Genomic DNA, 576,716 nt, shown 5'->3' with positions numbered 1-576,716 from the left:
CTTTGCTACAGTTTCTGTTGCCTCCAAAACTCCAGGTCCCGCCTATTTTCCAGGTTGGATCCTCTAGCCTCCTGTCGGTTCTGTGAGCCCCAATATCTCTCCATAAGTGTTGCTTATGTTTAAGGTGGCAACCAAGAAACCTGATGGATATACACTAAATGCGGTAAAAAACCAAATTAACTTTATACCAAATGCCATTTACAGCAAACAGTACAATATTTCAGTTCCAGCATAATTATAAAGGTACAGCTTTTGAATCAGTTTGCTCATTTTCTGATATACCAAATCCCACTTCAGCCCATTAGTGGTTTAATAAAATGAGATCCTATCACTTGACATGGATATCGGAACGCAGCACGGGAATTTGGACGGCTTCTGGGAGATCATGAATTTCCCACATGAACAAAGATGCACGATGGTGGCGACAAGTGAGGTGCACGAGTCTGGGCGCAGCAAGTAGGTCAGCCGAGCAGGACACAAAGAAACTACAGAAACACAGGGGTCAAGGCGAGTGGACAGGAGCTCTCTACCGCAGGGCTCAGGACGTCACAGGGAGGAGGGAGACCCCCGACTGTACTGAGGGGAGAACAGGTACAGCAGGAACATGACGCATTACAAAATGCTGTTGTCTAAGTAACCTGTATTGACTCTTCAAAGAACCCTCTGAGGGGGGTATTACCCCATTTTGAAAATGGGGAAACCAAGCCTCAATCAAAGGAATCCATTTTTGCCTGGAAGGCCCAGAAGGCAGAGCCTGGGGCAAAGGGTCAAGTGCTCCATTTTTCAGGGGTACAGCTGCAAGGAGCAGAGGTCAAGGCTGATGAACCAAACCGGAAGGAAGAAGAGCTGGCTGGAGACAGCAGTTTGGAGTCAGCACTGCTGAGTGAAGGTGACCGTCCCTGGGACAGTCCTGCAAGCGGCTGAATAACTGGTCCTCAGAACAGCCACCAGCTCCAGCATCCTGGGCAGAAGATCACCTCACAGGGAGTTAACGCCCACATAGCGCATGGGCACTGAGGGTGAGTCCACTCATCCCATGCCTCCTTGTCAACTGAGAGCCCGCGCAGGAGGCCAGAGGGACAGACGGAAGCCAAGTGCCGTGAGGCGGCACCTGCCTGAGGTCAGTGGGAAGCAGAGACAAGCACGTGGAGAAGACCAGAGGTGTCTGGTGGCTGTTGGGCTGGACTTGGAATTTGTTCCAGGCCTTCTGTTACAGCGAGTGAGTGAGCGGAGGTAAGTGAGGTGGGACTTAAGTTACATCCCAGGTTGTAGGCAGTCTGAGACCCTAGGGGCTTATTTAGTTTATGAGAATCCCAGGAATATTTTTAGTATGATGTAGGACTTTCTGTTAGTCTTATAGGCAGAAACAGCGTAAATTGTTCATGGATATGAATATGATTTAAAATTTTAGCATGAAAGAATATATGGAGTTGATTTTCATTTGTTTACGATTTGAACAAATACATTTGCGCCTGCCGATGTATTACTCATTCATTCCAGGTGGACAAACTATGATCTAGGTATAGCGAGTGATGAAATACCTTGGCAGTCAGTGCTTCTTGTTTCCCAGAGATGGGAAAATTGTTTCTAGGTGAGAGTTCCTTATTCCAAACCTCTCACCTGGAAGTAAACTTCCGTGGGTATAAAATTTCCTATCTCACCCCTGTCTTCCAGCCGTAGTATAAATAGGGCTCCCGCATTAAAAAACACTGTGGATGTGATGTGAGAAACGGAATCAATATGATGATGGATGAATCACAAACATTTATGTAGACTGAGGTTTGTTTTTGAATTGGATTTCATTGTTACTGCAGATTATTCAACAGATACTGAGTTATTACTAGCAAGTTCTATTAGTTGCCTGGAAAGCATCCGTCACCAGGTGGTGCAGCCCTGGCCAGCGGGAATAGATGCAGAAGAACCATGACGTCGTCCTCCAGCATCTGCAGAGGAAATGTCCATCTGCTAATTCACTGAGAAGGTCTGCGCTCAACAAGGACTTTATAAATAGCAATGTCAGCATATCCATTCATCACATACAGTGGCTAATACGTGTTTTTCATGCAGCTTTCTAAGAATTAGCATTTACTCAGATAGAAAACTGTCGTTTACTCTTGTTGAAGTCCTCATCTATAATCATAAAAATCAATAATTTCATTTGAATTTACTTGCTTTTCTTACCGTCATGTAAATCATTATTAAATGAAACCAAATGATAAGCTTTTCCTCTCTAAGTGGAAGTGCACATGCAGTTTATTTTAAAACATTTTGCAAAGCAACATCACTTTCCGAAGACAATAATTGCCTGGCAAGTTATTCTCTGATGGCCCAGTGCTATTCTTGTCACATTCAGGAGCTTCTTGATGCAGGAAAGCCTCAGGGGATGGAATAAGCAACGTCCTTTCTGCTCTAAAGATGGGCCAAAGGGAAAGAGGCCCAGACTCCTTACTCTCTCCAAACTGAGGGGTTAAATGAGCTCAGGTCCTGGCTCTCCAAGCACATGTGTGGCACAGACACAGAAACGAGAGGCTGATGGCAGCAGGAGCCCAGGTACAGGTACGGCTCTGCCTGCAAAGCCTGTGCTGAGCTTGACCCTCCCTGGTCCCTCTTGGGAGCTGCTTGTACTTCTGCATCCCCAGGCCCAGAGGAGGCATGAGAAATGTGGAAGGGCCAGGACGGACGCCCGTCCGCAGGCTGAATGGGGGCTTCCCAGCCAACTGTCCGCCCTGCTCGAACTCCCGCCCTCCTCTTGGCCCTCCAGCCACCTGGCCCCTTGATGTTTCCAGGTACAAAAGAGTAGGCAGAACATTCCAGGAGATGTGGCCTTGGGAAGGAGGTGTGGGAGCTGTGTTCTGATCTGGACCAAACCAGGGTAGGAGTGTTATCGAACCTGAGTCCATGTGCCCAATGTACTGAACACTGGAGCTTGGAGCAGAGAAAGGTTTATTGCAGGGCCAAGCAGGGAGAATGGGCAGCTTGTGTGCAAAAGGCCTGAACTCCCTGATGGTTTCTGGGGAAGAGTTTTTTTGTTTTCTTGGGTTTTTAAAAAATATATTTATTTATTTATTTTTGGCTGCTTTGGGTCTTCGTTGCTACTCGCGGGCTTTCTCTAGTTGCGGCGAGCAGGGGCTACTCTTCGTTGTAGAGGGGGCTACTCTTCGTTGTGGTGTGTGGGCTTCTCATTGTAGTGGCTTCTCTTGTTGCGGAGCACAGGTTCTAGGCACGCAGGCTCAGTAGTTGTGGCATGTGGGCTTCAGTAGTTGTGGCTCGCGGGCTCTAGAGCGCAGGCTCAGTAGTTGTGGTGCATGGGCTTAGTTGCTCCGCGGCATGTGGGATCTTCCTGGACCAGGGCTCGAACCCATGGCGATTCTTAACCACTGTGCCACGAGGGAAGTCCCTGGGGAAGAGTTTTTATAGGCAAAATCTGGGGGGAGGTCTGCAGGGTGTGTGGCCTTCCTCTGATTGGTTGATGGGGAGGTACTGAGTGATGTTCCAGGACTCTCAATCATCAGCCTTCTGGTTCCAACCAGTCTAGGGTCCACATGCTTGTGCTTGGCTTGAAGTGACCATCCTGCACCTGAGTGGGGGCCCTAGTTGCTATAGAAAGTCTCAGAGATCTATATCAGATGGTTACATGCATCCCTTGAGGGGGAGCCAGGACCCTGCCCCATCCTGCTCTATGTCTGTGAGTGCTCCTCCTTTGTTTCTGCCTCCCCTCACTTCCCTAATCAGTAACTGAATCTGCCCCTTTGGAACTCAAGGAAGGTCTAGGAGGCTGAAGCCTTTTTCCCACAAGTGAGAAACAGGGGACTTGGAAAGGCTTTTGTACCAGGGAGGCCCCACAGGGTCCTCTCAGTTTCAACCCCCCTTTTGAAACTCCTCAGTCTTGAGGGGAACAGGTGTTGGAATCATAAATTCAGCAGAGGAACTCAGTTTTAGGGAGACTGGGTTTCAGGAGGAGCCTCACAGAAAACGTCAGGAAAAAGGTGAAATGCCAAGAAAGGGGAATTAAAAAGGGACAGGGACATACACAGGCACCTGCTAGTGGGATGGCCATCAGGGACTCCTTGGATCCGGCCTGGGTCCTGCCAGGTAGTGGGATAGTGGCCGGGCAGGAAGGGCGCTGGGCTTCCAGGGACCATCAGGAGTGTTTGGAGGGCATAGGCCCCTCAGGACGTCCAAACGGTCTCCCTGTGCCTGACATGCCCTCTTCCATGAGCAAGTTTTAGTGGCAGCTGCACGTCCCGGGAGGATTCAGGAGTCCTGGGACCCGCATGTCCAGCCAGGGGTACAGGGGGCGGAGGCCACGTTATTTCCTCCTCTGTGTCACCTTCTTGGTGTGGAAAAGTCTCTGTGTCCTTTGCTTTTAGAGAAAACTATGCCTTTTTATTTTGTTTGCATCTTTTTATTAATTCCTGCCTGTTTTGACACCAACATACATCCTCACACATTCGCAGGAAGATTCCAGAATGAGAATGGTAACCTGCACCCACTTCCGGCCACACGTCACATCTTCTCTACCATTTCCCACTTCCTCCCAGACAGAGCTCCTGTGAGGAGTGAGGCCCTCTCCTGCCCCCTCTCCAGGCAGAGCTCTTGGCAAAGCTTAGTGTGACACGTTTGTGGCACAAGGAGCTTTTCATCACCTGGATGTGTCCTCTTGCTGTATTCCCCTAGTTCATCCCAGAAAAGGAGGAGCACAGCTAAGGGAAAACTACAGTGGTTCGGTGATTAGTGAGGCTCCCCCTTGGATGGTGGTCCTGGCTGGAAGCCAACCTCCATGAGACTGCTCAGAGGGCAGCAGCGTGGGACGATGGCTTCTGGACACGCTGACTCCTTGAACGGCGGGTGGTGTCATGCCTGCCACTCAAATATGGTCCGGGGGTCAGTGTCACCATCACCTGCGAGTTTATCAGAAATAAAGAACCTGGTCCCACCCAGGCCCCCTGAGCCAGAATCTGCAGTTCTCAGACCTCCAGGCCACGCACCTTAGAGTTTGGGAAACCCTGGTGAAGGGGGCAAGGCCCTGGGCTTGGAACTGGAAAACCCGAGCTCTGGTGTCAGGTCTGAGTTTTACCAGCTATGTGACCTCCGAGTCCAGCTCCTTGTGTGCAGCTGCAGACAGCATGCCATTCCTTTCCATCCCTTCCACAAGAGTATCGCAGTCAGTTAACCTAACATAAAAACAAAAGAGCATTCTCTAAAGTGTGCACACTGACTAGAGCTGCTTCGTCTGTGTGTCAAGGCTCACGCAGTGCGGGGTAGACACGAGCCTTGATCGTGAGAGTGACCTGGTTCAGCGCTATGAATTGTTGACGTGCACAGTGCCACCTTCAGTCTTGGAATTTTGCATTTAGAAAAAACCTGCAAAGCCAGACTCTGTGTGACTGTCAGCCGCTGCCGCCTCCTTTCCCATCCACGTCAATTGGGGAATCTGATGTACAGGTGTTTGGAAACCAAATACGTGGTGGAGACGTTATTTTCAAGGATTTCCTTATGTGTCTAAAGCGTTACAACCGTCCCCTCCTCCCACATCAGGCTTTCATGCAGGGTGAATATTGGTGACCTGGAAATTTTGCCTAAGATAGAAGATTCTGTGTAAATATGAGAAATTCTGATCTGAAGCCCTGACACTGTCCCGAGAGCCAGTTAGCACCAAGAGTTCTGCATTTGATTGCCTTTAATTATTGCCACACTCTTCCTAGTGCTATTATTAACTCCATTGTAGGGGTGAGAAGAGGAGGTACAGAGCTATTAATTGACTGGTAAAGTAATTAAACACGGAGGCCGACAGACTGGATGGCTGCGATGCCTTGGCAGCCCGCATGAGCAAACCCATACCAAAGCCAGAGTCAGGGCATAGAATCCCAGAGCACGAAGCGTCAGGACAACCACAGACAGCTCAACTCTCCCAAATAGAGCCCCTGCGTAAGCTGCAGCCAAGCAAATAATTCCCTCACTTTGTTTCTGCGTCTTCTCTATAAAAACCTGACCTCGCTCCCTCTGTGAAGGGCTCCTAACCACATTCCAACTCATGCACTCAAATAAACTCTTGAAATGTTTAATGTGCCTCATTTTATCATTTAACAGGATTCACCGAAGTTCACGAGGCAGGCTGGGGTCGAAGCCACGTCAACACCAGGCCGTCTGACTCCAAGCCCTGCCCCGTGGACCCTGATCTCGTCCTCCAGAAAACAAAGGAAACAAGCACCAGGTGAGTGGTCTCAACCTTGGCATCACCTGGGCATCGTAGGGAGATTTAAAAGTAATAATGTCACATAAACCTGGGGGGAGGGGTGTAAATATCCCCAGGTCATTTGTCTGAAAAAAGCCTTGCATCCAGAATATATAAGGACTTCTCACAAATGAAGAACAAAAAGACAAACAATCCAGTGTTTAAAAATAGACAAAAGACTTGAACAGATGCTTCACAAAAGTAGACTCTTGAATAGCCAATAAGCACATGAAAAGGGGCTCAACACCATCAGCAACAAAAGGACTGAAAACCAAAGGACAGTGAGTGTCCTTTCACACCCACTGGGGCGGGGTAGGGGTGGGGGTGGGGGCTAACAGCAGAGTGACAGCACCAAACATCGAGCAAGGATGTGGAGCAACCTGGTGCATCACTGTTGGGTGTGTAAATAGCCCAGTCACATAGGACAATGTTAGCAGATTCATATAAAGTCACAAACCCATCTAATCTTCAATGTAGCAATTCCACCCCGACATACTTAATGGAGGGAAATGAATGACTAGGTTCCCAAAAGAGACTTTTCCAAGAATGCTCAAAGCAGCCTTGTTCCAGTAATCCAGTGTGACTGAAAAACCACCCCCAAAGCCAGCAGCGTATAACCACCATTGCTCCTGCTCATGGATTCCATGGTCAGGAGTTGAGAGGGACACAGCTCCCCCACCACCCCCCACCCATGGCCAGGCCTGGCAGAGCCACCTACGTGGCTCCTCGCTCTCTCCTGGCCCTGGGGCAGGGCTGGTTGAAGTCTGGGCTCAGCCATTGTCCACGGTAGCCTTTTGGGCAGGGTGGGCCCAGCATAGCCAGACTGCTTCCATGGCAGCCTGGGCTCAGAGTGTTCCCCGAGAACGTCCCAGCTTTGCAAAGCTGTGTGGCCTCTCATTTATAGCCTCAGAAGTAATGTAATGTCTGTGATAGTCTGCTCAGACCGCCAGAACAAAATACTGCAGGCTGGATGGCTTAAACAACAGACATTTATTTTGTCACAGTTCTGAAGGCTGGAAAGTCCAAGATCAAAGACTGGTGTTCGGTGAGGGCTCTCTTCCTGGCTTGCAGACAGCCACCTTCTCACCGTGTCCTCACGAGGCCTTTCTTCTGTACACAGAGAGAGAGAACTCTGGTCTCTCTTCCTCATTTTATAAGGACACCAGACCTATCAGATCAGGGTCCCTCCTCATGACCTCATTTAACCTTTATTACTCCCTATAGACCCTGTCTCCAAATACAGTCACATGGAGCGGGGGAGGTTAGGGCTTCAACCTATGAATTTGGGAACACAACTCAGTCTAGAACAATCTCACTTCCACTGTCTTTATTAGTCGAAGCAGCTCCAGCAGGAGGGGGTGTGAGGACCATTTTGTGACCATCCTTTAAAATCACTATGTAATTGTTCGTAATAACCCCAAACCGTAAACAACCCAAAAATCCATCAACATCAACATCAAAATGGATAAATAAATTGCAAATATTCATATAATCAAATACTATTTAGCAATAAAAAGGAATGTACAACCACATAGATAAATCTCAAAAACATTGTTTTGAACGAAAGAAGCCACACCACCAAAAAATACACACTGTGTGATTCCACTTATATGAAGTCCAAGAACAGGCAAAACTCACTATGGTGATAAAAGTCAGAAAGTGGTTGCCTCAGCGTGGGGGGTGGTCAGAATTCACTGCAGAGGGGTGATCTCACTTTCTGTTGTGATGGGAATTTTCTGTATCTTGTCTTGGGTGGTGGATACATGGGTGTGTACAACTGTGAAAACGCTTTGAACTTAACACTTAAGATATGGACATTTTATTGTCATGCGGACTATTTCTCTATTTAAAGAAAAAAGTGATGCTGCTGCTGCCTGGATGCTGGTACTGCCAGAGATTGTGGCTCAGTTTATCTGGGGCTTCAAAAGTTCCCCATGTGGGCTTCCCTGGTGGCGCAGTGGTTAAGAATCCGCCTGCCAATGCAGGGGACACGGGTTCGAGCCCTGGTCCGGGAAGATCCCACATGCCGCGGAGCAACTAAGCCAGTGCACCACAACTACTGAGCCTGAGCTCTAGAGCCCGTGAGCCACAACAAGAGAAGCCACTGCAATGAGAAGCCCTCGCACCACAACGAAGAGTAGCCCCCGCTTGCCGTAACTAGAGAAAGCCCGCGCGCAGCAACAAAGACCCAACACAGCCAAAAATAAATAATAAATAAATAAATAAAATAAAAAAAAATAGAGCAACACAAATACAAAAGAGAACAATATAAAGGAAAACATTAAAAAAAAAAAAAAAAAGTTCCCCATGTGATTCCAGTATAAAGCAAAGGTGGGGGCGTCTGCACCAGTCCTGAGTCTGTCCTTGAGGGGAGGGAAAGGCTTGTATAATTCTCTTCGACAGAACCCAGTGCTTGCTCTGTGTGTGTTTCCTACGGCTGCTGTAGCAAATTACCACAGATTTTGTAGCTTAAAACAACCCAAACTTATCCTCTTACAGTTCTGGAGGCCAGTAGTTCAAAATGAGTCTTAAGGGGCTAAAACCAAGGGCTTGTTCCTTCTGGAAGGTCCAGGAGAGCATCTGCTTCCAGAGGCACCCACATTCCCTGGCTCACAGCCACTTCACGCTAGACTCTGCCTCTCATCACATCACCTTTTCCTTTGACGTTGACCCTCCTGCATCCCCTTTATAAGGACTGTATTGATTTCATCAGGTCCTCCTGGATAATCCAGGGTAATCTCCCCATCTCAAGACCCTTAACTTAATCACATTGCCCAGTTCCTTTACCATGTAAGGCAACCTCTTCACAGGCCCTGGGGATTAGGACACAGACCTGAGCGGCCTTTAACCAGCTGCTCAAAATGTAGTTTTTCAGATGTCGGAGGGAGACCTGACCCCTCGCCTGGAATCTTGGAACACAAAGGGCTCGGGAATTTTCCACAGCCATCTCCAACGATTCTGAAAAGTGACCTGCAAAAGACTTCCCCATCTCCCTAGGCTCCTCAGCACTGCGCATCAGTGTCCCAAATAACCAGCTGGGCAGTGATCGCATGAACAGAAAACTCCATTTTCTTTCTCAGGTCCCAGGACAACAAGCCCCGTGATGACATGAGAACTTGAGGACAGGAGCTGCCCTGCGTTCCAAGGGGAGAGAAGTGCCAACATTAGCAGAGAGAGAGAGAGAGAGAGGGAGAGAGAGAGAGAGGGAGAGAGTTAGAGAGAGATGGGGGACACAGAAGAAGCTCAGCCCCCGCCTCTCCCTCGGCCTGAGGACTGAGTGGAGACCAGCTGCTTCTTAGAGTAGCGTGTGCTGGGACCCATTGTGAGGTGCCCCCTCCCGCTCTCTTTCCTCCTCACTCTCACCCTCTCCCTCTCTCATTTTGTTGCCTAAATTCCTGACAAGGAACATCACAGAGTATCCTTCCTTCACATCCCAGTTGAGGACTCCGAGGCCGCCGGGTCCCGTCCACACTGGCTCCATCCTCCGGTCACGCCTCCACCTCCCACCCGGCCATGCCCAGCCACACCAACCTCATTTCCCCCAAACTCCCCAGACCCGTCTGTTCTGCTTGATCCCCGTCAAATAACAAACATCCTAAAGGTCAGATGTGTCTGCTGGCAGAGGGCTGGGCCCCTGGAGCCCAGCCATGGACACCAGTTAGGAAACTACTGGTCTGGGCCCTCTCTGAGGTCCTTTCCACCAGTAAAAGTCCGTTCTCCTGTAATTTTACTCCTACTGTGTCCTTTTAATATGTAATACAAATTAGAGTGGGAAGAACAGCTCCTGGCGGTGTGCTTTCCTTACACCCAGCAACGCAGCCACCCTGGTCCTGAAGCACAGAGGCTTCTTGGCAGTTCAGTCCAAAGCTGCCCTCTGAACCCTGTGCAGGAAGGAGGCTGAGTCCTTCACCCCAGTCCCAAATGCTGTTGCTTCTACACCAAGAGGGAGGCTCAAATGGCAAGGGTTTCCCTCTGAAACCTGGCCGGTGTTCTGGAAACAGGCTCTGTTCTCACCGTGCCTTAGCTGGGCCCTCCAGGCTCATCTCCCTCTGCCCTGCTCAGCACGGCTGTTGCTCTGCTCTTCTTCTGCCCCAACCTAAAGGAAAGCTTGCCCCGGGCTCTCTGCCCCTGGATTAGCTGGGCTCCCCTTTCCCAGGGTCAGGGGCTAGAGAAGCAGAGGACGCCTGCCTGCAGGATCGCTTTCTCCCTAAGGTGCTGCAGAGAGATGGAGGGAGGAGGCCACCTCTCAGATGCTCAGGAGGGGACACATGGAAGGCCACACCCACCCAGCCTCTCTCCCCAGATGGCAGCCTTTGGCCCCGAGGACTGAGGATTTCGCGCTCGGAAGCCACCTGTCAGTCCAGAGGTGCCCCTCTTTCTCCTTCACCCAGCCTCCCGCGGGAGATGCCATCTCTCGCCCCCACCCCCCTCCTGTCGGAGCCGATTTTCCATGGGTCTTACTTTTCTGTGTGTCTTGCAAGCAAGGCACTGGCTTCCCTTTGTTTTGCTTTATTTTTTTGAGAACATTTGTACAGCGAGCAGCCTTTCTTCGGAGAAAAGGCAGTGTGCCCACACCCTTGGAAGGTAGAGAATAAGCAGACTCCCTGCTCGTCATCAGATATCCAGGGTCCCCGGGCTCAGAGATTCTTCTGAATCGGGACTCCCCGTGCTCCTGTGACCCCTGGCCGGGTGGTGTCGGGGCTCCGGGAGGTGGTGCAGGAGGATGCAGGTGCTCTCGCTGCTGTTATTGTTGTGGGTGATAACAGGTTCCTCCCGGCAGGAGACCCAGGGCCACCGAACCCGAGAGCCTGCAGGACCCTTCCCAGTCATGGCCCCCTCCCTGGGACTGGACTCAGGGCAGCTGTGCCCCGGCCTCTGAGTCCTGAGCTCTTCAAGTGTATTGACTCAACGAGCACTGAATTTAGAAACGGAAAGATTTCATTTCCAATTTGGTTATATGCTGTCTGCTCTATTATAAACCATGAAACATTTCAGACGTTGCCAACAGCTAGGAATCTGCACAGTTGCCATGCATTTCAAAGTTCTCCACGAGATGTTTTAGTGCCACCTACAGGTCACTGCCTCAGGAGGCGCTGCAGACGGACAGGTGGTGTACCCTGCACCCCACCCAATGGAGTGGGGGACCATGCAGAGCAGGGGTGAAGCTCACCAACGTAATTCAGAGAGAAAGAAGCTAGATGAAAAAAGTACATATTGTACAATTTACAAAACTACAAAACCAGGTAGAACTAATTGTATTAGAGTTTTGCAGAGAAACAGAACCAATAGAATATATATTATTTAAATCCCTTTTATATAAAAGAATAATATACAATAATTTATATAAAATAAGTCCCTATACGTAGGCATGGAGAACACCAATATATATTTATATATAATTTATATTTAAAGGGATTTATTTAAAGGAATCAGCTCACGTGACTGTGGGAGCTGGCAAGTCTGAGGTCTATAGGACTGGCTGTCAGGCTGGAGACTCAGGCAGGATTTCTGTGCTACAGTCTTGAGGCAGAATTCCTTCTTCCCTGGGAAACCTCCGTCTTTGCTCTTAAGGCTTTCAACGGCATGGATGAGGCCCATCCGCATTCTCTAGCATCTGCCTCGCATGATACAACAAACAACCTGGGAACAGGGATAAAACGAATATCCTGGGAACAACCGAAAAACGCACTGACTCTTTCCCCAGGAGAGGATGCAAAGTCCTGGAGTGATGTTTACTCCTCTTGATGTCCCATAATTCTATCATGTAAATTAATACTGTACTCTTATGTCATATAATAAGGGAATACGAGGGGAAGAAGACAAAGCTATTTACCAGACAGATATATCTATATATATCCCTCTATCTCTATCTCTATATATTTGTAACCAAATAAGGAAGAAATATTCATGTAACCACTACATGTAACCACCACATCCTCATTTCTGCAACTGATCACTGGTGGTTGTAACACACCTTCTCCTACTACCCATCCTGTATTCCCTTTGCCCTTAGTAAGCACCTTAGCCGGTCATGGTTCTTTCCTTGGTGGTGTGACATAAACCTTCATTCCTGCCATGAGTAGTCCTGACTGGATTGGGTTGTGGTTCTCCCCTGATTTTAAACACAAGGCATGGTAATTCTAAGAGACAGCTTAAGGGCTCTCCTGTATTCCAGACATACTCTTCCTTAGCTCCACTGAGGAGGAACAGCCCAATCTCCCCTTGGGAATCAGGGTCAGTCACCCCAGACAGCAGGGTAACTCCTTCTTTGCCTGCTGATTCACAGGAATGAGGAACCCGAAGTGGACGAGAAGCAGTCTTAACTTCCAACTCAATGGACTCATTGTTGTGTCTCCTGACGGAATTAAGACCTTCAGGCCAGCAGAGCAGAGGCAGAGCAGGAACAGGAAGCAAAAATGTCGCTGTGGGTCACTAGGGGCAATGGTGAGTGGTGGCCCTCCCATTTCTACCCCTTGATTCCTGACTTTGAGAAAAACAGCACCATATATTGGAGAACCCTGCCCCAGACCTGCAAGGGACTGCCACCTAGCTGTCACTGTAACTGAGTCTTTCAAAAGGCCATTCCACCATTCTATCACAATTGCTGCTTCAGGATGGCAGGGAACAGAGTAAGACCAGTGAATTCCATGGGCAGGGGCCCACTGCCATACTTCATTTGCTGTGAAGAGAGTTCCTTGATCAGAAGCAATGGTGTGTGAACTCCATGATGGCAATCTGTAAGTCCATGGATGGGAGTTTTGGAAGAAGCACTGCATGAGGGAAGGTAAGTCCATACCCAGAGTAAATGTGTCTTCCAGGAAGGACAGAATACTGCCCCTTCCATGATGGAAGTGGTCCAACGTAATCAACCTGCCACCAGGTAGCTGGCTGGTCACCCTGGGGAATGATGCCATACTGGGGACTCAGTGCTGGTGTCTGCTGCTTCAGACTGGGCACTCAGTGGTGGCCGTAGCCAGGTTAGCCTTGGGTGCGTGGAAATCCATGTGTAACGCCCACCCCTGCCCCTGTAGCCATGTTCATGAGCCCACTGGGTGATGACAGGGGTGGCTGGGTGGTGTCCATACAACGGGTCAGCCTATCCACTTGAATATTAAAATCCTCCTCTGCTGAGGTCTCTCTTTGGTGAGCATTCACATGGGACACACATATCTTCATGTTTTTTGCCTATTCAGGGAGGTCTATCCACATACCTCTCCCCAAATTTCCTTGTCACCAACTTTCCAGTCATGTTCCTTCCAAGTCCTTGACCATCAACTCACAGCCCAGGGATCGGTGTACAGTTGTACTTCTGACCATTTCTCTTTCAAGGAACAACCAGGTGTACTGCTGGAAGTTCTGTCCACCAGGAGGGCTTCTGCTCACCGCTGTCCTTCGGGGGTGTCCCAGAGACGGGCGGCAGTGCTGCAGCTGGTGCCCGCAGGCCAGGCAGAACCGTCTGTCTATCTGGCCTGAGTTTTTCCCTTCCTCAGTCAACTGATTGAGGGCAACGCCCCATGAGGCCACAGGCAGGGACTGAAACAGAGAAGATATTGTGTGTCGGGGGGCAAGGACTCCACTCAAAACTAGCAGTTTTCTGGGTCACTTGGTCAATGGGCTGGAGTAGCACTCAAGTGAGGAATATGTTGCCTTCAAAGTCCAAAGAGGCCACCAGGCATTGTGCCTCTTTTTTGGTTGCAGGAGGGGCCTTGGAAGGGTTATCTTGACATGCCCCACACCACTGGACCCCTAGAAATTTCACTGAGGCAGACGGCCCCTGAATTTTTGTCAGATTTATTTCCCACCCTCTGACACACAAATGTCTTGCCAGTAAGTTTGGCATACTTGCTACTTCTCGCTCACTAGATCCAATCAGCATAACGTCAGGAATAACGGGCGAGTGTGGTATCTTGTGGAAGAGTAAGGCAATCAGGACCCCTGTGAACTAAATTATGACACAGGGCTGGAGAGCTGATACAACCCTGAGGTAGGTCAGTGAAGGTGCAGTGCTGGCCTTGCCAGATGAAAGCAAACTGCTTCTAGTGGTCTTTACTGACAGGTACGGTGAGAAAGGCATTTGTCAGGTCAATAGCTGCATACTAGGTGCTAGGGGATGTGTAAGTTGCTCAAGCAATGAAGCCACATCAGGTACAGCAGCCGCAATTGGAGACACCACCACAGTGGGCGTTAGGGCTTCAACAGATGAATTTTGGGACCCAGCATGACTGTATTTGGAGATAGGGCCTGTAGGGAGGGAGGTAGGTTAAATAAGGTCAAAGGGTGGGACCTAATCTGGTAAGACTGGTGTCCTTGTAAAAAGAGGAAGAGATGTCAGAGGTCTCTCTCCTGCACACAGAGGAGAGGCTGTGTGGGGACACAGTGAGAAGGTGGATGTCTGCCAGCCAGGAAGAGCGCTCCCACCTGAAATGAAATCTGCCGACACCTCGATCCAGGTCTTCCAACCTCCAGGACTGTGAGAGAATACATTTCTGTTGTTTAAGCCACCCAGTCTGCGGTATTTTATTGTGGCAGCCCAAGCAGACCAAGACAACTGTGAAAGTGCATTGCTGGACAAGCCTGCTGAAAGCAAACTGTTTCTGGTGGAAATGGTAATTAGCAAGTATTGAGGAAAAAGCATTTGTCAGACCAACAGCTGCAAACCAGCTCCCATGGGATGTGTTCATTTGCTTGAGCAATGAAACTGCATCTGTAACAGCAACTGCAATTGCAGTGACTGTCTGGATAAATATACGATAACCCACCGTCATTCTCCAGGATCCACCTGTTTTCTGCACAGGCCAAGTAGGTGAGCTGAATTGGGATGTGATGGGAATCACCATTCCTGCATCCTTCAAGCGTTTGTTGGTGGCACTAATCTCTGCAGTATTGCTTTTGGTTCACTACTTTCCTCAGTAGAGGCAGTTCTAGTGGCTTCCACTAGGCCTTTCCCAAAAAATAGCCCTCCTTCCACAGGTCAGGGAACCAACGTGAGGATTCTGCCAGCTGCCTACCCCAACCACATCCCAGAACTGGGGAAATAACCACAGCATTGGCTTGGGGACCCACTGTGAGACACATCTGAGCTAAAATTCCTCTGGTCAGCTGACCTCCACAAGGCCTACCCTGACTGGTGGACCACAATGATGTTTTGGGTCACCTTGAATTAGGGTCAGTTCGGAGCAAGTGTTCAGTAATTCTTGAAAAGTCTAATTATTTCCTTTTCCTCAGAGCATAATCACTGTGGTAAAAGGCCCCAGATCCCGAGGGAAGGCTGGAAGATTCAGTGTGTTTTTGCCAGCACAGCAGGGTCTTTCCTCAAGGGGATCTGGCCTCCCCTTTATTCAAGTGTTTTTGGGTCTGTAAACTGGGTCAAGTCTGACGTTGACTGTAAGGCTGTGACTCTTTATGACACAAGTTTGTGCACTTGACCTAGAACTCTTCCTGTGACACAGAACAAGTAAGAATTTAGTAGACTGCCCATCTCTTTTCTTCTAGGGACACCATAATCAACTAGTCAGTGCCATAGGTCTCTGCCAATAAGACTATGCTAATTACTGCTTTGAATCTGCTGTCCATTATGGTACCTGGCCCCACCTTGTCTTTAGCAATTATCCTGCTCTCCATGGATCCAATTATTCCCATTTAAGGATCCCAGTTTGGTGGCAGTTCCCACTGTAATTCTGTGCCTACAGGAAGGAGTGACCACAGGAGTTCTTCAAGGATGCTGGGGCTCCCTCACAAATGTATTTCTTACAGTCATGGTGCAAGCTGTGTCCTCTGGGCCCTCCTGGAGTGGGTGAGCAGGTCCTACATGATAAATCCACTCTCACACTCCAACCTTCCTAGGCCTTTTGGGTCCCTTCCTTTACGATAGACCAAGGCAGGTCTGGCATGTCTTCATTTAGTGTGGGTTACCTTTTGGTCAGTGTCTCAGCCCCCCAAACGAGCCCTTTCTAACCCCTTGAGTTACAACACTATATCCAGAATCTCTGCTCAGTGGGTTCATATCAGTAAATTCAGCCTGATCCTACTTTATTTACTTTCCACCATTATCCCACACTCTTTATTTATTTGGCTGTGGCAGGTCTTAGTTGCAGCACGCGGGATCTAGTTCCCTGACCAGGGATCGAACCCTGGCCCCCTGCATTCAGAGCGTGGAGTCTTAACTACTGGACCACCAGGGAAGCCCCCTATCCCATGCTCTTAATATCCATTCCCACAGATATTCCCCAGAATTATGTCTGCATAAGTTAGAAAAGTAACGCTTCTTTTGGAGCACAGTACACCTCCTCATGGGTGAAACTTTGTGCCTCATCCTTTGGGCTTACTGGGACATGTTTTGCTATGGGTCTGGCAGTAAAGAGGGGTGCCCGTGGCCAGTCTTGAGGATGATCAGCAGTGTCTTTCAAGGCAACTGCCGCAGAAGAGGTTTTTACAGGCTCCTCAGGCAAAGCAGGATCACTGTCCTCAGATGGAGTGGAAGGGTTGCTTCTACTGGCACTCACAGAATTTAGGCCTCAGCGTCCCCAGCTTCATCAGGACCTGCCCCTAAGTCCCCATTCCAACTGTTTCTTTTCCCAATCCACGCCCTTTAATAGCAGAGGTTGCCTGTGAGGCTGGGTTTCAATCTGTGCTGTAATGCAACCACTTGTAGGATGCCATAAGCTTGGTTGCCGCTTTTGCAGCAGGGGCTCCAGGAACCTCGGTTGTGCAGAGCTTGTATCTCTTGCTCCTTTGGTTGTGGCTACTGCTGGACACTGGCAGGGTCATCCGGGGTGCTGGCTCCCAGCTTCCTGCCAGTTGGTGAACATTCCAGCACCAGCAGCCTGAGGGTCAGTAATGGCAGGCCCTATTTTCCCTTTCACTCTTCCTGCCCTAGTAGGGGGACTGTTTCCTGCAGTTATGAATCTCTGGGTAACCTCACATGTTCCCTTTTTGCTCTTAATTTTTGCTTCCAACATATTTATAATAATAATAATTAATTAATTATAATTTCCTGTGTTAAATTCCCTGTTTCAAATACTTGCAGTGGATACTGTTTTTGTGATCGAATGCTGACTGATAGAAAATATCTGTAACTCATTATTAGCAGCTGGTATGATTTTTAACCCAAGAGAGTCAACGTAGAAGCTAAATGAATTGAGTCCATTAAGGGAACAGACACAAAATAAATATACAAACATAGCTTTCTTACAAACAATATAGAAAAACAGCCCTTCACAATAGTATAAAAAACTATTAAAAGTTTTAATAAACCTAATACATGTAAAATTGTATGAAGAAAACCTTTAGAACTATAAAAACGCACATATAATAAAACCTATATGAATAAAGAAATAAAGCATGCCTATGGTGATCTTTACAGGTTAGTACATTAGCAGGAGAATGGTTAATAAACCACAATTTGTCCGTATTCGGGAATGCATACGTTAAAAAGAGTGAAAGAATGAACTAGACCCATGTGGAAAGGTATCTAAGACATACGAGACATTTTTTAAAAAGCAAAAGCTCGTATAGCAAATTTACTTGAAAAAACCCACACAAACGTTCTGATACTAGGTACACATGTATGCTTTGTATTCTATAAACCCATAGAAAATGTGTGGAGGCATACCCAGCAACAATCATATTCTTTAGGCAGGGAGATTAGATTGTGGGGTGAATGGGGACTTTAACTTTTTACTTTATATGCATCTGTACTGTAAGACATTTCTTACAGTAAACAGCCTAATAATTATGTAATAATTATGTAATTTTAAGAAATGGTCGGGCTTCCCTGGTGGCGCAGTGGTTGAGAGTCTGCCTGCCAATGCAGGGGACACGGGTTCGAGCCCTAGTCTGGGAAGATCCAACATGCCGCGGAGCAACTGGGCCCGTGAGCCACAACTACTGAGCCTGCGCGTCTGGAGCCTGTGCTCCGCAACGATAGGCCGCAATAGTGAGAGGCCCGCGCACCGCGATGAAGAGTGGCCCCCGCTTGCCGCAACTAGAGAAAGCCCTCGCACAGAAACGAAGACCCAACACAGCCAAAAATAAATAAATAAATTAATAAAAAAAAAAAAGTTTTAAAAAAAGAAATGGTCAAGAGGAGAAGACACATCACAGACTGGGAGAAAATATTTGCGAAAAACAACAACAAAAAACTTCTGATAAAGGACTGTTATCCAAAATATACAAAGAACTCTTAAAACGCAATAGTAAGAAAATAAAACAACCTGATTAAAAAATGTGCCAAAGACCTTAACAGATACCAAAGAAGATATACAGATGGCAAATAAGCATATAAAAAGGTGTTCTATATCATGACATGAAGGAGATGAAAATTAAAACAAACAACTATGAGGTACCACTACATGTCTCTTAGAATGGCCAAAATCTGGAACACTGATAACACCAAATGCTGGTGAGGAACTCTCATTCATTGCTGGTGGAAATGTAAAATGATTCAGCCACTATGGAAGACAGTTTGGAGGTTTTTTACAAAACTAAACATATATTTGCCATATGAGGAAGCTATCATGGTCCTTGGTATTTACCCAAAGGAGTTGAAAATTTATCTCCACACAAAAACCTGCATATGGATGTTTGTATCAGCTTTATTCTTAATTGCCAAAACTTGGAAGCAACCAATGGGTCCTTCAGGGGTTAAATGGGTAAACTGTGATACATCCTGACAATGGAACATTAATCAGTGTGAAAAAGAAATGAGCTATCAAGCCATGAAAAGACGTGGAAAAACTTTAAACGCATATTACTAAGTGAAAGTCACCAATGTGAAAACGTTACATACTGTATGATTCCAACTATAGGACATTCTGGAAAAGGCACAAATATGGAGACAGTGAAAAGATCAGTGGTTGCCCAAGACTGAGGGATGGGGGTAGGGGAGGATGACTAGGTGGAGCACAGAGGATTTTTAGAGCAGTGAACCCATTCTGTACAACCCTACCACGATGAATACATCTCCCTATGCATTTGTCAAAACCCACGGAATGTACAACACTGAGAGCAAACCCCAAGGTAAACTATGGACTTCGGGTGATAGTTAATATGCTATGTAACAAATGTACGACTGCGCTTCTAATACTGAGAGTGGGGAGGGTAGTTGCCTATATGAGACCTCTATGTATTTTCTGATCAACTTTTGCTATGAACTTAAAATTGCTCTAAAAAAAATGAAGTCTCTTTAAAAAAAAATCCCTCCTATTCAACCGCTCACCCGGATAATCTCTGGCAACAACCGCTGTGTTTACTGTCTCTAAACTTCACTTATACAAAGTTTTTTAAGGTTTGGAGCTTTTATAAATCTATCAAACCTTCACAGATAGTGAGTACTTTCTCTGGAAATGAGTGTCTTTGACCTCAGAGCAGTTACAGTTCTTAGTTATCATACCTGCAGCTCACGGGTTTGGGGGTTTGCCTCTAAAAGTACCAATAAAATCTTACCGTTTTTAGTGGGGGGAGCGGGGGGGAAGGCAAGTGAAGGAACTTCCAGCAAGGCTAAGCCATTTCCGCACCTCCCGGGGTTGGTGTGGGGGGCGGGAAACGGTCGGGCCCACCCGCTACGTCTGGGAGCCTGCGCTCCGGCCGCCCGGCACAGCCCCGGACACACGCCCCGTCCGAACCGCCCACTCTCCGCGCCCACTCCCGCCCGGCCCGGCCCGTCTCCCAGGGACACACGCCCAAACACGGACGAGACTGACTCAGGGCCGAGGCCCGCAGACGACAGTCTTAACCTTCGCATTCTCCCCAATTTCCACACTTCGACAGAGAGTTCTCTAACTGTTCTCAGGAAACAGGCAGCACCGTATCCAAGAGACTGGCCGGCGCCCCAAAAAATCCAGTAGCCACGGTCGCGCGGGGTATGACGGGGCGGGGGCGGGGTTCCGCAGGGTATGACGGGCCTGAGGGCGGGGCGCGGCGCGGCGCAGCCCGGGGCGCGCGAGCGGCCCGCGGGAAGCACAGCCGTGCGCGCCCCGGAGCCGGGTCCGGGTGGGCTGCGGTCCGCGCGCCGCCGCGCTGTCCTGTTGGAGGAGGGAGAGGCTGGCGCAGCCATGTTCGTGGCGCGCAGCATCGCGGCGGACCACAAAGATCTCATCCACGATGTGTCTTTCGACTTCCACGGACGGCGGATGGCCACCTGCTCCAGTGACCAGAGCGTCAAGGTGCGCGCGGGGCCGAGCCCGGAGGGGGGCGGGAGCGTGCGCGGCCCGCTGTCCGAGCGGAGGGGCGCGTGGAGAGTGGATTCCTCTCGACTTGAGGCGCGCTGCGGGCACGAGGTCCGGAGCCCAGGCCGATTGGCGGGCACCCTCCTCCTAGCTATTGTGGAGTCAACGCCGCCTGGGCCCCTTCCGCCGCCTCCGCGCGGCTGCGGGGGCGTGCGTGCGTCACGGCGGCGTGCGCGCTCCTGCCGCGGGGGAGGCTGGGCGCGCGGGTCCGACCGACTCTGCAGGGCCGCCCGGCTGGGCCCAAGGCGTCATGGCACCGCTCCTCGTTGGTCAGGCTGGGGCCCGGGTCGCGGGGGCGCCGGCACAGTGGGTGGGGTGAGCCGGCCCCCGAGCACCTCGGCCCCTCCATCCGGAGCGGGGCCCCGGGACCCCTCCCCGCCGTCCGCCCGCTCCTCACAGACGTGCCGCAGGGGCGCCGCGCGGCCGGTCTGCGCCGTACGCGACGTCCTCGCAGGCGGGTCGGAATCCACTTCCCGGGCTGCAAGTGTTGCGAGGCCCAGGTTTTCTCGCCCGCCCCGCCGTGGGAGTGTCGCAATAATAAGCGTCCGTTAACCGAGTGGGTTTCGTTATCCGCGTAGAGCTCAGCCTCCAAGTCACTAGGACTTAGTGGGTCGTCTAGTACGGAGCTTTTGTCTGTCGTGGTGTTGCAGTGAAAATCTTCATTAATACAGCTTTTTATGTTTTCTGGATGATTTCCATAGGCTCATTCCAGTAGAGAAATTAGTGAATGTTTTAAAAGCTTTTGAGAGTAATAAGCAAATTACCTTTTTGCAGGTTGTACTATGTTACAACTGCCGGTGAAGGGTATCAGTGTGATAATTGTCCGTGTCGGGCATTATCATCGCAGTTTTTTTTCTTTAATTATTTTTTATTGTGGTAAGGTACACGTAACAAAATTTACCACCTTAACCGTTTTTAAGCGTACAGCTCAGTGGTATTAAGTGTGTTCATATCTTTGCATCCATCTCCAGAACCTTCTCATTTCGCACTGTCCCCGTTAAACGTAACTAGCCGGTCCCTCCGGCCCCCGCCCCTGGCAGCCACCCTTGTACTTTCTGTCTCTGAATTTGGCTATTCTAGCGGCCTCATATAAGTGGGATCTTACAGGATTTGTCTTTTTTTGTGACTGGCTGATTTCACTTAGGATAATGTTTTGAAGTTCATACATGTAGCATAGGTCATAATTTCCTTCCTGAAAAAGAGAATGTTTAAACTTAAAAACTTTTTTAAAGGGCTAAAAATACATATTGCATATACTGCATTTTACTTATCACTCATCTGTCAGTGAAGTTGGGTTTCTTCTACATTTTAGTTGTGAATAATGCTGGTATAAATGTGGGTGAACAAATATCTCCTTGAGGCCCTGCTTTCAACACTTTGGGGTGCAGACCCAGAAGTGGAATTGCTGGATCACATGGCAATTCTATTTTTATTTGAAGTTTTTTGAGGAGCCACCATACTGTTTATCATTACATTTTTTTAAGACAGGTTAAAGTGTCATGTTGTTATTGTAATCTGTATTTTTTTGTTGGTAGTAATGTTCAGTGTTTTGTTTTTGTTTGTTATATATACAGTTGATCCTCATTATTTGCAAATTTTGTATTTGTGAATTTGCTTATTCTTTAAAATTTATTTGTAACCCCAAAATCAGTGCTCATGGTTGTTTGTTGACATGAGCTGGGTGGCAAAAAAATTAGAGTTGTCGGATGTGCGTTCCCAGCTGAGGTTGGACGGGTGACACTCTGCCTTATGATTCAGGCTTTCATAATGTAAACAAGCATCCTTCTCATTGTCTATTTAGTGTCACATTTTTCACATTTTTTTTCTTTTTTTGGTGATTTCCACTGTCTGAAGTGGTCCCCAAGTGTAGTGCTGCATAGAGTTCCCACAAACAAGAAGGCTGTGATGTGCCCTATGGAGAAAGTGTGTGTTAGGGAAGCTTCATTCAGATGTGAGTTATGCTGCTGTTGGCAGTGAGTTCAGTGTTATTGAATCAATAATGTATACCAAATAAGGTGTTTTTAAACATACACACATAAAACAAGGTTATGTATCGATTGGTTGACAAATATATTGTGGCGAGAGGCTCCTGTGAATCTCACCTGTCAATATTTTCCCCAGGAGGAGTGGTTTGGTATTCGCCAATTCACTGCTTACAGTGGCATTCTAGGACATAACTAGGACATAATGGCTATAAGTAACCTGACTTGACTGTAACTGATATTGTCTCCATTAACTAGTAGAGCACAGGTTCCTTGACCCCAGTGCTTAGCACAGGGCCTGACGTATCCAAGTTTCTCAATAAATATTTTGTTGAATGAGTGAATGTTTACTTACTGGTTGTATTCTTTTGTGAATTTATGTTCCCCTCCTTTGCCCTCGCACTAACTAATGTTAATGTTTTTCATATTAATTTGTAGGAATTCTTGGTATAAAATATCTTTTTTCTTACAGGTCTGGGATAAAAGTGAAAGTGGGGATTGGCATTGCACTGCTAGCTGGAAGGTTAGTATTTATTTTTACAGTGATTTGAAAGAATTGAAACATTTACTATTTGGTAGCATTAGTGACTTGCTGTTCAGCTTTGAGAGAATTGTAAAATTTATATCTTTTACTTACATTTTTTTCACTATTAAAGTAACAAATACACTTCAGAAAATTTAATAAGAAAATTTGAAATTCTGTATCATTCTAACCTAATTATTTTTTGCATCTCAGTATTTCTTACCTTTTTCCTTTATATATTTTTTAATAGTTGTGATGTTTTGTACATAATTTTATTTCTTGCATTTTAGAAAAATAACTTTACTCAGGTAGATTTTTATGTATCTTGAGAATCATCAATTTTAAATGTACAGTTCAACGAGTGTTAGTAAATTTACACAGTTATGCAACCATAACCACAATCTAGTTTTAGAACACTTCCATCAACCCTGAGGTTTCCCTTGTGCCTTTTGGGGTCAGTCCTCGTTCCCTCTTAAGCCCCAAGCAACCACTGAACTGTTTGTATAGTTTTACTTTTTCTAGACATTTCATATAAATGGAATTCTACTGTATGTAGTTCTTTGTTTCTGCCTACTTTCCTTAGCTTGTTTTTGAGGTTCATCCATGTTGTGGCATGTGTCAGTGGTTCGATCCTTTGTAATGCTGAGTAGTATTCCCTTGTATAGATAAAGCCACATTTTATTTATTCATTCACTATTTGATGGACAATTTGATTGTTTTTAGTTTTTGGCACTTATGAATAATGCTGTTATGAACATGCCATACAAGTCTTTGTGTAGACAAACATTTTCGATTCTCTTAGATATGTAGGAATAGAATTGCTGGGCTGTGTATGTTATGTATGTATGTATGTATGTATGTATGTATGTATGTATGTATGTATTTATTTATTTATTTATTTATGGCTGTGTTGGGTTTTCGTTTCTGTGCGAGGGCTTTCTCTTGTTGTGGCAAGCGGGGGCCATTCTTCATCGCGGTGCGCGGGCCTCTCACTATCGCGGCCTCTCTTGTTGCGGAGCACAGGCTTCAGATGCGCAGGCTCAGTAACTGTGGCTCACGGGCCTAGCTGCTCTGCGGCATGTGGGATCTTCCTAGACCAGGTCTCAAACCCGTGTCTCCTGCATTAGGCAGATTCTCAACCACTGCGCCACCAGGGAAGCCCTGTGTATGTTTTAACTTTCTTGAAGACTGCCAGACTCTTTTCCAGAGTGCCTGTACCATTTTATATTCCACCAGCAATGTATGAGGGTTCCAGTCTGTCTTTTTGATTATAGCCATCTTAGTGGGTGTGAAGTGGTGTCTCACTGGGTTTCAATTTGTATGCCCTTAATGATTAATTATGTTGATAGTGTTTTCATGTGCGTATTTGCCATTCATTTATCTTTTTTTTTTTTTGAAATTTATTTATTTATTAATATTTATTTTTGGTTGTGTTGGGTCTTCGTTTCTGTGCAAGGGCTTTCTCTAGTTGCGACGAGCGGGGGCCACTCTTCATTGCGGTGCGCAGGCCTCTCACTATTGCGGCCTCTCTTGTTGCGGAGCACAGGCTCCAGACGCGCAGGCTCAGTAGTTGTGGCTCACGGGCTCAGTTGCTCCGCGGCATGTGGGATCCTCCCAGACCAGGGCCCGAACCCGTGTCCCCCGCACTGGCAGGCAGACTCTCAACCACTGCGCCACCAGGGAAGCCCCATTTATCTTCTTTGGTGAAGTGTCTATTTAAATCTTTTGTCCTCTCCCCTTTTTTTAAATTGAGGTGAGAGTCACACAACATAAAATTAGCCATTTCAAGTAAACAAATAAATGTGAATGCATTTATTACATTCACAATGTTGTACAATTACTACCTCTGTCTAGTGCCAAAACTTATTTTTATCACTCCAAAAGGAGACTCGTATTTCTTGCTTTTTAGTTTAACAACATGTTTCATAAGTACTTTGGTTTGTTTTTAAACATAACTATAGCAACAAAACATAAATATAACAACAAATATACCCTATTTTGTTTAGCTGATGGATATTTAAGTTGTTTCCTTTTTATTGTGATGAACACCTTTGTGCAATCCTTATTCTTTAGTTAGATTGTGCTTTACTGGGAATCTAACATTTAGCAGAATCTCAGTGCCCTAGTGCATCTTTTACTTAATAGCCTGTAAAAATAAGAAAGGTGAAATGAAAAAGACTGGACAGAACAAAGGATAAAAAATAAGGGTGCAGGGGCTTCCCTGGTGGTCCAGTGGTTAAGACTCTGTGCTTCCACTGCAGGCGGCATGGGTTCAATCCCTGGTCGGGGAACGAAGATCCTGCATGCCGCATGGCACGGCCAAAAAAAAAAGGGGGGTGTGCAAAGTTTACCATTGGATGATGACACTGTTACCATGTAGAAATTATTGGATTATGAAAGTGTTCTGAGATTATTGCGTATAAAAGTGTTAGATGTACAGAAGCTTGAAACAGATTTTGTAAACATCCATTGGTGGACTGGTGCTTATTGTCATACAGTATTTTCACTGGAAAGCACAAATGAATTCTGTTGATGTGAAATGCTTTAAGACTTTTCTGCCTTTTTTTTTTTTTTGTCAACAAAAAAGAGTTGGATTATAGTAATTTGAACTAATTTGACATTTTTCATCTATAAAGATAATGCTATTGAGCTTTAAATTATTTCCTCAGAATGCAAGGATTTGGACTTCTCTATATTTGTTCTCATTGCCTCTTTTCCTAGAATAGTCCATTGTCTAGCCAGACATCAGAATCATTTAAGCATTTTGTTGCTATGGTTTCTTATACTGTCAGGCTTTTGAAGCATATAATTTTGATTACTCTTATTTATCAGGTGGATGTTTCCTATAGAGGAAATTTGCAAGTAAAAAAAACACAAAACAGTAGACTGATAGAATCTCTGTTTAAAAGCTTTGTTAGGCTAAACTCTGAACCAAGTCTCCAACTATTATTAGCACTGAAAGAGGTCAACTTTATCCAGCTGGATTTTTTTTTATTAGTAAAATGTTAGAAGAATTTGACTCTAGAAGGGCTGCAATCCTAAATATAGAGTATCTTCTAAACGTTAAAAGTGCTAGAATTGAACTTTTTATTGACTGTGCTGCACAACATGCGGGATCTTAGTTCCCGGGCCAGGGATCAAACCCATGCCCCCTGAAGTGGAAGCGTGGAGTCCTAACCACTGGACCACCAGGGAATTCCCTAGAATTTAACTTTTTAAATGTTAAATTGAATAGCTTTCTCCTTTTGTTGAAGTAAAAATATCTGTATTCTGTTTCTTCAAGTGACTCAACTCAGCTTTTTTCATTTTTTGCTTTTTTAATTCCTCAGACACATAGTGGATCTGTGTGGCGTGTGACATGGGCCCATCCTGAATTTGGACAGGTTTTGGCTTCCTGTTCTTTTGACCGAACAGCTGCTGTCTGGGAAGAAATAGTAGGAGAATCAAATGATAAACTGCGTGGACAGAGCCATTGGGTGAGACATTTGTTAGCGGTGGGTTGGTGGGTGGGGGACATGAGCACCCGAGGAGCAGTGGTCTTTCCAAGAACACTTCGGGGTGCTAAGATTTTCAGTCCCACCCTCCCTGACCTCCGGGGAGGAGAGAGGGGCTGGGGATTGATGTAATCACCAATAGCCAATGAGGTAGTCATTCACGCCTGTGTAATGATGTCTCCATCAAGCCCCTAAAGCAGCTGTCCTCAACCCTTTTGGCACCAGGGACCCGTGTGGAAGACAGTTTTTCCATGGGGAGGGCAAAGGGGGATGGTTTCGGGATGATTCAAGCGCATTACATTTATTGTGCACTTTATTTCTATCATTATTACATTGTAATAATAAAATAATGAAATAATTATACAACTCAGCATAATGCTGACAGGAGGCAGAGCTCAGGTGGTAGTGTGAGCAACGGAGAGCGGTTGTAAATACAGACGAAGCTTCACTCGCTTGCCTGCTGCTCACCTACTGCTGTGTGCCCCGGTTCCTAACAGGCCACGGACCGGTACTGGTCCGTGGCCCAGGGGTTGGGGACCCCTGCCCTAGAGGACAGGGTTCGGAGGCTTCTGGGCTGGTGAACACCTGGAGATTTGGGGAGAGTGGTGCCTGGAGGGGGCGTGGAAGCTCCACACCTGTCCCCAGCCTTGGGGACCTGTCCCCAGCCTGTGCGTCTCTTCCATGTGACTGTCCCTGAGTTACACCAGTCAGTCAGAAGCACAGGTAACAACCTGGGTTTTCGACTGGCATCTGAAGAAGGGTGTCTTGTGGGACTGAACTCTGAACTCGTGGAATCTGATGCTATCTCCGGGTAGTTAGTGTCAAAATTGAGTTGAATTCTCCTTGGACACCCTGCTGGTGTCAGAATTGTCTGCTGGGGTGGGGAACAGCCTCTACCCCCTACCCCCACCAGAATTGGAATTGTTACCAGAACCTTTTACTTCTTTAGGGAAATGTCTCTTCAAGTCCTTTGCCCATTTTTTTGTTGTTGAGTTGTAGGTAGGGGTTCTTTATGTATTCTGGATATTAGTTCCTTAAGAGATACATGATTTCCAAATATTTCCTCCCATTCTGTGATTTGCCTTTTCACTCTCTTGATAGTGTCCTTAGGTGCACAAAATTTTCATGAAGTCCGGTTTATTTTTTTCTTTTGTTTCCTTGTGTTTTTGGTATCATAAATCAGAGACAGATTCACTGTCATGGAGACTTTTCTCCTAAGTTTTCTTTTAAGAGTGTTGTAGTTTTAGTTCTCATGTTTAGGTCTTTGATTCATATTGAGTTAATGTTTGTACATGGTATAAGGTAAGTATCTAACTTCATTCTTTTACGTGTCAATATCCAGTTTTCCTAACACCTTTGATTGAAAAGATTGTCTTTTCCCCATTGAATGGTCTTGACATCCTTGTTGAAAAGCAAGTGACCATATATGGAGAGTTTATTTCTGGACTCTATTCCATTGGTGTCTGTCTATTCTTAGGCCATAACACACTGTTTTAATTACTGTAGGTTTGTAGCTTGCATACTATTCATATTGTTTGACTTATTTTTTTGTTTTTGAATGATGGAAGGGGTTGGCCTCATTGCCTTTGCACCGGGGCCTTCCTCAGGCAAACAGTTGCTTAAGGGCAGGGGCGCAGAGACATTTCTTGAATAGAAAGGATTTTTCTAGCAGTCAGTCTGAGATCGATCAGTTAGCATAGTATAGGTTGGGTTTAGGAGTGGTGGCATAGAAAGGATTTTTCTTCGAACTTAATTATTTGTCTTTAGTTAAATCCACTGTCATTAATGCATTTAATATTTCAACATTTGTGTTATTATTCAGTGGTGTTTTTAGACAAAAGTTTGCAAAGATGCTATGCTATCTTTGAAGTTTGATATTCTTTTGATATTCAGACACCTTAAGATGTATTTTAGTAACCATAGACAGTAAACTTTTTTAAAAAATTATTTACTTATTTATTTATTTATTTATGGCTGTGTTGGGTCTTCGTTTCTGTGCGAGGGCTTTCTCTAGTTGCGGCAAGTGGGGGCCACTCTTCATCGCGGTGCGCGGGCCTCTCACTATCGCGGCCTCTCTTGTTGCGGAGCACAGGCTCCAGACGCGCAGGCTCAGTAATTGTGGCTCACGGGCCTAGTTGCTCCGCGGCATGTGGGATCTTCCCAGACCAGGGCTCGAACCCGTGTCCCCTGAATTGGCAGGCAGATTCTCAACCACTGCGCCACCAGGGAAGCCCACCATAGACAGTAAACTCTTGATTTCTAAATTTTGTTGACATTTTCAGTCAAAAATCATCTTATCTAGGTGCCAGACAGTAACTGGTACATGCTATGCTGGGATTCTCTAATTACCAGAATGCCAGCCTCGTACCATTCACTTGGTGTCTTTTAAAAGTGGATGGTAGCGGTCTGAGTAGGACTAACACTTACACTTGATGGAAGAAGTTTCACACCCTCCATTCTGTTGTTAAAGAATCTGAATTCTTTTACTTTGCGGCTTGCGGCCTGCTTTGTATGACAAAACTGCCCATATGAAAATTCTAACACTTTCTGGTTTACTGACCTATCTGCTTAAGAAGAGAGTACTTACCTAATTTAATAAAGTTAGATTTCGTAAGGTTTTCTTTCTTCTGCCATAGAGGGAGTAATTGATTATAGGTCACTGGTTTGTTACTGATTGCTAGCTGTGTATGTGGTATTTTGCTAAGTGCTTTAGAGGAAATTGAGGCCCACACAGGTTTTGAATACCTTATTCAAGGTTATATACCTAGTAAGTGGCAGAGGAGTTCTGTGTGATTTCAGAGCCTGTGTTCTTTCCACTCTGCCATCCTTTTTTTTTGTATTTAATTAATTAATTTAAGATTTAATTTAATTTTTTAAAATTTTTGGCTGTGTTGGGTCTTTGTTGCTGCGCGAGGGCTTTCTCTAGTTGTGGTGAGCAGGGCTACTCTTCCTTGTGGTGTGCAGGCTTAGTTGCTCCACGGCGTGTGGGATCTTCCCAGACTAGGGATCGAACCCGTATCCCCTGCATTGGCAGGCGGGTTCTTATCCACTGCGCCACCAGGGAAGTCCCTGTATTTAATTTAAATTGTTAATTTTTTTTCAGGTCAAGAGGACAACGCTAGTGGACAGCAGAACATCCGTTACCGACGTGAAATTTGCTCCTAAGCATATGGGTCTTATGTTAGCAACCTGTTCAGCGGATGGTATAGTCAGAATCTATGAGGCACCGGACGTCATGAATCTCAGCCAGTGGTCTCTGCAACATGAGATCTCATGCAAGCTAAGCTGTAGCTGTATTTCTTGGAACCCTTCAAGGTATGCTTACACAGCAATCCTCTGGTGATGTAAGCCTAGTAATTATTACACTTAGCATCAGATGGTTTATTTTTTTGAATATGCTTTTCGTAAGTAGTCTTGTTCATTATTTTTAAAAATGTATATTATGTATAATAAAAATTCTCTCTTCTCCACCCTGTCATGTGTCTTATACCCCTATTTCTACTCCACAGAAGAAGCCAACCACTGTAAATATTCTGGTGCACCTTCTGGACTTTTTCCATGCATATACAAATAAATATTTAATAACAACTATTTAATTTGTGTGTTTATAAACACACAAATGTATGCAAATATAGGTATATGCTATCATGTACAAGTGGACACAAAACACACACACATGTTTAGACATAACATTTTCCTTTCATGCAATTTGCCTTTTTCACTTACAGATACATCATGGGCATTTTCCCATGTGTTAGTGTAACTAGTCCTTCCTAACTCCTTTAACTGCTGTGTAGAGTGTGATTCTAAGACTGTATCATAGTTGATTTTTATTAAACTGTTTTTAAAATTGAAAGAGTAATGAGTCACCTGATAAAAAAATTCAAATAATCTAGAAGAGTACAAAATGAGAGGTAAAAGTTCCCTTACCCCCTAAAAACAAATGCTGTTAGTAGTTTTGTTTTTAGATTTTAATTCTGGTAGTCACTATTTTATTTTTAAATGATTTATTTATACCTTTGGTTCTTGCTGTGTTATCTTTAGACAGTATTTATACTCATTCTGTGAAAGATGACTTTAGCACATTTACAAAGCTTTCCACTTGTCAAGGTATGACAAGATATTTTATTTGTGGAAGTGTTAATAGTTGTTTAGTTATATTCGTAATTATCTTAATTTCAAATATTTATTTCTCTAGTGATTTATCAATTTAGACTATATTGACTCACCTCTTTTTTTTTATTAATTAATTAATTTATTTATTTATGGCTGTGTTGGGTCTTCGTTTCTGTGCGAGGGCTTTCTCTAGTTGTGGCAAGCGGGAGCCACTTTTCATCGCGGTGCACAGGCCTCTCATTATCACGGCCTCTCTTGTTGCAGAGCACAGGCTCCAGATGTGCAAGCTCAGTAATTGTGGCCCACGGGCCCAGCCGCTCCGCAGCATGTGGGATCCTCCCAGACCAGGGCTCGAACCCGTGTCCCCTGCATTGGCAGGCAGATTCTCAACCACTGCACCACCAGGGAAGCCCCTCACTTCTCTCTTAAAAAAAGGGGAAATTAGCTTTTTTTTGCTTCTACCACACATTCACCCTCCCATTTCCTAATATTTTGTTATATTGCTTATACAGTGACAAGATTTACAATGTTTGTATTTACATTTTGTAAACATTTAATGATGTTGTTATATGTGTTAAGTACACATATAAGTACTTTGTCTTTTGACTACAAGTTGATTCTAAATACTAAGTAGCAATCAAATTCATAAGACTAGATTATGTAAATATTCATTACAGACACAAATGTAAACTATTTCATGGAAACTGTTGTTCACACAGAGTAATATGGCATTAACTCCTGATGGGTGCTCTTTTCTCTTTACTGATTCCTTTACTTCTGGGTTATACTTGGCTGTCACAATTTTCATATCACGAGTTGCCTTTGGATTTTTTGTTTTCATTTTGGTCGCATACCTCTTAAAGTAACTTTTTTTCCTATATGGGATGGATGGCAAACTTTCTGAATTCTAGCATACCCAAAAATGTCTTAATTTTTCTCCATGCTTAATTGTAGTTTGGCTAGTTTTAGAACTTCGGCCAAGTTCCAGATGTAAGAATTTCAAGAATTTCAAAGTACTGTTCTTGAATCTTTTAAACTTTAGGTGGTGAGATGTCTGAGGTCAGTCTGATACTGGATCTTTTGTAGGTAGCCTAGTCTTTCTGGAAGATTTTAGGATTTTGTCTTACTACTTTGAGTTGCAAGTATATTCTCCGAGTTTGTGGTTTGTCATTTTGACACTATTGTGACTTTTGATAGTCTGCAGAAAGTTCTGAATTTTAATATAGCCACACTTAACAGTCTTTCTATATTTGTTATAGTGCTTTTTGTTTTTTTATTTGAGAAATTCTTCCCCACCTTGATGTTGTTAAGCGTATTCTGAAAGGTTTTTGGTTTTGCCTTTCACACTTGGGTCATTAAAACTCCTGGAATTGCTTTGTATAGTTTAAGGTAGTAGAATTCTAAAATTTATATACCAGGATGTTTCCAGGCATTTTTTCTTTTAAAACATTTTTCTGTTAGGGAAGATTTCAAATATACTAAAAGTATAATAGGCAGAGCCTCACATATCCATCACCCAGCTAGAATAATTCAAAGCTACTCTTGTTTAATCTGTATATGCCTTCCCACCTTCACAAACAAAACAAAACAAAACAAAAAAAACTGGATTATTTTGAAGTAAATCCAGACATACACTATTAGATGTTGGTCTTTTTTGAATTCATCCTGCTTGATGCTTAGTGGTCCCTTTTAAGGTGAAGGTTCTTGTCTCAGATTGGGGATATTTTAGGATTCTTTGATAATTTATCCTTCTGTTTTCTCGATTCTGTCCTTCTGGAATTCATCTTTGATTATTCTTGGATTTACTCTCTATTTCTTTAAAATTGTTTGGAGATTTACTACTCTGTCTTCCAGATCTCCAGCTTGTTCTTCAGGTGTACATTTTATACCATCCAGTGATGTTGGGGGTTGGGGGGAGTGGCAATCATTTTTAATTGTTAAGAAGTCTTTCTTTTTCTCTGATAACTCCTTTTTTATGCCAGTCAGTTTTTGTTACATGGATACACATTTCTCTGAGGATCCTAATTAAAATTTTTAAAAATTTTATGTTTTTTGATTTACAGTCAAGTCTTCTTTTTTGCAGTAGTTGTGTTCTATCAAGTTGCTACGAACACTGAATTAGCTAATACTGAACCACCCCTCCCAGGGGAAATACAGGATTAGGTGCCACCAGCCTCTGATCACATTTTTGTTAACTGATCAATACTCAACCTTGTCTTATGTGTATTTCTGTCTAAAGACACCTTATTTAGTATATATTCATTAACACTGAATCCAGCCAACAACACTAACTCACACCTGAATGCAGCTTTTATCTAACAGAGGTATTTTCTCCATAAGGCACATCATGACCTTCTTGCTAAACTTAGGAACACAAGGCAGCACTTCAGCACTGCACTTGGGGGCCATTTTAAACACCGAAATCATCAACACAACAAAAATGCAGAAAACATGATGGTAAATAGAGTGCAAAACAGACACTGGTTTTTCAGCATGAAGCTGAAACAGGAAGGCCCATGAGTGCCCCAAGTATTGGATTTTTGGTTTTGCAAATAAATTTTAGCAAGTAGGTCAGTTTACAAATGTAGAATCTGCATATGATGTGGACTGTAGGCTGTTTTATATTTTCTCAAAGATCTATTTCCTCAAAGAACTGTTTGTATGCCTTGGTCTTTAACTGTCACACTCCTTGTTTTTGTCAAGTGCGTGTTAGTCTTTGCTCATGTATTTGTGTTTATGAACAGGAGACTGTGATGGCTGCTAGAGAGAACTGGTGTTGGTATTTTTCTCCTGTTAGATGCTCTGTTTTCTTAACAGCTCATTCTCTTACTTAGGGGGTTAGCTGAGTTTTGACTAAGTAGGTGGAGTGGTTTGGCAGGGTTTCGTTGTAGGGCGACCAAGAGGGAGCTGGCAGGTGGGCATTACCCCCAAGTTGCCAAAGTCAGGAGGTTTTGACTTGGGGGATAGAGCACTTTAATGTATTTTCTTCTTTCTTGTCCCTCTCCCCGCTGGCTTTGGAGTGCTACTTTATTTCAAGTTCATATCTCTCCTCTTATAAGTTCTAATCATCTCACTAGGATCTTTCCTCAGACTTTCTTTAGCCTAGAGCACAATCAGCTGCCAGCCATGGGGGTCTTCTGATTGCAGATTATTAAATGAATCAATTCATGATTGCCCCATTACTCATTACTATTGGTTGATTGATTCATTATTTACTTGCTTACTGATTAGAGGTTGGAGCTTCTAGAATTTCCTCCTTAATGATAGTTGTTGAGCTCTTTTTCCCTTAGCATTTTCACTGTCTGATCTCCTTTTGCTTCCTGGAATCCTCCAGATTTCATGATTTCTGATGGCACATTCTGATTTCTGCACTGTTACAGTGTTATTTTTTCATCATTTCCATGGAGGCGTAGGAAGGAGATGCAGGTGATCAGTCTCCTGTATTCAGTCAGAGAGTTTGATGGTTTTGCTCACTGTTTAATTATGAGTCATATTTGGAAAATGGTTTAAATGTGATCATCTTATTTATGGATATACAAATGAGATAATCCTCAATTCAGGTTGTTATCTGGATGTTTTATAATTTATTTTTTAGAATATTTAAAAAATTTATATTTTCAGTAATTTTAGATTATATTGCTGTAAATGTACTTGCCCTTGCTCAAATAAATACATTCGTGGAACATTGAAAAAAGAAATTTTGTGAGATATAGAAATTACTATAATTTACATCCCTTTGAATAGCCAAGAATTATAATAAGTAACTTGTAATTTTGTTTTATTACTATAGCACTTTGTAGTTTACCTGGTATTTTTCTTTTTTTTTTTTAAATTAAAAAAAATGTTTATTTGTGGCCGTGTTGGGTCTTAGTTGCAGCACTTGGGCTTCTCTCTAGTTGTGGCGCGCAGGCTCCAGAGCACGTGGGCTTAGTTGCCCCGAGGCATGTGGGATCTTAGTTCCCCGACCAGGGATCGAACCTGTGTCCCCTGCATTGGAAGGTGGATTCTTAACCACTTGACCGCCAGGGAAGTCCCTACCTGGTTTTTTCCTTATATTAGGTGATGTCATTATCAGAAGCTTTAGTAATAGACACCTAAACCTTTTTTTTTTAAATTACCGCATTTTGTTTTCAGCTTTATGAAATTGGCAGATCACAATATCAAGATCAAAGGTTAAACAATACCTCTATGTCATGTTCATAGAGGTATTACTTAATCTGGATGGGGGAGGCAAAGGAAATCAATATCTAGGAAATTAGACATAGAAATGAAAAAAAATGATTCAACCTAGAGTCCACCTCAGTAGAGTTCACTCTCTTATTGCTTATCTTTTGCCTTTTTCAAAACGCAGTTGACCACAAATGAGTCTGGAGACTAGAGAATGACAGGCATGCCTTCCTGAGGGTGGTCTTTTTCTACTTTTCCTCCTCCATCGGGGTGGGGTTCTCTTTGTACGAAGCACGTAAAAATCTTTTTGCCATGAATTTGGTCACCACAAAATTACTTTTCGTTCTATAGTTAATGACCAGATCTTTTAGAAAGAAAAATTCTAACGCCTCTTAGGTGTCTTTAAAAAAAAAAAAAATCTGTTGACTGCTTGAAGCTTTTTGTTTTGGGAAAAGGACTACTTTCTATCTCAGCCATAAGAAAATGTGGTTAAAAACAAGGTGAAAGCCCGGTGTCCTCAGTCCCCAGGCTGAGACCTCAGGGGTACCCCTCCTGGGTGTGTGGTGCCGGGCGTGGCAGGGGTCTAGTTCGCAGTGACACGCTGACTGGTGGGTTGCATGGCTGCTGGATACGTTTCTAATTCTCTGAACTAAATGTGCATTAATTTTATAATTATGTAAAACATCTTTTCCTTTCTAGCTCTCGTGCTCATTCCCCCATGATCGCTGTAGGAAGTGATGACAGCAGCCCAAACGCAATGGCCAAGGTTCAGATTTTTGAATATAATGAAAACACCAGGTCAGTACTGCTTTGGTTTAATTATTGTTCTGAATTGCATTTAATTTTTTAAAATGTTATTTCTTTATTCATTAACTCAGTTATGCATTATTCGTCACATATTTACTGATTTCCTATGATACGCTAAGTTCTCTGCTCTGGTAATATAAAATTGAGTGGTGTAGAGGAAAAGGTAATTGATCTCCCAGTATGTACCATCATGAAGGGAAAACAAAAAAAGGTGAAAAATGGTGATGAATTTTGTAAACTGGGAGAATCAGGATGTTAAGAGATTATGCCTAGGGGGAGGGGGCCAGGAAAGTTCATTCAAAAGGAGAGCCATAGAATGAGTAGAAGTTAGCCAGACAAAGAGGGCAAAACATTCCAGATGGAGAAAACTGCATGTGATGAGAGAGAGCCAATATATTTTCATTGTGCTTGGAACATAATAGGTAAAAAGGAGTGTGATGAGAAATCTGGAAGGCTTATACCTGCAAGACCTACTGTTCAACGTTTAATTTTTATCTTAAAGGTAATGTGAAGCCATTGAAAGACTTCTCAGTTGGAGAATAACAGGATCAGATGGTAGTTTAACACTCCCGAGGTGTGGAAGTAGACTTTGGTGTAGCTTCCTTTATCATCACTTAAAAAACTCAATTCTTGCTGTTGTCAGCTTAACTTTTTTCTTTACACTCAAATCTTAGGAAATTCAGGTACCCTTTTTCTTAAAAAAGATGTTAATGGCTAACAAGATCTCATTCTAATTAAGTTTTAGTTACTCTGTTTTAAGCTAAACTTAAAAAAATTAAAGGAAGAAACCTGGGAGGTTATATTACATTCCTAGGGCTGTCAAAGCAAATTACTACAAACTGTTGGCTTAAAACAGATGTTTCTTTTCAGAGTTCTGGAGGCCAGAAATCTGAAATCAAAGTGTTGTCAGGGCTGTGCTGCTTTCAGACTCTTTCCTTGTCTCTTCCAGCTTCTGGAGGCTCCAGGAGTTCCGTGGCTGAGCTGCATCACTCCAATCTCTGCCTGTGTCTTCACATGGCTTCTCCTCTAATGTCTGTTTCTCTCTCATCCTGAGATCCTTAATTGTGTCTGCAAAGGCCCTTTTCCGATAGGTCACAGTCACAGTTTCTGGGGGTTGGGGCTGGACATATTATATACTGCAGAGATAAACAGTACTTCATTGTGAGCAAGATGGAGAAAATGGAGATACCTAGACATGTGGATTTTTAAATTTTTCATTTCTGATAATTTTAATGTAAATTGTTTTTTCATTTAGGAAATATGCAAAAGCTGAAACCCTCCTGACAGTCACAGATCCTGTCCACGATATTGCCTTTGCTCCAAACTTGGGACGGTCTTTCCACATTCTCGCCATAGCAACCAAAGACGTGAGAATTTTTACATTAAAGCCTGTGAGGTGAGTTTTTGAAACAATTACTAATTTGAAAGTTCTCTTACCTCTTGCTTATTTTCATTTGTGGAGGAGAGTATAGAGGCAACAGTGATCTGAAGAATGGATTCTTTAATGAACATTTTATCTACAAATGTATGACTTTTGGGAATAGGGAATTGAGTAAAGAGAGGAGATTTATGTTTTCTTAGTTGTGTTTTATTTAGGCAGATACTAAAATGAATTGGATCCTCTGAATATAATTGCACTCTATAAATGTTTGAAGGAATGAGAGGTCTCAGTCTACTTAGGGAAAATTAAATTAGCACTGAGACATTCTTGTGAATAAGCTATTTAGCTTTAACTTTGGAATTGTGAGTTTCAGTTCTTTTTATTTTCTTTTTTCCTTCTTCCTTCTCTCCTCCTATTCTTCCCTTCCTACTTTTTCCTTTTAAAATTAATCATTATCATCTCTTTTATTCCTCAACCTTTTGGGGGGAATAAAATCCTCTTTAGTCACTTAATATCTTTTATGTGGTAGGATCATGCGAGGTACTGGGGAGTCAAATGAAAGTGACATGGCCCATCTCTCAGTAAGCTACGGAGGTTGGGGGGGCGGGTATGGATATGACATTGATATGGTGTGTATGTGAGACCATTTGTATTTTTTAATTTAGAACAGTGAGAGTGTGTGTGTGTGTGTGTGTACACTCAGAATTCCTCAGGAAAATTTTTTTATTAACAGGAAAGAACTTACTTCCTCTGGTGGGCCAACAAAATTTGAAATCCATATAGTGGCTCAGTTTGATAATCATAATTCTCAGGTCTGGCGAGTGAGTTGGAATATAACAGGGACAGTGCTGGCATCTTCAGGAGATGATGGCTGTGTCAGGTTGTGGAAAGGTAAGATTTCATTGGAGGAATTGTTGCTTTATGATGCTACTTTAGAATTTTCACTTAGAAATGTAAACTCTGAAGTATTTTGAAAAAAAATTATCTTTCTACAGTTACTTTTAAATTAATATCTCATATTGTGTTGAATCTTTATCATTTTACCTAGTTCAAAGCAGTAATTGTCTGATTGAATTGTTTAAGTTTCCATGTGGAACAAAGTAAAACTAATTGTAACAGAATATACACTACCTCCAAAGATACCATTTGCTATGTGTGTAACTTGTGGGACTTCTCTACAAACTCAGGATATAGTCATCTCTTACTTAATAAACAATTGCTTTATCCAACAAGCCCTTAAGAGGAGAAAAATCCCATATCTTCCCCACTTCTTCTCTACAGCTCCCAAAAGTTAGAGGATCTTGAGGCCACTGATTCTAAAAGTTTCTTACAAATGCCAAGCAGAGAAGGCGGTCTGGACGGTGGACACTGACTGTGGGTGCTGTGGCGTGGTCTGCACTTCTCCACGGATGTTTATCCACTGGCTCTGTGTACCACTGTAGTCGGTGGCGTCCCATCTTTAGGATCCGAAGTTACAGCTTCGTTCATTTCCCCTGAGGAGTTAACTGTTCCCAAACTGCAGTTTGGCTGAGTCTCCCATGGTCAGCTTTAGGCTGTGGTAGAACCAGCCCAGGTGTCCCTTTCCTCAGGGTCTTTGCTGCCCTGTCCTGCCTAACTTGGATTTCCTGGGCTCAGTGTCCGCAGTGACCAGTTTTGCATCCAAACAATTAGGCCAAGTTGGATAAGCCACTCAAACCCCAGAGGTTCTGTTACCTACATCCATGAGGACATGACTTGTACTTGCTTAACTGAGAAGGTGACTCCGTTACCCACACATTAGAACTGAAATTCATTATAATGAAAACAATTTTATTTTGATATTAACTTAATGTAATAATGTGGTAGCTTAGAGAATTGTCTCTGTTAATATTTATCTTGTAAGGAAAGGAAATGGGTGGTGAGAGCTTGTTTTTAAATTAGTATTTCTTTAAAAACTTCAAAAAATAATTGTTAAAATTGAGATATATGTGTTTCATTTTAAAAAAATGTCTTTACCATTTAACCGGAGAGATATGTAGCCTGTAGGTCTCTTTTATTTCTTTAATTGTAGATTTGTGCCCTGGAACATAGGTATTAGTCATGTTAATGAGTTTGACCATTTTCCTTTCAGCTAATTATATGGACAACTGGAAGTGTACTGGTATTCTGAAAGGTAATGGGAGCCCTGTCAATGGGAGCTCTCAGCAGGGAAACTCAAATCCTTCCCTAGGTTCAAATATCCCAAATCTTCAGAATTCATTAAATGGATCTTCTGCTGGCAGGTAGGCTGTTTTGTGAGAAAACTAGAAATTATCTTCTTTTTAAATCATTCTGGTAGCTATACTGAAGGTGTGTTATTTCATGGATTTTAAGATTGAATCAAGAAATTCACATGTAATTGTGGCACTAGAAGAGAAGGAGGCACTTTGGTAGCTCTGTATTTGGCTTATTACTTGGTCATAATATTTACAGGTAGGTTCTGAGGCTGTTAAACAAACTCAATTATATGCTGCAATTTAGTGGTCTTCCAGAAACATATATAACTTTGAAGTAATGAGATGAAGAGGAAGTTTGGGACAGTACTGAGGATCGTAGTCCCAGATGAGCATTAGTGTTGCTAGTGCTGATAGGGTGGCCTTTGAGTCAGGTTAAACTGAAATTTTAAATAAAACACACGAACTAAGGCTTTGTAAAAGTGAGTAAATTAAATGTTTTTTTTGTGTGTGTTTAAAATTTTCATGGAGATTGTAAGAGGATATGGTAAATTCTGAGTTCTTGATTTTTAGTATATTTTAGATTCTCAGAGAATGTTTAATGTTATCTAAAGAGTTGTCCTTTTGTTTTCATATTCAAATTTCAACTGTGAATTTGTAAGGTAAAGTTATTTTAATATGCCTTTGTGAATAATTTGGAATACTATTTAGGAAACTTGAAAGCACAGCCTTAACAAACTGTCACGTGGTTGTCCTGTTGTCAACTTAAATGAAAGAAGAGAATTGTATTTTAAATTTCGTCAACTATTTTTATATTGTTATATTTTTATAAAGGAGTCCTGCTTTTTGATTTTAAGTATTTGCATGAAAACAATTTCAGGTTACCATAGAAGATATCAGATTATAAAGATTATTTCATGAAGCAAAGATACTAGTGTTAATTTTTTTTAAAAAATCTAGTTTTTGGTTGCCGCCTGTAGTGCATATTTTCTTTTGTAAAGAGCTTTGAAGTTTTGATGTGTTCTTATTGTGCCAATAACCATGTGTGTTAGATCTGTGATGCATTTTCCCTTCTCCATTTGTATTATGTCCTTTAACAGAAAGCACAGCTGAGTACCAGCTAACTGGAGTAACTTTGCTGTTTTGCTGCTTGTTGCATGCACACAGGAATGGGAAGCAAGCTCCTTTTCCCCTTCCCCAGCGCCGTTTGACCTCTCCCAAGATACACCAACAGCCTGCTTACTACTAAACGCAGTCCAAAAGGCCTTTAAAAATACAGTGTATATCATTTTTTTGTGTGCTAGCCAGTTTATTGACATTATTTGAAACTTTTGAAATATAAATGGAGAGGCTTTTTGTTGAGACATTGTCACCAAAACAATTTTTTGAAATGTTTCTGAAACGAACATGGGTTTTAAAATTAAAGGATTGTTACCATCCTCATTGCTAGTTGGGAGGAGGGAAGATACCACTTTATTCCATCTGGAGACTATATATAGACTTATGTCTTTTATTTTCTAAAACAGTAAGCTAAAATGAATTTTTATAATTTTAATTTGAAGATTGAATATTTTTCATAAAGATTGTTTTGAGTGCTAATTTGTTTACCTTTTGTAGAATTGGTTTATACCTGATATTATTCAGTACAACTCTGTTATTTCTTTGTAATGTTTAAAAAGTAGTAGTGAAGGAGTGAGAGAAGTAGTAGTGAAAGTAACTTGACTGTACAGTTTGTAGCCAAACAACATTTGGTATTGCTTCATTTATAATTTAGAAGTAAAATGAAAACATCTTTGTAAGTTTTCAGTTCATATTCACTGAAGAGATAAATGTTTCTAATATGTGCTTGTATATTTTTATGGTGTGATTTCACCGCTTAAGGTTTCAAGTCAAAATTTAGAAACATACTATAAGAAGCAGATAAAACTCTGCTAAAATTGTGCATGCATGTTAACCTCCACATTCCATGTCCCAGGATTTTCTTAATTTTGTTGGCTGCTTCATTTAGTTCATATCCTCTGATGACAAAGCTATAAATCTTTTTTTGAGAAAATGCTAAAGTATTACGGGTAAGTTTTAAAATGGCAGAAGAATAACAATAGGACATATTTTTGAGCCCTTTTACTTATCAAAATTTTGTACTAATCTTTTTGCAGAAAAACATCTAAGTACATTCAAAGATTGTGTTTCTTCAAAAGTATGTTGCAGTAGCTGGCCATACTATGTGAAAGTCTATCTGAATTGGTCCTGAGTATCATGTATGCACTAAAAAATGTGCTGCTGCTACAAGTGAAGTGTTGCTTAAAGAAAAAGCTTATTTGATTTGTAAATTACAGGAGAGCATCAATATGTTTCTCGGACTAGAAAATGTTTTAAATTATAAAATTATGTCTTTTTTGTAACATTCATACTGATAATTTTTTTTAACATTTTAAGTTTAACAGATTGTATTTTTTTCAAGTTTCTATACTTGCTTAAGTGAGCCTGATTTGAGTAAGGGTCTTGATTTTGCTATTATGTTCCGTTAGTTTTGGCATGAATATAGTAAAGCTTTTTTTTCTAGCATGTGTTTTTTCCTCTTTGGTTCTCTTTGTATTTACTACTTTTCTCTTTTTCTTCTGTTTTTTTCTTTTTTTTTCTGTTGTTTTTGTTTTGTTTTGGTGTTTTGTTCCTGTCTTCATTGTTTCAGGTATTTCTTTCCCCCTCTGGATTCCCCACGGGCTGGATCGAGATGGTCCAGTTATGCCCAGCTCCTTCCTCCTCCTCCTCCTCCTCCTCCTCCTCCTCTGATAGAGCACTCTTGCGATGCTGACACTGCCAGCCTCCAGTATCCTCACCCTCGCAGACGATCTCTCTCTCGGCCTCTTAATCCCTTACCTGAGAATGAAGGGGTTTAAAAAACACTGATTTAACACTTAAAGGCCTTATTCAAGTGCTTGTAAATGCTTTCATTCCTGGCTTTTTGTTTTTCTTCATTTTCTTTCAGAAGATTTTTCTAATTTAGGGTCTGTCTTGCATGTATTACAACCAGAACATGGTGTTTGGAACCTAAATGTGTTTGTGCTTCTGCATCAAAGGAATATTTGCTTCATTGGTTGATAACCTTTGATGAAATATGACATGTGTACACACAACATTAACTGTGAGAGTTACACACAATAGCTGACTTCAAAGTGCCTGTTCTGTACATTTTATTTTGAACTGTTATGGCGTTAAGTTTCTTATGGTTTGTCATACTGGTTAATGTGAAAGCATATTGTTATAAAGTTAACTTTGCCTTTGAGACATAATAAAAAATGTTTTTGATTTTTACAGGCTAATGTTGCAACTGACTAGTTTGTAAAATAAATCATTCCTGTGTATAAAGCAGCAAAACATAATATGGACTGTTTGGTCTTTTTTTTTTTTTTTCTTTTAAAGGAAACTGCCTTTCACTACTTGGAATTATTGTTTAAAGCTTTTGTAATTATTCTCCAAGTAGATTATTTAATAAAATATATTTTTAAAGATATGAATCTGTTGCCATAGAAAAATAGAATGTAGTTTATTTGATGGTTGGTGAAGCTTATTTATATCTCCTTAAAATATCATATTGCTAAAAAAAAAAAATCCAAACAATCAGAAATTAGGGGATGATCATGGCATTTATTTAGAAGGTAGAAAGTTAGTATGCAGACTAACATCTAGAACCAACAAATGTCTACTTGACATTTGAACAGCATTTCGTGTGTCTATCAGCTAATCACACAGATGGTATAGTTGTTATGTGTGTTATAACTTATAATCTAATTTTCAAAGACACTCTCCTATCAATAGACACTTTCCTGTCAAACCCCTAGAGCTTCCTAACATGCAAAGGATAAAGAGCTTATAAAGTATATTGTATTTTAATTTAAGGCAAGGTCTTTCTTCTGTTAAAGGACTTGTTTTAGACCAGTAGACTTGTCGAGTTTCAAAGCAAGAGGTCTCACTTTAAGTCTGGATCTAGCTCAGAATTAAGAATTCAGGTCTTTGAGATTTCAATCATTATAGAGGTACGTGGGGTAGGATGGGGTAATGAATTGAGACAGGCCCTCCCATTTAGTGAACATTGGGCATCTTCTATATGCAAGATACTGTGCTAAACACTTTGGGATATGTAAAAAAAACAAAGGTAGTCGGCGCACATTCATTCTAGTGGGAGAAGGCATTTACAGAATTTACAAAGGGTAATGAGGATTCAGCTTCATGATAAAGGTTGAATGGTACAGGAGGCATTAAAGAAAGTGATTTATATGAGTCAGTAGGATTTGGAAGGGTTGTGGGATTGTGACATGTTGGAGTACTTAAAGTGTAAGAGGGTGGAGTCCAGGGTGATGGCCCAAATGTAGAAGAGGACAGGGCATGTGCAGGCAGAGGATTAAGTTTTAGTCCAATGAAAGAACAAGGTTCATTTGGGGAGCTAGTGGGAGATTAACCTGGACACATACCTTGTGGTCACACTGTAGAAGGTGCTGGATATTGGAAGCTGAGGTGTTACCACTCAGAGCAGTTGGTAAAGGGGAGCCATGTGAGACGTCCGCCTTTCCTAACTGGACGGGTGTCACTTCTAATTCCCTGGAAGGTACCCTTGGCCATGGGGCCACTTCAAGCTCTACCTGGAATTGGAGATTTGGAATTCACTGGGAGGTCTACTCCTTTTCAGTTGGTCAGATAATAGCTAATGTTGCTGAGTGCCTCCATGTGCCAGTGCTCTTCTAGATGCAAGTTAACTGACTTCATCCTCACAGCAAACTCTGAGGCAAGTGCTCTGATTACCCCCATTTCACAGATGAGGACACCTGCAGGTTTAAGCTCTTTGTGTGAGGCTGCACGGTTAGGAAGTGAGAACATTGAGATTTGGGCAGTCTGGCATCACAGTGAAGGCTCTTTTCCTGCAAATACTTTGGAGTGTAGATCCCTGTCACTGTCAGGTTGCTGGGTGCCATGGGGAGACCTCCGGTCACTTGATCTTTATGAAGGAAGGACAGTGAGTTGGGTACAAGGGATTCAGGGTGAGTGACAGCCTGGAACATGGGACACATTGCAGCAGTTCACTGCCAGCGTGTGGCCATGGTGTAGGCAGAGCGTTGCTCTATTACACTCAAATAGCATCCTTTCAGCTCTAGAGCTAAGTATTTGATTTGTTTTTCAAGATTCAGAAAATATTGAGATTTTCGCCATTTAATCTTTGCTCATTGAGTGTGGACAGAGGTAGAACAGGCGTAGTTAAATGCCAAGGCTGGAAGGTTTCAAGAAGAGATGTCAAGAGAACTGCGGAGACATCACTGAGTTTGACAGGAGGCCAGTCCTGATAAACAAGTGTGGAAGTAGTACTCAGGGCCAAGCCAGAAACAGAATGAGTGACAATGAGGTGTGAAAGGAGGCAGTTAGGGATAGGAGAGACAGAGTGGTCTTTGTGTGATAAAATGGAATCAAGGAAGGGTGGGTGTCTTATTCATTTTTAAAAAATTTGTTTTATTTATTTTTGGCTGCGTTGGGTCTTTGTTGCTACGCGTGGGCTTTTCTCTAGTTGCAGAGAGCAGAGGCTGCTCTTCATTGCGGTGTGCAGCCTTCTCATTGCGGTGGCTTCTCTTGTTGCAGAGCACGGGCTGTAGCCGTGCGGGCTTCAGTAGTTGTGGCTTGTGGGCTCTAGAGTGCAGGCTCAGTAGTGTGGCGCATGGGCTTAGTTGCTCCGTGGCATGTGGAATCTTCCTGGACCAGGGCTCGAACCCGTGTCCGCTGCATTGGCAGGCGGATTCTTAACCACTGAGCCACCAGGGAAGCCCGGGTGTTTTATTTTTTGCAGAGCGATGCAGCGTTTCCAAAGGCAGAGAGAAAGGAAGAGAGTGAAGAGGGCATCCAGGAATGATTGTTGAGCAATATTTTGGAGGAGGTAGAAAGTTAAGTGATAAGCAGATGTCTTTTCGTACCAGGCTAAAATGAGGAGTAGGGACTGTTGAAGTCCCAAGTGTGCATCGTCAACATTCAACAGCTATTCAATGGATGCAGTTAAGGAGTTAACTTTGTTAAAGAGGAACTGTAGGGAAGAAATTCTGAGATAAAAGTTAAAGGTGTGATTTCAGTAAAGCAGTAGTTAGGGCCTCGTGGTGAGCAGGCATTGGTGATGGGACTCGTGGCCTAAGGAGAACGGGAAATGGAGGAAGGTAATCAGGGACGCACCGTCTCATCTCCTCGCCCCTCTTCAGCCGGGACCAACCTTACTGGGCCCCATGGGCGACTTGGTGTAGCGCGGACCCCGGGGATGACTTCCTAACCGCAGCACTGTCGGTGTAAACGTGCGGCAGGTGACCACACGTCAGCATCCGCTCCCGTAGGGACAGTGCCAACACTTCCGAACTCAAGGTGTGTCAGGTGCCATGTCCACCCGAAGTAGTTCTCCGTGCTCAAGGTGAGTGCCGGTACTCTGCAGCACCACGTAAGAGAGGCGTGGCGTCCTACAGTGGGCGAGGCGCCAGGCGCGGCGCATCCGGGCCGGGCGCGGCTTCCCGCTTCAAATCCGGGATGCCCGCTCTCGTCCAATCAGCGGGCTCGCCCCTTCGCGCCGTCCAATCCAAAGCCAGCTTGGAGTCCCCGCCCCTCGGTCCGTGTGGCGAACCGACGTAAACCCGAGGGGCGCACGGTACGGCTGGCCGCCGTGAGGGGATGCGCGCACGCGCACTGGCGGAGGCGCCGGACGCCGGACACCTCCTCCGCGGACCTTCCGCCGGCTGGGTGCTCGCGGCAGGCGTCGCGGACTCTGTGAGGGATCGTCCGGGGGGCGGGGCGGGCGAGTCGGGCTGCCGTGAGAGCGGGGCCTCCGGGACTCGGGTCTTTTGTCCGGGGCCTGGTCCCTGTCTCCCCAACGCGGTGCTCCCCGCTCGCTGGCCGGGCCGGGCGGGGATGACGCGCTGCTGACCGGCGGGTGCGGCCGCCTCCCCGTGGCTCCCGGCCTCTTGCGGGTCATTTCACGGAAAAACGGGAAAGGTGACAGTGTTTGAGGTCGCTTTGCTTTTTCTCCCGACGGCAGACTTTGTTCGCTGAAGCATGAGGTGCCTTTCGAGGCCGTCGCCTGGAGGACAGCTGTTTTCATGACAGTGTTTTCACTCGCTGTTACCATTTTGAGGTCATTCGACTGGAGTTTTTACTGCTCCAAGGTCAACTTTTTCTCCGGATTCCAGTTTTTAGAGCAAAGTTTACGGTAAGCTTTGAAAACTGTTACGCTAGATGCCTACATAATGGTAAAGTGTATCTTAGAACGTTGGGGAAGTTTGACTTTGGCTTTTTCCCACAGCTCATACTTTTGTGTTGAGTTGTGCACGTAGACCTCCAGTCGACAACTACAGCAGATGATATTGTATGTATCCAAGCATAAAATTAAAGCAATTAAATATCAGTAAACTCGAGCAGGATGTTTTGAAGTTACTGCTTTAAGGACATACCAAGAGAAATCCCAAAGCTGGCTGCTTAGTTCAAATGCAGTAAAAAGAAAGATAATATTGTATTGTCTTCATTTTAGGTGAGGAGGAGGGCTGGGTAATGCAGTAGGGACGGAAGTTAGGGCATCTTCCCTTCTAGGAAAGCTTTAGGAATGTGGCATGTCCATAGGTGGCTTAGAACAAGTGTAGTCCTTTCTGGAAAAGAGAGACTGGGCATTAGATTACATCTGGAGGAATCTTCCCCTGGATTGTGTTACTGTTGCATCCACAGCAAAGCTCTATTCCTGCACTTAGCACTGTATCATAGTGGGTAGGGACTGTTCGCTTTCTGAGGGGAGCCACCTTATTTATTGTTGCTTCACACAACCAAACAGTGTCTTTCACTGTTTGTTTTTGATAATGATTGTTGCATGAATGATCTTTGCTTAATATCTGGATTTTCTTGGATTTGATTCTTTCTAAGTGGAGATAACCCTTAAAGAGATGGTATACATTTTGATGTGGTATATATATGTTTGTAAGTGAATGAGTAACTTAGTAACTACAAGACTAGATGTGAGGCGGCTACTTGGAAGACTTGTGTAGGAATTTATTTTATTTTTAAAAAATATTTATTTATTTATATATTTAGCTGCACCGGATCTTAGTTGCAGCATGCGGGATCTAGTTCCCTGACCAGGGATCGAACCCGGGCCCCCTGCATTGGGAGTGCAGAGTCTTAGCCACTGGACCACCAGGGAAGTCCCCTGTGTAGGAGTTTAAAGATTGATGGACAGATAGGCACAGTTTCTGTTCTTAGGGAGAAATCTTTTTAGTGGAAGAAGACAGACAAATACAAAAACAGACAGTGATCAGTGCTGGCAGAAATTAAAATGACTATGGACTCTGGGGTACATTTGACTTCATGATAAGGGATCAACTGTCTTAGAAGGTGAGCTTTGAATTGAGGTGAATGTCAGGAAGGAGCTAGCTGTGCAGACATCTGGAAGAGTATTCTAGGCCCCGAGGCGGGGATGGGCTTGAGTATTATAGGAACAGAAAAGCCGTTATGTGGTGAGTGAGGCTGGGGTGTGCAGATGAGGTGGCTCACTGAAGTTTTCAGGAAGAGTATGGTACCTGGCTTATGGTTTACGATCCCTTTGATTGCCATGTGGAGAATTAATTGTAGAGTGACAAGAATTGGACTGTGAAGACTGATTAGGAGGTTTTTCAGTAGGGTAGGATGGTAGTAGAGTCAGAAAGATGTAGAATGACTCAGGGATTGTTTTAGACAAGGCCTGTTTTGCCCTCAGGAATAGGCTCCACTAGATGTGTTTTGATTGGCAACAGTGTTTTTACTGTGTTTAAATGGGTTCAGGTGGAGTCTGTATTTTCCTGTTGTCTGGCGGCGCGTGTTCCTGAACTCAGATGAGATTTGTCTGTATAAGATGTGCACTGCGTGACGGAGCTAAGGTCAGGATCCTGGGTGTCCCTAACATGGAAGGAGAGGCTGTCAGGTGAGATGCTTGGCTGTGAAGAGAAGGTGAGAAGGTGGTGCAGAGGTGCAAAGGAAGGATGGGGACAGGTTTTCCACCTGCGTCCTGGTGTGGGAGAGTTTGAAAGTGTTTGTAGAAATCGAGAAGAGGAAATGTAGATAGTTAGACATGTTGAAGAGAGGAAAACACTGGGGTGTGGTCTGAGAGGAGGGTGCTTACGTGATAGCTGGTGATAAGTTTGCTGGATTTGACCCAGTTTGAAAATCTTCATTCATTCAGCAAATTTATTGAGGGTCTGCTTTGTGCAGGGCACTGCTCTAGATAGGAATTCACTGGTAAAACAGGTCAAGTCCCTGCCCTCATGGCACTTACATTCTAACGTGGGGTGGGGAATAGTTAAACTGGTGAACTATATAGCACTATAGAAAAAAGGAAGCAGGGCAAGGAGATTGGCATGCCGAGCCTGACTGTACACGCTGGTGGGAAAGTGGACGTTTACACAAAGACCTGAAAGAATTGAAGGCGCAGGAGCCTCCGTGGGTTCCAGGGATGGCAGCGAGGTCAGGGTGGCTGGGGTGGAGGGAGCGAGGGAGAGGAGCAGGAGGTCCCAGGTCAGAGTTACTCAGTCCCCCGTTGCCAGCAAGACTGACTTTCTCAGTGAGATGGGAAGCCAGTGGAGGGTTCTGAGATAAGCAGTGAGTGTTTGGCTTGTTTGACTGGGTAACCTGAGTGTGTGGAGGGTAGTCTGGGGAGGAAGATAGAGGCTCTTGCAGGGAGTGTCCCGGTCGGAGAGGGTGTGGCTTGACCATGAGGGTAGCAACCAGGAGTCGTGAGAAATGGCAGGTTCTGGTTATATGGTTGTGGTGTAGCCATTGGGATTTGCTGAGGGATTGCACACTGACGGTTTGGTCTGAGCAACTAGAGAATGGACTTGTCGTTTTCTCTGTGGGGAAGATTGAAGAGCAGGCTTTTCTTGAGGGGGTTGCAATGAGATGGAATCAAGATTGATGTTTTAGGTGCTTGTTAGATACCTAAGTGAAAATGTCAGGTAGGTAGTTGAACATCTGAGGTTCAGGGGAGAGACCCAGGCTGGAGATACAAGTTTCATATGGGATTTAAAACTTTCAAACTGAGGGCACTCATCCAGAGAGGCTGCGTAGATGGAGGAGACCCAGGAGCCAGCCCTGGAGCCCTCACTGTGTGGAGGTCCGGGAGAGAAGGAGGAGGAAGAGCCGACAGCGGTGCTTTGGAAACCAGGTGAAGAAAGTATTTCTGTGAGGAAGGAGTGTGAATTCGATTCTGTTAGGTCCAAGACAAGGAGGACTGAAAACTGACCATGGGGTTATGGGTTTGGCAGCAGGGAGATCAGTGGTGATGTTGACAAGCCCTGGTGGGGCGGTGGGACGGAAGCCAGCTGGGAGTGGGCTTGGATGAGGGGTGGAGCTGGGTGGCCGGTAGTGACTCGTATTGGAGGTCTGGGTGGTAGAGGGAGTGCGGATGGAGGTGGTGGTAGCTGTGGGGGGATAGCAGGGCTGAGGTTGAGGAAGGCTTCTTGTGCTCATGGGGAGGACTGCCCCGAGAGATGCAACAGTGTCGAGGAGGAGAGGCAGGTGTTGGAGTGGGAGGGCTGGGCTTCTGCCAGGAGTGTGGATCCTTCATCTGTGATTAGGTAAGTTTAGTAGGTTTCTAGTGGTCTTAAGGCTTTTCCTAACTTTGTAGAGTAAATTAGTCCATTATATCTAAACTCACACGTCAGTGATTTGCCACCGACCCCAGCACAGTCCTGCATTGTCGTCCGTCTCATCAGTAGTGGCAGCTCTTAGAATATCCGTCCAGGCGCTAAGCCCTCTCCCTTCCTCTCCTTTCAGCTGATGGGATCAGGCCAGACTTCCTAATACACCATTTAAGGCTTGTAGGATCTGGCTCCGTGTTTTTACTCACCCGTTGCCCGAATATGGTGGAGCACCTACTATGGCCACCACACCCCAGCACTTAGAGCAGAGTTTGGAGTCATACCTGGGCACGAATCTTACTAATTGCACAACCTTGTGTCAGTTTAGCTAGTTTAGTCTCTGAGTTTGTTTCTTCTTTTGTAAAATGAGGATAAGTGAGTTAAGGTAGTAGGTATGCAATAAATTTTAATTATCTTCCACCATTGCTTATGTTTGTCACCTTTAAAAGCCCTCTTATCTCATACTTTGCCTGAAAAGTCCTGCTCATTCTTCAGGGTATAGGGCCAATATCCTCTCATTTCTTGAGTCTTTCCTGATTTAATTATTTTCTTCACTGAATTCCACACAGCCCTTACATGATAAGCACTCTGAAATATTTTTAAAACTGAGTAACGTCTCCTGAGTTCTGAGATCAGGGTCCATCGAACGAGTGGCCAGCATGCACTGTAGGTTCTCTATCAGTAGTACAGACTGTACCAGTGTTTTCCAGACTTAGCCTTTGTGTGCCACTTTTACCATTTTTGCCTTGTCCATGTGCCAAATATACTTTATTTTTATCTTTATTTATTTATTTATTTATGGCTGCGTTGGGTCTTCTTTGCTACGTGTGGGCTTTCTCTAGTTGTGCGAGCGGGGGCTACTCTTCATTGTGATGGCTTCTCTCCTTGTGGAGCACTGGCTCTAGGTGCGTGGGATTCAGTAGTTGTGGCATGCAGGCTCAGTAGTTGTGGCGCACGGGCTTAGTTGCTCCATGGCATGTGGAATCTTCCCAGACCAGGATCGAACCCTTGTCTCCTGCGTTGGCAGGCGGATTCTTAACCACTGTGCCACCAGGGAAGTCCCCAAATATACTTAATGTAACTTAAATTTTTTCTTTGAACAGACTCACTTTTTTTTTGGTGTTGTTGGCTGCACCGCGCAGCTTGTGAGATCTTAGTTCCCTGACCAGGGATTGAACCTGGGCCCTCGGCAGTGAAACCACCGAGTCCTAACCACTGGACCTCCAGGGAATGCCCTAGACTCACTTTATTTATTTGTTTGTTTGAATTTTTTGGCTGCATCAGGTCTTCGTTGCTGCGTGCGGGCTTTCTCTAGTTTTGGCGAGCAGGGGCTACTCTTTGTTGTGGTTCAGGGCTTCTCATTTCGGTGGCTTCTCTTGTTGTGTAGCACGGGCTCTAGGCACGCGGCTTCAGTAGTTGCAGCACTCGGGCTCAGTAGTTGTGGCACGCGGGCTTAGTTGCTTCAAGGCATGTGGGATCTTCCCGGGCCAGAGATTGAACTCATGTCCCCTGCATTGGCAGCCGGATTCTTAACCACTGCGCCATCAGGAAAGTCCCTAGACTCACTTTTTAAACCATTTACTCATCCTTAATCTTTGAAATCAGGGACTAGATTTTGCTAGTTCTATTTATTCTATTCCCTGTTAGAATGTGTGCCCAGCTTGTATGACGTCCAGAAATTGTCTGTATATGCCATTAGTATTGTGCCTTCTTTGATTCTTTATTCGATAAATTTAAAATCCAAGAGTAAATTAAACTGTTGTGTTTCATTATTATGTTAATTATAAGAAGATAGTTTGATGTTTATATTCTCGACTATAGTGTCCCCTCTTAGAGCTGTTTCAAAAAGAGGATTTTATCAGTTTTCTAAGATTTATGGGACTTGTACTCTTAATCGTTTGAAAAAGTTTTATGACAATATATGATTTATAAGAATACTTTTATTGTTGCAGTGAGATGGAAGATTTTCGAGGTATAGCTGATGAGTCATTTCCAAGCTTTTTAACCAATTCATTACTTGGTGGTAATAGTGAGATTTTGGAAAATGTCACTCTTTCTTCAAATCTTGGCTTGCCTGTTGCTGTTTCAACGCTTGCTAGAAATAGATCCAGCACTGATAACAGGTAAGAATTGTTTGAACAGATGATTTTTTTAGATTCTTAAAGCCTACTATATACTGATACTTCTGTGAAATTTTTCAGCCAAGCTTGAGCTTTAGCTTTATCTGAGGGAGATGACCATTTATGTAAAATCAACATAGAAGATAAAACCATCTCTTACCTGTTCCATCGCCTTATCAGTGGTGGGTGTGTAGGTTTGGGATTGAACGCCAGTGACCTTTTGGCCTACCAATGGTCTTTCTGTCCGTGGTATATTGACTTTGTATTAGTTCAGCCTCCTGGTGGCTGGTGATTTGAGCTGCACCCCCAAATGTGATGTGTATAGTTCACTCATCTTGTGTAACGTGTGAGGTTTACCTATGCCTGAATAGCTAACCACTCTCCCGTCCTCCTAGCCTAAACATTCTGTATGGAGCACCATCTTTACCTTTGGAATGAAGGGGCTGGATTAACTCTTTAAAAACTTTTAGCTTTAAGATTTCCACGACTCTCTTGTTTAATACACACATTCTGCTGCTGCACAGGTTTTCAGTGCTTTGCACGTAAGGTGATGGTTTTGAACATTGGGGACCCTATTTGTTTTTACCCCCTGGTGGTTGGTTTTTCAGTCATACAGTCCTATGTCATGGTGAATTTTAAATGTGTATAATTTAGTTATTAACAATTAAAACAAAATTTTTGTGTGTAGGAATTCTGATGTCCAGGCATCTTATTTAGTGGAAGGGAAGTATTCAATTCCATCAGAGTCGTCTCCCAGTAGCCAGAGTGAAGCTGAACCAAGAGAGAGGTTACAGCTTGTCTTCCCGGATGATGAGTGAGTTCTTACTTCATCTTGCTTTCACTGTGTTAAGAGCGAGTCTCATGTAGTCTTGTGGAAAATGAACACGTGATTGTGTCTCTGATCGTTTATAAGAATTTTAACAGTTTTCTTTGTATGATATTAATCGCAAACATTTTTAGTCTTTCAAAATCTTTTTCTGATTCCAAGAGTAATACATGCTCATTGAAAAAATTATAAAATATAGGCAATTATAAGGCAGACAACAAAGACCTGTCATCCCAGTAACTGCAGAAGAGACGTTGATTATCTTTTTATTTAGTCTGCTAGACTGTTTTCTATGCACATGTACATGTACATATGTATTAATTTTTTTAACAATAATAGGATTAAACTGTACATACTGTTTATAACTTTTAAAAATTAATGATTGTGTCGTCTTCCCATTACAATTAATGTAAGTATGTATCATAATGTTAATGGCTGCACCATGTTAGACACTTAGATGATTGGAATTTTACTATTATAAATTTAGTGAACTTCTTTATTTATACATACGTTTTGCATCTAGTAGGTTATTTTATTCAGATAAAATCCTAGGATCAAAATAGCTGAGTTAAGAATATTTAATTTTAAAGACCACTGCGGATTACCACATTGCTCTTTGGAAGATTTGTACCAGTTTGCATTCCCGTTAGAAGATGTGCATGAGAATGCCTGCTTCTCTGAGCCCTCCCTGACGTTTGGTGGTGTTATTTTTGATCCTCAATTTTAAATTAATTAATTAATTTATTTATTTCTTCCTTTTCTTTCTTTCTTCCTTTCTTCCTTTCTTCCTCCCTCCCTCCCTTCCTCCCTCTCTCCTCCCTCCCTCCCTCCCTCCCTCTCTCCCTCCCTCTCTCCCTCCCTTCCTTCGTTGGGTTCTTGTTGCTGGACTTTCTTTAGTTTCAGCGAGTGGGGGCTACTCTTCGTTGTGGTGCGCGGGCTTCTTATTGCAGTGGCTTCTCTTGTTGCGGAGCATGGGCTCTAGGTCGCGGACTTCAGTAGTTGTGGCACGCAGGCTCTGTAGTTGTAGCTCGCGGGCTCTAAAGCACAGACTCAGTAGTTGTGGCACATGGGCTTAGTTGCTCTGCGGCATGTGGGATCTTCCCCAACCAGGGCTCAAACCCATGTCTCTTGCATTAACAGGCAGATTCTTAACCACTATGCCACCAGGGAAGCCCCTGATTCTCAATTTTAGAAGTAAAAAAATTTATACACATGCCTAAGTGAATAGAAGAAAGTCTGGAAGGCTTTACATCAAAATGTAAATGGTGGTTATGTCTTGATGGCGGTATTACAGGCAGTCTTAAAGTATTCTGTTTGAATTCATAATCGAGTATTTATGGGATTGAACATACTTTAATGTTTATTCATTACTTATATTTTTGTTGTGAATTGCCTGTTGATGACGTTTAGATATAAGCACTTTCTATATGTTAAAGTTGTTAACTCTGTATATTCATTTTCTCAACGTGTGTTTTTTTATTTTCGTTTTATTTATTTATTTATTTTTAACATCTTTATTGGAGTATAATTGCTTTACAGTGTTGTGTTAGTTTCTGCTGTATAACAGAATGAATCAGCTATATGCATATGTATATCCCCTCCCTCTTGCATCTCCCTCCCACCCTCCTTATCCCACCCCTCTAGGTGGTAGCAAAGTACCAAGCTGATCTTCCTGTGCCATGCAGCTGCTTCCTACTAGCTATCTATTTTACATTTGGTAGTGTATGTATGTCAGTGCTACTCTCTCACTTCGTCCCAGCTTACCCTTCCCTCTCCCTGTGTCCTCAAGTCCAGTCTCTACATCTGTGTCTTTATTCCTGTCCTGCCCCTAGGTTCATTAGAACTGTTTTTTTTTTTTAGATTCTGTATGTATGTGTTAGCATATGGTATTTGTTTTTCTCTTTCTGACTTACTTCACTCTGTATGACAGACTCTAGGTCCATCCACCTCACTACAAATAACTCAATTTCGTTTCTTTTTATGGCTGAGTAATATTCCATTGTATATATGTGCCACATCTTCTTTATCCATTCGTCTGCGATGGACACTTAGGTTGCTTCCATGTCCTGGCTATTGTAAATAGAGCTGCAGTGAACATTGTGGTACATGACTCTTTTTGAATTATGGTTTTCTCAGGGTATATGCCCAGTAATGGGATTTCTGGGTCATATGGTAGTTCTTTTTTTTTTTTGTTACCTTAAACAATGCATTTTATTTATTATTATTTTATTTATTAATTTATTTATTTTTGGCTGCGTTGGGTCTTCATTGCTGCATGCAGGCTTTCTCTAGTTGCGGCAGCGGGGGCTACTCCTCGTTGTGGTGCGCAGCCTTCTCATTGCGGTGGCGTCTCTTGTTGCGGAGCACGGGCTCTAGGCATGCAGGCTTCAGTAGTTGTGGCACACGGGCTCTAGAGCACAGGCTCATTAGCTGTGGCACACGGTCTTAGTTGCTCCACGGCATGTAGGATCTTCCTGGACCAGGGCTCGAACCTGTGTCCCCTGCATTGGCAGGCGGATTCTTAACCACTGCGCCACCAGGGAAGTTCCCATATGGTAGTTCTATTTTTAGTTTTTTAAGGAACCTCCATACTGTTCTCCATAATGGCTGTATCAATTTACATTCCCACCGACAGTGCAAGAGGGTTCCCTTTTCTCCACACCCTCTCCAGCATTTATTGTTTGAAGATTTTTTGATGATGGCTGTTCTGACTGGTGTGAGGTAGTACCTCACTGTAGTTTTGATTTGCATTTCTCTAGTGATTAGTGATGTTGAGCATCCTTTCATGTGTTTGTTGGCAGTCTGTGTATCTTCATTGGAGAAATGTCTATTTAGGTCTTCTGTCCATTTTTGGATTGGGTTGTTAGTTTTTTTGATATTAAGCTGCATGAGCTGCTTGTATATTTTGGAGATTAATCTTTTGTCAGTTGCTTCGTTTGCCAGTATTTTCTACCATTCTGAGGGTTGTCTTTTTGTCTTGCTTATGGTCTCCTTTGCTGTACAAAAGCTTTTAAGTTTCATTAGGTCCCATTTGTTTATTTTTGTTTTTATTTCCATTACTCTAGGAGGTGGGTCAAAAAGGATCTTGCTGTGATTTATGTCATAGAGTGTTCTGTCTATGTTTTCCTCTAACAGTTTTATAGTGTCTGGCCTTACATTTAGGTCTTTAATCCATTTGGAGTTTATTTTTGTGTATGGTGTTAGGGAATGTTCTAATTTCGTTCTTTTACATGTAGCTGTCCAGTTTTCCCAGCACCACTTATTGAAGAGGCTGTCTTTCCTCCATTGTATATTCTTGCCTCCTTTATCAAAAATAAGGTGACCATAGGTGTGTGGGTTTATCTCTGGGCTTTCTATCCTGTTCCATTGATCTTTATTTCTGTTTTTGTGCCAGTACCATACTGTCTTGATTACTGTAGCTTTGTAGTATAGTCTGAAGTCAGGGAGCCTGAGTCCTCCAGCTCCGTTTTTCTTTCTCAAGATTGTTTTGGCTACTCGGGGTCTTTGTGTTTCCATGCAAATTGTGAAATTTTTTGTTCTAGTTCTGTGAAAAATGCCATTGGTGGTTTGATAGGGATTGCATTGAATCTGTAGATTGTTTTGGGTAGTATAGTCCTTTTCACAATGTTGATTCTTCCAATCCAAGGACATAGTATAACTCTCCATCTGATTGTATCATCTTTAATTTCTTTCATCAGCGTCTTTTAGCTTACTGCATACAGGTCTTTTGTCTCCTTAGGTAGGTCTATTCCTAGGTATTTTATTCTTTTTGTTGCAACGGTAAATGGGAGTGTTTCCTTAATTTCACTTTCAGATTTTTCATCATTAGTGTACAGGAATGCAGGAGATTTCTGTGCATTAATTTTGTATCCTGCTACTCTACCAAATTAATTGATTAGTAGTTTTCTGGTAGCATCTTTAGGGTTCTTTGTGTATAGTATTATGTCATCTGCAGTGACAGTTTTACTTCTTCTTTTCCGATTGTATTCCTTGTTTTTCTTTTTCTTCTCTGATTGCTGTAGGTAAAACTTCCAAAACTATGTTCAGTAACAGTGGTGAGAGTGGGCAACCTTGTCTTGTTCCTGATCTTAGAGGAAATGGTTTCAGTTTTTCACCATTGAGAATGATGTTGGCTGTGGGTTTGTCATATATGACCCTTATTGTGTTGAGGTAGGTTCCCTCTGTGCCTACTTTCTGGAGAGTTTTTATCATAAATGGGTATTGAATTTTGTCACAAGCTTTTTCTCATCTATTGAGATCATCATATGGTTTTTATCCTTCAATTTGTTAATATGGTGTATCGCATTGATTGATTTGCATATATTGAAGAATCCTTGCATTCCTGGGATAAACCCCACTTGATCATGGTGTATGATCCTTTTAATGTGCTGTTGGATTCTGTTTGCTAGTATTTTGTTCAGGACTTTTGCATCTATGTTCATCAGTGATATTGGCCTGTAGTTTTCTTTTTTTGTGAGATCTTCATCTGGTTTTGGTATCAGGGTGATGGTGGCCTCGTATAATGAGTTTGGGAGTGTTCCTCCCTCTGCTGTATTTTGGAAGAGTTTGGGATGGATAGGTGTTAGCTTTTCTCTAAAAGTTTGATAGAATTCGCCTGTGAAGCCATCTGGTCCTGGGCTTTTGTTTGTGAGAAGATTTTAAATCACAGTTTCAATTTCAGTCAACATGTGTTTTTGACTGAGTGCCTGCTGTGTGCCAGCTACCTCTCCAAGGGCTTGGGAAGTAGCAGTGGACAAAACAGACATTACACAAAAAGACTCCAAAATACACCAGTTTTACAGTATATTAGAAGGGAAAAAGTGCTAGGAAAAAACAGAACATGATAAGGAGGGATGTTAGGAGGGCTGAAAGGTGTTGTCATTGTTGAGTCTCCTTGAGGAGGTGTGAGTTCAGAGCAGAGACTTGAAGGAGAGAGTCAGCCCCGTTGGCCTCAGGAGGAGGAGCCTTTCAGGGGGAGGGTGCAGCTGTGGGAGGGCACTGAGTGAGAGCATCCCTGGTGTGTCCATGAGCAGGAAGGAGGCGGCATGGGGTGGGCAAAGCTTCTGACTCCAGGTGAGGTGGGAAACCCACCAAGGGTTCCATCTCAACTCTGATTTGATTAGCCTCCTCTGGCTACCAGTGGAGAATAGACTGCTGGGAAGCAAGACCGTAAGCATGATGACCACTCAGGAAGGCAGGTTCTCAAGGGGCCAGTAGGTGGAGGAGAGGAGGGGAGAGGAGAGGAGAGGAGAGGAGTGGAGGAACAGAGATCAGAGGTGGGGAGCACACAGCCTGGCGGGCAGGCTGGGGTCTTCGGTAAGTGCCAGGTGTTCAGTGTGGTGTTCTGGGCCGCTCCACTCTGCACAGGCGTTTCTTAGGCCTTATCTGGAGAGGAGCCTTCTTCCTGGGTGCACAGGGTCATGTTGGCACTGCTGATGTACGTGGGTGGGTTGGGGAGCAGAAGTGGAGGGCTGTCTGGGACAGTTGCCTGAAAGACTTTAAGATTTAATTTGAAAAATTTTGATGGGCCAGTAAAAACAATGATAGCTGTAGGTTTGAGGAAGTTGAGTTTTGAGGGGGAGTTATGGTGGTGGTTAATTTAGAGTGCCCTCAACTGTCTCTGTTGTCCTAAAGTTTTAATGGTCACACTACATGTCTTTCAGGGGGTGGGGAGTGGCAGGGGGAGGTTTAAGATATGAAAGTTAACTAAATGTCCTGACTTCTTTATTTCATTTTACCATCTTGCTTCCCCCACCATCACCCCTTTTCTTAGAAATATGTTATATAGGGACCTTTATTGTCTTTTTGTTTCCTCATATTCTTATTTTATTTATTTATTTGTGATATAATTGACATGTAACATATTAGTTTTAGGTGTACAGCTTGATTTGATGTTGGTATACATCTGGGAAATGTCACCACCATATGTCTCGTTAACATGTCACCTTACGGAGTTACAAAAAAATTTTTTTTCTTGTGAGGAGAGCTTTTAAGATCTACTCTCTTAGCAACTTTCAAATATACAATACAGTATTATTAACTACAGTCACCATGCTGTACATTACATCCCTCAGGACTTATTTTATAACTGGAAGTTTATACCTTTTGTCCCCCTTCACCCATTTCTCCCCCCACCCCAGCCTCTGGGAACCACCAGTTTGCTCTTTGTATCTATGAGCTTGGTTTTGTTGTTTGTGTGTTTTTAGATTCCATTTATAAACAAAATCGTACAGTATCTGTCTTTCTCTGTCTGACTTCACTAAGCTTAATGCTCTCTAGATTCATCTGTTGTGAATGACAAGGTTTCATTTTTTTTATGGCCGAGTGCTATTCCTGTGTGTGTGTGTGTGTGTGTGTGTGTACACACACACACACACACACACACACACTACATTTTCTTCGTTCATCCATTGATGGGCACTTAGGTTGCTTCCATATCTTGGCAATTGTAAATAGTGCTCCAGTGAACATAGAGGTGCATATATCTTTTCCAGTTAGTGTTTTCATTTTTGGATAAATACCCAGGAGCAGAATTGCTGTATCATATAGTAGTTCTATTTTTAATTTTTTGAGGAACCTTCCTGCTGTTTTCTACAGCGGCTGCACCAGTTTACATTCCCACAACAGTGTAGGAGGGTTCCCTTTTCTCCACATCCTCATCAACACTTGCTGTTTGTTGTCTTTTTGATGACAGCCATTCTGACAGGTGTGAGGTGATACCTCATTGTGGTTTTATTTATTTATTTATTTATTTTTAATTATTTATTTATTGGCTGCGTTGGGTCTTCTTTGCTGTGCACAGGCTTTTTCTCTAGTTGCGGCGAGCAGGGGCTACTCTTCGTTGTGGTGCGCGGGCTTCTTATTTTGGTGGCTTCTTTTGTTGCAGAGCACGGGCTCTAGAGCGCAGGCTCAGTAGTTGTGGCTCACGGGCTTAGTTGCTCCGCAGCATGTGGGATCTTCCCAGACCAGGGCTTGAACCCGTGTCCCCTGCATTGGCAGGCAGATTCTTAACCAGTGTGCCACCAGGGGAGTCCCTCATTATGGTTTTGCTTTGCATTTCCCTGGTGATTAGCGATGTTGACCATCTTTTCATGTACCTGTTGGCCAGCTCTATGTCTTTGGAAAAATGTCTATCCATGTCTTTAGCCCATTTTTTAATCAGGTTGTTTGTGTTTTTGCTATTGAGTTGTATGAGTTCTTTGTATATTTTGGGAGTTAGCCCCTTATTAGGTATATGACTGACAAATATCTTCTCCCATTCAGTAGGCTGCCTTTTCATCCTGTGGTTTCCTTTGCTGTGTACCACCCCCCCCCCACCTCTTTTTCTGTTTTCTCTACCACATGACTTTGTATCCCTTTATAGCCTTTCCACCCGCCCCTGGCTTTTGTTTTTTGTTTTTTGTTTTTAATTTATTTATTTTATTTTTGGCTGTGTTGGGTCTTCAGTTGCTTTGCGTGGGCTTCCTCTAGTTACGGCGAGCAGGGGCTACTCTTCATTGCGGTGCGTGGGCTTCTCATTGTGATGGCTTTTCTTATTGCAGAGCACGGGCTGTAGGCATGCGGGCTCAGTAGTTGTGGCTCGCAGGCGCTATAGCACAGGCTCAGTAGTTGTGGCACACGGGTTCAGTAGTTGTGGCTCACGCGCTCTAGAGCACAGGCTCAGTAGTTGTGGCACACGGGCTTAGTTATTGTGCGGCATGTGGGATCTTCCCGGACCCGGGCTTGAACCCGTGTCCCCTGCATTGGCAAGCAGATACTTAACCACTGCGCCACCAGGGAAGTCCCCCCTGCCTTCTGTTTTACTTAGTTCTGTTTGATTGGGGTGAAGCTTTCCTATACCTGCCTGCAAATGCACCTTTGGATTAAGTGATTTGCTCTCTGTGTATTACAGCCGCAATAAAGAGGTGGAGAAACTGGGAGGAAAGTTAGAGTTTGCCTCAGGGGCAGAGGGTTAGGACTTGGAGTCTGTGAAAGAGCCATTTTCATTTCATTCATCCTGGCCAGATTTAAGTCTGGCCCTAGGTTTGTCACATGATGAATTTGTTGCATTTAGCAGCTTTTCCCTGAAGTTCCATCTGCTGGTGAAATGGCTGTGGTGAGCGGGGACAGACCCAAGAGCTTTTGCAGTAGGTTGGGTGGAAAGTTGCCTTTAAGGAAGAACCTTTCCATCCATGGAAACAACAGAGACAAATGGAAAATGATGATAGAACAGTGGCAGGGGCTAAAGTACAGCTTCAAAGCGTTTGTAGGTCTGAGCAGTAGCTATTTGGCAAATATACAGTATCCTTTAAGTCTGTCTTGTTTTTTGAAAAGCTGAGCTTTTCTCTAGATGTGGTAGATTCACAGATACTTGGGAAAGAAGAAAACTCTGCCTCTTATCATTTGAGAGGCAGAGTAGCAATATATTTGACTTTGGTAGATGTACATCACTGGACCCAAAATGATGGTATCGTCCCCAGGACGTCTGGCTGGTCCCAGAAATGTTTCTTTTCACTGTATCCATTTTTTCTTTTTAAGAAATAACTGATTAATGGATGTTTTATAGATACACCTAAGATAACTAATATTTCATTATTATTCTGTTCCCTAATTTAAAAGTTCTATCTCTAAGAAAAAGAATCAGACAGAAGGTCGACATTTGTCAGGTGCTGTCCTCAAAGAGTCAGCTTTTCAAAGTGATAGAGAAAGAACGGAAGAGGAGCACGTTAGAGCTGCAAAACCCCTTCAGAGCCAAGATCCTTCTGATGGGATTTCACCGCTGGAGCAGGAGCGAGGTACTGAACTATTAGAAATCATTCCTTAATGTATATATTTTAATTTCCTTTTTAAAAATCTTTTTTTAATTGAAGTATAGTTGATGTACAAAATTACAGAAGTTACAGGTGTGTAGTATGGTGATTCACAATTTTTAAAGGTTATACTCCATTTATTATAAAATATTATAAAGTATTGGCTATATTCCCCATGTTGTACAATATATTTTTGTAGCTTATTTTATACCTAATAGTTTGTTCCTCTTAATCCCCTACTCCTGTAATGCCTCTCCCCCTCCTCTCTCCCCACTGGTAACCACTATTTTGTTCTCTGTGTCTGTGAGTCTGCTTCTTTTTTGTTATATTCATTATTTGTTGTATTTTTTAGATTCCACATATAAGTTATATCATACAGTTTTAATCTCCTTTCTTATTGTTTTGTCTTTGGACCAGTGTTTATCTTAAACTATGATACTATAAACTGAAAATGCTTTGGTTTGGCACTTTCCTATTAATACCATGTTTATAATACTTTTATAGGAAAGGATCTCTTAATCAATCTCTTAATTATCCATACTGATTAAGCTGAAACCTCCTTTCCTGCGGAAACCATGCTGTCTGATGCTCACAGCACACTTTGTGTTCAAGACAGGGAGGCTGTTTCTAATACACCTGTCACATTTCCCCTGCCAATTAATTTGTATTCTTGTCAGCAGTCATTTTTGTTCCTAAGTTAAAATTTTTAGGGGATGTTTGTATTTCTCTTGATGAAAAATGTCGTTAATGTATGAAAGTAGACTAGATTAACTCCTCACACAAGAAATGAAAGAAAGACAAATTGGGCTTATTCAAAATTGAAAACTTCTGTGCTTCAAAAGACACTTTTGAGACAGTGAAAAGACAACCCAAAGTTGGGAGAATATGTTTAGAAATCATGTATCATATGTATATGATCAGGGACCAGCATCCAGAATATGTAGAGAAGTGTTATAGCTCAATAAAAAGACAAATAACCCAGTACTGTAAATGTCAGAGGCTTTTCAGTAGACATTTCTATAAAGAAGTTGTACAGATGGCCAGTAGACACATGAGAAGATGCTCAACAGCTGTAATCATCAGGGAAATTCAAAACCAGGAGAGATCAATTCACACCCGCTGGAATTACTAGAATCAAGAAGATGGGAAATAGCAAGTATTGGTTGGAAACTGCGACACTCACCCATTGCTCGTTGGGATGTAAAATGGTGCTGCTGCTGTGGAAGATAGTTTGATGGTTCCTCAAAACATTAAACGTAGCATTGCCCTATGACCCAGCAAGTCCAGTCCTAGGCATACACTTAAGAGAAATGAAAATGTGTGTCAACACTGAAACTTGTGTACATGAATGTTCATAGCAGCATTAGTCAGAGTAGCCAGAAAGTGGAGACAACTCAGATCGCCATCAGCTGATGTATGGATAAATAAAATGCAGTATGTCCATACAGTGGAGTGTTGTTCAGCCATAAAAAGGAGTGAAGTACTGATACGTGTTGTAATAGGATGACCCTTGAAAGCATGCTGAGTGAAAGAAGACAGACTCAGAAGGCCACATGCTGCGACTCCATTTATCCGAAGGTGAATCTGTAGGTAGAGAACAGGCAAGTCCACTGAGACAAAGTAGATTAGTGGTGCTAGGGCCTGGGGGGCAGGGAGAATGGGGAGTGACTGTTTATGGGTACAGGATTTCTTTCTGGTATGATGAAAATATTGTGGAATTAGTGATAATGGTTGAACAACTTTGTAAATATACTAAAAACCACTGAATTGTATACTTCAAAAGGGTGATTTTATGGTAAGTTTTATATCAGTTAAAAAAAAAACCTCCCCATATACCTCTCTCACAGTTTCAGTTAGTATAAGATTTTGCCACACTTGCTTAATCTCTTCTGTTTTTCTATTACCTTTTTTCTTGATATTAAAAAATTCCAGAGATCATTTTATTCCTACATATTTTAGCTTGCATCTCTAAAAATACGGGCATTTTCCTACATAACCATAGTGATGTTAATACTGTTAACCAACATAATTCTGTAATTATCGTATAGTACTCTGGTCCATATTCAGTTTACTAATTATCTTGGTTGGTTTGCTTGGATTGGGGTCCAAGGAAGGGTTCCATTGTGTTTTGCTCCATCTGTCATCATGTCTCTTAGGTCTGTCGTTCTGGAGCTGTCCTGCTGTTTGGCATTGTCTGTTTGATCACTCGTGGTGTCATTTTTCTTCTCTCTTCCCCACATCCTCTGTAAAGCAGAAGTTAGCTTTAAAGCCTTGTTAGATTCCTATTCAGGTGTTTTTGGCGTATGTATAATTTTTTAAGCTTCCCCACCCTAACAGGTTTTTAATTTAACTGACCACTGATGGGCTCCTATACCATCATTTAAAAGTGCTCTATTCTATTTAAAGGGAAAAAAATGTATAGTTCATCAGTTTGCTATTTTTGAGTGTTATTGGGTATTTAGTTGATAAAATATTAATAATTTGGTCTTAGTTTTTGTTTTTGTTTACTTTAACAGACTTGCCTATTGATTTTTGTTCACGATCCTGGATGAATAAGGAGAACAAGGTGATCTTTTATATGTTATCAGTTTCGAGTATTATTAGGAGAGTGAGAGTACCTATTTCACAAATATGAATGCTAAGTAGTATTAATATTAGCTAGAAGTCTTCTACTTGTAAATAGCAGAAATCCACCTTACTGCTACAAGTAACCGGGAAGCTGACAGTAGGGCTGGTCTGGGGCTTCCTGTGTCTCCAGAGCTGTCTGCACCTCTGCTCTGCTTCACTCCACGCTGGCTCCTCTGGAACGTTGGTTCCGTGGGGTGAGGGTGTCTCTTTGTTTCGTGTATTGCATCCTGAGTGTCTAGCACATAGCTGGCACTTGATAATCTGTTGAATGATAGGGAAGCTGAATTCATTTGTAGGCAACCCAAGTGTTCATGATCAAAAAACAAGAACATGATCTTTCTTTTAGGGTAAATTAAAAAAAAAAACACACACAATTCTAATGAGCTCACTTGGGTTCGTCCTCCCCTCTGTAAATCACTGTGCCAAGGGGTGAGTTGGGATAAAACTCTGATTTATGAGGCTGGACCTTAGGTCCACTTCTGTGTGTGTGTGTGCACGCACGTGTGTGTGTGTGCATGTGCATCAGTGCATATATGTGCACAGATAGAGGGATGTGACTGAAACCAACCCCCACCCCCCGGACCACATGAAGTGAAAAGAGACGGGCTCCTCAGAGGACAGGCACTGAGCAGATAAGCAGTTTGTGTTTAACATAAACCGTCTCATATTTATGAGAGTTGTTTATAAAGTATGAACCAAGTATTGATACTTTTAAAACTTACAAAAAGGAAATACAATTTTTATTTTATTTTACTTTCATAAGAATTTTTAACATTATTTTTGTAAAATGATTAAAAGAGGTCTAAAGTAAGAGTTGTTTCCGTGTGCCAGGGGTTGGCACACTGTAGCTCATTGCCCACATCCAACCTGCTGCCTGTTTTTGTAAAAGTTTTATCGGAAAGTAGCCATGTCCATTTGTTTCTGTACTGTTTATGGCTGCTTTTGTGCCACAACAGCTGAGTTGAGAAGTTGTGACAGTTGTGACATGGCTAGCAGACCCGTGTTTACTATGAAGTAGATGAAATGTTTACTATCTGGCCCTTTGCAGAGAACGTTTGTTGACCCGTGCTCTGTACACTTGCTCCCTCTACGTAACCACTAGTAACTTACATATGTGAGTGATGCTTTTTAGAGGAACTTCAGGTGTAGCCAAACTGAAATTCAATCAGAAGGCTTGATTTCTTGAACACTGAGAAAAATAGTTTCTAAGAGAGAGATCATAACTTTTCCTGTGATAGGTAATTTTATTTCCTTAGGATGGTTGAAGAATTAACTTCCTAGAAGTATTAGAAATCACTGATAACAAAGAGAAGGACCATAAAACTAGAAAGCAGGAAGACAAGTATAGACACATGAGATACTTGATACAAAAGGTGAAGAAGTAAGAGCAGGGGGAAAATAAATACACTAGAAAACGTAGACCAGTGGGACCACCACTGCATTGGCCTTGGGTTTAGCGTGAGCTGTCCTGGCAGCCAGGGCAGCGAAGGTCTCATTGTCCAAACTGAGTGCATAACTCAGCACTGTGCTCTACAAGTGTGTAAATGGGTTGAGAGCCCGTGTTTTTTCCCAAAATGTTAGCGTGCATTTTGCAGTCTAATTCTTGAGATGGTATTATTTGATATATATTTAATATGGTGAAATAAGATTGACACTTGAGGAGCTTCACATTTTATTCTGGGCCTTGAAGTGTCCTAGCAAACTGCCATGTGCCTTGTGGCCCCTAGTTGGAGCAGGGACGTCCACTGTCCAGGGTGGGCTGCAGAGACCAGCTTTGCTGTTACCTGCACCTCCTGTCCAGGCCTCGAGCTGCCCCAGTTCATTTGTGTGTTAGTACACAAACTATATTACCAGGTCCTTTGAGCGTGTGCACACAGTGTGAAACCTTGAACTTTAAGGATGTCTCATTGGGTGGGTCAGGGGAGGGGGGTGGCATGGGGGCAGGAAGAAAGTTATTAATACATGTAAAACAGCCCTTCATTGCCTGAACTGTGAACCACAGACCTTGAGCACATTGATGGGCCTTTCTGCAGCCTGTGCTGTGGTCTTCACAGTAGTGAGTGTGCTGCTTTCATTACAGTTTTATTTTTTATAGGTTGTTGTTCCTGATGCTGGAAAACATTTTGAAGAGAGGAATCCAAACAATGACTTAAGCCATACTAGTTTCCTAGAAAATGAGAAACTGATGTCACCTGCCAGCTGGGAAGATTCTTCTGGTAGCATCACAAAACTCAACTGGTGTTTTCCTTGTCCTGACCTTGCCACTCCATGTATCTCTGCTGCTTTGTTGCCGTAGTTATTATGCACCTTTTTGTTTCTCTGCCTTCTCCTTTACCTCTTACTTACGAGCACTCAAGTGGCCACTTGTGTTAAGTGATGGGATTTTAAACTTATTTCTCTATAGCAATCCTGATAGGATTATGCTTATCCCTCAGTTGAATATCATTAAGGTATAAAGTATAAAGAACTGTGTTAAGAAATTAGGGGACAATGAAATATTTAGCCCCTGCTCTCTGAAAGGACTGCATGTGGCAAGAGAGATGTATAGTTGACCTCCGATTGTGTGAAGTGTATCTCAACGGTACAAGTTGTGTGGGAGTCATAGGAGGGTGACAAGTTAATTCTGACTGAGGAAGGTATCTGTGAGGCTTTATTGAAAGAGGATGCGATTCTTCCTCCTTGAAAAGGAGGCCTGTGATAGGCCCTAATGTAGATACCAGAAGAGAAGTACATTCAAAAAGCAGGAACAGCTTCAGCAAAGGCACTAAGGTAGGGGCATATAGACCATGTTTGGAGAATAGCCAGTGCTTTTGTGTGGCAGGTTTATAGCACCTGTCGGACTATGAATTGGGGAATAAACCCAGAAAATAGGCAGAGACCAAACTATCCATGGCTTTGAAGGCCAGGCTGGTGAGCCAAGTGGGATAGATAGAAGCTATAAAATCAGGGCAGGTTTTGCTGCTAGTTTTTAGGTATTTTTAGATTATGGAATTGTTGATGAGGAATTGTTGACCTGAATTTATGCAGATCCTTGTTTTAGTAGGCTAGATTCTCAGAGGTGATTGGAAAATTATCCTCTTGAAAAGGCTTACAATACCATTATAAGTGACTGAGTGTTCTAGTTTTATCCTCCCTTGCCCGGCTGGGTGTTAGAACAATGAAAAGCACTGCCATTATTGTTTTATTTGTCTATTTGCAACTTTTTGGTTTTAGTGGAGGTGGAAAAAATTTTTATCGTATCTGTGAGTATTCAGCTTTGTTATATCTTTTTTTTGTTTCTTCATTTTCAAGATCAGATACTGTTTGAGGTTTCATTTTACAATTAATCATTAATTTACCTGAAATTTGGTTTTACTTCTATGGCAGGCTTATTTTTTCTTTTTTGACAGTTACTCACTTGCCACAGTACTTTCTGAATAATCTGCCCTTTTCCATTGCCACACTTACTATATCCTAACTTTTGATGTATGCCAGGATTTGCTTCTGTGCTGTCTTCTCAATGAAGGTTAAATATTGAGTTTATATTAGAATGCTCATGATGACTTATAGACTGAAATTACAGTGGTTTTTTTCACGTCAAATGTTAACACAAAGTCACATAGACTATTGACCCATAAGTTTTATCAACCTTTTTGATTATATATTATTTACAGTTCAGTCGCTACTTTAAAGCCTGTCCTGTTTTCTCCTCCATTTTACCAATTAGATGATGATATCGATGATGAAGAGTTTTATGATGATCATTTGGAGGCTTATTTTGAGCAACTGGCAATTCCAGGAATGATGTATGAAGGCCTAGAAGGACAGGAATCTCCAGAAAATTATTTTAAGTTACCTGCAAGTGATCCTAGTCAGGTATATTCCAAACTTTACGGTTTTTCAGAAATTTGACATTAGAAAATCATTACTGGACTCAGTGGATATTAATAAAACTTAAGATTTTGGTTTTCTTTGGACTCTGTTTTCCCCAGACACAAACTGATGAGAAATACCTTTCCTGCTGCTGCTTACCTTTCCCTCTCCTATAGAAAAATTAAAAGAATGGTGCACTGAACATCTGTATACCCTTGTCCAGATCAGCCAGTTGTGAACATTTTTTTGCCATCTTTGTGTTTTCTTTGTCCCTCCATAAGTACTTTTTTGCTGAGTCATTTAAAAGTAAGTTGCAGGGCTTCCCTGGTGGCGCAGTGGTTGGGAGTCCTCCTGCCAATGCAGGGGACATGGGTTCGAGCCCTGGTCCAGGAAGATCCCACATGCCGCGGAGCAACTGGGCCCGTGTGCCACAGCTGCTGAGCCTGCGCCCTGGAGCCCGCGTGCCACAACGGCTGAAACCCGCGCGCCTGGAGCGCGTGCTCCACAACGGGAGAGGGCACCGCGGTGAGAAGCCTGCGCGCCGCGGCGGGAAGTGGCCCCCGCTTGCCGCGGCTGGGGAAAGCCCACACACAGCAACAAGGACCCAACACAGCCAAAACTAAATAAATAAAATAAATTTATTTTTTAAAAAAAGTAAGTTGCAGATATTATGACATTTCACCCTAAAACATCAGCATTTACCTCCTGTGAATAAGGACTTTTTCCTACATAATCACAATTCTCTTATCTAACTTTGATATTGTGATTTAAATTAATATACAGTCCATATTCAAATTTATCCACTTGTCTCCAAATGTCCTTTACTTTTGTTGTTTTTGATCCAGGCTTTAATCAGGGATTACACTTGTATTTGGTTGCCATGACTTGGAGTTCTTTCATGTCATTAAACTTTTTGTAAACTCTAGGCCTGTTGTTTTGTAAAATGACCCATATGGTAGATATAGCTGACTGCTTTCCTCCTCCTGATTAGATTGAACATTTTCCCCTTGAACAGATTGACTCTAAACATAAGCATTGTTGTATACTCTGTGTCCCATTGGGAGGCCTGTCAGCCCACTTGTCTCCTGTTGGTGATGCTGTTTGACCATCTTGATGAACATGGTGTTGGCCAGATGCCTCCTTGTCCCCCTTTGTTATCAGGAGGTAGTCTGTGGGGTTTCAGGTACTTTCATTGCCTCCTTCTGAAACCCCACCTCCTAAGAGACCTTTGGATTGCTTTTATTTTTTCCCTCCTCCTCACATTTCCTAACTCTCAAGTTTTGCTGAGTTACACTGTCCAAGTGTAGACAGAGACCTATTTTTATTTTTTTAAATTTATTTATTTGGCTGTGCCGGGTCTTTATTGTTGCTGCGTGTGGGATCTTCCTTGCAGCATGTGGGATCTCTGGTTGTGGCACTTGGGATCTTTAGTTGCAGCATGTGAACTCTTAGTTGCAGCATGTGGGATGTAGTTCTCTGACCAGGGATTGGACCTGGGCCCCCTGCATCGGGAGCACGGAGTCTTAGCCACTGGACCACCAGGGAAGTCCCAACAGAGACCTATTTTGTGTTTAGGTTTCAAAACTATCAGAGCAGCTGTATTCCCCCAACCCCCCCCCCCCCCTTTTTTTTGGACAAACCCTTGTGACTTTCAATAGCAGCAAGGGGGCTGCTCTGCTCCGTAGGAAACCCTTGCCTGGAGTTGGTCGCCTACCAGTGGCTTCACTCCAGGTTTCCTCCGCCCCCACCTGGGAGGGTTATCACGTGGCCACGGTCAGCCACAGTCCCACAGGTGGTAGCTTCACCCCGTTGGCCCGCAGAGCACATGGATTTTCTAACCGCATTCTTTATTCAGTGTTTTCAGGTGCTTTGCAGAGGAGAGAGCTGGTTTCCTACGTTCTGGTTCTTTTTAGTCTTTGTTAGTATCCTATGTGAAAGATAGTTGTCTAATTTTAAATGTCAGTTCTTTGTCTCCTTTGTCTTTTTTTTATTGGGATATTCATATTTTTACTCTTGTTTTTATAAGCTTTCTGTGTTAAGGAGATATTTTGATCCTTATGCACTTTATTTTTTTATTTTGTTTTTTGGCTCGGACAGCAGACATGTATCTCCTCACAGTTCTGGAGGCTGGGAGTCCGGATCCAGGTGTGGGCAGGGCTGGTTCCTCCTGAGGCTTCTCTCGGCCTGGAGACGGCAGCTTCTCCCTGCATCCTCACAGGGTCTCCCTTTGCTGGTCCTCATGTATTTCAGGCTTTAGTGTTTTTGTTAGTTTCCTAGGCCTGCCAGAACAAATTACCAGAATTTTGCTAGCTTAAAACAACAGAAATTTATTTTCTCACAATTCTTGAGGTCAGAGTCTGAAAACAAGGTGTTGAAAGGGCTAAGCTCCCACCAGAGGCTCCTTCCTGCCTCTTGCAGCCTCTGGGGCTCTGGTGTTCCTTAGTTCAGGGCAGCGTCACTCCAGTATCCGCCTCCATCTTCATGTGGCCTGTCCCTCTCTCTCTGTGTTCCTCTGAAGTCTTCCTCATGGAGTTTAAGGCCTGCCCCAAATCCAAGATGATCTCAAGATCTTTAACTTAATTGCATCTGCAAAGACCCTGTTTCTGAATAAGGTCAAAATTTGCAGGTATCACCTGGGGATAAGACTTGGACACATCTTTTTTGGGAGATTCAATTTAACCCACAGAAGTTTTATACTACGAAGATATTATTCACTGAAGAATATAAAACTATCCATCTGTATTTCCTCCTAGTACTTTTACATCTAAATCTTTAAGTCATCTGGAGTTTATTTTGAGATAAGGTAGAGATTGTTTATTTTTTGTATAACGTTGTTGCAAAATCACCCGGTTAATAAATGGTGGCACTGGCATTTAAATGTATGATCTTATTTCAAAGTCTGTGTCTTGTCTTTTATATATAACTACCTCCTTTTAGTATCCTAACTTTGAAAAGCCTTGCCTATGAGGCTGTTTTTGTTGTTATACATCTTATAGCAGAAAAGACTGCTGTTTTAAGGCTTCCTTGGCACTTGAGATAGTGGTGGCTGAGTGTCTGAGAAGAGGGTTGTGGGCATGCGAGTCCCTTTCAGCAGTTGTTATTTTAGGAAAGAGTGAGCAGTGCCCTTTGGGAAGGTATGTTGGAGAGCGTGGTTTTGAGGCACTGGCTTAATCTGCCGTGTTTGAAGCAGTTGTTCTTGAACTCCTCAGGGTCGTTTGTAGTATTTGCTGTTTTACTCCTATTAAAAGTTATTAAGGGACTTACCTGGTGGTCCAGTGGTTACAACTTCATGCTCCCAATGCAGGGGGCCCGGGTACGATCCCCGGTCAGGGAACTAAGATCCCACATACCACAGCTAAGCCCGCGTGCCGCAACTAGAGAAACCTATGCACCGCAACGAACAGCCTGCGCAGCCAAAAATGAATGAATGAATAAATAAATAAAATAAAATAACTTAAAGTTATTAATATTTGTGTTTTCAGGGTCTGTTAATATTAATTTTATGAGTCTGGTCACACTGATGGGTTTCCCATCCTTTTAGAGACTTTCAGTGATAATTACAGAAGTTAAACTGACATTTCTAACATCCTGTGCTGTAGTGAGCATATTGGCCCCACTTTTGGTATCTGAATCTGTTGGTGTGTGTTTGCCATGACCACATTTTGAATTTTGGTTTTGGTAAGTTTCTTACGATTGGTTCACATATAGTCTGGAAGAATATTGTGTAGTCTGTTCCTTTCTAGAATAAATATTTTATGTCAACTGTATAACTTTTTTGGTTTTTTTGGAAGGAGTTTTGAAAAACAAAACTTATTTCTGGTCTGTTATTTAATTTTTAAAGGAAAGCGGAAGAGAAGAAGGTCTGGTGAAGACTCTGAGGGCTGCTAATGCGAAACTTAACCCTGTTTACTTTCACGACACAAATGCCAGTAAAGGTGATTTTGGCTTGATAGACCCTTTAAAGCTGGATGCAGGATCTCCTCATCAAAATAAGCATTTGGCATCAGACTCAGAAACAGTTTTGCCTGTGGATAGATTTTTAGACACTGAGATGCCTCAAGTGTCCATTCAAAAAAATGTGGATGTAGCATCTTTGAAGTCTGTTAGTGACAATGCATTTAATTCCGCTGATGCTCTGTGGTCACCCACTAGTGAAAAGCGAACGTGTGAATGTTATGAGTCCGTTGGAAAGAGCAAGGACCGTAAGTGGGCCTTTTTTTTTTTAAATAAAAGTAAGAAATATGTAAAATGCTTATACACATTTTGAATAGGATATATTTCCAAGTGAAACTTCCCTAATCTTTCATATTAAAATATTTAAGTGTTCTGTGGATTAAAAAATGGTGTCTTTATTCACAGATCTGGTGGAAATGTGCCTCCTAAGTATTAGTCATCTTTTCCTTCCTCCCTCTCCTCCATGATGGACTTTTACTGTGATTAAGGCTGGATTTTCCACTATCAGAGAGATACTTTTCTTTTGGGGAAATGGATTTTCCTTTAACTAGTTTTGGGCAGATTTCAGTTTGTTGATAACTAAGATAAGTCAACTAAATAAAATTATTTAAGAATATTGTATCATTTTATTTGTTGCATGTGTCATTGGATGTCTCTGGAATTTTATTTTCTAGAAACGGATCTATCACAGAGTGTGGTGTATCAGAACGAGGAGGGCAGATGGGTCACTGATCTTGCCTATTACACAGCTTTTGATAAAGAACAAGATGTAAACGTGTCTCTAAGTGATGAGATGAATGGAGGCTTCAGATCTGGCTGTAAGTGTATTGATAGCCTCTGCTCTGAACCATTTTCATTTTCTGATGGTGTTCTGAGATTACCCTGTACATCTTGGTCGGCCACATCAGATCCCTTCTGGATATGTACTTAGCACTTCACTTGTTTCTCTAGGAACAGAGGCTTGAGTCAGTCATTGCTAATCACTGTGAACTGAGCCGAGCCTTTCCCCAAGTAAGGACAGCGAGTCACTTTAGAGCATTCTGATAAATGAGCAGTTACAAAAGCCAGTCCATTTTAGAGTAAAAGTTCAGTAATGAAGAAATGGGAGAAAAGTGACGAGAAAGATAAATGAAATCTTAGAGGATGAGAACATTAGGAACCTCAGTTAGATTTGTTAATTAGCAGAATCTCTGACCGTGAAAGGAAAACGCTGCAAAACGCACGGCATTGTGAGAGCCTTGGCCTGTGGACATTTGCTGTGCCGCTGAGGCCTCTAGGGCCTGAGCGCCTCTACACCTGGAATGAGGAAAGACAATGAGGAGCCTGTCAAGCCCAGTCATATTTTTAATAGGCTCAGATGGTGCCAGAGGAAGAAGTTACTCTAACAGCTGCTTGTACTAAGCTGCTCCTAATGTCCATTGATGTGGAAGTACAGAGATCAATCGATAAGGCATGTTTCCAGCCCTTAGGAAACTGTCCATCAGCTAAGAGGGGTAAGATGAGAATACAGAACAACAGCATCGTTTGGAGTTGAGAGGAGGAATAACTTTTGCGTGAGTGGGTAGCAGAGGATTTCATATAGGAGGTGGCTTTCGAGGTAGAGTTTCAACAGGTAAATATTTTGGGCATGAGAAATTCCAAGTGGATAGAAAACCCAAAGAAAGAGGATGAGATGAGGAAGCATGGGCGTGTCTTGAGGATGGTAAATAACCCAGCATGGCTGGCATTTACGGCAAGACATGGGAAGGGTAGAGTAACGCGACATGGCGAGATGAAGCCAGAATGGTAAGACTGGGCCAGGGATCGGGTGGGGTTGGACTCCGTGCTGAGCTGAGCTGTGCTTGGTAGGCACTTGGGAGCCTCTGAAGATGCTTGTCCAGCTTGCTTTGTGAGTCTCCCTCTGGCCTCGATGGTCAGTTAAATGGTAGGCTCCTTAGGGTGTTGTAGAAATCGAGGTGTCACAGTGAGAATGAGAAGAAAATAGCTCATGAGGGGTATGGAAATAAAATCGCTAGGATTTGGTGACTGGATTTCAGCGGATAGTAGAGAGGTAAGAAAAGATGGAGGTTTGGGGTCTAAATTATTTTGAGAAAACGGCAATACCATTAACTGAGATGGGAAAAAACAGAAGACATTGTAGAATTTTGGATGATTGTGGTTTGAGGTGGGGATATTCAGTAGTTGGAAATGAGTCAGAAATTGAAGGTTAAGTTATAGTTATCAGTGATATCTTGATTTACAAAGGACAGTAGGCACAGGCTGGGCACTGGTTAGGACCCTATCACTTGAAAAGTCATCAGTTGTGGAATTTTCATGTGTTGCTGGTGAGAGTGTGAATTGATAAAACCATTTGGAACTTGTTTGGCAGTGTCTTATGAAGGTGAACTTTACGAACTTCATAGTTTATGACCCAGTAATTCTACACCCAAGTATATACCCAGTGTTCAGGGTGTATATATTCACCAAAAGACATACACTAAAATGTTTGTAGCAGCACTATGTGTATTAGTCCCAAACTAGAAACTCCCAAATTCCCATTGACCTTGGAATGGATTGTGTTTATTCCTACTTTGGAATGCTGTGTAGCAATGGGAATGAAGGATGTGTAACTACTTGCGGCAACGTGATGAATTTCACAAATATGTTGAATGAGATAAGGCTGACTAGCAATACATGCCATATATGTAGCCAGCTCTGTGGAGTAAGAAGCAAGGATAGTGGCTACCCTCGGGTTGGCATGCCGTGACAGGAGGCAAGCTCAGGGGGCCTTTTGGGTGCTGGCATGTTTTCTTTCTTGATCTGGGGTGTTGATCTGGTGACACAGATGTGTTCAGATTGTGAGAATTCATTGAGTTGGACACTTACATACACTTTTTAATGTATATTATACTTTGGTAAAAAGTTTTTAAAAGTGATGAAGCTGAGAAGAAAATTTGCAATTCATATTACAGAGTGAGGGCCCATGTCCCAAATATGTAAATTGTGCTAATAAACAATAAGTAAAAGACCAACTACTCAGTGTAGAACTGGGCAAAGTATATTATACTTTGGTAAAAAGTTTTTAAAAGTGATGAAGCTGAGAAGAAAATTTGCAATTCATATTACAGAGTGAGGGCCCATTTCCCAAATATGTAAATTGTGCTAATAAACAATAAGTAAAAGACCAACTACTCAGTGTAGAACTGGGCAAAGGGTGTAAACAGTTTATAGAAAAGGAAATAAAAAGTCAGTTCCCGTGGGAACTATTCTTCAGCTACACCTGCACAGATGTATAGGATGTGTGTACACATTGTTCATCATCACAGAAGGTTGGAAGCAACGTGGATGTACAAAACAGGGACTGATTAGATAAGGTACGTCCATACGAGGGGATACCCTGTGGCCGTAATAAAAGGAAATGGAGCTCTTTAGGTACTGGTAAGGGAAAGATCACCAAAATAAATTATTTAAAATCTTATTCCAACATTTGCATAAAGAGGTGGAAGAAGGAAAGACATACATATTTGTAAGTACATACAGTGGAAAGATTAAAAAAAAAGAAACTAATTACAGGGCTCCCTAGCTACTTGTAGAACTCAAAGGTCAGTAGGTTCAACTAGTGAGGGGTTTCACGGGGTGCTGCATATGTTGGTTGCTTCTGGAGGTGTGGGAAGTGGGGCCAGTGATGAGGGAGACTTGCAGTGTTGTATTCTGTTACGTCTTTTGGTTAACTTCTAAGAACTCTTTATTGAAGCAGAATGTACCTATATCTTCTGCATTTAGAACTATGTGGGCATGTTACTATTAAAGGAGAAATATGATAAAACAGATAGTGGAGGAATTTCATGAAACCATCTGTGTGGTTAGGGAATGAACAGAAGCTGGGTAGGAAAGGATGACTGGCACTGGTGGTGAGGAAATGGAAAAAATGATTATTGAAAACTATGGAAAAGTTTGATGGAAGGAAAGAAAGGATCAACTAGTCAAGGGGAATTGGGCTGGGGGAGCGTGAATGGAATGGGAGACTTTATACGAAGGGAAAGGAAATGTTGAAAATGTAAGAGGAGATACTCAGAAGAGGAAGCTTGGACCAAGGGCATAATTTTATAATAACAAGGCAGTTTTATTTATTTATAAATGAATAATTTTAATTTTTTTGGCTGTGCCGTGCAGCTTGTGGGTTCTTAGTTCCCTGCCCAGGGATCGAACCCATGTCCCCTGCAGTGGAAGCACGGAGTCCTAACCACTGGACCTCCAGGGAAGTCCTCAAAGTAGTTTTAAATGAAAACTTAAAACTTCCCCATTCCCACTTCCCCATTTCTGCCTCCCGCTCTCTGACAGCTCAGCGCATGTGAGCTGCTACTTCTGCTTGTGGCCTAGGATTTAAACATGGGGCGGAGGATGGGGAGCGGTATTGCTGCTTCAGAATTTAACAACAAAAGCGTTCAGGTGGCACTGGAGAGGACTGTGGTTTCAGATTTGGCAAAGAATTGGGCAGAGATTCTTGTAAGAAATGAAGTTCTGCTTTTTCATAATCTGTGAGTGATTTCTGATGAGCATACGTGGTAACAATGTCACTGTAGACTTTTCTTTAATTGAAGAGTCTTAAAGTCCAGAGAAAAAGTACTCAGGAGTATAATAAAATAGCATTTGGAGCTGTTTACTTAATGATTTAAAAAATAAAGTATTTTAACTCATTGAAGTAAATTAAGTTTTTCTGGGTTACCTTCTTACCATCTGATTTCCTATTTACCCTCTTCTGGCTTTTAGATTTGGTTGGTTGATACTTTTCACACTTCAGAGCAGTGGTTTTTAACTTACTTTGAGTCATGGACCCCACAGAGAATCTTCACAGAAAAATTTTTCCTGTGGAAGATAACTGTTTTGCACGTGACTTCCGGAGCTTCCTGGCCCTCCCGATGCTCGTTCATAGACTTGTAGTCTCAGAACATGTTTATGTGGGAGGTGGTGGGATCGCAAAGTAAGGAACCAGCACTACCCTGACAAGTCAGAATCCTGAGCTACTTCTGGTGCTCTGCTCTCCCGGCTGGAAACAGCCTCCTGTGTCTGTTCTCATTTTGTCTCTCAAGATGTTAGTGTTGGGCCCTCAGGGCTTCCAGAAGGGTAGTTTGGATTGGGTTAGCCCCTGATGGACTGATGAGAGTAGGGACATCTCTCTTGTTTGGGCCACGAGTGGACTGTCCCTTCTGGGTTGCTGTTCACTCCTCCCCTTCCAGCCACTGTCTGGAAACACCAGGCAGAGGCAGAATGGGCAGCAGATGGACAGTCCAGAGTCTAGCCTGCAGACTTTTCTGATTCAGCCAACATGTTTAAAATCCTTTTAAATCCTAATGCCTTGAGCAGGATCATTTGCTGTTCAGTCTGCCTCTGTCCTCTCTCCCCATTGGTCCTCTGCTCACTTACGCCAGCCTTGTGGCCTTGGCCTAGAGATGGAGGGCTGTGTGCCCATTGGTTTCCCTAAGGTGAACTGAGTTGTTCATTCAGAACTTTGAGGGCAGACACTGGGTGAACACTTGTCCCTGTTTGCCCAGGCTGTGGGGTTTGCTGGGATGTGGGATTTTTCCTTTCAAAAACTAGGACAGTCCTGGGTGTTGGGACAAACAGGTGGTTGGCACCCCAGCAGACATCTTCGTGACAAATTTACAGAGTGGCTTGTCCGTCTGATGTTCCAGATGAAATTCCATGCGTATTCATGGGCAGGTACCTTAACTCATGTGTGCCAAACTGCAAAGCTGAAGTTAATGTGAATCTTTTATAAAAAGCTTACATTATAAAGCCCCGTTAGTAAGTTAGGGCAAGTTAGTACCTGATGAAATCAATCACAGTAGGGTGTTTATTGCCAAAAGTTTCAGAACCACATACTCTTAATGTGCTTAATACAGATGCATCAGTTCTGTGATGGAAGCTTTCACATACTTCTTTCAGTTTTATTTCTTTAATATTTCATTTTCCTAACTAGCTATGTTGTATTTATATGCTAGTATTTAATTAGGCATCAGTGCAATATAATTATAAAACTTATTCTTTTTTAAGCTGATGCATTGGATTTGATTGCACAAGATGAAGAAGAATTTAATAAAGAGCATCAGTTTATGCAGGTTTGTATTTTATTAACATTAACCAAAGTTTATAATTTTTCTTGTATTTAAATGTAGGCAAAATGTTCATTTCTTTCTGAATAGATATATAGTGAGTATAGAATTATATCTTGATTTTTCTCATGTTTAGACAATTTCTGCCTTTTCCTTCAGACTCTAAATTATTAATTGAAAAAAAGCTGGCATACTGAAATAGTGTTTATTAGTTCACTTAAAATTGCCTTAATAGGCTTCAAAGATACAGTTTTTTACCATGTTTTAAAATGAGGTAGTGCTATTCGTTTTTATTTGAAGATGTACTCCTTTCTAAAGATTTTTATTAATGACAATCAGTATTTGACTTAAGCAATATGTTAAAACAATGCATATCATAACTCAGGTATTAAAAAATTTCTCTTTTTGTGGACTTTATCACCTTTATTAGCTTAAGCTTGAATTTGTCCACATTTAAAAAATTTTTAAATATTTAAATTTCCTTAGTGAAATTTGTATTTTTATGTATTAGAAAAACAGAAGGCTTGCTGGAGAAATAAAATGAAATGATGACTTTCTTCCTAGGAAGAAAATATAGATGCCCAGAACACTTCAGCTGCCCTAGGGGATACATCGTGGGGAACTTCAGTCAATTATGGTCTGTTGAGGAGATCACTTAGCACATCAGATTTGGACAAAGACGATGCCACTTATTTACGTCTGTCTTTAGGAGAGTTCTTTGCTCAAAGGTCTGAAGCTCTCGGTTGCCTTGGTGGTGGTTACAGTGTGAAAAGAGTAAGTACCATGTGTGCTAGAAGTGGTTAAATTCACTTGCCCTTATGTTTTGAAGGTTATGATGGTGTAGCTAGATCAGAGTATCTTTAAAGCAGAGACAGAATAGGGACTCCGTGGTGGAATAGTGGTAAAAAGCTTCGGTTTCATAGTGTCTGTACCCTGACTGCAGTCCTAGCTCTGTCTTTTAACTAGTTCTGTGGCATGGCACAATGTATTTAACTCCTCTGTGCCTTGATTTTCCAATTTCTAGAATGGAATACTGTCTTACAGGGTTTTGTGGGGGATACTGTGATGGTGCGCGTACAGCGTTTAGCACGGCCTCAAGTGCATTAAGTACTCCATCCCTGTTAGTTGCTGTTTCATTGGTTGCTGATGTTATATCATTGGTTGTGGGAAGAATTCAAAGATTCATTTTTTAAACCTCTGGTCTAAAAACATGTTTTGAAATATAGGAGTGTTTTGGTTTTTTAAGATGTACATGTAAAAAGTTTTAAATGCAAGTGATAGTGGTAGATTGTATGAAGGAGTGAGGAGAAGCTGTGTCTCCTGTGGGGGTCAGAGCGGTGTCTGAGGAGGGGCACCGGGGTGATGCCTGAATGGTGGGGAGGAGGCAGCGTGTTCCCAGAAAAGTCTTGGAGGCGGGAGCTGGAGGGCATATCGGAGGAGCAGAGAGCAGGCCCACAGCTCGTGTGAGTGGGCTTCGGGTCAGTGGTCTGATGGTAGAAGTAGACACGGACCAGGTCATGATGGGGCCCTTGCAGGGCTCGGGTTCATCTCAAGGGAACTGGGAAGATGTGCTTGGAGGCAGGGTGCCCGGCCCATCTCCAGGTGTGACAGGAGCCGGGTGAAGGAGGTTCCTGAGCCTCAGAGGAGGAGAAGCAGGCAGAGGTTTAGCACGTGGAGGAGATGCCATGAAGGCCGAGGCCTGGGATGGCAGTATGGAAACAGAAAAGTTCTAGGGTTCAGGATTTCCTCTGGAGGTAGAGTCGAAGGACCTGTTGGTGAATTCCATGTAGGGACATAGTGCTGTCGGAGGGAGTGTATATTAAAATAGGATTTCACTAAGAGTATAATTTTAAGCAGCTAGGGTGTTAGAAATTGACTTACAGGAAAATTTGAAACTGAACTGTGGGTCCTGTCTATGCAGTGAATTAAAAAATGAGAGTAAATACTTAGGCAGATTTTTCTGCCTGGATGAATTGGTTTTGACATTATGAGAGAAGTTGAAGCGTAACTGAATTCCTTTCTGAACAGCTGGACAAAACACCACACACTGGAAAGATGGATCTGTCATTTTGTATTAGTTATGAAATGTTACTTGGTTCAGGCAGCTGGATCAAGGGAGGAAATCCTCGAGTGAAGATTGATTGAAAATTGATTGCATTAGCGAATTTGCTTTTCAGGTCTATCCTGAGAGCTCTGGAAGGAAGCCAGGTGGGAATTCCCTGCCCTTGAGCAAGGTCCTTGAATGTGACCTTCTGAACGCTCATCTAGGGCAGTAGGAATGTATCTCATCTTAATACAGATTTTCAAGGACATATTTATTGTGTAAAATAAAATACCCTTGTAAGTACTGTAAGTTCCAGTAAGGCAGGAAGTTTTATATCTTTTTTCTCACTGACTTGTCACTGATGATTATTACCAGTGCCTGACACATAACAGGTGCTCAGTAACAATTACTGGAGGAACAAAGTGTCATTTCTGGGTTGCTTTAATTTGGATTTCTTAGTAAGCGCAAATTATTTGACAATATTTGTTCTGATGATTAAAGATAGCTAGCAGTAAGGAAATAAAAGGTCCTGTCTGGACTTGTAAAGTTCATTTCTAGTAATTTATGTTAATTTTTTTGGTTTTTTTTTTTGTTTTTGGCTGCGTCGGGTCTTGATGCGGCACGCGGGCTTCTCTCTAGTTGCGGCATGTGGGCTCAGTAGTTGTGCTGCAGGGTCTTAGTTGCCCTGTGGCATGTGAGATCTTAGTTCCCTGACCAGGGATCGAACCCGTGTCCCCTGCATTGGAAGGTGGACTCTTAACCACTGGGCCACCAGGGAAGTCCCAACTTACGTTTAAATGGAAAAATCAGAATCATTTTGTTGAAATAATTTTAGCTAGGTTACCACTATTAGGATAAAATAGTCTAGAATTTCTCAAAGCAGTTGCAAATTAAGGAAATAATTGGCATGTTTATTTTGTAGCCATCATTTGGTTATTTTATTAGATCACCAGAGAAGAGAGAACCTATTGCTCTAATAAGAAAATCAGATGTATCAAGAAGTAATTTGGAAAAAGAAATGGCTCATCTTAACCATGGTCTATTTTCAGGTAATGGATTAAATTAAGTTTTTTTTTAACCTGTAAGTTAGTGGTTGTGTGATCATGTTCTTTATGCGGAAGAAAGTAATGTATATACCACTTTGAATTTTTTGAGTATTAGTTACAGATTTGATTTTTATATAACTTCACATTGCCTTTTCAATCTAAAGTAGAAACAAGTCAGCCAAAATTCACCTAAATCCTTTTGTAAAAACAAAAGTAAATGAAATATAATCTGTTCAAGTGGTTGGGTTAACTTTGGCCTACTGAACTACTGAATTAATGAATTGTAGCTACTATATTTATTATTTAGGTGGACTTTTAAAGAGGAGTTTTCAGATTTGGACTGTGATAGTATAAATATGATAACTATCTGTGATGAATATTTAAAATCAGACTTTCTTGGTTAACATAACAATTATCAAGCAGCTACTTTTTGCTAGTATAATGCCTCGTGCATTGTATCATGAAATTGTATAAAATGTGCTTTAGTCCTTAAAGAGCCTATATTCCAGTGGGGGATGGGGGGGTTGGGATATTTAGTGGTCCTTATCCCACGGATTGTTTCTGTGAGATAGTGTATAGATGTAAGTTGAATATTACATGTTTTCTACAGGAGATTTAAAGGCACAGCTAAGTGAAGGATCAGTTACACTTCAGGCTGAAGAACTGGAGAGTATTTCACAAGTGGATGAAAATGATGTGACATTAACTGCCAATAAAGGGAAAACAGAGGTATTTAAGCCTTTCATGAAGGAAAGCTAAAACCTCGCTGTCATAATTCTCATACAAGATCAAGATAAAGTCACGGAAAAAATGCATAACATTTTTCTTACTCAATTTTATTACAAGTATCCTTTAAATATTATCAGCATACAATAAATGTACGAAGACTTTATAATACAAACTTACAGTCAGTGAGTTATCACAGCTTATACACCCATGTACACCCCAGGTCAGGAAAGAGAGCGTTGCCCACAGCCCAGGAGCCATTTTTTTGTTCCTCCTGAACACTAGTTCCTCCTGTCTGACCTATGACACTGTAACAGTTTCACCCGTTTGTGAAGTTTATATACAAGAAATCATGTAGTAGCATATATATATATATTTTTTTTTAATATAAATTTATTTTATTTGTTTATTTTTGGCTGCGTTGGGTCTTTGTTGCTACGTGCGGGCTTTTCTCTAGCTGCGGCGAGCAGGGGCTACTCTTCGTTGCGGTGAGCGGGGGCTACTCTTTGTTGCGGCACGTGGGCTTCTCATTGCATTGCGGTGGCTTCTCTTGTTGTGGAGCACAGGTTCTAGGCGCGCGGGCTTCAGTAGTTGTGGCTCGTGGGCTCTAGAGCGCAGGCTCAGTAGTTGTGGCGCACAGGCTTAGTTGCTCCATGGCATGTGGGATCTTCCCAGACCAGGGATTGAACCTGTGTCCCCTGCATTGGCAGGTGGATTCTTAACCACTGTGCCACCAGGGAAGTCCCAGTAGCATATATTTTTCTTCGTTTTTTTCCACTTACGTTTGCAAGATGCAACTGTGATAAGTATAATAGCTAATTTTCATTGCTGTGTAGTATTCTATTATGAATATTCTGTCGTTGATATATTCACCCTAATGTTGATGGATATTTGGGATCTGTCTTATGTCAATATGACACTGTTAAAATAGTGTAGTTTTATAGTAGGTCTTGATATCTAGTAGAATAAGTCTTCCCCTCTTATTTTTCTTTAAAAGTATCTTGGCTGTTCTTGTTCCTTTACATTCACATATATATTTTAAAGTCAGATTGTCATCTTTCACAACCAGCTAGCAACCCTGCTGAGCTTTAAGTTGGGATTGTGTTTAATCTATAGAACGGTGAAATTGACATCTTTATAATGTTGAATCTTCTAATCCATGAAGATTACATGTCCCTCCACTTAGGTTCTAATTTCTCTCTGTATTTTATGGGGCTTTTTTGTGCAGAGATTTTAACACATCATTTGTTAGATTTCTTTCTGAATTGTTTGAAATGGTATTTTAATATTATCTTTCTGAACTTAATTTTCCCTTTGTTGTGGCCAAACAGAAATACATGTTTTTTAATATACTCACCTTATATCCAGCAAGTGTGCTAAATTCATTTTTATTTATGGATTCTTTGGATTTTTCTGTATATGAACTTATATTATCTGAGAATAACAACAGTTCCTTTCTAATTTTTATACCTTCATTTCTTTGTCTAGCCTTACTTGACTGCATCTTAGAACAGTGAATAGAAGTGGTAATGTTGGGTTTCCCTGACTCAGAGGGAAAACTTTTGAGTAGTATTTTGTCTTTAAATTTGATAGATGCTCTAGGTTTTTATTTATCATCAGATTTTTAAAATTCCCTTCTAATTTTTGTTCGCTAGTTTTATTTTAATTTGTAAAGAGGTTGAATTTTGTCCAGTGCTGTTTTGCATCTGTCTAGGTGAACATGAGTTTTCTCTTCTTTTGGTGATGTGGTGAGTTACATTACATGGTTTTGAATATTAAAGCTGCTCTTCTCCACTTGGGTCATGATACATTATCGTTTTTATAGATGGTTGGATTCAGTTTGATAATAATTTATTTATAATTTTGCATATGTGTTCACAAGTGGGTTGATGCTCTTTCTTATAATGTCCTTGTTTGGTTTTGGTACCAAGGTTTTGCCAGTTTCATTTTTTTTTTTTTTTAATTTTTCAAATTTTATTATAATTATTTCTTTTCTATGAGTGGCAATATTTTTTTTTTTACTTTTGAAAAGCCAATTTACTTTGCATATTACTGAGTAGAAGGGCTACTTTTTTAAAAAAAAGTAAAATAAATTTTCATTGAGGTGAAATTCACATAATATTAAATTAACCATTTTAAAGTGAACAATCCAGTGATATATAGGACGTTTACAGTGTTGTGCAATCACCACCTCTACCCAGTTCCAAAATATTTTCATGACCCCAAGAGGAAAGCCTATACCCATTAAGAAATTGCCCCTTCATAGCCCCATTTTCTATCCCCTGGCAACCACCAATCTGCATTTGTCCCCATGGGTTTATTTCTTTGGGATATTTTATATAAATAAAATCATATGTTACCTTTTGCATCTGGCTTCTTTCACGTAACATAATATTTTTAATATATGTCCATGGTGAAGCACATTATCAGTACTTCATTCCTTTCTCTGGACGAATAATATTCTGTTGTGTGTATATACCACCATTTGTTTATCCATTTATCCAGTGATGGCCATTGGTCTCATTTTTCTTATTTTCTGGAAGTTTTTTGTCAGACATACTAATTTTTTTAAATTAATTAATTATTTTTTGGCTGTGTTGGGTCTTCGTTGTTGCGTGCTGGCTTTCTCTGGTTGCGTCGAGCAGGGACTACTCTTCGTTGCGGTGCGCAGGCTTCTCCTTCTGGTGACTTCTCTTGTTGCAGAGCACGGGCTCTAAGCGTGCGGGCTTCAGTAGTTGTGACACGTGGGCTCCAGTAGTTGTGGCTCGCGGGCTCTAGAGCACGGGCTCTAGAGTGCAGGCTCAGTAGTTGTGGCTCACGGGCCTAGTTGCTCTGCGGCATGTGGGATCTTCCCAGACCAGGGCTCGAACCCGTGTCCCCTGCATTGGCAGGCAGATTCTCAACCACTGCGCCACCAGGGAAGCCCCTCTAACATCTTGAAATGAATGCTTAGCTTAATTTTTCTGCCTTTTTGCTTTGCTTGCATAAGCATCTGATGGAATAAATTTCCTTTTTTTTGGCCACGCCACACGGTTTGCAGGATGTTCCCTGACCAGGGATTGAACCCGGGCCACAGCAGTGCAAGCTCCAAATCCTAATCAGTAGACCACCAGGGAACTCCTAAATGTCCTTGAAAGCAGGGATTTTGTGGCATCCCCTACTTTCTTTTTTCATCTCATATGTTTTGATATCATATTTTCGTTATTCTGTTCATTGTATTTTCTAATTTCTCTGGCCCATCAGTTTTTGGAAGTGTATTGCTTAGTTTCCAAACATTTGGGGATTTTCCACATTTTAAAATATTGATTCTAGGCAGTTGTACTGTAGTCAGAATTTTTGGTTTTAGTCCTTTGAAATTTGTTGAGACATGATACATGGCTCAGCATTTGTTCAGTTTTTGAAAATGTTTTCTCTGCACGTGAGAGGAATGCCTATCATGTAACTGTATGTCATTTAGGTGAAATTTATTAAATCATGATGATTAAACTGTATTTTTAAATTGTTGTGCTTGTTCTTTCAGTTACTTAGGTATTAAAATCTCGTACTGATTGTGGATTTGTCTGTTGTTTATTATAGTCTGCCAGTATTTGCTTTAAAATTTTTGAGGCTGTATTTTTCAAGGTACAAGCGTATTAGAATTCTTCTCTCCTGGTGAATCAAACCTTTTATCATTGTGCGTGACTGTGTTTGTCTGTAGTGTTTAGTCTTTATGTTAAGTATAGTCTGATATTAACATAATTCATACCAGTTTTCTTTTAGTTAGTGTTTGCATGTTATATCTGTTTCTGTTATTTTACTTTTAACCTTTCTATAGCCTTGTATTGAATATTTTAGCTGTTTCTCTTATTAAAACATAGCGTTGGATTTTATTTTTCAATTTCTCATGATCCTTCTTTCCACTTATATTTACTGGAGCTACCAATATATGGGGATTTAAATCTGCTCTCTTTATTCACTCTATTTCACTTAGACATTGCTATTTTTCTTTTTTGTATTCTTTTGGATTGCTGAAGTATTTTATATTCCAGTTTTCTTCCTCTGTTAATTTGGTAATTATATGTTTTCCTATTATTTTGGTTACCCAAGAAATTATAACCTGTCTCCTTCATTTACTAATGTTTAATAAAAATAGGGTTTTTTTTGGTTTTCTTTACCTCTTCCTTAACATTACAAGGACCATAAAACATTCAGTTTACTTCACTCTAGTCTTATAAGCGCCTATTGTTTTATATTTTAATTCTCTATTTAAACACCATAAGACATTATGATGATGTTGATGGTGATTACTGTTATTACATACAACCAATATGTATCTCTGACCTTCCATTTAAGATTAGTTTTCTTTTGCTTGAAGAATACCCTTACAATTTCGTTTTGTAAGAGGCTACTGGTAATGAATCCTCCGCTTTTGTCAGTCTGAAAATATCTTTATTTCACCTTTATTTATTTATTTTTAAATGTAGTTGGCACCTTTTTTTTTTTTATATAAATTTATTTATTTATTTATTTATTTTTGGCTGTGTTGGGTCTTCGCCTCTGCGCGAGGGCTTTCTCCAGTTGTGGCGAGCGGGGGCCACTCCTCACCGCCACGGCCTCTCTTGTTGCAGGGCACAGGCTGCAGACGCGCAGGCTGAGTAGTTGTGGCTCACGGGCCTAGTTGTTCTGCGGCATGTGGGATCCTCCCAGACCAAGGCTCGAACCCGTGTCCCCTGCATTGGCAGGCAGACTCTCAACCACTGTGCCACCAGGGAAGCCCTCACCTTTATTTTTGAAGCATATTTTATTTGGTGTATGTTCATTAACAAGTATGTTAGACTTTCTCAGTATCTTTTGTGTTTTCTGTTCTGTTGTGTTTTTTGTTTCTCTTTCATTCTGGATATTTTTTTCAGACTTCTCTTCCAAGTCTGATTCTTTTTTCAGTTGTGTCCAATTTGTTGTTAAACCTGTCCATTGGATTCTTTTTTCTTAATTTATTTTTGGCTGCGTTGGGTCTTCATTGCTGCACGCAGGCTTTCTCTAGTTGCGGCAAGCGGGGGCTACTCTTTGTTGCAGTGCGTGGGCTTCTCATTGCAGTGGCTTCTCTTGTTACGGAGCACGGGCTCTAGGCGTGTGGGCTTCAGTAGTCGTGGCCCAGGGGCTCTAGAGCGCAGGCTCAGTAGTTGTGGTGCATGGACTTTGTTGCTCCGTGGCATGTGGGATCTTCCTGGACCAGGGCTCGAACCTGTGTCCCCTGCATTGGCAGGCAGATTCTTAACCACTGCACCACCAGGGAGGCCCCCTGTCCATTGGATTCTTAATTTTTTATTGTATTTTTTAATTACAGAATTTACATTTAGTTCTTTCTTGATAATTTCTAGTCTTCTGTTGAGTTCTCAGTGTTGTTTTTAATTTCTTAAGTATGTTTTAGATTTTAGATTTAGATGTGTTTTAGACTCTGATAATCCATTGTCTGCATGCCCCACAGTTGTCTTTTTCTGTGATGTGGGCCACATTACCTTGGAACATTGTGTGTCATTCATTGATAGAGGAGTGGACTATTACAGGAAAAGTTGCTGAAATATTGAGGCCATGGGAGATCTTCCAGACAGGATTTTTGGCTGCTTCTGAGCGAGGAATAGTAGCAGTCTCAGGTCGCTTTAATTCAGTTATTGGGTTTGAGCTGATTGGAGCTGGGCCTCCGGTCCTCCTGAAGGCCACCTTTACTCCTAGGGAGTAGCCCTCTGTGGTCTTGTCCTAAAGCATGGATGTTTACCATAGTTACCACCTTCCCCTCATCACTGGCAGACTCTGAACCTGATTTTTGTACCGTTACTCCCATAAGAGCAGCTTTTCTTAGCTTCTTTTTAAAATATTATTATTTTTTAAAAAAATTTCTTAGCTTTCTAAGCTTCCTGATGTCTTAGCAGTAGCCTCTTCCTGAAGCAGCTCCCCTGGGGCAGAGCATTCCCAGGACTGGGCTCACCTCTCTGGGATTCTGTCTTCTCTTGGATTTTGGCCCCATAGTTTTTTATTCCTTTTTTGGCTCTCCAGCACCTTCTAAGAGATGTTTTCAGATATGCTGTCTAATTGCTCTCAGCAAGAGTTGGTTTGCATCACTTAGTCTGCTATTACTAGAGGCAGAAGTCTTAATTTGCATTTTTAAAATATTGCTTTGCTGTTGGTTCCATTTCATTATTTTACCCATGGTTTCTATTTATGTCTTGCTTATAAATAATTCTAACAATTGAATGAAATTACCAAGAATCATAATTGCAGTCACTGTGGCTCAATGGCTTCTCAATTTCAGTATTTTAATTTTTTGGTTTTAAATTATTTTCTGATTCAGTTTTAGCATTTCTTTAACTCCTGAAGGGTTTTTTTTTGAACAACTGATGATCCGATTTTGTAAGTGACCGAGTACTCTACAAATCAAGTTGATAGCAGCTGTCTTTTTTCATTAGGAGGTTTAACTGGTATACCATTAATTTCTTGCTGCTGTCAGATCTTATGTAGCACTTACAGATAAAGATTAAACTAATATGTGCTTGTCCATGGAGCTGATGTGAACTTTCTCATTTCTAGGACACTTTCCTCATCAACAGCAAACCCCAGAGACGCACAGGCGAACTGCCTAGCAGTGGTGATTCTGTGCTGAGGATAAGCACCATTGCTTCCGCCATCGCAGATGCATCAGTGAACACTGACCCCTCCCAGCTTGCCGCCATGATCAAGGCACTTTCAAATAAAACCCGAGAGAAGACTTCTCAGGACGATGGTAAACAAAAGCACTGTTCGGCTGTGTCTCATTTCTTACCTAATGAGCTGGAAAAAAGTAATGGATCCAGCGCATTTGATATGGAAAAATACCTTAAAAAAACAGAAATTAGTAGATATGAAAGTGGATTGGACAACTTTTCAAGAGCTGGTGTGTCTGATATTTGGGATTTGTCTTTGTCCAAAGAACGGATTACACATGACATCCATGCAGTGGACCTGGGTGCTACTAGCATAAGTGTAAGGGAGCCAGAAGAAGACACAGCAGCTGGTTTTTATGGTGAAAGTGGAGAGAGCGTGGACCAGGCATCACTGAGAACGATAAACTCTTCAAATTCAGTTCTTACAAATACGGGAGAGAGACAGGGTGCAGGGGTTGATGTGAAGACACATTCCATTGACCATAAATTACCAGATTCCGGTGACGGTGAAAAAGCTGCCTCCGTATCCATTCCAGCCCTTGATAGCTCATTAGTCAGGAACCCCAGGGTAGCATCCCTCTGGCTGTCAGAAGAGCATGAAGACACACAGAATAGTAGAGAATATCAGAGGCAAAATGAGTATGTTAGTGAGACAAGTAACAGTGAAAAGCATGTGACTTTTGAAAACCATTCCATAATCTCACCTAAAAGTGTTGGTAAGTGTCAGAGTAATTGGTCACATTCAAAAAATTACACAGAGTGTTTTTTTTTCTGTTCTCATTGGAAAATACACCTTTCTGGTAGATTTGAAAAATCCCTCTCCTGAGTGTGGTGGACATGGCTCGGAGGACGACCAGGATAGCTTCAGACCTTCCACTTCTCCACTGAGTCATTCTTCTCCTAGTGAGATTTCTGGAAATAGTTTATCAGGGTAGGTGCTTAACCTTTCTTTTTTTTTTTTTTAAGTAATAAAATACATGCTCAGTGTAGGAAAATTGGAACAGTGTAAAGAAAATTAGTCACCTATAGCTTCATCTCTCAGAGGTAACCGTTATAAATATTTTGTGAATTTCTTTCAAGACATTTTTCTTTGCAAATTTTCATACCCTGCTTTTTTCACTTATTAAAATAATTCCTGCATTTAAAAGAAAGTTAATGTTATAGACTGCATAATGAATCTGTCACAGTTTATTTGGTGCTTCTGGTGGATACTGGTGATACTTACTATATTTTACCTTTTTTTTTTTTTTTTTTTTGCCATTTTAATGATACTGAGATGAACAACTTTGCTCATAAAATTTTTTCTGTGTTTTAACTGATTTCCTCAGAAGTGAAATGACCAAGTCAGGGATAAGAATATTTTCAGGCTCTCTGGATTAGCAAACTGTTTTCTAAAAGAGTCTTAAAGACTTGCACTCTTACCATCTGTGTTTGTTGAAGGTGTGCATTCTACTGTTTTCTTATCAGCGTTTTAAATAACTTTTAATTTTGGATTTTTTTTTTCTCTTACTGTATTAATTTGTGTTCTTAATACTAATGAGATTGATAAGTGCTTTTTCAAAGGTTAGGATAAGAATCCTAACATTTTACATGTTTTCACACAACCTGTAGGGTAACTTAAGCTTCAAGTTATAAGACCTTTTTCATTTTTCAAAAATGCCTTAAGTCAACATTGTTTCAAAAGTTTACACATATACAAGTATATGTGTGTGTCCATAGAACTTTGAACAGTGTGAATGTAATGCTTTATCAGATGTGTCTGTGTATTTGTGTATAAATGTGCACGTGTGTGTGTTTCCCTCCATTAAGCTCTTTGTCTGCCTCGTTCTCCAGTCCTCTCACCAGGAGCTGCTGTTGCTGGTTTCTTAGGTTTCCTTCTGGTCTTTGTGCACATACACAGATATGAGTGTATATTCTTATTTTCATCCCTCTTTATAGTCAATAGAGGGTCCTTTACACACTTCTTATGTTTTGCTACACAAGGTTACTTATCCCAGCCTTATCTGTATTACAGTCACTTTGCACGCATGCAGATGTATTACAGGATAAATTCTTGGAAATGAGATTGTTAGGTCAAAGAGTATGTGCATTCACGTTCCTATTTAAGTTAGTACAACCCCTCTGTAGAGGTTGTGTTAGTTTAATTTTCCACCAACAATTTAGGAAAGAGCTTGTTTCCCACAACCTCACCAACAGAATGTTTATCCAACTTTTTGTTGACAGTCTGATAGGTGAAAAAATACTATATCAGTATAACTTTAAATCATGAGTGATGATGAGCATCTTTTCCTTTATATTTCCTTTTATATCATATATCTATTCATGTTTGTTGCCCATTTTTCTCATGGACTGTTAGTCTTTTTTGTCTCCATTTCTCGGAGCCCTTGACGTATTAGGGAGAGTGGGTAGCCCTTTGTTTGTGACATGAGTTATACAGTTCCTAGTCTTTGGAAGGTTTTTTTCCTTTCTTGTATTTTTTGCTCTCCCAGATACTTAGCTCTAGCTTACCCACACCATTTCTGATGAATATGCAAAATCCAGGAGCAGCTTGGGAAACACATAATAGGTAACTTGGATATCAAATATAATTTCAATTTGTTTCAAAATATTGAACATTTATGATAATTCTACTGCTTAGGTAAAATTTTCTGCTTATTAAAATCTTTCCATAGAGAAACATATAAAAAGATCTTTTATAAAGCCATAAAAGAAAAAATCCATAGATTTAATAAAATAAACTTTCTGTATGGCAACAATTTTTGCCTCAGAATTGACTTGATCTTTTTGTAAGCTTTATGCCAAAGATGCTTTCAAGTCTAATAAGATCTTTCAAGTCTAGTAACCTCGTTAGGCTATGTCTCTATGTTGACTTCATGGCCACCTTGCCCTGTCACACAGCACCCTTTCAGTATGTGGAGTCAAGCATTCTTTTATTTAGGAAAGGTTTTTTTTTAAATTACTTATTAAGATATTGGTCCTGACCCTAGGAACTTTAGTCTTGCAAATGTGGGCTCTGCATTTATTTTCTTTGTAATCCTTTCTTTAAAGAACTTATTTTAGGGCTTCCCTGGTGGCGCAGTGGTTGAGAGTCTGCCTGCCAATGCAGGGGACACGGGTTCGAGCCCTGGTCTGGGAAGATCCCACATGCTGCGGAGCAACTGGGCCCGTGGGCCACAGTTACTGAGCCTGCGCGTCTGGAGCCTGTGCTCCGCAACAAGAGAGGCTGCAATAGTGAGAGGCCCGCGCACTGCGATGAAGAGTGGCCCCCGCTTGCCACAACTAGAGAAAGCCCTCGCACAGAAACAAAGACACAACACAGCCATAAATAAATAAATAAATTAATTAATTAAAAAAAAGAAAGAACTTATTTTAGAATAGTAGTAGATCCACGGGAAGTTGCAAAGATAGTATAGAGAGACCCCATGTCCCTCCCCAGCTCCCCCAGATGCTGCACAGAATCACCACTTGTGCAATCACTTGTCCTGGGCACGGCGAGTGGTTAGTATTGTGTCATTCTATCACAGGTGTGAATGTGTGTAACCACCTCCACAATCGGAGACATAGAACTTTTCCATCACCACAGTGACCTGCCTCTTTCTTACTTTTTCATTTTGTTTGCATTTCACATTTCTGATTTCTAGATTCCTTACAGTATTTTCTTTTTTGTTTCTTAACCCCCATGTACTTTCCAATTTCATCTTGTTTTCTATGATCTTGACATTTTAAAAAATTGTATATGAAGGCGTTTAATAACAACTGTAAGTGCTCTATAAAGACATATTGTTATGATTCTTTTTCCTTTACCTGCCCTTTACTGCATGATCAGAGACAGAATGCTGGGCTGGATGGTCTCAGTTTTGGACCCACCTGTTTTTTCTTTTGCTCCTAAGAAAATACACTTATTCATTAAGTGTAGGAAACATATCTTAGGGAGATACTGAACTTTCTCATGAACTTGGTCAGATATTTTGAATGAGAGCATCACGTTGACCTTTCTAAAGTGACTGTTGGTGGGCTTCCTTCTCCCCACGGGTCAGCCTCCTGCACCCACACCCCCACCTCTCAGCCATGGCCAGACTGTAGGCTTAGGGGGAAAGAAGCTGGACACCAGCAGGTTCTGAGGTTCGTTCTCCTGTCCCTTCTCCTGCTGCATGATAGGCGTTCCTGCCAAGGCCGAGCATCCAGCTCCATTTTATCTTCCTGCTTTCACTCATCTCCTTTTTTTCTCATCAGCTTAAATGAATATGCCGGCGTCTAGTGGCTGATTTTACTGTGCACAGTTCTCTCTTCCACTGAGGAGACTTTGTTTCCTGTTGCCCGTGACCCCCTCCTCCTCCTGCACCCAGCGGCTGGTACTCCCTCTCTGGGCATCCATGCCTGTTTTCTTTTTCCTCATCTTTGTGCTTTTTTTTTTTTTGTCTGTTTGTTTAAATTTTTTTATTTTTATTTTTTATTTTCTGGCTGAGTTGGGTCTTCGTTGCGGCACGCGGGATCTTTCGTTGTGCCATGCGGGCTCTTCGTTGCGGCGTGCGGGCTTCTCTCTAGTTGCGGGGGGCAGGTTTTCTCTCTAGTTGTCTCGCGCAGGCTCACATGGGCTCTGGAGTTTGCGGCACATGGGCTGTCTGGTTGAGGCACACAGGCTCAATAGTTGTGGCGCGCAGGCTTAGTTGCCCTGAGGCATGTGAAACCTTGGTTCCCCGACCAGGGATCGAACCTGCATCCCCTGCATTGGAAGGCGGATTCTTTACCACTGGACCACCAGGGAAGTCCCTCATCTTCGTGTCTTTATGTGTTTTCCCTGTGTTGCGGGGTAGCCGAGCTGTTCAAGTGTTTATCCTTGGCGTCACTGATTTTCTGTAGCATCAGCTATGCTTTCTTGGCTTCCAATGTGGACATTCATTTTGTATTCATTTCTTTTTATTGAAATCCTTCTTGTACTTTTTTATTGTAAAATGAGTTTCATATTTTTATTCTTTTTTTCAGGTTTTTCCAGTTCATTAAGTTTTTAATTTAATTTTTAAAAATATTTATTTATTTATTTGATTCTGCCAGGTCTTAGTTGCGGCAGGCGGGCTCCTTAGTTGTGGCATGCGAAGTCTTAGTTGCAGCATGTGTGATGTAGTTCCCTGACCAGGGATCGAACCTGGGCCCCCTGCATTGGGAGTGTGGAGTCTTAACGACTGCACCACCAGGGAAGTCCCATATTCATTAAGTTTCTTAATATTCATGGTGAAATGTTGGTCAGAATGTTGATCTGTTGAGTGGCCACATCTTTCTGGTGAGAGCCCTTTATCTGCTGAGTTTGCTGCTCACCAGTTTTCCTGCTGGCTGGTCTTCCAGCATCCAGCCAGCTTCCAGCAGGTCTGTAGTGCTGATTTAGAGCTTCTAATTCCAGAACTGCCTTGAGGTTCTGTGTGGCTGGCACCTTGGCAGTTTATGGCTTCCTTTGGAGTCTGACATCTGGACTAAAATTTCTCTTCTTTTGTTTCTGTGTGTTCTTACAGTTCACTTCTCATTGCTTGAAGTAATACAACCTAAATGCATTTGTTCATTTCGACCAAAGGAGCTAGACTCAGCACGTACCCCAGTACCCAGAACTCTTTTCCTGCTGCCCCATGGTGTCTGTGTGAGTATGTGTGTGCACGTGTGTGTGCGCATGTGCATACAGAACCCACGCAGGTGCATGTTATTCAGTGACTAAAGAGGGCCTGAAGCAATTTGGTTAATATTTTGTCTCCATTGGTTAGAGATTCACTAACTAGTATTGTGTCAGGGCTGTCTTAATTTGGTCCTTTTAAAAATCCAGAATTCAAAATAGGATTTTTTCTCTGTGTCCGTTGGCCACCTGAGTATTCTGAACTTTGTGCACAAAAATAAGGGGCTTCCTTAGTGGTGCAGTGGTGAGAATCTGCCTGCCAATGCAGGGGACACGGGTTCGAGCCCTGGTCTGGGAAGATCCCACATGCCACGGAGCAGCTAGGCCCGTGAGCCACAACTACTGAACCTGCGTGTCTGGAGCCTGTGCTCTGCAACAAGAGAGGCCGCGAAAGAGGCCCGCACACTGCGATGAAGAGTGGCTCCCGCCTGCCGCAACTAGAGAAAGCCCTCGCACAGAAACAAAGACCCAACACAGCCATAAATAAATAAATAAATAAAGGAGTTCCTTTAAAAAAAAAAAAAATGATGAGTAAAATTCAGTCAGATTAAGGGCTGACTTGAAACTAAATGACAGAGTATTCAGGGGGTGCGGCAGCTGTTTCCAGAGGCGGCTGTGACGGTGTTTCCCACCCAGTGTGACTTTGCACTCTGCCTTGAGGGGCAGCTTGGCCCTCTCCTCTGTCGGGCTGGCCTGGCCCTGTGCTGGGGACTGACTGACAGAATGTGGCATATGTATTAAATAGATGCGGGAGCTTATTATTTATTGCTTTATAACTTTTTTTTTTTTACTTAATATATTCTGAACATCTTTCTGGGTCAATGATTAGTAGTCAACAGCATGATTTAAAACAGCTGCATAGTGTTTTATTGTGTGTCTGTGCCATAATTTCAATAGCCTCCTTTCTCCTACATGACGTTTAAGATTGCCTATTTTATCATTGATAGTGATATATGATGTATCCTTTTAGCGAATCTTTATAATTAGCACTAATTTTTTTCTTAGGGATTAATCTCTAGATGTATAACACCTGAGTCAAGGGGCTTTTGCTATGCATGCTTGATAGCTCAGCCGAGAGTTGCACCGCTCCTATTCCTGCCCATGGTGTGGCTCTTCCTATATCTTTGTTTTCATCTTTGCTCTTTGAGGGCAGGAATTGGCGAGTGCTCTGCTCATTGCTCTATATCAGGTATTCAGTAAATTTTTGTTGAATGAATAGCTAACATTGTTATGTGACTGTATATGGAATTTATTAATGAAACTGCCACGACATTTTTCTTTTTCAGTAGCTTACCAGATACTTCATTCAGTAGGACTATGATTTACAGTTTTAGATAATTACGGGTGAAAAGAATGAATCTAGGGTTGAGTTGTATATGGCAGCTGGGACAGACAGTAGTGCAGGTTGACAGGGTTGTAGGCAAGCAGGAAGGGCTTTCTGCCAGCGTAGACGATGTTAAGTGAAGGGATGGACAAGTCCAGGCACAGGTGTTCTCTCTTCCAGGTGTGCCCTGGAGTCTTTCAATTCAGCAGCTCATCTGCAGAAGCACCCCTGTGAGAGGGAGTCATCCCATCTGACATGTCCACAGGCCAGCATCAGCAGGCTGACTTACATGTCTGAACGAGAGAGCACCTGTCCCGCCATGGCCTCAGATCGTGGCCTTAAGGACCACCAGGTGGGAGCACTTTTGTTATTTCTTTACTCAGGCTTCTGGAGCTGAAGTCTTACTGATGTAGGACTCAGACTCGAGTTCAGGCCTAATTTCTGTTGCTCTTTTAACTTTAAAGTAAGTGTGTGTGTGTTTTGCTCGTGCTGGGTAGGCACTACAAGTACAAATATTTTAGCATCTGCCATCAAAAAGCTCTCAGTCTGGTGGAGGCTGTGCAAGACAAGCTGTGTAGTGAAATGCACTGTGAGAGATTCAGGATGCGACTGATAATCTGACCAGGTGGCGAGTCCAGTGAAGCTTGGTGGGAGGACTGTCTGGAATCAGGCATGGGGGAGGCAGGGAATTGCAAAACACGCTGCATTTGAGGGCCCCCAAGAAGTTTGGAATGGCTTTGGTGAATCGTGTACGTGGAGAGAGGAGGGGAGACCAGACCACGACATCGTGGATGTAACATTTGGGAGTTTGAAGGCTCTTAAGTAGGACACAGACCTGCTCTGTGTTGATGTTTTGAAAGCTCCTTGCAGTGGAGGAGGCACTGAGGGGTGAGCTTAGAATGAGGAGGATTTGACACCAGGCGGCAGGAGTTGTCAGGCGAGGGGCAGCAGAGGCTCAGGCCAGGGTCATGGCCATGGGGGTGGGAGGGAAGCAGAGAGATCTGAGAGATTTGTGTGGGAGAAGCTAGAATTTTACTACCTAGGTGTGTTTTGTGAACGTGACAGTGTTCAGTTTGTAATGAGCTGCGTATGACTTGAGGGTGTGCAGTGCAGGCCTCCTCCGCTAAGCTGTGCCTGAACCTACCCACTAAGTTACTAAACAAAACCACTCGTTTCTGGTCCTGTAAATTAGGAAGAACAATGAATGCAGATTTTCTAACTTTTAATCCTGCATTTCACAGCCACCGAAGTACTTTGTATAAGCCATCCTTTTTTCAGAGCGGTAACGTCATGTAGATCTCTATTCTTTGAGAGTATATCAGCATGGTTTGCATTTGTAATACTCACTTTATCTGTGGATAATTTCTAAACATTTTTTGTCACACAGAGTGATGTCACCAGTGCGTTGAGCACCACAATTATTCAGGCCAGTCCAGTTCCGTCTCAGGAGCGGGCTCCGGATAAGTTGCGAGAAAAAAGTCCATTTCAAAGTAGAGGAAAAGGAGCGTTACCGTATATTATCCAGAAGAACTTGGACACAGAAAAAGAAACTGAAACTACTTCTCAGAGTAGCGAACTTGAAGATGTAAAACCGAACTTTAGATCGAGAAGAGAGCTTTCCTCCAAAAGTGAAGATCTGTCAGAAACCACTGTGGCAGGTGTGACCTCAAATCCCAGTGAACTGGACCAGGTCAGCCTGGCTCTGCCAAGGGAGTTGGGCCTCGGCCAGTGGGCCCTGCCGGCCACGCCGCGCCTCCCTGTGTCCCGCCAGGGGCCTGTGCCCGACAGTGGACACGTGACTCCTGTAGACACGTCTGCTGCCGACAGTGCGTTCGTTGGCCAGGGCCCTCCCCAGACCTCCTTCCCCAGCACCGAGGGCTGCGGCCCTGCTCCCTCAAGGCAGCACGTGCCCACCTCGGGCCCCGCGCTCTCAGCACGCCGTCCCCTCCCCATGGCTCCCTGTGCCCAGCCGAGCTCGGGAGCACTGCCTCGGTGCCAGGCCGGTGGTGCCACAGCCTGCGGGCTCCCGGGAAGCTGTCATCCTGCTGTCGTCACAGGAGAGCACGTCCAGAACTCTGTGGCCATGGGCATTTGTCTAGGACAGAACATCAGCTCGGGGCTGATGGCTGCCTCTTCCCTTTGTAACCCGTATTCTAACGCCTTCAATCAGAGTCTTCTAAGTACAGCCAAACCTTTTACTGTGCAGTCTCTTGGTCCAAACTGTGGAATTGATCCATGGGATTCAGGAGTGATGTCAGGATTTGGTAAGATGCTTTCTCTCTGCTACTGCTTGTTGTTGGTTGCTGCTATTTAAAAACTGAATTTTCTCAATTGGGACCATAAAACTAGTTTGTTTCAAGGAGATACTGATTAGCCTGAATTTCTTGTAAACTTTTTTCTTTATCCTGAATTTGGAACACAGACCATAACGTATTTCTGTGCAAGGGTCCCTGAGTGGCCTTAGAAAAACATAAAAACTTAACGCAGGTAAAACTCCCACTGCCTTTGTCTTTCTGTTTCTCTCTTGTGCTCCAAACTTGGAATTCTGTTGTTGGTTCAACTAGGAAACATCTAGTATAGAATCACCTTCCTGAAGGAGGGAGTCTCCTGCCAGCTTTTAAGTCTTCAGGGGTGACTCGTGTGGGAGTGAGAGGCAGCACCCTTCCACTCCACCCGTAGTGGCTGAGCTGCCTGTGCTCGTGCTGATGGTCACTCTTGGGAGCAGAGCTCGGTGCTATGCTTTCCTGACACGGTGCTCATGGCCACTGCAGCACGATCAGTTTTGCCTTCTTTTTCTTCTGAAGGAAATTCCACAGTGACCCCGTAAGAATGGTGAAAAGCTTGGTCATCATGTTAAAAGTCAGTTAGAGCCTCTGTCATTTCTCATTAGGTTAGGCAGTGGCTTATATTTATAGGAGAAAAAGGGAAGAGATTACTGATAGCAATAACATCTAAGAGTTGATTAGCTGTAAATTTTTTAGTTTGATCAATTTTGTTTTTCCTCATGGGCTGGTTGCCTCAGGAGAAAATTAGTGACCAGTCTCTGCTGAGGCATATGCAGTGTTGGGGACTCCTATTTAGATCTGGGGCACTTTATAAAACCATAGCTCTCGGTGTCAACAGGTAGTCTTCTGTAAAAATTTCCATTTAACCAGTTGTGCTTTTGATGGGGTGTTGGGTATGCATTTTGACTCTGCTTTAACTCTACCCAGGGAAAGTAAGAGTGCCTGAGGAATTGAAGTTTCCTCATGCTTGCTGTATCGGCATCGCATCACAAACCTACCTTAGTGTCCTGAATCCCGCCGACCGCTGGCTGCAGGTCAGCATCAGGGTCCTCAGTGTTAGTGTCAACGGTGAAAAGGTGAGCTTTCTGTGTCTTTCTCCTCTGACTTAGTGATTGCAGTACGATTAATGCTGGAGCTCTCCTTTGCCTAGTATTAGTACTTCCTTTTATACCAGGGGGCATGTCCACTGCCGTATACTTGGCACAGAATCGTTGGAATCATATCTTTTTCTTGGTTCCCCTTTTGTTGCAGTACTTCCAGTGAAAGTGAAATCTGAATATGTTTCTCAGATTTCATCAGGTGTTACTATTTATTTATTAACCATTATGTTTCATTGTTACTTGTTTATAAAATCATGTAAATGTGCTTTTTGTGCTGTCGGCTTAAACCACTGACTAGAGCTCCAAGTTTCTGGTCTCTGTTGGTTTTGTTAAATGTGATTGAGTATAAGTTATTGTCGTTTATTTCAAAAGAAAAAAAAAAAGAAACAAGTTACTCTTGGGACCTATGCCTTCCTTTAGTAAGTTAATTTATCTGATCATGTTCTTACATGATCTTTTGAAATACCTGGAAACACAGTTTTAACATTAGAGCAGGGGTCTCTCGCATGATCAGTTACAGCTGCTGAGGTTCTAGACTCTAGATGCTGTGGGCCTCGGTGAGTAGGGAGAGTGGGAAACAACGTCAGCAGCTTCTTGGAGACAAACATTGGTGGACGGGTTTACTCTCCCCTCATACGTCCTAGTGATAACCTTGATTTACCTGATAAAATAAGACTGTCTTCTCTCCCTCTCCCTTTCCCCAGCTTTTCCCCTCTGATCCTGAGGGTAGAGGAAAGGCAGGTGGTTGGAGGAAAGGGTTGAGGGTGAAAGGTGGTGAGATTGGAGGCCTTTTTAGGAGCATGTAGGAAGTAATGATGTCTCTGGAAGTGGGAGTAGAAAAGAAGATCCCTGTTCACTGTGAGGAGGGAAGGATTGGAGTGAGTCAGAATCGTAGACTTGGAGGCCTGACAGTGAACCTTGGAGATCAGTCTAACCCCCTACATTACACAGCTGCAGAGACCAGGTCCCAGGTGATGTCCAGGGTGGGAGGCAGGTCCCGGGGTGATGTCCAAGGCTGGAGGTGCTGCCATTTTCAGCACCCTTTTCAAAAAAAGTGAAGGTAAAGATAACGTATCTTCAAAAGTCCTTATGGGAGTTCCTTCGTGGTCCAGTGGTTAGGACTTGGTGCTTTCACTGCCGTGGTCCAGGTTCAGTCCCTGGTTGGGAACTAAAATCCCACAAGCTGTGTGGCATGGCCAAAAAAAAAAAAAAAAGTCCTTAAAATTTTGACTAACTGTATTTTCCAGGTAATGAGTTACGAGGCCTGGGTATTTTTCAAGAGCTAACGTATCTAGATTTGGTAGTTTGAGTGACTATGAAAAGAGATCTTAAACTAGCTGGTTCTTCATCCTGATTTTCACTGTGAAGTTATTTCTTAACAGACCATGTGGCTCTTTTTTTAAGGTGGATCTTTCAGCTTATCCTTGTTTAGTTTTCAAGAATAAAGTCATCATAAGACCTCATGCCACAGAAGAGATAAAAGTGCTCTTCATACCGTCTGATCCTGGGATTTTCCGATGTATATTCAGCATTGCTTCTTGGCCGTTTTCAGCTGACGCAGAGACAGTGGCACAGGCAGAAGCACTAGCGAGCAGGGTTGTCCTCACCGCCATTGCCGAGACCCCCGTGATCGAGGTGACTGTTTGTAAGCAGGTCTTTGTCATACCTGGCATTTTAATGAGGCTGTTCAACCTTAGAAGTAAAATTTGGGTAAAATGAATTTGTGGATGAATGTGCCAGAAAGTTATAATTGAGCTAAACATTGACTCTTAATATTTTCTTATTCCAAAATTTAAAATTATTTCTGGGAATTCCCTGGCGGTCCAGTGGTTAGGACTCTGCGCTTACACTGCCAAGGTTGCGGGTTCAGTCCCTGGTCAGGGAACTAAGATCCTGCAAGCCGCACAGCGAGGCCCAAAAAAACCCAAAAAACTTAAGATTATTTCTTTTGTTTTATAGAAGCGCAGATATGCTCGCTAAGATGTTTGTAAGCAAAGTATAACGTTAAACCCTATTTTCCAGCTGGTTTCCGTCGTATAGTTTGATGTGCGTGGAGGAAAACACCTCATTCAGATTATCCTCTCTTTTCTGTACCTGAAGACTCTGCTTGCTGAAAAATTTCCTCTTGTACAGTTGCTCATTTTCTGGAAGTGAAAGAAATTGGGTCTAGCCAGGTTGGGGCAATAAAATGCTTGTGGGATTGCAGGCCTCTTTAGGAAACTGGCTGTCAGCCCTGGCTGCACATCAGAATAACTGCGGTTTGTTTTTTTTTTTTTAATTTTAATTAATTAATTTATTTTTTGGCTGCATTGGGTCTTTGTTGCTATGCGCGGGCTTTCTCTAGTTGCGGTGAGCGGGGGCTACTCTTCGTTGCAGTGTGTGGGCTTCTCATTGTGATGGGTTCTCTTGTTGTGGAGCACGGGCTCTAGGCGTGCAGGATTCAGTAGTTGTGGCACATGGGCTTAGTTGCTCCGCGGCATGTGGGATCTTCCCGGACCAGGGCTCGAACCCATGTCCCCTGCGTTGGCAGGCGGATTCTTAACCGCTGCGCCACCAGTGAAGTCCCTAGATATCATTGTAAACATTTTCAGTGTTGTCAGAGTTTGGACTAAATCCAAAAATGCCCGCATATGTTTTGGAGGGAATTGAGAAGTCGATAGTGTAACAGTAGAGGTAGTGGAAGGGAGGCTGTGTGTTTTGTAAAGTTGTCAGTTTGTCTTCTCACAGTAACAGCAGCTAAGCTATTGCTTTGTTCTGTAGTATATTTGGGTACGTGGACTACCTCAGAAAAAGAATTTACTTGTGTAGAAAATAGGAATTGTAAAATAGCCCCAGGAGTCTTAGGTAAGTTTACCTTTAATGTTGACTATTTGTGGCTGGAAAGGGCAGTGATGTGAACATAAGCTGTGATATTTATTAATATATTGTTTTTATAAATCCCTTTTTTCCCATAATTTAGGTAGAAACAGAAAAGAAAGATGTTCTTGATTTTGGTGACTTGACTTATGGAAGCTGGAAAGCTCTGCCTTTAAAGCTGGTAAACAAGACGCACGCCAACATCCCAATTAGACTTATTATTAATGCTGTAAGTACTGTGCTCGGGGAGGAAGCCTTTACAGAGCACACTGACTTAGAGTTGTAGATGCAGCTAGTAGCATCCTTGGTTAACTTCTCTTAGGAAAGTAGATATTTTTGTTAAGGATCTGTGAACAAATTTAGCATCACCCCAACATGACACCATTGGCTCTACTGAAGCGGCTTCTCCTGTTTCTGACAGAACGCCATAGCCTGGCGCTGCTTCACCTTTTCGAAGGAACCCATCCACGCAGCTCTGAAAGCTGTTCCTTATGCCCATGCGATTGCTCAGCTGGCCGCCCCCTCGGTGATCAACCATATGATGCCTGCCAGCGATGACGGACAGGTGAGCTGGGGGATTGAAGGACTGGTTTAGAATTAAGGAGGAAGTTAATTTTCCAAACTACTTTTCTTTCACTGTGTATGCAAAAAATTTTTTATTTTACAGGATCCAGAATTTCTGATAATTTGGGTTCTTTTCCATAGTCCAAAGAAACAGATGACTTCTTCAGGTATCATGTTTACATTTTATGGGATTTTCTTTACTCCATAGCTAAATAAACTACAAAGTTGAGGCTTATTTCTCCTGTCAGTAAATTGTCAAATATTTATTGTAATTTGTCAGATATTTTATGTTGTTTTAAAGCTGGGCAGAGAGCATGCTATTTTGGGTCAAACCCATCCAATTATGTATAACCCAAGCAAGTACCACTGAAAACGTTTTGGGGTCTTTTCTGTTGATTGATGTTATCTCATCTACCAATTAGATGTTTTCTTCTTTTTTCTCCTCCTCTCATTTCTGTTCCTATCTGAGTTCTTTAAACAGTCATTTTAAGATTTTTTTGTGCCCCCTGATGGCATAATGTTGGACCATGTGTGGCATTTAGAATTAAATAACTCTGGTGTCTGAACTAAAAGAATGACCTTTTATAGAGATTCTAGACTCAGCAGAAGAATTCTTGGCAAGAGTTGATATAGAAGTTGATAGTCCAAACCCTACACCAGTCATTAAAAGTATCAGTCTTCGAGCAAGAACAGGAATAGCCAGGATACACGCTCCGAAAGACCTACAGGTACCCTAAACTCCTCACTTTGCTGTTACTTTATGTTCAGGTTGATTTCATTCCAAGTGTGACATTTTAAAAAAATGCCTGTTTTATCCCATCCTCTAGACTATGCACTTGTTTGCCAGCGTGGCTTCCTCAACAAGGCAGTACTTACCTTTGAAAAATGCTGGGAATATTGATGTCCACTTGGACATCAAGGTAAGAATTTGTGTCAGAGGCTGTAACTTATTTCCTCGGGCTGAGACTGTGAGTGTCTCCTTGGGTTCTGAAGGTTGCTGTGCTGCCGACCTTGTTCGAGGGCCGGGGGCATTGGCAGGGGTGGTCAGACAGAAGAATCTGAGCCCGGGCTTTCAGAGCTGGTGTTACACGAGCATGAAACAGATGATTAGGAAGTTCGGCTGGGATGTCTAATGTAATAGGTGCAAGAACCAAGCTCTAGATTAGTTCCTGAAGACCGAGTCATCCTGTGGCTGGGTGGAAGAGAGGGAGCCAGATGTGTAGACATCATTTCTGAGTTGTGTGGCTGAGTGAGGGGGTGTTGGTGGCCAGGAATTAGGGATGGGGCAGGGGATAGTTTGTTATGGAAGAGAAGAAAGACGTATCCTTTCCAAGAAAGTAAGATGGCGGGGCATTGCTGGGCAGGGAGGGGGTAAAATACCCAGTTGTGGTCAGTGAGGGAGACAAGGCACATGAGTGTGTGAAAACTGTGTCTGCAGGTCAGTGCTGACTTATAATTATGTAAATACTTAGATCCCAGATCAAGGAAGTCACTTTTCAGTGGATCCAGAGAAACTATTCCTTAAACCTGGAGAAGAGCACGAAGTTATAGTTTCATTTTCTCCAAAGGATCCCAAAGCCTGTGAGGAAAGGTAATGTAGGACTGTTGATCATGGCGAATTTGTGCTTATTTAGGTGTGCTCTGGTCCACAGCCTGAGGGACAGAGTACACGCTTCACCTCGCCTATACAGCTCCGCTTCACCTCTTTCCTTTAGCCTCACATCTTTCTGCTTACTGAAAATCTCCTTTTAAACCAGCTAGCTGACTAGAAAGTAAGAAATCACTATTTTCAAGTATATTCTGACAGAAGTAAATAATAACACGTCAATCTTGATGTTTCTCACTAACTTCTTCTCTCTCACCAAGGAAATCATCAGTTGACCTTGCCAGTTGTTAAAGATACTTTTCCCCACCCCTTTTCCAGGCCAGTGACTTTTTGGCACCCAAATCATAAATGAATATCACTTTACAGTGGTCGGAGCACCCTTGTCACCAGCTTTTTTTTTTTTTTTTTTTTTTTTTAAAGATTTATTGATTAATTGATTGATTGATTGATTGCTATGTTGGGTCTTCGTTTCTGTGCTAGGGCTTTCTATAGTTGCGGCAAGCAGGGGCCACTCCTCATTGCGGTGCGCGGGCCTCTCACTATCATGGCCTCTCTCGTTGCGGAGCACAGGCTCCAGACGCGCAGGCTCAGTAGTTGTGGCCCACGGGCCCAGCTGCTCCGCGGCATGTGGGATCCCCCCAGACCAGGGCGCGAACCCGTGTCCCCTGCATTAGCAGGCAGACCCTCAACCACCGCGCCACCGGGGAAGCCCCTTGTCACCAGCTTTTGAACTTGCTTAATAAATGTAGCTTAGCCTGCTGTCCTCGGACTCACGTGGCCCATCCCCTGCTTGGTTGCCGAGTCCCTTGCCTGGTTCCTGAGCCCCCGCCTGGTTCCCAAGCGCCTCAGTGTCCTCCGCCTGCTGGGCGCTGGGTGCAGAGGTGCTGGCTGCTCAGATGCAAACACTTGTGCCAGGAGGACTCGCCCGCCCCTGCCCACTGGGGTAGCGCCCCCACCTAGGAGGCTTTCCTCATCCCTTCCCAGATCCCTCCCTGTCTCCCGTGGCCCATGCACTTCTCTCCCACTGTGCTTGTGGCGTGGGCCTGTGGCATGTACCCGTCTCCTTCTCTGTCTGTTTTCTCCTCTGGAATGTAAGCTGTGAGGGTGAGAATGCAGTGTAGCCTCAGCACCGACCAGCTCAGTCTCTTGGACGAAGGAAGCGCATAGGACGATAGTTGTCGAAAGAATTGAATTCTGAATATTGAACTTAGATGGTTTTCTTTGTTAGGATCTTGAAAATATTTGTGCAGTCGTTTGGCCCTCAGTATGAAGTGATGTTAAAAGGTGAAGTAGTTTCTTCAGGAAACAAGCCTCTGATGCCTGCATCTTGCTGCTCAGATATTCCTTCAATTTTATCCAACAAGCAGTTTCTGGCGTGGGGAGGTGTCCCCCTGGGCAGGACACAGTGAGTATACACTGTAGCCATTATCACCTAATGCTACTCTTCCCTGTGTTGATGATGACCATGTTAATGTTTTTAGAATTGAAATAAAACTATCATATATTCATTATTCATCCTATCATGAATTCAAATTTTTTAGTAAAATTTTTATCTATTTTTAAAATACAAGCCAAAAAAATTAGGTTTCAGTTTTCTTAAGCTCTCTGGTGAATTCTGTGCTGATGACCAAACTTAGGCAATTAAGTGTGTCTTCGTTCCTTCTCTGGAAAGCCCTGGGGACTGGTGGGAAGAAGAAATAATCAGACGTTGCATCTATTTAAGGAGTTAGAGTCTAGTTGATGAAGGGGCACGTGTTCTTTACGCAGCTCTCAGTGAAGACCCCTCTCAGCTAGACTCCTGAAATGTCCTGCATGGCCGTGAGTTTGAGGAACTGTGCCCTTCTCAGTAGCTCCTATGCCCGTGCAGTCAGTCCATCTCTAAACACTGCACTTGGTTTTAATTGGCTCTGTTTTTATGAAAAAAATATTTTTCAGAAAGTCTTTCCCAACCATGGTACCTGTGGAAGGCTTTTCTGGAAAAGGTGTGTGGAAGGTGTGCTGATAACCAAAGGTCTTTGATTTTATTCTGAGGTTAAACTCAGCAGCCTTTCCCTTTTAACACAAGGTGCACAAGGCATAGACCACAGCTTAAATAATTTAACTGCCAGTCTTCAAAATTTGAGTAAAATGGAGATTTATTCATGTATTCTGTATTCTCCAATGAAGAGAGGATTCATATATTTTCAGAGACTGAAGGATTTTCATCCTGCCAGCCAGTTGCTATTCATACATCCATTCTACTTGCACTGTAAGTTTTTTTAAAGTAAGGTTAGTTCAGTATGCTGTTTAAAAGACTACTTTGTGCAAATGAGTCTGTTAAAGTAAAAAATCTGAGCAATGTGCTTAGGACCCTTGTTTCCACGAAAGATAGGTTTTGGAGCTGAGGATGGTATTGACTTTAATGACTTAATGAATTTGGTGATCTGAATTTTCATTGATTACTATTTTATAAGACAGATAATTCCTATACACAGAGTATGAATAATAAGGGCAGCTAAGGAGCTATAATAGGAGAGAGATTAAACCCAAAATCTTCTCTGGTAAGGTGAGTCTTGAGCATAAGTTCTCAGAAATGTAGAGTTCTGGGACTGTGGAGGCACTTCCAGGCTGCTCAAGGGGCCTGTGCGGTCAGTCCATCTCCAAACACTTTAGTCAGCTTTAATTGGCTTTGTTTTTATGATTGTAGCAATATCCATGGAGGAAAACCGCATTTAAGATGTGTCATTGTTTCTAGGCTTCAGAAACTAGCTTTAAGAAATAATTCTACATCTTCAGCCCAACATTTACGACTGCTCATTAGGGGACAAGACCAGGACTGCTTTCAGGTTTGTGGAGTGCATGGCTCTGTTCTGTTTCGCGTTTGTCTAGATCCAGGACACTTAACACGTGTAGGCCATCTTGTGTTCTTAGTCTTCGAGGAGTTCATGTTAATGGTATGTTTTATTTGTGCTGCTGCTCTGTTTTATGCAGAGATTTTTTTTTAAATTGTAGTTTCAGCACACTTTTGGTTCAGAAGAGCGATTGACCAGTAACTGTGAGGTCAGGATTTATCCAAAAGAAGACATTTACATCTCTGTGTTATTTGCACCTACTCGATTATCTTGTATGTTGGCCAAACTAGAAATTAAGCAACTTGGAATTCGATCACAACCAGGCTTTAAGTTCACGGTAAGATAATTTTATAGCTTTTTTTTCCCTCCCATGGAGTTTATGACATGTTGTAACTATTGGTTAGATATTGGTAAATTACATATACTTTGCTTTTTATAAGTCAAAATATGTGATTACCTAGATTTACAAACAAGTTAGAGAGTAATTATATACCTTGTAGGATTACCCTATTTTAAAAGCAGCCACCATAGTATTCCTGTAAGTAATGGTCTTGTCTAATGCTTGTAAGTTTCATTTTGGTTTGAAAATTTTGAAATGTACTCAACTTTTCAGAAATCCATTTTTTGGTAAATCCAGATGGAAATGTTTAAGATATTGACTTTCCAAGTAAATTTTATTCTTTCAGTTCAGCAAAGCATCTATTGACGTCATTTGTTAGACTCTGTTCTGTACACCAGGGATACAAAGACAAGAACTTTTCTATTTTGTTCTTCCCAGCATAATTTCAAAAAATTTCAGGTCATTTCTTTAGCCAGATTCAGGGCACTAAGAGAGAAAAGTGATGAATCCTGGAGGAGAGGAAAGAAGGACAGGGTAGTCGGATGAAGCCTGAGCTCCCTGAAAGTAGCTAAAAACCGAGCAATTAGTTGGCAGTGGGGCTGGGAATACAATGTTGGTCGTTTCCTAGTGTCAGAGTGGACATGTGATAAATTACAAGATTAACAACACCTAAAAGTTTTTTTAAAAAGGATAGATATTTATGGCAAATTTACCTTTATTTGATGCTGGAGATGGACACACTCTCTGTGGAGCTCTTCACATGGCCCCGTGAGCTTTGGTGGGGAGAGGTGTTAAAAGGTGTAAATGGCCATTTTCAGAATGAGGCCTGCAGAGCAGCGGTTCTCAGCCAGAGACCGTTTCACCATCCAGGGGACACTTGGTAATTTCTGGAGACATTTGTGGTTGTCACACTGGAAGTGGGAAAAGGTGCTACTGGCACCTGGTGAGTAGAGGCCAGGGGTGTGGCCAGACACCCACAGTGCACAGGGCTCCCCACATCAAATGGCCCAGCACAGGGGCCATTGTGCCGAGGCTGAGAAGCCTGCTCTAGATGGATTTTATTTTATTTTATATATTTATTTTTGTTGTTTTATTTATGTTACGTTATGAGGCTTGCGGGATCTTAGTTCGCAGACCAGGGATTGAACCCGGGCCCCCGGCAGTGTAAGTACAGAGTCCCAACCACTGGACCACCAGGGAAGTCCCTGAGAAGCCTGCTCTAGAGCACCAGTTTCTCTGGTTGAAACTTTGGGTCAGTGGGCGTTAGTCAGATTTCATTTTATTTAATCATTCTTTTTCTTAACCTTTTAGTCAGTAATTATTTGTGACTCCTTAGACTTTTTTAAAAAAATTTATTTGTTTTTATTTTTGGCTGTGTTGGGTTGTCGTTGCTGTGCGCGGGGCTTTCTCTAGTTGTGGCGGGGGGGGCTGCTCTTGTTGCGGAGCACAGGCTCTAGGCGCGCAGGCTTCAGTAGTTGTGGCACATGGGCTCAGTATTTGTGGCTTGCAGGCTCAGTAGTTGTGGCGCACAGGCTTAGTTGCTCCGCGGCATGTGGGATCTTCCCGGCCCAGGGCTCAAAACCATGTCCCCTGCATTGGCAGGCGGATTCTTAACAACTGCGCCAACAGGCAAGCCCCCTCCTTAGACTTTGAAAATATAGGAAGAATACTGATTTTGAGTGTTTTCAAAAGCTGACTTTCCCTGTTACTTTCTATTTTCTTGCCTAAGATTTACTTGCAAATTTCTGTGGGAAAAGAAAAATTAGAAACACTTTTGGCTCTTGAAACTAGCAGAGCTCACCCTGAATGAGGTGGGATTTGCAGGAGCTTCAGATCTGAAGCCCTTTAAAAATGCTTTTAATTTGTACTAAAGGGCAAGCAATACTGATTTTTGATCAGCCTGAATTTAATTTTTCAAAATGTTACTTAGTATATAACAACTTGAAATAAGCTACTGATGTTTTTAAGTTTGCAAAGGATTCTTTGGAACTTATTTCAATAATTAGGAATGAAAGCTCATTTTTAAGGGAATGCATCTCAAAGGGTATGAAAAGTTTGTTTCCTAGCAGGGTACCTATTTCTTACATTCCTATTCATAGAGTCTGTTCTGTGAATCCTTGTTTCCTGGTAGTGCTGAGCCCCATGGGAGCCTTGTAGCTCAGGGGTGGCCCTGGTCAGCACTGGAGCCTCCACTCTGACCCCCACTACCAGGTTGGCTGTGCTCTGAGGCTTGTTTGAGTTCTGGGCTTCTCTTTGTTCCCTTTGGCACAGTCCTATGACTCTGCTAGACCAGAAGTTAACAGGATTATATGCTCATAGATTTTTCTGCCCCCAAAACTTTTCATATTGAAAATTCAGAATTATTGGGTATTTGAAAGAATTACATGGTGAACACTCGCATGCCCTGCCACTTAGATTCTACAGTTAACATTGTGCTATATTTCTTTTATCACATATTTAACTATCTATCAATTTACCTTATTTTATGCATTTCAGAATAAATTATAAATACCAGTGTCTTTCATACTGAACACTGCTTAAGCAAACATATCAATATTAATCTTTTTATTGTTCCTTTATCATCTAAGCTTGGCATATTGGAAGGTAGATAATTTTGCAGCTCTTTGATTTGTTTTTCCCTTAAAACATAGTCCTTACTATAAGGCTAGATTGACTGTGGGGAAGCTACTAGCCAAAGTACACAAAGGTTAATAATTTTAATTGTAGTAAATCTGTTTTTATTGTCTTCTCTGACTGTAATTTAATCTTCTATTTTCTGCTTACATAAAAATAATTTTGGATGTATGTGTTCTGTATTTTTAGATACCTTTGTCTGGTTATGGAGGCACAAGTAACCTGATTTTGGAAGATGTTAAAAAGTTGTCTGACAGTTACATGGTAACAGTGAATGACTTAGTGCCTGGCAAAGAAAGTAGAATTGTTTTTTCTGTTCGTAACACTGGCTCTCGAGCAGCTTTTGTTAAAGCTGTAGGTTTTAAGGATTCTCAGAAAAAAGTTTTGCTGAATCCTCGAGTATTAAGGATTTTTCCAGACAAATTTGTGCTCAAGGAAAGAACACAAGAAGTAAGTATGAAAGTCTCTGCACTAAAAATATGAGCTTATTTTTAGGTTAAAGTAATAATTATGTATTTTATGGCAGAGAGCTAAAATCATATTTGAAAGGAATGTAGGAGTGGAAGGACTTATCTGATCTTGGAAATGCTCTTCATGTGCGTCTTTGTCTATAGTGGCTGTTTGTGCTCCTGTGACAGTTTATTCAGAGTGAAATGACTTACTCAGAAATATTTAATATTCACTCCTGATTTTTTTCTTGGCATCAGGATGTTACTATAATATATAATCCATCAGACAGAGAAAACAATTGTAAAAACACCACAGAACTGTCAACTATATACTTTTTTGGTGGAGATGAAATTTCAAGACAGCAGTACCGAAGGTGGGTCACTTACCTTACATGATGGTGGGGACCATTCAGTGGAAATAAAGAGGCTGTGACAGTGGTTTGGGATTTGGAATTTATAGAAGATGTTTCACTACTTATTAGTGAACTGGCAGATGAAAAATCTTGGTAAAATTTGTGTGACCGATAAGCTACCTGTAGGAGAAATACAGGTAGAAATACCTGTAGGAAACTCGTCTGCAGGTTTCCTTGCAGTATCCTTTTCTGGACGTACATAGTGGCCTCTGCTCCTTTGCTCAGAGAGGACCTCAGACTTCATCATAGGACCGTCTTTGTAATGATGGCAGATCAGTTTCAGAAAAGATTTAAGAACTACTGAAAGAGTATATTGTGTGAACGCACCTGACTTAGAACATTTCTGGGAGTGTTGAGAATCATTTCAAAGGATCAAGCCGTATTTTAGACATGTGTAGGGTGTCTAACTCTAGCTACTTAAGCTTGTACTTGTAAAAAATTTGGTACACCCGATCTAAATGTAGTTTAATATGCTGGAATGTTGTCAAATTTATATTTAGGTCTAGGTGTGATTTAGACATTCTGTGTGTTGAATTCAGAGTTCTCGTGTCACAAAATCTCGTTTCCTAGCCTAAAGCTGAGTATGAGGTAAGTGAAGCTCCTGCCAGTTCATCGTTCGCAGGAAGTCATTGCCTCCCGGGAGGGCGGGCGTGTGCGTGGGCCAATCATTCCTTCTTCCAGTCCTTTGTGCTCTGCTGTGTTTTATTCTGATACAGAGTTCAGGAAACTGTTTTATTTTTAATCTGTGGAAGACTGTTAGAATGCTTAAGAAGAGTTTAGTGATGAGTTGCTACATGATGATAGCACAGACCTGAAGTGAAGAGCTCAACTTTGAATGCGGTTTTTTCTCTCAGTTGAGTATTTTAGAAATAGAAACTGGCATTTAGAGAAATTAGATCACAAGGTTTTTTGGTTTTTGTCCTTTCTCTCTACTGGGATATAGAAATCAGCGTACTCCTTTATAACTCCTCTTTGCCATTAATTTATAGTAATGCGATTTCTTTCGTTTGTGAACATCTGTGTTTTATAGAGAAATTTACTTTTCAGTTCTCTCACCTCAAAATTCTCTAGAAGAGGTCAAAGTAACAGAATTACATGGTAATTTAAATATTTCCTTCTGATGTTTTATTTATATCATTTTCTTGGCATATTTTTTCTGAGGCAAATTTCTAACTGACCAAATTACCACAAATAATGAAAATGTATGACCCGAAAAGAATCTAATTTTATCTTCTTTCTACTCTTCTGTTAGGAAGTTGTTGTTTTGATGTGTTTAACTGAAACTGATGATTGTACTACCATGTATAACTTTTAAGGGAATTTCCAAAACAAGGTTTTTTTTTTTAAATTACTTATATTGAGATTTAGGACATAATATCTATGAACTAATGTATCATGATGTTAGTGGGATTTTCCAGATGCATGAATAAAATCTAATTAAGGTTATTTTGTATGTAAAACGACTTCTGAATAAAATCTCTACTGGCAGAGCCATGCTGCACACACCAGGGGTGAGAGAGCAGGTCCTTCCCACCCAGAGCATGCTGCAGAACATCAACTTCACGGAAGCATTTCAGGACGAGCTGCTCGTGACTGAAGGTAGGAATTTCAACGTATTTTAAATCTTCTGGGTCCAGTGTGTGAGGAGGAAGAGTGTTAGCTTAGATGTGGTATCAGGCTGAATTTGAGTCACAGCTTTGCTGTATGACTTTGGACAGATTACATCACTGAAATTCAGTTTCCTTAGCTGTAAAATGAGAGGAATAATGTCTGTGTTCTCTACACAGAGTTCTTGTGAAGATCAGATGAGAGGGCTTTGCCTTGTAAATGTTAGATGTTATTAATATGTTATTGCACCTAGTCTTTGGGTGGACTTGTGAATAGAGGAGGAGAATGGTCATTATTAAACTCAAGTTATTACTGTTAAAGATTTCATGATTGCAAACTTACACTCATTTTGAGATTTCTCTGCTCTTGTGCCTGCTGTACAATTTATGGAGGATGTGATAGTGGTAGTGTGACTCTAATCTAGATGTTTAGCCCTATTTGAGCTGAGCAATTCAGGTATTTAATGGTATTTATGACTCATACAAAATATAAGAATGGAAACATGCAAATTGTGTAAAAATATGTGCACAGATTTTCACCACAGTATTGTTTATAATGGGAAGAAGTTAGGAGTAACCTAAACTTCCAAGAGTAAGGGATCGTTTAATTACACAATAGAATATTTTGAAGGCATTCAGACAATATGATTCTATATTAAATGACATGGAAAGCTCCTCAATTTATTAAGAAAAGAATTATTTTAAAATTTTGCATATAAGATCACCTGTCTCCTCCTTGGCCTGTGAGCCCCTAGAGGCAAGGGCTGCACCTTCTACCCCTGTGACTCATGCCCTGCACTCCCCACCAGCTCATTTGGTAAAAATAATTTAATGTCTTATTTATAGTTACCTAGGTAAAATTGCGGGAGTATACACACCAAAATATTAAGAATGGTTATATTCTGGTGGTAGAATTTCAGGTGGTAGTGTCTTTTCCCCCCATTTTTATTTTCTAGTTTTTTAATGATGAAATACACACTCCTTCTGAAGTGGGAAATGATAAAGGAAAAGGATATTTATGCCTATGTAGAGGTGATATAGAATAGTTTAGGATCTTTTCAGCAAATTGGGAGTCTAGATCATCTGCTTCAAGGGTGGGTTAGTTAAAAATAATGAAAAGATTCGAAATGGTTGGAAAGAACGTTGGATTTGGAGCTGAACCTCAGTTCATAGCCCATCTCTGCCACCTCAGCTCCTCCGAGCTTCACCTTCCAAATCCCTTCCTCAGAGGAAGGATCCACGTGAAAGAGTTAACCTGAACTGTGCTGTGGAGATGGACCCACACACGTAGCAGCAGCAGTGAAGTCTAATGAGAACTGGGCAGCGTGAGTGTGCAGCCCTCGCAGCTTCACGACTCTGTGGCTGAGTGGACTTGGTGGGGAGTGCAGGGCACGAGTCACAGGGGTAGAAGGTGCTGCCCTTGCCTCTAGGGGCTCACAGGCCAAGGGGGAGACAGGTGATCGAAGTACAGCATGAAAGTGCTGTGACAGAACTGTGCTTAGGGACCTGGGGGCCACAGAGAAGGGGCACTCCGCTGAGAAAGCGGGGAGGGGGTTGACAAGGAGGAGAAGGTGTGGACCGGGGTGGGGGAGGGTATTCAGGCAGAGGGAGCTGCATGTGCAAACATTCAGGAAGTGGGTGTGTTAAGGGTTGTGTTGACAAACCTGACCAAGCGCTCAGGTGACCTGCTGAGACCCCCCTGTGATGGGGTTGAGTGGGGGCTTCAGGTGGGTCCTTGGGGCCAGGTTGCACATCAGGGAGTATTGGGCTCCTGGAGGTGGTGTGCGTGCTGTCCAGGTGAGGGGAGGAAGCAGCCCCACTTGTGCTGGTTGGTGTAATGGATCCCTATAAGAATGTTGCAGTTGAACTTTTTACATGATTATTTTGAAAAACATTTGAGCATATTACTATTAACAAGCATTCATAGCGATCTCACTTTTGTAAAATGTGTAATTACTGTGGCAAATAATTTCACAATTAAACTTTTATAGTCAGATGTCTTGTTTAATATAAATTTTAATTTACACTTCCTGTGTTCTTTCTGAATTTCCATCTTAAATATACTTAATTCTTAATATCTAATTTATATGTAGAATACAAGCGTGTTCTCTAAAAGTTCTTGTATATATAAATTCATGTAGGTTTATCTTTGGATAAACCTTGAGCACTGTCTGATCAATCTAAATACATGTAGTTATACTAATACTGCCTGTTTCTGGATTTACTTAAGTTTTTATGAGACTGCCGCTTATGAAGTGTGTGCTCTCAGCCTCTGTGTTTTGGCCCCTCATTTGGGGTGGAGGTGATGATGCCTCGGAGAGCTGTGGAAACTGACCAGGTTGGTTTATGTTGGGGGTCAGAACAGTGTCCACAGCCCTGAGACAGGTTGTTACTCGTACTTCCCGTGGGGAGACTGAGGCTTGGGCTGGTGAAGGAAGCTGCCAGAGGTCCCAGGCTGAGCGTTGGAGTGGCTGTAATCCAAATCCAGGGCCAGAGCCTGAGCTGCCAGTCATTGATGCTAATCCGTAGTGTTAAAAATCCAAATGTCACCTACCCTCAACTAAGAAGATACAAGAAAATATGTAAATATATGAGTACCTCTGTTACTTGGTGGTGTGATTATGTGAAGATTCATGTATTTCAAACATTATTTTCTATTTCAGTATATGACCTTCCCCAGCGGCCCAATGACGTCCAGCTCTTTTATGGAAACATGCGTAAAATTATACTTTCAGTAATTGGAGAATTTAGAGATTCTGTTTCTAACAGAGAGTTTCTTCCACCTTCTTCCAGACCTAGCTTGGAATCTAAAAGGTAAAACTAACAAAACATCTTTCATCTGAGTTCAAGATTATTTGATTCACAGTAGAGCTGATCTTTTCCCTTGTACTTTGTTGGGTTTTGTCTCAAACTGTTTATTTCATCTTTATTTTTAAGTTGAAATAATTCCAAATTTACAGAAAAGTTTAAAAACAATACAGAGGGACTTCCCTGGTGGCGCAGTGGTTAAGAATCCGCCTGCCAATGCAGGGGACAAGGGTTCGATCCCTGGTCTGGGAAGTTCCCACATGTTGCAGAACAACTAAGCCCGTGTGCCACAACTACTGAGCCCATGTGCCGCAACTGCTGAAGCTTGCACGCCTAGAGCCCATGCTCCACAGCAAGAGAAGCCACTGCAATGAGAAGCCTGTGCACGGCAATGAAGAGTAGCCCCCACTCACTGCAACTAGAGAAAAGCCCACATGCAGCAATGAAGACCCGACGCAGCCAAAAATAAATAAATTAATTAATTAATTATAGAGAACTCCCATACGCTATCTGCACTGAGATTTCGCAGTTGATAACGTTTTACCACGTCTACCTTATGGTCTTTCATGTATATACAGGTTTTTCTGAACCATTTAGGAGTGACTTGCAGACATGATGACCAGTAGCCCTGAATTGGCTGTAGATGCTCCCCCACATAGGCACGGCAAGCCCGTCAAGGTTAGGACGCTGATGCAGCGATACAGGACCACCATCTGGTCCACGGAGTCTCCCAGTGATGTCCTGTGTAGTTAAGGCAAACGGCAAACAAGAAACTGCCCCTTTCCACTTCCTCTTTGGTCCAGAATCTAATCTGAGATCACACGTGCGTTTGGTTGGCTTGTCCATTTACTCTCTTTCAATAAAGAGAGCTCCTCAGTCTTTCACAACAGAGAAAACACACAGGGTTTGCTTATCAAGTACGATCCACAGAATCAAAGGTATTTTCCAGAATGAAGCTTCATTACTAATTTGGGGTGAAACACAGAGAAACCTGGGGTTGCCCATGGTACTTTCTAGATCTACTTTGTAACATCAACACTCCCCTCTGGCTTAGATTTAGTGCAAGGTCCGTAAGTTGTGGGTGTGGTGCGTCACACAAGAGACTATTTTGATCATGAAAGGTATTTTATACTTTGATAACTATGTAACTTATGTGATGCTTTTCAAACAATTGTGCCACATAAATTCGTAAGTTTCAGATTTCTTTACCACAAGCAATGTGAGACAGACCAGGTGCTGCCTGTTTTAAGGACCCGAGTGCATTTGCTGTGGGATCCGGCATTTGCAAGATTACAAGGCGATTTGACCAAGCCATCTTTCTTTTTTTTCTCTGGTCATTTCTTAAAAAGGGAAAAGTAGGCTGCAGGCCAGCTGCTAACTCTTTCTTACCAGGTACCTTGATGTTTTTCTAGAATACATGCCAGTTACTTTGTAAAATATTCTCGATTTCAGTTCACAGCTTCAGGACACGCAGAATGATGCTGTTTGTTTCTCAGCGAAGCTTCCTCGGTGGTGAACAATGCTGATTTGTCCTGTTACTAGCAATATTTTTATCACTTTGTTTAAGTGGTGTTTGCCAGGTTTCTCTACTGTAAAGTTAATAAATATCTTGAAGGGATATTATAATACACAACTTGGAGACAATGAATGATCTTGTTTCTCGTGAGACTTTGAGCACCCAGTGAGGATTGCTTCCTGAATCATATTATGTCTGTCTTGGTTACTAAATGGTGATTTTCTGATCCCATCTTTCTGCATTTATTAGTTATCTTTCTACTTTGAGGAAGGAATTTCCTTTTCCTTCTTATTCACATATATTAGGGCCGACTCGTGGATTCAAGATTAATCCTTGTTGTCATTATTTCGTCCCCTGACCTGCTCCTTGGTCCTTTGCCTGTGCCCACAACACCTCTGGGCACCTCCTTATTCACAGGCACAGCAGGATGGTCGAGGCTCGTCCTTCACTTGCCTGTCCAGCCTGGAAACGACACGGGCAGCAACGTGCTCATTGCTACTGAGGTGTCCTTGCTTCCAGGCCTGCTCAGTGGACAGAGCTAGGAAATATATGAGTTTATATACAAATCCACATGCAATTTATATCTACTTCTGTTTATAAATGTGTTAAAATCTTGAGTTTACACTGATACTTCCAATTCTAATCTAACATAACACATGGATTCCTTTCCTCCTTCCCATAATTGTACCTTTTTTCTCCAGTACTGAGAAGCCTGGCCCCATTATTTTCAATATGTTTACGTTTTACTCAGTCCCCCTGTTTTCAGCCAATCTTGTCTTCACATGGTCTGTCTCCCTGGGCCCAGTGTTGCCAACTCACACCAGCAAGTCTTAGTGGCACCAGCTGAGGGCTGACTCCCTCCATCCCCATCACCCTAGTGCCTCTGACTCACGCCAGCTTGGTTTCTTTAATCCCTATGCTGTTCGTGTTAATTTTTTTTCTAAGATAGTCAAAGATAGTATTAACATGTATTAAAAATGACCTTGACAGTTACTTCAGTTGTGAGGAACTTGTTCTTAGGAAGCTAAAAAAACAGGAATCAACTTTGTTTTTAAATTGTTTTCTGACGTTTGGCTGGTGCCCCCTTTGTTTCTCTGGGGCGGTATAGGTCTGATTGGAAAGGGGTGGGTCAGAGGGCAGTGAATTAGGGGTGAAGAGAGGGATTTCTCTCTGTCCGCCAAGTGTTGACTGGAGTCCAGGTGTAGCCCCTGCTGTGTGGTAGGTGAACTTGGTCACCGTACCAGTGAACTTCGGTTGTCATGTGTTCTCGTGATTATGAAATTTAGTTGAATTACAATTTTTTAGTAATCTAAGGCTTATTAGAAAACCCAATTTCAACACTTAGTAAAAAAATCTTCCTAAACTTTATTAGCATTTCTTAACTAGTTTTTTGCCATAAGATTTTGTTTTAAAGTTTTTTGGTGTTAGTGATGCAAAGGCAGTTATCATTATTGTTATAGATACTTGAAGAGTTTTGTTGTTTTTCTTAAATTCTTAATATTGGGTAGGTTTTTTTTTTTTAAGGAAGGAAATTCTTTTATTTATTTATTTATTTTTTGGCTGTGTTGGGTCTTCGTTGCTGCGTGTGGGCTTTTCTCTAGTTGGGGCGAGCAGGGGCTACTCTTTGTTGCGGTGTGCGGGCTTCTCACTGTGGTGGCTTCTCTTGTTGCAGAGCACAGGCTCTAGGCGCGCGGGCTTCAGTAGTTGTGGCACGTGGGCTCAGTAGTTGTGGCTCGCAGGCTGTAAAGCCCAGGCTCACTAGTTGTGGTGCATGGGCTTAGTTGCTCCAAGGCATGTGGGATCTTCCCGGACCAGGACTCGAACCTGTGTCCCCTGCATTAACAAGTGGATCCTTAACGACTGTGCCACCAGGGAAGCCCTGGGTAGTTTTCTAGTAAATCTTTTTTAAAAAACATTTATTTATTTATTTGGCTGCACCGGGTCTTAGTTACAGCACTCAGGATCTTTAGTTGTGGCATGAGGGATCTAGTTCCCTGACCAGGGATCGAACCTGGGCCCCCTGCATTGGGAGCACGGAGTCTTAGCCACTGGACCACCAGGGAAGTCCCTCTAGTAAATCTTTTAAGAGACCTCAGATGGCATGCAGAAGTCAAGGCAGGAAACAAATCATTGCAGATTCTAATTAAAGGTTAGTAATATTTAACCTATACTGTACTTTACTCTTTTTTTTTTTTTAATTTTATTTATTTATTTATTTATTTATTTATGGTTGTGTGGGGTCTTCGTTTCTGTGCGAGGGCTTTCTCTAGTTGCGGCAAGTGGGGGCCACTCTTCCTCGCGGTGCGCGGGCCCCTCACTATCGTGGCCTCTCTTGTTGCGGAGCACAGGCTCCAGACGCGCAGGCTCAGCAACTGTGGCTCATGGGCCTAGTCGCTCCGCAGCATGTGGGATCTTCCCAGACCAGGGCTCGAACCCGTGTCCCCTGCATTGGCAGGCAGATTCTCAACCACTGCGCCACCAGGGAAGCCCCGTACTTTACTCTTTATACACTTCTTTAAGAAAACCCCAATGTGAAGGATTCTTATTCACTGAAAAATATATAATGCACTTCTATTTTTATCTAAGTGTTTTCAGATTTATGAATAATTAATATAAAAATGTGGCACAGTCTGCTTTATCATTTTTAATTTCTTTTCTCTCTCTCTCTCTCTCTCTCTCTCTCTCTCTCTCTAGTGAATCTGGCAGTTGTGGGACACATGGTGGTAACATTTCTTTGGATGTTTTACCAGTGAAAGGTCCTCAGGGGTCTCCACTTCTTTCACAAGCTGTTCGCCCACCTCAAGATAAATCGGCCTCGGAAGAAGTGTGGGCTGTCCAGCCTGAACGCTTGATTTTAGTCGCCCCTTCTTGTGAGTATGTCCCCAATGACAGGACAGAAAGTCCCTCTGGGGCCCGGGCTGTACTTGCTCTGTGCTCAGGGCTCTCGTAGGACAGACCTGGGCTCCGTGCAGATGTGGCTGGTGGCTTGCCCAGGCCTCCCCTGCCTGCTACAGACCCGACCAGAGTGTCGTCCTGACACGAGGCCTCGGACCCCAGGCCAAGCTCCCATGTGGCAGAGCTACCCATCCGGGGGTCTTGATTCCTGCCCCCCACCCCCCCATCCCCCACTGAGAATGCAGTTGGCACTTGGCCTCTTTTACGCTTAACGTTGATACCCTTGGTCCAGAGTAGGAACAAATCTAGTACCTATGTCTGTGCCCAAGACAGGGAGTAACAATTACCAGATTTCCTTTTTCTTCTTTGTTCATTACTAAACTTTGTTCAGTATCTTTGTAGTTTCCAAGAGTAAATGAAGGTCTTGCTTTACCAGGAATTTGAAATTTCTGTAATTGGGCAGTTGGGAAAACAAAATGAGTTAGTATGGTAGTGTTTTTATTTAGGATTTATTTTTACTATTTATTACCCTTTGTCTTTTTCACAAATGCTAAATGTAAGTAACATTTTATTTACTTACTTATTTTATTTACTTACTTATTTTATTTACTTACTTATTTACTTACTTATTTTTATTTACTTACTTACTTATTTACTTATTTACTTATTTACTTATTTACTTATTACTTATTTACTTATTTACTTATTTACTTATTTACTTATTTACTTACTTATTTTTATTTACTTACTTATTTTATTTACTTACTTATTTACTTACTTATTTTATTTACTTACTTATTTTATTTACTTAGGTGATATGGCAAAAACTGGACGTTTCCAGATTTTACTTATTACTTACTTATTTACTTACTTATTTTTATTTACTTACTTACTTATTTACTTATTTACTTATTTACTTATTACTTATTTACTTATTTACTTATTACTTATTTACTTATTTACTTATTTACTTACTTATTTTTATTTACTTACTTATTTTATTTACTTACTTATTTACTTACTTATTTTATTTACTTACTTATTTTATTTACTTAGGTGATATGGCAAAAACTGGACGTTTCCAGATTTTAAACAATTCTGTTAGGTTACTGAAATTTGAGCTGTACTGGCCAGCACATTGTCTTACAGTGACACCACAACATGGGTTTATCGCACCAGAGTAAGTATGACCTCCCTTTCCCCTGGGTGTTATTTAGATGCTTTAGCATGGTGACTTTTTAAGGATCAAATAATAGGCCATTTTAATTTATTCAGTAGAGTTTTGCAGTGTGCTGACTCTGTAAAGAGCATCGTCCGTGGTTCTGTGGGACCACAGTGAGTTCAAGACTCATGCTTCTTAGTGGGTGGAGACCATGTCCACAGCCAGTTACAGTATCGGCCTAACAGGGTGGAGAGACGTGTGAGGCGGGGGAGAGTTCCTGATGTAGCTCTACCTACAGAATTACAGCACAGGGTTACGGCTGTGCATGTGATGAGGGTAGTGGTCTCCAAAGCCCTGGTGGTCCTGCCTTTGTCATCTTGGGTCTAGCAGCTTATTCTGCTGGTTTTCTCTAAGGACATTTTACAGACACCGATTCCTGGCTTCTGATATGTCTGAGCCATAATCTAGCTTGCCGTTTTCTACAAAGGATATTTTAAGGTAAAAAGAAGTCTTTGGGGGCCAGATGGTGATGAGCAGCTGCCCTCTCTGTGCAGCTTAATTATTGGGATATAGCCTCAGCTCTGCAGCTTCTCAGGGACTGTGTCTGGGTTGGCACAGAATACGCACATCTGAAAGTTGCTTCACATTTGGGAATAGCAACTTTGCACAAGAGCAACATGAAGTTTATTTGCTTTTGCAAAATGATGGCGTATGCGTATCAGGAGAGTTTATTTGACCAAGACTGGGTTAAGGTATGGTTGGGGACACTCCAGAGAAAGGTTCCTAGGACCAAAGCAGTCAATTAAATGTTTGTCCGTTAATGGGTGAAAAGCTGGGAGATGATAGGACAGGTTGTTCACAGAGACTTGTCCATCACCGTGCGTGTTGAGCTTTTAGCAGTGGGAGGTCATCTTGCTTGGCCATTTTGGACGTGGGTACTAACCTCTCTTTATAACTGGTGGTTTCTCTTAAGTCACAAATCCAGTTACATCGTCCACATGTAAGTCTTTGACATCCCATAGCTCTAGAAGAGAACAGTGAGCACAGAAAACCTGACCAGCCCCCTTTCCCACCCTCTATTCCCTTCCAGTTATGCTCTGTGACTGTGACGGCTCGTTCTTTATCATCAGTGGCTCAGAGCCTTTGTGTTACTGGTCTTTTGCTCCAGAAATGTTTAACTTGAATTGCTGTTTAGATGGCATTTCTGTGGTGTGGTCCATTTTCACATGAGCTTTGCCCTTAGGTTCTTGGGTTCACACCACTCAGCTTTTTGTCAGCCTCTGGGTTGGGGTTGAGGCCAAATTATATGCACCTGGGAGCTTACCTCTGTTCTCTGCTCTTTCTGAGCAGTGAGGAAATAGTTGGTGACTGACAGGACAGTGTTTGAAACTCTTGTGGTTACTGCTGTTCCAGTACAGGGTATTCTTGGTTCTCAGTGTTCAATTCTTCTTTTAAGGAGCAAGCTACAAATTCTTGTGAGTCCTAATTCCTCCTTATCCACAAAACATTCAATGTTCCCGTGGAGTGGCTTGATCTATATACACTGTGACAACGGACAGAAGGTAATTTTTTAAACATTTTTTTGATCAACATTTCTCTTTTTCTGCAGTTTAAGTTTTGTAATCCTCATTGATAGCACTTACATTTCAGAAATCGAATTGAGGTGTCCTTTTAGCCCAAATAGACTTATTTAAATAGAGTATTTAGTGCAGAGTTTTTCCACTAGTGAGCTGAACAAGTGTCATGGGTGGGCAGCAGTGGAGAGTGGGGCCTGGAAGCCATCATTAACTTGAAGATTTTGCTTTGGAGAAAAGAGGGGAGTTGGGAGAAAGGATAAAGTCAAAGAGCTACTTTGGGATCTGAATGGACTTTAATTTCTAAATTCACCAGTGTTTCATTTGTTTGGCATTACTTTTCTCTACCATAATTTAAAAATAGGAATTAAAAAAAAAAAATAACAGCTTCACTTGCATCTTATCCCTTTGTTTGGCTCATTTCAGAAAATTGTGAAGGTTCAAATTCGAGAAGATTTGACCCAAGAAGAACTTTTCACTTGTTTGACCTCCAGCCCATTTGGAATCCTTTCTCCAGAAACAGAGCCTTCGGTTAATCATCTGGTAAAACCAGTGACAAAACCACCTTCCACAAGAGTTGAGATAAGAAATAAGACTGTTACTTTTCCTACAACAGAACCTGGTGAGACTTCAGGTATTGTATCACAAGGTTACGTAATTCAGACTTCTGCTAGTACGTTGGATCTAATGCTCTTAGTTAACTGTAGTTTGTGATAGGTGCAGTTTTCCCGCTACTTCAAGAGAAAATCAAGTAGTCGCTGGAAATCGTTTCAGCTATGAGCTGGATTTGCAGACGCTTAAAAATTGTACCGTGTTGAATTTAGGCCTTTAATAACTCTCTGTTCCAGAAGGCTTAGACTTTTTTATCAGAACCATCCCTCCCCGACTCTCACTAGCTCTTTGACCAGAATTGCTACTAAGTTAGTGGCTGAAGAGGAGAGGAAGGTGGGTGGAGCCCGGCTCTGTCAGTTACACTGTGACTACAGGCTCCAAACTTGCCCAGCCTCCCCAGGTGTGATTAACACCCACCACCCAGGGCCTGGGGATGGTGACGCGGTGTGTGAAGCACCTCTGAGCTTCCTTGGGCCGGAGTAGTGCTTTCTGCCTCTGTGGGCGCTCTCCCCGCGGCCTTGGGGTCTAGGATTGCACATGGACAACTTAGATAGGGTCTGGGGCCACCTGTCACCTGGCCCCCCAGCTCCTCAACTCTTGTCGTCTGTCTTCCACTGCAGCTCAGTCTCCTGCCCTCAGGGTCCCTCCTGGATCTCGTCTGCACCAGGAGCTGTACCATGTTTTCACTCAGTTTCAAGCCTGTCACTTCTGCCCATCACCCCCTCTGGCTCTTCCCAGCTCGCTTACTCCAGTGGTCAGAGCAGTTGCCTGACCACATTCAGACCTCCAGGCCTTTCCCCTGCCCATCGCCCCACCCACAGCGCACTTCTCCCCTATCCCTCCTCAACTTCTGTGCTCTGTCCCTGTAACTCCTCACAAACACTCGTGACTGCCTTGTGCCCCTCGCCCAATGCATTCCCGTCTGGCAGAATCCTGGCCCTGTCTCTGCCCCTGAGTGCTGTGCGACTTGGGCCCCTAGACGCCCCGAGCACAGGCTTCCCCAGCGCCCTCGCAGCCCTCCTCCCCGCCTGCCCCCGCCCCCAGTAGCTGAGTCCTCTTGCTCGCAGCCCCCGCTGCCCCCTCCTCCCCGCTCCTGCTTGTTCCGGCTCTTGCCTTTGCCTCACACATGGTTGAAAATCTAGAGACCATCCCAGGTGACCCTTGCGCTGGGAACCTGGGCCCACCTGCTCCTGCCGTCTCAGGCAGGGCTCCCTCGGGCCCTCCTCCCCCATTGTCTGCATTTCTTCCTCTTTGCCGAAGTGTCTCCATCAGGACGCAGCATGCCTGCCGTCACCCATGGACGGGGTGCCCTTGGCCCCTCGCCTTGCTGCGGCTGCCCTGCCCTCCTCCCTGGCCCCTTCCTGCCAGGGTTGTACTCCCACCCTCGCTTCTTCAGCAGCTTAGCTGCTGCCACCACCAGGCCCTGAACTTGCTCCCATCAAGGTCACTAGAAAGCTTGATTTTGCCAAATCCAGGGCATCTTTTGTGTGTCTTTGTCAGTTTGACCTTAGCACTGGCAGCCACTCCTTCCCCCTTGGAGCAGCTCTTGGGGCTCACCTTGCCTCAGGGCCCCTCCTGAGCCTGTGCTGCTCCCTCCTCCTCTTCTGGCTCCTAATGCCTGCATCCCGTTCCTTCTCTCTGCTCGCCCTGAGCCCCAGATGTGCACCCCACACATCCACGAAACCTGCTTCTCCAGCCTTTCCCATGTCAGCAGTGGCACCACTGCCTGTGCACTTGGTTGAGCCAGATCCCTACAGTTGATGTCTCTTCCCTTCTGTTCACCCGTCCTGTCCGTCAGCACGTCCTTTGCAGTCTGTCTGCAGAGTAAACCCCACATCTGCCCGCTGACTTTCCTCCCTTGGCCACCACCAGGCCTGATGCAGGTCACCCTGTGCGGCATCTCGGCCGAGGGCCGCAGTGACATGGGCCAGGCTCTGCCGGCACTCTGACCCCGTGCAGCCTCTTACCTGCACAGCACCAGGGGTTCATGCATGGTGAAGACCCTGCTGTAGTTCTTCAGTAGCTTTTTGCATTGCACTTCCGTTAAATACAAGATAGGGCATCTGTCAAACAGGACTTCGTTAGAAAATAATGTTATTCCTGTTGGACTCTAAGGGATCTAAGTGTATTTTTTCCCTGTGATGAGGTCAACACAGTATTTTCCACACATTATCCCACGAATCTGCTTGTTTATTTACCCCTCGAAGAGTTTGAGTTGTTAAATGTGTTCCTTTTAGGAAGTTACCTGGAACTTGAGAATCACGGTGACACGGAAGTGAGGTGGCACCTGTCATCCTTAGCCCCACCTTACGTCAAGGTCAGTAATAATTGCCTCAAATATACTCATTTTAATGTTTAATTTTATGCAGGATGTTTAAAAATCTGAATTATGAGCATATGTTGAGATTACTGGTTTTTTGTTCCCCTGCTTCATTTACTTGATTATCTTTGTAAGTGGGGCTAACCTGCCCAGTCGTGTTCACGAGGTGGTTTTGAGAGTCAAGTTAGAGAATGTATGTGGAAATACGTGCTTGCTCTGTTTCATGCTGTCTCCTGCAACCCTGCTTTTTATCTGAAATAACTATTTTGAAAAATATATAAAAGTTTTATACCAGGGTGTTGTGTGTGTGCTTTTCTATCCTGGGTTCCAAGTGCTGCTATGTGTTTTCAGCCAGTGGGAGTGAGTGCAGGAGACGGGATTGAACCTTCCTTGCCAGTGAGTTTCAGCCTGTGTGCCCTGCAAGTGGTGTCCGCCACTGGGCACCACCCGAGCCAAGTGTGTGGTCACGTGTGGTGTGGCCACTCTGCCCTTTTCTCCGTTTGACCATCATGGTTGTGAGCCATAATGTTAACAAGATGTGTGTAAAAGATAGTGCTGGGCCCACTGACAAGAAATGAAGCACTGGTATCATATGGAGTGTTGAAACACATGCTCAGCAGGGTCTTCAGGGTCTTTGAGGAAATGGCAGTCCTCCGATGTGGGAGCAGCCTCCTACAGAGCACTGCCGCCAGGGGTGGGATGAGGGTCCGCGTCAGGTGAGGCCTGGTGTGAGCCAAGCCCAGGGTGCTCCTGGCCCACCATGAAACAGGCTGGTTTGACCTCGATGACCGTGAAGGCAATGGTGTCACTGGAATAGATCCGCTTACTTTTTTGTTTTTTTATTTGATTGTTTAAATGGTGTCTTTGTAGGGAGTTGATGAAAGTGGAGATGTTTTTAGAGCTACCTATGCAGCATTCAGATGTTCTCCTATTTCTGGTGTACTGGAAAGCCATGGAGTCCAAAAGGTGAGTTCTGACACCTTTTCACAGCCGTCTGGTAAGAACACAGTGTTGGCTGGCTAGGAGTGCCTCGTTGTTTCCACCCAGAAGAATTCGCTCCACCTGGACCAGTGCTGCTCACAGCCAGGCTGTTGCAGGAGCAGCTGCAGCACAGGTCAGCGCTCTGCTTCTTCAGCGGGACATCTTGTGTGAAACAAAACACCGTGCTTGGTGGTGTCGTTGGTTTACATTCCGGTGTAAGCACTTCAGGTGGCCTCAGGTTGCCAGTGCTTAGAACACGCTTCTGGTAGTGCTGATCTAGACAGTGGTTTTGTCCACCAGCTGTAGTCAGAAAACTCTACCAGTGTTGCAGACCACTCAGTGTTCATGTGGGGTCAACAGTGTGTCTTCAGGGCAAGTGTGACAGGTCCCTTTAGTACCACAGCCCTGGTAAGTTCTGGTTTGTTTGTAGCCCTGACCTGGCCCCTTCATGTATCTTGCAGGGATGATGCTAGTTGTTCACGTGGCCTCAGTAATACACTTTTCCTTTTTCATTCCAATAGCCAAAACTCATTTAAACTATAGCATTTACTTGATATGGGTCCAGTTCCTCAGAGATTCAAACTTGTAATAAGGTTTAGAACATAGTTGTGAGCTCGTAACTGACCATGAGAGAATCTTTGAGCAATGACAGAGTCACAGACTCTGTGTGCTTCACTGGGTCTGTGTAACAGGCTTCCAGAGGGTTTCTGACTTTCTTGTAAAGACACAGAGTTCTACCAGTGTAGTTTATTTCACTTCCCAGACCACAAGCAGCCAAGCAGGGAGCACACGTTGCTCAACAGAAGTTCTGCATCTGAAAGGAAGGTGCAGAGAAGCCCCAGCAGGAAAGTCATCTTCTGTGCGTGGATCAGAAGACCTGATGGTATTAAAACAGCAGTGCTCCCTAAACTCATCTACAGGTTCAGCACAGTCCCAATCAAAATCCCAGCTTGTTTTTAAGAGATTGACAGGCTGGTCCTAAAATTCATGTGGGTGTGCAAGGGACCCAGAATAACCAAAACAATCTTGGAAAAGGATAAAGTTGGAGGTTTCACACTTCCCATTTTCAAAACCTACAAAGCTACAGTAATCAAAACAGTGTGGTATTGACAAAGATAGACCTATAAAATATGTGATATAGATGTGAAAGTCCCAAAATAAATCCTCATATTTATGGTCAGTTGATTTTTCAATAAGGGACAATTCAACAGGGAAAGAATGTTTTTCAACAATGGTGCTGGGACAGCTGGATATCCATGTGCAAAAGAATAAATTCAACCCTTACCTCACACCATATATTAAAATTAACTTGAAGTGGACCATAGACCTACGTGTAAGAGCTAATAAAGCTGTAAAACTGCTAGAAGGTAACTGTTGATCTTCACGACCTTGGGTTAAGCATTGGTTTGTTAGATGTAACACCAATAAAGCTCAAGTAACAAAAGGAAAAATAAATGAATTATCAAAGTGTAAAACTTTGTGCATCAAAGGACACGATTAAGAGTGTGAAAAGAAAACCCAGAGTATGGGAGAAAACATTTACAAATCATGTATTTGACAAAGTACTTGTATCCAGAGTGCATCAAGAACTCTTACAACTCAATAGTATAAAGACAAATACCCAGTTTAAAAAATGGGCAGAAACTCTGAATAGACATTTTTCCGAAGAAGATATACCAGTGGCCAGTAAAGACATGAAAAGATGCTTAGAATCACTAGTCATCAGGGAAATGCAAATCAAAACCACAGTGAGATCACTTCATACTCACTAGGATGACTGTGATTTTAAAATAATAATAATGGTAATAACAAGTGTTGACAAGGATGTGGGGAAATTGGAACCCTCATACACTGCTGGTGGAAATGGAAAAGGGTGCAGCCACAGTGAAAACAGTTTGACAGTTCCTCAGTAAGTTAAAGGTAGAGTTACCATATGGTCCAACAATCACACTTCTGGATAAATACTCAAAAAAATTCAAAACCAGTGTGTGCATCACTGTGTATCCTGGACTGAAGTCGCTGCTCACCACATTGTCAGATCACATCTCTCAAATGCACTCTAGGTCTGGATACTTAATTTATGTGCACAGCACATCACTCTGGGACCCTTTAGGGAAGTGTTACCAAAGATCACAATTGTGGTATAGAGTACTGATCCAGAAGGAAAAAACAATTAGTTCGTTACGACTGAGACACACACCATAATTGTGTGAAACGTTGGTCAGTGTGAGATGAGACTAAATGAGCCTAAGGCATGTTAGGGCCTGGTGTAGAACATGCAGTAGTAGTGGGTTTTCCCTCCTCTGTTTTTTATTCATTGGTGTTAGAGGAAGTGTAAGTGGGGTTTGTAGGATGTGTAGTGCTGTGGTTCCGGTGGCTCCAGATGGTTGTGTGCTTTCACCATTCAGGGCATGGTTGTATCCATCCTTTCTGAATCCTCCCATTGCCCTGTCATCCATGTCCCCCACCCTGGTAGCTCCTGCCTCTGTGCTCCCAGCCTGCAGGCCCAGTTGTTTCTTAGATTCCGTGTCCACAGAAATTAGGTCAATGAAGCATTTTAATGTTAAGTCCAGACTCAAAGATACTGATTTATTGTTACTCTAACTAGGAATCAGTATTTTTAACACTAAACATTTAATTAAAAAGCTCTTAACGCTGGTAAAATTTATAAAATACTGTTTTAAAATACTTCAACTTCCTCACTGTTGACCTTTGACATGCTGCACACACAGATTTCGTGTATTTGACTTGGAGCTGTGTGGTTGGGGTGACGTTCTGAAGTGAGTTAGGGTAAGAGCTGCTCTGGTGGGCACAGCGTCCTGGCTCCTCTGCCTCTGGTCCCACACACACCCCTTCCTTCCTGTAGGCCCTCTCGTCCCCTGCAATCAGTGGGGTGTGAGGCCTTAGTCCTTCACCACTTGGCCAGCAGTGGGTCCCATAAGCATTTCCATGGAAGTCTGCATTGTGTTTTGGGGGGGTCAGACCTTCCTCATTTAGGTCTTGTACTCTAGAATTTTTTAATAACTTTTTTTAAAAAAGAATTTGCATTATTTAAACATTTTATTTCTATTTTTTGAAGTATTGTACAATAGCATATAAGTTACAGGTGTACAATATAATGATTCACAATTTTTAAAGGTTATACTCCATTTGTTATTGTGCAATATTGGCTGTATTCCCCATGTTGTACAATATCTCCTTGTAGCTTATTTATACCTAAAGAGTTAGTACCTCTTAATCCACTACCCCTATGTTGCCCCTCCCTGCTTCCTTTTCCCCACTGGTAACCACTAGTTTGTTGCCTACATCTGTGAGTCTGCTTATTTTTTATTTGTTGCATTTTTTAGATTCCATATATAAGTGATATCATACAGTATTTGTCTTTCTTTCTCTGACTTTTTTCACTTAGCACAATGCCTTCCAAATCCATCCATGTTGTTGCAAATGGCATGATTTTATTTTTTTTCATGGCTGAGTAATATTCCATTGTGTGTATATGTGTGTATATATATATAAATACACACACATGCACGCACATATATATTACCACATCTTCTCTATCCATTCGTCTATTGATGGACACTTAAGTTCCTTCCATGTCTTGGCAGGTGTAAGTGCTTCTGTGAACATTGGGGTGCATGTATCTTTTCAAATTAGTGTTTTTAGTTTTTATTTTTTTGGGTAAATACTCAGGAGTGGAATCGCTGGGTCATATGGCAGTTCTATTTTTAGTTTTTTGAGAAACCTCCGTAGTGTTCTCCATAGTGGCTGCACCAGTTTACATTTCCACCAACAGTGTACTAGGGTTTCCTTTTCTCTACATTCTCGCCAATATTTGTTATTTGTGTTCTTTTTTTGATGATAGCCATTCTAACAGGTGTGAGGTGATATCTCATTGTGGTTTTGATTTGCATTTCCCTGGTGATTAGTGATGTTGAGCATCTTTTCATGTGCCTGTTGGCCATCTGCATTTCCTCTTTGAATAAATGTCTATTCAGTTCTTCTGCCCATTTTTTAATCAGTTGTTTGATTTTTTTGATGTTGAGTTGTGTGAGCTTTTTATATATGTTGGATATTAACTCCTTACTGGTCATATCATTTGCAAATATTTTCTCCCTTTAGTAGGTTGTCTTTTCATTTTGTTGATGGTTTCCTTTGCTGTGCAAAAGCTTTTAAGTTTAATTAGGTCCTATTTGTTTATTTTTGCTTTTATTTCCTTTACCTTAGGAGACAGATCCAAAAATAGTACTGCTATGATTAATGTCAAAGAATGTTCTGCCTTTGTTTTCCTGTAGCAGTTTTATGGTTTCTGGTCTTTAATCCATCTTGAGTTTATTTTTGTATATGGTGTTAAAGAATGTTGCAATTTCATTCTCTTACATGTAGCTGTCCAGTTTTCCCAGAACCACTTACTGAGGAGACTGCCCTTTCTCCATTTTATACTCTTACCTCCTTTGTTGTAGATTAATTGACCATAGATGGGTGGGTTTATTTCTGAGCTTTTTGTCCTGTTCTGTAGATCTATGTGTCTGTTTTGGAGCCAGTACCATGCTGTTTTTGATTACTGTAGCTTTGTAGTATAGTGAATTCTACCAAACATTTAGAGAAGAGTTAACACCTCTCCTTCTCAAACTATTCCAAAAAATTGTAGAGGAAGGAACACTTTGTAATTCATTATACGAGGCCATCATCAATCACCCTGTTTATCAAAACCAGGCAAAGATATCACACAAAAAAGAAAATTACAGACTGATATCACTGGTGAACATGGATGCAAAAATCCTCAAAAAAATACTAGCAAACTGAATCCAACAATACATTAAAAGGGTCATACACCATGATCAAGTGGGATTTATCCCAGGGATGCAAGGATTTTTCAATATCTGCAAATCAGTCAGTGTGATACACCACATCAACAAATTGAAAAATAAAAACCATATGATCAGGGACTTCCCTGGCGACACAGTGGTTAAGAATCTGCCTGCCAGTGCAGGGGACACGGGTTTGATCCCGGGTCTGGGAAGATCCCACGTGCTGTGGAGCAACTAACTAAGCCTGTGCGCCACAACTACTGAAGCCCACGCACCTAGAGCCCATGCTCCGCAGCAAGAGAAGCGACCGCAACGAGAAGCACATGCACCACAACAAAGAGTAGCCCCTGCTCGCCGCAACTAGAGAAAGCCTGCACACAGCAACGAAGACCCAAAGCAGCCAAGATAATTAATTAATCAATTAATTAATTAATTAATCAATCAATTAATTAATTAATTAAAAACAAAAAAATATGATCATCTCAATAGATATAGAAAAAGCTTTTGATAAAATTCAACATGCATTTATAATTAAAAACTCTTCAGAAAGTGGGAACATACCTCAACATTATAAACGCCGTATATGACAAACCCACAGGTAACATCATACTCAACGGTGAAAAGTTGAAAGCATTCCCTCTTAGGTCAGAAACAAGACAAGGATGTCCACTCTCGCTACTATTATTCAACATAGTTTTGGAAGTCCTAGCCACGGTAATCAGAGAAGAAAGAGAAATAAAAGGGATCCAAATTGGAAAAGAAGTAAAACTCACTGTTTCCATATGATATGATACTATGCTTAGAAAATCCTAAAGATTTTCTATACCAGAAAACTAGAGCTCATTAATGAATTTGCTAAAGTTGCAGGATACAAAATTAATGTACAGAAATCTGTTGCATTTCTGTACAGTAACAGCAAACTATCAGAAAGGGAAATTGAAGAAACAATCCCATTTACCATCACATCAAAAAGAATAAAATACATAGGAATAAACCTACCTAAGGAGGCAAAAGACCTGTACTCAGAAAACTGTAAGACGCTGATGAAAGAAATTAAAGATGACACAAACAGATATACTGTGTTCTTGGATTGGAAGAATTAATATTATTAAAATGACCGTACTACCCAAGGCAATCTATAGATTCAGGGCAATCCCTATCAAAATAACAATGGCATTTTTCACAGAATTAGTACAAAAAATTTTTATATTTGTATGGAAACACAAAAGACCCCAGATAGCCAAAGCAGTCTTGAGAAAGAAAGACAGAGCTGGAGCAGTCAGGCTTCCTGACTTCAGACTGTACTACAGAGCTACAGTAATTAATAACTTTTTTTAATTAAAAAATTTACATTTTGAGGAATATGTTACTTAAAGCCTTAAAGAAAAGTATACTTGGATCTGATTAGTGGCAAAATTAGACAAAGCAAAGACATTTTTCCCTTCAATTTTTTCATACCACACTTTGAATTGGTAATCTAACTGCATGTGTGTAAGGTTCAGTGTCTGAATTTCTCTCCCGGATATGTTGTTTGTAGGTCTCCATCACGTTTTTGCCCAGAGATAGAGGGGACTATGCCCAGTTTTGGGATGTTGAGTGTCACCCTCTTAAAGAGCCTCACCTGAAGCACACCTTGAGATTCCAGCTCTCTGGACATGTGAGTGTTACACTGAATTTAAGTAAATTATTGGGTGTGTTTTAAAGACACCAAGGGAAACTGGCATGAAAAACTGGCCTGTTGTTTTTGGTATTATTGTAATCCCATTAATTCTGTTATAGATTCTTATCATCTTAGTTTTCTTACGTGTCTTTATTGATTGGCTCTATGAAATTTGTTTGCCTTAATTAGGTAAGATTGCGTGTTTGTGTGTGTGTGTGAGAAAGAGAGAGAGAAAGAAACAGTGCAAGATAAAGCATTTGTGATTAAAGGAATTTAGAAATCTTAAATCACCTTTTTAAAAATTAGGAAGGAAGTAGTAGAATTCAAATAGGTAAGTGTCCATATGTTTATTTCTTCTCCTCTACCCTGTGATTTTTTTATACAGAGTGTCAAAGCAGAACATGAGCTTGAAAATTCACGCATTTCCAGAAATAGCCTCATTAAAATAGATAATTTACTTAAGCCCCGAAGACAAGCTGTATCAGAGGCTTCTGCTCTCATACCTGGGTATGTTGTTTCTGTCATTCTCATGAATTTTTCCCAGTGCTTTATGGAGGTATAATTACATTCAGTAAAATGCCCAGTGGCTTACCTGTGATTGATGAACATCACCCTCACTGCAGCCAGGTAGAGACCGTTTCTCTCTCCTGGAGCCTCCTCACATGCATGCCTCTCTGCAGCCACCCCCACCCTCACCCAGGATTTGTTCTGTTCCCATGTGTTGCCATAGTTTTGTGGAATTTCATGCACATGTGCACTCAAGTTGTGTCTGGCTTTCACTTAACGTAGTGATTTCGGGATCAGCTGTGTTGGTGAGTGTACCTATGGTTTGTTCCTTTTGTTGTTGACTTCTTGTGCCCCATCATAGGAGCACATCATGATTGTTTCACTTTCCTTTTAGCATTTGGTGGCTTCTGACTTGGAGCCCTTGTGAATGAAGGTGCAGTGAACATTATTATATGTGTATTTTTGTGGACATATTTTTTCATTTCTTTTGGGTAAAAATATCTAAGAGTAGAATTGCTGGGTCATATGGTGGGAATTTATTTAACCTTAAACTGCCAAAGAATGTTCCCAAAGTAGCTGTTACAATTTACATTCCAAAAAACAGTGTATGAAAGTAGATTCTTAAAAACTTCTAAAAATGTATGTTATACCAGCAGCTTACAAAGCTTTAATGATAGTATGTAAATGTTTTACCTAATGAAAAATATTTTTTTTTCTGGGATGTGTTTTCTTTTTTTTTTTTCTAACTTTTTTTAAATTGAAGTATAGTTGATTTACAGTGTTGTGTTAATTCCTGCTGCACAGCAAAGCAATTCAGTTATACATACATATACATTCTTTTTTTAATATTCTTTTCCATTATGGTTTGTCACAGGATACTGAGTATAGTTCTCTGTGTTATACAGTAGGACCTTGTTGCTTATCCATTCTCTCTATAAAAGCTCACATCTGCTAACCCCAACCTCCCACTCCATCCTCCCCCAACCCCCTTCCCTCTTGGCAACCTCCAGTCTGTTCTCTATGTCCATGAGTCTGTTTCTGTTTCTTAGATATGATCGTTTGTGTCGTATTTTAGATTCCACATGTAAGTGATGTCATACGGTATTTGTCTTTTTCTTTCTGACTTACATGAAAATGTTTCTTATAATCCTCAGTTAACTATCATTTAGGTCTAACTTAGCTGTGGAGGAAGGTGCTTGTAAGGACAATATGTTAAGTTCCTCTCAGGGAGGAGGAGGCGCTGCTGCTGTCTCAGCTGCTGCCCCGCACCCCTGGACACTTCCTGCCGCCAGCAGTTTGTCTTAACACGCATTAGTCAGTCGCCTTTACAGAGCTACTTTAACCGAGTTGCGGGAGAAAACAAATTAAAGCCACACTTCATAATGTAATATAAACAAATAGTTTAAATTACTATGGATTTTATATAGTTAACCTTCAGACCTATCTCCATAGCAGGCAGCTTGACCTGACCCACCGTGGAGTTTATGCCCCAGAAGATGTGTATCGGTTTCTGCCAACGAGAGTTGGGGAGTCAAGGACATTGAAAGTAAATTTGCGAAATAATTCTTTTATTACACACTTGGTAAGTTGGAAATCCTTCTGTGGGTTTTGGAAAAGTAAATGTATTCTACTATTTGATAAACATTTTCCTGATAATTAGAAGCTTGTTTTATAGATTAAGTTATAATAGTTAAGTTTTAAAATGCCTTAATACCGTATTTGAAAAGAAACTCAAGGGAAGTTCATGATCCTTTACCTGAAAATCGAAAATTATTTAGTATTTTCATTTTTAAATTTTTCCTCTTGTTTTCTTCTCTACTATGACACCGACGTATTTCTGGATAACATTTACTCCAGCTAGAACTAGAGTAAACTCATTAAACTTCCCCTAAGTGTTTTCATGAGCATTTATCGTTTTACCTCATTTTGTGGCTATATGTAAACAAATGTATGGTATGTTGATTTAAGTATGCACAAATATCTAACTTGTATAACTTCATAAAATGTTTCATATTAAATTCCAGCTCAAGTTTTTAAGTCCCAGAGAGCCTTTCTACGTCAAACATTCAAAATATTCTTTGAGGTGAGTTTATCATAAATCAAAATGTTCTCATCCTAGTGCAGGTCTTTGTGTTCAGGAGCCTGAGATTGCTCTTGGGGGTTAGGACTGTGAGGTCTCTCTCTGTTGCAACCCCTCATCCTCCTCACCAACGCCACAGAGCACCAAGCACGTGGTGAAGGAGACAAGGAACCTGCTAGGGAAAGTCCGTGACCTGTGGGTATATGTGGCGAGTAGCGACTCAAACTTGCGCAATGTTTGGACTTAGTGCGTGACTCCTGTTTCCCAGTATTTTGACAGCCATATACTTACATAGAACCTTAATTATCTTGTGATTAACTTTAGAGTGATTTCTGCATCACATATTATTTTCACTACACTGAGAATCAGGGATTTGAATTTTTACTAATTAGGACAAAAACCTTCCCAGATTAATTGGGAAAACTTTTATTAACCTATTTTCCAGTTGTCATTCTTCAAATAACCCTGTATTGTTCTTAAATCAGGGCTTCATTTTCTTGTTGTCCTTGCTTATTTTCTTTTTTCTTTTAATGTGTTTGTTTTTATTTTTAAGGTGTGTGTGTGTGTGTGTGTATATATATATTCTTTCAGTTTTATTGACATAATTGACATACAGCACTGTGTAAGTTTGAGGTGTACAGCATAATGATTTGACTTACATACATGATGAAATGATTATCACAGTAAGTTTTGTGAACACCGTCATCTCATACAGATACAAAATTAAAGACATAGAAAAAAATTTTTTTTCCTGTGACGTGAACTGTTAGGATTTATTCTCTTAACAGCTTTCATATATAACGTACAACATGTTCAGTATATTTATCGTGTTGTACATCACATCCCTGGTATGTACTTAACCTTACAACTGGAAGTTTGTACTTTTTGACTGTCTCATCCAGTTCTCCCTCCCCCAACCCCTGGTCTCTGGTAACCACAAATCTGATCTTTTCTATGCATTTCTAGCATTACATGCAGCAGCCTCTGGCCTAGCAGGGCTGTAGGGACCAGCCAGCCGAGTGAGGCCCACAGGCAGTTTGTGGTCACCAGTGAGCTGTTAGACCTTCACAGGAGACCACACGACCTAAATTGAAATGTAATTTTGGCAATTAACATGTCAAAGTATTTTCATAATTGCCACCTTCAGTTTCCTCCTCCTACCCCTGTGACCAGCGGGTAGCGTCCTTCTTCCTCGTGTGCCTGGGTGCCCATCTCGTGTCCCAGCAGCACTTCCTCCTCCTCCTCACGCACAGCTCCCTGCAGTGCTGTTGACACGACAGGCGTGATGCTTAAAGCATTCCTAACGAGGAACCTTTATAAATGAGATGGCATTTTGCTTAGTTTCAACTTGTCTAAAAACCAATTTTAAAATATAAAATGTGTTCATTCTAGTAATATAAAAGTAGACATTTTTATAGAGTTGAACTCGGTGACTTGCCATTCCAGTGCTAGAACATTTTAAGCTGTCCTGAATTAGACACTCACTGCTTTTCTATGCAGCCTAGGTCATGTCACAACATCTAAGAGAACTTAGAAACATGAGAAAATATTTTGTAAGTAAGCAAAATTTGGGCAGTTTATATAAGCTAGCATTTAAAATAGCATCACAAGATACATTTTGTTTGCTTATACTCTTCAAACATGTTATTACTTTAAAATGTTTTTAACTTTTTATACTTTGAAAAGAAATTTAAATAAGGTAATTTTATGCTTTATTGGTGGCAGGTACTTAAGTTATTCTGATGTGTTTCATTATGGAACTTAGGATAAATATGTAATGTTACAGATTCCAGCATCAACTTTAATAATTAGCAACTCAGTATAAACTTGATGAAATATGAATAAGAAAACCATGCGTGCAAAGCAGTAACTTTGATCTGTTCAACCAGGTGAAGTAAACTCTAAGTCGTAGAAAACTCTTCTCTCATGACATGTCCGTAGGCTTAAGCCTTAAGTCTTACGTAAAGGAAGGTGGGAAAGCTGGTTTTTTCATATGTAAGAATGACTTCTTTCTATTTCGGAGAAGTAGCGGTTTGCTCCCATAGCTCACTTGAGAATTCTCCCACAAACTGGGGCAGTGGCTATTGTCAGTGCAGGCATGGAGGGCTTTGTACCTGTCCCGAGAACGAGACTGTTGGACCCTGGACAGGCTCGTGAGCTGTAGGGGGCCAGTATGGCGACGCTGGCCTCGGCGGGTAGACAGTCTGTGCTGAGGCTCCTGGGGAGCCCCTCCCTGTCTGCTGTGGTCACGTTCTCTTCCTCAGGGGGCCGCCTGCCCTGGGACCCGTGAACCCCACTCTCCGAGTAGTAGCGCGGCTTCCGTCACCGTGGGCCTGCCCTCCCAGGAGGCCCCTCTCCCAGGCTGTCCTCGTGTGGTGGGGACTGTCAGGTGGGGACTGTCAGCTGACTGCAGATCAGTAGGTGGGAGCCCCGCACGTCCTGGGGGTTTTGCCTTAGGCGGAGGTGCTGGGGGAGGGCGTGTGCTGGGCACGTTTATGTCGTCCACGGAAAGCGGTAGATTGTGAAGGAGCTAATGTAAAAGGAGCATTGATGAGCAGTTTTTTGGTAAAGGTTCTGTCTTGGGCTCTAGGTGATCATCTCTTTCTCATGTCTTTTTAAGAGGAATTTGTTGTGTTTCCACTTAGCCCCGAAAGCATCCTCTGTTACCTGTTTGTTCAAGTCTAATCTCTGCTGAGACATTGAAGCTAAGGCCCCATCTGCTGGGCTCACAGCAGTGCATGCAGGTCCTGGTGAGCCAGCCCCTGCGGCTGAGTGGCCAGGCCCTGCTGTGTCCTTCAGAGGGAAGCCAGGGAGCAGCAAAGTGCTTGTTTTAAGTTAAAGAAAAATTACGGTTGCTGTAATTTGTAGGTTCATGGGCATGAGGGGTGAGGGGGTTCTGGGCACCCCGCCAGCCCTGCCTCTGTACCTCCTGCTGCTTGCTCTGGTGCCTCTGCTGCAAAATTCATCATTGGATGGTAGGAGGTTTTGAACTAGATCTCTGCGTTGTGTCCATGTGCTTTCCTATTACGTGTTCCCGTGTGTGTGTGAGTGTGTGTGTGTGCGGTGTGTTTATATGTGTGTGGTGTGTGTGTGCATGTATGTGTGTGAGTTTGCGTGTGTGTATGTGTGTGGTGAGTGTGCATGAGTGTGCGTGTGTATATGTGTGAGTGCTGTGTGTGTGAGTGTGCGTGTGTGTACATGAGTGCATGTATGTGGGAGGGTGTGCTGTGGGGGGGTGGGAGTGTGCGTGTGTGTGTATGTGAGTGTGCATGTGTGTGGAGAGAGTGTAAAGCCCTCTTGGTAACAGCACAGTCACCGCTTCACCGCACTGCTGGTGCTGGAGTTGTGTGAATCTGTGGTTCTTTTTAAGTTGCACCCCCTGTTTATTCAGTGTCTGTAAATCTAAAGCAGGGGATACATGTTTGTCATAATATGTTTTTCAAAACCCTTCCTCAGTTAAATATGGGGTTCTTTATTCCATGTTAATAATGGGATCCTCTAGAGATTTATTTGGGGTATTTTAATGCTTTTAGTAATTCATAAGTTAAAAAGCCTCTTAGGTAGGCGGATTGTACTACATCATTCTGAGGATTGAGATGCTAACATGAAGGAGAAAATTGTCCTTTGTCAGTGCTGTCGAAAGGTACCAGTTTTTTTAAAGGCACCTTAGCTTTGATGTGGGAAAATGACCCAGACTTTAAATATGTATATTCTGCGTTATCAGTTACATGCAGGAAAAGGGCTTTGAAATACTTAGACTGTTTTCTGAATTTCTAGCCCACTGTGCTGGGTTCATCAGGAAACATGCTGGAAACAAAAGCACAGGTCAGATCCTGAACACGTGTGGCTGAGATCAAGGGCGGGGCCCCTGCCTTCTGAGGAGAGTCTGAAAGCTGTAAAGTTTCACTCAAAAACGATTAAGACAGAAAGTTGGTGACATCACACAGGTGTGGGAAAGTGCCTTTGTCGCATTCCCTGGGAGTAAAGGTGTATTTTTGAAGCTTTTGGGACCTCGTTTTATGAGCAAAAACAAACCCCCCCAATGTACTACTTTTAAGCACAGGGCATTCATTACCTGCCTCGATAGAATCTGAAAATAAATTTTCAAGAAGACTTTTGGAAGGTTTCATATGAAATTTGGAGCAAAACCCACCAGCCCTGTAAACGTTGGTCCCGCTGCCACGGGGGTGGTCGGTGGCACGTGCTCCCTGACCTTTCGGGGGCCAGTGGCCTCCTGCTTCTACAGATGCAGCACCAGGCCCCGGGCCTCTTGGCTCCCACGTCATTGACCGTGTTTGCTCTCTGCCAGGCGTCATGAGGCTGGAGGGGCTCCGTGTGCCGTGGCCTTGGTGTTGACACCCCTTTCTCTCTGCAGAGCCCAGCACTACATCAACATGCCTGTGCAGTTCAAGCCCAGGTCCGTGGGCAAGTTTGAAGCTTTGCTCGTTGTTCAAACCGACGAAGGCAAGAGTGTCGCCATCCGACTCATTGGTGAAGCTCTTGGGAAAAGTTAACTAGAGTCCACTTTGTGTAAAGTAAATGACATAAGTTATATTTTGGTAACTTCATTTTTTTCTATACTACAGTTACGCCTTTGTATATATTTTGTATGATAAATTGGATGTCTATAACTTTAGATTTGTTCTTTTGAGAAGCTAATACTGAAGACCTGAGTAAAATAATCATGTAACTATCCTACAGTATTGTATTTAACTTTTACAAGGGAGAAGAGAGTTCTATTTTTGCATTGATTATGATATTCTGAATAAATATGGCGTATATTTTAGTTGGTATATCCAGAAATAAACTTAATTTCCACTGAATTTGTCTTTTTTATATGCTGTCATGTAGAAATTAGAATATCACGTTATTCTGCTAATTATTTGCAAGCTCCTTGGTCTGTTCTGTGATTTTTCTCCTCCATTACAGTTCTGTTTCCCTTAAGAAATTCCTTCTCGGTTCCTTTGTCTTTTAGCTAATTGCCCAGAGTAGAAAGGAACGCTTCCTTTCAAAGAAATTGTCTTTCTCCGGAGTGGGGCAGGCTCCACGTTCTGTGCAGACACATTGGAGAGGTTGATGGTATATTTTAAGAGAGCGTTTATTGAAATTAAAGCTGGACGGGACAACTCCAGAATCCGGTGTAGAAGGGCACTGCCGTCAGGTACCAGAGGGACCCGGGGGACAGGGAGTGAGGGCAGTGAGCCGCCCGAGGGGGCAGAGCGCTCTCCTGCTGTGACGGGAGACGTGCGTATTAATTGCTCTGTGGCCATTGCTGGTGAGTGGTCGTGCAGCAGCGTGGGGGTCGCAGCCGGGTATTATCGATGGAGCAGAAGGACCTTGGAGGGTGTGCAGAGCTGCCAGTAGGGCTCTAACCCCCAGCATTTACAACCGCGACAGAGAAACACTCTCCTTCCTGTGTGCAGATTTCAGACAGTCTTACACGTCTGCCACATGGGTCAGTAATCACAGGTGAAGAGTAGAGACAGTCCCACAACTGTTGATGCCTCTGTGATTAAAACTGCTCTCTTTCAGTGTCCACTCTTCTAAAGTGGACACGTCCCTGTTTTGTTTCCTCTTTAGATTTTTAATTTCATGCCCAGGGAAAGATCTGGGACAGGGAATCCTGTACGTCTTTAACTGCACCCTGAGCCCACTGAGCACTGGGCCATGTCCCCGTCTCCAACCCCCGTGGACGCTCGTGCAGATGGGAGGGGTGTGGCAGGGACGCCCCGCGGGGGCAGGCACGACCTCGGAGCAGCACGGGCTGTGACACGAGGTGAGGAGAGGCCAGTGGTGAGAGTGCGGCTGGAAACGCAATCCTCCCAGGGGTGCTACAACCGTTACTTCTCCTGCGCCCGGTGCTGACCCCAGAAGATGCACGGACGCATGTGGAGGTGATTGTGTGTTCGCTCCATGAGCAAGGCTGACCCAGGCCCGGGGCCACTGTTTGCTGACTTGCCCTCAGGTCGGTGGGAAGCCTGACGCTGCTCGCTTGAGGAGGTTCTCCCTGCGTTTGAGATGACCCACAAAATCGCTGTTCTGTGGGGTCGGCCTGAGGAAATGCCACCTTGTGGACTTGGCTGCATGTGAGACTTGCTCCCTGAGAGCTGTGAGGCCAGCAGGCACGACACAGACCCCGCCACGCCAGATGCCAGGGCGCCACCCACAGCCGCCACCATTACCCTTGTGCTTTTGGGCGCAAGGGCAACTCTGCGTCAGCTTCTCTGGAGCCATCTTCCTAAACTCAGGGGAGGCCTGTGTGCCACCGGAGCCGGGCCAGCTCGAATCCTCCTCCTTGGCCTGGTCCCCCCTCCCTTGTGCTTCCACAGGCCTGTCCTTCTTGGGGGGGGGCACCTCCCAGCGCTGCCCCTCCATGGGGCACCTTCCCTACCTGCCTTCCAGGTGCTCGGGGAAGGTGCCCATCCGACTGATGGGCACCTGTGCTGAAGGCGGTTCACCTCTGAAGCCTCAGTGGGTAAAGTACGGGGGTGTGGGGGGGAGGGCTCATGTTTTGAACAAATGGATGCATCCACTGAGCTTCTGTGTCTAAGTATTTCCATGGAAATATCAAGAGCATATGGATAATATACTGTCTTACAAATGGATGACAGGTTGCTTCACACAGTAATGTTTTTATATCTCAAGTCAAAAGCAGGTCGTGCGAATGGAGAAACGCTGGAAGGTCTGTTCAGGAGCAGGCCGGGACTGCTCAGCCCATGGCTGTATGAGGCACGGCCCTGGGGGCTGCCCAGCGGCCAGTGAGGTAGACAGGGAGGAGGTGAAACGCACAGGACAGTGATGTAATTGTCAACCTGGGATTCCGAGAGGGTTTCCTTTAAAGATCATAAAAAAAATTCGGTAATGTGACTGGATTACATAACTGATACACAAAAATCAACAGTTTTTCTATACAAGAAAATAGTAATGGAAAAAATAAAACCCCTATGAATAAACGTATAAAGAAATGTGTAAAATTTACGTGAAGAAAACTTTAAAATCTCACTGGAGGATACAGCAGGCTTGGGCAGGGGGTAACTTGTGCCCACATTGCTGCCGGGTGCTCCTCTGTAGCATGAATACCCCTTGAGATCCTAACGACAGGACTGCAAGTAGCCGGGTGAGACTGGCATGTGCAGGATGGATCCGAAAGCCTCAGATACATACAGAAATTCAGTGCAAGGTAAAAGTGGCACCTCAGTGGGGAAAAGATGGGTTATCCCAGATTAGCTTCCAGGTGAATCATAGGTTAACAATGAAAGTATAAAAGTCCCAGGAGAAAATATGGAAAACAATTTCAGTTATTAATTTTTCATTTTGGAGTAAAAACTGGCAGTCATATAAGGAAGAGATCAACTCAACCACGTACAAATTAAAATTTTCTGGGTGGAAAAAGCATGACCAAAATCAAAAGACAAATGACAAACTGGGAGTCTTAAGTTAATGGACACATTGGCCATTTCAGTCTTTTTCTGCTGCAAACAGTGACACTAAAACTCTCCATCTGCAGCTGTCACTTCACGGATTTCCAAGGACACCTGTCGGGTAAAGCACTGCAGCATGGACAGCGGGTGGAAGGCAGGGCAGGGGCAGTATAATTTGAGTGGACATTGCTGACTTGTCTCCTGCCTGTTTTTCTACATCCTTGCCAAAACAATGATAGCAAACATTAATTTTTCCTACTCTAGTAAGTGAGTAATTGCGGCTGGTCTGATGTGCGCTGGCTCTGACTCTGGGGACAGAGCCCACCTAGGCAGGCACAACGGGCGGCTGCCAGGAGCCACCCTTCCCCCGCTGCTTTTGGGAGCCTCCAGCAAAGAGGGTGGACCTGCGCAAGGCCGCTTTCTCGGCGTCCCCTGCAGCTGAGCCCTGAGGAGACACCTGTGGAGGGGGACCCACCTTCCTGTGGACACCAAACGTGGACGGCAGATGGCTCTGGGAGCGGCAGGCAGAGGGTGACGCCCGGGCCCCCTGGGCTCTGTCCTCACGACCCTGCCCCGAGGCGGGAGGAGACCTGCCTTCCACTGGACTGTCTCTACTTCCCACCAGGTTCAACTATTAACTATTTTTGTAATAAAAAATGTTTTAAAGAGGTAAACATAACAAAGGAATTGTTTTAATAAGAGATTTAAAAATCCGAACATCACTTTTTCTGCCAATATTCAGTAAACTTAATGGAATGTGTCACTTATTAATTAGGGTATTGACAGTAGTCTTTCTCCAAAGGTTTTGAAATGACACCTCGCAGTAAAGTTCTACCTTTCCTTCTGAAGAAGCTCGGGCGTGGAGACCCTCGAGGTCCTTACAGGTGTTGCGGCCTCAGCAGATGCTCCTCCTTGGCTTTGCTGTGATGTGTGTTTCAGTTTGGTGTCCAGGAAGCAGGGCCGGTCCCCCAGGGAGCCTTTGTGGGGGAGATGCCAGCGGGTCAGAGGTCTGAAGGTTTCCCGTCAGCCTCACCTGTAGGGCTGCTGCCCGCGCCTGCCCTGCCTCTGGAGGAGGAGGGTTAACCAGCCCTGTGCCTTCTGTTCACTTGGGGTCACTCAGTCCCACTACAAGTTTGCTTTCCCCTTTGTTATTTAATGTCGATGTTAAAGCCACTAAGAGCGTTGCCTGTTTCTACACTGAAGTCACTGGACATGAAGAGAGCCCATTTTTATATTTTATATAAAATATATAACATAAATACGTATTTCTGTATTTTATAGGTTTATTTAAGTATATTTTTAAATTTCTATGTATGCACATACATTATCAGGATAATGCAAATAGATTGAGGTTGTTAGCAACCAAGGTTTTTCGTAGAAGACAAATGTGATGTTATAATTCAAAGGTAAATCAAGATATTAAGTAAAGTCCCTTTGAAGTTAAATTTAAATCAGAAGTATTAGCTTGCACTCATGATTTTTAAAAAATCTGTATTTCCAGCCTTGTCCACTGAAAATGCCCAAAGCAGTCTTAGCTCATTGACAGTAGCGCCCCTGGAAAGAGACATGGGACACGTGTGCTGTGGCCACACGCCTACAGTTGAGGTATTATTTTAATTCTAATCTTGTTGTGTTAAACTATGAAATGAAGAAAATTAAAACATGAGGCTAATATTCAAGAGTGATTATGTTGTATATACAATATAAAAATTGATCTGTTGTAAGTTAAATAATTGAAGACTCAACACTCATTTTGTTTTATCATTCATACTGATTAATTGGCAAAATTCGACTTCATCTTGGTTACGTAGGTGCAGACTTTTAGAAAAATACTCTTCATCATCTGTTTAGAAGAGTGCAAGTTAATTATCTAAAGGATAACTTCACTGGGCATGATTTAATTTATGTATGTATGTATGTATGTGTTTATTTCCCTAAGAAGAGTGATTAGAAGTTCTATCAATTATAGAAATCTCATAGTCTGCTCAGAGAAAATAACTTGTTGACTTTGGTAGAAAAACAGCAATTTCTAGTTATTACATAAAAATAAAGCCAGAAAATAGATGTAGTAATGGAAATAAAGAGAAATATCAAGATGGTATAATTGACAAACAGCTGGAATACCACTACCTCATACCATATTTACAAGTAAATTCCAGATGGATTGAAAATTTTAATGTAAAAATGAAAACTATAAGATTAAACTATATTAGATTTTATACGTCTGTAACTTTGGATGGGAGTGAACTTCCTAAGCAGGAAAGGAAACCCAGAAGTTATAAGGGAAAGTCAGATGAATTTCTTTTAATTGTTGTAAAATATGCACAACATAAAATTTACCATCTTACCGTTTTTAAGTGTACAATTCAGTGGCATTAAGCACATTCACATTGTTGTGCAGCCATCACCACCATCCATCTCCAGGGCTTTTCCATCTTCCCAACATATGTATTTTAACACACAAGTTTAACATATTGAACAGCAAAAAGACACCATAAATAAAGACAAGAGACAAACCATATGTTGGGCAAAGACGTTTACAACACTTTATTTCTAGCACCCCGAGTGCTAGAAATCCTATAAATTGGTAGGGAAAGGCAATCCAATAGAAATGTGGATAAAAGAACATAAATAGACATTTCACAGAATGATAATTTTAGATAGCTAGTAGACATCTGAAAATTGGTTGAGAAAATGCAAATGAAAGCAAGAATGAAATACTCTTTTTTTTAATCCATGAGACTGAAAATTAAAATGTGTCATGCATCCCTACATTGCTGGTGAGTGAATTGCTGGAAATTGGTGTGGGAAATGCTAATTATAGCAATAAATACCATTTTTTTAAACTCATCAAATTGACAAAAATTAAAACGAATAAGAAACATCCTTACTTTGCTGGTAGGAGTGCAACTGCTAAAACTTTTGGGGGATGTAATCTACAAATACCTACTAAAAATTAAAATCCTTTCACCCAGCAATCAACCTTTGGGAGTCTATTTTATAAAAATGAAAGCACCATTATGTGTAGCTATACGTATGTATACATATACATATATGTATGTATATTAATACCACGTAAGAGATGCAAATACAGTATCCTGAAAACATACTACTGTGAGAAGCTCTGAAGGTTAAGAGCCCTTTCGGGAGAGAGAGGCTACAGGGCCTGCAGTACCAATAGGTGAGCAAGAAACCGTCTTGCACCTGGGTCATCCTGGCTGAGCACTCCCCAGATTCCTGGCCCACGCAAATGTGCACAAAATAATGTTTTAGGGTACTTTGTTATGCAGCAATCTTGGTTTCTATAAGGAAAATGTCTCTTTCTGCTATTTCCTCACATCATTTAATTCCTTTTTGTAGAACACATTAAGGTACTTTACTTTTTTTTAACCAAAAATCTATCTATTTACTAATGGAGTCAAATAAGCAATTTACATTAGGAAACAAAGGAAAAAGAGTTATTAAGTTTTATGTAAAAAGTATTATAGTATTGATACTTGTTTGGGAAAAAAAACTCATAACCAGAGGCAACAATCTTCGTTTTGCAAAATAAGCTACATGGCCTATTATTTGGTAGGCAGTACATTGTAATTGCTTTGCTTTTATTATCCTTTTACATGTTTTAAAGCTTTGCCAGTAAAGCTTTACTAATAGTGCTGAAGAGACGTTTTTCCTGCTTACTTGGCAAAGTTTGCTCTCTGAATAAAAAAAAAAGCAAAAGTTGTGTTGATTCTCCTCCTCTCTCCTCTTGCTCCTCACTCTTCCTCTTTCTTTTTCCCTCCTTACCTCTCTGCTTTCCCCAGAATCAATCAACCGGAGTTCTCATTTGCCAGCAACAGGACTCCACACCGCACTCAACACAGGGGGGCTTTGTTGGTGCGTGTTCTTGATGGCGGAGCCAGAACTAGGCTTGGACACAGATGGGGGGCCTGGGCACAGGGAACACAGCTGGGGCCCAGCAGACCTGCCCCTTCTGTGATGAACTGGACATCCAGTTGTGTCCACTTCCTTAAACCCGCATGTAAGCCCCATGGGAGCATCTGATTTGCCTCACCTGGGGTAAGTGTTGTCCCCATGGTGAATGGGGTGGGAGGGGAAGATCTCCAGCAGCAGGCGTGATGAAAGAATATCCAAAAAGGAGATGGGGCTGCAGGTAGGAAGGCACACAGATGACCACTAAAAATGTAATTTCATCAAGGTTCTGCTTAGAAAAGAAACAACCAAAAATTGAAGGTGAACATAACTTAAGACCCAGCAATCCCATTCTAAATGTCTATATACTGAGTGTCTAAACACTAAGAAGTCTCCCACCTGTGTGCAAAGAGACGTTAGCAAGGATGTTGATTGTAGTAATGGAGTAAGAGTGGAAAAAAGAGGGAACTTAAATGTCATCAAGAAGAATGTGATCTATTCACATAGTGAAATACTATTACCAGTTAAATGAACTAAAACGATGTGTCAGCTTGAATAAATTTTGACTGTGTAAATGAGTGAAAAGGTCAAATGTACACTATGGTAGCATTTATATAAAGTTTAGAAACATACAAAGCCGTATAAGCATGTATATATTTTCAGAATATGTTTATATGCAGCATAGGTATAAAAACCTGGATGGAGAGAGGGCAGACAACAGAAGCAAGAAAAACTACAATCCTGCAGCCTGTGGACCAAAAACCACAGTTGCAGAAAGATAGAGAAGATGAAAAGGCAGAGGGCTATGTACCAGATGAAGGAACAAGAAAAAACCCCAGAAAAACAACTAAATGAAGTGGAGATAGGCAACCTTCCAGAAAAAGAATTCAGAATAATGATAGTGAAGATGATCCAGGACCTCGGAATAAGAATGGAGGCAAAGATTGAGAAGATGCAAGAAATGATTAACAAAGACCTAGAAGAATTAAAGAACAAACAAACAGAGATGGCCAATACAATAACTGAAATGAAAACTACACTAGAAGGAATCAATAGCAGAATAACTGAGGCAGAAGAACGGATAAGTGACCTGGAAGACAGAATGGTGGAATTCACTGCTGCGGAACAGACTAAAGAAAAAAGAATGAAAAGAAATGAAGACAGCCTAAGAGACCTCTGGGACAACATTAAACGCAACAACATTCGCATTATAGGGGTCCCAGAAGGAGAAGAGAGAGAGAAAGGACCAGAGAAAATATTTGAAGAGATTATAGTCGAAAACTTCCCTAACATGGGAAAGGAAATAGCCACCCAAGTCCAGGAAGCGCAGAGAGTCCCATACAGAATAAATCCAAGGAGAAACACGCCGAGACACATAGTAATCAAAGTGGCAAAAATTAAAGACAAAGAAAAATTATTGAAAGCAGCAAGGGAAAAATGACAAATAATATACAAGGGAACTCCCATAAGGTTAACAGCTGATTTCTCAGCAGAAACTCTGCAAGCCAGAAGGGAGTGGCATGATATACTTAAAGTGATGAAAGGGAAGAACCTACAAACAAGATTACTCTACCCGGCAAGGATCTCATTTAGATTTGATGGAGAAATCAAAAGCTTTACAGACAAGCAAAAGCTAAGAGAATTCAGCACCACCAAACCAGCTCTACAACAAATGCTAAAGGAACTTCTCTAAGTGGGAAACACAAGAGAAGAAAAGGACCTACAAAAACAAACCCAAAACAACTAAGAAAATGGTCATAGGAACATACATATCGATAATTACCTTAAACGTGAATGGATTAAATGCCCCAACCAAAAGACATAGACTGGCTGAATGGATACAAAAACAAGACCCATATATATGCTGTCTACAAGAGACCCACTTTAGACCTAGGGACACATACAGACTGAAAGTGAGGGGATGGAAAAAGATATTCCATGCAAATGGAAATCAAAAGAAAGCTGGAGTAGCTATACTCATATCCGATAAAATAGACTTTAAAATAAAGAATGTTACAAGAGACAAGGAAGGACACTACATAATGATCCAGGGATCAATCCAAGAAGAAGATATAACAATTATAAATATATATGCACCCAACATAGGAGCACCTCAATACATAAGGCAACTGCTAACAGCTATAAAAGAGGAAATCGACAGTAACACAATAATAGTGGGGGACTTTAACACTTCACTTACACCAATGGACAGATCATCCAAAATGAAAATAAATAAGGAAACAGAAGCTTTAAATGACACAATAGACCAGATAGATTTAATTGATATATATAGGACATTCCATCCAAAAACAGCAGATTACACGTTCTTCTCAAGTGCGCACGGAACATTCTCCAGGATAGATCACATCTTGGGTCACAAATCAAGCCTCAGTAAATTTAAGAAAATTGAAATCATAACAAGCATCTTTTCTGACCACAACGCGATGAGATTAGAAATGAATTACAGGGAAAAAAACGTAAAAAAGACAAACACATGGAGGCTAAACAATACGTTACTAAATAACCAAGAGATCACTGAAGAAATCAAAGAGGAAATAAAAAAATACCTAGAGACAAATGACAATGAAAACACGACGACCCAAAACCTATGGGATGCAGCAAAAGCGGTTCTAAGAGGGAAGTTTATAGCTATACAAGCCTACCTAAAGAAACAAGAAAAATCTCAAGTAAACAATCTAACCTTACACCTAAAGAAACTAGAGAAAGAAGAACAAACAAAACCCAAAGTTAGCAGAAGGAAAGAAATCATAAAGATCAGAGCAGAAATAAATGAAATAGAAACAAAGAAAACAATAGCAAAGATCAATAAAACTAAAAGTTGGTTCTTTGAGAAGATAAACAAAATTGATAAGCCATTAGCCAGACTCATCAAGAAAAAGAGGGAGAGGACTCAAATCAATAAAATCAGAAATGAAAAAGGAGAAATTACAACAGACACCGCAGAAATACAAAGCATCCTAAGAGACTACTACAAGCAACTTTATGCCAATAAAATGGACAACCTGGAAGAAATGGACAAATTCTTAGAAAGGTATAACCTTCCAAGACTGAATCAGGAAGAAATAGAAAATATGAACAGACCAATCACAAGTAATGAAATTGAAACTGTGATTAAAAATCTTCCAACAAACAAAAGTCCAGGACCAGGTGGCTTCACAGGTGAATTCTATGAAACATTTAGAGAAGAGCTAACACCCATCCTTCTCAAACTCTTCCAAAAAATTGCAGAGGAAGGAACACTCCCAAACTCATTCTATGAGGCCACCATCACCCTGATACCAAAACCAGACAAAGACACTACAAAAAAAGAAAATTACAGACCAATATCACTGATGAATATAGATGCAAAAATCCTCAACAAAATACTAGCAAACAGAATCCAACAACACATTAAAAGGATCATACACCACGATCAAGTGGGATTTATCCCAGGGATGCAAGGATTCTTCAATATACGCAAATCAATCAATGTGATACACCATATTAACAAATTGAAGAATAAAAACCATATGATCATCTCAATAGATGCAGAAAAAGCTTTTGACAAAATTCAACACCCATTTATGATAAAAACTCTCCAGAAAGTGGGCATAGAGGGAACCTACCTCAACATAATAAAGGCCATATATGACAAACCCACATCAAACATCATTCTCAATGGTGAAAAACTGAAAGCATTTCCTCTAAGATCAGGAACGAGACAAGGATGTCCACTCTCACCACTATTATTCAACATAGTTCTGGAAGTCCTAGCCACGGCAATCAGAGAAGAAAAAGAAATAAAAGGAATACAAATTGGAAAAGAAGAAGTAAAACTGTCACTCTTTGCAGATGACATGATACTATACATAGAGAATCCTAAAACTGCCACCAGAAAACTGCTAGAGCTAATTAATGAATATGGTAAAGTTGCAGGATACAAAATTAATGCACAGAAATCTCTTGCATTCCTATACACTAATGATGAAAAATCTGAAAGAGAAATTATGGAAACACTCCCATTTACCATTGCAACAAAAAGAATAAAATACCTAGGAATAAACCTACCTAGGGAGACAAAAGACCTGTATGCAGAAAACTATAAGACACTGATGAAAGAAATTAAAGATGATACCAACAGATGGAGAGATATACCATGTTCTTGGATTGGAAGAATCAACATTGTGAAAATGAGTATACTACCCAAAGCAATCTACAGATTCAATGCAATCCCTATCAAATTACCAATGGCATTTTTTACGGAGCTAGAACAAATCATCTTAAAATTTGTATGGAGACACAAAAGATCCCGAATAGCCAAAGCAGTCTTGAGGCAAAAAAATGGAGCTGGAGGAATCAGACTCCCTGACTTCAGACTCTACTACAAAGCTACAGTAATCAAGACAATATGGTACTGGCACAAAAACAGAAACATAGATCAATGGAACAAGATAGAAAGCCCAGAGATTAACCCACGCACCTATGGTCAACTAATCTATGACAAAGGAGGCAAAGATATACAATGGAGAAAAGACAGTCTCTTCAATAAGTGGTGCTGGGAAAACTGGACAGCTACATGTAAAAGAATGAAATTAGAATACTCCCTAACACCATACACAAAAATAAACTCAAAATGGATTAGAGACCTAAATATAAGACTGGACACTATAAAACTCTTAGAGGAAAACATAGGAAGAACACTCTTTGACATAAATCACAGCAAGATCTTTTTTGATCCACCTCCTAGAGTAATGGAAATAAAAACAAAAATAAACAAGTGGGACCTAATGAAACTTCAAAGCTTTTGCACAGCAAAGGAAACCATAAACAAGACAAAAAGACAACCCTCAGAATGGGAGAAAATATTTGCAAATGAATCAACGGACAAAGGATTAATCTCCAAAATATATAAACAGCTCATTCAGCTCAATATCAAAGAAACAAACACCCCAATCCAAAAATGGGCAGAAGACCTAAATAGACATTTCTCCAAAGAAGACATACAGACGGCCACGAAGCACATGAAAAGATGCTCAACATCACTAATTATTAGAGAAATGCAAATCAAAACTACAATGAGGTATCACCTCACTCCTGTTAGAATGGGCATCATCAGAAAATCTACAAACAACAAATGCTGGAGAGGGTGTGGAGAAAAGGGAACCCTCCTGCACTGTTGGTGGGATTATAAATTGATACAGCCACTATGGAGAACAATATGGAGGTTCCTTAAAAAACTAAAAATAGAATTACCATATGACCCAGCAATCCCACTACTGGGCATATACCCAGAGAAAACCGTAATTCAAAAAGACACATGCACCCGAATGTTCATTGCGGCACTATTTACAATAGCCAGGTCATGGAAGCAACCTAAATGCCCATCAGCAGACGAATGGATAAAGAAGATGTGGTACATATATACAATGGAATATTACTCAGCCATAAAAAGGAACGAAATTGAGTCATTTGTTGAGACGTGGATGGATTTAGAGACTGTCATACAGAGTGAAGTAAGTCAGAAAGAGAAAAACAAATATCGTATATTAATGCATGTATGTGGAACCTAGAAAAATGGTACAGATGAGCCAGTTTGCAGGGCAGAAGTTGAGACACAGATGTAGAGAATGGACATATGGACACCAAGGGGGAAAACTGCGGTGAGGTGGGGATGGTGGTGTGCTGAATTGGGCGATTGGGATTGACATGTATACACTGATGTGTATAAAATTGATGCCTAATAAGAACCTGCAGTATAAAAAAAAAAAACAAACAAAACAACTAATACTAAACTTTCATTGGGTTATTTGTATGGAAATATGTTAATATAAATGTTTCAGACATTACATGAAATTTCTAAAAATCTTATATTTGTATTTGTATGGAAATATGTATGGAAATATGTTAATATAAATGTTTCAGACATTAAAAAAAAAAAAAAAAAAAAAAAAAACCTGGATGGAGAGGAACGGACCGATGTCCAGAGACAGTTCTCCGACCTTCTACACGTCAGCACGTCTTGCAGGTGAGGCCCTGCCTGCCTTGTGTTCTGCACTATCTTTAGAAGGATGTTCGTGTAGGTAACAGACTTGGGAGACAGAGATGTGTCTCCTTCAGCTCCTCTCCTGTAACACAGCCCGCTATGCTGGCAGGTGCCATCTGGCCCTCTTGGCATGGCCCTGTGAGAATTGGGGCTCAGAATATTGGTGCAAAAATGCTAATACTGCTATTGCTGTGGGTAATGAATGGTCCCTTGTCTCTGACCCTGGAGTTGCGTGCCTTCTGCCAGCATCCAAGACACTGTAACAGGTGATATTATCAGCTTACAAATGGGGGAAATTTTCAGATTCTTCATAACTCTTGACAATTACCTTCAGGCTAAGCGTTGTCTCTAGGAAGGGAGGAAGGGGCCTCGAATAAGAGAGGGGTCAAAGGGAGGCTGTACATTTCATTTCTCAAGAAAAAGCTCTGAAACAAACAGGGCCATGTGATAGTATATATGCCCTTATTATATTCTGTATATTTTTTGGTATGTCTGAAATATTAAAAAGTGAACTCACATTATAAAAATTCCAGAGAAATGAGTTTTTTTAAACAATAATGAGTTGTCTTTCTTAAACTTGTAATCTATAGATTGGATCTCCTTTCTTTTTTCCTTCATATTACTTTTCATCATGTTCATCTCTGTGTTTTTTTCTCTACTTTTTAAAAATTTTGCTTCGATTTTCTTGTTGAGATGAAATTTACATAACATAAGATTAGCCATTTTAAAGGAAACAATTTAGTGGCATTTGGCACATTCATGATGTTGTGCAACCATTACCTCTATCTAGTTCCAAACTATTTTCATCTTTCCAGAAGAAAATGCTGTACTTACTAAGCAGTTACTCTTCTTTCCTTCCCTCAGCTCCTGGAAACTACCAATATGCTTTCTGTTTCCATGAATTTACCTACTTTGGATACGTTTTAAAACAGCATCATGCAATATGTGACCTTTTGTGTCAGGCTTTTTCCATTTAACATAATGTTTTCAAGGTTTATTCACATTGTGGATTTGAATTTCTGTCTGGGGTCACTTGCTTTTAGTCTGAAGAAATTCTTTTATTATTTCTTGTAAGGTGGGTCAGCTGCAACAAATTCTCTCAGTTTTTGTTTATCTGGAAATGTCCTATTTCATCATCAGTTCTGGAGGATAGCTTTGCTTGACATAGAATTCTTGGGTGACAGTTTTCCTTTTGAGCCCTTTGACTATGTTATCCCACTTCCTCTGGCCTCCGTTGTTTCTGCTGATAAATTAGCTGTCGATCTCATTGAGGCTCCCTTGTAAGTGAAGAGTTGCTTTTCTCTGGCTGCTTTCAATATTTTCTCCTTGTTTTTGACTTTCAGCATTCTTGCTATAATGTGTCAGTTTGTGGATCTCTTTGAGCTTATCCTACTTGGAGTTTGTTGAGTTTCCTGGGTGTTTAGTGTTTTTTTTTTTAAATACATTTGGAAATTTTCAGCTCTTTATTTCTTCAGATATTTTCCACTCTTTCTGATACTCCCATTATGCATATGTGGTTTGCTTAATGATGTCCCATATTCTTCTGAGACTCTGTTCATTTTTCCTCATTTTTTTTCTCTCCATTCTTCAGATTACTAATCTCTATCAACCTACTTTCAAGTTTGCTAATTCTGTGTTTTGCCGGCTCAAATCTACTGTTAAGCCCCTCCAGTGAAAGTTTCATTTCAGTTATTGTACTTTTCAAGTCTCGAATTTCCATTTGGTTGCTTTTTTAATATATAATTTCTATCTGTTTATTGGTATTTTCTTTTTGATATGACAATGACATCATACCCTTCTTTACTTCTTTTTTTAATTAATTTATTTATCTTTGGTTGTGTTGGGTCTTCGTTGCTGCACACAGGCTTTCTCTAGTTGCAGCAAGGGGGGCTACTCTTTGTTACAGTGCGCGGGCTTCTCATTGCAGTGGCTTCTCTTGTTGCGGAGCATGGGGTCTAGGCATGCGGGCTTCAGTAGTTGTGGCACGTGGGCTCAGTTGTTGTGGCTCACAGGCTCTAGAGCACAGGCTCAGTAGTTGTGGCACATGGGCTTAGTTGCTCCGTGGCATGTGGGATCTTCCCGGACCAGGGTTTGAACCTGTGTCCCCTGCATTGGCAGGCAGACTCTTAAACACTGCGCCACCAAGGAAGTCCAAAGTCAACTTTTAAAGTAAATTTAATTTTTAAATTAATTACAACACATTTACACCAATTACACAGCCTCAAGTCACGGCTCATTGGCAGAAGGGACCCTTGTCTGTAAGAGCAGAGGGCTTAACTCACACACTAAAACAGAATTACTTGCAGGCAACAGTGACAATATTCAACCCGAGTGGCCATTAAAATGAAATTTTCCTGTCTATCATTGGGCTATCTTCTGTGGTCTATGGGAAGGATTTAATCTCTGACAACGTAAAGCTCTTTCCAGTTTCTCGCCTCCTCCCTGGCTTAATCGAGGAGGTCTCTCAGGTAGTTTATGCTGCAAGCAAGTCACTTGCAGAGCATCCTCGGCTTCACTGTGGGGGGGCTGGTCTGACATCCATGCCACGATGCCCTCTGTGTCTGGTCATCCCCCTGGCCAGGTCTGTGCTAGCCTCTGCTCTGGCCCTTCCCCTCACTCCCAGCCTGCTTTGTGAGACAAGCTTTGCTTTCATTTTTAATCTCTTTCCACATCCAGTGCAACACGTCCTCAGTACCGTGTGAGGGAACATCTTTATGGTCCTACTGTGCTGACTCTTCTAGAAGCCCCCAGATGTCAGTGCCCCCATCAGGCTGCCCGGGGGCCTCGTCCTCCTTTTGCATCACTCTCCAGATCCCATCCTGCTGCCCTACACGAAGTTGTTGTGGACACATCAAGGCTTTGAATTGGTTTCTGTCAAAAAGGCCTGCCCCCAGAGTTCAGAGAGAGAAAATCTTCACTTTGTTAAAGGCCACGGGGTCTCCTGGGCCAGCAGCTCGAGCCCCTGGCCCTCCTCTGAGCTGAGCAGCTGTGGGGCTGCACTCTGGATGCGGGGGGAGCGGCAGTGAGGTCCCGGCATCGCCCTGGGGCTCCTCTCATGCCCTGCATCCAATCAGAAGGACCTTGGAGTGGCATAGTAAGTCCACCTTGGGCGTCCGTGTAGCTCGTGCTTCCCGCCCAGTGTCCACCAGCTGGGCCTGAGCTCCAACCTCCCTGCCCGGGCCTCTCACAGTGACCCGGCCCGGCCGTGTGTCGGCCCCTCTCCTGGTGGCTCTCAAACACTCGGCCACATCCCCCTGGCCCCGGCCCCACCCAGCAGCCCGAGCCCGGACAGTGCCGGTTCCCGCGCGCCCAGGGCAGCTGACAGCAAACCAACCTCTGTGTTGGGGCGAGTGTGTGAAGAGTACAACGCAAGGGGGGGTGAGGACAGGGGTGAGGGGGCCAGAGGGACAGGAGAGGGGACTGGGCAAGAGCAGCCTGGCTCTGGAGCCAGGGGCCAGGGTGGCGGGCTGGGGGCAAGACTTTGGGTTGGGTCCCAGGGAGATGGGAGCCCCCAGAGCTCCTGTTATGGCCTGGTCAGGCTGCCCATGGGGACTGAGCACAGAGAGGAGGGGAAGTTTCGGGGCCGCTGGTGGGAGAGTCGGTGGCTTGGACGAGGGAGATGGGGGGTGCTGCTGAGGAGCACTCGGATTCTGGACGTAGCCACCTGAGTTTCCATCCAAACTAAGTCCACAGTCCAGCCAGGGGAAACTTTTAAAACTCAGAAAAATAAAACCTGAATCATTGCACATCACTCCCTTGTTTAAAACCGGGCAGGAGATTGGGGGGTGGGGAACTCCACCACAGGGCAGCAGCGGTCAGCTCTGGCCCTGTCGCTGCTGGGAATGCAAGGCTGAGGAGCTAGGTCTTCGCCTTTCTCCGGAGAAGCAGAAATTTGAAATCTTTAGGTGAAATCTTCCTACTTTTACCCTTTAAAATAATGGAGGTCAAATGAGACATGTTTTGAGAATTTGACCTCTGCTCATAGGAGGCAGTCATGAAGTTTGCTGGATGGAAAAACTGATACTCCTACAGCTTAGGTATCTTTATTATTATTGTTAGTCTTCAGATTTTCCCCCTTGACACAGCGGAGGGAAAGTATATGGCAGTGGTGGTGGTTGTGAGGGGAGGGGTGACGGGGAGGGAGGTGGGGATGCCCCCAGGGTGGGGGATGCTTCAGATCCTCTGCCATGGGCTTCTTGCTCCATCTGCAGTCGCCGGGCCCTGTCCGTGCCTGACTCTAGGAGGTGAGGATGGAGGAAGGGGGGGTGGTGCGGGCAAATGACTCTGGAGGGACTGGATTTGCAGCCCTGGCTCTAAAATGATGGGCTCAGAAGATGTTCCTGCTCCTGGCCCCGATCTGGAGTCAGACACTGCTCGTTGTGAATGACCAATACTAAAGCATCCATAGTGGTTTCAGCAGCAAGTTATTTTATTGGTTTTAACTGCTTTTTCTTCCAATAACATTATGCTACGTGTGTGTGTGTGAGGGGAAAGTGATACCCCAGCGGTGGAGAGGCCAGGATGGGCGGCCACTGTGGACGGCTGTCTTCCAGCCGTGGTGTGGCAGAATGACCGGGGCCCAGCACCCCCGATGTGGTGGTCGTGTGATTTGACACATCATTTAATATACGTGAGATCCAAGGTTTGCTTTTAAGGATGAAATAAGTTATGTAACTTCTGGTCGGGATGCCTCTGTGCTCAACAGATGGCATCCGGCACAGAATTATTTTAACATAATGGACCTATTTCTTCCTCTTGTACAACAAAGACTATTACCAGAATTCCCAACTTCTACTTTGATTTCCCACTGATACTTTGATATACTGTAAATAATATGCTGTCAGCCATTGAAATATCAACCTCTCAGCCTACAGTTCACCCTGTCCTGAGTATTTATAGGACTAAGACGAATTTTAGGACTGCTTCAGAAGGGCAGCTGCTCATGCCCAGTGATTATGGGAACGTGGGGAAGTTTGCCCAAGAACCTTTCCAATCGGTTTACTGACACCTGAAAGGTCAGAAGGAGAGATTAATTTATTTTTGTTTCCTGTTAATCAGTCTCCTTGGATTAAACTTTGCAGTCATTTAAAACCTTTCATTATGGTTTTAATTTACATTTCCCTAACGAGAGAGTACCTTTTCATGTGTTTACTGGCTATTTCGTACCTTCTTTTGTGAAGTACCTTTCAAATAGTTTGACTGTTTTGGGGGGACACATTTCCTTAAAGGAGCTAGATTGGGGGTTATGTTCTCCACAAACAGTTGATCTCTGGCTGAGACGGGGAGATACCCTGGCCCACGATTCTGTGTCGGTCAGGGTTGGATCACAAAAGCAGAACATTTGTAAGTGACGCGGAGTCGGTACTTACTACAGGCAGTAGTGGTAGTGAGCAGCGTACAGAAGGGCACTGGATCAGGGTCTGGCAGCCCTGGCAGGTGGGCAGGAAAACTGTCTGTGAAGGGGGGGCAGGGATAGACTGGCACTCACAGCACCACTTGGGCCCACAGAGCAAACAAACCCTGTCTGTCTTTTGTCCCTTCAGCCTAAAGGACACAGGCGACTGGCAGAAGGTGCTGGCGTCCTTCGCCACGGGGCTGTGAACGCATCCCTGACCCAAGACAAGGGGATGAGGGGACACAGGGAGAGCAGGTCAGGGGTGTGCAGGCTGCTTGGTGCCTGGCGCCCTGCGTTCCTGGCAGGTCCTGGCCACTGCTCGACCCCTCCTTCCGCGTCGCCCACAACTTTCTCTATGTCATCCCTAACCTGCCTTAGAAAAAGACTAAGGAGGACAATTCCGGTAATACAAACAAACTTTAATGTTTTATGAAGTGGACCTTTCAAATTGAAAAATGGGGCAGAAGGCAAGAAGCTCTCACAGGATAAAGAATAGAGAACGAAGAAGCGACAAAGAGGAAGCATGCAATCAGTGGGGGCTGCAGAGCCCGCCTTGTTTGGGGTGAGGAGGCCCAGAGCTAGTGGTGCATCTGGGGACGGCTGGCTGGATGCCTTGCATTTCTGGTCAAACGAGCACTTGTAGGACATGAAAGTCATCTACGTTTCGGTGTGCTGACAGGTCACCCCAGGCATGAGTGTCTCCATCTTGGGCCTAGAAATTTATTTCAACACCTGCAACCCCAAGGAAGGGAATTCCAGGGAGCACGGACCCCCATGGCTAAGTTGACCCAGTACAAAGTCACCAGAGAGCCTGTCCCTGCTGGCAAGGATGAGAAAGGGTGAAGGAAGCTGATAGTTACTGAGGACACTTTGGGCCAGGTTCTGTGCTGAACACTGAACTCACTGACCATTTGTACCCCGCTGACTGACCGTGTGTCAGAAAGCAGTGTGCTAGGGTGGGGCTGCAGCAGCCACCTTCCACCCAGCTGCTGGTCACTGCAATGGAGAGCAGGCCCCAAATTCAGCAAGGGACCAGCCAGCCCTGAGGGGCTCTGCTGGGCATGGGGGAAGTGGGTGGGGGTCACCACGGCACCAGAGGAGGCAGAAGCTGTGAACTGTTGTGGCTTTAACAGACCAAGGAAACTTCACTACACTTTACTATCTGCAGGTGGTTTGAAAATAACGTTCATCGCTCAGGAGTTGTTCCATCATTTTTGATAACTGATGCGTAGCAGCCACACCTAAGTGCATCTGGATGGACAGTCTTCAAGGTGATTGTTTACATCTTTTACTTGCCGTATTCTTCCTTTTCCTATACCCGCTCCCCTTCAAAGAGAGAGAACAGATGTTTTTTGTTTGGCCCAAGAAGAGTATTGCAGCAAGGCTGAAAGCAGAAGTCGCCTGCAAAATATTTTCCTTTTTGTCTTTGGTGATTTTAAATCTACACTCATAGAGGGGGGAGTGAGGTTTGTGGGTCCTGGAGCAGCGGGGGCAGCCAGATCCCAGAGGGGGTATTTGCATGGAGATGCGGACACAGCCAGCCTCACAGCAAATCAGGTGAGGAGGGAAGTGTTATCTACAGTTTACAGATTGGACACTGAGACAGTTTGACAGTGCAGACAACACAACGAAATGTGCCCATGACACGGCCGAGACACACGGGACAGAGGCCTCCCTCCTGGAGCTGAGCTCATCCGTGTCCCGTCCCGTGTATTTATCTGGATGGGGTTTCGCTTCCCCAGCAGAATTACTCTCAATGCAAGCATCTCTGACTCCTTCTCCATTTCTTATTAAATTAAAAGGTACAACGAGTAGGGTGGATCTTTTTTGGATAGCTTAAGTCCCATCCAAATGTTATACATGAGATCCAAATAACCGAATTATATTCTCCGATTCACATTTATCTTGCTGTCGGTTGGGGCCCTCAGAATCTTTTTTCAACATTTGCTCATGGTTACCCTTGTCTTTTTGTCTCCTTGGATGACTGACCTTCTTCTGTAGACTAAGTACAGTCGGGATTTAATGGACACGAGGTAAACCAGTGGATTTATACTGAGAAAGAATGTTTCTCACTCACATCCCACTCCTTGAAACCATTTTCAGTTGATTTCCACCCAGTTTAGTGATATTTTACCTCCATATTATTTCTTGTCCATCACAATACGAGGCTCCATTCATTTCCCCAATCTCTCTGGGGCCCTTCCTAAGCAGCAGGTGCAGTTCTGGCCACCACGGACACATGTGCTCCGCTCTTTGGAGCAGAAGCAAGTGCTGCTCTCCTGGCCTCTATCTGGGCCCTTGGCATGAACATGAGAGGTTACTAACGGTCAGGTGAGCTGACAGATTTTACAGAGAGCAAACGTGCATCCAGACGCCTCTGGCTCTGCCACTGCTGTGGCGAGTGTGTGTGTGTGCAGGGCTGTGGGAGGGGGCAGCTGAAATGCAGAACAAATACGAGGACAGCGTTCCTCCCATAGCTGTTTTCCAGAAATAGAAACAGAGACCTGCAGTTTCTAGTTATAAATTAGGGAAGACAGCAAGAAATGGGAATGCAGAATGAATTAAGATTTGTCATAAATGGTAAAGCTGAGGCTAAGATGTAAAATTCGGGTTTCAATTTAAGAGGGTTAAATCGTTCACAAGGAAATGCTGCCCCAGTGAAATAGAATAACAAATTGTTTCCTCTTCTTGGAAAAAACATTTTCTCCACTGTCCATGGGCAGTTTCAGGTTTAGAAGGAAAACGCCATTTCTCTGTTGACCTCAAGAGGGCTAGAAAACAATTTCTCCAACCCCATAGCTGCTGTTAGTTGGCACATTAAATGTAAGCTAGCAAGTAGATGCTTGTCAAGATTCAGATTACCTGTATTAAGCACTGATCAGCTCACTTCTCATTTAAAGAAGTTTTCTGTGGAGGCCAGATTCAAAGCTGTCCCACTGCTGTAGACACTGCTCATTTGCCTGGGGCCTGGGACTGCCTGGGAGCTGGGCTGAGCTGAGCAGCAGGGATGTCAGTGCGGCTGTAGGTGGCAGTATGGTTCAGCTCCTGCACTGTGCATAGCCAGTTCGGGATTCTGTGGTCTAGAGACAAGTTACTCAATCTTTCACGGCCTCAACTTTCTCATCTGTGTAATGGGCAAGTACTAGCTGCCACAGTTGTCCTGAGGATTGAATTAGATAATCTCCGTAAAATTCCTAGCACAGGGCCTGGCACAATAAATGGTAGTTAATATTGTATCACCTATGAGCACTGATCAAATCCTACACAGCAGTTACCATCATAGCTGAGGACAGCTGAGGACTGTTCAAAGGAAGTTGAATTAAGCTAACATTTCACTAACTAAAAAGTTACTGATAAATTAATGTAGATTTCAAAAGATTCTTTTCTCTGATATTATGGAAGCATGAGCTGGTCAACTTTTGGCAGGGAGGTGGAGACATTGAAAATTAGCTGCTTTAATTAGCTGCCCTTCTGTTATACCCTGCCTGAAACCCCAGATTGGTGTATTTTGATATGTCTGCAGGGGGGTTAATTTTGGCAATTAATTTGTCTAATTTTGGTGGCTGTAATAAAGCTGGGTTAAAATGCCCGTATGCTGTGGCAGTAACCAAACCCCTATCAAACACGGTCAGGTTGGCCAGTGTGAATGCTAGTACTTCTGGAAGACAACACGTATACTGTCCGCACTCAAGTGGAGTTTAAGTCCCAAAGGCCTTCCTAGGAGAGATGTAGGTCCTCCAAGGAGAAAGGGTCGCAGTGGGAAGAATCCACCTGAACTCCCCGTCTGGGAAGGGGCTGACTAGGTGGGGATAGGAGGATTCATCCGTCCCACTAAGGGCCCTGCAGCCCTACTGTGCATCTCGGCCAGTGCCTGAAGGCCGGCTGCCCGCGGCGCCCCCAGCCGTCGTCTCCCGGCTCCGGGATGGAGTTCCCCGTCCGGCCGGCGGTGGGCGCGCGCCCAGCGAGGCCGAGCCGAGCCGCGTGCACAGCCGGGGGTCCCGCGGCCTGGGCGTCCGCTCGCCCAGCTCGGTGCCCGCGGCCCGCGGAGGTCAGCGCGGCCCGCGCGGGGTCCGGCCAGCCCACCCCGCCCCCGCCCCGCCCGGCCGCCGCCGGTCCCGCTCGGAGGGGGATGGGGAGAGCGGAGAGGCCGGCGGACCGCGAGGCAGACGGCGCGGAGGCGGAGGCGGCACCCGAGGCACCGTCTCCCGCTTCCCCGCTTGGCGCTGCGGGCCGGCCGGCCGGCCGGGCCGGGAATCTCCTGCGAACCGGGGAGGAGCTGCCGCCACCAGGCCGGCTGAGCGTCCGGGGAGCGTGGAAGGGGGCGGGGAACGCGGGGAGCCGGGGCCGATCCCGGCCCTTAAAGCGGCCCCCCGCGCCCCGCGCCCCGGCAGCCTCACTCCGGAGCCGCGGCCGCAGGTGAGTGCCGACCCAGAGCTCCGGCGTCCGGCCAAGTTCGGCGCCGCGCGGACCGGGGGCGCGGGCGGGAGGACAGGGCGCCGGAACTGGACGTCCGCGAGCCGCGCCGTCGGCGGGCCGCCCCCCACCCCCGCGAGTCCCGGCGGCGTCGCGGTGGGCACGGCGGCGCCCGGGGCGCTCCCGGGGGCGGGCGCAGGAGGGAGGTCCCCACCGTGCCGTCTGCTTCCCGGTGCCCCGCACGGTTGTGCGTCGCCGCGGCGGGGGACGGGGTCCGCGGGCAGGTTGTGCGGATATTGCCAGAGTTTGCGGGGAGGGAGGCGCGGAGCGGCGGGACCCTGGACCGCGCGTCCTGGGCACCCCGCGTCCCGGGCACCCCGCGCGCTGAGCAGGGCGCGGGCCGCAGGGGCTCCCGCGGCGGCTGGGAAGCAGCTTGTTCCGGCGCCGCTGGCCCTCAGGCTGAGCCCCGAGCCCGCAGGAAGCGGGCGTGGGCAGAATTTCTGTGACCCTCACGGCGGAATAAACAGGAAGCGACGAGCACCCAGCCCGGCTGCCCTGTCTTTGTTGTGCGGTCTGCGGGGCGCAGCGCAGAGGACGCCTCCCGGGACCCCCGCTGGCCCCCCGGGGGCTGGGCGCGCCCCGTAAGTGCGTCGCCCGAGACCTGGGCTCGGTGCTGGGCAGCTCGCCGCGCTGGCCCCGAGGGCAAATGCTTGGTTTTAAACTTTTTTTTTTTTTTTTAACTGGAAAAGGAGGAGGCTTCCGATGAGGCGGAGGTTTCTGGAGGACGACGGGGACCGCGGCGGGGTGGGTGGCACCTGGAGAAGGCGGGTAGGTCGGGCCGCTTCCCTGGTGAGCGCGCGCCGGTTGGCACAGCGGGAAACTCGTAGCGAGCCGGGACCCAGGCGCAGGAGTGATTACTGAGTGCTGGTGGACACATAAACTAGCGTAATTTTTGTTTTCCCCAGAGACTCTTTTAATTAGCTAAAATTGGATAATTCTGATTTGCTTTTTTTCTCTTCCTCTGTGTCCCATCTACTCCCTTCTCCTTCTCCTTTCTAATTATTTTGGCAACTTCGCAACTTCGCTCAGTGCTGCTTTCTAAATGTTAGTTATGATGGTGATAATATTTTTGGATGACCTACTGTGTGTAGGTGTTGTGGGATGAGGTGAGGTAAGCTGCACCGTGTTGATTCCAGAGCTACTGTTAGTAGGCTTCTTGCAGTGGAGGTGGGTGGCGATGGTGAGCCGCCCTGGCTCTTGGAAATATGTGGTCCTGTGGCTGGCATGGAGGTTGGTGCATCCCTGGGGGCTAGACCAGGAAGATTCCTTTTAAAATGGTCCTTCCGCCTGTTTGGCTAGCCAAGAGGGTGTTCTCCCAGTCTGTCTCCCCTGAAGCTGCAGGACAGTGTGAGTTACAGGACAGGTCCTGGAGGATCTGCACTGAGAAACTGCCATTGCATCCAGTCAGGTCTGCATTTGCATAGGAGTGTTTAGTCTTCCCAGGGCTTATATTGCCTTTATTGTCACCTGTACATTTGCCCTTGTACTCTGCACTGTTCTCTTGAACATGTTCTTTATGTTCAGTGAAGGGTCATGTCAAATTTGAGTCATTCGATGTGCAAAGGAGTAGATCTGATTATTATCCATGTACATGTATTGAATTATAATATTTGGTTTCCTATCCTTGGATGCTCTTTGATGGCTCTTGTGCTTTTTAAAACATGGGGGTATATTCCTCATGATCTTTGAGAGCTTAATTCTTTTAAGAGCTTCACTTTGCTATTGGCATTGAACACACTGTTAGGAATTAGGGCTGAGACTGTAAGTGCCAGTAAGGGATTTGCTGCAATGGACTTGTAGCTGCCTTCCTCCCTTGTTTTAAAAGCCCCCTCTAATTTCTTAACATTTTGCTGTTACCCTTGAAAGAGTCTTGGCTGTGGTTCTAGTTTGTGGAGGCTTGTATTTATGATGGAGAAGACTTTTCCCAGCAGGTATTAGGGCTGTCTCTCGAATCCTCTCTGGGGCCCTTTGCATGACCACAGTCCTGCAGAGGAACCCAGCCAGTGCCAGCTGCTTATTAAGGGATTTTGTGCCCATTTGTTGGCGTATTGTTTGAGTCAAAGTCTCCTGCCCCCACTTGCCAGAGTATATAGACAAATATTTATTCCCACCCCCCACACCCCCCCCCCCCCCCAGTGCTGACAGTGCTCTAAGAATAGTTTTCTTGCCTGGCGCTGAGAGCAGGGCCCGCCCGCCTGCAGAGGTGTTTACAGTTTGGGCCTGGGCTGCAGTCTCGGTTGACTTAGCGGCCTGGCAGAGCGGCCCGCAGCTCCTGGGACGTGGTTGGCTTTTCCTCAGGGCTGCTGGAGGGTTGCCTCCCAGCCCGACAGGAGCATAGGGAGGTGACGGTGACTTAGTGCCCTGGGTGTGGTTCCTGGCCTGCGGTCCAGCAGAAACCCCTAAGCTTGTCCAGATCCCTGTGCAGTCACCCCCATGGTCTGCGCAGGAGGTCATGGCTTTTTGTCATCACGTAAAACCAACCACTCAGCGCTCAGGGCAGGGACACTGGCAACTGTGACTGGTCAGATCTTCCTGGTGGCCCTTTGCAAGTTTATTCCTATCTTTCTTCTGTGTCTGGGCTTATGGCGTCTCTGTGATGTGTCTGTTCTTTTGGGTGAGAGTTAATACAGAAGGAAGAAAGAAATGAAAAGATCATTCCATGTTAACCTGGAAAATTTTTAGAAACGTTTGACATACTTCATATAGATTTATGGCTATTCAGTGTAAACGGTGTGGAATGCTACGGGGTCCCCAGTGCCCTCTCTCCCTGCTTCCACCCCCTCCTTTTTTAGGTCTCAGAACACTCTCCTGGAAGCCAGTATTTTCTGATGTCAAACTGACTTTCTGCCTACATGGGATTTGTTAGCTTAGAGTTACACCGTGACCTATACCATGGGTGTGATGGAAAGTGAATCTTCAGTTTTTAAATAGCAATGTATAGCTTCTGACTCCATCTGAAAATTTAGGCCACAAGACCTGCCATGTGTTAGGGAGATTTTTGGGTGGCATTATTAGCTTTATTTTTAGGCAGCTAGGGGACACAGGTGAGCACCTGTACTATTAATTGCTGTAGAAATATTGGGTTTGTATTTCCAATTAATACTGTTTTTCTGTCTATCATAGGAGGACTTGAAAATAATGTTTGTGTTGTCTCCTATCCATGTGATTTGAGTATGCATTGCTTTTCTTTGAATTTCCACTAAAAATGGTACTTTGGCCTTTTAAGCTGTTTTTGTAAGGACTTTTCTTTCCACCAAGCTTGTTTTCCAGATAGGTCTTGGAAATTACGAAGAACATAGCTATAATTTCTCCCTTGATTGGCAGCAGAGCGCTTTCCCGGACAAAAATAAGGCTGCTCTGTGCCAAATGGTTGACTTTTCTAGAATAAAAACTCTAAAGGGTTTGCAAAGAGTCCTCTGGTTAATATATTGGCATTCCCAGAATCCACTAAAACCCCGGCAGCCTGCCAGACACCACTTAATGAGGACGCAGAGTGTCTGGCTCAAATCCCCACGAGCAGAAGCGGGTGGAGGCTGCTGTCCACACCCTTTATTAATTTTTAATGACCGTACTTTTGTTTTGCAGATTTTGCCTGCACCCCCTCAAGACCAACAGACACGGTGCCACCCCTCCCCCACTCATTTACTCATTTCCTTGGCATTGGAAAAGTGTTGAGACTTTCAAGGTTAAGAATCCTGCTGAGGGATCAGTTCTGTTTGCATGAGTTCTTTTGTGGTTGGCTTTCTTTTTTTCTCATTCTTTCTCTCCCAGCCCCGCCCCCACCCGCCTTTATTTTGGAAGAGGAAGAGAGAAAAGGAACAGAAAAGGAGATAACTTTTTTCTTATGATGCTTTATTGTCTGCTGGAAAAAAGAAGCATTTATGAAACTTTAAGTTTGTCAGACAGTTTATATGACAGTGCAAGTTGGTGCTTGCCAAGCTTCAGACAGATTGCTAATGTTACATGACAGGGATAAATAAATTACCGCTGTGAGCAGTGGGCAGGGCCTCAGGCATCCAGGAGCCTGCAGGATGTGCAGTGCGTGGGTGTGTGGAAGGTCTGCGCGCTGCCTGGAATTCTGTGACTTGCTTTGGAAGCGAAAAGGGTGTGTCTCTTGCTTTTATTTTCGCCAGGGCTGCAGGCGGCAGAATCCAGGGAGCAGCTCTGTATTTTTCCTGGCCTGGTGGCCCTGCCCCTCGATGACCCCTTACCCCCACGTCTCCCCTCCTCTGCATCAGGGGACATGGCACCTCGTCTTCCATCCAGGGTCCAGGTTCCGACGAAACTAAACTTTGGCTGCTGTTCTTTCTGCAGGTGCAGGCATTGAGAACAAATTGTCTGACATAAGTGTGTGAGCTGCCCGGGAGGGGGCTGGGTGACACTCCTTGGGCACAGTGTACTTTCATCCCTGGCGTGTGGATAGTCAGCTGGCAGAGTGACAGGTGTAATGAACTTAATGGTCTTGCTTTAGTTGCTGGCGGACACACTGCTTGTATTACAAAGCCACCTCCTAAGTTGGGCCCCAGCCAAATGACTCGCAGGATCTTCTCTGTGCAGACAGGATTCAGAGCCTGGACTGGCAGGAATTGGGTGGGTATGAGCAACATGGTCCCTAAATGGACCTAGAATTTCTCTTCAAAGTAAGCCTGCTCTGTCCAATTTGCAAAAAGGCCCCATCCCATCCTACCCAGCCCCCCACCCCGCTATCCAGCCATATGGTGGGATGTGGCAAGGTGCTCCCCGCCCCATCCCTGGGGTTGTGGAGTGCAGGCTCCCAGCGCTGCCTCCTTGGTTCCCCAGAAGTGGACTGGGCCTCTGGTGGCCGGTCCATGGCCCTGGAGCCAGCAGCCTCTGCACAGAGTTGGGAGGGAATTTCGAGAGTGAAATCCCACTGTTCCAAAGGCGGAAGGCCAGGCCGTGCTCGGGAGGGCTCCCCCGGGCAGCGGTCAGAGCGACAGCAGCACCGCCCCTGTGCCAGGCTGTCCTTAGTGTTATATTAGCTGATTGAAGCCCCCCAGCAGCCCTGGGACGTGGGCACCGCCACCATGCCGTTGGCAGACAGGCAGCAAGAAGCCTGAAATGCCGGAGTGAAGAAACGCTGTCTCGTGAGCAAAGGTGGAGGTGGCCACGTCACGCTGGGGCCTGGGCTGTGACCCTGGGGCTGGCCCTTCCTCAGGGACCTCTCACGGCGGGCAGAGGGGGACCAAGTCTCTCCTCATCCCAAGCAGGGCCCAGGGCTCCTCCTTCTTTCCTGCCTTTGTCCATGGCTCTGATTTACACCCCACCTCCGGGCCCCACCCCCATTTCTAAACCCTGCTCCTGTGCCTGTCCTGCCTGTGGTCACAGCCTTGGTTTCGAGAATTGGGCCGTTGGTGGCTCTGTTTTGTCCATGTTGAACTTCGTCCTCCCAGGAGGAATCAGCCAGAGGGTTGATGCCTGTGGTCCTGGGCTCTGTGGAACCACCTCCGCTGGCCTTCTCTGGGTGAGGTTTGTCGGGCGTCGGTCCTGTCTTCCGGGGGACACCCGAGGCCTGTGGGGCTCGACTGAGGTGGCCCAGGCCCTCCCCGCTCAGCAGGACCCGGAAAGTCCCTGAATGTGAGGTGAAATGAAAAGATACATCTCTCAGATTCTCTGTCTCACTCTGAGGGGGCGTGGATTAATCAACCACATGTATCTGCGTGCAGTTCTTGTGTTCATCTCGGACGGACCTAAGTGTTTGAGGTTATGGGGCCTGAAGTGAGGCCCCAGGAGGTGCGGATGTCCGGGGTCCTGCAGGACGGCTCCCCAGCCCTTTGCAAACCTTCCCACGGCAGCAGGTGGGACCTGGCCCTTTCACACCCCTGAGTGGCTGGGTGGTGCCGTCCTCTCTGAGGGGATTGTGGTGGCCACACACTGTAGGGCCTGCTGGGCCTCTGTCTAGTTTGGTCCCTGGAGTCGGGTTGGACGGGTGCCCTTTTGCGTTGGGGCTGCACTGGCCTGGGGGAGTTCCTGTCTGGTCCCCCTGTCAAGCATATGGGGGCCCGGGTTGGCCCTAGACCAGGTTCCACCCTCTATTTGAACCTGACTTTATTCCAGAGATTCTTTCAGGCCTGGCTAAAACCAGTGTCACGGATCTAGTCTCTGAAATCCTTTTTTTCCTGATTATATGCTTATTGAAGATAATTAGGAAACTATGAAACAAAGAAGAGAAAAAAAAAAAGAAACAAGAAGAAAATAAAAATGACTACAATTACCTATAATTCCACTACCTTTAGAGATGACCTCTATTTACAGTTTTGTAGATTCTTTCCAGACTTAATTATAAAATCATGCATCGAACTTACATACTTTTTATAAACTTAACATTCCATCCTGAACATATTTTCATGTAATTTAAATAGTCTCCAAAAATACCACTGCTGATGACTATTAAATTCTACCCTGTGCTGTGGTTATATTGTTTTTTTTTTTTAAGCCCGTTTTGGGACACTGAGGCTGTTAGCAGTTTTCCCTATTATAAATAATTCTGCACTGGACATTCTGATTACGTCCTTTGGATAGCTTCCTCAAGAAGGAGCTGGTGGGTATAACTTTTAGAGGCTCCTCCAGAAGTATTACCAGTTGCTTCTCAGAAAGGCGGGGACACTGCACACGGACACAGGGGTGACTGTAGTCTTGCCAGTGCTGAATATTGTTATGAAAAAAATCTTTTCAAGCTCGGCAATGAAATGGTATGTTTAAATTTTTCTTCCCATCCTTCTGTTGTGAAAATCAGGGCGTGGCATCTGGGGATACACAGGTGAAGAGAGTTTTGCTGTTGCTAGAGCTTTGCTGTTTGCAGATGCAGTGATGTTAGCAGATGCTCCCAGCATGGAGATAAGACCTTTGTGCTGTTTTAAATTCGAATTAAACGTACTCAAGACCTTTGTGCTATTTTAAATTGGAATTAAACCTGCTCAGGTAGGTTAAGGGCACGAGACAGTCTAATAATACATTTTTAAATAAAATTACGGGATTTTATGGCCAAAGACTGTGCTTGGTCTTTCCCCAACATCCTCACCCTAACCGGCTGGGTAACGTGGGCCCCGGGTGGAGGGATGAGGTGGGGGAGGGGTGGCTCGGCAGCAGCTGCTTGAGGAGCTGTGTGACACTTCCCTCAGTCCTTCCTCTCCGTTCTCAGTGATCGCTTTTTGAGATCAAACTCTTCCCTGGCCTTTTGCCCAAGGATACCAACATAAAATTCATTTTCTTAACGTTTCACTCGATGGCTGATGGGAGACACCTGGCCTGGGTGCCCTCTGCTGGGGGCCTCTCCCTTGGTTCCCTCTACGCTTTCGCAGACTTCTGCTTCCAGCCTGAGGGGGTCGGCGCCCACACCGGCTGCTCCGGAAGCTCCAGAGAAGGAGCACCATCTCAGTATCTTCAGTACGTTGCAGTTAACTAAAGTTGGTTTTGTTTTCCTCGAAAGGCAGCCTTTTTGGTTGAAAGGTTGGGAACAGCTGGAGGGAGCAAGACATGACACCTGCATCTTGGGGTAATTGAGCCCCAATTAGCTTGTTCTGGTCACACACACCTTTGTGCGTCGGTGCTGGGGCAGGTGTGGGTGCTTACCACGCCCTGGGGTGCATGCTGGGAGCGCCCGGCACTGTCGAGAGTGGCCCGGTGAGCAGAGAGTATGGTCCAAGGGGCCCAGGTGGGCGCCGGCGCTTGGGTGAGTGACCCCGGCCCTCCAGGCACAGCCTGTGGGGAGCACCCTGGCCATTGTCTGCTTGGCCCCCCTGCTGGCCATGTGGGCAGCCACACCACGCTTTCCAGGTGCAAACACACCCTGGACATGGCTAGCAGGGCAGACGGGGCCAAAGCCCTGGAGGTAGAGCGAGCAGAGGAGTTCCCAGGGAGTTGGTCATGGAATAGGTTGCTGACACCCCTTGTGTCCCTCTGCGCTGTTTGCTGCTGGCTCGTGTGTGCAGGGCTCACAGACTTGGGTTTAATCCAACCTGGTGTGCTCCTTCAGCAGGATGATAGAATGCCGGAATCTTCCAGTTGGAACAGAGGGTCTTTCTGGACATAATGCAGCATGATTTCAAGGGTGGGTAATGTTTACAGCTGGATGGCTTGGTTGAACGGTTATATTTCTATGACTTTGTCTATTAAGATAAATATTGCCCCCTTCAGAACTTAGCTTTCATCCTACTGGTATTTAAATATAAGAGCCACAATCTTTTACTTCCAAACTAGAGGTAGGTCCTGGGATTTAATTTTTTTTTTTATCTGAAGAGTAATGTAAAAATAATAAATATATATACACAGTCATAACTATATAACTTATGTAGTAAATTTAGTCCAGAGAAAACATAGTGTTTATTTCTGATAAAAGAAGTTGGCTGTTCCATGGATTGGAGCTTTTGTTATTTGATGGACCTCTTTGTACTGAGTGCTTCGTGTGAATTTTCACGCTTTTATTGTTATAACGTGGTTCATACACTGGATTTTAGGAATTGGGGCACATTTATGTGCCTGAGGGAACGGCTCCCGTTGTGGCCTTGGCCACCCGAAGAAGCAGCATCAGGGCTGTAGTGTGGGCCTGAGCCGCCCAAGGGGATTTGTTGTTCATAGCGCGCAGACGCATCACCTCCTGGTTTTGAGGAAAGTTTTGCTGTAAGGGGGTTGCTTTTGTCAGTGGCTCACAGCCCCCCTGCCCGGCCAAGCCCCTGGAAGCCTTGTGACCTTGGGAAGGTCAGTTTGCCCTTCCCTAAAATAGCCATTTGCCTGCCCCTTAGGTTTGCAGGGGATCAAACGAGATAAGGCGCATGTAGACCAGCAGGGAGGGGCCCAGCGCTGCCTCAGTGAGAGCTCGGTAAAGTGTGGCTGCCTCCAGTCAAGGGAGCATTTGGGAAGCACCCGCCCAGCCTGTGAGGCGGGGACCCTGCTCCTGCCCCCAGGACTCAAGGAGCCGGTAGTCTGGCACAGGAAGCAGCCAGCAGTGAGGACAGGTGCTTGTAGCCAAGCCCCGGGTTAAGAGCGGGAAATGCCGTCTGAGCCGTTCGTTCATCGGGAAAGATTGTGTACCTGGGGTGGGGGGGGCCGAGGCCTCTGGGCCTGCGAGCTCTGACGGCCTCAGGCGCCCTCCCTCCCCTCCTCCTCTGCTCCACGGGGCCCCGTGATGTCTGAGCACACGGTCTGCTCTGGGCAACCTAGGGGACTTCAGGGAGAGGCTGGCTTTGGGCTGAGAGGTGGCCAGAGAACGGTTTGTGGGGCGGACAGCAGGGAGAGGGTTCCCCTGTCCAGGGCTCTCAGAGCTGTGCACGCTGGGGTCTAGAAGGCACAGACAAGGGTGTAAACCTCAGTACAATGTGCGCGGGGCCCTGCTTCCGTCCTCACATGTGTAGTTTATAATTAAGTATGCATGACCCGTGTGTGCTGCCCACACTTCTTTGCTCATAGGAGGACGTGTGTGAACAGTTGGGGCCACTGTTGGCAGTGGGACCGCGTGTTCAGGGCCTGCCGCGAGGGAGCAGCTGTGGTGGGGAGGGCTGGCACCGCAGGTCCACAGTGACCTCGTGGCTCCTGTGTTTAGGGCTCTAACGCACCCCTGCAGGAGGGCGCAGGGAACCCTATGCGGTGGTTCGGCGCCACAGACTCCATGGCTCCTCGCCCCACTTTGCAGCCCTAGCTCCTGTGGCCCCTTTTCCTGAGTCTCCAGGTGGTGGGAGCCGGGCGGATTCTGACGCGGTTTGGTAACGTGCAGTGCCGGCAGGACGGCTTTGTCGAGAGCTGACCGTCCAGAAGGTGAGATGATTTACTCAGTGGAGCAGGTCAGTGAGTACATTGGGCTGTGAGGCCGAGAAACGCTGGTTCTCGTCCTGCCCGAGCAGAACGTGGGCTGTGGCTGGAGCTTTGCGGGTCAGACCCCATCTGTACGGGCGACGGGAGCGGGTTTGGGCTGACCTGATGGTAGAGGGGGCTTTCGGGGGAGGGGCACAGGTGCTGGGAAGAAGTGGCAGTTGACCCGTGACCGTGACCTGCGTGGTGGAGGGTGGAGAGGGAGGAGGAGGGCTTGCGGACGAGCATGAGCAGAGGTGGGACTTGGAGGCGTGTGCGGCGAGGCGCCGTCGCTGTCACCGGTGGGGACAGTCGTGGTGCTGCGGAGAGGTTGGCAGACTGAGTCTGTTGCATAGTTTCTGCCCATCTTTGCTGAAAACCAAATCAACCAGCCATGTCGGTGAAGAGAAACGGGTCCCTCGGGACACCTGATTGTTTGCCCTGGGGGCCCTGTCCCAGCCTGAGCTCTCCAGTACTCGGTACTTGTTCACATTTCACAAAATGCAAAAATGTTCGTGCTCCAGGAAGCTCACACCAGGGGGCCAGGCTTGTCACTTTCATATGGTGACAGTAGTGGCTTCTATTTGCAAAACACTAACTTTTTAAAGCTCTTCACAGACAGCATCTAATTTCATGATCCTTGGCTTTAAGGAACAAACAAATAATGAAGCGTATGTGGAAGTGTAATTGATCTCTAATGCGGCTGTTAGCTGAATGTGGGATTCAAATCAGAGTGTATCTTAATGTGCAAAACCTGCTGGGAAGAGGTGGCCCGCAGTCGTCCAGGCTGCACGGCGGGTGGTTTTTTGAAGGGACAAGGCTTTGCAGCTTGCTGGATGGGCAGGAACCTGGGCAGCATAATTTTGAGAGGTTAGGGCAAAACACTAGTCAGACTCAGAAGTACAAGGCCATTTGAGGGCTGTGCTGAGCAGTCGTTTCCCCGTGGTTGTGCAGAAAGAGACGTGGGGTGAGGCGAGGTGCGTGGGGCGGCCGCTCTCACCTCTGTTCTTAGAGGAAGGTGTGCTGGTGGCCCTTTGTGGCACTTAAACTACGGCAGGTCCTGGCAAACCTGGAGTGTCGCCTGGCAGTCGCAGTGGAGCCGACGTCCAGCCGTGTGTCCAGTGTCCTTCAGCCCCGGCTCCTTTTCCCTAACGTGGCGTGGCTGCTGTCCTGGTGTCCATCTCTTCAGCTGTGGATGCAAGTTACTGCCGGTTCTGTCTCTCCGCTTCTAGCAGAGTAGTTTTCGTGCTGCGTTGGGGCCCTTTTCCGGTGACATAAGGCAGCCCCAGCCCTCGCGGTGCCTGGCCTCCCCTGTGCCTCGGCCTCCGGCAGCTTTTCTCCGCTCGGTTCTCCTCTTCTGTGGGCACCATGCGTCCTGTCCCCTTCTTGGACCCCAGGCGGAAGCCACGCTTGCTCTGCAGTCTTCTGCTCTCTCGTCTGCAGTCCCCAGAGGTGCTGTGTTTCTCCCTGAGTCCAAGTGTGTCCCGAGCTGGTGATGGAGGCAGAGGCTGCAGGGTCTCCTGCTTGGACACTCACTAAACCACTAATGAGGGGTAGGTGTCGCTCAAAGGTTTAGGCAGGAAGGAAGTGCTTTCCGCCCCCCTTGGGGTACTGAGTCTGCGGGATCAGTAACTACTGCAGAGGGTCAGCAGCCCACGGGGCATTCGGGGGATGGCCCGACGCTGAAGGACGGTGCGGGCGAGAATGGCCCCTCCTTGCTGAGCCAGGCTCTTGTCTCCTGTGTGTTTGGACGTTCTCTGCTGTTGGGTGGAGTGGTGACTGTGGAGAGAAGGGGGCAGGTGGTTGGCAGGCGTGACGGGGACAGTGAGCAGAGCCTGGTGAGCCGGCGGGGGGACCGAGTGCCCCTCATCTGAGCCCTCCTTTCTGTGACTCTGCCACTGACTCTGGCATGATTTTATTAACAACCGCCTTGTGACAAGACGTGGTTGGGTGCTTGGTGATGTGGCCGGGAGTTGGGGTTGGTCTCAGAGTGGCCCTCAGTGCGGTCTCCCCCTCATCTGTCAGTGGGGAAGCTTTCTGACCCCAGAACCTCCCACCCACGCTTGGAAAGCTTAGAATTAATTCTGTTGTGTGGATTGAAGTGGGCTCTGTATTATGTGGAGGCTCTTGCCCCAGACTCTGACTTCACACTCATGCCCGACTGCCCAGTGGGGATCTCCAAGCCTGTGTCTAGAGCCATGTACTTGACCCTCCCCCACCCAGTGATTCAGACACACATCTTGGAGCCCTCCTGGGCTCCCCCAAATCTGGTCACTTGTCACCGTCGCTAGTAGCTCAGTGTGTCCCTTCCGTGGCCTCACGCAGGGTCTCCTGACTGGCCACTCGCCTCCCCCCCACACAGTCTGCTTTCAGCCCAGCGGCCATGTGAACTGGGCCAGGGGACCCGGGATTCGGCTGCTCCGCCTGGCCCGGGGTTCTGGCCGCCGTCCCCTGAGGCTCCTCACCATCCAGCTCCACCCACAGGGCCTTGTGGTTGCTGCTGAAACCCACCCCCCAGGGCTGTGTGTCTGTCTCTCACTTCATTCAGGCCTCTGTCGGGCATCCTGCCCATACCCTGTCCTGGTTTCCTCTGTCTGTGCAGGGGGAGGTGCCTGGGACCGCGAGTGCAGGACTGGGGAGCGCGTGCTGGACGTGGCAGGACGGCGACTCCTGGGGGCCGGTGTGGGCGCCGGGGGTCCCACCACAGTCGTCAGGGGTCAGGCCAGGCCTCCCTGCAAACACACGGTCCTGCCGGAAAGGCTGAAGCAGAGCTGCAGGCTGGGGGGTTGAGTGGGGGCTGGCACAGCTCAGCATCCACACTGTCCCCCTCCCCTCGCCCCTCAGGTGTTTCCTCACCTACATTAACTTTTATTTTACCGTTTCCCCCCAAAGTGACCTACCCAAGAGAGAAGCGATTGTTTGCCTGACCTGCTCTCGCTCCCCTACCCCCCACCCCGCCAGTTTAACCCGCTGGCCAGATAAACTGCGGACAAATGAAATATTATCTATTTGTTTCAAGCAAATTAATCAAATTATAAAAGATCATCAGATTTGTTAACTTTATTAAGATCATCATAGGTAGAGATTTTCCCTTTAGACAAAGTGTCTTTATTATTATCTTGGTTCTCCTTAGCTGTTTTCTTCTGTTCTTGGGATCAGGAAAAGTTCAAAGTAGAGAAAATTATCATCTGTGCGTTGTTTTTCCATCTTTTCAAAGGAGACTAAGTTCTTTTTGTTTTTTTTTTTTTTTTGAGACTAAGTTCTTGACAGGTACTTGGGAGCCTGACTCATTCTCTAGACACCTGACTGTGCTTTTATTCTGGTGTTAGATACGTCTTCTTGAGTTGTGTTTTGTTGCCTTGGATTTAAAATCCACAGGGATGTGAAAACTAAGTATTTAGTGGAACAAGGAAAAAAGCCTGAATAAGACAAATTCCAGTTAGTGGCAAGTAACACCGTGGTTCATTTCCGCTGATGGATTTCAGCCCGTGTGATGTGTCACCACACACTAGCCGTGCCTGTGGGTGAGGTGGGGGTCTCCCCACGTCCAGGGGACACATCTGCGGTCCTGCCGCGACCAGCGGGGGTGAGTTGTCTCGAGGGCCGAGCTCCACTTTCTGCCTCCGTCAGCAATCTGGCTGGACCGATGCAGGCACACGCACCTTCCCCTGGAAAACAGGCTGCAGGGAGATGCACCAGGACCTTAAAAATGGACATCTCCATTGTAGCCCCGAGGGAGATTTTGAAATCCCATCTTTTTACCTTTTCTGTATTTGCTACAGTGATCTTTTTTATAGCAAGAAAATCACCAGTGAACTTGATTTCTTCAGGCCATGGAACAAAAAGTCAGTTTCTGAAAAACTGTGGAAAACAATGTGATGTGTGTCTTTTTAAGCATCTTGGAAGCATGGAGGGAGTTGCTATGGGGACGGTGAGGTTTACTCTAACGGCGAGCGGCTCCATCTGGCACCACACGTGCCCCCAGCGCCCTACGTACAGCGGACTTTCTCCTTGATGTGAAAACAATTACACGCAGAATCACGATTCCATCTTTTCCCCTCAAATCACCATTTGGCTTTGATCTAAGAGCAGCCTCTGCCTGCTCTGTGCCTGGGGTCAACTGGGGTCACCTGCGAGACCACCCTGCCTGCCTTCTGAGACTCCGTCTTTGCTGGTGGAGCGTCCTGACTGGGTGCCCAGCGACCTGTGTGGGTAGAATTAGCTGCTGCTTCTGCCCCCGTGCTGGCGTCTCCACCCCTCCCGCAGCTGCTCAGAATCAACATGGTCCCACCTCGATCCAGAGAAACGGTTGTAAGGGTCTGTCCTGAGTCACGGTGGGGACGTCGTGACTCGAGCAGTAAAGTTGTTTCCTGTTTGAGGGAGAGTGAGGCAGAGCGACACAGAGAAGGGGGAGGGGCGTCCACAGCTGCCCCAGAGGAAGGGGCTAATGAGCAGGTTGGAGGCGGGGGTCCTAGAGCCCCGGTGGGGGACCCCCTGCCCCCCGTGTTGGGGCTGTGCTTGCTGTCCATCTGGGGTGTGGTCTTAGGCCTGGCTGAGTTCCGGTTTCCCCACCTGGAAGGTGGGGTGATCGTGGCCCTCAGGCGTCTGCTTCAAGGACTGGGGACTGGGCTCGTGGGAGGCGCCTTGTCCTGCCGTCGGCTGGTCCTGTGCTTCCGCGGTGTCCTCCCCATGCGGATTCCCTGGTGGCACCCACTCCTCTCGTCTAGATGCCATCTACAAAGGAAGGCCATGGTGACCGACGGGCTGGGGCAGGGACTGGCCAGCATGCCTTGTCCTCCTGCCTTGTAGACGACGTGGTAACTTCCTTCGGAGCCGCAGGGTCTGGTGGAAGGAGGCTGATTCTGCTTTAATGGGAGAAGCAGCTGGAAGACATTCAGGAAATGTGGCTTCTTGCTCCCAGACCCTTCCTGCAGTGGACACTATTGCTTGACCACCCTGGGTCAGGCACCAGTCACTCAAGACCTCTGGACTCAGTTTCCCCACTGAGAGCCCCGTGCCAGCCTCCCCCCAGCACTCCCAACACAGGATTTCTCTTGATGGATTTTGTTCATTTGTGGGACTGCGTTGTGTGACGATCATTCGCATTTTACAGATGAGGGAACTGAGGCCCAGAGAATGTTAGCAACTTGTCGAAGGTCACATGTTGTTAAGATCTGTCTCCAAAATGAGCGGCTGCCGTGGAGTCTGGTGCTCCCCGGGGAGGCTGCTTCCTCAGAGCCCCGGTTCCTGGGCTGTTTGTGTAGGAAATGGGTGTCGGGGCGGAGCTGCTCCTGCTGCATCCTCGCCCGTGCAGCACGTGCTCTGAAAACCCACCCAAACCCCAGGAACTGCTGGGAGGTGCAGACATGACAAGGCTCCCAGTATCTGCCTTTCCCGAGTTGGAGGGGCTTCCGGTCACGTTTCCACTCAAGCACGGGACGGATCCAGGGTTTCTGTCATTATCTGGGGCAGAGACCAGAGGCAGAACTCTGAGGACGCCTGCTGGGTTCACAGGCAGAGACTCCGCTTTCTGGCTCGTCCCCAAATGTGTCACGTCCTGTCGGTATCTCCTTGGCTCACCTGGGAGGACACTGGAGTTTCCTTGCCTGCAGTCCTGGACGTCCCTGAAGCTCCTTTGGATGGAACCGAGTTCTTTATTTGGGCGGCTGATTTTCACACAAAAGGAAGACTTCTGTATCTTTGCTGAGTTTCTGTGATAAACTGGGTTGTTTCAGAGTTGGTGGTTAGTCAAGAGCAAAGGTGAGTGAGAGAGACCTTGAACCAGCGGGCAGTGCGAGGGCGGCGGCGCGGGGCCCACCAACCAGGTTCCCGCCTGCGGAAATGCACACCGAAGGTGCGGTACTTTAAGGGTCCTGCAGAGACCGAACAAGAAGACCTCTGGGGTGGGGCTGAGACCAAGCCTGTACTAGGAGTGTGGACCCAGCGCTGCCCAGCACAGCTCCTGAGTGTGGATGAAAGGTGTGTGTCCTCGACTGGCTGGCTGTTGGGGGGCCTGGGAGAGGGGAGCAGGGACTGGAAATGTTGACGCAGCTAATCCAGTGAGAACAGCCTCCTGGGCTATGGGATTTGACGGAATAAAGAGTATTGATGGGACCACTTAGAAGTTTAAACAGACTCAGTTCTACTTTTCCCTCATGTCTTGTGTAAGGATTTTGGTGGCTGCTAAATGAGCTGCCCTGAATGACATTGGCGCCCTTGTAAATTCTAATTAGCTGGTGAATTACCTAGTATGAATTTTGATTAGTTAGGATGAATTATAGGTATTAACGAGCAAATGAAAGTTCTGGTGTCCAGGGGGCTTTGAATAGTCTCAGAAAGGCTGCGCTCTCTTTGCACACTGCGTTCTTTACCCTTAGAACCCAGCGCGGGGTGGGGACGCCTCGCGCTCCTCGGTGGTTTGTGGGGCTCCGGAGCCCTGTGTGCCCCCCACCCCCCAGTGTGCCGCGTTGGGGGCTGCTTCTGGTGGGCTGGTGAGGGGAGCTCAGAGGGTATCAATCTTTCTGCGGCCTCACCGTGTTCCAGACAGCCTTGACCTGTGTTTAAAGAGGAGTGGTTTGAAAGACCCAACCCAGACCCATTTCAGTGATGGAGACGGGTCCCATGGGTGGCCAGGGAAGGTGCTCTAGGAGGTCACAGGTTCATTTACACGCAGAGCAGCTGGGGCGGCCTCGTGTGGTCCAGTTGCAGGTGCGGGGGGTGCAGGCTCCTCGGCCCGGCCCCTCCCATGTGCCCTCTGCAGGCTCTCACTCTCCCCCACCGCCCCACCTTCCTGTGCGTTCTCTGGGAGGTGCTGCCTCCCCGCCCCTTCCCATGAGGTGCCCCATGTCAGCACCCCAGGCCGGCATGTCGCTGCCCTCCCCTGTGCTCAGAGTTTGACCATAGTGTGTGTGTGCACGCCTGCTCACACCGTAGTTTCCCACTTGACTGTTCTCGCGCCTGCCTTCCACACAGACCACGACCTCTGAGCCCTCTTCTATATTCCAAGTACCCAACGCAGGGCCTGGCGCGTAGTATGTTTGCAGAGATGCTGGAGAACAGATGGAGGAGACACGGCCAGTGCTGGGGATCAAGGCAAATGGTGGTTGTCTCGTGCTTTCTGCCAAAGAAAGCATCAGCCTTGCTTCAGGCAGACCTGGTCTGCACTCCTTCCTTCGTAACCCTATTCGCACCTCACACGTGTAGCGATCCGGGGACAGTAAAGTTCCACGGGGGCCACAGCGGGTCCTGTGTAATTTCCTGCCGTCTGTGGTTGGCAGGCTCAGCCTGAGTGCTCCTCAGGGGTGAGTGCCAGCAGGTGTCACGTCCAGCGTCAACCTGATGAAGAGGTTCTGATACTTAGAGAATTCAGATGGGGCAGAGATCCCACCCAGGGATGGAGGTGGCAAAACCTTGGCAAAATTGGCTTCCTTGTGGTCAGACAGTGTCTCAGGAGCAGAGGGAGCAGCCGGTGGATTCAGGCCCTGAGGCCTTCCTGTCAAAAGGCTGCTGTCTCTGGGTCCTGATGGTCAGCCAGCCTTGCAGCTTCTCACACCAACCGACTGGTGGGCAGGTGCAGGGGCGACCCTCGGAACCTTGGGGTCCCTTTGAAGTCGGTGCCACCAGGGGCAGTTCCTTCAGATGCCTCGCTCCATCCCGGCCCCCGTTCCCCTCACACTGGGCCTCCAGAGGCTGGTTTCCTGGGACCTTACTGAGCACTCTCACTGGGGGCCCAGGTTACAGAGATAACCACCCGCTGTCTGCTGTGTCTCCGTATTTTACTGTCATTTAACATGAATGTTGCAGGGGTCATGGCTCAGACTCTCATGTCCACAGAGGTCAGAGTAGGCTGGGCTCTGGGGACGTGGACGGGTACACGCGTGCTGTCCATCACCTGCAGGAGACAGATGTCCGGAAAGGCTCCCGTGGCCTGTCGCCCTCTGACGTGGGCATAGGGCTCAGGCCCTGCAGTCTAGCTGGGGAGTAGCTCGGGTCGCGTATCTAGAGGATGCATTGTGGAGGTCTTGGCCTGTTCCTCTTGCACTGGTGGTGTTCTGTTGATTTCCTTGTGCACACCCAGCTTCTGCCAGGAGTGATTTAAAGATAGCTACAAAAATACACATAAACTTAAAATCGTAACAAAAGATGGAGGGTTTTAGGGAAGAGAAAATATGAGTTTGAATAAGCAAAGTACTTCAGACATGTTGACTTACAGGAACCCTTTATTTATGACTGTCTGGGAAAGTCCAATGAAACAATTCTGTTTAGGATTCTGGTATTTCAAGTTTTACTCAAGAGAAGGAAATGTCATGTCACCGCAGCACCAGTTCACATTTCTTCTACAGTTTAGGAATTGAGGTTTGAGATGCAGAGGCCGTTTAATTCCTACTGGTGTTGTGGTTTCAGGCCTGGAACTGTTTGGGTGATTAGTGATGTCTGATCATGGCGGGTGGGGGCACAGAGAGGCAGGCAGGAGCTTCATAACTTTATTCAGATGCAGAAGAAGCACCTTCAAGCACTTCCTAATGATTTTCATTGAGAAATAGATCTTTCAGAACAACGACACAGAGATTGTTAGTATTTTCCCTTTAAAATATGGTAGTTGTGGCATAGATGTCTTTTATGTGGTAGATAGAAAAAGTGTTTTACTTGACTCTAATAAAAGCAGCTTTCCAAGTCGTTTAGTTCAATCTCTGGCCTTTCACTCGGCTTGATATCCGGTTGGAGCCCCGGTCGCCCCCCTTACTCAGGGGGCAGCAGCACTGGGCCCCAGCCTCCATCCCCGAGTGGGGGTCTCGTCTGCTGTCTGGCGGCCCCTCTTCCGAGCCCTTCACCTTCGTGCCTTTGTCCCCACACCCCTTGTTCTGAAGCCCCTCTTTGAGCGGCTTGGAGCTGCCCTTTACGTCTGAGCACTTTGTGTATTTGTGTCTGATCCCAGCAGCTCATAATTTCCCAACCACTTTACACCTGGACTTTCTAAGGGGCGAGGCTGCCTTGCTGAGGGCCAGCTGTCCTGGCTTCTGCCACCTTCCGGCTCTTAACCTTGGGTGCGCTACTAACTGTCCACTGGGCATAAAACCATCTCTCAAACAGTGTGGAGGAACAAAGAGACAAAATATGGGCACAGCCCTTGACACTATGTCAGCATCCATCCATCCAATCCACCCACCTAGCTAGCTGTCGCTTATTAAACTTAACTGCCATAAATTAAATTAATGTTATGGTAAAGGCCCCAGTTTTCTCTATTATCTGCCCATTCTTCTCTTTTTGTTATTATAGTTACTAATTAACCTTTGAAATCTTTAAAAATTATTTATTGGTCCACATGGAGTGTATCGTGGTTAATATAATCACTTTTACACCTTCAAGAGTTGCCATCAAAAGCTTAGGGGTGTCTTCCTGATACACACGTACACACACATGCAGACACATACATTCATATATATGTTTAGATTCACACACACATACACACACAGTTGCGCACACGCACAGCAAGCCTTACATGTGAGTGCTCCTGTGTGGAGTTTGCACTTCTTGCAGAGCTCACGGGTGGACCCTGTGGTTGGGATTCTGTAGAATAGGTTGGAGTGTTCATTTAAGGTTACATTTAATAAGTTTTTAGAAAGCATGTATCATATGCCTCACTAGCAATTTTGTTAGGCATCCTGGGGAAACAAAAGAATGAAAGCTCGTGAATTATCTGTGTCCCCTGGACCTTCTCATTTTGGAGGCTTTCCTCTCATGCACACGAGGTGCTGGGGCGGTGCTGTCACCGGCTCACCTCCGTGGACCCCCCCCCCCCACTTTATTGGGTGGACTCCGTGGGTCCCGTAAGTGGAGCTGTGCCCGAGTTAGGGCCTCAGGGGAGGTGTGGGAAACGGTGTTGGGCGTTTACTTCCCTGCCTGGGAGGAGCACCGTGTTGTACCCCCCGCCCCTGCACCCCTGCAGTTCCACACCCTGCAGGGCTGACTGTGCTATGGCCCCACCAGGGGAGGGGGCCAGCCTGATTCTACCCGGCCCACACCTGGTGGGTCCTCGCTCAGTGCCAGTCACTGGGGGAGGTTTCAGGTAAGACAGGCCAGTGAGGGAGACAGGCCCACGCGTTGGATTTAAGCCATGTCAGTTTTGGGGCCACCTAAGTTTTTTGCTGAGTTTCTTCTGGCAGGAAGTACTACTACCCCTAATGAACATTCACACGGGCCTTGGCCAAATGCTTACTGCACGGGTAGCGAATGTCGTTATCCTTGCTTCCAAATGAGGAAACTGAGGCTCGGGCTGAGTGCCTGCCCCATCCGCCCTGCCCACCTCCCGAGGAGGGATGCTCAGCAGAGTTTCTGCAGGTGGGATGGGAGCCAGGCTCCCACAGGGGCTGAGGGACCGAGCCCTGACAGCTCTGCCCAGGGTGCGTGGGGCTGGCTGGGAGGACCGGGAAGGGGCCCAGAACCCAGGAGCTGTGGCTATTCTTCCACAGAGTAGTTCTGCCTGGATTACGAGGTAGGCGCCCGCAGATGTATAAGTAGATGCTCAAGAGCGAATTAAAAATGCACTGTTGAAAATGGGTTCAAGTGTGAACAAAGATGGGCATGAAGGTCGGTCCCTGTATTTTTAGAGGCTAATTAAAGTGCGTGAACAACGATAAATCCAGATAACCCATATCGTCTAAAATGACCGTTAAGCATTCACTAAAGAGCTCACTGCATAGGACACTGTGCTGGTGACCCGCAGAGGGTCCTGAGGTCGTGGCCGTCATGGCCATCAAGCCCTGCGTGCTTCTGCCCATGCTGAGAGCAGACTGTGTCCAGAGGGCTGGCCCTGGGGACCTTCGCTTCCCACACTCGTGCATTTCTGCAGCCCTTTGTTGGGACACGTGTGGGCTCTCCCATGGCCGTGTCTGAACCACTCACAGAAATCTGTGGTCAGGTGTCTGTAAGGTGTTCCCTTCAGTCCCCCCCATAATGCAAAACGCAAATGCCCCAGCCCCAGCTGGACAACTGGCCGCTGCTGACTGGCTGGCTTAGGCGTAGGAGCGGGCTGGGTTCTGTAAAGAAACGTGATCCACGGTGACAGAATCCCCGTTTTTGTCAGTGACTTGGAAAATTGGCCTCTGGAGCTGAGCTGTGGAGGGAGCTGTGTTAGGGGCTGTCCTCTCCTAGTGCAGTGTTTGGCCAGTTCGTTCGGAGGCCCAGGTGCACTCCTGACGTTCTGTTAGTCACACTTAGAAATGAGAACATTTGCACTTAACCCTCAGGGTTAAACAGTCCTGCAGGTAGATCACAAGTGATGTCGAGATTTTAAAAACTAGGTTTACTTTGTTCCTGAAAGTCTGTGATGCCTTTTTATCCACAAGCTCTTAAAAAATTTTCCTGACAGCAACTGCTTATTCATTGCAGGCAGGTACAGTGATGGCAAACTCAGGATGAAAAAGACCCAGGGAGACCCAAGATCTCCAAACGTCGTAACTGGAAACACATCCATTCTCACCACACAGACTTTCAGATTCCAACCTGGGCAGCTTTTTTTTTTTAAGATTTTTTTTTTTTTTGATGTGGACCATTTTTAAAGTCTATTGAATTTGTTACAATATTGCTTCCGTTTTATGTTTTGGTTTTTTGGCCAGCAGGCATGTGGGATCTTAGCTCCCTGACCAGAGATCGAACCCGCACCCCCTGCATTGGAAGGTGAAGCCTTAACTACTGGACCACCAGGGAAGTCCCCAACCTGGGCAGCTTTTTAGGTGCCAGGAGGTAGTAGGAATTATGGGTTATGTTTTCAGGATGGCTGCAGGGTTTTAAAAGCCACATCCATTCCCTTTCTACCATTACGCGTCTGCTTTTTTTTTTTTTAAAGCTTTCTATCAAGGACTTTGCAGTAATTGTATATTTACAGAAGAGTTGCGAAGGTGGTGCAGAGTTCCTCTGTACCCTTCATCCAGCTCCCCTCAATGTTGGCACCTGATACCACATTAGGCCATGGTGATTGCGTCACAAGGCACAAAGTGGCACAGGCTTACTTGGGTCTTACCACTTCTCCTACTAAACCCTCTCTGTTCCCAGACTCAGTCCCATCTGTGTGTTGCATTCAGCCACTGCTGTTTTTCATTCTTCCAACAGTCTTATTTTCAACTTCTTACTATGGTAAAATTTCAAACTATGAATGTAGAGAAGAGCAGTGAGTCCGAGTTGGTCCCCTTTCTCAACTGCGATCAGCATGTGGTTTATCTCACTTCTGTCCCCACCAGTAATCATGTCCTGCTGGACGAGCTGGCCTCAAGAGAGTGACTGTGACCTCAGTGGTGCCCTTCCTGTGTGTGCGCAGGAGGCCTGCGAAGTCTGTGCCTGGCCGCGTGCTCCTTGTGTGTCATCACGGGGCCCCTTCCTGATGCTCTGCAGTTGCTCCTGAAACACCTTGAAGTGAGAACCGGGTCGGATCCTTCCCTGATTTCCGCTAGTTTCCAGGAAGAATGTTCTGAATGGGAGGGACGAGCAGCAGGGTTTGCGGGCAGACACCCTCACTCCAGAGCCTTTGCCACATTCAGTTTACGTTTGTTGTTCGGCGTGAGCCCACCCAGCTCCACGTCACTCCACTTTTCTCGAGTTGTGTGATTGTAGGCGCCAGACCTCAGCGCAGAGAGGAGAGGTTCTCTCTTTAACGGGATAACTGTGGCCTGGCTTCTGTGCCCACCTTCCCCAGGTGCCAGGGATCCCTAAGTCACCCTGATGCCCTTGCTCCAATGTGCTCCTTCTTTCTTGTGCTTTTCCCCAGTTATTGGCTGGTGCCTGACACAGACATCTCCCCCATTAGCATTATCTGGTAATTGTTTGTTGAGTGAATGAATGAACTACCAGCCTACTAGTAAATAGGTCTATAGGTTTAACTGCTAAGCTACTTCACACCAAGGTGGTAATAGCGATAGTGTTATCAATGTTGATCCCTTGGGGTTATTTACATTTTAAGGGGACGTAACAGTTGCTTTACCCAGTTGTGGAATTCCAGACCTTGTGCCCAGTGCCTGGAGGAGGCCGGACGCTTTTCTTACTGGTCTTTAAGGCAAGTTAGTGTTTGTATGAAAACTCAGCCCTGGTGACCAAAGAAGGCAAATTGAAAAGAATGCTTTTCTTGTGGATCCATAGAAATCGGATTGTCTGAAGGGGACTTGGGTCTTCCAGCAGGGAACAGTGCGTGTTGATGGAGTAAGTCTGCTCGTTGTGAATGAAGTTTGACGAAAACCTGATGTCATTGCTGAAGCTCATCTGCAGATGTGCGTTCGTCCCTGCTGTGGTCACTTACTGTGCTGGGGACCTGGGCAGCGCCCCAGCCCTGTGCTGACTAGGGGACTGGCCTCGGGGGCCTTGGATGCCCACCGTGCGCTTCTGCAGGCCCTGCTGATGTTGCAACTGTGGGTGGAAACCTAACCTGGTGGGTCCCAGTGCATCAGGAAGGGGGCGACAAGGCCCGGCCTCTGCACTTAATCATCTGAAGTGTCAGGAGTTCCTTATGGGTAGATGCTGAAGCATCTGTCACATAAGTGTGGGTCACACTGTCCTCATGGGACCGGGTCCACACCCCACAGGGTAGAACCTTGGACGATCATGAGGCGTGTGGCAACCACTGAACTACATGGGGCGAGGAACTGCGATGCCATGGGCTGGTGTGTGAGTCAGGCGGGGTTGTGGGGGGGCCCTGCATGGGGAGGGTGGGGGTCTGCAGGGGGGTCTGTGAAGGGGCTGTCCTTGCTCCTGGCATTGTGTCGTGTAGTCCTGTCTGGCTTTTCTTCTGTTTATTTTGTGTCTTGGCATTTTGCTCATTTTCCAAACCTCTGCCTGGGCCACGAGGCCTCAGGGCATAGATGGTGTGAGACCAATGTGCACCCGGGGGTCCAGGGCCCAGGGTCCCGGCCTGCACTCTCCTGGCCACCACCTCTTCTGGCCTGGTCCCCATCCTAGGGGGGCACCACCTGGATGCGCTGTCGGTGCCATAGGAGAAGGACGGAAGGAAGGAAGAAGCGATGGGCATTGCAGCCTCGTGGACTCAGGGAGCTGCTGTCCTGGGGAAATGGCCTCCCCTGACCGGAGGCAGCCTCTGTGGGGGAGGCAGGCAGCCTCTGTGGGGGAGGCAGACAGCCTCCTGTGTCTTCTGCCGTCTCAGCAGGAACACGCTCAGGTCTTCACTGACGGTGTCATTTCCTCTATTTCTTTATAGAGACTAATGTGGATCTAGAAAGAGGGATATTTAAAGCCCTTTCTTTCTTCTCCTTTTCCCCACTCTTTGAAGGAATTCCCAAGCCTGCAGGGTAAACTAGCATCAGGGTGTCTGAGACATCTTTCTTGTGACTGATTCGTTATCAGCAGGCAGGTTCTTCTGGGTTGATTATGACTGGTAAGGGGAGGTGTGGTGTGTTGCCCTGTAAATCCTGCAGGCAGGAAGGAAAGAGGAATGGATTCATCGAAAACAGAACACCCTGGAATTCAGAATAGTCTTTTGATATTCTCCTAAAGGCCTGCTGATCAGAATCTATCACGTTTTCATTTTCTGTAGGAATGAGCACAGTTTCTTGACTGGGCACAGGGCTGTACCTGTCCCTTTACGCTCTGTGAGCGCAGCCTGTCTCAGAGCTGACCGTCAGGTGGGGGGGCGTGGTGACCAGGCAGTACTGTGAGTAAAGGTGGACTGGCCCCTTGGGAGAGCCAGGAGGGCATGAACATGGGAGGGGTCCCCTGGTTCCCTGGGAGGGATGTGCAGTGGGGGAGAGCTGCCCGGGTGCCGGGCTGGCTAAGGGTTTCCCCTCCTGAGACTGTGCAGTGGATGATGAACTGTTTTCTCTTGGCCGCAGTGGGGAGACTGGCAGGGGGTGTGGGGAGGGTCTCCCGGGCACAGAAGAGGGAGGCCGGGTGCAGATAGGGCCGGGCTGCTTGGGGGCCGCTCGGCTGCTTGGGGCAGAGCTGGGCCTAGAACTCCAGCCGTGGAGTTTGCTCTCGCAGCCACGTCCAGAATTGTCTTTCCATTCGTGGCTGGGATGGAATAGGACATGCGCTACTCTAGCCAGAGTGACCTGAACCAGCAAACATGCTCACAGGTAACGAGATGAGAACAGAACATTTAGAAGAAAACCCCCTGATTCTTTTAACTTCAAAAGCTCTACTGTTAAACATAAGGTGGGTTTCTGTGGCTGGGGGTCAGGGCAGGCCTCCTCAGTGAGGTGGCATTTGAGCAGGGACCCCTGAGCGGCCCAGGTGGCATTTGGGAAGATTCTAGGCCAAGGGAGCTCTGTGCAAAGGCCTGGAGGCCGGAGCTTGTCTGAGTGTTGCAGGTTGTGCTGCGGGAGAGGAGCCGGGAGGGCGCGCAGATGCGCGTGTGCAGGCATGTGTGTGTGCATGTTTGTTCGTGTGCACTCGTGCATGCATGGTCCTGGTTGGCCCCCAGGGCTCTGTGGAAGGAGCCAGTCCAGGCTTGGGGACAGCAACGCGTCTTGTCTTAGGACTCACGGGGCCTCTGGGTGATGTCGGGCCGAGGGAGAGGAGGCTGTCACAGTCTCAAGTCCAGGAAAAGGGCGCCGCGTTCCCACACAGCTCCAGAGCCTTGCGTGCTGTTGGAATTAGAGCAGCAGTTATGTGTCAACGGGACACAGACACAGATCCGGGAAGCGCCCGGAACAGCAGCGGGAAGCTGGGTGGATCTAAGTCTGCTTCCTTCCTCTGGAACCTCCTTCTCTATTTGTGGTGGGGCCTCTCTGTGTTGGGAGTAGAAATCGCTCCTCTTTTAAATTCAGGCCCCTTTCCTGCCTCTGTTATCTGAGTCACTGATTAGAAATGCACATTGGTCCCCACCCCTACCCACGGTCAGAATCTGCCTCCTAACAGGGTCCCGGGGACTGGAGGGGCTGAGTGAGGCAAGTCCTGCTTTGGGGCAGCATCACCCCGGGGATCCAGGCTTAAATCCCCTGGATGCCAGCGGGTCTGTAGGGCTGCTGTGAGCAGGGACCCCACGGTATCTCTGGTGGCCTGGTGGCCACAGATGCTTTGAGCCTGGTGAGCCGCAATGGGTGCTGGCACGCACGAGGGAGCCCTCTCTCTTCTACGGAAAGGGTCAGGAGGGGGACTGCCCAGGGGGAGCCCAGGTGTCAGCACCTGTGTCTTAGCTGCACCTGCTGGGGTGAGAGGAAATTGCTGAAATGCGATAGCTGTTTGACGAGTGTTGGTGCGCTTATTTGGAAAACCTTGCCCGTAGATCTCAGAACTGTTTGTTGCGCTTTCCTTAAACGTTTCCCTTGTCAGGATGATGAGAAAATTGCCTGTGTGGGAGCTCAGAAGTGCAAATTTGTTAATACCTCCTTTGACAATGGTTTGTGTTCAGAGCTGTTTATGAGCTGTCACAAATCATTTCCAGTTAAAGGTGCTGCTGCTAAGTGCAGGAGCAGCGGGGAGCTGGGGGTGGGGTGGGGGTGACCTGCCGGCCAGGGGCCAGGCCCCAGGCCTCGAGGCCTAGTGAATTGGATGTTAAAGAGTGAAGAGGCCTGGCTCCTGTGGAAAAGGACTGTTTTGAAAATCTCCCTTTTAGCGGTCCCCAGAAGCCTGGTGTGAAGGCATGCATTTGAGATGCAGCCCTTCTTCTGATGGCCAGAGAGGAACCCCACGCCTGCCTTTGTTCCTTTATGGTCGCGTGTGTTAGACTGGCCTTTGGTAGAAGGTGCCACTCATGGTGGTGGATTTGCCCTGACCCACCCACCTGTTCATGGCAGGCATCTGCAAGATAACATCCTGGGGTCCAGAGTGCAGCCTGGGGCCTCGAATGGTGAGAAACTAACCATCATGAGGGGTGCTTTTTGTGGCTCTGGAGGCTTTATAACACAGGTTCTCAACTGGAGGCGATTTTGCCTCCCCATGTCAGGAGGACATCTTTGGTTGTCGTAACTGGTAGGCGGGAGGTGCTCCTGGCATCTGGTGGGTAGAGACCAGGGAGCCTGCAAACGTCCTACAGTGCACAGGACACACCCACAACAAGGAATTATCCAGCCCCAGATGTTAGTACTGCCGAGGCTGGGAAACCCTGCTCCAGGGCTGGTGGCAGTTTTGACAGATGATAACGAGTAAAAGTTAGCACACATACGTTGGCCAGGTAGCAGCTGAAAAGATGTGAGAGCTCCAGTGTCTGCTTCTATTCCTTGTTGTTTACTTAATATTCAGAAAAGAAATTCCATTGTCCAAAACCCATCATTCGTTTTTCTTTTAATTAATTAATTAATTTATTTATGGCTGTGTTGGGTCTTCGTTTCCGTGTGAGGGCTTTCTCTAGTCATGGCAAGTGGGGGCCACTCTTCATCGCGGTGCGCAGGCCTCTTACTATCGCGGCCTCTCGTTGCGGAGCACAGGCTCCAGATGCGCAGGCTCAGTAATTGCGGCTCACGGGCCCAGTTGCTCCGCGGCATGTGGGATCTTCCCAGACCAGGGCTCGAACCCGCATCCCCTGCGTTGGCAGGCAGACTCTCAACCACTGCGCCACCAGGGAAGCCCATCATTCTTTTTAATTTTAAAAATTTTTATACAATTTTTAAAGGTTACACTCCATTTACAGTTATTATAAAAAAAAATTGGCTATATTCCCGGTGTTGTACAATACATCCTTGTAGCCTGTCTTATACCCAATTGTTTGTACCTCCCACTCCCCAACCACTGTGTTGCCCCCCTCCCAAGCTGGTAACCAATCACTAGTCTGTTCTCTATATCTGTGAGCCTGCTTCTTTTTTTGTCATATGCACCAGTTTGTTGTATTTTTTTTACATTCCACATATAAGTGAGATCATATAGTATTTGTCTTCCTCTGTCTGACTTTACACAAATGTTTAAACATGACTAGAGGGAAGTTCAGGGTATGGACTCTGTCACGGGCGGCCTGAAGGTTAAATTCTTTCTCACAATTGCCTTTCCTTTCTTTTACCAGGTCCCTTAAAAGCTTTTGTGATCTGATTACACCTTATAGAAGTTTGCAGTTGATAAATTTGTTGTTCATGAATTCAGTATTTAGGCCAATAATATTTCTTTCTAGCCTGTTACTAAGGCCGTGGTTCAGTCTGTCCGGAGGCGTATTTCCTCTTTTCTTAGCTGGATACGATAGTGTTCAAAGGAGGCAGAGAAAGGATTGCATCAGAACCGCTGGCCTTTTAACCTCTGTAAAACAAGGTCCCAGAAAATGCCCTCTGAAGGAGACTCACAATTTTGTGCAGAAAGGGCAGGTCTGCCGCTGTTCACCCCTAGACACGGACAAGTGACCCCTGGGGCAGGGGGGTTGCGGTTTGTCATATTATCCTCAGATCAGGATGACCGTGTGTTCCTGAAATGTGCTCTGGTTTTGGAGGGTGTTGTTTTCCTGGAGTGCTTGTACAATCCCATAACACCTCCTTCAGTGAAAGGTGAATTTGCATAGTTTGTGACTACTTCCTGATTTCTAATTGACTTTTGGGTAAAAGGAACCTTAATACTGAAACGTCCCACAGTTGTAGCTCTTAGAGAGGCACTAAGTAAAAGGAACCACAAGCCTTAGAATGTTCTGTTAAGTGTGTCCTACGTTGTTATACACTTTTGATTCATTTTCTTCCAGTTGTTTTCTGATTTTATATCTAAGTCATCTTTATCATCTATTTATATCCACCTTCTGTCTGTTTATCTATCAATCATCTCTATCATCTTTATCTGTTATTTATATCTATTTCTGTCTACTTATCCTGCCTGTCTATCTGTGCTGTTCACACAACTCAAGGGGCATTCATTCCATCTTCCCCTCTAAGAGAAAAGGCTATACTTTATTTTTGAATAACCTCCTAAGAGCACATGCTGATTTTTATTGATGGTCATTGCTTGACCGTTGAGCGGCCCCTGTGCCACAGCTGGTAGATGTGTCTTTGCTGCCTCAGCTTCCTTTGAGCACAACAGCAAACGTGTTCTCCTGGCTGACGCCCCTGGATGTCTGTGAACAGGGCACGTCCCCAGCTCTTCTTTGCCCAGGACCCTGGCTTGGTCATAAATGGCTAACATGGATTAGAGCCCTTGGCAAATCTTTCTCAAATCTCCTTGATGAATGGCTGAGTAGTAGTGGTTTTACACAAACTTGTTACACAAACACAAATTTGTTCGTGTTTGGGGTGAAGGGGGCACATGACAATAGTGGCAAACGGCGAGATGCTCCGTGTAGCATCTTGGACTCGGCCGATTATTTGTTGCTGCTCTTCTTTCTCCCGTGATTTCCTTCCCTCCGCAAAGAAGTCTTTCTCTCCAGGACGTGCCTTGTCTTTTTTGACCTTCTGTCTCATGGACAGGAGTGGTCACCTGCACCATCAGTGTGACGTCCCTCTGTCCTGTCACTTGACTAAAAGGAGCCCTCCAGCCATGGCTGGAACCTCCCTGCCGACGGGGAGCTCATCACCTCGAACACAGCCCCTTCAAGGCCAGTGCAGATGGGTTGAAACGTGCCTGTGATTCAGAGCAGGTTGGCTTTCCTTCCACGTGGGCCCCACAGCCATTTGCAGGCACCACTGAGGCCCCAGTGAGCCTCCTCTTCTGGGCTGGATGGCTTGCCCTCCCCGTTCCTTCTCTGGCTCCCTGATGGCCCTGCGAGCTCTCTTCGTGGATGGCTGTGCTCACAGATAGTGGGGCTCCAGCCAGGCGTACTGCGGCTCAGCATGGCGGGCACGGCGAGGAGGAGGCAGGCCTGATGGTCCTGCTGCTCCCAGCTAAGCTGCCGAGGGAAGGATGCGGCCTGGAGACTGGATGGCTTCCCATCTCCCTGGAGTCACATCCTCAGAGTGGGCCTTGCTCCTCTTCAAAAAGAGAATATTCAGAACATTAGACACACCCAAATTTAATGATAAGTGTAAAAACATAAAGCCAGAAATGAATGATTTTTGAAGTATTTGCCATTGTTCAGTTACACAGTGCCCTTCATGAGTGTAGCTAATTAAGAATGGACGTTTTTCATATATATCCTGAGCCCAATAACTTGGATAAATGACATTCTTGGACAGAGAAGCCTTTAACATGTGTTTTATATTAGACACTGTGCTGTTTCCTTTCTATTCAGAATTAGGGTGAGTGTCAAGCATTGTTTCCTACTTTTCTCTGCAAGTGGCTACGCTTGGATTGTGTGAAGTTCTGTAGCCTTTCTCTTCTTCCAAGACTGAATCTGGATTGATTTCTGTTTATAAAGCTTCTCGAGATCCTTGCTGGAGAATGTAGCTGGAGAAGACACCTGAGTGCGTTTCACACCTGTGCTGTTGTATAAAACCATTTAAAGTACAATCTTCCTGAATCTGGAGGATCCCAAGGTGGCTTGTAACAGACTTGAGTGTTTCAAAGTTGAGGCAGACGTTGGCAGGACTTGTCTGTGCAATGACATAAAAGCTCTCTTTTCTTTTACCTGACCTAAAGCTGGGTACCCTAGCCAGGCCCTGCCCCCTCCTCCCTGCACGTCTAGTCTATCTCCATGTCACCAAGTCCTGTGGTTTTACTTCTGAGTATTTTTTCACCTGACCATTTCCATTCTTACTCGTAGCTACTGCCTTCGAGTCCCAGTGTTTCTTGCTTGGACTTTCGCAACAGCCTCGGGACAGACCGCTGTGCCTTTTTTTAAAAAATTTTTTTATTTTTATTTATTTATTTTTGGCTGCGTTGGGTCTTTGTTGATGTGCGCGGGCTTTCTCTAGTTGTGGCGAGTGGGGGCTATTCTTCGTTGCGGTGCGCGGGCTTCTCACTGCGGTGGCTTCTCTTGTTGGGAGCACGGGCTCTAGGCGCGTGGGCTTCAGTAGTTGTGGCACTCAGGCTTCAGTAGTTGTGGCTTGTGGGCTCTAGAGTGCAGGCTCAGTTGTTGTGGCGCGCGGGCTTAGTTGCTCCGTGGCATGTGGGATCTTCCCAGACCAGGGCTTGAACCCGTGTCCCCTGTATTGGCAGGCAGATTCTTAACCACTGCGTCACCAGGGAAGTCCCAAGACCGCTGTGCCCTTTGACCTCTGGTTTTTCTCTCCCCTCCTTGAGTGTCCTTTATGTGCTTTAGCGAGAGAATCTCAGATTTCAGTGTGTGTCAGAATCACCTGGAGGGCTCCTTAAAATGCAGAGTTTCTGAACTGGCAGGTGGGGAGTGGAGCTTGAGACTTTGTTCTCAACGTGTTCCCCAGGGAAGCTGATGCTCCTGGTCTGGGACCCCCAGAACGACACACAGCTGACCACGCGGTCACAGTGGCCTGGCTTGGGGCTCTTTCTCTGGGCCTCTCTCCCTCTGCAGCCTGTGGCACCCTGTTTCTCTAGCGCCACCCAACAGACCACACCCTTCCTGGCCCCTCTGCCTGGAGGCCACCCTCCTTGGCTGAGCAGCCGCATGTCGCCCGGAGAGGAGCGTGCTCCTCTGGGCTCATCTTTAGCTGCTGAATGTGTAGCAGGAATGAGCTGCTCCAGACGCTCAGGGCAGGGCAGCCCTCTTCTCTGTTTTTCCAGAGCAGTTACATCACCAGGAAAGGTAAGAGGGGCTCCCTCAGTCATTTGGGGATGGAGTGTGTACCCAGGATGTGAACTCCCCCCTCCCTAGTGGCTTCCTCGGTCTTTCGTGGGTCCTGCGGTCACCCAGGCGGGGTGGCTCGGTGTCAGTCCTCACTCAGCTGCCCCGAGCCCCGCATCTCCTCCCACCTCTGACTGCTAAGCTGCCTCCCTCCGTCCCTCACACAGGTCAGTTTAATTTGGGTTTAGACCTGTGTTTTCCACATGTCGGTATGTTTACGAATTATTTGGGGAGCTTGTTGAAATGAAGATTCCTAGAGATTCTGACTCAGGGGAGCTGAGGCAGTGCCTAGGAGGCGCGGTCCAGGCCGGAGCGAGTAGCACTTGCCCGGACCCCACCCCCTTCTGGGTCCTTTTGGACCCAGAAGCATAAAAGGCCATTTTGCTACAAAGTGTTAAATCTTCCTGCTGCTGGCTGGAGGCTGGAGACTCCCAAGCAGACTGTGGGCTCCCTGAGGGCAGGACATTTGCTTTATTCTTCTGCTCAGATAGTCTGGGGGATGAGAGCATGCCACAAATTGAGGAAGGCCGCACACTGGGGCTTTAGCCTTTTCTTTTCTTTCCTGCGTGATACTGCTGTGTCCAGAGGCCGGAAGAATTCTGAGGGTCTGCTGTGGCTGCAGACTCCAGGTCTGGGCTTCTGCTGGGCGTGGCTGAGAATGAGTTGTTTTTTAATTGCCAAACAATGGTCTTAGATCAAAGGAAAGCTGCCGAAGTGATGTTCACATTGAGATGGTAGCTGGCCACATCTTGTACATGGAAGGCAGGGAGCTGCTATAAAGCACACTCAGCCCGGAGGACCTGCAGGGCTCCTGGCCCCTCCCTCCTTGGGGTTGCCTTCTGGCATTAGCTACAGTTTCATCCCAACCCCAAAGGGTGGGAGTTACTGACTTGGTTGTAGAATTGACATGAACGGAATTCTGAGTAAGAGCAAATCTAAGACTGCAATTGTTCTGTTCCAGTGAGATTGAAAATCTTCTGTGCTTACTGCCCAGTAAATCCTCTTGCACATGGAATAACCTCATCTCCCGAGTCCTGGCCAAGGTCTTGGCCGCAATCAGCAGGGTGCCTGTGGCAAGCGGGAGGCTGGTAGAAGCTCCTTGGACTGCAAGTCTGAGTTACGGAGATGACCTCTGAAATTGAGTCGCGGTCTTCAGTTACACCCGTATTTGCAAAAAGACCCCAATAATTAAGTGTATTTGAAACAGCTTCTGCATGCGATCATGTAGAGTCATGAACTTTTAAATTATCAAAGAAATGTTTGTTACTTTTGGAAACTGTACTTGCAGCCCCTGGAGGCGTGTGTGTGTGTGCACACGCGCGCGTGCGCGCACACACAGGCCTGCAGCACTGCAGTCACCAGAAGTTGGTCTGTCTCGCTTGTTTGGAAGCAGCGGCACCAGTCCCCCTTCACACGTGGTGGGATTTGAGAAGAACAAGGACAGTTTTCTCAGGAATTGTGGAGGTTTCCAGGGGCAGCCTACGCATGATAATTCACTTTCTAAAAACAACCTGTGCAGCTCGCATGCCTGGGATGCTTCCCTGCGCTCAGACCTGGCTCCTGTTGCCTTGTAGCTTGAGACCAGCCACCCTCCCTTCAGACGTGGGTGCCCCTCAGCCTCGTCCCCGTTCATCCTCGTTGTCTGTCAGCTCTCGGGAGGTTGGGGCCACCCCTGTGCGAGCAGCAGTGTCCAGCGGCTGTGCTGGGGACCAGGTAGTGGCTTGCTTTGGATTGTGAGTCACTAACTGTCAGTTTTTTGTTTTGTTTTTTTTTCATTAAAGTATAGGTGATTTACAATATTGCGTTAGTTTCAGATGTACAGCACAGTGCTTCGGTTTTGTCTTTGTGGTTTTTTTGTAGGTTATATTCCATTATAGGTTATTACAAGACGGTGGCTACAATTCCCTGTGCTATACAGTAAATCCTTGTTGCTTACCTATTTGATGTATGGCAGATTGTAACAAATTAATGGATGTCAAAGGGAAGAGGGAGGTGGCGAAGTATGGGATTAATGGATGTAAACTAACTGTCCTTTCTGAGTTTGGGTTTAAGTCTCGTGCAGACCAGGGCATTCTTTCACCAGACTTTTCATTCTCGTGCTTTTCAAGCTGAGCCCACAGCGTCACAATGATTTCTGTCATCTTCTTCGTCAGTGGCAGGATATTTTGTGCCTCTGAGGATGGTTGCAGACAGGGCTGACTCCTGGCCTTTCCCCTCAGTCTGTTCCTCTCCCTATGCCTCAGTTTCCTCCAAATGGGGGCATCTGGTCCCTTTCCTCTGGCTTTCTGCTCTTGGCTTGGCCCTCCCTTCCTCTCCCCTCTCCCTCCTGGTCCTGGCAGCCACTGTAACTGGGAAGTTGGCCAGTCGTTTTGTGTGTTAAGGTCTTGTGGTTGTAATGATTTTCCTTCTCACAAAAATTTCAATTATTTGAATTTCTCAGCTGTTTGGGTTCTGGCTAAGTGGATTTAATTTCATCTGAGGATCTGAAAACTTGGTGCTTACCTGAGTTTACTGCTGAAGACGCTGAGGAAGGGAGATATTTTGATAAGTCAGTGGATGCAAAATGTTATGCTTTCAAAAATACTCTTCCTTCTGGTACTTCGCAGCTGAAGCATCCCGCACACATCGCATCCTGCCCTTGGCTTGATTCTCTGTAACTAGCGTTGCTGTGCTAAAGTCACTTCCTGCTTTCCCTATCTCCCCCACCCCCCTCACCTATGTCATTAATCTTAGCTTGTACTGCTTTGTTAAAGGCTAAAGTAATGCACAGAGTAAAACTCTAAAATGTTTAGAAGCTATGCAGTATTATATTGTAAACCTGTATAAATTCTTAACAAAGTTAGTGGTTTGGAAGGATTTTCAGGAGAACTCCTTCAGCTAAAATGTAGTAAATTCCTTAAAATAACTGAACTTTGGCTTATAACAAGGTCATTGTTTGGCAGTGTTCATGTTTTTAAAGCTTTCCAGAACTCAGAGGAGGAAATGATCTGAGACAATGTAGTGATTAAAATAATAAAGGTAATAAATTAACATTTGCATTATTTGCCAACGATTGATTTCCTTTCTTCCAACTTTTTACCCCACATTCTGAATAAATTGGACCATGTGAAGAACTAGAAGATTAGCTTTACTTTTTTTTCTGGTTGAAATCGGTTTTGCAGAAGTGGAAATTTGGCAGCAAGTATGGAAACTAGCAAATCAGTTTACAGTGTCCTGTGCTTAGTTTAATGAAACCCGCAAGAACGAGGAAAGACTCCATGGCCTCAAATAAGAGAAGGCTGAATTGTGTAGGTTTTCTGGAATTTTATTTTTACCCTTATTAATTCAGTAGCATGTAGAACAGTATGTCCAGGCTCTAGTTGGTTAATAGTTGCTTCCAAGTGGGTAGAATTTCAACTTCAGTAGTTACTTTTTGATGATCTCATGGAGAAAATGTTGGGAAATATTTTCTAAGAATAGTCTAAAATGAAGAGGAGTGTGGTAATTTTTTAAGAAAAAACTGTGATCTAATGGAATACAAGCAGTTGGCTGATGACCAACCAGTCTTTACCACCAGACGTTGACCTCTAACGAACTTGACCTCTAATGAGGTAGTAGAACCATGTATCTATTTTCAATTAAAATGATTGATTAACATGGGAGTATTGGGAGCATCTGTATTTCTTTCACATAAAATGGGGTAGATGGACGTTTCTTTGAACAATGGTTTCATCATCAGCATACGTTTGCCAGCTGCTGCAGCTCTCGCGAGCCCATCTGATGGAACGTGGCTCACGTGTAGCGTATCCGAGTTGTTGTGTCTGAGTTACTTCCAAACAGATGTCTCTTTTCATCCTTGGGCGGTTTATAGGTTTCTGCACTGGGCCTGGCTCTGCATTCTTTCATTCCCTCACCTGGGTGCTGACCTCCACTCTGGCCAGGTGGCCCTTCCATCACCACCAGTGGCGCTCCCGTCACCTGAAGCCAACATGAACATGCTGTGGGTGTCACCTGAATACCTGCCTTCAAGCAGGTGCTCTCTGCTGAGGGGTCCACTGTGCAATGAACACATATTATTAGGGGGCTAAGGGGGGATCTTGACCTGCCAACGACCAGGGCTGTCTAGTGCTTTGTTACTGGGTCACCGTGGTGGGACCCCTGGGAGCTTGTAAGAAATGCAGACTCTTGGGGCTCACTGCAGACCAGCTGAGTCTGAATCTGTCCTGCTCTAGGGTACAAAGTAGTGCCCATGCTGGGCCTATTTTAATGACCATTTACAAGTTTATTGAAGCATTGAAAGCCAAAGGCAAAGATCCTTTAGCAGTAGAATGTGTTTTCATTAAGTTATTTCAGGATACTGGATCCCAGACTTTATGTGAAAAGCTTATGCACAGATCATGCAGATGGGTGACTTCTGTTTGGCTCCTTTCTGCTTTCTGGTTAGTCTGCAGGGCTGTGCTGTGAAGGATGGTCCTTCAGGACACCCTAAAGTTTTCCTGGTAGACTGGAGTTTGCTCTTCTCTGTGGGTTGGGAGGGTAGGGGGGACAGGAGGGGACAGCTGATGTGATGAACATGGGGTTATTCATTCATTAATAGTCATTAATTAAGTGCCTTAGTTATTTAAGTGCCCAGACCAGGGTTTGAGAACTACCGGTCCCAACTAATTGGCAGGTCATGAACTCATTTTATTAGTTCACAACCAGCAATTAAAAAAAGTGACTTGCAATGGAAGATAGAATGTAGGTCACATAGTAAGGCTGAATATTTTCAGAAACTTTTAAGCTATACATGTGATAAGTATATATAAATATTTACTATTACAACTCAGTGTATGTGTATATATATACATATATATGCATGTGTATTTATATATTATGCATGTGCATATAGGGATGTATGCATATACATGCACACATATATTGCATTAAAAATGAAAGTACAACGTGACTAATATTATGGAGGGGTTATGGAGGAAGTATTACAAGATATAGTCTATGTAGTTTAATGAAGGAGAAAGACCAAGCATAGATGTTTATTATTGGCTCGATTTACCAAAATGACAAATTCGTATCTAGATATCAGTGAATAGTAAACATTTTGCTGTTCAGAAATGTTGGGAAATAGGATGTTATGATTTTCAAACCTTTGTAGTTAATACAGAACTATCATACTACCGTTGATAGACTTAAATATTTAGAATTCAGTGAGGTATAGTCAAGACTAAAATGATCTTGAACTTAATTTGCTTCATGCTGGTTTGGACACCTTTAGGACCTCCTGTATCTCTGGTTGCTGTGGTGAAGGCTCAGCATCTGTGTGAGTAAAGGATGGAGAGGAGCCGACAGGACGCTGGCTCCCAGGCCCCCACTACTCAGCCCACTGAATGGAGACCGTAGCCGCCACTGAGGGTGGAAGAGCCTGATTTTTGCCTCTTCCCGTGGCCTCAGCATCTGGCCCAGGGCCCGGGTGTTGAGGTGTGGAAGCCCTTGTGGAATGACGGCTCCTCCTTCCTCTCCAGTCAAAGCCAGTCCCTACGACTGCGTACGAGCCCCGGGCCCACGGCCTCTCCGACTTCATCTCCGGTGCCCTCGTCCTCGTTCACTCTGCTCAGCACCTGTCCTTGTTCCGGAACCAACCCCCAAGACCCCTCTGTCAACCCCTGGCCTCCTTCCAGCCTTGCGGGGATGCGCCCGCTCACCCCGCCCGCACGGGCGCCTCCACGGCCCGGCCGCTTCCACCCGCAGGTGCCCGGGGGTGGAAGTGGAGCTGAGTCGCATCTGGCGCTCGTGCACCTGCCTGCCTGATGCTGGTCTAGGGGTTCGGGTGGGTTTGGACGCGCTCGGGTTGCTGCTTCCCGCCTCCCGTCTCTTCCTGTTGTTGAGCATCCGCTCCCTCCCAGGACCAGGGACCCGGCTCATAGGAACAGCTCTCTACCAAGAACTGGGTTTGTTTTGGATGTTAACTATTAACAGAGGTTGGTAAAAAATGGAGGACAGTTTTTACCTCTGGCTTATGAAAACCGGTCTTGACATTTTATTATGACAGCACAGGCTTGCTTGTGTCTGTCCTGCTTCCCCCTGTTACATTTTGGGTTTTCAGGGAAATGACAATCTAGGTTTTCCTTATTTTCTGAGAGCGTGTTGCAGGAAGTTTGGGACATAAGGGGTCTTCAAAACGCCGCTGCTTCCCCAGCCTGGGTTGAGCCTGCTGTGGCCCCAACCCCACCCAGCCTTTGGGGGTCAGGACTGTGGCCCACCCACGTGGTCCACAGCATCTGCATTTGGATGTGTGCAAGGCCTCTTGTACAGAGGACAGCTGGACGAGAGGCCCTTCCAGGAGGCCCGGACACCAGACAGCACGGCTCCAGATGAGAGAAGGACCTTGACGTCCTGTGGTCTTCGTCACACTTCCATTCAAGTGCTTGGTGATCTTTTGTGGAGGCGTCGGGCTTTGCCTTTCTTCTTCACTTGAGTTTGGAAATCAAGCTTCTGGGGTTGGGGCGTCAACCCGCGAACTGCCCCCGAAACAAAGGGATGGACGGGTGATGGGCCAAGGGGAGGAAAATGAACAGTTTGGGTGGAATCAGGACTCGGACCCTCCTCCTTTTGATTCCTCACGCTGTGACCTATACTCCAACACAGACTTTCCCCCACACTTAGTGACCTTAAAGATCTGTAAAGTGGAAGCTGGAAAAAACCCGCATTTGAAGGGACCTGCCGCTCAAACCCCTGTTGTTCAAGGGTCAGTTGTAAGCAGGAAGCTAACCCCCTTGGACCAGAATGTCACTTAAAGGAAACCGGCATCTTTTTTGATGTTTCCTTAAGGTGCTCTTTCTAGCTTTGCTGAAAACTTTTGTTCTTTTGGCTTCGGAACGTTTATGTATCGCTTTTGAGATCTGGAAGCCTCCGCCCTGTGGGCTTTTAAGCCCCTGCTGCATGTGCGCAAATGCGCGCGCGCCCCCGTGTGCGCACTCCCTTGTGGGCGTGCGTGTGTTTGCGTGCTTGCGCGCGCCTCAGAAGCGCGGCTTGGCTGCCATGTTGGCCATGGTGTGGCTTCGCAGTGCAGCGTTTCCCTGGCGGCCATGGCCTGGTTCCCTAACAGGTGGTTCTGGCCTGTGTAAGGTTGGGCGATGGAGCTTCTGAACAGCTCGAGGCAGTCGGTCCAGAGCGGAACGGAGACAGGACACCATCCTGTGCAGTTTCGCCTCAGGTGACCGGCCGTTTGCTCTGAGATGGCCCGACCTTCCTCTGGAGGCAGCTCCGGCTGTGGGCCCGGCATGTGCAGGGGCTGCCCTGGGCTCGGCTTGGCTCCCGGGAGGCCGGCACCACCCCGGTCCATTTGCTCTGGAACAACTTGGCCCCAGGGAGAAAACGACCCTTGCGTGGTCGGAGGACCGGATGCGGTCTGCGCCTGGTCCTGCGTCCGTTCGTGCCGTGCCGCGGGCCGCCTCAGTGTTCGCGACAGTTTAGGTAGGAGAGGCCTTCTGTTTCCCTCGTCTCTCCGTAACTGAAGTCCACACCTACGGCTTCGTGCTCGTCCCCGTCCCACAGACCGGCCGCCCATGGCGGAGACCCTGCCCTTGTCCCCGGGGACGTCGTGTTCTCAGGGGCCCCTCCTCCTGGGACCCAGGATCCGCGGCCGGGCTTCTCTCCCAACCTCAGTATTCTGTTACCTTAGAGAAAGCGAGGAGGTTGTGAGGGTTAAGAAGGATCGTGCCTCACCTCCCCCGTGAGTTCAGCCTTCTGCCCCTCGTGTGGGCCCCTCCCGTGCGAGGGGCCCTGTCCGCGTGCTCCTCTGCAGGGATGCCAGCGCCCCGCCGCTGCTGCCCTGCTTCTCACCGGCTCCCCAGCTGCAGCCACTGACTGCTGGAAACGGGTCAGGAGGTGGTTTTCAGGAGGCGGTTTGGGGCTGGCGACATCCTCAGCCCCGCAGGACCATCCGCAGGTGCTCGGAGCACGGGGCATGGTACAGGAGGACTGCCACCAGCACCTTGTGTGAGCGCCTGTGCTTTCTAATTCTCTTGAGTGAACCACTCTTCCAAAGGCTTAGTTTTCTGGGTGTGGGCATAATATTCTTGAGCAGCCTTCTTTCTCTGAAGCATTGAATTGGGCTTTGTGTGGAGCTGTGCTTTGTGAGATGATGGAAAAGTCCTGTACTTACTAGAGCTGAGGGTGGAGGGAACTGGGTGGGTTCTGTCCTCTGGGCCTGTTTCTTCCTCTGCCTGGGGAGGGGTCGCTCAGTGACCCCTCCAGTTCCGTGCTGTGGGTCATTGGCTATTTTCACACATAGAGATGGGCCCAAGAGAGTTAAAATTATGCCGAGAAGTGGTGAGTTTATTGAAATTCTCTGCCTCGTATGTCATGGAACTGGTGTTTTTAGTTTTTCTTGGCTTGAGTGTCAGCATTCTGCTGCCTGAGAGGCTGAGCACCAAGGGATAAACGTTGGAGATAATGTTCAGGTTTACTGAGTGATTTATAAGGGAGTAGGAATACATAATAAGATTTTTTTTTTATAATAAGATCTTGAATATAGATTTTAAGAGAGTATGATGTGCTTCTGTAATGAATGGAGTTTTTATTTTGTACTCCCTTCAGTAATTTAACTGATTTGAATATTTTAAAATCTCACTTTTATTATACTAGTTCTTTTGACATCTAAAATAGGCACAACTTGAGTTGCAATATACTTTGTAATTAAAAAACCAATAATTTATCTCTCGAGGATAGCAGAAACTGGATGATTTATGCATTCAACTTTTATTTTAAGCAGAGCTTAAATAAAATCTTGCTTAAAAGAATTACAAATCAGCAGTTTAAAAATAAAAAATCTTAAAGAACCTTTGAAATAGGTTGTCATGAAGTTGACGTTAGCATTTTGTTTCAGAATTAGAGTCAGGGCATTTGACCTACACAGGTTTTTCCATTTTGGTTGAGAATGAATTATCAATACAAATGGAAAATTAAAAGTGATTCACATGGGCTTCCCTGGTGGCGCAGAGGTTAAGAATCCGCCTGCCATTGCAGGGGATACGGGTTCAGGCCTTGGTCTGGGAAGATCCCACATGCCGCGGAGCAACTAAGCCCGTGTGCCACAACTACTGAGCCTGCACTCTAGACCCCGCGACCCACAACTGCTGAAGCCCGCATGCCACAACTGCTGAAGCCTGCGCACCTAGAGCCCGTGTTCCGCAACAAGAGAAGCCACCACAGTGAGAAGCCCGCACATGGCAACGAGGAGTAGCCCCCGCTCACCGCAACTAGAGAAAGCCAGCGCACAGCAACGAAAACCCAACGCAGCCAAAAATAAATAAATAAAAATAAATTTATTTTTAAAAAAAGAGTGATTCACACATTCTTACTTTGGAAATTTTCTTAGGGAATTTTTTTGTTTTTAACCTTCAGCTGATAGCTAAATGCCCAAGAAGGGACAAGGATATTTGGCAAAAGCGGTAACTGTGGAGCAAAATTTCTAAGCAGTGACTCATGTTCACAGGTAAAATGACATAACCAGTCCCGGAGAAACTGTCCATTCATCATTTGGGGGTAGAATATGAGGCTTAGTATTTTTGACCTATTTTGAAATTAATTTTGAAGCTCTGAGCTCTGCTTTGAAGGATTGCACAAATTCTATTGCTTTGGCCTTATTGCAGTAACCAGAGATTGGCAAATCATAACTCTTTTAATTTGGCTTATTTAAAAAAATATATTAAGGGCATCCCACGTGCCACATACTCTTCACAGTCTTGGTGATGCCAGGGTCATGGTGATGTTGGTTCTTGCCCACAAGGAGCTCATAGTCAAGTAGGAGAAATGAGTTTTTGCTTATGGGTGGATGAGGCAGGTAGGGAGGGCTGTTTTTGATGTGTTAGTTATGTGTGCATTTAATATATACACATGTGTTTTATATACTCCTATATTTAATTAATTGCCAAATTAAATTTGTTTACTATTGCTGCAAAACAAATGACCAAAAACTTAATAGCTTAAACCAACACCCACATATTATTTTACAGTTTCCATGGGTTGGGAGTGCGGGAATGGCTTAGTTGGTTCTCTGCTCAGGATCTCAGAAGGCTGCAGACTAGCTCTTAGCCCAGTTGTGTTCTCTTCTGGAGGTGTGAGTGGGGGAAGAATCCACTTCTAAGCTCATTTAAGTGGGCAGAATTCACTTCCTTGTAGCTGTAGGTCTGATGTCCCTGTTTCCTTGCTACTGTCAGCTGGGGACTGTTCTTGGCTCCTAGAGGCCCCTGCAGTTCCTTGCTGTGTGGCCCCCTCACGGGCCCTTCAGACATGGCCGCTCACTTCTTCAAAGCCAGAAAAGGAGTCCCTCACTTTCTAGTAGGCTGATGTGGAGTCTTACATAGCGTAACCTGATCAAGGGAATGGCATCCCATTACTTTTGTCATGTTCTTTTGGTTCATCCCATTACTTTTTTCATGTTCTTTTGGTTCTGCCTGCACTCAAGAGTAGGGAATTATGCAAAGGTGTGGCCCCACTGGGGGTCACCTTAGAATTCTATCCACCACATACATTTCTGGTTATTCCACTGACTTCTGTTCCCTAGAAATCAGCATTTGAATCCTAGGAAGACTGATGAGAGTAGTCCCAGTTGAGGAATAAAACTATCATCCGGAAAGTGAGAAGTGGGTTTTTTTCTTCTCTCAGTATAGGTAAAAGGCAGGAGGACAAAGTAATGTCTGTAGGTTCACAACACTGGTAGGAAGGAGTTACGTAAAAACAGTGGGGTGTTTGGCTCATGTGTTTTGGGTGGACGTCCACAGGAATCTCACAGGGTCCTCTGGCTAGACGCAGTCATTTTTTATCTGGCTGTCTTAGCATTGGCTGATCACTCAGGAGTGACATATGGCAGGAACATGTTTCGGGGGGCAAGTCTCCTGGAGAGTACATTGCAGCACACAAGCTAGACAGATGGTGGCTTATTCACCCTTGGACCAGAGTGTAATCCTGCACCTTGGCCAGCTGGATGCTGAGAGGTGCTTGTGCCATCTGAGGCAGAGCCAACTGAGTTTACCTGGAACTGCTTTGTCAGGCATGAGGCAGTCACCTGACATGACCTGCAGTGGCGAGAAGGACAGCATACTCATCAGGCTGAGAGGAGGATGCTGGTGACAGATTGTGTGAACTGGAACCAGACAGAGTCGGGAGGACATCCTACCAACAGGGTGGAGGGCAGGGGTTAAGATCGCCTAGCAGACACAATCACGGAAGTTATCACCTTAGCTGGGTCTTCACTAAGCAGGGGTCGCTGTTGCTCCCACAAAATTAAACATGTGTTTCAGGGGAGGAAAAAGTGCTGCTGGGCCTGCCTCCCCTTATAGTTAAGGATCGGTGGATCCATGTGGTCGACAGATACTTTGGGTTCTTAAGACACAGCCATATTTAGGATGTCTATAATTTTAAAAATCCCTAATCCAATAGAGACATTGTCAATTATGTGTTCATGACCCCTTGTTGAAGAAAAAGCCTGTGACTTTGAAGGAACAAGTGTGTGTCCTTTGATTGGAAGCTGAGAACCTGGTGGCCCTGTGGCTGCTGGAGAATTTATCCCCAGTTCAGTTATACCCCGTACCCAGATTGTGTGCTGGGGGTCTTCTCTCTTCTGTTTATTATATGATGCTTATTTTATTCATTTTGGTACCTGTGCCTTTTATTGTGACAGTCCTCAAGTATTTTTCAGAACTTGGAGAAGGGGATGGTACACTTAAAGAAACCAAGAAATGGTTCACTGGAATTCTTTATTTTTCCTTTCAGCAGTTCAAGTTCTATATCTGTAACATCAAAGTGCCATCTCCTGATTGGACCGTTTTCAGGAACTCGTGTCAGTTTTCGTATCAGCTTAAAAGGTGAGTAGAGCTTGGGACTCTTCTCTTTGATAATGTTTGTGAAGCAGAGCTTGTCACAGCACTGACTGTTCTGAGATTGTGTCCCTCTCAAGAAAGTGGTCCCAGCTCCTAGGTGCAAAAACTATCTTCCCAATGTAACTTTTTCTGATCGGAGGAAAGTTGCATGATATCAGATTAAATGTGACTTTTCTTTTTTGTTTAATACCCAAGTGTATTCATAGTGGGCTGTGAATGTATATAAAATAACATATTTCTAGATTTACTAGAATATTGAAGGAAAATAATCTTGCTAATCAATTTCTATTTATTGCTGAGCCTGAGCATTTAATACCCAGATGTTTAAAAACGTTTCAGATTGGTGAGAAATGGGATTCTTTCTTTCTCACTCTAAATGTTTTGTTCTGCTTGGTTTCCAACTTCATAAAATGGGAATAATCATGGGATTGCCGTGGGACGTGATGAGCCACCATGCTTCATACAGCACCTGGCATGTAGCGCACACTGAACGGATGTCAGCTTCTCTCTCTCCTGGCTGTTGTAACAGCAAGTGAGCAGATTTTCCTCTCTGTGTGTCGGTAGCACACGTGATCTGTACTGTAGGGGGGCGTTGACCTCCTAATTTGCTGTGTTTGTGTTCCTGTGTGTTTCTTCTTGAAGGGTGGGGTGTAAGTGGCCTGGGGTATAAATTTCAGGGTATCTGGAAGTAGAAGATTAGATGACACACATGTTTTGGTCACCTCTGGGCATCCTCAGACCCAAAGCGCAATTCAGAGCCAGCCCCAGTGGGGGACAGTTAGTGAAGGTGCCTGGCGGGGGGTGGTACCAGGAGCATCCTACCTGCCTCAGCTTGCCTGCCCAGCTTTACCCTTTAGCATGTCTCTTCACCTCTCTTTGCCTCTGTTTTGTCAACTCTTAAGTATTTTAGTGATTCCTGTCCTGCCTAATTGCCAGGCTGTGGAGAACATCAAATGAAGAAATATATGAGAGTCTTCAGCAAAGTAAAAAAATTCTATACAACATAAGGTTCTTTTCCCCTAAATTTTTAAAAAATTTATTTATTTTCTTTATTTATTATTTTTGGCTGTGTTGGGTCTTCGTTGCTGCACGCGGGCTTTCTCTAGTTGTGGCGAGTGGGGGCTACTCCTTGTGGTGTGCTGGCTTCTCATTGCAGTGGCTTCTCTTGTTGTGGAGCACGGGCTATAGGTGCGCGGGCTTCAGTAGTTGCGGCACGCGGGCTCAGTAGTTGTGGCTTGCAGGCTCTAGAGCGCAGGCTCAGTAGTTGTGGCGCACGGACTTAATTGCTACGCGGCATGTTGGATCTTCCCGGGCCAGGGCTCGAACCCATGTCCCCTGGATTGGCAGGCGGGTTCTTAACCACTGCACCACCAGGGAAGTCCCTCTCCTAAATTTTTAATGTGCCAGGCATGGCTCATTGTTTATGCCATATTCCTTACTAGAATGTAAGCTTTATAAGGGCAAGAATGTCCCTACCTCCCACTTGTTTTTCCCTCCAGGGCTTGAAACAGTGCGTGCTAACTAGGAGGAGTTCAGTGAGACTTTTGTCAGAGGAAATGATTGATGGAGATCCCCCTGGAGGCTTTCAGAGCTTACCCAAGCCTTTTTATTCATGGTGGTTGTTGGAAATAGATGAGGCAGTTGGAGAGTCACGAGGGATTTAATGTGCTTCCTCACTAAGGCACACAGACCCTTGAACTTATGTGGACTTTTCACAGGTTGGAAGCTTCCTGAAATTGTAGGTGCTCAGAACCATGCCGTACTTAACAGACACTCTGAGTCACTGTTGGGTGCAGTTGCTATGTAGTTCTTTCCTGAGTGGATTTCACAATCAGGGATCTGCAAACGTGGAGCCTATTCAGTAGGCTCTCACAGGGTGGGTGGTAAGCTTCCCTGGGGGGCACGCAGGCCGCACGCCTCGCCAGTGGTCAGTGACTGATGAAACAATTTTCGTTCACGTGGTTCTTCATAACTTGACAGGACAGCATGATGTTTGAGAATCCCTTACCTTCCCAGACATGGTATTGCTGAGGTGCGCCATTTTTCTTCCATAAATTGGCATATCCACCACCAGCTCGAAGCGGGAGGTGGCACCTTGTCTCCACCAGAGCCAGAGAGAGTGTGGGCACAGTGTGGTTTCTCATCATCATCTCAGATGTAGTCCTCTTTGACTTTGCCCACCAAAAACTGGAATTGTCTTCATGTAGAATTTTACTGGGTAACTGAACGCACCACTGGACTCTGTCCCTAAGGACTATGCAGCTTGATTTGCAGAATTTTGACAGAAGTAGAAATCTTGCAAATTATATAACTACCCTTTTCTCTCCCGTATATGGAGTTACCTCATTCTGTCATCTATTTTAAGCAACTTTCAGAATTGGTAATGGAAAACTTTTTCTTGACTACATTACTGTATATGGATTTTAAATTAAAAGTAAAGTGCATTGCTCCTTCTGAACATAACAGCGGTTAAGAACAGATTCCTTTCTGGAGAACTGCATGTCACCTGGTGCAGTGCAGGTCATTTCCAGGCACATACTTGGGTTCTGAGGTGTTATAAGAGCTTTCACACCTCTAAGATAGGTTCTTACAGCTGATTGTCCTGGAATTTATATTTGTTCTGTAACTTGTAAAATTCTGTCCCTTGAAGCTCACAGCTGGACCCCGGGAGACATTCCTACATGCTGATAGGACAGACTGGAGGCATTACCACTCTGCTATGTCTGCTGGGATGGGAAGGCCCAAGGAATTCTGGGCTTTTTGTTAACTGCAGAATGTGCCTGTCTTACCGTACAGTGGATTTTTTTGGACTTGGTTTTAAAATCAGGTTGGGTCCCCATGTCTAGGTTGTTATTAAATATGTTTCAAAATTTTGACCTCCTTGATAAATCTGAAGACAGGTCCCTCTTTGCCTTATCATATCTGTAAGGTATATTTGGAAACGTGGCCTTTGGCTCGAATTCTGTGCTTTTACTCACTTTGTTACTCTGGCAAGTCCTAACCTCCTCTGAGTCTCAGGTTTCCTCATCTTTAAGTAGGATAGTAATTGTTTTGTGGAATTATTGTGAAGATGCCTAACTCAGCATTCAATGCGTAGTAGGAGCTTGATGAAATGTCAGTTATTGTTTTCCATCCAAATGCCAGCTGTTACCCAAGGACCATGGCTGGCCGGATCAGAGGAAGAGAGCAGGGGTGGAGCTTTCCGTCCTCTTGCAGGAGGTTTGCTGAGTAATTTCATGGGGCATCTTGCTGGAGTCAGGTGGGTGGAGTGCCGGTGCCCTGGCTGAGCACAAAGCTGCTGGGATGGAGGTAAACAAACCATTAATTCGAGCTTTTTGCACCTTTTCCTGTCCTCTTTGTGAGACTTAGACCTGGTTGGCTCTCAGCACAGGTGAGAAAGGTTCAGATGGGGAAAGTCCCATCTCTTTTTTTGGTTTCCTTCAAGGTCCTTAAGGGATCTGAAATGGATGGTGAGGACCGGGGAGCAAAGTGGGAGTCCTGCATTGTGAGACTTGTGGTCCCAGTGGGGAGATGCTCTAGCAGTCAAAAAATAACCGTAGATACAGGTGATGCAACCTGACCTGAACTTCTGTCTTTGTGTTAAATTTAAACTTTCAAGGTACATCACAGAGGATCAGTAGTGTTGGAAGACGCATCACCTCTGAGTGTAGGTCTCTGCTGTCTACATTGTCTACAGGAATGCTTATTTTCTCCAGATGTATTTTTGCCAGTGTCCAGTAAAGTCGATTAAACCATGAAAGGTTTGTGCTGGGAATTCCCTAACCTGAAGGAGGATTTAAACTCTGCCTTACAGTTAGGTTGGGGTCATTCAGAGGCTGCACCAAGACATCCTGGCTGTGTGAGAAGCTGGGCAGTGGTGGGTTGGTGCCTCTCTGGCCTTCCAGGTTGTCATCAAGGAAGTGACACCAAGTTTCCCAGTGGGAGGGGTCCTGGGACAGATCCCAGGTAGACTAGTTCCAGGGTCCCTCTTGGCTTGTGATAGAGTTTCTGGGTTCTCTAGGCCTCATTCAGGCCCTTCCACCTCCTGCTTCCTCTCTTTTCTCCTCCCTTCCTCCTGCCCACCCCATGTCTGTGCAGCATCAGGGGACTCAGATCTGAGCCCCATCTCACTGCTTTTCCCTCATTCTTCCACTTTAAGGTTAAGAGTAGCACTGAGAAAAATTGGAACTCAGCAAGGGCATCAGGGATGCCATGTGTCGTGTTTGAGTTAGGAAAACCCAGCAATGCAAAGAGGAAGGCCAGCAGGCAGGACACCACTTCTAGAGGCTGGGAAGAGAATCTTGTTACCTCTGCTGTTTCTGCCTGTGGCCTGGGAACTTAGGAATTTTCTCTGCCTGTGTGTTGGATGCTGTCCTTGTATTGTTAGACTGTATTATTTTGTTATTAAGTAGACATTCAGAGTTGTATTAGAAAAACACCTTTATGTTTCGCTTTAAACTGAAACACAGCAACTTCATCAGTCAGTGCCTAGCACAGCGTTAAACTGCTAAAAAGCTAGCAAATTTTCCACCTAAAAATTTTGTTGGGGAGGTAAAGGTGGGAGGCATGGGGGAGAGTATAAAAATAAATCTTTCAGAGATTCTGGGTTGCTTGGTGGCGTGTGTATTTTTCCATGGTTAGGGAGGTTAGAAATAGCATTGCTTTTTATGGGATTCTCAGCAGCAGCTCAAAAATTTGGCTTCGTGGGCTCGATCTGTGTGTGTGGGTGAGGCGGCTCCTGCAGCCCGTGGGGTGGGGGCAGCGCCTATCTGTCTTCCTGCCCGTCCGCCCCGGCGGGTGTCACCCGGGTGAATGGCGCTCACGTGTGAATGTGATCACCAAGGTCAGGCTCTTGTGAGGATGTGCCTGTGGCTGCGGATGCCAGCTGTAGCAGACGGAGCCTCAGCAATCCCCACAAAGTCACACCGGTGCACGTGCTAGGGCAGGTGCCGGCCACGGGGGTCGTGATCTGGGAGGGCGTCCTCCAAGGCTGCTGCGTGTCTGGCTGGCTGGGCCTCCTGAGTCTCTGTGAGATGGCCTCCCCTTCGAGCCTTAATACCAGTGGGTTTGATGGGCCACCCCTTCAAAAGGAGTCCTTAAGGATTCTTGACATTTGTTAGAGTTACATAATTCTTACAGATGGAGGTCGGTTGCCCAGTGTTTCTCAGATTCAATGCAGGAAGGAAATGGAAGGAGGCAACCACTGGGACAGAGGCTTTTAACCCCCATGGGACCCAGGACATATGTGAATTTCTGGAAATTGTGCCTGTTCCTGCAGAGAAGGCCAGGGCTTTGATGGGATTCTCGGTAAGATTTTGACCTCCAGAAAGGTTAAGAGCTTTTGCAATAGAGCTTGAGGTGAAGTTCATTTAACTCGGGAAAATCATTTTGGAAGCATGGTGAGTGTCGGGAGAGGGAGGTGTTGGCAGGATTGAAGAGGACAGGCAGAGGGAGGAGAGGGGTCCGCTTAGTAAATTGTGTGACAACACAAGAGGGGACCCCATCTGCTGGGGTTTTTCTTTGTGGGCTTTCTTCTTGAACTTCCTGTAATATTGTGTTGTGGATGGTTCCTGCAGAAGGCCGCTTGCCAGTGCTTGGTTACCTTCGCGAGCTTGGCGCTTGGGAGGGGGGCTGGCTGCTCGCAGGTCATCTGGGGTCTGTGTGGATTCAGCCTGGCATTTAATCAGCAGTTTCCCCCTCTTTCCCTGGATCTGCTGTGCCTTGTTCTCTACAGTTTTTCTGGTGATTCGCTTGGGGGTGATTATGATAGGCCAGCAGCTGTCCAGAGGACAGTGGAGGAAACCTCAGGCGACGAGTGCTTCACCTCCTCATCCACAGCTCGCCGTGGTTTTGGCGCTGTTCAGTGGTGCCCACTTCAGCGCCTTCTGTCTGAGTGGCCAGTCGCCTTTGGAGGACAGGATCGCTGGATAAGTGTGCAGATCACTTGCAAACACAAAGCGTTACAGCTGCCCGAAGACCGTGTGGGTGAGAGTGCCTTGGCCAGGTCAGGGGTGGTGCCCATGCTGCCTGGGCCTCACGGTCCACCGGGAGCAGAAATGTTTCTCTTGAGTCCTCGGGTGGAGCCGGAGGAGCCGGGAAGGTTACCCAGGCACCTCTCTTCCAGAGCAAGATGTCAGGGGTGCCCTGGAGCCAGAGCGAATTAGAGCAGGGAGGACTCGTCCCAAACACGACCTGCGTCTACGTTTGCTTTTTAAACGTTCCAAAGCTGCTACCTGATATTCAGGTTCTGTTCTGTTGTAATAGTTCACCTATGCAGTTATATTCCAAGAATAATGATGCTTTTGGCTTTCTTTATTTCTCTGCTTGGATTGATCCACGTTTGCCCAGTGCAGTGACTGGGCAGGGAGTTCTGCTTCCTGTGGTGCTAGTCTGGCAGCTGCCACACGTCCTGTCACCTCACTTCTCATCTCTCTGTACCCCTGTTGACTTCATAAAAATAAGAGAATGTGCTGAGATTCTTCAGTCATTTGAGAAAATTTGTTTTACAGGTTCAGGTGGGTTTGTGAAGTATTTTTTAGTACTTTGCAAGATATAAGGATGCTTTTGAGTCATCATTAAAAGAACTTTTTACCACTTAGTATTGTGGTATTTAAATCAGTTATCTATTTTTTGATCTTTAATTGGTTCTCAAACATTCTGCTGCTCCCCTTTTTCAAGAAGTGTGGTAGAAAATATATAACAGAATTTGGAACCCTGTGCCCTGCTGGTGGTAATGAAAAGTGGTAGTGTTGCTGTGGAAAACAGTATGTTTTAACCATTTTAAAATGTGCAGTTTAGTGGCATTAAGTACATTCACATTGTTGTGCAATCATCACCTCCATCTATCCCCAGAACTATTTTCGTCTTGAAAAACTTGAACTCTATTCCCATTAAACACTAACGCCCATTCCCCCCACTCCCAGCCTCTGGCAACCACTTCTACTTTCTGTCTCCAGGAACTTGACTGCTCAAGACCTGATACAAGTGGGATCATAGAGTATTGTCCTTTTGTGACTGGCTCACTTTACTTAGCATAGTGTCCTCAAGGCTCATCCATGTTATCGCAAGTGTCAGAATTTCCTTCCTTTTTAAGACTGAATAATATTCCATGGTCTATATAGACCACATTTCGTTTATCCATTTGTCCGTCGATGGACACTTGGGTAGCTTCCACCTTTTGGCTGTTGTGCTGAACATGGGTGTCCAAATATCTCTTCAAGTCCTTTTTAAAAAATACTCCCCAAACTTATTTTTAAAAGCACTCTCAATTAGACACCATTAGGAATCCAAAAGAAAGGTATGCTGAAATATGGAGGTGATCTTAAAATTACAAGATTTGAAAATATGAACTAATTAAAGGGAAGTGAAAGAATAGAATTGAGAGCTGTCCTTTCCTATAGAGGTAATAAATATTATTCGGGCCAGCAGGCCTCTCGTACATGTTCTGAGTGAAGCATTATTCCTTAGACAAGACTCCAGGTAGGGCCAACTTCCAAGAACAACCCACTCGGCCTGCATGTTGCTCTTGTGTTGTCAGGGGTGCTGATGGGGAGACGGACAGGAAATGTGAAAAAAAAGGAAAAACGGGAGAATTTCTGGTCAGACTCTTGTTTTTCCTGAAAATTGGAAAAATTTTAAATTGTGTCCTTTTATGGATAACAGTACATTATTTGTGATAAGAATTCCACAAGACTTTTACTGGAAAGACTTCTAGAATCCTGTGCAATGGGAAGGTTTTCTACGGTGTTAGCGCCGTCTGTGTGGACGGTGGGAGCCTCACCTTCAGGAGCCTGCCTCCTGCGCCTCCATTGTCTTTAGAGCATGAATCGCCTGGTCAAATCAAGAAAGAAAGCTAACAGGTGAGAGGATAGGGAAGTTCGTCTCAATCTGGGCAAACCTTGGCTTTCAAAAGTGTAGGAAGATGCTTATGTCACCAAGACAGAGAAGCTGTTATTGGAAGAGGAGCAGTGGGACAATGAGCAGGGTCACGACCAGCTGTTGGTGATAAAGTTTATCTTTAACCCACATCAGACCTCCAGCTGTGTGCTGGCCCTCTGGGGGGCTTGGGCACAAAGATGACTGGGAAACGGGCCCTGCCTCACAGAGGGACTCGTGATCTGATGGAGGAGACCCACAACATGTCCCTGGTCACAGTCCACAGTGACTTGCACTCAACACGTGGCGCCGAAGGGGCCCAGGGCAGAGAGGGCCGTGTACACCCTACTGGGAAGGTTTGTGGATACACTCACGGAGGTGGTGACGTGTGAAGTGGGTCTTAAAGCACGCATTGTAGTCTGCAGGTGGGCAGATTAAACATTTCTGGGTGTGTCTGTGAGAGTGTTTCCAGATGAGTCAGACTCAGTAGATGGCCTCCCCAGTGTGGGTGGACAGTGTCCAGTCCGTTGAAGGCCTGCATAGAACAGAAGGCGGAGGAAAGGAGAATTTGGCCCTCTTGCTTCCTGCCTGCCTGCTTCAGGTGTGACATCCTGCCCTGGGACTGGGGTTTACACCATCGGCTCGCCTGTTTTCAGGCCTTTGACACCACTGGCTTCCCTGGGTCTGCAGCTTGCAGACGGCAGATCGAGGGACTTCTCAGCCACCGTAATTGTGTGAGCCATCTCCTCATAATAAATCTCTCTCTCTCCCCTCTCTCTGTGTGTGTGTGTGTGTGTGTGTGTGTGTGTGTGTGTGTGTGTGTGTCCTATTGGTCCTGTTTCTCTGGAGAATTTTCAGCAGCTTCTTCATTAATCTGATTATGTTTATATTCTTTATATTCTAAGTCTTCTCCTACTATCTCAACATCTACTTCTTTGCATATCTAACTTATTTTGGATAAAATAATCCTGAAGCCATTAGAATACTATCCAAACTTTGCTTGGCTAGAATTGATAACTATTAAAGATTCTATTTATTTGCTTTCTTCAGTTTTATCATTTTCTTTATTTATTCTCCAGGCAAGTATTCTTTTTTTTTTTTAATTAATTAATTAATTAATTAATTTATGGTTGTGTTGGGTCTTCGTTTCTGTGCGAGGGCTTTCTCTAGTTGCAGCAAGTGGGGGCCACTCTTCATCCCGGTGCACGGGCCTCTCATCATCGCGGCCTCTCTTGTTGCGGAGCACAGGCTCCAGACGCGCAGGCTTAGCAGCTGTGGCTCACGGGCCCAGCTGCTCTGCGGCATGTGGGATCTTCCCAGACCAGGGCTCGAACCCGCGTCCCCTGCATTGGCAGGCAGACTCTCAACCACTGCGCCACCAGAGAAGCCCCAGGCAAGTATTCTTAAAAAAGATAAGGGTTTGTTTTAGGCATCTTTTTATGCCTTATTTCTGTATGAGTGTGTGTATATTTTCTTTTTTGATAAGAAGCAAAATCAGGGTATCTTGAAAGAGTTCTGTTGTCTACCATCAGATGTGTGACCTACTGCTTATTCGTGGGCAGCAGCAAAGCACTTAGTGAGATATAAAACTAAGTAAAAGTCAAGCGCTCTGTATATTCTAAGAAGTTACAGTATACCACAAAAATGAAAAAGTCTCTTATTCCTAAATTTAAACCGTAGCTGATTTATACCAAACCTTTGCCTCTAAGGTAGGCCTGTAAGAATATAAGAGGGTATAGTCACTGGCATAAGGACTGTCACTGCCAGCACCAGTGGGCAAATCGGAGGCCTCGCTCTGCACTGCGGCCCCCTGAGAAAGTCAGCCCACTCAGGGGCCACATCTGGACCTGTTGTGACACACAGGGATTTTAATTTCCTGAGGCTAACTAAATTCTGAGGTATTTTCTCAGTTTCCAGGCAATAAAAACCTAAACAAAACTGAAAGGGACTGTGTTTCAAGCCTGGATGGAGTTTGGGCCCCTCCAGGAAGTATGTGCGAGAAGGTGCGTGAACACCCTGCTCCTCCTCCTCCCCCAGCCAGTCTGTGTTCACAGAAGTCCTCACACCTCTCAACTCAGGCTCAGCCTCTTGTGCTCCAGGAAACAGAATGATGAACAGTATAATCGGCAGCAAAACACCTCTGCCACCAGGAGAGGCATCTGAAGGCAAAATCGGCTGTTCGTTTTTTCATTCTTTTTATATGTTCACTCATGCATTCACTTAGCAAATAATTACTGCGTACTTGATTGAAACCATACAGTATTAGTCCCGGCAAAGGCCTTTTACAAATGGAATGAAGTGGTTGGAGAGGCTGTGGCTCGGGCAGGTGCAGCGATTTGCTCGCGGCCACAGCGCCCTCGAATGGAGCTGCAGGGACCCGACTCAGGTCTGTGGGGCCCTCGGGCACCTTTTGCCTCACCTCAGGCTCAGCCCTTCTTTCTCCCACAGCAGACCCTGTAGACTGGCCTGGTCTGAATCGCAGCTGCTCTGTTCCATACCTTAGCCACTAAGATCTTAGGATTCTTGGGAACAGTGAGCGTCACATTCAATGTAAATGTGGTTTATCTTTAAGAATTACTGAATTTTGACAAAGCAGTGTTTCTGAGGAGTAAAAGTGTGTCATCTCATGGCCAGTGTAATTTTCTCTTCCATTCTTAAGCTTACAATTCTGTTTTTGAAAATTGTGCTTTTTATACTTGAGGTGGACAGGGTGTCCCAAGTAGAGGCCACAGCATAGGGCATTTCCTGTTTACCAGGGAAATATTGCCCCAAGATCTGTTGGTCTAGCTGATTATGGTACTTTTGAGCCAATCAGATGAAATTTTGGAAAATATCCAGTAAAATAAAATTTTCCCTCCTAGGCTACCAAAAAGAAATGCTCAGCGTTGGGTGTTTTAGTTTAGTCAGTCCTCATGCACTAGTTGTGTGCCGTCAAGGGCTCAGCAGGTGATAAGGAAGTGCGGTGGGGTTCAGAAGTTTCCTGGCCTCAGGGAGCTATTTGGCTGCTGTTTGGCTGGATGGTGGAGTGGAGAGAGAGAATAATACAGCATTTCTGAAGGCCTGATGTTTTCCTTGGCTCATTGTCTTAGGTGTTTCAAAAGCAGATGGCAAACAGTAGCAACAGTGTTGGGTGCGAACATAGGTGATCCGTGGGTAGGCTGCTGACATTATTCCTGGGTGTGTTCTGTGTGTATTTGTGATTCTGTGACCCATACTCTATTCCTATTGTTTTCGCCAACCACTTCAGGTGATCATATGGCTTGAGATGAGTATAGATGATGGAAACTTGAGTTATAGAACATTTTTAGCATCTAGAAATGTCCTAGACATTTTCCAGTCTTTAGGCTTTGAGGTACCCTTCACAGTATCAAATGAAATGAAACATCTCTACTGCATGTTGAGAAAGGCGAGAGGGTACTCTTGGGGGTTGTTTTCTCACACCCAGTTCTACTCCAGAATTTATAATGGACGTGTGAAAAGTCTTTAACCAGGTGATTGAAGCATAAGAGAGCCACATGATTGGCTATCATGAAGCCTGGAAGGTGGAGATTTCTTGGTTTCTGCTTTCTCCACCTGAGTTAGCAGCACATTGTTTTGTGGCTATTACATGGAGGATTTATTTTGTAATAAATGAGGCAGTAATAAGGTGCCATCAGTTTTGTGAGAGATCAACAGTCTTGATCTAAGATTTTTTCTTTGCTACCCCTTTACTTGTTCCCTGATCATTCTGGGGTACAAAGACCACTGGAGAGAGATCTGGGATCTTTCCAATTCAGGGGCCACTTGGGAATGGAATGACAGTGGAGGCAGTGTGGACTCTAGGAGGTCAATTCTGGGCATTGGTGAGGTGGCTTCTGAGGCAGATGTGCTTTGGTTCTGGGGCTTGGGCACCCCATCAAAGGAATACTGTGACCCTTCATTGCTGACTTCTTTTAAGGTAGACACATAATGAAAATGTGAACCTGAAATCACTGGTTTAGATCTTGGCAAAGTTACATATTTTTTGACAAGTTGGCATGGGTTGGCATTTCTTGTAATTCAGTTTTACATCCTTTCTATGGCCTCTGTAGAAGTAATCAGTTTTCCAGTTCTGGAAACCTGGTCTTTTTGTGGACAGAGTAATTTGGTGGAGAGAAGACATTATTTCTCGGTTGCTGCTGGGAAGCTCTTGCCATGTAGACTACAAACTGTAGCTGATCCTATGTGTTGGTGTATGTGTGTGTGCATTTTCTCTAAGTCAGCTGTAATTTGACTGTGGCATTTTACAGATACAGAAATTATTTAATTAAATTTAGATGCATGGGGACTTCTGTGGTGGTCCAGTGGGTAAGAATCTGTGCTCCCAATGCAGGGAACCCGGGTTCGATCCCTGGTTGGGGAACTAGATCCCACATGCATGCTGCAACTAAGAGTCCGCATGCCGCAACTAAGACCCAGTGCAGCCTAAATAAATAAATAAATAAATAAATATCATAAAAAATACTTAAAAAAATTTAGATGCATGACGAGAGCACGTACTCATGCAGAAGTTATGCAAATACATGCAAATCCTGTACAAATGAGCTGGCTTGGCTAGACTGGAATATTGTTTCACACCAGTCCTTCATTGTATCACAGAAGAAGAAATATGGGAGTACAGTTATCTTATGGTTCACTTTTGGATTAAGTCATAACTTTAGGATACTTTTTCTTTTAAAAAGTGACTGCCTCACTAAGTAAGAAGTCTTAGATGGATGTCACCTTCCTTCTTCATTTTTTTCACATTACATGTGAATTTTCAGGTGTCAGTATTACCTCGTTAGTCATTGTCATCTCTCCTGATCACCCTTTGAAGCTACTTTTAAAATTTCCTTTTAAACATTTTTTAAAATTGCATTTTACCTTGCTTTCAGTCCCAGAAAATCACATGTAAATTGTTGGAAGCTTGCTTCCACGTGCACTGTTGGAAGCTTGTCCCATCCTCCTTAGGGATCTTGGAGGAGTCAGGTTCACAGGCTGGGGGCTGGAGGAGGCCTTTAGTACAGGTTCAGTGCCAGCTCTTTCTCAGTTCACACTAAATGATTTCTGAGGTTGGAATGACAGATTTGTCCTAGTGGCTCTACTTTTAACCTCTGGCTATTTAATTCTATGAAGTAAGCTGAGGAATATACATGTTAAACACTAGTTTCTGCCCATGCTGAAAGGGCTGATGATGGTCAAGGTGACTGTCACTTTGAGGCTCTAGGCTGGGAGCACATCAGAAGGATTGGACCAGAAATGGCTTAAATAGGAGATAATTATGACAAATGGTCTCTTAAAAAGTCTTAATAACTCAATCTGAATACATAGGAAGAGATTTTTCTCATCAGAAGGATGAGGTCTGTGGTAGTATTTTTAACTGGAGAGGAAGTTATGTCTTTTTCTTTAGAACGAAAGAGATCACAGCTATCATATGTATTCAAAAACTTCATTTACAAGTAAGGAAGTGGAAGTCAGAGACCTTAAGTGACTTGCCTAAGGTCAGACCTTTAGTAAGTGGTGGAGTGAGCCTTGACGTGAGGGGCTTCATTGCAGCCTCTGCCCTTGTAGACCCCATCCTACACTGGAGGATGTGTATGGAGGATGTTGTAAGTCCAGCTGAAAATGGTATTTTTAATGGTTGCTAGGAAAATTCTGGTTACACTATTTTTTACATCGTAATTGACGTTAGAACAGTCTACCTACTTGTCTGCATGCCAGCCCATTGTTTAGAGTAGTCAAAAATGTGTATCTTTTTAGTTTGGTCTTACATGGAATAGCTGTGAGATTGTCAGTACTCTCAAGGGATATAAAAGTGAATTCTGTCAGATTTGTTCATTAGTTATTAGAAAATGCTTAGGAGCAAAGAGCATTTTGGTAACTGGCTGGCCAGATTTTAGGGACATGCATAAAAATATAGCGAAGTAATCAAGCACAGTGAAAATCAAGCATTTGATTTGAAGGTAAACCCTTCTTCCCTTAAAGAAATGAGCTGTGCAATCTTTGTTTGCAACTGAGGAGTTAAACACCAATGCTTTTCTAAGGGAAGTGGCTTCGACAGAAGCATCAGCAGTAGTGAAGCCCCTGTTGGCATCTGGACTTTGTAGAAGCTCGAGACATTTACTCTCTTGCTTGGAATTTTCCCTCATACAGGGACCCTCCCTCAGCAGCTGTGACCTTGCGTAATGTGCCCAACATCCTGGGGAGCTGTGATGAACCTGGTGACTGGGGAAACCTAGAAGTTGACCCTTCTGTAGACTCATCCCCATGGAGGTGCCCGAGCCCTACCCAGGAAAAACCAGTGACTCCTGCCTCTGGAGCCCAAGTGTGGGTACAGGGCAGCCTGTAGCTGGGATTTCACTCAACATGAAACATAGCTCCAGATGGCTTGTATGTGAGCTTAGACCTGTAGAAGTAGAATGAACTTTAAAGGATCAGCTGACACCTTGAAGTGGTCAGCACTGTATACTTAGTGCATTGTGGAGGGGTGGGGGTCTGCTGACTTCCAAGTGGGTAGAGAATCTTTATACTGTTGTTTCGGGTGATATCTGTTCTTGAATATCTGGAACAAAGGGCATAGCCACTGTTGTTTAATATACATATTCTTATGAGGCTCTAAGACTTCCCCAGTAGACGTGAACTGTAATGTATATTTTGGTGTGTGTGCTTTTAATGATTGTACAAAAAGAGTTTAATTTGTGTTCGTGTGGAAGATTGAGCACTGCACAAACTGACAAAGGTAGAAATTATAAAATTAAAGTTTTAGAACTTGAAGTAACTGTGAAGGTCACCGATTCCCTCTTTTGCATTGTACAAAGAAGAAAACCTGAAGCCTAGAGAGGCTGAGTGATTGTGCAGGGCCTTGTAGCCCCTGGTCTAGACACAGGAGCAGACACAGCTCCTGCCCTTCCAGCCCAGGCTCCTGGTGTCCTGATGGGCTGTCTTTGCTGTCCCTGCAGTTCACCGCACGGCGGGGGTGGGGGGGGAGGGGTGGCGTTGTGCTGAGACGAAGGCGACCTGACCCACCACATTATGGCGGGAATAGGATGCAGCCAGTTACTTTCACCTTAGCAAGGTGATCTCAAAATGAAACTTCTGGAATTCTTAAAGATCAGCTTACATAAAATAGGGAAAGGGAACTCTGGAAAGTCTTGTCCCAACAAGTCCAGGCTCTGGCCCAGAAGTGACCTCTAACCATGGGGGCCAGGGTCTTCACCTCCACATGCCTGTCCAGCGGTGGCACTGACCACTGGCAGGCCCCACTTTGTTTTCTTAAGAAATCATAATAGAACTAATGGACAGTACCCTTTCACTGATAAACTTGTAGTTTTGATTTGTAAACAGCATTTTATTTTTAAAACATTTAAAAATAATAGAAGCAAGAAAATTTAGATACAAAGAAAAGGGCAAAAGTCACCCATGGTTTCATTGTTTTCACATAACCACTATTTTCCTTTCTATGCATTTCTTTTCAGTCTTTTAATATTTAAAAATTTATAGTATGTGCTTTCTACAAGGTCATAATCACATGGCTGTGAGAAAAGTTCATGGTCTTTGGAGGCAGACAGACCTGGGTTGGATCTTGGAGCCTATCATTTACTTGTTACGTGACCTTGGGCAGGTTCCTTCACTCTGCATTTTAGTTTCTCCATGTGCAGAATGAGATAATACCTGGAACTCACACAGGATTCTTGTAGAGTTGGGGAGATGTTGTACAGGAAGTGCCTGGCCTTTTGTGGCCTTTCGGGGTGTACCTTTCATGGCTTAATGCCCTCCCTTTGGCATTTGTTTTTTTGCTGCCTGGTCTGAAAGGAAATGGCCACCTTCTTTATAAGAGGAGTCCTCAGTCCCCATGGGTGGCCATGGAGAATGTTTACACAGGGGGGTTGGGACTGAGTGACTTGGGACCCTGAGGGTCTCTACATCTTGGAGGGGCCTTTGCTTTGCTGGCCTGTCGGGAGGGGGGAAAGGGGAGGGGGATGCTGTGTACTTTGGTGTTTTTCTGCCCAGGAGAGGTCCTCCAGCCTTTTCTCTAGCGTCCTGTAGAGGGCTGAGATGATAACGCCCGGTAAACACGGGGACCAGATTGAAGGGAAGTACCTGTTCCAGTTATCAAAACATATTTTCCTGAGCTCCAGAGCCATGATATTGGTGCCTGAATTTCAAGTCTGATGTCAGGTTTTTACCAGGCCTATCTGTTGTGTCTAAGATGACGGACAGGCCTTTCTTTAGGCAAGAAGGTATATGGTGTGGGGCCAGGATTTGGAAGCTGGAAGTAGAGTGGGACCCATCCTATTTATAGGTGCTGACCAGGAGGGCTCCCTGGAGCAGGCATGCAGTAGGCTGCACAGGGCACCGCGGTGCCAGAGGCCTGGCACAGCCATGGGGAGCCAGGTAGCTGTGGAGGGGCACTTCCTGCTCCTGTTCAGGGGTGGGCTCTGGTCCTGGAGTGAGGTATGCAAGAGTGGGTTAGCTTTTACAGACAAGAGACCCCGAAGCATTTGTTAACAGGAAGCTGGCATTCTGTAGACTCTGGTAGAAATTCTGGGAAGCTTGGACAAAAATGCGCTCTGATCAGAACAGTGCCAGGCCCAGCTCCTGGGGTCAGGCCGGCACCGGCAGGACTTGCTGCTGAGCTGTGGGTCCCTCCTCTTACTGCTGGACACTGTTTTGAGTCCTGGGCAGGCCGGAGCTGGGAGGACACCCCGGCAAGTCACGTGTAGTGCGAACACATGTTGTCCAAAGTTACGCTGTTCTCGAAATTCTCGGGGAATTTCCTTCTCAAATTCTAGGATGGAATGCTTAGAGTGATGGTTTTGTATAGCATGTCGGCATTTTAAGTGATGTTTGTAGTTAAAAAAAGGTGGGGTTTGATTTCCTTTGAAAAGTGAAGATCATTTTTCCGACCCCCCCACTCCCCCAGTTAGTGTAGGAACGTCCTAGTGGCCCTCACAGTCAGCTGCACCCCCTGCTGTGGATGCGGATGTAGGTGTGTGTGACTGCAGAAGATTAATGCTGGGTCAGACCTTCTTTCTGGAAATTAAACAAATTTCAATAGAAGTAGTGGAACTTTTCAAGTTTATGGTGTGCCTGTTTGATATCTTAAAGCAAAAACATTAAAAATTTTTCTTCAGAGTTTTGTTTTTGGAATACCTGCCTCTTCCTCACATCATCGAGTTAAGGGGCAATCGCTTCCCAAAACCTCCATACTTCAGAGGAAGAGAAAGCCCCTGTAACTAACTACATGGTCCAGAGACATGTAGAACTGGGACTAGAGCACTCTTGCATCAGTCCTGGATTTGAGACTAAAGCCCTCTGTGATACAACTTTTAGTTTTTACTGGGGAGACCAGGCTGGCATGACAATTACAAGTGAATTCCAGGGAGACATTTAGCCTTAAGGCCTCCAACAGGTGCTGTCGGTGATGTCTGTATGCTTTAGGGTCCCTGTGTATGGTGTAGAAACACAGGGGAGCCCAGTGCCCCTGGGCTCCTGGGGGGTGGTGTTCCCCTGGGAGGGGTGGGTTGACAGACTGCCTACCTGTGTTCACCTGGTGCCTCCATGCTCAAGTTGCTGTATTAACACTAAACAGGGTCATTCAAGTAGGCAAAGCAAATGCGGTGTGTCCTGTTTTAATGGGGGATCTTGGCTGCTGCTGACGTCTCTCTGGAGAACTCCATCTGATCAACACATTTCCACAGCTGAACACCTCTTCTGATCAGAGATGGGTGTGGCAAGGAACAAAGTGTGGTGGACTGGCAGCTGGCCACTAGTTCGAGCTCTGAAACCAGCCAGGAATTACCTGCATGGCTTTGAGCAGCTTACCCCCCAGAGTCTCGGAATCCTCAGCCATGAGTGCCTGGAGGCCCGTGTGTCTTCTCCATTTTTGTGTCCTCAGCAGCCACTGTGTGCCTGGCTGGAGTGGGTGCTCAGCAGATGTTTGCTCGGCAGTGAAGAAGGTGGCTGGAGAGCGTGTGGCACTCAGAGGAGTACTGGTCTCAGGAGGTGGCAAGAGAAAACATTTCTAGTCCATCAGGTTTATAAAGGTTGCCTGTTAGATCCCCTTCTTGGAGATTCTTAATGTACCTTTAGCATATTAGAGGCTCAGAGAAGTTTGACAGAAAAGAAAGCTGTAGTGTTGCTTAACCCAGAATCTCCTAAATTTTTCTCTCTCTCTCTTTTTTTGGCTGCACTGCGTGGCATGTGGGATCTTAGTTCCCCAACCAGGAATGGAACCTGCATCCCCTGCATTGGAAGTGCTTAACCACTGGACCGCCAGGGAAGTCCCCCTCCTAAACTTCTTTGACCCAAGAACACTCTTCCTATGGCTTTGTTAAACCTGGGGGAACTTTTGCTGGAAGAGATGAGCTTGAAGGAGACTTCCTGCTGGAACATTCTGAAATTTGAGAGCAGGGGTGGGAGGATGGGACATATTTAGAGGCATAAGGAGGTGGCAGAAGGTTTGGGGCAGGGGTGGGGGGCGGTGGATTGGTCTCTAAACAGGGCTCAGACTCCAAATTCTGCAGTTAAACCTGTAGGCTCTGCATCCATAGCACAAATAGGAATCTGGGGTGAGGTGTTTATCCCTTGAGTTGCACTCACGCGGGGAGAGGTGTGCATCTTGTCCTTAGGGAACCAAGGGCAGTGGCATGAAATGACCATGTTTCTGTTGTGCTCTTGCACTGTCTCCGGTTTTTCTCTTTAGCAGATTCTTTCTTGAAAGCAGGACTCTAATCTAAATTCTGTAAAACTCACTAGGCACCATTGCTGCTCATCCACCTACCACTCGGTGTAAGTGCTGAAGGTGCTGAGACACTGTGTCGAGACTTGGTTTCCTTTGCCCCCCTCCTTTCTCCATATGGTCTGAGATGGGCGCCACTGAGAGAGCAAGCAGGAGGGTCCCCCTCCGTCAGCCACACTGGTGGTGGGTTTGGTGATGCCAGTAGACATGCCTAATCAGGGCTGGTCAGCTCTCCCCTGGCCCCCACTGCTGTCTCTGGGGACCCATGCCCCAGCCCCCAAGGTTTGTCTCCACCTACTCCCCTTCCCAGATAAGTACATATAAATGTGATTATGTTTAGAAGCTGAAGCATTTGAATAAATCAGATGCTTTTGCCCAGCCCTAGAATAAAGGCTGTAGTTATTTTAACAACAACAACAGCAAAAATCCTGCAGTCTTCAGCTATTTCTGGAAGTAGACTGGTAATTAGCATGCCATTTGTAATTCATTGCCGTCTCCCTGCTGTTTGTTTCCTTGTTCCAATGCAGCCCAGTTTGGGAGACTGGGTTTATTTCATTTGGAAATGCGATTTTGTTGAGACCTCCAAATGCCATAACGAGATTAATGGTTTTCTGGAGCCGAAGTTTGCCAAACCTGGTGTTGGCAGCTCGGGGACTCGTTTCCAGCAGCTCTGCGGAGGGGAGTAACAGCTTGCTTGGGTGGTATTGACTTTCCAAGAAAACTGTTAGAAGCAACTGCTTCAGGATGGTTTGATGCTACCTGAGGAGAGTGATTCTTGAGGAGGAGAACAGGTGATTTGGGGGTAAGGTAAAGAGGCTTACATTGTTTTATTTGCTGCACTGTTATTCCCGGGAGTTGTTTCACATTTGTAGTTTATATATTTACTGATGTTCGTGGAGGCCAAATGCAGATGAGTGCCTTTGGGGATTTTGTGCTCTGGAGTGAAAGGAAAATGTTTGCAGTGGTTCCTTGGAAAGGGGCAGGCGGGCGAGAGGCTCCTGCGGGGCCCCTGTGGCCTCTCCCTCAGGACTTCATGCTAGCTCTCCAGCTGCAGAGGGAAAAGAGGAAAATATGAAGTGACTTTCTGTTTTGGAGTGCTGGGATCTGACTATAAAAGAAGAACTCAGCCATGGTTCCAAATGAAAGCTTTTGGTTCCTTCTTTTTAGAAGATTTTTTGGGGTAGTCTTTAATGAATAAAGGGGTTCTCTGGATTTCTCCAGGGTGTGTGCTGTCTCACTCTGCCTGCTTTGTTGACCCCAGAGTTGCCAACAGGACAGGTGGGCGGGAGTACAGCACGGGGTGAGCATGCCTTAGGCCCAGCTGTCTTGGGGGTTCCCATTTGTCTTCTCCTTTCCACTGAGAGGGAAATAAAGTAACTTTGCCCTCTGAGGACTTAATTCCTTTTTACATTCATCAAAAGCTATTTTATGCATGAGCTAAATCTTTCTAAACTGACCCTCCTGCCCTTACTCTCCCCAACTCTACAAAAGAAGGAGGAAGTTAAAAAACAAACAAAAACTCTCTTGTGAAAGGGATGCATATGTATTGTTGTGTGCAGCTCTTGATAAAAGGGTTTAGATATATGGGCGCTATGTTCTAATAGTAAAAGAATTAAAATGGTCCTAGTTGTTCTGTAGGATACGGTGATAAGAAGGAACTAGCTTAGATTGTGCAGAGGACATAGGCAAAAACTATGGCCTCAAATGTTGTCAGACAGTGCAGTTTGCCAGCAGGGAGAGTAGTTTCTGGGTTTTTAGGTAAAGGTGAATAGTTGGAAAGGTTTGAGTGCAGTTATGTGCTGTGGGGGTGGATGTAGGCACCTGCGTCCTGGTGGTCGTCGTGGACCCCAGTGCAGAGGCTCTCCCACTAGGGGTGTGGACGGCTTCCAGGTTTCTGTGCTCAGCCCCAGTCTTGGTTGACGTTGTTCAAGGCATTGGACCTTACATGTCCCTGAAGGTCAGCATGGTGCAGGCTGTGGGTTAGAGCACCTGGAAAAGTTCTGGGGAGGATGGGTCTCTCAGACTCACTCAGTGTAAGGAGATCAGCCAGCTGCTCTCACGATTAACCCAAGAGGGTTCAGCTCTTTCAGGTTTACCTGGTGCAGGCTTAGGAAAAGGGATTCCTTCTGTTTTAGTTTCAAATTATGATATTCAAGAATAATTTATGTTTTCTGAAAATCCTTGTCGTAGAAACAGACTTGAGGATAGAGGACTGGCAAACCAAGTACTGTGAGAGGATGTTAAGGGTCCCCTGAGGATGGGGCGCTGTAAACAATGTGGGAGACAAAGGGTCGTCTGAGGAAGGTGGACTCACAGTCGTCTGAACCGCCGCTTGCTGATTTGGGGTCTGGGTTGAAAGACAGCTATCATGTCATGTGTAAAAAACTATTATTATTATTTTATTTTCGATTAGGCAATATCATCACATGGTTCAAAAATAAAATCAATTGTCAAAAGATATTGATTTGGGACTTCCCTGGTGGTCCAGTGGTTAAGACTTCGCCTTCCAATGCGGGGGTACGGGTTGATCCCTGGTCAGGGAGCTAAGACCCCACATGCCTCACGGCCAAAAAACCAAAACATAAAAAAAAAAAAAGCCAGGAGCAATATTGTAACAAATTCAATAAAGACTTCAAAAAAAAAGGAATTGATTCAAGGGTCTACTCTGTCCACTCTGTGCCTGTCCTGTCCCACAGTCACTGTCATTAATTTCTTACGTATCTTTCTAGAATCATTTTAATCATTCATGACAGACTTGAAAGGGTGTTGACCATCACCACCTCTGTTTATCTAGAATGTGTCACACCCATTTTCCTGCACCGCTTTTTATACTTAACATGGTTTGGAGACCCTTCACATCAGCACGTAGAAAGCTTCCTTTCTCTCCTCTCTCCTCCTTTCCCCTCCCCTCCCTTTTCCTCCTATTTACAGCTGTCTGGTGTCCCATTTAATAGATGCACCGTAATTTATTGAACCAGTTCTTTATTGATGAACGTTTGACTTATTTCCAAATTTTGCTTATACAAACAAAATACAGTAAATAACATATTTTATTTTGCTTAATTTCATTGTACTTAATTATGTGCAAGTGTACCTTTAGGATAAGTTACCAGGACTGGAATTGTCAAGTCGAAGAGCAGGTGCATTTGTGGTTTTGGTTGACATTGCCAGTGAAGCTCTCTGGGGTGGCACTAGCACACCCCCATCAGTCAGCAGTGGGTGAGGGTGCCTGTTTTACCACATCCTCAGGAATAGAGCATGTTACCACGGTTTTGTAGTTTACCAACCTGATAGGTGGAAAATGTTATCTAAATGTACTTTTAATTTACATTTCTATTTTTATGAGTGAGTGTGCATCTTTCATATGAGTTTTAGAGTCGTTTGTATTTGTGGGTTGTTGTACTTTTCTTTCTCTCTTGGATTTCTAGGAGCGTTTTATATGTTAGAGAAGTAGATTTTGTGATATAACTTGCAAATACTGTTTCCAAGTTTTTGTCATTTCTCTTTTAACTTTGATTTTTACCAGGCTGAAGTTTTTGATGTTTATGTGGTTATATTATCCATCTTTTCTTTTGTGGCTTCTGGATTTTGAGTTATCGTTAGGAAGGAATTTCCAATATGGCTGCAAAACCACCCTGTTGTTTAGGATTAGCTGGTTTTTAGATATTTTGTTGGTTTCCCCAAAATAACACAGGTTATTCAAGTTATATTTGCTTTTTGTTTCCTATATACTTTGCTTTTGTCCTCTCTGCTAGACTTTATTTAATATAATAAGATATCTTTGCTGCATTTTTCCATTCCCCATGACTGGAAAGAGATTGTAGTTGCCACCCAGAGTAGAAATGCTCTCAGTCTGGTGGATTAGTCTTGTTGGCGTACATGGCCAGGAGGCCTGTGAGTGACTCGCCCTGCCCTCCATGTGCACCCTGGCGTGGATGGTGCAATGTCACTGGAGAGACCTTCAGCTCTGCTGGGAAGTAGGCTCTGAATGTGGCTCTTGAGGCCTCAGAATGCTGGTAACAAATACCTAACAAGTGGCTTTGGGAATTCATAAGTTGGATGAGGATGATTTGCCAATGAAAATCTAATTCCAGGTAGGTTGTTCTCTGTGCAGTCTGGTTCCAGTTTCTCTTGGAAGTAATTATTAGATGTGCCAGCCTGTTATGTTTATTACTTATAATTTTACTTTTCTCTCTGTGAGTTAACTGAGGACTTGGGAGTTGGTTTGTGGGGATGAGTCTCATAGGACATAGCACCCCATCTCCAGCAGGCTCTCAGCACTCTTAATACTATGTATTAAAGATGTTAAGGACCTTAAAAAACAAATTAACGTCAGTCGGAAAACTGTTGAGACCTTGACCACTTAAAATAAGATCTTATGTGGGATCTGTCTTTGTGGAGTAAGCGTTTTCTGTGACTTGGAATGTTGGATGAGAGTTGGGCCTGAGGGACACAGGGAGGGATGTGGGAGAGATGGGAGAGATGGACTTTGGGATGATTGTATTTAAGACTTGAAAAACACTGGGTGGTCCCGTGCCTGCCTTTTTGAAGAATGATCTGTTGAGGACTCAGCTTGTCCTTGCTGGGGCTCCTGTCAGCCTGTCCTGGGCACTGTTGTGTCACCTGTAGTGAGGTTCTCTTGCTGTGCTTGTCTGTTAGCAGGCAGCCCTTTTAACTGTATGTCATTTAACCCAATACAATGACAAAGCAACTGAAGGTTGTTTCTCAGTGTTAGGCCTTGAATTCCTACCATAGGACAGCCAGAACTAAATTTGTACACGATTGAATGTCAGCCGTGTGGTGCAGTTACACGGGTGTAGGTGAGCAAGCCTCTGGTCCATCCTCTCCCGCTTCCTCCTTCTCTCACTCCCTTCTTCCTGCTGTCCAGGTAGCATTTCTCCACTGTTGAGCAAATTTAGGTAACGTCAATAAAATTCAGCAAGGACGATTTTGCTGAGGACAGCACTCCAGGCAGCAGCAAATTTTAGGGACTCAGTGGAGGAAAGATGCCGGTGAGGGTGTCAGAGACGCGGATGACCAGAGGGAGGTGACGTGGAGTCCTGGTGACTGTGGAGGGCCGGGAAGGTGCTGTCAGCGCATGAGGTGCTTCTGAGAGGCACATGCGACGGGGACCTGATGAGGCTCTTTGGGTTTGGCGCTTAGGAGGGTGCCGGAGAGCTTTGCCAGAGCACTTCCAGAAGCCTGGCTGTGGGATGAAGGCTGAACATCCCGCTCAGTTTCATGATTTCCTGCCTCACAGACACTGTTGAAAGGAAAGGCTGAACCGTGGAGGCCATCGTTCATTCAAGAGTGTCCGTGCCTGTGAACTACTCCATCAGTGCTCACAAAGTTGTCATTGGGTCTGCTGGTGGGATGTACAGTTCCCATGTGACTTACCTCCAACGAACTGCAAAACATGGAGTTTAAAAAAATAGTTTCTATTTGAGATTTATGAGGACACCCAGGAGTGAATTTGGGTGGATTATTTGCCTTCACTCTACAGGATGTAGCTTCTCCAGAGAAGCCCATCACTGAACTTTAAACCATTGATAGAGTGATGACAGGATCACTGAATGATGCATCAGGACACATCACAGAGCTAGATAAATGGCCAAGATGATAGTGTTTGTGGTCTTCAGACTGGCATTACCCACTTCCTTACTATCAGAATGGAGAGAGGAGCTGCGGGTAGGCCCACTTGGGCTTGCGGTCAGGGCAGAGGGAAGAGCAGGACTGTGTTTGCTCTAATAGCCAAAAGAAAGCATAACCCTTTCAGTTGCCAGAGAGCACTTCAGTTCTTTCTTGCTTTTACTTTATTTGATTTGCTTACAGAGTTCACCCATTCATTTATTCATTTGCTAATTCTAATCCAACTGTTTTTGAACCTTTGTGATATGTACAGTGTGGTGATAGATCTGGTCAGAAAAAATATATAGGTAGAAGACACAGTTCTTACCCTCAGAGATTTTACAGTCTGATTTGATCAGAGAGGCCATGGGCACTGGTGTGGACCGATCAGTAAATTCTCCCTCAGGGAGGGTGGGCGGAGGCAGCCTTAGCCTTGCTCCTTTCTCATCCCCTAGACTCTTCCACTTCATTTGCCCAGACCTGAGTTCTTCCTCACTGGGCCTTGAGGTTTCCGGGCTTAAGTTGCTGTTTCCATCTGGAATAACAGCTTCCAGATGGGTTTTGATCTTAGTTTTGTGTTTTGACATGTTTTGGTTTATATTATTTACAGTGGACAGTATGAGAAATATTTTTTAATTCTGAAATTAACGTATTTACTTTGCTTATTCTTTTGTTTTACTTGGGAAACTTTGCAGAGTCATACTTTCATTAAGAAGACGATTTGGTATATTGGAAAGGTGCAGGTTTTGGAACTAGAGAGATATAAATTCACATTTGTGCTCTACCCCTTGGCATTACTGTGGCCTTAGACAAATTATTTAACTCACTGAGCCTCAGTGCCCTGCTCCACAAAATAAGGAAAGCAGTGCCTACCAGGAGGGCTATTGTCAAGATCGGAACAAATTAAAAGCTATGACTATATTTTCGGGGAAGGCAGAGGGTCCACATGACCTTTCCTGTTTTACATTTCAAATCCATTCATTCATCTATCCATTTTACTGTTGAGTCAGAGTTTATGGGGAGCTTCCTATATGCCAGGACCTGTGATGGATGGGACACAAACACAAATGAAATTCTGTCCCACTGACAAATAGCCACGCAGGGGACTGACTTCAGTCTTGTCAGCATGGGTCAGTGGAGTCCCCTCCGGGCCCCCAGACACTCTCTGCCTGTAGAACCATCCTTCGTGGGGGAGGGTCCTTGTGTGTCCTGGTGGCAGCACCAGGCAGGGTGGCGGTGGCGAGAAGCTCTGATGTCCATCAAGTCTCGTTATTCTTCCCGGTCATAGGTGGCACTCCTTGCATTGGCCAGCGGAGGTGACTTTTACTCCAGTGTCATCCTCAGGAATGCAAACCACTGAATGGAATGCTGTTTTCAGTTGGTTATTACAGTGTTCTCAGGGGAGATTTCAGAATAACCTTTATGGAGGTCTTCAAAAGCTGACTGTGTTGGCGCAGTGACAACTGGCAGTGTGTCTGGTTTCCTTGTCACGCTCTGTAGGGAAGGTGGTGGATTAGCCTGGCGGTGGAGGAAGTGCTCACAGGCCTGTCCAGAGGGAGTCCTGCATTGTCAGGTTGCTGTGAAAAAATGCTCCCAGTCATTCAGGCTGCCTGGGCTAACCTGCAAATAAAAGTCCATAGGAATAGCTGTGTACTTAAAGGAGCTATAGGAAAGCATCATTTAAAAAAATGAGTTCAGGGGCTTCCCTGGTGGTGCAGTGGTTAAGAACCCGCCTGCCGATGCGGGGGACACGGGTTCGAGGCCTGGTCCGGGAAGATCCCACATGCCGCAGAGCAACTAAGCCCGTGCGCCACAACTACTGAGCCTGAGCTCTAGAGCCCGCGAGCCACAACTACTGAAGCCCAGGCGCCTAGAGCCCATGCTCCGGAACAAAAGAAGCCACCGCAATGAGAAGCCCGCGCACCACAACGAAGAGTAGCCCCCGCTCGCTGCAACTAGAGAAAGCCTGCATGCAGCAATGAAGACCCAACGCAGCCCAAAATAAATAATAAATAAATAAATAAATTTTTAAAAATGAGTTCAAGGTTAAAGATAACACTGCATAATTTTCCCATTACATTTATATGAATGAGATATCTTAAATAATCATAATTATAAAACCACTGGGGAAAACTCTAAGCCTCAGTTGCATTATATGTGTCTTATAAGACATTTTTTGACTGTTTAAGCCTAGAGCTTGAAAAAGATGGTAATAAAATAACACAAAGTTGTGTTTGTGTTTTTCATTTTTGTTTTTTACCTATGATCTTTTTACTGACTTGGTTAACAATGGTGGGGGTTGGTCTGCTTTGCATTCAGCTGCAGGGCTTGGTCTACACAGGGAAGGATTTTTGAAGGCTAAGTGCTAAAGAGGGCCACGTGCCTCATAGAATTTTGGGGCCACTGGAAGGGATCTGTTATTGCGTTCATTTTACACCACCTCTAGTCTCTGGAGGGAAGGACAAGCTTGCAAAGCTTTTTGTGTCCTTATTTGCACAGAGACTCGAGTGAGTCAGTGTGTGGTGTCCGGCCTTCCTGTTTGGGTTAGGACGCTTGCCTTGCTAGGCTGGCAGCAGAGACTGGAGTCAGTTATTCCCGATTCTTACTGTGCCACAAACAGCCAGCTAGCAGGCAGCTTACTGAGTCCCCGGGCCTCAGCTGTGCAGTGAAAAGGAGGTGGACGTGGGCTGCAAGTACCATTCAGACGTGGCCTTGAGCCGTTTTCTTCCTGTGTCAAGAGTGCAAATTTGGGGTGTGCAAATTTGGGGTGTTTCCATCTCTGGGTGACCCTGATTTCCCCGAGGTAAACAGCTGTTTAAAGGACTGCCTTCTTCCCTGTCGGGGAGCATGAACTTAGTTTCCTTGGCACTCTTGTGTGCATTTCATTTGAACAAGAACATTTTGCACCTGTTGATGTACTGTTTTTTAATTGTTCACAGCTGTTTTCTTTGAATTTTTTTCCTCTCCTAAACCACAAGCACTTTGAGGACAGTGACGGTTTGTGATGGTTTCATGCCAGTCTGCATGGCCATGTTCTCTACCCAGCTGCGTGCTGGGGTGGCCCGCTCCTCTCCTCCCTGAATATTTCAGTGCTTGGGTTCAGGAGAGTTGTTTCTTTTTCCAGTTTTTATGTCTGAGAAATCAGAAAAGGAGGAAAGCAGGAGAAATCATAATTGTTTTACTGTGAACTAAATGCAACCAAAAAAAGTCTTTCCACCGCTCTCTACCCATGCTTTAGTAATGTGGCCTGAAGAGATTCAGCCCAAAGTCAGTGTTTATCTGTAATCAGGTGAAGAAGCAACACCTTCAGGTCTTCTCTGTAATGATTTTGGGAATCAGTGGGGCTGGAAGGGAAATATCTTGGTACGATTTATGGTGGTTTTGTTGCATTTCCTGATGGCTTGGGATCTCTCAGTCACCAGTGGTTTGTCCCAAGGGACACTTTAAAAGAGACTGTTTTGACCTGACTCAGTGGAATGTTTTATGAATTAGAGGTAGCAAAGAGCTGTGAGTTGTTTTCTGGAAAAGTTGTAAGTAATTGTTTTTATATTGTTCAACCATGCCAAATATTTTATTTTAAAAGTGCTCTCTTAATTTTAACACTTTTGTGACATGGCTGTTACTCTTATAATAATATGTATGTATGTGTGAGGAATAAAAATGACAACTGGATTTTTTAAAATTTAATTTAATTTTTATACAGCAGGTTCTTATTAGTTATTTTATACATATTAGTGTATATATGTCAATCTAAATCTCCCAGTTCATCCCACCACCACCACCCCCACCCATCCCCCCGCTGCTTTCCCCTCTTGGTGTCCGTACGTTTGTTCTCTACATCTGTGTCTCTATTTCTGCCTTGCAAACCAGTTCATCTGTACCATTTTTCTAGATTCCACATATATGCGTTAATATACGATATTTGTTTTTCTCTTTCTGACTTATTTCACTCTGTATGACAGTCTCTAGGTCCATCCACGTCTCTACAAATTACCCAGTTTTGTTCCTTTTTATGGCTGAGTAATATTCCATTGTATATATGTACCACATCTTCTTTATCCATTCATCTGTTGATGGGCATTTAGGTTGCTTCCATGACCTGGCTATTGTAAATAGTGCTGCAGTGAACATTGGGGTGCATGTGTCTTTTTGAATTATGGTTTTCTCTGGGTATATGCCCAGTAGTGGGATTGCTCAGTCATGTGGTAGTTCTATTTTTAGTTTTTTAAGGAACCTCCATACTGCTCTCCATAGTGGCTGTATCAATTTACATTCCCACCAACAGTGCAAGAGGGTTCCCTTTTCTCCACACCCTCTCCAGCATTTGTTGTTTGTAGATTTTCTGATGATGCCCATTCTAACCAGTGTGAGGTGATAGCTTCTTGTAGTTTTGATTTATATTTCTCTAATAATTAGAGATGTTGAGCAGCTTTTCATGTGCCTCTTGGCCATCTGTATGTCTTCTTTGGAGAGATGTCTATTTAGGTCTTCTGCCCATTTTTTTTTTTTGGGTTGTTTGTTTTTTTCATATTGAGCTGCATGAGCTGTTTATATATTTTGGAGATTAATCCTTTGTCCATTGATTCTTTTGCAAATATTTTCTCCCATTCTGAGGCTTGTCTTTTCGTCGTATAGTTTCCTTTGCTGTGCAAAAGCTTTTAAGTTTCGTTAGGTCCCATTTGTTTATTTTTGTTTTATTTCCATTACTCTAGGAGGTGGGTCAAAAAAGATCTTGCTGCGGTTTATGTCAAAGAGCGTTCTTCCTATGTTTTCCTCTAAGAGTTTTATAGTGTCCAGTCTTACATTTAGGTCTTTAATCCATTTTGTGTTTACTTTTGTGTATGGAGGTAGGGAGGGTTCTAATTTCATTCTTTTACATGTAACTGTCCAGTTTTCCCAGCACCACTTATTGAAGAGACTGTCTTTTCTCCATTGTATATCCTTACCTCCTTTGTCATAGATTAGTTGACCATAGGTGCATGGGTTTATCTCTGGGCTTTCTGTCCTGTTCCATTGATCTATATTTCATTTTTTGTGCCAGTACCATATTGTCTTGATTACTGTAGCTTTGTAGTATTGTCTGAAGTCAGGGAGTCTTATTCCTCCAGCTCCGTTTTTTCCCTTCAAGATTGCTTTGGCTCTTCGGGGTCTTTTGTATCTCCATTACAAAATTTAAGATTTTTTTGTTCTACTTCTGTAAAAATTGCCATTGGTAGTTTGATAGGGATTGCATTGAATCTGTAGATTGCTTTGGGTAGTATAGTCATTTTCACAATGTTGATTATTCCAATCCAGGAACATGGTATATCTCTACATCTGTTTGTATCATCTTTTTCTTTCATTAGTGTCTTATAGTTTTCTGAGTACAGGTCTTTTACCTCCTTAGGTAGGTTTATTCCTAGGTATTTTATTCTTTTTGTGGCAGTGGTGAATGAGATTGTTTCCTTAATTTCTCTTTCTGATCTTTTGTTGTTAGTGTATAGGAATGCAAGAGATTTCTGTGCATTAATTTGGTATCCTGCAACTTTACCAGATTCATTGATTAGCTCTAGTAGTTTTCTGGTGGCATCTTTAGGATTCTCTATGTATAGTATCATGTCATCTGCAAACAGTGACAGTTTTACTTCTTCTTTTCCAATTTGTATTCCTTTTATTTCTTTTTCTTCTCTGATTGCAGTGGCTAGGACTTCCAAAACTATGTTGAATAATAGTGGTGAGAGTGGACATCCTTGTCTCGTTCCTGATCTTAGAGGAAATGCTTTCAGTTTTTCACCATTGAGAATGATGTTTGCTGTGGGTTTGTTGTATATGGCCTTTATTGTGTTGAGGTAGGTTCCCTCTGTGCCCACTTTCTGGAGAGTTTTTATCATAAATAAGTGTTGAATTTTGTCAAAAGCCTTTTCTGCATCTATTGAGATGATTGTATGGTTTTTATTCTTCAGTTTGTTAATATGGTGTATCGCATTGATTGATTTGCGTATACTGAAGAATTCTTGCATCCCTGGGATAAATCCCACTTGATCATGGTGTATGATCCTTTTAATGTGTTGTTGGATTCTGATGGCTAGTATTTTGTTGAGGACTTTTGCATCTATATTCATCAGTGATAGTGGTCAGTAATTTTCTTTTTTTTGGTGGTATCTTTGTCTGGTTTGGTATCAGGGTGATGGTGGCCTCATAGAATGAGTTTGGGAGTGTGCCTTCCTCTACAATTTTTTGGAAGAGTTTGAGAAGGATGGGTGTTAGCTGTTCTCTAAATGTTTGATAGAATTCACCTGTGAAGCCATCTGGTCCTGGACTTTTGTTTGTTGGAAGATTTTTAATCACAGTTTCAATTTCATTACTTGTGATTGGTCTGTCCATATTTTCTGTTTCGTCCTGGTTCAGTCTTGGAAGGTTATACCTTTCTGAGAATTTGTCCATTTCTTCCAGGTTGTCCATTTTATTGGCATAAAGTTGCTTGTAGTAGTCTCTTAGGATGCTTTGTATTTCTACGGTGTCCATTGTAACTTCTCCTTTTTCATTTCTAATTTTATTAATTTGAGTCCTCTCCCTCTTTTTCTTGATGAGTCTGGCTAAAGGTTTATCAATTTTGTTTATCTTCTCAAAGAACCAGCCTTTAGTTTTATTGATCTTTGCTATTGTTTTCTTTGTTTCTTATTTCATTTATTTCTGCTCTGATCTTTATGATTTCTTTCCTCCTACTAACTTTGGGTTTTGTTTGTTCTTCTTTCTCTAGTTCCTTTAGGTGTAAGGTTAGATTGTTATTTGAGATTTTTCTTGTTTCTTGAGGTAGGATTGTATTGCTATAAACGTCCCTCTTAGAACTGCTTTTGCTGCATCCCAAAGGTTTTGAATCATCATGTTTTCGTTGGCATTTGTCTCTAGGTATTTTTTGATTTCCTCTTTGACTTCTTCAGTGTTCTCTTGGTTATTTAGTAACGTATTGTTTAGCCTCCATGTGTTTGTGTTTTTTATGATTTTTTTCCCTGTAATTGATTTCTAATCTCATAGTGTTGTGGTCGGAAAAGATGCTTGATATGATTTCAATTTTCTTAAATTTACTGAGGCTTGATTTGAGGCCCAAGATGTGATCTGTCCTGGAGAATGTTCCATGTGCACTTGAGAAGAAAGTGTAATCTGCTGTTTTTGGATGGAATGTCCTATAAATATCAATTAAATTTATCTGGTCTATTGTGTCATTTAAAGCTTGTGTTTCCTTATTAATTTTCTGTCTGGATGATCTGTCCATTGGTGTAAGTGAGGTGTTAAAGTCCCACACTATTATTGTGTTACTGTCGATTTCCTCTTTTATAGCTGTTAGCATTTGCCTTATATATTGAGGTGCTCTTATGTTGGGTGCATATATATTTATAATTGTTACGTCTTCTTCTTGGATTGATCCCTTGATCATTATGTAGTGTCCTTCCTTGTCTCTTGTAACATTCTTTATTTTAAAGTCTATTTTACCTGATATGAGTATTGCTACTTCAACCTTCTTTTGATTTTCATTTGCATGGAATATCTTTTTCCATCCCCTCACTTTCAGTCTGTATGTGTCCCTAGATCTGAAGTGGATCTCTTGTAGACAGCATATATATGGGTCTTGTTTTTGTATTCTTTCAGTGAGCCTGTGTCTTTTGGTTGGAGCATTCAGTCCATTCACATTTAAGGTAATTATCGATATGTATGTTCCTATTACCATTTTCTTAATTGTTTTGGGTTTGTTTTTCTAGGTCCTTTTTTTTCTTTTGTGTTTCCCACTTAGAGAAGTTCCTTTAGCATTTGTTGTAGAGCTGGTTTGGTGGTTCTGAATTCTCTTAGCTTTTGCTTGTCTGTAAAGCTTTTGATTTCTCCGTCAAATCTGAATGAGATCCTTGACGGGTAGAGTAATCTTGGTTGTAGGTTCTTCCCTTTCATCACTTTAAGTATATCATGCCACTCCCTTCTGGCTTGTAGAGTTTCTGCTGAGAAATCAGCTGTTAACCTTATGGGAGTTCCCCTGTATGTTATTTGTCATTTTTCCCTTGTTGCTTTTAATAATTTTTCTTTGTCTTTAATTTTTGTCAATTTGATTACTGTGTGTCTCAGTGTGTTTCTCCTTGGGTTTATCCTGCCTGGGACTTTCTGCACTTCCTGGACTTGGGTGGCTACTTCCTTTCCCATGTTAGGGAAGTTTTCAACTATAATCTCTTCATATAGTTTCTTGGGTCCTTTCTGTTATCCTTCTGGGACCCCTATAATAGGAATGTTGGTGCATTTAATGTTGTTCCAGAGGTCTCTTAGGCTGTCTTCATTTCTTTTCATTCTTGTTTCTTTATTCTGTTTCGCAGCAGTGAATTCTGACATTCTGTCTTCCAGGTCACTTATCCGTTCTTCTGCCTCAGTTATTCTGCTATTGATTCCTTTTAGTGTATTTTTCATTTCAGTTATTGTATTGTTCATCTTTGTTTGTTTGTTCTTTAATTCTTTTAGGTGTTTGTTGTTTAATTCTTCTAAGTCTTTGTTAAATATTTCTTGCATCTTCTCTCGATCTTTGCCTGCATTCTGTTTCTGAGGTCCTGGATCATCTTCACTATCATTATTCTGAATTCTTTTTCTGGAAGGTTGCCTATCTCCACTTAATTTAGTTGTTTCTCTGGGGTTTTATCTTGTTCTTTCATCTGGTACATAGTCCTCTGCCTTTCCATTTTGTCTATCTTTCTGTGAATGTGGTTTTCATTCCACAGGCTGCAGGATTGTAGTTCTCCTTGCTTCTGCTGTCTGCCCTCTGGTGGATGAGGCTATCTAAGAGGCTTGTGCAAGTTTCCTGATTGTAAGGAGTGGTGGTGGGTAGAGCTGGGTATTGCTCTGGTGGGTGGAGCTCAGTAAAACTTTAATTCTCTTGTCTTCTGATGGGTGGGGCTGAGTTCCCTCCCTCTTGGTTGTTTGGCCTGAGGCGACCCAGCACTGGAGGCTACGGGCTCTTTGATGGGGCTAATGGCCGACTTCGGGAGGGCTCATGCCAGGAGTGTCCCTGCGGTGAGCCACAGCCACTCCCCACCTGTGCAGGAGACCCTCCAACACTAGCAGGTAGGTCTGGTTCAGTCTCCTGTGGGGTCACTGCTCCTTCCCCGTGGGTCCTGATGCACACATTACTTTGTGTGTGCCTTCCAGTAGTGGAGTCTCTGTTTCCCCCTGTCCTGTTGAAGTCCTGCAATCAAATTCCACTAGCCTTCAAAGTCTAATTCTCTGGGAATTTCTCCTTGTGTTGCCAGACCCCCAGGTTGGGAAGCCTGACGGGGGGCTCAGAACCTTCACTCCAGTGGGTGGACTTCTGTGGTATAAGTGTTCTCCAGTTTGTGAGTCACCCACCCAGCGGTTATGGGATTTGATTTTATTGTGATTGCGCCGCCCCACCATCTCATTGTGGCTTCTCCTTTGTCTTTGGATATGAGGTATCTTTTTTGGTGAGTTGCAGTGTCTTCTTGCCAGTGATTGTTCAGCAGTTAGTTGTGATTTTGGTGCTCTCGCAAGAGGGAGTCTTAACTACATTTTAAAAATTAACATAGGACTTCCCTGGTGGCGCAGTGGTTAAGAATCCGCCTGCCAATGCAGGGGACATGGGTTCGAGCCCTGGTCCGGGAAGATCCCACATGCCGCGGAGCAACTAAGCCCGTGTGCTGCAACTACTGAGCCTGTGCTCTAGAGCCCACGAGCCACAATTACTGAACTCACGTGCCACAACTACTGAAGCCTGCACGCCTAGAGCCTGTGCTCCACAAGAAGAGAAGTCATCACAGTGAGAAGCCCGTGCAGTGCAACGAAGAGTAGCCCCTGTTCGCCGCAACTAGAGAAAGACTGCATGCAGCAACAAAGACCGAATGCAACCAAAAATAATTAATTAATTAATTAATTTAAAAAAATTAACATAAAACCCCATATATTTGATGGAAAAGTGTCATCAGCTGTTGGCCCAGTGCACTTTAGAGCTGCTTGAATGGTAGCTCATCATGTCGGGTGCACGTCACAGAGATGACCATGAAACCAGCTGTTCAACTTCCCGTCAGAACGTGTGCCCTCTGCGTCTAGGCAGCAGACCTTTGCTAGGTGGGGCACAGACTGGCTCTGTGTGACCCAGCGGAGCTGATCACCTTCCTGGAGGAGCTCACAGCGTCTTAGGTCACTGGCTTGGATAAAGCAGGCTCCACCGATTTTTTCTTGTGTATTTCCTTCAGGCCATAAGAGTTAATAATGAGGCACCAAGCCTTCAAAATACGAGTCTGCTGACTCCCCAAGTCCCATGGAACTCCTGTTTCTGTGATGTGTAAGGCAGGCTTTGTAGCCAGGTGTGTGCACTAGTGTGTGTGTAGCACAGTGGGTTCACTAGCAGAGGGAATGGTGCTTGGAGCAATGGACCACGGGCTTGTGTGCCTTGGAGTCCATGGGGAAGAAGAGACCTGTTTGAGGGGTGTAAACAGGTAACTGCTGCCCCCCACCCCTCCCAACACTGAATTCACAGGAACACATTCTCTGAGCCTTCTAGGTGGGTAGCCAGAGTCTGGAGTGGTGCGAAGGGTCCACAGCCTCCCCCAAGGGGAGGCTGTGGACCCTTTAGCTCCCAAGCTCTGAGACATTTCTCTTGCCAGGAGCTTTTTCACCTGGACAGAAGGGAGTTGGATTCATATTCAGTTTTAGTTCCTTCCCTTTCCAGTGTTCCACATGTGAATGTGGACCAGGAAATGCATTAAAAAATTCTCACTGTTGTCTTATGTCTCAGGGCTCCCCCAAATCTTCCCTTGGGATTCTGTCTCCTTCGCTTTTTCAACAACTTCAGAACTGGGGCCATATCTGTCTTCCCTGGCAGGTGGTGGTTAAACTTTGAAGACCTTCTTCCTTCCCTCGTCTTTGGGGTTGATGTTAATTTAATGGTATGGCTGTTAGGAGGCTCTGAATGACTTTCAGAAGGTGTTTTGCTATTTGTCCAGTCAGCTCAGACTTTAGCCATCTGGGCCTTAAAATAATCCAGTGGCTGTAGTCTTCCAGATTTCTTCCTGCATTTTGACCCTATCAATAGGTAATTTTTGTTTTTCCTTTGGAATCCTCTCAGTATACACATCTCTTAGGTGGAGGGTTGTTGATTCACTTACCACATAGATGGTGACCTTGGGTACTAAGGGTGTCAGAGCAGCAGTTGTGTCCACTGATTTATAGAAAGTAAACATTGTCAAGTCCTTAGGAATAATGTCTTCAGAAACATTTCATAGATGAAGAGGCAGCGATGTGCTCAAAGTGATAAGACCAGTGACAACTGCTCAACACAACTTGGTAATTAGAAAGACCTCTTCTTGAGTCAGAATTCAGAGGAGCTTCTTACCTTTGACTAAATCTTTTCAGCCTATGGCTGACCAACCAGTGCTGTTGTGTTGGGAAGTGAAATAGGTCGTATCTCAGTGTATTGTCTGTCACGAGCCTTTCTTGTTAAATTTGGATTGTGGTCTTTGGAGAAATAGGAATGTGTTTTCTCTTATTTTACCCAAACCTCAATCCACAGTACGTAGTAAAATAATGATATACTCTGATTCTGTTTTTAAAGGTGTTTAAATTGATTGCAGAGCTAAGTCAACCACAAACAAATCGCCAATTTTGTGATAGTGGGGCCTCGTGCATGTTATACAATAAGTACCTTCAAGTATGCACACCTTACCAACAAGGGATTTCTGTGCACACAGAGGAGAACCTTTGTGTGTCAGACTGAGATGCAGATTGTGATTACCTTTGATTAATTTCAGATTAGTGAGGGGCACCAGCCTTACCACAGAGAAAGGGAGAGAGAAGTCCTGGGCGTGGTTGGCAAAAGGTCGGTTCCAGGAACATACACAAAAAAGACCCTCAGAGAGCTTATTTTATTCTCCTTCCCTTCACCTCTACCTGTATATATAGCAGCCCTGGAAGGACTCTCACTTGAGAATCACCCTTGCTTAAAGGGTCCTGTGACCCTGTGATCCACCTATATAGACCTCAGGCTGCGGTTGTAGCCTTCTCAGTGCAGCCAGCATGACGAAGTGGCCTGCACATTTGCCAGCAGTGGCAGCCTGCTCCTTGCACCCTGGGGAGGTGACACCATGTCACAGCAACTCTGAGGAGTCCCTCTGACAAAGGCCCTTGTCCCCAGACAGCTTTGTGACATTGAGGACCTAAATCCAACTTGAATCCTTGGGCTTTAGGGATGAAAGTCAGTCCATCAAGTTATTCCCATATGTGTAAACGAGGATTTCTGCCGTGGTGGAGGACAGAATCGTGCTCAAACGACTGCTGACTCCCTTAAGTTCAGCTTCCTGAGAAGTTTATGAGAAGACCCCCAGGTGTGGGATACATTGAAAAAGTCCAGTCTTGAAAAACAAAGAAAATAAGGATTAAAGAAGGAAAATGAGAAAACAAAGAAAATAAGGATTAAATTTTGTTTATTAGAAAATGGCATAGTCTGCCTGTTAGATATAAATGGGAAAAATTTGGCAAACCTTAGAACACAGTTGCTATGTAATATATGGGTTAAAATATTTTTGTATGTTAAATATTATTGGTGCTAAAATCAGTGTTATTTAATAAGCATCAACTGTGTAGTATATTATGCAAAATATGAAAGCACATATTTTCTAGGCTCAAAAATGCCTTCATTCTTAAGACAAAAGTATAAATATATTTGTTTTTATATTATATATGGTAGGGGGAAAATACAAGATTATTTTTATCTGGCTCTGGAATGCTCATGATTTTTTTGGAGGGGAAAACTTAGTGACTTTTTCAGTTTATAGTTAATGTTAAAATTAATTTGTGTTTCTTTTTATACCCCAGTTGTTAGAGTCTTTCTTTTTCTTGGTGAATGGCAGCCAGAGGGAAAAAACACACATTATCTTAAAGAGGCTATTATAAGACTGACAGCTGACGTTTCAGAAGAAATCAGAAGACAATGAAATGATTAATCTTTTAAAAATTTGGTGTATATTTGACTTAAAATATATTAGTTTCAGGTGTAAAACAGTGATTTGATATTTTTATAGATTATGCACTGTACAAAGTTATTATAATATTATGACTGTATTCCCTTTGCTGTGCATTACATCCCTATGACTTATTTTTTTAATAACTGATAGTTGGGACCTGTTAATCCCCTTCACCTATTTCGCCCATCTCTCTTCCACTCACCCCTCTGGAGACCATTGATTTGTTCTCTGTATCTTTGAATCTGCTTCTGTTTTGTTTACTCATTTGCTTTGTTTTTTTAGATTCAACATATAAATGAAAACACACAGCATTTGTCTTTCTCTGGCTTAGTTTAGTTAGCATAATACTCTCTAGGTCTATCCATGTTATTGCAAATGACAAGATTTCATTCTTTTTATGACTGAGTAATATTCCATTGTATATGTATATATATACCACATCTTCTTTAGCCATTTATCTATTGATGGGCACTTGGGTTGCTTCCATATCTTGGCTATTGTAAATAATGCTGCAGTGAACATAGGGATGTATGTATCTTTTCTAGTTAGTGTTTTTGTTTTCTTCCGATAAATACTCAGGAGTGGAATTGCTTGGTCATATGGTAATTCTGTGTTTAGTTTTTTGAGGAACCTCCATACTATTTTCTATAGTAGCTACACCAATTTACATTCCCACCAAAAGTGCATGAGGGTTCCCATTTCTCCGCATTCTTGCCAACTCTTGTTATTTCTTGTCTTTTTGATAATAACCATTCTGAGAGGTGTGAGGTGATATCTCACTGTGTTTTTTATTTTCATTTCTCTGATGATTAGTGATGTTGAGCATCTTCTCACGATGTGTCTGTTGGCCATCTGTATGTCTTCTTTGGAAAAATGTGTAGTCAGGTCCTCTGCCCATTTTTAAATTGGGTTGTTTGTTTTTTGATACTGAGTTGTGTGAGTTCTTTGTATATTTTCAGTATTAACCCTTTATCGCATATATTGCTTGTAAACATCTTCTCCCATTCAGTAGGTGGCCTTTTCATTTCGTTGATAGGTTCCTTTGCTGTGCAAAAGCTTTTTAATTTGATGTGGTCCCATTTGTTTAGTTTTGCTTTTTGTTGCCTTTGCCTGAGGAGATAGACCCGAAAACAATATTGCTAAGACTGATGTCAAAGAGCATACTGTCTAAGTTTTCTTCTAGGAGTTTTATGATTTCAGGTCTTATGTTTAGGGCTTTAATACATTTTGAGTTTAGTTTTGTATATGGTCTGAGAGAGTAGTCCAGTTTGATTCTTTTGCAGGTAGCTGTACAGTTTTCCCAACACCATTTGTTGAAGAGGCTGTCTTTTCCCCATTGTATATTCTTGCCTCCTTTGTTGTAGATTAACTGACCATATAAGTGTGGGTTCATTTCTGGGCTTACTGTTCTGTTCCATTGACCTATGTGTCTGTTTTTGTGCCAGTACCATACTGTTTTGATGACCGTAGCTATGTAGAATAGTCTGAAGTCAAGGAGCGTGATTCTTCCAGCTCTGCTCTTCTTTCTCAAGACTGTTTTAGGGTATTCAGGGTCTTCTGTGTTTCCACACAAATTTTAGAATTATTTGTTCTAGTTCTGTGAAAAATGCCACTGGTGTTTTGATAGGGATTGCATTGAATCTGTAGATTGCCTTGGGTAGTATGGTCATTTTAATAGTGTTAATTCCTCCAGTCCAAGAACATGGTATATCTTCCCACCTGTTTGTATTATCTTCAGTTTGTTTCATCAGTGTCTTATAGTTTTCTGAGTACCGGTCTTTTACCTCCTTAGGTAGGTTTATTCTTAGGTATTTTATTCTTTTTGATGTGATGGTAAATAGGATTATTTCCTTAATTTCTCTTTCTGATGGTTCATCATGAAAAAGAACACAAATAACAAATGTTGGCAAGGATGTGGAGAAATGGAAACCCTCGTACACTGTTGGTGGGAATGTAAATTGGTGCAGCTACTGTGGAAAACAGTATAGAGGTTTCTCAAAAAACTACAAACAGAACTACTATATGACCCAGCAATTCCACTCCTGGGTATATATCCTGAAAAAATGAAAACACTAATTTGAAGAGATACATGCACCTCAATGTTCACAGCAGAATTATTTACAGTTGCCAGGATATGGAAGCAAGCTAAGTGTCCATCAACAGATGAATGGATAAAGAAGATGACACACACATGTATACAATGGAATACTGCTCAGCCATAAAAAGAAAGAGATTTTGCCACTTGCAACAACATGGATGGACTTGGAGGGTATTATGCTAAGTGAAATAAGTTAGATAGAGAAAGACAAAGACTGTATGATAACACTTATTTGTGAAATCTAAAAAATACAATAAACTAGTGAATGTAACAAAAAAGAAACAGACTCACAGATAAAGAGAACAAACTAGTGGTTACCAGTGGGGAGAGGGGATGGGAGAGGGGTGGGAGAGGAGGTGGGAGAGGAGGTGGGAGAGGGGGTGGGAGAGGGGTGTGAGAGGGGGTGGGAGAGGGGACATATGGGGTAGTAGATTCAGAGGCGCAAACTGTTATATATAAAAGAAGCTACCAGGATACATTATACAGCACAAGGAATAGAGTGAATATTTTATAATAACTGTAAATGGAGTATAACCTTTAAAAATTGTGAATCACTATATTGTACACCTGTAACTTTTATAATATTGTACATCAATTATACTTCAAAAAAATTTTTTTTTAAATCAGATGACAGCCTTATGGGGTTTACCTTGTATGTGACTGTTTGTTTTTCTCTTACTGCCTTTAAAATTCCATTTTTATGTTTCACTTTTGCCATTTTAATTATGATTTGTCTTGTATCTCGTTGGTTCATCTTGTTTGGGATTTTTTGTGTTTTCTGGACCTGGAAATCTGTTTCCTTCCCCAGGTTAGGGAACTTTTCAGCCATTATTTCCTCAGATATGTTTTCTGCCCCCTTTTCTCTCTCTTCTCCTTCTGGGATCCCTGTAATGTGAATGTTAGTATTCTTGGTGTTGTCTCAGAGGTCCCTTAAGGTAATTTAAAAAATTCTTTTCTATTTTTGGTGTTTTGATTGGGTGATTTCCACTATTCCATTTTCCATGTTGCTTATGCATTGTTCTGTATCACCTAGTCTGCTGTTGACTCCCTCTAGTGTACTTTTCTAATTTCAGTTATTGTATTCTTCAGCTCTGGTTCTTTTTTGTATTTTCTAATTCTTTGTTGAAGTTCTCACTAGTGTTCCTGTGTTCTCCTGAGTTCAATGAACATTTTTTTAATTTATTTTTTTATTGCTGTATAGTTGATTTACAGTGTTTCAAGTGTACAGCAAGGTGATTCAGTTACAAGTACATACATATATACATATGCATATACATAATGTACACACACAATTTTTCAGATTCTTTTCCATTGCAGGTTATTACAAGATATTGAATATAGTTCCCTGTGGTATACAGTAGGTCCTTGTTGTTTATTTACTTTATATATATATATATATATATATATATATAGTTGCAGTATGTAGGCTCAGTAGTTGCAGCACGCAGGCCCTAGAGCACGCGGACTTAAGTAGTTGCAGTGTGTGGGCTCAGTAGTTGCGGTGCACAGGCTCTAGGGTGCACGGGCTTCAGTAGTTTGTGGCACGCAGGCTCTAGAGAGCAGGCTCAGTAGTTTTGGTGCACAGGCTTAGTTGCTCCGTGGCATGTGAGATCTTCCCGGACCAGGGATCGAACCTGTATCCCCTGCATTGGCAGGCAGATTCTTAACCACTGTGCCACCAGGGAAGTCCTTATGTGTAGTATCTTTTAATCCCAAATTCCTAACTTATCTCCCTGCTACCCCTTTGGTAAACCATAAGTTTGTTTTCTATGTTGGTGAGTCTCTTTCTGTTTTGTAAATAAGTTCATTTGTATCACTTTTTTAATGATAAGTGATATAATATTTGTCCTTTGTCTGACTTACTTCACTTAGTATGATAATCTCTAGGTCCATCTGTGTTGCTGCAAATGGTATAATTCCATTCTTTTTTATGGCTGAGTAATATTCCATTGTATATATATATACCACATCTGCTTTATCCATTCATCTGTCAATGGACATTTAGGTCGCTTCCATGTCTTGGCTATTGTAAATAGTGCTGCTGCAGTGAACATTGGGGTGCATGTATCTTTTGGAATTAGAGTTTTCATCTTTTCTGGATATATGACCAGGAGTGGGATTGCTGGATCATATGTTAACTCTAGTTTTAGTTTTTAAGGGATCTCCATACTCTCCTCCTTAGTGGCTGCACCAATTTACATTTCCACCAACAGTGTAGGAGAGTTCACTTTTTGATGAGCATTTTTATGACTGTTGCTTTGAACTCTTTATTAGGTAAACTATCTCAGTTTCATTAGGGTTCCCCCCCTCGTAGGTTTTTTGTTTTTGTTTTTTTGAGGTATAGTTGATTTACGATATGTTTCAGGTGTACAACAGAGTGATTCACAATTTTTAAAGGTTATACACTCCATTTATAATTATTATAAAATATTGGCTATATTCCTTGGGCTATACCATATATTCTTGTAGATTATTTTATACCTAATAGTTTGTACCTCTTAATCCCCTACCTACTTCCCTTGTTCTTTCATTTCAAACACATTCTTCTGAAATGATTAACCTTTAAAGTGATGAGGAAAGTAAGTGTCAACTTGGAATTCACATCCTTCTGAAAATATCTTTAAAAAATGAAGGCGGGACTTCTCTTGTGGTCCAGTGGTTAAGAATCTGTCTTGCAATGCAGGGGACGCTGGTTCGATCCCTGGTTGGGGAAATAAGATCCCACATGGCGCAAGGCAACTAAGCCTGTGCGTCGCAACTAGAGAGCCTGTGAGCCACAACTACAGAGCCCACGTGGTCTGGAGCCTACTCACCACAACTAGAGAGAAGCCTGTGCCCACGCACCACAACTAGAGAGAAGCCCGCGCACTGTCATGCTGCAACTAATACCTGACGCAGCTGAAAATAAATAATTAATTTTAAAAAATAAATAACAATAAAAAATGAAGGCAACTAAAGGCCATTTTCATACAAACAAAGGCAGAGAGAATTTTCAGAAGACCTGTAGGAAAAGACATACTAAAGAAAATTCTTCAGGCAGAGGGAAAAATGGTCCTAAATGGATGCATCGAAATGAAGGAAGAAATGAACAGTACCACAAACAATAAATATGTGGCTAATTCTGCATGAATATTGAACATAGAACAACAACTACTGCTATAATGTCTTGTGGGGGTGTAATATGTATGTAGACTTAACATACTTGATAATAGCATAAAAGATGAGAGTGGAGTTGAAGGCACTTCCATTGTTAAGAGAAGTTGTTAATGTAATCTCCATCGTAATCACTATGATAATCATGTATAATTGAGGTAGTAATAGAAGGGAAATTGAAATGGTAAAAAGTACTTAATTCAAAGAAAGTAAGAAAGGAGAGATAGAGAAACAAATAGTGTGATGAACCGAAAACAAATAGCAGCATGGTCGATTTTCACTCAGACATGAAATGCAGCTGGACTAGATACTTTGTTTACTTGACAAAGGTTGTAGATCTGGATATTTAAACAAACAATTGTTGCTTAGTATAGGTATACCTTAAATAAAAGGTATTTGACACAGAAGGATTTGACAGTAAAAGGATGGAAGAAGATACACTATGCCAATACACCAGCCAAACCAATGTTATAGCTGTACACTAATGCCAGATGAGGTAGACTTTAAGGCAGTGAGCATTGCTAAAGGTAGAGATATTTTATAATGATAGAAGGTGAATTCCCAAAGAAGATAATTTAACCTAAAGGCAGGATCTATAGCCACAAAGGGATAGTCCTTAAATTTCTCCCAGATATACCCAGCTCTTAGGGACAGTTTCAGTCAGTAAAGACTCCCAACTTCTTCAGCCTTAAGCATAATGCACACATCCCTAAAGGCAATTTGGATAGAAGAGCCTTGCCTGCTCAGCTATTGAGAGGATTTTTTTTTTTTAAAAGGATAAAGAGTGTTTCAAGTGTGTCTGAATTCATTTTGATGGATTTATAAATAGCATTTCTTCACTGGGAGGCATGTATCACTTAAAAAAAGTTAACAATTGAAATTGGTTATCCTCTATCTTTTTAATAAATTCACAACAATTAGAGATTGGTTGAGGTAAACCTGTGTATTTTCTGTGGCACCGCTAGAAAGACCTTACAGTATTGTTGATGTGTGATCTTTGAACATGGAAAATGTTAAAAAAAAAAAAGCAAGTTACAACACAGTATGTACACTACGTACGATCCCACTTGAGTTAAAAATGTGTCTGTTATATTTATATAGAAAAAAGTCTGGGAGAATGCACCAAAAAAGAAATAATGTTTCTATCTGAATGAAAAGATTATGGGTGATTTTATCTTCCCTGTTTTCTGTACTTTTGTATCTTTTCCAACAAACATTTATTACTCAGGTGGTAAGTATAAAAATTATTTGAGAAAAAAACACTTTATTATATGACACTAGCTATTTCTACCAGGAGAATCTGTGTCTTCTTTTAATCTTTATTAATGTACATAGTTAGATTTCACATTGTGTTAAATATTTTTCTGTTAATGTCATTTGGAAAAATAGAATTTTTTGTATTATCACATAGTTGAATATCTGCTGTTTTGAATGAATTGACCCATTTGTAAAACGTACCTGACTTTTCCTCATGTCCCTTACTAAGGGGATTGTTCCTTTAGTTGTCAGTGTTAGGAGTTTTCTCTGACACAGGAGTGGAGCCCCTCAGAGGTGAGGCTGTGCCCTTGTCTGTAGCTCCCAGTTTATAGCACCACTCCTGCCTTCCCTTCTGCCTGTGGCCATCTGCGTTTTGAGGCATGGAGCTTTAATTCTTGGTGGATCTTCAGTGTGTCCTCAAAAATTAGAATAAATGCCCATCAGTAAGGCTAAAAGTTCTTATTTTTTCTTCATCTGACTGTTAAATGGGCCTGGATGACAATGGGAAGCTTTGTGCTACTTTTAATATGATGTTAGGTGTTCCAGTGATTCCAAGCCAATGTGGTGATGTGGTGCCACAAAGGCCACAGACCCAAGGAGGGTGCTGGGTCCTGAGTTGTTGCTGGAGTTGTTGTCAAGTGTACTCGTGCGTGAACGTGGGCAGTGCTGTTGCCACCCAGGTTAGAAAAGCCCTCTTGCTTCGGACTAAATCAGGTTTCCTCTCCATCAAGGATAGTGGTCCCCTCTTTTCTCTGGATTCAGTGTCCCCTTTTATCTCTGGGGGGGCATCGGAAGCTTGTTTTTCCTGGTTTTGGTTACTGGTTCTGGGCGCAGCTCCCCTGCAATCGCATCTCCTCTGGGCAGCTGGAGTTCCACACTTTTCTCCTGCAGAGCTCACTTTGTATGCAGAGAGTGATGGCTGAAGGAACGTCTCTTCATTTGCGCATTAACGGCTTTATTGATTCCTTAGCCTGGTCCTGGCCCTAACAGTCACCCATCTTGGCTTGGAGTTGGAGGAGGACTTGACTATTACACAAAGTTCTCAGGGTTTAAATGAGGAAAGCCCAGAACTAATAGGGAAAAATGCTTGCAAGAATTGTTGGTGAACTCGGGTCCTACTGCATCTGTAACACATCAAGCTTATTAGTGTGTGAGGTCATTCACTGGTTGGATTTTTTTAAATGCTGTTGCTGCTCTTATTCTTCATAAAGCCCTTAATGTTGGTTAAATATTTTACATGTATCGATTAATCTATTGCTACTCCTCTCTGCAGTACCACCTTTTGTTTGTGTGGGCTTTATGGTTTATAAAAGCATGAATTGATCCTCATAATGAACAACGGCCCTGTGAAATAGCGATGGGAGGTGTTATTAGTCCCAGTTCACTGACAGGAAACAGGTGTGCGGGGGTAGAATGGCTTGCCCAGGGTCCTACAGCCAGGAGTAGAGCCTGAGTTTTCTAGTTTTGGTCTGATGATACTTTGTTTACAGATATCAAGCTGCTTCTGGACCCCCGGTGGATCGGGAAAGCTGGAGTTTTAGAGGTTGAAGGAAGCAGGAATTGAACGCTCTCCCTGCAGAGAAGCCAAGTTCATTATTCATTTGAGACACTTGTTAGCATTCAGTTTAAGTGTTTCTTCCTAAAAGTTATTACTGGATTATTTTTTTCATTGTTATCTATTTTTAGATTTGCTTTTAATTTATGACTGGTGATACTGGATTTCTGTTTATGGTACTGATAGACAGCTCCCTTTTTTTGGTATTGCAGCCAAGATCTTTAATAGAAACTAAATGAGGGAAATGTCTCCCTATTTGTACCCTGCCTTCCCCAGGATTAGTGGTTGATGAGGATGGTTCTGAGCAGTCCTCAAGTCACAGGCAAACCCAGTGGTCACTGCTTCTCTGCTCCTGGCATAGGAAGTTCTTGGGGGTATGGCTGGAAGAGCTTGCCTTCCTGTGTGGGCTCAAAGCTGTACTTTTCTAGGAGCTCAGGGTGAGAAGTCCTGTCCTTGACATCCTTCTTGAAGCAGATTCAGCTGCTTCCGAAAGAGGTGTTAAGCCTTCACGGGTGCGTCTGTGCCCACTGGGGCAGGTAATTCACGCAGGGCTTGAGCCTGAAGCCAGTCAGCTAGGGCACCACTAGCTCCGGGAACAAGAACTCTTCTTTTACATAATCTTATTTTCAGCCAGAAAGTGATTAGATTTATAATAAATAGTACAGTTGGTCTGTAGCTATTGTAGAAACAGAAAAGAGGGCACCCAAGTGACTGAAATTTTGGGAACCTTGAATGAAATGACCTCTCAGTGTGTGTATTTCAGGACGTGGTTGGTTTTTAGCTCTAAAACTGATGGTTTAATGCTCAGATCAGGAGGCATTACTCAGGATCACTATGTTGAATTGTTACTATTTTTTTAATGATAATTTTACAAATAAAAGAATTCTCGACTTATATTCCCCAATGAAAGAGGGGATGAAGAAGAAAATAAGACCAAAAGAGCTGTATATGGCTAATTCATGGGCTGTAAAAAAAAAAAATATATATATATTTTTTTAATTTGGACGCACTGCGTGGTTTGCGGGATCTTAGTTCCCTGACCAGGGATTGAACTTTCGCCCTTGGCAGTGAAAGCATGGAGTCCTAACCATTGGACTGTTAGGGAATTCCTGAAATATTTTTGTTTTGACTTGGAACAGTGGTGTCCACATTGTTGCAGAATCAGAGTTACTTCTTATGCTATCCTGGGATATCCTGTCAGTGACACGTGATTCTTACCCAAAGTTCTTAGTTTACATTACGGTCCACTCTTGGCTTTGTACATTCTTTGGGTTTTGATAAATGTATAATGACACATATCCACCATTATAGTACCATACAGAATAGTTTTACTACCCTAAAAATGCTCTGTGCTCTGCCTATTCATTCATTCCTCTCTCCAATCCTTGGTAACCACTTATTCTTTCATTGTCTCCATAGTTTTGTCTTGTCCAGAAAGTCATAAAGTTAGAATCATACAATATGTAGTCTCTTCAGATTGGCTTCTTTCACTTAATAATACACATTTAAGGTTCTTCCATGTCTTTTCATGGCTTGATAACTCATTTCTTTTTAGTGCTGAATAATATTCCATTGTGCAGATGTACCACAGTTTATCCATTTATCTACTGAAGGACGTCTTGGTTGCTTTCAAATTTTGGTGATGTTGTATACAGTGGCTGTAAGCATACATGTGCAGGTTTTTGTGTGGATATAAGATTTCAACTCATTTAAGTATATACTAAAGAGTGCAATTGCTGGATCATATGGTAAGAGTATGTTTAATTTTGTAAGAAACTACCAAACTGTCTTCTAGAGTAGCTGTACCATTTAGCATTCCCACCAGCAATAAATGAATGTTCCTATTTCTCTACATCCTCACCAGCAGTTGGTGTTGTCAGTGTTTTGGATGTTGGCTATTCTAATAGATGTTTAGTGATATCTCATTGTTGTTTTAATTTCTAATTCCCTAATGACATATGATGTTGAGCATCTTTTCATATGCTTATTTGCCATCTGTATATTTTCTTTGGTGAGGTATCTGCTCAGGTCTTTTGCCCATTTTTAGTCAGGTTGTTCATTTCTTACTGTTAAATTTTAGGAGTTCTTTGTATATTTTGGATAATAGTCCTTTATTAGATATGTTTTTTACAAATATTTCCTCCCAGTGTGTGGCTTGTCTTCTCATTCTCTTAACAGCATCATTCACAGAGAGAAGTTCTAAATTTTAGCAGAGTCTAGCTTCTCAATTATTTCTTTCATGGATCATGACTTTGGTGTTGTGTTAAAAACTCATCACCATACCCAATGTCATTTAGATTTTCTCCTGTGTTATCTTCTAAGAATTTTATAGTTTTGCATTTTACATTTAGGTCTTTGGGCCAATTTGAGCTAGTTTTTGTGGAAGGTGTGAGGTCTGGATCTAGATTTATTTTTTGCATATGGGTGTTCAGTTGTTCCAGCACCATTTGTCGACAAGAGTATTTTTTCCCCTCCATTGTATTGTGTTTGCTCCTTTATCAAAGGCCAGCTAACTGTATTTATGTGGGTCTATCTGGGCTGTTTATTCTGTCCTGTTAATCTGTCTGTTTATTCTTTAATCAGTATCACACTGTCTTGAATACTATAGCTTTATAGTAAACCTTGAAGTCAGGTAGTGTCTATTCTCTGACTTTGTTCTCCTTCAATATCATGTTGGTTATTCTGGTTCTTTTACCTCTCCATATAAACTTTAGAATCAGTTTGTTGATGTCCACAGAATAACTTGCTGTGATTTTGACTGAGATTTAACTGACTTCTTAGACTGAGCTGGAAAGAACTGACATCTTGACAATACTGAGTCTTCCTTTCCAGGAGCATGGACTATCTCTCCATTTATCTAGTTTTTTAAAATTTCATTCATCAGAGTTTTATAGTTTTACTTAAATAGATTTTGTACGTAGTTTGTTAGATTTATACCTAAGTTTTTTATTTTGGGGGGTGCTAATCTAAATGATATTGTTTTTAATTTCAAATTCTACTTGCTTATTGCTGGCACTAGGAAAGTCATTGACTTTTATATATTAACCTTATGTCCTGCCACCTTGCTGTAACTGCTTACCAGTTTTCAAGAGTTTTTCATCTTTTTTTTTTTTTTTTTGGATTTTCTACATAGACAATTTTATTTCTTCTGTCACAATCTGTTGACCTCCCCCCCCCCCCCCCGCTTTTTTTGGTCTTACTAAATTAGCTAGAACTTCCAGTACAATGTTGAAAAGGAGTGATGAGAGAGGACATCTTGCCTTGTTCCTGATCTTAGCAGGAAAGCTAGTTTCTCCCCATTAAGTATGATGTTAGCTGTAGGTTTCTTCTAGATGTTCTTTATTAAGTTGAGGAAGTTCCCCTCTATTCCTGGTTTGGTAAGAATGAGTCGAATTTTGCTTCATGGCCTCATCTGAAAATTTTTTAAATTGGTGAATTAAGTTTATTTACTTTGTGTTTAAGTTCATTATTGATATGATAGGTATATTTGGTTTAAATTCTGTTCCATTATATGTTTTTATGGTTTTCTTTAAGTCATTTTCATTATGTGACCTATTTATTTATGCTTAATTGTTTGGCCTGAGTTCTGTCATGCTATTTTATGTTTTCTGTTAAGAAAATTTTAAGTCTCTTGTTATGGGGTCTTTTTTAAATTTATGTTTTATTTTTTGATATTTACAGTTGCTTGTATCTTTTTCTAGTAGTAACTTTTTTGATTATAACTTAATTAAATGCCATTACTCCTCTCTTTTGTTGGAGAGAAACTCCTACTATGAGCAATGATGTTTAGCACCTGTCTTCTTCCTTCTTGTCCTATCTGTCCCCTTTTGTGCTTGATGTTAGTCAATTATATTATCTTATTAGTATTTATTTTCATATTGTTACCTATGCTTATATGTCTGTTACTTTTTTGTCAAATTTAAATGATATCTTTTGATTCTCAGCCACTAGGCAGTGGCATTACCGTGTCTCCTACCATCTGTCACCGCTCTCCTACACTGTCATAATTTTTGTTTGTTGTATCATTTTTACATTATCACACATTATAAAATTTACATTTGGCTTATCACTTTAATCTTTATATTTGTTTTAATCTTAGTTCTACAGTGAAGTGAATTCAGTTGCCGGTTCTTTTGTCTTTGCTTCCCCAGTTGTCTTTTGGGTTCAAAGGGACAATAGTTTCTGAGTTCCAATGTGTTCAAAACTATTAGTCTGTGGTCTTTATACTTGAAGGAATACCAGGCTGGATATGAAATCCTTGGCTCACACTTTATTTTCTTAAGTATCAATATTTTAAGAATTTTGAAGATTTATTCTACTGATATATGGCATTGTATATTACTGTGAAGAAATATGAGGCCAGATTAATGCATTTACCTCTGATAGGTGACTTGATTTCTTTCTTTTTGCCCAGCTGCCCCAAGGAGTTGTTTCTTATTTTGAAGTCCAAACTTAATAAGTCCAATTTTACTAGAATATGTCTGGATGCTAACCATTCTGGGTCAGTTTCCTTGTCACATGGGATGTCCTGTGTGCCCTTTCATTACATGGATTTAAGTCTCCTAGTTCCATTGAAAATGGAGTTTGAAATTCCATACTTATTTTCATTGTCTTTTTCATATTCAGACGAAATAGGAAATAGTTTTATTTCTTTTATTCTGGATAAGGAGAGTAGTTTCACAAACATTAAGTAACTTGATCCTTTCAGCCAGCAAAAGGCAGAGTGAGGATTCAAAACTGAGTTTAAAAGCTTATGCTCTGTTACTGTACCATGGTGTTTCTTTAGGACTGGAAATATAGTCATAGAAGAGAGCAGTTATATGGTCAAAGGAACCTTAGTCTCATTGGATATTTGTCACAGAGGTAGATGCATCTAAGTAGCAAGTGATGGTCCTGGAACATTTTTGAAATTTCATTTAGTGGACCACTGAGAACTTCATGGTCTTCTATAGCTTCAAGTTTCCTCTCCTCTCACCACCCGCCCCCACCCCCACTTTCATTTTTTCCTTCCTTCTGTGTGACCCAAAAAGGAGACTATAGGTAGATAAAGCTCTTTATTCTCATTTTCTATTTTCTTTTGATTTTTCCTTTTTCAAACTGGACTCATTAATATGTGTTCTCCCTTTGATTTGTTAAAGGGGAACTCCAGTCAGACTTTCTGTGGAGCTGCGGGATGAGTGGGTAATATCAGATTTCTTTTCTTGTCTGGTTTCACAAGTTTAGAGTGGTTGAGCTTCCTGAAACAGAGAGATCTAAAAACAGTAACTGCTGCTGTTGACTCTGACAGGCTCCTCAGCCCTGAACATTGCTGTGCCCTTCTTAAATACAGTGTTGGTGGATTTGTTTGTGAATGTTTCTGAGAGTATAAAGGTTACTCTCACACATATGTTTACTCTGTAAAGATAAGGTTCTGGTGAAAATAGAATTGAACTGTGCCATGTTCTCCATCTTAGTATTTCTGTGAAGAACAGTCTAGTTTTCAGAGATTATTGGTGGTTGTTACTGTATTAAAAAAAAAAAGGCTTAATTACTAACACTTAGGGTCATTGTAGGATCAAACTTAGTTGCTTGTACGTACGGGTCCTGTATACAAATTCTGGCTTGTGTGTTTTTTTTGTTTTTAGCTGGGTAGATTTGTGAGAGACTCAGGGTGGAGAGTAGACAGAGAAGATGATGGTGTTTCAAAACCATGCTTTCCATTGACTTTGTTTCCTCTGAAGAGGACAGAGGTGAGTCTAGGGTATTATTATTTTTTGTGGGTATGAGTCTGTTTTGGGATTGGACAAGGGAAAAGACACATTTTTTAAGAATTCATAAAATAATTTAAAATTTTGTTTATGCTTAATTTATAATACCTATGACATAGCTGCATATATCGATAGGTAAGAGGGAAACATTTGATAGTTTTATTTCCCATATATCAGGGACTACTTTCCATTGCAGCTGAGAATAACATTCACTGATGAAAATAATGGCTTTTTAAAAATTAATGCTTTATATGGTAAGCATGCCATCTCTTTAAATCTGTTTTCCTTTTATATATCTATTTCTTAATTTTGTGCCCTTTTCGTATATAAAGGTAAAAAGTTAGCATAAAAACATAAGTAAAGGGTTTCCCTGGTAGCGCAGTGGTTAAGAGTCTACCTGCCAGTGCAGGGGACACGGGATTGAGCCCTGGTCTGGGAAGATCCCACATACCGTGGAGCACCTAACCCCGTGCGCCACAACTACTGAGCCTGCGCTCTAGAGCCCGCGAGCCACAACTACTGAGCCCGCGTGCCACAGCTACTGAAGTCCGTGCGCCTAGAGCCCACGCTCTGCAACAAGAGAAGCCACCGCAGTGAGAAACCCACACACCGCAATGAAGAGTAGCCCCCGCTCGCCCCAACTAGAGAAAGCCCGCGCGCAGCAATGAAGACCCATCGCGGCCAATAAATAAATAAATAAAATAAATTAAAAAAAAAAAGTAAAACTACATATGGCTAGAAAAGATACAGTGCCAAAGTGTAATGCTGAAATTCTTTTTTAAAAGCGATGAAACAGGAAGGTTTTTTCTTTTATTATTAAGATGATAAAGATTATGAAAACATTTTGAAAATAGAGATAAACGATTTTAGAAAGGAAATAATCAATCTTACTTCTTGGAGGTAGCCATCAATGTTTTTTAAATTGTTAATTTTTTAACATTGTGATTAAATATACATAACAAAATTTACCATTTTAACTATTTTTAAAAATATTTATTTTCCTTATTATTTATTTATTTCTTTTGCATTGGGTCTTAGTGGCGGCCCTCGGCACATGGGATCTTTGTTGACGCATGTGGGATCTTTTCTTTTTAATTCCATTACGGTTCACGGTCTGCTCAGGTTTCTCTTTAGTTGTGGCGTGCGGGTTTTCTCTCTCTAGTTGTGGTGCGTGGGCTCCAGGGTGTGTGGGCTCTGTAGTTGTGGCACGTGGACTCCAGAGCGCATGGGCTCTATAGTTTGGGGCACATGGGCTCTAGTTGTGGCACGTGAGCTCAGTAGTTGTGGCTCATGAGCTTAGTTGCCCCGCAGCATGTGGCATCTTAGTTCCCACACCAGGGATCTAACCCATATCCCCTGCGTTGGAAGGTGGATTCTTTACCACTGGACCACCAGGGGAGTCCCCCATTTTAACTATTTTTAATTGTATAGCTCCATGACATTAAGTACATTCTCAGTGTTGTGCAAATATCACCACCATCCATCTCCAGGACTTTTTCTTCTTCCCAAACTGAAACACAGTTTCCATTAAACACTAAGTCCTCCTTTCCCCCTCCACTAACCCATTGGCAACCACCATTCTACTTTGTCTCTATGAATTTGACTACTCCAGGGACCTCATCTGAGTGGGATCAGATAGTATTTGTCCTTTTGTGTTTGGCTTGTTTTACTTAGCATAATGTCTTCAAGGTTCATCCATGTTGTACCAAATGTCAGAATTTCCTTCTTTTTCTAAGGCTGAATAATACCCCGTTGTATGTATATACTATGTTTTGTTTATCCATTCATACTTTGAAGGACACTTGAGTTGTTTCTACCTTTTGGGTACTGTGAATAATGCTGCTATGAACCTTGGTGTAGATATATCTGTTCAAGTTTCTGCTTTCAGTTCTTTTAGTTATATACCCAGAAGTCAAATTGCTGGAGCATATGGTAATTCTGTTTAATTTTTTTTTTAATAGATTTTATTTATTTATTTATTTTTTGGCTGCGTTGGGTCTTCCATTGCTGTGTGCGGGCTTTCTCTAGTTGTCGCAAGCGGGGGCTACTCTTCGTTGCGGTGCGACGGCTTCTCATTGCAGTGGCTTCTCTTATTGCGGAGCACAGGCTCTAGGCACGCAGGCTTCAGTAGTTGTGGCACACGGGCTTCAGTAGTTGTGGCGCATGGGCTTAGTTGCTCCATGGCATGTGAGATCTTCCTGGACCAGGGCTCGAACCCATGTCCCCTGCATTGGCAGGCGGATTCTTAACCACTGTGCCCCCAGAGGAGCCCCTGTTTAATTTTTTGAGGAATTGCCAGACTGTTTTCCACAGCTGTACCATTATTCATTCCTACCAGCAATGCACAAGTGTTGTTCCTATTTCTCCATGTCCTTGTCAACACTTGTTACTTTCTGTTTCATTGTTTTCTCTTTTTTTTAACATCTTTATTGGAGTATAATTGCTTTACAATGGTGTGTTAATTTCTGCTTTATAACAAAGTGAATCAGCTATACATATACATATATCCCCATATCTCCTCCCTCTTGTGTCTCCCTCCCATCCTCCCTATCCCACCCCTCTAGGTGGTCACAGAGCAATGAGCTGATCTCCCTGTACTACGCGGCTGCTTTCCACTAGCTATCTATTTTACATTTGGTAATGTATATATGTCCATGTCACTCTCTCACTTCATCCCAGCTTACCTTTCCCCCTCCCCATGTCCTCAAGTCCATTTTCTACATCTGCGTCTTTATTCCTGTCCTGCCCCTAGGTTCTTCAGAACCATTTTTTTCTTTTTTTTTTAGGTTCCATATATATGTGTTACCATACGGTATTTGTTTTTCTCTTTCTGACTTACTTCACTCTGTATGACAGACTCTAGGTCCATCCACCTCACTACAAATAACTCAATTTCGTTTCTTTTTATGGCTGAGTAATATTCCATTGTATATATGTGCCACATCTTCTTTATCCCTTTATCTGTCGATGGATACTTAGGTTGCTTCCATGTCCTGGCTATTGTAAATAGAGCTGCAGTGAACATTGTGGTACATGACTCTTTTTGAATTATGGTTTTCTCAGGGCATATGCCCAGTAATGGGATTGCTGGGTCATATGGTAGTTCTATTTTTAGTTTTTTAAGGAACCTCCATACTGTTCTCCATAATGGCTGTAGCAATTTACATTCCCACTGACAGTGCAAGAGGGTTCCTTTTCCTCCACACCCTCTCCAGCATTTATTGTTTGTAGATTTTTTGATGATGACCATTCTGACTGGTGTGAAGTGATACCTCACTGTAGTTTTGATTTGCATTTGTCTAATGATTAGCGATGTTGAGCATCCTTTCATGTGTTTGTTGGCAATCTGTATATCTTCTTTGGAGAAATGTCTATTTAGGTCTTCTGCCCATTTTTGGATTGGGCTGTTTTTTTTTTTTAATACTGAGCTGCATGAGCTGCTTGTAAATTTTGGAGATTAATTCTTTGTCAGTTGCTTCATTTGCAAATATTTTCTCCCATTCTGAGGGTTGTCTTTGTGTCTTGTTTATGTTTTCCTTTGCTGTGCAAAAGCTTTTAAGTTTCATTGGGTCCCATTTGTTTATTTTTGTTTTTATGTCCATTTCTGTAGGAGGTGGGTCAAAAAGGACATTGCTGTGATTTATGTCATAGAGTGTTCTGCCTATGTTTTCCTCTAAGGGTTTTATAGTGTCTGGCCTTACATTTAGGTCTTTAATCCATTTGGAGCTTATTTTTGTGTATGGTGTTAGAGAGTGTTCTAATTTCATTCTTTTACATGTAGCTGTCCAGTTTTCCCAGCACCACTTACTGAAGAGGCTCTCTTTTCTCCATTGTATGTTCCTGCCTCCTTTATCAAAAATAAGGTGATGATAGGTGCGTGGGTTTATCTCTGGCCTTTCTATCCTGTTCCATTGATCTATATTTCTGTTTTTGTGCCAGTACCATAGTGTATTGATTACTGTAGCTTTGTAGTATAGTCTGAAGTCAGGGAGCCTGATTCCTCCAGCTCCGTTTTTCTTTCTCAAGATTGCTTTGGCTATTCGGAGTCTTTTGTGTTTCCATACAAATTGTGAAGTTTTTTTTTTCTAGTTCTGTGAAACATGCCATTGGTAGTTTGATAGGGATTGCATTGAATCTGTAGATTGCTTTGGGTAGTACAGTCATTTTCACAATATTGGTTCTTCCAATCCAAGAACATGGTATATCTCTCCATCTGTTTGTATCATCTTTAATTTCTTTCATTAGTGTCTTATAGTTTTCTGTGTACAGGTCTTTCATCTCCTTAGGTAGGTTTATTCCTAGGTATTATATTCTTTTTGTTGCAGTGGTAAAAGGGAGTGTTTCCTTAATTTCTCTTTCAGATTATTTATCGTTAGTGTATAGGAATGTAAGAGACTTCTGTGCGTTAATTTTGTATCCTGCTACCTTACCAAATTCATTGACTAGCTCTAGTAGTTTTCTGGTAGCATCTTCAGGATTCTCTATGTATAGTATCATGTCATCTGCAAACAGTGACAGCTTCACTTCTTCTTTTCCAATTTGGATTCCTTTTATTTCTTTTTCTTCTCTAATTGCTGTGGCTAAAACTTCCAAAACAATGTTGAATGACAGTGGTGAGAGTGGACAACCTTGTCTTGTTCCTGATCTTAGACGAAATGGTTTCAGTTTTTCACCATTGAGAACGATGTTGGCTGTGGGTGTGTCATATATGGCCTTTATTATGTTGAGGTAAGTTCCCTCTATGCCTACTTTCTGGAGGGTTTTTATCATAAATGGGTGTTGAATTTTGTCGAAAGCTTTTTCTGCATCTATTGAGATGATCATATGGTTTTTCTCCTTCAGTTTGTTAATACGGTTTATCACATTGATTGATTTGCATATGTTGAAGAATCCTTGCATTCCTGGGATATACCGCACTTGATCATGGTGTATGATCCTTTTAATGTGCTGTTGGATTCTGTTTGCTAGTATTTTGTTGAGGATTTTTGCATCTATGTTCATCAGTGATATTGGCCTGTAGTTTTCTTTCTTTGTGACAGCTTTGTCTGGTTTTGGTATCAGGGTGATGGTGGCCTCATAGAATGAGTTTGGCAGTGTTCCTCCCTCTGCTATATTTTGGAAGAGTTTGAGAAAGATAGGTGTTAGCTCTTCTCTAAATGTTTGATAGCAGTCGCCTGTGAAGCCATCTGGTCCTGGGCTTTTGTTTGTTGGAAGATTTTTAATTGCAGTCTCAATTTCAGTGCTTGTGATTGGTCTGTTTATATTTTCTATTTCTTCCTGGTTCAGTCACAGAAGGTTGTGCTTTTCTAAGAATTTGTCCATTTCTTCCAGGGTGTCCATTTTATTGGCATATAGTTGTTTGTAGTAATCTCTCATGATCCTTTGTATTTCTGCAGTGTCAGTTGTTACTTCTCTTTTTTCATTTCTAATTCTATTGATTTGAATCTTCTCCCTTTTTTTCTTGACGAGTCTGGGTAAAGGTTTATCAATTGTGTTTATCTTCTCAAGGAACCAGCTTTTAGTTTTATTGATCTTTGCTATTGTTTCCTTCATTTCTTTTTCATTTACTTCTGATCTGATCTTTATGATTTCTTTCCTTCTGCTAACTTCGGGGTCTTTTTGTTCTTCTTTCTCTAATTGCTTTAGGTGTAAGGTTAGGTTGTTTATTTGAGATGTTTCTTGTTTCTTGAGGTAGGATTATATTGCTATGAACTTCCCTCTTAGAACTGCTTTTGCTGCATCCATACGTTTTGGGTTGTCGTGTTTTCATTGTCATTTGTTTCCAGGTATTTTTTGACTTCCTCTTTGATTTCTTCAGTGATCTCTTGGTTATTTAGTAGTGTATTGTTTAGCCTCCATGTGTTTGTATTTTTTACAGATTTTTTCCTGTAATTGATATCTAGTCTCATAGCGTTGTGGTCAGAAAAGATACTTGATACGATTTCAGTTTTCTTAAATTTACCAAGGCTTGATTTGTGACCCAAGTTATGATCTATCCTGGAGAATGTTCCATGAGCACTTGAGAAGAAAGTGTATTCTGTTGTTTTTGGATGGAATGTCCTATAAATATCAATTAAGTCCATCTTGTTTAATGTATCATTTAAAGTTTGTGTTTCCTTATTTATTTTCATTTTGGATCATCTGTCCATTTGTGAAAGTGGAGCATTAAAGTCCCCTACTATGATTGTGTTACTGTCAATTTCCCCTTTTATGGCTGTTAGCATTTGCCTTATTTACTGAGGTGCTCCCTATGTTGGGTGCATAAATATTTACAATTGTTATATCTTCTTCTTGGATTGATCCATTGATCATTATGTAGTGTCCTTCTTTGTCTCTTGTAATAGTCTTTACTTTAAAGTCTATTTTGCCTGATATGAGAATTGCTACTCCAGCTTTCTTTTGATTTCCATTTGCATGGAATATCTTTTTCCATCCCCTCACTTTCAGTCTGTATGTGTCCCTTGGTCTGAGGTGGGTCTCTTGTAGACAGCATATATACGGGTCTTGTGTTTGTATCCATTCAGCCAGTCTGTGTCTTTTGGTTGGAGCATTTAATCCATCTACATTTAAGGTAGTTATCGATATGTATGTTCCTATTCCCATTTTCTTAATTGTTTTGGTTTTGTTATTGTAGGTCTTTTCCTTCTCTTGTGTTTCCTGCCTAGAGAAGTTACTTTAGCATGTGTTGTAAAGCTGGTTTGGTGGTGCTGAATTCTCTTAGCCTTTGCTTGTCTGTAAAGGTTTTAATTTTGCCGTTGAATCTGAATGAGATCTTGCAGGGTAGAGTAATCTTGGTTGTAGGTTTTTCCCTTTCATCACTTTAAATATGTCCTGCCACTCCTTGCTGGCTTGCAGAGTTTCTGCTGAAAGATCAGCTGTGAACCTTATGGGGATTCCCTTGTATGTTATTTGTTGTTTTTCCCTTGCTGCTTTTAATATTTTTTCTTCGTATTTAATTTTTGATAGTTTGATTAATATGTGTCTTGGTGTGTTTCTCCTTGGATTTATCCTGTATGGGACTCTCTGTGCTTCCTGGACTTGATTAACTATTTCCTTTTCCATATTAGGGAAGCTGTCAACTATAATCTCTTCAAATATTTTCTCAGTCCCTTTCTTTTTCTCTTCTTCTTCTGGGACCCCTATAATTCGAATGTTGGTGCCTTTAATGTTGTCCCAGAGGTCTCTGAGACTGTCCTCAATTCTTTTCATTCTTTTTTCTTTATTTTGCTCTGCGGTAGTTATTTCCACTATTTTATCTTCCAGGTCACTTAGCCGTTCTTTTGCCTCAGTTATTCTGCTATTGATTCCTTCTAGAGAATTTTTAATTTCATTTATTGTGTTGTTCATCATAGTTTGTTTGCTCTTTAGTTCTCCTAGGTTCTTGTTAAAGGTTTTTTGTATTTTCTCCATTCTGTTTACCAGATTTTGGATCACCTTTACTGTCATTACTCTGAATTCTTTTTCAGGTAGACTGCCCATTTCCTCTTCATTTGTTTGGGCTGGTGGGTTTTTGCCTTGCTCCTTCATCTGCTGTGTGTTTCTCTGTCTTCTCATTTTGTTTAACTTAACTGTGTTTGAGGTCTCCTTTTCACAGGCTGCATGTTCGTACTTCCCGTTGTTTTTGGTGTCTGCCCCCAGTGGCTAAGGTTGGTTCAGTGGGTTGTGTAGGCTTCCTGGTGGAGGAGATGGTGCCTGTGTTCTGGTGAATGAGGCTGCATCTTGTCTTTCTGGTGGGCAGGACTGCGTCAGGTGGTGTGTTTTGGGGTGTCTGTGACCTTATTATGATTTTAGACAGCCTCTCTGCTAATGGGTGGGGTTGTGTTCCTGTCTTGCTAGTTGTTTGGCATAGGGTGTCCAGCACTGTAACTTGCTCGTCATTGAGTGGAGCTGGGTTTAGCCTTGAGGTGGAGATCTCTGGGAGAGCTTTCACCGTTTGATATCACGTGGAGCCAGGAGGTCTCTGGTGGACCAGTGTCCTGAACTCAGCTCTCCCACCTCAGAGGCACAGGCCTGACACCCGGCCGGAGCACCAAGACCCTGTCAGCCATACGGCTCAGAAGAAAAGGGAGAAAAAAAGAAAGAACGAAAGAAAAAATAAAAATAAAATAAAATTAAGTTATTAAGATAAAAAATTTAAAAAATTATTAAAAATAAAAAGTTAAAATGTAATAAAAAAAGAAAGAAGGAAGATAGCAACCAAACCAAAGAACAAATCCACCAATGATAACAAGCTCTAAAAACTATACTAAAAAAAAAAAAAAACGGACAGACAGCACCCTAGGACAAATGGTAAAAGCAAAGCTATACAGAGAAAATCACACAAAGAAGCATAGACATACACACTCACAAAAAGAGAAAAAGGAAAAAAAAATCTATATATAAAAAAAAAGGAAGAGAGCTACCCAATCAATAAACAAATCTGCCAATGATAATAAACTCTAAATACTAAACTAAGATAAACATAAAACCAGAAACAAATTAGATGCAGAAAGCAAACCCCAAGTCTACAGTTGCTCCCAAAGTCCACTACCTCAATTTTGGGATGATTTGTTGTCTATTCAGGTGTTCCAGAGATGCAGAGTACATCAAGTTGATTGTGGAGGTTTAATCAGCTGCTCTTGAGGCTGCTGGGAGAGATTCCCCTTTCTCCTCTTTGTTCGCACAGCTCCTGGATTTCAGCTTTGTATTTGACCCCACCTCTGCATGTAGTCGCCTGAGGGCGTCTGTTCTTCGCCCAGACAGGACGGGGTTAAAGGAGCACCTGATTAGGGGGCTCTGGCTCACTCAGACCAGGGGAGCGGTGGGGGTGGGGGGAGGGCGGGGTACAGAATGTGGGGCGATCCTGCGGCGGCAGAGGCCGGCGTGATGTTGCAACAGCCTGAGGGGCACCGTGTGTTCTCCTGAGGAAGTTGTCCCTGGATCACGGGACCCTGGCAGTGGCAGGCTGCACAGGATCCCGGGAGGGGAGGTGTGGATAGTGACCTGTTCTTGCACACAGGCTTCTTGGTGGCTGCAGCCACAGCCTTAGCGTTTCATGCCCGTCTCTGGTGTCTGCGCTGATAGCTGCGGCTCACGCCCGTCTCTGAAGCTCGTTTAGGCGGTGCTCTGAATCCCCTCTCCTTGCGCACCCTGAAACAGTGGTCTCTTGCCTCTTAGGCAGGTCCAGAGTTTTTTCCGGACTCCCTCCCGGCTAGCTGTGGCACACTAGCCCCCTTCAGGCTGTGTTCATGCAGCCAACCCCAGTCCTCTCCCTGGGATCTGACCTCTGATGCCTGAGCCTCAGCTCCCAGCCCCCACCCACCCCAGCGGGTGAGCAGACAAGCCTCTCAGGCTGGTGTGTGCTGGTCGGCACCGATCCTCTGTGTGGGAATCTCTCCACTTTGCCCTCTGCACCCCTGTTGCTGCGCTCTCCTCTGTGGTTCTGAAGCTTCCCCCCTGCCACTCCCAGTCTCTGCCAGTGAAGGGGCTTCCTAGTGTGTGGAAACTTTTCCTCCTTCACAGCTCCCTCTCAGAGAGGCAGGTACTGTCCCTATTCTTTTGTTTCTGTTTTTTATTTTTTTTCTTGCCCTACCCAGGTACGTGGGGAGTTTCTTGCCTTTTGGGAAGTCTGAGGTCTTCTGCCAGCGTTCAGTAGGTGTTCTGTAGGAGGTGTTCCACATGTAGATGTATCTCTGATGTATTTGTGGGGAGGAGGGTGATCTCCACGTCTTACTCCTCCGCCATCTTGAAGGTCTTTGTTTTCGTTTTGATAATAACCAATCTGATGGGTGGTGAAGTGGTGTCTCGTGCTTTTTTGTTGTTGTTTTGGGGTTTTATTGTTTGTTTTTTATGGGATCAAGCAAAGGCTATTTATTCAGAGCTTGGTATTACAAGCGAGTCAGCCACCCATCACTTGTGTTTGGCAGAGTCTCAAAAGCAGGCAGAGGAGAGGGAAAGCTTTATATAAAGTGAAAAAAGGTGTGCTGGAAGGAGGAAGTGTTGGCTTGGGGAAACTGTAGGTGGGCTAACTAGAAGCTGTGCATCATATGTGATTGGTTAGGCATATTTGGCTTTCCCAGTTGGTCCTCAGTTGATATCAAGGGCAAAAATTAGCAAAGCTGTCAGTTATTAATCAAGTCCTGGCCATTTTGTGTTGATTGCTATTGGGGTTGTTTGGCTTCCTGGACTGATTGCTGCAGACTGTGGATTGGAGTTGTATTTTTATTTTTGGTCTGGCCATTGTCTGTTTGTATATTCAATCTCTTGTTCCCTGCTTCTGACCATTGTCTCATTTCCTGGAGGTTGATGAATTCAGGGAAAGCCAAAGATCCAGATCTTCACTACTTGGAGTTTGCTCAGCTGTCTTCATGGTCAACTGTATTGCAAGATCTTCTTGCCCTTTTTGTTGTATCATCATGGAGATCATCTAGGATCTTTTCCACTTGCTCTATGGGTGGGTCAAAGACCACCGGTTTGCAGGTGCTCTCCTTTGAACCAGTCAAGAAGGATGCGCGGGTCCATGCATGCCTGTCCCGTGAATATAGGTAAATCCTCCCCTCCTTCTCCTCCTGGGGCAGGGCCCCTGCAGTGTACTGGTGGAAGCTGGATGCCACAGCCCCTCAGAACCCGGAAGCCCTTGGGTGGCCCCTGAGCTTTTTGGCCCAGGGTTTGGGCCCGCTCTGGGGTGGCCCACCCCTACAGCCCAGTATTAGGTCAGACCCAGGCCCAGGTGGCCGGGATTTGTGGAGGGCGCACCTGCTGCCGGACGGATGAACCCCGTGATGCTCACTGTAGTTTTGATTTGCATTTTCCTCATGATTTGTAATGTTAAACATCTTTTCATGTGCTTATTGGCCATTTGTATATCTTCTTTGGAGAAATGTCTATTCAAGTCCTTTGCTCATATTTTAATCAGGTTGTTTGCTTTTTTAAAAATTTTTGAGTTGTAGGTGTTCTTTATATATTTTGAGTATTGTTAAGAAAGAGACAACAGGTCTAAAGTGGAGTCACTTGTGCTTAGTCCTCATCACCAAACCAGACTTAATACTTAAGTTAATTACAGTTTCAGCCTCTCCCAGGAGTGGAATCTTAAACTAGCCAATTTGGAATTACCTGAGGTAATCTGACCAATAGACCCCTGCCACCCCTAAAGTAAGGTGACCTTGCCACAAACAGTCCACTCTGCTGATAACTTCCTTGTTCTGCCCCATTCTGCCTATAAAAGTCTTTCATATTATACAGCTCTTCTGAGTCTCCTTTCTGTTAGATGGGATGCTTCCCAATTCATGAATCCTTGAATAAAGCCAATAAGATCTTTTAAAATTTACTCAGTTGAATTTTGTTTTTTAATATCAATCCCTTATCAGATATGTTATTTGCAGTGTTTTTGCAAGTTCTTTGGGTTGCCTTTTCACTTGTTTGATAGTGTATTTTGATGTGCAAGTTTTTAATTTTGATAAAGTCCAATTTATCTACTTATTCTTTGCTGCCTTTGTTTTTTGGTGTCATATCTAAGAAATCATTGCCAAATCCAGTGTCATGAAACTTCGAAACCTATGTTTTCTTCTAAGAATTTTATAGTTTTAGCTCTTACATTTAGGTTTGATCCATTTTGAGTTAATTTTGAGTTACTTTTGTGGTATTAGGTAAGGGTCCAACTTCATTTTTTGCATATGGATATTTAGTTTTCCCAACCCACTTGTTGAAAAGTTTGTCCTTTGTCCATTGAATGGTCTGGGATCTCTAGTCCATTGGTTTGTTTGTCTTCTGCCTGTACCACACTGTTTTAATTACTGTAGCTTTGTAGCAAGTTTGGAAATCGGGAAGTGTGAGATCTTCAACTTGGTTCTTCTTTTCCAAGACTGTTTGCCTATTTGGGGTCCCTTGATGTTTCATATGAATTTTAAAATAAATTTTTCTATTTCTGCAAAAACTGTCATTGAGAATTTAATATGGATTGCATTGAATCTGTGCGATCACTGGATAATATTGACATCTTGACAATAATAAGTCTTCTTAAAAATATTAAGTCTTATAATTTATGAACTTAGGATGTCTTTCCATTTATTGGTGTCTTTCATTTCTTTCAGCATTGTTTTTTAGTTTTCAGTGTATATCTACTTAGTTAAGTTTATTTCTAAGTATTTTATTATTTTTGATGCTATTGTAAATGGAATTTTTATCTTAACTTCCTTTTTGTGTTGTTCATTGTTAGTGTATAGATATGTAACTGATTTTTGTGTGTTGATTTTGTATCCTACAGCTTTGCTGTATTCATTTATTAGTTCCAGTAGTTTTTCTTTTTTGTGTTTATGTGGAATCTTTAGGGTTTTCTACATATAGTATCATGTCATTTGTGAACAGAGATAATTTTACTTCTTTTCCAATTTGGATGCCTTTTATTTATTTTTCTTACCAACTTTCTTTGGCTAGGACTTCCAGTAGAAGTGGTGAAAGTAAGCATCCTTGTCTTGTTCCCAGTATTAAAGGAAAAGTTTTGTTTTCAGTCTTTCATCATTGAGTGTGATATTATCTGTGAGTGTTTCATAAATGGACTTTATAATGTGTGGTATTTTCCTTCTGTTCCTAGGTTTGTTGAGTGGTGTTTTGTTTGTTTGTTTTTGTTTTTGTTTTGTTTTTAAATCATGGATGGGTGTTGAATTTTGTTAAATCCTTTCTTTCTGCATCAGTTGAGATGATCATGTGGTTTTTTTCCCCTTCATTTTGTTAATGTGTTGTATCACATTGATGTTTATCAATTATGTGAATAATCTTTGCATTCAGAGACTAATCGTACTTTGTCATGTTGTATAATCTTTTTAATATGCCATTGATTTTGGTTTGCTAGTATTTTCTTGAGGACTTTTGCATCAATGTTCATAAGGGATATTAGTCTGTAGTTTCCTTTTTTTTTTTTTTCTTATAGTGTCTTTGTCTGGCTTTGATATCAGTAATTCTGTTCTCATAGAATGAGTTAGGAAGTGGTCCCTCATCTTCAATATTCTGGAAGAGTTTGAGAAAGATTGGTGTTAATTCTTTAAATGTTTGGTAGAACTCACCAGTGAAGACATCTAGTTTGGGACTTTATTTTTTAATGGGAGTTTTTTTGATTACTGATTCAGTTGTCTCACTTATTATATGTCTGTTTAGATTTTTTATTTCTTCCATGATTCAGTTTTTGTTAGTTATGTGTTTCTAGGAGTTTGTGCATTTCTTCTGTGTATCCAATATGTTGCATATAATTGTTCATAGTACTCTTTTATGATCCTTCTTATTTTTGTAAAATTGGTAGTAATGTGTCCACTTTCCTCTTTTATTTTATTATTTTGAGTCTTTTCTTCTTTTCTTGGGTAGTCTAGCTAAAAGTTTGACAATCTTGGTGATCTTTTTGAAGAACCCACTTGGTTTCACTGATTTTTTTTTGCTGTTTTTCTATTCTCTGTTTCATTTATCTCTAATCTTTATTGTTTCCATCCTTCTAGCTTTTGGTTTATTTTGTTCTTTTTTTCTAGTTCTTAAGGTGTAAAGGTAGGTTGTTGATTTGAGATCTTTTTAAATATAAGTATTTATAGCTATAAATTTCTTCCTTAGCACTGCTTTGCTACATTTCACAAGTTTTGATATGCGTTTTTATTTTCATTTGTCTCAAGTTATTTTCTAATTTCCCTTACGATTTCTTAGTTGACCTATTGGTTGTCTAATAGCATGTTATTTAGGTTCCTCAGGTTTGTGAATTTTCCACTTCTGGTATAGATTTCTAGTTTTTTCCCATTGTGATCAGAAAGATACCTTTAGTGATTTCAATCTTTTAAAATTCATTACCTTGTTTTCTGGCCCAACAAATGTTCTATCCTGAAGAATATTCCATGTGCATTTGGAAAAATGTGCATTCTGCTGTTGTTGGGTGAAGTGTTCTGTACATGTCTGCTAGGGTACAGTTGGTCTGTAGTGTTGTTCAAGTCCTGTATTTCCCTATTGACTTCTTTGTATCCGTTATTGAAAGGGGGGTATTGAAGTCTTCTATTATTGTAGAGCTGTCTAATTCTTCTCTTCAGTTCTGTCAGTATAGATTCATATTTTTAAGCTTTGATGATTGGTCCATATATGTTTATAATTGTTATATCTTCTTATTTAATTTAATTTAATTTATTTTATTTTTTTAATATTTATTTCATTTTTTATTGAAGTATAGTTGATTTATTTATTTATTTGGCCACGCCCCATGGCATGCGGGATCTTAGTTCCCTGACCAGGGATGGAACCCGTGTCTCCTGCGTTGGGAGCTTGGAGTCTCAACCACTGGACTGCCAAGGAAGTCCCTCTTCTTAGTTTATTGACCCTTTTATCATATGTAATGTTCTTCTCTGTCTCTTGTAATTGTTTTTAACTTAATGTCTATTTTGTCTGATACAGCCACTCCTATTCTCTTTTCATTTGTATTTGCCTGCAATATCTTTTTCCATTCTTTCATTTTCACTCTATGTGTGTCCTTATATCCAAATTAAGTCTCCTACAGACCGAATATAGTTGGATCTTGTTTTTTTTTTTTCTTTTTTTATTCCAGACTTTGCCAATCTGTGTCTTTTGACTTGGGATTTTAATCCATTTAAGGAAGGACTTATTTTTGTTTTTTTTTAAATTTGTTTTCTGTATGTCTTATAGCATTTTTGTCCATTATTTCCCTTTGTATATACTCTATAGATTTTTTTTGTCAGTACCACGGAGATTACATAAAATATCCTGAAGTCGTAACAATTTATTTTAAATTGATACTAATTTAACATCAGTTGCATATAATTACTCTACTCCTTTGTATCTCTGCTCCCCACTTTGTTTTTGTTTTTGTTTTTTTTTTTAGGAGATGGAGCATTCTGCTCTCTCTCTTTTTTTAAATTAATTAATCAATTTTATTTTTGGCTGCGTTGGACCTTACTTGCAGCATGTGGGATCTTTCATTGCAGCATGGGCTCTTCGTGTGGCATACAGACTTCTCTCTAGTTTTGGCGTGCAGATTTTCTCTCTCTAGTTGTGGCGCATGGGCTCTGTAGTTGTGGCGCGTGGGCTCTGTATTTGTGGCACGTGGGCTCTATAGTTTGCGGCATGCAGGCTCTCTTGTTGAGGCGCGCAAGCTCAATAGTTGCGGCACGCAGGCTTAGTTGCCCTGCAGCATGTGGGATCTTAGTTCCCTGACCAGGGGTCGAACTCGCGTCCCCTGCATTGGAAGGTGGGTTCTTTACCACTGGACCACTAGGGAAGTCCCAAAAGTTTTATCTTTTTATTGTAAAATAAAACAGATAAAAAACATATAAAACAAACACATAGTTTAGTAAAATGTTCTCTGGTGAATATGCCTGTAACCACCACTGAAGTCAAGAATAGAACTTTGCCCCCCACCCCCAAGAAGCCCCTATAAGTGCCCCTTTCCCATCACATCCCATTCCTCCCCTCTTCTTTCCGAAAGTAGCCACTAGTGACTTTTATAATAATGACTTCCTGATACTTTATGATTTTATCATACAAGTTTAATCTTTCCCAATTAAGAAAACGTGCTATGTCTTTTAATTTTCTTTTAATATACAGGTTCTCTATCCTTTTGTTTTCCTTGAAGATTATTTGTTAAAAATCTGGGGCCTGATGACCCACAGTTTCCTTCACTCAAGGTTGTGCTGCCCGCACAGCCCTAGTGCAGTTGTACATGTTTCTTTTCCCTGTAATTCCTGTAAATTGTAGCTGTATCCAGAAGCTTGATCAGAATTTGGTCTCTTTGGCAAGATTAGAAGTTATGCTGTTTTTCTTTCATCAGGAGGCATGTAATGTCTTTGTGTCCATGTTTTTATGTTATGTTCCTTGCTCTGTTAATTTATGGGACTATAAACTGGTCAAGTTATAATTCTGTTACTTTGGTTCTTTATTAGCTGGAGCATTTTTGTAAGGAGATGCTTCCCCTCATTTACCCAATGGTATATAGGTCATATAAATGCTTGATGTTCGTTTTAGCTACCAAGTTTCCCTGTCATCCTCAAAAGATGACCGATTAGTTTTTAAAGTATAGTAATTCTGAACTTACGGATTTAAACAAATGGTTTCAATCCACTACAATTATTACTATTATTAAAGTTCAAACAGTCCCATGCTTGACCAGTGTGAACCTCTTCCAGTTGTCTGCTGAGTTCTTTTGATGTGACCCCAGTAGTCTTTGGTGGTTTCCTTGTTATCTGGTATGACAAGATGTTCTAGGCTCATCTTGCACATTTTGCAAATTAGACTTGGAAACAGCCATTTTTCCAAAAATCCCTGGTTTCTTTTAATGGAAAATTGCGTTTCAAGAGCATATAGTTTGAGTACCAGGGATACTCACTATACTAGGTCATTGTTTGTAGGCCTTTCCAGTGGACAGAGCCGGGCATATATACATATCACAAGACGAAAGATCTTAGAAATTCATATTAATGTACTCAACGTAATTTAGGATTTCAGGATTACTGAGTTTTTGTTTTTTTTTTAAATTTATTTATTTATTTACATTTATTTTTGGCTGTGTTGGGTCTTCGTTTCTGTGCGAGGGCTTTCTCCAGTTGTGGCAAGCGGGGGCCACTCTTCATCGCGGTGCGCTGGCCTCTCACTATCGTGGTCTCCCTTGTTGTGGAGCACAGGCTCCAGACGCACAGGCTCAGTAGTTGTGGCTCACGGGCCTAGTTGCTCCGCGGCATGTGGGATCTTCCCAGACCAGGGCTCGAACCCGTGTCCCCTGCATTAGCAGGCGGAGTCTCAACTACTGCGCCACCAGGGAAGCCCAGGATTACTGAGTTTTTACCTAAGCTTTTCTGTATTACATTTATCTCCTTCCTTCTCCTATTATCAGTGGAGAAAAAAATCGCATCTCAGAGCCACTTTGGAAACAGGTTTATTTTAGGAATGAATATCCTGTAGAACTTCTTTGGTCAGAAAAATGTGTTTTCTGCCCTCAAGAAGGTTGTAATCTAATGCGGGATGTAGGAAGGTAAATACAGGTGAGGAGATATACAGTATTATACTGTACCCAGCAAGGAGAGGTACTGGCCTTTATCAGTGATGATCCTGTTGAGTTGTTGCTCTCAGTGCTATCGTGCGTTTCATTTGGTTGGGTCTTGGGCCTCCGTTACAGATATCAGCACTAAAATCAGTCAGTATGGCAAAAGATCCGTGAATTTTTAAGTCATGGAATTTCCAGGTCACACATACAAAATGATGGTAAATAGTCATGAAAAGAATATAAGTCAATATAATGTGCAGTTGTCCTACCTTTAAATGTACTGGCCATCTAAAGTTATTTACAAGGATAATTTGACCCAAAAAGAAATCTCTAGTATCATTTTTCAAAAGGTGAAAAGGCCACTGAGAGGCAGGGCAGTTGGACAACGTCTCACACAAGGCCTCTCAGGAGTGGAAACTGAGCACAGGAAGAGATGGTAGTACAAGTGAGAGGGGTGTGGAGGTGTCCGTTCCTGGCCCTGGGGAGAACTGGTTATTGTTCTATGCCACCATTTCCGCCATTTTCTCCCCACTAAATTTGGTCCCTTTTTCCCCAGAGGAGGAGGCAGATGGGTGGGAGATGAGGATAGCAACCCCACTGAATTTTGCATTAAGAGTTGCCTTTAAGGTTTGCAGCAAATATTTGGGTGTTGAATGCATTGTAGATACTGGCTCGTAGAGCGTGGGGGAGGAGTAGGAGTGCAGGTGTACACTTCTGGGCAGCAAGCAACCCTGTGAAAGGAGCCCATTGCTCGTCAAGAAGATCTTCACTGAGGCCACAGACTTCCCTTCTGTTGTTCACTCAAAATGGGCCTCTGAATGTACATTCCCATTTCTTCCGTCGTTCTGGTGTGTGCTGCCTACCAGCCTTCTTGGGGACACTTTCTACTAGGGGACCCGGGGTTTGAAGAGGTGCGTGCACTTGCTGGGGCACTTCCCTTTGGGGAGTGTCTCCACGGCTCAAAGGATAGGCCCCAGGCAGGACAGCCATGTCGCCATGGCCCCAAGCCTCATCCGCTGGGAGATGAGGACGTCAGCTCTCTGGCCTGATCTCTCGGGCCGTCTGGATGCCCCTGTGCTGCCTCCCCATGTCAGGCATGGTCGCGGTGATGAAGGCCACACGGTAGGGCTGTGGAGCCTTGGTGGTGGTCCGGTGGGTGAGGAGTCAGGAGTTGCGTATTTCCCGTTCAGGGCCTCTCTCTGCTGGCGTGGTGTCAGCCGCACACTGTGCTGTCCTTCCTGGGCTTCGCCCCGTCAGTCGTGGGGGCGGCGGGGGTGTGTGTGTGTGTGTGTATGTTGTGGCAGAGCCAGACCCCCTGCCCCCATGCTGTGGCGGCAAGCTAATGGAGTAGGCTTGTCTTGACCACGTATGGTCTAGTGGGCAAGCAAGGCGTAAACATGTGCTTGTTTGCCCACAGAGGTGTGTTTGGACTACATTGTGAGCAGAGGTGTGAGAGAAGAGAGGCCGCTTTGGGATTTGTTGTAGGTACTCTGCCTGATACACGAACACTTGTGCTAAGGCTGCTTTTGGGCTGTGCTGACGTGTGTAGTGGGACCGTCAGGCAGCAGTTCTAGTCCGACCTTCTCACAGCTTGTCAGGGAACATTTCTTGGGCTCTCAACATGTGAATCACAATTTTACTTTCATACATTTGTGTCAGGTTAGTGTTCTAGTGACCTTATCATTCAGAGTCTTTTGCAGGCCCAGTAGACTTATGCTTGGAGCTTTGGGATGTGCCAGTAACATCTATGGGTAGAGAGACTGGCACATATGAGATCAAGGTGCGATTTGGAGCTGCTGTTTAGGAATAACCCAGAGCCGACCTATTGTGGCCGTCTGGCTCTGAAGCCACTGTCCCGGCAGGACATGGCCCAGGGACCTTTGGGCCTCGATCTGCTTGTGTCAGGTATGCATCCTCATGTTTCCAGCTGGACCTTAGTAGAAATGTGAACACACCTTAGAAGACAAATTGAATAAAACAAGTAAAAAATTCAGAAGGTGAATATAGCAGAAAACAGCTTGACAGATCTAACTGTATGGAAACCAATATAATATAAATGAAAAGGCGAATGCAAAGATGATAAATATAAATTATTCTTGAGTGATATTTAGTTTTTAATTGTGTTAAGGGCAGGAAGGTTCTTTCTGACTCCCATTATGAAAATTACATGAGAAGCTGGTGGATCACTGTGTTTGAGCTTGCTGGATACTTTATGCCTTCAGAGAAGAGCTTAATTGGAAAACTACTGTTTTTTTTTCTTTCTTTGCTTGCACTACGAGAGACCAACTCATCTTTTGGGGAAAACTAGTCATGTTTCTAACCAGTTCTATGTGCTGTAGTTATCAGGTTAACCATAAAAATGCCAACTGGCAGAAAGTCTTGAGAATAAGAATTGAGAATTGGGGTGGGTAGTGGACAGGCTGCAAGTTACTTCCCTTAATGAAATTCTTTAGGACTGAACCAGAGGAAGATGATAGTAGAAATTAAAATGCAGATTTCCCAAGTGTGTCTGTGTGGTTTAATTATTCCAGCATCAAAAAGGGCTTTGTTCAAACAGAACAAAATCTGCTATGCATCATGTCAGAGGAGTCTAGGAGTCAGCTCTCAGGGCCGTTTTGAATTTTTTTTTTAACATCTTTATTGAAGTGTAATTGCTTTACAATGTCATGTTAGTTTCTGCTGTATAACAAAGTGAATCAGCTATACGTATACATATATCCCCATATCCCCTCCCTCTTGCGTCTCCCTCCCATCCTCCCTATCCCACCCCTCTAGGTGGTCACAAAAGCACCGAGCTGATCTCCCTGTGCTATGCGGCTGCTTCCCACTAGCTATCTATTTTACATTTGGTAGTGTATATATGTCCATGTCACTCTCTCACTTTGTCCCAACCTACCCTTCCCCCTCCCCATGTCCTCAAGTCCATTCTCTACATCTGTGTCTTTATTCCTGTCCTGCCCCTAGGTTCTTCAGAACCTTTTTTTTTTTTTTTTAAGATTCCATGTATATGTGCTAGCATACGGTATTTGTTTTTCTCTTCTGACTTACTTCACTCTGTGTGACAGACTCTAGGTCCATCCACCTCACTACAAATAACTCAATTTCGTTTCTTTTTATGGCTGAGTAGTATTCCATTGTATATATGTGCCACATCTTTTTTATCCATTCATCTCTGTTTTGCATTTTTAACTGTCGTGTTGTCTTCGACTTAGTGTTGACTTATGACCTTGGCTTTCAGGAAGTGTTTTGGCAGCTGACAAAGATAATAGTAGTTCTCATTTCCATGATAAAATATGTAGTGTCAGGAGTAGTATTTTAATAAAAATAAAATAAATATTGGTTTTGGCCTCATAGATACCTTAAGCCTTTATAATTATAATTAAGTATCATTTTAAAAAATGTGAAACATTTTAATTGCCAAATTAACAGCACTGGAGCGCTCTTTTAAGTGGAGTCATTATACAGCTCGACACTTCACTTTTTGCAGTGCCTGTCAGTGTTGAAGCTCTCTTAGTAATCATGTACTGTGCATGTTCTTTACCAAGGCCTGGTCTTGTTATCAGCAGGGAGTGAAGATCAGTTTTACTCTGAATTTTAAAAGTTTGTCCTCAGGACTTCCCTGGTGGCGCAGTGGTTAAGAATCCACCTGCCAATGCAGGGGACACTGGTTCGATCCCTGGTCTGGGAAGATCCCACATGCCACGGAGCAACTAAGCCCATGCGCCACAACTACTGAGCCTGCGCTCTAGAGCCTGCGAGCCACAACTACTGAAGCCTACGCACTTTAGGGCCTGCGTGCCACAACTACTGAGCCTGTGTGCTGCAACTACTGAAGCCTGCCTGCCTAGAGCCCATGCTCCACAACCAGAGAAGCCACTTCAATCAGCATGCGCACTGCAACGAAGAGTAGCCCCCGCTTGCCACAACTAGAGAAAGCCCACGTGCAGCAACGAAGACCCAACGTACCCAAAAAAATACAAAATAAAAAAAATAAATTAAAAAAACCAAAAAGATTGTTCTCAAATATACTGAGGTCATATAAATGTTCTGTTTCAAAGAATAATTAACATAGAATGAGTCTAAATATATATTAAATGAAGACATTATACAAGTCTATAATATGATACTACTTTTGTTAAAAGTATATATATTTACACACATAGTTAACTGAAGGATACACGTCATGATACTAATACTGGTTAGCTTTGATGATGGGATTATATGTATTCATTTTTAACTTTATCTGTTTTTTTCCATTGTTTTCCCCACTGAACATTATTGCTTTTTTAAAAAAAGTGTTCTTTAATGACAGGTATTATTTGATTTTTTGTGTTGGGGCACATGTTATACAAGTAGCAAGTCCATTTAAAAATCCTCAGCGGAGGCACTTTGTTCTGTTTCCTGCATTCCCACAGACAACGGTACGTTGAATAGTATTGTTTATGTAGGAGTCTCTCAGTAATTCCTCATCGGAGGAAGGTTGGAAGCCCGGCAAGCAGGCCTATGGAACTGAGCGTGAACGAATGTGGCGCAGCTCTGCAGGTGGCGGCTGAAGGTGAGGGCGTGGAGTCCCTGGGAGTCAGCTCAGTGTCCAGAAGTGCAGAGAGTTACTAGGGTGGAAAGTACCATTAACCAGATCTGGGTGCTGCCTTCTTGTCGACCCGGGGAAGACGCTGTCCCCTCCTGTGTCTTCACTGATGCCACCTGAGAGTGGACGTGGGGTTGTGGGAAGCAGACGGATCATTCCCACACAATCATGCCGCTTTTCATTCTGGAGTCACTGTGACAGAAATGAGCACTGTCAGGATTTGTCGTGCTCTGTGGAGGGTGGTGAAGTTCATTATAAAGAACCTTCTTCACCCTTCGCTTGTAAGAAGAATTCAGCAGTGTCGCTTAGAAGACAGCCTGTGCATATGAATCCTTCCCACAGACAGTTTCCTCTTCTGACGACACCCATTTGTATCTAGACATGGGGAAATATCATAAGAGTAAACTGATACGACACTAAAATGTACTTACAGTAAAAGCCTGTTAGATTGAAGTCACTTAGTTCAAAGGCTGTCTGTCTCAAAGTCACAGAGATTCCCTGGCTGGGTTTTATTATTTTTTTGACCATAAGGATACACTGATTACTTGAAATTCAAAGTAAAAATCTGTTCCTGTAAGTCCTGGACTCACAGTAAATTATATGTTTATCTCAAAGCCAATGAGTTTTCTTTCTTTTTTTTTTAATAGATCTTTATGGAGTATAATTGCTTCACAGTACTGTGTTAGTTTCTGTTGTACACCAAAGTGAATCAGCTATATGCATACATATGTCCCCATATCCCCTTCCTCTTGAGCCTCCCTCCCATCCTCCCTGTCCCACCCCACTAGGTCATTGCAAAGCACCGAGCTGATCTCCCTGTGCTATGCTGCTGCTTCCCACTAGCTAACTATTTTATGTTCGGTAGTGTATATACGTTGATGCTGCTCTCACTTTGCCCCAGCTTTCCCCTCCCACCCCGTGTCCTCAAGTCCATTCGCTATGTCTACATCTTTATTCTTGCCCTGCAACTATGTTCATCAGTACCATTTTCTTTTTTCTTTTTTAGATTCCATATATATGCATTAGGATACGGTATTTGCTTCTCTTTCTGGCTTACTTCACTCTGTATGACAGTCTCTAGGTCCATCCATCTCACTACAAATAATTCAATTTCGTTTCTTTTTATGGCTGAGTAATATTCTATTGTACATATGTGCCACATCTTCTTTATCCATTCATCTGTCGATGGACATTTAGGTTGGTTCCATGTCCTAGCTATTGTAAATAGTGCTGCAATGAGCATTGTGGTACATGTCTCTTTTTGAATTATGGTTTTCTCAGGGTATATGCCCAGTAGTGGGATTGCTGGGTCGTATGGTAGTTCTATTTTTAGTTTTTTTAGGAACCTCCATACTGTTTTCCATAGTGGTTGTATCAATTTACATTCCCACCAACAATGCAGGAGGGTTCCCTTTTCACCACACCCTTTCCAGCATTTAATGTTTCTAGATTTTTTGATAATAGCCAACCAGCGTGAGGTGATACCTCATTGTCGTTTTGATTTGCATATGTCTAATAATTAGTGATGTTAAGCATCTTTTCATGTGCCTCTGGCCATCTGTATGTCTTCCTTGGTGAAATGTCTGTTTAGGTCTTCCACCCATTTTTTAATTGGATTGTTTGGTGTTTTGATACTGAGCTCTGTGAGCTGTTTGTATATTTTGGAGATTAACCCTTTGTCTGTTGTTTCATTTGCAAATATTTTCTCCCATTCTAAGGGTTGTCTTTTTATCTTGTTTATGGTTTCCTTTGCTGTGCAAAATCTTTTAAGTTTAATTAAGTCCCATTTGTTTACTTTTGTTTTTATTTCCATTACTCTAGGAGGTGGGTCAAAAAAGATCTTCCTGTGGTTATGTCAGAGTGTTTTTCCTATGTTTTCCTCTAAGAGTTTTATAGTGTCTGGTATTACATTTAGGTCTTTAATCCATTTGGAATTTATTTTTGTGTATGGTGTTAGGTAGTGTTCTAATTTCATTCTTTTACGTGTAGCTGTCCAGTTTTCCCAGCGCCACTTACTGAAGAGGCTCTCTTTTCTCCATTGTATGTTCTTGCCTCCTTTATCAAAAATAAGGTGACCATATGTGCGCAGGTTTATCTCTGGGCATTCTATCCTGTACCATTGATCTATATTTCTGTTTTTGTGCCAGTACCATACTGTCTTGATTACTGAAACTTTGTGGTATAGTTTGAAGTCTGGGAGCCTGATTCCTCCAACTCCATTTTTCTTTCTCAAGATTGCTTTGGCTATTTGGAGTCTTTTGTGTTTCCATACAAATTTTAAGACTTTTTGTTCTAGTTCTGTAAAAAATACCATTGGTAATTTGATAGGGATTGCATTGAATCTGTAGATTGCTTTGGGTAGTATAGGCATTTTCACAATATTGAGTCTTCCAATCCAAGAGTGGTATATCTCTCCATCTATTGATGTCATCTTTGATTTCTTTCATCAGTGTTTTATAGTTTTCTGAGTACGAGTCTTTCACCTCATTAGGCAGGTTTATTCCTAGGTATTTTGTTCTTTTTGTTGCAGTGGTAAATGGGATCGTTTCCTTAATTTTTCTTTCTGATTTTCCGTTGTTGGTGTATAGGAATGCCAGAGATTTCTGTGCATTAATTTTGTATCCTGCAACCTTACCAAATTCATTGATTAGTTCTAGTAGTTTTCTGGTGGCATCTTTAGGATTTTCTATGTATAGTATCATGTCATCCGTAAACGGTGACAGTTTTACTTCTTCTTTTCAAATTTGTATTCCTTTTATTTCTTTTTCTTCTCTGATTGCCGTGGCTAGGACTTCCAAAACTACGTTGAATAATAGCGGTGAGAGTGGGCATCCTTGTCTTGTTCCTGATCTTAGTGGAAATGCTTTCAGTTTTTCACCATTGAGTATGATGCTTGGTGTGGGTTTGTCATATATGGCCTTTATTATGTTGAAGTAGGTTCCCTCTATGCCCATTTTCTGGAGGATTTTTATCATAAATGGGTGTTGAATTTTGTTGAAAGCGTTTTCTGCATCTATTGAGATGATCATATGGTTATTATTCCTTAATTTGTTAATGTGGTGTATCACATGATTGATTTGTGTATATCAAAGAATCCTTGCATCCCTGGGATAATCCCACTTGATCATGGTGTATGATTAATATGTGTTGTTGGATTCTGTTTGCTAGTATTTTGTTGAGGATTTTTGCATCTATGTTCATCAGTAATATTGGTCTATAATTTTCTTTTTTTGTTGTATCTTTTTCTGGTTTTGGTATCAAGCTGATTGTGGCTCCATAGAATGAATTTGGGAGTGTTTCTCCCTCTGCAATTTTTTGGAAGAGTTTGAGAAGGATGGGTGTTAGCTGTTCTCCAAATGTTTGATAAAATTCACCTGTGAATCCATCTGGTCCTGGACTTCTGTTTGTTGGAATATTTTTAATTACGGTTTCAATTTCATTACTTGTGATAGGTCTGTTTATATTTTCTAGTTCTTCCTTTTGGTTGTCTGTAAAGCTTTTGATTTCTCTGTCAAATCTGAATGAGATCCTTGCTGGGTAGAGTAATCTTGGTTGTAGGTTTTTCTCTTTCGTCACTTTAAGTATATCCTGCCAGTCCCTTCTGGCCTGCAGAGTTTCTGCTGAAAAATCAGCTGATAACCTTATGGGGATTCCTTTGTATGTTATTTTTTGTTTTTCCCTTGCTGCTTTTAATAATTTTTCTTTGAATTTAATTTTTGTTAGTTTGATTAATATGTGTCTTCTGTTTTTCCTAGGGTTTGTCCTGTATGGGACTCTCTGTGCTTCCTGGACTTGGATGACTATTTCCTTTCCCATGTTAGGGAAGTTTTCGACTATAATCTCTTCAAATATTTTCTCAGACCCTTTCTTTTTCTCTTCTTCTGGGACCCCTATAATTCAGATGTTGGTGCGTTTAGTGTTGTCCCAGAGGTCTCTGAGATTGTCTTCAATTCTTTTCATTCTTTATTCTTTATTCTGCTTCTCAGCAGTTATTTCCACCATTTTTGTCTTCCAGCTCACTTATTCGTTCTTCTGCCTCAGTTATTCTGTTATTGATTCCTTCTAGTGTATTTTTCATTTCAGTTATTGTGTTGTTCATCTCTGTTTGTTTGTTCTTTAGTTCTTCTAGATCTTTGTTAAACATTTCTTGTATTTTCTCAATCCGCGCCTCCATTCTATTTCCGAGATTCTGGATCATCTTTACTATCATTACTCTGAATTCTTTTTCAGGTAGATTGCCTATTTCCTCTTCATTTATTTGGTCTTGTAGGTTTTTACCTTGCTCCTTCACCTGTGACATATTTTTTTGCCATCTCATTTTTTTTTTTTTTTTTTTTTTTTAATAAATGGGATTGTGTTCCTGTCTTACTGGGTGTTTGGCCTGAGGCTTTCAACACTGGAGTTTTTAGGCTGTTGGGTAGAGCTGGGTCTTGGTGCTGAGATGAGGACCTCCGTGAGACCTCACTCCGCTAAATATTCCCTGGGGTCTGAGGTTCTCTGTTAGTCCAGTGGTTCCGACATGGAGCTCCCACCACAGGAGCTTTGGCCTGACCCCTGGCTCGTGAACCAAGATCCTGCAAGTGAAGTAGGGTGGCCAAAAGGAAAAAGAGAGAGAGAACAATAATAAATCAAAAAATAAAATTAGACTAGGAAACTAACAATTATATTAGGAAGAATATAAAAATAAAAATATAGATGAATCAATAACCAGAAGGTACAACAGTACCAAAATAGTAAAAAGAGGAGAAGGGAAAAGAAAAAAAAAAAGTGTGGGGGGAAAGGCCTTGGCTGTGGAGGGTGGGGTATAAGCAAGGGCGAGGTTTGGGTGGTGGGCGGGGCCAATGCTCAGGACCCACAGGGCTGGAAAAGGCCCTGGGGGCTGTGGGGGGTGGGGCTTAGGCTCAAGGAACAGAAGGGGCCCAGGTGTGCCCCCCCACCCCTGGTCTCAGAGTACGGGGGACCTCACCTGGGAGCCCAGCAGGCTTCCTGGGCTTGAGTGGGTGGGGCAAACGGCCTCCATTCCTCTCCCCCTCCTCCCCCCCTCCTCCCCAGCTCCTCCCAGGTGGCTCCTTCCGCCTGCCGCTCCTGACCTCCCCGGCCTCCCTCCTGTGCCCCCAAGGACACACGTGGCCTGGAGGGGGCTTTGGATGACAGGGGACCAACCCGGAGCTCAGCAGGCTCCCAGGGCCTGAGTGGCCGGGGCAATCGCCCTCCGCTCCTCTCTCACTCCTCCTGGAGGGCCCCTCCCACCTACCTCTCCTGATCTCCCCGGCCTCAGGGACCCTGATCCTGTCTGGCCTCCACTTTTCCTCCCATCTCTGTCCCCCCACATCCTACCGGTTCACTTGGGGGTTCCTCCCATCTCCTTGGGCGTCAGGGTCCCCTACCAGCGGCGGCAGGTGCCCTGAAATGAGTTTTCTATAAGCAATCCTGGTTACTTTTCAGCAGAAGGAGAGAATGATCTAGAGTGTGGTTTCTTTCTGTCTCCATAAAGACACTGAATGGAATGATTCACAGGGCCTTCTGTGGAAAAATCAGCCTTCTTGGATGTTCAGCTAAAAGTAAATATTGGATTTTTGAAGATCAAGATTTCTTCATGCCTGGATTGATCATATTATAATATAAACTCTTAGAGATCAGGGTCCGAAATGTATTTATTTGATATTGAAAACTTCAACATGAGAAAAAATTCTTCTGAATAAATATGAGGGTTATTTGATCCATAACATCTGAATTCTATTTTTGGTCTAATCCCTCTCAAAAACAACAACAATGAAACAAAAAATGAAAACTTTGTAGCTCCTTGCTTCTAGTAGCAAGAATCCTTGAAATTGAAGCTCTGTTTTTAAGGCAGAGTTGATGGATCCTGCCTCCCAATGCCCTGTCTGTAAATGGCTGCTGTGGAATCTGGTCATGGCTGGTCTTTAGGTTGGTACCCGAGAGAGCCATCTGTCTTTTAGGGTGTGTCCCTGAGGTCCCCAAGTGAGATTCTATGAGGGTTAAACCTTACACAGTTAGGGCTTTTGTAAAATTGTTCAGAGGTTGAGGGCATTTCCAGCCACACGCTGCAGGCCTCTCTGTAGGACGAATCCCTCGTCAGCACTGTTGGGCCACGTCCCATGTCTGCAGGGTGGTGGCCTGCTCCTCACGGGGCAGCCAGTCCTGTTTGCATGGTTCTAAATTATTAAGATTTGTCTCTGTCAACAAGTGGCAGTCACAGGTTTCACTCAGTAGTCCTGGTTCTGGCTGTTAGAGCCATGTAGAGGGTCCCGTGCTGTCCCTGTGGAAGCCCTTGGGGTACGTGATGGAAAGCATCATAGCCCGCTGCAGCCGTGCCGAGTCACAGCCTGTGGAGATGAAGCTTGGAATCTGTGTTTCAAATAGCTCCCCAGGGGCTGAGACCCACTGCGTGGTTGGGGAGTGCAACGTGTGAGTTGGGGGGGGGGGCAGGGCAGGGGCACACGAAGATTAGGAAGGACTTTCCAGGGTACACAGGGACCAGCAGGCAGGGAAGGAGAGAAAGGGATCTCAGGCCCAGACCTTCGTGGGTCATTCTTTGGAACAGGAAGGAGCCTGGTGGGTTTAGGGGCAGGCAGCAAGCCCGGTGTGGCTGATTGTAGGGATCTGAGCAGAGGGCAGGCCACTCGTCTGGGAAAGGCACACTCAGGAATTACACATTCCACCATAGGCGTTGGGGAACCTCAGTCAGTTTCCATCCGGGAAAGCCCTGAACAGAGGGGTGTTCTAGAAGCGCAGCCCTGGCAGTTCAACAGCGTGGGCTGAAGGAGTCGACGGGCACACGGGTGGCTGGCTGTGCAGGTGAGGAGCACCCAGGGTCTTGGACGACCACACTTTCTGTTCTGAGTCAGGGGCATAAAAAGAAGGAGGAGCAGGTCTGGAAGGAAGAATATGTTTTTGATGTCTTAAAATTGGGTATGTATGAAGGATATGCAAGAGCTCAGGGAAAGTTTCCTGAGCCACAGTCCCAGATTTGGGTCTCCTAGCGCATGGTGGTTGTGAACATGTGTCTCTAGAGGGAGAAGACGAGAGGCCTGATGATGGCACTTTGGGGATGAGCCGAGGAGGAAGAAGCAACAAAGGAAAGAAGACAAAGAGACACATCAGGAGGGGACCTGGAGAGGTGAGGCCCTGGGTGTCAGGTGCTGCAGGGGATGGGGGAGGGCCTGTGGTAGCTCAGGCCACATGCAGTGCGGTCTGCCCCGGGCCTGGACTGCTCTCAGTTGTGGCTACTTTCTGTTTAAGGAGCTGCAGTTACTGATAGACCAGCTTACACCAGAACTTAGCCTCAGAAATATATTTAATTTGAACATACCTTGCAAACATATGCGTGTGTGTATATATATATATGTACACACACACATATATGTATACATACATACATACACATGGCGTTTCTGGTTTTATCCACCGTCGTCTGTGGCCCGTCGTCCGGGTGGTTGAGAGCCTGCTGTGTGCCAGGCAGTCTTCAGGATGCTTCCATGGCACGTGCCTGATCCACTTCATTTATGCTGTTTCTCTAGGTACTTTCTTGTACGTGTTTTGGGCCCAGGTCGTTTAGGAACACCTTAAGTTTTGGAAGGCCTGTTTGAACTTTATAGAGACTATTGATAAGTGGCTTAATTTACGCTGTCCACGGATTTCTTCTTTCATGCATTTTGGGGTGGAAAGGACCTCTGACAGGCTTTCTAGTTCCACCTGGCCCTTTACCTGGGGGGACACTTGAAAATAGAGAAGTTGGCTTCGTTGTCAAGGTCATGGGGAGGGTGGCAGGAGCCTAAGCCTAAGTGACCCGTTGTCTGCACTCCTAACCTGACAAGTGCCTTCTCCCTCTTGCTTGCCCCCTCTTTCACCTGTATTTGTTTGTCCAGCAAAGTGCTAGGACTTTCTTCCATGGTTTTTTTTTTGTGCTGTTCATGCTTTCTGAACTACTTTAGTTGGAGAGGTAGAGGACAAACTGTATGGCTTTCTTGGTTTATTTCTCTTTATTGTTTGTTACTGTGGGTGTTTGGTCCAGCTGCACAGCTTCTGCGTAGACATGGTCGCCGGGGGTGTGGAGTGCAGAGGCTGAGGGCCTGAGTCCCCCCGGGCAGGGGAAGGACTCTTATTCTTCTCTTTTGTGGTGGGGAGGTCACGAAGGTGCTGCAGCCTGGTCCTGCTTCTCTGGAGAAGCCATGCTGGTGCGGTCCAGAGGCTGGCTTTCCAGTGGGAAGAATCCTGTAAGTCGAATCTTGTGACAGTCTAACCTCGCAGCCTTCAGCTTTCTGACTCTGGTCTTACCGGTCTATAAAGGAGAGGTGGGTGAAATTACTTGACTGTGGGGAAAGACCAGCCATGTAATAGATGTGAAACAATATTACAGTGTAAAGAAATACATACAGATAACAGTTATTATTTTGTTATTATTTGAAATGCCCGTCAGAACTTAAAATGACTCAAGGGTCTTCTGTAAGATGAGGTGTTTGACAGCTTGAAGTTCTGTGATTCAGGGAGTCTGTATGGGGAGCGTCTGGGGGTAGGTGACTGGAGGGGGTCACCACAGAGGCGGGGACTGGGAAGGAGCAGAGCTTCTGCTGAGCCCCACGGAGCGTGTGTCCGCCTCACCCCGCGCTTCCGTCCCCCCCTGGAGGCAGATGTGGCAGGAAGCTAGGTGGGGCACGGGGCAGGAGGCTCTGAGATGCCCTAGCCCTGCTGATCATGCTGCTGGTGGTGTGCAGAATGCTTTGTAGCCGAGTGCCATCTTGAACAACCCCCTCTCCCTTTGTGAAAGCTGGGAGGGGTTAACAAGGGTTCCTAAGTGCTCTGAATCTCCATGGATAAGTGTGCTACAGCAGGGAGCATGGTGTCCAGGCTCTGACAAGTCACACAGTGGATTAGACACACTGAGTTTTCACCTGTGTTGGGGGTTTGTCAGTCCCAGCTACGGGGGCAGCTCCTGTTCCTTCTTGTCTCCTTGGGTAGTGATATCCCCTGTCCTTAGGAAGAAGCAGGCAGGGTTTCCCCTGTGGGTTGGGACCGGGCCAGAAGGGTGGGCTTGGCCCATCATGGGCAAGAAGACGAGATTTACTCTCTTGCTTAAATGTTCTCCCGTTTCAGAGACAAGGACCAGGAGCCAGGCTCTCCTGTCCTTTAATCCCACGCAGTCCTTCAAAAACAGGTCGGGTTTGCCTTCCTGCCCATGGCCCACCCAGGTGAGTGAGTGGCATGGCTGAGCAGGTGATGAGTTTCCACTTCCCCAGAATGTGGGCAGAGCAGGCTCGGCACGGGTGAGAGTGCCATTGGGAGCACGATGGCTGGGTGGAGTCATGTTGCGTTGTCCCCAGAAGCTTGCCAGATATAGGTTTGGGGTGTTTTTCAGTAATGGCTTTGTCATTTGTAATAGCTGCTGTTTCTAATGTTTATTATAACTTCACAAGAGTCAGTTGTCTGTTGGATTTTGGGAATGTATTTGTCATCTTGTTGAGATGAACCTGGTATGTGTGACTCTTTCTCCCAAAGCCATGTATTAATTCATCATTATTGATGGGTATGTTTTATCTCTGTCTCCACACACACACATACTCACATAATGCCCTATGTATATAATACATAATGTACAATATATAACATGTATAATTTGTACATAATATACAGTCTTTATATGTCAGAAAGGTGTGTTCACCTGTTCCTTGTAACAGTCCTTACCAGCTCAAGTCCTTATCTCTGAGCTGTGTGTTGGCCTTAGGAGCTGTCAGTTCTCTTTTCTGGTCACCCTGTTGGTTTGTGTTGTGACTTTCTCTCAAGGTGGGGAGGAGGGTCAGTGGAGAAGAAGGCCACAGTTCTTTTTGTGAGAGAAAGCTCAGTCAGTGCACGTGTGTCCAACAGTGAGCTGGACATCAAGATGAAGAATGGAGGCCAGCCTGGCCTTAGGCCAGAGGACATGAACTGGATGCTGAGGCCAGGCTCACACAGGCCGGGCACGTGTGGACTGAGGAATGGCAGCCCCTCACCCTCCTTCTCAGGGTTTCCATTTGTTTTTGTTTGTTTGTTTTTAACATCTTTATTGGAGTATAATTGCTTTACAATGGTGTGTTAGTTTCTGCTTTATAACTCAGGGTTTTCATTTGGCTCAGCATTACAGAGCACCTGTTACCACTGGAGCCCTGTGTTTGGTGCCGGGAGCATAGGAATGATGTGTATTTCTCGCCCTCAAGAAGCTACCCTGCCTGGTGGAGACAGAAAAGTGGAAAGTGAACTGGGGTAGCAGTGCTGTAAGAGAGGGCTGCGTGTGATGGGAGCCCTGCAGGGCCGAGGCCCAGGCTGGCCGTGGCGTGGGGGCCAGGTCCAGGTGAGGGTATTGCTGGCAGGGGTGCCTCGTGGAGATGTTCAGGATTGACTGGAGCATGGGGGTCGCAGTGGGAGTGGAGGGAGATGAGAACCGCAAGGGAGGCAGCGGCTGGACTACAGAAGGCCGTGGATGCTCCCGAGGGTGAACTACATCCTCAAGACAGCGGGGAGCCATTGAAGAACGTTGAGCAGGGAAGCAGCCTGATGAGATTTGCATTTCAGAGAGCCACTTCTATGCCCCAGACCTTTGATAAGTGCTCTGGTTATCTCTTAATAAGTACTGGAAATGAACTTCGTGTTCTGTAGATAAATAGCCTTTCCTTGAGTGTCTTTTCCACTGATGTCAGACTTCTAATAAACACTGAGTAGGCTTGTGCAGCCAGACCGCCTCATTTTCACATCAGGGGTAATTGTGAAGATTGTCCCTTTCAGCCCAGCTCTGCTGCCTAGGGGTAGGCTCAGCCTTGGAGCTCTGGAGGTCTGGGGCATTTCTGAGCTCTTGTTACTACGCTGTGTCCCCATTAGTCTGGAGTAGTTAGTGCATGGACATTTTTAATACTCAGCCAACACAGTCATCAAATTCCTGATTGTAAGTGACTGTTCACTCAGGGATCTGTGTTGATAGCATAGTATTTATCAGTGAGGAATGAGTTTTATATCCTGATCAAGATTCACAGTAAGAAATAAATGTTATGTTGTGACCCAGTGCGCACATACCAGTCCCCACATACACACCACTGGACGGAAGTTCCTTCCTCCCTCCCTCCCTTCCTTCCTTCCTTCCCTCCTTCCCTCCCTCCCTCCCTCCCTTCCTTCCTCTGCATTGGATCTTAGTTGCAGCACACAGGATCTTTGTTGCTGCGTGCGGAATCTTCATTTCAGCATACAGGATCTTTTAGTTGTGGCATGTGGGATCTAGTTCCCTGACCAGAGATTGAACCCGGGCCCTCTACATTGAGAGCGTGGAGTCTTAGCCACAGGAAGTCCCCTGGATGGAAGTTTCTTGAAACAATCCTCACCCTTACTTACTAAGATGTACTCTTTCTCACTGTTAGAAAGTATTGGTTATGACCTACTTCATTAATTTCAGAGCTCACTAATGGGTCATAACCCAAAGCTGGAAAACATTGTCCTGTGGGACAAGGGTCCCCAACCCCTGGGCCATAGACCAGTACAGGTCTGTGGCCTGTTAGGAACCCGGCTGCACAGCAGGAGGTGAGAGGCAGGCGAGCGAAGCTTCGTCTGTATTTATAGCTGCTCCCCGTCGCTCGCGTTACCTCCTGAGCTCTGCCTCCTGTCAGATCAGTGGCAGCATTAGATTCTCATAGGAGCGTGAACTCTACTGGGAACTGCACATGAAAGGGATCTAGTTTGCGCACCCCTTACGAGAATCTAATGGCCTGATGATCTGAGGTGGAGCTGAGGCGGTGATGCTTGCTCTGGGGAGTGGCTGCAAATACAGATTATCATTAGCAGAGAGGTTTGACTGCACAGAGACCATAATTAATCAATTGCTTGCAAACTCATATCAAGACCCTATCAGTGAGTGGCAAGTGAAAACAAGCTCAGGGCTCCCACTGATTCAGCATTATGGTGAGTTGTATAATTATTTCATTATATATTACAATGTAATAATAATAGAAATAAAGTGCACAATAAACATAATGCACTTGAATCATCCCAAAACCATCCCCCCGCCCAGGTCTGTGGAAAAATTGTCTTCCACGAGACCGGTCCATGGTGCCAAAAAGGTTTGGGACTGCTGCTGTAGGAACTTACAGTCCTGGGTACCGGACACTGCTGTGGTGTTTCCTCTTGTGTGTGGGCAGAGCGGAGGATGCAGGGGAACACGTGCAGCCGTGTTAGGTATCACAGGGAGTCTGGGTTGGGGCTGAATGCCGTCGTCAGTGAGCCCACGTGAACACATTTGAAAACAAGTTTTCACTTTGCCTTTATTCACTTGAGTTGACTGTGTAGACTGTCCTGGATGATTCCTGCTGTGCTGATGCTCAGTGTGATAATAATACTGCCGAGCGATTCCTGTCAGGCACTTTACGTAGACCCTACGTAGTTTAGTGTTTGCATCAGCCCTATAGGGCCACTTTTATATATTATTCATAATAAAAATGCAAAAGGCGATGCTCTGTCCATTTTCTGTTCTGCCAGAGTGGCTAAGAGAAAGTTTGGAATGGTCCATGGAGCTGTCTGCTTTCTGTGACATCAGGACTTGCCTCATTTTTAGATGTGGGCAATGTCTCCTTCATGGTTTTTGGTCCTTCCACCTTTTCTCATCAGAATATGCTACCAAGGTGTTCAGACTAAGCTAGTGGCACCAGGAAGGTTTTGCTCTCCTTGAGAAACCAGGTTCCAATGGCGGAAGTAGAGATGGCTGTTGGGGAGGCTTTCCTCTGGGGTTTGGATGACTCCTGAATTGCTGCCTGTGTTCATCTCTCTCTGATGCTTTTTGGGAACAGTCTACAGAGAAATTGACATTGAGGAGCCAGGTCTGTGAAATGCAGCTAAGACACGGGATGGTGTAGCGTGCGCTAAGATCGGGGCCATCGCCAGTGGCACAGCGTTCCATCCCTGCTGCTGCTGGACCCCAAGCCACAACTTGATGTCGTCTCCTCTGCTTCTCTGCGGACTGTCCTAATCCCCTGTGGAAACACTGTGCCTTCCAGTAGGCAGATCTAGTCTGTCAGAACCTAGATTCAAGGAACTGCTCAATCAGGGAACAGGCATCTTTTTACTAACGCGTATGTTTTTATTTTATTTTATTTAAAATTTTTTTTATAAAGTATGAATTTTTAAAATTTTTATTTATTTATTTATTTATTTATTTATTTATTTATTTATTTATTTATGGCTGTGTTGGGTCTTCATTGCTGTGCGCGGGCTTTCTCTAGTTGGAGCAAGCAGGGGGCTACTCTTCTTTGCGGTGCGTGGGCTTCTGATTGCGGTGGCTTCTCTTGTTGTGGAGCACGGGCTCTAGGCTTGCGGGCTTCAGTAGCTGTGGCACCCGGGCTCAGTAGTTGTGGCTTGTGGGCTCTAGAGCACAGGCTCAGTAGTTGTGGCACACGGGCTTAGTTGCTCCGCGGCATGTGGAATCTTCCCAGACCAGGGCTCGAACCCGTGTCCCCTGCATTGGCAGGCGGATTCTTAACTACTGCACCATCAGGGAAGTCCCTTAATTTTTAATTTAAAAAAATTTTTAAATTGAAGTGTAGTTGATATACAATGTTGTGTTAATTTCTGGTGCACAGCAAAGTGATTCAGTTATACATATATATGCATTCTTTTTTTAATATTCTTTTCCATTATGGTTTATCATAGGATGTTGAATATAGTTCTCCATGCTATACAGTAGAACCTTGTTATTTATCTGTTCTATATATACTAGTTTGCATCTGCTATTTCCAGCCTCCCACTCCATCCCTCCTCCAACCCCCTCCCCCTTGGCAACCACAAGTCTGTTCTCTATGTCCATGAATCTGTTTCTGTTTCATAGATAAGTTCATTTGTGTCATATTTTAGATTTCACATTATAAGTGATATCATATGGTGTTTATCTTTCTCTTTCTGACTTACTTCACTTAGTATGATAATCTCTAGTTGCATCCATGTTGCTGCAAGCATATGTTTTTATTTATGAGGGGAGATTCGTTATAGGATTCCTTAAGACATCAGGAATTTCTATATAGGCATACCTTGGAGATATTGCAAGTTTGGTTCTAGGCGACCGCAATTAAGTGAATATCACAATAAAGCAAGTTGCATGAATATTTTGGTTTCGCAGTGCATATAAAAGTTATGTTTACACTAGACTGTAGTCTATTAAGTGTGTAGTAACATTATGTCTAAAGAAACAAGGTATATAACTTAATTTAAAAATACTTTATTGCTAAAAAATGCTAATCATTATCTGAGCCTTCAGTGAGTCATAATCGTTTTGCTGGTGGAGGGTCCTCCCTCAGTGTTGCTGGCTGCTGACTGATCAGGGCAGTGGTGTTGAAGGTTGGGGTGGCTGTGGCTGTTTCTTAAAATAAGACAGCAATGAAGTTTGCTGCATTGATTGACTCTTCCTTTCAGGAACGATTTCCTTGTAGCATGCAGTGCTGTTTGACAGCATTTAACCCACAGTAGAATTTCTTTCAAAATTGGATTCAGTCCTCTCAAACCCTGCTGCTGCTATATCAACTAAGCTTATGGAGTGTTCTAAATCCTTTATTGTCATTTTGACAGTCTTCACAGCATCTTCACCAGGAGTAGATTATATTTCAAGAAACCACTTTCTTTGATTATCCATAAGAAGTAACTCCTCATCTGTTCAAGTTTTATCATGAGATTGAAGCAACTCAGTCACATTGTCAGGCTCCACTTCTAATTCTAGTTCTTTTGCTGTTTCTACCACATTTGCAGTTACTTCCTCCGCTGAAGGTTTGAACCCCTCAAAGTCATCTATGAGGGTTGGAATCAACTTCTTCCAAACTCCTGTTAACATTGATATTTTGACCTCTTCCCATGAATCATGAGTGTTCTTAATGACATCTAGAATGGTGAATCTTTTCCAGAGGGTTTCAATTGACTATGCCCAGATCCATCAGAGGAATCACTGTCAATGGCAGCTGTAGCCTTATGAACTGAATTTCTTTTTTTTTTTATCATTTATATTTGATTTGATTTGATTTTGATTAAAAAAAAATTTTTTAACATCTTTATTGGAGTATAATTGCTTTACAATGGTGTGTCAGTTTCTGCTTTATAACAAGGTAAATCAGCTGTACATATACATACATCCCCATATCTCCTCCCTCTTGTGTCTCCCTCCCACCCTCCCTGAATTTCTTAAATAACAAGACTTGAAAGTCGAAATGACTCCTTGATCCATGCAGAATGCATGTTGTGTTAGCTGGCATGAAAACATTAATCTCCTTGTCCGTCTCCATCAGAGCTCTTAGGTGACCAGGTGCTTTGTCAATGAGCAGTAATATTTTGAAAGGAACCGTTTTTTCAACAACTGGCTTAAAATATTAGGTAAACCATGTTGTAAACAGATTTGCTGTCATCCAGGCTTTGTTGTTCCATTTCTAGAGCATAGGCAGAGTAGATTTAGCATAATTCTTAAGCACCCTAGAATTTTCAGAATGGTAAATGAGCATTGGCTTTAACTTAAAGTCACCAGCTGCATTAGCCCCTAGCAAGAGTCAGCCTGTCTTTCGAAGCTTTGAAGCCAGGCAGTGACTTTTCCTCTCTAGCTATGGAAGTCCTGGATGGTACCTTTTTCCAGTAGAAGCCTGTTTCATCTACATTGAAAATCTGTTGTTTAGTGTAGCATCTTCATTAATGATCTTAGCTAGATCTTCTGGATAGCTTGTGGCATCTTCTATATCAGCACTTGCTGCTTCACCTTGCACTTCTATGTCGTGGAGACGGCTTCTTTCCTTAAACCTCATGAACCAGCCTCTGCTGGCTTCAAATTTATCTTCTGCAGCTTCCTTACCTTTCAGCCTTCATAGAATTGAAGAAAGCTAGGGCCTTGTTCTGGATTAGGTTTTGGCTGAAGGGAATGTTGTGGCAGGTTTGGTCTTTTATCCAGACCCCTAAAACTTTCTCCATATCAATAGTAAGGCTGTTTTTGCTTTCTTATCATTCCTGTGTTCCCTGGAGTAGCACTTCTAATTTCCTTTAGGAGTTTTACTTTTGCATTCATAGCTTGGCTAATTGTTTGGTGTAGGAAGCTAGCTTTTGGGCTCTCTTGGCTTTCACCATGCCTCCCTCCCTTAGCTTAATCATGTCTACCTTTTGATTTAAAATGAGAGATGTGTGATTCTTCCTTTTACTTGAATGCTTAGTGGCCATTGTAGGGTTACTCATTGACCTAACTCTAATTCTGTTGTGTCTCAGGATAGACCCGAAGAGAGGGATGGGGGAACAGTGGAGCAGTCAGAACACACACAGCATTTACCAGTTAAGTTTGCCATCTTACATGGGCGTGGTTCATGGCGCCCCAAAACAATTGTAATAGTAATATCAAAGATCACAGATCACTGCAACAAATATAATAATAATGAAAAAGAGTGAAATATTGCAAGAATGACCAAAATGTGACATAGACACGAAGTGAGCAGATGTTGTCGGAAAAATGGTGCCAATAGACTTGCTTGATGCAGGCTTGCCACAAACCTTCCATTTGTAAAAAGTACAGTATCTGCGAAAGCACAATAAAGCAACATGCAATAAAACGAGATATGCCTGTGTTATATTTAAAGGGCATTGGATTTAGCCCAATTTTATACTCCGTTCTAGACTCAGCTCTGCATGACTTGTGATATCTGAGCTGTAATTTCTACTTACATGGGACGATGAGTTGAACTGGATGATATTTTAGAGCATTTCCTATTCCCAGATCCCACAGTTTTGTTCCAGTGTATGAAATCAGTTTAGTTCACCATGCAGTTCCCCCTGTGCGTATGTGTTGTTGAACTCAGGGGGTGTTTCCATGAGCAGTAGCCTCAGGGCCTTCACAGGGTAGACCTGCCGTCATCCTCTCTGCCGCAGGTGCATGGGGGTCAATATAAAAGGTGGTGGTGTTTTTTTCTGTTTAGCCGTATTTTTACCTGTCCTTTGAGAAGAAGGGAGAATTTGTCAGTGGTATCTTTTGCTGAATACTAGGCTAAATTTGGAGGGAAAATGCAAGTAAAAAAGCCTCGCCCTTGAGACTGTCAGAATCTGTGAAGGAGACGTGATAAATGAAGAGCACAGAACACGGCAGACCATCAGATGTTCGTCAGTAGAGACCGCGCAGGGCTGGGGTCCTGGGGAAGCGCGGGGACACTCGGGCTTCTGAGAGCCCAGGGGCTCCTGGGGCGACGGACACCGGATCTGAGACAGAGCCAGCAGCCTCCCTCACCCTCCCCGTCCCTGAAGCTGTGGTGAGGAAGTCGAATGAGACATTCCCCCCAAAGAGGCAGTGCGTTGTCTAGGCCTCAGAGGCCACGGCCTGGCCGCTGCTCATCTGAATGAAGTGAGTCTCCCTGTGACACGTCGAGCTTGTGCTCTGTGGTCTGCACTGTGAGGACAGTGTTGGGTGTAGGGACAGAGATTGCCGGCCCTGCAGACCAGCTGCAATCTGGCCATTCACAAGAAGTGTTGCTTCTTCATGTCAATAGGGAGTAAACTCACGGACCCAGTGAACACCACCGCAGATTCTCCGGCCAGTGTCTTGGACTCCCAGGGTTCAGGAAGCAGGGTGTGAGCATGTCTCTGCGTTTATTCCCAGCTGTTCTTATCCTTTTTAATGGCGCACTTGATAGCCCACACCCCGGCGGTGTCCTCTACAGTGGCTGTGTCACCCGTGGTTTTGTGGGGGGTGTGTTTATTGTCTTTTAAGCAAATGCAGAAATCCCTATTTCTGACTTCATTTTCTCATCACAGCACTTGTCACACTGGCTTCATGTGCTTTGGGAACTTTACTAAAAACAACTGAGTCTCGAAACTACTCATGTTTATTTTAAAGTTTATGTGTGACATTATGCATGCATGTATAAATAAATATATGTATATTTTTGCCTCATGGGAATGAAAATGTGTGTCACAGACTGTGTGTGTGAAGTTTTCTTTGGCTGCCCACAGTTACAGGGCTGTGCAGACGCTGAGCTCTCTTTGTTGCTTGTGTGCTGACTAATCAAAGAACTGATTTTTTCCCTTTTACATGTTTAGAATTGGAAGATTATTTTTCAAGTAAGCTACAACATAATTCAGTGATTTATAGTTGGATTCTTTGTTCATATTTTAATTTTCAAAGATTGATATATGTTATGCTTTTCTTTCTTGGCCACTCCATGCGGCATGCAGAATCTTAGTTCCCCGACCAGGGATCAAACTTGTGCCCCCTGCACTGGGAGTGCAGAGTCTTAACCACTAGACCGCCAGGGAAGTCCCTATGTTATGCTTTTTGAAGAAAAAGATACAAAATGTATTAAACGAAACAAACTGAAAGCTCCCTTTTTATATATAAGCAAAATGGAGATTTCTTAAAATATTACAGAAAATCAGTAGCTTGCTTTTGAGTAACACACTGGCATTTTATGTGGTTTAAAACTATTTTGTGGGTTCAATATTGAAATAAATGTTACTTTTGATTACTCTGCATACTTTTAGCTGAAAAGTGAAGTCTGGCTTATTTACTCTGTCCTTTTTTTTTTAGAATAGGGATTTTAAGGCTAGCTGAGCTACTTTATAATGATTGTAGAGTTTTTCAAAATTTTCATTTCTTTTAAAATATGTGAACACTTCCATTCTTCTCTGATAATACATCTATATTTATAAATATTCTAATTATTTACACACTTTACACCACTAGTTAAATTCCCAACTATGCAGAATTTGCTTTTACCTTTCTTCGAGGAATCAGATTTGGAGGAGGCAATCATATTTTCCCTGATGATTGTACATAAATTTTGACTATTCTGTTACCTTCTTATCCACACAGGATTGTCTTTGGAGGCTGAGAAAACAGGCAGAGGGAGGGTAATATGAAGCACGGCTCAACTCCTCTGTAGGCCCTGACCCCAGAGCTGTTGGCCTTTGCGGCCCAGCCCGGTGTGGACTGATGGCTGAAGATGGGAATAGGCTGTCCCATGGAAATGGCTTGAGTCTCTGTCTTGGGTCTGTGAGAAGGTTCTAGAGCCAGACTCACTGGAGTCTAGATCCTGGGTACTCAGATGTGGTCCAAGGACCAGCGGCATCAGCATCCTCTGGGAGCTGGTTCGAAATGCAGACCTGCAGACCCAGAATCTGCATTTCACCCGGGTCCCCTCGGGTTGCATGACTGCCTTAAACTTCAGGAAGCTCAGGTCCAGGTCACTGGTTTCCCAGGCGGCTGAGCATCAGAATCACCTTTGGAGCTGGTTAAAAACTACAGAATCCTTGTCCCAGCCCCCTGAGAGATTGATTCACTAGGTCTGGGGTGACCCAGCCAGATGTGGAACTGCTGGTCTGAAATGGATCACCCCTGGCTGGTGAGGGCCCTTTGAGAGAAAGGGTGAATCACCTGAGTGTGTGTTGGGAGGGACCCACGTCTAGCCTGCTGTGAGCTTCCCTTTCTCTAGGCCTCCATCCCTGAGTGGACGTGTCACTCCTGAAGAGCCCTGGAGGCCTGCAGGCCACTGGACCAGCATGCCAGCCACCATGTGCAGCTCACCTGACGGGAACACAGATTTACAGGCACTCCAGCTACCCAGCCTCCATCCCCTTCTCTTCCAGTTCCTATGGAAACAGATTGCAGGGAAACTGGGCACGGTGCTATCTTTACTCTGTTATGGGGATCTGAGGTCTGTTTGTTACCATGGGAACCAGAAGGGAAAGGGATGGTAGTGGAATAGCTAGACTGCTTTTCAGTCTCACCAGTAACCTCGTCCTCACACACAACCCTCTTCTGCCCAAGTGTACCTCTGGGCTCAGGGCCTGTGTGGTTGAGTGTGGCTGGGACTCACCCGGGGATGGTGGGTCGGGGAGGGGAAAGACAGGGCTCGTAGAACACCGTTGAAGGTGCCAGTCGCTTCCTTTTCTCCCAGGCCGCCATTTCTAGGTGTTGGTTTAAGTTACTGAAGTGTCACCCTTAGCTATTATTTCTTGTATGGTTCTGTTGAACATAACAACATGTTTTTATTCAGAGGAAGTGAAGAGATGAGTCATTTCAATAGTGGTGATTTCTCTAATGTGTGGAATCCCTGTGGTTGGTGGATGAGCTGAGAATATTGCCTGGCTCGTGTGTTGGGGTGGAGATGAGGGCCTCATGGGGTGAACAGCAGGGCCAAGTCAGATGGAAATCTTGGCCTGTGGTAAGGAAAAAGAAGCGTACCTGATGGCGACCTATTTAAATAATTGTTTGAAGATGGGAATATTAAATTCCAATCTAGCAGGCCCTAGATTTTAACTCTGAGTGTTCATCCATGGAGTGGCATTCAGTGGGCCCCACCCGCTTACAGCCCAGTCGACTGACCACACCACCCACACGGCTCCCAAGGGTCTGACATCCAGGGTAGTGTTGCCCCTGCCCTTCTTCCCTGCTCCCCGTTCCTCCCTTTGCTGTGTTTTGAGGGCCTGTTGGGTGTTCTGAGGCTGTGTCCATGCTGTCGTGTATTTTCTTAGCACCACTGCCTTACAGCTACATTAATGTCCCACTTGACAGATGAGGAGACTGAGGCTCAGAGAGGCTGTGTAGCCTGCCCGGGTAGGGTGGCAGTCTGCTCAGCAGAATGGTCATTCTGAACCCCGTCTGTTTGACCCCAAAGCTGCACTTGCTCCTCTGAGCACAGCACCTCTGTAGAGTGATCGGCTGTGTCAGAGTTTGGCAGCCCCGACCCTCATTCTCTCTCTATCGTGGCCTCTGACCCCAGCGCAAATAAACAGGCAGCTCCTTGCTCTTTGACATTAGTCTTGTGTATTTACTTATGGTTTTTTTCCTATTTCAAATGTATGTGTCAATGGATTCAGTTTTTCAGTCAAAACAGGCAAAATTTAGTTTTGATGATTGCATGCTTCCTCTAGGGACATTTGGGGGAACACTGGCTTAGAGAGAGTGTTTGGGTGAAAAGCAGTAAGAGCTTGCCGTTCTGTGAGGAGCACGATCACATCCTCCTCCTCGCTGTTAGAGGGCACAGTGGGGGCCAGGGGACGGGAGGTGCTGCTGTGATTGTGGTGAGGCCTCCTGTTGCCCCCGCCTCCGCCCCGCCACTGCCGGGGCCTCCTGAGGGCCCACTGCAGAGCAGGAAGGAATGGATCACTTCCTACTCGTTGGCTCCAGAGGGGAAGGGAATAAATAAGGGCTGGTTTTAGAGGGAAAGGAAGAACTGAAAGAAGATGCTCTTTTCAATGGGGAGAAAGTTGCCGGTCAGGCTGACGGGGCTGCGGAGTACTTAGTCCTGCGACACCATCAGACACTGGCCAAGTGTGGCGAGTGACGGGAACAGGAACAGTGATGTCAGGCTCCAAACTTGGTGCTTAAAATTTCCTCCTGCTGCCGGAGCCCTGTGGTTTTCTTGGGTGGTTTCCTAGGAACTCTCTTGTCCAGATCTGATGGTGGACATGTTAAACAGACAGCTTCACTCAGTGTCAGGAACACTGACGTGGGCTCGGTGCACTGTTCAGGGTGGGGTGGTTCCTGTAGTGGTGGTACGTGCTCTGAAGCTGCGGAAACTCTGTGGACTGCAAACACACAGGCCCAGGTGCTGCAGGACACCGTGTCAGGAGTGCCAGTCCTGTGTTACAGGAGGTATGTCTCCCCCACTGGGGACGCTTGGTGGGACACATGGTACCTGCGGTGGTGCTTCCCTCATGAATAACACCTGTTTGCTTCTGCTGTGACGAGCACACACGTGGGCCTTTGTTACCAAGGCAGCGTAAACCGGTCTGATGAGCCCTGTCTGCTTGGCTGAAGGCCTCCAGATACACGGGGATGGGTTGTGTAGTCCCATTAGTCAAATACCACTCAAGCTTTCCCCTGAATTCTCTGCCCCTTCAGCAGCTGCTCTTTAGGACAGGTGCACTGTCATGGCCCTGCCCCATCCAGCCTTCCAGGAGGCCGGGAAGCTCTCTCAGTGTTTCCCTAACGGCTGTGGAATTGGGCACCGCTCGTCTGTGGCTTAGTGTGCTGGGGCCTTTCCCAGAGGGGGAGCTCGCTCTTGTGCTCCACTGCCACCCAGAGCCCCTGTGTCACACTCTCGGACCAGCTGCTGTGGTGACATCAGCTCCGGGGGCCAACCTCAGACTGTACCATTTTGTGTTGTATCCTTGGACATCTGCTGAAACGTGTCCTTGGGCTTCTGTGATCAGACTGAGTTGTTCCACCAGTGCTGGCTGGGCTAAATGAGTTCTGCTTCCAGAATTTGGTGTGACTCCCGTGGTGGCTTTCTGGGTTGAATTCCATGTCGTCTTGAGAGGCTGGTCCAGAGATGATCTTCGAGTTCTTCTCTGTGAACCTGTGGTCTGTCTGGGGCAGTCCCAGGGTCTTCCTCCTCCTGGGGTGGTGGACACGTGGCGTGTGCTGCTGCTCCTGCTTCCCTTAAACGAGAGAGGCAGCGGGGTGGTTGAGTGGAAGGAAGTGCAGGTCCTGGGAGGGTGCGGGTGGGTCCGTGTCTGTGAGCTCTCTGCCCACCTCCTCTCTGCAGAGCTAAGCGGGCTCCTCCTCGGTTTCGTTGTGTCTCTGCCAGGGCACCGGTCACTAAGCAGCCCTGTGTGTGTGACCTACAGTGCACCTGTGTTAAATTGGCCGCTGGTCGGAGCCTCGTGGGCCCCGGTGTGGGCAGGTGCCTGTCAGGGCTCACAGCACGTATCTCCCTTCTCCCATGTCTGTCCCAGACCATGTGTACCTTTCTTTGGAAACATCTAAGAAGAATACTGTTGGAGTGTTCAATCCACTACCACCCACCTCAAACAGGTTATTTAATTGTAATATAATGTGGAAAGTTTTCTTTTTCCTAGAGAAATATATTTTTCAGAAAATGAATATGAGGATGCAAGGCAAAGCTACTTGATGGATGTTTAGGTATCCTCTGTGTGTTTGATTAGAAAGCAGATGTGGAGCTGGTCTGGGGCTTCGTGCACAAGGGACACTTAGGAAATGTTTGCTAACGCGAGCGCCTGGCATTGTGCAGATGGTTCGTTTCCGTAGGAGCACCGGCTGTTTCATTGTTGGTCATTATATTAGCTTTTCAGGTGCCAGTGTCCCTGTTCCAATACCTCCTGTCATGCAGAGGGCACTTGGTGGGATGTCCTCTCTGTGCAGAATTTCATTCTTGAGGCCTTGGGAAAGCTTCAGAAATATACGGAAAAGGACTTAAAAAGTCAGCACTTTACAAAGGTACAAACCAAACAGGGCGAAGGACAGAAGAAAGGCAGATTGTACCCTGCATGGTTATTTTCTAGTAAGGAGATGTAAAACCTGGGTCAAATTTATTTATTACCATCTATTGCTGTTTTTAAAATTTGATATTTCAATATGTAAACATGAAGAAAAATTGAATATCGAGACTCTTTTTCCTTTTAAAGACGAGTTTCTTTTTTGTCATTTGTTTAACTAAATAATAATAACAAAAGGTTATTCTACCACATTTCATACCAAATACCTCACCTACACATTTTCTTTACTTTTGTATCCTTTCCCTTTTCTTTCTGTTACTAACTTTAGCTGACATAGAGTGTTTGTGAGCTTAGATTTTTATCTATCAAGAACTTTAAAAATATCAAGACAAATCACGTGAGGAAATATGAGGTCGAACGCTCTGTCGTGTCCGGCTGGGTGAGATGGAGCTGGAGGAGGGAGGGTGGGCCATGCTGTCCAACCCCGCATTAGTCATCTGCCCAGGTGCACTGTTCTTTAACATTGATTGGAGACCAGTGTTTTGTACATGGCCCCTCATTAAATGCACAATAATTCGGAGTGTCATGGATGCTTCCACTCTACAGATGAGGAAGTTGAGGCTCAGGGTTAAGTAACTGCCAGAGTTGCATGTGGCCTAGAATGAGGTGCACCCAAGGCGGTCTGCCTCAGGGTCTGGCCTTTTGTCCTCTGGCCTGTTTGCATGGAAAGCTCTCCTTCCAGTGTGTTTTAAGTGGCGGAGGGTTGGCCTTGCCTGTGCTCCAGACGCCCAGCCTGACCCTCCCACAAGGAGCACCCTCCTGGTGTGCGTGCCCTGTGACCAGCAGCCTCCTTGGGTCCCAGGCCCTTGGTGCTACTTGCAGCTGAGGCAGGGCAGAGGGAGTAGAGTGACAAGGGAGTGACCCAGCTGAAGCTCAGATGTGATTCAGTGCAGTATAACCAGCATTTATTAGCTACCTGCTGTATGCTAGTCCCCATGGACAGTGCTGTGGATGCTAAGATTAGCAAGAAAAGGTTTCCATTATAAATACCTACATAGACAGAGATAGGAGAGTGCAGGCACCTCAAATAGTGCCGTGCTAGAGTAGTGACCCGACAAGCAGCTGAACGAGAAGATGCAGCTTGTGTGGTATTCTTTAGGCCAGAGAGCAGGGAGGAGGTCACAGGCAAGGCACCGGGGTGCAGGTGCTGGCCCAGCAGCCCTGATGGGTGACGGTGGTGCAGGAGCGTGTGCAGGGAGGGTGGAACCGTGGGCCCACGTTCCCTTCTGCTCTCAGCCCCCTTCCCTTGCTGTTCACACTCATTACCCCTGCAGGGCCCCCTTTTCTTGGCCTGCCATGCCCACTGTAAGCTGGTTTTATCTGAAGAAAATTGGGGTGGAGGAGAGTGCTAGGTGCAGAGCCGGCCTGTGCCCCTCACGCCAGGCTGGGAGGAGTGACCTCTGCTCAGCTGGCATCCATTTTCAAGGTGACTGTGACGTGCTCAGACTAGGTCAGGGGACCTTCGGTCAGTGCACGTCCGCCCGAGGACTCTGACTCTGCCCCTGCCCCAAGGCCCTGGCCCTTCTGCGCCTTCTCTTTGGGGTGTGTTGGTGTTGTGGGCGTGGCCCGATCTGGGCCTGGGAAAGTGGGGATTGTTTCAGGATCCCCTGAGCCCCACAGGCAGGGGTCCATGTGTGCCCTGTGCCCCTTTCACAGCTTCTTCCTTTGACCAGTTTGCGTCTACGGGAGAGCCTGGAGCTTGGGCCCAGACTGACACCTGGTTCTGGTCCAGCTTTTCCCTCATCCTGCAGTGTGTTCCCTCTCCTCCCTGGGCCACCGTCTCCTCCTCTATAAAATGAACGGCGACCCCATGGCCTCCCCTGCCCATATGTAGTGCGAGGAGGTAGTGGTACCTGTACTGATTATTAAGGGCAGTTTTCCTACTTAATTATCTGGGGGAAATGTTCTCCAGCTTGGTTTGGGTAGAGCTCAGACTGTAGATTCTTCAGGTTTTATCAAGTGTCAGATTTTCGAGGTGACATTTTAAAGGATGGTCTAATAGCATTGCTACCTTCCCTGTTTGCATCTTGTGTGCATATTTGAAGAGGGTTTTAGATTTTGTACTTGCTTCCTGAAGTGGTGACCTGAGTACCTGGAGCCCGTTGAGCTGCCCAGGGCTCGATGGCTTTGAGGTTGTGTTATAAAAGCTGCAATTGTCATACACCCCAAATCACAGAAATTAAGAGCAGCGAGCGAGAAGGATCTGTACTGCTGTGCAGATGGCCCTTTGTCTGAGTTGTTCTCAGACTTGGTTTCTGTGCAGATTTTCTGTGCTGGTTCACAGTGTCCTTTACACGCACATCTGTCCCGTCTCCCTTGACTGGAGACATGACCACTGGGGCCTGCTCAGATCAGAAGGGACCTCGAGCTCTCACCCCTCATGGTGCATGAGGATGTGGTAGCCTGGCTGAGCCTGGCCCAGGGCAGGGCAGGGGTGGTGGCTGCCGTGAGGAATACCTAGACTGAACGGCACTTCCCAGGTCTGAGTGTCTATCCACGGGGCGGAGGGCTCCAAGCTCGGGCCAGAAGCAGACCCTCAGTTTTCTTGTCCCACTTTTCCTCACCTCTGTCTCGCTCAGAGTCCGTTGCCACTTTGACCTTAGATGAACAAGCCAGTAGTTGAGTTTTTTCCAGTAAGCAGTGTGGCACACTCTCAACATACTTGTTTCTGTTTTCTGAGTCTTGCAACAGTGTCATGGTTTGTCGAGGTTGGGACCATCCCTTCACCTCTCCATGCTCCTTCCTCCGAGGGTGGAGCAGTGCCCGTCCTCAGACAGGTGGGACCTCTGCGGCCCGGAGCCTGCAGCTGCTCGGTCTGGCCATCACCCAGGTGGCCGTCACCTAGGTAACCAACATAACAGCGAGGCAGTCTGTCCATGGTGTGAGGAAATCAGAAATGAAACTGCGGTATTGATTCTTTATGCACTACACTTATACTAGTGTTACTAGATTTTGAGAAAAGGTGGTTTGACTTCTCTGTTGAGTTGGCCTCTGTGCCCAGCGTGTGACCCTGTGTTTCCTAAATCGCGTGTCTTTCCGCACTGAACTTTCATGATAGTTGTCATCTGTGGAATGTAGTTCTTTTCACTCCCCAGTGATTCTAGGGAGGCTGTGTGTTGTATGAGTTTTTGTGAACAAGTGGTAAAGCAAACGTATTCCACAACTTATTTGGTTAGGTTTCGTGGGTGTTCACGTTTTTAAGAACGTCCGTTGTTGTGGGGGTGTTTTTCCCTTTTGTGTGCTCTATTTCCTTAGTAACTGTTGCTCCATTATGGGAGGGACTTAACGACATGTTTCAAGTGCAATATTGAATTAATTTATTTCCTGGTTAGTCCTGCCCATCTTCCCAGTGTAAATAGAACATGTGTGTGTGCGCGTGTGTGTGTCCATGTGCCCATGACAGGATGGTGGTAGTGTGCTTGCTGTAGAGGGGCTCTTGAATGGGTTCAGGGTTACTCTGTGACCTTGCATCCTGGGTAAGTTGCCTCTTTCTCTCTTTGTTTTTCCTCTTTTCCCCCCTAGATTTTCCTGATTTGAGCATTACCAGCATTAAGGCACTTCGGTTTAGGAAACTACCTGAGATTCGGAAGTAGCATGGGAATAACAGTGGCTGGAGGGGCAAGAGACCAGGCGTTAGTCCCAACTCCTGAGCGCTAGTTTGGGGCTAAGTCATGTGACCTCTGTGGGGCTAGAGTTTTCTCTGTGGCTTGAGAGGATTTAGAGCAGTGACCTCCACGGGCCTGTGCTGGGTACTTTGCTGTGAAGTGTGAGTGCAGGGGAGTCATTGCTCGTTTTCCTTGTCTCACCTTGACTAGTGGGGTGGTAGCAAAAGCATTGCCAGTTCAGAGGCTCAGAGCCAGAGGTGTGAACAGCCTCTCAGCCCGGGGATGGCATCCATCAGCATGGCTCGGGGCAGCGGGTTGGTTTGCAGCGTCTGCCGAGCCTCTCTGTGCGCCTCGTCCAAACACCAGCAGCCTTGGTCCACCCATCCATCGTTCAGTAGACTTGTCCTACTGATGTCCACTGGGCACCAGTCAATGCCTTAGGTGCTCAAGGGAAACGTCCGTGTGGGGCTTACAGCTCAGCGGAGAGATGGTGCTGAGCAATCAGCACCCCTGCATGCAGCCACAGCTGCGGCCAGGGCCAGCGAGCCAGGTTACCGGGCTCTGCATTTAGTCCAGGCGTGGGCGAGGTGCCACCTCTGAGACTAGAAGGTAAGCAGGGCCCTCGAGGGTGGGAGGCAAGCAGGACAGCGATGTGTTCAGCTTCTGTGCCTTTTTCCTGATTCTTGGTTGGTTGCTGAGCTGTGAAAGCCTATGTGTGGTACCTCTGCCAACTCTGGGTCCCGATCACCCACCTGTTCTCCAGCCTGCTGGGTCACTTTCCTCCTGAGCATGGCTGCCTGGCCCCGTTCCCTTTGGTCGGTCCCTCGCTGAACAGAACAGACTCCAGGTTCTGGGGACCCACTCCTCTTTTTTGTGTGTTTCTAGAAAGGGTATCTTATCTGTGTTGTTAGTGGTGAGGAAGAAAACATTTTATGGCAGTTACAGGTTCACTTTCACTTGAAAATTGCATATTAAGGAGACTCCAAATGTATGTAGGAATATGCACGTCATCAGTTAATGAAGATAATTAAAATAAATTTTGGCCCTTCAGCCTGTGTTGGGAACCACACATGTCATGCTCTAAACATCCAGGCCAGGACCATGCCCAAGACCTCAGGGGGAGCTGTTACACACCTGTCGTCTTCCCTCTCTTTTAGAAGTAAAGTTAAGTATTGATGAGTGTGACAGAGACAGTAAGAGAAAAAAAAGAAGAATTTGTTGTTTCTTTTGTTTATATCCACATCAGCCTCAATCTTTCCCATAGCCGTTTGAAATGTATAGCTTGGTTTTTTAAAAAATTGTGGTAGCATGCCTTTTGCAATGAAACAAGATAATTAAGCAAAACCCCTCAATAAAACAACAAAAACATCACCACACTTTAGTTTGTCTTTGAGTTCAGGAAAAGAGAACAAATACAGTCTAGTATTTCTGTGCATTGAAAGCATCATAGAAAGAGTAAAGATAATCAAGGTTTTAGGGCAGGTGGGCTTTTATTTTTAACTGGCAATTCCATTCCCTAAAGTAGATAACTACAGTGCACATGGTCCTTTACTCTGGATGTTGGTGTAGGACTTTGGGACATTGATAACTGTCTCTACTGGTCATTTGATATGGAATGTTTAAATTCAGAGAACAAACATTTTCTCACATTTTCAAGCACTTCAGAACCACCATTTACATAAATGATTTTTAATTAAATTTTTTACCTATTCATTAAACTTGAGGACTCCTACTGGGCTGCACTTTATTAACTGAGATTGTTACTGCAAGTACATGAAGGCAATGCAGTTGAATTTCTTTCTTCATGTAATTAAGGTGCTTCCTTAATACACTAGGGCTTCCTTCCAGTTACTCTGTATTAGTGATGTTTTACTTTATTACCTTATGTTTACAGCAAGAGGGCTTTAACAGAGGATTCCTTTCTGTTATGTGCTGTTTTCTTAAATTTTTTTCTTTTCTCTAGTTTGATGGTGAAAAAGAGGAATAAAGTTACATTTTCTAAAAATTAGCTATAAATGGTTTAGGATGAAGTGATAATAATGGAAGAGGTTCCTTTTCTCTAATACCAGAGATTCATATTTGGGATTCTGTTTTAAAAGTCTGGTCCTACATAGAGAATGGACTTGAGGACATGGGGAGGGAGAAGGGTAAGCTGGGACGAAGTGAGAGAGTGGCATGGACATATATACACTACCAAATGTAAAATAGATAACTAGTGGGAAGCAGCCGCATAGCACAGGGAGATCAGCTCGGTGTTTTGTGTGCATCTAGAGGGGTGGGATAGGGAGGGTGGGAAGGAGACACAAGAGTGAGGAGATACGGGGATGTATGTATATGTATAGCTGATTCACTTTGTTATACAGCAGAAACTAACACACCATTGTAAAGCAATTATACTCCAATAAAGATGTTAAAAATAAATAAATAAATAAAAATAAAATTTAAAAACCCACAAAATCCTGGTCCTTGGGCTGGTGCAGTGGTTAAGAATCCGTCTGCCAGTGCAGGGGACACAGGTTCGATCCCTGGTCCGGGAAGATCCCACATGCCATGGAGCAACTGAGCCTGTGCGCCACAACTACTGAGCCTGTGCTCTAGATCCCACGAGCCACAACTCCTGAACCCACGTGCCACAACTACTGAAGCCCACGCGCCTAGAGCCTGAGCTCCACAACAAGAGAAGCCACTGCAATGAGAAGCCCACGCACCACAATGAAGAGTAGCCCTCACTTGCCGCAACTAGAGAAAGCCCGTGCACAGCAATGAAGACCCAACGCAGCCAAAAATTTAAAAAAAAAAAAAAAAAAGTCTGGTCCTTTGGACTTCTAACATTCTTGTAGTTAATGTTGCTAGTATAACAACATTAAAATATATGATAAGTATTTGTAAAATGCTTTTATTATTATGGGATATGTAATATATATGGAACAGTTTATATTGATAGATTAAATTTGCTTTTCCTTCCTATTCTTTTAAAAAAATTATCACTGACTTTTTTTTCCCACTTAAGAGTCACTTTAAAAATATATATATATATTTATTTATTTATTTGGCTGCACTGGGTCTTAGTTGGGGCATGCAAGATCTTTAGTTGCGGCATGCGGGATCTAGTTCCCTGACCAGGGATCGAACCCGGGCTCCCTGCATTGGGAGCCTGGAGTCTTAGCCACTGGACCACCAGGGAAGTCCCAAGAGTCACTTTGTAAAACAGCTCAACCCAAGTCCTTTCTGGCATGCTGACAGCAGTGGGCATGAACCTCAGATCCCACTTGTAAGACCTCAGGAAACTGCTTAGGAAATGGATTTCTCCTTCAGGTGTCTGTGGCCTAGGGTAGCCTGGGGAGGACATTTGAACGTGTGTGACCTCTGTAACTGTTCCTAGAGCAGCTCGGAGCAGCTGGCCCCATCTTGTTCTGGGTGCAGGAGTCCTCCCGACCCCTCGCCCCTTCTCGGGCAGTAGGAGAAGTGCTACACGTGCCCCACTTCCCACACAGTGTGGTCATGGGCACGGCTCTGGGGGCTTCTTTTTCTTTTTTGGCCTCTGTGGATCTACTGAGTTTCATGTTCTACAGGTCATCAGGAAAATGATCTCTTTCTTTTTAATTTCAGCAAGGGGAGAGGCGAAGCATAGAGAGCTGCAGATCAGATCCTCCTGAACCCCCCGGAGCAAGTGAGACCCCTGGAGAATGCTGGCTGCCAGGCGGCTGGGGGGGTCCTTCCTCTGAGGTGGGTAGGCCGGTGTCCGTGGGACAGCTTCCTCGCTCCTGGGCCCACCATGGCCTCCACTCTCTGGCTGGACGGCTGATGTGACCGGTGCCCTGAGCGTGCACACTGCTGGACTGGGTGCCGTCCCAGCTACCACCTGCTCTCAGAGTCTGGGAGCAGGGCAGGTTGGTGTCCGATGCTACCAGAATCCAGACAGGCAGAGTGATGGCCTCCTGCAAGCTGAGATGGAGGTGACCTGAGGCCTCCTGGATGTTCCTGGTGACGGGACAGCTGACAAGTTGGAACACAGGCCTGCCAGGGAGCAGTATGCAGGAAGCTGGCTTTCAGGCCACAAATGCTTTCACAGGTGAGAATCCGCCACACTTAACTGAAAACTTTATTTCATCTCTTAGTCGATAGGTAATAAGATACCGAACAACTATATGAAATGAATATATGTCTACATTTAGGAACTGAAGCCCACACAGCGTCAAGGGGCTCAGGCTGCCGTGGTGACTGATTTTGGCGAAACTATGGCGTGTTCTCCTTTTCTGTAGAGAGGAATTTGAAAGAGCATCACATTTTACGATTCTGCTTTGTTGGGTTGTAGGGCACACATAGTATCCGGCGAGCCGCCGTTCCTTGAAGAAAGTCCATCCCTTGCAGAGCGGTGTGTTGGGGTGTCTTTCTGTCCAGAGCTGGGAAGACTTGGAGGGAATAGTTATGGCTGATGAGTAACCCCTCCCTCCGCGTTGTTAGTTTTCTTCCTGAGACTCGCTCATGTGTAGACGGTGGTGGGGTGGTGACTCTGAGCGCTGACCTTGTCCTGTAAAGGACTCGTGGAGAAGCCCCGTGTCACTCTTCCACGTGTATGTTCTCCCCCCGGGTCTGATCTGCTCCCTTCTCAGGGAACCACTCAGTCTGGCTGGTGCCCAGAGCCAGGGCCTGAGCCACGGGGCTTTTGAATTTGGATCCTGGTTCTTTGTCTGATTCACTTAACATCCCAGGAAGACACTAATGCTTCTGGGCCTCTGCCTCCTTATTTATAAAATGTGGGCCGTGAAGTTGAAGGACCTCATGGAATCCAGGGAAAACAGTTTTACGTATAAAGAGTTATGTTTTTTTTTTCTAAAGGAAGGATGGTAGGAAAATTACAAGAAGTGCCTGTATTCTCTGGCTCTGTGAGTCCTAAAAGTTTGCAGGTTTTCCAGTTGTGTGTAGCGGGCAGCTCGGGTTGCTGGGGAGAGAGCGTGGGGCTCTTCCTCCCCGCTGGCTGGAGCTCTGCTCCTGACAGTCACCAGTGTTGTTCCTGCTCCCCTTGCTGGTTTGACAGTGAATGTGGTCACGTGCAGCTCTCACAGGAGAAAGGGCTGGAGGAGCCGGGCATGTGCAACAGGGGACCCCCCTCCTGGGGGCCAGCTGGGGAAGGTCCCCCGGAGTGGTCAGGGCCCAGGAAGACGAGTGAGACGGCTGTTTCAGAAGAGCACGCGGAGCCCAGCTCTCTAGACCCTCCTCAGCCGGCCAACCCAACCAGAAACCCCTCCTCCGGTCCTCCCTAGGGGTCGTGCCTCAGCTGTCCATCCCAGGAGCTGCAACCCTGGGGCACAGCTGCCAAGAGAGTTGCCTGTGAGGCCATGGAAGGCAGCTCGTAAAGCAGCTCCGAGAAGAAGAGGGAAGAAGAGAAGGAAGAGAGGGTGGGACAGAAAAAACCTGAGGAGGGGCACGCAGCTCACAGTCCAAAATGTAGACGAGCCTGTCCCCATACTCCTCAGCTGTGTCACTGCCCCCCCAGGGGTGAAGAGCATCCCCCGCCTGGCTCCCGAGGCTCCAGCTCACTGCCGGTTTCTCCTAGGTGGTCAGCTCTTCTGCCCCCCGGGAGGGGAAGCCCCCAGCCCATCGGGGGGCCTTGGGATAGTAGGAGCTAAAGAATGGAAAGCAAGAATGGTTCAGCCTGGAGAACTGGGGGTTGTTAGGACAGTGCCTGCCCTGTTAGTTCAGGCCCAGGTAAGTGGTTGCTGTTGTGACTGTTCCTGCCCCAGTTGTGGGCCATGCACATGGCCCTCTGTCAGCTCCCCACACACTTGCCCTGAGCCACCCTCTCGGAGCTCCTCCCCAGCTCTTATTTTCTTATCTGCTTTTAACTCATAGTTTTCCCAAGAACTCTGTTTCTTCACAAATTTGGCCTTGTCCCAGCTGTGTCAGCCCACCTGAATAATAATCATACTACTGGCAGTAGTGAAACGATAACTGTGGCCAACCTAATGTTCTAGCTGTGTTGCCCCGCCCTTCTTCACCGCAGCTCTGAGGCCGGTGTCGGTGTGCTGGTGTCACTGTGCAGGGGGCACACTCAGAGTAGCCAGGAGTTAGATTGAGCCAGTGGCCTTTCCAAACCTCCTAGTGGTATGTGCGACCCTGGCTGCACACGGGGGTCACCTGGGGAGCCTTACCACTGACTGGGTCTCATTCTCAGAGATGGGAAGCTAACTGGTCTCTGCACACTTAGTCCTGCTACATTAGGGCTGCATCCTAACAAGAGCCCAGGTGCTTGGGGCACTGGAAAGTCTGGGAAGCACCGGGAGCATCGTGGGGCAGGTGTCAGAGTTGAGGGGCAGGTTCCAGAGTCAGTTCTTGAAAAAAGAAACCGACTTGTCCTATTCCTTCAACAGGAATGATTAAATTAACTAATCGGCCCACTCTTCAGAAAGCTGTCAAGTGCTGACTGTTATTTATCAGAGCTGGGCACACCGGGGCAGTGGTTTTAGCTTCCCAGTATCTCTAGGAAGTAACAAGTGATAAAAGGAAGGAGACCGAAGTGCTGGCCTTCTCTGGGGGTGGGTCCCTGGGGACTCAGCTTATGGATTTGTTCTCTGCCTGCTCTTCATCATTCTTTGTCCGCATAGTTGGTAACAGTTACTTACCGCAGCGTAGGATGAAGGGGCTGAACCTGCATCCCTGCCCCGTGGGCGGGCTGAGCTGTGGTCTCAGATGGAGGTGAGCAGGGGGCTTCCCCTCCGCACTTGATTTACTGTTCTTATGTTTTTTGACTTCAGTCTTTCTCATCCCAGGGCAACTGAAGACTATCATCTTAGCTGCTGGAATTGAAGATGCTAATGAAAAAAGTCTTGCCTTACGTATCTTAAATGGTAAAGGGGTTAAGGCATTTTTCCTTGGCTTAAATCTTGTTTTTGCTAGACAAAAGTCACTATACAGTTAACCATACCTCCACTGAAAAAAATTTGTCAGTTTGTATTTTATGTTCTGATTCTCTTGCAAGTGGGTGGGGGTGGGAGGGGCTCCAGATTTCTTAGGATGTAAGAAGGGCTTAGGGCTGCAGTCTGGCTGGGAGGGAGGCTGGGAGGCCTGTGTGAAGCCGTGTTTGCATGGCAAGCCCATGCTTGTTTGCAGCGTGTGAAATTACCTTGAAGGTGGTAGAAGCTGGGAAGTCCCCTCCCCCATGCACTGCTGGCTGCCTGCCCGCCCACGTGGTTAGAAGTCCCCTCTATGTCTTGCTTCCTGTGTGCATGCAGGTGTACCCACATGGATACGTACTGCAAATTCAGCTTTCTAATTATGATTTTCTTTGGCTAATCCTTGCATACAGGAATTTATACATTGTTTTAAATTTTCTCAGCACATGTAATTTAGAAATTATTTTAATCACTTAGATACTATTCTTTTTAACAAACTCAAGTTTTTCCTTTTACAAGTAATGCCTGCTCATTGTAAGAAAATTTGGAAAGCACAGAAAAGTTGAATGAAGACAAATACTTGCCCACACACAGTCCTGCCGTATGAAGCTTTCCATTGTTAACATTTTGGCTTGTGTCCTTTCAGTCTTTGCTGTGCAAGTTTCTTCTTACAGAACTGTGTTCATAATATATATTCAATTTTATAATCTGCTCATTCCCTTTTAACTTTACATTATGAGCATTTTCATTATAAGTTTGATTTTAAATTGTTGCATAATATTCTTTTATGTAAGTGTACTTGAGTTTCAAAATTGTGCTCTTATTGTTGGATATTGCAGTTTTGGACAGCTTTTATGCTTATAAATAATGCTTTGGTGAACACCTTTGTGCAAAAAGCTCTTCTGTATATTGGGCTATTTCCTTTGGATAAACTCCCAGAAAAAGAATTATTGGGTCAGAGATGTGAACTTTATTAAGATGTGTGATTGAATTTCTGAAGGGATTGGTTGGTCCCAGCTTCTGAGGCTGGCTGAGCTCAGTCCCCAGGTGCCCGTCCACAGCGGCTGCAGCCTGTCCTGAGAGTCACACATGTTGGCGACTCTGTAGCACGCCCCCCCTAGGAGGGTCTCTTGAGTATTGCAAGGCCCAACGACAGTGCTGCTATTTCATTCAGGCAGGTGACCTGGGGTCTCTGCTTTGGTTCCTCCTGCTGAGCTTTGGTTCACGCAGGCAGTGATGTAAGTGGATAGACTCCTGTGACATCAAACCTGCAGCGCCTCTGGGCAGAGAGAAATGGAAGTCCTTCCAGTGGGGTATAGCCAGCCCTCTGCTGAAGCGTCCTAGCCGTGGGAGATTTCCTCTGAGGTTCACTGTACTCTGGTGAGTGGAAAGCATCCTGCCTGGGTTGTCACCTAAAGCTGATGCGGTTTTGAGACCCTGCTCCTCCCTGCCCCCAGGGCCGCCCTTAGATGCTCAGTTAACCTTCTGAGGCTCTGAATCTTTCCATTCAATGCAGAAAGACATTCAACCTTGGATAACTGGGTAGATGAACCAAGTTTCTGCAGATTTTACAAGTCTTTCTTGTGAAAAGGATAACCAGACCTAGTTGTTAAATAAATTAAGGTTATTTTACTCATAAAGGAGAAAGATGAGAGTGGATATAAGTCTTCAGGCATCTGAAAGAGAGCTATTCTATGGATGCTGCTGACCAGGTTTTCTTAGCCTAATGAGCAGAATGCAAGAAGCACTTGAACTGAGCTGCTGGGATGCCTGTCCGCACCCCCACACAGTGGGATTTTTCTCACACCAGCAGGAGCGCGGGACCCTGCACAGGGTGGATGTGGCTGCCTTGGTGGCCTGAACAGGTCTGTACTGTTCCAGGCGTGGAGCAGCCCTGAGGGATCCTGACCACCTGCTTCCCATCACCCGGACCTTCAGCTCATTACTCAGCCCTTCAAGGCTGCCGGGTTGGTTATTAGCCCATGCTTTCCAAAGCTGCCTGGAGGATGCTAGTTTTAGGAGATAGAGAGCTGTTTTTCAATAAAAGGGGTTGATGGATTGATGGCCAAATTCTAGAAGAAAAATTGGTTTCTTTACTGCATAACTTTTTTCAGTTCTTTATTAGGAAAGAGACTGCAGTATGAAAGTATGAAGGTTCCAAATGGGCAGCCAGTGGGCAGTATTTCCCAAGTGACAAGACCTTGAAGGCTTTTTAGAAAGAAAACCATGGAGGGACAGCTCCCCACAGCATGTGCTTCTCCTTGTGTCTGTAGTTCAGGCGACCCTGTCCTGCTGGTGCTGGGCCATAGTGGGGCTGCTTTTACCCAGGCCTGTTCAGGGAGCTCTTGCCAGATGTGTGTAGGTGCTGCCAGTGAAGAGTGGACCCAGGCAGCTTTACTGTCTCGATTCTCCCGTCTGAGTTCTGCCTGTATTCTTGAAAGTGCAGCTTTAATTATACCTGCTCTTGCCCCCAAACTTTCCATGGCTGCTTCTTGCTTCCTAAAGAGTCTAGACTCCTCAGCCTGTAGTTCAAGGCCCCTGGTGATGTCTTTCTTCGTTCTCTTGCTGTGACTGAAGTTCTGGACAAAGTGGACCCCTTGTCCGTCCGCAGATGGTTTCTGCATTTTGAAATACCTTGATACCGTTAGTGATACTTTCTCATCCCCCTAATGAAATCGGAGGGAAGGGGGTAGGGCACAACCTCTAAAAGAATGACATAGCCCTTGAGGGTATGACATAAACTGGTTAGAACCAATTAGGTCCAAGATGGCGTAAGATTCAACTTGCAGTGGACCTTGAGCTCACTGTAATACATCAGCTGCATGACACACCCACCAGCGCCATGACAGTTCTGAGGCCAGCCAGAAAAGGCCAAAAAGTGGGCGGTGGCCCAATTCCTGGAAATCCCCGTCCCTTCCCCAAAATAGTTGGAATAATCCTCCCACTCGTTAGCCTATGAAATTACCCAGCCCGTAAAAACTAATTACCCCATGTCTTGGGATTTCTCGCCTTCTGAGATGGCCCACACTCTGTCTGTGGGGTGTGTTTCTCCCAGGGCTGCTCTCACTTTCTAAGACGACCCCATACCCTAGGGCTGCTCTCACCTTTTGAGACAGACCACCTGTCTGTGGAAAGTGTTTCTCTCTAAATAAATCCACTTCTTACCTATCACTTTGCCTCTTGCTGAATTCTTTCTGTGATGAGACATAAAGAACCTGAGCTTCATTAAGTCCTGAGACCAGGTGTATGATCTCAATTAAAAGACAGTGGGTTCAAGTCCCAATCTCAGTTGTGCAGTTTCACTTAGACTCTGTCCTTCTGCCATCTTCCTCTCTGTCTCCAAGGTCTGTCTCAGGTCCATGGGATCTTTTGTGGTGTGCGTGGGAGAAGCCCAGGTGATCTTCTTCATTGTGGTTTAATAGATGTAAAAAGATAGATGACAGTGGCGTTCTGTAAAATCTCACATGCTCTGGCTTGAAGGAAGTGAGTTTACTGAGAGATGTCAGAGCACGCTGGTGCATGCCTGGTCTTAGGTCACCCCGTATAGGCTGGCATCTGGTCCTCGGTTACAAACCTGCCCCTTCCTTAATAACGTCGTTTCTTTGTGTAAATAACACATAATTTACAGTCCCAAACGCAGCTCCACTGTCTTCCCTGTAAATCATTCTCCACTGCTCCCAGGGTTTTCCTGCTGTGACAAGTGTGATTATCTTCTTTTCTAGAGGCATTATGTTATTACGGTAGCCTAATGTCTGAGGAGAGTGTGCATACCCATTTTAAATAAGGATAGGAAGAAATTTCAGTGTTGCCTGAAATTGTATTCATTTTAAGGTTACTTAAATATGTACAACATAAAGATAATTATAAACTCCTTATTTTTATAGCTCTTAAATAGCTATAACATTAAAATAAATATTATAGGAATTACAAGGTCAAAAACATTCAAATTATTATTTAATCTGACAGATGTTTTTGTTTTGCTGAAACCTTCCATTTTCTAGCTTTTTATTTACAACAGTAAATCCTAAAGGGCAACTCTAATCTAGCAACTCCTTGCTAGATTTTAGGATATATACACAAAAGTCAGGGCTTTTTACTATCAGTTAAGTAATCAGTGTTGGTTTAAGATGAATTCCTTGTCATTGAATATCCAGGGTCAAAAATGACCTACAAATTTCACTGGGTTCTTTGAAAAATGTTGGCTTTTGTCCATCATATGTCTGAAACTTGGATGTTAAAGTTACCCCTGAAGGGAGCCATCTAGCTCAGGAGAAGTCAGAGACTTGTGCAGAAAGCAAGTGACTGCTTCACCGTGTGGCCTCCTGAATTCCTTTCTTGGGTCCTAGACTCTTGCTTTGTTGGTGCACAGGTGTTTCTAGAGTCTTCACGTGGACTCTCCCATGCTTACTGTTGCAGGACGAGCTCAGAGGCCAGAGAGGGCCTGGCTTCCAGCAGGAAGGTCCTGGGTAGTCCTCCCCCCCCAGTTCCTGCTCTATGACCTTGACAAAGTGGCTGACCTCTCTGAGGTGCACTTTTTACAACAGCAAAGTGGAAATAATAATAAGTACGAAGTAATGTTTTGATAAGGATTGAATGAAGTGGCATGCAAAGTATCAAACATAGAGCCTGGCATATAGTTGTTGCTCAGTAAATGTTCTTTTTCTCCCCTCACCACCTTCAAGAGGTTAGTTACACATAAAGGCCTTAGAAAAATTGGGGGCTTATTGAGCCAATGTTTGATGGGAGCTCACGCCATACCTGAGGGGGGTTCACGACTGGTGCTCTGACACCTCTCCCTGAGGTGCCCGCTCTGATGGCGTCCTGAGCTACACCGTTACCTGGTGCAGTGCAGTCGTGTCACGTGCTGTCCTGGAGCTGGGAGCGTGGTCCAGAGGGCTGAGGACATTTGCTCAGACCCCGGCCTCTGCTCCTGGAAATCTCCAGTGCATGGTTTCCTCTCTCGTTCACTTATATGCCATGTGGTAGGGTTTCTGCCTTCACACTCGGAACCCTCGACCTGCCTGTGCTCAGAGATGGCCACTGGGGGATGGTTTCTCCTCCAGAGGCCTTGGGGGCAGTGGCCCCATACAGGTGTCACACAGGCTGAGGGTGTCATGTGCCTCGTTGGGCCTAAGATGAGGTCACAGATCTCATCTGCTGCTTTTTGGAGCACCATATTCAAACGTGAAAACCCAGAAACAGGATGCAGAAATAAACACATTTACCATCTGGGTGGATGTTTCGTGGTTCCATTTTAAAATTTGAACCAACAACAATGAATCTGGTAACAGAGAATAATCACTTTGGTATTATTCTAGAATGTTTCCAGAGTAGCGTAAGGAAGGCACCTCTTGGCTCCAGATGCAGGAGGGCAGTGGATGGTCCACACCTGCTGGCAGTGTTTGGGCTCAGCCTCCTTCTGCCAGGAGTAAGATGGGAAACTGTCTAAACTTACTTGTTTTCCTTGCCCTTTTGGAATTATGCTCTCATTGAGCTCAGATGTCATGTTTCACAGGGCTGACGGGAGTGAACATTAATTGTCACACCAGGTGCTTTCACACACGTGGTCTCATTCACCTCCCTTGTGACAGCCCTGGGAGGTGTGCATAGCGACCCAGGTTTATCAGTGAGGGAGCAGCACAGCCTGAAGCAGGCCTGCTTGAGACTGCGTGGACCAGCGGCCGCAGCTCTGCCCGCGATGGAGCTGGATCCTGGTGTCTCCCACCTGCTGCCTCAGCTCCCCCGAGACTTGGGTCCTTCAGAATCCAGTGCAGAGTGAGGTGGTGTGGGGAGAGACAGGTGGTGACGCCCCACGCCGAGTTCGCTGGTGAAATGCTTGTCAGAGTGTTGTCTGTGTTCCACCTTGGAGAACACAGCTGCTTTGTGGCTGCCTCCTGAAGTGGCCTCGCCGGGCCACGTTCTCCCGCTCCTGCAGTGCTGAGGGGTGGGAGCAAGCGTGGACCAGGGTGGTGGTGACTGCCCAGCCTGTGAACGTGCTTAGTCCACAGGGTGGTATATTCGTGAAAATGGTACATTTTGTATTACGCGTATCTTGCTACAATAAAAACAAAAAGTTATGAAAAAAGAACCAGTTCTGGCTAGTGCTGCCCCTGTCCCGGTGGCCAAGGTGCTGGGACCCATAGGCAGACAGGGTGAGGGGCTTAGGTATGGATGCATTTGACGGGCGGCTCTGTCTCTGTTAAGTCCATCCAGAGTGGCTGATGGCCCCACAAAGGAGCGACTCTCCTCTGGCTCCGAGTAGTGAGGAGTAGTGTCTCTCCTCTGGGCTCTCCTGGCCTGTCTTCACTCTGCCTCGTCAGCAACAGCTGTGTGTGAAGATGGCTTTCTCAGAAATAGAGGTTTCTAGTCAATGAAGCATTTGTAACTGGGAGGTCAACTGTCAGCAACAAGATACGGTGGGAGTGGTGCTGGCCCACCATCGCAGCAGCCGGGCCCCCGACCAGCTGTGGCGGTGAGAGTGGGGTCCACCCCTGTCCCTTAGGGGTTTGTCAAAGTTCCCAGCAGAATGCCTCGCATACGCACATGTGTGTGCAAGTAAATGTTAGTTGGAATTAAAGTTTGTTTTTTTTTAACGTTAAGAATTATAAGCCAAACTATCCACTAAGTAAGTATGATGTTCCACTTTGACTGAACTGCTGAACTGGGTGCCTGGTCAGGAGTAAGGGGAGAGGCAGCCGAGGGGAAGCGCCAAGGAGTTCATCACGAACCACAGAAACTGCTCAGTTTGTTTTTGCTTCATCAGCAGAGGCCTTGGTCTTGCTGCAGTGCCTAGTGCCACTGTTTGCTGTTGCCGGCCTCTGTTGATCAGCTGTGCTTGGCCAGAGACGGAGGAGCAGTGAGGAGAGAGAACCAGCACAGTGGACGGAACAACTGCAACCCGAAGCAGAAGGTTCCACGTGCGAGACAGTGCCCTGATGCGGCTCTGCGGGCTCCTGGGGGAGGATCCTGGGGGCTCAGGGAGGAGGAGCGGAGCCCGGAGCCCTGGGAGGGAGATGCAGGCAGGAGCAGGGCAGGCACGTGGAGGCGGGCTCGGGGTTCATTCAGAGGCGAGTGAAGAGGCTTTGAAGATGTCAGGTGCAGTGACTGTCTCAGAGCTGCCGTGGCAGCCACGTCCCCAGAGGGCATGGGGATGGAGCCCGGGCAGGAGGGAGGAGGTGCTGCTCAGCTCGGGGGCATGTTTCTGTTACCATTCACCTCTCCTCCACGTTCCTAGGCAAGGCTCACGGCTGTGTCTCTGCTATCTCAAAGGCACACACTTCTTCTGAGTGTAAAGAACCTGTTTTCCCTCTTGCTCAAAGCCAGAGCCTGACTAAGATTGGTGAAGACCTGTCAGCATTCAGAGAGTGGTCAGGATGAAAAACAGTTAAGATACGTACATCGTAAATATCATTTTTCCCCTGAAGTAGAATAACCTGCAAATAGTAAGTTGTATAAGTTTAGCTAACAGGATGGAACGCGTTGTCTTAAAAGCACCTTTTATCTGGTTGTTCAGGTGGCTTTGAGACGGCGGACAACTCTGGGCACTTCACTCAGCTCAGTGTTTTGGAAGAAGGAAGTGGGACGCTCAAAACCAAGTTGGGATTAATGTTCCTATTTCTTATTGGTAGACTTTGTGTATCTTCCTTAAAAAGACAATTGCTCAATGAAGTTATCAAAATATTAGAGGCTCTCGGTGGAGAGAGGACTTTCATATTGAAGAGTATGTGCGTGGCCTCAGCTCAACCACGTTAAACCCCACTGGGAACGGCGGCTGCGTGTAGGTAGCCTGGTGAGGAGGGGTGACCAGGCTCCCCTCTGCCACAGGGATGTGCAGGTGTGTAGGGCGTGAGAGAGGTTGAAGAGGGAGACTGCTCCCGTCCCCATCGCCCTGTCCAGGCCGCGAGGCTTAGCTGTAGGGTCACCTGCACAGCATCAGGGCGCCAGGGAACAGAGTTAGAGGTAGGCCTTGACCTGGTGAGGGAGCGGGTCGGGTAGGGGGATCCCGGGAGGAGCAGAGTTTGCAGGGAGGTGGGCTGTGAGCAGGGCCAGACCTCGCTGGCGGTGGGAAGAAGGGGCGTGAGCGAGAGACGACCGACTCTGGGGCAGGCGCTCATGCGCAGAGACTGCCTGGAGACGGCTACGAGGGAGAGGACGCGCCAAGGCTGGGGCGAGATGTCCAGCTGAGCCACCTGGAGGACAGGTGGGGGCCTCCTGAGCCAGGTGGGACGGGGAGGACGAAGTGTGGCGGGGACACCTCTTGTAGTCACGGTTGAATTGAATTGAGGTACTTCTGGACTTGTTGGTGGAAACATTGGGCGTGCGATGGGGTGTGAATCTGCATGTCCGGCTGTCATCAGGGCCGGGCGTGGGGTTTGGGATGGGCAGTGTGTGTCTCGCCGTGTGCGCCGCAGAGGCCTGCTCCCCACCCCACCGCCCCGATGTCTCCCGCAGGCGAGTCTGGGGCTGCCCTCCAGCCGATGCCCATGCTGACCAGCCAGCCCTTCTCGCAGAGGTGAGGCCAGCGCTTTACCGATGGCTGCAGGTAGCGGCTGGAGCTACAGGATAGGAGGAAAACATTTACAATGTGCACTGAATACATCAATAAGGAGATTTACAGACTTAGGCAGAAAAGCAGGTTACACGCTTCACAGGTGACCCTCTCACGGGCACAGCCTCCTCCTGCTGCCTCCTGTGTGGAGGCAGCTCCGTCTCTACCTCTTCAGAGAGATGTCTGAGGCCTTCCCTGTAAAATGCCTTCCTCCCTTCCAGGAGACCCCGCTTCCTGCTTCCGTCACCCTGGGATCCACGCCCCCATCACGGAGCAGGACCCACGAACCCCACCGTCAAGTGGAGCCTTGCTGCCAGGTCCCTGTGGGTGGTGCCCCAGAGCATGTTCCCCCGCGGTCTCGGGGCCATGGGAGCTGACGCTGCGTCCTCATTTCTCCCGAGTCCTCAGCTCTCCTCGCAGCCCTGTGCACATGTGTGCACACTTAACGTCTCCCGAGGACCCTGCATTTACTGCCCGGAGACAGTCAAGCCCACAGGCTCTGTTGCTGCCCATCGTCACATACATGCTTCCAGACCTCGCCCAGAGCCCACTGGCATCTGAGAGGTGGAGCCTGCGCTGGGCCTTTCTGAAAGGGGCATCCACTCCACGGGCCTCATCTTGGATAACACGCTTCATAAGCTTCATCTTATTTCTAGTGCTTCTGTGTGGAAGCAACAGGGTACTTTTCATCGGGTAATCAGTGAGGGCAAGAGAGGATGAAGTTACAGAGCGATGGCTCAGAGCCAAGGAGAGAGGGGCTGGGGTGGAATGTGCACAATGGAGGGTTCAGCAGGGCATGGGCCGTTCAGGGCAGCTGCCAGGATGCGGCCCAAGGGGACTGGGTGGATGTGGGGCTGGGCACTGAGGAAGCAGAGTCAGGGAGTGTGCACAATGGAGGGTTCAGCAGGGCATGGGCCGTTCAGGGCAGCTGCCAGGATGCGGCCCAAGGGGACTGGGTGGATGTGGGGCTGGGCACTGAGGAAGCAGAGTCAGGGAGTGTGCACAATGCTGTCTCTTGAAGTTCAAAGCCGGAGGAAGGGCTGAGGGGAGGGCTGGGTGAAGGAGGTGCGGGGACCAGGCCGCCAGAGAGCACGTGTTAGATTCAGACACACGGGGTCGTGGGTGCCCTCAGAGCAATTGGCGGCCAGGTCGGAGCCTCTTCCCACCTTCGCAGAGGAGGCTCCACAGGGGAGCAGCGTGGCCGTGAGGTGGAAATGAAGCCCCTCCCTAGGCCGGAGGGAGAGAAAAGACCAGATTCTGGGAGGGACTGAGACCCTCCTGCCCAAAGTTCACCTCACGTCCGGGAGCTCGTTGGCAGACAGGCAGGCCGTTAGGCCTGGAGCAGGAGAAGGAGTTCCGTACCGGTGCCCCGTGTGTTATGCCAGCCCAGGCAATCCCTGGCTGACTTTGAAGTTAGAGAGCAGCCTTTGTTTCTGGGGGCCCCCCATTCAACCCCCACATCTGCCACAGCCTCCTCGCTGTCTTAGGAAAAGTCCGACCAACCGGACCTGAGCCCTGGGGACTCCTCAGGTCCACGCCTTGGTTCGGAACAGCTAAGGAGAGGTTCCGTGTGTGGCCACGTGTGCTGGAGACAACCCACCAACCCCTCTGGGTCTGGAGAGAGAGGACCTGGGCCAGCTCTGCCCTTGCACCCCCTCCTCACCGGTCCCCACCCTTCTCAGCCCCCAGTGACTCCATTTGTGGTGGACAGAACCACTGTAGAGCTGATTCATGGGAATTCAGCAACATGACAACATGGGGTTGGCAGTCAGGCAGTGTGGTGTAGGGGGAGTTGTTTTTTCTTTGTTTAGTGTATTTTTTCCTGAAAGATTTGCATTATACTGGAAATATTTTCAAATAGTGTTTATGGAAAGAAGGGCATGTGTGTATGTTGTCCAGTCAGTTGTTAGAATGTGTGGACTTCTGTCTCTTTCCCAGCACCCATTCCTCATGGGCGCTGTCCTTCTGGCCCTCTGCCTGGTCCTAGGGAGCTGTCGGCCACGAGCCCCAGAGACCAGCTACGCCAGAGCAGTCAAGAGCACAGACATGCAGGCCAGGAAGGCAGTTAGAACCGGACCATCTGATGGCAGCTTCTGCTGTACAGATCACCTCAGTGCCCGTGCCTGGCTCTTCAGCCACCAGACCATAAATCCACCTGGCCAGCTTGCTTGTTCTTTCTTTTTTTCTCTTTTTTTTCTTCTGTGCTTTAGTTAGCAAGAGTTTGTTACTGTTGCTTGTAGCTAAGGAATACTGATATCTGTATTATTAAGCTTCTCGTAATATTTTTCCTCATAATATTTTGAAAGTTTATGTACAGTTGGCTCCTTGTCCATGGCCTCTGGATGCTGAATCGAAAGATGCAGACTCCTGACTGTGGGACTTGAGCATCCGCAGGTTTTGCTGTCTGCTGGGGTCCTGGAACCAGTCCCACGAGGATATGGAAGGGCAACTGTATGTAGATCATTTAGCTACAAAGAAGACAGTGGGCTTAGCTTGGTGAACAGAAAAGCATTACTGTGTTTGCCAGCACAGAAGTAATGGTGAGAGGATAGGACATAGGGTTTTGTTCCTGTTGTTGTATACCAGAACTGTCTCTTACAGCACCAACCCCAAACCTAACCTAACCCTGATAAAATCTCTCCATTGGTATAACATTTTGGACTCTGAAACGAGGGAATTTAAGAAAAGACAAAGATTGATAAACAGTGAAAGGAATAGTTAGAGAGGAAAGAACAGAGTGAAAATGTGAAGGAAAGTATGAATCAGTTATATCGAGGGCAGACTGCACCCACTAGAAGTGCGTGTCAGGTAGGGCTGCGTTAGCTTGGCCGAGGGGGACCAGCCCCTCTTCACCACAAGCCTGTAGTGGGAAATGGTATAAAATGTGTAGACAGTATATATATTAATGGTATAAAATGTGTAGACAGTATATATATTAACTCTCTCTCCTCACTCTATGCATACACATACAAACACACATACATACACATGCCCTATATATAATGTCTGGAAAGTCAGTTAATACATAACTGTCTTTATCCATTCATCCTTCAATGGACACTTAGGTTGTCTCCATGCCTTGGCTATTGTAAATAATGCTGCAGTGAACATTGGGGTGCATGTATCTTTTCAAATTAGTGTTTTCATTTTCTCTGGATGAATACCCAGGAGTGGAATTGCTGGGCCATATGGTAGTTCTATTTTTAATTTTTTGAGGCAACTCCATACTGTGGCTGCACCAATGTACTTTCCCCCAGCAGTGCACGACTGCTCCCTTTCTCCACATCCTTGCGAACACTTATTTCTTTTTCATGATAGCCATTCTGACAGGCGTGAGGTGGTATCTCCTAGTTTTGGTTTGCATTTCCCTGATGATTAGTGATGTTCAGCATCTTTTCATGTGCCTGTTGACCATCTGTATGTCTTCTTTGGGGAAATGTCTATTCAGATCTGCCCATTAAAATAAATCTGATTGTTCTATTTCTGTTGAGTTGTATGAGTTCTTTATGTAGTTTAGGTATTAGCCCCTTATCAGATAAATGACTTACAAGTATTTTCTCCCATGCCATAGGTTGCCTTTTCGTTCTATTGATGGTTTCCTTTGTCGTGCAGAAACTTTTTAGTTTGATGTAGTCCCACTTAATTTGTTTTTGCTTTTGTTGCTTTTGCTGCCAGATTCAAAAAATCATTAACAAGACTGATGTCAAGGAGCTTACTGCCTATATTTTCTTCTAGGAGTTTCATGGTTCAGGTCTTGCATTCAAGTCTTTAATCCATTTTGAATTGATTTTTATGTATGGTGTAAGGTAGTGGTCCAGTTTCATTCTTTTGCATGTGGATATCCAATTTTCCTAACATCATTTATTGAAGAGATTATCATTTCCCCATTGTATATTCTCAGTTCCTTTGTTGTAAATTAATTGATCATGTATGTGTAGGTTTATTTCTGGGCTCTCTGTTCTGTTCCATTGATCTGTGTGTCTGTTTTTACGTCAATAAATACCACATTGTTTTAAGTAAATCTTTGTAATATAGTTTGAAACCAGGGAGCATGATGCCTCCAGCTTTGTTCTTCTTAAGATTGCTTTGATTGTTTAGTGTTTCTTATCTGCCTATAAGATTGGTCATGCTAATTCTCATAAAACCAGGATGTAAAGCCCACCAGTGAGATGGTGGCTAGATTATTGGCTGCTTTCTCAGGAGTCTCACTGGAAGAAGAAAGAGCTCTTTCTACCCACTCCCCAACCATAACATACACATATCTCATTTATGACCCTTTTCCACAAGGTACCTCAAACTTTGATATCTAAATCAGTGATATTCTAAGTAGTAGTCATCTTAAGTCATGCTGTGTGTGTGTGTGTGTGTGTGTATTTTTTTTTCTTTAGAGAGAGTTAGGACAGTAGTGTGCTTAAACATACATGACCTCTTTTCCAGACTACCTGGATTCAAATCCTGGCTCTACCATAGCAGCCTGTGTGGCACTGGGTGAGTAACTTAACCTCTCTGTGCCTCACTTTCCTCACCTATAACATGAGAATAATGATAATATTCATTATCATTGTTGTTTGGAAAATGCATGAGTTTATGCAGGTAAACACAGACACATGGTAAATATGTGATAAATAGTTACTGTTATCTCAAGGATGCTGCTGTTACTCAACACATGACTGTACGGCAACAGGCAGTTGTTAGCCGTAGACTCATCTCATTTACACTACTTGGCCTCCAAATGAATTTTTGCTGCCTCTGAAAACCTCAACCCACTGTCAGTGGAGTTTGCCCATGGGATCTGAGGACATTTCCAGAAGAGCTGTTCGAAAGGGTTTTGAATGATGGCGACAGTATTGAAATTCGTGGTGTGAATATACCATGTGAATATATGCCTTTCTAGTTCATTTGCTAAGCAAACCTCTGATCTTGGTTACTCCCTGTAAGTTGAACTTTATATTCTCACACGATTAATTGTCCTGAATGAGTTCTATGAAGATGGATTTCCCTCTACAGTGAGAATCTTTAGTACATATTTGTCATTTAAATACATTTTTTCTATAGTTTATAATAAGGCATAAATGTAATTTAAACATACATGCTGCTAAGCAGTTTAGATTCTATATCTTTCCTGTTACTATTCTTCCTGCTTGATGTGCAGAAGAACATTCCTGGGTTGGAGAGCGCATCAGCGCTAGTTCTCTCATTGATTTTTACTGAATTTCATGCAGGCACCAAGCTAGGCACTGGGATTATAATGGCGAAATGACTTACAAAACAGGACAATGTTTTATTTAATAAAAACACCACATAGTTTACTTGGACGCAGGCTTCTCCTGGGCAGCATGCCCATGTCATATATGTTTGTACAATTAAGTTATTCTTAACTGTGGAAAGAAAGAGAGGGGGAAGCATGCATGATCTGGTGATTTTATTTCTGCATTTTAAAAGAGTGCCTTGAGGGTTTTTATGTACTTCCCTGTGTCCCTTTAAGATCCTGGAGGCCTTTAGGAATTTCCGTTTGCAGCAGGAATTTGGGCTTGGGTCAAAGTCCAGAGGGGTGAATTTCGGGTTGCACCCCCAGGAAGCTGGGACTCTTGGTACTTGGTGTGGAGCCCAGACTTGCTGGCACCGGGCGAGTCCCTGTGTTTATGTAGCCTCGTTCACAGGTGAGCAGACAGGACTCTTTAAGTGTTATAACAGGGAAGGAGACACTACAAGAAAAGAGTTTTTACGATGGGAGCCCATGGCTGGAAATGAACCAGGTGCTAACAAACCCAGTTGTGTTCACCTGTATTTTTATAAGTTGATCAGGATTGAGACCGTGTGTGGGAGCAGATCTTTCTTCTCTCGTACGTTCTCTGAAAACGCTTTGACCAGGACAAAGCCCTACTTTTGGCTGAGGGATGATGGAGGAATGGCTGTGACTTACCTATGGGTCCACAGCATGAGGCTCACTCTTAGATTTATCTGTTTAACAGATGTTTATTGAGCACTTGCTGTATATCAGGCACTGTAGTTGTACTGAGGATACAGGGGTGAACAAGACAGAGAAAGTCCCTGCATTCAAGGAATTTACCAGTTGGCCAGGGAGACAGATAAATAAACAAGCAAATCACGTGATTTCAGGTGGAAAATCAAGTGGGGAAGGAGATGAGAGATGGTGGGGAGTGACCATTACTGAAGGGGTCACCAGGGAAGGCCTCCCCAAGGAAAAGGGAGGGAAGGAGTTCTGGGCGGAGGGCTCGGGGCACTGTCCTCTTCAAATGTGGGTGAGAATCTGTGGATTTTGGCTAGCACTGTTCGCTATATGTTTAGTACATTTAAATTATGTCTCATTTTGAATCATTGCTGTTTAAATATTGTCCATCTCCCAAACACTGAGTTCACTAGAAGGACTTATATATTCGAAGTCAGTTCTTGGCCTTCAGTCTCTGTATTTTCTGGCACTTTCCAAGCACACTGCTCAGGCAGTGTTGGTACAAGTGTGAGAGGAACAAGCGCAGGTCGAGGCTCGGCAGTGTCTCGTCAGTCCCTGAGACATGGGCGTGAAGATGCTCGTGAGGGCCGGGCAGAGGCCCAGGGGCAAGAGGGCCGGACAGACACTTTGCTCAGGCCCAGAACCCCCAGCTTTGTCCCTCAGGGGCAGGGGCGTCATTTTGGACCAGATAGGTGGAGAACGGGATCTGTTTCCAGCTCTGGTTCTCTTCCAAACCGGGCCCCTCAGCCAACACCAAGGCTGTCTCATTACGCTCCTTGCAGACGCCACCCTGCTGGCAGGTAGCACCACCAGTTCACACTGGAATGTGTTGCTCTTGGGCTGCTGGACTGACCTCACAGGCAGTTTCCAAGGGTAGTTTGTCCTTATCTGGGGAAACGACATCATAAAATAGTGATGGGAATCAGCACCAAGGGACTTTGCCAAATCCGTTTTTAATCTTGCCACACTTTGTCTCTTTTCACTTAAAATGAGAACATCTGATGCACTTTTCATGATATTTTCAGGATTAAATACTGCCTTTTAAAGAGATATGAACCAAAAATATTCTTTGTCCTTCTCTTCCAGCTCTTCTCTTGAGGCTTTTAGCTCTTGGTTCCTTTTTGCCTTAACCATGTGAGTTTCTTTGTTTCTTTGAAGAAGTCGCTACATCTTGTTGCCCTTTCTTCAAAACCAAAGTTGCTGCTCTGGTTACAGGACCTTGCTACTGTGGCCTGAATTCATGCTTTCATATAATCACCCATTTCCAGAAGCTCATGGCTTAGCAATGGTAGTTGCTCAATAACTAAATCTTGAATTATAAGATTTTTATCTCCAGTAACTTGAACGATTTTAATAATCTAGATATGTTTCCAAAACAGTTTCTGGCATTGCAGGGATATTTTTTAATCAAAAAGGCGTTTATGGGGCTTCCCTGGTGGCGCAGTGGTTGGGAGTCCGCCTGCCAATGCAGGGGACACGGGTTCGTGCCCCGGTCCGAGCGGATCCCACATGCCGCGCAGCGGCTGGGCCCTTGAGCTACAACTGCTGAGCCTGCGCGTCTGGAGCCTGTGCTCCGCAGCGGGAGGGGCCGCGGCAGTGAGAAGCCCGCGCACCGCGATGAAGAGTGGCCCCCGCTTGCCGCAACTGGAGAAAGCCCTCACACAGAAACGAAGACCCAACACAGCCAAAAATAAATAAATAAATAAATAAATTTATTTTTTAAAAAAAAAGGCGTTTATGAAAAAAATTTTAAATCTCTTTGATTTTTAAGTGAAATACATTATAACTTTCGGAATGCCAAATCTGGGTATATTTTTGTGATCAGGAGTCATAGAAGTTCTCATTTATGTAAGTATTCCTGACACTTTGCAGACATTTTTATAGCTCCTATGTCAGTGCTCTTTATAGACAGCAGTCAGTACATATAGTGAATGAATGAAACACCAGATATTTGTCATGATTGGGGAACTCTTGCATAGTTTGAATTCCTAACTGGTGATCCCAAAGCACGTCGATGAATGAATAGCATCAACCAGGCAGGGACTCTGTAATGGCTACATCCCCATGCTTTCGTCAAGCACTTGGACGAAGGTGATAAAAAGCATGCTTATCAAATTTGCAGATGACAGGAGACTAAAAGGAATTGCTGTCACTGGTGACAGAATTGAAATTTAGAAACATAGCAATATTAAAATATGATGAACCAGTCCCAGAATAACACATGGTTAAATAATAATGATACGTCCTTATGATGAAACTCCCTGCAGCTATTACAAAGGATGTTTGAGAAGAGTATTTCATGTCCTGGAGAAACGCTTATATTTTTAAGCAATAAAAGTAGGTCATAAAGCAATACGAAGAGGATGATCCTTTTATTTTTTTATACTCAAGGAACAAACAGACAGTATAGATGGATGTGCACCGAAACGTTACTAGTGGCTACCTCTGAGCAATAGCATTAGATGTGAGGTTTACTTTCTTAGACTTACTTATCCATATCCTCCAAATTTTTTTTTAAGTAAAAATAAAAATTTTTTATAAAAATGAGCCGGTAATAACTGTTCCTTTGTGGTAAAAAACAATCATTTGCTTGTGTCTAGTATAGTTTAATATTATTACTTTGTAATATTGTTATTATTAAAAGAGTACGTCTGAGAACAGATACTAAAACCCTGGCTGTTTGCTTTGGGACCAGAGGACAGTGAGAGGTATGTTGACAGTTCTTTCCTTACGTAGTTTTGTGAGCTTGAGTGAGTTACCTAACTTCTCTGGACCTCAGTTTCTCTGTGAAATCAGGCATTAATATGATGGTGAACTGTGTGATTTGTATGATTCTGTACCACTGTGTCCCAAACTTCTGCAGTTGTCTTTCGTTGGGGGACATCTTCCTGCTGTGCAGAAACCTCATGGCTGTGTCTTTATAGGACCCGGAGTATAAGCAGCAGAGCTTAGATTCTTCCTGATAGGTTTTATCTCTACAAGAAAGGCATGGGGAGTATGTGGCCCTAAAGTGGGTTTTGCCTGTTGTGTGTAAAGCCCAGGATGACGGGAGAGTGGCAGGGCCTGGGAGGAGGACGAGGACGTCCGGGTACAATAGACCGGCCAGCCTCGGTGCTGAATGCAGGCTGCTGGCCAGGGCTCGGGTTTTTGTTGGTAAAGGAAAGAACTCTTCTGTTTTCCGTGTCTACACACAACATTCACACTTCTGGCCGCCAAATGTGTGGGTGTTTCCCACACCAAGCAACTCTGCGACACAGCTGGCTGTCCTGCGACTTGTCAGTTCAGACCCTGTCTGCCCAGAGTGGCCTGGACCCCGCAGGTCCGGGGCTCGGCCCCACAGCACTGCCCCCTTCAGACTCCAGTCGCAAGTCCAGGTTGTCACCTGTGCTTCTGACCAACTGGCTATAAATGGGAGGCTCCTATGGCCCCTCCTCAGATTTGATAAATTTGCTGGAACAGCTCAGAGAACTCAGGAAAACAGTTTACTTACTAGATTACTGGTTTATTTTAAAGGATAAAACTCAGGGAAAAACCAGGGCAAGGTAGTATAAGGAAAGGGCGCGGAACTTTATGCCCTCTCCAGGCACCACCCTCCTTAAATCTCCCCCCGTGTTCACCAACCCGGAAGCCCACCGACCCCGTCCTCGGGGGTTTTGTGGAGGCCTCATTACACTGGCAGGAATGGTGAGCTCACTGGCCATTGGTGACTGGCTCAGTCTGCAGCCCCTCTCCCTCCCCAGAGGCCTGGGGGTGGGGCTGAAAGTGCCAACCCTCTGATCAGGGGTGGTTTCCCTGGCAACCAGCCCCATCCTTAGGGGCTTCTGAAAAGTCACCTCATTAACCAGGGCCTTTTTATGAATAACGAAAGATATCTTTACAGCTCTTATCACTTAGGAAATTCCAAGGGTTTTAGGAGCCCTGTGCCAGAAACTGTGACTAAGACCAAATATATATTTCTTATTATAAATCTCAAGGTCACAGTCCCAGCCCTCGCCCCCATGGTTAGTGTGGTCTGGGAAATGACTTTTACTTCCCCTTCTAAGTATATTTTACTAAAAACCCAGAGATTTCAAATTCTGTTATTTCTTGATCAGTGTCCTATAGGATTGAGAGGTACCTTGGAGACTGGAATCCGTTCTTGAACATTTTGGATGCATGATTTTACATTGTGAATTGAACCCTCTAGTCAGAGGTGTGTTCTATGTCTTAGGCAGCTTTGCTGTCACTTTGCTCTGTATCTGCGCTGTTTGCTGTGCCCCCTAAAGCCGTGTCCAGATGTCTGAGGGCATGGGGTGCGGTGACCTGTGCCCTCGACCTGGGCTCAGCATTGGCACACTCCCTGGCCTGGCTTGTTCACCGAGAGCGTCCACTGTGCCGGGCATGGAGCTGGTCAAGGTGTGAGTCAACGGACGTGCTCACCTGTCAGAGCATGGTCCACGGGAACTGTTGCTTCGCAAGATTTTCTCCCAAAAATCTACATTTAGTTGTTATTTTAAATTTACGGAGCTTCCCTGGTGGCACAGTGGTTAAGAATCCGCCTGCCAATGCAGGGGACACGGGTTCGAGCCCTGGTCCAGGAAGATCCCACATGCCGCGGAGCAACTAAGTCCGTGTGCCACAACTACTGAGCCTGCACTCTAGAGCCTGTGAGCCACAATTACTGAGCCCGCGTGCCACAACTACTGAAGCCCGTGTGCCTAGAGCCCGTGCTCTGCAACAAAGACAAGTCACCGCAATGAGAAGCCCGTGCACTGCAACGAAGAGTAGCCCCCGCTCGCTGCAACTAGAGAAAGCCCGTGCGCAGCAACGAAGACGGAACGTAGCCAAAAATCAATCAATCAATTAATTAAAACAAAAAAAAATTGATGTTTAGATTTTTTTAAAGTAGTTATACAAATTCAGGAACTATTGAAATGTTCATTTCAGTTGTCTGTAATATTTTAGAAATGCATGCAAAGAACAGAAATCACTAATATATGGGTTATAAAAGTAATGAAAGAAAAATGTAGTGTGAGAGAAACCTAGTGAAGACATACTTTTATTTGATATAAAAGTAGATGTGATGTAGCAGCCTCGTTCATGAGGGATAGTACTGCCACTCCTGATGCAGAGGGAACCGCTGAGGAAATTGCATGGATGTCTTAACTGGAGCTCCCAACTTGTTTTTTGAGGTGATGATAATGATAATAATATCAAATATGTTGTTAGCTTCCATTTTATTGTACATGTGCCATGGGTCAGACACTGTACTGGGCACTGCATGTATAGTATTTTGTTTAATCTTCGCAGCAACCTTAATAAGTAGGTATTTCATTCACGAAAAAAACTGAGGCTTAAGGAGACAGTGCAGTGCAGCTTGTTGATGGCAGAGTTGGAATTTGTATCCAAACCCATAGCCTTAACTAGTATATACAATGTTCTGAAAGAATGGAGGCTATAAGCTCACAAGAGGGTGTCACCACCTCTTTAAAGACAACTCTGTCACAATAATTTGATCTCAGCCACAAGTCTTTTTCTCTATCTCATATGTCAGTACCATGGGCACAGAAGTTACTTTGAGTGAGAGAATGTTGGTGTGTGGGTGTGTGAGTGTTTCACCATTGACCTGTTTGGCCTTCGCCCACCTGGAAGGTGTGTCATGGTGCCGGGGTGGGCATGAGCACCCAGGTGCTCCTGGACCCTCTCCCGTTGACACTTCTTTTCTTTCCTCTAAAGCAGACGGTTCACTTCATCGTGAGAGATGATTCCTCCCTAAATCCTTTTCTTTGGACTGAGTGAAGGTTTTGTGATGATCCTTATGCAACTTTCAAAACACCAATTTCACGTGTTTTTATGGCGGCTGATAAAGTCGCCTCTGGTTGTACAGCACATTTCATGCTGTGGTCTGACTGGGACCCAGACAGACCCGCCTTCCTGACCACTGACACCTGGCGAGTCCCCAGCCCCCAGGTGACCTCGAGACCCCAGCTGGTGAGGATCGAGTGTCTTGACTGGGAAATGGTCCTGAGGTTTTGTGGTTTTCTGAAATGACAGTGGCCTGTAAACCCATATTTATTAAGAGGTGACGCGAGCAATGCCAGCAGGGCATTTTCTTTGTTACAGGGACGACGGAGGGTCTGGCATCGTGCAGAACCCAGACAGAATGGTATGTTGACGGGGCACTGTTGTCCGTCCCACCCACGTTGGGGAGCACATGGAGACTTTGCTTTCTGGGGAGCGTGCTTTCCTGTAGTGCTGGACCTGCCCGCCCTGGAGCCCCAGACGCGCTCAGTCATCCTGCTGCCCCGAAGGGGAAACTTGCGTGGGGCTGGGGCAGAGCCAGCCACAGAGCCGCCACTCTCCCCAGTGACTCTCGCCTGCCCCTGCTTGCCCTGGGACCTCAGGTGCGGTCCCCACGTGCCATGGCGAGGGGACATGTGGGAGGTGGCTCACAGGGCGAAGTGCGTGTCCTCCAGGCTGTCGGTCTGTGAGGTGAGTTATGATCGTCAGGGTGCTAAGGATCAGGTGGTGCAGCGATTGAAGGTGGATTTGAGTCCTTGACCTTTGGAGCCCAGACACTGATTCAGCAATAACAGCAAGTGACTGTTTATTAATGGCAATTTCAGGCCAGGACTGTTGGCCTCTGCTCTTTCATGTGGCCCATAAATTTAACGTGGTCTGACGCACTGCGGAGGATAATAAACAAAGCTCGTGGTGCTGTGGATTTTAAAGACTCTCCTCTGACTGTTTTTCCTCTGAAGAGGTTGTTGGAGAATCTGAGAACAAGTGTGGGAGAGAGCTCTGTGGACGGCACCCAGGCTTGTTTTAAACGCATGTGTTACTGTGCATCACTGCTGTACATCACCTGCTTACCATGAAGGCCGACCTGAGTGTGGTTCCACAGCTGCTCTAGTTTCATTTTTATTAGAGACATACACGTAATCTAGCTTACAGGAAAATGCCACGTCCCCCTCCTGGTAACAGTGGGTTTATTGAGGGTGGTGGGGTTGTCTTGGGTAGTTTTGACCCAGTTTCTGCAGCACTCTGGCAGTGCTGAGGCATTGCGTTAACCCTGCAATGGGCTGCACAGGTGTCTCCACTCACCCTCCTCCATCCCCGGGAAGGGGCTGTGCCAGCGTCTCTGTCCATGGTCACCCTCCTTTGGTGTAACTGGCTGGTCAGAGGTCAGAGGACCGCTCCCGGACCAAATGACAGGAATGCAGCTGGCCACCAAACCATTTTTTCTACTTTGGCATGATGGCCTAAACATATCTCTTTATTTGCAAATAATTTAATGATTTGATGGTTTGAAATATTTCAAACCACACAAAATCATGCCCTCTTTGCAGTTGCCTGGCGGTGTCAGGATTCCTTTTAGCTCAATTCATTTATTGTACGTAATTTTTTGTGTGTTTCCTTTTATCTACCTTCTTTACTGTACGTTTTACAACATGCCAAATCCTGATGCCACTGGCCTGGTCTGTGTTGCTCGACCACACCCACCCACTGAGGAAGAGAGGCCTCGGAGATGAGAGGCCTTCGCAGACCTCAGCTCACCTCTGTTTAAGCATCGGTAGTCCTGGAGTCCTGGCTTCCCTGACGGTTAGGAGTCCTGTGTCCACGCTGAGCCCTGGCACACCTGCTGGTCACCCGAGACCCTCACAGGTTTGTCCCACCCCCTCTGTAGCCTCTTCCCTGTGAGCCTCTACTGCGCCACCCAGCCCAGCCCTGGGGGTGCTCGTGGTGCGGAGGGCAGGCTCCATGGTACTCTCCATTCCTGGCCACTGAGCCTGTGCCAGGACTGCACCCCTGCCTGGGCACTCGCCTCCAGGGGCCAGCTCGGTGCCATCTTTATTGGTTCCAGTCACCTGGTGCCAGTGACTCACAGGCCCTGTGCTCCGTCTGACTTGCCACATGGGACATGGAGGCTCACGCCGTGGGACCTGGCCTGAGACAGGCCTCTTCCAGATCATTCTTTCTGCCTGAAGGGCCCTTAAAACTGCGTCTTCCATTGCTGCTCTGGATGTCTTCTCATATTTTCTCTGTCCCCAGCCTCGTGTCTTATGGTTCTGGGTCTTTCATTGCAGGCCCTTGTCCCTGTGGAGAGCCCTCAGGGCTAATGTGGTCAGCTTTAGAGTAAGCTGAACTCCTGTGCATTGCACGTTGAGGCCCCTAAGCCACCTTTGGTGTGCCAGGTTCAGAGTTTAACAGCGGCTGACGAACACGCATTTTGAGCATGGTTTGCCAGCATCGCCTGCCAGACAGCAGTTTGGTTTCAGAAGCATCTATTCGTGGGCCAGAGATGGTGTGCAAGCCAGTCACACGTGACTCCCACCTCGGGGCTCTCAGTCCAGCCCTGCTGCCTTCAGACTCTGTATGGGTCTCAAGACCAGAAAATAGAAATTTTGTATAAATGAAAGCAAAGATTATTGAATTCAGTAGTGGCTTGATTGTATGACAGAAAAACTTCCTCATGTACTTTTGTTGCCAACAGTATAAACTTGCAATAAATGTTTCAGGTGGAATGTGTTTTATTAGCTTCATAAATTATCTTGGGGCTTTATTTATAGAATCATTGTCTAAAGGGGTCCCTTAAAATTTTCAGTTATACTTTGCTGCATTTTATTGGGGGAAATAATATGCTATAGTGGTATTTGGGAATACATGTAAGTTGTGGGGCAAGGACCTCTGTGTACAGACATGGGTAACATGGATATATGCTTTGATATTCAGTCTTTGTGTCATTTTACCACGTTTGTGCATTATAAGTGATGATCCAAGTAGAAAAGCAGTTAGCCTGGAGGTCATGGAAAAATCAAAGTTTTGGGTCATGGTTTGGCCCAAACTTCATTTCAAGTATGATATTGTGTATCTGGGGCGTCTTCTAAGTTCTTTACATGAATTATGTAATTTTATCCTTAAAACATCCCTGTGAGGTGGAGACTGTGGTCTGTATTGTCCAGGCATGCAGACTGTGACCTAGAGAGGTGACCCAGCTTGCCCAAGCTTGCACAGGTGAGAAAGGTCGCTCCGGGGTTTGAGCCTGGCAGTTTGGTTCAGTTTCACCGTGTTCAGCTCCTCCCTTCTTTGGGCCCGAAAGTCCTCATGTCTGAAGTGAGGGAGTTGGGTTGCACAACTTCAGGGGCTCCTTCCAGCCCTGCTGTTGTGGTTCTCAGGGGAGGACAGGCCATTCCTTTATTCATCAGACATTCATCATTATCGAAAAACACCTCAGCGCCCTGGTCCCATGGGGCTCCCACTGGTAGGGGAGGGGGAGAGCCACAGTTAGAAAGGGGCTTCTGGTTCTGATCTTCGGTGACCTCGGCATATGGCAGCTTGAAGCAGAGTTTCAGTTCCTAGCCAGAGACTGAAGTCAGGCCGTGGCAGTGAGAGTGCTGAATCCTAGCCACTAGACCACCAGGGACCAGTGGCCAGTGACAAGGCCCTGGCCCATCAGCTGAGTAGAAATGAATTTCCACGTAGAGGCAGAAAGTACTGAAATTAGTAAAGTGTTTGTTAGGAGGAAAAAGAGTACGTGTGGATAGACACATTGGGTGGGCTCAGAGAGAGAGTCACGCCCTTGTGGTGGTTTGAATCACTTATGTGTGGCATTTCTTCTGGGTTTCCTTTGGCCAGTGATCTTGCTTTGCCTGGTTCTGAGTCCGTATTTGGTTTATCTCAGGGTCCTCCCCTGTGTGCGCACGTATGCACTTAAGTTACCTTCTAGTGTCTCTTGGCTCCTGGTTTGGACACGAAGTGCAGAGGAGGCGTGGATGCTAGTTTGTGTGATTACACAGCTCTGACCCCTCAGATTGTCAAAGACAAATGGCCCTGCTGGTTCAGCCTGAAAGTTGTGGCATGGGGCACATCCTGCTCTCTTGACAACCTTCTCTTTACCTGGTGTGTCTGTGTGGAAGGACAGATTTCAGGTGAAAGAAAGAAAACTGACCCCAAAGTGCACTTCTCTCTGCCCCGCCCCCCATGCTCTTGATTCAGTTAAGTCAAAGCAATTGTTAATTACCTGCTGTGCTAGAGGTGGGGGTACAGTGATGTCATGTATTCTGGGCTCTAGAGGTCTTTCCGTGGGTGAGACAGACAAATAGAGAAATAATGACAGCCATATGACAAACGCTGTACTGGGGGGATGCACAGGTTGCCATGGGAACACAGAGGCAGCCGTGTTTAATTGTGGATGGAGTGGGGAGGTTGGGGAAGGTGTCACAGACATGGGCCCCCCACCTTTTTTTTTTTTTTTTTTGCTGAAAGGTCATCAGCATTTGTCAAGTGGGGGGAGTGAGTCACTCTAGGCAGGAGCAGTAGTGTGCACCAAGGCACTGTGACAGGAGCTGTGTGTGCTGAAGATCGTCCTCGTGTTCTGCTGTGTCCGGCTTCCAGGGCATGTGTAAAGGAGCTGGAAAGTAAGGTTGGAAAGATGGTCAGGTCCATGTCAGGAGGAAGGCTCTTACGTGCCCAGCTAACACGAACTATGTGCTGAAGGTTTAAAGTAAAGGGATGACATATTTATGTTTTAGAAATAACAATTGACTTGATAGAATAAACTTTCCTTCATCCACCAAAAATTGTTTTAAATGTATAATTAAAGTCTGTTTTTTTAAAAAAAATACTTATTTTATTTTTGGCTGCGTTGGGTCTTCGTTGCTGTGCACGGGCTTTCTCTAGTTGCGGCGAGCGGGGGCTACCCTTCGTTGCGCTGCGCGGGCTTCTCCTTGCAGTGGCTTCTCTCGTTGTGGAGCACGGCCTCTGGGTGCATGAGCTTCAGTAGTTGCGGCATGCGGGCTCAGTAGTTGTGGCTTGTGGGCTCTAGAGCGCAGGCTCAGTAGTTGTGGCACACGGGCTTAGTTGCTCCGCGGCATGTGGGATCTTCCCGGACCAGGGCTCGAACCCGTGTCCCCTGCATTGGCAGGCAGATTCTTAACAACTGTGCCATCAGGGAAGTCCCACCAAATGTTTTTTGAGAACCTTGTTACATGCAGACGTTCTAGGCCTCAGGAAAGTAACAGTAAACAGTAAATGCCCTACGTACATTGAGGTGAACTTATATTCTAGTGAGGAGAGACAGTGAGCAAAACAGAAGGTTAATTATGGGATTTCTTAAAAGGTGTTAAGTGTTACAGAAAAATAAAGCAAGGAACGTAGATAGGGAGTCTTGGACACAGGTGGGAAGGGGTACGTTTTTAATCAGGGTGCTTTGTTATACTTGAATATAAAGAAAAATTACTTTGTTTTGTATTTTTTCAATGAATTTGTTTTCAGTGTGTGTTTTAGGACTCAGATTCTATCCACATTTGTCTCTTTCTCATGTCAATTCTTCTTGCTGTTTTATAACCATGTTTACAGAAAAAGTATTGGGAAGACCTCCTCTACTGGCTGTAAAATAGGATTAGACCCTGACTCGGTGTCTGCTTAGTGTGTTTGCTCCTTCCAGTGACGTGGACAGTATGACAGGTTGGAGTCTGGAGATGAGAAAGCGGAACTGTGTTCGAGGGAGGAGTTTTCAGTCTGGACCAGCTATTCTGTCTGCATTAAGGACAGAACAGGATGGAAAGGGCTTGCTTCAGTGGGAGCGTCGAGGCTGGAGTGAGGACAGACGTGTGTTGTATACACAGGGGTGGGTGGTCATGCTTCCACACTTAGGGGTCACTGGGAACTGCTCTGGTGACCAGTCCAGCTGATCGCGGCTGAGCCGTAGCAGCAGTGAGTGGGTCCCTGGAGTTGGGCATAGAGGTGTTTGAGGCCCGTCCTGCCAGCAGGGAAGCCGGGTGAAGGTGGAGTGTGGTGACAGCCTGGGATGGGATCACAGATCCAAGAGGGTGGTCGACAGGAGGAGATTTGAGACCAGATGACCAAGAGCATCAGGATGCCCAGAGCTCTGGGTCCTGGGTGTCGTCACACCACCCATGGAACAGGCCCCCTGCTGGTGTGCCGTCGGGAGAGGTGAGCAGAAAGTCAGGTGGGCTGTTAATTTCAGAAGGTAAGAATGTTACCAGCACGTGCTCTCCATTGGGGAGGGTGGGTTTAAGACCCTGGTCCTGATTATTAGTCAGATTGTTCTGAAGTCTCCTACGTCTTCTACCAGAAGCAGTCTCTCTGGCTACTGGGGAGACAGGCAGAGCGGTTCCGGAAATCCTAGATTGGCCCACGGTGCTGTAAAGAAAAGTTCTTTATGAAAGGCCTCAGATGAGCATGTTCAGGGCACAAAAGTCTTGTCCTTGTGAATGTGGGATTCTAACTGGACTAGATCATCAGACATAGACCGTTTTCTCCAGTAAAGCAGTGAGCATGGGGAGGGGGGGTGGAGTGCAGGGCCAGAGGGAGCCTCTTCCCTCTAACGTGTGGCATTCGGGGAGTATGGCAATGGCTTCTCACCCACACTGATCCCTGACCTGGAGTTTGATTAGTTATGGAAACCAAAGGCCATTATTTTCAGTATTTGAAGGTCTCCCTTGGGGGATGAAGGGACAGCTCTGTCTACCAACATCCCTGAGGGCCGTGTGTGGTGGGAGAGCTTGGGGACTTGGCTGGGTAGGGCGCCATCAAGAATATGCAGCCATCAGCTTCTTCTGGGGGACAGGAGGGCTGAATAAGGCCTGAAGTAGGAAGTTTATCTGAGGGGACAAAGAAGGGCTTCTAAGGAACCAGTAGGGGAAATAAGACAAAACGGGGCAGGGGAGTTCTCCTCGCAGTAGAGCGCCATGCTGTCCATCGGAAAGCACGAGGATACCACCGCACACCTTGTTTGGGTTGGCTTCAGGTGGCAGGGAACACGGGGGTTCATGCAGCACTTGGGCAGCCAGGTCTGATTCTGTGGAGTTCTCCAAAGGTGGACATTTTCAAGAAGGGAAATTCGTAAAGGGCGAATTTGATGGCAGCTGGAGGACCCCAGGCAGACAGCCATGGGAGGCTCAAGGCAAGAAGGCTCAAGGCAAGAAGGTGAGGCGGTTTTCACCCAAATAGTAAAAATAGCTAGGTGGGATCACCTTGAGGATGACGCAGGGTCAGCAATGCTGTGAATCCTAAATACCTGCCTTGCTCCCCGGCCCCCGAACCTGTTTGTGGCAATTAAAAGTAAGACACGTGGGGGGGTCGGTGCCCACGCCCAACTCTCTCTCAGGGTGCTGGCAGCTGTGTGCGAGGGGCTGCTGCTTCCTGGGTGGACAGGCCAGTGCTTCAGTCAGAACACACGGGTTGCCCTGAGGGAACTCCGTGATTTAGGAATTAGGCCAGAGGACGGGGAAGGAACAGATGGGAAAAAGCCTAAACGTTTATGACATTGACAACTAGAGAGAGATTGTTTCCATCAATGAAGACCACAGGTAATTAAAGATCTATTTTGGCTAATAATTTTAACTAACCCTTTGCTTTAAAAATTCTCGTGTAATTTGCTAATGATAGATTTGAATTTTATTTTCATCTTTTTGTCTTCTTTCTACCTCATTTTTCATATGTGTGTACACACACACACACACACACACACACACACACACACACACACACACACACACACACACACACACACACACACACACACACACACACCCTCCCTATTGAGGATATATGTGCAGAGAAAACTTTTCTCACCAAAGGGATAGCAGTAGTAAATTGTGGTTCCTGGAAGAACTTCCCAACAAGCTTTTACTTCTACTCATTGATTTATTTAACAAATACTTATTGAATGCTTACTGTATACCAGGCCCTGTTCAGACTCTGGGAATTCATCAGTAAAACCAGGCAGACAAAAATCCCTACCCGCCCTCATGTTCTAGTGGGAAAAAAAGGTAAGAAATGTTACACATGTCATTAGATGTAATGTTAGATGGAAATAGAGAGCTGTGGAGAAAAATCCAGCAGGAAAGCAGGATAGGAAGGGCCAGGAGTAGGGGTGGGGTCTTGGGGAGGGGATCCAACTTTAAACAGAGTGGTCAGAGAAAAGCCCACAGAGATGTGACGTCTGAGCGCGGGCCTGATGGAAGTGAGGGAGTTAGCATAGCAGATTCCTCGGGAGAGAGTGTTCCAGGCAGAGGAACAGCGAGCTTGAGTGAGCCAGGTGTGTTCAAGGGACAGCGAGGAGGCCCGTGTGCCCAGGGCCAACTCAGGGACAGGAGAGGCCAGGGAGTGGATGGGGCCTGTTGATGGGGGGTTGTGTGGGGTTCATTGTAGGGACCCTGGTTTTCCCTCTGAGTGAAATAGAAGAAGCCATTTGAGAGTTTTGAGCAGAGTCGTCCTGGGTGCCCTCTCGGGACCAGACTCTGGTGGGAAGGATACGGGGAGCAGCTGGGGGTCTGGTCAGGAGACTGTCGGGGTCATCCAGGTAAGCGGTGATGGCCCTTAGACCAGGGTGACTGTAGTGAGATGGCGGGAAGGGGCCGGTTTCCAGACATATTTTGAAGGTGAAGCTAACAGCATTTCTTACTGGATTAGAGAAAGGAAAGAGTCACAGGTGACTGCACTGTTGTTCCCTGAGCAGCTGGGAGGATGTGTTCTCGAGACATGGGGGGTTGTGAGCAGAGCCAGCTGGCACGGGAAGATGGTGCTTTGGGCTTGGCTGTGGTGAGTTCAGGTGTGTTACACCACCTGGAGATGCCAACAGGTGACTGGAGGGATGGTGACATGTGGTCGTTGGCATGGAGAGGCTGGATGGCTTGAGACCACAGGGCCTGGGTGTATGGCCGAGACAAGAGGGCAGCAAGTCAGGGAGGGAGGGGGATCGGTGAGGGGGGAACGTGTCCTTGGACCCACCAAGCACTTGGTTCCGGGAGGTAGGAGTGGCCGGCTGTCAAAGGCGGGTCTAGTGAGATGCGGCCTGCGTGGCCACACTGGAGTTAATGACATGGAGGTCATTCGCGGCCTGGAGAAGCAGTTTTGACGCAGTGATAGGGGGTGCGCAGTGATGGGGCCAAGGCCTGCACAGCTACAGGCTTGAGCCTTGGGAGTGGAGACATGGAGAGTGGGGCCCAAAGCATTTTTATTTTAAAGATGGGGGAGGTTATAGCATGTTTGTAAAGCTGATACGAAGGATCCCCTAGAGGTGGTATTGATACTCAGTGTATATCCAAATATCCAGAACTCAGAAACTTTAAAAGCACCTGTTATTTGGATAATCATTAGAATAATCAAGAGTGGGCAACAGAAGTACCAAAGGGTTCAAGTAGAATTTCATTCTTTAAAATTTCTTTCTTAAAATTCTGTTGAATCATGGATTCTAAGAACTGAAAGGACTTTTAGAATGTAAGGCAGTAGGTAGCTTTCAGATTTTTTAGCTGGGGGATGCTGTTTTCCAGTGGAATCGCACGGAAAGCTACCCTGCACACAGATTTAGCAATCCTGCAGGGAGTCCTCACTGACCCTGCAACCCACCTCCTGCTGGAGACCCTGAGTCCTCAAGGGGTCCCCGGGGCTGTCAGGGAATGATGCAGAACTACTGCTTTACTCCAGGTACCACATTTACCAGGAAGGAGTTTAGAGGTTAAGATTCTTGTTCTTGCCTGAGGATAAACACAATATTTAGTTTAAGAGCTGGAGGAGAAGCCAGTTTCCTGAGTCTTAGGACAATGGACTGTCTATTCTGTACTTGGCACCTGTGGCCATGCGCCTCACTAGAGCAGTGCAGGACTCTTGAGTGAAAGAATGAATGAAAGAGTGGCTTGAGGGGAAGAGTCCCGAGGCTCAGCGGTTGCAGTACCTGAGAATCGATCCCACCCTTTCACCCCTGTGGTTCCCCCTTGGGGTCCAGGTTTGTGCCGTAAACACCTGTGCATCCATCTAGGTGGGTCCTGCAGGCTGGGTGTGGTCCTCATGGCCGTGTACCTGAAACGTGTATGTCACTGGACAGCTTAGAACTCTTGTTGCTGCTCCGTGGAGCTGTAGTGAGCGGGGTGTGCAGGGTTAGTCTTTACAGGTATGCATTAAATGCTCAGGGCTGTGCGGTTACATCCTGTTCAGAGGCCTTTACTTAAAGCCTGTAGATGGAGCACTGGGCCTGGTCCTCAGCAGGGTGTCCAGGGCGCTCCATGACCGCACATCTGGCCCTCAGCCTTACTTCCACATCGTGGGCTGTGGCTCTACGGGACTGGCCCCCCGCCCCTCAGAGCTCCCCCAGCAGGTCCTCAGGCGGGAACTGCCAGCTGGTGTGTGTGCTGTTACTGCTGCTCCGCCCGTGGGGGTGTCCCACGTGTGCTTCGTGCTGAAATGTGACTGAGATAGTGGGGCTGTAGCTGTATGTCTGGATTTCTGTTTGGATGACGTCGTGGGGAGTTAGGTACTTCATTATGGTGGATTTAGAGTTCTACAAATATTTGGTTTTCACAGAGATTTCCCTCCTTAAAATAGGCTTTTTATTTTCCTGATTATAAAATCATACATAAAACTCACAAGGAACTACAAATTACTAATGATCCCAGCACCCAGAGGTATCATTGTTTGTATTTTGCTCAACGTCTTTTCGAAGTATTTTCCCATGTGCATTGTATATATTGATACACCTTTTTGTTCCGCAGAGTATTTTAAGGTGGTTCTTACCTGCTTCCAGTACTGTTCTAAGAAGCTAATTGAGAACCCCTCTTTGCATTTTATATACAGAAAAACGCAGAAAAGAATTCATTCATTCAGTGCCTTTAAACATAGAAAAGAAATAGTGCTATTTGCCAATTCAAGTCCTAGAGGACTTTTACTGACTTTTAAAATACCTGATCGTGCTTTGATGAAAGTTGGGTAATTTTTTCAAGCTGCTCTAAAGGATAATTTTAAGACTGGAAGTCTAAAGCCAAAGTACCTTGGACTTCTAAAGGCACATTTTTCACTCATGGTTGTTAGAGAATTTTAGACACATTAAAAATGTTTTCAGCACCATAGTGAGAGCGATAAGCCACATCATAAAATGGATTGAGTTAAAAAAAATTTTATTACTGTCTTTGATGGGAGATTCTTCTCTGTTAATCTTACTATATGGGCAAATGTCCTTTTATCATGTCACAGTCATCTTTCTGGAGGACAACTATGGTTTCAATAGCACCACTTAAGATACGACGACTTTTATTAAGTGCTTGTTAATTTAATTCATTACATAGAATGTAAACCTTCAAATTATATTCTCCTTTGTTTCAAATTTATGACCGGCAAAGTCAGCACCGTCTTTGAGTGAGGGGAGCACGTTGTTAGTGATGCGCAGTCTTTACGTTTGGCCTTCGGTGTGCTGCTCAGGTCACCGTGTGATGCCAGGTGAGGCACCCACAGTGTCTCAGACCTCTTTCCTCAGATGTGCGTGGAGATCAGTGTTGATGTTATGTGAGATATTGAGTCTCTTACCGGTTACTCAAAATGTATTCCTTGTGTTGAAAAATGTTGCAGAAGAACATGCATTTATCATCCTTCTGCCTTTCACATGCTGTCAAAAGCTGACATTTGAGATGAATAGCCCTAAGGATTAACTTTTCATTTCTGAAGAGTCTCAAAGCTTTATCTTCGTAATTTGCTAAATCGCTACTTTCTGGACCCTGTCATTCTGGCTCCTTCAATAGAAACCAGTCTAATATTCCAGCCTCACAGGAGGTCACACAGGAAAGAACAATCTGAGGAGCGCTTTTCCCTTTTTGGACAAAGTTGGTGTCGAGGTGGCCTCCGTGTTGTTGTACAGCACTCTGTAATAAGAAGAGTGACTGATCCTCTCAGGTCTGAGAAGCAGGAGAAAGTCTGTTTCTGACTGACTGCAGCACCTCCTGCTGTGGGCCAGCGAGCGCTCGCTGCCGGGCCTCTGGTCTCCACTGGTCCGCGGCAGCCCCTTTGCTTGGAGCTGGGTTTAGTGACTGGTCACTAGAGCTCTCTACGGTCACAGGTTTCCTCCGTCCCCTGCATTTCTAGGTTCGTGGTTTTTGTCTTTTACTCACTGTTTTCATTTCTGTGGAACTTTGCTTTTATGGTAGATAATATTGTGCCTTGCAGGGGAGTAGGCAGTGTATGAATATATCAATAAAAATATTGTCATCGTGATAGTAGGAAATATAAACTTATATTGGTCGTGGTAAAATTATTTGTGCTAATTTTAGAACCTTATTAGTCCTTCACTTATAGGTCCCTAGCAGCTAAGTTTAGTCTCTGTTATCTACAATGTAAGTATATTAAGAAGGCCCCATTACTGAGAGCAAGTTCTAGATTTAACATCAGAAATGTTGGAGCCAGAATCATTCCCAGTTTTCTGGTGTGTGAGTGACGGACATGTGAGCTGAGTGAGCCCATGGTGCTGTATGAACTCTCACAGAAATAGCTGCCATGGACCGCTTTGCCTGTTCACAAAAGAGGCTGATTCTACGGTTGTGATGCATTACTTTGTGACTGAGGTCATATCTGTGAAAACTAAGGCTTTAAAAAGGGCATAGGAAAAATTGAGAACAACTTTTTATTGCCTTTTCCCCCAGCTTTATAGAGATGTGATTGACGCATAACATTGTGTAAGTTTAAGGTGGACAACGTGATTTGACACACGTGTATACTGCAAAATGAAGACCACAGTGGTTAGCTGACACCTGCATCATGTCACCTAATTACTATTTCTTTTTTTGTGGTGAGAACATTTAAGATTTACTCTTAGCAACTTTCAAGTACCTTTTTTTTTGCCTTTCAACTAATAGAATGTTGACTCTACCAAGTGGATTAACTTTGGCCTCTGAGATGCAGATTTGTTCTCCTGCAAGTCCAGATTGAGTATTTACCCCTGTCCAAGTTTAGTTTTAGAATATTCAAATTGTTAAGCTACTGGTCCTTAAAAATTTTTTTTTAATATAGTTTTTTTTTGTGTGTGTAAAAGTTTGGAATTCACAGACCACTCTAGGATATTCCATTTCTTTCCTGCTTTCAGGGCTCTTAAAATTGCTTGTTTTTTTCAAAGGTAATAAAATTCAGAGGTAACAAAGGAAATTCTCGTAATCATTCTTTTCCTTTCTCCTTTTTCACATGGTATACTCCAAATGGTTAGTATTAGTTTGTACCTAATAGGAATGACATTTAGGACAAAAAGTGTTTTTCCCCAAATTCGATAGAAATTGTGGGTGTTAAGTTCCATTACAGGAGGTTTATTCCCTGACTTTGGGTGAGTCAGGAATTCTCTCATCTGTGACCTGAGAGGGCGGTCCACTGTGTCTCTAGGACCTTCTCAGCATTAGAATTTTATGAATCTGTGACAATTCAAAGTCACTGAAATTAATCAGAAGCTTTATGTAGGAATGTAGAGAAACTAAAGAATTCTCCAAATATGGAGAAAATTCTGTATTACTAAAAGCAAATAAAGTGATCCTAAAATCTATTGCTGAGTCTAGGTTTTTTTAAATAAAAAATCAAATAGAGAATTATGGCAAAAGGGGATGCCATTTTCTTTACCTAAAAAACCCTGACTTTAAAGAAGAGGAATTATTTAAATATTACAAATTTTAAAATTAAATATATAGCTCTTGCAGGAAAAACTGGTTCCTGGTTGTTGACTCTATATTCTATTCCAATATTATACATCTGAAATCACCATGAATTTGTAACCAAAATGTTTCTGATGTTAACAGTCTTTGATTTCCTTCAACTTCTTGCTTAGCAGGAATACTCAACAAGTTCCACAAAGAATGGACAAGATAAAAGAAAACATTTGGAAAAATTCTTCTGTCTTCTTTCTCTGACTTGTTTTATTTCACTGAGGATGTTTCCTGGCTCTATAGTGTGTCAAAATGTAGTTTGCGGGTCATACCTGTGGTCCCAAAGTTTCTGAAATATCCCATCGACAGTACAAAGTTATAGCAACCAGGCCCTATATCCAGGAGTCGTCAAAATACCTGCCCATTTTAAGACATTAGTTGTTTTTTTTTTTTAAGTAAATTAGCAAATACCAACTAAACATCCCAATACTAGCTACACAATACTATTAGCTAGAGTGAGGGCTTCATATGAATGAGTTCTCTGCTTCTCACGAGGCAGTGGCTTTTCTTGGCTGCCCATCAGAATCAGTCTAAGGATCCCTAGGAACCCCCCACTATCCAGGCCACACCTCACGCCAGGGAGCGCGGTGGTCCAGGCTGGTGTTGAAACATCGGCCCAGGGATTCCATAGGTGGCCATGGTTAGAGCCTCTCATTTGGGGTTCTTAGTTTGTTTGAACTATCACAATAACCTAGTTATTAGGGACCACCCCTAATGTCTGAACACACTGGGCTTTGGGGTAGAAAGTATGGTAGAGATGGTCTTGCAGGGTGAGTCAGGACTGAGTTGGAAGCCTGCCTCGATCAGTACAGTTAGGTTACCTTGGACAGGCGTTTGACTCTGGTCTGCAGTTTCATTCCAGCTTTAGCATTAATCTTTAACACTTAATAACATTATAGCAGATTTCTAAATATATCAAGAAGCCGAAGTTGGTGCAAAATTTCAATTCAGTTTTGATTCAAGTGGCCATGAGATGGAGAGATTTTTAGTTTGATATTCAGCTAATGACTCACCATTGAGAATATTTAGATATTATGAAATTGAAATTCAGTGGGTTGATGTTGGTATTTCCATTATCTAAGAACTAAAAGCTTTCTAAGCACATCAGTAGCACAAGCCTTTTTAATGCATTCTGAGTAATGTTAAGCCTACTTAAGATAAACTGTTTTGAGAACTTTGTTACATACATGTCATCCTCATTACAAATGAATTTTACACATTCGTGAAAACAGATTTGGAAACCGAGAGGCAGCAATTAGAGAGCCTGAGACCAGAGGTGGAGGATCTGGACACATGTCTGCATTTTGCCATTTATTTGCAGTTTAATTATGGGCAGGTCACTTAATCTGAGTCTTAATTTCCTCATCTGTAAAATGGGGATAATAGTATCAACCCTAATAATTTCACAGGGTTCTTATGAGGCTCAGATGAGGTCAAATGTTTATTCAACAAACAGGTGACTCACCAAGGGCCCGTTCCTCGCTGGGCAGCGGTGTCACTGTGAGGGACATAAAGAAGGAAAATGGATCCTCGGAAGGAGTGAGCACGTGTGTTAGTTGCTGCTCACATTTACAAAAGTTCGTGTTGTAGTCCTTTGAAGAGGGCTTGCTCTTTCATCTCTGTGTTTCTGTGTCTCTGGGCCTGGCACTGAACACAGAAGGAGCTAAAATACTGCTTGTGTGAATAACTGAATCACATAATTCATCTCCTTGAAAATATTTTGTTACTCTAGACAGGGTCTCCTTTAAACAAGCTGAGATCAGAGTGAAGTGTGGATGTGGTTTCGTTTCTGCGCTCGTTTAAAGTTCCACACGAACTTGAACATGGGAGTTTAACCTGGGATCCTTTCAAACCGCAGTGGTGCTTAACTTTTTACTTGGAGTTTGATTCAGTTTAGGTTAGTGTTCCCTTCTTTCCAATCACTGTTTCAGCAACATCAGGAGTACTGTTTTTGGCTAATGTCCTTTTCATGTTGGGTAGTAATCCAAACTCCAATATTTCTTTTGGAAAGGAAGATAAATTCTTTCCTTGACATCCATTTTCTCCATTAAGTTAAAAAAAAAAAGTCACTTCATCAATGTAATTTCAAGCAGCTGGATTTGAGTCTGTGCCGCTTATGGCAGCAGAGTTGGGCTTCAGCAGAGCTCCTGCCATGTGGCCTGGTTCACAGTCAGCACACGGAGTTTTCACCTGGACGTTGCAGCCAGTCACCAGCTCTGGATGTGCATTTGGGGGGTGTTCACGTGTGGGTCTGAACTAGGTCAAGGCTTTGGTTGTTGTCTCTTTCTAGACTCTGTTAGGAAGATGTGAACACAGAGAATTGTGATGGCACTTTCATACTGGGTTGCAGAAATACTGAGGATTGAAGTTGTCTCTTTACTGCAGATAAGAGGTTCTCTTTGCAGCCCCTCTGTGTCATTAGCATAGTGGATGGAGGTCTTGTGTGCTGATGTCTAGCCTTTTATTATTTATTTGAATAATGGAATTTTAGAGTGGAAAGGACCTGCCACCTATGTTCTAGACAGACAAAACCAAGGAGAAATGAAGAGGCTGTGATGGTCAGTGTCAGTGGGGGTCCTGGTCTCTTTCTGTGAGGTTTTTTCTGCTGGCTGCTCACTGAGTGGGATGTCCTGTGTGAATCCCACCAGCTTCTGTGGATGCTCCTAGGGAAAAGCTCTCGGTCAGTATTAGGGTGATAGTCGATGTAAGATATACGTAGATGTTTATGCGCCCATGTGTATGTAATTGTGTAATTTCCTTTATCCTTAATTGCTTAAATTTATAGTAATGTGTTAAGTTTGCAAATTTATTTTGTCTTATACAAGTAAATTCCATTTTCAAATACTGATTTGCACAGGTTGCAGACATCCCATGCTCAGTGAAGCCTACAGGCATTGGGTTGGGCTCCATCCTGTTCTTTAAGCCACTTACGGGGCCCTTGGTACGGATGCTTCTCAGCAGAGGGCACACGTTGTGTTCCCATGTTTTATGTTATAAAGTCAGTGCTGCCCCTGCCTGGTAATAAACCTGGTTCTTCTTAGGCATGAGATGAACGAACACCAGTGAGGTTAAATGTTTTGCCCAGAGCCTCACAACATCCAGTGACAAGTTGGAAATAAAATGTATGAGACTCCTTTTGTCCAGCCTGAGCTCCTGAGTCCTGCTGCCGCCCGGGCTGCTGCTGCACTAGCTCCCTCATCCTTGGTGGCGGGGAAAACCACCAAGGATTTTTTTCAAGCAAAGGAAGAGTCCCATAGTCATGACTTGCTGGGCACATCATGTTACTATTTTGTGGGTCAGAGGCGTGGGATGAGTGAGGTATGGCAGGCCCCGAGTGCCCCTGAGCTCTTACCGAAAGAGTCCCTGTCTGCGTTCTGTTCCCTGGGCTCTCCAGGTAGACTGAGTGCCCAGACCATCACGGCACACAGATAGGGAAGGAGAAGTAGCAGCTGAAGAGCATCAGGCTGGCATTGACAACTGCATGCTTTATATTGTGCTTTTTCAGAGTGCAAATTCACCTGCACCAGCGGGCAATGCTTGTATCTTGGTTCACTGGTCTGTAACCAACAGAACGACTGTGGGGACAACAGTGATGAAGAAAACTGTCTCCTGGTGACTGAACATCCACCTCCGGGCATCTTCAGCTGTAAGTCCCTCCCGCTCACCTTGGTATCATTCAGTTGGGTTGTGTCTGGGGATGGTTAGGAGGCAGTGACCTGGGGAAGCGGGAAGGATGTTGTTTTTTGGTTAAGAGAAGAGGTTTACGTTTTCACAAAGGGAATGTTTTCTTTTAGGATAGAAATATGGTGTGTCTGAGAGTCAGAAGTTCCTTCCACTTTGAGCGGCCTGTGTTTTGGGAGAGGCTTTCTACTGCTTATCTTAGAAGCACTGACTGATCCCAAGAAATAATATATTGACTTAGTATTCTTCATACTGATTTTGTAGAATTTTTTAGAGTAATTTCAAACAATAATTTTAAAATAATTTTAAATAAGCAAAGAAAGGTACATAGAGGGTCCACAATTAAACATGTAATTAAAATAAGAAAATAGAAAAAGTTTATATGGGACTTTTAAAAAAGGTTGCGATGATGTGTTTTTCTATTTGATATTGGATGGAAAGCAACCTGAGTGAGATGTTTCCCTGTGTGAATCCCCAGACTGAGGCTGTGAGCATTTCTTGAACTGGAAGAAGGTGAAATCCGAGTACAAAGTTCATTCATTTTTGATCTCATGGCTTTTATGAAGAGGAAGGAGCAAGAAGGCGGCTTGGAAACACTGCCGAACTTCTTTTAGGGAAAACTTCTCATAGGGAAGGGGCTTGTTGCCTCCTGTGTTTCCTGGGCTGAGGGAAGCGGGTTGAGGTCACGGATGTTTTACAGCACTGACCCTCGTCAGGGGTCTTCCCACTGAGATCATCTCAGGAAACATGTGGCTTCTCTCCCCACTTTTACTGACATTATTGTGAGAAGTTATATTTGTTTTTATTTACAGATTCTAAAATTTTTGTTCTAGAGATCAGACTACATAATACTGATCCTATAATGTGAAATGGGAGGGGATTTTAAAAGAGAAGCAGTTTTCTCTATTCCCACTGTGTTTTTATGTTGGGGGAAAGCTGTGAGTTTTAAGCCTGCTACTTACTCCTGCTAAATCGGGAGTCTAATTGTGCTGTCATTTCTGTTGTGTCAGTTTGCATTTTCTTATATTGAGCGTTCTTAGAGTCCCATCTCGATACTTTGAGAAGACAGTTTAAGGTGAGCTGTGTGCTTTCTTGGTGTTTAGTCCATGTGCTTCCTCCGGTGATGTTTTCTGCAGTAGCCTTTGTGGTCGTCAACACTGTAATTTGCTCAGTACGCCTGCCTAGACCCAGGGGAGGAAGGGACTCCTCAGTGAGCCATGCCTGCCGTAGCCCCGTCCAGCAGCTCTGAGCCTCGTCTGCATGGGGGTCGTGAGGATTAAGCGGGATGGTCCACGGGAAGCACTTAGAGTCTGGCTGGTACCGAGCACTTGATACAGGCCAGTCAGCCTCAAGCTGGGGTCTTAGAAGGAGAAGAGCAGCGTGGAGGCAACATCTCACTTGTGTTCTCTAGACTTGAGTAACGTACACACTTACACGACAGATGGTGGGTAGGACATCAGGACCCTGCATGGGGTCTCGCCTGGTCGGAGCTCCTGTGAAAAGCAGGCAGGACACACCTCTGGCCTCTGCCCAGGGGCACTTCCCGGAGGTGTTTCCCCTTCACGTAGGTCCTGCCACTGCCGCAGTCCTGCGGTGTCCCTTCCTCCCAGCCTCTCCCCCTTTCTCATCAGTATTTCCTGGTTTATAAAGCGGATTTCCAGATATCTTTTCTATTCATTTTTAAAAATGTGAACACTTTAATTTTGCTTAGAAGCCAGGTGAAGCAGTTACATCTGTAAATGGCTCAGCGTTGCCCAGGGAGCTCCGAGAGTTTGTATAGTTGATTTACAATATTGTGTTGATTTCTGCTGTACAGTAAAGTGATTCAGTTGTACGTATATATATTCTTTTCCATTATGGTTCCTCACAGGATATTGAATATAGTTCCCTGTGCTGTACAGTAGGACCTTGTTGTTTATCTATTTTATATGTAGTAGTTTGTATCCTAACAGAGGAATCTTAAGATCCTGTTGGCAAACTGTTGGTCCCTAGTGTTCAGATATAACTAGGATTGTGCCCTTGTAGCCAAAATGGGAGGCTGTTTACAATGTGCTGTCTTTTAAGAAGATTGGGAAGTCAGGAGACACAGTGACAAAGGGCAGGATGAGGGCTGTGGCTTCAGGTTAACCTGGGTTCTAGTTCTAGCTTAAGGAAGCAACTAAACCCCTTTAAGGCTTAGTTTCTCTGTCTGCAAAATGAGAATAATTTCTGCCATATAAGGTTGCTATGAGGATTTACATGAAATAACACACATGAAGAGTGCGGTCTGCATCATCATCTCATTGCTGTCTTCGTCCCTGCTTGCCGTGTGGGACGTCTTGGGGAGGGGACCTCCGTGACTGCTGCTGTCTGTCTGCATGGCAGAGCCTCCTTCAGGTGGAGCGTGGGTTCCAGGCATCCACAGGCGAGTTTATCCTCAGAGGTTCTGGGCATTTCCCACCTCCTCTGCCCCTGCAGAAGGCCTGCTGGGGAGCCGCCAGCCGAAGGGGGCTTGCTGGGCCTGGCCCACAGTCCTCGCTACCCTGCTGGCTCAGGGGCCACTCATCACATAGGGGTTTGCTGTGGCTGCTCTGTCCTCTGTGCTGCTGGAGGGTGATCGGGTACCGAATCACTGCACTCTCCTCCCCTTGGTCTGTCAGGCAAGAGCACAGAGCAAAGGCTGTTCTACTCCCTCTCAGCTGCCCAGCAGGGCTTGGATGCTCTCCACTTGGGAGGGGGTCTGCAGGGCCTACCAGCCTGCGGCTGCAGCAGGCATACCTCTGTTGGGGGCGCCACTTACTCCCTGCCTTGGGAACTTGGAATATTACAGGACTTCTTGTCTATAGACTGATGCATTCTAAGAAAACAAAGAGTGCTTTCTCCTTATTCCTGTCTAAGAACAAGAGTCATTTACTTGATCTGCTTTGTACTCAAGTAAGGGAAACACTCAGTGTTCTGCTTTTTGATTGCACTTAGGTTCAAGCAGGGTGGAATCAGTTTTCTGCCTGTGTTGTTGGCTGTGGGCATGCGCCCTGGCTCAGGTGTCTTGGTCCTCTCTCTCATTTCATATTTGCTAAAATTTAGAATGAATTAAGGTTAGAAAGAAAATGTCACTGTCATTTGTGAAGGCAGCAGTGCTAATGATAATAGAAGCCCTATACTACTAGGGCTATAGCCCTACTATAGTAGCTGTAAGAAACTTTTCCTTCCTGAGTGGTCTCACTGCTTCTCTGCCTTGCTGATCCGTGGCCTGAGGCGAGGCCCTGCACAGATGTGGGGACAGGGCTGTGCTGAGTGTTTCATGAGGAAAGCGTCTTGCTGGTTCATCTTTTTACAGAAGAGGGAAATGCTGTGGCCAGCTTTTTCCCATGTCTTTTCTCTTTCTCCATCAAAACATTGTACTTCTGAGGGACTTCCCTGGTGGCGCAGTGGTTAAGAATCCACCTGCCAATGCAGGGGACACGGGTTTGAGCCCTGGTTCAGGAAGATCCCACATGCCGCAGAGCAACTAAGCCCGTGCACCACAACTGCTGAGCCTGCGCTCTAGAGCCCGTGTGCCACAACTACTGAAGCCCGCGCACCCAGAGCCCGTGCTCCGCAACAAGAGAAGCCACCACAATGAGAAGCCCGTGCACCGCAACGAAGAGTAGTCCCCGCTCGCTGCAACTAGAGAAAGCCCGTGCGCAGCAACAAAGACCCAATGCAGCAAAAAAAAAAAAAAAAAAATTGTACTTCTGAGCACTAAAAATACAAATCATGCGAAAAAATTATTATTTATACAAATAAAATTACGCAAATTATTATATCTACAGATACGGTTTGTAAGTGCCTTCTTTGGTCACTGTACCAAGCATTCTGGGGAATGCAGGACAACAGATCCTGTTATCAAGGTGCTTGACAGTCAGCTTGGGGAACCGTAAGACACTCGTACAAAGACGACTCAACATGAACACAGGCTACCAAGCCGAGCGGTCCCAGCAATTCGTGGTCCAGGAGTCCACAGAGAACTGTTCTGCTGGGATGTGGTCACGGTGGCTTCACAGAGGAGGCGTGCTGGGTGTCAGGGCCAAGGACGGTGGAGTGTGGGTGAGCGAGGCCTTGGCGGGTGGCTGGAGGCAGAGAGCGAGCCGGTCATGCCACACCTCCCGCCCTTGTCACTGAAGGGACGGACCTCGGGTCCCCAGCTGCACAGCCTGCCTGTCGCCTGTGTTGCTGGCCCTGCGCCCTGGGCTTTGGCTCCACAAACCCACTACCCTTTGAAGCCCCTGTGCCACATCTTGGTGGCGGGAGCAGCTTCTCTGGCTTCTGAGAAACAGGCATTGAGCAGCCTTGGAGGAACCATGTGCTTTGAAGGCGTTGGCAAGAGCAAGCCTTCCTCAGTCACTGCTCAGGAGTCATGCCCTGGAGCTGGGGAGCACAGAGGGGGTCCCTGTGACAGCTTCACCTCCAGTGAATGAGGGGGTCCGATATGGGGGGGGTGGGAGGAGAGGGTGGCACTCTCACCGTTACTGGTGGCTCTTTGCTTCTTTCTGCATTGGTGGCCTAGTAATCCTGAATCTCAAAGTCAGATGAGCTGATGCTAATAAAGTTCCCCGATTCAGCCAGGATTTTAACTTCAGGACTTTTCAGAAGGAAACTGTTTTTTTGCCCAGGGCTGTTTAGGGTAATAACAACCAAATAAGATAAATTCAGCACATTAAAATCTGAGCTGAGTGTCTTTCTTCCCAAACCAGCTCTCCAGCTCTTCCCACCTTCGTCAGTTTTTTCCAAAGGGACTGGCACTCTCCTTGTCACCAAGCTGTGCTCCCCTGTGCCCATGTCTGGCTGTCTGCTCCCCACCTCCCCAGGACTTTATTCCTTCATCCACTCACTCAGCTTTGTCGAGATAGAGTCGACACACAGCACTGTGTGAGTTCAAGGTGTCAGCATGACATCTTGAGTCGCGTACAGTGTACAGAGACATCCGCACAGCGAGTCACTGAACATCAGCAGTGTGTATTTGGGACCATGTTTGTAACCATGTAGAAACCTATTCACAACCAGGCTTCACAGAGACCGGACCTTTATTTTTTCTGTTTATTTCATTAGCGATAATTCTCTAATAACATTCATATTCCTCCAGCTGTCTTATAAATTGTTTTGTTCTGTTTACAGTTTGTTTGAAGCAGGATCCAAAGGGGCCCTAAGCGTTGTTCCAGGATGCTGTGCTGTCCCCTGAGGAGTGTTTCCTGTCTGCGCCACGCACCCCCCCGCCCCCGCCGTGATCTGGGTGGAAGGTCTGGACTGTCTGGTGGCAGTGTCTCACGCTCCAGATTGTGCCCCGCTTCCCCAGGACGTGTGCTCACTGCCCCTCAGGCTTCCTGTCTGTCAGTGGTCAGGTCTCCAAGTTTGGGGAGGCTCAGGTGTGAATGAAGCCACTCTGAGGTCCTGCTGTCCACATCGGGGGGCTCGTCCTGTTATGTGATTATCATCAGTCATTGGGGGGTTGCAAAGCAGTCATGACCTAATTCTGCCCTTTTTCCTCCATTTACTAGTTTTACTAGTTTTCTCCATTTACTCCATTTATACTTCTATAAAGAGAAACTCCCATTTACTATGTGATTACCAGGAAGTAGATCTCATAGTGCATCAGTTTTCTTAATAATGAGAAAGTTCCCTCTAGCGCTTCAGAGGTGATCAGTGTCATTCTGAACGGATAAATTAAAATGTCTAGTTGTGTACACGGAACCTTTTTAGGAACAACCTCTACTGCACTTGGGTGTGACCAGCTCCCAGGTTTTGTCACCGAGTCCAAGCTCGCTCTGCTCACCGCATGACAGGCCAGTAAATTGGGAGACGAGGTGTTGAGGCAAGGAATACAACTTTATTCGGACAGCCGGCAGACAGAGAAGATGACAGACTAGTGTGTCCGAAAAACCATCTTATCGGGGTTTGGATGCCAGTTTCTTTCATAGAACAGAGAGGGGGAGGAGATGAGGAAGTAAAGTAAAAAGGCCATAAGTTTTGCAAATATCCCCTGGAATGTCCAGCCTTGGGGAGGGGATGTGTTAATTTCTTCTTTCTTGCAGCCATCCACAGGTGGACAGGGTCCGAATGCTTCCCTGAACAAAGGCACTTTGGTTTAACATTCAGGCAGAGGGGCAGGGTTCCCTGAGGCAGGCCACTGTGTATAGACAGTATCCTTTTTTTTTTTTTTTTAACATCTTTATTGGAGTATAATTGCTTTACAGTGGTGTGTTAGTTTCTGCTTTGTAACAAAGTGAATCAGCTATACATATACATATATCCCCCCATATCTCTTCCCTCTTGTATCTCCCTCCCTCTCTCCCTCCTTATCCCACCCCTCTAGGTCGTCACAAAGCACCAACCTGATCTCCCTGTGCTATGCGGCTGCTTCCCACTAGCTATCTATTTTACATTTGGTAGTGTATATATGTCCATGCCACTCTCTCACTTTGTCCCAGCTTACCCTTCCCCCTCCCCATGTCCTCAAGTCCATTCTCTAGTAGGTCTGCTAGACAGTATCCTTTTAGTGAACAAAAGCAGCGGGCAGCAAAGGTTAAAGTAAAAGAAACAGATCCAAGATGGAGTCAGGATTGGCTCCTCCCTGTTACGGTTTTATCTAGGATTCTGTGATTCTCAGTGGCCTGTTTAACTTCAAGGAAGTGAGACTCCAGGAGTGCAGGGTCCTGTCCCCCAGCACCAGGGGTCTCACCAGCCGCTCTGTCACCTCCCCTGGCTGATCCTTCCTTCTCCTCCAGGCCCCTCACCTTCACCTTCCTCCCTCTGACTTCCCCAAGTGCCTTCTGACCGCCCTGTGCCTCTGAGCCCACTGCCCGCTGCTGCATCGGCCTCGTAGACCCAAGGGCAGCGTGGCCTCTGTTAGGGAGGGCCCCCAGCAGCCCTCAGGTCCTGCTGTTCCGGGGTGGAGCCCTCCCCCGCCCTCCCCTGTGCTTGCCCTGGCCGGGCCTGCCCTGTCCCTTTCCCTCCCCGCGCAGCTCAGCTCGCCCCCACCCGCCCTCTCCAACCCCTTCTTACTCACCACTGCTCTCCCCTGGCCGCTTTTGCTGGGTTGCTTGTTCACGGCCAGATCCCAAGGATTTTTTTTTTTTTCCCCATTTCTTCTCTTTCTGGCCTTTTCTCCTTAGTCGGTAAGGTTGATCATCCCCTCTTTGAGATTCTCCGTTCCCTTAGGGTCCAGGTCTCCCTGGACACCTCCAGCTGCTCCTTCTCTGTGGCGGCTCCTCTGTCCGCCAGGTTCCAGCCTGGTCCTTGCCCTTGTCTGTGGAATTCTAGACACCACTTGGCATCAAAGCCACGCCCGTATTCTTATCTCCAGCTCAGACGAAGTATCCAACTCTGCTCGTAAGGCTTCTCCCAAACCTCCAACTCCTGAGCATTCAAAGCTGAACCAGTTATTTCTTCCTCCACCCCCAGACCAGGCAGTTCTTTTGGTATTCTCTGTCTTAGTCTTTTGCCAGTTACATCAGGTTGGTCACTTTCCTGATCCCCTGTCCCTTGCCAGAAATAATTTCTCCTGCTTGGAACTCTACAACATCTTGTGTCCCTCTTAAGGTGTTGACTGTTCTGCTTCATCATCACATGTGGACAAGAATGATTTCAGGTGTTAAGCTCTTTGAAAACAGGAGCTATGCTCACATCTTTGGAAGCCCTGACACTCCTCACGTAGCACGGACTGTACATGTCGGCACTTGAAAAGGATCTGTTGAATTGAATTGACATTTTTCCTTCCTCTGCTACTTCCCAGCAAGCTGTCAGCATGGCCCTTAGTTGAACAGTGACTACAAGGGTTTCAGCTGTAGCCTTAGTGCCTCCCATAGTGCGTGGCATATATAGTATACATTGCATGGCATATATAGTATACAGTGTGTGGCGTATACAGTATACAGTGAGTGGCCTATAAATATGTGCTGAGTGAATGGATGAATGTGATTTTTTTTTTTTTACTTTATGTTTTTTCAGTTGGCTATATATCTATCTTTAAACAGCTTTTGTGGTATAATTGACACACAGGAAAGTGTACATATTTAGCAATTACAGTTTGGTAAGTTTTACATAGGAATATACCCATGAAACCATCACAAATTAACCATGGTGTGTCCATCTGCCCAACATGTTTGTCACTCCCCTGTGGTCCCTTCCTGTCTTACCTTCCTGTCTGCACCCCAGGCGACCACTGATGGATTGGTGTCTCTATAGATTGGCTTGCATTTTCTGGAGTTTATATAACTGGAATCATAATGTGTGCACTCTTCTGTTTGGCTTCTTTCATCCAGCATAATTATTTTGATTTTCCTCTGTGTTATATGCATCAATAGTTTAGAGATTATGTAGAATTGCTATTATTTCTTCTTCAAATATTTTATAAGATACACCATTGAAGCCATCTGGGCTTAGGGTTTTCTTTGTACAAATGCTTTTAACTGCAAATTTAATTTCTATATTAGCTATAGGGCTCTGTTCCTACTTGATAAGCTTTTTAAAAATTAAAGAAAATTTTTTTATGCAAGTATAGTTGGTTTACAATATTGTGTTAGTTTCAGGTGTACAGCGTAGTGAGTCAGTATTTTTGCAGATTATTGAATGTGATTATTTTTGAAAACTCAAGTTGCACCAGAGGATGAACAATAACTTGTGTTTTGCATGGCCTAGTGCCCTGCCAGTAGACCTGGAGGGTGAGAATACTTATTCAGCCCTGGCAGCCTGCGTGATAGGACACAGAGAGAGGGGACGTAAGGTCTGTTCCCCAAATTGTCTGTCATTACGGTGTATATTGGTTACCGCCAACACCCAAACTCACTGGAGTATGTCCCTACTCTAGTTGGGGTTCATTCTGTGGCCAGCAGTGTGGCAGGATGCCCTGTGCTCTACTGGGGTCTCGGTTTCCCAGTGCAGAGCCCCTGGGAGACAAGCCCTCCTGGGGCACAGGAAGGGCTGGTTTGTGCAGGGCCCAGAGGAGACTTGACTAGATTAGGTGTGCGTGTGCTGGCACACGTGGGTGTGCTGCCTGTCGCGTCAGTGACCTGGTCAGTCTACCAGCGCAGGTCCCGCCTCCTGCCAGTGTGTCCCCGGGACCGGCTTTGTGCTGCTGCTGGCTGTGCCGTAAACAACCCTGCAAACGGTGCCGGGCCTGCAGTTTGTTCGAACTAGAAAGTCCAAGATGAGGCCCTGAGTTACAGTCCGCAGTCCCCACTCACTGATCGTGGCTTTAGGGAAGTTGCTTAACCTCCTTATACCTTGATTTTTCTCCTTTGTGAAACGAAGACAATAATAGTATTGGTATCTCCCTCAAAGGATTGTTCTAAGGATTTAGTAAAATAGTTTAGGTAAAGCAGTTAGAATAATGCCTTGCACGTAGTAAGTTGCAGGCACCATGTCTCTTCACCCGAAAATACTTAAATGTGTATTTCCTAAGAAAAAGACATTCTCTTCCATAACCATAGTATAGTTACCAAAGCCCAGAAAATGTAACGTTGACACAGTACTACTTTCTGACAGACAGTCCACATTAAACTCTTGCTGTTGCCCTCAATCTTGTCTTTCGAAGTAGTTCGTGTTTCTCAGCAAAGGCCCCGTGGAAGAGTAGCCCGAATGCTGCTGCGGAGGGCGCTGTGCTGGGCCAGCCCTCCACTCCTTCCCCATCTTAAATGTTGACAGCCGGGCGCCAGGACGCACCAGCCGGGGCTTCACCCACTGCTGCTTCCCACTCATCTCATCACCACTTACCGAAGGCAAAGCAGCAACATGGCTGTGCTTCTCTGATGATTAGCGGTGCAAGGAGTTTATCTGAAGGCCTGTGGCTTCTTAGGATGGGGATGAGGTGGGCAGAGAGCTGCCATTTGCTGAGTGCCGGCTGTTTACATGCATCATGTCATTTATCTCAAAACCTAGAAATCTAGAAAGGTTGCCTAGGGAACAGTGCTCAGAGAGGTTAAGTAATTTATTCAGGGTCACCCAGCTAGAACATGTTGAAGCGAGGAACTAAATTCAGGCTGTGGTTTTTGTTTGCTTGTTTTTGCTTCTAGGTGTTTGGTTTTTGTTTTTTCATGATATTTTTTTAGTAGGATAAGGAGTTACGCATCAGTTTTTAAAGGTTTGTAGGGTGGAGATCAAACAAACAGTGTATTATTATGAAGGCCCATAGAAGTGAGGGCTCCAAGAGCAATTGTTTATATGGCAGTTTTTAATTGATATATAGACGATGGTAATCTTCATTTCATCCTGGATTTTCAAGTAGCTTCCAAAATATTAACCCAGGATCCCTACTGTATCAGGGATCATTGGTTTTGTTGAGTTCCTTCAGGTTTCCTCTACAAATTGATGGAGTAATTAATCCCTTCTTCAGTTCCGCCCGGCTGTGTCCTATATATATATGTGACCTGCAGGAAGTCAGTTCCCCTTTCCGTTTTCCTTTCTGATCAGGAGGGTGGAAATGTGAACACGGGAGCTGGTGGGATCCAGTGAACAGGGTGCCTCCATTTCTGCCACTGCTTACTCCCCTTCACCTGCTGTGAGCACAGAGCCCCCCCTTGGCCAGACGTGGGCTGTTAGCCCTGTACCCCTGATGCCTCGCCAGGTCTTGTGAGCTCTGTGGCCCCTCCAGATGCCCTCAGTGGATCACACTCTGATGTGGCCTCCACAGGGAGGGTGGGATGGTCTCCCAGTGTTGTGTTGCCCCAGGGCAGGGATGTTGGTGGGGTGGCTCCTGCCTCCATCAAGGCCAGTAGTAGAGGCCGCTCGCCTTGAACCAAGCTGTTCTGCACAGCAGTGTGTGTTCTTTTGACAGGGCTGCCCACCCCTTTTTCAACTTAAAAAAGAATCCATGGCAAAACAATTACTGGCTTGTGTGTAAATGACCCAGGATGGCATTTAAACAAGGTCAGGGTGCAGCAGCTTCCCCGCTGCCCACAGAGGGGCAGGCTCACCCTCCTCCTTCATGCCAGAAGGGCCCCTCCCCGCCCACCCCTTTGGTTTGTGCCTCTGTTTCTCCAAGACGGTTTTCTGTCAATTAAAATCTTGTAAGGTCTTGGAAGGCAACTCTGCCTTTTCAAATAAACAAAGGCAGAGAACAAATGGGAGGGAGTTTCAGTAAACCCTAGGCTTCCTTTCCTCCTGCTGTGACACTAAATTTACTGGATAAAAACAACCTCTTAGATTTACATTTTGATTCTGTTACTGCTTTCATGTGTATGGGGCTGTCCCACTTCAGATGAAATTTATCCACTTCTTTAAATATTTAGTAGTCTAGCGTGGATGTTAATGAAAGTCTGGCAGTGCTATTTTGAGAACTGCAACAATGATAGTAATTTTCAGTGTCAGATTCCTGCTTTGCAAAGGGAGAGCGGGAGGGAGGCGCGGCTTCAGTTCTAATAGAGTTTGCCGTCCGCGGGCCTGCCAGACAGATGGGTCATGAATACTGTCTAGACGGCCCTGCCTGAGCGGAGCCCGGTCTCTGAGGACACGCACTGAGACGCCGGCTTAAGTAACGGGAAAGTCAGGGCAGGCCCTCGTGTAATCAGACAGAAATCAATGCGAGCCTGCTTCCTGGGGGAGGGGGATGCGGTGTCGGGGGAGAGAAGAGGCCTTCTCTTTCGGATCAGTTTTCGTACAAACTCAATATCAGGCATGAGGGAGAGCGTGAAGGGAGAGGTGTAAGTGGATGGTGCTGTTGATTTAGACTGTGCTCTGCCGCTGCAGGACGCCAAGTGATCTCACCCAGACATGCCCTGCCCTGGACGGTGGGACGCAGACGAGGGACCGGATCAGTCGTGTGTGTTGCTGAGCCTGGTGCTGCTCCGGTTGACACCATGTGTCCTGACTGTTCATTTCCAGGGTTTAGCTTCTTAATTAGGGAGGGTTTTAGAGACTCACGTGGCATACGTTCTTTTCTGATGAATCTCTGAGAACTTTCCAGAGCTGGCTCTTGTGACCGGCCACTCTGCTAATGGTGCTGGAGGCAGGGAGGTGGAGCCCTCGTGAGCACCCACTCGGCTGCACCCTGGGACACGGCACCTTCCGATGGTCGCTTTACTCAGTGTTTCTCCAGTGCCAGGAGTGGGGTTTATGTGACATAAGTAGTGACTTTCTACCCACAAAAACTCACCGTCTGAATGGGGCGGGGGCGGGGTGGGTCTGTGCTCTCAGGATGAAGTTATGGGGGAGGGGCACTGACAGGCGGAGCAGATGCAGCTCAGCTGGGAGGGGCCTCGTTGTTGGACTCCACGTCCTTAGTCATGTATTTGCCTCAGAAAAATTACCCAAAAGGGTCTGCAGTAAAGCTTGGAAGGGACCCTCTTTGAGGAACTGCAGAAATAGAGCTGAGATTCAGTCATCACAGCATGTGTCCTGTCCTGCAGAAGGTACCCTCCCGCAGGCCCAACCTCGGAATCAGCCACCCGGCTTGGAGCTCTTTTAGTTACGTCTCAGAGCAGACGCCAGTGTAGGCTTTTGGTTTGGAAAAAACTCCCAGCAACCTAAGTTTAGCAATAATCATTTTTTCACTCCTTCATCCATTCTTGTGATGTCCTAAGAGCTAACAGCAGCGGGAAAGCTAGGTGGTCTTTGCTTTGTCCTGCCTGGAAAGAAAAAGGAAATCAAAGATGAAAACTAATCATGAAGCACACGATCCCTGGAAAAGAAGGAATGAGCTCTTGTGTTCAGGAGCTGGAGCCACAGGCAGCAAGCGAGCCGACCTCCCAGAGTGGCTCTTAGAAGTGTCTTCTGGGTCGTCCCGAAGGCATAGCCATCTCTCAGAGAGGCTTCACCCTTCCCTGAATCTCTTGCCTGCCGTCCCGTCAGCTACATGTAGGGCATAAATTCTCCCCGCTTTGGACAAGCTGCAAGGGGCGCTCATCGTGGCATCTGGGTGCCACGTGGGGTGTGATGCCAGCTGACGACAGCCTGGGTGTCTGGAGAGTGAACCGCAGCACCTCTTGATTCTGTTCACGTCATCAGAGGAGCAGAACGTCGTCTGCCCGTGTCAGGGGCCCCCGAGATTTCCTGGGGGGACTTGGCTGGAACAGTGAGGTGTGGTTCCCCTCTTTGGGAAGAGGCCCCACCCTCACATTGGCAGTACCTGTTTCCGAAGGGATGCCTGGGCGTGTTGCCTCCTTATCTTTATCCCTTCACCTTCACTGGGGCTTCTGGGCTTCCTTTATTCACTTATTCTAAAAAATGGGAGAAAAAGGAACTTGAGCTAACCTCTGACCCTTTTCTCCTTAGATCCCTGGGGGAACCCAGGTGTTGTTCCTGGGAACGTGCTCGGACCAGCAGCCTCTCCAGCCATCAGGGTTGGAAGCAGGCGGCTCTCCATGTCTTGGGAAGTGCGGGCGGCTGAGCCAGGCAAGGACAGTGATATACCTTCTGCGACTTGATTCAGGTCTATGTCTGTGACTTGATATAGTTTCCACAGAAGGACAACCAAGAAAATGCCGCCCCTTCCTGTTATGTGTGCTTGGATGATAGAATTGCCGAGTGTCGTCTGCTTCTTGCGGAGGGGACTTGCATGAATCCAAGTTCTTAAAGGCCAGTCTGACCTTAAAAAATGGAGAGGGTTTTAAAGATGTCCCAGGGCACCTGCAGCCCCACAAGGCCGCAGGAGCCATGGCTGCTGCCTCCTCAGGCCCTTGTGGCTCTGTGTTCGTTCTTGTGTCAGGACATTTAACCTGGAGTAACAGGGACTGATGGACAGTGCAGGTAGCTCCTCCCAGAAAAACCAGGTGCCAGGACTGATTAATTTTCAGAACAGGACAGGGGGCTGGAGAGTGCTCTAGAGAAAATGTGTTTGGGGTGGTTACTCGTAGAAAATGGTACCCTAAGTAGTAGCAACACATCCTTTTGAGGGTGTATTTCGTGGAGAGTATTTTTGTGAGTGTTGAGCATGTGATGGGCACAGGGTGCAGAGTATGGGGGCGGGGGGCAGGGATACAGGATGTGGTCTCCATCTAGTGGTAAACTGGTGCCCTTGAGAAGATCCACAGAGGTTTGGGGCAATTTCTCCAGTGCCAGGTGTGGGACAGCACTGGCGCGTGGATGCCCAAGGCAGACCCATCCTGGGTGGGGGCCTTGGAGAACTCTCTTTCCTGAGCAGCCTGGCAGGTGGGGGAATGGTCACGAAAAGCCAGCTTGCTTGGAGGTCAGGGCTGATTTTAAGGAGCATTACTAGAAAGGTAGATTGGGGCCAGATTACAGAAAGCCAGGATGTCGGACCAAGTAGTTTTTTGTTTTGTTTTTGTTTTTTTTTTTTTTTAAATATATAGATTTATTGAGTCATGCAACATTAGTGAATGTTAATTGGTTATAAGCTCTTAGTAATCTTTTTTTTTTTTTTTAAATTTGTTTATTTATGGCTGTGTTGGGTCTTCGTTTCTGTGCGAGGGCCTTCTCTAGTTGTGGCAAGCGGGGGCACTCTTCATCGCGGTGCGCGGGCCTCTCACTATCGCGGCCTCTCTTGTTGTGGAGCACAGGCTCCAGACGCGCAGGCCCAGTAATTGTGGCTCACGGGCCCAGTTACTCCGTGGCATGTGGGATCTTCCCAGACCAGGGCTCGAACCCGTGTCCCCTGCATTGGCAGGCAGACTCTCAACCACTGCGCCACCAGGGAAGCCCCCAAGTAGTTTTTATTCTCTATTCTGAAGGAAGTCATTGAAGGTTTTTGAGTAGGAGAGTGAGGCTGTGAGACAAGGCAGTTATACCCATGCAGGTCCTGAGAGAGCACCTAGCTCTGAGCCCCACCTTATAGGCAAGGGAACCATATAGACGGAGAACAGAGGGGGAGCCCCTGGAAGGACCCTGCCTTGTCCACAGAGCAGGTGGCCTTCAGGTGAACTCGAAGTCGCCATCTGAGACACTACAGGGAAGGTAAAGCAGGGAGGGGTCTGGCTTTTCAACAGGTTTTGAAAAGAGTCTTATTGCTGTGATTGTTATGATTATGTAAAAAAAGAAAAAAAAAAGTTTGAAGGAATGGGTGTGAAAACACATGAGGAGTTGAATAGATAGGTAGTCAGAGCTGCCCCAGCTAGGAGGGGGCCCCCCCCACCAGCCCGCCCCCATTCGGGGGTCTCACTGCTGGGGAGGGAGGGAGGGGAGTTTGGTTATTTCGGGGCGGAGGCTGTGGAGTGGAGTCACTGGAGGGTGATCCAGCCTCCGAGGGGAGAGGCCTGATCCCGGGAGACTCGGGCAGACGCTCAGCTCATGGGCTGGGGGGACAAGCGGAGCCATCAGAGAGCTGGGGTCTGGGGTCTGCGGTTACCAGTCAGCCAGGGCTGGGAGTTGAAGAAACACAGTCAGAACAGTCAAAAGTCTTGGTTGTACTTTGCAGCTTGCTTTAAATTTTTTAAAACATCAGCTTTATTGAGGTATAGTTGACAAAATTGTAAGATGTTTAATGTGTACATTGTGGTGATTTGATATATGTACACATTGTGAAAGGATTCCTGCCACCTAGTAAATTATCACATCTATCGCCTCACATATTTACCGCTTTTGTCCCTTTTTTTTTTTTTTTTTGGTGAGAATATCTAAGTTCACTACTCTTATCAAAAATTTCATTTGTACAACAGTGTTGCCACCTGTAGTCACCGTGTTGTACGGTAGGTCCTCAGACCTTGTTCATCTTACAGCCGGATGTCTGTTTCCTTTACCAGTTAGTTCCTCCCTGTTCCCCTCCTAACTCCTGGGGGCTGTGTGTGTGCACGCATGTGTGTGAGCGTGTGTCACAGGGTTTTATTGTGTGTGAATGTAACATTTGAATAACAGCAGGGGCTGTATTTGAGGAAAAATACAGGGTCCAGTTCTTTCCCTTTGGAAACAAGTGATGATGGACTTTGTTTCGCTGCTGCCGTGTGTTCAAGTGCCCACATCATGGAGGTGAGGAGGCCTGGGAGTTGTTGCAGTGTGACACGGTATCATGGTGTTACCTGGGAACTTTGGGTGTGACGTTTGCAAGGGGAAGGACCCTTAATGATATTTTTTTTGGAGGCCCAGCACTGAAACTTGTTTTTATCGTGGATGACGATAGATTTGTGCGTTGCTCCTGTCACACGAGTGGCTTAGAATCAGAGTCAGAGGCTCTGTCTGCTACTCTGGGCAGTGACCTTGGTTCGTTACCACCTTGGGCCTGGGTTTTCTCCACCTGCTGGCAGGGAAAACGATTGTGATCCTTGGAGTCCCCGTGGCTCAAAAAAGCACCTGAATCAGTGACTTTACTTCTGTTATTAACTTAAATGAGATAAATATTGGACACAACATTTATCCAGAAGAGGTGTTTCTTTGTAAATCATGTGATTATTTTCAGGTGTTTGCTGGAAGTCACCAAGGCAGACAGCGTTTCCCGGTGTCACACGAGTGCCTCCCTGTGCCGCTCGCTCCGGCCGTTGTCACCGGGTCTGCCTTTCCCACAGTGACCCTTGTCATCACTCTCCAGCCCCTGCCCCCAGTGTTCCTGTGTAATCTGTTCACGGGGGACAGTCAGGACGCAGTGTGTGAATCCAGTCTGGCACCTAGCTGCACACTGGCGGAGATGGAAATCTGTGATCGCAGCAGTGAAATACGCTCAAGCCATGGGGGCTCGGGGCTGCTGCGGCTTGAATGGGGCCGAGTAGGAGGGCGCCACTCCTGCCCCGCGTTGGGTGGTGGGTTCTGTTTACGTGGTGGTGGTCTCTGAAAGGGACCGCCCAGCTCCTTGATGAGCCGTGCTGCCTTTCTGGGACTACGGAGACAGAAGAGCCCCTTAGTATGACTGTTGGGGCTGAAGGCAGTTGACGGGGAGGAGAGATGTTTGCAGTGGCGACAGGAGGTGGCCTTTTGATCAAATAGATCAGATTCTGTCCTGTTCGTGGTTGATGTTTCTCTAGATGACATGTTGACCTGAGCTCTAGAAAGAGGTTCTAAATGTGTCACGTAAATGCGCAAAAGAATTCCAGTATACCAAGTTTAAAGGGATGATTTAAATGCCTTACAGTAAATTAAATATATAGAATTTTGAATTTCTGCCTTACAGTTTTGTCCTGGCTCATATTACCCAATGACTCCATTCTGTTCATAATCTTGAACACCAAGATGCACCCTCCCCTATTTGCTTGCTTTCACTTTGCAGTAGTCTAAGTCAGGTGAAAGACACCGAGTGAGGGGGCGACAGCCAGGGCTTGTCTGCTGAGATCGCTGGGTCTTTCCAAATTAGAGGATGGCTGTCTCTGCGGGGAGCGTGCAGGAGCCCACATGACCCTCCCCAGAGCTCACCTGAGCCTCAGGGCCTGGCACCTGGCAGAGATGAGGTGGGCAGGGTGCCGCATGCATGGCATTCAGGGCTCGGGCATACCTGCTGGAGAGTGAGGAAGCCCTGCGTTCGTACAGCAGTCCTGAGGACACAGCTACAGTCACGATCACCTGTGGGCCACTCGTCCATTCATCAGGTATTCCTCTTGGTGCACTTTGCTGTGTCCCCAAGGCACGCACAGGGCATGGAAACTCGCAGGTATCCCGTCAGTGTTTAGTGAGTGGGTTCGTGTGCACCCGTCACTGTGCTGGGCGATCCAGATTCTGTTAGACTTGGTGGTCCTCACCTGCAGAGGATAGAAAGTAGACTGATGCTGGGTTACCTGCGCGCGCGCGCACACACACACACACACACGCACACGTACACACACACACACACACGCGGGACCAGAGCGGAGCCTGGTGGAGGACCCTTCAGCTGCTGTGCGTCCTGGCTCCAGGACCCGGATTTCTATCCGAGCAGGACGCAGGCAGAGAGTCTGGAGTCTCCCAGCTTTTCGAGGGCCCATGCAAATATCGGAAACGGGGAAAAAATGATACTGCCCCACCAGAGGAGAAGAAAGCTGCAAAATGGAAATGAACACGTGTAACGAAAGGTCACAGGACTCAACAGCACATCAACTAGTCAACCCCAGCCACCGTCTCCCATGGGATGTGGTGCGGCCCCCGAAGCTGCTGGTGTGGCCCCGGGCAGCCTGCAGTGCCACCTGCTCCCTAGGGAGGAGCTGCCCAGCCCCTCTGGGCGGGAGTCCAGGCTTCTGCACAGCTCCACCTGCCCAGGAAGGTGTCCTGGGTCCCAGCACCCAGCCCGGCCCAGGCACACACCAGGGGATGGGAGAAGGTGCCCCTTCACCTGAAGAGCAGGGCCGGAGAGGGGCCACTGCCAGCCTGGGTCTGTGCTGGGAGCCAGCTCTCCTGGAACATCTCTCTACAGGGAGCCCCACCTGGAGTCAAGTCACTACTGTAGTTGAGGAAACTTATTTACAGGGCTCTGCTGTGTGTGGGAAACTCATCGTGGATCCTGGTCAGAGCCCAGGCACCCGTTCTCCAGGCTCTCCTCACACATCTTCCCAGTGATTTGGGAGGATGTTTTGCTACAACACGTCTAGTTTTCTGCTTCCTACCTTCCTGCACCAGAGTTAAACTTCAAAACACACATACATTCCCTCATCTTTTTCCTCTTCCCTCTCTCCCATCTGACTCTCCCCTCCACTTCTCTCTCTCCATCTTTTCCTTCTTTTTTTCTTAAACGGGATAGTGATATCTGCAATCTGCGCTTCGGGCTGTTTCAAATGAAATATGTAAGGAAGGCTTCAGCAGAGGCGTCAGGGCACAGGGGTAAGGGGAGATGCCCAGAGGGTGTGCGGCCCCGTATCAGTGCTCCTCAACCTCCAGGGAAGGAAGTCGGCCCCAGGAGGCCCTGCACCCAGCCTGCCCTGTCCGTGGCCCCTGTCCTTTTAGGATCTTCTCAGACACTGTCAGTCAATAAATACTGAGAAGTGAGGTGTGGTCTGAGATGAACATGGCCGCAAAGCACAGCAGGGAGGTGGTCCAGGAGGCCAGGCAGGCTGGGTGCTGGTGGCTTTTCAGGGGCGGAGCGGGGACAGTAAGGATGTGGCCGGAAGCACAGAGACCCCAAGCAAAGCCCCATCCAGGAACTCCTCTGCGCTGAAGGAGCCAGAGGGCTCAGACCTTTTGGTGAACAGTTCATTGCCGAGACTGGAGGAGGGCAAAGGTGCTCTCTGGGAGGAGATCCTGGGGGATCTGCGCAGAGGTGGGCTGCCCTGAGGGCCTCCCTGGTTCTTGGGGGGCAGCTGACAGGCAAGTGCAGCCCTTTGGCGGCAGCCCGAGGGTGCCTTGCTGCCCTCAGGCCCGTCGCCTGTCAGAATCTCTGTGAAACGATTGGTGATTCCCTGCAGACAGCAGTTTCCAGATTCAGTGCCTTGTGTGCTTGTGGGGGAGGGCTGACCTCTTCCTGGACCTGCACGACAGGACAAACTCTCGGGCCCTCCTTTCCCCAGGCCTCTTCTTGGTCTCCGAAGAGAACGCCTTTCTCTTCCTTCATCTATGGAAGGGCCCCGCCGTCCAGTTGTTGGCACCGTCCCCCAGCCTGGGTCTGGAAGAGCCAGGCAGCCAGTGGCCACGGGACTGAGGACGAACAGGATGTACTCCCTTTGTTGCCTGTGAACAAGCAGCTCCGTTCTGTTGTTTTATTTTATATTCAAACAGGCTTAAAAACACTTCTTGACACTCATCTCCCAAATTGTCATTTTTTTTGAGATAGTTGACGAGCATACACTGTGTCTTCCAGAGACTCTGATTTACACCCTGTGGTGGGCGCTCCCAGCACAACTCTGACGCTTGATCCTGACTCGGCACGGTTCCCTGACACTCCTGACGACCACTGGCAGGGAGCTGGGTTTCAGACCATCCTGACAACTGCTCCTCCATCCTGGCGAAACACAGCAGCTAAGAAAAATGTGCTGCAGAATAAGAGAAAAGGACGCATGATCTCTTTTTTTAAAAATGTGTTTCTCAACATGTTCTCTGGCATAATTTCTGCACTTGTGGATAGTGCCTCTCAGCCTTTCATGAAATTTCTGCCTCTTACAAATGTGGAAAAAGCAGAGGCTACTTTAAATTATAAAGGCAAGCTTTAATCTAGTCCAAGAAGCTGGGGGAAATAGACTACTTTTCTCGCTTTCAGCCCCATTTCCCTCCCTAATGTTAAATATGGGTTTTTCTCCCATTTTAGAGGGTTTTCTTTGTAGAATATGAATGAGTTATTTACTGGGTAACAAAAAAACAAGGCTTTTAAGTACAAATGGAGCTTTGGAGATCTCTCAGTTTGAAAGACTGATCTCTGCATAAACACAACTGTTTCTCCATATTGCTGGGAACTCTGCATCCAGCTGTTGGGCCACAGTTTTCTATTACGATTTTTATAATATGAAACTCTGGCTAATAGCTCAGCAGAGAAGTGTTTGGGCGCAGTAGCAATAGGGAAGTGTTTACATTGCCTTATCTGTGTTGATGAGCAAACAATAGTAATTTTCTATAGAGTTGCTCTAATCTGATTAATAAAATTAGGCATTGCATATTTTCATTCCCCTACATTTTTCTGAGCTCATGTCAACCAGTAGCCTCATTTCAATGCTTCAGTTTTCCTTATTAAATGTCTGGTTATACTTGTTGCCTTTTAAGCGCAAAATCTTAACAGCAAGTCTTCCTTTTCTCTGTGTGTAAATGAACGACGTAACCAAGACTGTCTGCCACGGGGATAGTTTGGAGGTCACTGTGCACCTAGGGCCTTCCACTCGGAGTGACCAGGTGTGGAAGGATGGAGCCGTTGCCTACAGAAGTACCCTTTGGGGCCTTCAGAGCCGGACTGCTTGAGGTGCACATCCCTGTAGGTGGGGCCTGTAGATGGGGCGTATGAAACCCTCCTTCCCTTCAGCCCCACCCCACCCCAAGGTTTTAAGACAAAACCGGATTAGTGAATTCATGGCCTGATGGGCTACACTCCACATCCGCGTGCACCTGTCCCTGGTGTCGGCCTGGCCACGGGGCTGGGAAGTGCAGTTTCCCGTTGCTCATGGCCCATCCTGCCTGCTGTGATGGGAGAGAGGAGAGTGAGCTGGACGAGGCTGAAAGAAACATTGCTCAGATGCAAAGTCAGATGATTGTCTTCTCTAGAAAGCTCCCTATTAAAAACCTACATGGCTATTGAGAAGTATGCTGCTGTTTTGTAATTTAAGTTAGGTCATGTTTAGCCTGTATAATATCTGCTTAAAAACCCTGGATATATTTTCTGTCTATTTCTATGATTTACTTAAGTGGCACTCAGTTGCAGCTTCCATGTTAAAATCAGTGTATCAAACAGCATGCCTGCTCTTCATTCTCATGCTACATTTTTCATTTATTCTGAAGGTCAGATGAATATGTTCAAATTCTGTTAGCATGTTGGAGTCAGAACTGAAAAGACGACTTAACTTTTTATAACTTCTAGAAGAATCATTCAGTGTCAGGAAACTAGCCTGTGGGAGTTATGGACAAATGCACAGTCCTGAATATTTTCAGCTATTAAAAATGAGTAAAAGGGTTGACAATTAGAAGGGTGGGTTATGATTTTGGAGACCTACTCTTTTATCACTTGATGGATTCTGCATCCTTGTTCTGGTTGTGGAGGGCAGTATTTTGTGCCATTTATGCCCTCACTGGCTCACAACACACAAAACCCACGTTATATTTGACATCAGGCTCAGTACCTGTTGGTGGAGGACATGGAGCCAAAAGAAAACGGGATTTCCTAATAAGGCTTTCGGCTTGGCAGAGGGTTGTTATGGGAAAGACACTACATTCATTGAGGCAATTTCTTCCTCTTCACTAAGAGCGTTTTTCTCTATTTCTCAAGCAGTGCTGAGTTATGGACATGTTTGTAAACTGTAATGTTGCAAGTTAGATAGCCCTCTCTATCTAAAATCTCAACCTTGTCATGCTCTCTGCCCCCTTTGCTGCTTTATATTCTTTCCTTATCACTTGTACTAATTAACATAACTCTGTATTTTACTTATCTTTCTTATTTTGTCCCCTCTCCCAGAATGTTACTCCAGGAGGGTAGATACGTCTGTTTAATTTACTGGTGTGAACTACACTCAGTACTTAGAACAGTGCCGGAGTGTACGGTTAATATGTGTTGAATGAAATAATGATGCTCAGAGCATAGTTTTTATATAGTAATACATCTTTTGAAATTAATTATCTTTTTAAGAAATAATGAAATTGTAGTTCAACATAAAAAAGTCAACCAGTGTAATATACCACATTTTAAAAAATGAAGGAAAAAAACATGCTTATCTCAATAAACAACAAAAAAGGCATTTGACAAAATCCAACATCCTTTCATAATATAAACACTTAAAAAACAGGTGCAGAAGGGAACTTCCTCAACAAAATAAAGGGCGTTTATTAAAACCCACAGCTAACACCATACTCAATGGTGAAAGACTGAAAGCTTTCCCCCTAAGATAAGGAACAAGACAAGGATGCCAGTTTCACCACTACTATTCAATATCGTACTGGAAATTCTAGTCAGAGCACCTAGATAAGAAAAAGAAATAATAATCATTCAAATTACAAAGAAGGAACTAAAACGATCCTGATTTGCAGATGACATGATCCTATTTTGGAAATCCCAAAGAATCCGTACAAAAGGTACTAGAGCTAATAAACAAATTCAGCAAAGTTGCAGGGAAGAAGATTAACACAGAGGAACCCATTGTTTATATATGTGTGCAGTGAACAATCTGAAAGGAAGTTACGAAAGTAATTTTATTTAAAATAGCATCTAAAAGAAGAAAATAACTGAAATAAATTCAGCCAAGGAGGAAAGACCTGTACAGTGAAACCTATGAAACACTGCAGACAGAAATTTAAAGAAGCCTTAATTAAATGGAAAGACATCATCACATATTCATGGGCAGGAAGACTTAATATTGCTAAGATGTCAGTACTACCCAAAACGATCCACAAATTCAGTGTAACCCCTATCAAAATTCCAGCAGCCTTATTTTCCCCCAGAAATGCAAAAGCTGATCCTCAAATTTGTACAGAATTGTAAGAGGTCCTAAATAACCAAAATAATCTTGAAAAGGAACAAAGTCAGAGGACTCACACTTCCCAATTTCAAAATTTATAAAGTTAACAGTAATCAAAACAGTGTGGTACTGGCATAAGGTAGACATAAATTCTATTCTCAGTGGAATAGAATTGAGAGTCTGGAAATGTATACCCATACATCTATGGCCAACTGATTTTTGACAAGGTTTCAAGTCCATTCAATGGGGAAAGAATAGTCTTTTTAACAAATGGTGCTGGGACAACTGAATTTCCACATGCCAGAGAATGAAGTTGGAACCCTACCTCATGCCAGATGCAAAAATTATCCTAATAAGAGCTAAAACCACAAAATTCTTAAACGAAAAGATAGAAATCTTCATGATCTCGGATTTGGCAGTGGATTCTTAGATATGATACCAAAAGCATGAGCAGCAAAAGAAAAAATAAGTTGGTCTTCATCAAAATTAAAAACTTTTGTGCATCTAAAGACATTATCAAGAAAGTGAAAAGACATCCTATAGAATGGGAGAAAATATTTGTAACTCATATATCTGATAAGGGCTTACTATCCAGAATATATAGAGAACTACTAAAACTTAACAAAAAGACAACCCAATTTAAAAATGGGCATAGGACAGCAAAGAAATGATAAACAAAATGAAAAGACAACCTACTGAATGGGAAAAAATATTTGCTAATGGTATATCTGATAAGGGGTTAATATCCAAATGTCCAATATAAAGAAGTCATACAATTCAATAGCAAAACCCCCAAATAATCCCATTTTAAAATGGGCAAATGACCTGAATAGACATTTTTTCAAAGAAGATATACGAATGGCCAGCAAGTACATGAAAAGATGCTCAGCATCACTAATCATAAAGGAAATGCAAATCCGAACCACAATATCACCTCACAGCTGTCAGAATGGCTGTCATCAAAAAGACAAGAGATAACAATGCTGACGAAGATGTGGAGAAAAGGAAACCCTTGTGCACTGTTGGTGGGAATGTAAGTTGGTCCAGTTTCTATGGAAAACAGTATAGAGATTCCTCGAACAATGGGAAATAGAACTACCATATGATCCAACAATTCCACTTCTGGGAATATATCTGAAGGAAAGGAAAACACTGTGTCAGGGAGATATCTGTACCCCATGTTTATTGGCATTATTTACAGTAGTCAAGACATGGAAACAGGGGCTTCCCTGGTGGTGCAGTGGTTGAGAATCCACCTGCCAATGCAGGGGACACGGGTTCAAGCCCTGGCCCAGGAAGATCCCACGTACCATGGAGCAACTAAGCCCGCGTGCCACAACTACTGAGCCCACGTGCCTAGAGCCCGTGTTCCGCAGCAGTAGAAGCCACCACAGTGAGAAGCCCGCGCAACGCAACAAAGAGTAGCCCCCACTCTCCACAACTAGAGAAAGCCTGCGCGCAGCGACGAAGACCCAACACAGTCAAAAAAAAAAAAAAAAAGTCATGGAAACAACCTAGTGTCTATCAATGGATGAATGGATAAAGATAATGGGGAGTGTGTGCGTGTGTGTGTGTGTATGTCTATGGAATATTATTCAGCCACAAAAAGAAGGAAATCCTGCCATTTGCCAAAAGATGGATGGACCTTGAGGGCATTATGCTAAGTGAAATAAGTCAGACAGAGAAAGACAAATACTGTATGATTTCACTTGTATGTGGAATCTAAAAAAGAAAGAAAGAAAAAACCCTCAACATAGAAACAGAGATCAGACTTGTGGTTACCAGAAGCGGAGGGTGGGTGGGGGAATGAGAGGGAGGTGGTCAAAAGGTGCAAACTTCCAGTTATCAGATAAATAAGAACAAGGAATGTAATGTACAACACGACTGTACTTAACACTGCTCTATGATTTATATGAGAGTTGTTAGGAGTGTAGATCCTAAGAGTTCTCATCACAAGGAGAAAAACCATTTTCTTTTTCTGTTTTTGTCTGTGTAAGATGACAGATGTTAACTAAACTTACCGTGGTAATCATTTCACAGTATATGTAAGGCAAGTCATTATGCTGTATATGTTGAACTTATTCAGTGGATGTTTATCAATTATATTTCAACCAGACTGGAAAAATATTTTAAAAATAAATATCGAGAAGAAAATCGGGCAAAGGACTTGAATAGGCATTTCTCCGAAGAGGAAGTGCAAATAGACAAAAAGCACGTGAAAAGATGCTCAGCATACTAAGTCATTAGGGAAATGCAAATCAAAACTACAATGAGATACCACTTAGTAGGAGGACTCTAATCAAAAACTGGAAAATAACAGGCACTGGCAAGGATGTGGAGAAATTGGAACCCTTATGCATTCCAGGTGGGAATATAAAATGGTGCAGTTGCTGTGGAAAAGTTTGACAGTTCCTCAAAAGCTAAATGTAGAACTACCATATAACCCAGGAATTCTACTCCTAGGTATAGACCCCAAAGAGTTGAAAACAGGAACGTGAACCCATATTTGTATACCAGTGTTCATTGTAGCATGATTCACAACAGCCAAAAGCTGGAAACATTCCAAATGTCTATCAACTGATGAATGGATAAATAAAATGGGGTATAAAATGGAATATTACTCAGCCATAGAAAGGAATGACATTCTGATACAGGCTACAATATGGATAATTCTTGAAAAACTTCATGCTAAGTGAAATAAGCCAGGCACAAAAAGGCAATTATTGTGTAATTCTACTTATATGAGATACCTAGAATAGGCAAATTCATAGAGACAGAAAGTAGATTAGAGGTTACCAGGAGCTGGGAGAGGGGAGAGTGGGGACTTACTTGGTTGCAGAGTTTCTGTTTGGGATGCTGGAAAAGATTTGGAAACACATAGTGGTGATGGTGGGACAATAGTGTGAATGTAATTAATACCACTGAATGTATCTTAAAATGGTTAAAATGGCAAAATTTGTTACATATATTTTATCACAAAAGATAGAAAAAAGAATGGAATTATTTGGAGTGGAAATAATAACGTTGAGTTTTATTTCTCCTTCTCCAGTCTGTCTCACAGACCTGGGGATCGAAAGAGATTGAATAATAAACTCCTTCTTCTATGACTATACATGACAAGATAGTAATATTCTGTGGACCCTCGACATCTGAAGGGATGTACCTGAAGACTTTTGCAGATCTCCAAATAGGAGGCTGCAGAAATGTTTGTAGAGTCTCCTTCTGTCCAGAATTTTCAGAGAAATAAGTGTTTCCTGTGTTTTTTCTCACCCTCAAGTTTAATGGTCATGTTTCATGAAGAAATAACATTTTCAGCATTTTGCAAGTGTGTGTAAGGATGGTTAGAGAGTAAAACTGTCAGGGTGAAATGCAGGTCCCAGCCCTCCAGCCACTCCCTCGCCAGCCTGGGGGTTGAGCACAACCCTTAACAGCGCACGACTCGGATTCAAGCTGGAGCAAAATGGCCCAGCCTGAGGCCCCTGGGTCAGAAGCTCCACGAACGATGCGGTCACCTTTGACCCACTGGGCGTGGGGCATGGAGGTACCTGCAGTGAGTGGATGGCTCCTCGCTCTCAAGGAGCTAAAACCACAGCCCTTAATCTGTGCCTGCTCATGGTGGTTCTGTGCAGGATTGCTTTCCAAGGTTCTGAGTGGAAATTAGGAGTGTGATCTGAAAATCTCTGTGTTGCCGTGGGGACGTAGCTTCTTGCTTCTGTCACCCCATGCCAGTGCTGAAAGACAGGGTGCGAGGAGGTCATGCCCCCCTGCCCCAGTTGACGCCTCCCCCTTGGCCGCAGAAGCATCTTCCTCACTGGCCGGTGCTGTCCCTGCCCTCAGCTTCCATCTCTCCCCAAGGTACTGGGAGGCCAGCAAGCCCACTGCGACCCTTCCTGGGACACGTGCCCCTTCCTCTTGCTGCCGATGCTGCAGCCATGCTCAGTGCTCCCTGCTCCCTGCTCCCTGCCCCCTGCCAGGCTGACAGGTAGAGAAGCTTGTCTGCACACCCTCCTCCGGGGTGCTTTCCTGAAGGTGCAGAGCTTTGTGGGAAGTCCTCTGGATCACTGACAGTGGCATCGTGGGTATGCAGCCCTTAGTGTGTTCCAGCGACGGGTGCTGGTCTCCCTTTGGGCTAATCTGTGGCCTTTCCATGGGTCCCATGCCTGCGTCTTACGACCAGTGTCTGTCTCAGACCGAAGGCTGCCTTTTGTAGCCTCAGAGGGGCCCAGCATAAATGGGCATCTCTAAGACTCAAGACTCATGACTTTGATCTGGTTGAGGCCAGGTGCAGTCATCATAAAATGTGGATCAGGATCCCGCCGTAACAGTCTGTCGCTGCGTGAGTGCTGCACGCATGAGGGTGTGAAGCACTTAGCAGGCTCCCCCACAGAAGGCGGCGTCGTCACCATCAGGAAGAAGCCAAGCACTGCTTTTCTCTTTTAAGGGGGAGAAAGAGGGAGGAAAGGGCTGAGGCACTTTGGAAAAAGGTTCTCCAATTTTCCATGCGTCAGCTGACTCCATCCTCTGAGATTCGGAAGACCCGGGATGTTCTGAGCGTTTGTGTTTCTTACGAGTCTGCAGATGCTGCTGCTTCCGCCGCCGCCGTGTTGTAGGGACCACGCTCGGCAGACTACTCGGCAGAAGCACGAGGGAGCTGGGGAGGCAGCAAAAGGGGGGGTACCCGATGTGTGGCTTCCGTTCTGCCCTGTGAAACACGCTGGAGTCTGAACAAAGCAGCAGCGCCATGGAGGCTGCAGGAGCCTGACCTGCAGAGGCTGACGCCGAACCTGAGGGTGTGGGCGCCCCCGGCTGACGCACAGCCCCCGAGATGAGACGCGCTTCTCCTCTGTTCCCGTCCTCACTGGCTTCTTACCTAACGTGCACCTGCCTAGCGTGCCGGACCTGAATGTTGGCAGGAAGGGGATGGAGAGAGAGTTGAAGGTCAAGTGCAATAATATGGTTCATTTAGGAGTCATATAGGTCCCAGGTCAGTGCACTACAGAATTTTGTATTATCACATGTATAATCTTGTTCCACAAATAATATTCCATATTTGTTGTCAGTGGATGAGGAGGGGCAGGTTTCTTAGTTCACAGTGGGCATTTATGAGCAAAAACACATCTCATTTCCTTTGGTGATATGTCTACCTGTTTTTTAAAAATATTTGGGGGCTTCCCTGGTGGCACAGTGGTTAATAATCTGCCTGCCAATGCAAGGGACACGGGTTTGAGCCCTGATCCGGGAAGATCCCACGTGCCGCGGAGCAACTAATTCCATGCACCACAACTACTGAGCCTGTGCTCTAGAGCCCGCGAGCCACAACTACTGAGCTTGCGTGCCACAGCTACTGAAGCCCTCACACCTACAGCCTGTGCTCCGCAACAAGAGAAGCCACTGCAATGAGAAGCCCGCGCACCACAACGAAGAGTAGCCCCCGCTCGATGCAACTAGAGAAAGCCCGCACGCAGCAACGAAGACCCAACGCAGCCAAGAATAAATAAATAAAATTAATTAATTAAAAAAAATTTTTTTTAATAAATAAAAATGTTCAAAGATAGTGTTAAGTTTTAATTTACTCATAACCTTAGTATGTCATTATCATTCTCTGAATAACATTTGTTTGTAGAAATCAACATTAATTAAGCTTCTCAACTGAAATGAAAATACAGGAGTATAGCAAATGCCCCACCCCACCCCATCCCCGCCCCAGTGCGTCAGATGGATTTAAACACTTCAAGGCAGAATATAGTTAACGAAAAACCAAAACTAATTATAGCTTAATGATCATATGCCAGGTGAGTTGTCATCTTGCCCCACTTGCAGCCCTGGGTGGGAAGGGACGCGCATGCTGCCTGGATGCTTCCTGCCCTCTGCCCTCTGCCCTCTCCGCCTTCTCTAGTTTTGTTGTAGTCACTTGTCCATCGTCGGGGGTTTCTGAATGAATGCAGCATCCCAGAAAAATTCAAACACTTTCAGCGTTTTGGCATCCATAGGTCAGGCGGGATGTGTCTGACTCAGCATATGCTCTGGCGGTTCTGAGGACTCAGGCTGATCTAGGAAATGGGTGACCGGGGACTCCGGGTGTAGGGTTGGCTCAGGATTCCAGTTGAGTCTATTCATTGGCAAGAGTATGGGTCCTGTTTGGTCTGGGGTTAAGGGGTTAATGGTCTTCGGGCAACCGCAGTTTTGGGGCCTGAGTTTGCCCTGGGTCTGCCATGGCCCCTTCTGGTTTCTGGAAAGTCCCTAATGTTTAGACCAGTCGAGTGCTCACCTGTCTCCAAAGGGAAATAGGGCAGGTGGGTGAATCCAGGGGTGTGGATGTGGTGCTGTTTTCAGTTCTGTGCTTTGCACTGTTAACCAGACCTTTTTCACGTGGGCTGGACAACTCTGCCTCCCACTTGAGGGAGTGCCAGGTTAGCTGTGGCTGTTCTGTTCTGGGTTAATTAATGTCGTGTGTTTTGGGACTCATGTCCCAGAGACCTTCATGTCTTAGGGTGCGTGTGGGTCCTTGTTACCCTCTTAAAAAACACGAGACCTTATGAATGGCCAGCAAGACCTCGCCCCAGCACCCAGAGCTCACAGCTTCATCAGGAAAGAATGAATCCACGTGAAACGTCCCAGTGGATCTGATGAGAAAAGGTCCGCTTACCGAGGCGTCACGGAAAACTGTGTGATGGTACCTCACGACTGGAGGTGGGGAGAGGCCACTTCTGGGAACAAAACAGCATGTGGAGAGGAACAGAGATGGAAATGAGGACGGCGTGTTGGTGGTGGTGGAAGGCTGGTTTCACCAGAATGGAGTTTGTGGGGGAAGAGGCACCATAAATTGGATTAATCCGGGGCTCAGACAGTGAAGATCTTCCAGCCCATGACAGCATTAACCCTCGATGTGGCCCCTGGACGTGGCTTCTGAGGGTGGGGTCACTTTGTTGTGAGAGGCTGCACACTGGCCTCAGGGGCCACATCAGATCCAGACACGTGTTTGGTTTACTGTATATGCTGTTGTCTCTGAGGGTTTTAAAAATTATGACTAAACTGTCAACATTGAAAAAAATAGGCGATTTCACTTTAATCTGGTCAAATTTCTCTTTTGAAAAACGGGCAGATGTAGTAGCCGTTGGGCTGGCATTGTTGGTGGTCCTGGGTGGGGGTCGAGGAGCAGCCAGTTTTCCTCCACGTGAACGACAGAGGCTAAGGGTCTTTTGTGGGTGTCATGGGGGTCTCCCCCTGTTCTGTCCCACCCAGCCCACCTCACTCGCTGAATCGCAGGCCGGACAACTGGCAGTGAGTGCATCTGGCCCTACATGTGTTTGCCTGGCATAATATTTTAAAATAAGAGAATGTAGTGATGTGGATAGTATTTGTTAGATTAGGTCATGCCTTATATCAGAAAAGTTCTCTACTGACTAACTTTTTTTGTCTTATCCTTTTGGATGTATCAAGTAAAGTTGCTTATGCAAAACGCATGAAGGGGGTCAAAATAAATAAGCCCTTGGATGTAACACACAGCATGGTGACTGCAGTTAACAAAACTGTATTGTGTACTTGGAAGTTGCTAGGAGAGTAGATCTTAAAAGGTCTCATCACAAGAAAAAAATTGTAACTGTGTATGGGGATGGATGTTAACTAGACTCACTGTAGTGATCACTTCACAATAAATACAAATATAGAATCATTATATTGCACACCTGAAACTAATGTTACGTGTCAACTGTGCATCAATCTTTAAAAAAGGTTATTACTTAAATCAGTTTTTACAAACATGTTTGAACTTAACCCCACAATTGGACTAGGCTTTTTAGGAGACTAAATTTATATTAATGCTTTAATAATTTGGTGGAGTTTTTCTGAGGTAAAGAATAAAAGAAGGAACACCAGGAGTGAGAAACCCTGATTGTGCCCTGATTTTCCCCAAGAGGGGAACCCATTTTGCCTTCCAGCAAGATGGCTATGGTGTTAGATTTCCTTTCCTCAGTCTGGGTGAAGCAGGGGCTCTGACTTTCCCAGGAAGAGGTGTTTGTGGATGGGAAACAGGCCTGCCTGGGAAAGTAGCACCGCAGCTCCTCCCCACCCACCCATCCACCCTTAGAACCAGTGCGCAAGCAGGAACGCTTCCGGGGAGGGTAGTTTGTGCACCACCTGGAGGCTGAGAGCTGTGAAGCTGACTGAGCAGGCAGAGCAGCCTGTGGGTGGGTGCTTAGGGCAGAGGCGGGTGCTTTCGAAAGCTTTAGGACTATGGACAGAGGACTGGAGGCATTTTCTAGTCCAGCCCGCCTTTTTTCATAGCTGAGAAAAGCTGTGGTCTGGAAGTGAGGTGGTGAGCCCAGGGGCTGTTCAGGTACAGATGTGATACCACTGTTCTGACCATCAGGTCATCACTCCTCTTCGTGAGCTATGCGCACGTTTAGGAGGGAGAAAGGCACACGCCCTCAATCATGGGCAGGCCAGGGCATCCTTCACGTCAGTGCAGGCACTGTGGTCGGGGGGACGGCAGCGGCTTTTCCTCGGTCCCTGGCTCTGATGCCCCGTCTCAGGCCAGCCAAGGGCACCAAAGGTGCGTTCCCTTCATCTACTGTTCACAGACCCCCTGAGCTCCCTCTGTCCTGCTCTGGACCCACTTCTGAGAATCGGGTGCAGGGGAACAGCACAGGGACAAGGCAGTGTCCCCTCCTCCCTGACTTCCTGGGCTCGGACTGTGCACTCTCTCCCTGAGGCCTGGTGGCTCTGTGTCATCTGAGAACCTTGTTAGGAGCCCGGAACCCTGGGCCCCCCACCCAGACCCACGGCATCCCACTCTTCCCTTGAACATGGGCTCCGGTGGTGAGCGTGCACGTCCAGGCTGAGATACGCCACCCTGGGTGAGCCCCCAACTCCTGTTTTCCTTCCATCCACTCTGAACATCAGCCAGGGTTCTGGTTGGAAAACAGTCCAGCCGTGCCAGTTCCTCGCCTAGAATCCTCACCAGGCTCCGCGTTGCTTACCACACACGAGCCCCTTGGCAGTGGCCCCCACATGACTTCCCGGCACCCCTCGGCTCAGCACCCATCCTGCTTCGAGGCTTTGCTCAGACTTCGTCCTCTGGAGCGTCATGCCCTCGTGGGCTCTATGCCTGCTGTCCACGTGGCCCTCGGGCTGCTGTGATGCCAGCATGTATGTGCTTTCTGCAGGGTCACAGGCTGCCCTGAGGGTGTGGTGACAGCCCCCATAGTTGAGTGGGCTGTTTCAAAAGAGCCACAGCTGTGGATTATTAGACCCCAAGTTCAGCATCAGGTTTTCGGCGAGAAAAGCTTGGGAGTCACTGGTGTTGTGCATCCCTCTGCCTGGAGAGCTGCCTGGGCCTTTCAAAGGTTTCTGGATGAGGATCTTCTGCAGCGGCGCTGGGTGGCCTGGCCTGCCTTCATGATGCTGGTTTGAGTGGCGACCAAGATAAGCCAAGCCCCTGAGCTCGGAGATTCTGGGAAGTTCTTTGTAAATGTCTCACCTCCTAACGAGGTCTAAACCGATATCCTCTGATTTTGCCTTTTTAGAAATAGAAACTTGGGTGCCCAGACCTCAGGAGGAAGGAAAGAACTGCTTCCAGAGATTTGAAGGCTGTGGTTGGAGTGGAGTCTGATGTGGCTGCGGGTTTGGGGTCATCCGGGGACTGGCAAAGGGAAGGGAGAGAGGCTGGGCCTCGGAGGGGCGGCTCTGTGTCATCATCCCTGATGCTGAGTGTTCGGGGAGCACAGAGGCCCGCGTGGAGGGGACGCGTGCAGACAGGAGCTGTGGACTCACAGGAAGCACAGTAGACCGATAGGTGTCAAGGTGAATGACTTAAAGAGTGGACTTCATCATATAGTACTTTTCAGGATTTAAAAAACTAAAGATTTGTTCTAACAAGCAGGGTTAGGTGCTTTTTTGGCTTCTTTATTTTAGGGAAAATAATCTCTCATGATGAGATTATATGGCTTCCTTGCCTTGAAAGTTACTTGGGGTAAGACACTGTCAAGCCACACAGGCACTCACTTCGGCTCTCATGGCTGGGTCTTCTGGGTCCGGCCGACTGTCCCAGGCACATGTACCACCTCACACGGGGGCTCCGGCCATGTCTGCCCCTGGGGCTAAAATGCCATGTGCAGTGTTGTTGCTATGGTTATTGATTTCTATTTTAAATGAGTCTGACATATAACTATGTAATTGTAATTTGGAAAATCAAATTAGGCTTTCTTATTCTCATTGGGGAATTATTTGATTACTTTGGCAAAGGAGGGAATCATAGAGTAACTTATACCAAAATAAAATTACTAAAAATATTGTGTAAATGTTTACTATTGTGTAAAAGTTCAGTATTTTCAAATTTTTCCTCTTAATTAAAAACATCCTGAATAGAGCTTCATAATGTAGAAGAATTTTTTTAAGTTAGATTTGGGCCATGACATGTGATGACACGTGTCGGAAACAAAGGACCTGAAGTAGAACATAGAAAGTCACTTCAGCCGCATACACACCCACATCCCCCATGTCCAGGCTGTCGCCACATCAGCCAGAGGGGCGCGGCCAGCATCAGCATCTAAGGAAGAACACACAGCGATCACCTGAGCAGAAATCCAGCATTTGGTGAAGCCCTGTCAGCCTTCCCAGGAGATCTGACCTGGACGCAGTGAGCGCGGGTCTCAGGGCCACAGGCAGACGTGTCTTGCGGGCGGGGAACTGGCTTCAGTCCTGAGCATGTCCAGCTGTCCTCCGACTCCTTCCACGGCCGTCCTGAGCTGGGTGGGCTCACTGCCTCCTGGGAAGAGGGGGTCTGGCTGAGGAAGCGTGGACGAGGAGACCCTAACCCATGACTGCTCGCTTGACAGACGAGGTGATTTTCACGCAGCCCTGAGGAGCAAGGTCTCTGCAAATGGAGGCTGAGGTTGGACTCCGGCTGTGCTCCTGCAGTGGCCTGACTTCCTGGGTTAACCCTGGGGTTAACCTGGCCCAGGGCGCCTGGGTGCCCTGCCCGCTCACTGGGTTCTCACTACTGACAGTCTTAGGTGCTTCCGCGCTAGAAATGTAATAATTTTCCCCATATGTCGGATAGTACTGTGTGATATAATTTTTATATTAAGGACCCAGGATAAATAATATCACCACTAAAAAGAAGAACAGGAAACATCAACTGTGACTGAAAATACAAAAAGATAAAGCCTTATTAATTGCTTTAAAGGGAGCCTTTTCCCTTCTTTTCTCCTGGCTTAGTGTTGTAGTAATCCAGAAGCTGCCTCTGCTGGAGTAGCTGTTGATAATTACCCAGGGTCTGGGATGTGCCAGCCACTTGGAAAGATCAAGAACTAAGAAGTAATCCTGGAAACTGAATTTTAACCTCACTATCTGCTCTCCAAATACTAGCCAGATGGAGCTTTGGAGACCATCTAATGAGGAATTAGTTACCAAATACACACCATTATTTCCCCAGGCACCCTGAGCACTGTTAGCATGGCCAGTGCCAGGTATGAAAGCTCTTGCATGTTGCTGATGTAGTTCCTGGGGATATGTGACATTATAGGTGATTTTCACATGCAAAATAATTTTGCTACACATTTATTTTGGTCATTGTTACATTTTTATGAGCTATCCCTGAACTGAAGTGAAACAGTTTGCTTTCTCCAAAGAACTGGAAATGTACTCGCTTGACTGAAAACAAAAGCCGTGTGGAAAAGGTTGCAGATGGGTTTTGTCACATGCACAGAAAACCCATAAATTGTTCGGGAGAAGGGATATGATGTAACCAAAAGCGACCAAAGCTCGTTCTGCCAGGGAGGGTGAAGAAAGGACACAGAGATGGCAAAAGAAGAAATACCTCGTGTGCCTTGTCCCCGTCTGCAGTAGGCGTTCTCCAAGGGCTGGAAGCAAGGAAAGAGCCCTCATTCCCATTTTGTCTCTCTGTTTTTAAATTTTTTATTGAATTAGTGTATACATTAGAAAAGTGCATATATCAAACCCTGTATTTTTTATACATTGAACACCTGTACTAAATGCCACTGAAATGTTCACTTTAAAGTGGTTAATTTTATATTAATGTGAATTTCACCAAAAAAAAAAAAAGCAAAACAGTAGCAGAACTGGACCAGCCACCTACAGAGCTCCCTCGAACTGAGTTTTTGTGGGAATGTGGGAGCAGAATTGCGGGGGCCAAGTGGTCTCGGCGTCCCCTGGGGCGGCAGACGCGAGCCGGGTGGCACCTGGTGTCCTCAGGCCTCGTCCTCCAGCCGCTAGTGGGGGCGGCAGTGGTGTTACACTGAGGCTACAGTCTGCATTTCCTAGATGACTTAGTGACTGTTTCCTATGTTTATTAGTCATTTTAATTTTTGTAATTCTATTTTAAATAAAGACCTTTTTTTCCTTTGTAAAATTTCTATGAGGGCAGTCATTTTTCTTCCATTTCCCAGCCAGACTCTAGCTCAGCAAACTTACAGACTTTGGTCCCCATCTCCGGGAAGCATGGCACTGGCCTCCATGGTGGCCTGGCGCCCATCCGGCCTGGCCGGCTGTTCACCCCTCTTCCCTGTGGGATGCCTGCAGGTGGGCATTTGGCTGCAGGCATCCCGCAGGCTTTGCTGCTTGGTTGGAGCCCAGGAACGTGGGGGAGAAACACGGAGATTCACCTTCTGAATGAACAGGTGGGTCTTCAAGAGTCACCCCCACCATTCAAGGAGCATAAACATGACCTTTTCCTGGCCAGGCTTGGCCTGCGGGGCCGCGAGCCTTACAGAACGATGAACTGCATGTCTTGAGTCCTGCCTGGATGCCTGTCCACCTGTATTCGCTCTGCTGTGGACTGACAGTGAATCGGGGGCAGAACTATGCAGCAACGTCAGCGATCTCTATTGTGTTGTTACATCCATAAAAGTTAGTATGCGGTGCTTGATACAGCCAATCAAGCCACTGGCCATCCACAAACTGGTGGTGGAAACACCTCTTTTTCTCCGTCAGTGACTAATGCAAGCCCCTTTGTCCTGCACAGCCAGTGACCCAAGAGCACCAATGTGCTCATCAGCTTTGGCTGACAAGGCACAGACCTTCACACTGTCCCCTAGTAGTGGACTGAGAAAGAGGAGATCCGTTTTCTTGCCCTTTAGTTCTAGATCCTATTCCTTGTCTGTAAAATGGGTATAAAACTCACCTTTGGGCCCTGTGACATTAACTTTATTACTGCCTACATACAAACCTCAGTACACTCCAGCACTGCTTCTGCTATAAAATCAAAGGTTAGCATCTTAACCACAGGTTACTATATTATACTTTCCACACTACTGATCTTTAAAGGAAACAGACACAAATTAGATTCTTTTCTTTTTTTTAATTTTTTTTTTTTTTTTTTTAATTTTTGGCTGTGTTGGGTCCTTGTTGCTGTGCGCAGGCTTTATCTAGTTGCGGTGAGCAGGGGCTGCTCTTCGTTGTGGTGCATGGGCTTCTCATTGCAGTGGCTTCTCTTGTTGCAGAGCACGGGCTCTAGGCGCGCGGGCTTCAGTAGTTGTGGCTCACGGGCTCTAGAGCGCAGGCTCAGTAGTTGCTCCGCAGCATGTGGGATCTTCCCGGACGAGGGCTCGAACCCATGTCCCCTGCATTTGGCAGGCGGATTCTTAACCACTGTGCCACCAGGGAAGTCCACAAATTAGATTCAATGGTTTTCAAACATATAAAGTACTGATTCAGCTTTAAATGTGTCTGTCTTAGGGCATCTGACCAAAGCCTCTGTCTTCAAGCTGGACACACACACATGCCTGTAAGTGAACATGATGGATGCACTCTGTGAGAGCCAGTGACCGCCAGCCACCAGGCTTGGGTCCCAGAAAAAATAATTCTTGGAATTTTAAAATTATCCCAGGTGCCTTCCAGGTAGACATTTGTAACAGAACAGTCTCATATCAACACAGCACATCTCGACCCTTCATCGTTAACGTCCCTACATGGTGTGCAGCAGGCTGAACAGGGTCTCTGCCTTTTCCATTGTGGGAGGGGGGCCCCACAGGGACTGAGGGACGCGCCATCTGTGAAGCACAGGGAAATGAGTCCTGAGTCCTGAAGACTGTCAGGAATTAGAGGAGATTGTTAAGATCGTGGGAAAACAACCACCTTAAAGTCAGGCGGCCTCCCTACCCAGAATGAGTATAGTGGGGTCTTTGTGTGGAGGTCGGGGTGACCCAGGTGCCCCCCATCCTCACTCTCAATTCTAGTAAAAGATTTTCAGGGGCTGAGGTTTCACAGTCAGTAGCGCAGCCTCATGCTTCACAAGTCTTTTGTTGAAGATATTAATAACCATCTTTCCATCTGACCTAAATCTTTCCTGTGGAAGTTAAGCCATGTTTCCAGTGGAGATAAAGAATCTAGGAGATAGAAATTCAGCTTTAATGTGTCCAGTTAAATTGGGGGTGTTTAGAGTTAGGGGACTCGAGTCCACACTGAACTGGGTCCCATCATGTGATGGTTTCAGAGAGAAAGACGTCACACGAGTTTGACTCTTGGTTTTGGTATTCGAGTCCAGGTCTCCGTGTTGAGGTCAGTAAAGGGATTAGGAGGTGGGGGGAGAGTGTGATTTCAAGGTTTGTGGTGGTTACGGCCACGCTGCTGTGTTCCGTTGGCCCGGGCTGAAGCCAGCGTGTAGAAGGTCAGGTGCACGGCCACCTGCTCCAGCACGTCCAGAGGCGGCCAGGCCTGCAGCACCGCCGGGACATGGTCACCAGGCAGCACGGGATCCAGGCTCCTCATTAATAATCTTCCGACTGTGTTTTTATTAGTTTAACAGAACATTAAAAATGTGCATATGTTCAGGAAACGCAGTTAAGTAGGATGAAACGATGAGTTTTAAAGCTCTAATGTTCAATTAATTAGTAATTTCCATCCAGCCTGTCGCCGCCTCATACTGGGTGTTCTCCGGTCTAAGTAAAGTTTAGGCTCTCAGCTCCTGGGAACTTCCTATCGCTTCTCTTCATTACTGCTTTAAAAAGGGGTCTTTTAGCGTTTTTAAAAGGGTGAAAGCTGTACACTTTAAACCTTTCTTGTCATAACATGAGATCAAAACACATTTGGGGAGCCTTAATTTTCTTTCATGTGGCAAAGGTCCCCCTCTGGGGAAGAAAGGAGGATGACTTCTAAAAACCAAAGCTACGGTGAGAAGTATTTTGTCAACTAGTGGGTGGAGGTGGGGGCAGGAGAGGTCCTTTCAGCTGTCAGGATAGAGGAAGCCCTGGTGAGGGTGCCACTGAAGAGACCCTTCTGCCCACGTGCCTTCCCAACCATGGGGACCCTCCCGGGCCCTTCCTCTTTCACTCTCAGCTCTCCTTCCAATGTTCTTCTTGGGACGAGCAGCCAGGTCTCTGTTCTGCCAGTGATGCAGTCATCCCCCTTCATCCACAGGTTTGCTCTCTGTGTTTTCAGTTACTGTGGTCAACCGTGGTCCAAAAATATTACATGGAAAATTCCAGAAATAAACAATCCATGAGCTTTAAGTTGCCCGCCGTTGGAGTAGCTTGACGAAACCGTGTGCCCTCCTTCCCAGTATGTGAATCACCCTCTGTGCCCGTGTCCCGCCTGTTAGTCACTTAATAACCATCTCAATCAGATGGACTGTTGTGGTATCGAAGTGCTTGTATTCAAGTAACTCTTATTTTACTTAATAATGGCCCCAAGACACATGAATAGTGATGCTGGTAATTTGGATATTCTCTTACTGTGCCTAGTTATAAGTTAAACCTTATCACAGGTAAGTATATATAGGAAAACACAGAGTATTTAGGGTTCGGTGCTATCTGCGGTTTCAGGAATCCACTGGGGGTCTTGGAACATATCCCCCTCGGATAAGGGGGGGCGATGTGAAAGACAGCACCTTTGTCCCATTGCTTCCCCACCTCCAGTTCCTGTTCCCTTTGACAGTGGATTACCTTCCATTACTTTCCTGATTCACAGGGAAGTTTGGTTTCCCACTCAGAGGCACACCTCTGGTGTATAGACATGTTGTACAAGACTCTGCAATTTGGACAAGTTAGGAATGACTTGAAACTCTTTCTGTATGGAGGATGCTTTGCTGTTTTAAAAAACATTCAGGAACCACTGTGCACGTGGTCTTAGCAGCTGGCTGGGCTGGGCAGCCCTGACCAAGACCCTTGGCACATGTGGGGAGTGGGCTCCTGGCTCCCCCTCCCCATACGGTGATGTAGGCATGTCAGAGCGCAGACGCAGATGGAGGGTTTCAGGCCTCAGGTGTTTGTTCCTGTGGTTCATACACAAATTGCCCTCAGTGCCTTTAGGGGAAGACTTTGCCTCGATATCATACTTTCTTGCCCCTTCCTGGAATAATACCTGTGGGAGGGGAACATTATTCCCCACTCTCTGGTGAGCGGAGGTGAGACTGATGAAGGCTTTGACCGTGCCTTTTAGCGGGTCCTTCGTGAACTCGTGTGAAGATGTGCACTCAGGTGCTGACTCCCAGAGCAGAAGTCCTGTCTTTTTAACTGAATGAAGGCTGATGTCAGAGGCCTCATCCAGTAACAACAGGGAACATTTAAATTTAAAAAGCCTTGAGCATTTCTGTCAATGCTTCTTCTCTAAGCTGATCTGCTACAGCAGAAATGTGCATTGTCCACGGTAACCGCAGAGATGGACCATCAAGGGAGGCCCGTGGGTCCCTGCACTGTGGTGCCGTAACTTGTGAGGCCATAACGCAGGTTGTCAAAGATGTATGGTGGAGCAGATTTAGATTGTTTTCTGGACGGGAGAAGAAACTTGGCAATCTACTATGTTTCCAGATATTACAACTATCAAGGCAGCTTGAAGTGGGTTTCAAGACCCCCTCCCATTCTCACCGAGAGGATGAAATGGAGGAAACCCCAGCAGTTTCCAGATTTATAGCCACTAGGACAGGCAGTTGCAGAGAGGGGGAGGGGAGTCTGTGTGCGACCCAGGGTGTGTGAAAGGGATTGCAGGAGGCCAGAGTTGCCTCCCTCATCGTTCAGGGAGACTGGGGGGTGGGGAGTGGGGCGGGAGGCTGACTCTTTCCCTCCCATACCTGCTAACGTGGTTTCAGCAAAACCCTGACTTTCCCATCTTCAATCTTAAACAGGTACAGTGGTTAAGTATTAATATTAATGAGCATAATAACAATAATAAAACTGGCAGCAGCATCGAATGAATGTGGTCTCCTGTGGTAGAAATATTTACCCAATGTGTCCTGCCAGTTAGAGAGATTTTGGCATTAAACCTAGACATTACCTCATCCTCCTGGGCAGACAGCCGATTGCGATGCTAAGCAAGTCTGCAGAAGTGAAGAGCTGCATGTACCTGCCTGATTGGCTGCATAGCCCAGACCCTGGTGGGAAGCTATTTCTTTGAGCGTCTCTGTCTGTCTGTCTGGGTCTTACCCTTAGTTCCTTTCTTTCTCTCTCCAGCCCTCCTTAAGGTTGTCATTGTCTATTTTCAAATTGCTGATTTTTTTTTTTTTAATCTTGAAGGGCACATTTTTTTAATCTTGAAGGGTACATTGTGAAAAGGTCTGCCAGCCAGGTGGGCAGGTATTAATACACATAGAGACCTGAAAGATCAGAATTAATGGGAGGAAAAGTGAAGTACCTGTGTGTGTGTGCATGTGTGCTTGTATATGTGTGTGCAAACGTCCCCACACTCAGGCACATATGCTTCTCTCACTTTGTAAGAATCAGAGACAGGTTAATGAAACAGGTTTCTTGTTTTGTTTTGGTTTGTTTTAATTCATGATAAATACACGGGGCATTCCACAATGAAGGAGGTTTAATTTCAAGATTATTAGCAACTAAAATAATATTTTGAAACATTTGTAATTATACTAAAATGTGTTTTTGATACGTCTAAGAAAACATAACAATTAAAATAATTTATTCCACTGGCCTCAAACCTCTCTAAAATTAGTACTGTATACAGTATAGAAGTTCTAGGTAAGCACAATAGACAAATCTGAGCTAGAAAGTAAAATCTTTGGGTAATGTTGAAAATATTGAGAAGGCTTTGAATTGTCACTAAAGTACCAAATATTCTGTAAGTTTTCCAAAAAGGTTATGGAAAACCATGCTTCTGCTCCTAGGACCAGGTCGCCTTTTGTTTTCTTTAGATCTTGACTCAAACTTTCACATCACATAGGTTTTGTGCTATTACTACTAAGTGACTTAGTTTTATCAGTTGGTGTCGCATCTTCTAAAATTCCTAAATCGCCTCCATGTTGGCCCTGATTATTAACCAGCTCTTAGGACTGTACTGAGGTGCATTTTGTGGTAATTTTTTCTAAAAGGCTCTTATTTGAGTTTAAGTTGTACTAATTTCTTTACACACCCACAAGTGAACACTAATTATTGGCCTGAGTATTACCAAATTTTTGTGTATGAGGTTCATTCCAGCCACTAAGTCATTAAAAAAAAATGTTAGTAATGTAAGTACTAAGCTCATAGATATACAAAATGGCCATGTAGTAAATTCTTAATTCTTTTTTTTTTTTTTTTTTACTAAGTCTTTAGTGCATGTGAAGGTACATATGTTTATACAGCCTCAGATCCATTCACTGACAGTATTACTTTTTTAAAAATTTATTTATTTTATTTTTGGCTGCATTGGGTCTTCGTTGCGGTGCATGGGCTTCTCATTGCGGTGGCTTCTATTGTTGCAGAACATGGTCTCTAGGCACGTGGGCTTCAGTAGTTATGGCGCACAGGCTCAGTAGTTGTGGCTCATGGGCTCTAGAGCGCAGGCTCAGTAGTTGTGGCGCACGGACTTAGTTGCTCCGCGGCATGTGGGATCTTCCCGGACCAGGGCTCGAACCCGTGTCCCCTGCATTGGCAGGCAGATTCTTAACCACTGCGCCACCAGGGAAGCCCATAAATTCTTAATTCTTAATCGCTCTTTACAGAGGACAGATATATCTTGGCGAAAAGATGAAGTCGCTTCCTGCCTGTGGCAGAGTGGACCCAGCTCTGGAGCTCGCTTCTCACGTGTTCTCGGCCATCTTGGGAGGGACTGCCCGCGGGGAGGGTTGCCAGGGCCCAGCCTGTGGAGGTGATCTGCTTAAGGAACAGGTCTTCCCGATGCTTCGGGCGGATTCCGACTTCCCCAGGGGCCTCCGAGAGCTAGCTCAGCTGTCAGGCATCGTCCCTGGAACGGGTGGTCGTCCCTGGAGCAGCCCCAGGTCCACAAGCTGAGCCCCAACCTCCTCAGACGGCTCCCCAAGGCCCCGCGGGGTGGGTCCTTTCTGTCCTGCAGGGACTTCATGTCCAGATGGTGGTTGTCGGTCAGTGGACACAGCAAGCGTCTGCTGTTGTAGAAAGAATTTGGAGGAAATGTGTGAGAATGAAGGGCAACAGCAGAGTTTGGTGTGTGAGTCAGGGTTATTTGCTTGTATTGACACGAGCGTGAGTGCTGAGGGTGTTATGTGGAGCTTTAAATTTTGGCTGTGCGTGAATTCTGTCTCTGCGTTTATCTGTGGCCACTATCAACTGATGACGTGTGATACGAATGTTTACAATTTATATACTGGAAAGGACACTAAGAGGTTTTTTTTTTTAAGTTATTTTACTCCATGGTTTTTCCCCTCAGTTACATGGAAGATGGCGCAACATACTGTTATAAATGGTGGTGTTGAAGAACGCAGAGCCTTGTGCTCTGGCACTATTCCTGTTCTGTACTACCTTTGGAAACCCCTTTCTGCAGACGGTTGGCAACATGCATCCCACCACCAGGTACCAGAACACGAGCCAACACGTGTGAGGTTCCCTCTCTAAGTAAAAATATCTTAAAGACTCTAAATGGGGATTGAGACTTTTTAACATCTTCTGCATTTTTCTACTTTAAATATCAGATAAGGGAAACAAATATGAAAAGGAAAGAGGAAGAAGGATCAGAAGGGGCTTTCTTGCTGCAAAGGAGACTGTGGGTTCAGTTTAAGGCAGCTCCACATAAACAGAAGGATCAAAGGTGGGGGGGATCCGCGTGGGCTGGAGGGACCGGACAGCAGAGCCTGGGCCGAAGTGGATTTTGTTTCATTCTGGGAGGGCATTGTAGACTGTACATCAGCAGAAGATGACAAAGGAAAGGCCATGCTTTAAAGCAGAACATCCATCGTCTTTAAGTGAGCAGCTGCGTACTCAGAGATGAGGAAGCTGTGTAGAAGACAGATTTTTTCCTTCTGTGAGAGGCAGGGGTGTGAGGCCTGGCCTGGCTGTGGGTTAATAATCCGGTGGTGATGTTCCCATGAAGATGCCCCATTCCTTGCTGTTGCTGTTTGTGATGGATTCTGATTTGGGAATGTCCATGCTTCCTGCCAGAGGACCGGGCTGGCTATGGGCGGGTGGGCAGAGAGGGTGGCTTGGAGTCCGGAGAACTGGCTTTGGATTCCAGCTCCACCATGTGGCTTGGACAAGTTGCCGAGTCCCTGTCTTACACGGACACGGTGAGACCCGGACATGGTGGGGACTCCAAGGTATGGTGGTTTCTTCTGAGTAAAGAAATGGAACAGTGTCTCTCTGTTGCCTTAGGCAGTAGGAGCAGGTCACTCCTAACCTCCGTCTTGGCTTCTGCAGTTGTCCCCGACCCCTTCTCTGTGGCGCCAGGCTACTTTGGCGGGTCCCTCCGGCTGCCCATCTCCCCGGCCCCCACAGCTGTTTCTTCTGTGCCTCCGTTTATGGTGGAGTCACATCTCACTTCAGGCACGGTCTCTTTCCATTTGCTTTTATCTTGGTGGCCGGTTCTCTCTTCTGATTACCCATCTCTGGGGAGCGTCTTGTGTGTCCCTGGGAGGCGGGCACAGCAGCTACCGCTCGGCTGTCTGGGTGTCGCGGAGGCTCCCAGAAGTGCCGTGACTGGTCCCAGTCATCGTCCTCGTCGGCTGATCACACAGCGACCTGTGGGCCCAGGAGCTGGCTGTCCGCTGGTGCTTCCTGCAGGTAGTTACACACCCTGACGGCTGCAATCTGAACCCTGTTGCTAGGCATGGTGTTATTTAACTAAACTGTGGTCACTGAAGTTTCTTCACATCTGAACTGTGTAAAGCAAGGGCAGCCTTTTGGTGTCCGTGTGCAAGAGAGTCACTCGTGTACCTGCCATGAATGATGTTGCTGGGATGCGGGGATAGACAGTTGTGAAGTGTTTTCCAAAGGGCCTGTGCCAGTTTACACTCACCAGCGGTGAGTTCCTTCTATGCCTCGCCAGCACCGTGAGACTCTGATTTTGTCAGGCTGTCGAGGGTGAAAGAACGACTCACTGCAGCTCTAATTGGCATCTACCTGCTCTGTTTATTGGTTCTGGTTTTTCTTATGTGAAATGCCTCTTCAGGGTTTTTGGCCCATTTTCTTGTGGCTTGTTTGGGTCAAGATCTGTGAAGAGTCTGAGTTCTACTGTAGTCACCAGTTTTAGGGATGCTGGCAGAAGACCCCAGACTCCTGGGTTAGAGACTTTATTGCTCATGGAACAAAGAGCATGAACCTCAGCAGAGTCTCAAGTTTCCCTCGTCTGAGGCCCCCGGGGGTGACCACTTTTCACTAAGTTCAGGGACAAATTTTGTTCCACTTTTTCTAGTTGGATGACTCCCCTTGTAGGATGCATGTAAATAACGGACCGGTTACTCCTCCAACAAGCCCCCTGTGTAACCCAGGGGAGCTTCATCTTGGAGAGAACCTGCAGTGACCTGACGGTTACAGGACCTACTGCTGGTATTTCCTTAGACATTCTGAAGTCTCCTACAGCCACCTCTAAGGGGCTAGTGACAGTTTTGGGGAGGGTGGCAAGAAGCATAGTCCTGGGGGCACATGAGGGGCCCCTGGAAAGAAAGTGGTGTTTACCGTTGTTGGGCAGTTTTTCTCTCCAGCTGTTTTTAAGGTCTTCATATATGATACTGTGTTCTCCCTATAATACATCTGCATAGATTTCTTTTCCTCTACCTCCTCCTCCTCCTCTGCTCCTGCCCTCCCCAGCCCCCCACCTTCACCTTCTTTTCCTCCATGTTTTGTGAGATTCCCAAATCTGTGGACTGTTGTCTTTCAACAGTTCTGGAAAATCCTCAGCTTCTGCCTCCCCACGTACTGTCCCTGCCTTGTTCTTTCTTTTTTCCTGTGATTTGCTGTTAGTCCTACTGACTCTGTCCTCCATGGCTCATCCTCTTCTGTGTTTTTCATTTTTGTTTTTCTGTGCTTCATTCTGGATAATGTCTTCTAGTCACTCCTGAGCTGTGTCAATATATTACTAAATCCATCCAATAAATTTTTGTTTAATTTATTATATTTTTCATTTTAGAAGTTTTTTTTGGTTCTTTTTCAAATTGGATTGGTCATTTTTAAAAATTGTGTCTTGCTCCTTATACCACGTTTCCAATCCCTTCTTTTTAACACATTAATTTTACCTTCTGGATCTGATACTTTTCATTTCTGAAGTCTTTGTGGGTCTTATTCAACTTTATGCTTCTGCTGGCTATCATTCATGGAGCTTTGTTTCTTGTTTGTTGTGCGATTTTTTTTTTTTTTAATGTGAGCTTGTATTTCTTAGAACTGTATCTGTGGGAATTCCTGAGGCCTAGGCTGAAGGTGGGTTCTTCTGGGGGCTACATGCATCTGCATCCTCCAGATACTTTGGTGCACCCTCACTCAGCTTTGGATCATACCGTTTTTTCATTTTCATGAGCTCCAAGTTGTTGTGAGGGTATTTTATAACCAAGTATTCTTGTGCAAAATAGATATCTGGAATCTACTAGGTAAAATGAAACGTGCTAGCAACAGGTGACGAATACATGGGAACAGAGTAAGAAGGGTGTGTGAGTTAGAAAACAAAGAATAGTCCTTGGGCTTCCCTGGTGGCGCAGTGGTTGGGAATCTGCCTGCCAATGCAGGGGACATCGGTTCGAGCCCTGGTCTGGGAAGATCCCACATGCCGCGGAGCGGCTGGGCCCGTGAGCCACAACTACTGAGCCTGCGCGTCTGGAGCCTGTGCTCCGCAACAAGAGAGGCCACGATAGTGAGAGGCCCGCGCACCGCGATGAAGAGTGGCCCCCGCTTGCCGCAACTAGAGAAAGCCCTCGCACAGAAACGAAGACCCAACACAGCCATAAATAAATTAATTAATTAATTAAAAAAAAAAAAAAAAAAGAATAGTCCTTAACTGTAAGTATCCTTTAAAGGCCCTATAGTTTACCAGTTCTTTCTGAAAATACACTTATTAGGAGCTTGGGCAATGAAGTAAGCTACTAATAATCCCTCAGAGGAATTCAAGAGGATGAGTCTAGGTTTCTTAACCGTTCAGTTGGAGGCAGCTTTCCAAGTCTGCTAAGTACTGTCTTCCAGTGTCAGTGGAAAGCGGCCCAGTTCGGTTTCTCTGGTGACAAGAAGCATGAGCTGGACTAGTGGTGGGGACAGAGTGGCAGTCAGCACCTCAGTAGTTCCTGTCTGGGTTTTCCAGAGCTGTGTTCCACCAGCCTTTAGCGCTGTTTGCTGACGTGTTAATAGGTTTCTCCTGACAAAGGAAGCGCCATATTCACACAAGGTGGGGACAGTGGGAATGCACCCAGCTGCTCAGGAATGCCACCCTGGGAAGTGCTTAGGGGTGGCTATTCTTGTTTTTGTATAAGCATATTTATCTTTTTTCATAAATGATACACTGTATATAGTGTTCTACAGCTTTTTAAAAATCGAGGCATAGTTGAGTTATAATATATGTTTCAGGTGTACAGTATAGTGATTTACAATTTTTAAAGGTTGTACTCCATTTATTATAAAATATTGGCTGTATTTCCTGTGCTGTACAATATATCCTTGTAGCTTATTTTATACTTAGTATAAAATATGGGGTGACTTAATCTAGGGGTGCCTGTTCTTTAGGACAGCAACTGAAAAATGCACTCACATAGAACTTTACACGAGACTAAGAAGACAGTAATTTGTCAAAAAACAGAGAGGATGTTCTGATGGAGAATACACACTCCCGTCAGCCCCGTCCCAGCCGTGCCTGCCGGCGGGGCGTGCCTGCAGGGTCTCACTGGAGCCAGACTTGGGACGAGCGACCTGCACTTGTGCCCTCCCCTCCCGGCATCCTTTTCTTACTCCCCTCATGTGCCTGTGATGGATCTGGATCCATGTTCTCCACGCAGGACTGACCCTTACCCTCAGGTTCTGCTTTTGTATCAATAGATTCCAGTGTGTCTGCGGTAACTAGATAGCAAGAGTGTGTGTGTGTGTGTGTGTGTTCTCTGAACCTCCTCAACGGAGCTGTTCTGTGTCTTAACTATGAATCCTTGTTTGGGAGATTGGTTGGGAAGATGGATTCTCGTCTTGTGAAACACACTGACACCAGTGGGAGACGTTCCGCAGCCTTGAGGGCTTTGGCTCCTGCTCTCATCAGAGGTGGGAGGCGCTAAACCAGACCAGGAGATGGCAGGTGCCCGCTAGTGCCTCTGTCCACCTCCTCCGTGAGTCCTGTGCTGGGCCTCCTGCCAGGGGCATGAACGGGGTGGTGGGACCAGAGTCACCAGGACACAGTCACCCTTGGTCACTGCTCTGGTGTATGGTGAGTGGGCGGGGGGCCGGGGGGGGCCTCTGGTCTGGGGCCGTCCTTGCCCCGGGGTCCACAGCAGTGAACACACCACCAGGAGTCATCTGCGTTACCTCAGCCCTGTTGCTTACTTGCTCTGTGTTTTGGACTTTTGAAAATACCTTAAATTTGGGAGATAACTCAGGACAAGAATGAGAACTGTGGAAAAATTAAATTATAAAATAGTAACAGTCGTTCCTGGAGCTGTAATATGAAATTGCATAGCCATCCTGCTTTCTCTAAGGCTGGCGAGGAAACCTCTCCGACCCGGGGCTTCGTTTCTACGGGCCGTGCGCTGGCCTCCTGTCCTTCCTTCATGGGGTCACGGGCAGTGACTCCCCTGAAGCCCTGCTTGCTCCTGGCTCTTTCAACACACCAGCAAACGTTACCTGTTGATTTTGTTGGCTTATGTCATTTTTTCCTAAAGCAGGGGAAAAAGGAAGATATTTCTGATCTGGTTCTTTTGTTTGAAGTAAGAAATGCTTCCGTTTTCCTGTCTAATCTACTCTTTAGCACTGGCGGCACCAGGCTGAGTTCTTGCTCCCTGGATAAGCTTGTTTGATGACCGTGCTGTGACACAGAATGAACGGGCCTCTGATGCCACTGCCCAGGCAGCCCCTTGAGATGGAACATTATCCACAAATGGGTCTAGACAATCTTCTACGACAGACTAGTTTTTTATATTTGTGTAGATGATACTGCACTTAACAGCATGTGTGTACACATTCCTATTTTCCCAGATACTTGGAGGGCCAGTCCTCATGTCTGCACTGGGTGGTCCTGAGGGCTGAATTCCAGTTAAGAAATTACTGTGCAGATGAGATGTGTGTTCTGAGGTGCTGGGGAGCAGGGCACCTGCTGGAAATACTCACCGGTCCTTGTCTACACCGTTCAGGTGGAAGCTTGCCCACAGCAGAAAGGGGCCAGTGATGTGACATCAGCCACAAAGCCATATCCTGCGTGTTTAGACCTGTCTTCTTTATCTGGGCCAAAGGTAGCTTTACTTCTTTGAATGAGCCCAGGTTCATAAAAACCCAGCAGTGAATTCTAGGGTGCTTTTGGTTTTAGTTTTGGTTTTGAAATTTTAGTAAGAAACTCATTACCAACCTTTTTTGTAAATAATATTTTACAATATTATCTTAAATATATAAGGTATAGAACTATGTGTTTAATACATTTATTAGGTGTTTAAAGTTCAGAAGCATAAAGAAGAAAACTAAACGTCTTCTAAACCCACTGCTTGGGTGCAGGATTGGACTCAGATCTTCATCTGGTTTCTCCACCTTCCTACTCAGGTGGAGCATCCCCTGCCTCTTCATTTTCAGGCAGTAAACAGGACCTTGGTCACAGTCACAACCAGTGGTTGAAAGCTATACCCGTCCCCTGCCCCGGCCCCCCAACCCCAGCTGGTGTGTGTGTGTGTGTGTGTGTGTGAGCTGAGGGCGGTGGAGGGGGGCATCTATCCTTCCACCCCCTGCCCACGTCCTGAGCACATGGTGAGGCGGGTTGGGGGGGGGCGGAAATGCCCTGCTTGCCTGGCGAGGCCCTGGGATGGTTTGCAAGTTGCACTCTTTGGGTCTCTGTGTGTTTATAGCTGACTCTTTTGTGTGCTTTCATGGTATGTGAGGCAGATTTCTGAGATGGTCCCCAACGTTCCTGCCTCTCACCTGAGTGTGGGTGGGGGCTGAGACCGTGACAGGATTGTCACTCCCGTGACTGGGTTATAGTAGTTGGCAGATGTGAGGAAGGTCCTGTCTGGGCCTGGTCTCATGAGATGAGTCCGTAAAAGAGACAAGAAGCAACTTGAAGAAGTGAGAGGAGTGAGGACCTTAGTCCTGTGACAGCTGGGAGCCAGCTTTTGCCACTGGTGTGGAGGAGTGTGGAAGGGGGTCCTGAGTTCCAGCCGAGAGGCGGCCTCAGAGACCCTGAGCAGAGGGCTGGCCTGCAGCACCGTGAGCTGAGCGCTAAGCACCGTGTTTGTGGAGATTGGTTGTGCAGCGGTGGGAAATCGCCCCGCTGCTTCTGCGGGCCCCGCTGGGAGCCTTCTCCTGCCCTTCCTTGGTGTGGCCACACCCCCGCTGTTTGGATGACCCCCCTGCAAGTGGACCCTTTTTCTATCGGGATCCCATTGCTTTTCCGGTTGGACTGTTTGGGGAACATTTAATCCCTCGTGACCCTCATCCTTTGCTTTGGCAGATTGGGAAACCCTCTGCCCCATCCCAGGCAGCAGGAGCAGCTGTTTTCCTTCCCTGCCTCCAAAGCAGCCAGTCAGCCCGTTTCTCTGTCTCTAGATTTCTCAGGTGGGAACCAGGCAGCAGTCCACTGAGCCTCCCTGGCCTGTTGGAAACGTTCTGGATGGTCCCATGAGCCTGTGCCCTGGCAGGGGTCCTAGTGAGGCACATGGCACACGTTCTCCAGAGGAATTTCTCTTCACGGAGTTCTTCCAGAGTCAGGGCCCCTGGATCAGTCTGGACCTGGCGCCCCCTCCTCTTCCCCTTCGAGCGCCAGAGAAAGCCTTCCCAGTCGATGCTGTGGCCCTTTCGTGCTTTGGTGCAGGTCGGCGTTGAAGGCTTTTGCAGCTGTCTGCTGCTGATTGTTTATTTTTAATTTATGCTTTCCTTTGAAAATATGCACTTGATCTGTACCCTCGCTTTGACATATTATTGCATCTTGATGCTTCATTCAAAACTTCCAATTTCACATCCTGTCATACTTGTTTAATTTTTTTTCTAAAGAAAACTAATACAAGTTTCTTGATGTTTCTAAAAAATGAAGCCAGTTAAATAGAGGCATATCTTCTGATTCGTATTTTAGCAGAGTGGTTACTCCTGTTTGGCAGTAGAGTCTGAAGAAGGCTGGCCCTGACTTGCTGGGTCGTCTTAGTGCTGGAAAGGGAAGCTTCTGTCTTCCAGCATCAGCATCACTTAGCTGGTACCTCGGTGATACCACGTAGCAAACCACTCCAGAAACCCCGGGGCCGGGGCTCGTAAAAAAATGATCATTTACTATCACTCAGTCACCAACCCCCTCTCACCCCCGTCTTCACTGCAAGTCCTGCTCATTCCAGCAGGAGCGGTGGCGTTGGATCTGGGGAGAGGACTGTGCAGCACCTCACCAGGGGGCTGCTGATCGATGCAGGACCTCTGTGGTTGAAGCCCTTCACTCTTTAAGTCACAACTAAGCCCACGATTTTATGCTCAGCTTCTGAAGCTTTAAGTGTGACTTGATCTTCTTGATGTTAAAGAGAATTAAAATGACAGTTAAGTTGGCTTGTGTCACTCTCCACCCTGCCCCAGTTCTAAATTAAGGCTGCCCTAGTTACAGCTGCTTTTCCTCCCGTGACTGTCGGTTTGAGAGGATGAGTGTGCCTGGTTTGCATGGGTGCACGCTCGTGGCAAGCACGGACACACCGGTGCTCGGTGCACTGAGCTGTGTTCCTCTGGAAAACAGTGTATGGTGGTGGCGAGAGAGTGCTTTGGGAGTTGGAAGATCTGACTTCTTATTTTTGTCCCTTTCAGCAAGTGACTTAACATCCAAGAGTGTTCGTGTCCCTGTCTGTAAAATGGAGACACGAACGAACATCAACGCTTCGTTTTGCTGGATGATGAAGAGTGTAGTGTTCAGTCAGCCCTTGGAGTCTCCCATTCAAATCTCAAACTTTAAACACTTTAGAAGGTCTGCCTTTGAGATCATCCCAGTAATCCTGGACAACTGGAACACTAGCCAGTCAGGGTCCCCAGGCAAACACATTCCCATAAACTCGACTGGTCGTAGAGAAATGTTACCAACACCATTGGCAGTTAACGGGCTAAAGAAGCATGAAAGGGGTAGGTGGATGGCACTGGAGTAAGGACATTTGTCCAAGGAATTAAACAGTCAGGCAACCAGATGACCTTGATAACTAGTCTGATCTCACCCCCAGATTTTGATGCTTATCGCCTCGTATGTGGTTTTATGTTCGTGGAGAAGACTCAGCTGCTGGCAGACTTGGCAGAAGCAGAAGAGAGGCATGTTCGTCGGTGTAATAACTTTAATAGCAGGAGTGCTTGTAAAACATTTTGGATTCCTAGCCCCTAGGGCATAGCCCTCTTTGCGCCTGGGTTCCTACCACGCAGTGCCACACTCGGCCCTGGGCCCCAAAGCCAGGGCCAGTGGGTCCCATCCTGGGCGGGGGCGGTAGAAGGAGCCCTTGGTCAGGAGCTCAGAGTCCCCCTGTCAGATCTGCTGACTGGAAAACAAAACAGAACAGCCTAATAGAAGTGAGCTTCACTTGGCCAAAATAGTATGCATTGTGTTTTTCTTGGTTTTGGTTAATAACAGCTATTAATTCATCCATCATGTTTTCTGAGCAACTACTGTGTGTCAAGGGTTAAGGAATAAGCTGGTGAACAAGGGCCCCTCTAACACTCTTTGTTCTAGTTATGGGCTCAGGTTTAGTATCAGCCAGAGGAGCCTCTGTCTGAATGAACTTGTGTACATTAATCTGCATAGAGGGATATATATATATTTTTTTACCAAAATTGATTTGTCAGACTGATAATCCATTCATTTTGATACATTTTTGGTCCCCAGCTGTTGACAAACATTTGATTGCTTAACTCTCCATGATTTCTTTGAAAGAGTAAGGAAGGAAGGGAAGATAAAATAACATTGAAATTAGTAGATTTGGGGATTGTGGAACATCTCAAGGAGAAAAGGCTTAATGGGAAAGAAAGTAGAAACAGAATTAAGGATTTACATTTAGCTTATGATCTCAATTTTTCACATTTTTTGCACAAACTAGAGCATTTCCCCACTATGCCTAGCAAGGTTTTAAATATCTGGCTTTAATTTGAATATTGATTTTATTTATGGGTGGTACCCCCAGTTGCCCATGACCATTGATAATTTGGAAGTGATTGTGCTCTGGTCCTTACCATAAAGTAGTATTCCATGTATCTGAATTTAGGTAATAGAGGCTTAAAAATGTCTATGTCTATAGCTGGAAGGAGGGAGGGAGGGAGGGATGGGTAGGCTTTTTTTGAATTGAGTTTAATGACTTGCCTCAATAGGTGAATGATGTTCTACATTGGGGATTAAAGGGACTTCTCAGTTTCTCTCTTGAACATAATGTGTCTTTCCCTGAACTGAGGGAGGTCTAAGGAAACTTGCACAGCTCTCTTACTTGACAAGAGGCAAAATGGAATGACGCTGTAAAAACTGTATGAAACACAGTAGTTTAACATGCAATTTTAAGGTGCATTTAGTTTGAATGGTCCGTGAAGCTGTTGCGTTCCTGTTTGTGTTTGTGTTTAGTTCCCTGGAGTAACTTCAGGTGTGTCTCCTGGATGTCCAGCTGCCTTCCTCCTTGTAATTCCTGTGGATTTGTTAGGACCAGCCATTTCCTTCTGGTTTCTGCCACTGAAACTCCTGGCGGTTTTATACTTTGCTGCCTTCTTTAGTTTTTATAGATGATTATTTCAAGGCAGTTCTTACCTGCACTTCCCTATAACTCTCTCTCTTTCTCTTTAATGTAGCATCTGCATGAATATATCAACACTTTTTAAAATCAAAGGGTAGTTGGCTCACTGCAAGTCTGGGTATGTTTGGTATTTGGGCTTCCTGGTGACGCTCCACATGTGTCAAATTTATTTTCAGAAAGCTGGTTAAATTTTTAATGGGACCCATAGTTAAATCACCCTGTAAACAGAAACTGTTTATCTTTTTTGTAAAGAGGAATGTTATTTACTTTTTTAGCCTAAATAAATGAGAAGGTTTGCTTATATTCCTTTGCAGTTTGAAGGAAAATACCTTGAAATAGGGACGACTTCAAGAAAGAGGACTAGAAAGTTTTATAATCTCTCTTGAAGAACAGCAGAAATGCTCCAGCAGCACCTCTGATGGTTGAGGCTGGAGTCGATCCCTGTCTGCTCGGCTGCTCCACACGGGTCCAGTCCAGCCGAGGGGGAGGTGGGGCAGCTGGAGGCATGGCTCGCTCTCTCCATGGAGGCGTCAGACCGGCTGGATCCTCATCTCTTTTAGTTACATGTTAGTTGGCTCCTTTAAAGGGAGGAAGGGTAGGCAGAGAGACAGACATAAAAGCCTCTGGTTACCGTTGAGAAGCCACCCTGTCCACTGAACAGTCTGGAGACCCCCAGAGGGTTACTTCCTTTGCCCTTGACCGTGTAGACTGTCACTGACTGAGCAGATGGGTTTTTAACCACAGTGGTCACTGGGCCAGTCAACACATACGTGTTTATGTTTGCTCTCTGCCTTCGTACTCACTTCTTCCCCTGGCCCCAGGCCACTTCTGATCTGCTGTCTGTCACTCTCTTTTTTCCTTTTCTAGAATATAATATAAATAGAAGCATACATTATGTCATCCTTCTAGTTTTACTGTTTTCATTTAGTATGACATTTTGAGATTCATCCATGTGATGGTATGTATCAATGTTCCTTTTTATTGCTGAGTAGTGTTCCATGGTACGGCTATGCTATAATTTGTTTATCCCTTCATCAGTTGATGGATATTTGAATTGTTTCCAGTTTGGGGCTATTATGAATAATGATTCTATAAATATTCACACAGAAGTTTTGTGTGGACATATATTTTCATTTCTTTTTGGTAAATACCCAAGAGTTGACTGGCCAGGTCCTATAGTAAGTATATGTTTAAGTATATGTTTTAAAAAACAGGTAATGCCATACTGGTTTTCAAAGTGGCTATACCATTTTGCATCCCAACCAGCAATGAGGGAGAGTTCCAGTTGCTCCACATTCTAACACTTGACATTGTTAGTCTTTTTACTGTTAGTCATTTTGGTGGTTGTGTAATACATCAAGTTGTTTTGGTACACATTTCCCTGATTGAGCATTTCTGATGTTGAGCATCTCTTCATGAGTTTATTGGTTATTTCTGTATTTACTTTTGTGAAGTGTCTGTTAAAATCTTTTGCTCATTTTTATTTGGGTTGTTTGCTTTTTTATTGATTTTTAAGACACCTGTATATACTCTATATATAAGCTTTTGTCAAAAATATATTTTGCAAATAGTCTCTCCTAGGCTGTGGCTTGGCTTTTTGTTTTCTTAGCTGTGTTTCAAAGAGCAGAGTTTAATTTTTATGAAGTCCATTTTATAATTTTTAAAATACAGGTTGTAGGTTTTGTGGCCTATGTAAGAAATATTTGCCTAACCTAACATCACAAAGGTTCTCTTCTATATTTTCTTCTATAAGTTTAATAGTCTTGGCTCTTGTGTTTAGTTCCGTGATCCCTATTGAGTTAATTTGTGTGTGTGGTGTAAGAGTCAAGTTCACTTTTATCCATACATTTCCATTTGGTGAAAAGTCTGTCCTTGCCCCATTGAAAAACCATAGCACCTTTATTGAAGCTCAGTAGGCCATATAAGGATGGGTCTTTTTTTGGACACGCTATTCTGTTCCATTGATCTGTATATCTATTCTGACACTAAATACACTTTCTTGACTACTGCAGCTTTATAAGACCTCTTGAAATTAGGTAGTACAAGTCCTCCAACCTTATCCTTTTTCACGATGCTTTTGGCTTTAGGTCCTTTTCCTTTCCATATAAATTTTCAACTTAGTTTGTCAACCTGTTCGAAAAAGCATGCTAGGATTTTAATTGTAATTGACTGAATTTACATATTAATTGGGGAAGAATTGCTATCTTAATAATATTGAATCTTCCAGTCTTCCACCGCAATGAGAAGCCCACGCACCGCAACAAAGGGTAGCCCCTGCTCGCCACAACTAGAGAAAAGCCCGCGTGCAGCAACGAAGATCCAACGCAGCCATAAATAAATAAATAAATAAATAAATAAATAAATAAATAAATAAATAAATAAATTTGTTGAACTTGTCAAATAACCAGCTTTTCTCTTCATAATTTTCTGTATTACTTTTCTGTTTTTTATTTCATTGATTCAGTTCTTATCTTTATTATTTCCTTCCATTTACTTACTTTGGATTTAGTTTGCTCTTCGTTTTCTGATTTTTTTAAAGTGTGAACTCAGATTATTGTTTTTATATCTTCTTTTCTAATATAAGCATTTAAAGCTATAGACTTGCCGCTAAGTACTGCTTTAGCTGTATCCCACAAATTTTGAAATGTTTTATTTTTATCATTATTCATTTCAGAATATCTTCTAATTTCCCTCATGATCTCTTCTTTGACCCATGGATTATTTAGAAATAAATTGTTCAATTTCCAAATATTTGGGGATTTCCTAGTATCTTAATATTGTTAACTTCTAATTTAATTCCATTGTGGTCAGACAGTGCATTTTGTATGACTCTGGTTTTAAAATTAATTGCTACTTGTTTTTAGGCCTAGCATATGGTCTTTCCACATATACTTGAAAAGAATGTCTACTATGCAGTTGTAATGTCTTTAAAAGTCCTGGCGGCTGATGGTGTTTTTCAGATCTTTTATGCATTTGCAATTTTCTTCTTATTATTATTTTTATTATTAGTAGTAGTATTAGTATTAGTTTAGGGGAACGAAAACTACAGGGCTAAATGTATCCTGCTGCCTATTTTTATAAATAAAGTTTTATTGGAATACAGCTACACCAATTTTTTTATATATCATCTCTGGCTGCTTTTGCACTACCAAAGCTGAGTTAAATAGTGACAGAGACTGTATGGCCCAGAAAGCCTATGATATTTGCTATTTGGTCCTTTATAGAAAAAGTTTGCTGGTCTCCAAGTTGTCCCAGTGACTGGTGAGAGGGAGGATTAAAACCTTATTTTAATGATAGTTGGAATCATCTCTCTCTCCCTTTGATTCTGTTTTTGCTTTGTGTGTTTTGTTGTTCTTTTTTCAGATGCATACACATTTATGATTGCTGTGTTCTCCTGATGAATTGACCTTTTATCATAGTGAAATGTCCCTTTTTATCTCTGATGATACTTTTTGTCATGAAGTCCATGTATTTGATATTAACATTGTCCTTCCAGCCTTCTCACTATTTGTGTTGTATATCTTTTCAGTTGATTCACTTGAAGCTGTTGTCTATTTGTGAAATTTGGTTAAAGGATTGGATGGGGTATGGAGAAAAGTGAAAAGTGTCTTATGGGAATGGAGACTGAGAAACTACCTGGAAACTGAGGGAAGTGAGAACTGGCATTTTGGTCAGGGTTTTCCTTTTTTTTAATAAGTTTATTTATTTATTTTTATTTGTTTATTTTTGGCTGCACTGGGTCTCTGTTGCTGTGAGCGGGCTTTCTCTAGTCGTGGCCAGCAGGGGCTACTCTTCATTGCAGTGCGCGGGCTTCTCATCGCGATGTCTTCTCTTGTTGCGGAGCACGGGCTCTAGGCACGTGGGCTTCAGTAGTTGGGGCACATGGGCTCAGTAGTTGTGGCTCACGGACTCTAGAGTGCAGGCTCAGTAGTTGTGGCGCATGGGCTTAGTGGCTCCGCAGCATGTGGGATCTTCCTGGACCAGGGCTCGAACCTGTGTCCCCTGCATTGGCAGGCAGATTCTTAACCACTGTGCCACCAGGGAAGCCCAAGTCAGGGTTTTCGGGACCAAGTTCATCAGGCATCCTGGTTACTGCAATCCAGGATAAATATAGTATGTGTAACCTTGATCATGCTCTTGATCCTTGATTTCTTCACCTGTGAAGTGAGGATAAGAATACATTTGTATTTATCTCAGACCAAATTAATGTATGTGGATAGTTGTGCAGATGACCAAGCACCATTAAAGAATTATTTTAAAGAGTGGGACAGTATAGTGTAAATGGGAGCAAAAGACAGCTTTCCATTCATAGATTTTTTTTTAATGTGAAGGGTGTCATTTAAATTTCTGATTTCTTTCTATGACTCTTGTTGTGACCGTGAAAAGCTTTCTTTAGGGAAGTTTGGCTCTGGTCAGTGTTCAGGGCCATAGGGTTTATCCACTTAATGAAGCCTTTGAAGGCATGATGATTCATCTTTTCCTTATTTGTCCCTAAAAGGGACATTGAGGTTCTTAATGAGAAATTCGGTTTCCTTTGGTATAACTTTGCTTTGGTTTTAATTCTCCTCCCCTGATCACAAAGGGAAAAAAAAAGCTCAAGTGGTTCCTGCCACATTTTTTCTCAAGGTAGACCGATTGCTCTTACAGGTCTGTTGGAGTAGTGAAAGCCTTCATAATGCCTTCCTAGCAGCACTTGACTTTGAGGCCTCTGGAGAGATTTGGTATCCTTAGTGCATGTGGAGACCACACCATGAGCAGCTGGGGGCCTGTCTGAGGAATGACGAGCTGAAGGAGGAAGTTTAGTAGAGTAGTTTTTCAGTCACTAAATGCAGTTCAATTTCATCTTGTTTTATTGGCATAGAAATAGAGCTACTCAAGGGAGGGACCAGAACTTGAAGAAGCTTGAGTTTTGCCAACAGGAAACGCAGACTCGAGCTCTTCTGACTCAGCGTCCTTCACTGTAGAAAGCTCTGTGTGTGCTGCAGATAAACAGAGATTATTTTCCACCCCGGTTCACCTCTTTAAAGACAATCTATACTACCTCTCCCACCCCCACCTATTTCAGTATTCATCACTGTTAGAGTATTTGCATTTTCTTTTTTGCCCAAATAGGAATAACACATGAATTAGCTATTGTGATCGCTGTGTCTTGTTGGAGGAAAGAAGTTACATCAGAAATTTATGGGACTAACATCAGGATTAATATTTGCGTGTTTGCTTAGTCGTGTCCTGGATTTAAGTGCATGCAACAGGTAAAGAGTCCACACTCTAAATATAATTCTTATTTCAAAAAGACTATCTCAGGTGTATGAAAAGGAAGTATAATCAGTGTCCTACTGGAGAGGAGGAATAGGTGCTGAGATGGTAGACAGACGTCCTGATATGAGGCCAGGCGGCTGTGCCCTGGGCTAGCTGTGGCCTACTGGGCCCTTGAAAACCACGGCCAGGCCCACTGGGACAGCTCTGGAGGCTCTGACATCCCTAGGGGGTGTGGGAAGACCGCATGGCAGGCATCAACATGCTAGGGTTCTTTCTGGCCCAAGAACAAGAAAATAAGAAAAACACAGTTGAAAATTACACGACCAGCTAGCTGCCAGTGGAGGTTACGTAAAACAGGGTTGGTTTTTTGGTTTGGTTTGGTTTGATTTTTTGGTTTTTGCACCAGATCTTTCTGATTTATCTGTATTTATTTTTTGTTAAAAGATATAAGTTAAAGAAAAACTGGTAAGAGCCCTGGGCCAAGAAACTGAGAACTCCATATTCTTTGTTTAATCTCTAAGGCAAAGCAGATCTGTATCTAAAATTAAGTGGACATTGAATAAACTTAGTGTGTGTAAGGGCACTCATGCTTGCAGATGTCTGCATCTGTTAAGGGCAGGGTAAGGGGAACAGGAAGTGCTGAGACTTGTATTTTTTCTGGAAGAAATAGGCATTCCAGATGTGTCCCATAGAGCCTTTTTTCCTTCATATATGTTCCTAAGTAACAGAGTTTCTGAAGGAGATTCAGTCCTGGTTGGGGGCTGGAGATGTGTTTATGCTGTGGGTTGTTAAATATATTTACAGCTTTCTGAGAGTTCAGTGGGGCTTCTACAGCTGGGCTTCAACAGCTGCTGGCTGGAACTAAACCAGTGTGATTCTTGGGAACATTGTAAATCGCTTCAGACTGTAAGGAGCAGTAGGAAAGGTAATTTGAAGGAAACTGCACACCGTTCGTTGTTAGTGTTGTTAGTTACAGTGTGTCAGGAGAAGGATCTAAGATGGGAGTCTCTGTCTGTGTCTCAGCAGGGTGTTTTCTCTGCTCTTACTCCGGGGCTGCCGGGAGGTTTGCCCACTCTGGTCCCGTCAAGTCTGTTGACGCTCCCACTTGGGGACGCGGCAGAGGCAGTGCCGGCTCCTGTTCGTGGGCGCTGCCACCGCCTGTGCATGGGGTGGAAGGCGCAAGCGTGAGATGCACGGGGCCTTCGCTGTCCACTCTCTGTGACGGGCTTGCCCCTTGGGGTACCCCCTCCAAAGGCAGGGAGCCGAGGTCTCTCCCTCATCTGCAGGACCAACCTGACCCAACAAGGCATTCCCACCAGGGTATAAACTGGGGCTGCCATTTTGGAAGATGTGGGGGAAGATGTAGCAAAATGTAAAATTAGCAGTTTAGACCAGTGCAAAAAGATAAATATTTAATGGTGCTTGTTATAACAGTTTAAAATGGTTCCCTTTAAATTACTGAGAACTCAGATTCACACACCAGTGCCAACAATGGGGACTTGGTTTAGGAAATTACACAAAGAGATTCAGCACAGATTGTTGAGTGGAAAAAAAAAAAAAAAAAAAGGCAGCGAGAGCCCTTTGATCTCTTATGTAAAAGTGTGTGTGCACACAAGTGTGCACAGAGATGTGAGGAAGAATAACCACCAAACGTGGGTGGTGGCTTTTTCAGGTGGTGGGAGTGCCTGGCTTCCTCTGAGATGTGAGCTCGCTGAGACCTGCACTGATGTTTTCCACTGGAAGTGCCCAGTGGCCAGAGTGTTTCCAGTTGACACTGGGCCCTGCTGCAGCTGAGATGCCTCGGGACACTCTCCCACCAGCACGGTGCCTGGAATGCTCTCAGTCTGTAAAGTGTGCGCTACCTTTGGACCTCATCCGCTTTGAGAAGTTTAGCATATGGAATATAATGTGAAAAAATAATTTATCTCAAATCCTACCTCCAACAGTAGTGAGGCTCTACTCACAGAACTGATGTTGTGTGGTTTACATTGGGGATTCAGTTAGTGGTTTAAAAAGTTGTTTGATTCAGAATGTGAGCCAGTGTATTTCGTGGAGAAGTTCTTTAACAGCCACTTTGGACCAGGCCTTGCCATCCACAGCACCACCTCCCTTGCTCCCTCTTGTCCGCTTGCTTCCCAGGTGCCTTCCCTCCACCCCACGCACCTCTTCCCCACAATGGGATCGGGTCCCGTCCTTGGCAACACCGTCCCTGACCCTGCAGGCAGAACCTGCTGGTTCCTTCTCGGTCTCCATGGTGTCTAGGACGATCCTGGCACCGTCTGCCTCCAGACCTGTGCTCTCCGTGGCAGCCTCAGAAACAGCCGGGGTGGGGGTGAGGGTAGGGGTTCTGCTCCAGGAACACAAAACCCCTTCCATCCTCCTTCTCATGTTGCTCTTTCTTGTGAGTCCTTGGTGTTTTTAAACAAAACCTCTCCCTGGAGTTTTCCTGTGGCCACTGAGGCTGGTTCGAGCACAGATCTGCTGGTTCTCTGTGTTTGCAAGGAGAGAGGCCTCTCGTGTGTCCAAGCTCCAAGGCATAGAAGGTGCCTCCCTTTTCTTTGCCCGTATCCCCTCTGAGTCCCTCCTGATGTTCCCCTTTCCATTTAGCCTGGTTGCCCAGGTGTTAAGGGAGAATCACTTCTCTGGATGGATCAGGACCGTTACCTGGATGATAGGGCACCCCTGCTGTGCTGGGGGGGCTGCTCATGGAGGCAGGTCAGGGATCACGCATTTATGTTCCTTGCAGGTTTATTGAGTGTGGCTCTTCCTATTCAGTCCTACCAGTTAAATCCCAGTCCCCCCTTGGAAGCTGTCAGATGAGGGTACAAGTGTGCAGGCGAGCAGCAGATTCCTGTGTCCTGGTGCCCTCCTGAGACAAGCACAGGTCTGAGTCAGGCTGGAGCTGAAGGCCTTGGGCACCTGCTCTTAAAATACCTCCACCTGCCTCTGCAGCCTTCTCCTGTTAGGCACACTCCCAGCAGCTGGGAGCCTTCTGGGTGTGGAACCATGTGAATTCCAAGACCATCTGGCTCTTTCCTTAGGGTTTTATCCATTTGCTCCTGAGCCCGTGGACCGACCATGTGCCGCAGTGCTTTTGTTTACTGAATGTGGGCGGGTGGGGCCAGGGGCCAGGGACGTGGGTGGTTAAAGGGTCTAAAAGATCTGAGGACCTTGAAGGAGGCTTAACAGACTGAAGAAAGAGACCTTTTTCAACTGGAGAGAATTTGCACTTTTGCATTATTGTTAAACTTAGTGTCCCATCCCTTGATGAGCATTTATAAGCTGCCTTTGTGCCTTGACCCTCTTGGTCTGTGCTACATCAGGTCTCAGAGCTGGATTGGTGGAGTCACCTGGAATTTGTTGGTGAGTGAGAGGCAGCCTGTGGGGTCAGCCAGACCCTGATTCAAATCCAAACACGACCCTTTATCATCAGCTTTGCACCCTTAGGGAAGTCAGTTAACATTTCTGAGTCACAGTTTCTTCAATAACAACCTAACGACTACCTCCAGCAGGGCTGCTGGGAGGGTAGCTAAGGAAACGTCCGTGAGGGGAACCAGAGCAGCCCTGACATGGGGTGGGTGCCCAGGGAGGCGAGGATGAGGCCGGCTGAAGACGCCGGCCCACGTGCGTGCGCACAGACGTGCGCGCGCTGGGAGTCGCCATGGGACCAAGCCCAGCCCCATGCACCCTCAGTCCTGGCACTGAGTCTAAATTGCTGGGCCTGCACAGAACCATGCTGCTCCTCAGAAGTAACAGCTGGGGAGAGGCTTGGTGAACTTTGGTGAAAATGCAATCCATTATTTACTCGAGTAGCATCCATTTAGAACACATGGTTCTTTATACCTTAAAGTTGGAATTACATATTCCGGTCTTTGAAAACTGCAACTATCTGAAAAATTAACTTCCTGCACAAGCTACTTGAGCGTAAGAACAGCGTCTTAAACTTGTTGGAAAATCCATCAATGTCTAGCAGTTAGTCCGTGATAAGTCCTAGATGGCATCGTGGATGGAGTACTGCACGCGCCCCTTTCTTCCTCCCCAGTTGGGGCTCTTGTAAGCATTTCCAGTCTTAAAGCAACTTCCTGAATTTCCCCCAAAGCAAGCAGCTGCCTAGTTGAATTTCACTGTCGTCATAAAGTGGTGCTGAGGCAGTCACATTTGGGGGGGTGCCTGGATGGGACAGCACGGTGGTGCCTCAGAGAAGCTGAGTCGAGATAAGAAACATTTGCATCGAGGCACAGAGGGAGGCACCATGCAAGCCTCTAATTCGCTAAGGTCCCTGCTGGCAGTTTTTAATGCCCTGTTGATTTTATTAAACATTTATAATAAGAAGTAGGAGTTTTGTTTAGGCTAAAACCATAATGAAAACAGCTGTCTTCATCTCTCAGAAGCAGTAAAAGTCACACGGTGGAGGAATCAGCACTGGATGGGGAGCCGGCCCAGGTCACAGGCTGAGATGCAGCTCCTGGGAGGTGCCGGGGGTATGTCTGGCCAGGGCGCCAAAGGGCAGGGGGTTTTGTGAGTAAGATTCAAAAAGACCAATGGTTCTGTTGAATTTATTTTACTCACAGAGGTATTTAAACTGAGGAACAAATACATAATTGTGTTTTTACGTATCTAAGCAAAGGGAACTGAATCTGAGTATTTGGGCTGGAAGAGTGATGCATTCAAAGGCTGTGGCCACGAGGCTCGGTGAAGCCCCGGGGGGACGAACTTAGGAGGACGAGGGCGTCCAGGTCAGCCAGGCCGCTGGTGCTGACAGTGCCCTGGTCAGGCAGGGCTGTCATGGGTTAGCCTGTTGAGTTTCACAGCTCCCAGCTTTTCTAGTTCTTGCTTTTTGGGTTTTTCCAGTGGAGCCATCAGCAGTGTGGTCAAGAAGGCAATTTTGCTATCAAGCAAAACTAAGTTCAAATTCGGACCCTGCCCTTGAGAAGCCAGAGAACGTGGGCAAGTTTCTTAATTTCTCTGGGCTGCGTTTACCCTGTAGGATGGAGATGCTATGACCTGCCTCATGGGTGGTTCTGAACTGTTGCCGTCATCCAGCCAGCACCTCTTCATTACGCACACCTTCCTTTGGGACCGTTGGCCATGTCCACAAAGAGAAATCAGACACCATTGCTGCCTTCAGAGGGCTTATTATCTACTTAATGTAAGACTTGAGAACAGTTTACATCAGAAAGTGAGAAAGACCATGTAAAAGGTTCCAACAGAATGTTGTGCTGGTTCTGTGGAGAGTAAAGCATGGCTTTGCAAGGAGATAAAAACACAGCCCTGAGCAGAGACTCTGCTCATTAACAGGGGACGACTTCACCCACAGAATTGTTTAATTTCTGTAAGAAAGCAAAAGCCAGCGAAAGAAAAGCTTCACCTGATTGGTGTTATGCAAATTTTGATGGATGGAAACGAAAATCTGGAACCTGTAATGGATCTGTGGAGGGATTTGATGCTGGCATAAGTCAAAGCTGGTGGTATTGCCCTATGGGTTTTCTTTCCCTGAATTTATTTCTCTCTTGTTAAGAAAAAGTAAGAGTTTGCTGTGCAAAAAGGACATGGAGTTAGGTTGAAACTAACCATAATCATTTTATTTGTTTCATTTACTTTATTATGTGGATTAGTTGAGAATTCACCCATTCTTAAAATATTCTTAAGAAAGGATTGAAAAATGATAAAAGGTTGGTATTTTGTTATTATATATTTTTAGTAAGTGCGGTGTTCTAGTTTAGTCTAAGACTTGGAACAGTGTTGAAATTGTTTATGAGTGGGAAATAGATGGAAGTAAATAAAAAAGACTTATAGTTAGTGATTTGTTCAGTATCACTTAGCAACATCAATATTTTTGTCCACAAATAAAAGTCCCCTGTTTTGTGCCTGTTGAAAATATTTGTGCACTGAAGTGTTTATGACCTTGTGTACACACTATCTAAGGCACTAGGACATTTTGGTCATTGCTGGGTTTACAGTACTTAATTTGGGTGTCTAGACACTGGTTATAGTGACAGAAAACCGTCTGAAGATATGAGACAAGATTTTAAAGAATGACACTCTTAAAATATGTCTGCAAACTGCCTCTTAACACAGAAGTAAATTAAATTACAGACCTAGAAATAACTTAAATTAAAAGGATTTCTGTCTTCGAAAATAATGATTTGCATGGTTTGAACATCACTTTTTCCTCTTCTGAAGCTGAAACATTATGTTCCGTGAGCTGAACCAAGAACAGGGGCAATTACTATTAAAAACATGGAAATTGATTAATCTTCAGTTCTCTGGTACCTTGATTATCTGGATCCTGACCAGCTCAGACACAGTGGCTCTTCTCCATTTCTCCTGCTGACAGCAGTGTCCTTCACATAAAACCACAGCCTGGGTGTCAAGACAGGTGGCAGTCCTGGCTGCTCTCATGATGTGGTCTTGACCTGGGAGCAGGTCAGGTTAGCTGATCTGTCCCTTTTGTAAGTCTGTCGGGTATTTGTTCACTGAAGTTGCCATTCATACAGCAAATTACTGAGTAAGTCTCACCGTCCAAGGCTCTGTCTGGGTGTCTCTGCCTAGCCCATTTTCACCCTCAGGATGTTTTATTTCTTCTAATTATTCTAGTCACATGGCTCGAATTTAATCCCATTATCCCACTTGTTGTCTGTCTTGTGCTTGAATAGATCATAGAATTGCCTTATTTTTCTCTGCTCCCCTGAGCCTGGTGCTCAGTGGGCGCTCATACACGAATGGTTATTAAGCCAATAGACTGGTGGACGGGTCAGAGACCGTGCAGGCATTACATACATTCTGTATTCCAGCTGTTAGCTCAACATCAGGTGTTCGAACTTAAAAACATAATTCCCGTGTAAAAATATTACAAATTATGGCCAAAATTGAACATTAGACCATGGTAATGTATATAACTGAGAATGTAACAGATTAGTTGTTTATGTGTTTTTCTAAGTCAGGAAGCCCATGTATGTTCAATAAAATAGTTGTACATTTTTAGTGCTATTTCAAGCATTTAGTTTAAAACATGGCTTTAAACGGGGCCTCTTCTGTTGATATTTCACCTTTAGGTCTGATTTGGAAAGGGAGTATGTGGGCTATCTGGACACCTGCAAATGAGCTACTTAATTTTTGCTACAGTGAACTATTGCCCTTTAATATTATTATTTCCTTTAGGGAAAACTGATGTTCAGGAACATTATAACAGAATTTAAATTTTGGTACCTTGACCATTAAAAATAATATTTTAATGAGTAACTTCCACTTGCACATATTTTCAAAAGGTAATCAGTAATTTATGTAAATGTTCCATCCCCAAGGATGGAGCCTAACTCCTTACTTAGCCTAACTCCTTACTCCTTAGCCCCTTAGCTCCTTAGGGGCTATGCGTACTGCCTGACTTCCAAGTGGGTGGCACACGAGGCGGGGAGAGGAACTTCACGGTGGAGAGACCTGACAGCCACAAGCTCGGCCAGGGCAGGATGGCAACGATGAGTCATGTTGAGAGCACTGGCTTTTGATATGACATGACAGAGATGACTCTGGGCCTTTGTGGTCTTCCTCCCCAAGACCCAAACATGCATTCTAATCACACAGGGGAAAAAATCAGACAAATCCCGGTCAAGGGAAATTCAACAAAATACCTGACCAGCCCTGCTCAAAACTGCTGAGGTCATCAAAAACAAGGGAAGTCTGAGAAACTTGTCACACCCAGGGGAGCCTAAGGAGATGTGGTGACATAATGTAACATGGTGTCCCGGACAGGGTCCTGGAACAGAAAAAGGACAGTATGTAAAAAAGGAAATATAAATACACTGTGGACTTCAGTTGATTTTTCTTTGAATTGTAACCCATAAGAGGAAGGCTGACATCCAGTCGAGTCCTGCTGCCTTTCTGAGCTAGTTTGGGACACGGCATCCAGTACGGTTGCGATAAGATCTGTTGTGGCCCGCCTCCTCCCACCTCCTGCTCATCTCTTTCTCTGCTCTTCCTTTTTTAAGAAATTATTCTGCTAGATTACTTCTGATGAAATGTCTTGATGTTCTCTTACCTGTGGGATGCAATATTAGATAAACTGCTGATTTTCAGGTTACTATTTTCATTTGAAATGGGCTAGAAGATAGTAGACTCTAAGTGTCTAAATTTTGTTGTGTGGCTCAGCAAGATGGAAAGCAGTTGTTACCTTAGGGCACAAAGAAATGTAGATGAGTTGGCTTTTGAGTTGAAAAATTACTTGGTCTGTCCTAATAAGCAAGCCAGGAGTGCCTCAGAGAAACTCACTGTTTTCAGACAAAGGCTCAGAATTGTAAGTTGAGAGAGAAGCTTATAGGGTATATTGTTGAATTATCTTACTTCATAGGTGGAGTAAATCCAGAGTTAGATGATAACCTAGAGCTTGTTTGGCAGTTGTGTTATCTTCTGAGAAGGTGGGTAAGTAGTTTTTTGTGTATGGATTAGTCTCTTCCGTCCTGTTTTAATAGCTTCATCAGAGTCTTCCTTATGGCTTCGTTATTATAGAGAGAACGTGAGTCTGTGTTAAGCATTAGATTTATTACCCATCTGGCCTGAGGCAGATGATGGTTTTGGAAAGCATTCCTGCCCTATCTGGTCAGTCACTGAGAGCGATAACTTGCATACTCATAAATTGGGTAAAAACACCCTATCTTCTTAAGCATCAGTGTATGTTGTTTTCTATAATTCGTCATGTCTGGAAACTTGATTTAAGTATGAGCTATTTATTGTCACTTTGAATTTCTGAGACTATTGGTTATCATTTCAATCAGGGAACATTTTTAGTGAGCAGAGCTTTCCTTCTTGTGATGGGGTCATCATCCTTTCTACATGTTGTCAGGAGGTCACAGGGCCTCACAGGAATGAGTATGTTTGAATTGGCAGAAATTAGGTAGGTATAAACTCTGCTTTCAAGAACTTTGCAGTCCAAAGAAGCACATGATTACTTGTAATATATGTCTCTTGAAGCATGTGAAATACGTAGGTGAGGGGTAACAAGGATGCTTTGGGAGAGGTGGGCTTGGCTCTGCCTGAACCAGATAAGCTTTTCATAAGAGGAGGAGTTATGGGCCTAGATCAGATGGCCACAGAGGGAGTTCCTTCTGAGAGCAAGGATGGCTCTGTGGAGCCGGTGGCCTGGAGGCTGGGTCTTCAATGTCAGTAGGTTTCCAGAGGTGTGGGATGCCTTTGGGGAGAAAGGAATTTCAGCTGTTGAAGAAAGACATACCAGTGGGGAAAGTTGAAATATATTTGGAAAATTCCATGATGGGGGATTGGCTGTTGCTGAACCTCCTAGTCTTCGTACATCAGATCAAGGGTGATATTGTCAATGTGATTTATGACTGTTGATGCCGGCCCTCAACCTGGTTGAGGTCGTGTTTGTCAGCTCTCTTCACTGTAAAGTTACTGTCTTCCCCTTATCCAAAGGGAGCCGCCACCCTTTAAGGGGTGATTAATGCTCTATAAAACATAGGTATTATCAACATATTGTGATGAAAATCATGGATATTCCAGACCAGTTATCAGGCCTAAGAAAATAGTAAACAAATACTAAACTTCACCTACACTTTGAAAAAGATCCTCATCTAAACTTGACCTTCTCAAAAACTAGTACCTAAAGGTAGTTTCCTTTAGGCAAGGTTTGTTATAGGGAGACCAGAAGTTGTTAAAGAAATGAGTTAAGAAATGACACTTGTCTTAGCGACTGGTGTGGACTCATTACTGTGTAAATGTCAGGCTTCATTTCCAACATCACCTTCATCATCATCATCATCATCTTCACTCTCATTGAATAGCTGAAGCTCCCAGATACTGGACACCGGCATACCCAAATTCTTGATAACCAATCTCATTATTTCCATTTTGAATTTGAATTTTTAAAAAAGTTTTAAAACAAAAACAAAATCTAATCATTTTTCAAGGTATAAGGAATTTCATATATTGAAGCCATTCATATAATGAATGGTTTTTGCAAACTTCGGCACTTTAAAAGGTGTTGGTATAGGCCACTCTGGGAGATTGCCCATTGGTTGCACTGTTAATCAGTTCCTAACCAGCCACTGCCAAATTTATCTGCACATCATACAACTTGTATGTTATCCAAGCTGGTTGAAATTCTTACCCTTGTACAAGAATAGACCAGGGAGAACGGAGCAGGACTGCACTCAAGCATACCTTCCAGGAGACGTGTCTCTGGAAGAAGAAAACAAGAAGCAATGAGTTCTCACGAGGAGGAAGACTCCCTGGGAGACCAGCCCAGGATGGGCACTGCTGTGGCCCCGCTTCTCGGTCCTCACCCGGCTTCTCTGGCCAGCGGGGCAGCTGCTGAAGTGCCGGGGAGAGGCGCTGCTCCTAGGGAATGTGGTTGCCTCTGCTGTCGGCAAGGCCACCGTGAGCTGCTATAGCCAAAAGGAACCCACAAGTCTAGATGGTGAATCACCAATCGTTAGTGGCTCTGAAGTTCTCTTGAAAAAAAGAGCGAATCCCTACTTTGATTTTTCCTCAATAAATAATTGTTGACTAATTACTAACAAAGGGTTCCTCCAGAGCCCAGTGGTGATTAGAACAACAGCAGCTTCACGACAGGGCTCTGAGGCGTTGCCAGCTTCTTGTGGGAGTCACCCCCTGGCCTGGGAAGGGATGAAGGAGCAGCAGGGACCTGGGAATGGCAACTGCCTTAAAACAGCATTCATGGAAAATGTCTAGATGCTTCAGCCAAGTTATTTTTATAAATTGTTAATTACATATGAAGCCCAGTCCACTAAAAACTGCAACAGGAGTATTAGCCTCTATTTATCTAGAATTGGAATTTCTAAATATATATATGTGTGTGCATATACATGTTTGCATGTATATATGCACATATGGATAAACACATGTCTGTACATATGTGTATGTATATGTGTGTACATATATGTACATATAATCTACATATTATTTCCTCAAAGTCTAGATACCAAGGTCACACTGCTTTTGAGCGTCAGGAAACTGAGTTCTCATAGCAGCTCCACAAATTACTTTTTCAATGACCTTGGCTAAATCATGCCTTTTTCTGGCCTCAGAGCCCTCCTCTCAGGAGCTGATAGAGATCAGCGAGGCCTCTTCTAGTTCCAAGATCACATGGTTTTTGAGATTACTCCTGTATCTGGGCAGCGCCCTAATGCCCTCTAACCAGGGCAGGGTGTCAGTCTCTGCCTGTGAAATGTCCAGTTTGCCATTCGGAATCTACCGGGTTGGGTGTTGAAACCTGCAGCAAGGATCCCTTGACCAGTCCTTCTGTCTGATAGTTTTCTTGTCTGCTTGACACTTTCTAGCTTTTAGGTTAAGTATTAGCAGAAAGGGTAGAACTCCTCAGTTCCTGGTTTGCTTTTATTTTTTCTTTCCAAAATTATGTTTTTCAAAACAGATAGAAGAACCAGGGAATTATCTTCAGGTATTTGAAGCCCTCAGTAGGTGAGGTGATTGCACGAGTGTCCCTTTGCTTTTGTGTCTGTTGGCAGGTGCCAGCCACGTCCCCAGATACTGTAGGCCAGGCGGCTACAGCAAGAACCCCAAATCACTAAGAGTCTGTCTGGCTGCTGGCTTTTCCTCTGTGGCTTCTGAGCAGGTTTTCGAAAGTGATAGGTAACTCGGCACCATCTCAGAACCAAAGGGAATCTGGTTCTTACTTCCTGGGCCGTGACTCTGTCTTTGCCAGCCCCCGAAGAGCCTGCATCTTAAGTACCGTCTCCAGACTGGCAGGAAGAAGTGGGGCTCACTCCTCTTCCAGGGGACCCCTGAGGACATGCATTTCACATGACCCAGCAGGACTGAGTGGGTCACTAAAGTGACAGGATTTTGAAAACAAAAAATTTTTTTCCTCTTCCATGAGTTTTGAATTTAATCTTTTTTCCACAAGACATCAGACAGTTTATCTTCTTACCTTGTCTGTGAAAGGGTCTTAATGAGATCAAGCCTCCTTTTTTAATCTTGACCTTTTATTTTGAGAATAATATTTAAAGAAGTCTCCAATGTCAGCATTGATGTTCAGGAAGTAGCAGCTCCTATTGCTGTGGTTGATGAGATGTAGGGCCTGGAATGCGGAGCTGGGGTTGAAGTTACCCGTGGGCGTCTGCGGGTGAGCAGTGAGCTGGTCGGTGCCGTAAGTGTGGTCTTTTGACACAAAGCTGTCAAGTATGTGTGGAATAAAGGAAGACCATGAATCTAATCCTGTGTTTCCACATGACCTGTATGACCTTAGGAGAGTCTCGAGAGGTCTGTTTTCTCACTTGTAAAACGGCTTCTGATTGTGTCCTCTGCCTCAGGGGTGTGTAAAACACCCCAGTTTGCAGGTCTTACCATCTCGGGATGTCCCAAGTAGGTATTAGGGGCCCTGCCCTGTAGCTATTCTTTAGGTTCTGTGTTTGAAAGGCTGAAAGATTTTAGGGTTTTTAACTGGACGTGAACTGGTAAAGTTATTTAGGGGACAATATGTAGATAATTCGTTTTGTTTGTCCTTTTGAAATGGGCCTATTAGTGTATCTGTTGCACTTTAGCCTTTCCTTAGGGCACCACCCACTTATGTTTCCTCAGGTCATAGAATTTGGAATTCTGAAAATTTCTCAATGAGAAATAGATGCACACTTTACAGCTCCTTAAGATCTTGTGCTTGTAATTAAGTTTTTGAGCACCATTTTTATATTGGAGTAGACGAGATAATTAAGATTTTTCAGGAAGAAGTATATGAGAGGATAAGTGGTTTCTGCCATGTGATTAAACAGTGCGGCTGAGATACTTGAGCAGAGGAGGTGTTTTTGGAAGTGCACTTCACCATCCCAAGGGCTGTCCTAATGATAGTTCAGGACAGCTGTCCAGAGACCTAGAGTGTGGTGATGCCCATTTACAAGCACATGCCCTGAAACTTACCTTTATTTGATGGAGGATTTACGCTGATGGTCCTTGGGCCTTGTGGGAGATAAGGCATGAAAATGTGCATTGTTTACTCTAGTGATCCAGCATATTAGGAGGATACACTATGAACCTTAAAGGTTCTTCTGATTGTCAAATCCTCGTGTAATTATAAATAATTATTGTTTTATATACTAGAAAAAACTTTAAAACCGAGGATGTACAACAGCGAATAATAGTAAGAAAGAAAAAGTAGAAAGTCTAAAATATCTAATAAGCGTTATATACGTCCTTAATTTTACTCAGCTGTCTGGCATCACCTCTGGGATGGCAGAATGATTGATTGAGAACTTTGGGGTTAAGGAGATTCAGGCCCCAGATTCATGACTCTGTGTGCCCTCAGGCAAGTTGTTTGGTACCTGTACACTTCCGTTTCTTCATCTGTGAAACGTGACAACATGCCTGCTTTATAGGTAGACTGCCGTGGGCGTCGATGATGATGAGCCCTGTGTTTGGTCTAGGGGCTGCCCCGGATGACATCATCCCTGACCCCTGGCCCCCAGACTGGCCACCTTGGGGCTTTGAAACTGACGTAACTCAGTTCAATCTGAGCTCGTCTCATTTCTCCACCCTCTTAATTATGTCCTTTCCATTTCAAATTTGTTTTCGGTGAACTTCAATTTAAAAAAATTTTAGTAAAGGCCATTGACAGGATGTTGATGAACTTATGAGAGATGCCAAGTTCTGAGTTGGCACCCGCCGCCCCCCCCCACGCCCATGGAACCCATTTCTCCCAGGCTGTGCCCTCGTGTGTGAGCTGAAGGCAGGAAGTGGTGTGCTGGCTTCTGAAAACGTTCAGCTGGCAGGTTTCCTGTGCTGCAGACTTAAAGTAGATGAGACTTGAACGGCTCTCCCCTCTAGAATGAGACTGTTTCGCTTGCTCTAGTGTCCCTAGCACAGTCATTCCTTGGTTAAGAGTGGAGGAAGCTTAAACCCCAACTTCCCATTTCTGACTGTTTGGGCACAGACCTGATGGCTTACCCTGGGTACCTGAAGGGTTACTGTTTCTTGTCACTCTGTCTTTTTTTTTTTTTTTTAATAAATTTATTTATTTATTTATTTATTTTTGGCTAAGTTGGGTCTTTGTTGCTGCGCACAGGCTTTCTCTAGTTGCGGTGAGTGGGGGCTACTCTTCGTTGCGGTGCGCAGGCTTCTCGTTGCGGTGGCTTCTCTTGATGCGGAACATGGACTCTAGGCGTGCGGGCTTCAGTAGTTGTGGCTCGTGGGCTCGAGAGCGCAGGCTCAGTAGTTGTGGTGCGCGGGCTTAGTTGCTCCACGACATGTGGGATCGTCCCGGACCAGGGCTCGAACCCGTGTCCCCTGCATTGGCAGGCAGACTCCCAAACACTGCACCACCAGGGAAGCCCCTACTCTGTCTTTTTTTTTAAACCACGAAACTTCTTTTTTATTGAGAAATAACTGATGTATAACATTTTATTAGGTTCAGGTGTATAACATAATGATTAGATATTTGTATATTCAGGCATACCTCAGAGATATTGCAGGTTCGATTCCTGACCACTGCACGAAAGCAAATATCACAATAAAGTGAGTCACTCGAGTTTTTCAGTTTCCAGTGCATATAAAAGTTATTTTTACACAATACTGTAGTCTATTAAGTGTACAATAGCATTATATCCAAAAAATACATAATTAATATACTTTATTGCTAAAACATGCTAACCATCATCTAAGCCTTCGACAAGTCACAGTTTTTTGCTGTTATAGGGTCTTGCCTCGTTTTTGCTGGCTGCTGACTGATCAGGGAGGTGGTTGCTGAAGGTTGGGTGGCTCTGGCCGTTTCTTAAAACAGCCATGAAGTTTGCTGCATTGATGGACTCTTCCCTTCATGAGCGATTTCTCTGTAACATGCAATTCTGTTTGATAGCATTTTACCCACTGAGCTTCTTTCAGAATTGGAGTCAGTCCTCTCAGATCCTGCCCCTGCTTTGTCAACTAAGTTTAGGCAATATTCTAAGTCCTTCGTCGTCATTTCAACACTAGTCATAGTATCTTCACCAGGAGTAGGATCCATCTCAAGAAACCACATTCTTTGCTCATCCTTAAGAAGGAACTCCTCATCTGTTCAAGTTTTGTCATTAGATTGCAGCAATTCAGTCACATCTTCAGGCTTCATTTCTAATTCTAATTCTCTTGTCGTTTCCACCACATCTGCAGTTACTCCCTCCACTGAAGTCTTAAACCTCTCAAACTCATCCTTGAGGGCTGGAATCACCTTCTTCTAAACTCCTATTAATGTTGATATTTTGAACTCTTTTCATGAATCATGAATGTTCTTAATGGCATCTAGAATGTAAATCCTTTCCAGAAGGTTTTCAATTTACTGTGCCCAGATCCATCAGAGGAATCACCATGGCAGCTATAGTCTTACGAAATGTATTTCTTAAATGATAAGACTTGAAAGTCAAAACTTACTCCTTGATCCTTGGGCTGCAGAATGTATGTTGTGTTAGCAGGCATGACAACAGTGCAGAGCTCAGCGGTCACCTGTGGGTGAGGCATTGAGACGTGACGTACCCTGTAGTTGTCTGACACACAGATGTGGTTTTATTTGATCTTTTATGACACTCTTAGGGCATGTAGGGGTGATGAGGAAGAAGGTTGTGTAACTTATGCAGGTCAGGCTATCATCAATGTATTTATAGTACGTTTCCCATGAAGACAGAGTTTTGGGGAAGAAGCTGACTTACCTTGTTTAATTGGGAGAAATGAAATACTTGAATAATCAGTTACTTTTTCAGTGGGTGCCTTTCAAACTTTTTTAACCCTGACCTACAGTGAGAAATACATCTCTTATCCCAACCCGTTCAAACACAGACACATACATGCAGAGCCCAAGCACACCTTCCACAGTGCTTATCCTCACTATTTGCTCTCTGATATTTTCCATTCTATTTTGTGTCTTTAAATGCACTATTGCACTGACTGCCTAGTGGATTGTGAGCCTGGGCTTAAAAATCACTGTTCAGTTTCCTTTCTCTCTGAAGGCCAGAAGGGTAACCCGACGGTTAGGGAAGGGGGTGAGCTGTCTTCCACAGCCACATGGGAAGATGTGCTGTGGGCCAAAGCGTTAGTAGTATTTGATAGAGTGTATAAGATGTATTGTCACTTGTACACTTGATGGGCTTGGCACTGGGTGGTCAACTAGGCTTTTAACCCTTTTAAGGAAAATTCTTACACAATAAAGAGTGTAGGTATGATTTTTCCAAGGTGGGATGATGAATGGTGTGAGCTCTTCAGTTTTTAATGTTGCATTTAACTCTTGGAAATCCGAGATGAGAAACAGGGCCACAAAAGATAAAATTTATAATCTACAAATAGTTTAGAAGGAATTTAGTTTCTTCTGGAAGTCATGGTTCCCAGTTGGAGTATAGAAGGAAACCGGAACTTGGTGAAGTGATCTAAGTTCGAGCTATTTCTTATGAATTTATTATCTGACTCTCATAGTTTAAAACTTGGTTGTAGGAATGAGCATTTACATGTATTTTTAAACTTATGAAGTGCTATTTGCAAAATAATAGTATTTTTAAAAATTTCTCTAATAGCTTGATTTTTTTTTTGGCCTAGTCTTGTTTCCCCAGCAAAACTGTGAGGTTTTGTGAGCTTGCCTGGCCGTGGCAGTTCCTGTTCGCCCACATGCTGCACGGTGGTGGTTACAGACCCCGGGGGTCTGGCCTGCAGGCAGAAATGGAGGAGGGTTGTGCAGGAGCGTGGGGTGGGGGCGTTGGCAGCCTTTCTACATTTTTCTTTTCCTTCCGAACTTCCTTATAACCTGATTTTCCATCACTGACCTCATTTAACCTTCGCCCGTATCGTATGTGCACGCCCGTCCCAGGGTCCCAGAGAGCCTGTATCTCCAGAGCGGTACTGGGGGGCCACTCTCCCCTCCGAGGCAGCTCCTGGTTCCGTCCCTTGGTCGGTCTGCCACTCAGCTGACACTGCCAGCCACCACGATGGATTCTGACCTCACTGGTTCAACTAGACCTTCCTCTAAGCAATGTTGTTTAATTTATACCCTTTGTGAACCACTGGTTAACAAAGAAACACTAATGTTGAAATACTAGTGAGGACATTAAAAATCATAATCGCTCTGCAGATTTCTTTCAGTGTGGTCTCAGGTCTCTGTGTTCCATGATACTGATAATGGAATATCAGAATAATGATACTATTCTGGTTTTTTCTGGTTTCTGGTTTTTCAAAATTTAATGTTAAAGAGGAAAAATATGTTGATAATTATATGCAGGTTAATTTTATAGTTATTGAGAATAAAGATCATCCGCAGCTTAGAAAGGCGCTCGTAATCAATGGCACAAAACAGAAATATTACAAAAATAAGCCCATTGATTATTAAACCTGGAAATACAAAAATTGTAAACATCATTAAGAGTGATTGTTAATTGTTAATGTTATGAAGTAATTTCATTTCATAGTTTTTTTTTATTATACCAGCTGTATTGAGCTATGATTCACATATGCCATACAATTTCCCCATTTAAAGTGTACAATTCAGTTGTTTTTAGTATATTCACAGAATTGCACAACCATCACCATGATCTAAATTTAGAACATTTCTGTCAGTCTAAAAAGAAACCTCAAGCCCATTACCAGTCATCTACCTTTTCTCCCAAGCTCCCAGCTTTAGCCAACCACTCATCTACTTTTTGTCTCTGTAAATTTGCCTATTTGGGACATTTCATATAAATGGTCTTTTGTGACAGGCTTCTTTCACTTAGCATGATATTTTCAAGGTTCACTCATGTGGTATCATGTATTAGTGCTTCATTTCTTTTTATGGCTGAGCAATATTTCATTCTGTGGATTTATGACATTTGTTTATCCATTCACCTATGGATGGACATTTGAGTTGTTTCCACTTTTTGGCTGTTATGAGTATTACAGCATTTGTAAGGACATATGTGTTCATTTCTTTTGGGTGTATACCTAGAGTGGACTTGCTGGGTCGTGTAGTAACTGTCTGTCTAACTTGGTGAGGAGCTGCCAGACTGTTCTCCACAGCAGCTGCCCCGTTCGCACCCCACGCACAATGCAGGAGGTTTCCAGTTCTCCGTGTTCTCACCAACACTTGTTACTGTCTTTTGATTCTCGTCATCCTGGTGGGTGTGGAGTGAAATCTCAATGTGGCATTGATTTGCATTTCCCTGATGACTAATAATGCATCTTTTCATGTGCTTGTTGGCCACTTGTACAGATTCTTTGAAAAACTATCTATTTAGAACCTTTGCCCATTTTTAATTGCACTTTTTATTATTGAGTTGTAAAAGTTTTTTATATATTCTTGATACAAGTCCCTTATCGGCTCTATGATTTGTAAAAAAATTTTCTCATTCTGTGGGCTCTTTACACTTTTCCTTGATGGTGTCCTTTGAAGCACAAAAGTTTTTAATTTTGATATAGTCCAATCTATTTTGCTTTTGTTGCTTGTGCTTTTTGTGTAATAACTAAGAAGGCTTTGCCCAATTACAGATCACAAAGATTTACTGGTGTGTTTCTTTCTAAGAGTTCTAGTTTTTTAGTTCTTCCATTTAGATCTGTGATCCATTTTGTGTTAGTTTTTGTGTTTGGTGTGGGGAGGAGACTCAGCCTCCCTCTTCTGCATGTGGACATCCGGTTTTCCTGGCACCACCTGTTGAAGAGACTCTCCTTCCCCAAAGACCGGTCATGGCACTTTTGTCAAAATAAACGAACTGTAAATGTGAGGGTTTATTTCTGGACTCTCAGTTCTATTCCATTGATAATGCTTAGCCTTATGCCAGTACGTCATCATTGGATTACTTGTTTTGGCTATTCTGGGTCCCTTGAATTTCCGTATGAATTTTAGGATCAGCTTGTCAATTTCTGGAAAAAAAAAAAAAAAAGCCAACTGGGGTTTTGATAGGGATTATGTTAAATGTCTAGATTAATATGTGAAGTATTGGCATCTTAGCAACATTAAGTCTTCCAATCCATGAGTATGGGGAATAGTCCATTTAATTGGGTCTTCCTCAGTTTCTTTCAATGATATTTTGCAATTGGAAGAGTATATGTTTTATACTTCTTTTGTTAAATTTATTCCTGAGTATTTTCTTCTATTTGGTGCTATTGAAAGTGGAATTGTTCTCTTAATATCACTTACAAGTTGTTTATTGCTAGTGAATAGAAATATGCTTGGCTTTTGTCTATTGAACTAATGTCCTGCAACCTTGATGGACCTATTACTTTTAATAGTTTGTTAGTGGATTCCATAGGATTTTTCATGTACAAGATCATGTCATCTGTAAATACAGATAGCTTTACCTCTTTCTTCTTAATCTTGATGACTTTTATTTCTTTTTGCTGCTTACTTTCCCTGGCTAGAACCTCCATTAAAATGTTGAATAGAAGTGGTAAGAGTGGAGATCCTTGTCTTATTCCTGATCTAGTTAGAAAGCCAACATTTCACCACTAAGTATGATATTAGCTGTGAACTTTTTATAGATGCCCTTCTATTCCTGGTTTGTTGAGTGTTTTTATGATAAAAGGGTGTTGGAGTTTTGCCAAATATTTTCTCCGTATCTTTTGGGATGATCATGTGGTTTTTGTCCTTTGTTTATTGATAGTAGTGTATCACTTTAATTGATTTTTGGATGTTAAGCCAACCTTGCAGTCCTAGAATAAATCCCAGTTGGTCATGATGCATAATCCTTTTTATATATTGCTGAATTCAGTTTGCTAGTATTTTGTTGAACATTTTTGCATCTAATTTGTGATTTTCTGTTCCTGTGATGTCTTTTTATGGTTTTGTTATCAGGGTAATATTAATCTCATAGGATGAATTGAGAAGTGTTTTCTCCTTTTTTATTTTTCAGAAGAATTTGTAAAGACTTAGTGTTAATTCTTCTTTAAATGTTTGGTAAAATTCACCAATAAAGCCATTTAGCCTGGCCTTTTCTTTGTGGGAAGTTATGAAATTACTGATTTAATCTCTTTTCATAAGTCTGTTCAGATTTTCTATCTCTTCTTGAGTCAGTTTTGGTAGTGACTTTCTAGGAATTTTTCCATTTTATCTGTTGTCTAATTTGTTGGCATACAGTTGTTCATGTATATTCTGTTATAAGCCTTTTTACATTTGTAAGATAGATACTTAATTTACCGGAGGGCAGGTCTAGCTTAGCAGGAAGGAAATGCCCACGGGTACAGTTCATTCTGCGTCCAGCACTGTCTCCCCTGAGGTGTGCAGACTCCCTTCTCCACTGCTGGAGGTCAAGGTTCTGTCTGTGCAACTCCAGTCCTCTCAGGAGCCTGGGCCTCAGAGGGGTGATTCATTCCTTGAATCTTCTACACGGGGCTTGTATACCAGGGCCCTTCTAAAAATGGGATTTGGCTCAGGGGTCATCCTGGGACCTGCCATGAGCAGAGCCATTCTGACAAGCGGTCAGGAGTAGATGCCAGAGGAGACTTCTGGTTCAGGTCCCGGCACGGCCACAGTCACTGTGTGACACTGGGCAGGTCACACGTTCTCTGTCTGTGAGATGGGCAGTCACGTGTCCTCGGTCTCCTGAGACACTCGTAGGGGTTCCCTGGCTTGATTAAACGAGTCGAGTGCGTTGGAATACTGCCTGACACAAAGGAAGCGCTGTGCCCGTCGTGCGGGGTTTATGTGGTTGTTTAGGTTAAGCGTCGTGCTTTGTGCTGATCCCACGGGACCCTCACCCAGCCTCCCACTCACCTGGATGAGGAAGAGGACAGCTGTGTCTCTCTTTGTACCCCTGTCCCCTCACACTGACTGGCGCGTGGTCACTGCTCGGCTCTGGACTGACCTCCCGTTTTCAAAGGTGACTGAGACTGGAGAGCCGTGCTTCTTGTCTTGGAGCATCTGTGTGACTCGCGGGGCTGGAGGAGCCGAGGGTGAGAGCAGAGGGCAGGTGTCCAGTCTGGGGAGACTGAGGTTAACTCGGTATTTTGGCCTGTGATTTTTCCAGTGTTTGGCCTGTGCTCTAACACAGTAACTAAAACCCTGGAATGTGCCATGACTTTATCTCAACTTTTGAAGAAATTAATGCTTTGCCAAAACCAGGAACCTAAAAGGTCTCAGAACTGTCTGGACACGTCCCAGAATTTATAAGCAAGATGAAGAGGAGCCCCAGAGACGATTGCGGGCACCTCTCTCCACATTCAGATCCTCCGAGAAAGGCTTGTGGTTGCGGAGGGACCACTGCCTTAGAGTCTTCCAGAGTAGTGATCCCAGCGCTGCTCTGTAATTTAGCAACAACACACACCAAATGTGGATGTGTGCGTGCCACAGCCGTGTGTGCAGAGTCACGGCGCCCATGTGGAGTGCAGGCTAATGCAGTGGGTGCCAGCTCTCCAGGGACAGTTGGAGTTCTGTGGGAACTGGCATAGTTGTGTCTAGGATCTGAGTTACACCATAGTTATGGCCCGCCCAGACTTGTGAAGGTTTTTCAGCCTTCCAGCTTTTGGATGAAATTGAGAAATGTAATATATTTGAAAAGCAAAATAAAACATTTTTCTGAATAGCCACTCTGAATATTTTAAATATTAAAATATTCAGTGGGTTTTAAACTACGAACATATACCTTTCACCTGAAATGTGAAGCAGCAGAGCAGACCATTTCCACCACCCCTTGAAAGGGCCTCCCTTGACCCTGGTGTCAGTTTTGTGAGGGCACCACCACACAGCCCTGCTGGTGGGGAAGGCAGCTTGGGAGTGCCCTGAGCTGACCACTGGCAGAACGCATGCAGCAGACGTGGAAGCTGTTTCTGGAACTTTCCAGCCAGGACTCTACTTTCCTGGCATCTGGCTTTCTCAGAGGCTGGGGAGGCCGGCGAGAGAGCTAGGCCGGGTCATAGGGGTAGACCGATGGCAGCTTCATAATTCTGTCTTTAGAAAGAGTCTGCTTCTGGCAATTGAGTTTTTCCAGAGGCAAAATTAGAATTCTTTCTTCTTTCCTGAGGGACTTTTGGAGTTCTTATGAAGAGTGCTAAATATCCCAGAAATTGTATTCCGACACCATAGCCTCTGTTACCACAAGCTGGTTGGCTGTGCCGTTCTCGTGAGCCCTGACAGCACCGTCCGCCCAAAGGGTGTGATTGGTCAGCACGGTGGGAGGACAGCGGGAAGCACCTGCCCTGTGGACCAGGGCTGCCCTAGCCCAGGGGGCAGCATGCCCAGTTTACACATGTGCACACAGACGTGTGCGTGCTGAGCACCACTCTTGAAAATCGTGTTGAGTAGCAATCACTTGGGCCCTGATTCTGCCTCGTTTCCTCTGTGTGGTGTGCACAGGTCACAGATTCTCCGAGCCCCAGTTTGCTAATTTAATCCAAATGAGGAGTTTGGATTGGTCCAAAGTTTCAGAAGCAACCTGGGGGTTTTGTTTAAACGCATGCTCTGGTTGAGCCAGGGTAGGGGTGGAGCCCGAGATCCTGCATTTCTAACCAGATCCTTGGACCACACTTTGAGTACAAGGCTTAGATGGGTTGTTTTATTTCACCTTCCCAACGGCCGTTTGATGGAGGACTCTTAGCCTCATTTTACAGATGAGGAAACGGGCTTCACAGCTGATAGAGTCAGGTGGCAGGACTGGAACCCAGACAACTGCCCTGAATTTATCCACTATAAAGACTTCCTACTGCTTTCCATTTTCTTCTGGGTTTGCAAGAGTAGCTGCTGTTCTCACAGGAGTAAAAGCCACTTAGTAGGGAGCAGCTTGGCTGTTGTGAAAATCAATACTGCCATAAATGCAGAATAACAGTAATTTTTTTTTCCAATAGAGGGATAAAGTACCATAGTAGCATCGACAGTGTGTAGGTAAACTCCATGGTCTGTTAATATAGGGGTATCGTTGCATGTTAGGAAACTATTTTAGGGCTATTTAATTTAGACTGATTTATTTAGTAAATGTTTAATCCGCCGTCAGCTTGCTAGCTAGCTCTGTCATGCTGCATGACATTTCTACAAAATGATGGGCGTCAGGTGCTGTGGTTGGAGCACATATAGGGCATTCACATTTCTATATAAGAACTTCTCTGTGTTGCAGTTTTTTAAGCACTAAGAATACATTAGTGAATTATTCCCTGCTATAGGCTGACGTCCACAAATATCAAATAAACTATTACTATGTTTTGAGTCTGCAGGAATATAAAGTTTGTGTTCTTTTAAAATCCTCATTCATGACTTTAAGTGTCGCAAACTTACTAAAATGTACTGTTTTGTTTTTTAAAGGCCAAATTCCAGGGCTTAAGTTTTATGTGGAAGATTTCATCTCAGGGCAGAATTTTACAGCGTAGTCATAAACCTCAGAGAACGGGAATCTGTAATGGACAGAGGCATCGACTCTTACTGGAGTCGCGTTAACAGGCATACTAGACACGTAAATGGCTCCAAGGGCCTCAGGCAACATGTAGAGATACAGGATCTTTAACATGGTTTTGCAAGTTAGTGCCTCAAAGGAATCCAAGTAAGTCCACAGCGATCCGCTGACCTCCTTCGGTTAGTTTCATGGCCCTTCGTTTGTGGTTGGGGAATTCTGAGCTCCCAGCCTGTCTCTCGGCAGCCCTTGAACCTTGGACAACATGCTTACCCTCCCCGAGCCTCGCTCCCTCCCCTGTAAGGTGGGAATGAGGTGATGTGCCCTGCTTGAAAGTACCTAGAACAGAGCAGTACCTCTTCCTGAAGGTTTACAGGTGCTTATTTTTTGCTATGCAGCCATGTAAAGACATTCCTAACTCTCCAAATGGTGTTTATCTGTGAAAATCTCTGTGGGACACCCATGGGGTGTGGAACTTGGTGGGGACACAGCAGGCAGGGCCGAGACGCCCATGGTGAGTAAATGGGAAGATTGGACCAGGCTGGACGCCGACCCAGGTTCTCCGTGACAGAGATTCTGGCCTAGCAGAGCAGCTCTTTGCCACCCGAGATTTTCTCTGAAGCTTATGAGCTCTGAGGTAAAATCCCTGCCCTGTGCTGCCTCGTTTGGCCATTCAGGTCACTCCGCTTGTCATGTTTGGATCTTGGCTGGAAGCCAATGCCTGGAGCTTATTCAGTTCCTTAGATCAGCAGCTGTCTGCAGACAGAACCCAGGACGAGTCCACCCGACAGCGAATGCCTGCCCGTCAGTCACATTCAAGGTCCATATGTTTCCTCCTAAGGACCGTCCACGTGGTGTGTATGTGTCACACGGATCAATGAACAGAGGACCTTCGCGGAGGGAACCTTGGGGATGAAGGCGGAGGCTTCAGTCCTGGTTGCCATCACGGCCCCTCGTGAAAGTATGTGTCTTAAGTGCCCCTTCCTGGCACCGTCTCCAGGGCCTCGCTGCACATAGGCAGCTTCAGGCAGCTCGGAGACGTTTTGTCACATTAGTGAAATCAGCCCATCAGAGCACTCATTTTAAAGATGTACGTGTACAGCGAGGAGGGAGGAAAGAGTTCTTGGCCGCCCGTGGTTTTACACTTTCCTGCTTGTGTGTGTGTGTTCAGCCGAGCACTCTCCCCACACCCTTCTCGCGTGGGTGCTGCTGTGTTCTCTGAGTGAAGGGAGAAGAAATCCTGGCACCTGTCAGCTAAAAACATGTTGTCAGGGCCAGCGGGAGTGAGTGAGTGATAGGGCCGGACTCCTGGATCAGGTCAGGCAGTCCTGCGTTCCTCCCGAAGCGTCCTCCTGAGGCCACTGCTTAGAAGGGCAGAGGAGCAAAAGTGAGACCAGTTCCTGAGACTTAGCCCTGCGGGTCTTCACTGAGGCGGAGGAGCGGGGCCGGGCCGGCATCAACCAGGCAGCAAGGCTCACGGGCCAGACCGGCCCTGCTGGGCTCCCCTCGGCCGGGCGCAGCCAGACAGCGTGCACCCGCTCTAGGGTGTGGGTGCCCGCCATCCATAAAGACAAGCCTTTTTAAGTGATTTTTAAACAATTAAACAAAATGAACAAGGAGCTTAATTTAGATAGACTCCCCTGCCTCCAAATGCCCTGTGGTGAGGAAGCCAGCCCAACAAGTAGGTGTGTAAAGGCAGAGGGGGCCCAGCAGCCACCAAAAATGAAAAAATGTTGATTGTTTTGATGCATGAAATACACATCTTAAATAATGTTAAACCCCCAAGTGGACTCTTTGCAACCATTTCAAAATGTAATTATGTCCCTCAGCAAAGGACAGAACAGTCTTTCAGGTCTCAAGTTTATGAAACCCCTACTTTTCAAGAACCAAGTCACTTGGGGTCTTATGAATATCCCTGCCTGAGCTGACTGGAACCGCCGGCCAGGACCCCAGCTGCAGGGACAGGGAGGGTCCTCACCCAGCCTGTGACTGAGAAGAAATCAGGAAAAGTGTAACACAGGGAGGGGAGTTATGTTTTAGGATTTTTGCTCAAGAAAGGTCAGGCTGTGTTGAGTGGCACGTGCAAATGTGTACAACTGTTAATTTTCCTACTGAAATTCCCATTTCTTTTATCCATGTGAAATCTCTGACAAATCTTGTAGATGATCCTTGTGTTCCTTCCCTGCCTGTCCCCAGTAGTTAGAACAGAGGGGTGGTGTCTCTGGCCGACCCCGGGCCGGTGGACATCAAGCCCCTGACGGCTGATCACGGGGCGGGGCCGACTCACTGTCCTGTTTCTCTCTGGTCGTTCCAACAGAGTTTAGTTTTGCTTTGACCACACGTCCTGTGGCCCACGTGTCATTGCTATTTACCCTAAATAAGGAAAACAGAGGCTATTCTGGGCCCCGAGCAGTGCTTGTGGCTGGGTTACTGGGCGGGGGCTGGCCTGATGCCCTTTCCCTGCGGCCCCAGGGTAGCAGAACCACTGGAGGTATTTTCTGTGCATGAAACCAGCTGTCTAGACCCTGGGGAGAGGGAGAAGTCTCCTCCGGGGACAAGCTCTGCTCTTCTCATTACCTGGGGTTCTTGTAAAGTAACACTGGGTAGTAAGGAGAGTCCTCACTGTATCACTTCTCTGTGGTCTATTTGTGCTCCCCAAGGTGGGGGTGGGGGGCAGAAAAAGGAGAGAGAGAGACGTGTGGGGTGGGGGGAGGAGGGGGTGGCAGGAGGCAGCCAGTGAGGGTTCCCCGCTGTGGCCCTGACTTTGCCAGCTGGGCTGCAGCCGGAGCTTAGCCGCAGGGGCCTTAGAGCTGCGCTCAGCGGTGAGAGGCTCTGGGGGACGAGGAGCCAGGTTGGCCAGGCTCTGGGCTCCGGGAGGGATGCTGTGCTCACGCGGCCGGGCGACCCAACCTGCCAGGGTCAGCGCTCCGTGGGCGCTGTCTCGACTTCTCCAACTCGGCGAGCTTCTAGCGGAGATCAAGGGCAGGAGTGTGGTATTTGATGTGCAGGTTCCCCCTTTCTGCCTTGTCTGGCCCGAGGGAGGCCAGGAGGCTGGTGCAGGCGGGTCCTTGCTTTGTGTTGTCAGCCCGTCCCCGGGTGGTCAGCTGCCCTGGGGGGCGGGGCGCTCCGAGACCCTGAGACACCCTGCTTCCCGCCACAGTCCTGATTCCTGGGCTGCTGTTGATAATTGGTGGCCATGGCCTGTGGTTGGAGCCACAGCGCTTGAGTCTGGCACCTGGGCTGGGCGCCGATATGATGTGATGAGGTGAGGCGGGGACAGGCAGACAGCCCCCTCCTCCCGCCCCCCGCCGGCTCCCACTGTAGCTCCGAGAGGCGCGAGGAGGCGGCCTGGAGCCGAAGGGATGCTTTCAGCGGGGGATAGGGGGCTGTGTCACAGCAGGACCCCCGGCAGAGGACCGATTATGTCCACTGAGCCCCTGGGCAATGGCACCCTGAAGGAAGCCCCATTTAAAAACCTGGTCTTGAAAAAAGGTACATTCCAGGCCAGCCGGGGAGGCTGCTCTTGGGCTTGGCGGTGGCTCTCAGAGTTTGGTCTGAGGACAGAGCTGAGAAGAGTAGAAACTCCAGAGAAGCTGGCGTCTGCCTGGAGGGTCTGTCGCCCTGGGAACCCTGCAGGGCTGGCCCTCCTGAGGAAGGTGTGCTCTAGGCTCTTTGGTTCCTAGGGGGAGGAGCGCAGTGCACACGGTTGTCAGTTTGGAGTTTTGTTTGTTCAGATGCTCTGTGCCTGAGGCTGAAACCTCCCCTGGAAATTCTGTCACTTGCTGCCACACATGTGGGTACTGTTTTTTTCACCCTGACTCTTTGAAAACAGCATTTTAAAGGAAAGATGCATTTCTCAGGATGTGGGGGGTTTATTGGGCAGTTTCTCAGGTCAGCAGTGCAGTAACAGCAGAGGTTAGGAAGGAGAACCGTGACCCTGACAGGGAGAGATGGACAGACAGACGGATGCCAGCTGGGGAGCCCTCAGACACGACTGCTCTTAACCGTGAACAAGGCGGTGACTTGTGCAGCTGTGTTTCTTCCTGATACACTTTCCTAAATTAATGACGTGGGGGTGGAGGTGAGGGTGGATTTTAAGTGAACCTTGTGGAGGAAATTATGGTTTTATGTATGCATTTTCCCCTATTGATAGCAAAGGGATAGACGTTTAAAAGGTTTGTAATTGCTCTTAGTCCTCTGCTATGTTTTCAGAAAATCCTGCCAATCATCTTTGATGGGAACGTATTTAACTAAATTTCTTTCTGAAGAGATCATGAAGCTCTAGATTATAAAATGCATGAAGAGCTGTATTGGGTGCCTGCTTGGACCTCAGTAGATTAGAGAGATGCTCTTCTAGCTGGATGGACTCGCAGTGTAACTGTCACCGCCTGCCCGCTGGTGCGTCCACGTCCCCCAGCCTTGGCCTGGAGTCAGCAGGTGTGGTGCGGGAACACCTGCCCCAGAGGCCCTGTGCCATCCTGTGCTCGGCTCCCCTCTCTCCTCCCACAGACAGTAGGTGTCACCTCCCACTTCTATGATCATGCAAGACGTTTTAGGTAAACATATGAATAGAAACTAACTTATATCAACCATGGGGCTCCCGGCCTGGAGCAGTAACAGCACAGCGGGATGGCGGGATGGTGGTTACAGGTGAGAGCCTTTAGCAGAACCTGAGCAGCACGGAATTTGTCAGCGAGGGTTTGGTGGAGTGCAGTTCTGTGCCAACACTGTCCAGAGCAGGTGGAATTTCTTCCTCGCTTTGTCTCTCACGAGCCCTGAGGTGCTGCCTGCCGGGGACCCTGCAACAGAGCGCGATGTGCCCCAGGGTCACTCCATGCTGGCGCTGGGCCAGGGCCGCAAGCCCGCTCTTAAGGAGCCGTGAGGGGGCGTCTGAAGGAAGTGGAAGCCAGGGTGGCACCGTAGCTGGGGTTTCTGGGGGTGGCTCTTTGCCCCTTGTGTTGTTCTACTTGTCGTAGGATGGATGAGCGTAGCCAGCCCACCCCAAGGAAAAGAAAATTCAAAGTATGGAATATAATCATCCTGATGATGGCTCTTAACTGTTTTGCCTACTGAACTTCAAACTGTGAAGTTATTCATATAACACAGGCTGAATTTCCCCCCTTGACCACAGTGTTTAATGAGTGTGAATTTTCATTCAGCCACTAAAGTCTCCAAGAGTATTTTTATACTGAGTTCACAGACTTGAGGCAATTTTAGTCTGTAGACTCCACCCCCGGCTCCCACAGTCTTCCTGCCCCCCACTGCCCCATGTCTGTAGAATCTGGGAAAGAATTCACTGGCCTTTAGGAACATCTAGCACTTTACAAGTGTCACAGAGCCATAAGAGTAAGGCACCCCAAGGCTGTCATCACCACACCCATGCCCAGGGGGACAGGGCACAGTTCCTGTGCCCCAGTGGACGCGGGGACCTGGGATAAGCTATCTGGAGGGCAGCCCTGGGGTCTCCACGTCCCTGTAGGTTCCAGCACTTGGGGGAGCGATGGGGGTGCTGCCGTGGGGGGTGGGGACAGCAACCCCAGGTCTTATGACATCACCGTGTTTTGTGTGCTGCTTCCCCTGAGTGTGGCCGAGGTGTCCGCCTGCCCCCCGCCCCATTATCAGGGCTGTAAGGGCATAAACTATACATCTGGGGCTTCAGAGTAGTTAAATGTTGAGAAGAGGGCGTGTGTGGAGGATGATGCATTCGTTGGGGGACAGGCCTCGTGGAATGGGGGGTCCACCCTCCCGAAAGCAGAAGCGAGTGTCGTGTTGGGAGCCTCGGGCAGCAGAGCCAGGCCCTGCGTTCTTTAAAAATAGCCCAGACACTCGTGCCTCTGGCAGAGTCAGCCCAGCTCCTCCCTGGACCATGTGCTTCTCTTGCTGCTGGAATTCTCCGCGCAGCCTGGAGTTTCTTGGAGACGTTTCCATAAAAATAGGGAGATGCCATCATCACCTTGTCCCTGTCACTGTGAGAGATGAAATCAGGGTCTGAGGTGTCTTCCTGTGAACTTGAGACTCGATGCTGTAAATCCCCTGGTTGGGTGGCAGTGACTCATCACTACAGCGTCATCAGCCTACAGCCCCTGGAAAGCAGGGGGCGTGAACATTTGACTTTGCTCTAAAAGTCTTCCCTTCGTGGCCTGCTTTTTGGCGTCCTTCTGCTGACATCGGTAGCTGTTGGAATCAAGAACTGCCCAGTGGGCTGTGTTCAGACTCCATATTGAAAATTTGGAAACCCTGAGGGATCCTATTATTTTCTCAGAATGCTATGGTTCCTGTATACTTGTTTTAATAGTTCTTCCAGAATTCATTCTCTTCTTCCCCTGGCCTCCCCACCCTTCCTTTCTGTGTACCCCCATTGCACATCCCCTCCCCCGCCACATCCTGCAGGGCCGGGCGCGGGCAGACAGGGCGGGAGAGGCAGCAGGGCCCCACCTGCCGCACTTCTGTGTCGCTTGGGCCCAGGGCTGGGTGCCCCCTCGGTTCTCGGGAAGCCGTGCTGGGCTCGAGTCTGTCCCATGGGTGCAGCTTTTCAGGGCCTGTTGGGAGTTCCCCGGGGGGCAGGTGACAGGCCTCACCGCACCTTCTGCAGTGCTTTGCACAGCCGGCACCCTGGGCCTCCCGGGCTGGGGGGAAACTGGGGAGAAATGAATGTGGTGTGAGGTGGCGGGTGTGTGTGTGCGCCCGCGTGGGGAAACTGCTCCTGAGGAGGGCGGTGGTCTCAGAGGACGCGGGGAGCCCTGACTGCAGTCCAGGGAGTGGCTGGGCTTTGGGCCCCAGAAGCCCCGAAACGTCTGTGGTTGAGACCAGAAGTGAGAAATCTGGAGATGACACCGTGACGAACAGGTGTGCTGAATTTCATCCGATTCTTGCATTCAGAAGTGGGGAATGCAGGGCTTTGTTTTTGTTTTTTAATGTGAAGCTTCTTCTACTTGTCCTGTGGAAGTTATTTTCTTGAGAAGGTGTAAAATCAGGCCGTTGGTGACAGAGCCACATCTGGGGGCTGGTAAACACTTTGGGGCTGAGTGCCTCTGAGCCATCTCCACAGCGGGGTGGGGGGAGGGGTAGGGGGGCTCAGGAATCGTGAAGGAAGAGGGGACAGGAGTCACTCATCTGTCACTGTTACTACAGAATGTATGCGGGGGTGGCAGCTGGGTTTGGGGGTCTCTAAGCCCCTTCCCACCTACCATCCCATCTTCAGATGTCCTGCCGTGTGTGGTCTTTACATAGTTCGCCCTTTATGAGGTGTTTTTAGTAGGATGTTCCTGCTTAAAGTGAAGGAGGCCGTGGGAGGACAGGGGTGCCCACACACCCCCTGCTAAGCTCGGAGGGGCTGTTGGTAGCACAGGACCTGGGTCTGGATGACACCATGCTTCTCCCCAGGAACCATCTCTGTTTCCTCTAGTTTTCACTCTGGACCACTCTCGGGTTGGGGGGAGTATGTGTGGCCCCAAAGAGAGTAAAGCCTCGCACTTCCCAGTTGTTAGCGTTTGAAAAAGCAGTCTGTTTTCATGGACTGGTTCGCCCAGAGTTCAAAGTGAAGGGCTTCTGTCACCCAGGGCTGCCGGCCTCAGCTAGTGGCGCCCTGGGGGCCGGTTCCTGCCATCCTGTGCCCGGGCCCCCAGGAGCTGCTCCGAGCACATCTCGAGTCCCGGCGTTAGCATTTGTACTAGAGGGCCTGTCATCAGTCCGTGTGGACCACCCGTCCTCCAACTGTGGCCGCAGGACCCCCAGGGACCCCAAGACCCTCCCGGGGGTCAGTGAGGCGGGACCTCCTCCTTGTACCTCAGCCACATGTCCCACCGGTGCAGGTGAAGCAGAGGGGAGGCCACTGGGAGTAAAGAGGTGGGCACTGTGTAAAGTGTGGCAACGGGAAGTTATTTTGTTACATGTGTTAACATGTGGTGAGTTTTTTTTTTTTTTTCCTGAAGGCTATTAATGGCTCTCCATGAACCCTAAGTTAAAAACTTCTGATTCACATATTCACACTGCACAAGCTAACTCACATCCATCTCAATGTCAATATCACTCATTTATTTATTTATTTATTTATTTATTTATTTATTTATGGCTGTGTTGGGTCTTCGTTTCTGTGCGAGGGCTTTCTCTAGTTGCGGCAAGCGGGGACCACTCTTCATCGCGGTGCGCGGGCCTCTCACTATTGCGGCCTCTCTTGTTGCGGAGCGCAGGCTCAGTAGTTGTGGCTCACGGGCCTAGTTGCTCCGCGGCATGTGGGATCTTCCCAGACCAGGGCTCGAACCCGTGTCCCCTGCATTAGCAGGCAGCTTCTCAACCACTGTGCCACCAGGGAAGCCCGAGTTTATTTTTTAATGAATAAATATTTAACATCTTCAGGTTTTAATTTCAAATATGGTAAATACTGGTAGACGTCATCCACACAGAGCTCTTTGGGGTAATTGGTCATGTTGGGGTACAGAGCAGCCCTGGGACCAAAGCCCTCGAGGGCGGCTGGTCTCCAAGCAGGAGGGAGGGTCTGGGGAGGAAGCTCTGCCAGTCTGGACACGTGGTGGGGGGGTACTTCTGGTGCTGGCGCCTCAACAGGGACGCGGCAGGGCCCAGGGCACAGGGCACGCCGACCACAGCCTGAGAGCAGGTGGTTCCCTTTGAAAGAAAGGTGGGAGCTCCTATACAGTTTCCCACAGCTGAAGTCTGTCTTACCTTTGCTTGTGCTGAACTTTTTAGTTTGATATTAGATCAGAAGATTCATGCCTATCAGACAACATAAAGGGTTCTACATGCTGTCTCAGACCAGAAGAAATAAAATCCAGAGCCAATAAAGATCTGAACAGAAAAATCTTAGAAGAAAAATATTTTTAGAATATTGGAGAGAAGACCTTCCTAATCAATGGGAAGCTTAGAAGCCATAAAGAAAAAAGATTGCGACAATATTTGATGACATAAAAATAAAAAAAATTTATATCATCTACAGAGAAACTCACACCAAAGTTTAAAGAAGTGACAGACCAGGAGAAAATATTTGCAATGCATGTAGCAGATAAAGATTTATAGCCATAATATGTAAAGACTGCTTACAAATAAAATAAATGAGAAAACTACAAATAAACTAATATAAACTAATATTATGAAAAAGAAAAATACAAATTTACCAGTGATCATAGGGAAAGATCACAATCACTAGTAACCAGGGAAATACAAATTAAAACAAGATACGTGTTTTTGCCCATTAGATTAGTACACGTGGAAAGGACTGAGGGTCTGGAGCCATGAGGCAGGAGACACCCTGCCCTCTTCTTGACAAGAGGAGCATTTACAAGGTTGTATCAGTTTTTGGAATTTTTTCGTAGGGATGCTTACAAATGTGGGTCACACACAATCTTTTGGTCATGGTAGGAAGAAAAAACAAAACCCAACCACCTAACACCCATCGCTTGGAGAATGCAAGTCCCAGTGTTCTGTGTTTAGGAACCGGCGGCACCACAGGGAATGAGGTTGGTTTACGTATTTTCTTGTTTAAAGGTGTCTGTGATGTATTGAGTGGAAAAAAGAACAATATATTTGTACAGTGATTCCATTCATTAAAAAGAAGAAGGCCCTTATTCAACAGGCAACACACAGATACACACAACGGGTGAATTGTGCCCCGGACGGCGTGGGCGTGGGGGTTGCAGTGAGAGCTGCCGGCCTGTGCAGGGGAACTTATACGTTATACACTATTTCCATCTATGTTCTTTGAATTTTAAAGAAGTCTTCATTATTTTTTATAATAAAAATGCTTTTCAAATGAAACACATATATACCCCCAAATGTGCATAGAATTATGAAAATGTAACTTGATTGTTTTGCTGCAAATGGTCATCTGCATAGCCTTCCATATTCAGGAAAAGATGACCTAGAATGACATCCTCCAAGTGAAGAATTAACACGCAAAGATGTGTGCGGGGCCTCTCGCCGTAATCGTCATCCAAAAAGCAAAGCAGTTTTCTTAAGAAGAGGAAACATTTGTCAATTCCAGGGCACGATTTAACCTGAAAGGCAAGTTTTGAATACTCTGCTGTTCATTCACAAAATAAAAATAAAAGTTGGTAAAACAAAGCATTATTTTGGGTTCAGTCTTCATGCTGCATTAGTCGCCCTTGACTCCCTGCTTCCTATCTGCTTGTCCCCGGAGCAGGGGTCCGTGGGTTGGTGGCTCGCCCTCCATTCATCTCCTGAGATGCCCCCTTGTGCTTGGCAGCCAGGGCGGGCCTCACCCCTGCCTGCGGGAGCCATCCTCTAGGTGGGCACCTGTGCAGTGGGCTCCAGAGCCTGTCCTCAGTCCACCTCTTCATGATGACGCCGGGCCTGCCCACACCTGATGCCGGGAACACAAGGTGATGGAGGCAGGTCCCTCATTGCTTACACACACAGCCTCATCCTGTGTCGTTGATGACGAGGTTTGGGATCCAGATGCGTGGGCACCTTGTGACACAGGGTGTCCTGGACACAGGACAGTTGTCTGCAAAGGCAGAGGGTTGTGAAGACGTGTTTCTCCCTCACAGGTGTGTCACACACCTCATAGCACGTGAGGATAAACAAGGTCATGCTGGTATCTGTACCCCAGCTGCAAAGTCCCAGCCTAGACCCTCTGACAGAGAGTGATTTCAGTTTCCAGGAGACTCCACCTTGAAGATTCTGATCGTCCTTGGGAGGTACTTGGGTGGCTCCCTGGGGGCTTCCTCCCCAGAGGAAGTACAAGGGCAATCTCCTGCCCATCAGCCACGAGGCCTCTGGGCGTCCAGAGCAGACAGCTACGGTGGGGAGCCCAACGTGTGGGCCCAGTGGCCCCACCCCTCCTGCTGCTGGGGCTTTGCCTCCTGCACCTGCTCAGCCTCCAGTCAGGGGTGCGTCCAGCACACCCGCCTGGGCCCTGCTGCTCCCCACGCAGGGCTGTGGGGTCCTTGGGCCTCACACTCATCATCTGTTCTGCAGCGCACCCCCTCCCCCACCTGGGGCCACTGGCCATCCCGCCCGGTCCAGCAGGCATGTTTGTAAGTCTTTGTCCATCAGGTGTGCGGGGCGGAGGGCTGGGGTGGAGGACAGCGCCACAGGACAGGACACAGTGGGATCCAGGAAGACCCTCCCTCTACCCCAACGGGGTGGATGTGGGGCGGCACCCAGCCTCTGCCTGCATTGCGCAGGTGTGAGCCCGCACCTGAGAGCAGTGTACCCACTGGCCGGTGGCCTGAGCCCTGCTGCAGCAAGAGGGTGTGCCGTGCGTGCACGTGTGTGTGTCTACATGTGTGCACATTCCTGTGCCCGTGTCCACACGTGTGTGCGTCCCAGGCAGCACCACCGCAGACAGGGCTGTCCCCCTCTTGCCCTTCCTGCACTATGCCCGCCCCCCGCCCCCTGTACAGCCACCTCCGCTCAGAGTGTGGGGAGAACATGGCAGCAATCGGCCCGGCAGGAGCAGAAAGTCTGGACTGACCTTGACCCTGGGCTCCACTTCCCCTGAGAAGCTGAGGGCTGGCACCCTCTCCTCGAACTGCCCATGAAGGTGCCCACTGGGGAGCGCATGGTAGCAGTTTAGACGGGCTTCTGTAATGGTGCGGTCAGAACCCAGTGGTGCCACAGGGCTGGAAACCATGGAGATGCGTCTCCTCAATCACTTCCCCTGGTGGGGCCTTCGCAGAGTGGAGCTGGGGCTCTTTGTCAGCATGTTTTCCCTCCAGTGTGCTGCACGGCCCCCGCGTGGAGGTGCTTTGGGAATCATAGTTTCCACCCCCCTGGGGGTTGGGGGATCTGGCAGGGACGGGGCCCCAGAGCTTCTTGCGTCCCAGGAGATGGCACCCAGGAGCTGCCTGCCCGGGGGAAGGTCCCTGTGTGGTGGCCGCCCGTGCTGTGCACACGGGGCTGGACCTGGTGTCCTGTGTGACGCCGGCCCGTCACAGCACAGCCCTTCGGGAGGTCCCGTGGGGCCAGTGGGACACGCTCGACCAGGCCCTTCTCAGGACAGAACCGCAAAGATGAGGTCTGTCCGTGCAGCCGGGCCTCCCTCCATCACTTGCTAGCCACACAGCGGGGCTCTTGGGCAGCAGGCCTGGGGGAAGTCGTTTCTGTCCCAGGAGGGTCTAGGAAGAGGGGTGGCCCTGGGCCCGGCTGACGCACTCTCCTCTTCGTCACAGCGGAGCTGGAGTTCGCCCAGGTGGTCGTCGTGGTGGTGGTGGTCACGGTGATGGTCGTGGTTGTCGTCTGCCTGCTGAACCACTACAGAGTCTCCACCCGGTCCTTTATCTACCACCCGGGGCAGGGCCGGAGGCAGGACGGGCCGCAGCCGGTAAGTGTGGGCTGAGCAGGGCCGGGAGCCTGGGTGCAGGACGGCCCTGGGCTCGGCGTGTGAATCCCACACACAGAACGCCCAGTCCGGGGGCCCGACCGTGAGGCCAGTCCCCCCACCCCCACCCCCCAGCACGGTCACCACTGCCTGGACGGCAGTCAGCACACTCATTTCTCCTGCTCTAAACTCTATGGACCGTGCAGTCCCTGCCCCTCCACGTCTGGCTTCCTTCCCTCAGTGTCATACGTGTGAATTCCATCCACGCTGGGACATGGTCCAGGGTCAGCGATGCATCCTGCATCCCCACCTACGCCCATGAGACGGGGGCTCAGCGGGGCAGGACAGGGAGGGGGTGGGGCCCTCTGGGGCACAAGGGTGGGCAGGTTGTGTGGGCCTCACAGAACAGCAAGGCTCTTCAGGTTTTAAAAAAAAATATTCCTAGCTGCTTCCTGCCCTGAATCACTGCCCTCCTCTGGGAAATAAAACACTGATATTCAGCTAAACTGCTCTATGATCTAACCCAGGAGCCCAGGGGCCATGGAAGGTTCAGGTCCAACCTGGCTTTGCTGTCTGTGGTTCCAGTGGCTGTCAGTGAGAGCTTGGGGACACTGAGTTTAAACAATTATATATTCTTGGCTTCTGTGGTGGATGAAGGACGCTGAATCCCCAAGCATGTTGGGACCAGGGCTGCCTGGTGACTGGCCTAGGGAGGCTGCCCTGAGTGTGGGGGCAGCTGTCCTGGGGGGACCCCTTGGGGGGGCAGGGTCACACTTCATCAGGGCCAGAGTCGCTCGGCCAGCCTTCGGGTCTGCTGTCCCCGTGGGTAGGGCTGAGGTTTGCCCAGTGTCCTATGTCCGTGGCAGGCAGAGCCGGGGGGAAGGGTGAGGCTGCTGTGTGCCGCCCCCAGACCCACAGGGACGAGATGGGTGCTGGGGGCTGCAGCTCAGCCCTGAGGAAGACGCTCTCTCCCTCTGGCTTTCCCTCATCCTCCGCTGTCCCCTCCCTGCTGCGTTTCCGTGCGGCCCGTGCAGGGCAGGTGTGTCCCGAGGCTTGGGTTTTCCTTCTGATAAAATGGGAGTGTGGATTACTGCTCACCGAGGTTTCACAAACTCATGATGCACTTTTACACGGTGACCAGAGACAGTTTAGGCACAGGCCGGACCTCCATTTCATGTCTAGTCCAGAGGAGAAGCCTCACTCTCCCGGACAGGGACATAGATCCAGATCCCAGGAGCACTGGGGGTCACTGCCTGGGAACGTGCCTCCCACCTGGCTGGGCTTCTTGCCTCCTAAGTACCTCCTCCTCCCTCCCGGTTTCTAAGAGTTGCTGCTTCCCTTCATCGGGCTCTGGGAGAGCAGTGTGATCCTTTCTTTCATACTCGTTGTTCCTGACCAGGGGACCTTGGGCGGTGTGGGGAGATGTTTTCGGCTGTCACGGCTCGGGGACGGTGTTGCAGGGATGCTCTGAACGTCCTCAGCTTATGGGGCGGCCCTGCCATCCTCCCCGGGGGCCCTTCAGCGTGAGACGGGGATGCTGTTAATACACATGGATCTCATGGCAGGCTCGGGGGCATCAGCAGAGTGAAGAGAGCCCTTGCTGACAGCTTGGTGGGGGTGGGAGGTGTCCACAGGGAACCTGCCCCATCAGAGGGTTTCAGTCTGGGCTCTGCCTTCCTTTGCTCACTCTGTCAATCAGTGGATGTGAGCCTGGCACCCACCAGACAAGGAAAAAACAATGCAGTGAGCCCCAGCCTCCCCCCATCAGCAGTGCCCACCTGGCTTGGTGGTATTTTCTCAATCTCGGGGGAGGCCAAGGGGTCTCCAGGGGCCATTTGTGTGTGGGGAGGGGTGCACATCAGGAGGCCGTAAACCGTAGAAGGGTGTGCGGTGGAGCAGCTTCAAGGTGCCCTTCTGGGTGGCCCCCTGCCCCGCCCCCAGCATCCAACCAGCCTCCTCCAAAGGGGCTTAGAGGGGCAGGCTGCCCGTGGCCTCGTGTGGTTTGTGCTCTCCTAGGGCGAAGGTGGCCGAGGCTGGAGGTGCCTGGGGTCGCCATTGTCAGGGTGGTTCTGTGTCTGCTGTCAGAGCATCCCAGGAGCATCAAAGTCCCGCGTCCCAGGAGCTGCTGTGCCTGCTGTTTGGCAGCTGGTGGGTGTGGGGTGCCCCCTGCTGGCCTCACCGTGGATGAGCATCCATGACTCTGAGCCTATGCGTTGCTGGGACCCCCGCACTTCTGGGGGCCTTTTGGCCCGTTTGTTCCAGAACTGTGTGAGGTCTCCATGACCATGTTAGTAAAAAGTGTGTTTATTTTAAACTGCTATGAGAAGGGCTGGGCATCTAATTTGTCAGCTTCTAGGTGATCTGGCTTTGGTTAAGGTTACTTTTATGTATTTCCTAAGGAAGACTTGATAGTCAAGATGGAAAAATATAGGACAGTAGTTGGGATTTTTTTTTTTTTTTTTTGGCTGCGTCAGGTCTCAGTTGCGGCACACGGGATCTTCATTGTGGCATGCGGGCTTCTCTAGTTGTGACACATGGGCTCTAGAGTGCGTGGGCTCTGTAGTTGTGGCGCACTGGCTTAGTTGCCCCGCAGCATGTGGGATCTTAGTTCCCTGTCCAGGGATCGAACCTACGTCCCCTGTGTTGGAAGGCGGATTCTTAACCACTGGACCACCAGGGAAGTCCCTGGGTTTTGTTCTTGAGAAAGAAGCTGAACATGTAGATGTTCTGATGTGGTTGAGGAGACTTGACTCCCTCTCTGCACTAATGGGCTTTCCCTGGTTCCCAGGGAGAGTCCTCTGGAAAAAGGTGGGTTGGACCCCCAGTTGCCCCTTTGGGCCCAGCTTGCCCTGATTCGGGGAGTTTGCTTTGTGCAGTCACAGCCCCTTCCTCACGCGGCCCCTTGCCACCTCCAGTGCCTGTGGGAGGACACACTTCTGTGCCAAGGGAGGGACGGATGGAGTCTGTGTTGGCCGAGGCCAGTCAGCCTGCATCACCACAGCGTCCCTGAGACGCCATTCCAGGGGAGCAGGGGTATGGGTTGGACCGGCCCTGAATTTGGTGGAAGCAGCCACTTCTGGATGAAAATGAAAAAGAGTGATCAGCTTCAGTTAAGTTACAACAAAAGTAAATGCTTAAATAGTGGCAGCAGCAGTGAGTGGGTTTGTGATAAAAAGCCGTACGTGTTCTTTCTGAGGGAGCCTTGCCTTAGTGTTTAGAGCCTGGCTTATGTGAGTTCGGAACTTTGAGACTGCCTAGGTTTCTTTTCATTATCTTAGACCACCAAGTAATAGGAAAACAATAAAAGGGCATAAATATTCCAGACGCAGCCCTGAGAGATGTTCACACACATCGCTGGAGCCTTTCTTTCCCGAGCCAGGGGAGGCCCGCGTGGCCTTTTCTGACAGCCTTGCCTGTAGGCCACCCCGTAGGGCCCACCAACCTGCCTGGACGGCAGGCAAGGCGAAGGTGGCCGCCCATCTACTAGGAACAGCAGAGGGACGGGAACGTTTTACTTAGTTTGAATCATATGACATTGTGGGTGTTCAGCCATTTTGACCTATAAAAGCAGCAATTTCAATTTAAGAAATTAACGAAAGGAGTCACATCAGGCATTTCTTCATGACCAAATGCTGCAGGGATTAAATCAATTGTGAAAGTGCCGTGCCCGGCCTCCCTGGAGCCAGAGCAGCGCCTGGCGGGCGGTGGGTGCACCAGCCCCGCGGGGAAGGACGGGTCTGTGGTGCAGAAACTCGGGTGTGGGGGAAGTCCAGGCCCAAAGACCCTCCCTGCAGATGGCCAGACCTGGGCGAGGGTGTGGCCAGTGTGTGTGTGTGGTTCCCCCCGCAGGGTGTTTTGACAAAACTTGATCCAACTTGAAAGAACTGGGACATTTCACGTAAAAATGGAAATTTACATCTTTCCTTGAGAAGTGAGCATATCAGCCACACTGGCCTGTATTCCTGCTTGGGTCCCCCAGGCCAGGGCTGCCAAGCAGCCTGTGCTCACCTTCCGCTATGTTCCCAGCCCCTGCACGGGCCTCAGCGGTGGGCCGGTTTGCACAGAGGTGATTGTTTTTGGAGCAAACATTCTTCTGCATTCATGCCTCTACCACAAAGGTGAAAACAGAGGTGGACCAAGGGGGCCACTGGCTTCCGAAAAATGGGGAAACTTCCTTGTGGAAGTAAAGATCATTCCTATGAGATTAGTGGTTCGGCCAGGTGAGGTGAGTCTGGGTCACAGGACAGTGTGTCCCGGGCTTGCTGACCAGTCCCGCGCTCGGAGCAGGGCCTTCCTCTCTGTGACGGGGTCTGGGCTCCTCTCCACTGGCCCGGACGCCTTGCGGAGCAGGGCCGGCAGTTCCGTGCAGGTGTGTCCTGGGGCCCCACACAGCTCATTCCCACTGTGGCTGAGAGCCCGGCCACTGCGCACCTGCCTAGTCTCATTTCTACCTACTTCAGCCTGTGTTAGGAAAGCATTTCTAAAACGATAGGAAAGAACCATTTTCAGGAAGGCGCAAAAAATGAGCTGAGGGCCTGCCTGATAATGCAGGTGGAGCAGGCGAGTTTGTGACAGTCTGAGTGTAGCATCGGCTGGTCCAGGGCGCAGGCTCCCTGCGAGCAGGTGGATTCTTGCTGCACTGCGAGACTGGTGGGGGTTGCTGCCTACCCCGTTTCATGAGCATTTCCAAGTGTCCAGGGGCCACGGGCAGCAGGTCAGGCCTCCTTTAAGCATCAAGCACGGGATCCTGTCTACCTCCTGTTTGTCTCAGCAGGAGCGGGGTGTTTGCAGACTGGCCATTTAAAAGGTTTTACCCTTGAAGCATTAGAAGATAAACAATTTTAACAGCTTGAAATGAGAATGTCTCCTTCAAGTAAGAGAAAGGAGGCCAAGTTACTGGTGAAAATTGGATAAGGATGCTGGGCCATAGCTGTTACACAGCAGAATCTCCAAGATCTGTCTAGTAACTTAGATCATCCTTCTGCTGTTGACGTTGCTCAGAAGAGTTTTAAAATTACCTTCAAAGCTTACAGGTCATTTTTAGTAAAATTTTCAAGAGACATTTAAAAAAAATTCTCAATGATGGCAAGCCTTCCTTTTTTTAATTTGTTCTCTGAGGCTGGGTTTGATTTTTGGTACCAGCCAAAATCCATTTAGAGTTAAATCTCATTATGTAGCTCATCAAGTTACTGATACAATTTTAGTGCAAAGTCAAGTGTGACCATTAGTAAGGCTGATGTTGTTCACACTACAAGCTGATGGTGCCAGAGAAAGGCCAGGAAGGACCCAGGAAGGGGGAGGTGGACAGAGGGCCTGGTGTGTGTTGTTAAGGCTCTTGTGATGAGGATGTGTTCATGCATTACTTTTGCAATTAAAAGACACACTATGCTCACATAAACTGATGCTGAAGACAGTTTCAATAATATTCTGAGCATCTGTAATCTGTAGACTCCCAAGGTAACGCATTTGAACACGGTTGGTATTGTGACAAAAGTATGCTAATTGATAAAAAATTTTATAAACAATTTTTAGTAACCTTCTAAATAGGCATTAGCATTAATAATCTAATGGTAAAGTTTGTTTAGTTTGTTTTTACTTAGTCCTTAAAAACCGGTGTGGTTTGTTCTGGGGAAAAAAAAAAGTTCTCTAAATTATCCTAATTCTGAGAGGCCCTTGTTGGGGAGGTGCGCAGGGCCGTCAGAGACTGCATGGGAAGTAGCTGGGATCCGGCTCTGTTACTCCCCTACCAACTCTGGGACCGCGGGGAAGGCACTTGGCTTGTGCCCCTCACGCGTGAAGGGAGGCTCACAGTGTGTGGTTCCACGTCGCCCTGAGCTTTCTGATCCCAGGCTGCTTTCTCCTGAAGCCTGATTGCTCACTCTCCCCCACCACCAACCCCAGGAGGCATCACATTCCTCCTTTTCTGCTTGCTCTTAGGGGCCTGTAGGCCTCCCTAAGCTATTGATTGTTGTGGAAATACAAAGCATTCCCTTTCTTTTCTTCCCAGCAGAACTTCCTTCTTGATCTGTCTTTCTCTTAAGGGACGTGCCCTAGATTGAGTAGAGTTGGGAGGGAAATAGTCTTGAGAAGTCTGATGATGGAATCCCAAGGAGGATAAAGGGGAAATGCTGGAGAGAAGAGTCATTGGCATCTAAGCTGTTACTGCTGTCTAGGATGGAAAAGTCAGAACTACTAAAGCATCTGGATGGTGGAGAGGTTGCCTAGGAAAAGGGAAGAAACAAGAGAAAAGTGATTTTATCAGAAGGCAAAGATGTTGCTGAATATCCAAACATCAGTTTTACCTATGCTTTGAAATTCACCCTGGGAAAGGGCGTAAAATCGATTTTCAAATATTTGAGGCCATATGATATGTTCGTTCACTGGGAGGAACCCTTGGGTAGAAGCCAAAATATCCAGCAATGGCCTTGCTTTACACAAACTGGCCATGACACCTCCAGTGAGTCATATACCCTCCTTGGGCCTCAGTTTCCTCCCATCCAAAATGAGGGAGAACTGGCTTAGGTCACAGACCTTCAGATTGTTTTTGACCCCTCTGACCAAATGTGTAGGAAACACATTTTACATCACAATCCACAATACTCACACGCAACTGAGGCAGAACTTTCACCAAACAGTACTTAAAATGTACTCAAGATGTTTTCTGTCTGTTTTATCTGTGGAATGCTGGCTGTGACCCACTTAAATTGATTTTCCAGCTCTCTTAAGAGGCTGCAACTCACAGTTTGAAAAACACTATATTGGGTGTTTCCAGTCCCCAAATCTGATGATCCCTGTGGTCCTTTGTGTGTGGAAAGGAGAGTTTAGCTGAGAGCTAAACCAAGAAAGTTCAGAGCATGGGGCGGTCTCACATGGGGTGGTCTCACATGTGGTGCCCAAGGACCCAAGGCAGCAAGCAGGCTTCAGCCGCAGCTCACAGCAGAAGCCCGTGAGTCATGGTCACAGATGACTCTCTTTCAACGCTATAAGCATTGTATCCTTTGGGTGGAAAAAGATCCAAGAGATACAGAAATAAAGATTATAAGAGTACTATGAGCAATTGTATATCAACAAATTGAATAACACAGATGAAATGGAAAGATTCCTAGAAACACACCCTACTAAGACCGAATCATGAAGAAATAGAAAATATGAATACATCTGTAACTAGTAAGGAGATTGAATCAATAATCAAAAACCTCCCAACAAAGAAAATTCCTAGACTAGATGGCTTCACTGGTGAATTCTACAAAACATTTAAAGAACTGACACCAGTCCTTTTCAGATTCTTCCCCAAAATTGAAAAGGATGGAACACCTTCTAACTCATTTTATGAGACCAGCATTACTCCAATACCAAAGCCCCAGGCAAAGACACAACAGGAAAAGAAAAACCAAAGACCAATATCCCATATGAATACTGATGCAAAAATCCTCAACAAAATACCAGTAAACTGAATTCAGCAGCATAATAAAAGGATTATACACCATGACCGAGTGGGGTTTATTCCTGGAATACAAGGATGGTTCCACATTATGAAATCAATCAATGTAATGCACCTCATTAACAGAATGAAAGGAAAAAAACTACATGATCATCTCACTGATGCAGAAAAAGTATCTGACAGAATTCAACACCCTTTCATAATAAAAACATTCAACAAACTAAGATAAAAGGAAACTACCTCAACATAATAAAGGTTATCTATGAAAAGCCCATAGCGAACATCATACTCAACGGTGAAAGACTGAAAGCTTTCCCTCTCAGATCAGGAAAAAGGCAAGGATGCAGGCATGCTTTCACCACTTCTATCCAACATAGTATTTATTTTAAGTTTTAGCTAGAGCAACAAGGCAAGAAAAGGTATTCCGGTTAGAAAGGAAAAAAAGTAAAATTATCTCTCTTTGTAGATGACATGATCTTATGTGTAGAAAATCCTAAACATTCCAATTAACAAAAAACAAACAAAAAACTCCACTAGAACTAATAAATTCAGCAAAGTTGCAGGACACAAAGTCAGCCCCCTAAAATCAGCTGCATTTCTTTACACTTACAATGATCAATCCAAAAAGAAATTAAGAAAACAGTTCAATTTACAATAGTATCAAATAGAATAAAATACTTAGGAGTAAGCTTAACCAAGGATATGAAGGTTTTTTTTTTGTTTGTTTTTTGTTTTTTTAAAATTTATTTATTTATTTATTTATGGTTGTGTTGGGTCTTCGTTTCTGTGCGAGGGCTTTCTCTAGTTGTGGCAAGCGGGGGCCACTCTTCATCGCAGTGCGCGCGCCGCACCTCTCACTATCGCGGCCTCTCGTTGCGGAGCACAGGCTCCAGACACGCAGGCTCAGTAATTGTGGCTCACGGGCCCAGTTGCTCCGCAGCATGTGGGATCTTCCCAGACCAGGGCTCGAACCCGTGTACCCTGCATTGGCAGGCAGATTCTGAACCACTGCGCCACCAGGGAAGCCCGGATATGAAGGGTTTGTACACTGACAACTATACAGCATTGCTGAAAGAAATTAGACACAAATAAATGGAAGACATCTTGTGTTCATGGACCTGAAGACTTGATCCTGTTAAGATGTCAGTACTACCCAAAGCAATCTACAGAATCAGTGTAATCCCTGTCAAAATCCCGATCATGTTTTTCTGCAGAAATAGAAAAGCCCATCCTAAAATTCATGTGCTATCACAAGGAACCCCCATCCCCACCTACAGCCAAAATAATATTGAAAAAGAATAACAAAGTTGGAAGCTTCACGTCTTGATTTCAAAATTTACTACAAAGCTACAATAACAAAACAGTGTGGTGCTGGCATAAACACAAACATTTAGACCAACAGAATAGAATAGACAGCCCAGAAATAAACTCTCTGATGTATGGTCAAATGATTTTCAACAAGGGTGCCAAGACCATTCAAGGAAAAAGGACAGTCTTAAAAAATGGTGTTGGGAAAACTGGATATTCACTACAAAATAATGACATTGAACCCTTGTCTGCTACCATATACAAAAAATTAATTCAAAATGTATCAAAACCTAAATGTAAGAGCTAAAACTATTAAACTCTTAAAGAAAACAATAGGGCAAAAGCTCCATGACATTGGATTTGGCAATGATATCTTGGATCTGACACCAAAAGCACAAGCAGCCAAAGAAAAAAATAAGTAAATTGGACTTCAAAAATTAAAAACTTAAACTTGTCAAAGGACACTATCAAGAGAGTGAAAAGGCAACTCACAGAATGGGAGAAAATATTTGCAAATTAGGTATCTGATAAGGGATTAATATCCAAAAAAATATAAAGAACATTTACAACTCAGCAACAAAATAAGTGAACCTAATTTTAAAATAGGCAAAGGACCTGAGTAGGTATTTCTCCAAGGAAGATATACAGATGGCCAATAAGCACATGAGAAGAGCTCAGATCACTAATTGTGATGGTTAATTTTATGTGTCAACTTGACTGAGCTAAGCAATGTGTGCTAAGCAATGTGTCTATGGGAGTAATTCCGGAAGAGATTACCATTTGACTCAGTAGACAGAGTGAAGAAACTCTGCCCTCACCGATGTGGGTGAGCATCATCCAATCCCTTGAGGGCCTGAGTTAAAAAAAAAAAAAAAAAAAAAAATGGAGGAAGGGCAAGTTCGTTCTTTCTCTCTTTTCTTGAGCTGGGATGTCGATTTTCTCCTGCCTTTGGACATCAGAGTTCCTGGTTTTTGGGTCTTCAGAGTCCAAGACATATACCAGTGGACCCCACCCCCCTCCAGTTCTCAGCCCTTGGTATTTGGACTGAATTATACCACTGGTTTTTCTGGGTCTCCATCTTGTGCATAGCAGATTGTGGGACTTCTCTGCCTCCAGAAACATGCAGCCAATTCCTATAATCAATCAATCAGTCTCCTATTGGTTCTGTTTCTCTGGAGAACCCTGACTTAATACACTAATCATACACAAATCAAAACAATAGTGAGAGGGGCTTCTCTGGTGGCACCGTGGTTAAGAATCCGCCTGCCAATGCAGGGGATGTGGGTTCGAGCCCTGGGCCGGGAAGATCCCACATGCCATGGAGCAACTAAGCCCGTCCACCACAACTACTCAGCCTGCCACAACTACTGAAGTTGTGAGCCACAACTACTGAAGCCCACGTGCTGCTCTGCAACAAGAGAAGCCACCGCAGTGAGAAGCCTGCACACCGCAACGAAGAGTAGCCCCCGCACGCCACAACTAGAGAAAGCCCGGGCTTAGCAACAAAGACCCAACTCAGCCAAAACTTAATTTTTTAAAAAAAAAATATAGTGAGATGCCACATCACACCCACTGGAGTGACTATTAGCAAGAAACCAGAAAACAACAAGTGTTGGCAAGGATGTGATGAAATTGGAACCGAAATGGTACCACTGCTATGGAAAACAGTAGTGGTCCCCCCCCCCAAATTAAACATAGAATTACCGTATGATCCAGAAATTCTACTTCTGGGTGTGTCCTCAAAAGAATGAAAAGCAGAGATTCAAAGAGATATTTATACACCCCTGTTCATAGCAGCATTGTTCATGATAGCCAAAAAGGGGAAACAACCAAGATATCTATGAATAACAAAATATGGTATGTACCTAAAATGGAGTATATTAGCCTTAAAAAGGAATGAGATGCTGACACAGGCTACAACATGGATGAATCTTAAAGACATTATGCTCAGTGAAATAAGGACAGTATTGTATGATTCCACTTAGACAAGGTCCCTAGAATAGTCAGATTCATAGAGACAGAAGGTAGAATGGTGGTCACCAGGGGCTGAGGGGAGGAAGGAATGGGGTGTTAGTGTTCAGTGAGTACAGCGTTTTCAGTTTGGGAAGAAGACATCCATTCTGGAGATGGATGGGGGTGATGGGTGCGTGGCAACGAGGATATACTTAATGCCACAGAACTGTATGCTTTCAAATGATTAAAATAGTAAATGTTATGTATAATTTACCACAACTTTAGAAAAGACAATTTTGATTTCCCACTCACCACCCAGCCCGCAGAAGTGCCAAACAGATTTAAAAGGAAAAAATCCAGTCATTGTGTTCCAGGTCTGCAGACGACACATCTGGATCATTGGGATCATAAAGACAATCACTTGGAAGAGCCCGTGATTTTTAAAATCTCTAATGCAGACGTTTTAGTGTCAGGCGGATTCAACTTATGGGAAAATTTTCTGTCCATGTAGCTGTTTACCATTCAGAAGGAGGAAAATAGAATGCAGATTCCTTGAGGGTAAAGGAACCTGAAAATGCACGTCTTCAAGCCTGCGAGATCCGGAGTTGTCCTGTGTCCCTTTTTCAGAAGATGCAAATTCACTAGAGCCCCTCAGGGTGGCCCAAGGCTTCCGTGGGCCTGGGTCCTGGTGGCCATGCTCCCGGGCACCCACGGAGGCGTCTTCAGGGCCACCAGGGACGCAAGGGCGCCGGAGGTGCTCTGTGGACGCAACGCGGCATGAGGGAACAGTTCTCACAAGCAAACAGCTACGAAAGACGCAGTGTGCATGGGCCCGCGTAGCGACACTAGCAAGATTTTGTTCCTGTTGCTCAGAACTCTGTGAGCTGCTATCTTATTTCCCAGCTTATTCCGTCGTGGTCAGAGGACCCGGCTTCCCGCGAAGGGTGGCGGGGCGGCCGGGCCCTCGTCTCGCAGGGCTGTTCCCGGTGCACCAGCAGAGGCCAACCTCATGGCCTCCCCTCCGAAGCCTGAGCTCAAGGCAGTCGCCAGCGAGCAGCTGAGTGAGCAGCAGGGGCGGCAGCCAAGGGGAGGAGCGGGGGCGTGCCCTGCGGAGGCTGTGGCGGTGCAGACCCGTGCCGTGAAGATGGCCCCTGGAGAGGAGGGGGGTCCCCGCGGAACCACAACATTCCACCTGAGCAGACCTGGAGGCGCCTGTCCCAACCCCCGCACCCCCCCCCCGACCCCGCGCCAGGAGCAGGCCGAGTGGCCAGAGAGGTCGGGAGGGACCAGGAGGAGTGGGGTCAAGGGGAAGGGCAGCAGGAAGCCTGGGAGGAGGCCGGGAAGTGCATGGATTTAGAAACAGGTAGGTTGACGTGAATTTGGTGAAATACAGGACTGGGTGTGTGCAAGGCTTGGTGTGGATCTCTTTTTGGCATTTTTCCAGTTTTGCTAATTTCTAGGGAAATAAAGCCATTGAGAATAGTTATTGCTGTTTTCGGAAAACGTGCTACTACCCCTCTTCTGGGTCCCTTCCTGTCCACTTCATTTGGTGCTGTGACATCTGGTTGTCAGGCTGCGCCCTGTGCTTTAACCTGCTGTTGCCAGGGGTGGAATTCTTAGCAACAGTGGAGGATGCTCTGTGCTGTTCTCAACGTGGGAGTGACGTCTCCCTGGACGCAAAGGAGCATGCCTAGGGCTCGGACACCTGGTTAGAGCCACTCTGTCGCCGTTAATTAGTTGTATAGTCAGATCTAGGGATGCCACCTGCTCACAGCGAGGGGGGCCGTGGTGGATGCCCGCCTGCAAGGACCAGGGGAGGTCGCTTTCACTTCACCTGGGGCTGTTTAACCTCCCAAGTCTACCTGTGGGCACTTTCAGGTCACAGGAGGCCATGCTGGCAGGAGGTCGTGCACATTCCTGGGAATCCAAAAATACAGGCACTTCTCTACCCCCCGACCCCATTCTTCTCTTACTAGTCACAAAAGCCCCGCAGACCCTGCTATATCCAACAATTTGGGTTCAAAAGGGATACCACACTGAAATGCTCTGTAGACAAGTTTATGGTGTTAGAAGTGACCCTTAATCATGCCTACTGTTTCCTCGTCACCTTGTCGGTCTGGCCTTTTTTTTTTTTTGGTTGCGCTGGGTCTTAGTTGTGGCTCGTCAGCTCCTTAGTTGCGGCATGCGAACTCTTAGCTGTGGCACGCACGCGGGATCTAGTTCCCTGACCAGGCATTGAACCCAGGCCCCCTGCAATGGGAGCGTGGAGTCTTAACCAACTGCACCACCAGGAAAGTCCCTGGCCAAACGTTTTTGAAAGAAGATTACTAAGCCACTAGATGTCACTCCTCATGAGCATTTGTACTGAGGAATCAATTCATGAGAAGATGCACAGAGGGCTCTTAGGTTTGGGAAACTCAGTCTGAAAGCCAACCGGTGTGGATGGGCACACCGTTCAAGGCTACTGTGGGGAGACCCGAACTGTTTGACTTTCCTGTGGCCATGACTCCTCTGGCGGTGCAGGTAACAAAAGGCTGGGGCTTTGTGGTTCCGGGTGTTAAACAGCCTGCGCTCATCTGAGTATGATCCCTTGGCTTTGGGTGCTGCTGCATGAAACTAATGATCTTCCTGTGATGTCCCCCACCCCCCAACCAGGAAGGGTGCCTGTGGCCTTCAGACAGATCTGGACCTCGGCCCGCCTCGGAGGTAAGGGGTTGGACACAGGCGGGGTGTGGGTGGCAGGAGATGCGTAGAGGGGGATGAACAAAATTGGTGGAAGGGTTGAACGTGTCAGCACAGACGAAGATCAAGGCCTGTGCCTGTAACTTGGTTTAAGAGGTGGGGGAGGGGTCTTCCCTAGACTCTCCCAAGGATTCTTTGTGCCTGGCCAGAGCTCCTTCCAGAAAACAGGTCGAGAATCCAGGATCTTCACTTGATGCCTCAAGCTGCTGATGATAATGAGGTGGTGGGTGTCGGCATAGCTTATAAACATCACCGCTTGATTCACCCCATCTCCCAGTTTATTAGTATGATTGTAAATTAAGATAACGTTTTGTTGCCTTTAAGTTAAAAACATGGTGTGAGAGAAGTTGACAGACAGATGGACGTATATCTTTATATACATATGTCCTTCCTCTAGAAGAAAGTGAGATGGTGGAATAGACGAGAAGTTAGTTATGCAAGAAATACAGTACCTGGATTCTTTTGGGGGGAAAAAATATCTATAATCATACTTACTTAGGAATATAAAATAGTTTTCATGTCAGTTGCTAAAAATAACTACAGGAAACTTTTATCCAGAAAGAAAAAAAGTCACTTGTTCCACATTTTTAAGTAATTGATAGGGCAACAAGCTCCTATAAATAACTCATAATAAATTGACCCAATGTCTTGCACCTGCTCCAAGTACCATCCTGTGAAGTTACAACTTACATTTACAATGAAAATTCTGCACACTCTACACTCCTCTGAATCACAGGAGTGGGTCCCGGAGAAGGTCACATGGTGGGCAGGCTTGGGGTGGGGGGCTCCTGTATTCTCCTTGACCCAGTGGGAAATGTACACACAATAACTCCATTAAACCTACATTTTCAGGTAACCGCAATTATCCGTTGCTGAACCATCCTGGGTTTGGCAAGGTGAGTGATGTAAGTCATTAGGAACAAAAAACCTCTGTTTTCCTGGAATAGTCTTTACATGTTTTTGGGGGAAAAAGTTTTCAGATGGGTGAGAACAGACGTGAATTTCCTTGCTGCCATCACGTCCGTGGTCATCACCGTGCCAAGAACATCTCCCAGGTGTTGCTCTTTTCCCTGCAGATCATGTACGCCCCGCGGTCCAGGGATGGGGGGACTGCCCCAACCTTTCTCCAGAGGGATCGGTTCAGCCGCTTCCAGCCCACCTACCCCTATGTGCAGCACGAGATCGACCTTCCCCCCACCATCTCCCTGTCGGACGGGGAGGAGCCGCCTCCTTACCAGGGGCCCTGCACCCTGCAGCTCCGGGACCCCGAACAGCAGATGGAACTCAACCGAGAGTCTGTGAGGGCCCCGCCCAACCGAACCATATTTGACAGCGATTTGATAGATGTGTCCGTGTTCAGCGGGGGCCCACGCCCACCCAGCAGCAATTCGGGCATAAGTGCCAGCACCTGCAGCAGTAACAGGAGGATGGAGGGGCCACCCCCGGCCTACAGCGAGGTGATGGGCCACTGCCCGGGCGCCACTCTCTTCCACCCCCAGCACAGCAGCACGCACAGGGGGAGCAGACTGCCACTCCAGCGGGACGGCCCTGGGGGGCACCGAGCTGCCCGTCCAGGGCAAGGACAGGAAGCCCGGGAACCTCGTCTAACCTGCGTGCATACCTGACTTAAGAAAAGAGGAGGGAGGCGGTGGCACTGCCCCTCCGTCCCCAGCACAGCAAGTTCAGTAAAACAGAATGATTCCTTCCACAGGAGCCGCACGCAGGCTGAAATAGTACAAACCTCCTTCAGTCTGGCCGCAAACGGTGTTCATCTGGGGCAGTGATGGGAAAGGGCAGGTTTTGGCAAAGGGTGGGCATGAGAACACAAAGGGGTGCTTTGAAGACATCATGAAGTAAAACCCACAGAGGCATCTGACTTGATTATGAAAGCAGACGCAGCAGGGGAAGAGGCCAGAATGGCCTGTTTTACAATTAACTGAATACAGAGAAAAACGTTATTATACATTATGGGGAAGAATCACCAGTTTGCTTCCCACCCCCAAACTGTGGAACTTTTGTTTTAAAAATATGATTCTAAATTCCTGTTTTGTGTGCCAAGGTATAAAGTGGAGAAGTCAGATGAATGCAAGGGGTTAATCAGTGTTGTGATGCTGTGTTTTAAAAGTTGCACTATCTTCATGTTTAAGATAATGAGGAAGCTTTACGCGAAGTTCTGTATGTTGTCTTTTCACCTGTGGATTATAATTAGGCCTCATAATAATCTTCCCCATAATCATGCAGGAAAGGGTGTCTGGGGAGGTAGCCTAACATACGCCACTTACTTACATTCACCAAGAGAGTCACCACACAGCAGTGAATGCGTCACTGAGGCACCTGGAGACTCTGGATGGAGCAGAGGAAACTCCTGCATCCCTGGTGTGTTGAGTCCCTCCAGCCTCAGGCTGCGTGTTTCACACCTGCATTTACACACCACGCAGTGCTGCCCTGGTCCTCCAGCAGTGCAGTTTCTGTGGTAATTTAGATTTTGTTCACTGTAGCATGAAATATTCTCAGATAATACGCTATTTAATGCAATAGTTTAAAATGCAAGGTGGCTATTTTTATACTGTTGAAACACATGACTTAAGTGTGTTCCCGCGGTCTCTCCTTCCCTGGATAGTAGAGTTCAGGCCTGGATGGCTGGTCAGCAAGACTCAGCAGTTGCTTCTGTGCAGCCCGCTGCCCTGGCATGTGCGTGACGCTGGCTGCAGATTCTGTGTAGAAGCCCCTGGGACTGAGGAAGGGACCCATGTGGCCAAGTGTGCGAACCAGCACCCGGGAGGAATGCAGTGCTCAGAACCAGATGCGCCCCCAGGGGTCACTAAGCCTCTGCAGTGGAGGCCAGAACTGGGCGGGGAGCAACTCAGAGCACAGGGTAAAAGCACAACCTGCAGCTAAAATCAACTAGAAAACTAACCTTAAATATTGTAACATTCATTCTCACCTAAAATAAGTAACTTCCTTCTACAGAAGCATCTGCCTTTGCTGCACCCGGGTGGGGTGCTTCTGTGCAGCCCCTGCCTGCTCTCGCAGGGACCGAGGGCTGGAGGGATGACTTGGGACTCTGACCTGCAGTTCTGGATGTCTGCTGTCATGGTCTCGGAGGTGGCTGCCCGGTGAGGTGCCCTCGTGCTGCTGGCAGAAAGCTCTCAAACTGCTTTCTGCTGCTCCTTTCCGAGGCTCCTCTTGGTTGGTAGGTCCCTGGGTTTTGTTTGGAGGATTGGAATCTTCATCCATTTCACATAGTAACATCCACACAAGTAGTCAATCTCTTAAAAGGAGAAGATGGTGGTCAACAGTTGTCACTCATGCTTCAGTCCCTGTTGAGCAGTGTGCACGCTGAGGGCCACAGCAGGAGCTCTGGGATGGGCAGAGCCCTGGGGGCCTGACCAGAGGACCCCCACCCACCCACCATATCAGATGGCCTCGACCTCAAGCCTGTGCTTAAAGGAGGCTGGGACTCTGCGTGGCGTGAGGTTTCCCCTTGTGTTGCTGGTGAAGATGGGGAGGTGCCTGTCTTCCCCATCTTCGGGCAGATTATCGGTCAGGTGTTCCCCTTAGGTGCAGAATGAGAAGGCTGGCTGATGGTGTCATCATTCCAAACCTCACCTGCACTTTTGGTAGAGTGGGTGAACACACCCAATAGTTCTAGCTCAAAATGATGAGTTGTGCTCAGAAACTTATAAATTCCTTAGTCACTTTGCAAGTACCTGAACATTTTGCAGATGTTCACGGTACTGGTAAAACAATTATTTAATTCAAATAACTTTAATCGTTCTTCAAAACCGAGACTGCTCCCTTTCGGCCACCCTATTAGATAATTGCCTCTAATGTAAATAGTTATTTAATGATGCAGACATATCAAACCATGACTTGAATGGTTTCTGAGGCTGGGCCTCTGTTAATGAATTAGTTTAAAAGTCAAGGTCATAAATTGAATTAATAGTCAGTTTCCTTTCAACACAGGAAAAAGGTGATTTAGATCTCTGCTCTTTCGAAGGTTGTGGCTGACCTGGTGTGGAAAGAGGCGTGACTGTGAAGCCGCAGCTTGATCAGTGGGGCCTGAGGGTCCAGGTTAGAAACCAGAGGGTTAGGGGATCAGTGAGCAGTGGGTGGGAGCCGGGCTCCATCGTCTTAGTGACTCCCTGGATATGAACCCCAGGCACCTTGAGTCCCACTTATAGGAACACTCATGTGTCTGTTGGCTTTTTCAGAAAGCCTAGTGTTCCTCAGACACTAAGGTTGTCCTTTACTACAAAAGAGATTTTGCTAAAGAAACTGTGCATTTATTGTGCTGGCCAAAAAGTTCGTTCAGGTTTTTCCATGTTACGGAAAAACCTGAACGAACTTTTTGGCCAACCCAACACAAAGTTCTATCTGTGACCAAAATTCAGTGTTAAAAAAGCTTGACAAGCATACCCTCTGTCCTCCGTACCATAAATACACTTGGACACACAGCCCAGACAGCAGAGGAAAATGTGCAAAACTTGGGAAGGTTTGTCATGAGGATGACACTTAAGTCCACTAATTGCAGCTGGGAGAGGACACGGGCCAGCAGGAAGCGGGGAGCCTTCTACCCCAGCATAGGGACCTGTACTCAGATGAGTGTGTCTCCAGCTTCAAATTATCACCCTCTTCACCTGTATTTTATCATCATAAGAATGAGAAGGGCTCAAAGGCAAGCACTTTTCAAAAGCAGCTCAGATCTGGAAGAATCCGTTCAAATCCCCGCCCTCCTCAGAACCAGTGGCTGCATCCTGACAGGTGGGCCTGAATCTTACCTCCACCTGCTCTTTTGTCCAGAGAGTCCTTGCAGAGACTGTCCAGGTACACGAGCCCCTCCAAAGCAGCTTCCATTTGCTGTTGGCCACCAGGTTCCCACGCTGGTCTGGCTGCGAGGCAGCGGCTAGGGGCTGCTCCCCAAGCCTTATGTTTGCTGTGCCAAGGCTGCTGCTTGAGGTCTGCTGCTTAGAACAGCAACATGTTAGTGTACCATTCATTTTTCTTAAAATTTCCAGAGCTGAGCAGTGTCTGTGAAGGAAAAACTGGGAAAGATACTTGTGCTGGGCGCAGGGCCTTGCGGTGACAGCTCCCCCCCACCCCACCTTGGTGGAGAAGCAGGGACCAGGCTCCCCTTCTGCATGGTCACCTTGGTTACCATGGCCTTGGCGAAATGGAGATGCATTGGCAAGTCCTCCCCAGTGTGAGTACGCTGTGTCTAAAGGGGCCCAACAAAAGCAGATGAAAGACCTGCTCTCACCCCAACCACAAATGGGTCCCAGCGGCTCACCTGAATTGTGCGAATTCCACAGGAATCAGGATTTCAGCTTAGCTTATTTTACTCCCCAAGTGCTGCATCTTGCACAGTTCAAGTTTATGTTCACGGCCAGGGTTAGACGGCCACTTGCTGCTCCTGCCTTCAGGCTGGCGCGCGGGGAGGGATGCCTTGTGAGCAGCGCTGTCCTCAGTGTGTGTGAGGTGCTGGGGTGAGAGCTGTACAGAGATGCAGATGATGAAGATCCACGTCCTTTCACAGAGCTCAGCGTGGCAGTAGTTTTTAAGCGGCCAAGGTGTCTCATGTTCTAACTTCAGCAGATGCAGGAACCCAGCCCCCTTTGTTGTGCCTCACTCACAATGGTGCTTTCAGTGTCTGTCAGGCGTTCATTCGTAAGGTGCTGTATATAACTTGACTCTATTACGCACATATCCTACCCAATGGGTAGAACAAAACTTTGTTAATACTGCAGTATAAGGTATAGATACCAATTTTAACAGAAATGGCATAGAATTTGTGAATGCCTATGTGCTTTGTCCTCTTTTATAAGGAAATTTGCGAATGGATGCATACAGATAAAAGTCTATGTAGTTTATTAATAAATATCAGTATTATAACACAAGGGAAACAAGTCTGAACAAGCAAGCACTGCCTATGAACAACATATGTACAGCAATCAGAGTTGAATCTTTGCTGTGAAAACTTCTTACGAAATAATTTTTAAAAATCCCACAGCCTTTTGAAGCCACCAGATGCTTATTTTAATCCCTTCAATAATGTTCAGTTGGACCAGTATTAGTTATAATCAGAAAAAAATGTGGATTCTTCAACTTGCTTTATGAAAAAATATTCTATCTCATGTTGTAGAATGAAGAGGGCAAACCCAGTGAAGAGTGCTCTTTTCACTGAAATTGCAAAACTTAGGTCAGAGTGAGCACATTAGCCTGCAGCAGAGGACTGTGCAGTCCAGACGCATTTGTGACCATCTGTCTCTCTGTGCCTTTTTGACAAACGGAAGCTGTGGAACCAATGAATGAACAGTAGCATTTGCAGGAAAAATAACTTAGGACAAACCAGTCCACTTGAGAAGACCCCAGTCTCAGAAAGATTTCTTTTATGGGTTATAATTAGCAGATTGGCAATCAGCCAGCCGAGTGAATTCTTATGTCCCGTCCCTTCCTTTTGGTGTCTCCTGGTGATCACGACCCCAGAAACAAACTAGGCTTTGCCACTGACCAGGGACCACGTCACACCCCCTGACTCAGCATCTACTTACAGCTCTCTTTAGTGTCTGACGGTGACCTCTGCATTTATCTTCAAATATTCTAATATTGAAAAAAGAAAAAAGAAGAGCCTATGACAACATTCATTAAAACCATGGATGAAATCGTGGTGTGGGCATCCTTCCCAGTGCCGTCCACAGTTTCGTGAAATTCTGTCCACCTGATCCATATTTCCAGTTTATTCTGTCATCAGAGGATGTAAATTCTAATAATTCCTTGTTTTTTATTTGTTCCGTGGTGTATGCTTTGATTTTGAAAATCACGATGGAGCTTGTCCTCCACAAAATAATTACTGATTATCCTTAAACTGAAAACACCTCTGCAGCTCTTGATGCTATTGGACCAGAGGTCAGCCCTTTGACTGTGCTTTCCAAGGCCCACAAGAAGATGGGGATCTGTGTTTTCTGCGCCCATTGCCCCCGCTGTCTGCTCACTGCCAATGGCAGCGGCCCTGGTGGTTCAGGTCAAGGGTGGAGGCTCCCCCCTGTCAGAAAAACTTCCCCAGGCTTCACCTCTTGGGAGGACTGCTGAGCAGGAGTGTCATCTGAGGATGTTCTAGACTCAGAGGCACTAAATTTGTTACCATGTCATGGCTTTTCTACAGGACTACTAGAGGCTTAAACTTTACTGTTAATTATACTGGTTCATCTTAATGTGCTTGCTGGTATATTGCTATTCTTCATTTCACGGCTTTCAAAAATCACACTTTCTGATGTAAACGCTATTTTTAAATATGTACAATACTATTCACAGCATTTAATTCACTTAATTTTCACTAGGCTGCTTTATAATGAAAAAGTACAACTGTATCTGAACTTTTCAATAGTTGTTCACGTGATCTATAATAATCTGAAGTTGTTAAAGTCTCTTTTTCAAACAGACATTTGTGCTTACTGTTCAACATAATTCCCAGTTATACACAGAGAAAGATTTCCAGCTGTTATGTATCTGCCTCTTTAACTGAGCGAGGGGATGTAGTTCTTAGACCCAAGGTCTGTAACCGCAATCCGGACTTTTAAAGGAAGATGTTGCTCTAAGTGCTGTGTGTTATGAAATCAGCCTCTTCTGCTTGTTCTTAATGCTGTGTTTGAACCACAGCTCAAAATCATTAAAAATGATCACTGATAAACGTGTCTCCTGTTTTTTTAAAAAAATATTTCACCGACAAAGCACATATGTTGGGGGGTGGGGGGGAAACTACTTGTATTTAAAAACCCGTCTCAGAAACGGTTATTATGGTTCCCCAGGTAACCGTCCCATTCAGTTCTTATTCACTCTGACTTTTCAGAAATCATTGTATTTGCTATAAATAACCCTGGCAGATCACATCATACAGTTTTGGGTTCTACACAGAACACTCAGGGATAGTCACCTGAGATGAGGTGTCACCTTCAGGCTTCTGGAAGCTGTCACAAACTGAGTCAACTCGGCCCAAAACGTGAGCGAGACTTCTAAAGAGAATTGTTCAGCAGACACCCTCAGAGGCTAATAAGGTCATTGGCATCAGAGGTTTTCAGTTCATGATGATGGAGCAAAAGGAATCTAAGTTTCCTTCAACTGAGAGATTAGAATGATATCTCTAAGCTCTAAGTAAGTATATGGATTCACAGATTACATAATTGTGAATGTATAAAACTTCATACAACCTACCAAACTACTAGAATAAGTGAGTTTAGCTTGGTTGCAGGAAATACAATTAAAATATTTTTGCATTTCTATATGTTAGTAATGAACTGTGGAAACAAATGAACTTTGGAAACTGAAATCTTAAAATACCATTTAAATAACTGTATGGGCCCCAAACTCTAGTTACAAAACTTTTTTTTTTTTTTTTGGCCACACCACGCAGCTTGTGGGATCTTAATTCCCTGACCAGGGATTGAACCTGGGCCACGACAGTGAAAGCGCCAAGTCCTAACCACTGGACCGCCAAGGAGCTCCCATAAAACCCATTTTAGATTCTGAATTAATTTTTAAGACTATTTTGGAAAGGGGATTAGAAAGCTATAAGGAGGAAAATAGCTGTAAGAAAAGGATTTCTTTCTCTTAAAACAGCAAATAGTCACTGATAAACCACATTATGCTCTTGAATAAATTCTATAATCTCTTATTCAGCAGATATTTGAGAAATTTTAAAGAATATTCCCCAAACTTATATCCCTCAGTGAAGGTAAGACGGGTATAAACTTTCGTCACAGAAGGAGAGGAGATTCCAGGCTTGATTCCTACTGGACTGGGTTCAGTAAACCCATTTCTGTATGAGGTCGCCTGGTTGGCTGGGTCTAGAGTCTGGGTGCAGGGAGGTTACTTGGAGCTGCTCTGGAGGAGGCAGGAGATGGTCACGGTGGGCCCACTGGTGTCCATCTGGGCAGCGGGGCTCAGTGTGGCGCTGGGAAACCAGAGGCTGCACTCTTGGAGGACAGGAGGCGGGACACTGATCTCCACGGTCGGGGGCCTGTGGGACCCCTTCCCGCAGCCCTGGCTGTGCACTGAGAAGGCTCTGAAGACTTCAGAAGCCCCAGGCCAAAAACAGACAATAGGCCTGGAGGCTGCTGGTGACCCAGGAGCTGTCTGTCCATCGGGCTGGAGCTGAAGCGCCAGAGGCCAAGGAGCCCCTGTGGGCCCTCGAAGGCCAAGGCACCGCCAGCCAGGGAGGGAGATGCCCAGGTCTGGACCCACTGTTTTCTGCTCAGGCTGCAGTCAGCACAGGACATAACAGAGCCCAACACCTCCCTCCCTGGCGATAGGCTCCCTGCTGACCCACCTGGTACATGGGGAGCCCCCACTGCACTTCAGGGCCTGCACCGGATCCCAGACCCCGCCAGTCTCTGGCTTTCTTGGACCGACTTCTGTTCATTGGGTCGTTCGTGAAACAGCAGAGCTGCCAACAGCTAAGCAGATGGACTAGCAATTCAGGCAGCCCTCTCCCTGCACCCTCGGGGACATCTAGAAAAGCAGTGTGCTCGAAAGAAACCTCCAGAATCCTTCAGAGACCCACTCACAGTGGCCTTGGAACAAACACTTATTTCTGACTCTCCATGATGACACTTGCACAAAACAGTTTATAACGAGCCTGTTACTTAAAACATCATAGATAGATTTCTCTCTTTACACTGTTTTGACGTTTTGCTTTGAATGGATTCTAATTAAAATGCATGTTTTAAAATAGCAGCCAAAAGGTAAAAGCTGTGCATTTGTAAATTTCATTGTTTTGATGGCATGTGTCTGTCCAGACTTTGGGCTTTTGCCCTAATAATGCAAACCTCATTCACCCTACTTTAAAAAAATCAAAAGCTACATACAGTCTTAGTCATTTGAACACAGCATGGTGTTAACTGCAATACAGACTTTCAAAAGGCTTTACCAGGAAGCAGTATATGTACATTTACACACACTTGCGTATAGTATACTGCTCCTATATGACTTAACCTGTTTACAAAGCCATTTGCATTTATAGAGTTTACTGTGGTACTACCACCAGAATCTGGAAGCACAAAATATTCTAGCAGTCTACACTAGCAGACAGAGTAAGCATGCTTTCAAATCAAAGTGCTGACTTTGGCCTCTCCACGTGGCAGGCCAGGGACCCATCCCCTTGGCCCGCCCTTGGCCCCACCTGAGCCAGGCTGTGTCCGCCACCCCGGCTTCGGTGGGGGACCCTGAGGTCCTGCTTGAGATTTCCTGCTTACAGTTCAAGGGCTGCACAGGCTTTGGAGCCTATAGACCTGGCGGCCTCAAGTATTAGCTCTGTCTCAGGTTAATGTCTACAAATGTCACTCATACAATAGGGTCACCTGCGCGAAGACTGGAGGAGAGGGTGTGCTTGCCACATGCGGCCCCCACAGAGGGAGCTGTGCTGCTCAGCTTTCACTTTCCAGGTTCGCCCAATTCCTACAGACTTGTAAATAGCACTCTGCCTTGGCATGCTCTCTAAGCTAACACTGCAGCTTAAAATGCCAGTGACGGAAACGGGCCAAGTTAGTGCCGAGGGGGTTGGAGCACCTGTGTCAAGGCAGAGACTGAGTCACCAGGACCCAAACCTCCTCGCCACGGTTTTAAGTAAAATACATCTGTTTCTTTTCTCCTTACTCTAGATGTGGACAGCTTTTTTGGTTAACGAACCACGTTGTGTGTGTGTTGGAGAGTGTTCTTACAACCTTAGCAATAAAATGTGAAAATCTGAAGGGAGAATAGTTTAAAAAAAATAATTTCCCACCTTGCCCCCATTTTTTCCTTCTCTGGCTTCCTTTCTGTGAGGGGTGGGGGAGCTAACACTGATCTGAGCGCTGTCACGGCCTCAAGGAAACCGCATGGACCCCAGGCTCCCGGTGCCGGGATCCTGTACCATGTATGCATGCTCTTCACCAATGTTGGCACACTCCCTTTCTTCTGGAACCATCCACGAGCACATGGTTTTACCTGTCAACCTCCCATAAAGCTCACACACACACGTTCTCCACTCCCAGAGAGGCCAGCCTAACAGTTCTTAGTCAAGGATACACTGAACTTCCCAGTGTGAAAAGTTACCACAAAAGCCAGCTCCTGATGCTTCAGATGTTCCACCGATTGACCCCAAGGAAAAGGAAAATTCCAATCTGAGCTGTTCCAAGTGTCACAAATGCAGGCTCAGGTGCTGTGACCACCACCATGACCCTCCACACAAGCGCAGTAGGAAAAGCAAACTCACTTTCTTACCAAGGGAGGATGGGGTATTTTCTGAGGCTGAATCCTCTTTGGATAATGAAATATCACTCTAAAGAAAGAATTAAAGAAAATTATGATGCCATGGAGCAACTAAGCCTGTGCGCCACAACTACTGAGCCTACGCTCTAGAGCCCGTGAGCCACAGCTACTGAGCCTGCGTGCCACAACTAGCGAAGCCCGCACACCTAGAGCCCGTGCTCCGCAGCAAGAGAAGCCACTGCAATGAGAAGCCCGAGACCACAACAGAGTAGCCCCTGCTCACAGCAACTAGATAAAGCCCGTGTGCAGCAACAAAGACCCAACGCAGCCAAAACAAACAAACAAATAAATAAAATTTATTTAAAAAAAGAAAATTATGAAGTTAAAAGGGAAAAGATGATGGAAGTCACCAGAAGAGGACAGAGGATTAGGAATATTCATAAATTGGCTTCAGCTCCAAAAATACAAAGAATTTTAAAAGTTCCAAAGCAGGGACTTACTTTACCTTACTTAGTTCCTGGATTTGAATGTCTGACCCGGCTCTCCTGCACCTTTCTTCAACTACAACTACTGGCCTCAACATTCTGAAGTGACCCACTAGAGGGAAAATTGGGTTTATGACTGAGAAAACTTCTATTAATCTAAAATGCTTCCAAAATAATGCAGTTACAAAATGATCTAGATTTCTCAACAGAAGTTGCATTAGGTTTTGTGGACAAGTGTTTGACTGATAATAATATTTTCAACTTTTTTTGGAAAGTAAGACTTGTCCCTTATTTCCAAACCAAAAGAAGTGAGGAATGCAATTGCAACCTACCGTATCTTCCATCTTCTTCAGGAGGAGAATAACAAGTACATGGTGATGGAGCACGATGGCAACCAAGCCCTGTAACTACCTCCAGACCAAGGTGAATGGCAGGGCAGTCAGTGTTTGAGGACTGGACAAACTGTGCCTTTGGGACCCTTGCAAAGAGAGAACCCAAACAGCCACTATTCTTAGAAAAGTAAAGCAACAGCCATAATTAAGTCGCAAGATTGTGTCCAAAGAAAATACTGACTCAAATTCAATAAAATACAAATTAGTCAAAATGTGCTTCAAATCATTACAGAATCTCAAATCTCGTACTTAAAGGTGAATACAAAATAACAGCTTAATACTTGTGTATACAGAGGAAATGCTGTATGTTCTTTTTTTTTAAAAACAAACAAACCCTCAATTAGTGTTAAGGAGCTGAAACATCTCACTGTTTTACCCTATGTAGATTATACTAGGTAGATTTCATGTAGATTATATTAGATATATTTCATATATGGTACACTTAAAAGTAACCTTATGAAATTACCCAAATGGAGTAAAAGGCTTACTTTCAACAGGTACCTGATTAGAAAGTCAGGAAACACCTGCAAGCTATCTGTCCCACTCTTACTGAGGAGTGGGCCATGGCGCCTGCCCACCAGAGGGACGGAGAACCACATACCGGCTACCGCAGGACAACCAGGCATGCTTGCATGCAAACTCGCCTTTTTCTTTTTCAATTCAAAGAGAGTTTTCTACCATTTAAAATGGTCAAAATTCAAAGCAGAAAAAGCTGGACATAGGGAGGGAGGGAGAGGTAAGGAAAGAAGGAAGAAAGGTTCTATGCATTCCTCACAGTCGGGAAGAATGAGAATATATTGTGGCTACACGTGGAACATCTCTGACCTGTCTTACAACTTCTGCTCTTATGGACCATGCTGTCCCAGAGAAAACACAACGTGAAAGTGCTTTCTGTTCGTCTCAGGCTCTATGAGCCCTCTTACCTGTAGAGAGAAACCACAAGTGCTGAGGAGGACTTTGGGGCTGCCTGTGCACTTCCCACGAGCACTGTCCAAGTCAGCGGAATAACGTCATACTCTGCCCAGAAGGCTTCTGAAGTCAAGCCGCATTCTCTCTGCTGAGAGAATCATTCTTATCAAAATAGCCAGATACCTACCACAAGATAATTATGATCTGTCATCATTACTGTTGGTGGCTGCCAGCGATTTACGGGGAAGAATACAGATTGATTTTCAAAGCCTAACCCTGAAGAAGCAAGACAACCAAAAACTTGTTTTAATGAGTTAAAATGAACCAGCTTGACATGGAAGTCTCAAAGGAAAAAAATCTCAGAGTTTGGAAAACTATACTCAATTGGCACAAACTTAGCATTTCTCAAATGTAAGTTACAAGCTCAAAATGCAGGACAAATATCTTTCAAAAATCAGAAAGCCAGGCCAAAATTCACGGCTGAAGACGAATTCTGGCCAAGTCTCTAAGAGAAGGAGAATTCTTGCCTCTGTTGTTCCTTTGGGTCAAGGAGGCAGAATCTTTTGGGTACTCCATAATATACAGATGGACCAAGAGAGACCAAACAAAGCTCCTATTTGCAGAATGAATAATTAAAAGCACCCACCTCTGGTTCTGCAGATTTCTGGTTCAGGTGGTTAAATTCCAAGGCAGTAGAGAGGCCCACACTTTTTATGAACACTCCTGTGCAACTCCGGCCTCTAGGCCAATGTGACTGGATGCACCGTAGACCATGGCTCGGGAAAAGCCAACTGAGTAAGCATCTAATACCAAAAACTACTTCAAACCAATGTTGGTAACACTTAATCTAAATGTATTTTACTTTCTTCTAAACTAACTCCATATCTTTCCCTATGGAGATTCAATTTTGAAAATCTGAAATAAATGAAGGTCCCCATTTTAAAAAGTAAGCTGTAGCCAACAGAAGTAATACGTCTATATTACCATGAACGCAAGTATTTTTCAGACAGAATCTTTTAATAATTCAGAAATGTATATCTCACCAATGCATTTTATAAAAACAGTATCATCTCAAAGGTATCAGGAAAGATGCATGTACTCTTTTTGACTCATTTGCTAAAACATTTTCTGTCCATTTCATTACCATCACCATACTCTACAATCTTCTACAGTGGCTTTGTTCAGAACATCTGAATTTGGATAAGAAATCCTGAAGATGAACCAAGTGGAAAGAACACAAGAAAGAGCTAGATATGTCTAACGTACAACTTGCTTCTTTTCTTCAAACACCTCTTCTGCCCAAACTGTTAAGATGTTTATAAAATTCCTGGAATTACCTTCTGAGGTCACTGAAATAAGACAGCCAATAGCTCCACTGCTTCCTAGAGCATAAAGGACTACAGTAACATCTTCCATCTGTAAATAAATGGAAGGCAGATTCTATAACAAATAAGCTGAAGATTATATTTGAAGGCATAGTTTTATTATTTTCACTAGTGGCAGGAAGGTGACCTTAATACATGAACTCTTTCTCCTTTGTTGGAATCTGCAAATAGCACCCTACTGTATGCAAAATGCTGGTTCAGTGAGAGACATTTTTGTGGTACTTTAAAAGGTTGGTTTTGCTATTTTTCTTGAATAAACTAAGTCTTTTTTTACCTAATCTATTTTTCATTTCAATTGTTAATTTGCTGAGCAAACACTTTTCATCTATTAAATTAAATCTCAGCCATGGCTCCCTCTTTACCCTGTCAACAATCCTACTTAAATACAGATGTGCACACCAGACACAGCAAGTATAAGGCTTACTGTAAATGAAATGGTTATGATATTTACCACACACACACCCAGATAATTTAACTCAATGCCCACTATGTGCTGTTGGCCTGCTACAAATACTCCACACGCATATTCCAGGGGTCCCCCTTTCGGCTCTTTGTAGCTTCCCTTAAGGACTAGGTTAGCAAGATGAGAGCAGCAGCATTTGACAAGATCAGATATTCCTGATACTAAATAATGACAAAAGAACTTCTTACACCTTCAGAGAATGTTTTACCAGAGAATTTCAAAGCACTCCCTAGTATCTCACTTTCTGTAACTGGACAAACACAACACAGTTATGAAACTGGATGGCAACAAATCTCAAACGGGCTGAACCAAAGGTGGAAACTCAGGGTTATTAGTGCTTCTAAGACCCACAATTTACCCTCATTGGAAAACACGCCCTATGCAACGTGAAAAGTAAAAAGAAAGTTTCATATAACACATGATTTTAAACCAAGCAGTCTCAGTGGTTAAAAATAAACAAACAAGAAATTTGTTAATATCCATCTTAGCATTTAATATATGCAAAAATGTGAATTATTTAATAAACAAGCTAAAACATGTTCACTGTTTTTGGATTTGAAAATGTGCTGTCAACTTGAAATCACACGTTCGATCTGTATCAAGAGACAAACCATCCTGCCTGATCGGGCCTGCATGTGGCAGAGTGAGCCCTGCCCCCTCACCACTCCACCCACCCCCACAAAGAAGAGTCCAACCACAGCACAGCCAATATAATGATGAGACGTATCAAAATGCAAACATTTTTTTCCCTTTAAAGTATTCTCTAAATTTGGCCAAACTCAGTATTTAATACGAAAACCCTGCCTCACAGCAGTGATGCCTGTGGCCTTATCAGATCACTCACAACAAAGACAATCTAGAAAGAGGCTGTTCCCTCTTTCAATTCAAAGGTTAGAACTGAAGTAAAAGCAGTTAGAGCAAAAGGAAACACACAAACACATCCTCAAACACACCCACACAAATTGTGGCAACTTTCACATCTGACAACGACTGAATTTCATTCCAAGCAGGTTTTAATGACAGCTTTGCTATTTAAAAAATTCAAGTAAAATGCTCAAGTAAGGATGTTTCAATGCAAGAGGAAAACAGCAGCTACAATCTTAAAATTTTACTCCATAATGGAATCAAGACCGACTCTGGCTGGTAGAGACCAGGTGGCAGGGACAGGCAGGTCCCATCCTCCCAAACCTGCACTGCCGAGAACCACAAGCTCCAGGTACTGCTAAGGGTGTCTGATCTCCACCATAAACTTAAGGTGTAATGATTTTCCCTTTTCCTCTGAGAGATCAGTTGGAGAGGACATGATGCAGGAATAACAGTTTTACATTCCGGGTGAGAAAGTGCCATGACCGCACAGATTTGCTTAAAAATTTTGATTATGGCAAGTTTCAGGTAAAAATCATTTTTAAAGGGTCAATTTTTCATTTACATATAACCAATACATCTTATTTACATATATATGACCCAATTTTCATTCAGCTTTCTTTATATGAAGTCTACATTTTAACTGGTATGTAACCGTTATATACTATCTTTAGAGAAAGACTAAATATCCTCTTATTCACAGGCAGTTCTGATGATAAGTTTGTCTCCACATTGAGAAGTGAGTATCGTTAAAACCTCAAAGAATAACAAAGATGAAGACCTAGTGTTAAATCTGTGTAGGGCCGCACCAGCTATTCAAGGAGTCAGCAGCTATCTAAACACAAAGCAAGGATGACTGAAGACATGGACCACTGCTTAACGCTGCTACTGACATGAAATTCTTATACTGGGTTCATTTTTTCTTTTCAAAAAACACTGATTTTTCTAGTGATGTTTAACTTTAAAAAGTTATCTTAGTTCTTTAACCCTCAGAGAACTGCTATATTTAGGCTGCTAACCAAAAAAATAATCAAGAGCATGTACCTTTGTCCACAGTCCCCAAGGGTTAAAGTGCAGGAACTGTCTATAACCTGGTATATAAGGCACCCTATTCCACTTTTTTCTTAAAAGAAACCTTTCCTTTGGTTTCTTGCAGTTTTTCAGTGAGTCTGTCCTTTGTCTCCTCCATCTTCTCTGTGAGGAGCTCCTTTGTCTCCTCCATCCTGTCCTGCAGATACTCCTTCACAGGAGGTGGCGTCGACATGTAGCCACGGCTGCGCAGATACTTCACAGTGAAGGAGGTCCCCCCCAGGGTCACAGTGTACCGCGCGGGCGTTGCAATCTGCGGGAAAATGAAATGGGCAGATCAGTACTGATTATAACTGTTGTCTTAAGCAAAAACAGTGTGAAGTTAAAATTCTTGTTAATAACCAAACTATCAATTATATTGCTTCATAAGGCTGTTACATCCTATACGGTTTTCCCTCCTAACATTCCGTATTTGTCACCTAGACACTGACCCAGGATTAGAGAACATTCACAGGGGCAGCACCAAAGTTCTGTACCCATGTGCTAGTGAACCTGGGGGGCAGACTCACTGAGAACCAGAGGGAGGGCTTAGGACCCTCCCTATAACAAAGGCACATGCGTTTCCACTCCCCAGAAACCCTGCCGACCTGCATACACTGTTCATCTAAACCGGAACCAAACTTGGCAAGCACAGGCCAAATGTTTGTTCTTCACTAAGTTTAGTTTAGTTTCACTTCCAAATCTCTTTTCTTTGGCTTTTCCAGGCTTTATGCTACTTTCTCATTACAGTCCATGCTGGGCTTGGCATCCCAACCAGGAACTTTCATGAGGCCAAAAAGTGGTAAAATGGCACACATATAGGAGACATGTACACATGTCAACTGACCAGAGGTTTAAGGTCCCAAACTAACTAGTAGATGAACTGGTACAAAGGGAGAATTGTAAGAGCAGAGGCTGCATCTCATTCTGAGGCAAGAAACCTCAGTGTCTGCTGCTCTACCTGAGAAACCAGGTTACAGAAACCAAACACCCAGGTGGACCCTCCACACCTCCCTCCTTGCACAGGAACGTGAGCAGAGCCACTGCTGACACCAGCCCACCTGCGTGCCAGCCTTGTGTTTCAATTCCAAGCAGGCAAACAGGCACTGAGCACTGATGTGCCTCCAGAGCACAGCACAGGCACAGTGGAAACACAAAGAAAGAAGACATAACTCTAAATTCCTAGGAGCTCATGATCAAAGACAACAGACATTAAAAAAAGACCTAACACACAGACTGTGAAATGAGAGCATGGGATAAGGAAGAGTTATAATTAGGGAAATGGTTTCAACCATCATGACAGTTGGATTAAGGTTAAATTATACACACTGTAACTAAAAACTTGATAATTTATTAATTTAATAAGTTTTAATGTTGAAAACCTCAGCAATTAAGCTTTAGCCCTCTAGTCAAAATTTTCATATAAGAAATCTCCCAATATTTCAGAGGATTTTAATGAGGATGACAGAATAAAACAACATTATTTTTGAGTACTACTATAAACCCATAAGTCTAAGTATTTTCATAACAGAAGTAAAATAACATCTAGTTTCCCAATGTCTTCTACCTGTTTTCTTAGGATAAAGCTAAATAGAACCTAATTTTTTGTCAGTTGAGAAAAATTAGATTAATATAGCTAAATTCCACAATTTACAATAATGAGTCTTCTCTTCCAAAATAAAGACCCATAAGTGTAAAAACTATCTATTTACAAAGATGTCATTGTCTGAATCCAGACAACAACTGTAAAGACAATGAACTCCAAAATGAAACATACATTACATCAACAACTAAGTCTAAGGTTTATCACATAAAACAATTTGATTAAACTTTACTATTTTACTTTTTAGAAAGATAAACTATTATAAACAGTAAAATAAATGCTAAATTTCACTAACATGTCAGGTGGCATGTGGATCTCTGAATAAGGAAAATTAATGTACTATCAATAGGAGAAATGTCACAGAGACAGCCTGTCCATTAGAAATTCAGAAGTCTCACTTTGTCTCATCACAGCAGGTTATGAAAAACCTACCTATTCTTAAGGCAATTCTTCCTAAACCACCATTTACCCTTAAAAATTTTAGTTTACTTTTAATCATTAGACATGTAAGAGATGAAACACAGTATTTTAAGTTACAAAGGTAACCCTGGGAGCAAGCACGGAGTGTTACAGAGGTTCAGTGTGAGGAGCCATCTACCCACAGCAGTACCTACCTTAAACAGGGCATATGCTGTTAGTGCATTTCCACTCTGGGAATTTTTCAGAATGTTTACTACGCTGTCAGGTAACCCAATAAGTTCTAGAAAAGGAACGACATTCACTCCTCTAAGAAAGAAACAGAAAGTAATTTATATATACATATAGATAAACTTTTAGGGATAAATATTTTCAAAAGATTATCTGAAAACATCAAAACCAAATTCTGTTTAAAAGTCAATTCTGCACCACCAAGCACTTTAATTTCACTCTAAAGGAACAACATGTGCATGAACACCAGCGTCCTGCTGTGTCTCACTGTTCACAGCTTCTGTTCATGGACATCCCTAATTAGCACACTGAGAAAAATGGAATCATTTATCAGAGGAAAATTAATGCATTAAGTAACCTAAGAGAAATGATCAGAAATGATTCTGATCATTCACCTGATCTTAGAATCTTTAGTTCCTTAGAATGATCCAACTCAAAGTTTAAGACCTCAGATTTTTTACCTCTAAAATTACATGTCAAACTATACTATTATCATAAAAGCAAGTGATATTATAACACCACTTACTGTGTTATTATGCAAAAAATAAATGATTCTATGGGTTTCATGAAAACTTCAATTATTCTAAAAAGATGCTTCTATTCTATTATCAGACTTAAAAGGCAGGTAAAGAAGCAATTACCATGAATTGCAACAAATTTTTGGAGGGAGGGAAAGAAGGCAGAAAAAGTCTCTAATCCAACTGGTAAGCCCTGATTTCTTTTTAGTTTCCCTGAGTGTCAAGTTTGCCACGCCGGAACACTCGTGCTCTCCCACTCTCTCCCTCACTGCTTGTAGTTTTGCAGACGTTGTGAGCCTTCACCTCAAATCACAACAAGGTTCTTGTTCTGTGATTCTCCTTCATAAACATAATATAATCATCACAGCCAGAAAACTTAACACGTAGGATACTATATAGTTAATACAACAGTACGTTATTTAATGTTAAAATTCCCTGAATTGTCCTGTGAGTCCCTTGTCACTGTCTTGTCATGTCTTCCAGTTCTTCTCCAGAAGCGCTGCCCAGCACTTTCTGTTGAGGAGGAAGGCAGGATGTCTTTTTTGATGCTGAGATTTTTGAAGCTCCCAGGCCAGCTTTGTGGTAGAACAGTCTTTCATTTGGATTTGTCTGATTGTTTCCTCATGATTAAATTTGGGGTAAATGTTTTCAGATAGGAAAGCTGCAGAGTTGATTCTGTGTCCATCTCAGAGCATCACAACAGGAGCCACACACTCAGTCTGTCCTGTGAGTTTGACCTGGTGTTTGACTTGTGGTGTGAGTTTAACTTGTGGTTAAGGTCAGGTCCACAGGTTGCTCCTCTGTACAAGTACTCTTTCTCTTTGTAATTAAGAAAGGGAACAGCCTGGATCCATTATTATTACAGTAGTAGTAATCTCCTAGTTTATTTTTAATATTAAAAAATAATTTGTTTAACTGGGGAAAAGTTGTCCCTCTCTGATTTCACTATAATACTAGGAGATCAGAGACTAATCTCAATAGATATGGATGATCATCACCAGGAATTACTGGCCATCTACACAAGAGGAAACCAGATAACTGAAGGAAACTTTAAAGAGTTAGATTTAAAAGTCAACTACAAGTCCAATCCAGTTTCTTTTATCTCCACCCTCATTTCCTTTTCAAATCTCTTAAACGACAGAACCCACTGAAGCAAGACTTAGTACTACAAAGATTTAGCAATTCTGTGGATCTAATCAAGTCACCAGGTACAATAACATCCTACCATGACATGCTAATCATCTCTTCTGGTACCCGTACAATTACCAAATTATTTCATTAATCATTTCTTAGTTCAGACTAAGCCCAGTATGTAAAATCTACATATTTAACGGCAATCATACAGGGGGGAAAAAAGACAAACATTTGGCTAAATATAAAACAAAACCGAGTGATTTAAAAACACAAAAAACAACTGGGACTTCCCTGGTGGTCCAGTGGTAAAGAATCTGCCTTACAATGCAGGGGATGCAGGTTCGATCCCTGGTCAGGGAACTAGGATCCCACATGCTGCGGGGCAACTAAGCCCACGTGCCACAACTACTGAGCTCGTGCGCCTCAATGTGTAGCGCACGTGCTGCAAACTACAGAACCCACACGCTCTGGAACCCGTGTGCCACAAACTACAGAGTCCACGCGCCCTGGAACCCGCGTGCCACACCTAAAGAGAAAACCTGCAGGCCACAACTAGAGAGAAGCCCAAGCACAACTAGAGAGGAGCCCGCACACCACAACGAAGAGCACTCGTGCCAACGAAAGATCCCGCATGCCTCAACAAAGATCCCACGTGCTGCAACTAAGACCCAACACGGCCAAAATAAATAAATAAATAAATAATAAATCTAAAAAAAAACTATCATAAAAACAAACAATAATGACCAAGATATCTTGCACAAGTATCCTGTGTAAAATAAAGAAGCAACCACCTGGTCCCACTTTTTCTAAATTATTGATTTGATGACTTAACTTTTAAAAAATAACTTTCATTTCCTTTGGAATTACTAAATATGAAGCATTAATGAGGGTCTGATCCAAATAGTAATATCCACTTTTGTCACAAAAGTTCTGTCAGCCTGACAGAAACCTGTGCTTCACAAACCACCAGCTTTATGGATGTTCCAAATGATGCAAAAGTACATCCACAGTCTGGATGAAGTGCAGTGAAAACCAGTCAGGACTGTGCCTCAGAATGGATCTGTAACTTTAGAAACTGGAGGCCCAAACACAAGGCATCTAAACGTAGAGACAAAACCATCATCAAAGAGCTTCATTTGACCAAACAGAGAACTTCTTGTTAGAAGATGAAAGATCTCTGCAAACTTTTCCAGAGAGAAGCAACAACAAAGCTTAGTTTAAAATAAAATGTATGGACTTCCCTGGTGGCGCAGTGGTTAAGAATCCACCTGCCAATGCAGGGGACACGGGTTCGAGCCCTGCTCTGGGAAGATCCCACATGCTGCGGACCAACTAAAACTAAGCCCGTGCACCACAACTACTGAGCCTGTGCTCTAGAGCCCGCAAGCCACAACTACTGAGCTCACACGCCACAACTACTGAAGCCCGTGCGCCTAGAGCCCATGCTCCGCAACAAGAGAAGCCACCACAATGAGAAGCCCACTCACCGCAATGAAGAGTAGCCCCCGCTCGCCGCAACTAGAGAAAGCCCGTGCGCAGCGATAAAGACCCAATGCCGCCAAAAATATAAATTAATTTAAAAATAAATAAAAAAATAAAATCTATGAGGACGCACAATTTAGATCTCCCTGAAATAAAATGTTTCAAAAGCCTGAGATCTTCATCACTGCATTAACTAAATACAGAATGGCATTTTGCTCTGTGGTGCTGAGAGGCAGTAATGCTAGTTGTCCCTCAAGTTACAAACTATGTTTTCCCTTTTCTTTTAATAGTAAGTAGGCAACAAGCAAATAACAGAGAACTTTTTCCAGCTAAAACCAAATAAAATAAACCCAGCCTCTAGTCAGTTGAATTGAAAACCTGTATTTAACACAATCAACTCCAACATCACAATAAAATCATCTCACAGTGAAAGATACACTGCCATTCAAACATACACTAATATTTTCTAAGTATCACTTCCCTTAGAACAAATCAACTTTCAATTTCTCAAGCATTAAGGATTTAACAAAACATTAGGGACTGTTCTGGCAAGCAACACATCCTACCTAATATAACTTAGTTATGTGATGCTGTAACAGAACTGGACCAGTGGTCATGGTGGAGCAGTAGAGCTGGGTCTGGGAACCAAATTTCCATGCTGACAAAGAGCCAAAGGCAGGCAGTGATGGATAAGGTATACGACTTTAAAGTGGACAGTCCCACCACATTTACACACAGGCATTCACAGAAAAAAGAGGGGTAAGGACAAAACCAAGAAAGGTGCACTCCACAGGGGACAGCAGAACGTCACCACAACTGCATCAGTGCAGACATCACCGAAAACGTCCTAAGTCTAATTAATGTTACTAGGTTATTTGAAGGTCTGTTTTTTTGGTTATAGAACTCTTACTGAAGGCAAGGAAAAGTAAAAGGAACAAAAGTACTCTTTTTAATAGTCCAAATAAGAATCTCATATTCAATTATTAAAAACTTAGATTTCTCCCTGAGGCCAGAGGCTGAATGCTTATTAAAGGCAACCTAGCAAAGGCAAAAGAAACATGGAAGAAACTCATCATCATCCACAACACCGAATCAGAAAAATCCTAAACAGCTCAAAAAAGAAAATTCAATATGTAGAAAACTATTCATTAAATAGAAGAACTGAGTGCCTATGAAATTTTTATGCAAAATGGTACATGATTTTAGGCTCTGTTAAAAAACTAAGGGCAGTTCTGAAGATTTCTATAAATATTTTTTATACATGTCCAGAAAATGTCATTAATAAACAAAAAGATAATTCCATAAAATGCACATATAAGAATCTCTGCAAAGAAAGGGACAATTCTTAAAGAAAATGATACACAATAAAGAAGGAAATAACTGAATAACAAGAACTAAACAGAAAGATGAAAAGAAACAGAACAGCATCAATTACACAAGGTTAAAAAAAAGATCCTTTTATTCAACAGAACGTTTGTAAAGAAACATTTCTAATCCCGTGTTTCCCAAGAATAAGAATAGTCTCCATTCCATCATCTTTTAATTTAATAAATGATAAGCTTTTTCCAATGAGTGAGCTTTACATTAAAATATTTAAAACCTTACTATCAAACCATTAAATATAACCAAAAACTGAAAATCAGTGGACTTTTGGAAAGTATAAAATAATTCTAAACCCATTAGGGGAGTTTACAAAAACATCAAAGTGGTCTTCACTGTGCATCTCATTGCCTGCAGGATGGTGAGCATACTGTTCGTAGGTCACACCCAGGCCACAGCAAGAAAAGCCACACAGCACTCGGGACAGGCACACGCCGGCACACTCAGTTCTGCTGGTGGCTGAAACAAACTGGAAATCACTGGGAATATGTTTCTACGTGTACTCCTGCTCCTAAAACAGTGTGAATGATACAACTCACTTTAAAAGAAAGGAACAGTATTTAACAAGAAAGGTACATTTAGAAATTCTATGTTTTATAATACCTGGAGGCTAGGACCACTAAATTAACTTTTTAAAAAACATTTATTTTATTGTAGTAAAAAATACCTAACATGAGATATACCCTCTTAACAAGATTTTAAGTGCACAACAAATCAACTTCTGATCAGAACAAAAGACCTTACCTTGACATTCATCAGATGTAACATTAAAGCATAAGTCTGTAATTTGTTCATTTTTGTGTCTACAACAGATACAAGCCAGGCTTTGCAAAATCTTACTAATTTCCAACCAAAACCACACACATGGCAAAATAAGTTATCTTTTCACGTTGATAAACACTGTAAGAAACATATAAGTACAGAACTAACTCATGGTGCTGCCAAATCTCTGGAATCTATAATTTTATTCCTGTGCTATCCTATATGTTGATGGGACACAAGCATAGTGATTAAGGTTTGAAATCAGACTCTGAGTTATTTTGGGAAAAACTAAGTTATTTTGACTTATTCTTGCTTAATCTGTTTTCTTATTAATAAACTGGGAATAATTGCACTACCTGCTTCATAGGTTGCTGTGAGAACTAAATGAGATGATACAGTTATAAAAATTTTAGCATAATACCTGCTGCACACAGTAAGCAAATGTTAGCTATTGTTATTAAAATGTGGAAAATTGCTATGAAAAATAGTCATCCTCTATCAATTGAAGACATTAAAGCACTTAAAAAACTACTTAAAGGCTTTCATTAGTACAATTAACATTCTGATAAAACAGGGAAAGGCACTCAATCAAGCAAAAACTTACTTTATGGCTGCATAATAAAACGTTCCAAACCAAACACCAGAAGTTATTAGATGCACTGGAATCAAAACTTTTCCATATTGTCTAAATGTTTTCTTAAATCGTTGATAAAGACTAATTGATCTGTCTTGTAAAGGATCAGGTTCTTCCTTTTTTTCAGAGGGAGTTCCTGGGGATGCAGCACTGGATGACAGAACCCTCTTGGATAAGATATCCTGCTCCCACTGTTTATGAAGGACCCCTGGTTGGGGTGGGTGAGCAATGAATGGCTTCCTTTCCTTTGCAAAACACTGGGCAGCACGTAAGTGCAGCCATCGTTTCTGAGGGCCCTGTACCCAAACCACTCTGGATTCCGAGGTATACAAAAGTAATGGTCCCTTCATGTTTTGACAGTGTCCCAAATGACCAGCTTTATCTGGTTCCATGCATGTCCTATGTGCCAGTCGGAATACAGTCTTTGGTACGTTCCATTGCATTTTGAAGAACGGAGATTGATGGATTTCAGCTTCTATAGAGACTAGATTAAAAAAAATTAGATTATACATAGATTTCCATTATAAACCAATCTACTTAAACATATATCATTAACTATTAGGAAGTAAAAGGACAGACATTGTTACCAAATCCACAGAAATTAATGTTAAGGTATACAGTTCTACCATACCACAATTTTAGAATTTCATTAAAACACATCATTTAGGGCTTTCCTGGTGGCGCAGTAGTTGAGAATCTGCCTGCCAATGCAGGGGACACGGGTTCGAGCCCTGGTCTGGGAAGATCCCACATGCCGCGGAGCAACTAGGCCCGTGAGCCATAATTACTGAGCCCGCGCCATCTGGAGCCTGTGCTCCGCAACAAGAGAGGCTGCGACAGTGAGAGGCTCGCGCACCGCGATGAAGAGTGGCCCCCGCTTGCCGCAACTAGAGAAAGCCCTCGCACAGAAATGAAGACCCAACACAGCAAGGAAGGAAGGAAGGGAGGGAGGGAGGGAGGGAGGGAGGGAGGGAGGGAGGGAGGAAGGAAGGAAGGAAGGAAGGAAGGAAGGAAAGAAGTAAATAAACAAACCCAAAGTTTAAAAAAAAAAAAAATACAATGCGGTATTGGTAACTATAGTCACCATGCTGTACATTAAAAAAACACACACACACACATCATTTAAATATGATATAGTAAACCAGTCCAACAGACATCATGGACGGTAAGATTTTGGGCCTATTTTATTGCTACAAAAGGGATATTTGTAGAGCTTCTGTCATTCTACAAAGAAGCAGTGTAGTATAACAGAAAAATCAGATCTGGAAGCTAAAGAGCTGGGCCCTAATGTTTTGGGGTCATAATTCTGTACAACTGTCTTTTAGATTTGAAGCCTAAACCCACTAGTAAAACACGGATTACTTCATAGGTTTTTACAGGAATTATATGAAATTTATGATGAAAAAGTGCTTTTGTAAACTAACAAGCATCATATAAGTGTTAGTTATTAAAATATTAGGGTCTGATGAATAGTTGACATCAATATCATTTATTCTATAATGCCTTTAGACTAAATTATATAAAATTGTAAATTACATATGTTATTAACTGGTGAGAACAGACTTTTCCAGATAGCTAAAACTTTGTTAAAAAGACAGGATAGTATAATTTTAAAAAAACATGGACTTTGAAATAAGATGGGCCCAACTGAGTTAATAGTGGTATTATTTTGAGCAAATTACTTAGTCTCTCTAGACACAAAGTTTCCCCACTGGTAAAATAGAATTATTGTATGCATTATTATATAGCAAATCAGTTCGCTTCCCTCAACATCAGGCAGTGCCCCCTAACCCCTAATCTTCACCGGCACCTTGCGCCAGCTACCTCTCCAATTCTAATACGTTGAGAATAGATGATCTTATTTTTTATAAACTGTGTATACTTAATAAGAATCACAAGTTTTGAGTTAGCACCTCAGTAAATTAGCACTCCAACAAATACAGATACACCATTTTACATGAATGTTTGTTACCTGGGATACAAAGCTGTCATTTAAAAACAACTACTAACAAACTGTCTCCTTATAAAATTAATCCCAGACTCATCCCTTCCTAATTAATAATTAACTTAGCTTCTATCAGGCTCTCACAGATGATCCAACAACACAAGGCAAATGAGCTGTGAAATGAAACTGCAAATCTTGCAAAACAAACAGGCTCCCAGGAAGCCTTTAAAGGTGATAATGGAGATGGCTGCATCAAAGCAAAGCCAGTGAAAAGTGACAGAAGACTCAGACCAGTTAATAACCAAAGAGAAAAGCTACAGGGTAATGACATGTGCTTCAAATAAAGAATGATTTAAACACTAAATGACTAAGAAAGGCCATTCAGAGAAATGATTAACTCCGTAATTATTTTTACAAAACTGACTTATTTTTTTGTTGTGAGTCAGACAGTAAGTAAAAGATATCTTATTGTGCTCTCCTACCACCTCTATCTATTTTATCTATAAATCCATGCCATGCCTACGCCAAGGGGAAAAAACATCAACTGGTTATTTATTCTAAGAATTAGCTCAGTTGGAATTATAACCTAAAATCTGTCAAATATAAAAATTCATTTAGAAATTTTACTATGAATTTTTTGGTCTCTATTTTAGTTGAATTTATTTTGAGGCTTTTCTCCAGCACCATTCGTTACCTTTGAATGATTCCTGTCCCTGGCGTTAGTACAGGTGTTCTCTGAACTCAAAAGGCTTTCTTTTTCTCTTTTAAACTTATTTCCTTTACAGGGCAGTTTCCCAGGAGGTGAAGTTCCCAGAAGTCTAACTTTCAGATAACTGGATTATTATGTGTTTGTGTTAGTGAATAAAAAGAAAAAGGATTTTTTAAAAAGCCTCTTTCCAAGCTTCCAGTTTGCATCCTTTCCCCCGGTTTCAACTATTCCCCTCCCATTTTTAAAAACATCTTTATTGATATAATTCACATATTATACAAGTCACTTATTCAAGGTGTAAAATTCACTGATCTTTAGTATATTCACAGTTGTGCAAACATCGCCACAATCTAAATTTAGAACATTTTCATCACCCCCAAAAGAAACTCCACATCTATTGCAGTCACTGCCCATTCCCTCACCCTCCCAGTCCCAGGCAACCACTAGTGTACTTTCTGTCTCTACACTTGTCTATTCTGGACACCTCATATAAATGGAATCACAGTATGTTATCTTTTGATCCGAATCATGGGGAGCTAGGGATGTTGTGGGGGGAGTGGAGGTGGTTTGAAAATAGATTCCTGGACTCTCTTAGACCTAATCAGAATGTCCTGCAGTCAAGTCACACCCGACAATATGAACTTAAGAACCATTTCTCTAAGCCCATCAAATGGCTTCAGTGCCAGATGCAGCATGGCAGCAAAAATATCATCCATCATCACCATCATCATCATCATAATGGTAAGATGTTTTTGATTTTGAGCCCTTACTATGTGGTTGGTGCTTTACAAACATTTTACATGTATTAACTCGTTTTATTCTCGTAACAACCCTATGAAGGAGGGACTATTGTCATCACTTTACATTTGAGGACACTGAACCAGAGAGAGGAAATAGCTTGCCCAATGTCACTCAACTGCTGAGTGGAGGAACTGGGATTCAAACCTAGTTTAATCCCAGGCCCATACTGGGTCACTAAGCTAACATGGCCACTTCTAGAAAGAAGAGACAGTGCCAATTTTCAGCAAACCAAGACATATAAGACACATGGTCAAAGCTCCCTAAGGAAACATAGGGCCCAAAAAATGAGTCAAGTTTTACATTAAAAACTAAAATTAAATCAATTTAAATTTAACTGGCAATGGGTGGGTGATGGCTAGACTCCCAAAGGTATCCAATCACAATACTGGTGACATACACATTAAGACTCATACGATTTCAAGGAACAAACCTACTTCAGATAAGTGCAAATAAAAGTAGAGGGCAGGCAGAGACTGAGTAGTATATTCAATATTCTGGAGTGAACAGGCTTCAGGAACATAAAATGACAAAGTAGAAATTTTCTTGTCTCACAGCTAGCACCTATGTATAATGGCCTCAGCTCATTGGCAGCTTCCGTTTCTTGATTTTACTAGTCTGCTCATATTTTCCATTAAAGATAAAAGTTTCTGGTTACTGGCCAATAATGGAGGTGCCATTCCTCATAAGCCCTACCCAGATCAAGTCAGCTATATCTGGATAGGTGGGCCTGAAGAAGTTGTGAACTAACAGGACCCTAAAATATTTCTGATACACATGCAGAATCTGGAGAACTTAATCTTGAATTTCTTCCAGTGAAATACAGTAATTCCAGTAATAAATATTTAAATCATGAGACTTAGCTTATTTCCTACAGAACGGTGACACGTTATTTTCCTGCTCCAGCAGCATGAAACTTTCATGTCTAGAGATGAGGGCACTGTTCCGAATTGCTTAGAATAATTTCTAAGTAAAGCTTGGTTCTTTTAATGACCTACTTAATTTTAGTGAGCAGGCTATAGCGTCTAACTTAAAATGGAAAGCTTGGAATCTGAGAGGTCAGACTGCCTGGGTTCAAATTCTGAAAACCTTATTTATAAACTATGTAACCTTTGGACAAGTTTATTAGCCTCCCTATGCCTTGGTTTCCAATTTGTAAAATGGAGTTAATAATAGAACTTACTTCATAGGGTTGTTGTAAGGATAAAATGAATGAATACATGTAAAAGGTTTAGAAAATACCTAGCATGCAGCAAGTGCTCAGGAAATGTTACAAGTTATTATTATAAGTAAGCAAGATAGCCTATTGCCCTTATTTGCAGTGGTAAAGCCTGAGGATCAGCGCTTGAGCCAAAAGGAGATTCTATAGGATAAACAGTTGCTTAGGATGGGTCTGGCCCAAAATTTAAAATTTATATGAAACTGTAATCAATTCCCTAATACCTAACCTTTCAGAGATAGGGCTCAGGACCAGGCATGAGGAAGCAGTAACACACATGTCTGAAAGTCAGGAGCCTCTCACGTAGTCCTGAGGCAGAGCAAAGTAAAGTGAAGACACAGTGGTCAAGAGTAAAGGCATAGGGGGTTCCCTGGTGGCGCAGTGGTTAAGAACCCGCCTGCCAATGCAGGGGACACGGGTTCGAGCCATGGTCCAGGAAGATCCCATGTGCCGTGGAGCAACTAAGCCCGTGCACCACAACTACTGAGCCTGCGCTCTAGAGCCTGCGAGCCACAACTACTGAGCCTGCGTGCCATAACTACTGAAGCCCACGCGCCTAGAGCCCGTGCTCTGCAACAAGAGAAGCCACCACAATGAGAAGCCCACGCACCACAACAAAGAGTAGTCCCCACTTGCCGCAACTAGAGAGAGCCCGCATGCAGCAACGAAGACCCAACACAGACAAAAATAAATAAATAATAAATAATTTTTTTTTAAAAAAGAGGAAGGGCATTAAGGAAGCAGTGGGAACCATGAGGGAGAGGGATAGGGATGGGGAGAGGGAGAGGGAGAGGGATAGGGATGGGGAGAGGGAGAGGGGAGCTGAGTTAAAGGAATGAAGGGGAGGGTAGATGGACTGGAAACAAGTGCCAGTAAGAAAGCACAAATATTAGAGTGCTGTTGGGATTCTAGGGCCACTATATCCTGAAATTCCAGTTCCATGAGGCCAAATGAGTTAGTTTATGAGACTCCTTTCCTCCCTCTATATCCTTACCATACCCATGCTGCTCAAGGTTATATGAGCATGTTTCTGTTCCTCACACCTGGAAGCCTAAAACATTCAAGCAGCACTAGAAATACAATAGCGGCAAAAATTAACTAATTTATACCCTGTTCTTACATAAGAAATAAAAAAACAATGACTAAAAAGTTGGAGTTGAAGCAACAAATTTCAATAGCAAAACTTGGTTCTCTATTATGTGAATTCAAAGTAACTCTTTTGTCAAACAAATTCTTATTTGGAAGTCCAACAAAGGAAATAAATAGAAGCAAAGTTGCTCAGATTAAAGCAGGAGTGAGAGGAATGGAGCCTCTGGTTTGCTCCCACCTCCTCCAGCTCACAGGGCACAGCCACAGAAGCCCTAACAGTGAAAACAAAATCTCTGTGAATGTTGGTCCTACTTTGCCTAATTGCCAGTTCCCCACCAGTCACAACATAGGCACTTATTCCTACTGAAGCTCCTGAGCTCCACAGGCTAGATAAGAAACTCCAAGGAAAATTTATCAGATATTGGAATTTTCTTGGGGCCTGCCCACTAGCAGGACAACACAAGCTTCGCGACACCCCAAACCCCATACCCAACTGTGTCAGGAACCAGCCCCATCCACCAGCTATCTGACACTAGCTCTGAGACCCCTGGGCCCTGCAACCAGACTCCAGGACCTGGCTCTGTCTGCCAATAGGCTGGCACTAACCCCAGGACCTACCTTCACCCACTAGTGGGTGAGCAGCAGCCCCAGAGTCTCCTGGACCCTGACTCCGCTCATCAGTGAGCCAGCCCTAGCCCCGGGTCCCCCTGGGTTCTGCAGTCAGCCACCTTGTGACCTGGTCCTGCCAACCAGCAGCCAGCAGCCTCCACACAGGGCAGGGCCTGGCAACCAACCAGATCAGGGGCCCACCAAGCCTACCAGACTGCCCACATAGTCAGCCCACTACAACAGGAGGACCCATGCAGCCCTCATAGGGGGAAGCCCTAGAAGGTTAGGGTGATGAAAGGGAAGTGCACTGCTGGGACACAAAGGATGTCTCCTACAAAAGGCCACTTCTCCAAGGTCAGGAAATGTAACTAACTTATCAGTTACGTTACAACAAAAACAGCAACTTAGGCAAAATGAGGCAAGAGAGGAACACATTCCAAATGAAGGAACAAGATAAAACCCCAGAAGAAGAACTAAAAGTGGAGACAGGTTATCTACTTGACAAAGAGTTCAGGGCAGTTATCACAAAGATGATCAAATAACTCAGGAGAAGAATGGATGCACAGAGAGATAAGTTAGAAGCTTTAAAAAAGAATTAGAAAATAGAAAGAACAACCAAACAAATGAAGAATACGATAACTGAAATGAAAAATACGCTAGAAGGAATCAACAGTATACTTAGTGATACAGAGGCATAGATCAACGAGCTGGAAGACAGAGTACTGGAAATCACTGTTCTGAACAGGAAATAGAAAAAACAATGAAAAGAAATGAGGACAGTTTAAGAGACCTCTGGGACAACATCAAGTGGACTAATATTCACATTATAGGGATCCCAGAAGGAGAAGAGAGAGAGAAAGGGGCTGAGAACATATCTAAGGAGGTAAAAGACCTGTACTTGAACACTGATGAAATAAACTGCAGATGACACAAACAAATGGAAAGATATACCACGTTCATAGATTGGAAAAATATTGTTAAAATGACCATACTACCCAAGGCGATCTTCAGATTCAATGCAATCTCTATCAAAATACCAAGGGCATTTTTCACAGAAATAGAAAAAATAATTTCAATATTTGTATGGAAACACAGAAGACCCCAAATAGCCAAAACAATCTTGAGAAAGAACAGAGCTGGAGGAATCAGTCCCTGACTTCAGACTACAATAATCAATCAGTATGGTACTGGCACAAAAAGAGACACATAGATCAGTGGAACAAAATAGAGAGCCCAGAAATAAACCCCTACACTTATGGTCAATTATTCTACAACAAAGAAGGCAAGAATATACAATGGAGAAAAGACAGTCTCTTTAATAAGTGGTGCTGGAAAACTGGACAGCTACATGTAAAAGAACTAGAACATTCTCTAACACCATATACAAAAATAAACTCAAAATGGATTAAATACCCAAATGTAAAACCAGACATTATAAACCTCTTAGAGGAAAACACAGGCAGAACACTCTTTGACATAAATTGCAGCATTATTTTTTTGGCTCCATCTCCTAAAGCACAGGAAATAAAAGCAAAATAAACAAATGGGACCTAATTAAACTTAAAGCTTTTGCACAGCAAAGGAAACCACAGGTAAAATGAACAAGACAACCTCCTGAATGGGAGAAAATATTTGCAAATGATGTGACCGATAAGGCGTTATATCCAAAATATATAAATAGCTCATAAGACTCAATATCAAACAACAACAAAAACTACCACAACCCAATTACAAAATGGGCACAAGACCTGAATAGACATTTTTCCAAAGAAGACATACAGATGGCCAACAGGCACATGAAAAGATGCTCAACACTGTTAATCTTCAGATAAACGCACAAAGGTTGGCGAGGATATGGAGAAAAGGGAACTCTTGTACGCTGCTGGTGGGAATGTAAATTGGTGCAGCCAATGTGGAAAACAGTATGGGAGGTTTCTCAAAAAAACTAAAATTGAACTACCATATGACCCAGCAATTCCACTCCTAAGTATATATCTGAAAAAAATGAAAACATGAAACATGAAAAATATTGAAAAAATTCAAAAAGATACATGCACCCCAACATTCACTGCAGCATTATTTACAATTGCTAAGATATGGAAGCAACCTAAATGTCTATCAACAGATGAGTGGATAAAGAAGATGTGGTATATATAAATGGAATACTACTCAGCCATAAAAAAAACAAAATTTTGTCATACGCAACAACATGGATGGACTTGCAGGATATCAGGTTAAGTGAAATAAGTCATAGAAAGACAAATACTGTATGGTATCACTTATATGTGGAATCTAAAAAGAACTAGTGAATATGACAAAAAAGAAACAGACTCACAGAGAACAAACTAGTGGTTACTAGTTGGGAGAGGGAAGGGAGGAGGGGAAAGACAGGGGTAGAGGATTAAGAGGTACAAACTACAATGGATAAAATAAATAAACTACAAGGATATCCTGTACAACACAGGGAATAAAGCAAATATTTTATAACAACTATAAATGGAATGTAACCTTAAAAATTGTGAATCACTATGTTGTACACCTAAAACTTACACACTACATCAACTATACCTCAATTTAAAAAAAAAAAGAAGGAAATCTTCCCATTTGCAACAACATGGATAAACCTTGAGGGCTTTATGTTAAACAAAGTAAGTCAGAAAGGAAAAGAAAAATATTGTATGATCTCACTTATATGTGGAATCTTAAAAACAACAACAACAAAAACCCAAACTCAAATTTGTACATACAGAGAATGGAGTGGTGGTTGCTGGGGAGGGCAGGGGGGTGAGGGAAGAAGGCATGGTGAAATGGATGAAAGTGTTCAAAAGGTACAAACTTCCAGTTATAAAATACATAAGTAGTCATGAGGATGCAACGCACAGCATGGTGACTATAATTAATATTGCACTGTATATTTGAAAGTTACTAGGAAAGTAGATCTTAAAAGTTCTTATCACAAGAAAAAAATTCTGTAACTACGTGAGATGATGGATATTAACTAGACTGTGGTGATCATTTTGCAATATATACAAATATCTGAATCATGTTATACACCTGAAACTAACACAATGTTACATGTCAATTATATCTCAATTGAAAAAAAAGATGTTCATGCTCATCAGCATTATGTCTCTAGAGAATTGCAAATTAAAACAAGGTACCACTACACATCTATTAGAACGACTAATATCCAAAACACTGACAACACCAAATGCTGCGGAGGTTGTGGAACAACAGCAACTGTCATTCACTGCTGGTGGGAATGCAAAATGGTACAGTCACTTTGGAAGACAGTTTGGCAGTTTTGTATAAGCTAAACATAGGCTTACAATGAGTCAGCAGTAGCACTCCTAGGTACTTAACCAAAATGAGCTGAAAATTTACGTCCACACAAAAACCTGAACACAAATGTTTACAGAAGCTTAATTCATAATTGCCAAAAACTGGACATAACCAAGAAGTCCTTGAATAGATGAGTGGATAAACAAACTGATATACTGTATGATTCCAACATCATGGAAGAGGTGTGACATTCTGGAAGAGGTGAAACTATAGAGATGGTAAAAAGATCAGTGGCTTCCAGGGTGGGGGAGGGAAGGGATGAACAGAAGGAGCACAGGGCATTTCTAGGGCAGTGAAACATTCTGTATGATACTGTAATGGTGGATAAATGTCATTATGCAATTGCTAAAACCCACAAAAATAAATATACAACACAAAGAGTGAGCCCTAATGTGAACTATGAACTTTAGTTAATAATGTATTGATGTTGTTCATCAATTCTAAAAAACGTACCACACTAATACAAGATGTCAATAATAGGGGAAACACTGTGTGGGTGGGTGGGGCGGATAAGACGGGATTCTCTGTACTATCTCTGCACCATGTTTCTATAAACCTAAACTTCGCTAAAACAGTCCATTCATTAATTTCTTTAAAGACAGTACACTGTGGCCTTACCCAATACAACTGATACATAGTATAACCTTAACTTGAAGTACAGGTATGAGGACAGGATAAATGTAGAACTCATCAGGTTGAAACATAATAAAAAGGATAAATGAAGGAAAGAATTGCCTCTACTTATACAAAGTCCTCAATTACCACCAAACAGGAGGAAATTCAAATTTTCTCCTTCCAACAGATTAATATTCTAATTTATTCATTTTGACCTCTCTCTTAATCACACCTTGACTGCTGTTTCAAATCAAATTTAGTTTGCTGTTTAGAAAAAGTAACAGTATGCAAATTTATTTGCAGCACTTTCTGGGCTGTTACTTTCCTGCTCCCTAAGGCACTGGATGGCTTCAACTTAATTTCTATTATATAATCCATCTTCTTCAATCTACTCTGCTTTTAAGCTTTCTATTACCAAAATTGAGCCACTAAAGCTGTGGCAATGACGAAGCCATTGTTAAATTCCTAATCTTCAGAAAAGGTTAAATTATGCCCCCTAGTGAATTCCCAAGGAATTTCATTAATGAATCATTGATTTCCCCAACTTGTAAAGAAAATCAAAATTTCCAAAATTACTACACAAATATATTAATTTACACAAAATGTTTCTCTTTTTTATCTCTTTTCAGAGGCTCTAAGTTCAACAAGGCAAGTCAGGGTGATTTGTTATGGTAACACTGTTCCAGAATCCACGTGGTTCCAGACTTCCACCCACTTCCTTTTGGGCTGTGGCAGGTGTTATCCCATTGCTATGGGAAGAATGCAGGCTTTACAATCAGAAAGACTAGTTCCAACCCTTTCTGGCATTACTTTACTTAGCTCTTTTCCTCATTCCTAAAATGGGGTTAAATACACTTTTATCATATTGTATTTATATGATTAAATGAGATAAAGTATAGTATCTAGCACTTAATATGCTGGGTCAATAATTAATTTTGGTTTTCTTTCTTCGTCGCCTCATCTACTGACCTGGTCAAACCAAGCTCACAGTCTTCCTTCATCTAAACTTCTGCCATTATTCCATTTGTTTGACCCATGCAAAATCCCAGCCTCTCTAGCAATACACTCCACTGGTCATACCTTTGTCACTGAAATAATCTGTTACTGACCCACAACTGAAGTCCTCAAACTATACTATCCCGCTCTCTTCAGCCTCTTCTTCTTCCAGCTTCCACTCCTCTACTCTCTCTGGACTCTAATTCCAGGACCTTGTCCCACTCTACCCCCCTTTTCCTTCAAATCCAACAGCTCCTCCTGGTTTCACTCTGAAGTCTTTATCCAGCCTGGATTCTACAGTGCATTACTTGAATTACTACTTTGTCCTTCTGCAACACCAGACCACAAAATCTAATCCAGAGCCAGTCCAACCATCTGTTTTTCCCACGACTACATCCCACAATCATAGCTGAGCACTAACAAAAGCCACATAACTGATTAAATTAGTACCAGCATACATTGATGGTACATCATTCTATCTCAGAAAGGCTCTGAATGCTGTGACAACCGATGATGGTTTCTGATCAGATGAGCTTCCTCCACCATTCCTCACTTTTCCCAAACTCTTCAAGCCTCTTATACTTCACTTTCAGATGGTAAAATATAAAGTATACATCAGATCATGTCTCTCCTCTGTTTAAAGCTCCCCAATTTCTCCCAGGGTAAGTCCTTACAATTGCCTACAATGCCTTACACCAGCAGTCCCCAACCCTTTTGGCACCAGGGGCCAGTTTCGTGGAAGACAATTTTTCCACGGGCTGGGGGCAGGGCGTCGGGGGTGGGGATAGGTGCAGGTGGTAATGCAAGCGATGGGGAGCAGCAGATGAAGCTTTGTGCCGCCGCTCACTTCCTGCTGTGTGGCCCAGTTCCTAAAAGGCCGTGGACCAGTAATGGTCCGAGGCCAGGGAGTTGGGGACCCCTGCCTTACACAACCTTCTACCTTTCCCTCTCTGAATACATCACCTACTCTCAGTCTGTGCCTTGCTCACTCTGTTCCAGCCACACTAGCCCCCCTGCAGCTCTTCCAACATGCTAAAAAGGCCCCTGCTTTAAGAACTCTGCATTAACTGTTCCCTCTGCTTGGAAGAGTCTTTCTCCAGATATCTGCATGACTAACTCCTTCACTTCCTACAAGTCTTTGTTCAAATGGTACCCGCTCCATGGGGTCACTGCTCCCAATCCTTTCTCTTCCAGCCCTGTCATCCCAATATTCCTTATCTTGCTCTATTTGTTTCTTTTTCCATAGCACTTATTGTCTAACACCCTACATGATTCACTTATTTATTACTGTTTAAGGGTAATTATTATTTACTCATTATTATCATTTAAGTCCATTTAAGGACAAGGACAGAATTTTTTTCCCGTTTTGTTCACTGCTGCATCTCAGGTGCCGACAACAAAGGTTGGCTGGCACATAGGAGGCACTTAATATTTGTTAAATGAATAATTAGATAAACCTATCCCCCACTTCCCCTTAAAAATGAACCAAAATTATTTGGGGATGAATCTTCCCAACTTCAGCCTCCTCCCTTCCAGTTACCTGCATCCACACCCATCTCAGGGTCAGTTAACTGCCTCCTCAGAAAATGAACCATCCCTCCATTCAAAGCCCATTCCTCCATCTGTGTTCTAGATCTAAACTCTTCCTGTGTTTTCCAAGAATTCTGCTCAACCAAGTTTTCCTTGTATTTTTCTACTGCTATTCTTTTTCCTGTACTCCAACTGCCCTCTCCTCTGGCTTCTTTCCTTCAGCATATACACATGCGATTAAGAAAATATGTCTCTCTATAGTATCTGCCCAATTTCCAATTATCTTCACTGCATTTAAGGATCCCCAGTTTAGTGGCAGCAAAGTCACTGTAATTTCTGACCCACAGAGAAGAGCAATCATAGAGCTCTTCATGGATGCTGGGGCTCCCCTCACAAGTTTAATTCTCCCAGTCTTGGTGAAAAGTATCTCTTCTGGACTCCCCCAGAGTGGGTGAGCTGGTCCTACGTGTTAAATCCACTCTCCCATTCCAATCTCCCTAAGCCTTTGGACCCCTTCCTCTTTAGTGTACCAAGGCAAGTCTGGCATTTCAATTTCATTTAGCGTGGGTCACCTTTTGGTCCGTGCTTCAGCCAACCAATCAAACTGTTGAGAGCCCTTTCTAACCTCTCAAGCTATAAAAGTGAATCAAGAATCTCTGCTTAGTGGGCCTATATCAATAAATTTAGCCCGGCCCAACTTTATGTTCCTTCCACCATTATCCCACATCCTTAATATCCATTCGTAAACATATCCCCCAGATTTCCATGTGTATAAACAAATAAACATTCTTGCCATTTTTTAAGAGTATGGGGCTTCCCTGGTGGCGCAGTGGTTGAGAATCTGCCTGCCAATGCAGGGGACACGGGTTCGAGCCCTGGTCTGGGAAGATCCCACATGCCGCGGAGCAACTGGGCCCGTGAGCCACAACTACTGAGCCTGAGCGTCTGGAGCCTCTGCTCCGCAACAAGAGAGGCTGCGATAGTGAGAGGCCCGCGCACCGCGATGAAGAGTGGCCCCCACTCGCCGCAACTGGAGAAAGCCCTCACACAGAAACGAAGACCCAACACAGCCAAAAATAAACATAATAAATAAATAATAAATAAAAAATTAAAAAAAAAAAAGAGTATGGCACACCCCCTCAGGTCACACTTTGTAGCTGACCCTTGAGGGCTTGTTAGGGTGGGAATCTAGTTATAGGTCTAGAAGCAAAGAAGTGTGGTAGAGGTAGTCCTTGAGGAGAATCAATCAGCAATGTCTAGCCTTCAGGGAAGGTCATTACAGGTTAACTTCCTCAAACAGGAGTGGAAGGACTGCTTCTACCGCCAAAGAAGACTAATGAAAATTTAGGGGTTCAATACTCCATTCCAAATTTGAGGATCTCAACCTTCCCCAGTCAATGCTCTCATGTTAACAGCAGACACCCTGTTAGAATGGGAATTCATTTTGCATTGTAATCCAGCCACTCTGCAGGATAAGACTGAGTTTGGTTTTCAGCAATCTCAGCTCTGCATCTATGTGAGAAGGGCAGACATAGAAGCTTTCTGGTCATTTATACAGAGCTTGAGCTCGGAATTTCAAGACCTGAGCTCATCATTCTCCACCTCCCACCCCCCTTTCTCCGAAAACAGAGCAACCAGTCAGTCTCATTATATTTGTTCATCATCTGGCAAAAATGTTTTAAATCTTCAAATACATGATCATCCAGAACCTGGTCTTTCATTAAGTATCTGAGTAGTAGTATCCAATGGTGGTATTTTGCATATCTCTATTGTCATATCACATCGTGGGCTACAGTGCCTGCCTTCTTTACCACTGAAAATAGTCAAGAGTGCCGTTAAATCTAATCAGATTAGAGAACCAATTTCAGGAATGCCATAACCAATCCAGAAAATTCATCCTTAAGATTCTGTTCCTCTAGAACCACTCTCAGTACCAAAATCCGAATCAGACAGGGTTCTCCAGAGACACAGAACCAACAGGAAAAAACATATACATATATCTATATCTCCCTATTGGAAATCTATTATTAGATTGTTTATTTAAATAGATATATTTATTTTAAGGAACTGGCTCACACAATTGTGAGGGCTACACATCTGAAATGTGTAGAGTGGATCTGCAGCCTGGAAACTCACACAAGAATTGACGCCACATGCAGTGGTTGAGAATCCGCCTGCCAGTGCAGGGGACACGGGTTCCATCCCTGGTCTGGGAAGATCCCACATGCCACGGAACAACTAAGCCCGTGCACCACAACTACTGAGCCTGTGCTCTAGAGCCCACGAGCCACAACTACTGAGCCTGCGTGCTACAACTACTGAAGCCCGTGCGCCTAGAGCCCATGCTCCACAACAAGAGAAGCCACCACAGTAAGAAGCCACGCACCGCAACGAAGAGTAGCCCCAGCTCGCCACAACTAGAGAAAGCCCAATGAAGACCCAACACAGCAGCAATGAAGACCCAACACAGCGAAAAATAAATTAAATAAATTAATTAAAAAAAAAAAAAAAAAGAATTGATGCCACAGCCTTGAGATTTTTTTCTTCTTGAGGCACCTCAGTTTGAAATTTAGGCTTTCAACTGATTGAATGAGGCCCACCCATATTATGGAGGGTAATCTCCTTAAAGTCAATTGATTACAGATGTTAACACATTTTCAAAATACCATCACAGTAACACCTAGATAAATAGGTACTATAGCCATGTCTAGTTGACATATAAAACTAATCATCACACATATAAACTTACAGGTTTCTCAAGCAAATCTTTACATTCTACTACAGGAAAAACCTTTTAAACAATAATATCTTATGTGTTCAAAAAAGACAATAAAATTTCAGTAGGGACACTTCGGCTGAGTGGACTGGAGGAATGAACAGTTCTTCCAAAACTATTTGGAGAAACACAGCTTCTACAACCACCTCTCTTTCCTACCTCCAAGAACACTATCATTCCTAGGAAGCTATAACATTGTATCTACATTTTTTTTTTTTTTTTTTTTTTTAAAGATGAGTGGGTACAAGGGGTAGGGGGTCAGGAGAGATACACAGGTAGAGCACAAAGGATTTTTTTTTTCAAAGGAATTCCTTTATTTTTATTATTTATTTATTTATTTATTTATTTATTTATTTATCTTTGGCTGTGTTGGGTCTTCGTTTCTGTGCAAGGGCTTTCTCTAGTTGCGGCGAGCGGGGGCCACTCTTCATCGCGGTGCGCGGGCCTCTCACTATCGCGGCCTCTCTTGTTAGGGAGCGCAGGCTCCAGACGCGCAGGCTCAGTAGTTGTGGCTCACGGGCCTAGTCGCTCCGCGGCATGTGGGATCTTCCCAGACCAGGGCTCGAACCCATATCCCTTGCGTTGGCAGGCAGATTCTCAACCACTGCGCCACCAGGGAAGCCCTGTATCTACATTTTAAAAACAATTTTTATGTTTCAAAAATGTGATCTTCAACTCCACAACAGAAATGACACCTTAAAATTACCCACCTCTGAGTGCTCTCACTCTAAGGGATGGTATCTATTGAATCTGTTGCTTGCCTTTAGTCTGACCAGAAAACTTACAAATTACTACTTCATTTTCTCTCACTGACAAAAGTGTAACATCTTATGGAAAAACCCAAACGAACTTTTTGGCCAACCCAACACAAACCAGGAGAAATCCAAACCAGTCTAGGTGAATAATGGACCAAATAATCAGAACAGCACATAAAGAAATCTTATAAATGGGCTGAAATAAATCCTGTATGTCCTTTCAAAAAAAAAATGGGATTTTTAAAAACCTTTCTAGGCTATTCATTCATCCATTATCACCCCACTATGTGCCAGGCACTGTTCAAGGCACCTGGGTTAAACCACTGAACAAAATGATGATCCCTGTCTTGCTAGAGTTCATATGCTAGCAAGACAACATCCTTATCCAGCTATTTTCTCTCTGAACATAATAACCCAAGCGTTAAGAAGTATCAAAACATTTTCTGAAAATCTACTATGTTTCAGTCAACTTCCAGTTCTGAGTCTGGCCTTAAACTGGCACTGTTTCATCATTAGCATAGAGTCTGGTCTCTGGAGTCAGGCTGCCTGGATCCAAAACCTAGCCCACCACTACTTCCCAGCTGCATAACGTTGGACAAGTTACTTACCCCTCACCTATAAAACAAAAATAATCATAACAACTATCCCACTGGATAATGTAAGAGTTAAATGAGTTCAAACGTATAAAGCACTTAATTTGGCACACAGAAGGTACTAAACTATCAGCTATTATTATTTTAATTCAACTTCCAGAAAACCATTTATTACTCAGGCAATGGTGGGGAAAAATAACACCAATGGTAACTTTTAAAATATTCTTATCTAGCCCATTTACTCTCTTCATCACTACTACCTTCAAGAGTTCTTCCTCTATTCTTGAAACCAGCGGTTAATCATTAAATCCATTTCACCTGTAACCTGCCTTACACCCTTTTCCAATCACCTTTCCCCACACTCCCCCCACCTCAGACAGCCCTACTTTTTTATTCTTTATCCCATAAATACCCAGAGCCCTTCGCTTTAGGATAGATGGACTAGTTCTCCTGTCTCCTCACTTGCCTGCTTTGTGAATAAACCCTCTCTTTGCTGCGAACCTGAGCATCTCAGTGTTTGGCTTGCTGGGAGTTGGGCAAAACGAACCTGGTTCAGAAATATTCTCAACTGAATTTACTTGACTTCTAGTTAACTTTTATAAAAACTACAAAATGTGATCTCTATATATCTCACGCACAACATCAATTCACGGTAGAGTTTGTATAAACGTATAGTTAGGAGGCTTTTAATCTAATGAGAAAATTTCTTAAAAAGTCAAAATTAGATTCCTTTTCCATAAAATTACAACAGCAACTATCTTAAGAAACTTTAGCATTGGAACCAGCATATATGGATATGTAATTAGCCAGTTCTAAATGCATGGATACGCAATAACATATTCACTCTCTAGGACAACCTTAGCAGTTGTCAATAATAATGAACTCAGGTGGAGAGCAAAACAACCTACTATAAAAATAAACATCAAAGAGAAAAGTAAAAATATGCCATGTGGAAAAACATATTTTCCCAATACGCTGTGAAAAGTAACAAGTACTACTAAATCACACTGAGGAAGAGACATTTCGTCATAGTGATTTTCTACAGATGTCAGCTGTGGCAGGCCACTAATTTATGTTTAGAGAAATAAATAAGAACACGTTTAGTTGAATTTTTAGGTTTGATGCTTAAACTTTTTTGGAAGGATCACTGACTATTTTGTATGCAAAAAGAGTATTTACAGACACATACTCAAGTAATCTTGTGTTATGAGGGCGGTAAGTATCAAAGGTGCATGCATCACTATGGTAAAAAAAAAAAAATCAACCTCGAAAAAAAATAACAATGAACTGAAGTTAATTCTCAACTTAGCTCACTGCATATAATAAAAAAAATACAAATACAGTCATCTGAAATGGATGGCTCATCCTCATTCATTAAAAATAGACTTCATTCTTGGTCCAAAGTTTATAAGTGGTCAACAACCTCAGAAATGTTAGTGCCCACAATTTAGAATTTTGACTCGATTGTAAAGTACATGCTGCGAATGTTGCTTTCCCCCAAGCGAAGTCTACTGGCTAATATAACTGCGTCTACTGACAAGTATGCAGGCTAGTGAACCTATTTCCAAAGCTGCTTTTAAACGGATCAATTTTCGTAAAGAATAACGGAAAACGTATTTTTGATCACGTTTTACACCCTTCAAGTGGGAGGTGCTGAGGCACAAAGCATCAACAATTTTAGGTCCACAGGCACAGTTTTGACCCTAGTCTGGGGTGGCAAGCAGGTACCTGCGACTCTCCAGTAGAAATTTAAGAGAAAGGACGAACAAAGCGTGTTGACTCCCCAACCATCCCATACCAAAGTCCAGAAAACACAGATACTACCAGTGAGGCGTCTCTCCTAAACAGGTGTGGGCTGCCCCTTTCTTCAGAGTCTGACAGATGAGAACGGCCCTCTCGAGAGAGGTCTGGCTGGACCTCCCGAATGCGGCGGTAGGGAGCGACCCGCGGTCCCCGGGGAGAAGTAGGGCGCCGCGCGTTTCCAAAGCAAGTCCGAGCGCGGGGGCTCCCAGGCCCCTCCCGGCCGGCGTCCAAGGAAGGGCAGAGCAAAGGGTGAAGGTGGCAGAGCGGAGGCTGGAAAACCGCTCCACAGACAGGGTTTGCAGAACACCCGCGCACAGCGAAGGGCGGGGTGACCTCTGTCCGCCCCGGGGGCGCTCCCCGCCGCGTACCACCTTGAGGAGGCCCCACCGACTGCCCGCCCCCGCCCCCAGAGGCCTCGACCCAGGATACCTCAGGACCTGAGGCCGCCGCCGCCGCTCCCCGCCGTGCGGCCGCTTGGAGCCCCCGCCGTGTCCCTCCACAGAGCCACCAGCCGAGCGTGGGTCAGGGCGCCGAAAGCCGCGTGCTCAGGCGACCCGGCCTCCGGCCCGCCCGCCCAACACACCAGGCCCACCAACCACTGGCTCGCACCCGCACTTGCCAGCACCCTCAGCACGGCGCGCGCGGCACGCCGGGACTCCGGGTTCCGGGCCGCGTGACCCGGGCTCTCCGGAAGTGGCGTCACAGCGTGCGCGTGGCGCGGAGCCGCTTCCGCAAACAGAGCCGCGGATGGCTGGACGGTGAGTGTGTGGTTGCAACGCTGGGTTCCGTACTCTTTGTGTGTAGCCGCGCCAGCCCTGGTGGAAGAGGCCCTCCGACCGCTGGCCGTGCCGGGTCCGTGGGCGCTGACGCCCCTCTGCGCAGAGCCGGCCCGGGTTCGAGAGGCCCTAGAGAGGCTTCAGGCCCGCCGGGCTGCCGGAGCCGGAGCGGCCGGCCGCCTGGCCTGCGTAGTGGACTGGAACCTGAGCCGGGCGGCGCTGGGGCAGCTCAGTGCGTCCTCGGGCTCGAGGAGACCCGGCCCGCCGGCGGGCTGGGCGTGGAGTTCACCTGCTTGAGCTCGAGTCCCCGGGCCGGCGGTTCCCGAGAAACCTCGGGTGTGACTGCCGCGCAGGTCACCGAGATGCAGGTGTGATCGTTCATGCGCATCTGTGTACCTGAGTTCTTCCTCGAGGGTTCCGAAGGACAGCCCTCTTGGGTCTGGACCTTACTCTTTGTTCACCTTAGACGCTCGGCCTCAGTCTTATCCACCTCTGAGTTCGTTTGGAAATCCGTGTCGTTTATTCTGACCGAATTGTCTTTAGAAAATCTCATCTGTGGAAATGTCACAGATAAATATAAATAAAATTAATTTTTATTCCCAATAGTGAATTTAGATATTACATTTACAACTAGAATTATTTATAGCTAAGGATAAGTTACATTGGTTTATTTGAAATTGAAACCAGTTTCTGTTTCCTTATTAGGAAATAAACGGTAGGGAGGAGAAGATAGGGACTTGATAATTTGGTGGATAGTTTTACTAGATAATCATTTTAAGCAGTATTCAGAAAATTACATTTCTGGGTAATTTTTTTCTCTCTGATTCATTTCTTCCTGTTTTGGCATGTCTTGGTATTTTGTTACCTCAAACCTTGGGTAGTGAAAGTTAATATCCCTTGAAACCCTTCCCGGTTTAGAGTGACTTGTTTTTACCAATTCAATTAAGCGACTTTATTTCTTATTCTGTTTATTAACAGGGAACACTCCCCCCCTTCATAATTTTCAGATTCTGAATTTGCTGAATCTCACTGATTTTGGGACTTTTGCTTTTTCTTTTCCATTTGGTTTGAATAATACAGCCTAACATTTTAATAGTAGTATATCAGCTGTAAACTTCTTGGAGACTTATTCACATAGTGTCTTATTGAGCTTCTCTGTAGTAGGCGTTCACTCAACTTGTTGAATGACTTAATAAATTCCTGTCCAGTAAATAGTTCGCTTATTTTTCTCCCCCTCCCATTTCACACATAGGCCTAAGAACATTTGAAAGAGATTAATGGTCATTAAGTTGCAGGCTGGGTCTTGAAACTTCTTGTCCACCCATTGCTACTTTCTTCACTTTCTACCTAATTCTGACACCCATTACGAAGTAAGGATTTTAGAAGTCAACTGTAGGTTCGCAGACTTCTCCTGTTCTTGGTTTTCAGTGTCCCTAGGCCAAAAGAAATACCTAGCAGTTTCCCTTACTAAATAGTTTAGACCAAACAATTTAATAAGTGTGTCCTAACAACTTTGTTTTTAAAAATAATGCACAGATTGAAAAAAAATTGTGTTTAATTCTTAGCTAACCACAAATGCATACTAGTGGAATATGTACATCTGTTGAGTACTGGATATCTTCTCAAGCCTTGAGATCGGATTTGACGCCAACTTCGTTTCCTGTTTTACACTGATTTTCTGTGGTACCACCAGTCTCAGCTTCACAAGGTTCTGGTGTCATTTAAAGAAATGTAGTGCAATCTACTCAGTTAAAACTATGCTCTACTTGAAGCTGTATCTGTGATATCTTCCGGATGTCAAATGTCACTACCTTTGCCTTAAATTTTGAAATATCCTCCTGTGCCCATATCAGTTTGTTATAGTGTCCAGCGCACATTTGGGGAACCAAGGCTGTAGGGTAAGAATCAGGATAGAAATGGAACCGACTTCATTTACCATGACTTCATTTGTCAGTTTTAATGGTGACTTTTATGGACGAGATTGTAGAAGTGTTCCAGGATTATAATTAGTACTTCCACATTAGCATTTTCAGAAATTCATATGCAATATATATCAACATTGTTTTCAATATTCTTTAATGAGGTTTTTTAAACTCTTAGTTGATCGCTGAAATTAAATGGCTAGTTTCTGGTTTAAATTGTTTTTAAAGTCTCAGCATTACGTTTACAAGTAATATGAAATTTTTGCCATTCCAGTGTTAGTTCATGAAGTTTTACCATCTATTTAAGTAATCAAAAATGGAAAATTCTGCAAAAGCAGAGGAATGTGAAAAGATCTCTCATGAAGAGGCAAAAACATCAATAGATTCAGAAACAGAGTCTTCATTCATTGTTAATGAAAACACAACCTCTCCTGGGACTGGGCTTTCTGAAAAGGCTCCTACTTGTGGGCAAGTAGACACTCCAAAAAAGAGAAAAATGGAGTTTGAAGATGATCTTGTAAAGGAAAGTTCTAGTTGTGGGGAAGACACTCCATCCAAGAAAAGAAAACTTGATGCTGAAATTGCCCCAGAGGAAAAAGGTTCTGGTGATGATGAAGGCATTTCAAGGAAAAGAAGAATGGAAACTGATGGTTTTCCAGAAGATGAACCTACTGGAGATGGCACTCAGAAAAGGAGAAAAATAGAACTTGAAGATGTTCCTGAAAAGCAAAAGGTATTTTGAGTGTATTTTCTTTTATTCATACTGGAATACGTCAGATTGAAATCTCTAGTAGTTGTGAAATAATACCTTTTTTTTACATAATTTTAATAACTTAAGAATGTTCTATTTTTTTAATTTAATTTTTATTTTATATTGGAGTATAATTGATTTACAATGTTGTGTTAGTTTCAGGTATACAGCAAAGTGATTGTTATACATATACATATATCCATTCTTTTTCAGATTCTTTTCCCATATAGGTTATTACAGAATATTGAGTAGAGTTCCCTGTGCTATACACTAGGTCCTTGTTGATTGTCTATTTTATATATAGTAGTGTGTATATGTTAATCCCAAACTCCTAATTTATCCCTCCCTCCCACCTTACCCCTTCAGTAACCATAAATTTGTTTTCCAAGTCTGTGAGTCTATTTCTGTGTTGTAAATAAGTTCATTTGTATCATTTTTTAGATTCCACATATAAGTGATATCATGATATTTGTCTTTCTCTGACTGACTGACTTCACTTAGTATGATAATCTCTAGGTCCATCCACGTTGCTGCAAGTGGCGTTATTTCATTTTTTTTTATGGCTGAGTAATTTTCCACTGTATATGTGTACCACATCTTCTTTATCCATTCCTCTGTCATGGACATTTAGGTTGCTTCCATGTCTTGGCTATTGTAAATAGTGCTGCAGGGAACATTAGGGTGCATGTATCTTTTCGAATTCTGATTTTCTTTGGATATATGCCCAGCAGTGGGATTGCTGGATCATATGGTAGTTCTATTTTTAGTTTTTTAAGGAACCTCCGTAGTAGTTGTACAGTTTGTACCAGTTTACATTCCCGCCAACAGTGTACGAGGATTCCCTTTTCTCCACACCTTCTCCAGCATTTATTGTTTGTAGACTTTTTGATGATGGCCATTCTGACCTGTGTAAGGTGATACCTCATTGTAGTTTTGATTTGCATTTCTCTAATAATTAGTGATGTTGAGCATCCTTTCATGTGCTTTTTGACCATCTGTAGGAATGTTCTATTTTTAATAGACATCATCTTAAGATAGAGTAGGGTTTTAACTCTTGTAATTTAGTTATTTTCTATGTAGGTACAACTACTGCTAATGAGATAATTTTTATCTTATTTCGGAAATCTTATTTGACTAGAAACTTGAAAGGTAGTTTTTATAGTTTGCTTTTTCTTAGTACTTTCAAAAACACAACAGTGTAAGGTCCAGATGATTTAATTAGGTGTTCCTAATTAATTTTTAAATTTTGTTTCCTTTTTAACTAGGTGTTCATTTTTTTCCCTTTTTAATTAGGTGTTCATCCTCTTTTTTTTCCTTTGTAATTAGGTGTTCATCTCTTTTGTGTCTGAAGTATTTGAGATTATCACTTACAATGATAAATATCAAGGTGATACCCAGCTTTACATTCTTTTCTTAATGTAATTCCTTAAACTATGGTGTTTCCACTTCTTATTAGGGTAGTTACATACAATTTTAGCTAAGCCTGGTATTTAGCAAGAATATTATAAAGCAAGGGATAGCAAGTCGTTTTCATCTGGGGATACTATATTGTGGCGGGATCTGAGTTGGAATCTGGATTACTCAATGAATGAGTAAAATTCTGCCATCCTCAGGAAGAAAGTGGCAGATAAGCCACATGTTTGTCATTGGTGGAATGCAAATCTTTGTAACAGAGAGGAGCTTGTATCATAAATGTAGTTTTCAAACTTTAACTTGCAGTGGAACCCTTTTTTCAAGTGAAAATCTTAAACCTTTTACCTATTTTACATGTCAGATGAAACACTTTGGTTGAGCAGGGGAGTGGGGGGATCTGAAGCCCTTTACCTTCCTGGCATTTTTGCAGAATGCTTAGGGTCTTCGATAGAGAGCACAAATTGAAACTTGAATTAGGTTAATAGCAAATAATAGAAATCACTGACACTGAACATAGCCTGTTGAGTTCCCATCTCTTTGTGTATATTATCTCACTTAGTGCCCACAACAATTTTATAATAATATAATAAATGTATTATTTCTATTTTATATTCTTGTAGGAACTTCATCCACTGACTGACATTTACTGAATTGAATAAATCAGAACTCTGGAAGAGTACTGGTTTTATTAATACATTAACACCAAAATTCTATAGATGAAAATCAAGATGAAAATTTTTTAAATCAGAAGATGTTTTTAAAAATAGGGAACAGGGGAAATTCTTCCATGTGATTATAATTAGGATTTCTGTGGTTATGGCATTGCTTAATGAAGTTTACCAATTTCAGTAGTATTTTATCCGTATATAGGTCAGATGCTCTTTTAGACTTAATTTTTTTCATGTTCAGCTTCTTAATTTTATTCCATTCTTTTATTTTCAGAACTTGGAGGAAGGACACAGCTCAGCAGTGGCCGCTCACTACAATGAACTCCAGGAAGTTGGTTTGGAGAAGCGTAGCCAAAGTAGAATTTTTTACCTAAGAAACTTTAATAATTGGATGAAAAGTGTCCTCATTGGTATGTTTGTTTTTTGATTTATAGTTTTGAATTTTTAATTTCAGCTTATGTCTCATTTTTTACTCCCCAAATGGTTAATCATACACAAAGCTACTAGGTGTTTAGTTACTATTCATTTAATCATCAAAGCTTGGCTTTATAAAACTGGAGCCAAAACTGAAACTAAGCCTTTTAGGTAAATTATTTTCATATTTACTTATGATTGACTACATAAGATAGCAATGACTGTTTAATTAATATTAAGTTGATGAGTTAATCAGGCTTTCAGAAGGCAGCGTGCTTTTACATTTAGAATCAAGCTAACCTAGTGCTATTAAATAATCTATTTTACTCTAATAGTTTTGGAGCAATGATATATTGTTGAATTAAACATTTGGGTTCCATTAGGTCAAGAAAATGGGCAGTGCCATGATTTTTTATCTCTAGGCCTTTAATGAGTTGGTAAAGGTCATCATGTGCATTGATTGTCCATTGAACTTGTTTTTTCTTCTGGGGAGAAATAAAGTTTACTTTGAGGATTGATGAAGACATTCAGCTTTTTGGACAGCATTTTATCTGTGGAAACTCGCCTTTGATATTAAAATGGAAGTCAGTGGAGGAAATATGATTCAGAATATATTTATTGCTTTGTGTATCAAGTATATTAAATAGTCACTTACCTGAAATTAGAGAATTTTTAAAAGCCAGTAGATTTTGAAGTTTTTCACAAAAAGGTTTTTTTAAAATTTTGGTTTCTGTTTTTGTTTTCTTAAAAGCCAGCCTCAGAAAAAGTGAGAATGCTTTCATATTTGCACTGAAAAGAATAAAGTGCTAATTATGGCTACTTTCTACTAGTTTTAACGATAATTTAGTAATTTTAAAAGATAAATTATCCATTCTGAGAAGTGTCAGGAGTGGGAACTAGACTCATTATTTCGAACACATTTTAATATTTTTCTTTGTTTTATTATAAAAATAAGACTTATTTGACTCTGCTACTTGTCAGCCAGGGTAAATGAATAAACGAACTTTTTTATTTATTTATTTTTTTAGGTTAGTTATTATGGCATTTTTACTCTGTACTCGTTATCTTTGGATGCTGTTCCTAATTTCTTTTCAGTTTTTCTCTTCCTTTCCTCATCATCCTCAGTAATGCAGATAAGTTATCATTGAGTATTTTTCCTAATGTGTTGTTTATTCATGTATTTATTCATTGAATAAATATTTTTAAGTTCAGCACTATTTTTCACATTGTTAGTTGTATTATTTTTATAAACAGGGAAACGGGTAGTTTTTAAAAACACGTACGTCAGACTTAGCAAAAATTTATCTCTCAGCATATTCATGGTATTATTTCTTCTTCAGCTGTTCCAGCAACTCTCTCAATGAGTGCTTTGCTATCTGCACCTGTCTTTCCGGTCCTGCTGTAATCAGTGTGGCCTGTGCCAAATTCCCTTGCTGCCTTTTTTCTTTCTCTTCTCAACACCCATTCTTTGTCGTTCATTTTCGCTTCCTTATTGCTGCTTATAGCTAGTGATAGTTGAGTACGATGCTTGAATGTGATAAAGATATCTTTGAATAATGTTTCATGAAGATTTCCCTCTCATTAATCTTATGTGGAAATAAAGAGATTTTATAATTCTTATTTTCACTCTTTCCGTATTATATTTTATGCTGGTTTTTTTTTTTTAAGATTCATAGCAGAAAGTTGAATATGGAACACTTGTACTTCTGTGACAGTGAAAGGCAGAAGTAGTTATACAGAATATTCTAGCAGTCAAAATAGTACACATAAGAAATAGAAAGCATTAAACTCAGAATGATAAAGACAGGAAGAGTAGATCTAGGATTCAGTATTTTATCCAATTTTAGAATTGCTGAATATTTCATTGTCTAAGAATATTAATATGCCTTTAACTGATGTTTGAACCATTTGGCTATTGATGTAAGGGACATGCTAATGTTATTCGTTGGCTCTTAATGTGATTTGGTAGATTGGGATAAAAGGCTCCATTTTTATTTCAGAGTTTTTAAGAATTCTGATGATAGTAAAATTAAGAGGTATGTATAGTTTTTTGACTAGTTTAGAGGTAAGCTTGACATCTTTTATTAAAATCAAGGTCTCTTGTGATCCCATAATTATTAAATGTATAATAAGCTAAACACTTAGCTTTGGAAAGAGAACTACAAAAAATTATGAATAATTTTTTTCTTATCATGAACAAGTGTTGGGTATTCTTGTATAAATTAGAATTTAAACTGTTTGCTATTTTTTTTTTTTTTAAACTGTTTGCTATTGACCCACCAAGGTCATGCGACTTTTTTGTACTATTAAACTTCTTTTTAATAAAATGAGAGAGAAAAAATAAAATGTTTGCTATTTAATGTTGAATCAAATTCTGAAAATAACCTTCAAAAACCTGTCTTAGCTTCTAAAATACCAGACACATACTCTTTCATCTTTAATGCTGAAGGATCAAGTTAATTAACTCTTAGTCAAATTTTGAAATATTTTCTAGAAGTTATGAATTAATTACATAAATGAATGTGTTTATATTACACTAAGTCCCTTACACAAGAACGAGTTTTGTTCTGAGAGCACGTACATAAGTCCAATTTGTTTGTAAGGCCAACAAAGTTAGCCTGGGTACCCAACTAACACAATTGCTTTATAGTGCTATACTGTAATAGGTTATAATAACTTCTCACACATATAATACATAAAAAACAAACACAAAAAATAAAATATTTTTAATCTTACAATACAGTTCCTTGAAAAGTACAGTAGTACATTACAACAACCCGCTCTTCTTAGCAGTACCAGCTACATCACCACTGCTTTTACACTAGCTTCTGGACCTTCTGGGCTTGAAATAATACTGTACTACTGTACTCTATACAGTACTGTACCATAAAATACACAAAAGCACAACCACTTGTAGAGCATGCATGTGACAGTGTACACCAGACACATGAACTAACTTACGTGATTGACATCACGTGCCCACGAACACACGTTCACATCTTTGAAAGTTCTCTAGTTTGTATGTAGGGGACTTACTGTACATGTCAGGCAGAAGTTAGTAGGTTATTAGGGGTAACAGTTTATGCTTTAGTAAAAATGGAGAAGAGATCATTTATTATGACTTAATTTTCTCTTTTAGGAGAATTTTTAGAAAAGGTGCGACTGAAAAAAAAACGTGATATCACTGTTTTGGACCTGGGATGTGGTAAAGGTGGAGATTTGCTTAAGTGGAAAAAGGGAAGAATTGACAAGCTAGTTTGTACCGGTAAGACAGATAATGGCATGGGAAAGAATAATTTGTGGTCTGTCAGGTAAATGTAAATAAGAAAGATCTCATTATGGACATAACACCAAAATACCTTACCACAAGATGTCTGGGGACTAGACATGAGATGGGTGTTTTCTAAAATGAGTAATGAGACTTTACTGATGGTGTTAAAAACAAGGATGATTGGAGTCATGTCAGACTCCATGTTTGAAGCACAAACTTGGAAAGGCTTTCAGTGGCCAAAGATAGGATGGTTTCTTCATTAAAAAAGAGAGTGATTACAAGGGACTTCCCTGGTGGCGCAGTGGTTAAGAATCCGCCTGCCAATGCAGGGGACACAGGTTCGAGCCCTGGTCTGGGAAGATCCCACATGCTGCGGACCAACTAAAACTAAGCCCGTGTGCCACAACTACTGAGCCTGCGCTCTAGAGCCCACAAGCCACAACTACTGAGCCCCCCGCGCCCGGAGCCCGTGCTCCGCAACAAGAGAAACCACCTCATTGTCAAGCCTGTGCACTGCAGCGAAGAGTAGCCCCACTCCCCACAACTAGAGAAGGCCCGCGTGCAGCAACAAAGATCCAACGCCGCCATAATTAATTAATTAATTTTTTGAAAAAGACAGTGATTACAGTGTATTGAAACATGAAATAAAGGAAAATAATCTCATTGTTCACACTTGGAGGGAGCAAGCAAACTTACTCATTATTCTGAAATTCATAAACTAAGGGAGGGGGTGGCGAGTATTTATCTTCTCTAACCCTGTATAAACCATATTTCAACGTAACCAAATGGTTGAAAAGCGGAATTCCTCTTTATTGAAAAATCATGATGAATAAATTTTTCCACGCTTGGTAAAATAATAGATCTAAGCTATTAGGTGAAAAGTTGATAGGAACTTAATTGGATGAATCAAGTGCCTGAATCTGCTGGTCAGTCTTAACCCTGAAGAGGGACAAGATGATGTCATGTTCCTTCCTGTGGGAAGTGCCCAGCACCACCTGTGGAGTAGTATTGCCTAAATCGGCACTTGTCAAAAAGTTTTTGGTTTTATGACCACAGTACATTCTTAAAAATGATTGAGGACCCCAGAAAGCTTTTGCGTATGTGGTTATATGTGTTGATTATAGAAATTAAAACCGAGAATTTAAAAAATATTTATTACAGATAAAATGTAGTGAGAAGACTGGCATTTTAAAAGTACTTTTGCAAATTCCTTTAGAGTCTGGAATAATAGAAGACAACTGGATTATCACACCTGTTTCTGCATCAGTATGTTTTGATGTGTTATTTTATTTGATGAGTAGTTGTGAAATGGAGTATTTTAATAGCCTTTTCAGATAATTGAGGATATTCATCTTTGATACTATATCAAAATTTGGCAAGTGATAGTTCCTTTAAAGGTTAGTTACAGCGTGGAATCTGAAACCATATTGGTGAACTTTTTGTGTTCTGTTATATCTAAATCCATTGGTCTATCTTGCACTTCGCCCTGCAAGATTTTGTAATATTTGGAAAATAATGTTCACTAAAGTTATGCAAATCTTCTAAATGTTGACATCAGGAAATCACATTTGTTTAATATCACCATCGATCAGAAAAGTCTTAAGTATTGGGAAGATGCCCAGCCCGTGGTGGTAGATACAAGTTTGTCAGAGTTGGAACTTTTCACCTGAAAGCTCAAATTTATCATTGGTAACAAATAGAGTCCAAAGTTTTCATGAAATGGCAGGCTCATTTTTTTCACTATGAAGAAAAGGTCTGCCAAATTACAAAGTCTGAATAACTAGTTTGTCTGTCAGTGGTTCTTTAAGTGAAACAATTTTGTGTGAAAAAAGTGGGCAGTACAGCTTACAGCGCAGTCACACCAGTCCTGTTCAGGCAGACTTTGTTATGTAGCAGAAATGTTTTGAAGATTTCATAAAATTAATTTTTACTGCTTATCAAGGACATTCTTAAATGAAATTGGATTTTTTTCCCCCTTTTTTCTTCCTGTGCTGGCTTATAGCAGTGAAGAATATATCAAGTATTACCAGTACCATTGGTGCCCCTACCTTGTATTCATGACAAGGTACCCACCACTGCTTTTGTACCTGCGGTGCAAATCTCAACACTGGGAAAAGGCAAATAACATTTTGTTAAGAAACTATAAAGAGCTGGGCGTATAATGTTAGGTTTTATAATCCAAATTGTAATTTAAACTTTCTGCTTTTAACTTTGAATAAGCATTTAAAAATCATGATAGAACTTTTCTGTTGTCAGTACCTATTGAGAAAGTGGTTAGTTCCTTTTGAAAAATAAGAGGGCATTTCCATTGGAACAAAAGACTTTCTTCTCTTTTGTTTTGAAGGAAGTAGAACCTTTTTGCTTTTCTAAGGCTAGATTCCCTGCCAAAGTTTAAAAGTTGAGATGAAGTCTAGATTTGTGTCATTTTTGCATTTCTGTTTTAACTCTGTGGGCCTTTGTTGACATTACTAACACCCGTCCTCCTTCCAGATATTGCTGATGTTTCTGTCAAACAGTGTCAGCAGCGGTACGAGGACATGAAAAATCGTTGTCGTGATAATGAGTATATTTTCAGTGCAGAATTTATAACTGCTGATTGTTCAAAGGTATGTATTTTTTTTATTTGTCTGTTTTTATATTTTTAGTATGAGTAAATGGTTTGCTTTAAAAATCAGTTCATTTTTTAAAAATTTGCTTAGAAACATTAAAAATCTTTAGGACGTGGATTTTCAGTTTCAACTAGAAATTCCATTAATGATAAATTTCCTTAAATGACCCAGTAAATACTTCTGGGAATTTTTAGCTTTTAATACTTTTACTTTGGAAATCATTTGTTGCTTCTCTGTTTGGACATGATTTATTTTCTAGTATTTTGAAATAGATCTGCACTTCATTTTGTTTACCTTGTAATTTGTTTGGGTGGTTTCCCAACATGTCACAGTCTGGTGACACCTGTTTCCGAATCTCTTTAACAGCTGGAGTTCAAGACTATAGAGGCACTCGAAATGCTGGAAGTCCCCCTTGAACATTTCTGACTCCTTAGCTCATTGAACTATTATAGATACCTGTAACCCTACACATTTTGTTTGCAGTTGTGAAAGGGGAAGGAAAAGTGCTAGAAAGTTGGAAAACTTTAAAAACACTTTTGCGTTTTAAAAAAATGTCCCAGGGAGTTCCCTGGTGGTCCAGTGGTTAGGACTCAGTACTTTCACTGCCGTAGCCTGGGTTCAGTCCCTGGTCAGGGAACTAAAGATCCCACAAGCTGCATGGCACAGCCTAAAAAGTAAAAAATGTCCCAAAGACCAGCTTTGTGTTTTTTTTTAAACCCAAGTTACTGTTCAACATCATTTTACTTTAGTTTTCAAGTAAAGCCAGTTAAAGGATCAACTCCTTTAAATGTCATGTTTGATATATTTTTTAGCATGATTTCAGAATCTCTGGTTTTTAAAATTACTATGAAAATGGGAATCAAATTCTATTGAACCAGAAAGAAAGAACGTTTTTATTATGATCTTTATGATACGTAATGAGAAAGGGTGGGTTGGTGGGAGGTCATGTCTACTTTTATTTTAAGGATCCTAATTCTAGAAATTAATTCACTAAATTTTTATGTCGCAGCCAACTTCAAAGTCTTGACCCATTTTAATTTGTTTCAGGAACTTTTGATTGATAAGTTTCGTGACCCAGAAATGTGCTTTGACATCTGCAGTTGTCAGTTTGTCTGCCATTACTCATTCGAGTCCTATGAGCAGGCTGACGTCATGCTCAGAAATGCATGTGAGAGACTGAGCCCTGGAGGCTATTTTATTGGTACCACTCCCAATAGCTTTGAATTGATGTAAGTACTTTTATATGTTGTGGTTTATAAAATACTCAAAATTAAGCTTATTTTAGAGTAGCAAGTGTTTATTAGGAGTAAAGTTTATAGAACATGCCGTGTTGATCTTATAAGGGCTGAGCACTTTGATAATGTATTTGAGTAGATACTCAAATTTTAAGTTAAAAAGTCAGATTTGCAGATGAACCTTTAAAACATCTTTCTGTGTAAGTTGGAGACTGATGTTACTTCCAGCCAAAAAGCCAGAGGTGGTATTGCTAGACAAACTCCAGATAAGATGTGAGGCATTGGGACTTAACCAGCTGTCATGATAGTGAAACCTACTTCCAGCATAATTTTATTAGTGAGATTGTTAATGATCTTTTAGTGTATTGCTTCTTAAAAGTAGCTCAAATCCAATTAAAAGCTAATCTTTATAAAATTGCATCATGGGTGTGTCCCCCTCCCATATTTAATCTGATCAAAATAAATTTGACCTAATAACAAATTTAATCTTTTTATTTTGGTTTGGGGATAACTTTTATAGAAGACGCCTTGAAGCTTCAGAAACAGAATCATTTGGAAATGAAATATATACTGTGAAATTTCAGAAGAAAGGAGCTTATCCTTTATTTGGCTGCAAATATGACTTCAACTTGGAAGGTGTTGTGGATGTCCCTGAATTCTTGGTCTATTTTCCATTGCTAAATGAGTAAGAATGTCATTAATCTGTTAACTATTCTCTTTTTGCGTAAGAGAGAAAGAAAAGGAAAAAAAAAATCAGTATTTATGTTTGTTTCTTATTTTAAGTGGGATCCTAAGAAGAAGGACAGCCTTATTTAAAAAAAAAAAAAAGAATAACTTCAAACCCAGGGTTGGTGCCATAGGTCTCTTGCAGCCTTACTCATTTAGTTTCTCTTATTCCTGGAATTGTTTCATCCTGTAGGCAAGAAAGGGAGCCTGTTGCCTGCAAGTTGTGGAAGAAAATAACTGACACTATAAATAGCAAAAGACTTGTTTTTAAGTAACTGCTGGTACTTTGGTAACATAAAATGAATCTTCCCAAAGTGGAGATCCTCCTTTTGACAGGGATAGGTATTAAAAGTTGTTTTATATTTTGCTATAGCTTATGAAATTGCCTCTGTCTCACGGACAATGACAATAATAAAGTACTGATTCAGGAATGTATTCACTCATGCACCTGAATTCTTAGGAGTCCTGGCAAACCACAGGCACAGGGAAAGCTGGGGTTTCAAGTAAGGCCCCAAGGCCTTTTCTTGGTCTTGGGGGTCTCCCTGATAGGGAACGTGGAAGAGTCCAGTTAAATGCAGGCCATGTCACAGCTGACCAAACTGCATTTCCTTCTTTTTAAAACAAAGCCTTTATTAACTGAGGAAGAGGAAGAGCTTTATTTTTTTACTTATTTTTGGCTGGTGATTATTTGAATTGTGTCTCAGGCAGCTTGTAAAATTATGGGTGTAGGATTTTCAGGAGTTCTACAATATATAAAAATTATATACAATAATATGAGAAAATGAAGTAGCATGTGACTAAACATGGAAAATACTATGCACAATTTATAAATATGAACTATAAAATTAAAAAATTTATATCACATTTTCCTTATAATTAGCAAACTTTGGGGAAATGTTATGCTCTTCAACTTTATGAAAGAAAAAAATTAAACGTTTTTAGTATGTTGTTTTATATGTTTGGTATGTTAGCTTGGTGTTTTGGGTTGACAAAGTTAGTGATTTGAGTATACGCCAAAAGATAAAGAATAAAATGAAAGTTTTTTTTTTTTAAATGCTAAGCAAACACTAGCAGTCTTTTCTGCTTATATTGCCTAATGATTATAAACATATGAAGTCATAAAGTATCACTTTAATATTTTAAATTTTAAAAAATTATTTATTAAGACAAGTATTCATTCAGGGAGACAATCAGAAAATGCATAGGGATTTTGAGATGCCCTTCTGCCATTTCGTTAATTAGCTTTTACATGGCAAACCTATTCTGATTGGTCAAATTGAGTCTCAGTTCTTTGTAATTATGGTATTTCTTAAGGTTAAAGCTTGATTTCATTTGTAAAGGCTCATTTTGGATATTTATGATAGAAAATGAACTGCCTGGAATAGAAGAGGCTTTTATATTTACTCATGTTGTCTTTCCAAGGAGGGCTAATGCTAATTACAGGGACTCCTGCCTTATGTATGCCTCTTACATGCAAATCCAAGTGGCCCTCAAATGTTTCCTTCACTCTGTCCCCTCATCTGTCACCTCACAAGTCCCCTTTCAGTCTTTTTCCCTTTCTTCCTCTCCTCCTTTTGTGCTACCTGAAATCATCCTCAGGTTCCCTTTTGTTGTCTACAGCTACATAGTAATCAACTTCAGCAAATGCACTCGGAAAAAATACACATGCAAAGCATAACAGGGAGACCTAATGTCATTGAGGATTTAAGGAAGCCACCTTGGAAAAAGTGATTTATTTTTTTTTTTTTTTAAAGTGATGTTTAAGTCAACATCTAAAGGCTGTCTAGTTGGCCAGTTGGAGACCGGAAGGGAGAGTGTTCCTGCCGTAAGGGATGATACGTGTGAAGGCCCTGAAGTGGGACAGACAGAGCTTGGCTAGTTTAAGGAGCTGAAGGAAAGCCATTGTGACTGGGCCTTAAGGAATCAGGGCCCAGCTGGCTCAAGATGAGGCAGCACTCCTGTATAAATGAGTGCCTTAGAGGCCATGTTAAAGGCTTTTGAATTGTGCCCTAAGTGTGCTGGAGAGCCAGTGAAGGGTGTGAAGGAGGGACGTGACCTGTGCACTGCTAAAAGCATATTCTGGCTGCAGTTGGAAAATGGGTTGAGGGAGGGTAAGAATAACAGCAAAATGAGCGAAGTGGTACAGCTGTGTGGTGATGGTGTTGGAGCAGGATGGTGGCTAGTGACGGGGTCAGAAGTGGGCCTGTTTGAAGTATGTTGTATAGGTAAACGGAGAGGACATGGTGGTGTGCTGAACACTGGGCATAGAGAGGGGGAGGCGTGGATCGTTAGATGGATTTACTGAAATAGCAAAGATTGGCAGAAGAACAGGCTAGTGGGATTCAGCCCTGGAGGTGGAGAGTTAGAGCACGCCTGTGACAGTCCTGGTGGAGATTTCTAGGGAACAGTGCAGTGACAGAGGCCAGAACTGAGCTACCGTAGCTGTTGGCAAGCTGTATACGTCAGGGAGTGACAGCGAGCAAGGTTCTGGGCCACACTCTTCAGAACCATGACATTTGGAAGTTGGGAAAAGAAACCTGTAAAACAAACTATGAAGAAGCAGTTCAAGATGTAGGATAAAAATTAATAGTGTGGGAAAAAAAAAAAATAATGTGTCTTGCCAGGGAATCCAGTAGATGAAAGAGACTATTTTAAGAAGGAAGTTGGCCACTATTTTCAGTGCCACTGTGAGGGATCGAGTCAAATGAAATGGAGTTGGTAGAAAAGTGTTCCTTACAGCCTGTGGTCCCCATCTCACAGCCTTTCATTTCATTTCCTGGCCTGTCTGTTACGTTACTGGAGTTCCCTGTGACCCAGTGAGATTTAACTGCACATTTCCTTCAGGTCAGTGGTGTGTTGCCCTTCACTCATTTTGCATGGTCCTCTTGTGAATTTGTAAAGGTTTTTAGTTAAGTCCAGAAGATGTTACTGTTGCATGTGGAATTACAAATATTTTGGAAGCCTTTTCATTAAATAATCTTTTTTGGACAGAATGGCAAAGAAGTACAATATGAAACTAGTCTACAAAAAAACATTTCTGGAATTCTATGAGGAAAAGATTAAGAACAGTGAAAATAAAATGCTGTTAAAACGAATGCAGGCCCTGGAGGTGAGTATTTAGAAAAGGTGTAAAAATTCCAGGTCATAGTAAACTTGTTTGGCTGTCTCTGAGATTTCTTTCAAGGCCATGTACACACTCAGTATTTATATAAATTACACAGCTTATTGGTGCCAACTCTAGACTCTTCAGCACCTAGGACAGAGCTTTAACATAAGAGTTCTCAACCTCAGGACTGTTGGCATTTGGGGCTGCTTTGTGCCCTGTAGGATGTTCAGCAGCACCCTGGCCTCTCCCCACTATAGAAGTCCAAAAAACTAAATACTTTTTTAAACAGCAAACACGTAGCTAAGTTTCTAATGTCTGATCTTACGGTAGGATACTTACAAAGGGGAAAAAGAAGATAGCAAAGTAAACATTCCTGGATCAGTTTCTTAAAAATTCTTCAGGAAGATGTACGTCTAAAGTGGTTCCTTGCTAGCTAGTTTGTTGTAACAGGGCAAAGAAAAGAATTAAAAGAGTACATAACCTTTACAGAGTAGATGGTTGCTACATGAGTGTATAATTCATTGTTTTTATTTACATGCATTACAAAGCACTTTACTTTGTAGTATAAAGAGATGTTAAAATGGATTAAAAATAGTGCTCAAAGTAATTTGAATAAACATTTGTCCAGCATACCTTTAAAAACAGCATTTTTTTGAGGCCCTTCTTCAGTTTTATGTAAATATGGAGACGACCTGTACTGGAGGCTGGATATTTTCCTTCTCTTCTGGAGCTCCCAAGGTTCTGTTGACTGAGCATTTCGTTTGTATTATTTCCAGTTGCTGTTCATACTTCCATGGCTGCTAAGTCACCATAATGTTCAAATGAATGTTTAGCTCTTCTGATGATAACTTCCTTCAGCATAGAGTCATAACAGAAAAAGCCTTTGACCAGGAGTCAGGGAGGTAAAGGTGTTTGCAGCCAAGTGGTCCTTGGTGGCAATTCAGGATGCTATTCAGTCCCTGTGTAGACTCTCTGTGATTGTAGATACTCTGATCATGCTCAGTGTTGACCATGGCAGCTGCTTTGTTCAGAGAGGATTCCCTTCACTCCTTTTTTTTTCATATTTCAAAAGTATGTGTAGTTTGTATTCCTGAAGTAATACTTAAAGATTACTGTCTTAATTATTTTATTTCAGTGATTGTGTGTTTAATTCTGAATTGTAAATTTCAGTGTAATGTCTCAACTAGGAATTTCACTTGCTTCCCTAGCCATATCCTGCAAACGAGAATTCCAAACTTGCATCTGAGAAGGCGGATGACTATGAACATGCAGCAAAGTACATGAAGAACAGTCAAGTGAGGTTGCCATTGGTAAGTTTTTATTTTTTAACATGCTTTATAGAAAAATGGAAACTTAGGAAATTATTTCACTGGTTTACAATACTTGAGTTCACTGAGTTACAAATCAGATACACAGTAGTCTGTTTCCCCTAAGTTGTGATAACTTTTTATAACTGTAGAATATAGAATAAAATGTACTTTAACGAACTGAGAATGGAGGAAATAAGGATGGGAGAAAAGTTATAGGCTTGGCTTGAGAGTTTTCTTGCTATACCATTGTATCTTTACCTGGACACTACTGACTCATGGTGTTCCATAGATAAAATTCAGGGGCTTATGAACTTATATGGGGAAAAATTACATCTTCATTTTCTCTGACTTCTATGTGGAAGTTCACATTTTCCTTAATTATGAATGCTACATAATTATCACTTCTTCAAAATTATATTAGTTACTAAACTTGCCACTGTATATCTTGTTACTCAGTGCCTTTGCAAAGTAGCAAGTACATCACTAAATACAATTTATTTCCTTTGTATGATACATACTTTATTTTGTGATTTCCTTTGTAAAAACACAAAAATCTTATTCCCTCCTGCAGTATTATTTGATGTTTCAAGATAGGCCTCTTTTTTTTTTTTTTCATTTTCCAAGTTAAAAATGTAAGCTAGATAATTTTTCCAGTTACACACGAATACCGTCTTTATGCAGATTCACCCTTTGGTTGAGAATCAGTGGTTTAGAGAATTGGCAGGAGCGCAAAAGTGGTGAGAAGATGGAATTAAAGGTTAATCTGATTGATTTATTTTATATTCAGATCACAATAATATTAACAGTAAATTGTATGTGTATTTATAATGAAGTTAGGGTTTTGGAGACCTCTGTCCATTATTGAAAAATAAGTATATATGTACTTGCATATTCAATCTGAAGTTTTCTTTCTTTTTTCTAAATTTTAGGGAACCTTAAGTAAATCAGAATGGGAAGCTACAAGTGAGTATATCATCAGTGTAGATTTACTGACATTTTCAAAAATTGCTTCAAAGTGATTAAAATCTGAAAACTTTAGAATTTTTCTGACACATATTAATGTGTGTGAGGGGGTGATGGTGTTATACACAAAATTCCTATAAACGTCTAATTCCCCGTCTTGCACGGCTGTTTAGTGCCAAGAGAAAATATATGCAGGATGTTCCTTAACGTAAACTTTGACGAGCATTCTTAAACATTTTCATTGTCTACTTGTTACTATGAAGCCATCTGTATTTGACTTCTTTACCTTACATTTCTGCTGGAAATTTTGGCTTATGGAGCAGTTCCGTGTATTTTATTTGGTTCTGGCCTCTCTGGCGTTGACAGTGAAGTCATAATAAATACTAGAACATTTAGTGAAGCAGCACTGAGCAGGATGTTTTAGAGGGTGTGTGGTTGGGAACAGCCATGATGTGGAGACATTCTGAAGTGAGGCACCTGTCTTTGGAGGAGAGGTCAGAGGCCTGGCCAGTCTGTGAAGTCCCAGAGCCTCCCTGCCAGGATGGTGATACCCTTATATGGTTGCCCTGACGACTTAAAAGGTAGTTCCCACTCTTTGGCTAAATATTTGTTGATTATGTTGAAGGAAAAATCAAAGGTAATCAGAGATAACCCATTTGATAAACATTTTGAATATTAACTTACATAAAGATCTATGAAAAGGCTTTGGAGGATAAAAAAATAAATGTTACCTCTCTGCCTTCCAGAAGTGTACTATCCAGTAGAAGAAACAGACATAAATAAGTGACTTCTGGGCACACTGTTTTACATGCTGAAGTTCCTGTAGTGGGGAAAACAGATGAAGGAGAGCTTAATGAAAACTAGTGAAATCTGGAAAATAATAATAGTTGGTATTACTGAGTGTTTCACTTGGACCCAGTCGCTATTCGAAACTTTTCCTGTGTTATGCCTCATTTAATCCTCACAGCTTTGTCAGTAGACTACTATTAATTCTGTCTTCTTTTCTCAGATAGGAAAGCAGGCAAATAGCTTGGCTGAGGTCAGAGAGTTAGCCCAGGTGCTCCACACTCGCAGCCATGGCGTCATGGGCACCCACGGAAAGGAAAATTCTTAGGACTTGCTGAATTGGAGAGAGAGGAAAAGGGAAGAAGGCACACTTTGAGCCAGTTTGTTTCAGAATATTCGTGCCCTCGGTAGAAATGGGATTGGAAGATATTAGAGACGTAATCTCTGACAAACGTAGAAATATGTGCAGAAACCGACACATTTCTTTGGTTTCCCTGGAGTGGAGATATGCCAGCTACCTTAGATGTCCCACCAATCACAAAGTGCCGTGTAACAGAACGACCTTGGTCAAAGGTCGTGATGGTGGTGCCGGCTGCAGATCAGCACTATATTTTTATATTAAACATGGACTTTAGCAGTAATATACAAGTGAAGAATTAGATGCCCCCAGACAGTTGAAGAAGAGGTGGGTTAGAGAGGAGAAAAGCAATAGGAAAGGAACAATGGCCGAAGGGCAGCCAGGATCAGTGTCAGGGTCCATCTGCTCTGTGATGAATTACATTTTTCTAACCTGGAGGGCTTTGTGGGCTGGTGCCACAGTCTAAGAAGCTATATTTTAGACTCCTACTGGTCTAATCATTTAGCTCGTATTACCAGAGCCTGCTGCTCCTCTAGAAGATGCTTTAAATGTGGAAGAAAAGAGAATTGTTGCTGATTTGCTTTTAGAGGTTGTTTAAGTTTCTTTTGTTTAAATCCCAGTTGAAATGCTGGCAGAGAAGGTATTTTATATAATTAGTGAGACTTCCAGAATTTTTGAGTTAGAAAGGAGAGGAAGTTATTCATTGCTGATCTGGAATTAAGCACTGGTTTTATATGACCCTAGATCCGGGCAGGTCAGGACTGCCAGGTTATCTGCAGTGGGTGTAGATGTGCTTGGGGTGGGTTTGGCAGGGTTCGCTGCAGAAAGAGCACTTGGAGTGCACGGCAAGCTCAGCAGTGCCGGCCTGTCCTGAGCCTCAGGACTTGCCTGTGAGTGCTTTAGGCTGCTCTGCTTCCTTCCCCTCAAGAAGAATCCACAGTGTTGATGATCACCCTGCCTATTTTCTGCCCATCTGTCTGTTCTGCTGCCAGCCATATTTATTTCTCCTAAAAGACTCGGGAGCTAGAGAATGAGTAAAGAATAGCATGACCAGAATGGTGTTAGGGGAGACTGCCGTGGTGCTCCTGTGCAGGCTGGGTTGGAGAGGCCGAGGACTCGAGGATTGGGAGGCCCTTACGTGGTCTGCCATCCTTCATCCGTCCCCTGTTCTACAGTTGACCCAAGGGGCGAGGCCTCCTCGTCACATGGCTTCTTATCTCGACTCTCTGCGTGAATGTTCTAGTGAACACCCTGAACATTTTTGTGATGTTTTGAGGATTTGTCTTCTCAGTCGTTTTCATAATCATAAAATCTATCAGTATCTTAAAAGAAGATATAATAAGTTTGAACTTCAGTGTGGTTCAGAGTGGGGAACCATAGATGCATTTAGATGTCTTTGAGTGAACACACATCAAAGCTGGAAACCTTATTTAAGGGAGAGTGCTCTTGGGGCTGGGACTGTCGATTATCATGTGGCTTCTGGCTCACTTTCCTTACCAGGCCCTACAACACAACAACTGGATAATTGGATGAATTTTAACATGCACGTTATATATGTTCCTTACCATTTTTATTAGGGTTTTTTTCCCCTCCTGAGTAGCAAACTTAGAGTACCCCTGCACTCATAGTAGTGCAGTTATTCCAGGTAAAAATAATTAAATCATAAGGTTTTCCAGTTTTCATTTTCTTTGCTTTTATACTCTTTTTTTTTTCCCCTCAAACGGTCAATAGAGATTTTTAGAGCTGTTAAATTGGTTTTCTCCAGGGCTGTGATGTCACTATTACAGTAAGTGGATATTTGTTTTCAAGTAAGCAGATATGATCCCATATCTGCCTAAGTATGACTCAAAATTATTGAAGAACTCCTAGAAATAATGGAATTTTTCCTTTTCAAAAGCTGCTTGAGAATTTTCACCAGATTATGAATGAGACCGAGATTGTTGTTCTGAGGATGTGAGAAACCAACCTCTAAATTTTATTTGTTTTATTTTTAGGTATTTACTTGGTTTTTGCATTTGAGAAGCAGCAGTGAGCACATCACATATGCAGTAGCACCAGAACAGCTGTGTTCTTTCTTGTACAGATTTGAACGGTCCATCTTCCATAGATCTGACATCCTTGTTTAATTTAATTATTCTCAACGTGCAGGATGCTGCTGGAAACTACAGTGTATAAATTCAACATTTGCTGTCTGTGACAGATGAACTTTGTGTGTGTATATAAGAGTGAGTCGGGACCTTTGTCTTTAAAAATCTATTTTTAAGTAATGTTCTAAGAATTCCATTTGCCTCCACTCTCTTAGCTCATAAAAATTATAAAATGACTTGTTAAAGCCTCTGAGTTCTTTCGCCAGTGCTCTGCTTTGTCCAGTGTTTATTTACAGTATTAAATTTATTGCAGTTGTAGAATTGGTGAGAGAGTGTACTGATTCGGGGGTGTGTGTGCTTATTTCCTTAGTTAGTGTTTTTCAAGATTAAATTAATTGCATTCTGTACAATTGAATGTAAGTGTTCAATACATATTGCTAAAATTATAAGTTTAAAACTAAATTTTAGATGGTCATAAAAGTTAATTACCTAGGATTTTAACCAGTTATTAAATTTCATTATAAATAACAACTACTTCATTTGCTAATATGATGCAATTTTAGAACTAGATAGAACATTTCAAATTCCAGCATAAAATTGTTTTGGATTTGGGGAGCTTTCTCTTAAGAGTTTCTTACGATAGCAATTAATGTTTCTAATTATCAAGGATGTAATTCATTTCTTTACTGAACCAAAATGCCGTAGGTGCTTTTCTCAACATTTAGTGAACCTCTCCCATGTGAACCTGTTTGCACATTTTCTTCAGCTTTATATACGGAACTGCAGTTGGGGTGGGGGGGTGGGGAGCGGGCGGCAGCGTGGTGGTAAAGGAAGCTGACTGAGACTTCGGAGGAATTCACCCTGATGACGGGTCTAGGTTACGGGTGCTGCATGCTGTAGATCCGTTACCCACTTCGGCCCAGAAACAACCAGTACCTGCTCCTCTGTCACCACGTTGTACTTGGCACAGTGGGTCTGGCGTCTCTTCCCCATTCAGAATTTGCATGAGCCATTTCAGAACCCTTAGAGTTGTCAGCCCTGGCTTCTTGTGTGACTCTTTGGAAACTGACACCAGTGTCAATTGTTGTCCTTAATTTATCACCGTTTAGAAAACTTGCCAGTTTTTTATATGTAGTGAAAAATTTAAAGAGTAAAGCAGAGCAATTTATACGTGCTCCTTTAAAAATCATTTATTTCATGCATGGTTTTAAAAGACATTTCTTTCTATAATTATCCAGAGAACTTGTTAAAAAACTGTAGTCTCTGAATTTGTTTACGTGTGTTGATTGTTCGTGGTATTAGAGTAGCAGACCTTCTAGCAGGACAACACAGGTTACCTAACTTCTGTTCCTTCCACAATCTGTCCATCTCCAGACTGTTACCAGTTTACAAAAATGGTCATTTGCCTTAGTGGTGGTCCACCATAAGTCATTGGGGAAAATAAACAGTAGCACTTCTGCCTGGTGGCTGCCATTTGCCAGCTGAGGTTTGGTGCTGGTGCTGGGGAGGTGGGGGTGGTGAGCTCTTGGTGTTACATGTCCAGGTTCATTTCAGTTCTGGGGGAGGTGCCAGAAAGTATTGTGATAGCTTGGGTAGAGTATGAAAAACTTCTCTTATTTCCTACCCCTGTGCTCATGTAATGGTCTTAGTTTATTCTAAGTAAGTCTTAAGGCATATTTTTAACCTCCTTCTGCTCTGTCCACTCCATGGGTAATTTGGGAGAGAGAAGAATCCCCAAAGGGTGGAGTAATTTGTGATGGCAAAACCAAGAGGAAAGGAAGGTGGGGTCCCCAGGCCTTTAGTGGATAGAAAGGTACACAGAGAGCTGGAGTGGGCTCTCGGTCTGAGTGGGCTGGCATGTGTGGAGGGGTGTGTGGAGCCTCGCCAGAGGATGCGGCATCCCAGCCGTTGCCCTTCGAGCTTTGGTGGCCTTGTTGCCTTCTCTGCTCTTCCTCCCTGACGTCTCCTGCTGCAGTTAGGTGTCTGGGCAGTGACTGAAGAAGAACTGCCATCACCAGGGTAAAAGCTTGTGGGATTCCTCCACACATACCTGCAGTCTAAATATTTGGTGATTTTCTATCCAAGACTAGTGGAAACTGTTAGGAGAGGTAGGATGGCTTTTCATTGTCAGGCCAGTGATGTAAGCTGCTCCTGGAAGTGGCTCAAGGGCACTTTCAGACCGGCCATTCAGTTTGTCCTCTGAGGATGAAAGTAGAAGTGATAATCAGCTGCAGCATTTGTGGAAAGAAATCGTGAGGAATGGACTGGGAACCTGGCTGGTTGTGGTGTAACTGAGAGCACACAAATGGAACTCTTTGGGCCTGGAATCCAATAAAGCAAGGGCCCCACATAGCCAGTGTTCAGGGAGAGAACCTGGCCGTTTCCCACTGCATTCCAAGGGTAGTGTCCTAACCTGCGGGTGGTGACTGTGCACTTGGGCCACCAAGCCTCCACTCCAGTGTGACTCCCCAGAGAAATTGCCTTCAGAGAGAGAAGGATTGATTAGAGACTGTGACTTAAGTTAACTAATCTTTGTGATGACTCTGAAAGGTAGATTATCAGTACAGGGTTTCCTAGCCATCCCCCCCAAACTTGGAAATTGAGGAAGTATGATTGCTGCCTAAATTCATGTTAATAATATTTATAGGGCATCAGAGCAGAGGGGTACAAGTGAGAGGGGCTTGGAGGTGGGAGTGATGTGGATCAGCAAAGGAGAGACCACAGAAGCATTGTCAGCTGTCAGCTGTCCAGATCTGCAGTCCCTTTAGCTCTTCTGGGTATTTATTCAGCCTGTCTTAGTTTATTGCATTATGTTATTTTGGTAAGTCTTCAAGTATCCTAATGAGGATTTGGCTTCTTGTGCAAATCTGCCTGTGGGGAAGAACTGCCAGTGTAAATATTCTAGCTACTGAACATGATTGATAGGAACTGACTTTTTGTTGTCTACCTCAGGTTTTCAAAGTAGAGGCCAGACCCAGGGACCATGGCCCTGTAATAACAGTTGTACCATAATGCCCATGGCCCTTTGGTCAAGCAGGAAGCATGGATGTGTGATATCAACCACCTCCCTGGTCGATGTTACATCAGATGTTACACACCTGATAGGAAGTTTCTTCATTTCCCACCCTCTGACAACAGCATTTCTGGTTCTTTGAAGGCAGTCGATAACAGTGGCTGATGCATGCATTTATTTAATGATAAACTTATTTAGCAGATATACGTGGGACTGGGGCTGGGGGACAGCCAACTCTTCTCCACCTCATGTCCTTCCCAATTCCTCCTCCGTTCTCTTTTAGCCCTGGAGCATGTATGCCTGCTTCTCAGTGCACTACCTAACAAGTATAGGGCACCCAGGAGTACTCTCCTGGGTTTGCCTGGCAAGACTTGGGTGAGCTCCAAAGCCCTCTGCTACCTAGACTTACCCTAGGCCATGTGTTCTTGGGGACAGTATATCCTGGGTAAAGCCATGTTGACAGCTAACATTTACTAAGTTCCTTCCTTATGTCAGTCACTTTTCTAAATGTATTGTATGTGATCCTTAAAACAACTGTATGAGGTAAGCACCATTATCCCTGTTTTAATGATGAGGAAACCAAGAGACAGAGAGGACACAAAGTTGCCCAAGGTAAAGCCAAGATTTGAAAACCCCATAACCCCCAGGTCGGGCCTGCACTCCAGTTGCAGGTTACATGCCTCCAGGGTGTTAAGCCTAGAGGACTCCTTGCTCATCCTCTACCTGCAACTGGAAACATTAACTATTGGAGCTCCATCCTTTGGGTGCAAAACTTTGATACTTATTTAAATGTTCCCTGAGAGGAGCATTTACTCCTGAGTAAGGATTTGGGGCAGAGAGAGCAGGAGGGCACTTGAGTGTACTAGGGAGGAGGGTAAAAAGTGAATAATTCATAGGAAGGCAGAGGTTTAAACTGGGATTTCACATTTTGGTAGGCCTACTCCTTTAGCAGCCAGACCTAGAGCAAATCTAGTTTGTATGTTAGGGGCTGACATTGTTTGGAAGTGGCAGGAGTGGAGAGGATGGCTGAGAGAGGAATCATCTCTTCAGTCTGAGCTGATTATCCAGGCAGAGGCACATTATTTTAACTTTTTATTGAAGAGTAACATATATATTAAAAAGTTGGTGTTTTTTGCAAATGGAAAACATGCATATAGTCAGCACCCATATCAAACAATATTACCAGCACCCCAGAAGCCCCTCCTGCTCCCTTCCAGTAGCTGCCTCCCAAGGGTAACCACTATCTCAACTTCTAAGAACATAGGTTACTTTTGTCTGTTTTTGGATGTTATATGAAAAGAATCAAACTGTATGTATTCTTTTGTACTGGCTTATTTGGTCGACAGTATATGAGATTTGTGTTGCATGTATTTGTACATGGTTCTTTTTCATGGCTGTATAGTATTCCATTGCGTGAATAAACCACATGTTATTTATCCAATGGATGTTTGGTTCATTCCCACTTTGGGAAATACTGTTAATAGCACTGCTTAAAGTATTCTAGTCCGTGAACTTTGGGGTATGGGTACTCCTCTCTGCCTAGGAGTAGAATTGCAGGGTCATAGTACAGACATCATGCTTAGCTTTATTGGACTCTACCCAACAGGTTTTCCAAGTTCCAGTTGTCCCACTTTTCACCAACACTCAGTAGTGTCATTCTTCTTCATTTTATTCTGACAGGCACATAGTGGTATCTCATTGTGGCTTTAGTTTTCATTTTACTGATTCTTAATGACATTGAGCACTTTTCATATGCTTATTGGCCTTTGTCCTCTTGTGAAATATCTGTTCAAGTTTTGCCCATTTTTATATTGGGTAGACCATCTTTTTTGTACTGACTTGTTGGTTTTTAAAATAAGTTTATTCTGGATATGAATCCTTTGTTGTATGTATCGTATTGTGAGAATATACTTGGTGAAAAGAAGTTTTTAATTTTAATATACAATATACCAGTGTTCTCCTTTATAGTTGGCGTATTTTGTTTAAGAAGTCTTTGCATATTCCAACCAAGATCATGAAGAAGTTCTTCTGTGTTTTCTTCTAAAATTTTTTTTGTTTTACCTTTCACTTTTAAATCAGAAATCTTACAGAATTTATTTTTGTTAATAGTGTGAAATAGGATTTAAGGTAGAAGTTTTCTCTTATGGATTTCCAGTTGTCCCAGCATTATTTATTGAGAAAAACCATCCTTCTCTTACGATACCAGTTTTCCACCTTTGTCATGTAAAAGGTGATCATATATGTGTGAATTTGTTTCTGGACTCTATTCTGTTTCACTGATCAGTTTATTTTTCCTTGTACCAGTACCACACCATCTTAATTGTATCTTTATAATGGCTCTTATCAATAACAGGATACAGGGATAGCTTTAGCTTGCTAATTGAGTTAATTGAACAAAGTGGAGAGTGGTACATGATGAATGCATAGAGATAGGTAGGAGTGGGAGAAATCTGTTATTCTAAAGTCAGTAGAAAGCCACAAGAGGATTATATGAATGAGATCATTTATTTTATGTTTTTAAAAGATAACCCTGATCCAGCAAGGGTATAAAAGACTTGGAACAACCCTGTCAACCAACTTAAGCTAAATGTCATCTGTAGAACACTTCACCCAACAACAGCAAAATGTACATTCTTCTTAGGTGTACATGAAATATTCTCCAGAATAGACCATAGAACTAATGTCAATAAAATTAAAAGGATTAAAACCATACAAAGTATTTTTCCTACCACAGTAGAATTTAATTAGAAGTCAACAGCAGAAGAAAATTTGGGAAATCCACAAATATTTGGAAATTAAACCAAAAAAATTTTTAATAACTTGCAGGTCAAAGAAGAAATCACAGGGAAATTCGGAAAATATTTTGCACTGAATGAAAATCAAAACACATCAGGATGTATGGGATGAAGCCAAAGCATTGTTTAGAGGAAAATTTTTGGCTGTAAACACCTATATTGGGAAAGAAAACAAAGATCTCAAGTCAATAACCTAAGATTCCACTTAAATAATGAGGGGGTGGGAGAACTAAACCCAAAGTAAGAAGGATGGAAATAAAGATTAGAGGGGAAAATAAATGAAATAGAAAACAGAGAAACAATAGAGAATATCAGTGAAATAAATCCTTTATAAAGATCAACAAAATTGACACACTTGACCAAGAAAAAAAGAAAAGTTACCAAAATGAGGAATGAAAGGAATTTACCATCAAATTTACAATATATAAATGGATTATAAGGGAATAATATGAACAATTTTATGTCAGCAAATCAGACAAATGAAATGGACCAATTCCTGCAAAGACAAAAGGACCCCAAATACTAAAACACTCAAGAAGAAATGGAGAATCTGAATAGTAAAGAAATTGAATTAATACTTTAAAATCTTCCACAAAGAAAAACTCAGGCCCAGATGACTTCACTGGTGATTTCTATCAAATATTTAAAGAAGAAATAATGCCAGTCCTTCACAAACCCTTACAGAACACAAAGGAGGGACTTCCCTGGTGGTCCAGTGGTTAAGACTCTGAGCTCACAATGCAGGGGGCCTGGGTTCGATCCCTGGTCAGAGAACTAGATCCCACATGCTGCAACGAAGATCCTGCATGCCGCAACTAAGACCCGGTGCAGCCAAATAAATAAATAAATATTTTTTAAAAAAAAGAACACGGGGCTTCCCTGGTGGCGCAGTGGTTAAGAATCTGCCTGCCAATGCAAGGGACATGGGTTCGAGCCCTGGTCTGGGAAGATCCCACATGCCGCAGAGCAACTAAGCCCGTGAGCCACAACTACTGAGCCTGCGCGTCTAGAGCTTGTGCTCCGCAACGGGAGAGGCCGCGACAGTCAGAGGCCCGCGCACTGCGATGAAGAGTGGTCCCCGCTCGCCGCAACTGGAGAAAGCCCTCGCACAGAAACGAAGACCCAACACAGCCATAAATAAATAAATAAATAAATTAATTAATTAATTAATTAAATTTTTTTTAAAATGAGCACTACATTCTAGGAATAAGGATAAACTAGAAAGAAATAGACCAGCGAGATCTTAAACTCATACTTGAATCATCTCAAATCCCTATTGGATTAAGATGATTTGGAATTCTTAGTGCCCTACCCAAATAGACCATCAGAAGCAAAAATAAGTTTTCTCTGGAGGAAGATAACATCATCAGGAGCCTTGAATTATTTCTGTAATTTTTCATACACAATGTCCAACACTCAATCAAAAATATCCAGCACACAATGGAAATAGTCCAGATGGGATCCAATGGTGGAGTTACCAAACAAAGACCTAACACAGGAAATATATTAAGTGTAAATTAAGCAATTGCTTCAATTAAAGGCTAAGATTGTCAGACAATATTTTGAAAATATACTGCTTAGAAGAGACACACCTTAAATATAAGGGCAGAGGAAAGTTGAAAGTAAAAGAATGGAATAAATTATACTGCGTAAATATGAAGTAAAAGCGCTGAGATACTTTAAGGCAAAAAGCATAATTAGAGATAAAGAGATTTACTTTATAAAAGTTCAATTCATGGAAAATACATAACAGTTCTAAATGTGCATATACCTACACACATGCACACACAGATTCTTCACTGGCAAATTCTATCACATTTAAAAAATAATTATTTATTTATTTTTGGCTGTGTTGGGTCTTCGTTGCTGTGCGCAGGCGTCCTCTAGTTGCGGCAAGTGGGGGCTACTCTTCGTTGTGGTGTGTGGGCTTCTCACTGCGGTGGCTCCTCTTGTTGCGGAGCATGGGCTCTAGATGCGTGGGCTTCAGTAGTTGTGGCACGTGGGCTCAGTAGTTGTGGCTCACGGGCTCTAGAGAGCAGGCTCAGTAGTTGTGGCGCACGGGCTTAGTTGCTCTGCGGCATGTGGGATCTTCCCAGACCAGGGCTCGAACCCATGTCCCCTGCATTGGCAGGCAGATTCTAAACCACTGTGCCACCAGGGAAGTCCCTCTATCACATTTAAAGAAGATATAATGCCAATGTTTCATAAATCTTAAGGATGATATAATGCCAATCTCTCACAAACTTTTCCACCAAATAGAAAAAGAAAACTTCCCTGTGAGTTTTATAAAGCATGTATAACCTTGATACCAAACCTGAAAGATGTTACAAGAAAGGAAAACTACAAATCAATATCATGTGTGAACAAAGATGCAAAAATCCTAAACAAAATATTAACAAACTGAATCCAGTAATATATAAAAATGATAATACATTACGTAAGTTGGGTTTATCCCACGAATGAAAGATTCATTTAATATACAAAAATTAGTAAATGGAATTCACTACATTTACAAACTAGAGCAGGAAACTCCTATGGTTATCTCAGTAGATCAAAAAGTATACTTGATGAAATTTAACACAAATTCGTGATGAAAACTTTTAGGAAACAAGAACTAGGAAACAAGAACTAGAAAAATTCCTTAACCTCATATCTTACATAATGGTGAAATATAGACTGTTATATGCTGTCACCACTTCTGTGCAGCATATCTTACATAACGGTGAAATATAGACTGTTATATGCTATCACCACTTTTGTGCAGCATTGTACTGTGCACCTTAGATGGTATAATAGGGTGAGAAAAAGAAATAAAGATCAGAAAAAAATAAAAGTGTCATTATTCCCAGACAGTTACTGCTGGTAGTGTGTAAATTGTACAATCACTAAAGTTGAATATATAATATTTTTAATAAGAAAGTTGAATATATCTATGTATCTGTATCTATCTATACATATGTATAACAGAGATCGCATGGACCACACAGCTTGTAATATTTACTACACTGCCCTTTACTGAAAAGGTTTGCTGACCTCTGCTCCACAGAAATCATTCAGGTGCATGGAATCAGACAATATATAATCTATTGAATCTGACTTCTTTCATTTAGCATACTATTTTTGAGGTTCATCTAGTATCATGTATAAGAAGTTCATTTCTTTTTGTTGCTGAATATTCCATCGTAAGGATAGACCACATTTTGTTTATCCATTCGCCAGTTGATAGACATGTGGATTGTTTCCACATTTTAGCTGCTACAAATAATGCTGTGAACATTCACATACAAGTCTTTGTGTGGACATATGCTTTCATTTCTCTTGGGTGGACAGAAGTTCTGGGTCATAGGGTGAATTTATGTTTAAATTTTAAGAAAATGTCAAACTGCTTTCCAAAGTGGCTGCGCTGTTTCACATCGTCACCAGCGACGTATGAGACTCCCTTTTCACCACATCCTCCACAACACTTGTTATATTCTGTTCATTTTGGTCATGCCATTTTAGTGGATGAAAAGTGGTATTGTGTTGTGGTTTTAATTTGGATTTCTGAATGACTAATGATGATCATTTTTTTCCCTGTGCTTTTTAGCCATTTGTCTGTCTTCTTTTGTAAATGTCTATTCAAATATTTTCCCATTTGTAAACTGGATTTTTTGCCTTATTGTTGAGTTTTAAGAGTTTTTTGTATATTCTGGATACATGTCCTTTATCACAAATATGATTTGCAAATATTTTTTCCCATTCTGTGTGTTGTCTATCCATTTTCTTAATGGTGTCTTTTAATGCACAAAGTTTTTAATTTTGACAAAGTCCAATTTATCAATTTTTTTAATGGATGCTTTTGGTATCATATCTAAGAAATCTGACTCACCCAAGGTCATGAAGACTTTTCCCTATGTTTTCTTCTAAAAGTGTTATATAGTTTCCTTTCTTAAATTAGGTCTTGAATCCATTTTAATTTTTGCATATGGTGTAAGGTAAGGGTCAAAATTGTCCCATCACCATTTGTCAAAAAGACTCTTTTCCTTATGTATCTTGTCACCCTTCTTGAAAATCAATGGACTTAAATATGAGTTTATTTTTGTACTCTACATTCTGTTCCATTGATCTGTATGTCTGTCTTTAGGCTAATACCACCCTGTTTTGACTACTGTAGATTTACTGAAAGTTTTGAAATCAAGAAGTGTTAAGTCCTCCCATGTTGTTCTTTTAAAAAATTGCTTGATGCTGCATCCTTTGCATTAATATATAAATTTTAGGATCAGTTTGTCAATTTCTACAAAAATCTTGCTGTAATTCTACAGGGACTGCGTTGAATCTATAGATCAATTTGGGAGAGGTGACATCTTAATAATAGAGTGTCCCAATCAATGACATGGAATGTCTCTCTACTTAGATCTTTAATTTCCCTCAGCAATATTTTATAGTTTTCAGTGTACAAAACTTATACTTTTTTTGTTAGATTTATTCCTAGGCATTTTATTATTATTTTTTCTTAAGATCATTTTTGAATTGTTCATTACTAGCACATAGAAATATAACTGTTTTTTGTACATTGATCATGTATTATGTAACTTTGATGAACTCATAGTTTTTTGATGGATTTTTTAGAATTTTCTATATATAGTTATCTGCAAGTAAAAGACAGTTTCACTTATTCTTTTCCAATCTGAATGCCTTTTATTTCTTTTTCTTGCATGATTACACTGGCTAAAACCTAAGTAGCAAGAGTGAACATCAGTGCCTTATTCTCAATTTTCTTTCAACAAGCATGATGTTAGCTGTAGGTTTTTGTAGATGCCTTTTTGATCACAGTGAAGTTTCCCTTCTATCCCAGGTTTGTTGAGAGTTTTATCATGAAGGGATGTTGGATTTAAAATACTTTGTCTATTGAAATGTTCACACTGTTTTCTCCTTTATTAATACGGTGTTATATTGATTTTCAGGTATTAAACCTTCCTTACATTACTGGAATAAATCCTACTTAATCATGGTGTATAATCCTTTTTATATGCTGCTAGATTCTGTTTGCTAGTATTTTGTTGAGGATATTAATCCCTATAGTCATAAGATGTTGGTCTGTAGTTTTCTCTTCTTGTGATGTCTTTTCCTGGCTTTGGGTGGTATCAGGGAAATACTGGCCTCATAGAATGAGCTGGGAAGTATTCCCTCCTCCGTGTTCTTTCTTTTTTTTTTTTTAATTATAAAAAAAATAATGCTTAGGGCCATAGCAGGTACAGGTGTGTTTCTCCAGTAGCAGTTGGAGGCCTAACTGTCAGGGAAGATGGACAAAGCTTGTGGTGTGTGCAGAGTCAGTGCTTGAGGACATGTCATAAAAGGCAGGAGGCTTTTCTTCTTTTTTTATGGCTGAATAATATTCCATTGTGTAGAAAAAATATATATATGTATATATCTCACATTTTAAAAATCCATTCGTCCATCAGTGGACATTTTTTTTCACATTATTTCCATGTCTTGGCTATTGTGAGTAATGCTGCAATGAACAAGGGGGAAGGTAGATGCCTCTTCAAAATCCTGATTTCATTCCCTTCAGATATACATCCAGATGTGGAATTGTTGGTAGTTCTATTTTTTTGTTTTTCGAGGAACCTCCATACCATTTTCCATAGTGGCTGCACCAACTTACATTCCCACCAATAGTTCACAAGGGTTCCCTTTTCTTTACATCCTCACCAGCATTTATTTCTTGTCTTTTGTATAATAGCCATCCTAACAGGTGTGAGGTGATAGCTCATTGTGTTTTGAATTGCGTTTCCATGATGATTAGTAGTGTTGTGTATCTCTTCATGTGCCTGTTACCCATCTGTGTATCTTCTTTGGAAAAAATGTCTATTCAGATCCTCTGACCATTTTTAAATTGAATTATTAGGTTTTTGCTATTGAGTTGTATGAGTTTCTTATATATTTTGGATATTTACCCCAGATACAGGTTTGCAAATATGTTATCCCATTCTGCAGGTTGCCTTTTCATTTTGTTAATGGTTTCTTTAGCTGTGCCAGAAACTTTTTGGTTTGCTATCGTCCCACTTCTTGATTTTTGTATTAATATTTGTTGCTTGTGCTTTTGGTGTCAGATTAAAAAAATAATTGCCAAAACCAATGTGAAGGAACTTTCCCCCTAAGTTTTCTTCTATGAGTTTTACAGTAGGTCTTATGTTTAAGTCTTTAATATATCTCAAGGTAATCTTTTGAGTAGTGTAAGATAGAGGTCCAATCTCTTTTTTTTTGCATGTGAATATCCAGTTTTCCCAATACCATTTATTGAAGAGACTATTCTTTCTCCATTGAGTTTGGCTCCCTTGTCAAATATTAGATAACCATATACACATGGTCTTATTTCTGGGCTCTCTATTCTGTCCCATTGATCAATGTGTCTGTTTTTTGCCAGTACCATACTGTTCTGATTATTATAGCTTTGTAATGTAGTTTGAAGTCAGGAAGGTATGATATCTCCAGTTTTGTTCTTTCTCAAGATTGCTTTGGCTATTCAGAATTTTCTGTGGGTCTGTGCAAATTTTAGGATTGTTTTTTTCTACTCCTGATAGGAATTGCATTGCCTCTTTAGATGGCTTTGGGTAGTATGGACATTTTAACAATATTAACTCTTCTGATTCATGAATACTAGATGTCTTTCCATCTATTTGTGTCTACTTCAATTTCTTTATCAATATCTTATAGTTCTTGGTATATAGATCTTTTACTTCCCTGACTAAATTTATTCCTAAGGTTTTATTGTTTTTGATGTTATTATAACTGAGGTTGTTTTCTTTACTTCTTTTTCAGGTAGTTCATTGTTAGTTTATAGAAATGCAACTAATTTTTGTACATCAATTTTTTTTTAAAGAAATTCACATTCTTTTATTTATTTATTTATTTATTTATTTATGGCTGTGTTGGGTCTTCGTTTCTGTGCGAGGGCTTTCTCTAGTTGTGGCAAGCGGGGGCCACTCTTCATCGCGGTGCGCGGGCCTCTCACTGTCGCGGCCTCTCTTTGCGGAGCACAGGCTCCAGACGCGCAGGCTCAGTAGTTGTGGCTCACGGGCCTAGTTGCTCCGCAGCATGTGGGATCTTCCCAGACCAGGGCTCGAACCCATGTCGCCTGCATTAGCAGGCAGATTCTCAACCACTGCACCACCAGGGAAGCCCCTATGTTCCTTCTTTTTGTCTTCTTCCACTGCCCCTCCTTTTGTATCTTCTTTTGGATTATTGAGTATTTTTTAATGAACAACATTTTAATTTTTTAATTCACTTTTTAGCTCTCTTTGCATTATTTTTCAGTAGTTGACTTAGGGATTAAATACACATCTTTAGCTTCTCACAATATATTTAGAGTTAATGTAGTATCATTTTATGTAAAATATAGCACACTTGCAACTGTAGAAGTCCATTTACTGACCCAATCCTTTTTACTATAGCTATCCTGTATTCTACTCATATATTAGTCTCACAAGAAAATGTTATATAAGTTTTCCTCTGAACAATCATGTGTACTTTATTTTATTTTATTTAATAAATTTATTCATTTACGTATTTTTGGCTGCATTGGGTCTTTGTTGCTGTGCGTGGGCTTTCTCTAGTTGCAGTGAGTGGGGTCTACTCTTTGTTGCGGTGTGCAGGCTGCTTCTCATTGTGGTGGCTTCTCTTGTTGCAGAGCACGGGCTCTAGATGCACGGGCTTCAGTAGTTGTGGCACGTGGGCTCAGTAGTTGTGGCTTGTGGGCTTAGTTGCTCCGTGGCATGTGGGATCTTCCCGGACCAGGGCTTGAACCTGTGTCCCCTGCACTGGCAGGCAGATTCTTAACCACTGCGCCACCAGGGAAGCCCCAGTCATGTGTATTTTAAATAAACTAAGAGAAAGTCATTATTTATATTTACTTACATATTTACATATTACAATTTCAAATGCTCTTCATTCATTCCTGAAGCAATGCACTTCCTCTGATATAATTTCCCTTTAGTCTGAAGAATTTCTTTTGGGAATTCTTATAGTGCAGTTCTGCTGTTGATAAATTCCCTTAATTTTAATTTATTTGAAAATGTCTTTGTTTTTCCTTCATTCTTAAAGAATATTTTTACTGGATATGGAATTCTGCATTGGCAGATTTTTCTTTCAGCACTTGCAAAATGTTGTGCAACTGTCTTCCTGCTTTCATTGTTTCTGATGGTGAGTGTATTGCTGTTTGAATTATTGTTCCCCTCTGTGTAATGTGTTCTTTTATTCTGTCTCCTTTAAAGATTTTTCTCTTCATCTTTACTTTTCAACAGTTTGACTAGGATGCGCCTAGTTATGGTTTTCTTCATATTTCTCATTTGGGTCTGCTGAGCTTGTTGGATCTATAAATTGATGCCTTTCTCCAACTTTGCAAATTTTTTGGCTATTATTCAATTTTTTTTGTCTGCCCAATTCTCTCTTTCCTCTTCTTGTGTTATTTGGATTACCTATGCTAGACCTTTGGACATTGTGTAACAGGCTCCTAAAGCTCTATTCATTTTTTTACAACCATGTTTTTTTTTCTTTCTCTTCCTTAATTGGATGATTTCTACTGATATAGTTTCAAGTTTACAAACTCTTTTGCTGTCATCTCTACTTTACTATTGAGCCCATCTAGTGAGTTTTTAATTTTAGATTTTGCATTTTTCATTTCTGAAATTTCCATTTTTATTTTTTGAAGTTGCTATTTCTCTAGTGATATTTTCTATCTTTTCATTCATTGTGCATATATTTTCCCTTACCTCACTGAACATTGTTTTAATAACAGTTATAACATCTTTGTTGATATTGACAACATCTGAGTCATCTCAGGGTTGTCTTCTGTTGGTTGTATTTTCCCTTGAGTAAGGATAAACTTTCCTAGTTTATATATCAACTAATTTTGAATTTGATCCTAGAAATTGTAAGTATTATGTTGGAGAGACTCTGATTTCTGTTATATTCCTCTAAGAATTTTGATGGTTTTATTTAGTATACAATTAACTTGCAGACCATTTATCACTTATAATGATGGCAGTTCAAATGCAAATTTAGTTCCTTAAGCCTTATATGCAAGCTATGTTGAGTCTGCCCTCTACATGCTTGGTTCAAGGGTCAGCCAGAGACTTGGGCAGTGCTTGTCCACAAAATTTAGGGGCTTCTCTTTTCTGGCTTATCCCCTCCATGACATGTCCCTTCACTTTCTGGCAGCTTTGGTGGCCTGGTACCTCAGGCCAGAAAGATGGTGGCCTTTACATGAGAATTTTAATCACCCTGCATCACACTGAGACTGTCACCCCTCAGCTCACAACTAAAGAAATGCAGACTCACCTATGTCTGTCCCTTCCTTCAAGATTCAACTCCTCTCCAAAACTTTCCTGCTTTTGTTCACTTTTCAGAGCCTCAGATATTTAAAATTGTGTCCAGACTTTATACTTATCTGCTAAAGGGTTTGTTTCTAGGAGGCTGCTCCAGCATACCTACAGTGGAAGCCAAAGCTTTGTTTAACTATTTCTTAAGATGTTCAAGAAGGTTCTCTGCAAAAAATTTGGTCACAACATAAGATTAAGAATTGGTAACTTAACCTCTCAGATCCCTGTTTAATTATCTGAAATGTTAGAAATAATAACAGTAAATAGCCATGCTGTCATTTAACTATCTACTCGTCAACAAATGTGTTGTCTTTTGTGCAAGTGCTTTAAATGCATTGTCTCATCAAGTCCTCACTGGATCATTATGTAGGCATGGCGTACTGTTATAGAGGTGGAGTCATTAGCCCAGTTTATAGATGAGAGAAAGGGCTTCAAAGAGCTTGAGTATTTTCCCCAGGCATGAATCCAGCTCTTTCTGACTCCAGAACTTGAACTTTTAAGCTCTAATCAATGTGCCTGCTAGGACTATTTTTAGCAGTAGAAACTAGTGAAAACCACACAAAAAAATCTGTGAATGTAGAGCTGTAGTGACGATGTGCCATGGAAATACTTAGAAGGATGCAAATAGTTATCAGGAAAGCACTCAGGATTCCTAGAAGTAGCTATTTTTCTTTGCCATGGTTATGTGGAAGTGCTTTAGTCATGATGCTGAAAGTATGATTTTTAGACCTAAATTCTTGCTAATTGTTATGATGAGTTTAGAGATGGGCTTTTTGATTAGGAGTATTTTTACATATGTGGAGTTAGAGATTAAGAGAGCAGGGGAAGTGGGCGAAGGAAGGGCCCTTTATAGTGAGAGAATCAGAAGAGAAAGCACTAAGTTAAGCAGCAGCATTTTTACACTGTGGTCAAAAGGCTCTGCCCACTTGTCTGACACTGGAGTAATATTATTAATAATAATAATAACAATAATAGTAAACACTAACTTTTATTAAGCATTTAGCTTAATACACTGAGTGCTCCAAGCATTGTGCTGAACTTTTATTTTTTAATTTATTTCTCAGAAAATTCTGTGAGGCAGGTAATACTCTGGTCCCTATATAACTGGTGGAATTATGGACTCTTATTGAAGTTAAATATCTTGTCCAAGGTTACATAAATAGCACACATGGAGCTGGGATTTGAACTCAATGACGTGAATTTTGAATCATTCTCTTACCTCTCATGACTGTGCTTTTCTGTCTGTAAAAGGAAGTTCTTGCCACTTCTAGACATATTCTGTGAATTTATTTGATCAACATTTTAGCTTTATTGGTATTGGGACAATTTTCAATGTGTCCAACACTCTTGGGTTGGATATCATCGAAGAGTCAGGAGAAAGGGAGCAGGATAAAAGTTTCAGTGCTCTTCAGCAAGGGCTGCAAGGGGTCCTGCTTAAAGTCTATATGACATCACAGTCTTGTTCAACAAACTCCAGACTGCTAGAACCTGTAGAAAATTGAAAAGGATTAAGTAGGGACAGATAAAATGAAGACTTTTAACAGATTTTAAGCTCATGGCATTTGTTATCTCAGATATAGTATAGCTTCTACTGACATAAAACTTTCTTAAAAAATTAAATTAGGTACATTTATTAATATGCTAATGGAAGCAAGAGACACTCACTGTTCTGAAGGGTATTCTTAATCTTTTGTGGGTCCTCCTGCCCTCTGCCCTCCTTATTTTCAGAATTCTGAGGAACATGGTCAAAGTCTGACCTGAGACATTAGGGGATGTGACAAAAGATGTGCTTTCACTGCACGAGAGTATATAGGTATTTAGAGGCTCTTAACATACTATCAAAAATTTTAATTGTAATACAGACTACACTTATGTGGATAAAGAAACATATATGTAGGGCTTCCCTGGTGGTGCAGTGGTTAAGAATCCACCTGGCAACACAGGGGACATGGGTTCGAGCCCTGGTCTGGGAAGATCCTACATGCCGCGGAGCAACTAAGCCCGCAAGCCGCAACTACTGAAGCCCGCGCGCCCGGAGCCCGTGCTCCACAACAAGAGAAGCCTCCACAATGAGAAGCCCACGCACTGCAACGAAGAGTAGCCCCCACTTGCTGCAACTAGAGAAAGACCATGTGCAGCAACAAAGACCCAACACAGCCAAAAATAAATAAAAAGAAATTAAAAGAAAAAGAAACATATATGTAGATTTGCAAAGAGGAGTAACTGGATTCTTTTCTCAGCAATACTTTGCAAATAATAGATCTTAAATATACAACACATGTTGGCAAAATAAATAACAGTTGTTTACTGTTTCTTCAATGATCATATTGTAATGTCAACGGGAGATTGTCACCCTGAGTGTGAGAATTTCTAGCTACAAACTGTTGCATGTGTAGCAAATAGGAATCTGCACAAAATAGATTTTAAAAATCACTAAATATACGTAAAGGAGTAGCCAACTAAATATTCCATGTATAATTTCTTCTCCTTTATTTTAAAGGGAATATTTATGGAACCCACATATCTGTTTGCTTTTTTGGCTGCAGTGCACAGCTTGCAGGATCTTACTTGCCAGACCAGGGATCGAACCTAGGCCCTGGCAGTGAAAGCCCTGAGTCCTAACCACTAGACCGCCAGGGAATGCCCTCAAAACCACATATCTTGAATCTGTATTTTTTGGTACTGTTCTCATTTTTCATAAAATTCACTAGAGGTCATTCATGAAATATAAATTAAATTATATCATTATAGGTAATTTCAAATATGTAAAAGTATAATTCACAATAAGTTGTTTGTCAAACAATATATTTTAGCTTTGTAAATATGACCATGGTTGGTATAATACATATCAATCTTCATTTGAAGTTTGCAAAGATAGCCCAACTGTTAAAAATCTATTAATGTGGTATACCACATTAAGAAATTAAAGGAGGAAAAACTGATCATCTGATAGATGCTGAAAAAGCATTAAATAAAATTCAACATTGATTAGTGATTAAAAATTACTGTTAAGAAACTAGGCAGAAAAAGAACATTATTAACTTGATGAAAGGTAATTTTCAAAAACTTATTGGTGAAATTTTATAAAGCATTTCTATTAAAGTGAAGAAAAGCGTAAGGAATCCCTCAGTCTTTGCTTCTTTTTGCCTTTGTCCTGGAGGTTCTGCCAGAGAAATAAGAGGAGAAAAAGGGTATCATCATTCATTTGGTGAGGGGGAAGGACCAAAGAAGGATTTCTAGAGAATGGAGGACCAGAAGACACACTGTGGGTTTCACCTTCAAGCTGTGTCACAGGCTTTCTGGACACCTGCCCGCAGCTGCCTTCCCTTTAACTCTGTGCTTTCTCTTCTGCTTCTTAAGCTCCTGTCCCTCCCCACACCTAATATCCAACCCATCACCCAGCCAGCAGTCCTGCTTGTGGCTGGCTTCTCCTTTCAGCAGCTCAGGGAAAACTCCGAGGGCCAAGAACTGCCTCTTCCCGAGACGCCGTCCCTCACTGTGGATCCTGAGCAGCTCAGCTCCATGCACCTGCAGACCTGGCCTCTTTCTCTCTTCCATCTTAGCAAGGACTTAGGATCAGAATTTGATTCCTCTTTAAGCTTTATCTTTAGCTATTAAAAACAGATGAACTTGCAATTTTTGCTTCCTTTACCCTACTTGGGATGTCACTTTTCGATATCTGGCATCTTTCCTGTGGCTGATGGTAGGATGAAGTTCTCCAGTGATGGTATCTGCCTCTCAGACTCATCTGTGGAATGAGTTTAAGTGTTTTTCATCACTCTCTGGCTTGGGTCTCAATAATAGCACTGTCTTGAAGTATTGTTTTGGTCTTGGTTTCCCCCATAGTCCAAAAACATGGTGAACACACACACTCTCTACTTAGTCCACAAAATGCATATTGGGGCTTGGGACGTCTTTTCCTTTACTTCTATGTTTGGACAGATACACAAGGATTGATTATATCTTCTACAAACTTCACAATTTTCCTCTGACCTTTATTTATTCCTACATAGGAACCAAATGGATTAAATTTTTATTTCCTCCTTTGAAATTTATGCTTCTAAAGCATGAGGAGTTTTAACCAGGAAAATACTTTAAGGCCAGTGGGATACTGAGTTAGCAAAGAAGACTAACAGAGAAGGTTTCTTTATTATTGGAAACTCAACGCTGGTTATTTGACGTTTATAATGTGCATCCTGCCTGCTTCCAGAAAGATCTGAGATGGCATACAATAAAGCAGGCAGGCAGAAGGGAAAGCAGGCGAGCAGGGATTCTGTGTGGCAGTGTGGGACAGGCAAATTCAGCTGCAGCAACTTAATGGCACCTTTGGCTTACAAAGGCCCTGTAGTTTATACACTGAGTACTTGTCCTAGTACTTTGGAAAGGCCACCCCAGTGATAGGCTAGCTAGATATCTATAGAAGAACAACTTTTTCCTCAGCCCAGAGTTCTCATATGTGTATTGCTGTATGTGCTTTGTATCCTGTCCTTCTTTTTAGTAAATATTTTGTCTCTCTAGCTATAGAAGTTGTACCTACAGCAAGGCTGTTCACATGGAACTGAGCTATTATAACACAAGTCAGTGGGATTCTCCTCGTGTGCTTTAGGGAAGGAAAGGACAGTTGGAGCATTAGTATTGTTGGTATGTCACGTTACTCTGTCCCCTGACGGTATTTCCACATGGCTCCTAAAATCAGGGGCCAATAATTCTACTGGTACCTGTTGCAGAAGGTCATCTTTTTGAATGCGTCCCTGAGCTCTGGGCTCCGGAAGGCATATATGAAGGGGTCAATGACGGCATTACACATGATCAACACACCGTTCACCTGGAAGAGGGACATGTAGCAGGCACAGTAGGGGTCAGCCGGGCAGAATGTCATCAAGAGGACATGAAGGACAAAGGGTGCCCAACAGAAAATGAAGACCCCGAGCAGAACAGTCAGTGTGACAGCCCCTCTCATGTTGGCTCTGGGAAGCGTGGAGGTCCTCCTGGCGTGGGAGCGGGCCAGCAGGAACATGTGCAGGTAGAGGCAGAGGATGAAGGCCAGCATCAGTGGGAACAGCGCTGTGAAGGCGATCACCGTGGGGACGTGATGGGAAAAGGTCACGATGGTGATACTGCTGCCCATACAGCACGTCCAGATGACCATCAGGACGACAAGGGCACGGCGTGGGGTCACGATGCGATGGTACCTCAGAGCGTGGAAGATTGTGATGTAGCGGTCAGCGGCGATCACAGACAGGCTGCAAATGGAGCCAAGGAGGGAGAGGATGAACAGGGAGTCCACCACGTCATCTGCTGTGGTTTCAAAACTGCCTTGAGGCTTGAGGTAACCCATGTTTCTGAACATGATCAGGATGTTTTCCAAGATCTTGTACAGGCTGCCCAGCATATCGGAAATAGCCAAGCTGCAGATGAAAAAGTACATGGGTGACTGAAGATTCTTATTCTTGATCACAGTCAGAAGGACCATCAGATTCTCCAAAACCCCAACAATGGATATCGTGAAAAATATCTCTTCTGGCAAAACCACAGGAGGACAGTCTGAATTATTTCTTGCTGTACTGTTGATGCTTTCATACAGGTTGATAATGTGTTTCATCTCTCCTGCGCGTGGTTAAGACAGGGATGTTACTGGGACTTGACAGAAAACTTGATTGATTCTTCAAAATCTTTTCTTCTTTGTAGTTCTTGCTGAAGATCTGAGGTAAAAACCACACAGCCACCTAAAAAAGTGTATGTAGGTATATCAGTTGCAAAATAGATCACAAAATAAAAACAAGCCATGTTAGCTTTGAGGAAGCTCTATTGCCTCTGCAAAATATAATGGTGGAATATTTAAATAAAACAATTTACTGGACCCTCATCTTTTTAAAAATCTTTCCTAAATATATTTTTATTTTTAATTGAAGTATAGTTGATTTACAATGTTTTGTTAGTTTCAGGTGTACAGCAAAATGATTCAGTTATGTATATGTTTGTGTATATATATATTATTTTTCAGATTCTTTTGTTTATTTTATATATAGTAACGTATACCTGTTAATCCCAAACTCCTTTTATTCCTCCCCACTTTCCCCTTTGGTCACCGTAAGTTTCTTTTCTATGTCTGTGAGCCTGTTTCTGTTTTGTAAGTTCATTTATATCATGTTTTTAGATTCCACATATAAATGATATCATATTTGTCTTCCTCTGTCTGACTTACTTCACTTTGTATGATAATCTCTAGTTCCATCCACATTGCCGCAAATGACATTATTTCATTCTTTTTCATGGCTGAGTAATATTCCATTGTATATATATACCACATCCTTTTTATCCATTCATCTGTTGATGGACACTTAGGTTGCTTCCATGTCTTGGCTATTATAAATAGTGCTGCTGTGAATATTGGGGTGCATGTATCTTTTTGAATGAGAGCTTTCATCTTTTCCAGATATATGCGCAGGAGTGGGACTGCTGGATCATATGGCAACTCTATTTTTAGTTTTTAAAGGAAACTCCATACTGTTCTCCATAGTGGCTGCACCAATTCCCACCAACAGTGTAGGAGGGTTCCCTTTCCTCCACACCCTCTCCAACATTTATTATTTGTAGACTTTTATTTTTTTTTATTTTTTATTTTTTTGTCTATGTTGGGTCTTTGTTTCTGTGCGAGGGCTTTCTCTAGTTGTGGCGAGCGGGGGCCACTCTTCATCGCGGTACGCGGGCCACTCACTGTCGCGGCCTCTCTTGTTGTGGAGCACAGGCTCCAGACGCGCAGGCTCAGTAGTTGTGGCTCATGGGCCTCGTTGCTCCGCAGCATGTGGGATCTTCCCAGACCAGGGCTCGAACCCGTGTCCCCTGCATTGGCAGGCAGATTCTCAACCACTGCGCCACCAGGGAAGTCTGGTAGACTTTTTAATGATGGCCATTCTGACTGGTGTGAGGTGATACCTCATTGTAGTTTTGGTTTGCATTTCTCTAATAATTAGTGACGATGAACACTTTTTCATGTGCCTGTTGGCCATCTGTATGTCTCCTTTGGAGAAATATCTATTTAGGCCTTCTGCCTATTTTTTGATTCAGTTGTTTGGGTTTTTTTTGCTATTTAGTTGTATGAACTGTTCGGGTTTTTTTTTTTTTCTTTGGCTGCGTTGGGTCTTCGTTGCTGCACATGGGCTTTCTCTAGTTGTGGCGAGCGGGGGCTACTCTTCGCTGTGGTGCACAGGCTTCTCATTGCAGTGGCTTCTCTTGTTACAGAGCATGGGCTCTAGGGCGCGAGGGCTTCAGTAGTTGTGGTGCACGGGCTTAGTTGCTCCATGGCATGTGGGATCTTCCCAGACCAGGGCTTAAACCTGTGTCTCCTTCATTGGCAGGCAGATTCTTAACCACTGCGCCACCAGGGAAGACCTGTTCGTATATTTTTGAAATTAAGCCCTTGTTGGTCATATTGTTTGCAAGTATTTTCTCCCATTCTCTAGGTTGTCTTTTCATTTCGTTTATGGTTTCCTTTGCTGTGCAAAAGCTTGTAAGTTTAATTAGGTCCCATTTGTTTATTTTTGCTTTTATTTCTTTTGCCTTAGGAGACTGATCTAAGAAAGCATTGCTACAATTTATGTCAGACAATGTTTTGCCTATGTTCTCTTCTAGGAGTTTTATGGTGTCATGTCTTATATTTAAGTCTTTAAGCCTTTTTGAGTTTATTTTAGCAAATGGTGTGAAGGTGTGTTCTAACTTCATTGATTTACATGCAGCTGTCCAGCTTTTCCAACACCACTTGCTAAAGAGACTGTCCTTTCTCCACTGTTTTCTTGCCTCCTTTGTCAAAGATTAATTGACTGTAGGTGTGTGGGTTTATTTCTGGGCTCTCTATTCTGTTCCATGGATTCATATATCTGTTTTTGTGCCAATACCACATTTTTGATTACTGTAGCTTTATAGTATTGTCTGAAGTCTGGGAGCGTTATACCTTTAGATTTGTTCTTTTTCCTCAGGGTTGCTTTGGCAATTCTGGGTCTTTTGGGGTTCCATATAAATTTTAGGAATATTTCTCTAGTTCAGTGAAAAATGTCATGGGTAATTTGATAGGGATTGCATTAAATCTGTAGATTGCTTTGGGTAGTATGGCCATTTTAACAATACTAATTCTTCCAATTCAGGAGCATGAGATATCTTTCTATTTCTTTGAATCATCTTTAGTTGCCTTTATCAATGTTTTATAGTTCTCAGCTTGTAAGTCTTTCACCTCCTTGGTCCGGTTTAGTCCTAGGTATTTTATTTTATTTTATTTTATTTTGGACACATATTTAAAAGGAATTTTTTAAAGTTTCTCTTTCTGATATTTCATTGTTAGTGTAAAGAAATGCAACAGATTTCTGTTTGTTAATCTTGTATCCTGCTACCTTGCTGAATTCACTTATCAGTTCTAATAGTTTTTGTGTGGAGTATTTAAGGTTTTCTTTACAGAGTATCATGTCATCTGCATATAATGACAATTTTACCTCTTCCCTTCCAATTTGGATATTTTTAATTTCTTTTTCTTGTCTAATTGTTGTGGCTAGGATTTCCAATACTATGTTGAATAGGAGTGGTGAGAGTGAGCATCTTTGTCTTGTTCCATAATTTGGTGGGAAGGCTTTCAGCTTTTCACCATTGAGTATTATGTTGGCTGTGGGTTTGTCATAAATAGCTTTTATTATGTTGAGGTATGTACCCTCTATACCCACTTTGGCAAGAGTTTTTCTCATGAATGGATGTTGAATTTTATCAAATGCCTTTTCTGCATCTATTGAGATGATCATGTGGTTTTCGTCTTTTGTTGATGTGATGTATCACATTAATTGATTTGTGTGTGTTGAGCCATCCTTGTGACCCTTGGGATGAATCCAACTTGATTGTGGTGTATGATCCTTTTTATGTGTTGTTGGATTTGGTTTGCTAATATTTTGTTGAAGATTTTTGCATCTGTATTCATCAAAGATATTGGCTTGTAATTTTCTTTTTTGGTAGTCTCTTTGTCTGGTTTTGGTATCAGGGTGATGGTGGCTTCATAGAATGACTTTGGGAGGGTGCCCTCCTCTTCAGTCTTTTGGAAGAGTTTGACAAGGATCAGTATAAGTTCTTCTTTGTTTGTTTGGTAGGCTTCCCCAGTGAAGCCATCTGGTTCTGGACTTTTGTTTACAGGGAGTTTTTTTTTTTAATTACAGATTTTATTTCACTTCTAGTTATTGGTCTGTTCAAATTACCTATTTCTTGATTCAGTTTTGGTGGGCTGTATGTTTCTAGAAACTTGTCCATTTCTTCTAGGTTGTCCAATTTGTTGGCATATAACTGTTAACAGTATTTTTTTTGTTTTTTTGTATTTCTGCCATATTTGTTGTTATTTCTCCTCTTTCATTTGTTATCTTGTTTATTTGGGTCCACTCTTTTCTTCTTGGTGAGCCTGGCCAGAGGCTTGTCAATTTTGTTTATTTTTTCAAAAAACCACCTCTTGGTTTTATTGATCTTTTCTGTTTTTTTTGATCTCTGTTTTATTTATTTCCTCTCCAATATTTATTATTTCATTTCTTCTGCTGACTTTGGGTTTTGTTTGTTCTTCTTTTCCTAATTCTTTTAGGTGGTCATTTAAGTTGTTTATTTTAGATTTTTATTGTTTTTTGAGGAAGGCCTGTATTGCTGTGAACTTCCCTCTTAGGACGGCTTTTGCTGCATCCCATAGATTTGGCATGGTTGTGTTTCCATTATCATTTGTCTCAAGGTATTTTTTTATTTCCTCTTTGATTTCATCATTGACCCATTGGTTTTTTGGTAGCATGTTGTTTAGTCTCCATGTAATTTTTTTTCCTCATTTCTCTTTCTGTGGTTGATTTCTAGTTTCATGCTGTTGTGGTCAGAAAAGATGCTTGAAACAATTTCTAGCCTCTTAAATTTGTTGAGGCTTTTTTGTGTCCTAGTATGTCATCTATCCTAGAGAATGTTCCATGTGCACTTGAAAAGAATGTGTATTATGGTTGTTTATTGTTTTTGGTTTTGGTTTTTGGATATAGTGTCCTGAAGATGTCAATTAAGTCTAACTGTTCTATTGTATCCTTTAGGATCTCTGTTGCCTTATTGATTTTCTGACTGGAAGATCTGTCCATTGATGTCAGTGGGGTGTTAAAGTCTCCTACTATTATTGTATTCCCATCAGTTCCTCCCTTTGTCTGTTAGTATTTTATGTATTTAAGTGCTTCTATATTGGGTGTATATATGTTAGTGAGTGTAATATCCTCTTCTTGTATTGATCCTTTTATTATTATATAGTTGGACCCTCATCTTAACTGCTCTGTGAAAATATATGTAGTGGAATTTTGAGCCTAGAGATAAAGATTATCCTGTGTCTCTCCCCTTTCCCTCCTTATCTTTCTCCTGAATCCAATTGCATGTAAAGTGGGTTAGAACAAGTAAAGAAGTAAAGATTCAGAACAGGAAAGCACATGGTCACCCTTCCTCAACTTGGAGGTGGTGGTGGGTTCCATGAATTGACAGGATGTTTAGGTCCTTTCTTTCCTCTGCTTGTCTTTCTGGGTCACTGCCTCACCCTACAGCTTATGGAAAAGGCAAAGAAGTTGATGTACTATTCCCATAGTTGATGGTGTAATATGTGTTTTCACTTCTGTTTCAAAGGGAGAACTCACAGATTTCAGTTCCATATTTTAGGGTAAAAATGTATTTGATTTGATAATACTGTTTATAAATTTGTTTTCTAATTTGGTGGAGCCATAGACTACTATGGACGCTCAAATACTATTAAGAAACTACCCCAGGGCTTCCCTGGTGGCACAGTGGTTAAGAATCCGCCTGCCAATGCAGGGGACACAGGTTCAAGCCCTGGTCCAGGCAGATCCCACATGCCATGGAGCAACTAAGCCTGTGCACCACAACTACTGAAGCCCGCGTGCCATGCTCCGCAATAAGAGAAGCCACTGCAATGAGAAGCCTGCACACCACAACGAAGACCCAACGCAGCCAAAAATAAAAATAAATAAAATAAATTTATAAAAAAAAAAAAAAAGAAACTACCCCAGTTTAACATTCAATATAAGAGGTAAAGTTAAATTATTCTTCATAATAGGAGAATACAATGGGTGTTTTAAAAGTTTTGGCTATTTCTTCAAAAAAAGGAATGTGTTTGGTAAACATTAAAAGCAAAACAACATTAACTATTTTTAAGATCTTTAGTAGAAAATGAAAACAATCAGTTCATGCTCTTTATCACCTAACAAAATATTATAACTTCATTTTTCAGATTCTATGAGAAAAAAGTACCAAATGGGCGATTCTTTTCCAAATTAATACTGGAACTCTTACATTCCTTGAGACAGCAATCATCTTTGCTTTTTCCACTTGTCTCTGAAAATGCCTTTTAGACCACTGAGGTCTGGACTTCAGTGAGCACTGAATCATGGCTTCCATGCCACTGCCAGGGAGGGTGGTGCTCCCCAGAGTGCTTTCAGTCGGTGAAAACAATTGCTAAAATGACGGCCAAACAAAGAATTTTAGAAAATGACACCAAAAATTATTATCCTGCAATAAAGAGAATCAATGTATTCTTAAACCAGCAGATGTTTTGGTTTTGATTGTGTTTTTTCTTTTTCTTTTTGCTTCCTGCTGACTCTGGCCTTGCTATGAGTGTGAGGCTGTCAACTGATTAGCTCTTGTGCACACCCCCAAGGAGGTCACACTCAGTGTGGAGCTTGACGGTGGCCAAGTCTTGGTTTGTAGAGTGATATTTTACATTTCAGTCCTTCTTATATTATTTTTCACCTCCGGGATTAATTCCTTGCCTGAAGACCAAGCTCTTTGATCTTGAGCGTCGGTAACCAGGGTCTAGAAGGCTCCATCTCTGTCTATGGTGTTGCCCTGGGAGGCATTGAGGGGGAAGGCGCATGATGGAGGAGGACCAGAATCTGACCCAGCAACAACTTTTGTTCACTCATTTGGCTTGAGGGGTAGGTTTTGGGCACAAAGCAGAGAATTGGGAGCAACAATAATCACATAAGGACCACAGGGAAAAGCAAAACTGACTTCTGGTTTTGGGCTGGGTCTCGAGGAACACGAGTCACCAGAGTTAACAGCGTCACGGGGCAAATGAATGTGGCTCCAACAACTGTTATGCGGCATAACTGGGCCGATGTTGTTTGCAAAAGCAAAGGGAGCACGGACAACTGTAAAATGAGATTTTTATACTGATTACTGTCTTTGACCAGAAAATGTAAAAAATCTAATTTTCATATTTTTGCAGGGCTCTAAGAGAAAGGAGAAGGCTTTATTATTTGTTAAATTCCTGTTATGTGCCAACCGGTACAATGCCACATGCTGTGCGTGGCATCTTATTTTAATCCTCTTGTCAACAGTACAAGGTAGTCGTATTTTCCCCAATTTGCATCTGAGGAATTGAGGCAGAAAGGCCAAGATACTGGCCTGAAGTTCCATAAGCTATAAGAGGCACAGCTGGAATTTAAATCAAGGTCTGTTTGGCTCCAAAGATGAGTATCTGCTAAAATAAATCACTTAATCTTAGTGCTTCTATAAATATTTATCGGATAAGGAATTTTTATTGGCTTTAGTAGAAATGAAAATAAAATAACTTAAAAACCTGAAACCTGTACATATGACCAAGTCAGGACTGTTTTTCCAATTCTCTCTCAAAGATTATTAAAGAAATTCAGAGAAGAGCAAGGCCCCGCAATCCCCTCCTTTAGTTGAGAAGGGAGAGTGATGGCGTGAGGCCTTGAGTAGAAGGGCTGCAGGCATCCTGGAGATGGTGGGCAGTTTGGGGGGCTCCCCTGAACCTTTCTGAAGACAAGGCAGCAATACTGTGCCCGTGTTCTCTGTGCTCCTGGGGGTTGTTGTATGGCTCTTCGGGAGAACAGCTGGGAAGGAGGGTAACATGGCTTATTTTTCTGTTGAGTGGATAAGTGGTTTTTGTTATAGGGCTTCCAGGCTTTTCCAGCTGATGGAGTTTTAGAACCTAGGCTTCAGAGAGAGCCAGTGAGGAACTGAGGTCTGGGTTCCCAGGAAAGTTTTTTCCCAGAAACTTTTCAAACCCCCTCCTCTTGGGTTTTTAGGGAGGCTTCATTACACAGGCACAGTTGATTGAATCACTGGCCATTGGTGATTGACTCAACCTTCAGCCCCTCAGGGGTGGAGTTGGGTTCCCTGGCAACCAGCCCCCATCCTTAGGTTACCAGCGGCTTTCTAAAAGTCACCTCATTAACATAACAGAAGACAACTTGATTGTTCTCCTCACTTAGAGAATTCCAGCTGTCTTGTGAGCTCTGTGCCAGAAAAGAGGAGGAAGACCAAATGCATGTCTCTTATTATAAATCACAATGCCACAGGGCTCCTGTCTGCATCCCAGCTCTGTGCTGCCCTCTCTCCCTGTTTTCACTAGATGCATGTAACATTTTTATTTCATTTTTGAATAGGTACTGCAGTCATATATATTTATATACATATATTTGTGCATGTGTACATATGCATAAATAGTAAAAAGTCTCCCTCCCAACCCTCTATCCTGTGTGCCATTACCACTCCTCAAAGAGGTGACCAATCTTCTTCTGGAGTTTATTTACGCCCATAAAAGAAAATAGGAGTATGTGCATCTTCTCCCAGTTGTTAGTCAGGGTGAAGGGGAGAGGCAGCAAGAGCAACAGGGAAGCCTTCAGGCTGTGAGGCAGGTCTGACTCCTGGGGGCAAATGAGAGGAAGAAAGGGGGAGTCTCAGACCACAGCACAGAACTGGGAAGTTTTGACCTGGCCAGTGGGGAGTCCTTGAGCCAGCTGCCAATTAGAGGAATCCTAGCTCCAACAGAAATAGACTGTGCCCAGTCATGGACTGGGGGCAGCCTGGAAGAAATAGGACTTCAGCAGGAACATGGTGGGATCCAGACACAGAGCGCTGGGCACCAGTCAGCCCTACTTCCCACAGCAGATCTGAGAGGCCCATTTCCATGGCCAGCATGATCCCCTGCCCTTTGTGTTCAACAGTCAGTGTATTGTACATAGTGTTTTGTACCTTGTTTCATCTTGGAGACTTTCCACAAAGTAGATGGATCACTTTCTCATTCTTTCTCCTCCTCCTCCTTCTTCCTTTTTTTAAAAACCACTACATGGTATTCCATTGGGTGGATATGTCCTGAGTTATTTAATCTGTGTGTATTGATAGTCACTTGGGTTGTTTCAGACATTTTGCTGCATAAAGAATGCTGTAATGAATAATCATGTAAGTATATAATTTCTCATGTGCATAATGAGTTGGATAAGTTCACAGAAAAGGAATTGTTGAGTGAAAGTGTATATGCATCACTGGTCTTCATAGATATTGTCAAACTGCCTTCCAGAGGGGTTGTGTCAATTTACATCCTCACCAGCAGAGCACTTTCCCACCATAGCCTCCTCAGTACAGGGTTATCAAACTTTTCGATCATTGCCAACAAAACACCTGGTAGGTTTTGGCCTACATACTTGCCATGTATGTTGTTACCTCCCTCTGTGTTACTCTGATATCCCATCTTGGGCAGACTCTCCACTGTTCCTGTGCTCTCAGGGCATTTGAGCCTTTATGATCTTACTTCCTACTTCTGTCTCAGTGCCCACAAACACACCAGACCCATCCTCCCTCGACATGTGGCTGAAAGAGACACCCAGCATTTCCTGTTTGGGTACAAACTGTCCTTATAACTGATTGGTGTTTCTATTTCTTGGTCTTAAATTCAAAAGCAGAAGAAAAAGAGTGGAAAAAAAGAGTAGTGAAATAAACTAAAGATGATCCAGTAAAAAAAGAAAAGATGAAAAATATGGGGGAGGGGGAAGGGTAAGCTGGGACAAAGTGAGAGAGTGGCATGGACATATATACACTACCAAATGTAAAATAGATAGCTAGTGGAAAGCAGCCGCATAGCACGGGGAGATGAGCTCGGTGCTTTGTGACCAACTAGAGGGGTGGGATAGGAAGGGTGGGAGGGAGGGAGACACAAGAGGGAAGAGATATGGGGATATATGTATATGTATAACTGATTCACTTTGTTATAAAGCAGAAACTAACACACCATTGTAGAGCAATTATACTCCAATAAAGATGTTAAATAAAAAGAAAGAAAGAAAGAAAGAAAAATAGGAAACAACAGTAAAATCTTAAAAACCAACATGCAGGGACAGGTTAGGTTTTACATAAATTTAAAGTAGCTGAATGGTAGACTTTGTCTTGAATGGACCAGTTTACCTTAGTGTCGGGTTGTAGGGGGTCAGTGTCCTCTGGCATCTTCTAAGTATTTTGAATGTTACTCTGATTGCACATTAAGATGAAGCCCGCTGAAATGTTGGAAGCCACTCTTCCGAAGGGGAAGAGTTATTTGGATTTTCACCAGAGCTTAGTGGCTCTGGCTGAAACTTAAACCATGGAGGGTGAAGCATGGGAATGGGGCAGGGTGGAGGATGTGGGTTGGTCCGGGAGCTTCCTGCTTCCCCTCGAGCAGGCTCCCCAACCTCCCTGCTGCCCAGCACCCAACTCCACTCAGCACTGGCACTCCTGGCAGGAGTCTGCGTGATGGTTGGAATGTGTGTAACCTGTCGGCTGTCTTGCCAAGTCACTTCCCCGCTCGCCCCGAGGAGCTGAGCACCTGCCAGTCCACACCTTCAGTCCCAGATGTTTGACTTGAATAGGGCCGAACACTTTGAAGGACTTCTCATAAAAGCAATTGAACAGGTGAACAAATTGAAAAGATTCTGCTTGTTGTGAGGGACTTTGTAAGTGATGGGAATCTTCAGTCCGTGTGGTGGGTACCCCTTTCCCCTGGTACCTTTCTACTTCAGTGACTGTGCCTTTTATCTTCATTTGCATTGTATAATGTAATTGGAGAAAAATCAATACTCAATTAATTAGTTGTGTGTATAAAACTCAAAATCTCCTATTTTGTTAGTAATTCAATTGAGTTTTCCCTGGCCAGCGAGACAACACATTTATATCAAACTCCAAAGTACATAAAAATGGTAAGGACAGCCAAGTGACAGTTGAGACTAGGGGAGATTACTGTTACCTTAAAGGGGAGGAGGGGGAAGCAAAAGCTATGATAATTAGTATAAAGCCCCCTTTTTTTCAACTGATGGGAAAGACAAGCAAAAAATATCTCTTAGTGAAAACATTCTCAGCAGCATACCTGACAAGCTTAGGTGTCTCCAAGGCCCTTCTGCTTCAGCAACTCAATTCTGCTGCTCATTGTAAATATTGTTAGGGCTCTAAAGTAAAGTTAGCAAATCAAGGAGCTTCAACATGGCAGTTCTCTATGCTTCAGGTGATTCTAAGGGAAGAAAAGGCACACTGGGAAAGAATCACTTCTCTGACTTTTAGTATCAGTCCTAGCATTCTTCAGACTCCTCACTACCCCACACACCGCAGTGTAACATGCATCACTTTGGGCCATCTGTCAATCATACAAATAAATTAATTCCAGAAGGTTGCAAAGAATTAAACCAAGTAAGAAATCAGGCTAAGCCTTCACAAACCACTCCACAGCAATCAAGAGTCTTCGTGTATAAAAGGCATCAGCTCAGTGTCAGTGGAAAGGCTGAATCACTGAAGTGGAGGGGCTGAGTTTGTAGGATATTTAGGTCTGCCGCCTTGTTTCACTATATTCCAGAGAAATGGTGCACTTTTCTGGCAAGAGAGCTAGATATGTTCATAAGAAAACAGTTGAAGATGCTCACCAGAGAAATAATCATCGAAATCAAGAAAAAGCATCAAAGAAATAGATATCCTTAAGCCTTGTCATATTCAGCTCCCCCACATGCACATGGGGACAAGACTACTTAGTTCAGAGGTCTTGCGTTACGTTTGAATTATATATGACACTACATGTAAATTACCCAGCCCAGAGCCAGGCATGCAGTGTGGGCTCCATAAAGGAGTTCTCATTGTCTACAGAACAAAATCCCATTTTTAAAGCACTTGGCATTTACGGCTGTCTACAATCTGTCCCAGGCTAACGTTTTCTTGCCATGTTTCCCAGTATTCTATGTAGAACCCACCTTCCAGCCCAGTTTTCTTATCATCTCCAGGAAGCTTAGCACATTTTTGCCTTCGACATATTTACTACTGTCTTCCCTCTAGAGTTCCGCAATCTCTCCTCTAAATCCTACTTTTGTTTTAGCCCCAAGTCAAGACCAAACGTCTTGAGTGTCTCTGCCTACCACTCAACCCAGGCGGCCTTTCTGCTCTCACGTCCTGAAGCGTGTTTTGTTCTTGCCTTGCATTTGTCATGTGGCACCCTCTGCCCGTTTGAAAGGTCAGCTTCTGGTGTTTGTGTTGTGTCTCCTGAGCAGCAGGTAACCCCCTGGGTCGGGGGCTGGTAGGTTCTCCCTCCTCCTCTCTGATCCACTTCAGTAACTCACTGAAGTGCCCACTGACTATTTTTGATGCGTTAGAATGTGAACATCATCAATTGAATAATCAACAGTTTGTGTTTCTAGAAAGATATGTTTGGGGGAGATATATAAAATGTGCAAGAAATGGAGTTAGTGGTTTTATTTTTTCATTGGCAGACCAAATTTCAGTTAGAATTTTGTGGGAAAATGAGTGCTTCTGCTAGAGATTAATTTTTTGGTTTCCTCTTATTTGAAGTAGTGCCTGTAAAATGAACAGCCTCACTCTCCTCTTAGAAAGGGTGAGGGACCAGCTTCCCTAGAGTCCAGGAAAACAGCTTTATCTGCAGGAGCACGTACAGGGCCAAAGTTCTCCTGGGCAGTAAAAGCAGAAAATAATGAGACCTTTTGTGCAGGAGAGAAAGGAAGAGGGTTTTCAGAAGGAAAGGGGCAAGTGACTAGCCTTTGTCAGTAGAAAGGAGTTGAAATCAGATGTCTTACTTGTTGAAAGAAAAATTGCCCAGCCTCTGGGAATGTTTACTCAGGAAGAGAAAGAGACAGTGGACGGTCCTTCTCTAGGAAGTGAGAGATGAATGTCAAATCCAGTTTTGTCCCAGAGCTCCGGGGTGGCTAGTACACCGGGGGCCGCTGTGATGGGGTTGAAGTGCTGAGGACCTCGGGCGGTGGTCTGACAGTCCTGGGAAGCAGGCTCCGCCCTGGTTGGCCTGGGAACCACGCCCACCAGGACCAGCACCTCTGCGAGCAGGTGGAGCAGTTCCCAACAGCGGCACCAAGTGGCAGTGAGGAGTCCAGACAGTACTAGATGGACCAATGCCAGGCTCACTGTTCAGTTTAGGAGTCCGTAAGCCACTGGGGTTTTAGAACATTCAGGATAGGAGGCAGCCCAGAGGAAGATACTGGCCTTTTTAACCCCACATAGCAGGTTGGTGCTTGAACATTTAATTCAAATATCAAGAGATGCGACCATTTTTACCATTACTTTGTGGAGCAACCCATACTGGTTATATGAGGTCTATATTAAAATATGACTTCTATGAGAGATTCAGGATAAAAAGCACTGTATCATTCTAATGAGTAAAAGGAAATATATACCGTGATCAAAAAGTATAAACCCGATATTATCAATGTAATTTCAGATTCCTGGGGTTCCATTTGGTGCAAATCAAAAGGTAGACTGGTGAGTTGAGAAAGGCTTCTCCTAGAAGCAGGTCAGCCCCCTCCTGCACTTGGTACCAAGTTCTTTTAATACAGGAGAAAATACTGATAGTTGGCTGGAGTGAAAGTTGGAGGAGGAAAAGAGAAATACATGGTTAAAGCAAACAGTTTTCTATTAACATTGGGGCCTGACCAATGACACTTCAGAGAAATAAAAATTGATGAAAAAAAAGTTATAAATGAAGGTGTTGTGAAAGATCATAATCACAGCTGATTTATTTAAGTTTCAATAAATATAAATTGTTCAAAATCCAGGTATCAAGTTTTGTTAAATATAGGTGTCTAGTACTACTTCAAACCCCTGAATTAGAAAATGTGTCATCACTGAAAATCTGAGGATCCTAGTCACACACCCTAACCCAGTAGAAGGTGACAGAGAGAGTTCCACTGTCACACTCTGCCTTTAGGACCTACAAACCTGACTGAGCTGACTCAGTGGCTCTAAACAAATCGTCAATGATAGGAACAAAGATGTACATACAATGATGCTCACTGTGTATACATGTTAGTGATAATAGCGGGAAACTGAAAAACCATATATACAACTGGTGCCTGAGGATTGGTTAAATAAATTCTGGCAGGCCCATGATGTAGACCACTACTCCATGGTTAAAATCATGGTTCAGTGGTGCAGAGTACATATACACTCATGCAAAGGCATAGAAAAATCCCTGAAAGACATATGTCCAATTTTAATTGGGTGATGGAGCTGTGAACATTTTTTTTTAAATAAACTTTTTATTTTGGAACAATTTTAGATTCATGGAGAAGTTACAAAGATAGTATAGAGAGTTCCCATACACAGCACACCCAGTTTCCCATATTATTAACGTCTTACATTAGTATGGTACATTAACCACAATGAACGGAGCAATATTGACACATTATTACTAGCTAAAACCCGTATTTTATTCATGTTCCCTTAGTTTTTACCATATGCCCTTTTTCTGTTCATACCCACATGACATTTAGTCATCTTTACATTGAGCATGTTTCATTATGCTCCTCTTGGCTGTGACAGTTAGACTTTCTCTGCTTTTGATGACTTTGACAGTTTTGAGTACTGGTCAGGCAGTTTGTAGAATGTCCTACAGTTGGTATTTGTCTGCTGTTTTTCTCATGCTCAGACTGGGGTTACGGATTTTGGGGGGAGGAAGACCACACGAGGTAAAGTAATATCCTCATTACGTCACATCAAGGGACGTATTGTCAACACGACTTTTCCGGCATCACCTGGCCGAGGTCGTGCCTGTCTAACTTCTCCCCTGCCCACCTGCCGCATGACCTCTTTGAAAGGAGGTCAGTATGCACAGCCCACACCTCAGGAGTGGAGAGCTGTGCCTGCCTCCTGTGAGTGGAAGAGCCCCGTAAATTATTTGGGAATCTGCATGGGAGGTTTGTCTACTGTCTTCCATTTATGATTTGTTCAATCATTGGTATCAGTACGGACACGTGGATATTTATTTTATACTTTAGGTTATAATCCAATATTATTGTATTTATTTTGTTGCTTAAATTGTTCCAACTTTGGCTTTTGGGAGCTCTTGCAGTTGGCACATACCCTTTGAACATACCCTCACCACTGTGATTTTTTGGAACAATTATTTACCTTCCACACTGCCAGATGTTCCAGGCTCATCTTGTTGTTTTGTGCTATCGTCATGGAATCAGTCATTGTTCCAAGGATCACTGACTCCTTTTATTGGAGAATGGTGTTAAAAACCAAGATCTGAGGGCTAATGTGTATGTTGTTTCTGGGGTGCTGCTGCTCCTGAGCCCTTTCCACTAACAGAGTAAGGAGACACATGTGTATACACTAAGCCATGTGTGTACACACATCTTCAAATACTTCTCTCTCCATCTGTATCTACATGAAGCTAAGCATGAGCTCATCCTGAAGTTTCCAACTCCAGTCTGTTGCCACGTGGAGCCTTCTGGCCTCCTCTCCTTGCTTACCTGTAACCTCCTGGCCCAACAGTGAGGAACCCAGCTCCTGCCACGTGCAGGGCATCATTTAATTGCTGGGTCCAGATGCACACTTCCAGTGGTTTCGGAATTGTTAGGCCACATCCCCGTGGTGAACCGTATCAACTAGAGAGCAGATTGCCTTTGTCTTACAGTCTCTACTCATTTTCAAAATCACTTATATCAGCACCTTTCCCCCACCCCATGCATTGAGGTTCTTTCATGTATTTATGATACAATCAGATTCTTTGGTTGCTTCCATCCTGAGACATTCTAACCTCCTAAATGATTTTTTTTTTTTATTTTGAAAACATAAGATCTGCACTTTATGCTGTAAATTTCTGTAAGTTTTGACAGATGCATGGTGTCATATGTTCACTATTACAGTATCATACAGAATAGTATCACCACCCTAAAAATCCCCTTGTACTACATTTATTCAACCTCAGTCCCTTCCCAAACCACTGGTAATATCTTATCTATTTACTGTCTTACAGTTTTCCTTTTCCCAGAACGTCATATAATGGTAATCACAGAGCACATGGCCAGACTGGTTGTGTCACTTAGTAATATGCATTTAAGTTTCACCCCTGTCTTTTTTAGGCTTGATAGCTAAAGGATAGTTGAAGGACTTCTTGGTTGTTTCCAAGTTTTGGCAATTATGAACAAAGCTGCTATCAACATCCATGTGCAGATTTTTGTGATGAACATAAGTTTTCAACTCAGGTAAATACCAAGGAGCACAATTGTTGGATCATGTGGTAAAAGTCTGTTTAGTTTTGTATTAAACCACCACACTGTCTTCCAAGGTGACTGTACCATTTTGCATTCCCACTAGCAAGAAATGAGAGCTCCTGTTGCTCCACATCTTCACCATCATTTGGTATTGTCAGCATTTTGGATTTTAGCCATTCTAGTAAGTATTTAGTGGTATCTCGTTGTCATTTTAATTTTCATTTCTCTAATGATAAATGATAAGAATTATTTTTATGTTTATTTACCATCTGTAGATCTCCTTTGGTGAGACATCTATTCATATCTGTTGTTCATTTTAAAATTGCATTGTTTGTTTTCTTATTGTTGAGTTTAATATTTCTTTGAATATTTTGGAAAAAAAGTCATTTCCAATGTGTATTTTGCAAGTATTTTCTCCCAGCACTATCTGTTGAAAAGTCTATCCTTTTTCCCTTGCTTTGCTCTCACACCCTTGTTGAAGTCAGTTGGCTACATTTGTATGGGTCTGTTTCTGGGCTCTCTATTCTCTTCCGCTGATCTTTGTCTATTCTTTTGCCTTGATTTCTGTAGCTTTATGGCTTTACCTAAAGCTGTAGGGGATTCGTTGTCTACTGCGCAGGGCCCAAAATGTATGTTTAACATTTTAAATTAACACTTTAACAAATAAAAGAGCAAACCCCCCAATACACCAGCACATCCTTAAAATTTGTACTTTAAAAGCACTCTGATTTTGCCCTGGCTTCTCTTACAATGGTCTCCATGTTAAAGGTCAGAGACGGTGCAGGGTGAGAGGTGTTTTTCACTGCTCCAGTTAAATATGAGGGGCACATTCTATTCCTGTTCCCTGCTCTCCCACCCGTTTCATAAATAAGAAAACTAAGGCTCAGAGAGGGACTTGCTCAAGGTCACTGAGCTGCTGAGTCTGTCTTGCTCCAAGGCCCCACACGCATCGCTGGCACGTTGGCCAGTGCATGTGGAGCCCTGAGTGTAAACCTTCTGAATTTTTGTATCATTTTAACATCAGCCAGACTTCTTGAGATGACATGCCCTTTACACAACTTCTTGTCTCTCAGCTCTCGGAGCCTCAAGGCCACCTGGGCCCCACCCCCCCAGAGCGCTCCCGCCTGGACCCCCTTTCTCTGGGCAGCCTTCCCTAAGCTGCCCCACCTGTGCTCCCTCCACCTGTCCTTACGTCCCGGCCCCGGACGCCACCCACCAGCACAGACCTGCCGGTGTTTTTACGACAAGGAGGATCTCACCTGAGGTTAATTAGCCATTAAGTATTCAGGTGGGAAACATGCCTGGAAAACTAACGAGGTGAAGGTAGGTTGGCTTTTCTTTTTACACTGAGCTGCCTGAGGTTGCCCTGAGGAGTGAGAGGGTGATCGTGCTGGAGGGGGACACCCATACCTCTCCCCACCACGAAACCCGGGCCACTGAAAAGCCAAGGTGCTCCATGGTGTCCCCTCCACTCACCGGGGGGTGTCCTACCCCGTCTGCTGGGGCCCCCCTTCTCTGGGTTCCCACAGCCCCATGGGGGCTCTTCTCGAGGACTGAGTGTGACCTGCTGTCTCAGCCACAGCGGCTTCGCGGTCGCAGGCCTGGTGCCTCAGTGTGCCTGGGCCTTTCCGGTCAGTGCGTGAACCAGTGAGGCCCGTGACCAGCCCTCTGCACGCCTGCCCCTCCCAATCCTGCTCCAGGGCCTGCTCTCCACGTCGGCCTCTCATCACTCTTTCAGTTCTTTCCCCCTTGGCTTTGCATGTGTGCGCATGCATGTATGTACGTACAGGTATATGCGTGTGTGTACGTGTGTGTACACGTATATGTGTGTGTAAGTGTATGTGTTTGGGAGGAAGATGAGTGGTAGGATCATCTCAAGGCAGCTTAGGGAAATAATAGGAAGAATAGCTGCTTTTGTGAAAAGACTGAGCCCTCCGTTTTGGGGAATACATATCCCCCGTGACAGAGCCAACCAAGCAAAGAGTGAATGTCTCAGGTCTGCAGTGACTGCACGGCTTTCCAAGTGACAACCACTTTGGAGGAGTATGTGATCAGGAATCTGCTTTTAATTCTCATTTATCCTACACCCTGTATTTTTGCCAAGGAAAGCAGAGGACTATTGAACTGGTAGATGAGAAAGGCAGAGTGTTAACTGCCCCAGAACCACAGAAAGTCCACATGTATATGTCGATGGCAGAGATGCTTATGCACCAGTGCCAGAATGGAAACAGAAGGTTAATCAGGTAAAAGGGTGACTCTCAGGAGGTAAAAGAAACATGACTTTTTCCGCTCCTAATCCCATTAGGAAAAACCTGCTTGTAGTCCTGAATAGAGCTTGATGATGATTTAGAGACTAAAACTGTAGAGAAGCTAAGAAATTCATCAGGAGGGAAGTTTGCTTTAGTTAGACATACAAGTAAGAGATTTTGTTGTTACAGTTTAATTAGAAAATAATGTACTCCCACAGGAACATGAAAGACCATAATTTAAAAGATGAGCTATTAGGAATTCTGAATAGAATCTTTTCTCAAGATTTTTCCCTAAGTGTTCTATTTATGATCCCAAAGCACTTAAGAACCTGAGAAATTAGTAGAAAATGTACTTACTTTCAGCTCTGAAGCAGGAACTTTCTGGCCGAGATGACTGAGAACGAATGAGGTTTGAAAGAAAAGCAAGAGAAGGGCCTTGGGCTGGGACGCACAGAACAAATGCATCACTAGAGAGACAGTTGTTTGTTGTCATAACCTTGGATAAATGTCATTCGAAACGCACTGCATACTTCTGGTAATGCGAAGTCAGAGAAATGAAAAGAAGCGGTTGGATTAAGACACAATTTCCATGGGCTCAGCTGGGCAAGGCTGCTTCCAATGTTCATGACAAGGTTTATGGCAGACGGCAGACCCTGTGACCTTGCTCCTTTTTAACATCATTTTAGAGTTAGTTTTCAACCAAGGAATTCAATAAAATTGGATTTTGAGGAAATGGTTTTGGAAGAATTTGTTTTAAAATTTTCAACAAACTACTCAACACATCTTGCAAACATTTAGCTCATTAATCTCATTAAGAAGAGGGGAATAAGCCCATCATCCGTGTTTCACAAGACCAAACAGTGAGACAGGGGCTGTGTGCCCAAGGCCCCGCGGAGCATGGGCTGCCACAAGAAGAAAAGCTCATGTGCTGCTGATTCTCCTATGTCATTAAGCTTCACAGAATCCGTCATCCAGAGCTCCATCATTCAAAGCAAAATTGTTCAGTTTAAGGGTACAACATTGTTGGCTTTCTGTTTGCCAGTGCCTGCAGGGGAGGACTCCTGTTGGTATCAGGCACGTTGATGTGAGTATTTAAATGTGGCCTGGGGCCAAGTCAGGGTGGACCTGAGGCTTTGGGGCTGAGTCCAAACCAGTGGCCCTTTCTGAAAATAGCAGCTCCAGCCCCGAGCTGAATGATGTCCCCACGTGAGTGGTCTGGAGAGGACTGAGGACAGAGGTCTGAGTCTGATTTCCCAGCGGGGAAACACATTTTTATAAACTGTCTTTCCTCTGGCCTGTCCCTGAGGTGAAGCATGTTCTCCTGGGCGCTGCCGGCACCAGGGTCATTCCAGGCCTCAGAGCGTTTGTGAACAGTCCTGAGCCCCACAACGGCCCTGGGGCCCACACGAGGCTGTTCTGCGGGCCTCTTTCCTACCAGAGCCACGCAGTTGAACAGTATGTAAAAGCTGGGCAGCGCCCCCAGAAAGCCACCTAGGAAAGAAGAGACACCTGTCCTCAACCCTCAGACCTGCTGTTTCCAGAACCTTTGCCAAAGATCTGATTAGCTAGTTGGGAAAGCTGGTGGCAGGTCAGGGAGCTGGCCCCAGGCAGGTTGACAGAGGGAGCGGTGTTGGAGAAGGCAAGTCTGAGGGGGTCCCCTCCGTGTAGAGGCTTGGGCGGCTCCATGTAGGAGTGAAGAGAGATTTCAGGGAGGGTTTGCTAAGCCCTAGGAAAGAGAGGAGGTTTTGCCATTTTAGTTCTTTCATTTTTTTCTTTTTTGGCTCATCTCCCTCTAATTATGCAGGAAAATATTTGGAGCATGAAAAATCTTGTATGTCATATAAAGGAATTTGATTTTTTATTTAGAGGAGCGTATTAAAAGTAGGTAAGAAATTTGACAACATGAGTAGCAAGAATAAAAAGTGCCTTGCATAGCAAATCCTTCACGACTGGCCTTTGTTTGTCGTGTCCTGTTCTTTGACTGGTGTGTATGGGCAGGGGGGTACCAGTCACACCCTGAAGCTGAAGAGTGTTAGAAGGATCACGTTGATTGATTTGGGGAGGGAGATGTAGTGGTGGTGGCTATTTTTGAAATTTGTTCCCGAGCCCCTCCGGGTGCAGGGCACTGCCCTCAGGGTGGGGGACTTCACAGAATAGAGTGAAGTGTGAGTAGGTCATAGCTGCAGTGGCATGGGCACCGGGGAATCCAGTTAGAGCCCTCCTTGTTTCCTAGAGGGTAAAACTGACCCCAGAGAGGCTGACTTGCCCAAAGCCAAGTGGATGTCAATCTGCATCTCATCTTGCCCCCTGGCTCAGTCTTCAAGGGGCCCAGGCCTGACGACTGTCTCCCCACCTTCTTTTCTGCAAGGAGCCCTCCACCGTCCCATCTCTCACTTCATCCCAGTAACCACTTATTCTCTCCTCTTCTTGAACTTTTCTGGTATTCCCACATCCTTCCCAGATTACGGAGCTTCCATTAGACAGGGAAACAGTTGGGGTCCTGGAATGGAGGCTCCATCAAATGGGCTATTTGAGAAGAGCTGAGTGAAAGGACTGTTTACAGAGCATGTAGGGAACCGCGGGGAAGCACAGGCCCTGGGAACACTCATGCCTGCTTGTGCGTTCGCAGCCCTGGGTCTGAGGGGAGAGCGGAGGATGTGGTGACTGCCCCCGAGAGTCGAGTCGTCACCCCACGGGAGGAGCTGGGAGGGGGCCCATCCCCCTCCCTCCTCCTCCCTGATCTACTGCTCGGTCTCAGGGCCCAGGGATGGGAGGGGGGGTGGGGAGGGAAGCTTTCCTTCACAGACACACAGGTCCAAAAGGAGCCGGCTCGGGAGGAGTCTGCAGAGCAGTCAGGTGCGTGCCCCCGGCCATACCGGCCCAGCCTCCCAGCACTGCACCTGCATCTCAGCCAGTGTCCGGGGCTCGCTCGTCTTTTCTCGGTGCCCCCTTTCCCTCAGCGAAGCTCAGTGTGTCTGTGTCTCGCTTTCATCACACAGCAGCAGGCGGTTCTGTAACAAGAATGCTCTTTGATACTTTAGCTCAACATCACGGATGGCGCCTGAGTGGTCTGCAGCTGGGACAAGGGCAGTTTCCGCTCTTAGAGGATGTTTGGAGAGTGTTCATGCTTAAATTACACAGCATCCCAGGGTGCTCCTGTTGCCCTTAGCCAAATTGTCTAAAATGCTTCTCTTAGCACTACCTGTCTTCACCAGGGAGAGATTATTCCTATCAGAAAGCACAACCTACCTGTGTTACTTTATATGGAAGAACAATATGGTTCCCCAATTAGTAAATGCCTGGTTTTGGCTTGGGCATGCTGTCAATCACTTTTGGTTTTGGATCTTCTCCTGAAAAGGAAAAAGTAGGCATTTGGCTTTGCTTCAGAGCAAGTCCACATGCCCAGGGCCAATCACTGTTGCTTTTCATGAAAAACCTCTCACACATCCCAGACCTCAGAGCTGGAAGGGGACCCAGAGGTCCTTTGGTTTAGAAACTTTGATTTGCAGTTAAGGAAACCAAGGCCCAGGGAGGTGAAATACTCTTCCAGTGTCATTCTGTTAGGCCATGAGCTATCTTTCATACCTAAAATGTGTTTGATTGGAGGTCCAAATATAAAATATTAAATAATATTAAATATACAAGTAATTTACTTCAGCTACCATTCTGCAATACTGTCAGAAGTCTGGCTCCTTCCCCAGTTCCTGCTGGGATTTTGTAACCAGTGTTCCCAAGGTTGCTGCCAGCCTCCACTTGTCCTGAGCTGCTGCCTCCAGCACCTCACCTTTGCCTCGGCCCGTCTCGAGCCGAACTCTCCTGCACTGCTGGGAGCAGAGGGCGTGCAGAGAGTCCTCACCCCCCAGTGCAAGGCTCCTGTGTGGGACGCAAGGCTTGGGAAGAGCAGAATGGAAGCAGGAAAGCTCAGCTCATCAGCCAGGCTGCACTATTTCTTCACTCATTTGTTGAGAGCTTCCTGTGTGACCAGCAACGTTGTGGGTGCCAACAGTTTGCAATTAACAAACATAGTGGCCACCTTTGTGGAGTTTCTGTTCTAGGGCTGGTCCCCTTTACCCAAAAGACCCCTTTGTCTCTCCTTCCCCTGCCTGACACCACCTTGGTGCAGGACTGAGCCCTCAGAGTAGAATTCTTTATGTTACGTTCTTTGCAGCTTGGATCCTTGGCCTCCCCAAATTCCTTTTATTCTCAGTGGGTCAGAGCAAAACAGAAAATCTCCTTGAACAACCAGAAAAAAAAAAAAAAATCTGCCCAAGAAAACCCCTCTTTGCTTGGTTTTGTCGAGCAGTGGTTCCTAAAGCTGGTCTTCAGACGAGCATGAGCTGGAAACGTGTCAGGGACGCAGGGATCCGGCCACCCAAGTCTCACAATCCCTCCAGCTGGTCCTGATGTCCTGAAGCTTTGAGAACTACGGCTGCAGAGTAGCTTAACCCCCACCTGTCTCATCCTCATGCCCCTCCCAGGCCTGGGCTTCTCATTAAATAAGCAAGGGATCCGATGAAGTGCTTCCCAAAGGAAAAAAAGTTACCCTCAGTAAGTGCAAAGAAAAAAAAAATTGATGTAAAATTTCTTACTTTTAGGAACACATTTTTCACGCATTTTTGAAAAGAGATCACAGGGTAGATATCAAATTGTATAGTATTTAGACATTCCTGGATATAAGTGATGTAATGGTTTTTAAATGTCAATATGTACAATATGCCAGGAATGATACCTTTTGCAGTTACTTAGGCACATGATGAAAAATGTTTGACGTCCCATGAGAAATGCACATGGGGATATAGAATTTCAAAGTCCTTTCAGTGGGCACATGAGCAAAAATGTTCCAAGACTACTGATCCATAGCATGAAAGCTGTGCTTCTCCATGGAAATGCCCTTTGTGGTGTGGCTTCTCTTCCCTCTCCAGTTTCCGGGGCCCGGGGCTGGCACAGTCACCCAGCTCCACCCACCCTGAACTGCTCTCTTCCCACCTTCTCCTTGCTCCTGTGCAAGCTTCCATGTGGCCACCTCCTTCCTTCCGGAGGGAAGGGAGCACCCCGGCCACATGGGACACAGCGCTTACCTCCCTGTTTTGTGATGATTTGCCCAAAGTTTTCTTGACTCCGTTATAAGCTCCTTAAGGGGAGGTGCTGTGGCCTCCTCATCTCACCCCCTCTCACCTGTGGGTGTTTTTGTTTGAATTATCCAGTAACCAGTTTCAATTCACCCTGGTGGCAGCTCTAACGTTTTTCTAGTTCCTAAGATATCAGCATACATCACACTTTGTCACTTTTCTGTGTTTCTGTGCAAAAGATGTACTGCACATTTGTCAAAGTAATCAATTTTAGTGTCAAAGTATTTCTTTTGCTGAATGTCGATAATAAAGTTGGCGTGTGTGCTCCAGTCTCTGCAAAATCTCTGACTAATCTTTGATTAGTCAGGCACTCCTTAAGCTGGAAACAAAGAGGTTCCCTGCCAGCCACAGACAAAGATCTACACTTGGATGGAAATTCCACGTACCACTGGGGGATGATTTTTTTATTTGAAGGTACCAAGCAAAGAAGCATTTATGTTTTAACGTCCAATGGAGCAACCTCAGGTGACAAAATGTGTTTGTGGATTGTTTTCTGGAGGTACTGAACCCCGCACCTCTGGAGTTCCAGCTCTATAGCTGGTAGTGTTGACTTGGGGATGGGACCTTCTTTCCATGCAGTTGTACATGTTCTTTACCTATGTGTGTAGTTACTGGACAACCTCAGATCCCTGTGGTAATAAGATGTCTAGGGTCTTAAAGCAATGGCACATTACTTCCAAGCCATTATGGGTGTTGTGGCATGCCCCATGGGAATGTTTGCAGTTTGATGTCATTACTTATGTCCTGAGAGAAGTGGACCTCAGGGGACATAATATGGTTTTCACAGGAGGTGCCTGGGAAGGAGGCTGCATGGGTGTGGAGAGAAGGACCTGAACAAAGGGCCACCAGCAGGGAGCAGCTGGTAGCTTTGAAGTAGGTCATAACTACTCACCTCAACTACTATTGTGATGTGAACACAGCCACAGGAGACACAAAGGAATGAGCATGGCTGTGTTCAAATAAAACTTTATTTATAGACACAAACATTTGAATTTTATATAATTTTCATGTTTTGTGAACGACCCTTTTTTTCTCTTTTTTCTTTTTTTTTTAACACTTTCCAACAATTTAAAAATATAAGGACCAGTTTTAGCTCACAGGCCATGCAAAAATAGAATTTGGCTACAGCTGTAGTTTGCTATCTGATATAGACTATTGTGGTAGATTGTATTACTGTTCAAAATATTTTCTGCCCACCACCCCAAAGGACCCTTTCTATGGTACCCCCTAGTCACTCTTCTCTAAGAGAGGGATGTATTTCCCATCTACTGAAGTCTGGCTTGGCCACATGACATGCTTTGGCCAGTGAAATGTGAGCTGAAGTGACATGTGTGGCTTAAGAGACAGCTTTACAATCTGTGTCTTGGTTCCACCAACATACCTTTCTCTTTGCACAATAATTGCAACTTCTCATTTGGGAACAAGATGCCAACTGTCTTCATTATATTCCCATGCTGTTTCCATAGGCCTAGTTAATGGGATAAGAGAAGATAGTAAAGTATTGGAAGAGATAAAATATCAGTAGTTTGCTTTTGCTGATATTTTATACATAGGAAATTCAATAATAAAAACTTACATAATTATTATGGAATTTTGGTGAGGTGATTGGATAAAAAATAAATATGAAACACTTTTTTTTTATTTTGGTTAACCAGCAAAAATAAGTAATGAATTGAGATAGGAAAAAGAATTCCAATTCATAGTATAAAAAATGAGGAAATGATTAGGAGTTAAATTTAATACTAAACTATAGACGCTATATGAAGAAAATAAAATCTTTTTGAAGGATAAAGCAAGATATGAAAACATAAAAATATTTACTATGTTTTTAGATATGAAGACAATGTGAGCTTATCAGTGACCCCCAAACTAATAAATAACTTTAATGTAATTCCAATTAAAATCCCAATTTTTTTGAATTGCATAAAATAATGATAAAATTTATGTGGAATAATAAGTATCTGGGAGTAATCAAGAAAACAGGGGCTTCCTTGGTGGCGCGGTGGTTAAGAATCCGCCTGCCAATGCAGGGGACACAGGTTCGTTCCCCGGTCCGGGAAGATCCCACATGCCGCAGAGCAACTAAGCCCGTGGGCCACAACTACTAGAGCCCACGCAACTAGAGCCCATGCTCCGCAATAAGAGAAGCCACAGCAATGAGAAGCCTGCGTACCACAACGAAGAGTAGCCCCCACTCTCTGCAACTAGAGAAAGACCGCAAGCAGCAACGAAGACCCAATGCAGCCATAAATAAATAAATAAATAAATAAATAGAAAACGGTAAGTGTGAAATTACTTTGCTAGCTTTTTTTAAATCAACTTAAGAAACCTGGAAGGCATAAATATATTTAAAAAGCATCTGACCTCTTTAAAATTTGTAAGGAAAAAGATCCCATAAAGTAAAATGACAAATTATAATTTCAGATAAAAAATTTTTTAAAGCCTAAGTCAGGTAGAGACTGCCTTGGGCATTTCCCAACTCTCTTCTGGCCTTGCCTTTCCTGCAGCACGACTCCATCAGACATGAGGTAATTTGCTGACCATCTGTCTGTCTGTCTTCCCACATCCGAGTGGAAGCCACGTACAGGCAGGGGTTTTTGTCTGTTTCTTCAGTGCCTGGAAGAGTGCCTGCTCTAGCATGTATTTAATAAGTACGGTTGGATGAACAAATACATAAAAGTATCTTACAAGCTGGTAATAAAAAGACAAACAATGTAATAAGAAGGAGGTCAAAGATTGTGAACAGGCCAATCGCAGAGGAGTGGACCTAAGAAATCAATAAATATATAAAAGGTTTGGTTCAGCCTCAGTCAGGGAAGTGGAAAATAAAGGCATAACTGGATTGGTGAAAATAAAAATGGTCATAACTACTACTCCTGTTGGGAGTATGTGGAAAGGACAGTCACATGTGTTGCTGGAGGAAATTAGGATTGTTACATCATTTTGAGAAAACAATCTAACATCTAAGGTATCGATTGCAGCATTGGTTGCAGTAACAACAAACAGAAAATTAACGTGCATCAAGTGAGAAATGATTTTTAAAATTATGGTGTGTCCACACCACAGAATATTTATGGCATTTTGGAATGGAATAATCCAGCCGTTAAAAAGAATGAACTACAGCTAAACTAGTTGATATTTCCTGATATTGTTGTGTCAGAAAAGCAAGATGTAGAAAACACCAAATTGGTAAAGCACGCAATGGAAAAACTAAACATACGTGTGTGTGTGTGTCTGTGTGAGTGTGTGACTGTGCTGAAGAGGGTGTGAAGGAAGGGAATGAAAATAAAAGAATTTTGTAAATCTGTAACATTCGGAAAGAGCAAGCTGCATTGCAGTATATACAATTTGCTTATGTTTGCACTCAAGACACACATCTATGTGTATGTAATACACACATGGGGTGTGGTGAAAGATGCCACACAGCAATGGTGGACACCGGGGAATAATCATTTATGGAGGCAGGTAATGAAATAAGTTTTCTATTGATTTCATACAGGTTTTAAATGGTTTCTTTCCTCACATACAGGTTTTTTATTGCATTTACAATAAATTTTAAAAATCAATAGTGAGGAGTGGGATTTGTCTTGACTCATAGTTTCCCATCTGGCTTTAAGATCTTAGGAGTTCTGTCTGCATCAGAACTTTCTGGGTTTCGTCCTCTGGTTTGCCAGTTTTTGACCGGGTGGATGTAGGGGGAGGACCACGCTGTGTGGGCGTGTTTGGGTGTGAGTGTGCATGTGGGTACATGGCTGGGACTAGGGGTACAGTAGATAGTCAGGTCTGAGTCAGATTCTACGGGCCCCATCTTCTCACAGGTGTATTTAAGGAAATGCAGCTCTCCCTGGGGCCAGCCGTGTGGAAGAAACAGCTCAGTCCCCATGGATGACAATTGCAGTCATCATTTATTGTATGGCACAGAAGTAATCCAGGGTGGGAAGGAAACACTCACACGTCTGTCTTTCTGGTAGAATTGTGGGTTTTGCCATTAGATTGTCATTGTTTGCCTGCCAGCCCCTCCTGATTTCCCAGGAACTGCTGCTCAGGGAATCTGGGTAGTCACGGAGCCCTCCTGCTCCTTAGCACAGCTCTGCTGGTCATCTCAGGGTTTCACATTAATTCTGGCTGGTGTTTTTGGCAGTTAGGGTACAGGGCAAGGCTCAGAGGAAATGCTTACTCATTTACACATGGATTTTCTTGTTTATTCATTTATCTGTCCTTCCCACTACCCACGTATCAGAACATTCATACCTGACCAATATTTATGAAGACCTGTGTGCCAGTCTTGTCCTCTGGTTGAAGTTGTAATGAAGAATAAGACCTATATCTGCCCCCTGGCACTCATTAGCTAGGTCTGAGTCAGACAGAGTCTGATCTCTACTGGAATGTAACATGCACCATGACGTAGATATGGGTAAATCAGACCAGACAGGGCCGTGGGATCCAGGAAGGCTTCCTGGAAGTGATGTGGAGCAGGATCTGGAATGAGGAGTAGGAAACTTCCACGCAGAAAGAAGCGTGCGTTGAGTAAATGGTGTGGGGGTGTTGCAGAGGATGGGAAGGGGCACCAGGAAGGGGAAGGAGCATGGACAGAGCATGGGGCCTGGATCACAAAGAGAGCCCAGCGGTTCTGAGCTGTACACCTGTGGCTGAAGGTCAAGGCTGGACAGAGCTCGGAAGGCGAGGGTGGTCACTGAAAGACGTTTGGTGAGAAAGTGTTGTGATCCAACCTGCATTTAAGAATAGTGAAAATATAACTAGCACCATTCCTGTCTTGTCACCCCACTTCACTGTAATTTCCTTTGGTAAGATTGCTGTATAATATAAAAACGGGACCACAAAAGCATAAGTTGGCCTAAGATCATCATATGAAAATGTTGTCTTGCTTAGTTTATGGCAGTGACAAAATTTCAAGAAGGACAACTTTCTACACACATTTCAGCACATCCGAGAGAGTCTGTGTTTCTCATCTGCTGGTCAAGATGGCTTTTTTCCCAAGGATCACCTTATTTCAGAAGTGAAAAAACAGAAACAAACTGGTTACTACTGCGAACACTTTTGATACGCAGAATAGTCCAGAGAACATTTTGAAACTTTGACATAGATCCAGGTCTCCTTGGTTTTAGAAGTGAAGTGTGGTGGTTTTGCACTACATCAACTGGGCTAAATTGGAACTGTGTTTTGCAGAACCCCCTTTACTGTGTGACTCCAGGTCAGAGTTGGCTAAAGGAGAAAGTTGCATGGGATTGAGAAGTAGGCAGGGGCTGTTCTGAAGGTCGTCCTGGCCTTGTCTCTCCCTTGGTGTCAGGCCTTCATCCTGACTGCTGGTCTGGCTTTCCCCCAGTGACCCAGGCACATGGTCAGGCCAGATACAGAGGCCAAGCTTACCATCTACTAGACTCGTTGCCTGTTCCCTTTGGTGACCCACCCTGGCAGCCTTCAGGAGGGCTGCTTGTGACTTCACTCTGGCCTCCGACTCCCCTTCAGATTCCTGCTTCTCCAGCTTTTTCTGCAATTTTGTAGGCTCTTTTACTACAACACATCATAATACTCAATACTCATAACGGCTTTCCAACTCCGATTGAAGAATTTGGTAGCTAAAAACGGGGTGCTCAAGTAACAGAAACCTAAAAAAGGTGGCTTTCGGTCTGAGTGGTGGGCAGAGGGCTGAAAGTTTCCAAAGAGACTATTAGTGAAGGCTTGAAGGACAGGGAGAAAATTTTTATAAGAAGAATGGGAAAAGGAGACCCATGCGATATGGTGGTGGAACATTTGCTGAAACTGTGGGCCTCAGCAACAAGGAAGTTAGAATAGATACTGAATGAGCTCATGGATCTGACTAGGGAGGAATTTGAAAATGCTGACTGGCTCCTTTCAGCTGTTTGTAATAAAGTACAGGGACAGCTAGATGGGCAGAGGCAACTATTTACCTTTCAAGCAGAGTTTAGAAGAAATATAAATGAGCCAGGATTTACCATGTTGGAAATAAAACAGTTTCTCATGCTCAGCCTCTCCAGATAGCAAGATATTCTGAAAGTAATAAATGGCCTTTAGGAAGAGATAAAATCCAGAGCACCTCCAGCATAACATACCTTTAGAGTAAAGTAGACTTAGATCAGACACAAGAGACTTAAGGTGGTGCATTTACACTGCACAAAAGTTCTAAGAATGTCAAGGGCATGCCTTATACAGCTGTCAGCTAGACAGACGGGCTTCTAAGAATCTCAAGGTCTTTCTTCCATATCAGTCTTACATGGAGCTCAAGGTAGAAGAAGCACCTTTCTCAGAAAAAAATGTGGCATGGCCTCTGTCTAATGGAGTGTGGTGGTGACTTTTGCCTAATTTTATACATAAGAAATGCACAAATGTTTTGAAGAAATTGTATCATCTTGGACTGAAAGGGAAAATTTATACAGTTTATAATAAAAAGGGGACTCTGGGCTCTCAAGCTCCTATCAGCAGGAAGCAGGCTGAGAAATTTCTCAGCTACAGCATGGGCCATTTCTTATGGGAAAGGAAGGATGATTCAGAGAATGGAGCCCAGAATGACAGAGAACCACCCCTGGGTGGCAACACTGGGCCCTAATCGAGGAACTGGTGCCGTGAGTCCAGATGGATTTCAGGGTGGCTCTGGACTATGTGCTTCCTCCCTCCCCCTGCCCCCTTTGGAATGGGACACCCTCTGCCTTTCTCACACTGGGAAATTGATAGTTTGTCTCCTTAGCTCTCAGGTCTTCAAATTAAGATAAACTACCCAAGAAGTTGCATCCAAGGAACCACAAAGGGAGAGATTTATCTTGAGATTTGGATCACAAGATCCTGGAATTAGAGTTCACGCCTCATGAGGGCAAGACTTCTGGGATTTGGGAGGGGTTAGTGTGTTTTTTGTATGAGAAGGACTTGGATTGTTGTCGCTAGAGGGGGCTAGTGTCCAAAAATAACCTTAAAAAGTCCTTTCTTCCCCATGGGCACACAGTGCTTCTCTCATGGGGAGCTTATGTCTCTGTCCTGGATTCTGGGGTGGGTCTGTGACTGTTTTGACCAATAAAAATACGGAAGAAGGGAGTTTCGGAACTTTGGAGTTAATATTTAAAGAATACCTGCAGCTTCAGCTTCTTCCCTTTTGAGAAAGCCGTTATGCTGGGAGGAGGGAGGCTCTGGTGGTTACGTGAAGAGGCCAACGTGAAGGAAAAGTGAGGCCCCTCGCCATGGCCCTGCTGACTCCCCCACAGCCAGCGCTGACCCGCCAGCCACGGGAGTGAGCTGTTTCTGGAGCGGTCGCTACAGGCCCAGTCAAGGGACTCTGACGCCAGAATAGCAAAGGTGAGTCCCCACTATGCCTGCTCATGTTGCAAGACAATGAGCAAATAAAGGACTCCTTTTGTTTTAAACCCCTAAATTTGGGGATGGTTTGTTACACAGCAATAGATAACCTATACTAGAAGTAAATTTCTCTCTGAGAATTTCACTTATTGCTAGAAATTCTCAGCAATGATTTAAAAATGGAAAGCACTGATGACTAAGAGGAGATTGCAAAGAGAACTAGATTTAAAAACAACTGGGGAATGGAGGCTGGTAGAGGCATGTCTGAGTATGCTTCTAGAGCAGAATATGTTTTGGAGCTCTTAAATGTTGAATATAAAATCGTAAAATCTGAATTTGGTAGGTTGAGACTTGGGATTCATTTTAAAGGAAATCTTTGAAAAGTATGGGAAATATTACCATTGGAAAGAAAACACATGCAAAATGTAAGGTCCTTACTGAGTATAAATCACAAACCCAGAGAATGGAAGAGACTGATAGCGTTGGATCCAGAACTGAGAGTACTTTTCTTATTTCAACGCATATGGTTCTGTATTAGTTCAAACTGGAATCTTAGCAAAGCAAAATCTGTTCATTTTGGTTATGTTCATAGTTGATTCTGAAACTAGGCTGAATCAACCAAGTGTTGAGCTACGGGAAGGACAGGGATCTCTTTTCATTTTATACATTTGGATAAAGCGGAAAGTGAATGATCAACATCCCCACTGCATAGAAACTAAGGTTTATGGGGATGCATTTCAGCACTTCTACACCCAGGCCAGGGCCAAAAGAAGGGGAACATTTTGGCAGAAAACTAACATATTCGTATAATTGGGGATGAGGGTGTTTTAACTCAGCGCCTGGTGCGTCCCGCCTCTCCAAGTGCCTTCACAACTTCATTGAGAAACACTTATTCTTGCTTTGTATGAGTGAAGCTCTCCAGATGAAACTCTTGGAATAACGGCAAAATAACTTTTGGAGTAACCAATTTCCTTCTTGTCTTATTCTCTCCAAACCCTCTAACTCCCTTCAGACAATGGAAAATAATTTGGCTTCATAATTACCCCGATTTGGTGTAATTTAGAATCACTGAGAACCATCGTCTTGTGTGGACCTGATCTTTGTCCTTGATTTCACAAACAGATGTCCTGCCAAGTTTGAGAGGGGAGTGTCTGGGGCTGCCCGGCAGCCAGTGTGTGGGGGGACGTGCACTTTCATGCAGTAGCAAACTGTCCACCCTCACTCACCCGGGACACCTGCCTTGAGTGTTCTGACTAAAACTTGTCTTCCCTCCTGGACTCTGTACTGAGGATTTAGAATATTCACTTTGGCAGGAACTATACCTGTTTATATATTGTGTACCCCAAAGGCTTATAGTTATAAAATTTCCAATGATTTTTTTAATAGTAAAAGAAGGAATGAGGAGTGAATATGGGAACTCCATAAATCTTAATTAGCAATGGCAACCAAATGCAGAGACCATCAACCAAAAGTGTGGGGGATGGCTTCCCTGGTGGCGCAATGGTTAAGAATCCACCTGCCAATGCAGGGGACATGTGTTTGAGCCCTGGTCCAGGAAGATCCCACATGCCGCAGAGCAACTAAGCCCGTGCGCCACAACTACTGAGCCTGCGCTCTAGAGCCCACGAGCCACAACTACTGAAGCCCATGTGCCACAACTACTGAAACCCGCGTGCCTAGAGCCCGTGCTCCGCAACAAGAGAAGCCACCGCAATGAGAAGCCCTCGCACCGCAACGAAGAGTAGCCCCCGCTCGCAGCAACTAGAGAAAGCCGGCACGCAGCAACGGAAGACCCAACGCAGCCAATAAATAAATAAATTAATAAAATCCATTAAAAAAAAAAAAACTACAAAAGTGTGGGGGAACTCTGGCCTTGGCAGCAGGCTGGTGGCAGTAACAATGGTCAACATTTGGTAAATTCTTTTCGTAGGTGGAAAAGTTCCCAGGCTAGCTGCGGGTCTAGAGGCCCTGAAGATTGGGAATAAGAAGAGTGCTGCAGAAGCTGTAGTTATGCACAGTCTCCCTACTGTCAGGTGAAGAACATTGTTAAAGAATCATTCATCAAACCAGTGCTCACTGGGATCTATGTACCAGATACTGTGCTTGGTGCCAGGGTGCAATTTTTCTCTGTCCCCAAGCATTCATTGTCAGATGAGTTATAAGTGTATCATTTTTTCTAATGTGCTTAAGAATGATGTTTAATTGTATGTAAATATTTGATAAAGCAAAGCTCATGAACAAAAAATACGGATTGTTACCTGGGTATTGTTTTTAGAGCTTGAGGACTGGTTATCCCATTGCTCATTAATCATCTTTTCTTACTATATCTCCTTCCAGCCATATAAGAAAGAGACTTTCTACTGAAATTTTCCATTTTCCTTGTTTCCTCTACTTACGTTATAAAATAATAGACAAATAATTGCCCAAGGTACAGCCTGCATGTTTATGGGGTGGCTTGAATGGGGGCAGTATGGAGAGAGGGGTGGCACAACACAGTGGTGAATTTTGGGGTCTAGAGTCATGCTAAGTGGTTTAAAAATGTATTTGTGCAACTTAGTGGTCTTGAGAACTTGGACAAATTACTTTGTTCTCTAAGCCTCTGTTTCCTCACCTATAACATGGAAACAATAATGATAGTATTGATCTCCTAGGGTTGTTGT

General features: G+C 44.2%; 6 protein-coding genes across 17 annotated transcripts; 4 read left to right on the top strand and 2 right to left on the bottom strand.

Annotated features, from left to right (window-relative positions):
• The first annotated feature begins 20,171 nt into the window (after positions 1-20,171).
• On the top strand, positions 20,172-42,502 carry SEH1L (SEH1 like nucleoporin). Of its 2 annotated transcripts, none has more exons than XM_068563750.1 (9): positions 20,172-20,397; positions 22,915-22,965; positions 26,295-26,441; positions 29,563-29,774; positions 35,442-35,540; positions 36,805-36,945; positions 37,664-37,821; positions 39,041-39,191; positions 41,812-42,502. In XM_068563750.1, the coding sequence occupies exons 1-9, from the start codon at positions 20,287-20,289 to the stop codon at positions 42,017-42,019; spliced, it is 1,278 nt and encodes a 425-aa protein (XP_068419851.1). In that variant the 5' UTR covers positions 20,172-20,286; the 3' UTR covers positions 42,020-42,502. The 2 variants fall into 2 exon arrangements, with proteins under 2 accessions (XP_068419851.1, XP_068419850.1); XM_068563749.1 differs by lacking the exon at positions 41,812-42,502 and adding an exon at positions 40,223-41,685.
• A 3,306-nt stretch (positions 42,503-45,808) lies between these two features.
• CEP192 (centrosomal protein 192) lies at positions 45,809-139,909 on the top strand. Of its 6 annotated transcripts, XM_068563744.1 has the most exons (44): positions 45,809-45,902; positions 46,171-46,341; positions 51,739-51,909; positions 52,595-52,720; positions 61,331-61,506; positions 64,038-64,087; positions 66,245-66,365; positions 67,856-68,004; positions 71,843-72,203; positions 72,630-72,773; positions 77,989-78,053; positions 78,612-78,821; positions 81,014-81,140; positions 81,748-81,866; positions 88,425-89,253; positions 89,342-89,468; positions 95,698-95,869; positions 96,905-97,781; positions 98,730-98,878; positions 100,307-100,537; positions 101,862-101,987; positions 102,180-102,323; positions 102,426-102,489; positions 102,911-103,050; positions 103,150-103,242; positions 103,795-103,913; positions 105,157-105,333; positions 106,663-106,753; positions 106,920-107,096; positions 109,923-110,183; positions 110,441-110,556; positions 112,085-112,194; positions 114,866-115,016; positions 119,221-119,396; positions 120,478-120,601; positions 122,040-122,145; positions 122,584-122,791; positions 125,007-125,086; positions 125,960-126,055; positions 132,419-132,538; positions 132,927-133,048; positions 134,501-134,630; positions 135,073-135,131; positions 139,504-139,909. In XM_068563744.1, exons 2-44 carry the CDS (start codon positions 46,232-46,234, stop codon positions 139,640-139,642), a joined length of 7,443 nt encoding a protein of 2,480 aa, XP_068419845.1. In that variant the 5' UTR covers positions 45,809-45,902; positions 46,171-46,231; the 3' UTR covers positions 139,643-139,909. The 6 variants fall into 6 exon arrangements, with proteins under 6 accessions (XP_068419845.1, XP_068419847.1, XP_068419849.1 ...); XM_068563746.1 differs by having other exon boundaries at positions 45,809-46,341; positions 71,843-71,936; XM_068563748.1 differs by having other exon boundaries at positions 45,809-46,341; positions 88,425-88,617.
• Positions 139,910-162,035: 22,126 nt separating this feature from the next.
• LDLRAD4 (low density lipoprotein receptor class A domain containing 4) lies at positions 162,036-464,416 on the top strand. The gene is given in 9 exon segments (XM_068563639.1): positions 162,036-162,315; positions 205,457-205,548; positions 308,655-309,117; positions 311,816-311,893; positions 349,411-349,551; positions 443,137-443,288; positions 456,643-456,693; positions 457,806-458,276; positions 458,278-464,416. Coding segments are annotated over 7 exon segments (1,050 nt in total). The 5' UTR covers positions 162,036-162,315; positions 205,457-205,548; positions 308,655-309,020; the 3' UTR covers positions 458,338-464,416.
• FAM210A (family with sequence similarity 210 member A) lies at positions 456,990-501,121 on the bottom strand. 6 transcript variants are annotated; one of them, XM_068563641.1, is made up of 12 exons: positions 500,906-501,121; positions 481,668-482,181; positions 475,754-475,865; positions 473,513-473,810; positions 471,094-471,172; positions 470,403-470,559; positions 469,771-469,901; positions 468,788-468,933; positions 462,020-463,329; positions 461,511-461,760; positions 459,799-460,000; positions 456,990-459,197 (listed from the first exon to the last, which is right to left on the bottom strand). In XM_068563641.1, exons 2-4 carry the CDS (start codon positions 482,138-482,140, stop codon positions 473,577-473,579), a joined length of 819 nt encoding a protein of 272 aa, XP_068419742.1. In that variant the 5' UTR covers positions 482,141-482,181; positions 500,906-501,121; the 3' UTR covers positions 456,990-459,197; positions 459,799-460,000; positions 461,511-461,760; positions 462,020-463,329; positions 468,788-468,933; positions 469,771-469,901; positions 470,403-470,559; positions 471,094-471,172; positions 473,513-473,576. The 6 variants fall into 6 exon arrangements, with proteins under 6 accessions (XP_068419742.1, XP_068419743.1, XP_068419744.1 ...); XM_068563642.1 differs by having other exon boundaries at positions 461,511-461,693; XM_068563643.1 differs by having other exon boundaries at positions 461,511-462,437; positions 463,281-463,329.
• A 51-nt stretch (positions 501,122-501,172) lies between these two features.
• On the top strand, positions 501,173-523,656 carry RNMT (RNA guanine-7 methyltransferase). Its single transcript, XM_068562619.1, has 11 exons — positions 501,173-501,234; positions 503,449-503,907; positions 506,281-506,416; positions 509,560-509,685; positions 512,182-512,297; positions 513,348-513,529; positions 514,056-514,220; positions 517,253-517,370; positions 518,576-518,677; positions 519,607-519,640; positions 522,779-523,656. The coding sequence occupies exons 2-11, from the start codon at positions 503,491-503,493 to the stop codon at positions 522,814-522,816; spliced, it is 1,434 nt and encodes a 477-aa protein (XP_068418720.1). The 5' UTR covers positions 501,173-501,234; positions 503,449-503,490; the 3' UTR covers positions 522,817-523,656.
• A 19,090-nt stretch (positions 523,657-542,746) lies between these two features.
• On the bottom strand, positions 542,747-543,640 carry MC2R (melanocortin 2 receptor). Its single transcript, XM_068563505.1, has one exon. It carries the CDS (start codon positions 543,638-543,640, stop codon positions 542,747-542,749), a length of 894 nt encoding a protein of 297 aa, XP_068419606.1.
• Positions 543,641-576,716: the final 33,076 nt, after the last annotated feature.

This window comes from Eschrichtius robustus, chromosome 14 (genome assembly GCF_028021215.1).
Source record: "Eschrichtius robustus isolate mEscRob2 chromosome 14, mEscRob2.pri, whole genome shotgun sequence".
In the NCBI taxonomy this organism is placed as follows: Eukaryota; Metazoa; Chordata; class Mammalia; order Artiodactyla; family Eschrichtiidae; genus Eschrichtius; species Eschrichtius robustus.
This window is presented reverse-complemented; position numbering and strand designations above follow the sequence as displayed.

What these genes read in the sequence shown, in the direction of transcription:
- CEP192 (XM_068563744.1), top strand. Translation starts at nt 46,232, where the DNA reads ATGACAGTGTTTTCACTCGCTGTTACCATTTTGAGGTCATTCGACTGG. An exon ending in GTGGCCTTAAGGACCACCAG is followed by an intron (nt 95,870 to 96,904) that starts GTGGGAGCACTT and finishes TTTGTCACACAG; the next exon opens with AGTGATGTCACCAGTGCGTT. An exon ending in CTGCCAGCGATGACGGACAG is followed by an intron (nt 102,324 to 102,425) that starts GTGAGCTGGGGG and finishes TTTATTTTACAG; the next exon opens with GATCCAGAATTTCTGATAAT.
- MC2R (XM_068563505.1), bottom strand. Translation starts at nt 543,640, where the DNA reads ATGAAACACATTATCAACCTGTATGAAAGCATCAACAGTACAGCAAGA.
- SEH1L (XM_068563750.1), top strand. Translation starts at nt 20,287, where the DNA reads ATGTTCGTGGCGCGCAGCATCGCGGCGGACCACAAAGATCTCATCCAC. An exon ending in CCAGTGACCAGAGCGTCAAG is followed by an intron (nt 20,398 to 22,914) that starts GTGCGCGCGGGG and finishes TTTTTCTTACAG; the next exon opens with GTCTGGGATAAAAGTGAAAG. An exon ending in ATTTCTTGGAACCCTTCAAG is followed by an intron (nt 29,775 to 35,441) that starts GTATGCTTACAC and finishes TTTCCTTTCTAG; the next exon opens with CTCTCGTGCTCATTCCCCCA.
- FAM210A (XM_068563640.1), bottom strand. Translation starts at nt 482,140, where the DNA reads ATGCAATGGAACGTACCAAAGACTGTATTCCGACTGGCACATAGGACA. An exon ending in TTTTATTATGCAGCCATAAA is followed by an intron (nt 475,866 to 481,667) that starts GTAAGTTTTTGC and finishes TTTCTTTCTTAG; the next exon opens with AGGAGTGAATGTCGTTCCTT. An exon ending in CAGCATATGCCCTGTTTAAG is followed by an intron (nt 473,811 to 475,753) that starts GTAGGTACTGCT and finishes ATTTTCCCGCAG; the next exon opens with ATTGCAACGCCCGCGCGGTA.
- RNMT (XM_068562619.1), top strand. Translation starts at nt 503,491, where the DNA reads ATGGAAAATTCTGCAAAAGCAGAGGAATGTGAAAAGATCTCTCATGAA. An exon ending in GATGAAAAGTGTCCTCATTG is followed by an intron (nt 506,417 to 509,559) that starts GTATGTTTGTTT and finishes TTTCTCTTTTAG; the next exon opens with GAGAATTTTTAGAAAAGGTG. An exon ending in GTCAAGTGAGGTTGCCATTG is followed by an intron (nt 518,678 to 519,606) that starts GTAAGTTTTTAT and finishes TCTAAATTTTAG; the next exon opens with GGAACCTTAAGTAAATCAGA.